The 576,716-nt window shown below is 38.7% G+C and overlaps 3 protein-coding genes and 1 non-coding gene across 5 annotated transcripts; 1 reads left to right on the plus strand and 3 right to left on the minus strand.

The window, feature by feature from the left end:
* Nucleotides 1–153,920: 153,920 nt before the first annotated feature.
* On the minus strand, nt 153,921–463,474 carry UTRN (utrophin). 2 transcript variants are annotated; one of them, XM_058021836.1, is made up of 75 exons: nt 463,381–463,474; nt 439,764–439,825; nt 424,556–424,648; nt 423,031–423,108; nt 421,214–421,306; nt 420,181–420,353; nt 416,725–416,840; nt 415,532–415,695; nt 414,722–414,925; nt 413,555–413,736; nt 412,701–412,851; nt 411,173–411,292; nt 410,375–410,476; nt 407,438–407,545; nt 406,674–406,853; nt 405,225–405,391; nt 402,818–402,941; nt 400,990–401,077; nt 398,944–399,179; nt 398,502–398,682; nt 395,731–395,876; nt 393,026–393,238; nt 388,477–388,590; nt 387,514–387,669; nt 386,466–386,636; nt 384,084–384,263; nt 382,360–382,494; nt 381,722–381,871; nt 380,160–380,321; nt 379,696–379,824; nt 379,096–379,269; nt 378,363–378,518; nt 376,812–376,982; nt 374,766–374,945; nt 373,044–373,172; nt 372,753–372,923; nt 372,071–372,220; nt 370,791–370,928; nt 369,825–369,977; nt 363,285–363,476; nt 361,306–361,478; nt 357,149–357,299; nt 355,665–355,840; nt 354,652–354,787; nt 353,490–353,639; nt 352,255–352,339; nt 350,499–350,704; nt 349,246–349,363; nt 345,877–346,082; nt 344,232–344,386; nt 338,709–338,898; nt 272,060–272,232; nt 266,546–266,702; nt 242,991–243,120; nt 232,200–232,468; nt 229,963–230,109; nt 228,514–228,592; nt 223,510–223,570; nt 213,239–213,300; nt 212,101–212,175; nt 206,001–206,202; nt 198,696–198,781; nt 192,392–192,549; nt 189,932–190,098; nt 187,420–187,531; nt 180,952–181,088; nt 179,294–179,332; nt 178,981–179,046; nt 175,529–175,594; nt 167,938–168,096; nt 167,315–167,558; nt 160,911–161,019; nt 159,381–159,467; nt 156,725–156,747; nt 153,921–156,063 (listed from the first exon to the last, which is right to left on the minus strand). In XM_058021836.1, exons 1-75 carry the CDS (start codon nt 463,472–463,474, stop codon nt 156,055–156,057), a joined length of 10,449 nt encoding a protein of 3,482 aa, XP_057877819.1. In that variant the 3' UTR covers nt 153,921–156,054. The 2 variants fall into 2 exon arrangements, with proteins under 2 accessions (XP_057877819.1, XP_057877820.1); XM_058021837.1 differs by lacking the exons at nt 338,709–338,898; nt 344,232–344,386; nt 345,877–346,082; ... (46 more) ...; nt 439,764–439,825; nt 463,381–463,474 and adding an exon at nt 334,203–334,812.
* Nucleotides 463,475–521,097: 57,623 nt separating this feature from the next.
* Nucleotides 521,098–521,180, minus strand: TRNAL-UAA (transfer RNA leucine (anticodon UAA)). The gene has a single exon. It is a non-coding gene; the product is annotated as a tRNA-Leu (tRNA).
* Nucleotides 521,181–527,052: 5,872 nt separating this feature from the next.
* Nucleotides 527,053–529,915, minus strand: STX11 (syntaxin 11). The gene is made up of 2 exons (XM_058021370.1): nt 529,776–529,915; nt 527,053–527,924 (listed from the first exon to the last, which is right to left on the minus strand). The coding sequence occupies exon 2, from the start codon at nt 527,917–527,919 to the stop codon at nt 527,053–527,055; it is 867 nt and encodes a 288-aa protein (XP_057877353.1). The 5' UTR covers nt 527,920–527,924; nt 529,776–529,915.
* Nucleotides 529,916–556,396: 26,481 nt separating this feature from the next.
* Nucleotides 556,397–556,921, plus strand: SF3B5 (splicing factor 3b subunit 5). Its single transcript, XM_058020686.1, has one exon. The coding sequence runs from the start codon at nt 556,506–556,508 to the stop codon at nt 556,764–556,766; it is 261 nt and encodes an 86-aa protein (XP_057876669.1). The 5' UTR covers nt 556,397–556,505; the 3' UTR covers nt 556,767–556,921.
* Nucleotides 556,922–576,716: the final 19,795 nt, after the last annotated feature.

A 576,716-nucleotide genomic window follows, 5' to 3' on the forward strand; every position in this document is an offset into this window, starting at 1 on the left:
CCAGCCCAGATTTGCCTCGTGTCGGGAGATCTCAGAAGTGCAAGCTGAAATATCAGGTCCATTGGAAGGAGTTTCTTTTAACAGAACTAGAGATGCTTTGAGGATACATTAATATAAGCTTTAAAAGAATCTCTTCCTCTCTCATGTTTGCTTTCACACATATTTAGATGTTTATACTAATTCTTCCATGGATCCCTGAGATCTTTCTTAATTTCTTAAGAGATTAAGATGAGTTTCAGTGTGTACCACCATTATAGCAAGTCAAACATTTTTCATTTCTGGAGCTTTCAGAAAACCCCTAACTTTTTATTTTTTATTTTCTTTTCTTGAATGCAATGATTTGTAGAAGCTTTTAAATGTTTTCTATCAACTCTTATGCAATCACTTTCATTTTTTCCTCTGTGGTTAGTGTTTCTCTCTAGTGTAGTTACTGCATTCAGTAACCCCTGCTGGGTTCCTCAATCCTCAAAATTGAGAACTGTCACTTCTCAGCACCTCTGATCGGCTACTCAGTAAGAGATTCTCTCCTTTTCAGGCTGAATGTAATCTTGTAAATCTTTTTTTATCAAGATTTAAAAATATGAGTGGCAAAAGAACACAAGCCAACCCTTCTCTCCTGAAACACAAAGTGCATGTATGTACATATTTCTAAACTTTTCTTCCTCTTAGAGAAATTCCGCCACATTTGTGGATTCCAGGTTCATCCACTCATCCCTGATAAACCCCAAAGTTCCATGCCAGCGTTCAGTGGCTCATTTATCTATGTAATATTCCTGGATGAGCTGTTTGTACAAGTCCTTGTAACAGGGACAGAGAAAGCACTTGGATTTCCAAGCCCTAGTTTTGGTTCTGTGAGATGGGATAGTGAGTGGTCAGGGTCTTGCTTGACTGATTTTCACAGTGTAATCTCAATAAGAGCTAATTGTAAAGATGCTTGTTCTACCTAGACAAAAAAGAGAACCCTTTATTTTTTGTCCTTTTCCTTATTCCTTTTTCCTTTTCCCTTTTCATTTCCATTCTATTTCTTTTTCTCTTTTTCTTTCAACTGCCATATTACACGACAATGTGCAGAGAGGGGACTTTCAGAAATTTAGTAATGATGTTTGCTCATTATCAGTTTCCGGGTTACATTGGGAAAATTTTGCCAGTCCATGAAAACATTCTTTTCACCCCAGAACCAAAGAATTTTTGCACTAATTGGTCAGCACAGATCAGCTCTGTCTGGACACTCAATTTTTTAGTAGACTAAGTATTTCAGTCACCTGATACAATGAACTCTGGCAGATAAGAAAGAGGATGAATTAATTCAATGGGAAAAAGTTTTATAAAGAAGGCCATAGCCATGTTAGAATTGTGGAAAAGAAAACAGAAAGAATGAATTTGAAAAAAAGTAGCACATTGGAAATGAAGCTTGCGAAAAAGAGAGAAAGAGAGAGAGAGAATTAATCTTTTTTAAAGTGTCCCTGTAGAACAAAATGGTACTTTCCTTGGGTTGATACTGCCTAATAATGTTTCACAGTGTACAGTGTGCCAGTTTTTCTGTGCTTCTTGTCCTTTGTCCCCACATATCCATGGTGATTTGAAGCTGGTAGAATTTAAACGAAAGTGCTTTATGTAATTAACTGATTTTCAGAAGCCTAAGTGTCTGTGCCAGAACAGTGAAAAAGAAATCAAATTAGTTCTTCATACAGCTTGGGAAAAAATGGAAAGCATCCAAAGAAAAATAACTGAGGCTGCATATGGGCTGATATTAAAGTTCAGGAAGTCCCTGAGCTGTTTGCCCATCTATCGATGAAAGCAGATCTTCCTCTAGTGGTCCACTTCAGATTTCAAACTGGAAATGTGCATGGAAAGAAGCCTACAGAGAACTAGAGAGAAGATACACATATATACAGGTATATATCCATGTATATATACACACACAATAATTTATTTATTTATTTATTTACTTATTTATTTACTATATATTGTGAATCCTTTATGTTTCCATGCTCTGTATAAGAATTATTACACAGATGATCCATAGCTATAATGTTAAAATAAGAAAGATGAGCTAAGTGTTCCATCTTTGATGTTTTGAGATGCAGCCATAGGACTCTCCTTCTCATCAGCGACGCAGCAAGAACAAAATGTTTGATTTCCAATCAGTCTTGGGGATTACATCCTTTTTCATAAATTAAAACACATAGGGACCCAAGTGTTTGGGTGGTAACTTCCAGATCCAGACAGCAGAGAGTCTGCCTTGCCTGTCTGGCATACTGCTCACAATAAAAGCTTCTGTGAGCTGTTTGTCAGAGACTGGAATTGCAGGGAATGCTTTCTGCAAACCTTTTAGAGGCTGAGCTTTCTCAAAGCAGCTGGGGAGGGCAACAAGCATAGATATTTAATGATGCCACAAGTTGCAGCTTCCAGTTCTGTACTTCCCAGTGTGCCTGTGAACTAATCCATGGGAATACAACAGATCCCAACTCTAACTTCCATCCAAAAATTGTAACCATTTACAGTTGTGTATTGCATTGGTTCCTGGTCTTTGTTTCCTCTCTGCTGAGGCACCTCTTTACAAAGTCAATAAAAAGTTGATATATTCAGTGGTGGTATGTTTAGGAGCCTTAGAGAGGATGGTGAAAATGCCATTCCCAGACCAATATAGGATTCTCTCCTCTGCATTTCAGACTGTAAGTTTATCCAATCCTGTCCCTCACATCTTCAAAGGAGCAGCTGCTGAGTCCAGCTAAGTCCACAGAGTATTGAGTCCTTACTCTCAGGATTCCAGCCAGACAGTAATTTTTGCACTCTATTATAAACCTCAATTCAGCCATGAAAAGATTTTGTGTCACATTAGAAAAGAGCAGGGCAGTTCAAGAATGAATTGACAACATTCTAGCTCATTTTAGTAGCAAGTAAATGTTTTAAGTGGAAATGCTCAAAGTGATTCTAAAAAATTGATGGCTCCACCTGCTGCAGAAAAGGCTTTCCTACCTATCACCAGTACCTGCCAGTCTGAGATACAAAGGTGAACTCGGGCCACTTTAGATTTTAATCTATTGCTACCTTAATAGGAGTTCATGAGGCAGCTTCTGACAAGTGACTGTCTCTGAATATGATTTTCTTTAATATAATTTCCCTTTGAAAAAATATTAACAGCTATTTCCTTGATGTAGGTTGCAACTTTAGGTCTGCTGGTTTGACAGATTTATAAATTTTACTTCCTTTACTTGTTTGCAAATCATGTGTTTTATCCTTTCTTCAGTCTGATTGTATCCAAGTATCTGCAACTTCTGCAGAAGCATTCACTGTTTAGAAGTTTCATAACTTTTCTTGCCTGCCCTGGTTTAATTTCACCTGGTTGCTGCTGTGTGGGTGTTTGAGATGTTAAGGGTACCATTTGCCACATGCTGAATACTTGCTTGTTGGGAATTTTGGGGTAAGTAATCAGAGATAAAGGAAGAATTGAAATGTAAATAAGAGAGAAATGAGTCAGGGAAGGACAAAGGAGATTTAAAGAAAAAACCAAAATAATTTATTTTTCTTCTGTGTACATGCATTTTGTAATAGATAAACAGCTGACATGGACAAGAAGCAAAAGGGCCCTTCTTGGGCTGGATGTTTGAGGGCAATGAGAAATACTGGTAAATGCTCTCTGAGGAGGCTGCTGCCAGAGCAATTTTGCTCAGCCAATGCCTCCCCAGGCACTGCTCTGTGCTGATGTGTGATGGTTTCTGACCTCAATGGGCCCAGGGAGCATTGTGACAGAACCCATATCTGCAGTCCGTGCCAGAGGTTTGCCTCGTGTTCCCAGCTTACCAGAGACCTTGGCAAAGGAAGATGCAGTCAGCATCTAGGCATTTGCTCTCTTAAAGAATCCTTCTCCAGATGATTTCTATGAATTTCTTAGATGAGGTTCTGTTTTTTGGTAAGGGACAATTAATGCATTTCTTTTCATATTGGATATATTTTCTGTCAATAGCTTATGTTTACTGCAAGCCAGGCACCAAGAAACATATCCTGCTGAGACTATCTGGCACAACTCTGAAGAGTACAGACATTTTCCATCCCTTTCAAACTATGAGAAATTTATAGCAACAGCTTCTTGGAGAGAACAGTGCAATTATCTAAAAGTATTTTGTTATCTACAATTTCCCCCAGCCAGCTGTGATATTTAAAAAACACTAGCCTCTTGCTGGGTTTCCCCTGCCTCTCCAGATCCTCTGCTCCATGTCCCCTGCCCAGCCCCTCCACCTCTCCAGCCTTCAGCAAAGACTTTGCAGTTAATTTGTGTCCTGAAAGCTGCAGCTGCAAACATCTTCTGAGCCTGACAGCAGATGAGTGCAGGAGCCAGAAGCAGATAAATCACACCTCCTGGATGCTAACTTTTCTTTGTGCTCTGAGTTAACTTCCTGCACAAGCATATGAAGGCAGAGGAATTGCCAGCTGTAAAGGACTGAAGTGGCTTTTGTCTTCAAAGCTTTACTGCTCCTTGTCATTAGTTATGTCAATTCAGAAGGAGAAAAAAAAGGAAACCTTTAGACTGATGAGAATACATTGACAGTCAAAACCTTTCCTGGAATATTAATAGAGGATTATATGAGATTCCTCTCCAAACAGCCAACAGATCCTGTTTTCCCTGCAATAAGCCAAAAGACATTCCATCCATAATGATCCAAAAATCCTTGTGATAAGATTTAAAATATTTAAGTATTTAAAATATGAAGTACTAAATAGAAAAAAATCAAACCTAATGTCAGCTTTCTTTGTAACAGATTTTGTTGATAGTTATTAAAATGAAAGTACAAGAAAGTGCTACACATCCCATACAAAGGCCCTTGGAGCAAGGAAGGCTTAAGAAAACAAAATCATTTTTGTCTTAGTGTTGTCAGATGCTCTCTGCAGAATCAGACTCTGCATAACCTTTCTTATGATTATTACAGGCATTTCATCACCTCCTTAAGTGCCCCCAATAAAGAAAGAAGCACAGTCTGCTCTGGATGGTCTTCATCCTGCAGGGACCGAGGGTTTGGAGGGGAGAGGAGTCCAAGCAAAGTCTCCGTGTAGACACAATGATTTATATGTTCAAGTCCAGTTTTCAAACTCTCTTTTTTTTTATTCTATTAATAATTTCTTTTAATGTGTGCATATTTAAGTGCAAGTTCTTTTTTGGGTGAGAGACCTTTCTTCTATCCTTGATGTAAAATTATGTAACTCTTCTGCAGACACCAGAACTGAATGGTTCCATGCTATAATAAAATCAGTTCACAAGCAAAGTCAGGATCAGAATAGATGTTAGAAATTTAGCCCAGAAAGTCTAAGAAGTCTCATGGTTTTGTCACAACACTATGATGGAAAATGGTAGCAGAAATGTTACTCATACTTTTTGTCTGACACTCTATGTGGTTTCCAAAAACCTCATTATGGAAATATGTATTCAACATCAAGACTTGTATGAAAAAAGAAAACCCATTAACACATTTTAATAATAAGCCATCAATAACAGTACTAAAGTTCTCAAGGAAAGGCACACTATAAAATGTTTTTTTTCTTTGTGCAAAAGGACTGAGCAGAGAATAATGTACTACTGAGCAGGAAATGGAATGATAAATGCCTGCAGAGTTGTTCTGTCACTTTATGCTGACTAACACTGATTGAAAGGTAGCTTCCAATGACAGCTGTAATATTTTAAACATAGGTAGTAGCTATGTGTATTGAGTACACAGGCTTACAAAGACACCTTCACTTTGAAATTGCCTAAAATCCTAAAAGCAATGAGAAATTTTTAAACTGAGCAGGTGTTTACTGCAAGAAAAGACAATCTGAAAAGAGATTAAATCCTCTCAGAAAAGTTATCTTAAGCGCAAGGTGTCGGCTCTGTGCAAAATCTTTCCCCTATGACAGAGAAAACATTGTCTTCTTCTTAGGAAGGAAACACTTTGCAGTCCAGGGCAGAAAAAAGTGAGAGCTGTGATGTGTAAAGCACTGAATCAAATAGACCTCTGATTGATGGTACTTAAGGCACATCCAAGTCTTTTATTTATCTCCCATGAAATGGAGACAACTGGGTGTGCTCTGGTGATTGAGAAGTGACATATATCACCCTAGAAAAATCCTATTTATTTTCTTTCCTGGAGGAATGGAAAAAGAGTAAAGCTGCATAGAGGCAGGGCTTTACAGGGATTTAGGGCTTTAAAATGAGGATGATTTTAATGAAAAAGCATTATGTCTGCACATTCATGTACTTTTTTTGCCAATATTTGCAATAGAACTCTTTATATGGCATAAGAATACTAATTTTCAATCATAATTCCTTAGACTGTGATATCTCTGTCATAGAAGTCTTCCTCAAACCATCATTTTTCTACTTTTTTTGCCAACAGCCCATCTCATTGGTGTGCTGTGTGTGGAAGGAGGCCATTGATAATGCACCTGAATATACAGAATTGCTGGAGAGGCTCACAATTCAATTCCCGATTGTATGTGCTGCTGCAAGTAAGGAAACATCTCATTGAAATATCTCCCATGTCTCCACGTCTCCAGCTTGAATGAGTATGGAAAGGCCTAACCCATCTAAGAGGGGATTAAAGAGTTACTGAGCATGATTGAACCCAGAGCAAGTGCTCGAACAACAAAGTGAGTTTGTATATTCCCACAACTTTCACTGACCCCAAGGGTGATGTGAAGTCTCACCCTGGCTGCCCTGTAGCAGAGGACACAATAAGGAACTCCTAGAGGCCATTTAAGTCTAGCTGGGCACTGTCTTCTTTTTATAAACAGCAATAAATCAGCAGTTATGCAACCAATGAATTCACACCATGAATCCACATTTACCAATTTGCATTAATGTTGGATAATGTCAGTGAGAAGTAGCACAGACGTTAGTTCACTTAAGGTTATGTATACCCTTGGGGCTACCCAATTTTATGTAGTTCTATTGGCCATGAGAAGGTCTCTGGGACTTCTTCTGAGAATAGTCCCAACCAATTCCATCCTATAAATCATTTTACATAAAACTCTGAGCTAGGCTTGACATTCTTGTTTACGTTCTACCAAATACAACAGAGGAGCTTAATGTATAATGAAGGAGTGTCTGAATCCTCCAGCTAGAGCTAGAAAATGACTTACTGAATCTTGCTTTCTCGCACATTTAGAATCTAGGAGTTTTTCACATGAGGAGAGGATAGTTTGTTCTAAAGTGGCTGCCATTTGAAAGTTATTTAAGATTAGGAATAATATAAGGTAATAAGTCCGGAAGAATTCCCTGCCGAAGATTTTGATTTATCTCATTCTCACTACTCACTTCCAGTTTATGTCATTTTTTCCTGATTCCAATTTTTCCCTGTCAGTACCCTATATCTCCAGACTTCTCTTGGCTACAGGAATGATATCCACAATGGGAATAAAAGTTGTTTAGCAGAATAAATGCTTCGCTGTGAGGGCTTGGACTAACATCCAGATAAAAGCTGTGGTAGATGTTCCTTGGTGTGATTTTTTTTTAACAGTTTGGCACAGATTGTTGCTTAGTTATCCAAATCCCAGTTTTCATCCTACCCTGCACCATTCCAAACTAGTGTTTCCTCAGAAAGTCTTACTGAGCAGTGCCTTCCAAACCTTTCTGACTGGGCTTTGCAATAATTGAAAAGCAGTGTACAGCTTAGCTGATAGCCAAAACTGCAGGTGATGCTTCCCAAGCCCTCATCCCTAATTTACAGAGAGAGGGATCTGGATTTACATAAGGACAGCTTTGCAACTTCACCTTTCCCTTTTCTAATTAACCCCTGCTTGCATTATACTTCACGTGGGGATTCATCACCTGCTTTATTGATAAATTTTGATAAGCTTCTTATGTTGATTAGAAACAAAAGATGATGGTAGTCTAGAGAATCTTTAATGTGGCAAAGTGTTTGCTCTGTGAATCTCTGCTTTGAAAGCCATGTAGGCAATAGTCAGGCTTAGCAAATGCAGAGGCTATAAAACCTTAATTGCTCCTTCCAACACCTTGAAAAACAAATTTTCTTACTATTGTGCTCTTTGCAACCAATTACATTCATGGTATAAGTGAAAAACATGCTTTAAAAGAGTATTTCTTTTTACTCATTTTCAGCTTCAGAATGATGCTTAGGTGCATTCCCAAAAAATAATCAGAATATACATTAAAGGAATTCTTCAAAGGATTTTTTGTCCGGCAACTGCTCAAAATAGGTCCAACTTCAATGTCAGAACAGGTAGCACAGAGATATTCCCAGCTGAAAATTGGAAAGAATAGAGATACCCAGATTCTCTGGGAAATCTGTTCTTGCATTGAACCACCCTCATGGTGAATTTTTCCTCATATGCAGCTGAAATTTCCTTGCAACTTGTGACTGTCACCTTTACTCTTCATTGTGTCCCTCTGTGAAGAGTCAACATTTTTTTCCCCCTCCTTTGAGAAGGGGAGAATAGCAATTAAAGCTCCCTCTTCTCTTTTTTGGAGTAAGCAAACCCCACTGTCCCAGTCTGTGATCCTGCATGTGCTCCAATCTCCACTCTCTCTTTGTGATCCTCACAGCATTTACCACAAGTGATACAGTAAATAATGCAAATCAAATTACTTTTGAATTCCAGCTGGAGTAAGATAAAGAAGTAATAGTTTTTTTGCAGGGTTTTAATGCAAGTTTGAATATAAAATAACACCGATAATGGAACTGGGCATGGAAACAAAACAAGGGAGCAGAGGTGTCACTGTCCCCCACCGGCTTTTAAGTCTTCATTCCCTGCACTATCCCTGAGAAGCCACAAACATAATATGGCACTGTAGGTCCATTGCAGATTGCATTTTGAATACCATAAACACAGCAGTTTAGGGAGTAAGTACAGCACTGGCTCCGGCTGATGCTCATAGGAGATATGGCATGACCCCAGTGGGATCCAGTCCTCAAAAAGCACCACCCAGCCTCACAGGAGACTGCAGGCTGGGATGCCCTAAAACCAATGGAAGTCACTTACTATACTTAGCAGAGCTGCACAAGTTGCTTGCAGTTTCCAGAAGTGGTGCCTTGTTTAAAACACCAGGCCTGATTCATCACTTTGTTATAGAGGTTTAATGGGGTGTGAATCACATTTGGCATTTTCCAAAAATTAGAAGGACTGGCAGAACTACTCTCAATTCATAAACTTAAATATATATGTTAGGATAAGATTTTACTTTTAAATTTAAGAAGATAATAACACTCAGCAATCATAATTAAGGGTATAATAGCAAAACAATAATTTTCTGGAAACATTGTAGATTGAGAAAAAGAAAACTTAGAAAACTTGTAATATTACTGATTTATATGTTCATCTTGAGATTCATATAGCCTGACACTTTTTGCCATTTTCAAGTATGAATGCAATAAAAAACATTATTTCAAGACATTAATTCCTGTAATATTTCATTTCTGGAGGGGTTTTTTACCTGACCTGTTGGTACAATGTTCAAAATCCCATATATCTTTTTTTTTTTCCCTAAATCCTGTTAATTTTCTTCTTCCTCATTTTCTTCATCCATTTTACCTTATCTAGCTTGCAAGTAGAAAGGGGAGAGAGGAGCAAGGAGAAAAACAGTACATCCACTTTAATTCTCTATTCAGGTATAAAAATATTCTGCAAACATTTTCAATTTTGTTATGGAACACATTTCAACCAGCTCTAGAAGTTTAGGTAAAAATTGCCTAAGGTAATTCTGTCACAAATAGAAGATATCCTCATCTTCCCTAGCTGTGATGTTTGGCAAATAAAAAGAAAAATTGTGGCAGATTAAAGTGACATGTACTTTCCCAATTCTTGCTTTCATTTATTAGCTGGAAGAGAACTGCTTGAGGTTTTTTTCCTTTTTCTTTTCTGATCTTTCTCACTTATTTAAAAGGAATAAAAAGAACTGGGCTGGAAACCCTCTCACAATCTCATAAAATGCCTCTGCATGATACTGCACATTTTCTTCTCCATTCTGTCAGTTGTTATAGTATATTTTATACAGGAAAGCCTTGGGAAATGTAAATCATGATTGCAGTATATGTCCTCTTGTTCTTGAAAGGCACTGTATTTAAGGAAGACTCATACCATGATTCCTGAGACCTATTTTTAATCCTGTCAATATCTCATTTTATGACCTTGGGCAAAACTTCCCTCTGCCCTTCAGGCTACTCATCTGTTATACAGGAACAGAAATCTGAGACACTTTTTAGGGCATTATGACGTTTAATCAATATCTGTAGATTCCTCAGGGATGCTCAAAGGAAATTTGTCATCAAAATGGACAGTTCACACCAGTGTACATATATCCTATCAACCAAAACCTTCTGGAACCTTCTTATCTTGAGGCAGGGAGTAGAGATCATAACCTATGTATCTGTTTAATTTACTCTCATCTTCCTGCTGCCAGCTGCATGCACAAGTAGTGAAAATCACTGCCCAATTTTTCCCATTTGTTTTTTTATAAGCAAATGCAAACAGTGAAGAGAGCATGGTTTGACAATGACCCTTGGGGCACTACTGGGCTGCCCACTTTTCCAAAACTGGGGTTTTCTGGTTGTTTGTGAGCTGCCATCAACCCAGTAGAGTGATCTGTCTTCTCTCTCACTGGCTTTATACAAGACAGCAGTATGAGGCAAAAGAAACTCCAAACTAGGATGCCCTTGCAGTGAGTGGGATCCCATTGTGAGTGCAAGGTAAAGGAGAGGTGAAGAAGCAGAATAAATTCATCCAACTGAAGGATATTTTATGCTGTGAGTGCACTATCAGCTATAATGAACCTGGGCCAGTGATGTGGCCAATGACAGGCACTTTTCAAGCTTTTTTAGGGTGACCATCTGATGGTACTACCGTGAAACATGCATTAAAAAATATTTAGTAATTGATAAACTTCATATGATGATACTGCTACTCAAAAAAAACGGCTTATTCAGGGTCACACACACAGTTGACACCTCTGTTTGTAGTTCTCTTTTTCTTGCAATCATGGGCATTAAATTTATCAATGCATTGGCACTGGGTCAGAGGAAAGCAGGTATTTGGATGGGAGATTGTTATATAACAGCTTAGCTTGAAGAGCATTTTCCAGAGTGAAATGCTCATAATTTACCCTAATTAACTGTGAAGTCAATGATTTTCTTGAATTTTTAACAGGTTTGCATCATGTGCAGAAGATAGGCATTTCATAGCTCAAGGCTTCCATAGGTTCCCCTGATTAAGTCAATGTAATAGAATAGCTTACTAAAACATGCCTTGAGATATATAGAATATGTATATATTGATCAACGGGTATTCATCTCCTGGCAGAAGTTTGTAGTTACATGATTAGATGCTATGCTAGGTGCCAAACATAGATACTTTTTTGTTGCAAATGCTCCAAGACAGACCCAGCTAAACTGAAAGTGCAAAACCCACAAATTATTGCCACCTACTCTTGTTTTCCTTCAGGAAACGTTACTGAAGTATGCTTTACAGCATGTCAACACTTGTTAAGAAAGGTGTCTGAGGGCTGGAATTCTTCCAATCCTGGTGAGTTTTCAGTCCTCTTTCCTGAAGTACCTGCCTGCAAACAGGAGTGTCACAGACAGGGATGACTGCTGGGCTTTCTGCAGGGGGATTGTGAAGATCATAACTGCTCTGTTGTACAGCCAGCTTCCTCTGAAATCTTTATTTTACATCTGCAGCCTGCAAAAACCTCTTCCAGTTATTCACATTGTCAGCCTCCATTCTCCTCCAGACTTAGAAGCTGCACTTATCCCTGTGTTAAAATTACATGATCATACAGGGTCGTGAATTGTTTTCTTTGGGATTAACACCCCAGTGCCAGTCCCCCAGGCTGTCAATCTCTTCCTGGGATTAATACTGTTCAACCTTCTTCAGCACTGATCAAGTGCACTTGCTCCTTCCTTTGCCTTGTTGCCACCTGTCCCTTCAGTTGTTGATAAGGTTAATTCAAGTTATATATCCAAGCCAGTCTACAGTGGGAAATTCTTCCTGGAAAAAGGAGCTGCAAGAGGTGCAAAATCTCCTGAAATACTGATATAGGCTACTCCTTAAAGGCAAAGACTGTCACTTAAATCAAACTAAGAAAGTTAATTAATAATGAAGCTCTAGTTTTGACAGCCAAGTTACAAACTGAGAAGACCTGATATGTGACAGCCTGATGTTTAATTTTCGTCTGCTTTTTAAAAACATAATGGAATATGTCAGATCTAAAGTATTTAATTGCAAAACTGTAAGTATTTATGCAATATAGTCCTATGCTGCTCCATCTCTTTCAGCCATCCCTCATTCAGGCTGAGATACAGGTCTAAACATGGATCTTTGTTCAAATAAATTTCATCAATTGAATAATGCACACAGTTGTTAACTGAATAGTGATTGCAGCTGCTAGTCATACACTACTTACTTCTTTCAGTAGCTCAGGTGATATTTAGTTGGGTTCATAATGCACTTCATGTAGGTGTTTTAATTATCTAACACTCCTGAAGTCAGGAAAATTCAAATGGGAAAGATTTTTAAGATGAAGAAATAAAGCAAAAACATATAAATAGAGGACCTAGGGTTTTATCTGGAGTAAACATCAATTGCTGTGCACAAAGTGTTTAATCTTAAAGATTACAAGTCAATTCAAGCTGTTACTTCATTTTTTCTCACAGCATAATAATTACTGCTCATTTCTTGAAGAGAACAATTCCTTTTGTTTCTGAGGATCACATTACAGAGACCTGTGTACTTCATATATTTCCTTCATCTCTGTGTCCTCTGCAGAAGCACAGTGAGTGGAAAAGGGGCAAGAAAATCAGAAAGAGGGAGTCTTCTGGCAGAGGGACAGAGCACGAAGAAAGGCAATGAATGGGGAAAGAGAAGAAAGAAGAGTAGATGAAAGCGGTGAATAGACTAAATAGCCAGACCTGTGGTACCTGGCAAGTTGCTAAGGAGAGGACAGTGTTGCCTTTTGTAAACAGGATCTTTGATGTGGGATTTGAAAAAGCTGGAGCTCCTGCCCCACTACATCTCCAAAGGATTGCTATTTTTCTCAACCTGTTATGGACTGCTGCCTGCAATGGCCAAGGACTTCATCTCACTGGACCCCACAGTCCAGTGGGGATGAAGACCCTCTGAAGACCCTCCCTCATCGTATCTTTTCCTGTCACCTGAAGCCTGTTCACATGATGTGCTGTCAATGCACTCCATAAAAACAGGAAGGGTCTTGGTGGCACTAGTGCCACAGAAGGAGATGGGTAGGGCAGTTCTGGAGATGATGGGGACATTTGATTCAGAATTGCTCTCCAGGCCTGAAACAAAACACCAAACTACATAATAACAACTGGATTCAGGTTTGCAGAAGGGTTTACTACAAGCAGTGGACCTTACTGAAGAGCAAGGAGCAGTGGAGTCACTCTGACTTCTAAATTGTACAGACCACGTTTGATTTTATATACATCCTGCTTTTTTCCCTTTTCTTACATATAGCATGACATTCTGATTAATGTAATGGAACTTAAAGGCCCTAGCTAACTACCAAAGCCCAATTCACTTATCTGAATCCTAACTAGTTCTTTGTATATTATGATGAAGAAGTTTCACATTTTGTATTTATAAAGCAAGTCAACAACTTTTTCTGCATTGTGTCTCATTTCCAGCTTTCCAATTTCATAAGCCTTTGTTTCTGTTTTATGAGACAGCTTTAATGGAGATTTCCAGAAGAACTTCTCTACATTGCTACTGATTTTGAACATTTCATCCAGTATGTTCCATAAGACAATAATGAAGAAAAGTCTGGAATGCTTAATATTTATAATGGATTTGCTATGAACTTAGTTCTCATTTGAATAAATGGATCATGCCATATTTTCATTGATCTTTTTAATGAAATAGCATTTAGGACATTTTTCTTAATACCTCCACAACCTGGAAATCTTTATTCTCCAAAAGTCTTTGCTTTCCTACAGAACCTTTATTGAAGCTGGATGACAAGTACAAGGTACAGCACTGAAGGTATAAATGACCCTTTGAAATTACTCACTTTGTTTTCAGTCTCATTTATTACTGAGCTGATCTTTGCTCTCCTAGCAAAGGAAGATAGAGTTCCTTAAATCATGCCTATTGCAGTAGTGGAGCTTTACAGTAAATGCTATTTGACTGCCAGAATTTTCTAGGTAACAGAGGACAGTGGCACAAATTCTATCTGCTCCACACCTCAACTTTTGCAGACAGGCTGACTTTAAAACTTTCTGACAGTCAAATGTTACATTATAAATTGTAATATGTGTGTGCATTTCTAAAGGGTGAGTGACTAGCCATGTACTTGAAATGATGAGGTTATGGTGTGGTTTCCCTTTTGAGGTATTAAGGCTTTTAAGGTTTATTTTTCTTACCATGTCAATGTCATTCAGAAATATCCATCTAACACAGTCACGGAAAAATTGCCCTCCTTCCTTTTTTTCTTTTGAGTTCAAAATAATCTGACCTTTTACTTCCTTAGGTCTCTAGAAAGATAGAGGAAGGACAGCATCCTACATATGAAATCAAAATGGGTAGGATACTATTTCTCATATAAGGTTTTAGTTCTGCTGGAATTTTGATTGTTTTTTGAGAGGTATTTGTAACCTTTACCCTTCTTGCCATTAGAATTCACCTAACCTTCTTGTCTATACATGCAGTGATGGACAAGGCTTTTAAATCAGATCAGTTCCCTATTAGCCCTGCAATCAGGGAGAGGCTGTCACAGCAGATGCAGCAGCTCACCACTGGGCTCAGGTCGCAGTCTGGAGAGCTGCCAGTGAATACCCATGTGCCTGACATGTGAATCAAATTACCCTCCTACAAGCGGTGTCCAGAGAAAGACTTATCTCATTAATTATACATGGAAATTGAGACCCAGCAACATCTGATGAGGTTCTGTATTTCAAGCCTTGGTTTTTTTGATGCTGTCAGCAGCAGATCAACAATCTAATTAAAATGGCCATCAAAGCAGATCTGAAATACATTAAATGGTTCCCATTAATGTCATATTTAATTTAGTGGTTCAGTGTTGAAGATGTTCATTACTGTCCTTTGCTTGATTTTGAACTTCTGAACAAGTTTTATAAATGATATTTACATCTCTAGAAACATAAACCCACTGTTTACATATCTGATACCTCTTCTGTCTTCACTCCCAGCTTTTTTGCATCTGGTTGCCAGCTACCTCTTGGTTATTTCTTCAGAAAACCCTGGGAAATAGAAAGTGTGGGGGAATTGCAACCAGGGGGAATGGCACCAGCTTTTTTGTGCTGTTTGTTCTCCCTGTCCTTCACAGCACGCTTTTTGTCTAATTGTACAACTGAGTTGAGTCTAGTGACAAGACCTGAGGGAATGGCCTGAAGTTGTGTCAGGGGAGGTTTAGCTTGGATATCAGGTAAAGGTTCTTCACCCAGAGGATGTTTGGGCACTGGAACAGGCTCCCCAGGGAAGTGGTCACAGCACCAAGCCTGTCAATGTTCAAGAAGCGTTTGGACAATTCTCTCAGGCACCTGGTGTGACTCCTGGGGATAGTGCTGTGCAGGGCTGGGGGTTGGACTCAATGATCCTTGAGGGGCCCTTCCAACTCAGCATGTTCAGTAATTCTGTGATTCATTGACACAATGGGATGCTCAGATGTTCCCATTGACCATCAGTGTTCTTTCTGACTGCTGTGCACCAGAACTCACTGGGTGCTGTGAGTAAGGAAGACTGAGTTGCAGTCTTTGGTAGAAATAGGCTGTTAGAGGTCAGATGAGATGTGAAGGTCTCAACATCAAGCTCTGCAGAATGACTTTGCTATTCTTTCTTGTAGGATAATCAGGAATGTAAAAGGCATCTGCCACTAACCTCCCCCATAAAAAGAAGGAAAAAAGGTATTCTGAGAGGGTGTGTTTACCTCTTTTTTTGTCTTTTACAGATGGTTGTGTTTTTATTTTTAAAGCAGATTTTTCTAATGGAATGGAGGATAAAGTAAACCTAGTTATGAAAAAAAGTTATCCAAACCACAATTGTGCAATCAGTGTATAAATGTTGTCTGTGTACACGTTGCCTTACTGTAAAATAGCATCTTCAAGGAACATGTGGAAACTTTACATTACTGATCTTAGTGTGACAAGAAGTCACAGTATTTTTTTGTCTAATAAAACTGTGACAGAGTTAGAGAAACACCTTTGCTAAATACTTTAAGACACTATGAAAACTTCAAATTCAGAAGAATGCAAATACTTGGCATCTTTGGTGATCCAGGAAAGATTTAAAATAGTGTAGGAGAATTGCAGCCAAGGAGAAATTTATTACTTTCCCAGAAATATTTTTTCATTGCCTGTGTAAATTAACTTTTTTTTTCCACATATTTAACTCTGGTCACCACCTAAAGAACAATACCAATTAGGAAAACACCAGAAATACTTAAATATTTTGGAGGCATTTCAATTTTGGAGAGAAGTAACAAAATCATTCCCTTATAGTGTCACAATAAGGGACTCTTACATAAGCAGACATCAAAAAGTCAGTTACCAGAAGGAGTTAAGACCAAATTTTTGAAGATTATAAACACCTTTTTACAGGAAGAGTGATTCAAACAGTGCCTGTCTGAAATAAATGAAATGAAATTCAGCAAGACTCAGATGAACGCTAGCATGTAATATCTTATAGTTTTAGGGTATTAGAATGTCAGGATCTGTTACTCTGGAAAAATCACCCAGAGAAAATCTCATCTCACTATCTAAAAGAAGATTGGGAAAAAATCATGACTTTTTAGAACTACATATATATCTCTGAAAGGCAGTAAGTCTTTAATTTTAAGCAAATCAAAGTTTTCTGCCATGAGTGGGATTATACGGCATTAGTAGTTTACTAAGACTGTCTACAAAGAGAAACAGACGTGCTAAATTAATTATTTCTCTGTAACATGCTAGCAGAGCAAGTGTCAGCCTTGTAGTCACTGTAGCCTGCCTTTGCAGAACATTGGCCTTAGATGAGAACAAGCCCTGGACATTTTGGCTGTACAAGTGATTAAGAAGGGAACGCTCCTGTAGGCTGTAATTCAGCCATCCATACCATAACATTGTTACAATGATACACTTTATACACATTTATACAATGATACACAATATTGCTACCTGATGCACTTTTGGAACAATGCCCAAGCACTTTTGGGGTTTTAGAGGGGGTTTCTGGGTTTTAGAGGCGGCAGAAACTATAGTTCCTGCCACCCTGAATTTTTCCATGTGAATGTGTCATTTCAGCTGAACCAGTGACGAGTATTTTGCTAGCAAAGCAAAAAAAAAATTTTTGCTTTCTGGTTGAATTGAATTGAATTAAATTTTTGGCAGCTCTCAGGAATTTCCTGTCAAAATTCTACAGTCAGTTAAAGGTGATTTTCTTCTTTTCTGATTTGAACCTCCTTCTGTGTACAGCACTTTAAAAAAATATTTTAATGCCAATCTGCCTTTCTCTCTGAACTCATTGATAAATCCTGAAGAACTGAGTTTTTTATTTGGAGTACAAAAAGTTTGCACAAGATTACCTGGAGAAATTATAATTTTAGGCTCCCTGCAAAGACATCCTTCTATTGCTGGTAACTGTGATATAGTAATACTGGAGAAATATTAATCATACAGACTTACTAGACTTCTAAAATATAATGTATTGGTCTCCAGTGGTTTAGCAGTAATATTGGTTTATTTACAGTTTGATAATCTTAATTGCATTAGGAAAAACACCCAAGTATTTTATCCTGTTTGCAATCACAAACAACTTTATCTCTTTGTACTTCAGAAACAGAAGCAAAATCTTTCCTCTGTGGTTTCTTTGCTTCCTGCTGTTTTTGAGTTTGCTATATTGTCAAACCTGTGAATTTTATGTCTATGTCAAAGACAGACATTGTGTAGAATTCTCTAAAACACACTTGATTTCAAGCAATAATGTGGCTTTATTATTTTTCTTTTTTTTCTTTGTTTTTTTTTTTTCCAAGTATTTTCCTAGTTTTTGGGGGTCGGAGGGGAGCAAAAATAAGTTCTGTGGCTCCAGAGAAAAGACTGAGCTCTGGTCATCTGGAGAGGAAAGAGTTGCCTCTAATGCTGCCCCACTTTAATAGATATGCCAGGGAAACCATGGGGTTTGGTTGTTTTATTCCTCAGGAAACATCATCTGAATTGGATGGCAAAGAAAACCAGGTTGGAATTAGAATTAAATTACACTTAGTGATTATGCTATTGCAAAAGCACTTCCAGCACATTTTGGGGTAAGTGTATTACTTCTGCCTTTCCTAGAGGCAGTGAGGATATAGAAATGCACTTAAGCAGTGATCAGCTCCTGTCCCCCAAGGCTTGTATTTCTCACTGCAGGTTGCAGGGAACCAGGATTTGTGAGTGCAATAAGATTCAAAAGTTCTGATGTTTTTTCTGTAGGTAACACAGGCACAAAATCAAGTTCCAATTTATCACTACCTACCAACATCCTATTTAGTGTCTCCCAGAATAAGATAGCTGCTCCACTAGGTGATTTATTCAATATAATTTTATTTTTAACAAAAGAGTCTTTGAATCAAGGGCTTACTGCATGGATAAATCTAACATCTCTCTGCCCTTTGAAGACTTTCTCAGACATATCTGGGTTAGTGAAGTTAATGTGTTAAAAATACAGCAAGGTTTGCTTTCAGAGACAGAAAACTACACACTGAATTTAAGTCTGCTGAAATGTGTCTAGGTGTACACTCAGGGGGAAAAAAGATTAAGTATTCCAAGTGTTATGCTTTTACAATACAACACAGAACTAAGTGTGAATAATCAGACTAAGTCAGAATATTCTGATGTGTGAACTGACAGAAACCAGGGTAATGTGACTCCCTCCACTGATGCTTACAAGAATTATCTTGCACTGCCTCTTACATTTTTTCTCAGAGGATTTCCAGATTCTTTATAGACACAGACAAATCAAGACTCGTAAGGGAACAGCTCTCTGTACTCCAAGCATGCATATAATCTAAATGTCTTTACATATGCTGTAACAAGTCTCACAGAAACAGGTCTCTGGCAAGAGCTCTGGTGGGCAGGAGCCCTGGCAGCCCACACAGGTGCCAGGGGATGCTGGGCTCCCGAGGGGGACAGCAAATGTGCATGTGACAGTGCATCCTCTGCTTCTGTACAGTGCAGAGTTTCATAAATCTTTAAATTTGGCTCTGTCAGCTTATATTTGCTTTCTGTGGTCAAATGCTTTTGAGGCAGGATCCAGGTAGCCTGATACTCAATTGATGCCATGCCTGGGTCTCTTGAATCTTTTCCATTCCAATAAAGAGGAAAAAGAATTTATTGCAGTCAACCTTGTTGAAGTGTCACTTGAAAAAAAAGAAAGCAACCATGCATTTAAACTGCAATCCTTTGTTAGACTCACATCTTTTATAGTCCTATGCAATTAACATCACATGGCTGAGTCAAGACTTTTACCACAGCACAATTCAATTACTTCAGCCAAGGCTGTGATGTAATTGAGCATTAAAGAATCACTAGCACCAGCATGATTTTAGAGCATTTCTTAGAATGACTGCATGGTATGAAACCTAATAATCCACTTTTAGACATAGCTTATTAATGGCACATGCATGGAAAACAGCTTTGGGAGACAGTTTTTCCCTATGAGCACAATTAGTTGAATAAAACATGTACAGATAATTCAACACTGTTGTCATGAACATGTAGTTGCAAAAGCTGAGTGTTCAAAAGTTTGCATACCACAAACATGTGATGAAAACCTCTGTGAGTGATGCTCACCAAAACTCCTGCTCTAAGTTTCCTCTGAGTTTCCTGCTCTATGACTGTGGATGTGTTTTCTTATTGATTGGAAAAAAATACAATTGATTGTCTCTCTGGAGAATCCTCCATGGGGTGCCTACAGCCCCCATAGGTGGGTGATAGTGCAGCTGCAGTAATGAAGGCAGCAAAAGATTTCCTCAGTTTGGAAAAAAGGAATAAAAATGTATTTTGCTTATTTAATCTTCTCAGTGCATCTTGAATATCCTGAGTCAGGTGTTTGAAGCTTTTATTGATTCTACAGCAGAAGTGAACTTTCCACACTGACATGGAGACAGCTGCAAGCAGGTGGGTGTTTTGCTGTTTTCATAATGCATAAAACGGTCTAGAGAGCTAGACACCTAGCTCAGCATTTCTGAAGGTTTCAGATGAGTGCAAAACTTACTGCTCAGCCTATTACTAAATCATGAAAATGTGCTTATTTTGCTTGTTCAGTAAGGAGTACTTTCACACAGATTTTTTTCCTTCTTGCTTATCCACAAAGCCAGGTAGCCATCTATCCATGTAGATGGGCAATGAAGACTTAAAGGATACAGCTCTGGTAGCATATTCAGAGAGCTAGGAAAACTATCCATATCTGTGAACATGGAGGCCTGCAAGTACATTGTAGAATCCATGCATAAAGAGCTCAAATTAGTGCCTTATGTCATCATAATACTCTGGTGAGTCACAAAACCTCTATCCTCTAGGACCTGATAATGGAAGAATCTTCATTTTGGTCCCTGGAAGAAGCTCAGCTTTGATCCTGAAGAGCTACAGCCTGGGTTCTGTGCATGTGGGTACTTACCCTTCAGTAACTCTTTGGCCTCCTGGCATTTTTTTCTGCTGTGTTAACCATAGCAGAGGATTCAGTGTGACAGAAACTGATTAAAATCAGCCTTTGTCATGTATGGTACCAAGATCCTACAGTCATCTGATGGTGAAAATTTTCCATCACATGTTTTGAGACCAACTTCCAAGAGGCTGAGAAATACATTCCCTTCATCAATCCCCTGAGTAACCACTACTGTCATCATTAAATTGTTAGAGGTGATATCTGGTGTCAGAGCAAATTTTGAGGTTTCTCCCACTCCAGAGTCTTGGTGTATAATATTAAATACACAGCCTGTACTTGTGGCTCAGAGAGTTTTCACCGCAAGAAAGGGTAGTGGAGTGATAAAATGGATGGCTGCATGAAAAAGACTCTCTGGCTCTTTTCAATTAAGGGACACAAAGAATGACTCTGCTCAATTTTCATGTACAGCATAATAAAGACAATTTATACTCAAGTGGAACAGAATTTGAAGAGTATTTAGTCTGAAAAAAAATAGATTTTGCTTTAAATATGTAGGATTTCAATAACAGGTATAATGCATTTATAAATGGTGGTGCTTTTGTAACTAGTGCTGCTGGAGCAGCTTTGTTGCAGCTGTATTCATGTGATTTCAGCATCTCATTCAGTCATGAATGGCAGAAAGAGGATCACACACTGAAAAATATCTTGGGCATCCATATAAATTTCTCTATTATTTTTTATGACCTTGGTATTGCAAATATCAGAATTTTTTTTCCTTTAGGGCACTTATGAAGGTCACTTTTTTGTATTAGCCTTTTCCTAAGTAACCTCAGGGTGTTTCATCTACATTTAAATCATTGGAGTTTTGAGTACAGGTTTTATTCTTTTTCCCTTTAAATTTGCTCAGCACAGAGCTCTCTGCTTCAGCCCTTCAGGACATCTCAAACTTCTTGGGTCAAGGAAGGATTTTGCTGAAACTGAGTTTTGGGCATTTGAGCATTTGGGCATTTCTGAGGTGCTCTGTGCTATTAGACCAAAAGATAAGTTAGCAGCCTCATCCTTGTTCTAAGGACATGCTTTCAACTGAACTACCCTAAGCTATCACATCTTCACACAACTTTTGCCATTATATTAAATTGATGGACTTTTCAGGAACTTTCCCTCAAGGTTCTTCCTTCAAAATATTTGATGCTTCCTATGACTCAGCTGAGATTTAAAGCAGCAGACCTAATTTCAGAAGCGAAGTTTCATAGTATAAAATTTCATGGAGCTGTGTGTCTTTCATTCAAGAGCTCTTACTCTTTTAGATTAGAGACAGAAATATTTGGAGCTGTTATGAATATTTAGAGCTATTTATGTTTTTCATAACAGTAATGCAAGTCTTGTTTTGTGCACACAGGAATGAAAGCAGGAGAAAAAAGGTGCACTTTCTAGACTAAGGAGATGGGCAGAAACTAGCAGACTTAACTGTTTTCTGCACTCCTGCCTATGCTGCCCTCTGGGAAAATACCCATGGAGTAATCTACCTCTAGAATCACCTGTAATTTTGTCTTGAATATTTTTATTTGTTACAGATGAGGAAAGAGTTAAGAAGTCTCTGGTAAGTTTAGGGACCAATGCTTGAGTTAACTCACTTGTCATCTTTAATTTAGTAGTCAGTCAAGATGCATAGGAAATCAAATAATGCAATAGTAAATAAATATTATTGGTGTTTTTGAGCTTTCTTTCCCATGTCAAAGGCTTTAACTAACCCAGCAACAAGTAAAGCTTTTTATGCTCTATTCTCTAAAGCATGAACCCTGACTCTTGCCCAGAATTTAAACTGCAGACACTCCATGTAAATGCATGAGATTAAGGGCTTGGCCTTAATCTTGCACCTATTTTCTTTCTGTCTTTTCAGAATGGACAGAATGGATAGTTGCTGTTTCCTGTTTTACAACCCCCAGACCTAACTGCATCCTTGGCACTAATGTTACTACTTTTTGTGTATCATTATCATCCTGCTATAAAACAGAATATAATGCCTAATCCCAATTGTTTTTTTCCTGATTTTTGGACCTTTTTGGGATTCTTGAATTTCTGAAATATAATCACAATCTTGAATTGCAATCTTGGGTAAAAATCTGCTAGAAGATTGCAATAACTAAGAATTCTTCTATTTATCTCTGGAAAATCTGAAGAATCTTATAGCATAATAGCCTTTTGTGTATTTAGATTTTTCCAATATTAACTATGTTCCCACCCATAATCCTTACCCTAGCCTTGCCAGAGGATCACTAATGCAAAATGCAAACACAGTAAGGGTCTTTATCAGAGTGAGCACTTCTCCTTACACTAATGCTGGGAACAACTCAATAAAATATGATGTTAGACTTTATATTTCATGACTGAAACCCACAAACCTAAACTTAGATATAGAAAATGCATCAGTTTTGGTATAAAATTGAACATAATGTTTCAAGCTACAGTTCTGATTTTAACCATCGACCCAAATCCTAAACCAAGAATTTACAGCAGACATTGGTTACTAATGACAAACACTGCTCCTGTCTAATGGAGAATCAAACAATGAGGGAAATCATGACCTAAAAGAGAATATAATTGAGTGTCCTGGATATGCACAAGCCTTCTTATAATCATCCGAGGTGTTATGGAATTCAGAAATAAACAAAAATTTGGATTTCCCAACCTTAATCCCAAAGTAATGCTAATGCAATCATACCCAAAGTAAGAAGTGTTTTTTTTTTTTTTTAATATATGTACATTAGACCTTACGAGCACCAGCCCCTTCTCCAATTTCCTTAGACCAGCTTCCTTTTTTCACTTTCTTTGGGTAGGGAAGGGGACAAATTCTGCCTCAAAGGATTCAGTAGCATCTAATTTTCTTTGACAAATGCTGTTGCATTGACTTTTTCATGTCAAAGATGTGCTGAACAGAAACTTCATTACTGCCTGACAGCAATGATTGTGTGTGTTATTCTGAGCAACGGGGATAAAAAGCATTTAAAATGAGAGAGAAATCAATAATTGCAAGGCTGAAGGTTGCCTCCCTATTTGGCAAGCCCTGACTCCATTAAATACCCCTTTTTAAACACCCATTTGTGGGTTGCAGTTTAAATTACTGTAACTTTCGCATTGTAAAGTCATATTCAACCATTGGTTGCTCCTTTTTTCCTTTCAATCAATAATTTAAAAGCACTTTGAAAACCTTAATTGAGTCTCAGGGTTAAGCAGTTGCGATAATGAATGTTGTCACTCATAAGAAAGAAACCTGTTATGCCATGAGATCCTATAGCTACCTCAGATTCTTGTCTCTTTCATTTATCTTTACTGCTTATCTATCTGTTTTTTGAGGTTTCAAGGGAAATGGTCACAGGAGAGAAAACTGATTATTTGAAAAATAGCCTTCTGATGGACCTGAAGGAAGTCTTTTAGAAAGAGTGAGATAATATTAAGCAGTTTATAGCATGCAGATAGGTTGTGCAAAGATTTTAAAGGAAGCTTCTTGCAAAAAACCTAGAAACATTCAGTGTTGCCAGGTCAGATTGACCTTCTCTCATTTTTTACATTTTTGTTATGAATATTCCTGCAAAAAACCCAAACAAAATCCAGGACTCCAATGCCACCTTTTGTTTTCACTGAAAATTAAAACTAAGCATACTTACAGAAGACCTGTGAAGCTAGAGAAACTTCCACGTTAGGCATCAGTAAAAACATAATGGCAAAACAATCTATAAACCGACATGAAATGTGTACAGGGTCTCTCAGGTTGCTTTCACCTCCGTGAAGTTATTACATGGACATCACACAGCAAGTTACTGGGAGAAAAAGAAATATTAATTGTATGTTCCCCAGCGAAAGGATAAATCCCAAGTATGGGTATAAATAATACAGAACATTAGTAGTATGTTGATATATCTTCTTTTATCTCCATAATCTACTATTGTTTTGACCATACATCTTTTTCTTAAAGAGATACTGATTAGTGCCATCCTAATTTCTCAAAGTTTTCACATGTTGGTGTGTTAGAAAATATTCTTATCTTCAGACTGAGAAAGAGTTGAAATAATGAGGTTTTTATTCATTTGATACAAGATTCCAGGTTTAGAAATGAACTTGAAGATTATGTGCTCTCAGCCATAGAAAGTAATTTGTCTTTTTGTGGAGCTCTATATGACAGAACTGTTTTTTTCAGTTTAGGCAGACATCGAGAAGTCTGATTTCAAATATATGATAGCATAAATCCAGGCTGTGGGAATATCATGCCGACCAGCTGACACTTCATCTACTCCATTTTTCAAAGCATTTTCCAAACCACTTGTAGGTTTTGGGTTTTGGCCACTATACCTCATGTCAGCTTCTAAACGAAGAGTTAGAAAGGTTGAGGTTGGAGGGGGCCTCTAGATATGCCTAATCCAATCTCCCCGTTCAAGCAGAGTCACTGAGGACAGGTTGCCCAATACCATGTCCAGTCAGGTTTTGAGTATCTCTACAGATACCAATACATATGAATGCCTAAAAACACTTTACCTATTGCACCTACTCCATGGAAGGTTACTCCAAGTATGGTGGCAACCATCACACTGGGTGTCTGGCTTGTGGGATGTGTGCATTATGGATCAGAGGAAATGCAAACACTGTCCCTTTCAAATAAAAGCCTCATATGGGACACTTTTCCCCTTATCCTCCTGCCTTCAAGCAGAAGTGTTTTTTCCTTCAGGGGTACTGCAGTTTCTATCAGAGTCAGGCAGGACTCCAGAAAGTTTCCCTATGTGGTGTCTGCTCTGAGTGTGGTTTGGTCCATGGGACACCTTCAAATCTGAGACTGCTCACTGCACTTCTAGCAGGAGGGGTGTCATGTGGGCCAGCACTGCACCAACCTTCCTTCCTTTTTCTACTCCTGAGAAGGGTTTTTGTCCCCCTCTGTTGAGGTTACTTCAAGCAGTCGCAAGGACCCATGACTGTCCTTTGAAGGTCTCCTCATCCTCCTGGTGCAGGCTGTGGGAAGGACAGAAGGGGGCCAGAGGTTTTGGAGGCAGTCTGAGCCCAGGCTGAATTCAGGCAGACTGTAAGATGAAATGCAGGTACCAGGGGTCCTGGCATGAAGGTTCAGCCTCCCCAGCAGAGCATTTTTGCAGCTCTTACCATCTGGACTTTCTTACACAGGCATTTTCATCTGCCACCTGCTTCATGCCCCAGTTTCTCTTCGGAGGTTGATCCCATCTGGTTTTAGCTCCTTTTTTCTGCACTGTAGAGCACCACAACTCTCTCCAGACACTGTGCACATTTCTACATAGACACCATCCATTCCCTTAGGAAGAGTAATGTTATTTACAGTTAAAATGTTTTCTAATTCATTGAATCACCAAGGAATAGCAAATGTGGAAAATAATGAGCATCATTACTCTCCCACTAAAACCACACCTCCCTTTACCAGCTCTCATTTACAGCCTTGGAAATATTAAAGTTTAAGTTGACCCTGCGGAGATAAGTGCATGGTAGTATTGTGGTTATGCAGATATGAGTGTTATGTTAATGGCCCAGCACAACAAAAAGCTGATTGACATTTTCATTGCTGTATTCATGGCTGTTTATTAACATGGAATGAGGCAGTCCAGGAGCAATGAACAACATCCTTTTCTCACAGCCACTCTTTCAGAGCACTCAGCCATCTGCTGGCTTGTCTACCTGCAATAATCACTCCTTCTACCTGCCAAATTTTGTGCTGCACCATGCATGACATTTCAAATTATTTGATGGACTAATTTGCATTTTTCAAATAGTTTCACATGCCAATTAATTTCAGTCTATGGTTTATCTGCCCTTTCACAAGCAGCATTACGGAAAGACACTGATAAGCACAAACTTTGCCTGTTCTGAGTACATCAGAAAGGGAGGCCGGGGCTGCTGGGGTAAGTTCCTGGGTAAGGGGGTTGGAGAGGCATGCATGAGGGGTGTCTGAACTAGACTGTGATAGTAGCAGGGTATTCAGGAGTGTTATGCTTTGTGTGCATGGCTGTCAGGCAGCAGGGCAGGAGAGGAGCATGCTGTAACTGTGATGTGCTCTTTTCTGTGGTGCTGGTGTGCATGGGAGAGATGAGGCAGCAGCCCAGGCTCTTCAGGCAGTGGAAACAAGGAGGTTTGCTTCCCCCCCAGCCAAGCCTTTGTCAAAGCCACCACTTTTGCCTGCCCACCTCTCAGCTGCTGCCCCAACTGTGTGCCTGAGTCCCATCAAAGGCAGCAAAGGGCAGATGGGGGACCAGCAGACGGGTGTCCAGATGTAGCAGCTTCTGTCAGGAGCTGAACAAAAAATAAAGGGCATAAAGCCTGAAGCATAACATTCCTGTCCCTAGACCTAACTTTAAATTAAACAAATAGTAAGTGAGAAAGGCAGAAAGACATCCCTCCCCCATTTTTCAATGTCATTTATATGATGGAACTGTAGATACTCAAATCTGTATGAACTGAACAGCTCTGAGGTATGCTGTTATGAAGATATGTCCTCCTTCATAAAGAGCACTTCCAAATGATGCAATTAAACCTTCTTATTATGAGTTTTCAACAGATTGAAATAGTAAATTGCACATCCAGGGGCAACCTCACCAGACAAAATTCTCCATCTTCAGACTCTATGGCAGCTCCAAAAGATTTCCTTTTCTCAGCAGCAGCCCTGACCAATACCTTGTCTTCCACAGCACAGACAGCACAGACAGCACAGACAACACAGCCTCCTCTGATGCTGTGGGACATGTAGCAGGCTGTAGGAAAAACTTCCCAATAATGTTACAAGGGATTTGCAATGGGAAACACAATAATTAATGCACAAAATACTGCATGTCTCCAGCATCTACAAAATCTTTGGGGAAGTTGTTGCTGTCTTTATTTTCAGTGATTATAAACCTGCTCTCTACAAAGCTAATTTTCCAGGTTACCTAAATGCCTTTTTTTATCCACTGTGTTAAAATGTCTGGCTAAAAATTAAGGACATATTCTCAAGGTTGGCAGATTCAAAGTATGACGTATTTTCCTTGTGGAATGCACTTCAAAGTCCTTGCACAAGCTATACTGATTGATTTTTATCAAGAACAATCAATTAGTTTTTTATTTCATCAGTCTATCTGAAAAAGAAGAAATGCTTGTTTGTGTGATGGAAAAGGAACTGTTTTATGAAAAAAATTTAGTTTATTAGTAGTTTTCCACATGTTCATTAGAGAAAAATGCCAGAAATACAAAACACCATAAAGTTTTGAGAAAGTATTGACCTTGTCCTCTTTCATTTTTCTTAGTTTTAAAAAAGAATTCAGCTGCACTTATTGACGTCTCTACACTGAGAGAAGTGGATATGTGAGGGTCCTTTGTTCACACTGGGGTTTTTTGTCAGATACCCTATGCAAATGGTTAGTGGTTCTGACCACTTGCACTATCTAACAACTTCCATACATCAGTAGAGTGCCTGGAATCTTGAGCAATCATATCTGTAGCAATTTATAGCAATCTCCCACAGTGAATTAAATCATGATAAAATTTTTATTAGCTTAATTTAGAGAAAAGCTGGAATCCCTCAATTTTTTTCCTTAAGGGGAAACATACATGGTACTGCAGGTTAGAAAAAGGATTTAAACATTATGTGTTGCGTTTTAGGATTTCAGGAGTGAGGAAAGGAGAAACCCAACTGTTCATAAATTGATCTGCTTCTATGAGACTAGTTTATCTCTCATAAAAATGTGAAGCCAAATGAGAAATCTCTTAAGGTATTGGATTAGGGCCAGTAGCCTCTAAGTAACATTTACAAGAAGCTGTCACCAAAATGTGACCTCTACCAATATCCTGAAGCCCCTTTAATTCATATGAAGTCCCAACAGCAATTGCAAAAATTAATGTTCATATAAAGTATACAAGGACTTGGAGTGATGCCCATGGTATTTTTCTGGATTTCACATTCTTCATGGTTTTTATGAGAGGAATGAAAGTCATGAGATTCAAACGTATGATACATATACTCATTTGGAATATGAATGATGTTTACAAAATGTTCTTCTTACTAACAGAATAAACAGCCCTATTTAATGCCAAAGTAAATCTAAATCACTCTAATGACCTTTCCTGAGCTGCAGGAACCTGGGTCTTCTCCATCCCATCAGATATTGTAACATTTTTCTGTAATTATGCATGAGGAATATGCAAATGCAACTACTGTATGAAAGAAAAGGGAATATATGCCAAAAAAAGCTATTGAAAACATTACTGCTTAATGCTACCAGAAAACTGTTAGGCTTTGGGGATAAGAGTAATAAATTGTGTTTGTTTCCTAGGCACTCACAGTGCCACACTGATGTAGTCACGGAGCCCTTTAAAATCTGTAATGTATTCATCCTTGCAACAATTCAGTGAGGAAAGAAAATCATCTTCCTAATTTCATACTGAATGGAAGTACAGAGAAACACCATTATTTACACAGAGTCATGTGAGAACACTGTGCCTCAAAAAGATTCAAAGAGCAGTCTGGTTGCTCTGCCATCTTCCTTCCCTTATCAAGAAAACCACATTTCTTTTTCCAGTCAGTGATAGATTAACAGAATGCAAGCACAGACAGCGAGCCTTACACAGAGAACATACCAATGAAACTGAGGGATTTAATTTTTTAGAAATTCTTCCCAAGGCTGCTTTGAGATTTTTGGGACCTTCTTCAATCTCTGGGATTGCCCACTAGCATTGCTAAAACCACTGTCCCTCTAGTGTTTTGCAAATTATATGATGAAGCTATCTGTACAACAGCAATCAGCCTCTCCTGTTAGGGACTCATATTTTCCCAAAGCCGCTGAAACTGTGGCAGGAGCAGAGAGGGTGCAAAGGAATGAGGCTCAAAGACAGAAACATGAATTTGGGTAGAAGGCTTGAAGACTGGAGTACTGGGCAAAACTGGGAACAAACAGACCAATTATAGGAGAGTTAAAAATCAGAATAGCTAGGGACACAGCAGCAGAAAAAATGAAGCAGCAGAGGAATGGTTCAGTGCAGAGGAAACCCTTGAGATAGCAAGACCCTTCTGCCAGGAACAGGGAAAGATCCCAAGGAAGTAGGAAAAAAAAACAGGCAAAAAATGGGCTAAATCCAGGCTATTAATGGACAGAAGAGCCCTCATTGAATATGAATGGAGAAAAGGAGTTTAGTATTGAAAACTTCTTTGATGGCAGGAGGTTGTTCAGATAAAGGAGCCTTCCAGAAGGCAGGAATGTCCTCTTGTCCTGTTGCTGATTGCCTGTGAGGAGACATTCACCCCCACCTGGCTACAGCCTCCTTTCAGGCAGTTGTAGAGAGTGATAAGGTTACCCCTGAGCCTCCTTTTTCCTCCAGGCTAAAGATGCCCAGTTCCCACAGCCATGCCTCACAAGACTTGTGCTCCAAGTATTCCCCAGTTCCATTGCCCTCTTCTGGACCTGCTCCAGCACCTCCATGTCCTTCTTGCAGTGCAGGGGCCCAGAACTGGACAGGACTCAAGGTGTGGCCTCACCAGTGCTGAGTACAGAGAGACAATCTCTTCCCTGGTCCTGTTGGCCACGTTATTCTTGATACAGGCCAGGATACCACAGGCCTTCTCTTCCCTGCTTTTAAGCAGTTCTCTTAATTTGCCATTCTTATTCCTCTTTTTTTTCTGTACTGTAAGATACCTTCACAATGTCTTGGAGACTTCTCAGCTTTCTTAAGCTCATCTTAAGCCACTGCACACATCATTTATTCTGCTCTTCTCATATAATTCAAGCTCTATATTAAAGACATCTGTAGAATACCTTTGTAGAATGGCAAATATCATTGGTACCTCTGTGTTTGCATTTATTTGCATTTAATATAGGAAGGATGGTAGAAGTAAAGTTAATCCTTAATATGTGTGTACCTATATCTTTTTTAATAACTTACCACAAGTGCAGCCCATCCTCCAGTACCTCTTCCCAATTTGCATGTGTTATGTTAGGTTTAATTTAAACCCAACAGAATCATCCTGCCAAGGTTTATATCCATACTTTGGAGACAGAAAACAATTTTTACTGGTTTTAAAGTATCGCACTTGTAGTCAGCCTCAGAGTTGTATGGACTTTTCAGATCTTCTGCCAATATTATTAATATATGTTCAACATGCACCTAATGGAACATTTTTAGTGCAACTGTCTCACCATAAGCAGCTGTGGGCATGGCACTGCACTTCTGGAAACTAGATATGTGTATTTTCTACCCTTGTTCATCACCATCCACACCAAGACTGTATCTCCCTTTTTTTTTTTTTTTCTTTTTTTTTTTTTTTTTTTTTGATGTCTTCTACAGTTTTTTCAGGAATATGACAGGAATTTTCATCCCTTTCCATGAAAAAAAAAAACAAACCCAGCCTGATGTATCTGTTTCCTAGAATTAGCTGTATACACAGTGCTGAACTTTATACTTAATTGATGCAAATAAGTGAATGTTGTAGCCTCATTTCTACAAAACTTTAGTTTCTTGAACAAAATAGTTGCAAACAAACAGATCTAACTAGAAACCTGGTATTTATAACCCTGTTTTCTTAACAGCACATGGGAATGTATCCACAAGAGCATGTGGATAGGGCCTGTGTGGGTGAGAAGTGAGATACTTATCAGGGAGATACCTGATATTTGAAGTTTTCCTTCTTCTTTTACTATGGGGCAAGAATAGAGAGATTAACTTTTTATATGACTATAGCTTTAAGGATAGTTTTTTTTTTAATATGGCTATAGCTAATATCTGAGGGTTAGGATTTTTATTCCTTGGTAGAACCCTACCTTCTCACCTTTCAATGAGGCAATAAATTGGTTTGAAGGAGGTTCTTACCTCAACAAGTTTCCCATTCTCTCTATCAACAGCAGCAAACCAGTGCCTGAGTGCACTGATCATCAGCAGTGATTGTGAAACAGCCCAGGAGCCTTTAGAAATACGGATCTAAGGAGCAAATTCCTCTGTTCTGTGCTTCCACTGCAGTTGGTGATTATTATAAAAAAAAGTTATTTGATCTTTGATTCCAACACAAGCTGTACCTAGGCATGAGGATTTTTGGAGAAATGCTGTTCTACTTCTTCGCCCTGCTGTTTCCTTATTGATTGAAGAATACCTTTTGAAAGCTATCACTTTCCCAATATATTGTGTCTTCAACAAACCCTATGCAATCATTTCAGAAGTTTAGTATTTTACCTAGTGAGTCCTGCCTACACTTTATCATGTGCAAATATTTAGAAACCTGATCACAGTCTTGGAGCATCTGGTAACCTCTGTCTCAGCCTCTTAAGTATATCCTTTTTCCCTGCCCTTTAGAACAAATGTGGAAACATAGAATTGAGCCATAAGCATAGGGAAATGGCCCCTAAGGTCATCGAGGCCAGCCACTAACTCAGCCCCACTATTTTTACCACTAAGCTATGTCCCCATGTGCCACATCTACATGCCTTTTGAACATTTCCTGGGTGATATACCCATCAACAAATACCAGGTTAAATAACCATACAATTTACATTTGATTTTTTCCCATAATCTTGCCATCTCCATGGAGCTAGTGGCAGCTGACAGCATGATTAGTAGGTATTGCACAGTTTTAATTAGCACCAAGTATATTTTAATAGATAAGTCAGAGGCAATCTGGAAATGTTTGTTGATAAAGATAATTGAGAATATAAATTCAAGCATGAATAGAGAGAACATGTGATTATCAGAAGTATGTTTCACGTACTCAGTTTTAAATTACTCCATGCACTCTTGTAAAACTAATCACAAACAAACATTGCCCAGACTGAAGCTGCTCAAATGATCTGTGACTCCAGAGTATTTACGATACAGCTCACCTTCTAGCTGAGGAAATGTCATTGAAAATAACAAGTGAAGCTGAAAGCTTAATAGTTTTGATATACTGGTAGTATTAATTTCCAGTGTTTTCCCACTATTGTCTTTTCAAGTGATGCAATCCCTCCTTCATCCTTTTTAGTCTTCCTGTGCATTTTCAGTTCTAGCAGGGAAGAGCAGTTATGACTCCTTGTTTTTCTGTGATGCTGGTTTTGGCTCACAGAGCTTGGCAGCATTTGCAGTGCACTGCTTCTGAGGGCACTGTTAGTCCTGAGAGTGTTATTTTGGTTGGGATGTGACAGGGCAGGATGCTGATTCCCTGCTCAGTCCTGAATTTCACAAAACACAGGATCCTTCTTCTGCAATCTTTCACATCTGCTATCTGCCAATAGACATCTCTAAATAGCCTCCTTCTGCAGGCAAGGACACCAGTAAGGTCCACTTCCAAGACTACTTTCAGATCAATGACTTACTGTCACAGACACAGATAGCATTCTTTTCACAAGTGCAGTAATTTTTTTACTGAGTGACTGGACAGAAGTGGCAAACAACAAATACGTTGCTAAGCCAGCCCTCAGCAAACCCTGAGCCAATTTGTTTGAAAAAGTGGAAGAAAATTGAGTCCTGACTAGAATTTCCCGCCAGTTTGAGCAAGGGGTTAAACTAAACAACAAAGTTATTTTCATTGCTACTTATTTTGTGTTCCTCTCTTTTGGCAGCTAGGTAACTTCAGTTCCCAAAGGCAATGTGTGCCCAGCAGCCTTACTTTCATTTGGCTGTACAACAATCTCTGGTCACCTCAGAGGCAGAATCATGTTTATACCAAAATAAGTAGTTAAGCCTTCTAATAAAGATTCTGGATTAGGTTTAGAGAGTTGGTATGTGTCACTTTTGGGGACTCTATCCAAACTTTTGATGGACTGATGCCTTAAGCAATTTATTCCCTTTTAGTTGTTTTACTCTTTTGAACCACACAATCTTTTCCAACACTGATTATCTCATACCATCTAATTTCAATACAATATAAAAAAGAAAATTGGGCAGATTTCCCCTCCCTGAATTAAAACAACTCACAAAACAAATCTAATTTTGGAACAATACATCAGTGGTTGCTACCAAGCTTAGAACACAAGAAATTATCTATATAAATTTTGTGACTTGCTAATTTTCCTCTAGTTTGCTTTTTGTTTATTTTAATTTATTCAGAATTGTTAAATGTCAGGTTGAAGAAACTAAATTCACATGGGTGCCAAAACAGAAGGGAAAAGTCTTATAGTCAGTTGTGGGTTTTGTCATTGTGTAATAAGTTGACTAATGGTCCCTTCAATAACACTATTTCCAGATGATCTTTCAGACCTGCTTCCATGTGTGGACTTTGGCTTGATGCTTCTCTTACTTACATGACTGCAAAGCAGCACAGATACCTGTAAAGTCAATGAAAATTTGAAAGTCTCAAAGTGAGAGTAAAAGTAAAATCATTCCCTTATTCTTAGCAGTGTATTTGTTTAAATACCCTGGAGAAAAGCCACGAGACATTTCACACTCTAACAAGCCTGTTATTAATACAGATCCTGAGGCTGTTGATACCTCAGTAAAGTATTTTCAGTTGTTTATAGCACCAACATAATTTCATTTGAGAAGAAAGAATGTTCTAGTCTCAGTAAATATATTGGTTTATTGTGATCTCTGTTTTCATATATTTATAGGAACTGCATAATGGAAAACCTTCCTAGAGGAAAAATAGAAAACTAAGAAATGAGCTTTTTAAAATCACCAATCAAAATGAAAAACAGCTTCAGTGAAGGAGGATGAGAGCAGGTATTTACTATATAACATTTTTGTCTGACTTATGAAGTGACATTGCAGATCTATAATATTTTTTCAATTTCTTTTCCAGTCAGAGCTCAAGTTTGCTGGGGACATAGATCTTCCTTTCCCTCTCATAAAACACAAAAGAGGGTGGACTTAAATTTCCATCTTTGTAATTTCAGCTGGACAGGAATTTTTTTCAGATCACTCAACTGGTGGGGGACCATTTTCAGCAGTTTAGCAGGCAGAATGCTGATGGGGTGGGGAGGATGGGCAAAAAGGCAGACTGTCCCAAAATGACCTTCCTCCTCATCTCTTTGTGGCACTGAGTGACAAAGGAGCTTGTGCTCTTGCCAGGGAGAAAGAGCAAGGGGACAAACCAAGTGTATGCCCTGAGCCAGAGAGGGGCAGCTGGCTGGAAGCCAGAGCAGAGGCAGCAGGGACACAAGCAGCATAAGGGATGCATTGGTACATAAATTAATGTATTTTAGTGAGGATTTAATTACCAGGGAGCTTTGCTCTGAAGAGAAGACTCAAAATGGACAGAAGGTCATTTTAACCAGTGAAATGGTTAAAAAATTAAGTGAAACTATTAATCAGAACTCCATTGACTTTTAATGGGAGCAGCTTCCTAGGAATTTTGAAAAATAGGGACATTTTGAAAAATGTTCACTTGGTGATCATTTGCATCTGACTTAAGTTTCACCCATAGATAAATAGCTACAGGGTTTCTTTCCTCTGTGGCTGATGCCAATAAAGATCAATAGAGATATCTGGAGATGTCAACTGAGGCATTTACACAGAAGCAATTGCAGGACCTTCCAGCACCTAAAGGGGAGTTATGAGAGGGTTGGAGAGGAACTTTTTACTATATCATGCAGTGACAGGACAAGGGGTAGTGGCTTCAAACTGAAAGAGAGTAGATTGGATATTAGGAAGAAATTAAATGATGTGATGGTGTTGTGTCAAAGGAACAGGTTGTCCAGAGAAGTTGGGGATGCCCAATCCATGGAATCATCCAAAGCCAACTGGATGGGTCTTTGAGCAACCTGGTCCAGTGGAAGGTGTCCCTGTCCATTGCAGGGGGGTGGAACTAGAAGATTTTAACCTAAACCATTGTATGATTCTGTAAATGCATAGTCAGTGCACCTGTTAAGAGTAAGGCAGTGGTGTGGCTCCCATTTTACCCCTTCCATCATTTTATGCTGCTGACTTTTAATATTTACTCTTTATTCATGTTTGCGGGATTTCTTTTGCATTCTTCAATGTGGGACTGCCATGCATGGTTAGGGCCTCATCCATGGTTTGCATGACACAGTTATGAGGGGGAGTCAGTAACCAGTTTGTCCTACATAACAACATGGCATTTTAAAGCCTTTCACATTTCCTAATATTGTAGTTATTCACAGGCCGGTTTCAGCAGGATCTTTGTTGAAATCCATTAAGTCAAACACGATTTAAATAACTTTCTTAGCTCTCTCCACGGTTTTGATTGCTTTTGTCACCATAATACTATTCAAAATGTGAGCAATAATGGAAAAAGCAAAATCCTGGAAAGAGAAGCTTAGTAGAAAGGGAAATTGAGGGTAAAGGGTACTGCCTAGATCAGTGATTCTACTTATTAGTAACCACAGGAAACCCAGAAAGTACAAATGTGGAATACATAACTAAGATGAAGCCTGCCATGAGAGCTGTCTCACTTCAGATCTGGCAGCTCTGTGTCCTGGTTCTGAGCCTACCATGTGACTAAATTCAGGGTATGGCAAATAAGATCCATATCTCTAAAAGAAGAAAGTAAGAGGCTGCATCACTGGATACAGAGATAATATTAGGTACAGATGTAAGATGCTTTGAGTCCACCAGAAGTTCTTCACAGAATTTTTTGTGTTCTTCTCCTTCTCTGTTGATGTAGGGCTGAAAACAATTCTCTCTGGACCATTTAATTCCCCTGTCAGGGTATGCTTGCAGGTCTGCTAATTCATAAACCAGTAAGTCTGATTTATGGTGCATGACTTGACCAGTGCAAGATGGAAGAATGAAGTTGAGAGGCTCTTTATATTATACTAGGATTAAAAATCTTACAGCAGAGTCAACACTGTTCCTCTGCAGTTTTTGTCCTCTCTTGCATTGTTAAGTTTAGCTGATGTTTAAACAGCACATAAAGTTGCCTGGAAAATGGATCAAAAGTAGAATACTCATAATATAATATTTAATTTCTTTTGCATAAGGTTCATGTAGAATTAACAACTATGACAAAATAACACAGCCTTTTGTTTTTTAGGTATAATGAGACTGCTCTTACTGCTGATATTTGGGTTAGTGAATATTGCATTGCTCGTACAATGAAAAAATCCCAGAAATTCTTAGTAAACAACCAGTCTGACACCCTGCTTTATACAGATCACAGAATTTAAAGCAAAAATTTCTGTCTCAAGCATCTAGTTTCTCACTGAGTTACAAGGCATTGTCTGGAAAAGATCTGCCTATTTTAGCCACCTTCTTCTAATGCCATACTAGAAAATGTCCAGTGCTCAAAAGTACTAAATAAATAATATTACTGAAGAACTTTTACTTCTTTTTTGAAAAGCTATGAATTTTAGAAGTCTGAGGTGGACTTAACTTCTGAATAAACTGCAGACAGCTGGCAGAACCAGAAAAACAACATTTCTAAGGTGAATTTGACACTAAATACTAATTTGCTCACTGTAGCTCCAACTGACTGTGGGAATATGGAAATTCTTTGCCTGGAGTGCAGAAACAGTGAGAACTAGTCTTGCTTGAGGTGCCTTGAAGGTCAATGAGACATGTACTAAAAATCATAATTGCTTCTGATAAAAAGAGAATTTTTAAATAGTAAAGTCTGGTGAATAATGGATTTTTGATGCAGAGGGGTGAGGAACCAGATTCACTTCAAGATTTGAGGTGGATCTGCTTGTATTTCAGTTATAAACCTACATGAAAATCCTTCTCAAGGATTTTGTAACAGCAAAGAAAACTTAAAATTTGACTACAATACCACTGATAAAAAAAATAATCTACTGCTATTACACTGAAGAAGATATAGGATTAAGCTGCAGGCAGTGGAAATCCAAATCACTCTTGGTTTCTAATGTACATCTGAGAAAGAATCTGCCCCTCTGCTGAAGCCAGGAGAAGTCTTAGTTAAATCCAACTGAAAAAATTGTAGAGTTTAATCCAAAAAGTGCACAGGAGTGTAAACACAGGAGTGTAAATAAAGCCGACCGGAGAAGTAAAATGCCATATGTGCCAAACTGAAGGGGGAATAATCGTAAAGCACTATGAGTAGAAGCATCATTAATAGTTCTGATGTTGAGGGAATGAAACAGAGAAGAGAGGTGATTAAAAGGATGCAGATTGATCATTCCTGAAAAGCTGACCAACAGCTTTTTTCTATCTAATGAACATTTCTTTCAGAGAGGATTTAACCATGAACTTCATTTAGCAATGAACTTATTTAGCAATGAATCTCATGGAGAGGCATCTTACTTCAGAAAACATCTCTTATCATATCACTTTCCAGTTTTGATGACTTTGATTTCTTCCAATGAATGAAAAAACTCAGGAGAACCTACAGTCCTATATCCAAGCTATAGCTGTGGGAAGCAGAAGAACTTGTTTTTCTTGTATCTTTCTCCTACTGGTATCACATATGACATTATTGACAGCCAAAGCCTACTTGACTATATTAAATGTCTTGGATTTATGTTTATTTCCAACTATCATAGAAAGGTAATGGTAAAAACTGTTCTTTATTGTTTCCAACCTAGTTCCAGCTGGACATGAAGATTCCTGTCATACCTTCAAGCTGTCCTTCCAGCTGATGAAACTGTTTTGCTTACCAGTAATAACATATGATGGACACAAACGAGTGCTACATTTGAGGTATCACCTCAAACCTTGCTTCAACTCATTCCTCCTTCCTATTCCTTTTTTTTCGCATTCTGAGCAGCAATCAAACAGAAAACCACATAAACTGAAATCCCAATTCCTTTCTAATAGTCTTATCCGTATGGAGAGCTGTTGGAGTCAGAGAGGGATATGAAGAAATGATCATTAATCAGAATAGAAAATTTCAGCGTTTTCCTTTGGCAGCACTCTAGGGATACACTCCAGGGCTTATTAGGAGTATGAAAAACAACTCCCAGTTTTATTTCCATTTTTCTAGAAATGAACTAGAAAAAATGTATAAGAATGTTGCTTTATTTTCTATGTGCTTCTCTTTTCTATGTCCATTTAATTCCTATTTTTTCCCCATGGCAGATGATCTTGAATCAAAGTACACCTCATCTGTTGCTCTTGAGGTTACTGCTTCATAGTTATTATATAAGCCTGATATAAACCAAGATGATTAAATTAATCTGGGGAGAAGAAAAAGTAGTAGGTTGTTTTAGAGAATATTTGAATATAATAAACAAATATTGTGGAAAAATTCTAAAGACTGAATTCCCAGAATGAAAAACTGGGATCCTATGTCACTTTATGGTTAAACAGATTCCAGATTATTTTTTGATAACTACTGTGTATTTTGTTCAGATATCACAGTTTAACAAAATTGAAAAACACAGCATTTTCATCTGGCACCAGATGTTCACTGCTTCTGAAAAATCTCATTTATTCTGCTTATGCAAAAGCCTGTCTCATAAAATATGTATGTCCTTTCAATGTTAACTTGATGTGTACAGTCTCCAATGAAGGCTTCAAATCAGTTCTGAGTGTTCCTGTGTGCTGGACAGGTTGCTTTCCCAGTAAGGATGGTCACCTGAGAAGGGAATAAGTGACTACAGGACTTTCACAGTGCAATACATCAATAAGCTGAACAGCAGGAGAAAATACAGCTAAGGCAAGTGCTTCAGCAGAAGGAACTCCAATTATACTCTCCCGAAGTGATTGTAGAGGTGACCCATACCATAACTTACAAATAAAATTCAGAGTTTACACAGAATAGCTACCCATTTAATAAAATAAAAGTCTCTCCATTGCTATCAAAAAAACCAAAGCTCTCTGGAGGAATATGACCCTTGGGGGGCAAGAGCTCTAGATACAGTAATGGAGCAATCCCTCATTACATCAGCTGAGGACTTGATTCCTGAGTTCTCATGGTGTTTTAGATATTGAGAATCACTTAATTCCATCGCAATGGCTCAGCCTTTCCTGTGGGCAGAATGTTACAGCTGAGATGCACAGCTGGCAGATCAACAAAAGGGAATTATGCCAGTCACGGCATTATATGCCAGTCATGTTGTTGTGGGTGACCAGTGTGCCCCAACAATTTCTTTTGCCAATTGCAGGGTTTTCCCTGACAACTGTGTCCTCACACACAAATAGTATCATAGCACATCACATATTTCTCAAGTGTGTGAACATGAGATTCCTCTGACCCTAGAAAACATTTCACAAATGTTGCCACATAGCCATAAACTATACTCTGGACTTGATCTGCTTGTAAGAGAAGAAGGATTTTTTTGTATCCAGAAGTTTATTAAAAGCACTTTGCTTCCTCTCTGGTAGGTCAAGCAGCCCTCTGACCCTCCCCTTTAGAGGGTGAAGCAGTGTTACCAACTCTCAAAGTCTTTCAACAATAGAGTTACTCTGTGTGTTATGTCGGTGGCAGGTGGAAGAGGAATTTTTCTTCTCAGGTAGCAATTTGCTTCTAATTATGAAACATCTTTTTGGATAATTTGATTTCTTTCAGTTTGTCTAGGTTTGAAAACCAATTTCCTTCAGATTTCCAGCACTTTTGTTACACAGGCAATAAATCATAAAAAGTGTTAATTTAATGGGACTTTGAAGTAAACAAATAATTACAAGGGTGACACATTCTGCAGAGATAGATAAATCCTAATACAAATTCTAACTCTGCATTCACACAAAGTCTGTCCCAAATTCTAAGGTGAATTTTCATTGTATGATTACCCATTTTTATAGAATCATAGAATGTGCTGAGCTGGAAAGGACCCATCAGTATCACTAAGTCCAATTCAGCATCCTTATGCAAAAGCCTGACCTTGCCTATAATTATACCAGTGAAATTTAACCCAAGATAAATTATTCAGTGTTCTGTGTTCTCCTAATATCCAACTGTTTCAAGGCTTGGAATTGCCCATCCCACTATTGACACAGTTGTTTTGCAGCTTTAGCAGCAGGCTGGTTTTAAACACCCTTTCCCTACCTGGAATTTATTCCATTTAAGCTCCTCCATTTCACACTCTCCAGCTCACCTTTCCTAAATGATACTGGATGCCATAACATCACCATAACAGTGATCCCAAAGGATTTAATCAGATTACAGAAAAGAAATATGAATTTGGGAACCACATCAAAAGGAGGACCAGTATGGAGGTATCAGCCAGCGCTGAGAAACAGGACCTGCTGAGTTGCTGGCCAGAGTTGGGCACATGTGAAAAGTTTTAAGGTGAGCTTAACTACAGCATCTGCCAGACATATATTCTGTTTTGTACAGCAAAAGAGATTAATTTTCTTGTTATCTATTCTCCTAATTATTCCAGTTAATTGAGCAAACCCCACACTTAAGGATCTCCTAGAGATTAATAAGAGTGTGCTCAGTGAAATACTAGCTCTGGCCTGGAGGTACCAAAGCTATATTACCATCAAGTTCCACCAGGGCTCATTATTTTCTTAACTGTCCAATTTATTCTGGGCACAGCACAACTCTGCTTTTACTCCTGCTTTTAGCTCCATGACTAACTTGGCTGTCTTTCAGCATTACTGGACAGCGGAGTGCAAACAGACCTTAAGCTCTTTCCTCAATTCTGCTGCCTTGTCAGTAAGATGTGTGAGCAGAGAAATCCACATTTTCCTGCCCTCAAAACTCCTCCTTCACTGCAGAAAAATGATTCTATGGGTTTCTCTTAATGTGTCTCCACCTTCTCCACTTCCCTTCATCTGCATTGTGCTCACTCTGTGTGCAGAGCAGACCATCACAGCTTGAGAAACCTCACAGATCATTCCTGGGCACAGAATAAGGAAGCCATAATGAGGCAGGATGGGATGAATGCAATAGGTGGAGATGCTTCAGGTGGACAGATAACAAAGAATTATTTAACTGCTCCAAATCATCTACATTTGTAGCCAATTTCTATGCACTGAACATACTGGGCCCGTTAGGAAACTGGTGTCATTAGACGAGAATTTAGCCTTTGTCAATACCCCTTCATTAAGGCAATGCATCACCTTTTGCCTTGAATACCTGTATTTTATATGAGTACCTTTCTTCACAGAATTCTGTTCTAATTCTTGCATGGTCAACCATGAAACAAGACTACTGCTGACAGACCTCAAATCTCCTTGGCACCTCATTCAGAACCCTTGGACACGGTTTTGTAATCAGCTGGGGTGGAAGCCAGCTCTAACTAAATAAAAGATTAGCTGTTGGCAATTGTCCCTCTAATTTGAAATCTCTTGCTAAATTTCAGTCAGTTGTGCTTTTGTTTTGCTGAGCCTTTCAGCCCTGTTGCTACAATTCTCAGATTATGAGGCAGAGAGAATTTCTTCTGATCTGTTGTGCAAAAGTTAATCTTGAAATTAAAAAAAAAGCAAACAAAAAAAGACAAAAATGGAGTTTTCTTTTTTTTTTTTTTTTTTCTGGAGCATGGAGAAAGCATCTCATAAATGTTTTAATTTATGTTTTCACAGCATAAAACACAGCAAATCTAGCAGTAGGAAATTTCTCCCCACACGGCTGCAGCAATGCAAGGCACCAGCTATGCAAACTCAAAGTCTCATTTAGATAATTGGCAAAAAAGAGTAGTTACAGAATCCCCAGCAAATACTTCTTCACTGAAAAGTCCAGAATAACCCAGTTTAAATTCCATATACTTTCTTTCAGAGGGCGTCATCTGAGCTGTTGGCCCCTCAGAGCTCTGTTCAGTTCAGAGGAAAAATGGAGGCAAATACACAAAATGCAGTAGCACTGCAGATGTCAGGGTGATGGCCACACAATCTCTAGCAATTGTTACCAGGGCTGAGCTCATCTTCAGTCAAATCACAATACCAGCCAGTGTGTGCATCTCTCAGTGTCCCTGCTACCCTGACTGCAGCTTAAATGCATGACCTTACACCACCCCTTCCACGAGCTAAGCAAACACTTTTCATCTGGCAGCAGCTCAATATAATGATGTCTGCAGGTCCTGTGACTGCAGAGGTAGCTTGCTGCACCCTCTCAGTCACTCCATGGTCACTTGTCTGTATCAAATGGCCTATCTGCACAGTAAATATTTTCTGGAGCAGTGGTTTCTCATTGACTTTCTGCATGAACACCTTTGTAAAGATTGTCTATATATTTGATCTTATTTAAAATTAAATCAGGTTACAGCAATATGGATTATATTGTATGAATTATACCAGATAAGCCTAATTTTTAAAAAGGTACTCCTAGCTTAAAAACATTGAAACATAGATTCAGAAACCATTCTTCTTAAAATTCTGCTCAGAAAATGACTGTCATCACTGGTTACCTTCCACTGCTCATCTGTAAAATAAAGGTACACATTACATTAGTGAGAAAGCTCATACTTTAAAAAATAGAAACTAATTTTTTTCATTAACATAAGTCATGCTAGTAAGAAAAACCTATTCTCCTTATGATAACCTTATTACAAGAACTTTCTATATCGAAAAAATTGAACAGAGAAATCACACCTTGTTTGCCAATAAGGCTCATACCATAATAAGGATTTTTCTTGGGAGTCTAGTTTGAAAATGAACAGCATGATGTTCCCATGGAACTTTTTTTGCAGAGGAAACATGAAGCTACTATGCCTCCCTCTTATCATCATATATAATGTATATATCAGTTTATGTCCTTCTTTTAAGTGACATGAGAGTTTTTCAAGTATAGTCAGCACAACAATGGGTACAGAGATGTTTATGCACACTCCTGCCTTGCAGCTGTGAATTACAGGTAAGTGCCTTTTGCTATGATGGACCATTTACAGCTGTTCCTTGTGGTATTAGTAGTTGAGGCCAGATTCCCTACAGAAACCATGATAAACAACAACAACAAGAAGTCTCAGTAGGACCATCAATGCAATATTTAGGTAAGAGGGAAACTTGACTGGTGCCATATCCTGGCATATTTTCCAATAGCAAATATTAGCCACAAGAAAATTATTTAATCAAACTGCTTCTGAAGATCAAAGGTTACTCAGACAAGGGAGGAGTAGAAAACACATGCAGAGACTCAGACTGTTCTTTCTTCATGCCATGCCTCATGATCTGTCCTATGCCCTCAGTGAATCCTTCTTTTCTGGGAGAGGTTTGTGAGTTGTAACAATAAAGTCCTTGGGACTTTGGCACTATAATTTGCTGCTTGACAGTCACAGGGTTATTATAAAATAAGCTTCTACAAGGTCTCTATGCCTCTACACAAGAGGCAGTGAAAGAAAGGGGAGAAGAAATTATGTATGAAACTTGGGAGAAAAAAATTATTTTTCTTTTAAATCATCAGTAAAATAGGTTTTGATGCTGCTCCAGCTAAAATCCGTGGGAGTTTTGTCACTAATATCAACAGGGGCAGAATCAAGCACAGTTTGTTATGGAGATTATTATGCAAAAACAAAAGATGTGAGCAGCAAAACAACTCTATAATCCCTTATGAAAAATCCTTTCCTGTCTCTTGAATGCATTGGCTGCTGTTGCCACTTTCCTGCATGAAAAAGAGAAGGGCTAAACATCAGAAAGATGATATTGTTTGTAATCTCTAAAGGATATCATCTGCTTTCAGTAAGACAGATTTGACTGCTCTCCTCAGTTGAGGAAGCTGGATGGTCCCAGAAAGGCTTTGCCTGCAATTACGCTCTCGGCTAAGACAAAGGTAAAACAGCTGAGTGCCAAGGCAGATAAACTGTTTCAAAGGGCTGGAGACAAGATCCTCAGGCTCTCACTCACATAGGCAAGTCTGGGGAAGGACTTTTTTCATGCTTAAAGTTGAAGGATTAGGCTGTAAAAGAATGAAACTAATCCCAGGGGTCAGCAATTGTTTCCCAGTGTTTTTAAGCTAATAATTAAAAAAAAAATTGAGTCCTACTCATTGAATAGCACAGCCAACTTCAAGTCAGTCAGAGTCAGGGGATGCTAGAACACTTATGATATTTATCCTTTACAGCAAGGGATTAATAACCTGGAAATAGAGGAGCTTTTATAAAACCATTAATGAAAACTGCCCTGTATTATTACACTCATGCTACAGGAAGGGAAAGGAAGGCACAGAGATATAAACAAGGTTTTCAACCTTAAGCAATAGGGGATTGACTCTGTTACAGTACCATGGATACCAGAGCATATCTCTGAACATCCAGTCAATCATGTATGAGCAAGAATTGGATGCAGCATACCCTGCTGCATACTTTTGACATATCCAGTGCTCTGGAAGAAAAATCCCAGAACTAGAGGAAACAAAAGTTGACAAAGTATTTCATTTCAGGAGGAAGGGAAGCTTGGGTTTGTGTATATGTGTACTTCCAAAGGAGTCATCATTATTGTTCAGATGAACATGTCATCTTCTTCCTCACAAAGAAAGCCATCAGAACCCTTGAGTTTGATGTGCACCCCTCAAAGTGAGGGTCTTGCACTGATGTCAGTGGAAAGGTTGCTCTGCAATGAGCACACAACACCAAAATAAAGGAAATCATTGTTCAGCTATGAGAGCAGATTTTTGCCATCAGTGTTTTAATCAAGTTACAAGTGAAGATATATATCTCATGGCTTTGGCTGTTTCCCAGGTCTGTGGCAGATGTTCTGTACAGATTTACAGGGCACTTTGTCATTGCTCTGTCCATTTCTCGCATTTTATATTTCTGTACATCATCTCGATTTCAGTACAACTTCTGCTGTCTGTATATGATGCTTCTTGCATTCTCAGAAAGAAAATAATAAACTTCAATTTCAAACCAAAAGACAGAGAACAAGCAGGAAGATAAATGCTTGCAAGGAAAATAGACCCAACTTTAAAGAGAAAGAAAGAATAATTATAAATGCTCATGTTTGGAAATCAGTAAAACATTCTCTACATTTCTCAATTTTATACAATAATGAAATAAATCTAAGATCAGAAAGCTCTGTAAAACATGTGAGAACAAGTACCTAATGTGGAGGAATCCTTGTTACCATTAGTCTTAAAATGGCTACTTTTCCACCATTTTGCAGAAACAGTACATTATTTTAAATTAGGTCTTTCTGACCTAATTAATGGACTTCTTTTTTTTTTTTTTTTTCCTTATCACAATGATTATACAGCCCTTTTGAGTTGTTTGTAAACCAAAGAAAAGTGTCTAAGTGTCAATTAAGTCCATTACTTTGTTTTCCAGGTTGAAAGTTGGCGTTTATTGTTCTTCCACCCTCAGGGCTTTCATCTCTAGGGTGTCCCAGTGCTCCACAGTTCCTCCATACTGGGAACAAACACTCCAAGTATTTTCAGTAATGCTACTAGTTATTAACAGTAGGCCACTGATGATGATGTTAATGATAATCAGTATTATTATTTCTACTCATTATTTTTAAAAACTGCAACCTGATATTCTTAGTCTTATTATCTCCACATATGAAAGAGCAGATACTGAATATTTAGAATGCTCCAGCTCACAAAAGTCCATAAAAAATTGAATGAGTCTAAGGCACAATGGTAATCTCTTTCTTGATTTCCACAGTGTTGACATCTTAAGAGTAATGCAAGTTCTGTGGTCAACTGAGATTTTAAAAGTTAACATACAAGTGCAGGCCAAGATTTCCAATGCTATACATTGTAAGTTTTTCTCACCACATTCACCTAGAGAAAAACACTTTTTTAAATTTTAAATTTCCAATTTTAATGTTATTTTATCAGTTAATTCCCTGAGTTTCTTCCATACCAGAAATTCATTATTTCTAGTATTTCCAAGATGGTAATTAGGAGTGAAGGCTAAGCCTTTCCTTTGGGTTTGAATTCAGCATAAATAAGAACATTTTCCTCCCAAAAAATGAAGAGAAAAAACAAGCAAACCCAGAGAAAAGCAAACAGCAGGATGACTCATCTTGCTGAGGATAAATGTTCTCCTGCTAGAAATACTGTGTGGGTGGATGTGATCTGCTGTAGTGGGTCTGTGGTGCATTGAATAAAAAACCAGTCAAACAAAAACTGCCCACTTTTGGCTCCTGATTCATAATGCTATAATAAAAGATACAGCAGTAGTCATGTAGCACAATGAAAGAAAACAAAGTCAAGACTATTGAAAATTTTGGAAAAAAATGGATTTATAAAGTGGCCCATGACTGGTGTTCTTCACAGAGCAGCAACCATAACTCTCCATGACCCCTCCTGAGGCCTGGCACTGACAATAACAGAGAATACAAGCTAGACAGGCACAAACTGTTCACAAAGAAACTTTTAGTTTAAGAGAAACTTTCAGTCTTAAGGAGAAAAATAGAAGACTGACAAGAAGATACAAAACATCAGTTAAACTGACCTTTAACTAATGTTGCTCTAAATGAGCTCTAAGTTATTACTCATTCAGCTTCTCTCAGATGTCAATATGTCAAGAAGACTTTCAAAATTTCTAAATTTCTAAAGCCATGTTTTGGGGATATGAGAGATTCTCTCCACTTCTGATTTTTCAAGGGAAGGAGTCTTGTGGAGAAGATAGAGAAAGAATCAGCTATATAAGTGTCCTGGTTCAGAGCAATTTTGGGAGAGAATTTCCGAAGGGGCTCTGGTAGGAAAGCCGATCAAATCAGCCCCTCCCCCCCAACTGGTCTGGGAGAAACTATCTCCTTGGAGAAAAGTGGAAAAAACCTGTTTATTAAACAATAAAACCCCTTGCCACTCCAAAAGAGATGACAAACTCAGAAAAGTCCCCTCCCTGGGTTGCAGCTCACCTCACTCAGTCTCTGACCAGTCCCTCCAGCGCTGGAAATGCCGCGGCCCAGGCCCGGCCTGGTGGGCCACAGGTGTGAGGTGCCGGTGCTCCCCTGGTGTTCAGTCCAGAGCAGGTTTGAACAGGTCCTAAGAAAAGGGAAAAAATCCAACAGTCCAGGGAACTTCTTTGCCTCAGCTAGCTAAAGCTAACTAAAAGCAAAGGAGAGCTCTGTCCTGCTGTCTGTCCATCCGCAGCCAACACAGTCCAGGAGCAGGAATGCGGAGGAGTGAGTGCAGTGTCTGAAAACAAACTGCTGCTTCTTCTCTCCCCCCTTCACTCTCTGGAACACTCTTAAAGTGCAAACTTATTATTCAGCATAAACAGAACAGATGACTGGGGATACAAGCATCATATAGCCAACCCAGGACAATAAGCAGCCGTGAAAACAAGGTGAAGAGTTGCTTAATGCTGGTCCAGTGCTTGAAGTGGAAATGGTAATCCAAACTTTTTCCCTTTCAGCTGTATTGTTTGCACTTCCTGTTACAAACTGCCAATCATGAATGAGTTGGGGTTTTATTATTCCATGGAAATAATGAACAGTGGAAGCATTCTCTATCTTAAAATAACTCTTTTTATCATTCAAGATCATCAGCTCCAATAAGAATCAAATAATCTGTCTGATTGTCAAATTCTGCCACCTTCCATGCTGCCTCTCTTTATCAGAAGCTTTTCTTACCCCATAAAAATCTCTTTAAATCTAGCAAGCAACTAATGTTAAATATTTTATGGGGTTTCCATAATAAAAAATATTCTTCATCTGCCTTAAAATTGTTTTTTAAGGGCTCATAATCAATCAGACTCAGGTAGCTGTGAGCTCAGAGACTGCCATCAATGGCAGAACACCTTATATATGTACTGGGTTTCATAATAGACCTCTAAATAAATTTAAAAATGCAGTAAGTTGTTTAAATATTCACACCTGTCCCCTACAAACAAGATTCAATATATTTAATTTGAAGGGATAGTGAAATTTATAAACTCCACCCCAACGTCAAGCAACAGGCCATTACCATGTCCTCCTAAAGTAACGTTTGCAGCTCCATGCTATGATTCTGCAAGATGTATTAGCCAGATGTAAGCTAATTATTGGCTTGGAGAAAATTTATAATGCGCTATAAAGCTTTGCATGAATTGTTGCTTGGAGAAGTGAAAAATGAAAGAAAAAAGAAAGAGATAGAATAAGCAAAATGTTCAGCCTTGGGCATTGAATTTACATTTATGAGATTCTCTACGATTTACTGCTCCAGCTTGTTTTCCTAGAAATGCCTTGGGTTTGTTTCAGATAAAACACACTATAATGCTTACAACATTAATTTGTTTAAGGTCCCCCTTGCTCTGTGAGTATTGAAGTACAAAAGTGAGTGCCCCACAGCAAAACTCAAGTCATAGAGGCTTAGATACATCCCAAGGCAGCTAGAAAACCCATATGTGTACAATCCCTTATCCATCCTCATTCATCAAAATCTGCCCTAAGTCCCCATCATAACCAGAACTGCCTGGTTTTCTCACAGTATCTGGATTTCTAGTCAGGCTTGCACAATGCCCTTGCAAGAAGGAGGAAGCTAGCCCTGGCACTTTCAGCCCTGGACACTCTGCTGCAGAGGCCACGTGGTTCCCTGGGTGGTGGCTCAGGGGCAGAAAGTTCTGGGTAACATTGATCATTTATTCCTGGTTTTTGGGCACCTCTGATGTCAGTAATTGGTGTTAATAAGACTGCTTATAAATCAGAAGTAAAGGTAATGAATCAGTAGCTGACTGAAACTGAGATCTCCTGCCTGCCAACACAACAGTCCTTCCCATCTTTCACCACTTCAGTATTCCCTGGCAATTAGGAGCTGCTGGTGAGTGTTGGCTCCTGTAGACCATATTAGTGTGATATGAGGGAATAATTCCACTATTCCTGCGCTATTATTCGCTTCAGAGGTCCTGTCGGCTTGGCTCAGTGCCCACTCATGACCCATAAGAGGCTGCAGTGAGGTGTATTTGGCCTTTTAAAGCAGAGAAGGTCAGAGTCCGGCTAGCTGAGGTTAAGGCCGACACCCAGCTCCATGGTCTGCCAGCACCCCTCGGCGTCGTAAGGCCTCGGGTTGTGCTGGCTGCGGACTGGATCGCTGCTAACGACGAGAATGAAGAAGCTGAACACTCACTGGGGGCTAAACAGATTAACTGGAAAGCCCACGATGTATCAGCGAATGACCCAGAACAACGGGTGCTTAGGGGTTATAAAGGGAAGGAGTGGGCCCGGGAGGGGTTTACAGAAGACCAATAGGGGGAGAAGAGGGGATGAGCTTAACACAAATGACATAGTGGAGAGCCCAATAGGTACCAGGTATGGGAGGGGCCCTGGGACCACAGCCAACCACAACCCCCAAAGCGGAGAAGCTTCTGGAATACTAGGTGGAGTGGGGGGGTGATTGACTTGGCCCAGAGAGGAGAAAAAGCATACATATAAGGGAAAAAGGGGAGGAGGAATTATATAACCTAAAAGATTGACAATATAACTGGCAGGGCTGTGGCGGGAAAACGGAGGAGGGCAGAACCATTTTACACAAAATGGGGGGGAGCAGATACATAAAATGGAGGAGGAATTAAATGAACTTAACGAACACACTACAACATCAGGCAGAAATTTTCAATGTAATTTCCTGTCATCCATATGCTCTCTCTTTAGAATGAGAAGAAATGGAACAGATTAAGCAGTGATACGTGTAGAAAAGATGAATAAATAAAATGAAAAAGGCATTGTCAGAAAAAGTTACATAGATGTTCTAAGTTGACAGGAAAGCACTGACTTAGAGAATTACTGCAAAGCATTCTATAAACAAATATCAAAGAAACAAGAATTGTTCACATTTTAATAATATTTTAAATTTTAAAGGCAGTGGAGATTTTTTTAAAGAGAGTAGAAACTCCAAATGGCAAATAGAAAAAAATTAATCAGCAAAGATAAGCAATAATTTCCATAACATTCCCATCAACTTCACTGAGTTACACTTTTGGTACAACTTGTTTTTGACCAGCTCTCATAAATATACATGAAAACTGGGTTTAGAACTTTAAAAAATATTTATATAAACAGGAAAAAAAAGTATTTTATTCAAGTGAATGGAGAGGGACAAGCTAGTTTTAGAAACCAGCACGTGAACACAGAGAAATGAAATGGGAAGCACTTTGAAAAAGGATGACAGAGATTATTAGAAGTTGGATAACTCTCTTCTGAGACAGCTATTTCAAAAAGACCTTAAAGTGACAAAGCATTACTGATATTCCCAAAAGATTTTTTCCTGTAAGTAGTACTTATAAACAGTGAACTGATGTTGCTAGAGTAAAATCATAAGGAGAACAATGTTGAAAGCGGTATCATGAGAACTAAATACGTAAATCCTGTTGTTTGCTTATAGGATTTGTGAACAGAAGTCCCCATACACTGCATTACAGATGGAGCTCTGAGAGGATTAAAACAGGCCAAATTTTTCTTTTTTCAAACCTTTTTATTTTTATTGCTTTTCTTCCTTGTCAGTATTCTGGAGGACACAATCTCCACAGCTAGAGGGAGCTGGATTGTAACAGGGTCCCTGTCAGCTGCAGTTTGTAGATTGCAGGAAATCAGAGAGTTTTTCTGGAGCTCTGTTGATTCAATAAAGAAAAACAGAAGGATCCATGGCTATCAATTACCAAGTTAAAAAGGATAATCTAAAACAAGGTGAAACCAGCACGAGAAAAGGAATTTATTTGGAACTCCACCTGAGTCCTTGGTGGAAAAAAGCTGTCCGCCCTCCTCTGGAGCACAGTGACAGAAGGAGGAAGGAAGGGATGTGAAAAGCGGTCCTTCCAACAAATGCCCCAGCACCAAGTGGGTGCAGATGGGTAGGGATGGCTTCAGCCACACCTGATTGCAAAAATATGCCTGTTCACAGCCTTGCAAAAAAATACAAACCACTGGGTAGTTATTTAGCAAGACTTCAGTGACCTATCTGGTTTTAAAGAAAATATAACACATCCATTATTAGGCCTGAGTGCTTACAACATTTGAAAAATGTTTTATAAATCAAGAGTTGGGGGAGAAGGTAGAATTGGCCCATCTGCCAAAGGCCAGTGCAAAGTCAACATACCATTTACTCTCTCAAAATGAGTTTAAGAGACCCCTACAGTTCCATGCTGGCCTTTCCCAAAAAGATGACCTCAAGAGCATTCAAATGGAAAATAATCACCTTAAAAATAAATACTCTGACAGAGGAAAAGGAGATGTTTCTTGATGGGGTGAAATATATAAAACTCCCAGCTCATATTACAGAAATAAATGTCTGCAGAGAGTTAGAAAGAGAGGCAGCATATTTTTGTGACACCACATCCAGGAAATTGAACCACATTAGCTTGAAAGAGGTGCTATATTCTAAGCAGAAAGAGCCCTGTATATTTTAAAATATAAGGCAATCTAAACATCATAAACTCCTTTGAAATGTAATTTAATATTTCTTCAGTAATTCCAGGGGAAATAAAAGATTTATTTTAAATTCCCTTTCTAGATACCATCTAGCTGTTTCCATGATAGTTACTTAAAGGGAAAGAGAAAGAAATAAGGCTGGAATGATTCTGAGCAGTTTTTATTCTTGAATGCAGCACAGCCTTTGGGCGATTTGCCCTTGCTCTTGTCCTCATGTATTTATTTCCATGAAGGAAAAACATCATTGCTCCATACCAGAAACATCTTTTGTCAATTTAGCATGTCTTAAAGGACTGTTTCACAAGGCATCAGGTTGACAAAGGATCCCACACAGCAGAAACCAATCAAGGCTACGAAATGCAGCAGAAGCAGATAAGTTGTTTTAATTGCATGGGGTTAAATGCTAATGCTCTATCTTCATTATTGTCTTTTCATGTATATATACATATATAAATATGTATACATATTTCAGGAAGCTTTTTATGTTAGACCCACGGCTTGAAAGGGGCGTTGAGTGTGTTTGGCAGATTCTTCATCTGCATAGTGTCATCTATTTAATTAGTCATATTTGAAGGATGATTTTTGGTTTTAGTCTGTTTTTATTGACTGTATTTTCAAATAATTATCATGGGCGCTTCTCTAAAGTTTTTATAGAAATATAGAAATGCATCAAGCATATAAATAATAGATCTTTCACTTGATTCCAAACAGTAACACATTACCCACCAGGGTCTTGTCTTTTTTAGAACTTATGAGAAAGCTGATAGGAAACTAACTTTCCAGAAAGCTATGAAAGTACAGATGCACAAGTGAGCAGCACTGTGATGTGGTTCTACACAAGGATGCACTTCTAGGCTCTGACACAGACTCACAACCCCTTGCTATGCCGTGGAGCCATCACAGCATTTAACTGCATAAAATAGCAGAAGAGGGAAAACAGTGAGAAAGAAACCAGAGTTTCAGAGCCAAGCTGTAGCTGCATTAATGTTTGCTAGCAATAGAAAATATGGAGAGCTGAAAACCTTTGAAGTAATTTCTAAATGGTGTCAAGACATTTAAAACTGGCCTGGAGACCTAATACTAGTCCAGTCAACAGCTTTCAAGATATCAAGATTCCACACTTACAAAATTATTGTGAACGAGTTACAAGAATAAACACTTGCAGGACAAAATTAAATATTTAAATTATATATGTAAGATGGCCTCCTTTTATCTCAAGTTTGCAACTTCTACATAGTTTAAATATTTGGGTGTCTGCATTCTCTTTTTTTCTCTATTATTTTGCTAGTAATACAAAAGAAAGGAAAATAAAAGATGAAGATAAACTCTAGAATGCATGATAAACATCATAATATTAATTCCAGTTTAGAAGCTACTGGTTTTGCTGTTATGAACAGCACTGACCTCGTACCTGACAAGACTATGCAGAGCCACAATACAAAAATTATTATAAAGCAGTCCATGAGCCTTGTTAAATATAATAGCTGAAACAAAATTGAAACCCACAAACATCTATTTGAAATTTATCCAAACATTTTTATCTTTGACATGATCACTGGCCATGTAATTAATAAAAGCTTTATTTTTTTATTTTGGATATTGCTTAGTGCCTTCCTGATCCGAAAAGCATAAGAACAGTCCTTTTCACACAATATTTTCACACATTATTTTTTTTCAGTCTGGCAGCGAATAGAAATCTGAAAGTGGAAAATGTAAAGAAGTCAGTATTATCTGTCTTCAAAATAAGTTGTATGTGCTCGTGTGATTCAAGCTATTTCCTGTGTTTCTATACCTGTTTGGCTTTCTACATCACTGTCTTGACATCTAGTGAGAAGAAACTCCTTTTTCAAATTTTATTTTGCACATTTACATTTGATTACAAATTTGTATCTGATATATATATACATATATATCTATCACTTAAAGCTATGGTGGCACAGCTTTAAGTACAGCTCTATATTCTACACATGCACAAGGAACCCAGGTCCATAGGTACACACAAAAGCTCTCTGCTTTTAGGCCACTCATAACTTTAAAAGAAAAGGAGTGGCAAATGCCAAGAAGTGTTTGCCATGGCTGGTTGACAACACCAGGGCCCAGCATTCCATGATTTGCTGCCAGTATCCTAGGGAGGCAAAGCTCCTCTTTCCACTCCCTGACTCAGCAAGTGCATATTACTTTCAGAAATAGGAGAGACAAGAGTCCGTAGGTCTGATGGAGCAAATATATAAATAGAAGAAAAGTCACCTTGAAAAAGTCAGTGGAAGAGCTCATGTTCTTACAGCAAAACAAGCTGCTGACAATTTGTTTTAAAATACATCATGCTTAAAGTATGGTCTTGTGGATAATGCTTCGCTACTTGAAATAAAAGTCAGTACAAGACAGTTTAAGGACAGCAGCCATTGTCAGCATGGGATGCAGGCAGTGTTACTGCACACAGAACTTAGAAGAAACAAGAGGCTTGTTTATGAGACCATTTTCTGAAAGACTTGCCATGGTGAACCATCACAGATGCAACTCCAGCTCTTGTGGCTAAACAGAAGTATCTCCCACTTGAAATTTTCAAAAACAGTGCAAAAGTGAAATGTGATTTGGAGTTCAAATATTCTTATAAAAGAAAAAATCCAGGCAGGAGGTCCACTCACAAAACAATCCTTATCTTTTGTGATGAGGGGAAGGGTTCAGCAGATGAGTCGAGGGGATACTCCCTTCCCTCAACAAACTGCCAAGCATAGGCAGCAGGTGATCCTCCATGACTTTTTATATCTACACTGTCAGAGAACCACTCCTGAAGTCACTCTTACAAAACATCCCCTTTGTAGTCTTTCTTTTCTCCACGGTGTTTAATCTGTTTACTTTGTCCCGAGCTGCAACATCATCTGCCATTACATTTGGGAAACTACTCCATGGTCTTATGGGTCTCATCTTCAGGCATCTACCCATTCGTACTATGGCAGTAGTGCAAACATTCAACAGTAAATTCCTATCAGATTTGAGATTAGGAAAGACAACAGCTTATGGTTCTATCCATTTAATAATAATAGTGTTTACCTCAATAATCCCCTCACACAGCAACAGAAGATGGAGCCCTCAGAGAAAGATTGTCTTCATTAAGCTCTCTGTAAATGTTCCAGCAATATACAAAATTACAGATACAGTCTTTCTATTTAATTTCACCTTGGAAAATAATTTAAGCATGCACAGATGCATTTACAGGTGGCTAAATATCCCTGGGCACAGGATGAGAATGTAGAATCTGAGCACACCTCAAAACCACCTGGATTTGAGCCACTCAGTGGTAGAGCTGCTTTATTGTGAAATGAAACCCTCACTCACACAGTGATGACTTCTTCCAGGTGCAGCATGTCTGAGCATGTCTCACACTTTTGCAGGTGACATTGCAGCCCAGCACCCTGTGCTCAAAATAGACAACCTGATGTACTGTGCCTGCTCCAGTTCATTCCTCTCTCACTTTGGGATTGAAGCCATTCCCGGGAGACAGATGATCTGTGAAGTCTAACACATTTGTAAAGTGTGGACTTCTCTCAGCAGAGCTTAGACTTGAATCATTAGATGCTATCAGCTGTCTTCTAGGGCTGCTCCTGCATTTCAACAAGCAGAGCTTCAGCTGCAACCCTGAAGGTGCATGAGGTAAAATCCTGAGGAAGGCCTCTTTCAAAAAAGGGTGAAGTTTGACCTTGATGATAACTCTCATCCAGCTGGAACATTATCAGGTTGCAGTTTGGATGGCACAGGACCACTCTCTTCACTCATATTTTGTTCTCACCCAGCTGACAGTGACACTAATTCCAAGAGAATTGTTGTAAGATGTAACTATTAATACACTGTATATTGAAATACTGTTTTGCATCCAAGAGCAGCTTTTGACTCTCTTTGACAGGCACGTCCTGGCATGTATTGCTATACTACAAGAGACACGGTCTGCAAATATTAATACATGCACATTTTCTAATCAATAAAAGCTAACACAAATTAAGCTAAATAAAAACACTGACTTCCCAGTGAGACAGAGAGGTCATTATTAATTAGGGTATGCAAATTAATATTAGCCCTAAATGATGCAGAAATTTGCCCTTTAATATTTGAATGAATTAAAAATTAATTATACAAATGTACTACATAAAATAAGGTCATTCTTTCCAAAGAAGAAAAGAGGAAAACTTTCCTGTTTAAAAAAATCATACAAACCATTTGTTGTATACAAGGTAACTACTTTGCTTTTATTTGTTGCAGAGACAAACTGAGAAGGTTTTCTTGCAGAAATATCAATTACCGTTTTATTTGGTGACATCTTATTTAGCAACACCTGGTATGCAGCATGCAGGAAGTAAGCATCTTATTTATAAAAAATCAGACTCCATGTCACAACACTGATGTAGGAGGTATACAAGGGATCATCATTTGACATGTAGCATCCCCCATCCTTCCATTTATAGGAGACCTGAGACTGGCAAAAGGCAAGAGAATCATTCAGGGTAAGAAGGGAGATAATGATAGAGGTGAAGTTTGGATTTAAGAGCTACTGTTTAGTAATCTATTCCTATTTTTTTTTTCCCACACAATAAATAATGTAAATAACTAAATTCTGAAATTACTTAATTACTTCTTTTTTCCTTTTTTTTTTTTTTAATGTGTACATATGTTAAATCCTTGAACACTAGAGATTTAAAGTCATGAAGAAAGTTTTTCTAAGAGACATTCTTGCCGAGAGAGGTAGAATTTTATTTAAAAGTTCCTTCCTCTAGGAGACACTCTTCAAATTCTTTTTATTAACTCAACATTTTTGTCCTTATATGAGTAAGTAATGTATTAAAATAAACTCTTTATCATCTCACAGTTCCTCATAGAGTTTCCTGCCTTTCCAGTTCAACATTTACAGATTTCTTAATTTGCATGAGAGTAGATATTACCAGTGGAATGGCCTGGAGAAAGAATTATGATGGAGAGGGCCTACTTGCCTACCTCCACACTTGCTAAAAATGTGGTCCTGACCTTGCTTCAAGGGCCAGTCTTAAATGTTAGAGACAGATTTGCTGAATTAATAGGATGCTTTGACTTTGTTAATAATCTTCCTTAGGTAGGCTCCCCTAAAGGACAAGTCACTTGCCCTAAATCATGGCCTGGACCATATGTGCAGGGACCTTCCACTGCATGTTTTTCTCAGAGTGAGCACTCTATGTGAAGATTATATATTCAACCAATAGTTAAAAATGGCAGATTTATTTTTGTACCCAAGCTAAGGGTGCCAATATCTAATTATGTCTGATTTTGATGGAGAGGTACTCGATAAAATGTATTAAGAGATAACTTCTGAGAATGCCAAGTGCAGAACTATTCAAAGCCTATGCTGATGTTGCAACACAGAATGATGTGATAGCAGAATGAGTCCAAGCCAAGTCTGTAGAGGGAGTACTGTGAGCAAACCACAGGAAACTGAAATCACACCATATTCATAGGATGTGCTAGCTGTTAAATAAAGGCATCATACCCAACAGCTCCCATCTGGACATCTGAATCCTAGGCATAAAAGGTTCAAATTGCACATATTCATCTAGAATTGTCATCGAGTTTGTCTTCAATAAAAATAACCAATAGTTTGAAATAAGAAGAGTTTAGTCTACAGGTGTCTTTAAGACTTCTTACGTTTGAAAAAATAGCTGTGTTCTTTTCTGTTTTCTCTACCAGTCAGTTTGCTTTTCTCTTTCCTACTTCTTCTAACTCATGCCTTTGGTTCACTTCCCTGAACATTTCCTTCATCAATGTTGCTCCTTCTTGTCTTCTTGCACTTAAAGGGATGAGGTTGTAGAGACTTTATTGGTTATCCCTTTCCCCACAGCATTCCCTTTGGGCTGCTTTTGTTTTTCTTCCTCCTCTGTAAATAGGGCAGAAACAAACTAGAAGTATTCCTAGTAGCCATGTGTGGGTTTCTAGATACTTCTTTGCATTCCAGAGCTAAGATGTAGCTGGAAGCACTAACTAAAGAGTCATCTGACCCTGTAGGCTATCAAAACCTTAGTCAATAAAATCTTAAAAACAAAAATAATGATGTGCCATGGATGTATGACAATAATTAAAAGCAGTATGAATAGGAAAAAATCACTGTTCCTTGCTTCTTCTGAATTCTATACCAGTGTGACTCTAATTGAGACAGTAAAAACTGTTCTGTCCCTAGGTATTCCTCTATCTCACAGCTAATTTAAGGAGCTGGGTGAATGTGGGTTCCAGCTCCTCTTCCTGGTTTAGTTGCCAATGCTTTTTGTTGCAGCTCGTTGACCTTCTTGCCTGGTGTGTTTAAACCCAGGCAAAGCAGAGATGCTTCATGCACAGGAAGGGGAAACCACAGAAAATCTGGAGCAGCCCAAGTGCTACTGTGTCCTGCATTCCCTGAGAAGGGGCAGCAGTGTTTATCAGCTGTAATGGCTCAGAATGTGGGGGAAATGGTCTCAGCCCCCAGAGCTGGGGTTCCTTTTGTCCAGGTGCTGGATCTCAGTCCCCTACAAACATCTCACAGAGCTGCTCTGGTGCAGTAATGGTTCTGTTATCTTCTGCACTTTTGTGCAGATCTAGTTTCTTTTAATGTCTTACAAATTAGTTAATTCAAATGCAATTGCCACATCTCTCCAGAGTATTGAATTATCCTAATAAGAAAATATTCTTGGTTTTATAGTGCTTTATTCAGGATATAAACTAGAAATTCAAATCTTCCTTCTGACTTGATTTATTTATCAGTGAGGTCATTTTAGTCATTGCAAATTTTATACTGTAAGCTATAATAATATTTTAACCTCTTTTAAAGCTTCCCAATGAACTAGAATTCGTCTGTAAGGACAAAACTACAAAAGGAAGTGCAGATTACAGAGGTGGCTTCTAGTAACCATAAAAAGTTTCAGGAATCAGTGTGAAATCAACTTCAGGGCTGTAAAAAAAGAAGTACTTTGATGCAAGAGCATATTGATTTCCCACAGTATTTAGTAATGTATATTGATATCAAATAATGAAATTCATGCTTGTAACAAGAGTCTACTTCCTAGATATATTCAGAAAGATGATTCTAAAGAGAGAAATAATGATAACTGAGTACTAAGGTGGAAAAATGTCATACTTCTATTTGATGTTTTTTAAAATTCCTTTAATGAATATTTTACTAATGTATTCAATTTGACAAAAAATTCAAAACTAATTATGGCGAAGATATCAGAATGTAAAAACAAAGAACAAACAAACTAATCCTATAGATATATTCAGGACTAAGCACCAAAATAATTTCATTAACTTCCAGTTCTATGATTCTGTTTCTCTTATGGGAGATGTTAAGATTCATTTTCAGCAGATCTTTCTGAGATAAATACCCAAGAACATGAATTGGTTACAAACCATAATCTGTTGCTCCTTACTGACTGAACAAACCCGTCTCCTTATGGTACAAAAACTTCTCCTTCTCCTTCCCCAACTTAGCAATTCTCATTTCAATCTCTGAGGTTTTTTTGTCTGAATAACATCAAACATCTCTAAATGCATATTTTGCCACAATACCTCCTGAGGTTACTTTTCTTTTCCAGGTCAAAGTAGTTCCTCATATTTTTATGACAAGAAATAAACCAAATGAAGTTTTAAAAGCTCTAAGGTCTGTAGAAAAAAAATGTGCAGGTCCTTAGGACAAGCTTCCCTGGAAATCTGAAATTTGTGAGAGCTGACTTGTGGCATGCACTAATAATATGTGTGGAGACTTTGGCACACAGGAACACATGGATTGGTCTGAGTGTCATGGAGCAAAAGATCACAAGGCCACTTTTGTCAGAGAAAGGTGCTGACAAGAAGGCTGTATTCATTAGTCCTTCCCAGAGGCTTTGTAAAACGTGTGATGTCTCCTTGCTGAGCTTCATTCATGTATAAAACTGAAATCCTATTTCCAAATCTCCGTGTGTGATGGCAGTCCTAGTTACTTCTGCTATATTTTTGCTCCCTATAAACAGAGGACTTTATGCATATCAGGTCAAAGTAGAACTTTAAATATTCATCTCTGATTATTTTGTTCATTTCTGACATTCCAGCTGGCTATAGAAAACCTCATTGGTAGAGGCAGAAGAAAACAGCAAACAAAGATATCTATAATATTTTCCTCTGAAAAATACAACCAACATTATATGTGGGAACAGTTATTTATGCTAGTCAAAAAGAGCAAAGGGACAATAGCCATTTTATCCTTGACTCTCACAGACACCCTAAATTCATTCACAAACAACACACACAAGATGAATGAGGCTCAGACATCAAAGCATGCAAATTAATGACAATTAATGCCCACATTATTTTCCAAATAGGTTGATAAACCTATCTGTCTGCCAGGCATAAGTACTGAAGTTTGCTTGCTGTATATATGCTGCCATTGGGAGCTTGGGCATACAGAATTTGAGAAATAGAGAAAATAAATCAAGAATTTATGACACAAACTCATAGTGCATACCCTACTGAAACACTACTGTTGCACTGTCACTGAAAGGCTGCTATTGCAGTTGATATTAAGCAGGATTCAGAATGTAAAGATATGAAATTCATCAATGCATGGCCATGAGAAACTACTGTAGAGTGAAGCCATTTGAATGCCTAGTAAGAAAAGAAGGTTGTAACAGTAAACACAATAAGACTTCTAATATTCTTTTCCATAAACTAACCTGCAGGCTTTTACCAGCAGTAATGACTTAGACATCCAGATAAGGTCTCAGATAGATAAGGTATCAAATCAGAGTGGGGTAACAAGGCACAGGCTGTTTTAAACCTTCCTCCTTCATTAACAGTGAAGGTATTCGCATTTTCATGCTGTGTACCACAACTTCTGTTGCCTGAAAAATAAACTGTGATTTCAATTTACAAAACAGTGACTTTAATTTACAAACTACCCTAATTTCACAGAGTTCTAGCTCTCCTTTGCTTATTATGTCTAAACCTTCAGCTGTACTAATCTATTTGGAAAAGCCTTGCAATAAAAAGTTTGCTCCACGACTTCCTTCATTGTACCCCTCAGGTACCACTTGACCAAAACCCAATTGGGAATGAGTGAAAAGAACAGGGGAAAGAAAATGACAGAAGACACTAATTGCTATATCAGTGCTAAGAAACATTAGCTCACTTGTATTCCCCACCCTCAACAGACAGTTTTGGAGACTGATAGCATAATTTTCCTAAAATAAGATGGAAGATATGGAAAATCAGCATTCTTTGAATCACAAAGGACACAACAGTATCCAGGATCTTGCCAGAAATTCTAATGCTGTGGTTTCACAAGAAAACTCTAAAGCTGCTCTGTAATGTGAGTCTAAGGAAACAAAAATATCTTCAATTATGGCTGAAACTGGGCTGTGACAGAAGTCATAGCGGTGACTACCAAGAAGTATTACAGGGAGGATGCTGCACTAATGGGTGCCCGCTGTCCACAAGCTCAAGGTGCAGAGTGGCATTTACCCACAGACAAGCTTACATGTAAAATGAGATCTGATTACTGTGTTTCTAAAGTCTGTCAGTTTGTCAGTATACTATAGGTGGGAAGTGTTTCACTCACTCCTTGTACAGGAGTGTTAGGAGTGTGCCAGACCTTGATTTGCAGGAATAATCCGAAGAATAAGTCAATACTGATATCACAGTTAGTCTTTGGCCTTGCACATGAAAAAGCCTCAACAGAAACAAATCCCAGAACAAAACAATGTGCTGATAGTTTTAAGGTGGGAGTGCCTAGGAATTATTATCCATTACCTGGAATTTCTTAGTTCTGCTTGTGGGCAGTCAATGTGTCAGAATAATCTCGATGAAGATGTTCTTGTATTCTCTTCACCTTACCTGTACACTTCATTGTTAGTCACACTTTCCTGTTCAGCCTTGCCATAAGCAGAAGGGAGTTTGTGTCTCTGTTTGAGCTTGTACCATCTCTAGCAGAGATATTGTATCAAACATCAGCTTTGGTTCACTGGCTGAATTTTTAGGAGGTAATTTCTTCTTCTCCTACAACTACAACTGCAGTTTCAGATTAGCCACAGCTCTAAACCTCCCCTCCAGTGAGTCTGGGAACAACCAGACAGGTCAGTTTGGAAAGAAACCCTAATCCATTCCTTGTTCAACAGGAAGGAAACCAAAGTCTGCATACCAAAGCTTTATTTCAGAAGACCAAACATCAGCAGTTTTACAGTGATCTTTAATTTCCCATTTGGTTCAAGGGAAAAAAAAATACTATCCAAAACAATTATTGCCCAGAACAAAGCTCTCAAAGGGCTTTCCATCTCTGAAACAGCCTTGCTAATGTTCCATTCTCAGTGGTCTGTCCTCCTTTTCTTTATGACTTTCCTGCACACTCATTTTCAATTAAATTAAACCTTCCTACTTATTTTTTTTTTTACTGTCATTTTGTATGAGAAATACCAGGATGAATTTTTTAAGAGACTCTGAAAGCCTTTCTCTTCATCTGAGTCACCATTCTTCATGGGGAACCCTGAGTGAATTCTCAGGAGCTGGCTGCAGGCATCCAGGCTCCCTCCCCTCCTTCCTGAGTTATAAACTGTATTAATCCAGCTTTGCAGTACTTGTGGTGCTGCTGGTTACAGGTATCTCAGGCCTTTCCCAGTCCTTTAATTCCATTTGCAGAAGACTGGCCTAGACCTTGCAGAGTACAGGAAAGTGTCAGGGAAATCTAACATATTTATAGCCAAGCTCCCATGTTGCTTATAGTGCCTCAGCAAATATTTCATTGTTTACTGCTTTAAGGCCCACTGGTACATTTAAAATGGGATCCCATGGGCAGCTGAAGCAATGAAGACTGATTTCCTACAGCTTCATCCCTTCCTTAAATTTGCTGGTACCCTCTAGCAGTGAAGGCACAATGGGATCCCACGGTCTGTATTTTTCTCTTGTTGCATGAAATTTGTAAAAAGGGGTTATTGTTAGACAGCTGCTGCACAAATTTGGGTACAACCAGCTAATGGATTTATAAGTTTGGTGGTAGAGGTTTGGTATATAGATGGATAGCATGATACAGATTTTATCTCCTTAGAACAGAGATTAAAACAGTTCTCTGGTACTTCAGATTTCCATCCTAGGGCAACCAAAGAGTAAAGAAGCTAAGCTGTAACCCAGTATGCCATTCAGTGCCAGAGATGGAATACGGTAAAAGAAGATATCCCAGGCTGAAAAAAAAATAAATAGACAAGACCAGGCCACACTTGCTAAGAGAATATGTCAATGTTTAACACTGAGGATGAATCATAAGTTGTAAACTGCTTACTGTCAACAGATGAAGCTGGGAAATTGGGTGCTCAGTGGAGCACAGCAGGACCTCTGTAATCAGAGTGCATAATCTAAAACACATCACTGCAAAGTGGGGAGGGGGAAGTGACTAACCCAAGGAGATGGACGTTGTTCATTTCAGCTGTCAGGATGAGTAAGTAAAGATAAAATAAGCTTTTAGATTCACAACAAGCTCTTTCAATTTCCTGACTAAAGGAAGCAGCATTTGTTACCTGGATCCTGCCTTTTCAGGGTCTTGCCTCACTTCCACTTGCATGAGCAGGCTAAAGAAGAATTTCAAAAGCTTCAGGCAATTTTGTATATCTTTTATAAGCATCGCCCATCAATATTTTTCAGAGAAAAGCTGAAGGGTCCTTACCTTGCTCCTTGATTAAACATTTACTGACTGCTAATTTGGTAATGCATAACTGCTATAAATGATTGCTTGCAATGCAGTGGAGCGATGGGTCTGAAATGTCTGCCTATTCCTGTAGCCTTCACATCCTGTATGCTCATACAGGATTATTAATCTTTGTCAGGAAGGTCAGGAAGCATCAAATAGTGATTAATGGTAAGTTGCAGGGGTTTCTGATAACTGAGCTCCAGGGATTGTGGTTGAAACCTGTTAGATGGCTATTAATACCTCCTTTGCCCTTCCTGAAATTCGCTGTGACTGCAGATGACTGTTGAAGAATTGCTGGCTTTTCATCTTGCAAGGACACTCACCACCCATCTCTCTCCTCAACAGGGTCAACATTTGTAGACCTTTTGTATTGCCAGTTAGGCACTAATGAGAGAGCATCAATGGATCAGGAACACCTGCATCCACATTTCTTTCCCTGTCCACAGTTCACCATGGTAGGCACTGCCCTCTGAAACAAGCTCACAAATAGCAGGCAGGAGCATGTAAAAAGTAAGATAAAACATTCTGTGTCAAAGGAGTACAAAAAGAACAAAGACTGTTACTTACTGAAATCTGGGCAGGAAGTTTTTCTGTGCTCAGATAATTTTAATCACATTGTTAGAGACTTCATCCAAGGCTGCCTACTTGGGGAAAAAAAAAAAAGCCAACAAAAACCATGCAAAAAATACCCCTAAAACCTCACCAAAAACCCCCTCTTTTAAACACTAAGCTTAGAGAATATGCATCCTGCTAAAATGTATAACACTATGTCAAAACAGAGTCAGGAAAAGTCTGGCAGGAAAACTTTCAGAACCCCAGTGTGGATGCTCATCTTGCTAGGATAGGAAGGAAACAAAGCCATGTTTTCTGTCTTTGGGAAATGTTCCCAGTGATTCTGAACCCTCGCTCTTTACACTAGAGCACTGACTCGCTGCTGCTTGCAAACCACGGGTAGAGTTTCAGGGTAGGAATGCATGGCAAGGTCAATTAATCTCTCTCTCCTCTCTGGTCAGAATGTCCATGCTAGGAGGAGAGAATTTGTTCCACACACCCAACACAGGTTGTGTTGGATGTGTGGAACAAATTCTCCAAAATACAGTCGGGGAGAGATAGTGGCTAGACATAAGGAGATACCTTGCATGGATATTTGAAGATGCTTCAGTGTCTAATCTGTCCATTATGGTGTAATTTAAGTATAGAAGTGCCTTAAAATTCTTTCACTGCTATGTCATTTTTCAGATACCTAAATATATTCTAAAATTTAGTTCTGACAGGCTACTTGAAGAAAAGACCTTTCAGCTATGTGTTTATATGATTGTTCCTCTAGTTAATTAGTCTCTATTCCCACAGTAAATTGAAATCATAAATTCGTAGTGCAAGAAAAAGTGTGCTTGCATAATCCATAATGGTATCCAATTTTGAAATAGGAAATGCAGAGAAGCAAGTGTATGGAAATCTAAATATTTGAAAATTGCTATTTTTTTTTAGGATGCCTCTTCCTGTGTCCTCTAAACTGTGTCATGAATGCTGTCCTGGAAAACCACTGTATCTTCACATAAATAGTTCTTACAGAAGGATGCTGTAAGCAGTATCAAATTAGCTGCCATAGAATTTGGCCACTTAATGCTTCTGCTGTCAATGTCACACCCCATGCTGAGTCACTGTGAAGTGATTGAGCTGATATAAGCAAATGCATTGACTAAGTCATTCATTTACATCTTGCTGCCACGAGTCTAAGAAACTGCTAAGTGTATTAAATAATCAATCCACTCAGCAGCTGATGATGCAGAAGTAGAAATGAAGTACTACTAGGTTTTTATTATTGCTGTCAGAGAGGCTCTTTGGATGCTCTGAATGTGTGCAAAAGGATAACAATTCAACAAATATAGCTCACATTTAGAAAAGTCTGAATGACTTTTGAAAGAAAAGACATAATAATACAAAGAAACTGGAGAGATAATAACATATGGTTGTTTGTTAGGGGATGCAGCGTTCTATGAGTCCACTGTACAGATTTGAAAGGTGTGGACTACAGTATGTGTCTGGCTATTTAATGCTTAATGCATTAATGATACAGAATTTTCTGTAGGTTACAAATTATTCACTGACAGGGATATATGGACAGCATCACTCTGTATTATTTTTTACAGTCATGTCATTATGCAATATACATAATTCTAAAATGTCAAAAAAAATCATTAGTTAGGGAGAAGGCTCACCAGAGAGCTGCTACAGGCCAGAGGAATCAAAAACATTTCATGCCCCATGGAGCTTTGTTATATGCATATTTCAATTCTGTGACTCTTGTAAACTTCACCAGAGGTAAGAACATTGAGATCATAAATGCTAGTTACAGCCACCATCATTTAACTTTTATGTTAGTTTTACTTGTCTGGTGTAGGGCTTAGGTCAATGTCACATCCAGAATTATTCTCTGTGTTAATTCTGAACTGGACCTTGTAAAAGCAAAGACAAAAATGTTTTGGGAATAACAATGCAACGTGTCTGATTTTTTGTCTACTCATATCCAGTGGACCAAATTGTGAAGATTCATTATTGTGCCTCTGGTCCACTTACACACAGACATATATAATAAAGAATATACACCCAGTCTCCTCTGAACTGTGGGCCTTATTATCACACACAGACATCAAAACTTGACTTTACAGAGGTCACAGCAAAACTCCCAATGATGAAAAAGGGCACAGGTTTCACTTCTAGAGCTTTACTCTGCTTTCTCCTCTTTCATGGTAAGAAGGAGTGTAATGAGAAGCCCACTCTGAAAAAGTTTTAAAGGTTGGGCTGATATTTTGCTTTGGAGTAGTATTTATGAACTGAACATTAACATAAACAGCCTGGTTAGAAGGAAAATTTATTGCTATACAGAGAGGTGATAAATAATACCAGAAAACAAAGCAAAAAAATTTCTCAAGTATTTAATATAATTGCTTTTATTTGTGAGAAAATGAGTCCATTCTCTTTAAAGTGTGTCATTTGGAAGTAGCAGCAACACTCCTGTTTCTAATGAAGTGTAGGCGGTGGAATAGAAACATCTGCAAAACAGCACTTCTACAGTAAATATAAAGGGATTGCCAAAGACATGAATATTTGATCCTATGATTTAAACAAGAGAAATATCAAAACACGAGTATTACTAAGACTTGCATAAAGGCTAAAAATAACTTGATACAGGAAATATAAAAACATCTAGTTCAGAAGGAATTGAAAAATAAATCATACCACTTTAGGAAGGCCTATAAAAAAGAGAAGCAAACAATTAGAAATGTAAGAGGACATAAAAGAAAGCAAATGAGGTAAAAACATAGCTCATAATTTTAAAAATAGAAGGAAATCAGAACAAATGATTAATCAAATTAAACTGAGTAGCAAACACCATAATAAAAGCATACCAAGAGAAGGAGAAGGACTGTTTAGGGCACTACAGCACGAACAGCTCAGCAGGGATGGTCTAGAGAGGTGGTCTTTACTGTAGCTATATTCCTGTACTAGATTTGTTTACAAAAATAGTTTCAGAAAATGCTTTCATAGAGGACAAGGAAAAAAATCATTCTTCACACAGTATTAGGTTCTCCTGCGTTTGGATGCTATATATTGATGAAAGACATACAAAACATGTATCAGTATTTGTTATTTTTCAAGACAGACAGCTACTACATGGGATTCCCACTGCCATAGGGTATTCCATGGCATTCATCCCAAAGGGTAGAATGACCTGGCCTCACAAATGTGGATGTTTAAAAAGCAGCGCATGTATTGCAAATGAGACAAGATAAAGGTCAACAGAGTAATTTCCTTAACAAAGTTACTTACTCTGGAAGAAAGTTCAAGATTTTTTTTCAGCATTGCACTAATCAAGGAGAATTAGAACTTTCATGAAATCTCCTTTTCCCCTTAGTTAAAAACACCAACGTAAATACAGCGAAATTTGTCCTATAAGAATTAAGATTTCCAAGCAACAACCATTCATCCCCATTACATTAAATCCCCAGCTGCCAGAAGGTGCTTTTTTGTACCATAGATAGCTCCCATTGCTCTCAAATTGCTTTACTGCACTGCTTTAGTCTGTTGGTTCACTACAGATTTAAAGGTAATGAGTCTGGCACTGTCCAAAGCACCTCGTGATACTTCCTCATACTCAGCTAAACACAATTAGGCTGGAGAAATCCAGTGCCATTGAGTTCTCATGGTGATTAGTGGCAGCCTGAAAGAGTCAAGAATGAAAAGAGAGCCTCAAAGGGGGTCTTTGCTAAGCCAAATAGGTGGTTGCAAAGAATTAGCTCCTTATTGCAAGTCAAAATTCAACCATACTAAAAGCCTGCTTAAAGCACAGTTGCTGAGAAAGCTTCCCACAAGAATGCCACAAAGAATTGACCAAAACTCACCTATCATAGGAAATAGATGATAAGGAATAGAGAAAGGGAGGAAAAACAGATGCTAAGGAGAACATAATAGATTGTGAATGCAAAGAAAAATTTTAGAATTATAGTTTAACATATAGTGACATATATGTGACTATATAAATAAACTATAAATAGTTTCTAAATGTAGTTTACCATATATTTAAAATTTAAGTTTGCTTGAGTTGGCTTTACTATTGCCAATGGTACTGCTGCTCTTCTATTGCCTGTTATTGCCTGGGACCCTGATTTGTTGCCTCTGTTGATTTTGGCTGTCGGTTCCCAGAGTTTGATTGATTATTGTGAGCAGTGAGAGAGTTCTCTGGTGAAAAACTGCCACATCCTAGAATTTATCAAAACAAATAATTGGTAGGAATGTGAATTTCCACTTTCTGTGTACAGTGTAGGAATCTAAAATGAATATGAAACCTAGCTTTATGGGCTGTTTCTTTAAACTGGGTCAAGGAAAGATTATGGTTACATCATTCAGTTTGCTGCACAGTTGAGCAGCTGAGGAACTTTCCCATTTATTTGATAATTTTATGGACTATGGAAATCTCAACATCAGGCCATGCTTACTGTCAGAGCCTCCAGGACTTCAGAATGGAGATTATACTGCACTGATGTCACTTGTGGGCTGAATATAAACACTATAAGTGTAGACATAAGGGGGATAGTTACATAAAATTAATAGCAAAAAAATGTCTTTGTACTCCCTGAAGCAAGCAACAAAAGTGTCTTTGTGTGTGCAGTTCTACACAGATTGCTGTTGCCAGCCAATTGGGCTATGACCTAGAACTTAACCAACTATAAAACCAAAAATAAACTACAAAGAGAGCAACTCTTCACACTGATGGTAAGTGCTCAGAGGCTAGATCATAAAAAGAATAAAGTTTTCAGTTTAACGTAATAGAATTATCTCACTATCTCATCATTTCTGATTTTGTTAATACAGACAAAATGAAGGACTGTAAAAAAAATCAATCTGCTTTTATCTAAAGCCTTTATACCACGAACAATCCAAGAACAGCAGGGTTTGTGAATTCTGGAGCAAGACTGATAAAGAAGATCTGTTTTAATGGTAAAATCACAGCTGCATTGCCTTCATGAGCACAGCAGGTTTACAAGGTGGATCTGAGTACATAGTTAGTTTTTATATGCCAGCGTGATAGAATATGAGAAGCTGTTGTAGGTCTGTCCTTTCCAATTACTGAGTTTATCTGCTTATGTTTGAGCTCAGACTTTTATTATAAGCACCATAAAAGGTGGGGCTCAGCCCCGGAAACTGCATAATTTCTCTGCTGTTACACCTGATGATCAAGTACTGCCTAGCACATTCCCTGCATTTATGTCAGCTTTTTCTTCATTTTGCTGCTAATCTCTAGTTGAGAGCTTACACAGCCCGGGAGCAGTGTCATACTGCTTGTCCTTTGAAACTCATCTTTTGTTGTTCCTTACAGCCGTGCAAATTGGATCTCACGGACCTGTTCAGAGCAAGATGATATTTAAAGCTCCTTTTCTGCACAAGAGATGACCCCACTGACAGCTAACTTCCAACAGAAGGTTCCTAATCCTGAATTGCTATCCCAGTGAGATATTAAAGGAAATATGGGGGCAATGGGTATCAGATGCGTAACATTCTGAGGAATGTTAAACCCCTAGTAGAGCAAGGTTAAATCCAGAAAAGCCACTTACAACTCTGTGTCTTGCAGACAGAGTTACTCTTTGGGGCTACCTGTGACTGCCTGCTCATAAATTTGGAAACCACAGCCAAGAGATGCTAAGCACTTCCCTTAATATTCACTCTCAGTGAGAGCTGGCATCAGGCTTTTCGGAGCCTATCCCTGGGTTGAAGTAAGAAGCCTTCCCTTTTTTTCTCCAACTCTACTGTGACTTGCACAACTACATAACAGTCCCAGGGATGCCCATCAAGCCCTGATTGCTCACCCCTAAAACCAACTCTGCAACCAGCCACTATTGCTTGTCTGGCTGTCTCTCTTAAGAACCTAGGGTAGAGAAAGGTGCTCTTGTTCATTGTGATAGAGCTTAAAGAAAAAAAATCCAACAGCTTTTGTATTACCAAAATGTTTTGCTCTTTGCAGAAAGCCCTGAGCAGCATACCAACAAAAGCATGACCTTCCTGCACAAATAATGACATATGGAAAGGCAGCCGTTCTGCAGGGCAGTGGGAACTGTAGGTTATGAGTGATGAAAATCTTCAAGGGCACTTTGCTTGAAATGGTGCTGTGTTTTCTCTGCCCTAGTGCAGACACACCACTTATCACTCTAATTGAATCAGTGACTTATTCTTATAGACAAACACACGCATTGGCATTCCTGGAAGGCTGTGGAAGATGCAGGGATAAAGACAAGTAGGTCCTCACTGTCTGGAGCACTATGTCAGTGTCATTTCATGTACGTGTGGTGCTAACACCCATGCTATGGTAGCACTCTGAGACAAAGTGACATTCTTATGTATCTAGATGTGTTACCTCCCACATGAAAGGACCTTTTTCTTCTTTATGGGACATAACTTCAGCATGTACAATAATGCTTTTCTCATTGGGCTCAGAGACCCATAGCAATTCCCAAAACCTGAACATCTGATCACCATTGTTCTGGTTTTCCTTTATAATTTTTATGGTTTTTACAGTTTTGTATAAATGGCCTGCATATCTCAATGTCTCAGTTCATTACAATGACCAAGGGACAATTCCCTTTTAGTTTAGGATACCTGAAACTCACCATGCAGAATGGCTCAAACTTCAGCAGGAAAAGAGCCTGGTGCCCACCCTCTGCCAGCACATCCAGCTAGGACAGCGCTTGGTCATTCAGCCCCTTCTGGGCTGAGAAAAACTTGACTCCTACTTCCCCCTCTAGAAGTATTAAGGTATTTTCAATGATGACTAGGCGCAGAACACCAGAATTCAATCTTCTTTTAGGTCCCTAAGTGCCAGGATGGGAAAAAGTTCAACCATACTTTCTCACTGGTAAGCAGCTCAGTTTGTCGCCAGCTGTGTCTCTGCCAAGAGGCACCCAGTGCTCTGCAGCTGCACACAACATTCCTGTGTGGAAAGCTGAGTGCCTGACCTGTCTGCTCAAGATCAGCACACAGGGACACATTGTTAGGTAGCGCAGCATTTTGTGTCAGTGCCTAAACAGGAGACTGGCCATAGCCACTCTGCTCTTCCCCGCTAAAATGATAATTTATTGGTAACTCAGTATCTCACTTGGACTATATGTATTTTGAAATACATATAGTCCTGAGTTTTGAAAATTTGAGGCCGACAGCACTCTGAATATTTAATGACTTAAATATGAGCTATGTATATAGAACACAGTGGTTTATTTCGGATCCTAATCAATCTGGTGTGGGGGCTTATTTTTTGTAGATGGCCTGCAGTCATCTAAAATCCATCCAGACATGCTGCTCAGTGAATTCTGTTGGTAGAATACTGGCAGCAAATGAAACTCCGAGACATGGGTGAGGCCAACTCATACTAAAAACGTGAGAAATATTAGAGGACTTTTACTCATCCATTTTTCACTGGGGATGTGAGTGTTTGGCACAAAATATTATAAAATATTATATTTGGCCCTGTGATTGATGCTCATATCTCTGCTACTGAAGTCCAAATTATGGAATTACTTTTGTCATCTTGGAGCACCCTCTGAAGATAACCTGAAATGGAAAAACTCAGGAACTAGCTCTTCTCCAGAAGCAAAACAACTATAAGTAGTTGTGCAGAAACAGACTCACTTTAATCCCAGAAATAAAAAAGGAACAGAGCTGCTAGGAGAAAAAGAGACATGTTGTGAAACAAATATTCTCCATGTCGTCTCTAGTCCAGCTGGGAGGAATTCCCGGTGCATTTTACCAACAGAATACTTATAGTGAAAATAAATAAAGCAATCTATGTATGTTTGAGATACAGATAAGATTAATTTTAAAAACCCAAGCAACAAATCACCAAACAACCCAATGCCCAGAAACTCATATCCCAATCCAATCAGTAAGAGTCAAAAAATCAGCTTCAGAAAATAACCCTTCTTGGATCATTGTGTGTGTGTGTGTGTGTGTGTGTGTACTTCTGGATCAGATGTTAGTAGCAAAGGAAAGCAGATTATTCAGGCTGAGAAAGAAAACTCTAATAAAAAACACAACCATCAGTTCTGTGCTACTTATGACATCTCTGGGGTTTGCTTGGTTTTTTAATTTTATTTTATATTATCTGGAAAAATATATTTAGAAAAAAAAACGTCAGTGAAAATCTGTTTAACTTCATAACCATAGATCATTTAGAGTTTTCTTTTTTTTTTTTTTTTACACAGAATAAAACCTGATGTGGAATGGAGGAGTGAAAGGATGTCTGTTTGTAAGAAAAATAAAGTAAATGAGTAAAATTACAAACAAGTGGAAAAAAAGATTTATTTCCACATGAATGAAAAGTCTCACTGGGCTAAGATGAAAAATATTCAATTTTAATTTATAAAAACTTCTCCATGCAAAGAATGATAAGTTGCAAGTGCTACTTCTTGTATAAGGCTTGGTGATTTTAAACCATTATTTTTTGGCAGTCACCCTAATCTGATTTTCCAATGCATTGTTTCCCTCTCAGCCCATTATCATTTATTACAGACACATATAAACCCAGCTATTTTTATAGCGGTGTTTTTATTAGTCCATTTCAATTATGTTGTTTGTTTTGCAGACTGTAATGACTTTAATCCTCATTTAAATACATAAAAATGCATTATCCAACAGCTAATTATTAGAATATGTGGGAAATTATGATTAATTACCCCCCATAAAAGCCATTTGTCTCATGTAGATATCTATTGTGTATCTACTAAGTATTTTAAAGATAGTGAAGAAAAAGCTTTATGAGAGAATAAGGATAATGCAAATGAGAATTCCTCATCATTGCAGCTTTGACACCATAATTAGTTCACTTTCCTCCCAAAAAGATGATGAGAGGGGCACGTGGGAAAAACATGTTATCTAAGTAACAATGACTAATAAAAAGGATAATGAAATAGTGACAGCTTTTTCTAATTCAGAGAGAAAAAAAGTCCTGCTGCTGCACTCCTAGCACCAGGACTCCAATATTTTTCACTTGCATGTAATCAGAATGTGACTAATGCAAAAAGAGTTTTCATTATAATTCTATAGCAAATTTTCATAAATTGCCACCAACTGCTTTCAGACTAGATTTGTACCACTATACCATAAAATTGCACTATAAAAAATTTCAGAACTATGTTTGAAATAATTAGATGTGGGGAAACTTGGAATTCTAACAGGAATATTTTCCTTTTCTTTCATCCCCAAAAGTCACATTTATTTTTCTAGCATCTAAAATACCACCAAAGAAATTAAAAGGAGATTGCCTTCACAGATTAGCAAAACCTTTTGTAAGTCAAACAAATATTTCAGTAGTAATTTCAGTGTGTTTTTATACCTGAAAACAAGGGAAGCCCTTAGGTTTGCCAATCCAGAATGAGGAAATGAAAAAGCTACACTTGTTCACCCAGAAGTAGTTAAACACTTAAAAAGCACACCAAGACACGTGTCAGAGCCTTGTTCCCAGACATTTTTCTGTTTCATTGTGAAAAAATATTTCTAATGAGCAACAAGCAAGGTATGGCAAAGCAGTCAAAACATTTGGAATGCAAACTCTTATAATTGTGTTTATAAGCTAACTGGCAAGAAAATATTCTGGGCTTAGCTCTGTGTATAAACCCTACTATTCCTGCTTGAAATTTGAAATTGCTAACAAATATTTACCCCTGTGAAAACCTGAATTATAACATCTTTCCACAGTGGGGAAATTCCAGCAAGCCCTTCTATGAAAAAATAGCATGCTTACTTGTATCAAAGCTTGTACCGTGGGGCCAACACATGTATCTCAGATTCACTCTAAATGCTTTTGTTTCTGTTGGATGTTATCACATCTGTGGGAAGTGATCTCCTCCTGAACCTAGAGACTGTAGGGAGAGAATGAAAATAGCATCTCTCTACACTATGCTGTTGCTCTTAAGTAAAGCCATGGATCACAGGTAAGATGCAGAGGGAATCTAAATCCTTCTACAGCAAAGCAAAAAAATATTTTAAGGCCTGAATTTTATCCTTTATTCCACCCCTCCCAAAATATACTTTTTCTGGGTAAATTTTCCTGGATCCTCTGTAGGTCTTGTCTGTCTAGACAGCCCAGATACTAACTAGCCACAAAAGGATCCTTTCTTCTCTACTCATCCCTGTGTATGTTCCTTTTTCACCCTCCTGGCCTCAGCTCTCTAGAAGGGCAAGAGGGGATGCTCCTGCCTCCACGGGCAGGTGCTTTCAGAAACTCCCTGTCAACTACAGCGGGACTGCTTTGCATTGAATTTGTTGTGTCCTTGGAGAGACACTTAAAATGAGATGGAAGATTCACCTGAAGACCTCCCAGGAGTTTCAAAATTGGTTTGGGGATACAGTCAACCACCCAAGTTTATAAAGCAGCTTGCTGATGGAGCAGGCTGAGTGCTTTGGAGGCATGGCTGCAGGGCTTTGAGTTATTTCTCATGCAATTACCTACTAAGCAGCTAGAATAAAAGAGTTTTTATTCAATTCTCTCCAACAAGACTGAAACATCCTTCATTTTCAGGTGAGTTGTGGCAAAGTTGCAAATATTTGAGTAACACATAATGAGTTTAAGAAGAAAATAATTATGGCAAATTAAGGACCAATATGAAAGACAAGGGAATTCTACTGCTTTACCTACCACATCATATTCTATTCTTCAGCAGATCATGAAGAGAAGTTTTATTTAAACTCATTTAGCTGTATGTCACACCTGCATCACTTATTCTTTGGGGTATATGTAATAGTCCTACAGTTATTTTTTTAATCTACAGTCAGACACTATGTAATTACATTACAGGGTTAAATGTGTCTGTCACTTAGAAGGTCAATAATTAACATTAACATTACTGTGGAAGAACACACCTGGAGACACAGAGAATGGAGCATCAAATTCATAGGCTTTAGGTTGTAATTTGCACATTTTTAACTATGTAAATCCACTAACAACACAAATCTTTGAAAGGGGGAAAGTTTTAAGATCACTATGATGATCTGCAAGCATTTAAGTGAACCCTAAACCAGAAGATTTTTAGGTACAGTTCATTTAGGACTCCCAATATTCTTAAAAATAGGTTGTACCTGCCAATGCACTGTCTAAGTTACCATTCTCAGTGCTATCTCAGAAATAGATGCCACAATTAGTCAGGTTGTAATCCTGACAAAAAAAAAGCTTCAGATCCCTGAAAAGCGTTGGCATTTTTCCTGCTGTTCTACGAGGGCATGGGTTTTTCATCAAAGACCACTGTAGACCTCTTACACTACCAATTCAAGCTCTATCACAGATTTTATAGAGCTAGCACTTCTGTGCAAAGAGGTGAATATTGCATTAAAGGTGTTTATGCACAGCCATTGTATGGTTGATTTTCTGGTCAGATTTAATTAACCTATGCTTGTCTCATCCACTTCTCAAAGAATGCAATCAATGCAAATGTCATTAGTGCTACTAGCACTAATATTCTTTCCAACTTAGAAATATAAATAATTATACAAATACACCTCTAAGTAAGCCCCTAAAGCCAAAATATTAATATTGTCCCCATAAGTCTTTGTCCACAGTACACTTATATCTGGAAATTTATCAGTACTACTACTGTTCACTCAGCTGTATCCCTGTCAAGTAAATAGTAGTAGTATGGAAAATTTTCTGGTCAGTTTTAAAAAATAATTTCAAATAAGTAATATTCAAAAGCAAGCTGAGAGCAAACTAGCACACACGGATTGAACATGCTGGAATGACTTGCATCCCTCCTCCCTTCCATCCCTCTGTGTCTACTCCCAGTTTCTATTCTTACAGCCAGGAGAGCTGTGTGGGACAGAAGGTGATTCTGGAATCATTACAGCATTTTTCTCAGTATTACCAAGCCCATCCAAGCCTCATCCAAAGGCATTTTCATATGTCAGGGTGCAGACAGCGTTGGTACAGAACCTGCATCTTGTATGGTGCAGCTTCCAGAAGGTCGGGTTGGACAGCTTGAAATTGTCACATTTTCAGATGTTCTTGTTTAATCCAGCTGTGTCCAGGAGATGACACCTGTGCTCATGCTAAATTTTAAAAAATGTTCAGTCCAGTAAATTAAGATATTCATGTAATGAACACTGAGAAGGGAGACAAGAATAAAGGAAGATCAACTGCTTCAAAGTCATCCTTGAGGCAGAGACATTAAAGAAAAAATATCAAGTATGCTTAACTTACCTGCTCAAGTGAGAGAGAGTCATGCACACTGTACTCTGATGAAAAAAAATCATGTCATGATTGCAGGTACCTGAAGTAAAGACACAAATTGTAGGAGGAATCTAAGGGTATCTAAGTATCTTAAATGTCATATAACTGCATGATTGAGTCAGGATATTGAATAAGTGATGATGATAATAATGATAAGTGCACAAACACACAAGAAGAAATCACAAGTGTATCCTGGGAGGAAGAAAGAGGCAGCAGTGCTCCACCTATGAAAAATTTCAATAATGCAAAAACAATTTGAGCTTTTCCCCAGCACATGCAAGGTTTACAGTGCAAACTTATTTGGTTATATACTGGAGGACTGGGGAAAAAAGTGTTATTTGTAAAAATTCCTTGGTTGGCCTAACAGGCTAGAATAACACCACAAAAAACAAACCAACCAACCACTTCACCCTCCCAGACCCCAAAGCAACAGCTGTGGGCACCAGACATGAAAATAACAAGAGATAAAAGCTAACAATAGATCAGCTACAAGTTCAGACTGCCTAGAATAGAACTCCCTGGCTCAGAGTGCTTCATGCCAGAGCTTCAGAGAGAGGAGAAAAGCCATTCTGCAGCACTCTGCAGAGCAAACCTCCACCACAGCAGTGAGATTTGGCTCTTTCATGGACAGACGAAGCCAAACTGTAAGCAAATAAGCCAGGCAATATTTCACACCCCTCGGGGGTCATAAACCCAAAATTAAGATATAAACACTGTCTGAAAAGGCTGGGATATAGAAGACAGATCTAGCAAAAGTGCGGGAGCTGAATGCAAAAGAGCAAGAAACAGAGCATAGAGAAACATGCAAAACAGTATGCTTTAGATTTCCACAGTATGCTTTAGACTTTCCACAGCTTCATTTCAAGTGGTATTTCTTTCTCCCTACCCTTCTTTCATCAGGTTGGAGGAGCAGAAGGCCATCAAAGGGACAGGATTTTCATTTCCACCCCACTGTCATAGAGTTCTGTTTCTTAGGAGACAAAAACAATCTCCATGAGGGATTTTCCCATGCATGAAATGGGTTTGAAAACCAATAGTATCACAAGAGTAGCTGTTTAGAAGACTCTGTCCCCCTGATGAGATCTTCCTATGTTATCACACTTTTATTTCTTTGCAGCCTCAAGTAGTAAAATATAGGAAATGACATGTATATATAATCCCTATATATTTTTCTAGTATTATTCATACTGTTCAAGGTACTCTTACTCACTCCACACATCTTGGCAAAATATGCTGGAATATACAAATAGTCATCTTTTACTGCTTGGTTATGACCATTAGCCAAATGCATTAGGCAGGCTACCTGAAGTAATTTTCTTTCACTGCTGCATTATTAAAAGCAAAGAGTGTTATATTGAGTGATAAAATTAGTTTAGGAGCATAACTTCACCCAGATAAGAATTTTGCAAAGCTCTAAAGAGCCTAGACTCCTATATTTTTAGTGATACATTTAATTTATCACTCTTCATGCTTCATGAACAACCAGTATTGCCTTCAGAGTCCTTCTGAGAAACAACATCCCATGAGCAGTAAAACAGTAAAATGCATTGCATCTCCCCCTGGGCTCTGGTTGGGAAGCAGATTGCTTGCATCAGAATTATTTCAGAGATATTATACTTTCCACTCATGTACATGCAACGTTATTCACATGAACTACCTGAAAACAACTTTTCTTTGGTGACATTTTTCTCTGGTATCATGGGCAGAAGAATATAAATTTATGCAGGAATAAAATGAATGCAGCTCATTTACATCATTAAATTGGGGTTGGTGGATTACATTTTGTTTTCACTTGAAAAAGTATTACTAGACATATTACAAATTTTCCACACACTAATGGTGATAATCTTCAAAAGGCTTTTATTTTTTTTAATCAAGAAATATTTCTAAAGGAAGCTATTGGCATTTACATTGACAAAGCAATGTTTAAATTATTAATAAGGCGATATTTTAAAGAAAATTTTAAGGATGTTTTTAATAAGGGAATTATAGTTTTAAAGAAGACTAATCTTAGTTCTTTGAAAACTATTTAGATGTTAATTCAAAATTCTGGTTTGTCTGTTTTGGGACAAGATTAACATATTTGAAGTGTCAATTTACAATACTTTAGGCACAAATCAAAATAAAATATTGTCATATTGTATTCAACTAAACCCAAATCTTCATCAGGTAATTGCTGTTAAAAAAGTTGAAAAAGTTAGACAATCCTTTCTAAAAAGAGAAAGGCAATGTTCAAGAAGTTATGCAGGAAAAGATGACTGCTGTTAATTCTCAGACAGAATTTTCAGACAGAAACCTGTTTTGACATGACATCTGGTGGAATAGTTTCTAATTAGAAGAAGTCCAAGTGAATGTCAGAGTCAACTAATTATTTCATCAGCCAATTAGGGGAACCAGTGATTTCACCAAGATTACAAAATCAATGAAGGGGGAGTGCAAACATTTTGATTTAAAGTGTTTCTAACATTAATTGAAGGGCACATTTGTCACTGGCTCCGTATTGTTAAGCAGCCCTTTGTGGTTCCCTTCTCTCTCTGTATCTGCAGAGTCCAGCCACAGTTGGGCTTCTCTGAATGAGCAGGCACCAGAGGCTCTCTGCTACTCACAGTCTTCCTGTCCTCCTTGGCATTAACTACATATGCTAAACCACAGGGTTTTTCTTGCCAGATGCTCACCTAGCAAAACAAAAGAGAAATAGAGTGATATTTTTTCTGAGCTGAAAATTGAGGGAAAGAAAAATTAACAAGACCACCTTTTGCCTTGAATGCCCACATCAGTGAGCACGCCAAGAAGAAGACCACACAGAAAGAAGTCAGAAGCCATATCTCATTTAGGACCAAGACTGCTGTTTTGCAGCACTGCTACAAGGCTCAATACAGCTTTATTTGCCCATGGTTAATTCTCTGTGCACAAGCAAATCCTCTGATGTGTTGAACTCTCAGTCCTCAGATACAAGTTCCCCATCTCCCTTCTCTATCATCTTCTGATTCCTTGAATACTAGCACTCCTTATTACAATAAATCAAGTTACTGAAGCAGGAACTCAGATGGCAACAACACACCTTCTATTAGCTTTAGAGTCCAGCAACTTAAAATGTGCATCCCAGATGTCCCAGACAAGCATCTCTCTAACCTCTCACTGCCCTTAGCCCCCCTGCTCCTGTGACAGCATGCAGTGACACAATTCCTGTGGGTTAGGTCAGTGCTATATATAGAGGCTTCACCAGCATGCCAAGACTTGAGCTTATGTCCAGGCTCCTCAGAGGTGGGTCCAGCCATCATGTGACCTTTTTCCCCAATGTTCCAATAGCAGCTCCCAGCTCCCAGCAGAATGTTCATAGCTACCCACAGCTGGGACATGTGCAGCAGGGCTGAGACACAACCAGCCCCTGTGTTCATCCATTTTGATACACTGGAATGGTCATGATCCCTTGGGAGTGTTAATGCCTGAAAATATAACAGCATGCTGTGAATGTCAAGCACATGTGCCACAAACTCCCTTATGCCAGTTCTGAGTCTTGTGACTCAAATCCGCTCACAATTCAGAAGAGCATGTAATATCATGACTTTTAAATTATGTAGATAGTCAGTTTAAAAAATGCCTGTAATTTCTTTTGAATAAGGCCAAAAGTTTGGGCACTTATCTAGGACTTTACCAAATTTCTCCAAGGGTAGGCATACCTTCTGCTTTGACTCATTTGACTTGTTAATTTCCAGGATTTTCCAGAGATTCATTTTCACTTACAATGTGAGCTTTATTCTCATCTAGTTTTGATATTATGAATTCAAAATAAACTCACAGAAGCAAAGTTTGAGTTAGAGACCTTAAAACAGAGAAATAGAAATTAAACTGGAAAAATAGATCACTAAAAAATAAAAAATACAGCTGTGAAATTCTATCATACATTGTCAGTTAAAAACAATTTTTATTTAAACTACTCCTATTTCCCATTAATAAAAGTGTTTTCTTTGTCAACAGCCTAGTATTGGGGATAGCATCCAGACAGAAAAAGCATTTCTTCCTGTTGGAAAAGCAAGTGCAGCCCTAGAGAGCATCACAAGCCTGCAACAGCTAGAGAGTGCATATGGATAAATGAGCTTTGCCACGTCATTGTGACAAACCTTAGTGGACACCTGCATTCACCACCCTTTCTGTGAGGATTTCAGAAGCCAGTGCAAAATCCAAGCTGTTATTGTGATGCTACAATTGGTACTGAATGGCACATGAGGGCCTGGTGGGATCCTCTGCACTACCCCAGGTCTGCTGTGCCATGCATGTAAAGTTTAGGTGATGTTGCCAGGCTAACATCATTAAGAGACCAGACAAAAAAAAAGAAAACCAAACCAAAACCAAAAAAAACCCACAAAAAGCAAACAAAACAAAACCAAAACCCAAACAAACAAAAAACCCACCACAAACAGACCAAAAAAAAAAAAACCAAAACCAAAAAACCCATCCATCTACTAGGAGCTGACTTGTGTACCTTTTGCATGTGCAAAGGATAAATGGACACCTGGAGCTGCTTCTCTCTTCACTGATGAGACCTCTTAAGTACACTATGACAGCTTGGACCTCTAAGTTACACTGAATTAGCATCCACATCATACACGTGGGTAAATATTCTAATTTCTGTTTACATGTTGACTCCACATGAATGAGTCTAAGCAAAAATCTTATTAACCTGAGTGATAAAAATGATAACGTTTTCAATGTGAAGAACAAATGTTTGTTGACAGAGGAGACGTTTTCTAATTTCACAAAATGTGTGTTCCCGTCTCCCTGTTGCAAAACTTCCTATCCACTCAAGAAAACAGAAGGATACCATGACAAGGAGCAAGACCTTCACCTTTGGCTTATGAACAAATGGCAAATGCAGACACAGACATTTTTCCAGATGGATGCCAGAGGTAGAATTTTACTGATGCATTCCTCATGACTGCCCCAACATTGACTGAAGGCTCAGAGAGCAGGCACTCATTTAAAGTACAGACGGACTTTTAAAGTGGATTCTAAACTCTGCCCTTTCAGAATCATTCAGTTTATTTTCTAAAATGTCTATAGAGCCCATGATAAGGGACTCAATTTAAACCTGGTGCCATTATTTTTTTGCTACTGCAGTACATATTAGAACCTCCATCATTGCCATTGGCAAGTTTTTATTGCTTTTTTTCTTATTAAAAAGAAGATAGAACTGTGAATGATTTTAAGCAAATCCTTTTTATTGGTAAGACTTCTTACATGTCAAATAATAAAATGCTTAGGTACCCCCTACTGAAGAGAGGAAAACTGTAACAAAGTTAATTTTATTGGCTCACACTTGGCTGCATCATCACATAGACTGGATTTCAATCTACGCCCGAGGGACCCCTGGGGGCTTCATGACCTTCTTTCACAAGAACCATATGGTTTCTGCACATCATTCCATAAATCTAATGGAAATATATTGACAGCTGTAAATTAAATCTCATTGCATTAGACAGTGTTGCAACAGCAGTAGTTTAAAGCCTCAAATGATTGTAATCAATGATCCTAACACTGAACACTGAGTACAACCCAGTTTGCTCGCTGTGGGGATCATTGCTGCACAAGTCACTTTGTATTTTTCCAACAAAACAATCAATATTGACACAGTTTAATGAAAATTAAGGGAGTGGATGCATCTGTCATTTGCCTCTTTTCCACGAATGAATGCCTTGTGATTCTGGGCTGGGCTGGTATGGTCTTCTGCCTAAGCTATAACACAATAAATTTTAAAATATGGTTGAATTCAAGGAAGAGCAGACCAGGTTAACACCAGAGTACTGAGCACTAATAAATAAAAATTGTAGTATACACAGAAAAGCCTTCACATCACTCTCCAGTATTTACCATCTTTTTAGGATTTTTACAGCTCTACTGGTACTTTTTTCATTTTGGTTTTGCTCAGGAAAAGCACAAAACAAATTTTAAATAAGAATTTGTTTTTTGCATCGATGCTCAACTCTCAGTAAAGTAAGAAAGTAAAACATTTAAATACTTTTGCGGCTCTGTATATAATTTTCAGTGTATTTTCATAGCTTGCCACTGTCTTATTTCACTGAGCTTAAGGCCAGAAAGGGTCTTATATCTAGTATTGCTTCTTATGGACCACTAAATTTCATCCATTTCTTCCTCCATTGAACCTGTCACTGTGTCTTTAAGTGTGTATTTTATGTATTTCAGAAAGGCAATTACTGTTGATTTTAAGACATAAAAGAGACCATCTAGCAGAGGGGTTTTTTTCTAATTCTTAAGCATCTTCACCATTAAGTTATGGTGAAGATGCTTAAGAATTTTCTCCTCCCTTAATTTCTGAACAGGAGCCAAGGAGCAGCTCTTAGCTATTCTGTTTCTTTATAGACACTAAAGAACCTTTTGATACTCAGTGTCCACTTAATCAAATTACTGTGGCTTTATTGATAAGCTAAGCAAATTCCCATGGTCCAGTCCTTTCTTTCTCCTGCCTTAGCCCTCCGCACACCCTCCCCAGGACTGCAAAGCCAGCACAGACAACCAGACCAACTCCTCTGGTCACCTTCTGTCCCTCAGCTGCTTTCTCTTTTCTGCCTGCATGGTATTGATGCATCTGAGTGGTGAATTAGTCTAAAATACCCTGGTCCAAAAGAAAGAAAAGAATAAAGGGAGGAAACAATGCAGATCTGGAAAGGGTAGTCTTGCCCTTTTCAGGCAGCACTCTGGTTTATGCCAGCTTCATGTGCTTGTGCAGTGGTGAGATAAAGCACTCTGTTCAGCTCATCAGTCTTTTTTTTTTTTTTCAAATTTCTCATCTCAGGTATTTCAAAATCACTCTTCAAGTACAGACTCAGGAGGTAAAGGTCACCTAAGAGTATCAATCCTGCTGATGGCACTTGCCAAAGCAAAACCACCTGCCAACTGGTATTCATTGTTCTCATATTCATTACTCTCCTCTTTTCATGGCCACAGTTCTCATTCACCTTTTCCACAGTACTGGACAAGGACTGAGGTGGAACAGCTTTCACATTATAATGTTTAAATAGTTTTCAAGGTTATTTGTCTTCCAAGATACAGTTCACTCCAGCAACAGCATCCTAAATTACTTAGAAAACATGAGCACATCTCCTATAAAGTGAAATGTATGTTCATAATTCTCATATAGCATGATTTCATATGTGTGTCCATGTATAAAGATTAGCCCGACTTTCACAGATGTTGTTTAATGCAATTGACAAAGGGAATAGTTTCTTGCCTGGATATATATTTTTTGAAATATTTCATCTTCCTTTTAATAATTTTCATATGCAGAAATGGAAAATTAAATGTTAGGAAAATTAAATGCTTAATGTTAGAAAGCTAGATTTCTTTTCTGGAGAAATCATTGCACAATATGTGAATTTGAAAAATATTTCTTTGCCCTCACATTTTATTCCTTCTCTCCTTTTTGAAAGCTATTTCTCATGCATTTGAATGATGAATTTTCCCTACTGCACATGGAAAGCAATCTGCAGGTAATATTTTCACATCAAATATCCTACCATCCTTGAAACTGTACATACTGCATTTTTAGAAATGCAAAGTACAACTTTTCTGGACAGACTAGGAAAGAAACTGCCAAGAAGTTTCATGCTTATGGACCAGCACAGCACCGCCACATCAGCCAGGGTGGAGGTAAGGGGCAGTGTCTCCTGCCTTTTCAGCTATATCAGGCATTCAAACACACTGATGAAGCAACCAAAATGACTGCTTTGTGCTCCACTCCCACAGAGAATGAAAGGAAACAAAAAGAGCAATGTCATTACATAAGAAATGACAACTGTTCCTCTTTTAATGAATCTTGACATACCATTAAATCAAGGTAATTATAGATCTCTAGAGTTTATAATTTGGCTTTTTAATGGGTTTGTGTTTCGTTTCTTCCCCACACTACCCTATAACAAGTGAAATTTCTTAATAATCTATCTTATTAATTATTATTCAGGTTTATAGGACTCCTAAGTAGACATCAGCTGATTCAAAGCTCTTCTGGTGGTCTTAATTGCTATACATGAAAGATTTTTAAAAAGCAAACTTTTGCCTAAAGGTTATGTAAGATAACCTAGTATGAGTCACTGAAAGTAGCATTTTTATGGGAGTTTGCAGTGATTTTGCTAGTCTTACAATAAAGCTCAGAGAGGCAATCAAGTGTTATGCATGATTTACATGAAAAGTTGATGTCTGTTGGTGCTACCTGAAACCATATTAAAAAAAAAAATAACACAAATGAACTCAGGATAGGAAAAGTTTCCTTAAAAGACCAAGGTTGTCTGAGCAAAAGGAAAATGCTGCTGTGAAGCTGGTAAGAACTGAACTGTTCCTCCTATTGCACCTTGCTCAGCTGTCCCCAGCAAGAGAATTGGCTTTTCTTGGAAGTGGCATCAGAACCATCTTACCATTCTGTCCAACTAAGGACACCCCTTTTGTACACAGGAGTAGAAACTGCTTCTTCTTGATAAGAAAAATCTTTCCCTCTTCAGGCTACAAGGAAATTTTATCAGTACGGGATTTAAGACAAAAAGCAGATGAAAAGCACTGGTACAACTATGTGAGGATTTCATACTGCTTCCTATTGAAGTAATAAAACAGGATTTGTAGAGAGAAAGTATCTTTTCTTTAGGCAAATTGAAAATAAGCAGGAAAAAAGACAGATAAGAATGAGACCTTTCTTATCTAAAGAGTTTATTAAACTCTAAAGAGTTTATTATCTAGTGCCTCTCTGCAAATTTGCCTTGTTTCTTTTTTTCCTCCAAAATCCTCCAACATCCCATCCACATGGAAGCAAATTCCACAGAGCCTCAAAATCAATGATGAAATCTTGAAGTGATACACTATAGTCTCTCATAGTAACTGCTGTCAACACCAAACTTTTTCAGGGATTAACAATTTGAGGCTCATTGGTTTCAGAATAGAGGGGTGGATGAATGTTCTGTTGTGGTAAAAAGACTTACCAAAGCTTTACCATATTCTGTAAACATAGTTTCACATTGCTCCTTCTCATATAATGACAGGAGAGAGAGAAAAAAGAAATCAGGTTCAGTTGTTTTCTTATGGATGATAGCGTTAATTTGAAATTAGGAAACAATTTTCATAAAAGACAGTTGTATACTAAATGGAGCAAATAATGACTAGCCCTAAGAGTGGAAATGTATCTATGCAGAGTAGGGCTTGCTGTTAACCACCAATACGTGAAAGCAAATTCCTGCAGTACTTTCAGTGTAGCCGTGCAGTTTCAAAACAATGTGCATAAAAAAAGATTACTTTTATATGAAGCAATCCTGCCGGTCTCCCAGACTGCAGATACACCAGTAATGTGCCTTGCCTCCGGGCATGCTCAGCAGTTTGCAGCCTGGGATAGAAGTTACCGCATTCTCACACAACTCTGCTCATTTGGGACATGAAGCAAGACATACAATTAACTTCCAGGAGAAGGATTTTCAACTGAAGATTAATTACTGGGAGTACTGCAGTCCACTCTTCTAATTGCAATTAGGCATTAGGAACGTTCTGAACATATAAGAATGTTAGACCAACAATGTCTTTTCAATGGAAGTTTTATACTTGAATGTCTTTGACTTGGATTAGCTGGATAATTCTGCAAAAATTTTACATATAATAGGTTTTATCCACATAATCCCAGCCTAGTGTGATATATACATGCATCTCAGGCTATAGGTTTCTTTTTAAGAAAATCATTGTATCAAAATACCCAATCAAATGTCATTTCAGCACCTCATGAATTATGCATTTCTCAGTTTCATAGGTAGATACACACAAAAATACTAGAATTAGGCCAGTCAAGGGAGGTGATTGTCCCACTCTATAGTAGGAGTCCTAGTAAAATATCTGTAATTGTATTCGAATATCAGTATGTAGGCCTTGCCCTGATAAGCCCCAGTTTTTTTTGACGGGCTGCAGCTGTGATGTCCTTAATTGGGCTGCAGTTGTGGCTAATGAGGATAACAGTGATAAAAGGGGGTGGATTTGGCCAGTAAGGGAGAGCCTGGAAGGAGCCTGTGCTGTGAAAAACTGCCCCCAAGAAATATCACCCAGAAGATATGGGACTCTAGAAATAGGATATCAACAACATGAATACAACACCACTCTGCTGTGCAATGCTGTGAGTTCCACAATGTAAGAAAGATATAAAGCCATTAGAGAGTGTCCAAAGGAGGTCAGTGAAAATCAGGAAGGGGTGGAGGTGACGCCACATGAGGAGCTGTTGAGGTTATTTGGTCTGTTCAGTCTGGAGGCGACTGAGGTGAGGCCTCATCAAAGTCTGCAACTTCCTTGTGAGGGGAGGAGCTGGGGCAGGTACAGATTTCTTCCCTTTGGTAACCAGTGACAGGACCTGAGGGAATGGCCTGAAGTTGTGTCAGGGAGGTTGGATATCAGGAAAAGATTCTTCCCCCAGAGGGTGCTTGGGCAGTGGAACAGGCTCCCCAGGTCACAGCACCAGCCCGACAGAGCTCAAGGAGAGTTTGGAAAATGCTCCCAGACATTGGGGCTACCCTGTGCAGGTCCAGGAGTTGGACTTCGATGATCCTGATGGATCTGAACCTTCTAGCTCAAAATATTCTGTAATTCTATGACTCTAAAGTGTTTTTGACACATCTCTCCTCATACAATTCTTTTTTTTTTTTCAAAGCCACCTTGAACTACTGGGAGATCAACAGCCCACCTGTAGAAAGAAGTTATGGTTGCATAGATGAAAATAAAATTGTGTCAATTAGAAAGCTCTGAAATGGAATATGAAAGTTATCAGTCATCTAAAATGTATCCAAAGTTTGTCAACTAGTCTGTAATTCTGTAATCACAATTTATAAGGTAAGAAAATAAACTTTGCATATTACAAAAGAGCGAAAGAGAATGAAAAGGTATTAACTGCAAAATAACAATGAATCAGCTGGAGGAAGTAATTATTCACCTTTCACAAAGATGACTTTACAGAGCTACTAGGTGTGTGGTACAAGTAAACACAGAATTGCTGAATTTTGTTTCAATGACTGCTTGTGCCCTCTGCTTTTGCTTTCTGCTGTTTTCAGTACAGGACGTCAAAATCCATGGGAGCTGTCCCATTAGCACAGCCTATACACTATGAAGCAACAGGAAGCAAACTATTGCCATAAAATCAAATAAGAATGGAAAGCAACAGCTAAAAGCCAGTGAAAAGGGAAGCTCTGTGGGACACTGTGTTGCACTGAACATTACAATACATACTCTGAAAGCATTGGACTTTTTCAGCAGCACTTGTGATACCAAGTGCTCTTTTCAGGTGAATTATTTTATATGATAAGAAATGCTCTAATAACTTGTGTGCTTAAACAAGGTTAGAAGCATGACCTGCTGTGTGCATAAACCTGGATAATGTCACTGACAGAGACAGATGTGGATAAAACTCTGCCAAAAGTCATCCTGAAGAAACTGGGACACGCAGGAAATTTTTGATAAGGAGAATTATTTCAGAGAAAAAGAATATATATGCTATAATGCAAACAACACATGAATTTCTATCCTCCCACAGACTTGGATAGGGTTAGTAACCTGTACCCAAGCATTTCATTCAGTTATTGGCATTACATGGTGCTAAGCTAATGCCAGGGGAGGGATGTTGTAACTGAAGAGTTTGAGTTTCTCAGTTACACAGGTAAAGCCCAAAATTCAGGGACTGAAATCAGAATTGAACTCCTCTGTCCCACACATATACACTACTGTAGTTCTAAGTACCAGTTCATGTATGACTTCCTTAACACTTTGTTCAGCAGTGTAACAATTCTGTATTTACTTGCTAACAACCTGTGATTTCAGAAGACTGTGCCTGCTGTTTTTCATGCTTGCAGTATTTCCATTGTTACTGTAATCATATACATGTTTTTAGTTGCTATCAAAACTTTTCCTACTGGAAATTATCTCTTCACTAAAGTATGTGCTCTATCCACTTGCCCTCCTTGCAAGTGCCAAATATACATAAATTGTTGGGCCAACATACATAAATTCAAATCTTAAAAAAAGAAAAACAAGGAGCTATCACAAAGAAGTTTTCCTAAAAGCCAGGGACAGAACCTGAAAGAAAGAAAAGTGCCACGCTTTTCTCTAGAACCTAACCTAGCACAGAGCAGCTTGAGTTTGTGCCTTGATAAAAACTTGCTGTACCCATTTCAGCTGCAGGCACTGCAGCCCACCCAGCAGAACTCCACAACTCCCTTTGGGCAGTAACATCCAGGCACATGGTCTTGGTACTAGGGTACAAAGGTTTGCAAATGGGAATGGATAAAAAGATGAATTCTAAGGCATTCAGCAGTAAACAGTGAATTGGTAGGTTAAGGAAGTGATGTAAATGGACTTTGGATGTAATTTTAGATTTTTATGCAGGATGAACCTAAAAGTGACACAGGTTTTTAAAAATTACAATTTCTTAAGTTGTTTTGAAAGTGGCCTTAATGGGGATTTCCCATGGTTACTTCTTCCCCTTCATGATACATTAAAAAAAAATCCTAGCCAAACACAAACAGACAAAAACTCAGTCAATCTGAAGACCAGTCATTTTCCAGAAAAATAAAAATCTTTCAGTATAAAGGAGCCCATTTGTAGACATTCCTTTCAACACCAGATCAGGCAGGGATCTGTCTGCAGATTGTGGAATACACATAAGGAAAAAGACATTCTGGAACATTCACAGTTTCACCAATGTTCTTCATTAGTAGATTTTTCCCCCCTCTTCATATCAATCAAAAGCAGACTGGGATGTTTGAAAGGCCTGTCAGGACTCATTTTGGCTAGAGGTGGGCTGGAGTTTCCCAAAATCTAAAGATTAAATATTGAAATAACATCCCAGCTGTCTTCAATCTTGCAGGATGTTGATACAGATAAACAGCGTGACAAAGTGAGAAATGAGGTCAAGGCAGACACAATTCCTGCCAGCAGGATTGCAGTCTGCCCTCAGTAGGATGCCTAAACAGAGGGAAGTTAGAAATAACATAATCAGTTGCTTATCAGACCTAGGAACCAGTGTAAATCTGATAGGACTACTGTCAGAATTCCTATGCTTGGGGAATTCAACAGCACTTTTGTCCCTATGAATGATTACTGTAAAAAATTATTCGAACAGCTCTTCACTCTCACTTGGCTTTGATGTGATAAACCACAGTCTGAATATGAGCAGGGATTAGATTTCAAATAAAACCAAAATGAAGACAAAAAGCTGACACATTGGGAAGAGGCAGTTTCCAATAACCAAGACCTGGGCAAAAGAGACACCCTTTGCTGCTGCTGCATTCCCTCAGCTCCCTGCAAACGCCTGACAAGAAACAAATAGACACCTCTGGGTGGCCTCACCAGAAAACACAGTGTGGAATCAATATATCATGAGTTAGACACAACTGCTAGAATGAGCAAGTTTCCTGACAAGATCCATTTCTTTTCAGCAGACCCTGGGTCCCTGAGGTAGCCAGGAGCTATGGGGAGGCTGTGGCAGTCATGCTAAACCACATTTCTTTTCCCCTGTTATAGCCTGATTCCCTGGCTTGCTGGAGCATGTCCCACTGAGGGGTAGGAGAAAAACTTGCAATTGGATTCTGTATTTGGCAGGTTGCCAAGGCACAGACCCATAGGGAACCTTGCTTTCTGAGAGATATTCAAATACTCTTGAATTTTCCTTTTTCTCCATGCCCTTATGGTATTTAAGAACATCAATGTTCTACAGGATTAGTACTGGTAATCTTACCTCAAGTTTTATCAGGTTTTTACAAGAGCTATTGGGATTTTAAAGGTGTAAATTTTTGTTCCAAAGGTAACTTAATCTTTGATGGTAAAAATAATTAACTATTTTTAATACCTATGGATAAATGGATAAATCCCATTTAGTCACAAGCAGACCTTTCTTTTTTTCTTTTTTCTTTTTTCTTTTTTCTTTTTTCTTTTTTCTTTTTTCTTTTTTCTTTTTTCTTTTTTTTCTTTTTTCTTTTTTCTTTTTTAATTTTCACAAGCATTTAAAGTGATATGTGATTAACCAGTGACCAAAGTTATAATATACCATGGACCCTCTGCAAATAAATAGAAATTCTTTGCCTTAAGTTCTAAAAATGTCTGGATTTTTATTTGAATCAGATTTCAAGGAGACAGATAGGGTCCAGTGGGACCTATAATTTGTCAAATATATGCAATAAATGCTGTCTCTTACAGAAATAGCCTTTTAACACAAAAAAATACATCACAGAAAAGCTCAGAGATGAAGTTTCCCAGCAAACGTCTTGGACCTTAGACCCTGATCTACAAAGGTACTGCTGCTGTGCACAAAAGCTAATGCCCAAGGGATGCCCCAGGAGTGGCCACTTCAGCAGGAGGATAAGAAAAGGCACTAGAGGAGGGCTGTGCCCTTTAGAGAAGCTCTGCCATCAGCATGGTGACGATGACGTGCCCGCAGTCTGATATGACTCCTCACACTCACACAGGGGTCAATGCCAGCAGAGAAGAGCACACTCAGCTTCTTTCTGCCAGCCCACCACTATGGTGGGTCACTCTGGAGCCTCTGACAAGAGTTGTTTGGTAGCTTGTTTGCAAAATGAAGGAAAACTTCTGCTCATTTGTTCATCTGCCTTGTCTGCTGTTTCTGAAGGCAACACCCCTGAGCAGTCTCCAGGTAACACACAGAGGAGATGGCTTGTTCTCTTTATTGTTCTTCCCCTTTTTTTCTGACCACTGTCATCTTGCTACATTATTTCTAGTTTCTAGGGTTTGAGTTCTTCCTCACTGCTCCATTTCTTACCTTTCCCCAAATAAACTGGGTTATATTTCATGCTCCCATTAAACCACTGGATATGCTTAGCATAGACATAGTCAGCCACAGACATAGCTGAATTTCTTCAAGGCAAGAAAGATTAATGCTAGCCTCAAGGACTTTGTATTTATAAGTGTAAACTTTAGTGAAAGCACTAATTCAAATAAGGCCTGATTATTTTATTTCCATGGTTTGGATAAATTTCTGATCTAAAGAAAAGACACCGAGGCACACACAGTATTCCTTTTTATCATCAACTATCATTGTGATCTAGCTCTTCTTTTTGGAGTTGGGTTTTTTTGGAGTTTTGGCCTTTTGTCTTTGCTTGCTTTTTTACAGTGAGAAATCATGCCCATCAATTCACTAGTGTAGTCAAGACTAAATGGCACTGGAGAGCAAAATCACTAGCTTTTGTTGACAGTCTATTTAAAAAAGAAACCTCCTGTCAGGTAAGCTATATTCACACAAGTGGGAGTGCTCCAGTTCTGTTGCTGCAATGTTGAGTACAACTATATTAACTATCCTGTATTTCCCTTGGTTGAATTATCTATAGGAATATTTACCACATTTCTCAGGCCCAGGAAGAGTTGGGATGCTGTGGACATTGTCATACCTCTTCTTTCTCTGGATTCACCACTTTAGATAGTAAATAAAAGGAACTGCAAGCGACAGGGATTGCTGTTGGGGACCATCAGACAAGCATAAAACATGAACTGAGGTTCAGTAAGTAGTAATGACATGAACAAAAAACCCAAAAAAACCCAAAAAAACAAAAAAACCCCCGAAAAACCACAATAACCCCCCCCCCCCATAAATGTTAGAAGAATATTCAGCTTGCAAAACCAGAAGGAGGAAGTTTAGGAGTTAAGCTAGGCTATGCAGGACTCTTCATCCCTTGTGCATTTGCACTCTGATGTAGCTTTAATTAAATTACCATATTTTATTGTTTCCTGTCTCATTCAATGAGCAAGGAGTTAGTCTGTACATATCATTGCTATTCATAGTATAGCCTCTGGACTTATTCTCCATACATCAGTTAAGTCTAGACTGACTAGAGAAATTATTAATTTCAGTATGGATGCCTTTTGCAGTTTAAACAGGCTGTTTAAAATGCATCACAATCACAGATAAATATTATGTTTGTGAGAGTAGGCATCATATCTATTCTACAGGTAGGTAAAGGAGCCATAAAGAAATTTACACTAATTCTATTTAATATTAATCCATTCAAATTATTCTATCTACTTGTATCAGAAAATTTATTTCTAATTCTACATAGCTTGCAAATTTTTTTTTTAAATTAAAAACCGCTTAGCAATGCATTTCTTGTACACATTTTTCCAGATTGAAAATTGTGAGAAAAAACCAGAACTGTTATCACATTGCATCATAGTGACACCTGTGTATGTCATCAGCAAGGTAGGACACATCAGATCTCCTTCACAGACCTGTGTCTCTGCACCTGGCAGAGTATCTGACACGAACAGCAAGTTATCTTTCTCTGCTTGGGCCAGCATCAGGGGAGACTGGCAAACCTTATCGTCAGGGCATTCCACATGGAACTGTCTGAAGTGCTTTCTAAATATGGATGAGTTTCTCTTGTGAAATTAGGCAGTGTGAGTCACCCCATTCCTTAGCCAAGTAACTGAAATGCAGAGACATGGATTTTAAACTCCCCAAATTATTGGAAGTGCCCTTTAAGTTTGCAAGCCCAGCCTTAATCCTCCAGAGCACTTAACTTTTTCTTTCTTTTTTTTTGTTTTTTCCATTCTTTCTTGGTATGAAATGTACTCACACTGAAGTCAGCTGTCAGCATGTTCACTTGATCTGCTCTCAGAAATGCCCCTTAGGGCACTTGAAAAACTGGGGGGTACCTCACCAGAAACCACTTATGCCATTGATGTCACACACAATGTCCATGGCCAAGGACATGAAAGAGACCAGTTCTGTGATGTGACATTTGGCATCTTTGGTCATGAAGCAGTATCTTATTTTCTACAAAGATATGCCTCTGTCATAGACATTTATTCCACCACTGACAATAGCAATCTCCCCTGGATGCTCTATGAATAATTTTAAATTTTTGGTATGGGTGCACTTCTGCCCTTCAGAGCATTAATTTCATTGGACACAAACTGGGGAAGGAGTGCCTCTGTATCAGCACCCACTGTCTACTTTGTACTGTGTCTTCCTTTGAAAAGATAAAAATGTGCCACAGCCAGAAATGTGCCACAGGATATTCCAGTCAGGTGCCCTGCCTGGACAAGAGGATCCCTCCCTCTCAGACCAGGCAGGGACAGCATTAGCCCTTTAGTTAGGAGGTTATGGAAGTTATGGAGGTAATGAGAAGCTACAGCCTCCAATCTCCTCACAAAGATTTTAGGGTACCTGATGTTAAGCCCCAGCAAGCTGCTGCATCTCATCCTTGTGAAACTAGAGCAGGGTTGCACAGAAGTGGCCAAGCCTGGGCCTACTGTGAAACAACAGTGCTGCTGGAAACAAGAGTAGAAACAGCTATGAAGAGGAGACTGTGTTGGCTCATTCCTAAAGAATTTCCTCCAACAGCCAGTGTAGATTGGGTGAAGCTCCTGAAACCTTTCAGAGGAAGAGAGGTAAATGGCACATTTGCATAGCATAGAGACACAATTTGATTCTTCAATACACTCATAGGGGGGTTATTATATATCTCTAGCATTACAGGAATTTTTATCTAATCATTTTAAACTTATTTCTTCATGTGGTTTCTGTCGCTGATTCTCACTTGGATATCATTAAATGGTGAAAGCTGACAGAAGTTGCTGTCACACATTAGCTGTCACACAGGGTCTCTAAAAGGGACCCCTTTGTAGCTTTGAAGATCATCAAAGAGGATGAATGCCATGAACATATAAGCATCATGTCACAACCTTCATGGCCAAGTCAGAGTCTTCTCAGGGATTTAATTCCAATAGGGCTGGTGAGAGCACTCTGGCTCCTGACATCTCCCAAAGGTCTCTCTGATGGCTTGTGACTTCTGTTCCCAGATATAGTCTCCTTGCTAGCAGGGATAAGCTGTCCTGAAGGTCAATATTTCTTCTTTCAGTCAACCCCCCACCCTGAATGTCAGCATTTAGTCTAGAGATATCTTCATATAGAAATATCTCCCATTTTGCTTTTGACAAAGGCTTGAGTTCATTACAGGATGAATTACCAGTTTGGTGTGAATATGATCTTTTACTTTGAAAACATACTAATATCTTTCCTATGACTTTCAAGTTCTGGCTTTGAAAGGATGCAAGATTGATCTTCACAATATTTTAAAAAGAACAGTGACAAAGAAAGGTTGAAAGTCCTCTTTGAGAATTAATTATATATTTTAAATAAATCATATTAGAGATGAAAGGCTTTCTTAATGCACATATTTGAGGTAAAATTCTCACTCCTTTTAAGCACCAATTGAGTAAAAGAATTTATTGGAAAATGGACAGAACAAAAGGAAAAGATAGAAAATTTAATATTAGTGATATTTTGAGATCTTTTAGGAAAAAATCATGTAAAATACTTAACAAAGTTACAGAGAAATACTATCTTTCCATATATAAGCTTGAATAATACAATAAAACAAAATAATTAATTGAAATAAGTTGATAAAAATGAAATTAATTATTCTAACTAGATTCTAATCTAATCACACCTTCTAATAATAAACTCATGAAAAAATGAGTCGACTCAGCCTAATCAGAGAAAGTAAATGCATACTCAACTTATTCCCTTGATCAGTCAACATTCATCATAGCTCTTTATGCTCATCTCTGCACTCAACAGCAGCAATAAAAAATAAGAAAAAAAACAGCAGCAAAAATAAGCACCCATCTCACCCAGAACTGTTTTTAATCGCCCAGTGCCTGAAGAAATTGGCTGAAGCACTACTAAAGGATTGCATTTTTATTTTTATTTTTATTTTTATTTTTATTTTTATTTTTATTTTTATTTTTATTTTTATTTTTATTTTTATTTTTATTTTTATTTTTATTTTTATTTGAAAAGAGACTGACAGGCTGATGTAGCCTCACACATTGATGGTTTGTCCTGGAATGTGATGGGTTATGTGCTGCAGAAGGTTAGACAGCCTGCATAAACAGGGAAGCACTGGAATATGAACAGCACTGAAAGTTTAACCTTACTGAATATTTGCTGTTTTGCTGTCTCAAGAGACCTGCCTGAATTACATCTGGACAGTTTAATCTTTTTACTTCTTTTTTCAGTTTCACAGAACCCTGGTTAGACCATATCCTTATGGTAACCATTTAGGGCATTTTTTATTTATTAGCAACAGAGTTGGGACCCTCTTTGCTACTATTTTGCCCAGTTACAGTTCTTCATCTGGGTTTTTATTGACTAAGACAGGACTTTCTGTATGTGTGAATACTGATTTGGGAACTCAGAAATTTTATCCCACTTACAAGCAAACGATATTCCCAAAAGTGCAACCTGACTGCGAAGTTTTCCATACCTTCAGAGAAAATATTTTTTTTGAAACTTTTATTTTCTTCACGTTTGTGCTTCTTGCAGGAAGACCTGCTGCTGTAGACCTTGGAGGCTCACTCAGCAGAGCAGACCTCGGGAAATCTGGCAGAGGTCTTCGGTTGTGTATCCACCAGAGTTTCTCAAAGCTAAGATGTTTACAAAACATTTCTGTTTCAACAGACTGTAGGATTTCCCTGTAGCTCTGGAAAGCTTCCAGCTTCCTTTGATATGGATTCCATTTTGCTGGATGGAAACCCTTGGCTTGAGCCCAAGAAGTTCATGCACTTACTAGTCTGAATTCAATTTAGACCTTTAAACTAAAAATATTTCTTTCTCAAGTTTTATCAGACTGGGCCCCTCATCCTGTTATAATATGAGGCAGTGGAATTGATCCTTGTCAATTTTACAAGTGCACAAAAATCTGGGGAATGATATGTGCAATCTACCTGGAAGCTTGTGTTACAATGATCAGGGTCATTTTCTTCTCTTCTCTCCCATTCCCAGCATCATTACCATTAGGACTTGGTTTTGGCTGAGAGGCAAAGGAGTCTTTTAGACCATTTTCTTCCTTTCCTCAGGCCTTCTATGATTTTTTCTGCAACACTCTCCCTTAGAAATAAAAAAAAGAATTTTTCCTTTTAATTAAAACGTACCGACAAAGGTTAGCTTCAGTTCTTGCCAGGCATCAGTCTGATGATTTGTACTGGCAATTTATCATCTGAGTCACTTGCCAGCAGGGACAAGAGTCCCTGAAACTAACCTCTCCACATCAGGCTGAATTTCATTACATTATTTTTCCAGTAAAGACTTGCTTCTTAAGAGGAGAAGAAAAGGTTATAAATAGGTTAGACACATCTCAAGCCCTTGGGGGTCATTGTCACAAACTTAGTTATTTCTTTAATCCTGCCTAGCAAATAGCATTTATCATTCTTCACATTCTGCATATTTTAACTGAGTACCTGACTTCAAAATTATTTAATCACATTTTATCACCATGAGCATTAATATCACTCCTAATTAACTACAAAATAACTGAAATATTCTCACTCTAAAACCTTGGGAAGTCTTAGTGAAAAATTTTCTTTAGCACACAATATTTCTAAATTTTCTAGGTCTGAAAAACTGGCCTAGAAGACTCAGATGAAAAGATTTTTTCATAATAATTTTATTCTTCCTTCTCAAACAGAAATAGCTACTTTCCTGATGCTCACTTGTTTGTGTCCTATGTCCTCAGCGGGTACAGAGAATTCTGCAGAAAGAAAATAACTAGAAAGGACAAAAAAATTGATACATTTTTCCAAATGTCTTAGAGCACTGGCTTGGTATTCAGTCAGACCAGGTGGATGACAATACAAGCACATTCTTGCTTGCAGAGGTAAGTAAACAAGAGGCAGCTCTCTCTTAATTTAGTAAGTTAGCTATTGAACAGAGGGGCCAAGATCTTCCACTCAGATGGAAATATCCCGGAGAACTGAAGCAGGGATATGGTACAGCTTTCTGCAGAGACAACATAAAATAGGCAACCTGCACTTGTGTTTTTGCTTTCTTATGTCATATCAGGGAAGTATCAACAAAATAGGAATGACAAAATATATGATCAAAAGCCTGGACTGCTGTCCTCTGTACAGGTCTAGCCTGCATCCTCAAAGCCTTCATTTACGGAGTGAGTTGTCTCCTCACTATTTTTCTCAAGAGGGATCGCTCATGTTTTTAAGGTGAGGTTACACTATTTCCTTGGAAAATGTAATCTGAAGTCACTTTTATGAAATAAAAGCTGCCATGAAGACTTACTGTTTCCTACAATTCTTCCCATTCAAAGGAAACCCCCCCCCCCCCAAAAATGTAAATTTTGAAACTAATGGAATTTTCATATTAGTCCTAACACAACTTAAAAACTCATATACAGCTGCTATCATGCACAGCATTATAATATTCTCAGAATTATCTGCAGAGAGTGAAATAGAAAATTACACACATTTTCACCTGTAAGCACTGTTGAAGATTAAATCCATTTAATTTCTTTATCATTAATTTCCTGTCGCTGTCGTGCACACAATTGCTCACAGCTGCTGAGGACCACAGCTCGATGCCAGCCGGGTCAGCTGGCCTGTGGCACATCCTCACGTCACACAGCCTCGGGTGTCTGCCATGCAGATACTGAAGTACCCGAGGCTCATGTTAAAATCACTTCTGTGATTTTTTTTATTCACTGATAAAAGAGTATTTTTATCACTTAAATCCTCTTTGGCTGTGTAAATCATATGTGCTAAATTCTTCAATTTCTTAAAGCAACTGTCCCATTTAAGACACTGTCTGTTTTGGTATGATAAGCTTTTAAATTTGTATAACTACTCGGTGATTAATTATTACTATAGAATTACGTAGTCTTTTATTGTGTTTGGTAAACATCAACAGCCTGATGTAAAATGGAACTGTAGCATTTGTGTGTTGCAACAGATAGCTCTGCAAAAAAGCAAATTTTTTTTCATATGCAACTGTGGGACACTGACATATGACCAGCAAGTGTCCCATTATGCTACTGTCATGCAGTATATTTTTTCTGCATGTCTAAAGCAATCTGGAAGTACATTTACTTAGCTCTAGGCTCTGACTGTCTCCTTCATCACAGAGAAGTTCATACTGCTGTTGGTCCCCTGCTCTTGGCAACATCACATTTTTGTACTGACATGATGTGAGAGATCAAACTTTTCCAAAACCTTCTTGCAGTGACACAGAGCTGAAGGTATCTGCAGGTAGTGTCCTGAAAAGAGCAGCTACAACAAAAATATCCACCATGGGAGCACTTAACTTCAGAAACTAGAGCTAGGTAAGGCTGAAAAAGCTGGTTAGAAGAACATTAAGAAGCAGTAATCAAATTGGAAAAATGCTCCCAGGACATTTAGTTTTATGTTGTCTTTCACAATATATATCTTACAACTATTAAAAAAGACCACAATGGAAAGCATGCCATTCCCCTGTTCTTCAACATCAGTATGTTTAAATAGAGGAATCAGTGAGACTTAGGAAAGAAAAAGTAGCATCTGTACAGGGAAAGCTGAAAGTAAGTTACATGTTCCACAGTTTGACTGATGGATATGTTTTGAATCTGGAAAAAGGAAAACAAAATGCAATTGCCAGTGGTCTACCAAAATGATGATGGGGTGATAGATGACCAGTTTTTAGAAAAAGTGAGGTAAATTGACAGCAATGGAGAGAGGGAAAATGGCTTGCAGCTGTGCTAACATCTGGGGTTTTTTTACCCAAAGTCTGAGGAAATGAAAATCTATGATTGCTAAACTAATTGCTGTGCATGGTGTATCATTTCAGTTAACCTCGGAGCTGAAAGGATGGAATGTGCCACATTTGACAATTTTTAAAGAGGGGGCTCAGAAGGAATCCACGAATTACAGACCAGTAAATTTGAGGATGCAGATGGGTGAAATGACAGCAGGCAAAGCTGAGAAGGGCAGCAGTGGACACAGGCACGCCCCCTGTAAAGAGGAAAGACTCTCATACAGTGAAGAGAGATGCCTGTCCATCTATGCCAGCTCTCTCTCTGTGCATGATTATGTTATTTTTTCATATCCCATTCTAGGTCTTAGTGTTGGTAAAATTCATCTGCTTCTGGTTCTCAATTGTAACTAATGTCATTCATATTTTGACAGTTTTGATGGGCTATTCATGTTTCCTCTATTCCCTCTAGGTGTAAATGACACAGATCCAATGATAAAATCATTTTCACTCCAAGAGGAAATAAATACATTCTCTTGCACCCAAGAGACCACAGCTGCATGTTTTTCATTCTAATAATTAAAAGATTTTCTATGTTCCTCAGCCAAGGAAAAAAACTATTCTTTCTGAGCTTAAAGTGCTCCAACTAGCTAATTTAAGAACATTTGTCTTCTACAGCATTTTCAGTTGCCCTCAGAGAGCAGCTGGAAAATAATAGTTTAAATACATTAGAGAGATGTAGTACTTAGGGGAATACAATCACACATTTTCTTTAGGCAGAAAAAAAAACCTGGAAGTAATTTTAAATTATTTTTTTAGTATGTATCAAATTCTTCTGAAAGTGAAATCCTGTCTTCAACTGAAAAAAAAAAAAAACCAAAAAAGAAATGTGAGAAGATTTTTTTTAATTTAAAATTTCAGATTACCAGTCTTCTGACAAAAGAATTTCACAGAAGGTTTCTTTTTTTCTAAAGAAAAGTGCTTTGTCTTGAAATTGTTGAGCATTTTAATTATGTTTGGAATTTTACTGTGTTTTTCTTCCATCTATTTAGTGAAAATATTAACATCTTCATAAATAAAATTTACATGGAGATTTTCTGAGTCACTTCCCACTTGTTTTTCACATCTATTATTACTGTCATCTCAACAGTAAAATAAAAATAAAAAGCTTATTTTTTATAATGCTTACGTAAGTATGTTTTGCACTGCTGGCACTTAATTCTTTATTCAGTTGATGAATAGTAGAAGAGTATTGCTATCTCTGTGAATGTTGAAATGAAAAGATTTTGAAAAGCCAAACAGGTGGTGAGATACTGTAACTTCTTCACTTCGAATTTGTCTAAATATCCCAAGACTTGTTTCATTCTCTGTACAATAAATTAGCATGATTTACTTATAACTTCAAGAAAACAGAATCTCACAACACAGCATTTCTATTCATAGTTTACAGGATGTATATACCAAAACTGCTAGAGACAGTGAAATCAATGTGGGAGAGGAATAGAATGAAAAAAAAATTAAAAAATATGTATATAATCTGCATGTATCCTACAGAACTCTTGCACTGCCAGTCTGAATTGTTTGGAATGGTAAGAGAGCTGCCTTTGTAATCCTATTCTGTGCCTTAGCCCTGTGCCTTAGCTTGGTGATCTTGGCCATTTGCATTGACACAAAAGTCTACTGTGAAGGAAAAAATGGGGACGCAGCTTCCCTGAGTTCATTTTTATTATGCTACAGATACTGAGGAGTGTCGCAGCCATCTTTTCATAAAAATCCTTTCTTTAGGATTTTCCCTTCTGGGAAGCTGAGGCCCCAGAAAAAGAATGTAAACAATAATTGTCTGCTGCTGTGGAATGCAAGAGGTGCACCTGTGATTGGTCTCCTGTGGATGTTTGGATTTACTGACCACTCACGGCAGAGCTGCTCTCACTCTCTGCTGAGAGACAGACCTTTGTTATTCATTCTTTTCTATTCTTAGCTTAGCTAGCCTTCTGAGAACTTTCCTTCTATTCTTTTTTGTATAGTTATAATGTAGTACATACACCATAAAATAATAAATCAAGCCTTCTGATCATGAGGTCAGCATTCTCGTCTCTCTTCACCTGAAAACCATTGTGACCACCGTCACAGAGGAGTTTCTCAGCCTAACTGAAGAAACAGTGCTTATATTCCAAAACGAGAGGAATTGCAGGTTCTTTGTTTTGAAAATATCTTCCAGTCTAGCGAAAGAAGGAAAGCTTACCACAAATTACTGCATGGAATTAAATTAATCTGCTAGAGAAGGAGAGAGCATTTAGCAACACCTTCTGAGGTTTGAGGAAATGACAAGCGGTATCATTTAGTATGAAGTTGTAGCAGCAGGAAAAATTATATAGAATCAGAAATGTACCAAATTAAGTACATCAAATTAAATGTGACCTCTCATCACACAATCAACTCAGATTTCCTAATTAATGATGAGAATATTGAAGAAGTCTTAGGGTGCAGTTAGAAAATGACATTTTATGCATCAGTAAATGCAATCCTTCTGCAAGGACAGGAACAAATCAGTTCTGTGTACCAGACCCCAGCCAGAGAGCACCTCTGCTCCTGAAACCATGATGAGGCCAAAGGGCTGCAACCATGCAGCTAAGAGAGAGCAGAATGGTTTTCAAGCACTGAAACACTGTGAGATAGTGGAAAAATTAATAATCATAATCATCATAAACTGAAAGAAAGATTGATCTGGCTTGCAAAGCATAAGCATGTATGGCAGTGTATGTACTTCACTGAAACCAAGTAGAGGCATCAAGGATAAAGTCCAGTGATTTGTCTCAATGGAAAAGATAAATGTTATATAAGCAACATAGACTGTAAAACTGAAGGAAGGATTGGCACATCTTTTGGAGACAAGCTAAATAGGCCTCTACTCAGGGGCTGAATGATCAATAAATGCCTTTCCTGTGTGATGTTACTTGCATCTTATTGAGCCTTCAAAAATTGTTTTTGCAAAATCTTTCTCAAAGACATCATGGGATGCAACCTCTTTTATAAGAAGAGTTTCTGTAAGGCAAATGCACCTGACAATACTTCCTATTAGTTCTCAAACAGCTTTCATTCTGAGTACTTCACCTATATATGAACACAGTGTGCTCATTTGTAAATGATGAAGGAAATTCTTGTTTCAGAATGTTTCCTACCAATCTTTCCTAGGTAAAAATGATCAGAGAGGTTTCAAATCAATTAAAAAGCAGCCTCAATGTATTCTGTTTTAAAATGTCCCCAGGGACCTTTTCAGTCACAGCTTTTAACACTAGTTGCCCTGCTCTGTCTGCTTCTCTCTAATTCTCTCTTTTTAATAAACATCTTCGTTATCAAAATTGGCTTAGCCTGAAAAAATGCAAGTTTTCCTTGGGGACCAAGGAGGATTTTTCTGGAGAGTATAAAGCACATTGCCTAAACTGTTTCAGAGCTACAGATCATTAAAAATAAATTACTCATTTTGAATATTTTAGAAGCCATTGCTATAATGATTAGAGGTAGCTATCTGGCTTGCTAGAACTTGGAAATCAGCACTAAAAAGGAGAACTAGAAATAACTGAAAGCAAATGAAGACTTGTTCATAGTTCATGAAGATTACTTGGACACACATAAGTTAACATGCCATTTGCATAACATGTTAGTAAGTATTTTGTATGGGGTATTTTTATTCATCTTTTCAGAGTTTTCCTTGGTTTGTTTTAACAGAAAAAAAAAAAAGGGAAAAAACCCCAGGATTTAATTTTTGGCATATTTGAGCAAAAATCTATTTTTCATGGTGAAGTCAATTAATGAGACAGAATGGGAGGAAAGCATTTTCACTTCAAAAGTGACCCTCCATCCCTGTTTCATGGCACTCAGGGTCATAACTAACTCGTGAAAATAACAGAAATATTCACACCAGTCATAAACCTTCCCTTGGTCATCTCCTGCCCGTGCCTGCCCACTTGGGTAAGTTCCCAAAAAGCTAATGGCATCTCTCTCCAAATTATTTTGGAGAAATGAATTGACTCAGTGCTCCTTGGGATAGTTTTAATGAGCGAGCATCACCTACTGGAAAGAATTTGAGAAACGCACAAAAAAAAGTCATCACTGCCTCCTTCATCTTTCTCTCAATCATGGAATGGGTGAGAGCATGTCAGGAGTCTGCAGAGGCGCTGGTCCTGCAGACATCTCAGCCTCCCACAGCCTGACCCTACAGCTGGGACTGGGCAGGCAGCTGGGGGAAACACACCTTGCCTGCCCATGTGTGTTGGAGCAGACACAAGAAGGAAAATGTTAGCTTGGCTCGCAACTGGACTCTTTTCCAAGGATGCAAGTCTTGTCAGAAAAATACAAAGAGAGGTAGAGAGACAAATAAGGGATCAAAATTCTTCCCTGCTTTCTTGCCTGCCCTTGGATGGAAATAAAATGCAAAAAGTCTACTTTGCTCCTTTGCACATTTGAAGATAATAACCAAGCTGCAAATAGTGAGCTGAACGGCAAAACTTCTGACCTTCTAGCCCTTTTTCCTACAATCTTACATAAGCTCACTGCCTTTGAACAGTTTGTGGTGAGAAGGCTCCAGCCTTGGGCCTTTTAAACACACTAATGATAGCATCCCGGAATGAAAATACTTATTTCCCAGTTCAACTGAACTTCAGGGGCTCTATTACTATTACTTTTCTTCAAAGAATACACTGGCAATGTATAAATCAGAATTTTGCTGACTACTTTTCTTGTGCAAACCTTCTTTCTCATTGAGAAAACAAACACAAAGGATAGATTTGAAGGCCATTTTCTAGGTTTTGAGGCACAAAGTGATGCTTTGACTCATGGTCTACGTAGAATTAAAAGTCACAGACTCTAAATCACAGCAGTGGTCCTCAGGAGAGCCATGTAAGCTTGTGCTCTGATATGAATGAAGAACCAGAGTTGCTTACTTCAGAAAATGTAGCCAGCTAGACTGATAGGACAAGTTTCCTCACTACCCATGGAAGGAAGGATCATTTTCTGGTAATTGTGGGATGTAAGACCCTCAAAAACCCCGGTTGACAGCTAGAAGACAGACACAGCTGCCCAGCTCTGCCTCATTCTCTCCCTACCTGCACTCATAACAAGACTTCAGATATTCAGCTTTGTGACACTACTGTTGAGCATCTCTATCATGGAAAAAAAAAGGCACTAATGCTCCCAGAGTTCTTATTAGCTCGGCTTTATCCATCAAAGGAACCCCTTTTAAGCTTATGCCAAATTTGCTGGTATAGCTTTTTTTTTTCTTTTCCTCTCCGCCCAATGCTCTCCTCCTCTTAGACTAAACAATGAGTGAGCAATATGAAAAAGGTGGCCCTAGCACACTTTGTTTCCAATATGATATTGTTTCCCTATGTGAGTTTTCTTTTTCTAAATTGGAAAGTTTGAAAATGCAAGAGACCGTCATCTGAATGTATGTTTTTTCCCACAAAATTTGAGTTTGATAAGCTTACTTGAGGTCAAAAGGGCAAAGGAGAAATTCAGGTGCAGTTGTATAATAGCTGCATGTAGAAACCCAAATATATAAATTGGGAAGTGCATAGTTGTGGAAAACGCAGTACAAAACCTGATAATGGGCAAAATATTTCTGCAAGTTTATGCCTTTCTAGCTGTAAGCATCCGTTTTACTTTATGGAAGAGAATCTTCAGTTTGCACTACAGCTCTAGTGATTAGTAGAAAATTGTTATTTCACATGCCACTTGTTATTAATGATTATAGTATTTGTTTAATGACTAGTCTATTTTTTCCCATGTTCCCATGACAGCAATTATCACATTGTTTTAGGTATTGTGATTAAGGATGGTAATTTTAAAGGGCGTCATTTACTACTGATTACTATATTGTGTCCCATGAATAGCTATACTTCATTATGATGTGCACTATTGTGGCAAAAAAGAAGAAAAGAGAGCCTTGCCTTAGTCTTGGTGAAGGGGAAGGAAATGAAATGTTAACATGAAAGAAAGCTTCTGTGTAAACACACAATTGCTTGCTTGGAATACAGCACTCTCAGATGGTCACTGTGTAGCAAAGATAAAGACAAACTGAGGAGAGTGTGGAATTATGTGTCTTCATAAAAATTTTCCTTTAATCCTTGAAAATTCTTCAAATCCTAACAGAATGCCAGTTGCTAAAGTCACCTGCCTACAGAAGTGACTAGGGTAATACACGTTTATTTAGATAAAGCAATACAGGCAATACTGCTTGATGACAGTGAACTGTTACAGCTTTGTGTGAGGCATCTGAGTTACTCTTATATGTGAAGTTTTTTCTATTTCCTATCATAAAGTATTTAACATCCTAGGCTAACAAGAACTACATTGCTTTATACCCTGTTATACTATATAGGCTATGTTACAGATGGCTACATTGTGTACTCCATTGTCCTAAAACATGAATTACAAAAGTTGAGAGGTTTCTGAAACAGCTGTTTCCCTCATACAACACAGTCTCCTTAGCAAAAAGATTTCTGCCAGTCATGAGTGCAGAATTTTTTGTCATTGTATTTACCCCAGCAGTGAATAAGAAAGAAGGAGCAAACTTGCAACCTTGTCACCTTTCTCTCTTCCAGCTGTATACTGGAACAGTAAAAAAAACCCTCAAAATATTATGGATATCCTACAGCCTTGGGGAACAGCATAGTGACCCTTTTTGTTCAAGTAGTGGAACAATCACAACAGTAATGACAAACTTCCTTTGTTATTATTACTGGAGCACTTTCTTTGTTGACAGACTGGAGCTGTCTGCCATAAAATTGTCACCTGATCTAGCAAGGCACCCATTATCTCAGGACATTTTGTACATATAACTTTCAGCAAATTGCTTCAGCACTGGAGCAAAATGAAAAAAATAACTTGGATCTTAGTGCTTTCCAAAAAAATTTCAAAATCATTCTTTTCACCAAGCCCAATCCTTCAAGCTGATGAGCTGTTGGCTAAAAATGTCTAAGATGAAAGACCAAATTACAGTGAAGATCACAGACTAAGTTGCTAGATCTTTTGGAACATTAAGAGGTAGGGAAGAAATACAATGAAGAGTAAAATAGGGCCAAAAATTTTATGTTTTGCTCTTCCTTTTTTAGACTCGTACAGCTCTTTGACATGCAGTTGTGTATGTGGCTGCCTGCTACCTCCACGTTATGAAATATTGTGTCTCCCCAAAAGGCCCTTCAGCAGGCAAAACTCCTAACTTCCATGTAGAGACAGCAAGAGGTCATGTCACTTGAGGGCCTTTGAAAATAAAACTACCACAAACATCTGACTTGCTCAGTATTAGAATTAAACAAACATCCTGTGGATGGGAACATAGGAACCACCTATTTTTTGCTATTTCAATTTCAAGACAGACATAAAATCAGATGGATTCCCATAATCACCAGAACATAAAATAACATCAGGGCAACCTGGCAATGAGAAGAGAATCAGACTTGCTCATTTCTTAAACATTTTCCCCTTCAAGTTTCCCACCATGCATTTCAGGCATTTATCACTGAAGAGAAATTACGGAGAAGGACAAAGTCTCAGAGAAGAAAGGCAGAAAAATATAAGAGATTAAGTAGCTTGAAAAGCATGGCTGAAGGAAAAGGGTGAATCATAAGCCCAAAATTCCATACTTGTTCTGTGAGGTACTGCCAAACACTTTGACATACAGGCAGCTACTACTGCCAAACTATTCCATAGAAATTCCTTTTCCTAATGCAATTGTGGGATGGGATATTTATCCACATCTCAATAAAGTCTGTAGAGTACAGTTATGGTGTGTATACAGGATATATATGGAGGTTATATTCTTGGTACTAGAACTTTCTAACAAGAGGTCTTGATCAGGGCAGCAATATAACTTTTAAAAGATGACCAAATTAGACAACTACTGCCAAGCTATGTGCTTTAGTTTAGGATTTTATTTGCTTGATATTTTTCATGGAAAACTGAGATTACTGAATCAGAGCTTTTGCACTTTTCTCTTCTTTTGCAGAAAAACATCTGGTTCCTAATGACTAAAGCTTAGCAAATGGAAATGGCTGGGCACATTAGATGGCAATTTTTCAAGAATAGGACACTAAAATTCATCTTCATGTTCAAGCTCCCCTTACAATTCATAGAGATGTAGGGCTTAGCTCAGATGCCTAAATGTGGACCTCTAGTACTCTTTGAGTTACATTGTGATATCCAAAACTCCAGAGTTGCACATATGAATAGAGTTAATGGAGTTTAGCAAGAAATTCATGTTTCTCTAAAGCTCAGAACTAAGACTGAGGCTAGCTGCTTGAACAAAGACACACAAAGTGCCATTTCAGAAGACCCAGGTCACCCCTCCCAGCCTTCATTAAGCTTTGCAGAGGGACTCTGGTCTTCCCTAGTTCATCCATCATATCTATGTGACTGTCTTGGAAACTCTAGGATGACTCAAAAAGTACACAGCACCTCTGTCAGGGCAACTATCTTGAGTGCAAGATCTCCATTGACTACAGCAGGAGCATAGATAAGTCCCTTGCATGTAGACCCCCAAATAATAGAGAATTTTTTTAGGCATCATAGTCACAAACAGATTCCCATCCTTTGAAGATGCAAGTGGAAAAATCCTTAACTCACATAAGTCCAAGGCTCCTCAAGCATAATGCTGGTGGTGTGGTCACACTTGTCCAAATTTGGTTTCCTCTTTTTCCTCTTGCCTTGTTATCTGGAACACAAAATAGTTGGTAAGCAGTGGTGGTGTTCTCAGCACTATTTTTCAGTTAAGCTCAAAAGTGGTTTTGGGCTTTTTTTGCTGACTTACCCAAACTGTATATATAAAGAAATAACAATATTATTCACCTGGTGTCTCTCTCTGTCTCAGCCTTTGCATGATTTCTGGAACAGCTTAACTGATGTATGTCTTGGGTTTTTTTGTTTTGTTTTTGGGGTGATTTTTTTGTTTTGTTTCGGCTTTTTTGTTGGTATTTTTGCTAATGAATAAAAAATTGTGAGAATCCTAGGGTTTACTCTTCTGCAGTAAGCAAATCTGTCCTTAGAAGACCTATCAGCATCCAGAAAACAGCCATTTGTGTCCAAGCAACAGCCTCAACCATTCTGCTCTTTTCCCTCTTCCTCCAAATGACTGGAAATGTTCAAACAATGACAAATAGGAAGCTTGTAAATCCCTGAAAAAGGTTGGCACTGGCGAGGATGAAGCTCACAGAGTGAAGGTCACAGAGCATATGAGACTAAAAGTACCTCAGGCAATAATTCTGGCTCCCACAGAGCTAACATCAACCATGGCATTAACGAGACAGCTGCAAAAAAATCTCTTATATCCAGCAACCAACGATAACACAAATACCTAAGGACAGGTGGTGAGAGCCTATTTTCTATGATGGCTGTTTGCAGAGGCTTCAGTACCCCACACACCCTTACCCAGTGCCTGTTCCTGCTGCTCTCTGCAGTGAAGATCTACCTGACCTGCAAGTTTCAGTAAGAGTTCATGTCTCTTACACTATTCAGATGAAATATCAAGGCTTCAAGTACATTACAGGGGTTTCCTTTGTGGATTTCTCACCCTTCCTGGCTATTTTTTTTTTCTTGAATAATAGGGAAACAAGATTTTAAAATGATTCTTTATCAATGACTCTTCTAATCTTACAGTCATCAAGCCCATCCATCTCAATCCAATTCAAATTTTAATTTAGGATGGTTTGGAACTGTTAAGCAGCTGCTCACTTTTATTTGATGCTGCACTAAACATTCCAGGAGCACACAGACTAGGGTTCAGCAGATGGAGCACTGTTAGGCACATGATGGTACAAGAGCATGTCTGGTACCTCAGATAATCACAGGATAGCCATGCTCTAAGCCAGTTGGTCAGCTGGCCTCCTACCCACTGCAGGAGAACACAACATTGCTAGCAAGTGTTCAGCTTCTTCCTACAAACCCTTTTTTCCCCTCTTCACCATTTGCATTCTCTGTATTTCTCCTGTTTCTCTCAGGATGAAATTACTTTCATGCCAGCTTCATTTCAAAAATCTTGAGTTCTGCTCCTTCCGTATCACATATTCAGGGAAAGGAAAAAATATCTAGTAGCAGAGTTATCATTTGGGCAAACTTCTTCTTGCACAAACTAAAAATGGGGAAGTAAAGTAGAGGGCTTAACTTTGGAAATCCATCAATGGAACTGAACCCATTAAGAAACAGGATTAGAATTAGCACAATTCATGCCATACATCTAAACATTTTTCTCTATTTCCATACATGAAGAGTGGCAAGTCCCAAGGAATTTAATGGTGTGTACTATAAATGGCTTCCATTAGTTATTTTTCCCTTCAGGTTGTGCTAAATGCCTTTACTAACAAAAGATTAGAGTTATAGCATTTTTTACAGTTCAGATAAGGGCTGTAGCTAATTAACAAGTTGTCTTAGTAATATTTTTCATTTGTTTGTTTATTTTATTTCTAGGTTTCAGTCAAATTATGGAAAAGAAAAAGCATCATATATAATGTTTGTAAAACTGTTAAAATAAACATTTGATGAATGACTTACCCATACTACCCAATGGATGCCTAGAAATAAAATCATGTGCAGAATGAAAAATGCTACATGAGCTATTTGCTAACTGAAAAAAAGGGAATTCTGCCAGCCCCAGATGTTAGAAGATAATAACATTTAATTTGGCATTGATGAGACATACTTCATTTAAAATACTCCTATTTATAGAAATGGGGTGACTTATCATAGAATCATAGAGTATCTATTTTCAAATACAGAGCACATGAATATTCTTGTCTCTATCACTGTGCTATTTTTTAGAATTCAAATAATTTGGTATAATCTGACCATCAAGACTATTCTTGCAATTCACCAGTGTGTCATTCTTCTTTATGGGCTTCTAAAAAAAATCAAATACTTGCAGGTACTTTTTCTCAGGAGAGATTTATTTTCTAATTTAAAAAATAAATCTCCCCAACATTACCTTCTCTGTCTTTCTGTAGCCACTACAAGACTTAAAAAAATTTGTTCATAAAGCCTAATATTTGACCAGAGGATAGCTTTTTCCCAACAAATTCCTTCCTTTCCTCAACAGCATAGTACTGTAAAGTCTTTGGTTTGATTACATAGATCCTCAAGCTGGTTTTCCATCATACAATGTATCCTAACCATTAGATAAGAATTGCACGAAAAAAAAAATCTTTCAAAAGAAATAGAAGCAAAGGAAAAGAAGAAGTTGTTTCTCAAAAAGTAATTTGTCAATTGATACAAGAAAGGAATCATAATATAAAAATGTTTGTAATAACCTGAAAACCTACTGCAAAATATCTGTCCTTTCTCCTCCAGAATATCCCAAGTAAAAGTAAATTATCATTTGGGCTAATGATGCCAAATCAACTTTGAATTCTGTACTTGCAGCAATGCTCTCCTGACATATAAAACAGATGAGGCTTGTAGGGAGAAGTGGGGGGAAGGATCTCTTATGGAAACTGAGAGAATAATTTGGGAAGTTGGACAAGGTTTTTATCACTCAGAAAGCACATGAAGAGGAAAGGAGATTTTACCTACCTTAACAGAGGCTGCCTTTGCCTTCTATAATGTGTCATTTTCCTGATATTCTCTTGGTGATTTTCCACTCAGCTTGAGCACTACAGACAATTAAATCCAGAAACTGTTAGACTTCAAAAAAAGTTTTTCAGATTCTTATTTTTTACTAGTTGGAGCTGGTTCAAGGAAGTACATCACTATAGCAGTATGAAAAAATTTCTGAGTTAATTAATGTACCTTTAATTAATACACAGGGACACAAAGGGAAAGAGGAAAGCTATAAATACTGAAATGTCACATCATGTTATCTTTAAGTGACTAAACAAGACGTGTGAAGGAATAAAGGTCTTTTTAAGTCATGTTACTGAGTTGTCTCCTGGGGTCTGTCACAAAAGGGCGCTGCTTACTTCAAGAAATCCTGTGGCTAAGAAATCAAACTGAATTCTGGATTCCAGCATACAGAAATATTTGTACCACAAGTAGATCAAAAAATGGGCAAAACCACCAACAGCAGAATAAATTAGAACAAACAACAAAAACTAGGTGGTAATTCACTTTACAATCACTTTCTCTCTAGCAGAGAACTGCTTCAGGAGTTACTTCCTGTATCAAATCATAAATCACTTTTGATTTATACTGCCTGCTCAGCCTTTTCAATTCCTGGCTTCTTTCCATTCTCTAAAGGATCCAGGAACATCCAAAGCTTTTCAGAAAATACCAAAGGCCATCCTATGTGCAGTTGTTGTAAGAGCAGTTTGATGAAATTTTCATATATGTTTAATATTTTTATATATCCCTCCCCCTTTTGTTAGCATTGTTGCAAGTACAGGAAATAAGGGATTGTGCACAATGTAGCTCTTTGTTTTGCTTTGCTTCGAATCATTTTTGACCCATCACCTGAAGAATTACGGCACCGTAATGTAACACGTCGCTGTCTAAGAAGATCTGGTTCAGTCACGCAGAAAACCCTCACCTCCACTGACTTGGCCTACTGGTGCATCACCAGTTAAACTTTTACTGCTTACAACCAGAATCACGAGGTCTCATAAGCAAAACACTGCCCTTGCATGAGGCTTATCCTTTAGCTTTATGCTTGATCCTGTAGTGTGAACAATCACCCAAGTCACAGCCCCACCTTGCACAACGCAGTCAAAATATGACACCCATTGTATTTTCCAGCCATCATTCCACTTACATTGGTCTGGAGGTATTGAATGAATTAAAAAAGACTTCAGCTTTATTAAGGGAAAATCTTAATAGTCACTTATTCACTTAATAGCTGAGATTATGCAATCAATGTCTTGAACCCATATAACTGTTTAAAATTTAGTAGGCAAGAGGTTTATCTAAAATTGGGAGTCAGATCCAATTTAAAAACAGCACAATACTTCTCTTTGAAACAGAAAACTCTTCAGCTTGAGCATTCAATGTAGCCTAGGAGATATCAAGGAATAATGAATTTTTACTTACATCCAATTTCCCTAAGAAGACACTAATAACACAAAGTCGGTAAAATCTCTACCCACAGAATTTTGGGAAGTTGCTTGCTGCTGTGCATAAGCAGTGTAAGAAGTGGCCCTCCTGAACTGGTAAATTTACAAGTGTGGATGTTTTTGCAAAAATGAAAGACAGTGGAGAATGAGAGCCTTGTAAATCTCCAAGGCCATGAGATACCACAGCTTCATAATTCTTGTTCTGATATGCAATTGTAACAAAGCAACTTTTCTCATCACATCTCAGCAAGCACAGAAAAAGGAATCTCCTCAGAAACTTTTCTTTCAGACTGTTCTTTCAGAAATATCTCTCAACTGGGGACATATTTCTTGAGTTTTTTCTTCATTAGGCAGCTCTTACCTGCATTTTCAGTTGGCATTTTCAGCTGACTGTGTAGAATGAATATATTACTTTTAAGAAAGATGTTTTCACCTTTATTTCATGAACAAATTATTCTCAATAAAATGTCTTTACAGTTTTGCCATTAGATTGTTCCATTCAGTTTCTGCAAGATCATTCAAGCTCCACGGCTTTAGTTTAAAAAGGCTGACATAAAAATGAATATCAAGATTTTTAAATAACTTTTCCATTAAGGACTCTAGATTTTCCTCTTTCCAAGAAATGACCTTAGCTGGGAAGCATCCCACTGCAGAAACTGCCCCGTCACATCTGGAGTAGGCAGCAACCACTCAAGAGTGATGCCTTACAAAAGTTCTTCATCTTAGGCAAAATCTAACCTACTGCTTCTCAAAGCACATGAAAGAAATCCAACAATGCAGGCTGGATTTTTGACCAGCTCTACTTGGGTATTCCTCTTCTTCCCACTAGGAAGCTTGAAAGCAGGGAGAAGAGCAAACACGAGGGATGGCCAAGGACTTCAGTCAATAGTAACAATGAAAGAGCATGAATCATGCCTGTTTAGCAGGTTCATATAAATTTTTTGCTGTTGGCTTGAAACTCTTCTCCATGAAATAATTTACTTATAAGGAAAAAAAGGGTGGAGAAATATAGTTGACTTATGAGGCATTAGTAAGAGTTCATTCGTAGGCAATGGGTGATGATGCTCAACAGTGCCATCCTAAAAATAAATCTATAGGGAAGTAGCCTTCATTCCAATTTGAAGACACATTTGTAAATAAATGTTAGTCTTTGAATTCCCTCAAATTCTTCTTAAGTAATTGAGTCTAGTGCCAGTTCCTATCTTTCCTTTCTAATGCCCACAGAAGTCAATAAAGTTCAGTTTAAAAGAATGTAGGATCTGAAGAAAGTTATAATTAGAAGATGTGTGAAGCAGCTTTAAAATGACCTTTCCATGTCAGGCACTACTAACAGAAACTGCTAGCAGTAATTGAAAGCAATGGTGAAGAATGTGCTGTAACTGGTGGACAGAGTCAGCTCCAGTTTTTCACTATCCCTTCTGCAGTCCCACCAGCAGATGCAGAGGCAGCTGTGTCCCTGAGGAAAGTGAAATTCACTGCATGGGCCATTCACTGCTGCCCCAATGGAGGATGTTGGAGCCAACCATAACATGAAGCAATCCCAGGGTGCCTCCAGCTGACCAAAGGTTGGATCAAGAATCTGGGAGCAAGAATACGACTTACAGCACTTTGTTCTTGGTTGCACTGCATGATGAGAAAATTTACCTCAGCTTCACTCATGGGTTTGGTGTTAACATAATCAGGTAATCAAAGTTCTATCAATTGAAAGGAGGAAATGACATTTACATTCAGGAACTCTGTTTTATCTACCTCTGCACACAAATAACTGCAAGCTAAAAATATGAGAAAAATACCAAAAGAAATATCATTTTTCAGCAAAAACATGTTCCTTATTGCTGAGTGACTGATTGATTTTTTTTTCCCCCGCAGCATAATACAATTATTGGAAATTACAAAGCAATAACAAAGACTCTCTCAGCATAAAATGGTTAGAGGATAAGAAATCAAAGTCAGGAAAAGAATAACTCCTTGAGGCATAGATCATCTGTTGTGTTGTAGAATGTTCTAACTACATTAACTTCATTGTAAACCTGAAACTTCTTATTGCAAATAAGGCCGGATGTGAGTTTCCCGGAACTTAGGTGAATTCAGAGCTTTGGCAAAGAAATTTAAAGAATAAAAAAGGATTTGAGAAGAGAGAAATTCCACAATTCTACTAAGAAATTATCTTCCAGTTTCTATTATCTATTTTCCATGGTCATTTTCCACAGTAGAGCACAAATGCTGTCGTGATAGGCAGCACCTGAATCCCTGGGCAGACATCCTTGGGTGGTTTCTGCTGTGATCCTCTCTTCTACCAAGCAGCTACTGTTTAATTCAGTACTGCCCTGCATTTCAATGGCCATTTATGTCTGCCTGGAAAGTACTGAAAAAACCATGAGGGAATGAATGCAGGATTATCATTTGGCAATGATTTGCCTACATTTGTGCCTAATGTAGCTCATGGAGGAGAGAGAAGAAAGGGACTGTGGCAGTGCTCTGTTAGTTTTTGGATGCTGCTACTGCTGCATCCCTGGACTTTACAGAAATGAAGATGACCATGCAAACCACATTGAACACTGAACATAAGTCAAGAACCATAAAATACAAGGAATTAAATTATCTGTTGGGAAATATTGAGATGTTAAATTAGTCAGACTGGAATACAGTTTCTGTGTTTGAAATACCTGTCTGTTGATGTTCAGACTTACTGCCTTTGGCAAGAGCACTAACAAAAAATACAAGTATACTTAGCTGCAAAATGAATGTTCCTGTAGGTTTGGGGTTTTGTTTTTATCCAGTAAACTGTTATATTTGCCTTCAGTCATTAACAATCCAGACATAACAAACTGCTGTTTGTAAAGTGCCTGAAAAAGCTCACCATTATCAGCATGCATGATATTAGCAATCCTTTTGATGCCATTTCTCATTTTGTCTTCAATTTTACTGAGTAAAAAAAGCCACATCAACAAGGCAGCCATGAAGAAGGAAGGGGTGAGGCAGTGAAAAAGCGAAGGAGCGAGTGAACAAAAAAAGGCAGATACTGGGGAAGTAGATCTCAGCTTTTTGAATTGCAACAGTTTATTTGCACTTGCTTTCACACACAGATGCAAAATTTATGTTGCAGAAGGAATGAGCAAAAACACCATAAAGCAAAGACAACATTGGATTGTAATCCATTAAAAAGTTGTTCTTGGCTGAGTTTCAAACAGACCTTTTGCAAAGATATTAAGCTTAGTAGCTCCTAAGAGCTTAAAAAAAATAAAAATCACCCTAATCAATGAGATGTTGTTCAGACATTTCAGCCAAAGCTGAAAAATTTAATTGCCTAAACTTCTTCACTTTAGGTAATCTCATAGAGCACTCAGCCATTCTTAATGTCATTTCTAAGCAAAAGTGTGATCAGTGCAGTATGCTTTGGGCACAGGTCTGTTTGCACACCTTGCCCATCACTCCCTGTGAAAAACACATGGGTGTCCCTTGCCCTCATGATGCCTTTTGTCCAGCGATTCTGCATGTCTCCAGCTTTAATTCGTTCTTCAGAACTTAGGACTTTGAATCACTAGAGTAATTCAAGGTATTGTCAAGGAGGTGTTTCAATCCATTGATAAAAAACAAGTGAGATAGCAGTTTCTAAGCTCTCACACTCCTGTGAGAGCTCTGCCTTCCTACTGGAGCCTGCTCTGGTTGGAGCTGCCAACCCTGCACTGCTGCAGATCAGAGGTGCACATTATCAGAGTATTTTACATTCAATACTTAATCTACTTAGCCTATACTTCTAACTCCCTCAATGCATCACACAAAGTCCTTCTGTGAGAATATTAGAAGCTTTCATTTCCACCAGCTCTTCTTTACTGATTCTTTGGGTTAAAGGCAACTAAAGAAACTAACAACAGACTCTGTACGAGAGTATACAAACTCACAGGCATTGCTTTAATTAAATAAAAGGCAGAATAGCAGCTTATCTTTTCTACACAACACAATCGGTGTTTTAACTGTGCAAGCAGGAGTTCGCATTAGCATATGCTCCAGTAAGTGGCTCTGTTATCAATTCAACTAAAACAATAGTAGCAGCCAAAGTTAACACAGGTTTTCACCTTTCAGTAATGTTTTCAATACCTCAGGATTTACTCTGGACAAGCTTATTCCCCAAGCAGTGGAGCATACTGTTCTTTTTATAAAATTTAGACCACATTCTGCAGTCATTTCAAAAGATAATTTTCATTTACTTCTCTTATGTTTTACAAATATATATCTGTAAATTGTATATTCCTAACAACTTATAGACCCTGACACTGCTCAGACCAGCCTGGTTTGTTTTGTAGACTGGACTGACAATTAGGAAGTTTTTGCAGGCTACACTGAGAATCTGGAAAATTATACAGAGGGTTTCAAAAAATGTAAATGCCAAAGCATGTTTCATGGCTATCCAGAAGGTTCTGCCAGTTGTGGTTGTGCATCATTAGTTTTGTATTGGATGTTCCTTTGATGCTGTTTTTCAGGCATACATATTCAAGGAGTTACATATCTGAAAGGCTCTGCTGGGCAAAATGTTTTCTCATAACCATTGATCCAAAACAGCCCCAGAGACAAACCTGTCTTTGCTCTCTTTTAGACTCCTGACCTGACTCCAGAAACACCCTCAAAGAGATTCACTCCTTACAAATCTGGATAAGATTGTCCAAATCTCCAGAAGAAACTGATTGTATAAGGGTTGAAACTAATGCTCTGTTAAGGGCTCAAGCCTTGAATAGAATCCTGAGTTGCTTTTCAGGATTTTAAGTAGCAATTTATCAGCACAAGTTTGCTTTAATCTTCTAATCATTCAATAAAGCATTTCCTGTCATTCCTATGTATCATTATTGGCTTTTGTTTCCTGACAGCTTATTTTTACAGCTTCCCTTCTCAGATTGTCTTCCAGGGAGAAGGAGAAGGTTCTAAACAAGCTCCTGGGATCTGCATTCATGGCACTGAAGCGACAGCAATATGTTCTCTGAAATTGATAGTTGCCAGTTGCAAGCCTCTCTCAAGCTCATCCTCTAACAGAAAAATGAAGTTATCAGAAAATATAATCTTTGAACTGATCAGTCATTGTGTTAAGATTTCTCTTTTATTGCACTCACAATGTTATCAGTTTTATTCAAAACAAACATTTACATGTATTCATGCACAGAAGTGAATGTGTTTCTGAAAGAAGTATAAAGGAGGCTGGAAGTTTTTGCACTTTCTTCTTTTTATACTTAACATAGGAGGGAATGTTTACCAAATAAATACTCTATAAATAATTCAAAATTAGAATTAGTGTCAAAAGATACAGAGTTGAATAACGCATAAAAAGGGGATTTATTTCCGGATTACTCTGACACTGACCCTCAGTGGAGTTGCTAAAAATTAGAATACTGCAATCTTTGGAAAAGTTGGAATAGGATAGTCTGTATTTTAACAGATTGTGTCTTTCTACTTGGTTAACCCAAATTAATCTGCCCTTCATTAGCAGATTCTAATTCAGCATAAATGCTTAATATGGGAAACCTAAAAAACTCTCACTTTTTCGGTTTTGGGTTTAGATCACATTTAGAAATACTTACGTGTAAGAGAACTGAGACATGATAAAGCTGAAAAGCAAACTGTATATGGGAGATGAGACACTGACTTCTCCCAAGACTCAACCCATTTGTTTGTAAAAGTGAAAGGGAGGATATGTTGCATTTTCCCATTTTGGAGATAGTATTTGTAGGTAATGACACTCCAGTGAGCTGAACCACAGAAAATGTAGATGCTAAGATGTTTGTAGCACACTACTGTGAGTGACATATGCAGAGGCAACCTTCATGCCCTACTCACCTTCCTTTTGATAGGATCAGGCCCCTCACTGCTCTCAAAACTCCTCTTTTTCACTGGAAAATAACTAGCAAAGTTGCAAAAGGAAGAAGAAAAAAATCTATAGACCTCTAAAATAGAACAGGCCAGGGAACCATCAGAGCCCCTCTGCTGGCTGTTTAATATTTCTCTCATAGAGGAGATAAGGTTTGGAGCTTATCAACCCAGGGATAACTTTAAAGACTTTCCCTTCTTTGATCTTAACAAGAACCCATTTATGCTTCTGTGCATCAGCAGTACATTTCCTGGAAGGTCCATAGCTACTGTCATTGGAGGAGTGACTGATGTTTAAAATCCAAAGTTCATCTTCATTGCTAAGTGTCACTGCAGCAAATACACTGAACTTATGGAAACACTGCTTGGATACATCAGTTGGTTGCTGGAGGTATGTTACAATACTGATTTGTAATTCAGAACAGAAATGTTTCCAGCACTGTGTGGTAACAACAGTGTCAGTAGACCTCAAAAAAGTAGGGAGTTTTTCTCATCAGCTGCACAAGTTTGAATCATTACCTTGTAGAGTAGGTCTGAAGTTTGAACTGAGAAGTTATCTCAAGATACACTGCAAAAGGTATGCTCAGCCACCAGCATGCTGGGGTTTTTTTAATCTATTTATCTTTATATGGCGTAAAACAATGAATAAAGTGAACATCCAAAGAATAGAAAGAGAAAAAGAAAAAAATACCAGGCAAAAAACCTGTAGTGGGCAGGAGGGGGGAGAAACCCCCAAAATAACCAAAATCAAACACATCCCAGATTTAGCAGCTTCTCAGAAGAATTTTTAAGGGAAATGGGTATGTGCCTGAGAAGGCGTAGAACTGTCCTCTCATAAATATATCTACAATGATGATCTCTTTTTCAGAGGAGCAAAAAGGAATTTTTGCAAAAAGCAACTGTGCCATGTAGGTTATCATGATTTCTTGACTTCAATGCAGTGATTTGCATCAGTGACAAATTGATTCCAGACAGGAGACATGCATGGTTATTGTGCCCTAAGGTTGTTACACGACTCAAGTTAATTATAAAAGAATTTGAGCTTAACTGATAGTAAAGCATTCCAAATGTCATGTGAAATACTCGTGGATAAATTTGTTCATCTGATAACTGGGTTCTACCAGCGTAACTAAGGGCAAATTCTCCAGCATTATCTCCAAAAGAGCACTACTTTTTACATCTGTGGGTCATCTTCTGCCAAAAAAAAATCAAGTACGAATATAAAAAGGATAAAAAATTGCTGCGAAGATTTTCTTTTTAGTTTCCTTCTTTGAATTAACTTAGAGCATTAATTATTGCTATTCATTTCTTCTTAAATAAGTATGTTACTTCTTGTTATAAGCTGACTATACTTGCTCAGTTTTGAACCTAATAAAAATAACATATAAATGAAACCTGCTCTAATCATGATCTACCAGATAGCTGACAGACATGAAATTAAGAGAGCAGGGCAATGATTTCACAGTTTCCAACAGATCCCACTACTGGTTAAGTATGTTGTGAACTTTAATGAGTATTGAATTTCTCCCGGTTTTCTAGAGTGCATTTTGCAATGTTGTCCTTTCACTGTGGAAGTTAAACTAAAAACCAAAAAGCCAAGGAGCTAGGAAACACTTCAAACTAGTTTAGCAAACCAAGTTTTGGAAATGTCTTGCACTGTTCCCTTGGCAATTATCCTTTCCAGATGAGCTAATACGTAACATGTCTTGGTCTGACATGTTTTTAGTTGATTTTTCATCAGAAGAGCTCTACTGAGAGAACTTATTCAATATTACTACAAGTGAGATAAGACTTAGTGGACCTTAGTCAACCACCAAGAGCAGCAAGATGTCTGCAATTGGATTGCAGCTAAATCGTTTTCATAATGGATTTTATTAATTGAATCATTTTCATGCCTAAGCAGGATTTAACTAGGGTCATATTATCATCCATTATTAACTAGGGTCAGCTATCATCCAATTTAGCAATCACCAACCAATTTTGAAGTGCAGTATTTCACAGAATCATACAATCATGGATTGGTTTGCGTTGGAAGGGATATTCCCATCTAGTTCCAACCCCTTGTGATGGGCAGGGACACCTTCCACTAACCAAGTTGTTCAAAGGCCCATGCAACCTGGGCTGGAACACACCTGGGGATGTGGCACCCATGAGTGCTCTGATCCAGAGCCTCACAATAAAGAATTTCTTCCTAATATCTAATCTAAACCAGCACTCTTTCTGTTTAAAGCCATTGCCCCTTTTCCTATCTCTGCATGCCTTTGTGTTTCCTGTATTTTAAGTAACAGACTTTAGATGAAAGAATTCAAAGCGACTTATTAATTTTGTTTGAATGACAAAGATAATCTCCCAGTCTCTTTTTTTCCACCCCAGACAAAGGTTATAGTTACAATATTTATATATATTGACATTGAGTACCTACCCATATATTTTGTGTTCTCTGGAAAGTAATCATTCATATAAAACTTTTATATATTTGCTCAGCATAAACAAAAATCTCCCACTGTAGCTGAGAGGTACATTTTCATTCTCAGCAGAAGTATCACAGACTTTACTAGCTTATACTGTGAGCACTAGACTCTCCAAAATCATGGGTCATTAGGTAATTTTTCTGTTGTTCTGTTGGTGGGATTGGTTGGAAGTCTTTGAAATATATTATGCTTTCTCTGGCAACTATTTATCTTTTCAGAGCTGCCAGACTCCAGCTTTCATCAGATAAACACATATCCCAAAATATTTCACAATTAAGGTAAATACATATCCCAAAATATTTTACAGTTAAGGTAGTTTCTTATTAATTTTTTTACCTGAAGATCTGGAAAAACAACTTATCAGACATTCTTTGACTTGTTTTTATTGTAGTATCACACAAAACAGCCTTTGTGTAGAAGGCAAAGCCATCCTAAAGGCGTCTGAGAATCTTCTGACATGGTCCAGCAGAGGAGTAATCAGAGGGCTGAAAGTGATTAAAGAGATAAGCCTAGGTAAAGAGAAAGAAAGGTTCTTGAGAGTCATTTTTGCTTGTCTGAAAGGGAAAAGACCTAACAAACACAAATTAGTGCTAAGTAACACAGTAGTAAGAAAACCTGGCCACACTGTGAGGAGTGCAATTAAATATCTGAGTATGCTCCAAGATTATACCTCGCCAATTATCATTCAAGCTGATAATACACAGAACTCCTGCTCACCAGAGGTCCCATTCACCTCAATATCTTATTTTCCTTATCTCTAGGCCAAGAAGGACAAAGATTTCCAAAAACATACATGCTAACAAGGTCACAGGACAATCAGTGACAAGGGGGATAATCATTAACTTGCAAAATTGGATTTGAAGAAGAAAGGAGCTGAAATTACTGTAGAAAGGCAAATCCTTCTGTATCACCTCTTCTGTTTCATTCATTGAAAACCAGAAATTAAGTTTTTCAATTTCTTTAGTACAATCAGATTTTAAAAATTCTTGCAGTAATCACCCAGGTTATGAGGACAAGACAATTCTGTACCTGTCTGAGAAAGTAAAAGATCAGAAAGCCTACAAGTAAACATTATCCTACAATGATTTGCTGCTTAACCTGGATATCCAGTAAAATAAACTAATTTAAAATTTGTGTATTTCATAATGCAAAAAGTCGGGAAAAATACTGCAGATAAAGTGAACAAAACAGATTGTTTAGTCCTTCATAATTCAGTATATTAATCTGACAAGAAAACATTCCTATTGCTTTAAGAACTAAGGCATATTTATTCTGAAGATGTATAAAGCATTTCCATAATGATTTTGTGTGTATGTATTTATATCCAACAGTACTTTTAAACTACTTGGGGTGTTTGAATAATTCTTAGAGGAAGAAAAAAAAGTCAAAAAAGAAAAGTCCTTGAGTTGAATGTAACCAGAAATACACAATAGTGGACCAGACTGTAGGTATAGAAACAAGTCGGGTCAAGAAGGGGTATTTAATGTAGATATCAGGAAAGAGGTCTCTGCTGCAAGCATATATTGAACTGTTTTTTTTTTAAAGGATGTCTTTCTGAAAGAAAAGACTTGATTGGGTGTTAGCCTTGTTAATGAGCATGTGGTTAGAAAGCCACACAGAAAACAAGCAAGAATCATTTGGCCCTTCCCACAGTCAGAAAGTAAGTTCAAGCAGAATGAGCAGTAACTGAAATGTGTTTTCCCCAATCACAGTAGCATAGAAAAAATATAGTTCTGACAGTTAAATAATTTGTGTTTTCAAATGCATTTCCTCTTGTTTGTTTGGAGGTGTGTACATGTGTAAAATACAAAAGCAGCTGCCAAGAGAATCATGCTATGACTTGTTCTGCTGAGCGGCAGAGCGATCCTAAGGTCAGCCACCAGGGTGAGCAGAGCTGAGCTTCTCATGGGTGGATTGGTAAGAAACCACTGTCAGTCTCACAGGTAAAACTGCCTTCTCAGTGACTTTAAGGAACAGCAATTCAATTGCCTGAGGACATTAGTATGGAGGACATAATAAATATGAAGTTGTAAGAACACTGGTTTCCTCCTTTAGCCTTAGAATTCAGGTTTAAGCCAGCTAAAGTCCAACTCCAAGTCCTACCCAAGGCTAAGATGAATGGCAAGTAAGTGCTAAGAACAAACCAGCATCGTGAGATGTTGATGCCTCAAGAGGTCTTTGCACAGTCATATTGACCACAGTGTCCAATACAAAAGACAACGCTCAATTTTTTGACAGCTTCAGATCCGGGTTATTAATAGTGAGACCCAACTGATAAGAAAATTCATAGGAAAGGTTAAAGACAAAGCTTAGGGGAAAGGAAGATTTCCATGAAAGGAGTAGCAGAACACTAACAATCACTCATGGATAAAACAGACAAAACTATATTCAACAGCCAAATGACCATAATCAAGTTCAAAATCAAAGATTCATCTGCATCTATTATTTAATATTTTCAAATGTGCAGTAGAGAAATCATATGATGCAGATGACAAAGATAAATGTTGATGACATGGCTATTTCATTTATTTTTTAGTACAGAGTCATGAAGAGTTTACTTCAGAGAAAAAGTTAGACAAGAAGAGTTTTTCCATTTCTAAGAATGGAAACACAAGCTGCTGTAATTTTAAATGCTGAGCTTGCTTAGAATTCTCTATGCCTCTCCAATTTCTAATATTAAATAAAATATTTATAATATTGAATAAAAATCTTCTGCCTTCTAAATCAATTGTTATAAGGCTTATTTTTCCATCACACACAAAAAATATAAATCATATAAATTTCCATTGAAAATTTTTATTAAGTCATTACAGATATAAAAAGATAATAACCCCAGTTCTATGGCCTTCTCATTCACAGATTTGTATTGTTCCCACAATTCTTACTGCATTAGGGAACAATATAAGATCTTTCCTGCAATTAAATTATCCAGTGGATAATTTAACATTCCTATATCTCAGCACATTTTCTTATTGGATACTTTTTCATTTATTAAATAAAATAACAACATTATAGTAGGAACTAATAGACTTATGACCCACAATTATATTAAATATTTGGCAGATATACTTTTTATAATTTTTTGCATATTTATATGTCTTATATTTAAAAAAAATGCTAAGGAATTTAGCTCATTTTTGGTAGGTATTCTGAAGACATTTTTTGAAGTAAAAAGATACATTGAATATTCATTTGGTAGTACACAGGCCTTTTAAAAATGTTATATTAAAATATTGACAAAGTTAGTAAAATATCTTAAAATAAATCTTTGTCTTACTTGGAATTTAACTTCCAGACAGGTCATCTTAATAGATCAAAAATATAAATTAATATTTATAATCACTTGCTTTGGCCTATAAAATTCATACAGCTTTGCAACACAAATCTTTCTGAAACAAAGAGGTTCAAATATGAAATTGTAGGTTTAAAAATGAAGTAATTATAATTAGTTTTAAACTCCTATCACCTAGATGTGCCTTTTTTCCTCAGAAATAAAGGAAGCTATGCTTCAGAAAGAGTTGCAAGAGAATGCCCTGTGCAAAAAGCTGTTGAGTTGGTAACACCCATGTTTCAACAACAGCGCCCTCTCCAACCTGCCAGGTAACCTGACACAGATTTTCAGAGCATTTATGAAACCTGATAAAGTAGGAAAAAGTATCAAAAAAGTCTCAAGAGGGTTTCATTTTCATGTTTTCCAGGACACTGTAATAAGGCCAGAGTATACTTTATATGCTGCATAAAGGAACTTCTACTGCATTGTTTTGTCTCTACAAGGTTTAGGGTTGATCTCCATGTTTAACGTTCTTCTCCCCTCTTTCCTCCATTAACACAGGAGAGTGAGTTTTCATTTACAAACAGAACTATTTTATAGAGAGACAGTCATACAATATTAGACTCTCATATCTCTAGCACTGATAACTATGGCAGATCCCAACATTTCTAGCACATAAATGTAAATACGGGAATGAACTTTGGAGTTATTAATAACAAATAAATCTCTGTGAAAGTTAGTGTTTGTTTCAAAGATTGGGAGTAATATCATAACTCAAAGGAAGCTGGCATCTCAACAAAACATAATCCAACACCTGAGCAATACATAATTCTGGAAAAAGAAGCATTTGACAATGTAATGAAATCAATACAACCAGAACAAACAAGGTTGTCCTCATAGCACTTCCATAGGGAAATAGGAGAAGTGTTGTAGAAACATTGGTTAAAAGTCTTTTAGGATTTCTTTCTTGGCTTTTGCAAATCTTAGATAATAGAGAAATTTCAAAAGCATCCTGAGCAGTAGGAGGTTCTTTATCCTTAGCCACAATTGTGACTTCTGCAGGCAATTTTAAGCTGGGCAATTTGAGAAATATATGAAAAATTACATAGAATGGAAAGGTCAAGAAATAATTTGCCACCCGGCAAAACACAAGAGTGAAGAGGAAAAGAGGTTGATCTAATTAACTAGATAAACCATTCAGGAGGGAACATCACAGACAAGCATCTCCTCTAAGTTTACACAACAACAGAAAAATAAGGTGAAGAAGAAGGAAGGAGAAGGAGCAGCAAATGGAAAATACATAATATATGCAAGAGATGAATCATTTGGGATTTCAAATACTGTTAGAGAGGCTTGATCCTGCATAGTACTGTGTGAGAGGGCATCAGGATGTATGACTTTAATTGTTTTTCCTGTTTTATTCCTATCCATGGATTGTGTCTGTTCTGCTTGTCAGGGTCCTGAGGATGCTGCCAGCCCCCACAGGTCTGGCCCAGCTTCCCTGGGGGCCCCACAAGCTCTGCCCCGTGCCCAGCAGGAAGGGGATGGTGGCCTGTGCTGGGGTCACCTCAGCTGGCCTGCCCTGCTCCAGCAGCTGGCCCTCGCCATGCCCGGGTACCTGCCTGCCCTCAGAGCTGGGCCTCAGACAGGGACACAAGTCAGGCCCAGTGCAGCCGAGCAGTGCTGCAGCCCAGCTCTGCTCCCATCAGCAGAGTTCCACCTTTGGGCGCCAAAGATCTAGGGTTTAATATTCCATATATACCCGAAAGAAGGTGATGTTCACAGAGCTGGGTGCACCATCCCTGCACCCCAAAACCAGCTGCCACTCCCACACTGCTTTTGGGAGCTCCTTATGAGTTCATGCAAGCAGGACACTTCAATTTTGTTACATATTTCTGTTGCAGACTAGTCATAGCTTTCCTAGAAAGGTAAAAACAAGTCTAGAGAAATAGAATATCACTGTCAACATATGCGCACTGGATCAAACATATGCAGGATCAGAAATGTGTCTCTGACTGAATGGCTTCCCACCCAGAGGGCTGCAAAGCATGCAATGTATCAATAAGTTTCCTGACACCTTAAAATTGAAACACCTAGACTTCCCTCCTAGTTTAATTTTTTCATTTTTTCTTTTTATTTCCTCAAGTTATGATATGATAATTAGGTTTTTTTGGCCTCAAAGCCCATGACTAATTCCTTTAATTTTAATGACGTTATTGGAGGTCTTCAATCATAGGGTTAAGCCTCTCCTCTAGCCCAAGGCGTCTCATAATTACCTTCACAGAATGGCAATCAGAACATTCATAAAACATCAAACATTCAAATGTTGCAGTATTGAAATGGTGCAGGACTCAAATCTCTACAAAAATATCTCAATACAATATATATTCCTAAGTGAGGTCTCTCCTGGGACCTACAAGCAAACACTGCACTCCCTGAGAATCAGCAAAACCCAGGGCAGCTCTGATCTGTCCCAGGATGTTAAAGAGATCATGTAATTCCATCACAGTTACAGGGAGGACTGTGCAAATGAAGGCTTTTCAAATGAATGTGATATTGAGGCCATTATGTTCTGACTATTAAGGCAATGTTGGAATTTCTTTAAAGCTGGCATATAAATGAAACAGGCACATTTTGCTGTGCTTTCATTAAACCAGAAAAAGCACAAGAGCAAAACCAAATAGTTTTTATGTTTCACTTTGGGATGCAGGACTCTCTTTAGAATATAGGATTTAGACCCCTAGAATCCCATCTTTTTTAAATTCTGAAGTCTATTGCTACTGAAAGATTTGTCAAAACAGATTTGGACAGAAGATTTTTTGCAACAAGAAACTGTGTCTTCCTGAAACTTACTTTATAAAAGATCCTGACTAGCTCTACACAACCTACCTATGCACAGAGCAGCAAATATGCCTAAAATATACAGTGAGGTCCTGCCCTTAGGTATGCAGGTATCTGTGGAAAAATGATAAAAAAACTCCATATCACTCAGGGGCAGCATGTTTTTGAAATTACATGTACAAGCTTTAGGATCAAGAGAAAAGCATCCTAGTCTCTCCTTACTCTTCTGGATGGTGATGAGACAATCACTTCCCACATTTAAAATAAGGACAATGATTGCACCTCTTTGCAAACAGCTGCAAGACCTATTACTACAACACACAACATTTGACATAGGTATTAAGTATTAATTAATATTTGACTTAAGTAAGAGCACTTTACTCCAGATACACCTCTCCAGAAACCGCAGTTCACACTGGGAATACTTAGACATTAAAAAATTGTCAGCACAGGTTGTGGGACAATGGGCAGCTCTGAAGACCTTAGGCCTCCCAGGGGTTTTATAAGAGACACAGAAGGAGGGGTCAGTTTGCTCTTACCTGACACTCAGAGTGAGGTGGAATTTGCAGCATCTTACACATAGACGTGGACTGCGTTTGTAGGTTACATTTTGCTGTGTCTGGTGGGCGGAACAGGGTTGGAGTCTCCCTTAATAAAATCTGTGACACTATCACTGTCAGAGATGACACAGACAGATCAGAAGGCTAATCCCCTTTATTAAGAAACTCATTCCTTTTTATGCTCTAGTTTGCTATAAGTGGACCTAATGAGTCCTTTAATGAAAACACCATCACCATTGGCTAATTAAGAAACCGCCCTTTGGTAAACTGTTTCCATAACACATCCCACATGTCCACAAACACCAGGTGCAGCCATTTAAGATAAGAAGTGGTTGTAATTCTTTTCTCTGAACTTCTCACAGCCTTTCCCAGAATGATGCCTGGGAAAGTGGTCTGTTCTCTCTGTGACCAGAGAGCTGCCACCACATCCCACCTCTTAAAGGTGATCAGCACAACATAGGGATAGGGTGAGTACAGCCAAGAAAACAGCACTGGGAGTCGGGATTGACTTGGAAGTTGCTGCTTCTGACATGGTTCCTGGAAGGCTGTTGTCATCTTATTGCAGGGGTTGCTACTGTTGTCTCCTTATCCTCTGCTGGGTGTCTGTGAGACAGCAGCCAGCTGGGGGAGAACGCCCTGATGGAGTGTCCAGCCCCTTGGCAGGGGAGAGCACATTACCTGGAGAAGGGCAGCTCTCTCCAGAGACTCCCAGCAAATGTAGCTGGGCTCCAGCTTGTGGCTGTGCAAAGACAGCTCTTGGCCACTGCTCCTCTGCAAAGCAGCTAGAAAAGGAACCATGGTCTCTGTAGGGCCCATAATTGTCCATTGCTGACAGTGCATTAAGGCAGACAGCTGTGTAGTGTTTTGGACTCTCTCTCTAAGTTTGGGTGCCATGTTCCCTAAGTACTTCAAGACTGCTTGCTGTAGTAGACAGCTTACAAGCTCTTGTTGCAGTCTACACGTCCTTTATTCCCTCTGTCTATACTGAGTTTAGCACAGGTACCTGTCTCAAGACATTTGCTAAAACTGGATTTCTGAGTCATGCCACATAGCTGCCCTTGTGTTGCTGATCCTTCTTGGACTTTGTTCAGATAAAACAGAGGGAAAACATGATGTTACAGTCCATGGAGAGGGCATTGGCCTCATCAGAGCCAGTAACTCTCTGTACACACATCTCATCTCTTACAACATCCTGCTGAAGACAGCACCAACCTAAGCCAAGCAGGACTCACTTTCTGAGGCAGAGTGACAGCTGGGACATTGTGTGGGACACAGGAGACCTACTTGGACACCTTTGAAGGATGGGGAAGATCAGGGCACTGTCAGACCTGGCAGAAGTTGAATCTATAATGTATTCATGTTCTGGACCCCGGCATGCCTTACATGCTGCTGCTCACTGAGATTTCTGTGATGAAGAAGCACCTCCTCATCACAAGGCTAGAACCCAGACATGGATCAGTGTGTCAGCAGCGCAGCATGGGATGATCCAACAAGCCCACCAGCACACAGCTGCTCAGCCATGGGGGTCTCTACCAGCACGAGGGCTGCTGTGAGAGGGGACAGCACCTACAGCTGCCTCTCTGGCAGAACCTGCAGAGAGGAGACTGTGCTGAGATTCCAATGGAAGGGAAGGGAAGGGAAGGGAAGGGAAGGGAAGGGAAGGGAAGGGAAGGGAAGGGAAGGGAAGGGAAGGGAAGGGAAGGGAAGGGAAGGGAAGGGAAGGGAAGGGAAGGGAAGGGAAGGGAAGGGAAGGGAAGGGAAGGGAAGGGAAGGGAAGGGAAGGGAAGGGAAGGGAAGGGAAGGGAAGGGAAGGGAAGGGAAGGGAAGGGAAGGGAAGGGAAGGGAAGGGAAGGGAAGGGAAGAGAAGAGAAGAGAAGAGAAGAGAAGAGAAGAGAAGAGAAGAGAAGAGAAGAGAAGAGAAGAGAAGAGAAGAGAAGAGAAGAGAAGAGAAGAGAAGAGAAGAGAAGAGAAGAGAAGAGAAGAGAAGAGAAGAGAAGAGAAGAGAAGAGGTCTTAGTGATCTTTGAAGCCTAATTTTGGAAAGATCTTCATGGCTTCTCTGAGCTCATCTCAACTATTAGGAAGCTTATTTCAAGAAAAGAGCCCTGGGGGCTGTAAAGCAGATGTTCACATATCGTGTTGTTTTTAAAAAATAAACTTTTGTCATTTAATGCCACTGATTGGATCAGATGGAGGATTTATTACCCCCACTTTGAATATAGTTCTAATGTCAAAGGACTCTTGGTTTCCATGAAAAACAGTCAGGTGGTAGACTGAGAATGAAGTGCTGGGAATTGGAGTAGAAAAAGAATATTTCAAATCATCCGGGTTTTCACAGATAAAGAAACCCCATTTATTGCAAAAGAATTCTTTCTAACAGTAGCAAAGGAATTTTCATTCATAAACAAGTTCACAGGATCACTCTTTCAACATCTGCATAGGTCAGTCTAGTGCTTGCTTTGAATTCCTTGGGGCAGTTTTAATTTTCAATGCAGAGAGTCATCACCACACCAGCCATGCAGTGGAGGACTGAATCCTGTATATTGAGCAGAATCAGCTAAACTGGAGGAGGAGTTTTTCCATTGATTTTTAGAATCTGAGGGTAAGCTGTGCAATGAAACGACTTTTACTTTATTTTTCTCTTGCAATGTGGCTGCTCCCTTGGCTTCAGTAATTAAATTGCTGGAGAAACTCTAATTGCAAATTTAAAATTAACTAGATGAAAATTGTGGCAGCATAAAAGTGAGTAGCTCATAATTTCAGTTATACCTGTTTGGTAATAAATATTAATGAGTTTTCAGCTTGGAAGAGACAAAAGCCTGTATAAATGTTTTTTTTTTCACTTACTAGGAAATGCTGGTTCTGCAGCACCACAGAGTTTTGTAAAACCAAAACAGCATGCAGATTCATGGCTTCTATGGTGGGAGAGTATTTTATATAGATTTTATTTTTTTTATGTGAGGATAGTTTCACATATTTAGGCACTAATTTTTTGAGAGAAAAAGCCTTAAACCATTCCTATTACAGACAATGGAAAGACCCCAATCTGGCTCCTGTAGACCCAGCAGAGTGCAAGCACTGGCAGAGCCCTGACCTTAAGGGAAATGGCAAAGTCTCACCTGATGAAATGAAGATCACTCCTGAGCCATCCAGGAATGCTTCTGTTGGAGGAGTGTTGGTTCACCAAGGCAACTGACTGTACACTCTCTCTTTTGACATTTAATATAATTTTTTTTTCCAGTTCCAATCCCAGGAAAGCCATTAAGAGGCAATTCCTGGGCACCATAAGAAATATAAATTGCTGGGTAACTTTATGTCCCTCACCATTAACAAGGCTCGCTGTGGTTTTGCATGAGCTGAGACGAATTGGAAAAACACCCTTAGAGGGAAGAAATCATGCCAGTGAAAACCATGTCCCAGTGGCACCAGGACTAGCTTGTGCAAGCTTTCCCACCTGTAGATTAAAGCAGGTAGTCTGTCCTCATTTCTTCTCTCCATTTGCTATTCTTATTTGTGAACAATGTGGCTTCTGGGCTCTGTGAAATACCAAAGTGAAATCAGGTTCATCTCAGTCAAAGTGACACAGGAATCTTGTCACACAAACAAACAACAGTAGCCTGGGGTATCACACATATTTGTCACCAAAAAAAAAAAAAAAAAAAAAAAAAAAAAAACCAAACAAAAAACCAAAACCCTGAAATGGAAAGCAGAATTAACTTTTTTTTTTTAATGAAGACTGTTGTTTCACCCATTCACCCACAAAAAAAATAGTACCCTGAAAATGCTAGCAATTGTTAACAAAATATTTTCCAATAATTTAGTATAAAAATTATGACTCTCATAATGCATGGAATTAATCATGCAGAAATTAAACATTTCTACTTTTTGATTCAAAATAGTTACAATATTTTTTTGAGATAATATCCCCAAAGCTTGTCCGTGATGATTTTTGCTTGGTAAAATTAGATGAACAGACTTATGATCAAAATTGCTTATGCATCTTTATTCAATTTGGATCTGGAATGCTACAGAAAAATAATCTTTTAACAATTTAGTTATTTTCTAAATGATGCCCTATAATACAGAATCATATAAAAATTTTCTATTTTAATAGTTCCACAAATTTCACTTAAGAATTGTTTTAGTAAGGAAATCCATTCTCATTTTATCTGAGTTGTTATAGGCAGAGATTTCTAAAGGTAAGTAGGTCATTTTGAATTAAGAGGGTCTCTGGGAACAGTTCATGTATCAGTAGGGCCCAGAAAGGAAGGTGGCATCACAGGTGTGCACTGCACCTCTTACTTGTGTTTGCAATCACACAAGCTGCCTTTCATCCCCCGTGTACCATTATGATGTTCCATTAAGGAACCTCTCTGCAACACAGCTGGGCAGAATCCTTACCGGGCCAAGGCTACTTGTGAGAAAGGTGCACACCTGTGTTTATGCATTGTACAATAAATAATGAGTTCAGTTTTCATGGAATCTTGCAGCTCAGTTATGGTGATCAGGCCCTCATGAACTGATAAGTATGCTCAACAGAGCTGCATGGTGACCTTTGTATAATAGCCAATAAAATGCAATCATACACTGCTTTTTACGTGTGGCTGGTGGAGTGTGACTAGCAGTGGCAATCCCTGAGGGGGTCACCATGCTTCTTCCCACTTCCCTGTTTTCCTCATCTCACTCCCACACTACCTACTGTTCTTATGGCAAGAACTTGCCATGCAGTCCTTTCAGACTCCTGAGGTTCTTCCTCTGTTTTTAAATTACTCTGAACGGCAGCTTCTCCCTCCCATCCCTATGGACTGGGCTGGCTACAGATGCCCTGCAGGCACTAAAGGGTATTTTGTTACCTGCAGCAGTAACAGCCAGGAGGCAGAGGACAGCAAGAAATCTCAGTGCTGACCTGCTGAAAACCTCAGCCAGAACATGTCCCTCACTGCACAGGTCAGGGTGGAGCAACAAGGGTGCTTGTCCTGCACGAGGGCATGAAACAATAAATGGCTATAAACAATAAATGGCTAGGAAACAATAAATAGCCAGGGACCACTGGAGGCAAAGTGAGCAGGGCTGCATGGAGGGGGCCAATTTACACCTTTCATTCAGTGTCTTTGTCATAGTTACTGAAACCTTTTCATTGTATTTTTCACTTATACACCAGCTTAAGGGATGCAGGTATAATTATCTGTGGGCAGTTTGACATGTGCCTTGACAGCTTACATAGGAACTCTGAAGGAAAAGGAAGAGAGAACAAATTTTTCTCATGGTTATTAACCACTGCACCCGTCTACTCTCTTACCTCATTTCTATGCCAGTTTTCTCCCTAAAGATACAATTAATTGATTCATCTCTAATAAATCCACAAGGTGACCTGTAGCCACAGGACAACTAATTTACCTGAGAATAAAGGCTATCTGAAAAATAAGGTTCCTTATCAGAAACTGGGGACGAGATGAAAACTGAAAAAGAAAAATTAACATACTTGGGGCAACAGGAGCTTACAGTTAAAGTTCTATGTGCTATAAATAGCCACTTGTTTGGAAAGTTTCTTTTAAATTTGACTAACAAAGCCCAACTGTGTTGAAAGTATGTTGACCTATTTGCTGCAGCTTTGGTTCACATAGTAAGTCCCATGATGAGTTTCAGTCTTCAGGCTAAGCACTTTCTCATTTATTGTCTCTTGTTCTACCACCTGGACTTCCACATTCACAAGTACGTGACATGCAAGTAATTAATGACAGTTTAAGTATTCAGAAGCCACTTGCTGCACCTACTATCCTGTACAAGGTCATAAAAAAATGTCTGAAAATAATTAATTGTGTATTTTGGTAGTAAAGAAAGTAAGAATTGCACTTTGGGATCCGAAGTCTCAGGTTTTTTATCCTGAGTTTTGAGCCTGGGAAGGTGTCTTCCTAGCAAATGGAAGCTGCAATACTCAATCTGAAGATTTAAGGGCTATATTGAAAAAAAAAAAATCTCACTATAGGTGGCATTATGGTTACAGACCTAACTGCAGTTGTTCTGTCACAAGGTCTGAGCTGCAAGCACTGCCATGGAAGACAGCACAGTAACTGCATGGAAAAAGGCTCCTCTCCCCTGCTACAGGGGAAAAGGAGCGCTATTTTAAAGGTAGCAAAATAACTTGTGAATGATTTTAAGGCAAGTAGAGCTCCAGTCTCCCAGGAAAACACCATGTGTTTTGTCAGTGACTTGCTGGAGCAGGCTGAACAACCAGGAGTCCAGCAGAGCAGAGGCTCAGTGTCCTGCATCCTGCACTATGAAGTGTCCTATATCTTGCACAAGGAATTGTCAGCTCTCACCAGGAGGGGTGCAGGGGGTGCTTTCAGGTGAGTGTCAGGATGGGCTTTATTCCTTCCTGCACTGCCTGGGGCCTTTACAAGTATCAGTCACTGAAGCTCCCATCTCACCTGCCTTTAGGGAGCCACCAGTCCTCCTTGCAGCCTGACATAGCTCAGTAGTATGACAAAAAGCATGAGGTGCTTGGCCACAAGCAAAGAGGGAATGTTGGCTTCTAGGGCGAAGGAGATCAGATCTCTGGTGCCAGGCTCACAGTGGTACTCATCCATGAGCCAGGCAGCCCAGCAAGGCTTCAGCCACGTGTGTCTCCACTACATCTGCTCTGCTGGGCTGCTTGGGCACCCATTATGCCCCCCACACCAGCTGCCATGTGCTCCTTCCCTGCACCCATGTACTCCTTCCCTGCATCCATGTGCTCCTTCCCTGCATCCATGTGCTCCTTCCCTGGATGCCATGTACTCCTTCCCTGCATCCATGTGCCCCTTCCCTGCACCCATGTACTCCTTCCCAGGATGCCTACCCATGTTCCCAGGAGCCAATCCACCCAGGACACATTCGTGAGTTCTGCTGCAAAACCCACACACTCCAAAGGCTGCTGTGGTGTGACACTCAGCACAGAAATGCCTAAATGGCTTTGAGCATCTGGCATTTAGGTGACAGTGCAAGTGAGAATGTGACTTAATTTGGAAGAAAAATCAGAGGGATCAAGTAGAAAATTATTGACGTACAAAGACTTATTACTGCTAGTGATGAAACATTCATGAAAAAAGACTTAAACATCAATGTGTCAAGCTTTTCTGCTAATCTAGGACACACCATTAGGATTTGCTGTAAACAGCTGTCAGCTTTTCCATCAACCATTTTCCTTTGCAATTATTGGTAGCACATCCATGATCAAATATTAACACCCCAGACACCAGGACAAAATTAAAGTTCAGTTATAACTGGGTAGGAATTTTCCTACAGTCTTCCAAAAAAGGAAACCAAGAGGCAATATGTGCCCAGAATCAACAGGGGGGCTCGTTAAAATAGTTGAGATTCCCTAAAACCCCATGTTAATGATTTCTTAATTAACAGTCAGCAGCTTCATATTGCTATCATATCACGCTCACCAGAGGCCCCATTAGAAAAAAGCAAAATCCAAAATTATTCAATATGTTGAGGAGTGAACTAGAAAAGACAGAAAGAGGAGTCTAAAAAAGTCTCCATCAGTCCTGCAGAAAAGCTTCCTTCAGCAAAGAAACAGGAGAAAAAAAAAAGCTTCTTCCTTCCATAACCTTTGGTGGCAAACATTGGTTTTGTCCAGGATAAATTAACAGTAAATCATTAGAGGTAATTTAGATCAACTGCTAACAGCATCAGTTCAAATGACTTTTTAAACTCACCTGAAATTTCTCCACTTGTACTCTGAATCTGAATTCCCCAGCATGTCTGCATGTTTAATTTGAAGTCAGGTATTATGCAGAATTTTTATGTCTGCACTTGGATATTTTGGCAGTTTTCTCAGTATGTGAGTCACTGTCTACTTGCTGCTTAATCTCCTCAGGGAAACAAAAGTCAGCTGGGAGATTGAGCAGCACTTTTGTTTTGGGATAATCCAATGAATTAACAGGACAGGGCCATCTCAGAGGGGCTGCCACTCAGTTTAACATTAGGAAGCACGACCTAACCCAATTCCATGTATTACAGCAGTTTCCATTTCAGGACCTCAGAAAACAGAGAATCTGCTGCTGTAGTTCATTTCAGTGATCAGTCACATCTGGTAAAAACAGCAGTGCATCCTAGGCTCAACACAGGCCACAGAGAGCCACTCCAAGAAACGTGTGTCACACTGTGCATCCTTTGTGATATCCATTTGTGAAAGCATTTTCATATGGTCCATTATTTTTACTACACTAAAAATAATGAAATCCTTAAAATTCCAAGAGTTATAGAACATTTTGAGAGAAAAATAAAACACTTGCTTAACAGATGGAATGGATAGAACAAACTGGATAGCTACAAAATAATTTAACTGCAAACTCTAAAACTATGGCAAGTGTTGCCAGTGTTTAGAAGGATCTTCAGAGTAAGGAAAGAAATGAAATCAGGTCTAGAGTTCGAGGGATTTTTAAGGCAGTGTGAAAATTTTGCACCAACTTTCTGGAACAAACAACTCTTTACTGAACATATTCTATACAACTCATAAGAGTATCAATAAAAGACTTTTTTGTAAGCCTAGCAATTAATGATGTGAACTGGATAAAATGCACTCCCAACTCCTTCATGTTAATAGTTGTGTGCTTGCAGTTATATATGGATATGAAAATTCAGGTCAATTTGAAAAACATCAAAATGAATCTCTGGTGAGACTTTGCATGTGGCAGAGTCACCAACAGTAGCCAGGTCAGCATGTGGTGATCCAAATCTTTGTTTTTTATATAATTACAGTAAATACAGCTATCAGCTGTTGTAATGTTACTGGATTCAGGAATACTTTTTTTATTGTACTTATTAAAGACCTGTTACACAAACAGAAAATCACACTTCACATAATAGAGAAAAAAACTTATTATTTTTTGATGGCTGTTAAGAGACAAAAAAATAATCCCTGAATTATATATATTGTTTATATATATATATACTTATAAAGTAGGCTTACAGGTGAACACTGTGGGGAATGAACTGCAGAAGAAAGTGTTTCAGAAGTTAAAGTTTATAAATTGAATTGGTGATCAGAATTAATTCATAAGTCAAGGAAAGAACTACAAGTAATTCTGACCAATTCAAAGCTGTAGCCTTCTGGAAATTCTCCAGTAACAGAGCAATGGGAGAAGATTCCTGCTTGAAAAGATCATGCAGTGACATGTGATTATGAATAATTCTCTGTAAATACTTGCACTGCCTCTTTAGATTAAAGCAAATTTAATTTCACCCCCCTCATCACAGTATCCTTGTTGTAAAAATTCAAAGACACTTGATTGCCTCAGACCTGCATTCCCACACGTTGTTCCTTCCCGTCATTGCTGTGGCTTGGGTCTCTTGTAGGGCTGCTCTGCATTATTAATGCCTGCGGTGTTCCAGCTGCCCTGTGTGCTGGCAGTGCACTGAGATGGGCGTGGGAAGAGCCTGGCTGTGCTGCCAAACAGGACTGGCAGAATGGAACGTTGCCCTGTCTCACTGGAGGCTGGCACTCCTCGCTGCTGGCATCAGAGATGGTTGTTTCTCTTGAAAGGCTGCCTGCATTAACACCCTGAGTACACACGAGGCACTTCCCTCCCCCCTTGCACCAAATGTGCCATTGGAAAGCAAAAGGATTTTACGACTTTATTTGGAAAATGTCCTAGAGTAGAAGTGCACTCTTTGCTCACAGACAAGTGCCTGTAAGTCACGGGGTACTGAGTGTACTGGACAAGTGCCCCTGCGTTTCTCAGCATCCTGGACATGCAAAAACTGAGGAGCAGCACTGGGGTTTTCTAAGCACACTCAGCAGCAGAACTGGCCCTGAAGGCCTCCTCCAGCGGCCTTTTTGATAGAGACCCAGAACTCCAACCCCCTCCTCTTTCCTTACACAAAGAGAGCTGGCTGACTAAGGAGCCACTTCTCTGCATGTTGCAATAAGCAGTTCCACACTGTGGTAATAAATTGTTGGGGTTGTTTTCCCCCTCTAGATTCCTCTAGTCGTATTTTTCACCTTCCATAACTGGCTTTCTGAAGTTGGGTAGGTGGATTACACCTTGAGACACAGGCATAAGCTGTGCAAGGCTGTCAAAGTCCTGTCAGAAGAAAACCAACAAGTGGGCAGGCCTTTGTTTATCCTTCTTTCAGAAGAAAAGAAAGGAAAGTAAAAGCGGGGTTTTGGTGTGAGGCTTCCAGCACCTTTTGCTAGTAAAAAAAAATAAATTATTAGCTAGTCTCTGGGAACACAATCCAATCTTAAGATTCCCTCTCCAGACTTTGATGGCTGTTTTGTTTGTAGTAAGCAAAGCCCAGCAGAGAACTGCTGCTGACACCAAGACATGCAGGGACACCTTTTGTGGTACTTTCACAGTCAAGCAGGTTTCAGACTAGCTATACAGGTGAGGTAGTTTTGACACACAGCTGTAACTTGATTTCAAGGAGCTAACTCGCTGCGCTGATGTTTAGTGTTTAATCACCACCCTCTGCTCAGTGCCGCTGCAAGAGCCAGAGCATCCAAACCTGCATCAATGACTGATCACCTCTGAGAAAGGAACCTCCCTCATTTACTCTCTGCCTGGGAAGAGGTACTACAGCTTAAATCTCACTGTTCCCTACATCCCATTTACAAAGGTGGGGGGGGGGGGGGATTTTCAACTAGGACTCGTTTTATTAAACTGGTGAAGCCAGGACAAGACTGAGTTTGGACATCTTCCACAGTGCCATGGCAGCAACCATGTTCCCATATGGAGCAGAAGCTGGGAGCTCTTTCCTGGACGCCTCTGGCAAATGTAATGTCAAGTAAACAGAAACCAAAAACAACTGTTAGAAGTTTCATAACCAATGTATCTACTGGCTGAAAGAAATCATACTGTGGCTGGAAGTGCAACTGCCTCTAAGTCACAGAAATATTCAGCAATGTAAGGTATTTTAATAAGAATTAATACAAAACTGCACCAGTCTATATGAATGTTAATGACAGAAGAAATTACAGGAGAATAAGAAAAATAAGTCAAGCTTCAAAATTCAGTAAACCTAGCATCTTTGCTCTAAATGTTCAATTCCCCTGATTTCATTGCCTTGCAACATTATCTCACTTACAGCTTGCAATAATTTGGCAATCAATTAAAATATGAAATGAAGCTATCATGGAAAATGTTTTGGAGTTGAACTGGGAGGCTAAAGCAATTCTAATTTGAGGAGATATTTTCTAAATACATACCAGTAATTGGAACAAAATTGCCTGAAATTAAGCTTATGTTGGATATTCTTCACAAATTTGACTTGCTTTAAGAACAATTACCTTTTTTTTTTTTTTTACTTTTAATGATACTTATACAACTCTTCTGTAGCTATCATTTCAGTCAAAATAATCTCTACATGAACATTGTTTAAAGAAGAAACATATTAACCTGTAAATCTAATTTGCAGTCTTTGCTTTAGGGAATCAGGAAGGTAGAGCCTTATCACATGCAAGTGGTAATTTGCATTAACCTTGTGGGTCATCAGACTCTAACACCTCAGTTCACCAGACATGCCAACAAGAGTGGCTTGAACAGCCTACCAATTTTTATAGCTCATGTTCTGTTAATTCACCTCCCTCCCTGTGGTTGTTGCCCTTACATTCAGCAGTGACTTCTGCAAATTTACTTAAATGAAGTAATTGACAATCAATACAACCTTCAGCTTTATCAGGTATTAAAGGTATTTTCGCACAACTCCTTCTGTATAGGCAGTGTCACTAGCTGGGCCAGCCAAAGAGTGACTTCATTTATTGTATACATTCTGTCCTTCCATCAGTAAGAAAATACATGGCAGAGGGAAGTGACTGACATGCACAGCAGCTCTATAACAATCCTGTCAGCATCAGCAGAGCTGTCACTGCAGATTTATAAGTATTGGTACAGTTTCACAGCACAGGGTTCCTAGGAAATGGCAAAATGATGTCCAAAGTAGAGATGAAAACTCTCAACTATCCAACCACATCGTCCTGAATCTAAAAACCAGGGGTAATGAGAGTCCTTGCTCTGTAGTTATTGCATACAAATAGTAGTTCCAAAAGTGCTTCCTGTGAGTTCTTTGAATGCAGAGGCAGTGAAGCCCTTATCCTGTTTACAAAAGATTATTGGCAGGGATCATCAGCATCTCAAGGGAGCAGAGTATGCGTAACCCATCTGCAGGGAGCCAAATGAACACAGTTTATCCAAAAAGGATATGGCTTAACTCTGATGCTCACTGAGCAAGCAGGACTCCTATCATAAGCACTGCCAATATTTACTAGTCCTATGACTTCTATTGCTAAGTGGAGCTAGCACTAACCAGACAGTGAAAGCAAGAACTTTTCTCCAGACTGTTTATTCACTTGTATCTGTGAAGATGATACATGTGTATGATGAAACCACATGAAAATCCTGGGACATCTAGCTAATGTTTAGACTTTACCAGGAAGTATCACATCTGGCTTCCTGGTGAAGGCACTGTGAACAGTACAACAGGAGCACCTGAGGACTCCAGGTGTTGTGCAGCTCTTGCTTTTCCTGGTACTTTAATTTGGCTTTGTAACATTTTCTGACACCTGCTACCTGGACAAAACTATGCTGAAGGGGGTGCATGAGATTTGCAGACTACAAAATAATTTTTAAAAATCACATGGGATTCTTGTCTGTACTTATAATGGTACAAAAACCTCTCTAAAAATAAAAATGCAATGCATTTTTTATTGAAACACAGATTTTTCAATACTGGCAGTGTGACTAATTGCCACTCTCTGGCAGTTCTGCACTGCTGAGACAAGGGAATACAAGAGGTGACTTCCTTCCCACTTTCCTCCCTGAGTTTGCAGAGAAGTAGTACATCTGTCTGTGCAGAGCAAGCACTGTGAAAGCAAGGAGCAGCAGTGCTGGGGTCACCTAATCAGAATGAGACTGGCAAGCTGCTCAGCTGAAGGCAGGCACTGCTGCCATGGGTAATACTGGCACTGCAGATCCGGCTGCAGCAGGTCTCTGTCTGAGATCCTCCCTTGCACAGCCCCTGCTGCACTTTGGCTGCTTGGGGTTTGACTCCTGAGATGTCAGCACCTGCCAGGCTAAGGTTTTGGAACCCTGGATCTCCACTTTCCACAGACCAACCCTGCTGTGCCCTGCTGGGTACGGGCCTGGGCACACAGACCCTGTGGCACGAGTGTCACCGCATGTCCCCAGAGCCGTGCTGAGTGCTGAGGCACCAAGCACTGCCTTGCTTTCAGCAAGGAAGAGTAAACTCCTTTCAAGCACACAGCTGTCTCCTTGCTGTCTGCTATTGTGTAGAGTACTGGTCCACATTCATCATCCAGGAATTTCTCATTCTAACCACAAAGCCTACATGTAATTTTTTTACCAACCTGATTGCAAAACGTGATATTTCTAGACTAGAGCATTTTAGGCATCAGCAGGCTCCCAGTTTTAGGCATCTAGGACAAAACACAGGTAAGAACGCATGGTTCATACACAATAAATAACCAAGAGAAGAAGGTAACCAATGTTGGCCAAATACAACCTGACAACTCAGCCATTCTTCCTCTGCTCTCTTTTAAGTAATCAAAAAATTTCTTCTGCGCACATTTCAGCACATATCTAATACAATATCTAGCATAATACCTATTATACCTATGTGAGAAATCCTTGAATAATGGGTTTTATAAATTAAGAGGCTGACCTAACCTTATCTGCATCTGTTCTGCAAGAGCATCTCATTAGTGCAGAATAATAATTCAGCCCTAAATTTTAAACTGGGGAGGTCTTCTAAGCTACAGAGAAAATAATTCACATAAAATGAGAAGTCTTTACTTATACAGTGGAGCATGCAATGATATTCCTTTCTAAACCCTATTGCTTTTGAAAAAAACACATGCAAAGTGCATTGGCATCCATGAATCCAGTAACAGCATGGAACAGCTGGTTAAAACTAGTAGGAGGATCTACTGCTCTGGAAAAGACTGAGTTTTTTTCCCAAGCTCTGGTACATACTTCCAGCTCTGGAGTGACCAGAATAGTGTGCTTCAAGTTCTCAGACAATGGGGTCTGCTGGGTCTCATCTGGTTCCTTGCATGTACTTCTGGCTCCTGGGCTCCTGCACAGCATGGAACAGACACAGCAAACAAACTCATCCCAGGGCTTCTGAAAATATTAAACCAGCACTTTATTCAGGCCTTAGAATAGCTCATCAGATCAGTCTTTCCCTGTTCAGAACATTTCTGTATCATTTCTGACACATCTGAGGCTTTGCTGGTCTCTACCCAAGGAGGAGCGAAGAAACACTAAAAAGCCCTTGGGATGTTTTACGTCCTCATGGATGTGAGAATATTATAATGCAAATATTTTTCTGCAATGTATGTCAGATGTAGTTTACCTGATGATAGGGGTGTCATGTTTTCTTGGAGCTTTTTTCAGATTAACTTTGTAATTTTTATTCATCTCTTCACCAATAGAAATTTACAATTTACATTTACGGACTTCAAGTGAAAAATGAAATGATATCTTTATGTAACACACGTGTCATTTGTACCTCCCAGCTAACAAGTTTTACTTGATTAGGCTATATTCAATGAATCTAGATCAGTGGAATTTAAATCAAAATTATAATCCATGAAGGTCTTTATCTTCAGTGCTGTCTTTTAAACTCATCCTCAGGAACATGTTTAAGCAACCCTCAGGAGAATAACAATCAAAGATAAAATAAAACATAACCAAATCCATCACCAAGCTTCTCAAAATTAGGGGTCAGCTTTGAGCAGCTGAAGCCGTGTTACAGTGGGCATTGCTGGTTGGGAGCCCTTGGCACACAGGAGACTGCAGGGCAAGCAGGGTGGGAAAATCATCTGACATTTGCTGAGAAAGGCAGAAGGTTTGCCGTCCCTGAGGTGTGCTCTAATAGGAGTTTTGAACAAAGATGTGCTTTCTCAGACATGAAAACTAGGATGTTTATACACCTCTCCTCTGCCTCAGTCACTGCAGGGATTCAGCTTTACTCTGCAGCTCAGCCAGCAGCTCTCCCTTCCCTCAGAAAACAACAAAGTTGTGCCAGGAGCACAACAGGTATCATGGTTTAGGAATTGTATTCTCCAATTCAGTACCCCCACTAGCCCCACTGCTTGTTGGAAGCATAAAAGGCCATGGGTTGAGCTAGGACAATGTTCTGGGAACACCAATGAGAAATGAACAATATTAATAAGAGAAGGAAGACCCTTCTCCCTGGATGCTACAGTGAGTCCCCTTCCCCCTGCCATAGCAATTGGTGAGATCATACAAAAAAATCTGGGTCCTGGCCACACCCCCACAGCCAGGTCCTCTCCTGGTTAAAAAAATGTAACCCTTTGTTACAAAAAACCAAATTGCTAGAGAGGAGCAAAGACAGGAGCAGTACTGCAAGCAGAGAAGAGCTGCTGAGGTTCAAAGAAGCCCTGGGTGAGGGCAGCTGAGCTGAGCCCAGCTGGGATGGCTCAGCTATTGCCCAGCTGTGCCTGCTGGAGCAGCAATTCGGCTTCACTTTTGCTCTTTCTTTGCTCTGGTTCCCACATGAGCATCCCCTCTGGGGGGTGGGGTTGATGATGGCTGTAAGATGGGTCTCTGCCCTACTGAGGGATGGGGAGGATGATGGCCATGGAGTCTGAAGGACTTTGGGGGAAAACAGAGGGAACAGCCCAGTCTGGAATGCCTCGGGAGGGATTACAAGAGGAGAGAGAGGTTGTGTCCCTGTGGCAGTGATTCTTCCCTTCACCTTAGACAGAAGGTAAGTACTGGCTGCTGCTATAGCCCTTATTTAAAACATTCAAGTTAAAGCTGAAAATAATCTTCTCAGGCTGCAGTAAATTTGTGTTGTCACTATGGCTGCTAGTACTTTGTAGTTTTAGATGCCAGCACTAATGATTTGCAAGCTTCAATAATGTACCAGAGGGCTCTGGTTTTGGTAGCTGCCTGATCTCTCACAGGATGAAGTTACAAAAGTAGATGATAAACTGTTGGGGGATCCAGAGATTTTCTGCTGCTGCAGGGCAAAAACTAATTCCTTTCAGGCTTTATTAGCAATAGAGATAGACTAAATAGGCTGTACTCAGATCAAATCATGTTAGATTTATAACTAGGAGTTGGGATTTGATAACAAATCAAGTGTTTTAGGAATATTGTATTTTTCTCAAAAACATCCAAGAGGACCCAAATCAAAAACCCTCTGGCTTGAAATAAAGAGGTGGTAAGAACTACTCTGAGTCTGATGCTCTTGAAACCAAAGCCACTCTGGGAGCACTCATAGCTGTGAACTTTTAATGGTGAAAGCCAAGAGACTGCCTCTAATTTACAGTACTGTAGCAATCAGGTCTGAACCCTCTTAAAACTCCCGTGGCAGTCAAAGAGCGCTGAGTTTTGGCTCCTTTCCATTGTGAATGTGGATATTTGCAGTGCAGGTGCTTCAGTGACAGCTCTCAGTTTGCACTAGAGAGGCTGGGGAGTAGCCTTTTCAGTGGACCCTTTGTGGTTTTGTTATCTTTATTTAAAAGAGCTGCAGCTCACAACTGGCAAATCTGGCAATGCCTGAGGCTTAACCTGATACTAATTTTCCCAATAGCACAGCAGGAGTGCAATTTAAAGAACCTTTTCTTACAGTTTTTTGCTGAGTGGTCTTCTGGGGTTTGGCTTGTTTTTACAACCAGGGAGAAGAGTAGGAGGAACTCAGAGGTTGCTTGTGACTTAAAATGGAATAATTTAATTTACAACACCTTTGGAAAGCAACAGCTCTGTGTGCATGGTGCTGTTATTTCCCCCTAGCCATTTCAATAGAATTCATTGTGAGCTGCATCTTGGTTGTAAGCTGGAGGCAGGGTGCTCAGACAGGGCCCAGCTGAGCCTTTGCGAAGGAAGATTTTCTGCTGAAGAGTTGTCTGATGCTGTGGGGCCCAGGTGAAAAGGAGACCCTCAAACTACTCAGTTTTGTCCAGCTGAGCTGGGCATTGCACAAGGCTGCTGATGTCCCCTGGCTTTGGTCTGGTACTGCCTTGAGACGCCTCCCTCCCTCCCTCCTAGGAAAGAGTGTCCCTATGGCAGGGATCTGGCTTCCTGGAAGAGGAGAAACTGCTTGACTGAACAGTAATCTTAGTTTCATTCTGCAGTAGCACAGTGTCCATCAATTTGATACTGAAACACAAAACTGGCAATGTAGAGGTTGGAGTAGGAATTGAGGCTTTTATTCATTATCTTGCTTATAGAGACTTTCTCAAAAACTGAAAGCATTTTAGCTTGGTTTTTTTGTTTGTTTGTTGTTGTGGTTTTTTGGGGTTTTTTTGTTTTTGTTTTGTTTTTTGTTTTGTTTTGGTTTTTTTTTTTTTTTTTTTTTTTTTGTACTGCCATCCCTCTTATGTATTCCTGAATCATTTCCAGAGGAGTAACTGGGTACAGGAGCTCTGGCTGCACTTGGAATGGCTGAGGGAGAAGTGGCTGGAAGAGTGTGCCTCACTGTCACTAGTGGTGAAATATGAGTATGTGACACAGTGAGCCACCAGCTGGGTGGCTGTGCAGTACAGAGGGAAAAATAAATCTGAATTAAGCTCTCCATGCCAAATACAAATGGCTATATGAAAATTATACCAGCAATTTTGTAACTTTGGCACTCTTGGATACTGCTTCCTTCCCAACATACACTGATGTCCAGTATCTGCTCTAGTGAAAAGGAAGGCAAAGACTTTCCATGAGTAAAGAGCAAGAAAGATAAGGGCTGAAAAGCTGTTGTTTCCTGCTCTATGAAGTCAGGAAGGTAAGGCGAAGGAGATTTATTAGAAAGTTGGTGCAGTAATTTAAATAGCTGGAGAAAGGACCGCCTGCCTCTTTCTAGAAGCGCTTCATTGGCCAATGTGATTTTTTTCATACTTCACTATTTTTTAACTGTGTACAAAGGCTTATTTGCAGCACAAAGCCTTCCAATAGTCTAACTAGAAAAGCTTTTAATCTTAAGACACTTACACAGACTCATGGAGTGGTTGAGGTTGGACTTCTGGAGGTCATCTTATCCAACACCCCATTCACACAAGCAGTGCCACCGAGAACTTGTGCAGCTTTTAATATCTCCAGGGATGGAGACATCACAACCTTTTTGGGCAGCCTCTGCCAGCACTTGGAGACTCTCATAATAAGGAGATTTTTCCTGATGTTCTGAGGGAATTGCCTGTGTTTGAGCTTGTGCCCATTGATCTTGGTGTTGCCACTGAGCATCAGTGAAAACAACCTGGCTCTGTGCTTTTGGACCCTCTCATCAGATATTTATATACATTGGTGCCCTTCTTCTCAAGGTTGAATAATTCCAGCCTCTCTCAGGGTTTCCTTGTAGGAGAGATGCTCCAGTCCTTTAATTGGTGCTTTAATCTTGGTGTTCCTTGGTAGTGCACAGTTAGAAAAGGCACCATGGATGGCAACATAAACATCCGAGTCAGTTTATGTGAGACACACGAGCTAGGGAACAGTTAACTTATAAAAGAGAGCTTTAAATCAATGCAGACAAGAAGAGATTGTTTAGTGGATAGTAGTAGACTCTTGACTGACGTGGCATTAATTTTTTTCTATGAATGTCTGAACTCTTCATACTTTGCATTTGATGAATTTTTGGTTTAGATTTTGTTTTTTGAACAAAGTGACTTTTCCCAGAAGTTGTTTCTGTTAGAAAAGAATGCCTGATGGTTGTTGATATTTAGAGTGATGACTGTTTTGTCATACAAATGTAATCTGTATTTATATATTTTAATGGCACAAGGGACCACATGAAAACGGGCTCTAGGAAAATAGCTAGTAGAAAATTTTGCTAAATTTAGCAAAGTCTTAAATCATTATCATACATTTCTTTAAGTTGCTTGGTTAAGCCCTTACCCAGTTGCTCTCTTTATAATTAAGTGCTTACCCTTGAAATAGTCTGTAAATGCTGTGACATAGATTGCTAACCCTGAACAGCAGGGTCCATTGTCATTGTGATAAGAATAAAAATCTCTCAGAAAGACAGAGGTCATAATTACTGTCAAACATCCTTCTGTAGTTGCAGCCTAAGAAAAAAAAAAAAAGTGGAAATATAAAGTTTCTGAGATTAATTCCTTAAGAAAATCTTTTAAGTGTCACCAACTTTGGAGAGAACACCAGGAGTATGAATGCACTACCAATGAGAGGGGGATCATTAACAGGTAGAAACACTCACAGAGCTTTTGCAAAAGATAGGGCAAGGTGTCTAAAAAGCTGAGGGCTAAAGCACTCCACAAGCATTCTTTAGATTTTTCTTGGTTCAACCTTTTTCTTTTCCTGACATGAACATGCCTATACTGTGATATGAATCTTAAATTCTGCCTTCTGGCAAAGGTAGAGTGTTTGAGAACTGCAGTTTTAGAGTCTGGGCCCTACATTGCTGATTATTTAATCTTGTAAGTATAGTTCTTTGTGTGAGCTTTTTGTATGTTTGGGGTTTTTTAAAAAATATTATTTCCATACAAAGGGTTTTAATTGAGAAATTCAATGCCTAAGAAATTAATTTCTCATTAGAAAGTGTCCTTATAGAAAACCTGCAGCCACAGATGGCAAGTTCTTAGTGCCTAAGCAGCCAGGACCCACAGCTAGACTGTAGGTCTGCTTTTAGAATCCTTGCAGAAAGAGCATCACTGAGAAGTCTGTATCTCTAATGTCATATCAGTGCCATTGAGTTACCTTAAATTCAACTTGATTTTGTTTTTTCTTGGAGATCCTAGTTTTTTTCTTGTCTGCTGACAACAAGGCAAATTTCTGGCCTGGAATGTATTTAACTACTCACTGGCAATCTAACTTCTTGAAATTTGGCTTTTGCTGACACCTTTGCAGATACATTCATGTTAAATCTGCTTAAGCCTCTTGCAAATGTCATAGGGAGACAGTGGGTTGGCAAATCTATTCCTTGGCTCTGTCTACAGGTATGTGCAGTATAATATAGTGCTGGTGAAATACCAGAGGGAAGGAGGAGAGGTCATTCCAAGGCACACACTTGGACTGGCGCAGAGTGAGTGTGCTCTGCCCTTTGTGCACTGCAGGAGAGATGAAGTGAAAAGAGCTGCCCATCTACTCCCAAAACATTTTTTGGGCTTCTTGGGAGAGAAGGATAGCAGTAAGAAAATGTCTAGAAAACTCATTATTTCAGTGCATATTGAAATGACTTGCTGTAATTCTAAAATGAGTAGTTTATCAGCTGTACTAACACGTTTATTCAATTTGCCTCCACCCTGCCAAATCAAGGTGTTTGGGGAACTGAAAGGGCAATTAATTCCATTATAGACCCTGTGCTTGTATGTATGGTTAGTGATAACACAGAAGTGTTTTTTACAAGTCCATGCTCATAGAGACATAAATACTGATTGCATTGACTTTTTTCTATTTGTATTGCAGTAACTCGGGGATAAATTTTTAATGCCGATTCAGTTCCTATATGGCACTCTAAATACTAAGCTGAAGGCTAAACATAAATGTTTGCAGTCTTCAATCAAGAAACCTCAGCGGTGATGTGGGAATAGGTAATTGGCCAAATTATTTACTGACTTTGATATGAACGCTTATTCGGTGCTTGCTTCCCTGGAGCTAAAGCAGGAGATAATAGCCCGGCCTTCAGTCTCTGCTCTTTCTCAAGCACTAAGATAAGAGCACATTTTTAAGGTGATTATTACTTAATTACCACCATTATGCTGCTAATACCCACCAGATAAACACAGCTTTCCTTTTGGAGTGCTGCTGAACCAGAATATTAAGTGGCCGCAGGTTGGGGATGGGGAGCCTTAACTGGGATATCCCCATTCTCGCCTTGCTGCTTGGTGGGGAAGACAAGGCCTTGGAGTGCCTGATGGGGTGGGAACCTTCAGGAGCCAGGAGCACCTCTCCTGAGAGGGGAAACTGCCCTGGATAGGGAGGGGTGGGCCCCAGGGAGATGCCAAGGCAGATGGTGTGGGAGCCAGCTGTGATTTCTTTTTCTTTGCATTTTATTTTTCATAAACGTTTATTAAATTTTCACTGGTATAATCCTGTCCTTTCATACACAGTTGCCTCCAGTGTGTGGATAAATAAAAGTATAACATACCATCTGTATGTATTCATATAACTGAAGTAATGCCCCGTTATCTATGACGTTGCTAATTGAGGCACTTCTCGTTGGAAGGGCAGTCCTTAGGACTGATTTTTTTACATCTGCTTCATTACAGTATTAATTCTAGGGGGATACAATATAAGAAAGTAAAGGTAGCATAGAAAGTAATTTTACCCCCTAAAGAGTTGCAGCTGGGTTAATTATTAAGGATTAGGAGCAGGCCCGATGTTAACAGGCCGCAGCTGTAGCCATTCAGCAGAGTGTTATGGAAGAGTGGATTGGTTGGCTGAGGGGAACTGGAGTCAGTGGCTGCTGTGAGGGCAAGGGAGGGTCAGTGCCTACAGGAGATGCCTACAAGAAACTTCCAGGAGGTACAAAACTCTAGTGATATGGAACCTTTGCAATGTAATGACAATAGAACCTTTGTAATGAAATGCCAACAACTAATATTTTTGATTTTTGCCTTGTCACTTCTGCCAGTCTGGGACAGAAAGTAGATGGGTGTGGAATATCTTGGTTTTAATCACATCTTGTAATTTAACTCTTTGCTAGGTACATTTTGTTTGAGAGGAACGTATTACCACTACTAGAAACTAGGAATAAAAAACCCTGATTTTCTTAATCATCTATTTATGTGAGCTATCCAAGCAAAAACAGATTAAGAAAGAATACTCTCATTAACTAAACTGCCATATTTTATTCAATCTCTGTGGAAACAGATGTACTATAAACTTCTCTTTTCTTTGCAACTGGGTAAAAAGCTAATAAATAAATGCAGAGACTGCAAACAAGGCTGACAGGCTTAAGGTTCTGTATGCACAATGATGTTTTTTTCAAAGATCCTTGAAAGGTGTGATGGATTTTTTTTTTTCTGGATTAGTTTATATTAACCTTAAAGAGCTGTAAAATCAGCAGTGTCAAGAAGAGGTGACATTTGAGGGTATTTATAATCAGCCTTTAAGAAGTGTAACTTGGTTGTGTGTAATGACATTGTCCCATTCATCAAGTTGTTATTTTAAGTCAAACTTTCCAAGAAGCTTTCAGTGGGAGCCTTGCTTTGGGCAGAGAAATGGAAAGTGTGCTGGTTTTGTCTACTCAGGAGTAATTTCTAAGGTACAGGAGATGTCCTAAGTAACAAAGTGTGCAGCAACATTGACAAGCTTATATAATTTGTAATTAAAACACTAGGTGTGGTTTGTTTTTTGGCTTTTTCATGCTCCAAGGTTGACTGTCTCTGGGCATGTGAAGGAAAGAAGTCAATCAAACCCACATATGAGTCAATGCCTGGGAAAACAAGGCATTCTTCCACAAGAAGAGCAGCTAAATGAAAGTGGCATGTTAGGAAATATTTATCTCCTAATCTCATTTTTCTAAATAGTGTTACAAGTGCTGTGATTTGCAGGAGAAGAGACCCAAACTGTCTGCAGTAACAAGAATGTGAATAGTTATCAGAAGCATTTGCCAAATGCTACCAAGCTCTGAGTTAAGTGGGTTAACCTGTAAGTCTGCAACCTCATCTATCACCTATTGCCTTTTCCATGGATGGTTGTGTTGTCCTAAGGCAGAATACTCTGGCAGCAAAGGGAGGGTGTCCTAACAAAACTAATCAAAGGGAGTGGCTATTCCCCTTTATTTGGGGACACTGGGGTGCTGGGTCCAGCTTTGGACACACAGTTCAGCCCCTTGCCATCAAATGCATAGCACAGTCTGCACTTTGAGAAATCAGATGAGTTTGAAAGTCAGAATAATCCTCTTCTGCTAAAGCTATCACTAATTTTCTTGTCACAGCAAGCAAGCAGACATTTTAGGGAGGAAGAAATTACTAGTCTAGGCAGCAGACTGACAAACACTGTGGTATCTCTTTGTTTGTGTATAAAGCCTGGCTTGTACTTCATAATAAACTCAACTGTTATTCTGGTAGTTTACTGTCATTTCACTGGTTTTACTTTTGAGCCTACAAGCATCATCTTTGCAGCAACTGGGATTTAGGGGATGAAATAACATTGTTATTCTGTTTCAGCCACTTGGGTTTTCTATTTGTTCACGTCTGTATTTTTATAGAAAATTGATAAGTGCTGTAATTATAGTCTGTTGAAAGCAAGTAGGTCAGAGCTACACTTTCCATTCCAGAGGGGCTGCTGGCACTGGAGAGACAGAATACAGCTGGATGTTTTCACTTGTGTGGGTATACTGCTGCCATTCATTAGACTTCTCACAACTGCTCACCAAAATACTTTCAGAGGTACTAAACAAAATCAACCAAAGCATCTGTGTTTAAAAGGTCCTCTACTCATGTATTCCAGTTCTCTGGCAAAAGATTTTTTTTGGGACATAATGCAAGAATTATGCTAACTGTTGAGGGAAAATTTCTTAGAGTGTACTGGTGACAATTTCTTCGTGTAAATGACTGAGAATCTGGTGAGAGGAGGGATCTTGCTGGATCTCCTATTCACACAGGAAGAATGGGTAAGGGATGTGAAGGTTAAGGGTTCCTCTATCTACAGGACCATGAGATGACAGTGCTCAGGATTCCAAAGGGATTAAGGCAATAAAGCAGGATTGCATCCTGGGCCTCAGGAGAGAAGGCTTCAGCCTGTTTGGGGACCAAGAAGAACACAGATATACTGCCCAGTTCTGCAGGGATAGGGTTAGGAAAGCCAAGGCCTGATAGGGGATACAAGAGGCATGAAGAATGACTTAGAGTACAGCAGCAGAAAACAGCAGGTTGGGGAAAACGTGAGCCCACTGGTGAAGAGGATCTGGTGACAAAGGGCACAGGAATGTCTGAGGTACTGAATCCCATTTTTATCTCAGTCTTTAGTAGTAAGCCTGGCCAGAAGTCTGGAGCAAGGGAGACGTCCTGCTAGGTGGAGAAGAATCAGGTTAGGGAACACTTAAGCAAACTGGATGCACTGAACAAACTGCCCATGGGATGTGTTGGGCCATACCCAGGAGTGCTGTGAGAAGTGGCAGATATCATTGCAAGACAGCTTTTAATTACCTTTGGAAGGTCATGGGAAACAGAGGAAGATCCTGAGGACTGGAAGAAGGTAAATGTCACTTCAAGAATGAGGATCTAGGCAACCCTTAACATTCTTTACTCCTGTTTGCATATAAATCAGTGATGTGGATTGTCAGTGGCAGTTACTATTGTATCTTCTGTCTGTTCTCTTACTTATTAATGTGTACAACTTCATTTGTGGGTTAGGTGAGTGATCTCTTCTGTCCTTATCTCAACTCATGTGCTTTTCTTATATTTTCTCTCCCATGTCCAGCTGAGGAAGGGAGCGATAGAGAGGCTTTGGTGGGCACCAGGTATCCAGTAAGGGTCAACCCACCTCAGTCAGAAAAACACTGAAAATGTCTGGTTATCTGGCTACATAAAGAAAGTGACTAACAAGAGCATGAATAGTTAATCTGTAAACAGAGATTCAGAGATGACATGAGAGAGGACAGATAGCAAAGCATAAATGCTCAGGTGATGTGTGAGGTTTTTTCATTTTCTTCTTCTCTCCAATATACTCAAGACCAGCACAGCTAGTAGTTCTGTGCAGCTCTCCTGGATTCTCACTTTTAATAAGCAGGTTTCAATTTAAATGATACCTTTGTGTTGTCTGCAGTGCTGAGAGGCTTGGGAAAATGAGCTGAGCCAGCCCACTCCTGGTGTCTGAGGTGTTTAGAAAAGCAGCTGATGAAAACACCACCTACCCCTTCTGAAGGTGGCTGCTCCACTCGCACACAGTTGCTCTTTCTTATGTAAAATTTAAAGTTGTAAGGACTGAAATTTTTGCTGGCACATCATGAAAGTGGCACTAAAGACAGATGATACATTCCCAAAGCTATGTGAACCAAGAATGATTTCACCTTTTCCAGCCTCAGGAACACTGTTTGAGGAACACAACAGCTGATGACTACTGAGAGCTTTTTTGCTTCTAAGGTACAAGAGATCTCTTCCTGCTCAAATATTCTCTTCCCCTCTAAAAGTTGTTTGGGTTTTTTTTGTAATACCCCACTGTTATTAATTTACACCTTGCCAGGATTTGTAAGGCTGATTTTACTGCTGTTGTTGTGGGAACAGAATTCTCAGCCATATGGCATGACATCTTCATTTCTGCATGACAGGAGACAGGATCCATTTTACAGTTTTGCAGTGGTGCAAAAAAAAACAAAAAAACAAAAAAACCTTCATCAAGGATTTTCTTACGGAAACTCCATATTAAAGTAGAGAACAAAAAATATATATCTAATGAACAATTTCTTTCCCAAGGGGTAATTTGTACTGGAAATGCTTAAAACACTATTCTGGTTCTCTGCATAAATCGAAAACTTGCCTATTACAATAATACATTTTTAATTTGGCTGAATTTAGGTTTGTTTGGCTTTTAAATTTTGTCATTTGGTGGGCTTTTTGGGGTTGTTTCTTGGTTGGTTGTGTTGTTGGTTTTTCTCCAACTGTAGAAATAACAGAAGAGAGGACAGAACCCCTGACCTAGGACAAGGAAGTGCCACAAATTGTCATGTGCATACTGATGGTCTGTGTCCAGTATTTCTGACCTAGCAGGGCTGGCATCTCATCAACTATCTTGGAACATGTGAAGAGCCCTTTCTCTTGGTCTAAAAAGAAATAATACCACCCATACTAAGATGATTGTTTCCCTGTGAAAGTTCCCCTGAAGATGAAGCCCCAATAGCAGAAGGATTTCTACCCTCTGATTCTAATTAGATGCATCAATCTTGAATCTTCTCTGAGAAAATGAACTGACATGTTAATAATACAGCTTAAGGGTGTTTTCTAATGAGAATTTAAACTGATATGCTATCATCCAATGCCATTCCTTCTGGGCTGTGCAGGATGGTGTCCCTCCTGATGTTTTGCATAGATGTGTATTTTAGACTCAGACATAATCCTTCTCATGAAAGGTATCGGGTTGGCTTTATTGGGCCTGACAAAACAGCAGCACAAGAGGCTGGTTAGTGCTTAAAGGTAAAGGCTGGGTGGAGAAGGGAGGGAGTGCTCGCCCTTGCATTGTGCATGGAAGGACCAGAGGTGGCCACAGTGTCCCCAGCACTCCTGAGAGCAGCCCTGTGGCCGGCGAGAAGTGGGTGCCAATCTGCTCCCCATGTCAAGGGCCAGGACCTTTGTGGCACAGCACTGAAGGATGACTTTTTAAGCTGAGTACCTTCCTTACAGATGGCAGCGTCACAGAACTCTGGTGCCTGCTGCCTTGGCAATCGAGGTACACAGGGTGCAACTTGTAGACAGGAGCACTTGCAGAAATTATTCCCTAAGTCAGCCCCTGATACTGAACCATACCTGTCTCTTCTGCTGCCTCCTACTCTACAAAAATATAACTAAAATGTTTTTGTTTTATTTTTAATGACAGGTTGTCTGGTTTGATACGTGCTTTAATCTAGAAGTCTCTTCATTTTAAGACACATTTACTGTTCTAAATACAGGACTTAATTTGACTTCATATATTATTTTTTCTGTAGTTAAAAATTCCTTGCTAACTGCTGAATCACTTAAATAATGGCATTTCCCTACAACTTACTTGTTAATCATCCTTTCACAAACTGAGGGAAAAGGTCATCACTTTGACACTTATGTTTGGCATTTGTTAGAGTTTAAAAATAAAACCCAAACAAAACCCAACAACTAAACATTAAAGCAGTGCCAACTGTTATGATAAGGAAACAAAGTTGTTAGGACTTTGCACATTTTTTCTCCTTTAAGTGTAGCAATTCTAACAGTCATTAAAATAACTTGCATTCAGGCAAATACCTGAAAGTCAGAAAGTATATTTTCTACTTTGTGCTGCAGCTACCTAATGCTGTATGTTGACGAAAGGCACCAAAAACCTGAAGACTAATTCACAGTTCTCCTATTTGACAGAGCTTCATGCATTATTGCTGTTCTGTAATACATATACAGAACATTTAAAATAAAAAAAGGCAGTCTGCTTCTCAGCTAACAGATTTACTACCTGTCATGAAACTGAGAAGGATTCTAGACTAAAATCATTCAAGATGGAAAACTAGAGAAAATGTGCAAGATTTATGAAGAAAAAAAATATTGCTTAATCTCATTTATATAAACTCAAACCACACAGAGACATAACTAGGACATTAAAATTGACTACCACAGCTTGCTCATGTAATCTTCAGAATGAAATTTTTAGCATTTAGCAATGAGATGTGCCATCCCTGAAGCCCAAAAATTTGGAAGAACCCCACACTTTTTCTCATGTTACTGCAATATATATTCCTTTTATTTATTATAGTTTCAGAGGAAGAATGTTACAATGTAATGTTTGAAGCAGCATTTACTTGGCAGCAGAGGACAAAGGATGCATACAAACACAGGCAGAAAAACAACTTTATACATAACCTCATATTCAGAACAAAAATAAAGTCCACCAAATTCACTACTGATTTCTTTTTATACTTATGTTGGGAGTATTTTAAAATATTCTTTACCTAGAGAATTATGTAGCTTGATAAAAGCCAAGTACTTTGCAGAGAACAGAATGTAAAGCTATTTCCAATACTACTTATGAAGATAGGTCTGAGGTAGAAAGGTGGTCATGGTTTTCCTCTTCTGTAAAATGTGGGGTTTTTCTTCTCAGAATAACTACATTACATTTTAATAGGAGCCAGCATCTTCTCTTCTCACCTCGATAGCTTTGCTCCACTTGCTCAAGACTAATACTTAGCATCTGAAAAGCTCTGTAGAAATGCCAAGTCTACATCACCTTTGAGAGGTAAGCACTACCATCCCCATTTTACAGATGGGAAAACAGAGGCAGAGTGGTTAAATAACTTGCCAAAGGGTTCAGAAAGAACTGGCACTGGTGCCAACAGCAGAAGGTGGTCAACACTGTGCCTGAATCACTCCTTGAGCAGCAGCAGTTCAGGAGTAAATACTGTGGGTGCAGGACAGTCTGGCTGGCAAAACTTCACAAAGCCACTAGAAGTTCCTGACCTGCGCTTTTAATGTCCCCTAGCATTTTTTTAGTAGCAGAAGAGAATTTTACACCTCTTTCAATACCATTTTAAGATAAGGGTTTTTTTCCTTCAGTAATAATTAAGAACAACACAGCTTTGTTTCTCTTGACTATACATGAAAGGTATTGCATGCAGTTTTACCAATTCAAGGTATGTCCTAGAATTAAAGCAAGTGTCCATGCAGCATTGTAAACTCTGTGAAGGCATTAAAATCTCTGATGATAATTTTTAAACTGGAGATCAGATGATCAGTAACATACTTTCCCACAATTATCCTTATCAAAAGTAATAAAATAAATAAATTATCTTAAAGATAAGGATGATCTGCAAGATTACAATGCCAAATGATAATATCTATGTGCACTGCAGTTCTGGAAAAAGTTCTGTTGCTAATAGTATTGGAAAGGGCTTTCTAATTGTCTCTTCACTTCCAAGAGGCAGACAAAAGAAAGGGATCTCACAGAAATGAGCTTCACTTCATAGACTGTAAATTCCAAAACTTGAAGCAAGTTTGGCCCAGCAGGGAACAGCAAAGCTTTGTCTCTGAACAAAGTTGGAAAGGATTACACTAACTTAGTTCTTACTAAAACCAACTTAAGCTATCATCTAAGTCCTCTTTTTAGCTATCTCCTGATTCAAAGTAAAGCAAAGCTTAAAAAAATAATCCTCCAAATGGAGTGTTGTCTGGAAATAACAAAAAGGAAGTTAAAAATACCACTTAGGTACATGAGGATGCTAATTATTTCTTGAAATGAGAGTTTACCTTGTTTTATTGAATTAAAATGTTGTATCTTGCGCCTAATGATAATTGTTGTTAACCAGTAACAATAACGCATGTTATGGGAACTTCATATGCAATGCTGAAAACGATGCAAGGATATTCTGAAATCTGTGTGGTCATATGGTTAGCATACAAATAATCAGTACAGGATATTACATGTGTGAGAATACAACTAAAGGTACTTTACAATGCAAAAGCAAAGAGCTGAAAGGAATGTATGAACATAACGTTTTGCTCCAAACTCCTTATGCAGTTCTCTTTACGATTATCAAAAAGAACGTATATAAAGCCCCTGCCCCTTTTCCCCTGGCTGTATATTTATACAAATCAGTGACAAATATTCCACTGCTCATTAATTTACAGTTGCATAGAAAGGGAAGAAGGAAAAAAAAAAGATACTATAAAAACAACATCCTTTTCTTTGGGTATTCAGTGTTGAACTGTTTCAAGTGGAACGCGCGGTGGGAGCGCACGGCGTGCCTGGGGTCCCGTGCAGGTTTGTGATGAGCGGAACGCGCGGCCGGCAGAGGCAGGACAGGGCTGTGCTGTGTGCCACAAGCACTGCTGACATCCCAAGGAACACCTCACATGGCCTGTTGGGATGAGAAACACCATCAGTACCAGGAGTCAGCACACACAGAAACTTCTACCTGCTCTGGGCTCAGTCAGCCCAGGACTGTGATGTCATCTTACAAAAGCCCCCTATGTTAAAAATTTACATGTATTGGCCCGAGATCAAGCAAATAACTGAGGCAAATACTTAAAAGAAATCTAAACTGACAATACTGCAGTGTTTAAAGTCCTTGTTGAAGTGGTTGCCTATTCAGTGCAGACAGTTTAATGCCTAAGGTGCTTTGTGGCTCCTGATCTTTGTGCACTGGTGCTCACAGCTCCTGAAAGTGGAGCTGTAGGCAGCAGCACATATGGACATCTTTGCAAGAACCAGCTTTGATATTGCAAGCTGCTGCTGGCTTTAAACCAATTGGCTCAAATAAATGCAAGCTGGTTCCATCTGGATAGCAACACAGACCTGCAGAGCCATAACACCTGTGGCAGTGCCTGACCTAGTAGAAATTTTCTATTGCCTCTGATATATTGGAATCTGGCCTTCCTGTTGTATCAGTCTAGCTCCCAAACAGACCTCTAGAGAAGAATGTCGACAAAACCCACCCCAGCCCCTTTGCTTTAATGGAACTTTTCACTTGCTCTACTTTGTTTCCAATGCCTATGCAATTGTGTAAATATGTCTCATACCTGTTGTCTGCCAGTGAAACTTGCTGCAAATAGAAAAAAAAAGGTTAGAAATTTACATGATTTTGCATTTTGACAGTTTAAAAACAAAGTTATCATCAGGAAAACACATACTACAGAAGAAAAAAAATACATATCTTTAAACATTTAACAAGAAATGTGTTGCAGCGGTTTAATTCTTCATAAACTTACTTTCAACAAATTCATAGCATTATAATGATATAGTTAAAACTAATTGCTTCATTTTCACCATCTGTAGCCATATCTAAACCCCTGAGTGATGTATTACAGTATCATCTGTTTAAAAGGCTCTGTTCTGGACATCACTTAAATGCACAGACAAGACTTCTGCACAGTGTTGTACACCTGCCTACTTCTGAGGACTAATGACATAAATAAGGAAGGAAAAAGTGGCATTATATCCATGATCAGTGGATCTGAAGGACAAAAAAAAACCACAAAAGAACAAAATCCACCATTGCAAGTATTGCTAGCCTTACTATAGGAATAATTGCTTCATAAAGGATATTTGAGATAAATAGGAAGATGGATTTCAAGATGAATTATAACCTGAAACCCAGAAAAACAAACAAGCAAGACTACTATCTCTGTTAAACAGTCAAAATGGGATAAAAATTATCTGCATAAGGCTCAGATGCTAGTAACTCCTTGATATGGCTGTGGCCATAGCAGAAGAGACAAGTAAAGATGAGGTTGTGAAGGAAGACTTTTACTTTCTGGTTTGGTTTTACTTTTTTTTAATAATTGGACATGAGATGTTGTACATGAAGGCTGTTTTGATAAAATTGAGCTTGGATATAATAAAGAGTCTAAGGACTTTCTTTATTCTTTAGGGTTTGGAATACTGTCTAGGTGATGCCTAGACAGTCTGTGGAATCTACATCATTTAAAGTCTTACAGAACAGATTTGACAATTGTCCAGCCAGGAAAACAGATCCCTCTCAAACGGCCACAGGAAAAGATGGTGGACTTGGACAGTCTGTCATGGTCTTCCTTAGCAAAACTCAGAGTCTAATGCACTTTGTTGGGAAGGCCAGACTAATAATCCTCATTCCAGCTTCTAAAACATTTAAGATATGAATTTGATAGTTAAAAAAATTTACTTCAAACTAAAGGATGTTATAGAATGACTGAATGAGAGCAAGCAAAAGTAGTACCTACTAATTGGGGCAAGGCGGTTTAAGCTGACAATGGGGAAAAAAATCACATGAAATTTGGAAATGTGCTTTCTTTTAATCTTAAATGCTCAGATAGACTTCACAATATGAAGGGGCTTGGTTTTCACTCGCAATATTCTCCTGTCTCATTCAAGGTGTTTGCTCATGGAATCAAAATTTTTTTCTGTTTTCCAGTCCTGGAGAACAGCCATCATTACCAAGCTTTTCCTAACACAATGCAATTTGCTTTAAGTTCATTTGGGCTAAATGACCATGTAGCTGTATAGTCACCCAGCACGACAGTAACTTTCAAAACCAAGAACTAATGCTTGAGTTGCATTTTATACCGATTATACTGATTTGTATACACACATCCTCGAGGTGTGCTGAGCAGCTCCGCTAGTTGTTGACCTAAAATGAGATGCTCCTTAGAATCAAAACCTTAATTTGCAGAACAAGGGGCTCTGACTTGTTGAACTCATCAAAAATGATAACTGAAACAAGACCTTTTTTGCTGGAACCTCATTTGCTTTTTCAAAACATGCAAGTTCCATCTTCTGTGATGCAGCAATGTGTGTTCAAGAGATAAAAGGGGTGTTTTAACAGGGTCCATAGAGTTTACGAAATAGCATAGAGTTGAGTCTTGGTGCTTCCAAAAGGACTGGGCATAAACAGCCACTCTCTGACTTCTGCCTTTTAAAACTGATCATTATTATTACATTTCATTTGAAGCTTCCAATAGTTTTGAAAATCTACCAAAGTTTTCACTACTGTTTCTCTAAGGCAAAAGAGCTGATATATACATGTCTTTCTCCATATATATGTATAAATGAATTTCACAAAACCCACCATAATACATGAGACAGATTCTCACTTTTTCAAGTGCAGTGACACAGTAAGGAGGATCAGGGGAAATGTATGTCAGCTGATAAAGGACATGCATAGGAACAAGCTGGTTTTCCTTTTGATCTCTCTTTAATAGACACTGAATAAAATATCAACTTCCAAAGCATTTAAGCAGGGAAAGGTGTTAAATGCCGCATTCACAGATTTCCTCTGGTCTATTTAATAACTAGCTCAGTAATTAGTCTAAGGACTGTTTTTTCAAGCTTTATTACAAAAACTGCATTCAGAAATTCTGAATCTGCATTCACTTAAGTTCTACAAAAGGTCTTCATCAGCAGCTAGTGAGATTCTTGATGTCTTTCCTCTTATTTGGGCACTGCTGAAAATTCCACATTGAGCTACAGGCTTTTCTTATAATGAATTGCTTCCACTTAAAACAAGAACATTTCTCTACCTTCAAAAGTAGTGTATATTGAGGAATTTTAAGGGACAGAAATATACAGTTTGCATATATCTACACAAGAAATCTCCTCAGAGATATTTATTCTCCTAGTCAATACCACAAGAATGATTTTTTTTTCAAAAGACCACCTCAAATTCAATATGATTCTCAAGACATATTTTGTTAAACTTACAGCAGCAAGCTGGAAATGTGTTGTTGATTTGCTCCATAACATCTGTTAGATCTGTGTTGGTATCATGAGGTGGAACTAACAAGTCATCTGCAGATACGACAACAAAAAAATCATTTTTGTAACAAGAGGAGAAAAAAAAAGGACAATGACATTCTAAAAGACATTCTTAGCCAACATTCCAGTTAATTACTCCTTTATATTTCACAGGAAAACACTACCTGAAACCTTTGTAATGTGCAGGAACTATCATTGATAATTGCCTGCCTTGGGAGAGGACATGAAAGTTACATTATTGATTTGCAGTCAAACTCATTTCTCTTTCATTAAAACTTAACCATTGCATCCAGGATTTAACTAGAAGTTGCCAGCAAGGACAGTATATAAACATCTACAGTTAAATAAAATTACAAGATGAGGTAATTAAACTCAGTAGGTACTCTATTAAAATTCGGTTCCAATTGCAGATGATTTGTCATGTAACTTTCAGAGTGAATACACCATTTTTTCTCTGAAAAAAATCCCAACATTTATCTTTTAGGTGGTCTTTAATCAATATGTACCAGCCATTTCAATAGTGCTAAAATCCCCCTTGCCATATCTTTGAAAAATGATGCTTAAAATTAGCCAAGAGAATGGTTAGGGAACATAACTGGCTGTGTTGTTGGCAGTTTCATTGGACAGCATCTTTCATACTGCGTGAAATCAGGCTCAAGTTCCATGTTTTTCCAGATAAAGTAAAAACATAGGTTAATGCTGAATGAAAAATGTTCAGTACACAAGAGAATATTTTTCCTGTTTTCTACAGAAATAAAATAATATTTAATCTATAACCCAAGGCTTTAAAACAGAAACAGGAAAAATTCGTACATAAGATAATTTGAGAGAAGTATTTTCTCTTTTCCCCTACTTTTGTCCATGCAATGGTCTGTAGTTATTTCTGCTAACTCATGGTGAAATTAGTGAGTTCTGATACTGGAGAATTTAAAATAATCTTCCAAGAGAGAAAGAAATCCCTTTATGTCCAGAGTCTGTACCCATAAATATTGAATTATTCATAAAGCTGTGAACCTTTTGGGAGTGGGAACATCAAAGTACCAGGATAAGCAGAGGTTACACAAGAATTTTTAAAGCAGGCAGCAAGTGTAGATTGTGTGATTTGGACATTTGGTCCTGTATCTGACAGATTACTTGGGTCCATGTGTGTACTGTAGCACAAACAGCTCTTGGCCACTTCAGTCTGGTCTCGTTCCCCTTTCAGTGAGGATGGATTTGCCCAGTAAATTCACTTGGTAAGAATAGCTGGAAACAAGGAGTTTATTGACAAAAGCCTGTAATTCAGAGTCTTGTGGATTCTTAGGATAGAGCAGCTCTCTTCACAAGTGTGAGGAAGCAACACCTCCAGCTGCACTGAGCAGCAGCATCGCAAAGATCCGCTCCTTTTGATTTACAAATCTGTCCAGAAGGTGCCAACAAACCCCTCCAGCAGTCACCTATGGCCTCATGAGCACGTTATCTGATGAGAACACTCACCTGTCTGATGGAACTGCGAGCTTGTGTCCTGCTCCAGCGGGAAGCTGAGGGCAGAGTGCTGGGGCGACGCGCAGGGGGAGGCGCCATTGACCCGGGAGTCTGACTCGGGCTACATTAAAGACAAGAAAACCAAAATTTAGGTTACTTGTATCCACATAATTTAATTGTAGGCTAGCATACAGCCATTTTTTTCCTTTCCTTTTTTGTGTGCTCTTTCTTGTTTGTTCTCCAAACTATTCAAAGTTGGCTTAAGTCTATACAACTGATGAGCGGTAAAAAAACCACCAAACCAAGAACTTGTTAAAAGAAAATCTAGACTCAAGAACAGCTGTTACAAGACTCCAGTTGATGGTCTTGATAAAAACAACGTTCTGTTGCATCACAAAAACACAAGGTAACATACAACACACACAGTATGCCAAGGTTCCCAGTCCAGCTCTGCAGAAAGACTATACCATGGGATCATTTAGGTTGTATTTATCTGCATGGGTATATATATACACACACAAACAGGACATTCAGCCATGGCCCCATGAAAAGCTTTACAAGGATGACTGAGCATACTTAAAAACAACTGTTCAATTATGAACAGATTTGTAGAACACCAGAATCAAATGAACACTCAAGACAGACTCAAAACAACTTCATTAAATCCAAAAAGTGGTAGCCAGCCATCATTCCTGCTGACGCTGCTTCTCAACCTTGTAGAAGACACCAAATTTGCAGGAATTTGTACTACACAAACTCCTGAAAACTATGAGAAGTAGCTTATATACTTTGAAAAGAAGCTTTTCTGGCCTCTTCAATTCACTTGAAGAATCACAGAAATCAATATTACATTTAGTTGTAACCATGTGTGTGAGATTACATTTAAATATACATATATGAACAGAAAATAAGAAAAGGCCATAGCAGCTCAGGAATATTGGAAGAGACCTTATTCAGGCATTTTCCCCTTCTTTTCTTTCCTTTCTTATTTTAAAAATTCCTTTTGAGGAGGAAACTGGTAATACAGTATTTGAACTCCAGAAGTGATTGTTCTGAAAAAAACATAAGTGAAATAATATTTACATCTGAAGTAGATTTAACTAAAATTGTTGCTGCTCTTATCTTTTTGATTGCAAATCATGAGATTACTTCTAAACAGCTTAAGAAGCAGGTTATTTAAGTACATCTGTCAAAAGCAGATACTGAAGTAATACAAAAGATCATTGCTTTTAAGATCTTTTTGAAACTGAGCAAGTACCTAGAGCAGCTATGAGACTTGATGCAGAGTTAGAATACAGAATGGCTGTTAATTTGTGCACAAGTTTGCTCCTTTGCACTTCACAGCCTTTACTGAAATACTCAATTTCTTGAGATAGCTTCAAACCAAACAAAAACAATCTTCAGTAAAACTCCTCTAAATTTTATCTCTTTCAGCATGACAATACTAAAGGCCAGCTTGGACTTAAAGAATAAATCAAGAAATTTTAGTCTGCATAGGAGACAAAGAAAAATTGAAATGTTTTCAAGCCAGAGAAGGATTTCACTGTCAAGACACTTCTGTGAACAGTGAATTACTATCAGGTACTCAAGTAATTTGCTGCTCAGTACCAGGCTTCAATCCAGCTAAAGAGTCTAAGTACAATGAGTGTGGTGATTTTAAATCAGAGAAGCGTAGGATTGCTTAACCCAGGCAATTCTGTATTGCCAGGAACCACTGTCTGAAATGTTAGAGCACATTCTCCACAGGTGAAGAGTCTCCTCCTACAGAACAACAGAACTAACTCCAGCAGCAGTCACTGCTTGCCCACCCCACAAAAAGGTGAACAGAGAGAATGTGAATCATCCAATGCAAACTTGCACCTGGAGTAAACCTCTGCCTCTGGCCCTGTTCAAGCAGCAACTATGAATAAATGGTGCACAGATGAATGAGGGTGAATGAGAAGATCTGTGCTGGACATACACAACTGCAGCACAGCAACACATAGGCTCAGTCAAGGAGAGTGAGGCACTGCAAAGACAACTGCTCATGTTGATAGACAGAAACTAAATGTCTACAAACTCAGGTGATGAGTTAGTCAAGGTACCACTTAGTAGTTCTATTGTAAGTGATAGAAGAGCACTGCAGAGCACCAGGACTGTCAGAGGATAATCTGAGAGAAAACAAAATATACTTGGAATACCTTACATTGATGTACCATATGTTGCTGTAGCAGTCAGAATGAAATATTGCAGCTGGATTTAAAAACAACTCAAAACCCACAACACCATCATCTTCTAATCAGATGGCAATGCCCGATTACTTAATTTTCATTTAAATATACTGATAAATCATACACTGCATAGTTCAAGTGACTGCAATAAAAAGAAAAGCCTAAACAAACAAAACTCTTCTTCCAAATTAAGGACAATATTGTTATGCAGTTGAAGAGTGGAGTTTGGAGCAGAAAGTGAAGGTTTGTCATGGTGGTACAATTGCCTTAATATAACAATCGGATATTGTTCCAGATACTGGAAAATATTAAATGCAAGCCAGTTGAGGATATGGCATGATTTAACAATTTTGTTGAAGAACATGAGAAAAATAACAGTAGAAAATCAAATCACATTGTATTTGAATCCATTTATGTAACACCTACAAAATATGAGCACTTCCATGCTAACCCACTTCAGGTATCATGAAGTTCATGTATTCTTATTCAAAACAACTCAGCAGACAGCCCATAAGCCAGAAACCAAAAGCAACTAGCTTTAGATGCTATTATACACCTGCTGCTTCTTCTTGAAAGAAATAAAAGCAGGGATACTGAGCATGCCTCTATGGGAGTGAGGGAGAGGTTTCCAACTCCAGTCTCAGGGAGTTTTCCAACTTCTTTCCAGGAAAAACCAAGCAAAGATATGAAGGGACAAATAAGTCCTTCTCCAGAAAATGATGAAGTCTTAGTTTTATTTATTTATTTATTTATTTGTATTACAGTAGTTTTTAAAGCATCTCAAAGAGATATTTATTTCAACCAGTTTTAATCTACAGTGCCTTATGCCTCCTGCATACACTATGCCTCCTGCTGGTGTCTTTCCCAAAGAAGAGCCTGAAGTGATCTGTGGTGTAACGGACAGCAAAGACATACCTGCTCTTTCCTTGACATATGCTGCTTTTGGTAAAAAACCAAACTAAACCTCAGTGTCCCCAGTCTGAATCACAAGACACGTCAAAAATGCCAATTTCACTACCACATTCATCACAGATATTTCTTCTTGCTCCAGAATTTTTCTCCCAGCTATAAAAGAAACAAACTCTCCTATGCTCTTCTGATAAAGCTCTTCCGATTTCAGCTGGAAAGAGAGTTGCAGCCCCTATTTACTCTCTGTCTGATCATACAGCTGTTGACAGATGATTTTAGCTCCCACTAACTTCAATATCTAATCCAATATGAAACTTCTATTCAGTAGCTCAGAGAAAACAGAGAAAAATCAAGCAGACTTTAAATGCCCTTCATAATAGGACTCACTTTGACTTTGCAAATGCAGCATCTATAAAGGCTGAAAAAAGAAAAATGAGAATGGATTCTTTGTGTTTTCTTTGTCTGATTAACATGTTGGTATCAAAGCTGTCACATGCCAGTTCTGTTTCACCTTCCTCTTTGGCACCCTAATCAATCAGGCAGACAAAAACGACAACATTCTGTGACAGTTACCAATCCTTTGGGCTTGCTAAAATAAAAATAGTATGGTAACCTCAGAATTGTGACCTGAAGTAGACAAATGTGCAGTGAGGATGCATGCATATTTCTGCTGAAGGTGCTCTCTAAAGAATGTCCTAGAATGCTCTCATCTAGATTAGGCAGCTACAACATGAAAGTTTCTAAATTTCATTAACTCTCTACTCCCATATCTGCGTATAGACAGACTCACTCCAATCTTTTGGAGAAAAAAACAAGTCCCAGTATTTTATACTTAGTGATATGAAACACCAGTCAGGAAAAGAGGAATGGGGAGAGTTGCTGTTGATAGAATAGACAAACAGACGGCATGAAATGTCAGCCATGGCAAAGATATTGCTGTAAGACAGTTGTGTCCTTTAATACTAGTAATTATATTGTTGTTATATATTTTGAGATTGAGACTTATGAGTATCTTTCTTGCAAATCATCCATCTCATTAATAAGAAAAGGTATTCCTTTCATCCCCTAAAAATAACTGGGACAGCCAGTAAAAGCAAAACAAAAAAAATAAATATAAATAGGCTTCCAGTAAAGTCCTTCCCCAAGCAGTGAACGAGATAAAGGCTGTCCTAAAAGGTAGTGGCCAAGCTGATAGACATGCTGAAGAGTGGTCTTTCTTTTTCAGAAAGGGGGCAGTAATAGAAATCAGTGTTGCTTCATAATTCTATCAATGTCAAAATAAATTTCAAAGAACATTACTAAAAATTTAAATTATTTATACTTTCTGAATCGCCATCAGGGGAGTAGCCTCAACATTCTGGAAATAGTTTGTGAAACATCTGGTAAATTAAGTAACGAAATATATAGAAAGGCACATTGAAAAGCCACAGACAGGTTATAAAAGAAATAATGCAGATCTTCTCATATACTTGACTCTGCATGAGCCACTTTATTAAATGACAGAGTAGAAACAAAGACCTTAGGAAATAATACTTGAAGCAATCAGAAGTATGGCATGACCCCCACAGAGACAGGACAAGGCGGACAGAAAGCACAAGAGCAACAGTTACAGTAAATGAGTTGTAAACACAGAAATACTGAATAACGTCACCTCTATTCTGCTTTACCCCATCTGACCCCAAAAGCTGCAGAATGCCTAGAAAATTCCAAAGGCAGAAATGATAAGAATTACTGTCCCTTCTTCCACCCATTTTATCACAACAAAAATGTATACCCTAAAGGTGTTACTGAGAATGGTGTAAAGACTCCAAAAAGATTACAAAATTGTGAGATCATCCTTAGCTACGTTAGGGGAAAAAAAAGGGGTTTAAGGGGTGAACAAGTTTCTGCTCTAAGCACTAAGCTGCAAGGGAACATGGGTTTGGCAGAACTTCTTTGTTTTATTCAGCCATGTTTCTTTGCAGATTTTAAACCCTTCTCTGAATGACCAAGTATTGGCCACATATCCCAAGATCATTACTTTATAAACTATTATTAACAATGCACCAGTTGCTATCTTCCCTATGAAATATTATAGCTACTCAAATACTGATTAAAATGCTAGAATAACAGCAGCAACAAAAAAATTTAGTCTGCTAGAGGGGTAGGGAAGTCACTGGAACAGATGCATCTAAATCCTATTGAGCCAAACCTGCCTAGAAAATTGACAAAGTCAGCCAGCAAAACAAACAGCAAATACCTTAATCCCTGTAATGAGAGTATGATCTACAGCAGGAACTTAGGCCATTTTAATACCTGGTTTATGTAGCCTGTTTCTTGGCTTAGTTAAATCCCCTACTACAACTGACTCATGGAAGGCAGGAAATACTTGCCTTACTGTACTCTGACCCAAACATAATGATTAATTAGAAGAAAACATTCATACAAATTTATCTTCATTACTCAAGCTTCCACACATGATGGTACAAACAACCATCTCTAACAACACCTATGTTGCTGCTCTTACTGTGGTATTATGGTATAAGTTGGTCCTGTTATTTCTACAAGCCAGGTGTGCACATGCTGGCTTCCAAAGCAATCAGTGTTCCTTCTGCCAACAAGGAAACCCTGTGATCTCCAGCTACCAGCACCTGCTAAAAGTCTCTTACCTTTTCACTTGCGTGAAGGATCACTTTACTGTAGCTTACTGGTCTAAATATGCCACTCAAGAGGAACTGGATTTTTAATGTAATTAATTGCTCCTTTGTATTTCAGACACATCTTTGGCCATCTGTCTCTGGCATGCTAAGAGAGATCTGAGTAACTAACTGCGATTAAACATAAACATATTATTTAAGGAAAGCGTCTGGTAAAACTTAAGTCAAACATGGAATGTGGCTGGCATCATTACTTGGAGTGGGGTCTATATTTTCTTCCCATGCTTTTTAGTTAATGAAAAGCTATTGCTCTTGTTTGTGTTATTCTCAGTGCTCCCTAAGTTCCCATGATCACTCCAGCACTCAGCCATTTTCTGCTCATTTTACATTAAGCATGTCAAAAACAAGAAATCAGCAAGAAAACAAGAATCAGCAATCAAAGATGACTGATTTGAAATTCTTAAATAAAACAAGCATCTTCTAGATCCATTTTTTAATAATACTCATAGTAGAGTGTAAGAAAAAGCATCTCATTAGAAATGATTGATTGCAACAGACCAAGAGTACATGGTGAAAATATCTGCAGTAAAATGTCAGTGCCTTTGCTCCACCAAGAAATCCCATTGTGCAGAAACCATATGGGGGCAAAGTGTACAAGTACCTGCTCGAGCAGCTGCCGTAGCCTGTGAAGCTGAGACTCCAATTGTTTATTGTGATCTTCCAATATTTGCATCCTTGCTTCCAGACGACCTTTATGCTGCCTCAGGAGTTTAGCTTCAGCAATGAGCTCAGCATCTTCAGAAGCATGTTGAGGTGACACAACAGAGTCAGGAGGTGACGCAAGAGGGTTTATTCCTCTCCGAAGATGCTGCTCCTTTAGTTGCTCATATTCTATCTGCAGACTCCTGGGATATTGAAAAGTGGAGGAGAATGATAACTTGATCAAGTAAATGAAAATAAAGGACTTCTTAGATCAAACAATGTTAGCATCTCCAACTAACAATGCAAATAGCTCAAACAAACACAATGTCTTGACTTGTGTTTTATGGGGGATTGAAAAAAAGGCAGTGAAGTAAAAGTGAAACTAATTTATTTCTTCACAGACACCTCCCTTTTCTAACAGAGCCAGCCTATGTGTGATATCTGCCTTGATTGTGGAGTGTTGTTTGGGGTTTTTTTGCTAAAATCATAACTTCTAGGTCTTTCTCATTTTCAACATAGTACGTGCATAGCTCAGACAACAACAAAATGACACTTCAGACACCAGTATGATGATTATGAGACCTTTGCTCTTCCTCAAGGTCGGCAATGATACGCTCCAACTCTCCCCGCTCTTCCTTCTCCACTGACTTGAGTATCTGAGCAGGACTCTGTGGCTGACTCACAGGTGACTCTCCTCCCAGCGTCTGACAATACTGCTGGATAAGGGCATGCTCATCCTCTCTGAAACAATAAAACAACACAGATAAAGACAGAGCAGTAAAACATTTATTATGTGAGCAAACATCTCTATCAAGCTGAGGGATTTTGTTTGTTTATGGAAAAAGACTAAGCGACAAGAAGAAATTAAGCCTGAAAAACATACTGAAAGGAAACCATAAAAACATACAATGCACAGGAAAAAAAAAGATTAATCTGTAGTAAAGGATCAGTTTAGTTTAATCTATGCATAAAGAATAAATGCTGCAAGTGGTTTGAAAAGAAAGAATGAAAACAAGAATCAGCAATCAAAGATGACTGATTTGAAATGCCTTAAATGAAACAAGCATCTTCTAACAATATGTGACATTTTTGAAATTTTTAGGAGATAATTTTGGTTTGCTCAATTTACCTGATAAGATTAGAGAACAAAAAGTCCCATTAAAATTAGAGAAAAAAGTTCCATTTTTATCCCCCCATTTTGATATACACATACAAGACCTTGAAATTCTGCATTGGTAGTAGATGTCCTTCGTAGAGATTCAGGGACAGAAATAAACTATAGCACTGTCCTCCTCCTGACTCACATGAAATTACCTTCTGGTAAGGAGATACAGAAGTCCTGACACTTTCATTTATGCTTTAATACCCAAGTGAATTTGGTTTTGTACAGATGTGCCTTACTTTCCAAGTTGCTAGCTTTTCTCCATAAATAAAGTCAGATGGATAGAAAGTGAAAGACACCACATCCTAAAACCAGTTTACTTGCTTGGTCCCTCAAGAAGGATGAATCAACAACAGAAAAACATATACTATTCATTTTTAAGAGAGAAGTTGCTGCAGCAGTAAAAATGATGAAAAAAACCCTCCTTGAATTATTTCCTTAAACTGACTACAAACCAGATACTGCACACATTATGATATCATGAAGTAGTGGCACAAACTTTACCTTAAAGATCTCCTACAGTTAAAGCATGGTCAGAGCAGAGTGGCACACACATGGGCAGTATATACACACGTATTCAGATATTATTTAGAAAAGAGACGTTTTCACATTAAAAATGTTTTATGTACTAACATTTTACCTCCTATTGTTGGAAACTAGCAGTTGCAAATTCTGCTATCCACTGGTTATGAAATGAAAAGCATCCTCAAAATCAGAATTCGCTATATGCAAAGATCTTCTTTTCCAAATAAAAGTGTAATGGAGATTTTCAGGAGGCTTTAAAAATTCCCTGACAGTCAATTTAACATCTTTCATCACAGAATTTCCAAATGTACTGTCTCATTTGAATGAATAGTAAAACCAGTTACTAAGAAAAGTATACCCTGGAAGAAACAGCAGTTATTTCTGTAGTGAGAAATAGTTTATAAATAAATGCATGTAAAAGTGAAAATCATTAGGTGTCTTATGGGACATGCATATGGATTAGGGGGTACATCAGAAATAAGTTCGAACTCTCAGGACAAAAGGAGAAAATGTTCATGACAGGAACAGATGAGAGTTGCATAAATACTGTTTGTGAAATGAAAAATCTTACTTTATCCTGTTAAAGTACCACTAGCTCAGTATATCAATACCAATTTAAAAGCATCATCAGTATTAGAAACAAGACAAAAAGGCCAAAGATTTAATAAATCCTGATTCTTGGTGTGTCTCTCTTGGAAAAGTACTTCTATCATTTAGCAAAATGATTGGGTTCTCTGTAGTATTGTCTGTACTGAGACAAAATTTGTGCTGAAGACTAATCTCATGGTAGAACAGCACCAAATTATTTCTTCCCAAGGATAACTACTCACTATCTACCCAAAGCTATCATGTGGCTTCTACTTCCCAACCCATCATGAAGACTTGAAAATTTAGACTTGTGCAAAGAAATGTACATCAAGTAACACTGCTGAAAAAAAAATCCGAACAAGAAAATATATAGCCTGTGGCAGTTCTGTCCACTGGATGAAAAACCTAATTATTGAGTTTTGCTCTTAAAAATGAGTAGAAAGTTTAAAGAAAATAATGTACATTCACTTATTTCTTAGCTGCCTTGGCTGTTGTCAGTACAGACATGACAACATGGATCTTCCCCGTAAATGAATAATTTTAATGAATTTTTTATTAAATACATATATATAGAGTTAAATGTAATTGGGGTTGCATGTACATTTAAGTCCTAAAAAAAATAGCGACATCCAAGAGTGCTAGCTGAAAAAGAAACAGAAACAAACAGATCAGTGTTCCTTTCCCTCCATTATCTACAAAACAAAATAAACAAATAAAAAGCCTTTAACTGCTTTATCTTCTTCACTACTTGAGTGATCTCAGGGAAATTTATAATCACTATTGTTTTTCATCAATACTTCAATGTCTACTCGAAATTAAAACAAAGGCTATTGCAGTTAATGGAGTTTGGATCAGGTCCCAATGTGATAATTAAAACCTCATTGTACTTCTATACCCTTTAGTCATCCTGACAAAAACACCCTACTCCTTTTAACAAATTTTTTGCCGAAGTGATGCAACCCCTCTGGGGGCTTCAAACAGCCCTGCAAAACGTGCAGAGTACCCTGGGACTGAAATGGCCACAGCAAGCCAAAAGTGACGGCAGCTCAATGTCGCCCCTTGGGCAAGCACAGAAACAGAGTTAAAGCAGGCAGGTGAGAGAACACAGCTTTATCAGCTGGGCTTCAAAACACTGCTTACATGTGAATTTCAGTGATGCTGTGTGACCACACATACAGCCTTCTTTTGTGCAAGGGTGTTGATGATGTCAGGAGATGTTTACTTGATCTAGTTTAGTCTGGTTATTTTCATTAGGCATCAAAAAGTTTCTGTCTATGCTTTGAAATGGTGAAATAGTTTATAAACAAAATTTAGGACACCTAAACAGAATCTTTTTAAAAATAAGGCTCCATGAAGCTGGATTTATTGTATTTACTCTAAGTTGTTAAACCTGAGAATCTGTCAAGATTTTGTATTAGGTGTAACCTCAGTTTTTAATGAAATGTATAAAGGCTTTTAAAACAGAATTTGCACAATGAGTTTACAATACAATAAATGCTTACATACTATATTGTGATCCAGTAGATGAGATCAACACAGCCAAATACAGCTAATTTTATATTTTGGTCTCAAAGTTATTCAGTCTAGAAAAAGCTTCATTTCCCTTCTCTCCCACTGGTTCAGAGCCTCAGAAAGCCTACTGGAGAGGCTGTGAATATTGATTGCTCCTTTTTTAGGCATCACACGTTGCAACTGACAGCATGCTTTCCTCACAGGCACTTGATAAAGGAAGGCTTCTGCAGCAAAACTGTATTTTCACCATGTTTTCTACCTTTGGTCTGTCTTGCAAAATTACTAGTTTGAAAAAGCACAGCCTTGAACCTGAACCAACAAACCTCATGACTTTAATTAGGATAGATTCATTAGTAGCACAGGAATCCCAGGACAGGGCTTCAAATGACCTGCAACATAAGGTCATTGTTCTATGCCAGGCAAATACTTTCATTTGGAGAATCTGGGACATGGTTCTGTTGAAGTGGTAGGAGATGGTGATCAGCAAGCAAAACAAAAGCATAATGTAAAATTTAATTGCTCATTTTTTCTGGTTGTTTTATTGAATACCCTGTGTGCTTTGAGGAACAGCTAGAAGTACACAAAGTCCTTTGACAGTAGAGGCTGCAGTTTCTATTCTGCATTTCACCATAGTAAAAAGCAGCAAACAAGACATCCCAGAAGATCAGACTTGAAAGAAGTACATCTCAGAGGAGAAGAACACCCCAACAAAGAAGCCCAGGGAAAACACCTTTGAAGGATCCTATTCTCTTTGTGGACATATATTTTCAAGATGTCTATTCCAAAACATGCATTGTGCATAGAGGAAGCAAGAGGCAAATAAAGCTGCATATAACCTCTCTTTTATTTGACTATGTTGTAGGAAGAAAATATAGATTTCTTGACCATCACTTTTCATCAGTGCAATATTTTATCTGATTTAGAAAACTGCTAAATTTGATTTAAGATAGGAAGATGTGGCTATTTGTGAACTTGCCTCACTGACAATTTTAACTTTTGCTGTAGCTCTCATACTAAGCACCATGTGTTCTAGTCCAAATAAAGTGTACATCGACCTACTGATGCTATGAGACATACTAGAATAAGGATACAAAAGGTACTCAAAAATACTTTATCTAATTTACTTGGTCTTCTCCTAATTTTACCATCTCATGAAATTAGTTTCTCCTTGTGACAAGATACCTTTTAACCCCTTACATCATGTCACAGTATTCAGTTATTATATACTGGGGCTCCAGTTTGACTTACACCACATTAAGTAGCAGTGCCAGGTGAAAGTATCAATGACCTTCACTTCTGAACCTGTTCCTACTTCTGAAACTGAGTGCAGGGTCCCCTAAAAAAATAAAATTTCAGATATGTTCCAACTCTGCCTTAAGACAAGTGTGAAATAGCATCAACAATGCTGTGGATGTGAAGATAACTGCTAGTAAAGGCACAAACCAGAAACAGCTACTAAGTCCGCATTTATTCTGAAAGTATTTATATTGTGTCCACTGCAATTCACTTCAGTATGGGCTGGTTAGGATAGTTCATACCTTACAGGAATAGGAGAGTTACACTCTTGTCCTATTTCTCTAACAATTTTTATTTTCATTCTAATACATTTTGATAATGATTTATCAAATTGTGAGGCATAGTTTTCTGTTAGGAACACTATTTATCATTCCTTATTGTAAAGACTTAATTTTCTCCTTATGCTCATCTTAATTTGTGGATAGATAAGTCTGCTTTAAAGATAGAGATGCTTTGGCATGAATTAAAGCCAAATAAAATTAATCACAACATTCTAGCCTAAACATTTAGAACTCTCTAATGTCAGGAGAAGATGAAATGAAGGGAAAACAATTCTGTTCATTGTATTTGTATCAGAAAATTCATGCATGAGAGCATTAGAATGCTTTTAAAGAAGCTGGACATACTACAGTAGAGACTGTGCCTTTTTTTTTTTTTGCTATCTACAACTATTTTTCTGATTAAGGAAAAAGCATTTTTTAATGGACTTCACATATCTCTTGAAAAGGGGAGTGTTGGAAAGGCTTAGTCAGAGAGATAAAAGTCACAATGACATTCAAGAAAACAGGTTAGTTAGAACCCAAGAATTATCTTTGATGAGTGCTTTCTTAATCAAATGGCATATTGCAAAATGTTCCTGAAAATAAACTCATTACATTTAACTAAGAGCAGAAGTTTTCTTATTCAAATGTAGATGACTTCTTACACATAATCTCTGAAGCATGAAGAATGTTAAAAGTATTGTGAACTTGATAAGACCAAAGAAGTAACTTTCAAAATCAAGTGCAACACTGCCTCTGTTCTATATTCACATTAAACTGAAGGACTCTTCAGGACCGATAAAAATAAGATCATGAAGCAGAAATCCAATTATGAGAAGCAAAGAATTTGATTTCTAAATCAGTAATTGTTTCCTGAATGTTTGAAATAATACTGTAAAAAAAAAAAAAAAAGCAGCTTGGTTGAGAGCTCTACATCTGAACTGAAAAAACACGTATTCACATTTTAAATTGCTCCTTTGAATTCTATCCATATAAGAACAGTTACACTATCCCCATTTCTATGTTAAGAGGCATTAAAAAATATAAGTTTAAACTATAATCCTAAACTCCCAATGTTTCAGCAATGTCTGATCCAAACTGGGATACAAACTTCATAGCTCTGTAGTTCCCTGGAAAAACCTCTCCATCAAGAAGGGCTGTCAAGCACTGGAACAGGTAGCCCAGGGCAGTGGTTTGAGTCACCATCACTGGAGGCATTTAAGGGAGGTAGATGTGGCACTTGGGAACATGCTTTAGTGGTGGACTTGGACAGTTGGATTAGTGGTCTTAAAGGTTTTTTCCAACCTAAATGATTCTATAAATATAGTTTAAACTTTAAACCACAGGTCTTCACAATTTTGAGTACTTCAGTACTTTATGAGAGCATGCATTGTAATCTGCAAGTAAAACAGAAGGTGCCACACATGGTTACTTTCTTGCCTATATTTTGTGTAACAGTCCCCTGACTGAGACCCAAATTCAGAGGTCCCTCTCACTTGTTGGTACACAAGCTTTCCATCTTGATTTTTTTCCTAAGGAAAAGGAATGCAGGGAAATTGCTTTAAAATCCACAGCTGATTTACCAGTAAAAATCAAGCACACATCCTGCTTTTCACCATTGGGATGGATGGTGGTTTTGTCTTTGTATATGAGTAGGCTCATTAATCTCAAAATACACAACTCAAGTGTATGAGCATTTAGCTGCCTTCAAGTTTGCAGCTTTCCTGCCAAATGACAGTATGTTTGCTCTTCTTTTTTTTTTGTGGAAGGGAAATTAAAAGGGAATATTTTGGCTGCATTTCTCTCACTGGTGAGTGTGCCAATGACAGAAACACATTAAAACAGTTTGCATGAAAAAGTTTTATTTGGTATGTAAATAGAGTTAATTAATCAGGAAAGAGGCAACATTTAAAAGGGGTCACATGTGCTTCTTTCAAGCAAAGTAAATTGTTAATAGTGTACTACCTACAGATAGAATAATTTCATTATTAAATTTTAAAACAGTAAATGAAAGTATTACTGAGACCTACAGTATTTTTAAACTAAAGCTGAACAAGAACAATTTCAGTTTTCCTCTTTAAAAAGGCTGATGGTATTTGTTAATAACTTAGAAGAGGCAGAGTCCTACAATGCTGATTTAATCAGCTGAACTGATGATAAAATGAGTTTAAAAATTTTGTTTCTACATTAAAAAAGAATTATTTAATCCATCAGCAATTCAAGGGGTTCTATGTTTTCCAAGCATAGAACCAATGCATTTTAATTGGTTTTTACAATAAAGATAACACATAATTAAAAAAAAAAGAGAAAATTGGTAAAATTAATGTAGGACTATCTTTATTACACAGGACAATTCCAGGTACAAACAGATGGATGAGCAGCCAGAAAACTGAAATATAAACAAGAACCAGCAACACTACTCTCGCTTAGAAGAATCTTCAAAGTAGAGATGATTTTTTATTTTAATAAGAAAGTTGTCTAGGGTCTAGCAAAAGCCTAGAAAAGGATTATTTTATTTTATACTATGATAAAAGCAGAAAAGGAATACAAAGTAGAAGGCACAGAGCTGTGGGCTTTTAGGAGTCACATGAAATATGCCCACTTTTGAAGAAGAATGGCTGACAAACACAGAGTTCCCACACACCATCAAGTGAACATCACCAATTTCTACAATTGGTGCTTGGAATAATTAAACTTATAGAGGCATCCTTGGGCTCATACATATTAGTTGCTCTCACTGGCACTGAATCCTGTATTAGAACTGCTGAAGATTTTAGCATGAACCTATAACCAAAGCTCCTGCAAGGCACAGTGCGTCTGAGGTACTTACACGCTTCCTGTGGTGGAGCTGCTGTCCATGAGGAAGGAGCCATTGGTCCTTTCCATCTGTGCGAGCCTGAAAGGGAAAGATCACGACTTTCAGACAACATCCTGCACAATTTTAACAGTGGCAGTGGGAAATCAATTCTACTTAGAAAAAGCTCAGATATGGCAATCTTTGTATACATGATTAGGAATAAACTCCCTAGATTTTGTGATGAAAACCTCTAATCCAGAGGACTTTTATGAGAAACTTGTGCTATCATTAATTAATTCTACTTGCCAAACAGCAACAAAAAAGTGTATTTTCTCCCTCTATCATAATTATCATTAGCATCACCACAACTCGCATGGCAAAATTAGTTAAAGAGATGTTTTCACAGATGGTTTTCTTTTTGAATTTTCTAAAGCTGGACTAACAAAAGAGGATGAATCCTTTTTAAATATAGAACATGCAACATCTGAAATTATACTCGGCAAATAATACCACACTGTGGACAGACAAGTCCTGTGAAACACCATAAAAAGCAGTATAATTGTAGGGAATCATTGCCTACACTTCCTCATTTTAGAAGCAATTAATCTAAAAAGACCAGATTATTAGACTGTATGTACAAGGTCACATAGTTCTTTAAAATCAAAGCAGAAACTTTCTATCTGTTCAGGTATCCAGGAAAGATGTACCTTATGTACACAAGAGATGTACATAAAAATTTAGGAACACTTAATGCTCTACACATATATTCAACTGTACCAAACAAGGCTATTTCCTTTACTATAAAGATATCTTAATTTCACCTATATTTTTGCAAGTGAATTGTGCATTACTATAGACATCTTCAAACTTCCTTTTGAAAGGAGTGTGCAAGGCTCTAAAGAACAGGGAACTCTGGTGACAACTTTTAGAATGGAGAAAATTTGCCCTTCTCTACATTTGTTACTATTCCTGAGGTCAAAGACGAGACATAAATGAAGGCACACACTGAATGTCAACTTGATTGTCTATTCCACCTTGGCTGGATTGGGACATTGTGCTCCCACATCTCCCCTGAAGGGAAGAGAATCTCTGAAGTGACTCAGGACAAATCAGATCATCTCTGCTCTAGGACATCTCAAACAAATCTAGTTCACAGTGGGCAAAATGCTTACAACTCACCTTTTAAAGCTGCTAAGCTCAGCATCTTTAAATCTTTTGATGAAACATAATTTTAGAAATTAATCTTCACAGTCCCTTTGTCACATAGGGAAGTAGTACAATCCCTATTACTTTCAAGAGAGAAGGGCCTGCCCTGGATCCCTTAGTGAGTAACAAATATTTCAACTCACAAATGCAGATTACAACGATATTGTCACATTTAGAATTCCCATCAGTAATGAGGATTTGCTTGGGATACTATATGGAACCAGCAGATGGCCCAAATGAGGGAGCACAGAGAGACAGGGTAGGGACCCTAGAGTAGCAAAAAGCCTTTAGGGTATGATAGAAACTGAAAACTGAGGAAGGAAATTGGAAGCAACTCAGAGATGACACAGTACAAGAACAGGGAGATGATACCTTGCTCCAGGCAGGGGATTTTGTGAACAGGAAAGTGGGAGTTGAATGTTCTCCAACCAGTGACAGTGAAGGCTTTAAGCCATAATATACTGTTTCTGCTGGGCACTGTCTTATTAGGGAAGCCCCGATAATATTTCTTTAAAGATGTTTAGCTCAAAAGACTAGGACAATAAAAAAGATTTACTATTTTATATGTAACATATACATAACAGATTCAACTAGAAAGGACACAATAAAAATTATATGAAAGACACAGAATTATATCTTCTTTTTCTAGATTTTATTACTAGAAGAAAAATAATCCTGAGTAGTTTTAGACAGATTCCCTATGAGGCAATTAGTAGTAAATTGTCCATTTTGCTAAGCAATGTTGGCACATAACAGGAGCAGATTTAGGTTTGTATCCTGAATGATAATTCAGAACTGCACAGTCCATCTTCAGCTAATCTCATCCTAAGCAGAACTGGTAAGAGGTGAGGGGGAGGAGAGGGAAAGCAGTTATTGCACCTAGTATCTCCACTGATCTTTATTGACAGTCCAGATTTTGAGCTTCATCTGGGCACAAAAAGCCTGAAAAGAGGACACAGGTAGACAGAAAATTCTTCCATCTCTCTAGAGAAATTTGTCTGGTTCAGGGGCTTTAATTGATTACAACATGGCCTAAGTTATAGATTCAAAGAAATGTTGGGTGATTCATATGAATGACATGTTTCAAATAACCGAAAGCTCTGTAATAACTTTGTATGTCATTGTGCTATACTACTAATGAAGCATGAAAATATTTGCTGTTGGGGGACAAAAAAAAAAAATAGGCTGACTGTGGGTAGCCCTTCAGCTTTGTTTCCTGCTCTATTTTCTCTTGCTGCATATTCTAGGCATTTTAAAAAAATTGGTCTGAAGAATTTTAAGTTGCCCATAAATTAGAATGCTATTAATTTAAATATGCACTCAGAATTTTTATTCAAAGAAATGAAAAAGTTAAAATTGCTTTTCAGTTGTGGAGATCAGATACAAGAACAAAACCACCCAAAGAAAAACCTAGTCAGTTCCCATGGTAGTTATCTTTGAGAGGGTGTCTCTGGTTAATATTTCACCATCATCATGCCCTTAACTCCAGATGAGAGGAAATGGCCTCAAGTAGTGCCAGGGGAGTAATAGGCTAGATATTACAAAAATTTTCTTCTGTGAAAAGCTGGTCTGGTATTGGAATAGGCTGTCCAAGGAAGAGATGGAACCACCTTCCCTGGAAGTGTTCAAAAGGCACATGGGAGAGGCACTTGGGGACATGGTTTAGTGGTGAACACAGTCATGCTGAGTTAATGGCTGGGCTTGATGATTTTAGAGGTCTGTTGCTGCCTTAAAATGATTATGTGATCACCTGCTCTGAATGTACAGAAGTGAGTTAACAAAACACACACATTGAGATGGACTTGGCATAACAGACATTTTATCATAGCAGGACTAGGGTGACCCCACAAAAGCCACAACATAAAACATCTGCAATTACAACCTATTCTGCTAAAAGCCAACAGTAATGCAGAGTGTCAGCCTATCAGAGAAGAAAACAAAACCCTGGCTCTAATATCCTCCTGGGAAAACCTATATATAGAACATGTTCTGTTTATTTCTTCTTATTTAAAAAATTAAGAAAGAAACCAATAATGACACATTTTAGAAATAACACAATTTTGCAGCAGCTTCCATTCTGTATGAGAGATGATAGATTTAGCACATTTATTTTACTTTTAATATGTTCATAATAAGAACCTAATGATTTAAGAAGTAAATCTTGTAAGCACAGAGAAAGATATCTTTAAAAAATAATACCTAACCAGTAGTGTGCATTAAAAACTGCAGGAATCAACCACAAAATGCAGCAGACTTGTGAGAAACCATGTCTCTCTTACCTAGTAGCATACTGTTCTATCCTGGAGTGTGTGTCATCATGAAACAGCTGTGGAGACTGGGAAGGACTAGTTTAAAAATAATAATAAAATAATTAGTGGTGTTTAAAGCAATTCATGATATAGACAACATTATTTTTAAATCAAATTAGACTGATGACAAATAAATACATGCACTATATTCCCAAGGGCTTTATTGCTTTGGGTCAGCTGTGCCCTACAGTCCCATTTAGGGACATCAGATTTGCTGCAACTGAGCTAAAAGAAATCAACTGGCAAATGAGGCTTTCCACATAAAGGGCTTCTGCATACTCACTCATATTGCTCTGGCCACATACTGATGAGAGTGATAGGACTGTAAGGAAGACACAAAAAAAAAAAAGAAAAAAGAGAGAGAGAAAGAATTAAACTGTGAAACAAAAACTTAAGTACTATTTAAGCAAGAGAAAGCTGGAGAAACACAGAATACTTCAAACAGCAACCCACCCTGAACAAGTAACAGTTGATGTAGAAAAGTGACAGCAACAAATGCTGCCACTTGTCATGGAGAGGCAGAAGACTGACCTACGTACTTAATTTTGTTACATAAAAATCAATTTAAAGAAAAATCCAAATCATGTTATTGATTGAACTGCAGTTCATAAACCATAATCAATTCATTTAAACTCTGCTCAAGTACTGGAACTTTCATTTCAAAGCAAACAATATAATGTATTAAAAAAAAGTGGGGTGCAAAACCCCACCAATAAACCTCCCCCATAAGTCACAGTTATCAATGCTTCTTTTCCTTAGGAATGAAAATAATGAGGTCAATACATATTGTATTACATTCTCACACTTGAATAACTATAAGAGTTTTTATTTTCTTTAATTTTTTTTTTTATTGGCAGGAATGTATTACTGAGTTTTGCCACCTGCAGGGCAGAGAACCAATACCAAGAGTTTTCTCAGCATGATGCTGACAATTTATCTGTGTATTTCCCACATGACTGGACCAACAGAATTTTATTCTGACCTGTGATTATAGTTTTATCATTTCAATTTCTGGCAGCATTGGCAAACTTCCACCACATTAAAGCAGCTTTGCTTTCCTGTGTTGGTGGTAGCTGAAGACTGCCTTGGTGGGTAACATTTGAATGTTCATTGCTTCCTTAGAAGCCAGGCTATCAATCAGACAATTTTCAGATTACTTCCTCCTGTCTCTTAAACTGCTAATGAGAAGGTTTTGTTTACTTATTGCAAATGAAAGGCACAGCCCTACAGTCATGAAAGCCCTCAGACTGTGGGCACTGGCACTGAGCTGCTGCGTGGACACAGAGTGTCTTTGCTGAAGCCTCGCATGGGCTGTTGCTATCTTGTGTTCAGACAGTGCAGCAGTGCCACAGACTCCAGGATGTGAGGGACAGTCAAGCCATGAAACTAATTCTAGAACCCTGTCAACACATCTTAATTTTTGCTCTTGTAAGAGTGTCTTTTGCTGACAACTGCCAACTGAGTAAATAAAGTGGAGCACTTCTGTCAGCGCCATAAATAATACCACGGAGACACTAAGAGTGCTCTCTCTGATTTGGCCACCACTATTTCTGAAGCCTGTAGGACCCTAATTAACTCAGAAATTTCTAATTCCAGGAATTTTGACATATTCAAATAAGCAGTGCAGTTCCAAAACCCAGTCTCCTCAAAAGTATTCTCTGTAAAACAGCTATTCAGCCCCTGCCAAAATTACCTGCTTTGTCCATTACCATGGACATGGTAATATCCATGGCTTTATAATACAATGCTGATAAAAATCTAAGCATAAAATATGTTACTTTAAAAATAATAGAGAAGATCTGCAAATAATGTGAAACAGCACAGAATAATATAGCACAAGGCTCTGAAATTGTTGTTGGCTATCTTTTGAGTTTCAGCTTTTTGGTTCTGATGGAACAGGCCAGTGACCCCAGGAGCCACGGCTCTATAAACCAAGCTTACGTCTCCAGGTTGTCACCCTCCAACACTGTTTGCACCGGTAAGTAGCCAAGCCGGGGATGCTTTGCAAAATACTTCTTGGACCGGAATTTATTCTTCAGCACCTTCGTGAAGTCCCGTACATCTTCTCCAGATGTTGTCTTTAAAAAAAAAAAAAAAAAAAAAAAATCAACATTGCTATATAGTGCTGATTTAATGTCAACATTATTGATTAATACTGCTGGTTCTGTCCTGAAAAAGATTACAAGGAAGAACTTTAAAACTTCAGTTATGTTAAAATTGCCTTTTTAGTGTCCTGAGATATGGTACAACAATAATGTTAAGGTACCAAAGATTCTCATCTACTGGAAAATAATAGCTAGGCTTCAAATTCCCAGCAATAAATGCATCTACCAATTACTTTATAAATTAGAAAAAAATTGACACAGGTTCAAGTCTTAAGCTAAACATTTATATGCAGTCTTAAAAAACACAAAAAATTAATTTTTGAGAAAAAAAATTTATAAGGGAAAAAGTCAATTGGTAGGATATAGCCCTTACTGCTTCCCATTCTAGAGCTGCAATGGAAAACTTTACCACAAGATGGGAATGGTATGTGCTAACCTATTTTCTGTTAGATTTTCATAAGCACTTTCTCCAGTAACCAAATCTCTTCCTATAGGATTCTGCCACTACCTGTAATATTCCAGAGTCAAAAAAGTTCACAGATGAAGCGGTGGCCAATATACAGGCACTGTTCAAAAACACAGGCAGACCTGATAAGAACAATTGGTGCCTGAAGTAACAAACTCAGACTGATTCAGTGATCTCCTTACTACCACAGAGTAAGATTAGGACATAAATTAGCCACAAGATTCTACAAGTCTAAATTTACAAGTTACAATGAACATTCCCATCCCTCCCAGCAGCTTTTTAACTGATGCAGCCTCTTCCAAAACTGGTAACTGCATAGCCCCTTTCATCTCTGCTCCCTCCCTGCCCACCACCCTATCCTGAGAACAAGATTAAAATTTATTCAAGTGCTTTTAAAAATCCCTTGAACTGGTGATAATCACAGTAATAATGGCAGCACTACTTTGGTAATACTATTCAACTAACTTCTGCTACAAAAGCAGAGACACATACAGGCAAAAAATACAAGCAAAAATGGCAAAAAAGAGATTTGCAGAAAGAAACAATAGTATACAGTCTGCCTTTAAAGTGTATGTGCTCAGACTGGGCTGAGTATTTCAACAGAACATCCCCTTCCAGCTGGTACTACTGAGAATTTTCTCTTGCAACTGCAGTAAAGAAAACACGGCCATTCACCTCCAGAATTACCTGAATTTTTGCAACAGCTTTTACAGACTTTCAGTCCAGACTCTGTAACAAACTACAAATTTAATTCCTGTACCCTCTGCTTTGGGAGAAGTCTGTTAGCATCAAAGGATGCCAAAGCTGATGGACAACCATGTGAAAAATAGACAGGAAGACTTCAGTTTTGTCATCTTTTTCCTGAAGTACTACCAAGTGGCCTAGAGGCAGGTCAGGCAAACTATTCTCTGCTGTCAAAGCCTAAAAATATTTCCGTATTCATCTATATATTTTAATGTGTGTACAATATACGCAGTTACAAACTCTGTAATGCATTTCAGATGAGCAATAAAAAGAGTAAAACAAACTAGTGTTGAGAGGAGCTTCTCATATGTGGCTTTAAAATGTAGACAACAGAGTAAATTTGTGACCAAGGGCTGTTTGAACCCCTGAATTTTAATAAAAAAGCGAATCCAGGGTGGGTTCACAAAATCATTCTCCAACCACTGCGCCATCCAAAGAAGGAACATGAGGCCATGCAAAGGGCTGCTCACTATCATGCAACAGCAACTCCAGCAGATGGAACTCTGCCCCAAGGCCAAGGAATGAAAATTTTAATACCCACACATTGTAGAAATAAATGTCTACTGAGCTGCCAAAATTTTTCCTCTGGTGTATTCTTTATTTGGTGTGACAACCTGATTCTCAGAAAGAGGACTTATATGACTGTATACTGACTGAGCATTGCAAATACTAACCAGTGAAATTTGAGCAGATTTGAAAGATTTATTTTAACTTACATATAATTAAGGTGCAATTCTGAAAAATGGCTTTTTTTTTTCCTTTTGGGATATAACCACAAAATACTATCCAATCCAAAATCATGCCAAGGGAGATGTACTATAACACTTTCCTTTAAAAAAAGAATAGCCAGGAATTGTTGTGTAGAATCTATCTTCTAAATTAAAACTAGCAGGTACCTTGTACACTTGCTTACATCATGACATCTTGGCTATTTCCACACAAATCAATAGTACAAATAGCACCATTGCTTCAGACCTACTTCAAAAGCAAAGAAAAAATACTTTCCTTCACTGAAAATTCATTCCAAAGACCATGCCTTCAAATGGAATTTAAAACCTCAGTTCTTAGAGCAAGACAAAGTTTAGGAAGAAATATTTTATATCCATGGCTGCCATACCAAACTAAAAAAACATTGTAACAATTGACAAACTGGTATGAGTGCTCTTCAAAACACCAGCCAGGCACAAACAGTTATCAGCAACAAACGAAGATACAATTATTTGTAATCAAATAAAAATTTAAGAAACCAGGAAAGCAGTGGAAAAAAAATGAGCATGGTGAAATACATTTTCTATACATATCTTAAAAACTCAGTTGGTGTCTGCTTTCAGTATATTGGAAATAGAACAAGTATTCATTGCTAAAAGAGTAATATCAAGATTGCAATAAACTAATTGTAGAGCTCTAAATTACATAACATATAATATAAAAATTGCAATAAATATGTGAAAATGAATAAATAATAAAGAATACCTATAATACATATATATTTAATTTTATTTATTTCTCAGTAATGTCTTTTTCAAATGGAAGCCCACATTCTTATTCCTTTCACTGCATTTAGCTATGTAAAAGGACCAGTCCACACCTAAGTCATCATTCTCCTAATTACATTTATTATAGCTAACACAAAACCAATTAACTGTTTTAATACACACAGAGAAACTGATTCCCAGAAGAGATGTGAACCTCCCTAAAGTATGCTGTCATTAAGCACAACCACATTAATATAACACAAGTGCCACTACTGAGAGGATTTCCAATTCAAAAAAATCTAAAAATAAACTCTGTGGGTAGTTATGTAGGACTACTCTCAAATTAGATGCCAGGAAAATCTAACAATATTTTTACACACCCGTATAAAATTTTACATTAAGAATCTTATCTCCCCATCTTTTCTGACAAAGATTATGTAAAGGTGAAAAATAAATGAGAATAATTTTGCATTTCTACTACCTAAGAGAGAATTATGTTTTCAGATGCTTCTCACACCTATCTCTAAATCCTGGATGAAAGAAGAGACATAACTGAAGTTACTAAAATGATTTTTTTTTCCCCCAGCATCAAGAAAACTAAATTGCAAGCTAGGACAAATGCAAAATGGCATTACAGATTAGAATGCAGTAACTACATATAACCATGAGGAGTAAATGGTCCTAATCTGAAATTATGAAGCAATTCTTACCTAAAGCAAATATCACAAAAGTCATTACAATGGAGAACATATTCCTTAACCCATCCTCCAAATTATTTTAAATTTGATAAGAACTTACTGTGCTTCTGAGAAATCCCTTTATACCCTACACTGAACCATTCACCTGAAGACAATTAAATGGTCTTCCATCCATCTGTGACTAAGCTCCAGTTCTAAATGTCAACTTAAGTAATGGAAGCAATTTTTTTTACCTATTTATTACTAGTATTCTTGATAAAAATGTATTAATATGCATTAGCAGTAAGAAAGTGAAGCTAGATTTTATTAATGTAGTTTGGTGAGTACATGCATTTGTACTCTGCTTTTCAACACTGGCAAAGAAAGCACCATTTTAACATCAACAGCCTTTGAATTTAGTTGAAAAGGCAGAGCAGATGCACCCTTCCTGTTCAAGCTATTGTACTGTAATATAATGGATTCTAAGGAACAATTCAGTGGACTTTGGTGCTTTTATTTTATTTCACAGACCCAGGTCCATGCTATTTTTCAAGCATTATTCCATTTAAACATATAAGCTATTTTACTAACTGCAAAAAATTTTGCAATTCTTGACTACTGTATTGCATTTAATGAGTTCAATATGTAGAGAGGTTTAGCAACAAATTAGTATTCCAACCACAGAGCATTATTACAAATAGCAAGAATAAATAATACAGGATTCTTTTAATGAAATCAATTATTTATTCCAGACCTAGACTGGATAAGGCTAGTTAAAATAATTTGCATATGGGTACTGATTATGGAAGTCTAACAGGCAACTAGGTCTGTTCATATAATGGGTCATTTCTTTTTACAGAAATGGAGGTAGCAGAGTACACTTAGATCAGGACCCAAATAAAACTCCAGCTCTCATATTCCACTTCCAAATTAACTGGGGTCGCTCTGGACCTCTAATTTTATGCATCACCTGAATTCTATGCCATTTCTTTTCTTCTGCTCTGCTTAAAACTTCCTCAAGTTCCTTCCTTTTCCCTTTTTTAGACTGGCCTGCCTTCCTTCACTCTGATCAAGAATGTCATTTTACTCCCCCTTATCCCATAAAGGAGTCACCTCATCCCTTCTATATTTCATGGAAAGAAGGTGCTTTTGCTTTACACTACCTTATTTTACACCTAATATTGCCTTAAAACCACTTTTTTTCTGCAGCAGTAACAGAAATTTTCATTATAATGTAAGCCATCCCTATTTCCAGGGACAGACAGGATTCCAGCCATTTCCAGAATATATTTTCAGTTTGTCAGCCTTCACTTGTAAATGAGATAGTTCACGGTTACACAATGTGAACTTGTTTAACAAGACCTGAAAATTCATCTTAGATATCAAATCTGCAACTTCAGACAAAACCTGGAATTCATGAGAAAGATACCATAATGTTCTAGGGAAAGTACAATATCTCACACCAGATGTAATCTGTATTTGACTAACTCAACAGGAAGGATATCTTATCCTGCAGACCAGCAGCATAATCTGTTTCAACACTCCTTACACCTCAATTTCTGAATTTCCTGCATATTATAGACAGTAAAAAAGAGTACTTCTGTTCCACTAAAGATGAGGTTTCTAACCAGAAAAAAAGTGAATTTTTAATGATATTTAATAATAGACCTCCAAATCCTGAGGTTAGAATAAGTCATGTAATAAAATATAATAAACATTAAAACTAGCTGAAAGAAAACCAACAAATCTACTTTAAAAATGTTCTTCAGAGTATTCCCTGACATGCAGATTTATCAATAAAATATTAACACTTGGTCATAGAATTAATGAAAATATATTAACATTACTAATTTTTATTTTCTGACCACAATGAAGTAAAACCACTACTTTGTAGAATTTGAATTCCATTACAGAAGACACGCCAGACAAAAAAAGAGAGGGAAAACACAGGTAAGTAAGTCCAACAACTACATCAAAAGAGACAAATAACTCAATGAATTTTTGCTACTAGAAGAACACACAGAATTTCATAACACTATTGAAAATTGCCATTCTTGAATCAGCTCTAGTTACTTTCTGGTCTGAATTTTTCTAAGCATGCAGACCTTTCACCACTGTTGTGTAGAGCACATACAAATTATCCTATTAATTTATTTCTAAGGTAAAATTCTTGACTGCAAATAGCTATCTGATAAAAAAAAGCATGAGTGGTATTTGTGTGTAGCAACCCAGCCACTCCTTCAGTAAAGAAAGACTCCTAGGAATGTCCTTAAAAAATTGTGTTTGAAACATCATTAGGAAAATAAAGGGTTATAAAATTAATTTTGTCAGGTACTGCTGGTAAACATCTCACACCATTTCTGGTTAGAAACTATTATTTCTGGGTTTTGGGTTTTTTTTCAGCTACACATCAACTTTGATATATCCCAGTAAACAGCAATTACACAACAGAATGAAACACAATCTATTTCTAGCCACATTTTCACAAAGCAAGGAAATGCTGGACCCGAAAACAAAGTCTCCTAAAAATATTAATGTGCATTACTAGAATATTAAATACTCTTTGCCATTAGTACAGCAATAATAAAGCAACTCCTTTTTTTCTGCCATGTTTTTACCCTTATCGTGCGTATATATATGCTAGTATACAAGAACAGCAGTTACATTTAATATTCAAGCTTTGTTTTACCAATCAGTAGTGAAGTTTAAGTTCTCTCAGAAGTGGTTACTGCTGCCCATTTTTACAGAATCCAAACATCCCTACATAAAATCACCGAAACCTGAAATGTTCCTGATACCTTCCAAAGAGAAAGGTAGGAAGACAAATTGTATTAAACACATGTAAAAGAAATCCTGGCTAGGTAACAAAGATTGTGGAAAAATATTTAGACCTCAAATCTGGTTTGTAATCCATTAGAAACACTGAGCAAACTGGTACTCACAGGTATGCAATACTCCACCATTGGATAATGCAATTTATGCCCCTTGGCTGTGCGGCCAGAAAAGAAGCAGCTCTGACAAACATCATAGTTGAAATGCTTTAAGCTCCGGTACCTGTGGGGACATTAAACAAAGTGATTAGAGGTTTACTTCTAATTAAGCCTCACAAAGCAAATTACTCTCTGAAATGGGTCACCTGCTTTTCAGCAGCAGCAACACAAGGACACAGTGAGTTTGTTGGGATTAGCTGAGAGAGAACTTTGGCGTGTGTGAGTGTGCACAGCCAGAACGTGGCACGGGCAGCGCTCATCACGGCTGCAGGCCAGGGACAGCAGTGCCACCACAGCAGCTGCAGGGGACAGAGCAAACCTGCAGCCCTCTTGGTCCACAGAACCTTCCTACACTACACACCTCACTGAGTATTTACAAGTTCCTGTCTCCATATCAATATAGAGAGCCATCTGAAATGCATTACAGAGTCTGTAACTGCATATATCAATCACCTGCTGCCCAAACAGCTTTGATGCAGAAAATCATACCGGCATCAGCTTCACTGATAGACTGGAAAGAATTTATAATTTTAAAGTTTTTACTGACTTTAAACTACATTGCTTTAGTTCTGCTTTTCCTCTATTTACTATTCATCTGTTATCTCAAAAAAAACTTCTATAAACCAGACTGGTTTATTTCAGTTTTTATACTCAATAGTTAAAGGTTGGTAAATAATTTTAGTGCTCAGAAACTCAACACACATTTCAGAAAATTAAATTCTCAGGAATTCATGAATTGTAAGAATAATTTAAAATTCAGTTAAAAATATACAATGATTTGTTTACTTTTAGTTGATTTTTAAGAGAGTGTATGTATAAATAGGCTAACAAACTTCTACAGTATCCCTCGTATTAAATGTAATCACCAGGAACATGATTTATTTATTTATTTAGACTAAATTAACAGTTCAATTCCAGATTGCACCCACTGTTTCTATGCTATGGTTGTTCTGACTGGATGAGGTTATATCATTTGTATGAAACTAAAATGAGCTAACTGAACCAAATTGAATAGCTACTGAATAGTTAAAGTTTAAATTAAATTGCTTCCTGAGAGCAGTTTTCAGTTCCCCACATTTTTCCCCTGTTGAGTTTTATGTTTTGTTTTGCAAGAGAATATGTGTCTATAAATGTAAAAGTTCACTTTAAAAGATGCTGATCCAACTTGTTTATAATCTTTTCTAAGAGCCAGTGCATTAAATGGCTACATTTACCTTCTGCTAAGATGCTAGATGCTTTTGTTGTTGCAGATCTCTAGCTTCATTGTAGAAATTATTTAGAATGACCCATTCTAAATGAGTCTTTGTCTTCCTTTCCATCTCTCTGCCCTCCTACACATAGTGCAACTTAGACAACTATAACACAGCTGTGCCAGAGCTTTGTCACCTTATGCTTCCTCAAACAATAACAAAGACTGGAACATTTAGAAAATGTCATCTCTTTTTAAGACTGGCAACAAAGTTTGATCAGATTATTACTTTTGCAAATAATCACATACCTATATTTATAATAAAAAAAAGAAAAAGAGGGTTGCTAGCTCAATCCCATTAGAGTGACTAAAGCCAGCATTCCTAAAACTAGGCAAGATGAATCTGACCTCAAGATTCATATTATTATCCTCTAAAAGGATGAACAAAAATTCCTCATCTGCCTAGATACCTAAAGAAAAATCTTAGAAGTGTTTACATGATTGATTGCTTTATATTTTTCCTAGATAATACATTAGACTCCATGACCACAGTAGAGGAAAAAGCCAGTTATGCTCACCTCTGGCCTCTAATGCAGATTTTGGAGATAAGGTTTGCATCACTTTATACACTGGAGCAATCAATTTACAAATGCATCTTAGTCATAGCATTACTTACTAAGGGTACCAACTACACCTTAGGAGAATAACGTGGAGAATATTCCCCATGTAACATTTTCTTTTAGAAATCACACCTTTCTTTGAAAAGAGAAAAGTTAGGTTATGTTCAGGGACATAGGGACTTTACAAGTCTCATCACAGCAACATATCAGTGTTTGTTTTAAGCAAGGAAAGATTGATGTTGAAGGCTGTTTTACACTGCCTGGCACAAGTGAGTTTCCCAAGCCTTATGCAGGAGAGCAGACAGACAGTCCATGTTTTTTCTTACTGATCACCTCCTTTTGATCTTGTGCTTACAGAACACATGGGGTGCATTTATACTTCATTTGCTGTCTCTTGAATCCACCAATCCAAAACCATCTGAGGACAGCCCATGTGCCTCTGTCAGGCACAGGACCACTGGGTGTCCAACAGTGGCACTGCATGAACCAGAACTGCACTGGCTCAGGCCACACTGTGGCCTCACCATGGGTGACAGATCCCATCTTAAAGAAGGAAAACAGTGGAAAAACAGACAGGAAAAAACTTCACTTGTTGGAAGGCTTGAAAATGTGGATATTTTCAGAGAAATATTGTACCCAACACCTTTCCTCTTACCTAAATCCAACAATTGGACACTCCTTACAGATGTTGCACTTGGCCTGATGTTTTGCTGTTTCTGCAGCTGCCACACGGTGCAGAACTGGTAACCACACCATTGACTGTGGTTCTAAGCGCATCCAATCTATGAACTGCTTTACAGTTATTTCTGGCTTATTATGGTTCTGTGGAGAGAAAAACCCACATCCAAATTAAAAAAGACAACAACAAAACAGCAGACTAGATTTTCTTTGGAAAAATCTATGGAAAAAAGACCCCAACAACCTGCATGAATTCTTTCCATGACAGTTTAATCCAAAACTATTTACAGGATACAAGAAATAACCTCAATGAAAATTAAAATAAAGAAAGTAAGTTAAGTCATTAAGACTTTAGAAGACCAAACAGCTGTGATAGAGTGGACAGATGGTAAGAAAGATGGAGGACATAGTACAGAAGTAACAGACTGTAAAGTAAAGCTTTCTTTCAACTGATTTGACTCGAAAAGCAAGTGAGCACACTCTGCAATTTAGACATATTGAAGACATGGTTCACTTCTGAGTTAAGATTGATGACAAAATACTAAAAGTCAGTAGTGTTTGCATGTGTGTACTGATTGCCCCAAGACTCACCAAATTTTATTGTGTTCTAAGCCCATGGTGTTCTTTCTAGTTAGCACATTAAATATAACATGCACACACAATAAACAAACAAACAGGCAAAGAACAAGAAAGGAATCTGCCATTTATAGCCAGTCACTGCAAGAATCTATTCGAGCTGATGTATTTACGTGATTGTTTTAAGAAACAAGCGAACACACTTCCACATTTTCTTTAAGAGGAGCCTAGCTACAAAGGTATTGTATTCATCAACTTTGTCAGCAATAACAAGAGAGCTCAATATTTCTGAGCTCAATAGAAGCAATAAAATAAAGCTTAAAATGAAAGCTATTCTTAAATGGTAACACATGATGGAAAGCTTCTTAACCTATTCATGGTCCAATTTCATTTTTGGCAACAGGAGGGAGAAGAATGGAAACAAAAGAGCGATTCTTCCTCACCAACAAAATCCTTGCTTTCACTGGGCTGAGATAACTGACATGCAGCTGCACATTTTCTCTATGCTGTCCTAACCAGGGACTAAACTTGAACTACTCCTGTGAGTTGAGGGATTGCAACCTCATTATCAGTATAATTGTAATAATACATTAAGTATTGAAACAGTATCTTGCTAGTACCCCCCACCCATAGCTGAATAACATGGGAGATGGGGTAGATATTTGAGGGACATAAAGGGTCCCTTTGTGCATGATAAATGAAAAATTTATTTCAATATGACTCAAACCACTCAAAGGCAGTGATAGATAATTCAAGCACCATCCCTTATTGTCTGAAGCAGCAATGTTAAGACATCAGGGGAAGCTTTACATGGTTAATTGGTGAAATCAACTTCTGTAAGTATCTATCAACTTATTCATGACCTGGACAAACACTCTTCCTATCCTAATCACCTGAATCCAGAAATGAATCTAATAGTTTCGGGAAAAGTCAGCACAATTGCATTTTTTAAAGAACTGGACAAAAATGTAGAAATCTCTATGAAAGAATAACAAAAGAAAATCCTCTGAAAGTTCACTAAAATCTTTAATGTTCAATTAATAAAATGAGAAATATCCAAGTCAGTAATTTTATATAAACTGTTGTGTATTTTTAATCCATATAAAATTTCTGACAATGCTCAAATCAGCTGCTTTCATAAAAATAATGCACTGAAGCACAATGGCTATCACTACCTAACATTTGGAGCCTTAGGCATCCTTGAAAAAGTCTGAGTTAGTTGTGGTCCATTACAACATTCTGTTTTTAATTCTCATCTTCTTTAAACAGACAGACACTCCTTGCAGCCTCATTAACCCCCTGCATGTAGCGTGGAGCTTCACAGCAGGCTGCAAGAGCTTTATTCCATGTTCTGCTTGCAATATAAAAAAGACTATGCTTGAAGTTTCATGCAACTGCAAGGCCTTTTGTCAGTAACATAATGCTAAATAATTTCCTCATGCACAAGGTCAAAAATTACTATCAACATCATTTTCTTGTTCTGTTGAGATCATGCCTTATTCCAGCTGGAAAAAGCATGTTGTTCTCACAGCATCGGGTTCCTTTGAACAATGCAAAGCAGGATAATTGGCCAGTACAAAATTTTTTAACAGCTTTTAGAGCCGCAAACACTGTCAAAATCATGAAGATTTATATATTCTTTTAGCTAAATAAAATCTGTTTGATCCTCTCCTAAACCATAAACCATCTTTCCCAGCTGCATTTTCACATGAATTTCCCATACTTAGTTGCAGGAGCATATTAATTTCTGTTCAAAACCCAGTGGATATTTTTATATTCCTTGCTTCTTTTTACATCAGCATGTATAAGTAAACAAAAGTTTGGTTTTATTTTGTTCTTCACATGAAGGTCTTTATCTTACCTGTTGGAAGCAGCTGCGCACACTGGGTTCAATGTTGCTGCCACCAAAGGCTGCCACTTCCCCAAGCTGTCGCGGGATCTGGATAGCATCGTGAAGCAGAAGGCCCAGCTGCCTCTGGTCACACATTTCTGTAGGGCCTGCCACCTCCTTGAAGAGGTCTGCAACATCAACAAGAGATACCATCTTGTTCCATTTCCATGTACACCTCCTTTTATTCAGTAATGCTGCAGCTCAAGCTTTTAATTTCCGTATTATTGTTGCGGTTACAAACAGCCACTGTCCCAGAACCTTCATCTAATCTTGATTCGTAACCATACAAAATGAGAAAAATAAGGTCAAAAAAATGAAGATATATGGCTTCTTATGGCACATAGTGGACAGGAAGGTGATTTGAGGAAGCACAGTTTCACCAGCAAAAATTCCTGCCTGAAATACGTAATGACCTTCCATGATAGAATGACTACATTATTGCACAGGGGCATGACTATAAATGTCACATCTCTGGACTTCTGTATGGCTTTTGACACAGTCCCCCACAACATCCTTTTCTCTAAATTCAAGGACTGTTAGAGCAGATCCAGAAAAAGGCTAAAAACTCATCATAGGAGAGATGTTCCATCACTCTGAAGAAAGATTGAGACAGTTGGGGTTGTTAAACCTGAAGACCCCAGGGAGACCTTATTGTGGCTTTTTGGTACTCAAAGGGGCCTTACAGGAAAGCTAGGAGCACAGCTTTTAGCAGGGCATGTTGTAATAGGACAAGTAGTAATGGTTTTAAAACTAAAAGAAGGTAGATTTAGACTAGTTATTAAGGATAATTTTTTTTTTTTTTTACAATGATGCTAGCAGAACACTAGAACAAGTTGCCCAGAGAGGTGGTAGATGTTCTATCCCTGGATTCAAAGCCAGACTGGACACGGCTCTGAGCAACCTGATCAAGCTGAAGATGACCCTGCTCATTGCAAGGCGGTTGTTCTAGATAACCTCTTAAAACCCCTTCCAAATCAAACTATTTTATGTTTCCATGAAGAATGAAATAATATTTCAGATATCCACTTCTTGTGCTACAAAAATATGTCATGCTTCAGTTGGTTAGGGACAGAAGCACAATCACTCTGAACTGAGACTAGAAGTTACCACAAGTCACATCTGGCCATGTGAAATAGCTTAAAGCAAGAACAGCAGCCAGAAAGACCTGAGATAAGCAATAATCACATTTTCTTCCTGGATAACCATGTTTGCTTCCATGTACTTTTCCTTCACTGACTCCATTTTCCTAAGGCAGGTGTCAAGCCCTGCAGTATAAATAGGTGAACCAGAATGACTGCAACAATGGAAAAAATTGATGCTGAAAGGGATCAAGAAAATTTTTCCAGATACAGGCACTGGGAAGGAACATAGTGCTTGTACCTAAACTCACAGTAAAACACTGAGTTAATAGGTCTGTCAGCAGTACAGTTATTATTTCTCATGTGCTTTCTAAGCACATTTCTTTGATTGGACAATTTTAATTGTTAAAATGCTCAGCTAAAAACATTAATGTTTCTGCCAACAATTTTGATTTATGAACTCTGTAGCTGTGTACATTAGCACTCAGTCAAGAGATTAATCTTTTCTGAAAACATCTTAAATGCTGACTTTATCTAATAAATATTTTTTCATTCTGTGATTTGAACAAATTACAGAAGTGGTGGAATCAAATTATTATATTCATTCCAGCTGGTTTTTACAATCCCCTTTTGCATTCAATGGCTGGCTTGGATTAAAGCCCCAAGTAATCTTAAAAGAAAAAGAATCCATCTATATAATGCCCTTCCTTTTTCATGTTTCCCATCAGAACAACTACCAATAAATTAGAAATAAATGACATTTGAAAATTCAGTCTGACTGCACTTCTGATCAAGAAAAAGACAACCTTTGTTCAGAAACACTCATGAGTAACTCTTATTACATGGTGTAAATTGTTTTGCCCTTCATTTGGAGCAACTGGCAAGCTTTGTCAGTGTGCTTCAGACAGCCCAGGGACAGTTTTTTTCTTCTCAAAGGAGGTGGAAGCAGAAGAAAGGACCTTCACAAAAAAAAAATAAAAATCCAAATGACTGAACTAATTTTTAGATTTTATTGTATTTTTCTCGCCCTTTCTTGCCTAGTCAAACACCAGCTATAGCATCTTGTTCACTCAGTGTTGAGAAAAAAACAACCAACACAGACAGAATTAGGGGATGGAATTAGTACTGTACAGCTGCAGGTTCCTCTTGGCAATCCCAGATCCTGGCTATCTTCAGGTGAAGATGGCAAAGCTTTTCAATTTCTAAGAGTCAGTTTAAAAAAATTGATAGTACATTAAAAAAAAGAAAAAATTGTTTTATTCTTTCTGTTTGCATCAGTCTGCAGTGGAAACAGGCCACTGAAGAAGAACAATTCATTAGCTGCTGGAGCTGGGAGGCAGTAATTTCCTAAGCCCTAAAACTTCACTTGACTGTGGAGCTGGTAAATAGAGGAAAACGATGCGACAGGAGAGGGAAAAGTGATTAGCTAGGAGGAAACCTGCAAATACCTTTGAAGAGCTCTAACTTCTCCAAATCATTTGTTTCTTAACACTGCCAGCTGCACCACAACCAAAGGCTGTCCAGGTGCAAGGAGTTCATGGATGGCACTCTCTTTTCCCAAACCCCTCAATGCCATCAATGTGGCACACAGGAGGAGAAGCTCCAAAACTGAAGGCATGGAAAGTGAGAATCCTCTTGTTATCTGACCTACTTACTCCAAATAACCCATGAGCCATTCCCTGGCAAAGGAGGCATGGCAAGAACATCTCTCAACTAGGAGATGGAGGAGAGCTTGCTTTAGCTCTGACAGGGAGCGCCCCGGCACCCAACTCCCCACCAGTGGAAGACTCCACACATCACACATCTTAAAAGCCACAACCTCTTTTTAATGAAATTTGTTAACATGTACATACACACTAAAGGAGTTTCAACGTAAAATACATTGATGTAAAGGTTAAACTGTATAAGGGATTCTACCAAAGTACAAGAAGAATGACTAAGGAAGCAGAGAAAAGATTATGCAGATCTGAGTTGTATGAAAAAAACATAAACCAGGAAAAGAGAAATCAGTTAAATAAATTTAGCCTCACACTAGTATTTTGAGGATTGCAACCAGTGGGACTCAGTAACTTAGCTGGACAACCTGAAAAAAAGTACTTAATGGTTGATAAAGAAGGGGATACTTGAAAATATTGAAAAGTTTATTGAATCAAAAGGATAATCAGATAGTAGAAAGATGTTCACAAGTCACATTTTATGTGGCCTTGTCACAAACAGAATGCACGTTCTAATTTCTTCTTTTTTTTAAGTTAGTTCCAAATTATTTGAAAATTTACAACATAAACATAACAGTAAAAAAACCCCATCACATTCCAAGGATGTTGTACATCACTTGAAAACTGAACTGCTTTGAAGATGGGATTTACTAAGTAGCCCTTCTTTTTCATCTCAAATCCTAAAGATTTTACACAATACCCAAAAGCTACACACTGTAAAAAACTCCATATGGGTTTTTTTTCTGTTTCTGCTGCCAGTTTGGGCTGTGGGTGTTAGAAACAAGTGTAAAGTACATACAAATGCCTTCTTCTGCAGCTCACAAGTGACACTCCTTGTCAGAAGAGAAAGCAGAGAATAGCATGGTTATGGCCAGACCAGGACATTAGCCTCAACAACAAAAAAGAAGCCTGAGACTCCTCACCCCAAAGCATAGATGTAAGCAGCCCACAACTACTGAATTACTTTTGCAGGTCCATTTCTATTCTCAGGACCACTCAGGCATGTGCTAGACGTTAACCATGTCTTAAATGTTTTCAAGAATAGGCATTCTTTAATTGAGGCTTCAGTGTTTCCTCTAAAGCAATTGAGGCCTTTAATTAAAGACCCATTCTCATGTCAACACAGAAGTCTAGAATCTTTAAAAAAAGCTTAATTAAATTTAAAAAAAAATCACAAAAATTTCTCTGTCAAAACATTTTTTAAAAATGTGTCAAGTGAAAACATCCTCCCTATACTGGAAATGAACATCCAGTCTCTAGGAAGGCGGAGCACTTGAGCAGCAAACATTCTGGTCAAGAGTTTTACAAAAGAATTAAGGGTTCAGCCAAAAGTTTTTAAAACAAGAAAACTTGCTTATTTTACCACCAACTACTCTAAGAAGAGTTTGCCTCTCCAAGGCTAGTGCATTTTTGGCACAGTCTGTGCTCTGCTGAGGGCTCTAACCACAACCATCTGATGGCTGTCACTCTCAGAGCAGCCTGTGATTGCCAACGCCTCAGAAACTCTTAGAACAGCCAAAAGGAGAAGCAAATGCCAGGGGTTGGTCTAAGAAAGGGAAAAATCAAAAGGCAGGTAATTAGCATTAAGCATCTATCTTTGGAGGTCCTGGTTTTTTTTCCAAGTGACTTTCTTGAAAACACTCAGGAATTCCATTACAATTTTTGCTTAAAGACTGAAAACTCAGTAGATGTGACAAAATTTCTCTCAACAATAGATGATTAGTAGGGTATGAATAAAATCAAGAGAACCAAAAGAGCTCATATCAAAGATGAGTCTGTGACAGCTCGTGCCAGAGGACCCCAAAACACTGACTTCAAAAGCCACTGCAAACCAAGAACAGTACCTGACACACTTCCTTTGTTAGCAAAATTTCTTTTGGATTGAAGGGCTCTTCTGTGACAATTTTAAGGTTCATAAGGACAACAGAGCTAACAAAGATATCAAAGCCTGGCACATTGATCAGAGCTGAAGTTACAACAAAAAGGATGCATTATCTAACTATTAATTCTGTACTTCAAAAATGCAAGCAACTACTTTAATTTCAGATATATTTCAGGTTGAAGTTACAATCACTAGGTACAAAAGTCTTCTGAAACTTATTTTTTAGGACTTCTCACAGCATCCTTCAGAGTAAAAGTCCATCTTGTTCATATAAATTATGTAAAATCTGTAGCCACCACCAGCTGCCATTTTAATTTTACTACTAAACACAAAGCAACAACATCAATATGAAGCTGACCAGGTAATTTCTTCATTCTGCTTCAGTGCCTGTATTTGGCAACTGTATAATAATGTATTACCAATAGCAATTTAATAGGAGTATTCTCAGGTTTTAGAGTTCCTTTAAAGCCATCTTTTCCTAGGGTTATCAGTTTATCACCCACAGCCTAACTCCTACACTTTATGAAAACTTTTTATTTCACACAGAACAACAGATTGCCTCCTGAACTGTCATCATGGAACAAAGGAATGTCCATCAAGCCCTTTTTTAGTTATGGAATACTTCACACACATGTCAAATGACAGAAGGAAACTAAACACCCCAAAGTCTCAGTATGTCATTCAGATGTCAAAATATGTCCCAATGCATAAAGCACCTCTACTTTTGTTCAATGTTAATAACTAAGTTTACAAGACTGCTTACAAATGCTCTTAAGGAAAGCAGAAATGTTTTTGCAGAGCTCCAAAGGTACATGGAGCAAATTCAGTCTCTATAATTTTTTTCATGCGTTTCCAAATTGAGTCAAGGAACTACTGTAAAGAACAGCAAATTTGAGATTATATGCATAATATATAAATGTCCATCATCTAGAATGCTGCAATATAGTGCTCCATCTTCTTTTCTGTATTTGTCAGGGCTTTTTTTTCCACGAAGTTACTAAATTCTCTTCTGGTCCTGCATTTTCTTTTTGTGAAATATTTTTATATTACTCGGTATTTCTCAAGCTTATGAGATTACTAAAATCAACGTATTTTAAACTTCAATTGCGAAATCCTGGCAGAAAGCACATACACTAGAAAACCATTTTTAGAGTTCAGATAGTCTTTCTTGTAGACCACTAAATACAATTGCAGGACTTTGATGTATTTCCTTGCTTTATCAGCCATATCAATCTGATGCAATCAGCACTAACTTGCTTTTTATCCCTAAACAAAACATATATACATACAAGAGATAAAAAAATCAAATATAATACTTCTCTATTTTCCACAAAGCTATATTCTCCTTTTCTTTTGGGGACTGCAGTACTGTGACTTCAGATGATTTAGAATGGACAGCAATACTTTCCAGCCAAGATATAAATCCTACTTTAGCCATTGTCACTGGTGATAATAGAAAGAATTCTCTTTTACTTACTCAAAAGAAAAGTGGCTTGCATTAAGCATGAGAAATGTTTTACTACAAATTTTGCTAGGGTTTTTGCCCTTGTACATGACTTAATTATATAGAGTATTTTGTAAAAGAAATTGTTCCTTACATCTGTACTTCTCTTCCAGAAGGCCCTTAGAAAGAGACATCAAGCCAATTTTCAGGGACTGCACTCGAATTTTTCCAGTTCGGCCACTGAAATTATAAAGACAAGACAATTTAGTACAGTTTCATTTTATTTCATTCCAACTCTAGTCTATTATATAATACAAAGACACGGGAGAGCTACATTTCAAATATACTTCAGATCTCAAAAAAACCATTAACACTAAAAATCACATTAAGAATTCTTCCCTCATAAAAGCTCAGCTTGCCTTCCAAGTGGTTTTATATGTCAAAACAGCCTGTTTTAATACAAAAGAACAGACATCTAGCTCTGCAAAGTTCTGAAAGTAATTTATTAATGTGATACACACAGAAAAAATACATGAGCACACAGCAGGAAGGCCTATTACTCAGTGTGAAACACAATGACTGTAAGATGAAACCAAGTTTTGACATCTTTGACATCACAGTAATTAAATATCTTTTTTTTTTTTTTTGGTGTATGTTTTAACATACACAATTTTGGGACATAAAGAGGCAATCACATGCACTAATTCAATGATTTGGAGCTGTCATTCTTTTTAAGCAATGTCACTTCAGGCTCATCTTGTCCAGCCTACAAAAAAGTATGTCCAAACCTAAAAAGCAACTTGAGAACAGAGAAGTAGATACCAAAGCAAATAATGTTAAGCCTGCAGGGCAAATGATGTTCAGAAAGATACTAAAACAACAAACCCAGCTTACAGGGAAAAGGACAATTTTGAAGTTCAGGAGATCAATGCAGAAACACATTCTTAAGAATTCTTTCTTTTTTCAAACATTAAAAACCATGCAATTTGTCTTTAAACGAGACGTGGCAAAAAAACCCCAAACAAATGTAGAATAATTAAACTCTATATTTTACACACATAAGGTTAGCTGGGTCTTTCACCAACAAGTAAGATAACACTAAATTAATTATCACCTCAAACCTTACTTTGGTCCTTTCTGCCACACAGAAGTTATATATACTTTAATTACTTTTGAAGTGATTACTACATATCTCTTTCTATCCTATCCATTCAGCATATGGTGTGCTGTCTGATTTACTCCACAAATGTTGTGCTGAATATAAAATTATTAATTTACTCCTGGGTTGTTGATAAATTAGCTAAGCAACTTAAAAATATTAATGCATTTTTCTTTACAAGATCATCTAATCTAGTAACACGAGACAGCAGTATCTTCATTCCATAAGACAGAACAGAGGTATACAGAAATTATTGCCAAATTAATCAAAAACATCTATTACTTTTACTGCCTATTTGGAAAATCGGGACCCAATTTTCCAGAATGCTATAAAAGTGCCACCTTTTTATATATTCAAGCTTAGCTTCAAATTACCTCTTTCAGTCACAGACACTACATCATTCTGGCATACCTTGCCATCTAAATGGCTCATTTTTACACCCTGATAAAGTTATTTCTCTATTCCTCCCTGTGTATGGCTGTTTGTGCTTTAAATTTATATTCATCAGAAAAAAAAAGTGAACATTCATTTGAGTTTGATTTAACTCGGTACTGACCACATCATTTGTTTGTTAAAGACAGAAAGTGAGACTTTGCAGCTAAAAGGTGAGGGCACAAAGGCTTTAAGCTTCTCCTGATTTCAGATTTCTGCAGGGTCTTTGAAATACTTCCTTCACACAAAAAGTATTTTCTCAAAAAATTACATAAATAATTACAAAGCCTGCAATATTACATTTTAGAAAGAGTAACAAATTCACCCCTACTCTCTTTCTTGGAAACAGATATAAAACTCTAATGTCATATATATAGTAAAAAAACCCAACACAACAAAGCCAAATGCCACACACACTCCCTCTGTCCCCCTAAACCCACAGACATTGTAGTACTGACATTTCCAACCCAATGGTTTAAGTTTTCCCATCTTAATGAGTCACAAAACCACTGAGATCAGGAGGGGCCTCCAGAGACCAATGCCCCTGCTCAGCCAGGTGGAGCAGGTTTCCCTGGAATCCCACTTCAATATCCTCAAGGATGGAGACTGAAGAGCTTCTCTGAGTAACCTGTGGCATTGTTCGATCACTCTTACATTGAAAACATCTTCTTTTCATATATTTAAGCAAAATTTCCTGTGTTCCAAGTTGTGCCTGCTGCCTCTTGTCCTGTCACTGCACACCACTGAGAAAAGCCTGGCTCCATCTTTTCTTCTGCTCCTATTGGGTATTTATGCACATTGATAAGATCCCCCTGAAACTTCTCTTCCCTCAGCCTCTGACACATCAGTTACTCCAAGTCCTTAATTGTCTTCACTGTACTTCACTGGACTCATGCCAATTTGTCCACTTATTTTTTTCCTGAGGGAGCCCAGAACTGGACCCAGGACTCCAGATGTGATTCACCAATGCTGAGCAGAAGTGCAGGACCACCATGCAAGATGCTTCTGAATGGCAGCATAACCATCTAATTGTCCTATATGTACAAAACCTAAGAATCAAGGCTTTATAGTGGGAAGATTCAAGAAACTTTTTAATTTCTGAATTCATAAAAATTTATGCCACATGTGTCATAAATGCCACAAACGTCAGCACACTATTCAGACTCATTATAGCAATACAAGCATGCTTGTCATTACAAAATCAATTGATAAGGCCACTTTGGGCAGCTCAGATATTTTTTTTTCTCTGATCCTGATGAAGGGGAGCCTGAATCTATTCCTTTCTCTAAATAACTTTCTAACACTGGGTTAGGATCCAAAACTTCTTGACAAGCAAACACAGTCTATACCATAGTCAAAACAGAGGGCTGTGAAACCTGTAAATTATAAATGTACTAACCAGGATATAATTAACACTAAATTGTTGAATATAAGTGTAAAAAGCTACTGTTTGCCAGCAGTGGTATGCAAATATTCTGCAGCATTGTGATGACACAAGCACAGTATATATAAGCATTTTATCTAAGCATGCAACTGCCAAAAGGACAACCAGTGATGGGCACAGCTGCATACAGGAGTTAGCCAGATTAGAAAAAGTTGTCAGAGAGGCAACACAATTAAATATAAGAGATTGCAATCAGGAATACACAATAAAGAATCTTCGAGAACAAAATTATAACATGAAGTCCAGAGAAACCTTATGTCCCTGAGGGAGGAGGGACAGTAGCATAAAACCATCAGGTGCTAGCAAGGAAAACTAGAGAATGAAGATGAGCCCAGAGCCATTCAGCCTTCTCTTGTAAAAGAGCTCTCAGGCCTAGACAACACTGGTCTTCAGATGGTGGAGACTAGTATGATTACAGCTGTTAAAGAGATGAGGGACCCTACTGAGGAGATGGTGTTTCATAGTGTGTAGGCATGTGGGTAGTCTGACTATCATCGTGGCATGCCAGCTAGGCCTAGGAAGTGCTGGGGGAACAAGGTTAGGTTTACGCCTACGAACATTACACCAAAGTGTGCTTTAGCTCCTGTTGAGTGGAAAGCATACCCAGTGAATAGAAGGAATCAGTGGGTAAAGCCTGCTAGGATTGCAAATACTGCTCCTAGTGACAGTACATAGTGGAAGTGGGCTACCACTAGGTGTTGTGTAGGGCAATGTCTAGTGAAGAGTTTGCTAGGACAATCCCTGTTAGTCCTCCGATGGTACATAGGAAGATGAATCCTAGGGCTCATAGTATTGGGGGGGTCTCATTTGATTGTGCCTCCATGGAGTGTGGCAACTCAGCTGAACACTTTGGCGCCGGTTGGAGTGGCAATGGCTGGCACTGCAGCTGAGGACTACCAGGGACTGCAGCTACCAGTTATCTGCATAGCCCAGCAACACGAGGCAGCCTGGTAGATCAGTGAAGGTCAGCGGAGACATCTCCCTTTGATCACCCACAGACAAGTCAGACAAAGGAGCTCATTTTCCTGCCTTACTGCGGGCCAGAACCTCCCCAGAGCATTCTTACTGCTATCACAGCCTGCTAAGCTGCTCCCACTGAGTGCTCTATTAATCCAAACAGCCATCATAAACACAGGGGATGCAAGTGGAGTGCATGCAGAAAACTTCCATCAGCTACTGTCAAAACCATACATAAGGGGAATACATGAAGTTAAGGCTGACTGAGCAGGTATCTCATTCCTCAGAAGTTCAGATTTGACTGAAATGGACATGCTGGTAAGGCCTGGGATATTAATTCAGGCTGGTCTTAGAATCTGCCAGGTGTATGAGTGCAACAAAAACAAAGTTGTGATTCTTCAGGGGAAGATTGTGCTGCAGAGAGTGAGCATGAAAGACAGCTTTGATCATATGGAAAATACCAGCACAGATACCACAGATACCCTTCTCAGACTAATGTACCAAAGAAATTCAATTTAAAAGAAGGCATTACCAAAAGTATCCTAGCATTAAAAAAAAACCTAAGAAAATTTAAAACTTGAAATACAGGAAGTCAGATAAAGATTGCAAAATATTTAAACAGTGCACATAAAAGCTTCTTTATGGGTAATTCTAATTGAAATGAGTCATGGCCCTGAATCAGTACATATAGAAGCAACTCATTTCAAGGGGTGTTAAGCTACTCCATTATTATTGAAAGCTATCAGTCTTTTTTCTATAAATGATGTTTGGAGATTTCAACAAATGTGACAGTATATAGTTGAAAAGAAAAACCACCAGCTATTGTTTTTGGATGCTTTAAACACAGGCCTAGCCAAAGTATTTTATAGATCAAAACTTCCTTCACAGTTCTCATTCTAAGTATCAAGATAGTTATCTCTAATTTCACAAAAAAAAAAAAAATCTTTGGACTAGCCAAAAAAAAGAACTCAAAGTTTGGAAAATGTTTATAAGGACAGATGTTGATGTCTGGAACAACCTTTGAGTCCTTGATGTAGTAAAAGTCACTGAGTAATTTTAGTGTTTCTCTCCTCTGCTCAGAATGAATCACTTCTAATGTGTCAGAAAAAACAGAACATAACAGACCTTTTCTAAAAATAAATAGGTTCTTTTTAAGGGCCAAAGACATCTGCAGGTTAAGTCTGGAGAACTATTCAGTTTGCCATTAATCTGTAAATCTGTAATTAAATCTCAGGTTAGCAGCATGAGACTAACAGATGCTTTTTGTTGGCAGTTTAACAACTTGACACATTTTATATGCATAACACCAATGCACTATATACAATGGAAATGCCAAGACACAAATTAGCTCTTTTGCAAAGGCCAGTTTAGAAAACAAAACCAAATATTCCAGCTTAGAATTGCTGCCTGGTCTTCTAGCTTTTCTTTTTCTTCCTAGAGTGAATTTGAAAGGGGAACACAGAAACACACTGTAAAATGTAATTTTCTCTCAGTAAACCTTCATCCTGGATTTTTCAAAGTTTAAATAAAGTCTCAATGGGCTTGAAGAACCATCTACATTAAATTTTCAACATAATAGTCAAGGGGAAATGGGAGAAACTGGAAACATTACTGAAAGAAAGATTTGCTGCTTACCAAGTGCATTTTAAATATGAACAGATTAAACAACTTGACTTCTACCTGAAGTTAAGATTCAAAGGTAAGCATCTAAAGAAAATGTAGATTTGTGTTCAGTCCAAAAGAAAACAAAACCCAGCCAGTAACTACAAAAAATTTTCTGACATCACTATGTCTATTATTCTAAATTGTCAATAACATTTCAGTCAAGCAACTCACTTGACCTACTGCTCTATTTGCAAGCAATCCATTTGTTTATTCACAATACAGAACTCTCCAAAATAAAAATAAATGCAGGAAGAAATCCCAGTCAATATTTGATGGACCCTCTAATTTTTCAGCAGTAATGGGGAGAAGTTCAACTAACAGAAATGTCAGAATATTTAATAGCAATGTTTGAATGTCGATAGCCAGCAGATAAATGGCAAATGGTTCTGTGTACTCTATTCCCTCCTTCCCTCTCCCCTAAAACCAAAATAAAGTAAAATATCCATGAAGTACAGGAGAACTGGTATGTAATCCTCTGAGGGGAAAAAAGCAAAAAGCTATGAACTGTTAGAATTTGGCACTGAGTGAACATATTGAAGATTATGTATACATCTACAAGTAAAAACTCCCATTTGCAAAGTCAGGTATAAGAATTTTTATCGCTATTCAAGAAATACTTTTGCTCTTTTCAGCTGCAAATGGGGAGAAAGACAGAAAGTTTTGTAACCACCCTCATGGAGCTTAGCAATTCTGATCTGTAATTTTGCTTATAGCTCTGAACTATTTTCAATCAGACACACTCAAGCAACCACAACCTGTACTACACTACTGAGTCTTTAGTCAGCTCCAAAAGAGTCCTGAAAGGCCTTTGCTGAAGCAATGTAAGGAGATACATTTTAGGGCATGGAGGAGCTGATGGAAACCAAGTCTTCCCCCAGTTTTTACTACACAAGGGAGATAAGGATAATGAATGCCACTAAGAAAAATAGGCAACAAACTCATGACTCAAAAGCACAACTAAATAAAAGTAGATTGCTTGCAAGTCATGCAGGCTGACATAGGGCAGGGCAGAGAGGACAGAGTTCAATTTCCAGCAGAGGAAAGAACTGACAAAGGGCTCAGAAAGAACTGGCCAAAACCACAAAAGGCTGCTGGAGTGGATGTTTTCATGGTTTTTGAGACTTTGTTCTCTCTCTGGAAACAGCAAATGTGTATTTTAATAAACCCACAAGTTCTTACTGTAAGCATCCCAAAATATTCTTTAGGCAAACTCAATGTCCTTGGGAAATACAGCCTGGCTGCCAGGACAAGGGCAGGAGGACCACGTAACACCAGCCCTCAGAACTGATCCATGGCAGGAACTGTACATGCTGGAATGGAGCCACAATTAGGACACTGCTGACCCTCCAGAATCAGAGAGGCTTTAGTGCTGAGATCACAACAACCTCCATTTGACAGAGCACTCAGGGCAGGGAGCTCAGCCAGGATTATGAGAGCAAGTAACTAAGTGTAAAATACATGCAAAAACTGTCCCCACCAATGGCAGAAATAGAATCTGGTCTGAACGGCCATCAATCTGGTAGACTTGGAATATTCACAGTAGGAACACAGCTAGCTCTCTACTCACATACATATTTTTTTTTAATCCTTTCAATGTTTCTTTGGTAGTAGTACAAAAGCAGTGTAATCTTAGTTCAGTGCTGAACAGGACGGCATAAGAAACACCTTACTGCGTGCAACTGTACTTTCATTATGGAGCCAAAAACATCAGAAGATAACTTTTTAATAAAGAAATTTTTAAGGCTTTATAATTGATCATTCCTGGGGGTACACACTGTGACAAAAAAAGCCATTTTTCTTACCTATCATACACGTTGAGTAGCCAGTTAAGACACATGTCTACACAGAGAGGAACATTCACCATATCTTTGTGTTTCTCTTCCAGTCCACTGTAGATGGTAGTGAGACAGCTGATCACATCTTGGACACCAATCAGTTGATCATTTTGACTTAACTTGTGCTGTTTGAAAACTTCACTTGTTGTGTTCAGGTCCAACAGGTCCACTAATAATAGATTAAAAAAATAATAGGATTAAAAAAAAAAAAGGAATGCGTGAATACACATTGACAATAATTGCTTATGTGCAAATTGTAGCAAACACTGCAAACAACTAGCCCAGTGGCTTTCATTTAGTAACTTTATAGTGACAAACCATTCTCTGTGACAAGTCAGCAGCATTTGGGCACTATTTGCTTTAAAAAAAACTAGACTACAAACATAATGGCACTGCACAACCCAGAACAACATTAAAATAGCTGCTAAAGTAGTCTGTGTGATTAGAGGATCCTAACTTTGGATGCACACACAGAGAATTCATGAGGCTTTATGGGATTCTTCATATTTATCATAAAGCAGAATCCTATAAAAAGACTATCCCTTTTGATCAAATGTAAAGCAAAGCAAATTTTTAAGCAAGAATTCTTTCTTAAAGCCCTGACTAACTGAATAGCAGTTGCTAAATTAGGGCTTAAAAGAAAGCAGGGAGATTATTTATTGTAATTTTCCAGAACACTAAATGCTATGCTTTCTTGAAAAATATTTTTATCTCCTTTATTACAGAATTCTTCCTATAAGCAGTTGGTGATGCAATGGATATTTTACAGGGGGAAAAGGGTTTTGTTCTCAAAACCATTTAAAAGTGATTGTGAAAATCTGAGGTTTGCATGGTGAAAAGAAAAGGCCATCAATGAGCTCTTCTACGTCCTTTTGCAAAAGAAAGTGGAAAAGATGAAACATAAATGGTATAATCCTCAGTGAATTTTTTTTTATGCAAGCAAGGACTTTAACTTAAAAATATAATTGCAATGTATTAGTATGCTTGCTACAATATACATAACATGCAGCTGGAGTATATTAAAAGCTCATACTGAGCTGTTTGTGAAGAGTCAGTAACACATTTGCATTATAAATGTCATCTCTCAAATGAAAAAAAATCCATTTGACAATCTCTGGCATGTTGTGAACTGCTCTTCACCAATCATCACAATGAATCATAGAATCAGAAAATTTTTTTTGTTGGAAGAGACCTTAAAGATTTTCTTTTCTCGTTCGAACCTAGAAACTTGCCATGGCAGGAACACCTCCCACTAGACCAGGTTGCTCAAAGCCCCATCCAGCCCGGCTTTGAACACTACCAGGGATGGAGCATCCACAACTTCTCTGGGCAACCTGTGCCAGTGTGCCACCATCCTCACAGTAAATAACTTCTTCCTAATACCTAATCTAAATGTCTCCTCCTCTACTTTAGAACTGTTTCTCCTTGTCCTATCACAATCTGTCCTTTTAAAAAAGTTACTCTCCCTATTTTTTTTAAGCCTCCCTTAGGTACTGAAAGGCTGCTCTAAGGTTTCCCTGGAGCCTTCTCTTCTCCAGGATGAACAACCTCAGCTCTCTGAGCCTTTCCTCATAGGAGAGATGCTCCATCCCCCAACCACCCTCATTGCTTGCCTCTTGACCTGCTCCAACAGGTCTACATCTTTCCTGTGCTGAGCACCCCAGATCTGGATGCATTAGCTTGTGAGGTGGGGTCTTACAAGAGCAGAGGGGAAGAATAACAGTGTTAAATAAGGAGCCCAGATTTGCATCCTGTGCAAATTGGATAATTCTATCTGGGCTGGAAAGCAAGTCCAACAGAAAAAGAAGCAAGAGCAAAAAAACATTAACCACTATAAGCAACTCTGTCAAGAACTCCGGGATTATCTACCAAAAGAAGGGTGCATTTCCAACCCCTTGTCCCCTATCTACCCTTCCTCACATCTTTGCAAAGTGAGAAACAGTACCTCACAACCCTTGCCTTTCCTCCCCTGCACTAAAATCAGTATATTCCATTCTCACCTCACAGCATCAGATTTGCAGGGGCTTACATTTGTTTGTTTTTAATTTTCTTTCTTGCTTGTTTAGGGATATTTTAAGCCCTTCTCTTGGGCTTGCAAACAAATGCCAGCCATGTATTTATCAAAGAGGCAGACTGGTAATTGCAGCAAAACACCTTGCCCCTAGTTTGACCTGAGGTAGCCAAAGTGTTTGGCAATGCACTCACTGCAGCATAATCTTCTACGGTAGTTATAAAGGATGTGATACACTGCAAAAGGCTCACAGGCATATCTAAAGCCAACATGAACCCAAAACCAGTTCACAGTGTAATCCTGACTACTCTTTGAGATGTGGAGGGAAGCCAAGTGAGGGTAACCTGCTGTCCCCATGACATACATGCTGAATTTAGGAGATGGCCACTTATCACACTTCCCCTTCACGACTTCAAAAACCCTAATGACAAAGAAAATCCTGTAAAAATTAATGCAATCAGTTTGCTGGTTTTGTTTTGGTATTAACTTTTATTTTATGTTTGAATTGAAGGGGTTTTTTGTTTGTTTGTCTGAGTTTTTTGTGTTTTCTGGTTATTTTGCAACCTGTTTCTCTAAGGTACTTAATGGCTGACTAAAAGCAGGTAATTCGCTGCATAAAACAGACTGACAGCACACAAACCTGCCCTTTTTAAAGCTTGTGAAAATTCAGAAAGCTTTGGAAGCCAAGAAGTTATAGCCTTTTTCTTAGGCTTAACATTAGCATCCTTGCACTGAAAAGAAGAAATTCAACAGACATTAAGCCTGCTAGCTTCACATCTTGATCTGCTGGCATTAAGATCTCTCACTCACATTTCTGCCTGAGCATTTCAGAAGGACCTGGGAGGGGTACTTCCAGTATTTTTGTATTAAAAACACAGCAAGTCTGATGCTATACAAGTGCAAATTAAGCTAAACTTACACTTTTGGATGGCACTATCCACGCAGAACAACCAGAGTAAATTACTTCTATTCCTGCTTACTTCAGCACTTACCTGGCTGAATAAAATTTGGGACAAGCAGTTACACTGTCATGCTATTTCTGGCAAGATGCCTACACAGATTTCAGTGCATTTCTGCAGTACCATTCTGCATCTGCTTGAACATGCTGAATGACCAATCCTGCTTTTAACCAACCCATGGACACAAGGCCCATTTTTTTCCCTTCTCTTTTTCCCAAAGAAAGAGAGAAATCATATCATTCAGCACGGTTAAACCAGGTGAGAGTGACTGACTCATGAGCAAGTAACTACACACAGCTGCTAATGGCAAATTTGAGGCTACTGTAACTCCATGGAAAATAGCAGGGCACTACTGCGGAGCTTTTTATTAAAAAGACCTTGCAAATGATAGCAGTTGCAGCAAAGAGACTGCACTCTTCCCTCAAAGAGCAATGTGCTCACAGCTCTCTTAGTCCCTGATGTCTAAATGTTCCATATTTCCCCTTGTGTGGTTGATAGTCCTATTAACATTCTTAAATTTTGAATCACCTACAGGAACTCAGCTACAGAATTCTGAATATACATGGTGATTTTGTTCCCTTTTTGCCTTTCAGTACTGTATTTCAGTATGTGGGGCATTATAATTTCTTGAAAATGAGCTAAAGAATGCTGCACAAGAATAAAATATCATCAGGACGTGGTGCTACACCGTTGTCCAATACATCTGCAACACACCATACTCACTCTGGCCCTATTCTTCTGCTACAGTGGGAAAGCACTCTCCCTACATCTGCCCCACATAACCTGAGCCAGAAAGACTAAGAATTTGTTATTTCAAACTTGCAGCCTTTCTTACATTCCTGCAAAATACATACACATGTATATGAAAAGGTACATCTCTGCAGGAATCTACCTGCCAAAAAACAAAACAAGAAGAAACCTGACACTAATTTCTATTTTAAAAGGAGAATGAGGAAAATGGGAGTAACCTCCCTAGAGCCGAGATTTTTTGACATTTACCAAGGAGAGATAGGGCATCAGCAAAGTTTTCTAAAGTTTTCTCAAATGAACATTCTAAAGTGCAATTGGTCCTGAATCTGCTTGTGAAGGACTTACACTGCAAAGTCAAAATCTATCAGGTGCAAGTGGAACTGTGCATCCAGCTCCAGCTGTGCTCTTGAGAGTTCCCACCAAAAACACCTTTGACATTATACACACACCATGCCTGTGACATCAATTTGTCACATTTTACAGTGATCTCCATTTTTGGTGATTTGTTTTGATGTTTCTTTGCCTTAGCACATAAGCTTTTCTGAAGCATTCTGCATCCAAACACTTTTAAAATACATCTGCAATTAATGTAATAGGAAATAGAGTGGAAGACTAAAGTGACTCAGACCCGAAAATGAATGGCAGTAGCACAGAAGATTACTCTTTCCCCACCTAAAAATAAAACCAATTATTTATTAAGTACACGTGTATAACAAAGATTTTTTTGGCTGTTGTCTCTTCCCACGAAGCACAGAGATGGAGTAAACAAACAACTTCACAGATAATAAGGCAGATTGGACCTGTAGAGATGAAAGTTTTACTCCTAGCTCTTTCAAAGTGGAGTATTGTCTCTACTTCTTATTATTTCCTTCTGTCCTCCCTTCCAACTCCCTCCCCTGAAATTGGAGACAAGAGGAAGGTACTTCTGAAATCTGTGAATGAGGAGAGCTACCAAGAGCAGAAAGTATGTCCCTCTTCAAAGTTTATTAGAAATAATGAAAGCGAAGCTTGATCTATACAGGTCACTAGAAAAGCTGTATGTCTGTCAGAGAGAGGCAACATGAAAAGCATCTGTCATATGCAGTCTGTTTTTTCCCACTCTTCCCTGAGGAGCAGCTCACACAAGGAGAATTTTACTCTGCTTTCTGATCTCTTGCTTTGCTTTTTCTTTTAGATACATGTTGATGAATACTTTATACCCTGCACACTGACAAGCAAAAAGCTCATAATGTTCTTTGGTCTTGCTGGGAGATGAAGCTGTAGTCCTTGGTGGGACCACATCTTATGAAGAACTGGTGATAGGTACTGATAAGAGCCTGTGCTGTGCACAGACACAGTCCAGCTTTCTGGAGTAGCTAGCTACCATCACAGCTACCACCACAGCTTCATTCAGTATGATGGATATCTGAAGGCCAGCTAAGATCAGACTGCTGTCTTCTAGATTGGAAAGAAAGGTAACCACGTGGAGGGTGGGAAGCGATCCCTCTTTGTGTAACTACTTTCCGGCTTGCACCCCCCTAGGAGGACTTTGCACTTCTTGTGTTCCTGCTCTGCCTGCAGCACTGTGCATCCTCCAGGGCTGAAAAGTCCTTCCATGCCAAGGACTCCTAATTTGTAAAGGGGAAATGTTGGTAGTATCACACATCTCTCTACTATCTGTTGCCAAGATGTTTCAAAAGGTGCAAAATCTGCAACCTTTATCACATTCACATACCACATCTTCTTCCAAAATTGTCTAGTTTCCTTTTGCTTTTTTCTACTTCACCTTGTTTTTTTTGGTTTTTTTTTTTCTATTAGGTGTTTGTTCTTATGTATTTAATTTTCTACAGTTTTTAAAATTCAGTTTGCTTTACACAGGACACTCAGCAAGAGCACAGATCCCCAGTGTGGTAATTTCTGTGTGACTTGGAGAAGTCTCAAGTCCAGAGGCCAGGACAAGATCTTCTGATCTATCACTTCTGAGGCTGCTAAACTTTGAGTGTACATGGTAATTATGCAACATGCTGCTGAATTAAATCATAGTTGTGATATAATAGGAAATGATTTTTAAATACTTAGCAATATAAATAAATTTATAAGTAAACAAATTTACCTGTAGAACAAAATTTGAGATGAAAGTGATGCTTAGTGAGTTTACCATTTCAACTTAGCTGCTGCACCTCTTTTTTTATTAATTTATTTTATTTATTTGCGATAATGACACCTACTGTTGGCAATTCTTGCCATTTTGTTGGTTGACACTGGGTCAAGGATAACTCTGGTCCATGCTTAATGATGTTAGACTGAAGCTGACTCTCCCTTCCCCAAGTACTGGAGAGAAACCATTTTCCCCCAAGGCCCCACTCACAGCACAGTGCTTTCTGCAGTCTGCGGATTTTGATGGCCGTGCGGTAGGCGGAGAAGCGCACATTGTTCAAATCAGCTGAAACAGCAGAACAGAAACGTGAGCGGCCCTAAAAGTACAGCCCATAGCTTTCCTTTACATATAAATATTCATATTTTGGAAGAAGTTTGATATCCCTCCTTTTCTCTGCAATGAATTAATAGGATATATCAGAACAAATTATAAAACCAGACAAGTTGGGACCTCAGTCCAATTCACCTTCAGGGAAAGCCTCCTGGCTCTGACAGTCCAGGACCTTAAAGAGAGTGGCCCTCCAGAAATGCCAACACTATCTTGGCACATGCAAAATAAATAAATAAATAAACAAACAAACAAATAAATACACATACATATATATACGTACATATATATACATACATATATATACAGGAGAGTTTCACATACATATTATGCACTGGTACATAGTTCCCAGAAAATTGCTCAAATACATCAGGTTTCTCAAATAATTTACAACTCCATCAGATAATATACAGGAAACAGAGGGCAGCAAATGTCAGTAACAGAAAAAATGGCTTAAGCTCTGATTTATATGCCATGACTTTGCAAAGTGTGCCTTAAAAGGGACAGTCTCATAGCTGTAAGCTCTGTTTTAGAAAGCAATTGGTACAGTAACATTTTTTCCCTCACTTAACAGTATTTTTTACCCTTCCTCTCCTTAGAATGGGAGATTTCACAGTAAATGTTGATGCTGTCAGGGCATGTTGAACTAGTTGTACTATAATACAGTTTAGCTTTTACTGAAAAGATAGCTGCTCTATTTTATTACCAAAATTTGTTCTTTGCAGACCAGAGCCCTGGTTTAAACATGCAGAGGGCCTGTATCATTGGACAATTCCTTGTGAAGTTAAAAGAAAAAAACCAAGGTACTGCATTAAAGCATACAGTCAGAGTACACGGTTCAGAATTAATATTGCCAAAATGCAATCAATGACCAAGGCAGTAGGTTTTGGGCAAAGTGTGCCTCACCACAAAGTGGGAAATGCTGTTATACTCAGGTCACAAGAACTCAAACATGGTCAGTATCCAAGTGCAGCTTTTATTTATGGAATAAAAATCACAATGTTTAAATGAATGCACTCACCTAAGGACTGGAAGAGATCAGTCATTTTAGGATGATCCCAACAAGTCGTCTGTGTCTCATGACTACAAAGGAACAAAGTAATTAAAGTTTCAGGAAACACACATATGCACTTACAAAGAATAAAATCTTAACGATATTCTGATTTTCGGCATTTAAGTGGCAAGAAATCCCTCAGCTCTAATTAAAATGCATGATCTGTACCACCCAGCTCCTTGATTTTATAACCACAAAGCTATTCAGCCAACAGCCCACCCATATTTAACAATATTTACTTTTGATTCTAACTGTGATGGTAAGAGCTGGACTCTGACCCTACAGCTAAGAGGTACACTAATAAGGTAAAAGTACAAAATTTCCTGTGCTGTAAAATTACAAATATAGTTGTAAAAACAATTTAGAAATAAAAATATTGAGAATTTATTTGAATCTTCATTGAATATCTGAGCATAGGTATCTGAACACAGACAATGATGTTAAACTTTACCAGTAACATTTATTTAACATGTAACATGATCATTTAAGTTGGAAAGGACCTTTAAGATCACGGAGTCCAATGGGAAACCTGATCACCATTCACACAATCAATAACTATCTTGATTTAAGGGAGATGCTCTACGCTGCTGTTCACAGAACAGAGATTCAATAGGCAGCATCCCTTAACCTACTGATTAGTGTTGCTGTTTCAATTTATCAGGGTTTCAAGTAGGCAGCCATATGGGCCAAAACAAGTATTATGTCAGGTCCACTGAAATCTCCAATTCCCTTCTACAAGCCACACTTTACTTGTATTTATCAATATTAACTGCTGGAATGATTGCACATTCTTGTCTCACAAAGTATTTACATTTGAACTAGATTTGCAAGGTAAGTAATCAGAGAAGTCATGTTAAAAAGATCATAGGATTCCCTTCAAAAATTAATGAAAACAAAATTATGCTATGCTAGCAAATTTAACAGTAATGCTCAGAGAACACTAAGTATTTCACCTTTGTTTCTATTTAAAAATTGTTAATACACCCTTTCTTTTTCCTGCACAGAGGGATACTTGGTTGTAAATTATGACTTTAAAAAGGCCACTTTGGTATTATACGTAGTGAATTGTATCATCGTTTGCTACATATAAATGGCTGTACCTCAGTGAATGCACAATAATTTATCATCAACATTTATTTTTTAATCAAGAAGCCAACCAAGAATGAACCCTTTCATGCTAGGTGGTACAAAAAAATTGTATAGGAAGTCCTTACTCCAAAGAACTGCACAGCCAGGACACATACCATAAGGGAAGGCAAGCTCCTAACAAAGTGCTGAGGACGCTTTTGTGTATGCATTAGCCTCAAACATACACCAGTGGAAAGTGCTTGAAATGGATCTCTGTACATGGGACATGATCCTCATTTTACAGTCCTTTCCAGCTTTGAGTCCAGTCTAGGTATTCAGAGACAGCTTCTCCCCATCAGGCTTCACACTCTGCCGTGGATCTCATTTGTCTATCTGGCACCATCTTAACTTGGGAGGGGTTTTTCATGAAAGTTCATAGGCAAAGTATGTATTTCCTATTAACACAATAAATAAAAATCTTCTTTTTCCTCTTCGTGATTACTCCCTAGTTACTGACTGAACATGACTACATTTAAAAAAGAGAGATTCAAACAATAATCAAGACTTCTTTCAGACCTTGACTCAAAAATACTGTAGCAAACTCCACTCAATTCAAAAGAAAATACTTAAATACATCTTTACATCTGAATACATCTTCCTGAATAGAAGCTTTCATTTTATTTCATGATATCTTTATCACATGAATTCCTATCATGTTTCAAATTTCCAATAAGGTGGTCAAGGCTCTGGTAATGCTAAACTCTAAAGCTAATGCATGCCAGTAAATCAGTGGGTTTGCACTTTTTAGAAAGACAGTTCTAAAACAATACCATGCTTATCTTTGTCCAGAAAAGTAATTTCAAAAACAAGTTGATTGACAATCCTTTTCCTGTAAAAGGTACACCAATAAAAACCAATCATGAAGTTAGCAACAAGAAATAATATATTTGGATTTTATGCTTTGCCATGGTAAAGGCTGGTGACTGTCCAGCATTCTCACCCTGGTGTCAAAAGACTACAGTATAGCAGAAAAAGAACATATACAGCTTCAGAAAATACCGAAGTAAACAGGAACAGGAAATACAATTTCATACTGCCCAACTTATTTAATAATCTCAAAACTACTCTGGAAGCTGCCAAATGTCTGCATTATCATGTTAACAGGATGCCATAAATATGTTGCCCATTTAGAATTGTTGACTAAATCCACTGCAACTGCCCATAGAAATGAATACAATATGTGATCAGTTCAATAAAGCTTGTTTTAAAGACTCAACTTTAACTCAAATTCCCTAAGAAGCCACTTCTAAAAGTCAAGCCCCAGAACAAAACAAAAAACTCCAAAACAACTGCTGATTTTACTGTCAACATTCTAAGTGAAAAGGATTTCTTAGGATCTTCTGAGAAAAATAAAGCCTTAACTAAAACAACTTCAATATTTTATGTTATAAGTAAAGGTAGGTGGCAGTACTGCGACAGAAGCTGTAAATACATGTATACTCAGAAATACATTTCCCTCTATTTTAAATGCTGAAATATCAATGCAAACACTGCATGTAAACTATATGCAATTTAGATGAGACAAATCCTGTTTACTGCCTTAGAAACTATGATGGCAAAACCAGCCATGATCATAGGGACTTTGCTGAATTGCAGCCATTATTTCCCAGTTCCCTGTTTTCTGGCATTAAACATATGGTTTCATGAACAAATATATTTCTGACTAGTGGGATGCTGTGAAAATACTCCTGAGAGCTGCAGCAGAAATGCAAAGTTTATTTAGCTAAGTCCAGAGACCTTTTCTCTTTTTCCTTTCTTTTTTTCTTTTTAAATTATTAAAAATATAGAAGAAAAAATACTTAAGTGCTTGGATAAATCCTTGCCTTTTTTTTTATTCTCCCTCTGGAAATATACTTCATTACGCATTTGCAATACTTAATTAGGATGTGGGTACAGTTAATTGCAATTTAGATCCTGGCTTGTAAGTAATTTATAAACCCATATGCAATGAATAAGAGCTGATTTTACAAATCAAACCTTATCCTTCAAATCAAGTTTCCAAGAATTAAGAGCAAACAACAGTTTCATTATTGAAATCCTATACTTTAAATACAGAGTTTCAGTACAGTTTTATCTGAAAGACTAAAATCACTTTAATAGTGAAAACATGCCATAAAAAATATGCTTTTTTTTTCTATTTTGTGTTTACTTAACATGAAGCGGAAAAATGAACGAGATATCAAAAACTTCTGTATCCTGCACTGTAATAGTGTTTCTCCATTTGATGCAGTAAATACCTGAAAAGCTAATTTTTTTCCTTACAGAAAAACACAGAACATGAAATTTATGCCTAATGAAATAATGACCATAAAATAGTTTTCTATTATATTTGCAAAAGAAATTCGTGCCAGACTGCATAAAGACCAATGGACTTTTAAAACTTATCACTCAGTTTCTTTCTGTGCCACACAGAATTTGTGAGAAAGGAAGCCAAGTGAACATCATCTGGTGCAACTGAAAAAAGGCAAGAGAGAATCCTTTCCAATTCCTTAAAGTCAGTACTACCTGACAGCTGCTAAGTGACTACAGAGGCTGACTGTGCCAGCCCAATCCCAAAACACCCAGCAGGAAACCTGTGGTAACAGCCGAGCAATTCTGTTCAAGGATCCCGCAGAGAAGAGCAATGGGCTCCAAGTGAATGAATCACCAGCTCAACAGTCTGTTCAGGTCAAGGGAGGCAGCAGCTTCACTGTCACAGGCACTGCTGCCACCATCACCAAATACATTCCATGGGTAGGTTTCTTTTAGGCACCAAAGCCAGACTTCTCTGGACAGAGCCATGGAAAAAAAAACATGATTGTAAATTTAACAAGAGGGATAAAAAACTCCTCTCACTGAACTTCCAAAAATATTCAAACCAAGCATTTAACCAAGAACAGAGAAACCTGCAGAGTCTTCTCTCTCTGTTACAACTACCATGGCACTTCTGTCCTGGGTCACAGTGATGACTGTGCAAGGAACACCTTCTCTTGTAAGCACCCTGCTAATGTCAAGAACTACTCATGGAGTGAGGTGATATTAACTTTGATTGAAGGTGATCAACAGTTAGGTCCATTATTCACCTCACTTCTAGATGGCACCAAAAAAAAAAGAATTTTTCAAGGTGTACAGGAGCCCAAGGTACAAGATTTCATTCTGTTCAGTGGGTGGCATAAGGAGGGAATTTGCCTGTTACAGAAGTGAGCTGCCCTACAGAGCTTAACACAGGGGGCACGAACATATTACATCTTTCCTCATGGTTTAGTCAGGGAAGAATTGGAAGCATTTCACTGACAAGAGATTTTTTTTTTGTTGCTCCTATCAAAAGTATGAGTTATTCAGAGCAAGAGTCTTCTAAATCTCTTCTTATGCAAACTTATGAACTCAATATGAGTCACACAGCAAAACATGCATCCATTAATATATTACCTGACAAACCAGTGTAACTTAAAAAGTATAAATGCATTTGTGTAAATTTCACTAACAAAAAAACATGATAACCATAAAATACTCCAAACTACAAACCACCCACATATTAATGAAGTGCTCTAAAGCTTACAAGACAAACATTTGCCCTTACAATTTATTTCTTATCCATTATGTTTGCTGGAAGCTTTCTAATTATAAGTGGAAAAGATAATCCATTTTAAACCACTTCCTGATTGTAAATAAAAAGCTGAGAAACAGTTACCATATCATTTAATTTATGCTCTAGAAAGAAAAGAACATTCCTATTGAAATGAATGGATTAAGTTCAACATCTCCAGGTGTTTCAAGATGCTCATGGAGTTGTGAAAAAAATTGTTCTTTTTGTACAAGAAAGAAAACTAGAAACAGGTTGTGGGTATTTTTTATCATTTCTTATCATAGACAAGGCCTCTGTTGATAATCACTGGCAAACACCACAAGAAACAGCACTCTGGCACGATGTTAAGTACCTTTCTGTTCCTGTAGTTATTTGCACAAAACATTACCCAAACTCAGGATCTTTACTGATCACTAATGAATCAACAGCACTCAGAACTCTGACTTTGCTGCCCCTGCCAAATTTCAAATGGCATAACTAACCCAATTTATGTCAAGGTGTTTTGGCTAGATACTGCATATTTTCATGTCTTTCTTCTTTTTTGAAAGCCCATTAGAAAATACTGTTTTGTGGTGAAAAGAGTAGGCATAATGCAACACAAGGGTATTGCACCTTAGAGGTTGGTAGAACCATTTATATGCAGATATTTTGAAATCACTCCAGAGAAATGTGCTACTGCATTTCTTTAATTGAAAATGAAGATGAGCACAGGAACTGGTAATTGAAGAAACTCTCAGACCTTCAAACTTGTATTACCTCTTTCTGTAAATTAGATTTTTTTTTTCCCTTCTAAGGGAAATACCTAATACTTATAAGAATGAGATTATGGATATAATTATAATAAAAAAAGAAATTTTTTTTCTCTGCTCCTTTACTTCTCCCCCTCTTCCTCATACAGGCATAAACCAAACATGAGCAAAGACTTTCTGAAGACTCTTAAAAAACGGAGAAGCAGAAAACATTTTACTCCTGTCCCCATAAAGCTGAACAAAATATAGGAGGTGATAAAATAGGATTTCTAAGACGCTGGTGATGCCAGCCACTTTGCAGGATTACAGAAACGGCAAGGCAACTATGGCGCTTGATATCCATCAATTTAATGGTTGCAACAAGAAATTGCTCTCCCTATGTAATGCCCTGCATGAGATTAAACTCACTGCAACCTCTTCTGTATTGCCCTTTTGTTTCTTCTGCACAGCACAAATATTTGATAATTTATGGCATTGAAAGGTACATGGCCAAAGAACACTTAAATTGTAGTTAAAAACAGTGAGAAATGCTAGGGTAATTATGCTTTCTGCATATTTATCATGTTTCCCCTCAGGGATGTTTAAGGATCATAGTGTTTAATTTATTATCCTACTTATTTTTAGAATATTTTTTATTGAAATGCTATGTAATATAGGCTTTTTTTTTTATTTACTGTTACAAAGGTCAAGGATGTCTTATTTGTATGATCCAAATACTTATAAATTAACAACAACAGAAATTTTTCCCTATTGAATCTCAAATCTTTACCAACTAACCTATGAAAAATGTATTCAATGGCAAGTTTGCCAAATCTTTTGCCCAAACCTCTCACTTTTATTACATAAAGTGCACTGGTAAAACTGTGCCTTCTGTGTTGCATTCCCTTCCATATGCTTATTAGTTCAATTGAAAAAGTATGAAAGACTATGCTTTTTTTGCAGCAGCAGCATCAAGATTTTACAGATTAAGGTTTTCATTGAATTTTACTGTGTCTACAGACTACAGAAATACAAAATATTCTCTAATTGGTATTAAGAAAAAAAATCAAATAGGAGGCAAAATGATTACATTAAAATCAGATCAACAGAAGCAGCAACATTTCACAAATCTGGCTTAGATAGTAAAACAATACAAGAGAAAAGTGACAGGGTAGATCATGTGTGTAAGTTCAGTTCAAATATCCACCATAGCCCAGGAAACACACACCTTGAAAAGCCTGGGCCAAATGAATTACAAATCCTCCTTCCAGCTAAGCAAAATAGTTGATTCTTTCCAAAACACCCCAAACTGCCTCTGTCTGAACTTACAGGGCAGAGGAGGTTGTACACTGTTTTTTTGACTGCTCCTATGACTCATTACCTGATTAAACACAACCCCTGAAAGGGCAGAAGTGCCAACCATTAACAAATGGGGTGGGGAGAAGAAACTAGACTCCAAAGTCACCACACCAAAGACCTTCCACTGAGCCACTTCTCTCTACCCACGTAAATGCAAGCTACCTCTGGTGTCAGGAACCAAACAAAGTGTTTCTTACCTGAAAATACAACATCTTGTATCATTTTGACACCCTCCTTACAGATTAATTGCTGCCTAAAGTACTTTCTCCTGCCTTCTCGGGCGCAGTTCTCTAATATTTTTAAACTACATCCTGTGTGCAATAAAACTGCAGACTGCAGTTGGTTCTTGTTTCTTCTTTTTCCCAAATACTCAACAAAGGTATAACTACATCATCATCTGCAGCTATGTGACTTTCTGAATATTTAGCATTTCTCATTCAAGGACACAGACAAAAAGCTATCAAAATGAAGTAGAGATATAAATTCATGGTTGTCTAAAAAAAGTGTTCGTATTCAGAATTTCAGTAACCCGATTTCAATTAACATTTATTTCCCTTTCAAAATTAATTTTTAAAACTTCTCATTTTTCAGCCACCAATCACTGGATCATACTTTTATTATCCTTGTTCTGCTATACCATAAAATGAACAACTGGCATCTTAAATCTTCCCTCTGAACATAGAATTCTTCTTGTAAATACAGTCAGCTGCTCTCAAATGATAAAGTTTTTGAGACTTATTGCAGCTGTTCCTTCTATTCATGCTGTGGTTTACATCAAAGGCAACTCATTGAAAGGTGTTAGTATAATTTAAAAAAAAAAAAGAAAATTAAATCAGTTTCTCCTTTTTTCCTAGCTTTTCTTTCTATATGAAAAAAATCATTAAATCTTATTGACTGTTCTCTTGAATTGTCTTACTCCATGTAATCATTCCAAACTAGTAAGTTTTTCATGTCAGTATTGTTTTTCTCTCTTCTTTAAACTGTGTCTGAAATTAAGCAACAGACAAAGATTTAAAAGGGTATTTAAACCCAAGAGTACTCTCCAGCCTCATCATAAGAAAACAAATGAAGTTCAGAATCAGTTGTTTTCTCCTTTATCTTCCCCAATTCTCTGATTTATCTAGATGCTGTTGAAAACAATGATGTTTAGATCAGTAAGAACTAAAAAATCTAGGAAACAGCCAAGGCAGTCTGCTTTCCAGGCTATGAAGCTAAAGAAACCCTCAAGGTTTTTTTTAAAAAGCAAATCCTACTAGTTACATGTACCAAGAATCCTTTTCAAGAATCAAGACATTGCTTTAGCAGCACATATGATGTCGAAAGTAGGGAAGGATTACTAGAAAAGTCTCATTTGAGATGCAATAGTAAATTCTGTTGACTCCATTAAAGCCATCCTGAAAATAAAACAGTGGTCTCTACCTCTATAAAGACCTCAACCCTCAAAGAACTTGCCCTACACTTCTGCATCCCTACCAAACTTCCTGTGAAAGACCATTAACAACAATTTCCAAGATGCTGGGTTTTGTTTCTGAGTCCCAGCTGGTTTCATTCTGCAATCAAGCTCTAGGGCCACCAGCTCACTACTATGGGAGCAAGGCCTGTGTTCCCAGGGAATACTTTGCCACCAACTGGTGTGCTTGAAGGATTGTACCTGGTGCACATATTGGAAAGGTTTTCTTCAGAACCAATAATGAAAAAAAAAAAAAAAGATTTCTCAAAAACTGAACTTTTGCTGAGGTAGGGTAAGAGAGAGCCTCAGAAACTCAGAAGAATGTATTAGGTAGGAATAAAAAAAGATATACATATGAAATATTCAAGTTTAGAATCTTTGCTTTGCTCAGCACAGATCAGAAGGTATATCTTAGTTTGTTCCATCTGTTTCCATCTCTGATCCCCAACTCTGAATGAACTGGTGAGCTCCACAGAACCCTCTGAGGCCAAATCATGCCCCAACTCCAGCTACTGACTCTGATAAGGTATAACAGGAACATAAATCTTTCAATGTCCATTAAGGACATACCCACAAGAAAAAACAAGAGGTTTAGGGTAGTTTTCCTCTTGCTTTCTGCAGTTTGCCACTTCAGCATTTTCCTTAAATTACTGCTGCAGGTGTGATCACTTTAGCAGCACTTCTGCCTGAGTCTGAGCAGAGAATGTGCCTCCACATCCAACTTCTGTCCTCTTCTTCCATTGGGAGGGAGCCAGGAACCTCTAGTGTGTCACAGTTTTTGCTGCCTCTTGCAAAATTCTGAGCAGAAGCACAAATGCTTTTATAGAGAATTCAAGGATGTTCATAGTAGGTTTTTGCTTTTTTTCTGGTTACTTACCCAGATCCTTTAAAGAAATTAATCTTCAGATGACAGTTTAAAAACAACTGTCACATCTCAAGAATGCTAACAGGTTTGATTGACAGATTTATTGCCACCTGCTTTTCAAAGCTCTCAAGTACTTGTAAATTGCTTGAGGCACAAAATGTGGCTCTCAGAGTTATGAGCAATATGCAATAGTAAAATATCCTCATGTTCTTTTAAAATGAACTGTCTTCAGGTCCATTTCACTGTCATCCTACAGACTTAGAAACCCTACTCTTTTCCCAAACCCTAACTGATAATATTTTAAAAACAGATTTCCTCCAGCCTAAAATGCACTACTCTGGGTCTCACTTATACACTGTACCTTCTTAAAATTTTATTTACCTTTCAAACAAAGACCTATCCTCCTCTCAAAGCTGCAATATTTGACCTTAAAAGTACAGGCAAACAAAATAAACACTGGTAGAGTAAAAAAATCAAAGTTAGGGATTGCTCTTTGTAGAGCACATTAAGATCTCCATGCCTCTCTATACTTAGGTATTCCTTATTATTTTCAAAATAAATATCTCAACCATTCCTCTTGGTAATTGAGGCATTTGTAAAATTTTTGTAAATATTTATATCTGAGTAAAATTTACCTTAATATCATTTACTATAAAAACAATCTAAAGAAGATGACAAAAGAACAGTCAAGGCATGACTATTTACAAAGCAATTTTGCACAAAATTAGGAATGGGCTCAATAGATATCAGTCACCACTGTCCTGCTCTAGGTTATGAACTTTGTGATTTTAAATACATTATTAATTCTGGTTTTTTCCCCCTCTACAGTTTATACTCTGAATGAGCCACACACACAAGAACAAGTCCAGTTTAAACACTGACAGTGTATTACACTGGAGTTGCCTCTGCTGTTTCTTATATGAGTCTCTTAATTAGGGTTTGCCAGTGACTTGTTTTTATGTATTTCTAAATTATGCAGCACACAAAGCAATAAACATTACTTTACAATATAGGCAGCATAACACTACATAGAGAAAATCTCAATAGCATTTCTAGCAACCAATTAATACCTATGTTTTTCTGCTAGGTTATGGTGATAGGACTCTGTTATACTTACGAAAAGTAGAATCAAGGCAAACTTACTTGATATAATAGGGCACTTTGTTATGTGAAACAGATCTCTGCCATGGAAACTGCACTGAGGCTGAGGAAATAAAGAAAAGGTTGTTATTAGAATGCACCTGTCATACTAAAAAAAATATAAATATCTTTTATTTATTTTACAAGTAATGAGGTTATAATAAATTAAATGGAAACAATTAATATTTCCCAGAATACTTTCAATAATTAGAAAAGCAGCAAAAGAAAATGATGGCAATCTATCATGATGATTACAGGCATCTATTTGATGCCATGCTGGAAATAAAACAAATGTGATGATTCTACTTCAAAGAAGGACTATAAATTCTGAGAAAGCAAATTACTCATTTAGGGAGACTGCAGACACTTGTTTTCCTACCTCTGTAGGATTATTATCAGTTTATACTTTTAAAATAAATAATTCCACTAGTATAAATGGTGTTCTGCAACAGAACATGAAAAAGAAATAGCAACCTTGTTTTTATTAGTTACAACTCCTAGTTCCCATTTGCAACTCAAATTAATATTGATTAACATTGTATGGCCAAAAAAACCCACAAAACTTGTTTTAGCACTCCTTGACAAAGAACTGCAATCTTTGTAGAATTTATGCAAATCAGGTATCAGCCACAATATCAGGAAGGTTTCTGCACACTGAGTTGAAAAAGGCATGAAGTCATATGTGACACTGCAACTCTGGTGACCTGAAGATCCCAAGAGATAAAAGGTAAAAAGTGTTCAGGCCAACAGGACTGTTGGTGCTCAACTTATAAATAGCTATTTACTGAATAGTCATAGGTACACTTTTCAGAAATTACCAGACTAGTGCCTGGGTAATTAGGGTTCCAGCATGAAAAAAGCTCCTTGCACAAGATTCCCTGTGGAAGCAGAGACTGAAAGAACAGGCAGGAACAAGCGGTGACCACAATGGCATGAATTTACACTGCACACACACGGCAGCCACAGAGCGCCTGCTCTCGGGTCCTGACAGCCCCAGCTTGGAGCTCGCGTAAAATGAGACACAGCTTTGATCCACACTGCCTCTCAAGTAATTAAACTCTCAATTAATGTAATTTTCTGCAAGCTTGGCCCACTTTAGGATTCATCCCCCTCTGGAAAAAAAAAAATCCACTTGAAAGTAACTCTCTCCTCTTCCCTAAAGATCCCTCTAAACTGCAGTGAATCCTTACAAGCTGTAAAAGTCCCACAGGCTGTTGCAGCTACACAGAGATAGGTCTTGCCCTGCTACCAGAGGGCTGGTGCCCAAGGGTTTCATGGCTGCCACCTCTTCCTAAACCACACAAAATACCATGGTTTGTAATTTAAGAAATATTCATGTACTGAAAGGCAGATTAACTGGGAATAATATATGGGAAATTACAGGACTAAAGTAAACCACTTTCTTCACTGGAAAAAACAAAAAAATCCATCTTTATTTGAAGAAGGTAACATTTGCAGTGAAGATGTAGGTAAATAAAAAACATAGTAGAGGGTAAATGCTCAAACAGATGTAGCTTGCTAAAAAAATAATCCTTGGGCCTTCATAAATCTGAGAAAAAAAAAGTAAAATCAACCTCATAGGTGAAAGTGGCCATCAGCTTTAAAGTTTCATTCTCTAGTGTTGCAATTCGGCACCTATGTTGGGGCTCCTGTTCTAGTACATTAATTATGTCAGCTAAGTAAGAATTTGCTTAACTACAATTTATTTGCTATGACAGATATAGATATTCTGCCCTGACATAAATACAAACTAAACAATGTAATCAATTAAATTACTAATTATTATGGAACAAGTCATATTCTATTTATCTGGGAATAAACTTTGTAAAACATTGCCAGCTCTCTGCTATAAGAAAGTCTGGAAAATGAGATTACTATTCTCTCTTAAAAATCACTGATGAAAACTGAGCATAGTAGTTCTCAACTTGGCATTCACTAGCAGGCCTGCAGATATTAGTAGGGCTGAGAGATGCTTTGAGCAGGCCACTGGAGACATAAGCTATTTGTTAGGGAACATGTGGAGCCAGTGCTCTGTGGATGTTCATGGATTTGTCTTAGAAAGCATACAAGAAACCTAACAGAGAGTAGTGGATCGTTAGCCTTGGAAAATAAAATAAAATTATTACAGAAAAATCAAGTTACTATTTCTAAAGGCAGGAGGCAGCAAAAAGCAGTCTTTTTGAAAGGAATAATGGATTATAAGGATTCTTCACCTTTATCTGTGTTAGAGATGTGTAAAATTTACTGATCAGTAACTAACTTGAAAAGTGCTTACCTTCCATCTCAAAAGCACTGAAAAACAAATCAACCAAATTCTGCCTCCCAATGATGGGAGGGGACAAATAGCTCAGCAAAAAGAGAGATTGTAGATTGCAGTGGCCTACTAATACAGCTTTACCTCAGACTCCTAACACAGAACATTTTATGAATGGCTAATCTACTGTTTGGTAGTCTTGAAAAAACACTTTGAAGCCCTTTCATAGAGATGGTCTGCATGAATCCATGCAATTGGTGTTCCAAGAAGTCAAACAGTAGTATCAAATGCTGCACCGGGTTGATTTAGTACAGAAACATTTCTAGTCACTGCAGAGATTAAATCACTGGACTAACAGGGCTGGAACCAAGGTGCTGGATAATCTCATCTAGGCTTCCTTTCCCATAGAAGGTTGGCCTACATGATCTTTTGAGGTCAGTCCCTTTGAAACAGGGCTACTCCATCATTCTAGGAACCTGATGAACAGGCAGAAATAGGTGGCTTGCTGGTAAAAATTCCTGGCTCAATGATAACTGGGATCTAGTCAGTTGAAAATGGTGTGATGGCAAGTTATGGTTCCTTCTTAGTATTTGGAGGAAGAGTAACAGGTAAGTGAGGTAAACTGAAAATAGTTGCTGTCAGATAAGCACAGATAAAAACCTGCCCTCTAATTCAGAAGTGCAACTTTGGAAATAAAGATTTGCAGAAGACATACATATATAAGCAATCTCAGACTTAGGAGTTTGAGATTGTTCTATTCAGACTACTACTCTGTTTGTTCCTCACAGCTAGAAGTCACTTATTGCTGCTAAAAAGGTTTGAAATTTTTGGTTTAGAATACACAGTCTTTCAACCTGTCAGGATAAAGCCTTCAACTTTCCAGATTTAAATTTTTTTTCTATTATTATTTTACTTCTGAATTTACTGTCCCTTACTCACATTTACCAAACACTATATAAAGTTGTAGATGTAAGTTCTTTAACTCTGTCTTACTAAATCTCTAGAAAATGTTTGGTTGTTGTTTTTTTTTGTGGTTGGTGGTTTTTTTAAGACGCATTATTTGTAGTTGGTGTGGGGAAAGAGGTTGTTTTTAACAAATGGTTTAAATGAATAACTACATATTATTTGTTTTTCCAAAACTGTGTTACTTAGCTGTAATTCTTTGTGGTATCTACCAACATGGAAACCATCCTGGAAACTTCCCCTTTTTTACTTTGGTATGTAACAACCTGAATGTCCCCTTAAGCCTGAAGAATATTCCCTGAACACAGCTGAGAAATGCTGATAAGGCACTGCATAGTCTCTGTGGACATAATTCTATGAATGTTTTAACCAGCAACAAAGCCAGTTCACCACTCAGACTTGTGAACAAGGTGTTTTATTGTGGCATGTTGTAAGCCAATTCAAGGAAAGGATCCAGGCCAAGACAAACAAAACCAGCAAACCTTTTCTGGCAAGTTTTACACATGGACTCTTCCATCGAGTCTCCCCCAACTAGAATAAGAGAGGATTCTGAGAAACAACCTCTACATTGCTTCCTAATCTGTTTTATTTACACAGACTAGCCTGACTAGTCTTACAAACAGTTCATCTGGCATTCTTCAGCAGTGCCAAAGGTAGCACTCAATCTGTAATCTTTTTAACAAGGTACTACGTAGATGTACTGATCAGGTTACAAGTTTGAGACTACAAGAGCTACAAAAACACTGTGGCAACAGTATGCAATATTTCTAATGGGGCCTTAAAAAAGAAATAAATCCTATACTATTAAAGTTGTTTGTTCTGTCAATTTTAAAAAAGGATTAAATGGCTCCAGGAGTTTCTGGTTTGCATAACAGCTGTAATATTTTATATACGGTCTGTTTGGTTTACTAAAAAACCAACTGTCAATTCAAAATAAGAACATGGTTGCAAAATAAGTCAAGAAAAAAAATCAAGATTTATTTAGTGATTTAAATTATATTAGCTATACAGTGACATACACTACTTCAAAATCTCTGGGAAATATCTGCTCATTTTTATGTTGACTTTCAACTCCTGCAATATTATCATATTTTTTTATAGAAGCTCTCAGTTAAAACTGGAGAGGTGATTGGGTTAAAATTCTGTCTCATTAGCTCTGATGATGGCAGGTAGGCTGGAATATCAGGAAACCAACATGGACCTCGATATCACAACCTATCTATGCATAACAATTATATCAACTCAGCTTTTGCCCTCTTAGTAGATGTGAGATTATAGGCTTACGCCTCTGAAGTGTTTATTAAAAAGATGCAAGGATAGGTCCTGAGGAAGGAATGCATGTTTGCTTTTCCCAGCCCTTTACTTGAAATTCCAGGAATGTATGACACAGAGCCTTTAAAGAAAAGGAAAAACACAGGGAGCTCTTCCTTTGTGCCATCCCAGCAAGTGTGGAAGCAAAAGAAAACAGAAGAAAGAGTTGGCGAAGGATGAAAAGATGTGGTCACAAATGCACAAAGATTCTGGAACAGCCACTGGTCAGACACTGCAGCAGAGAACAAAGAATAAAGCAATGAGGGCACACTCATCTCAGAAAGACAGAGTGGGAAGCACACTAGTCCAAATGTCAATGAAGTTATGAAGACGAAACACCCCTACAAAAACAAGGAGTTAGATAATATCGTGGAAGAGAAACCTCCTCAAGCCATAGGGAGTAAAGATGGAGTAAAGATCAGTCAGTGTTTGAGAAAGCCATCATATCTTACATGCATCTATTAATTCGAGGAACTTACTGGAAAGAAAATGCTGTGATGCAGGTCCAAAATCTCGGTGTGCCTCCTGTAACTGTTTAAGGCGATCCTCTACAGACACCTACACATAAACATATGCACTCAAAATCTACATTGCAACAAGAAGGTCATGATAAGAAAATCACCTGTTTACATTTCTTCTAGTGAAATCAATTGGTTTGTGTGTCACAGCAATTATTTGACATCCACCTATTTAAGGCAACATATTTTTCTTTCATCTGCTTAATGAGAATCATTTTTCCATCTTTCAGCATTCTGGTGTGAGAGCTGTAGATCAATAAGAACAGTAGTTTCATGGTGACTACAGCCAGCTGCTGAAATTTCTGACCTCCTCCCAACCCTTCTGTTGTCCAAATTCCCATAGTCAGCAGGTCACTTTGATTGCATTGATCTCATGCTGCCTTTCCAGCACAGAACCATTTTGGAAGACAGTGTTTCACCAGCTGACATGATGCCCCTCAGTCTAATTGAAAGTGCAGTAGCAGTACTTTGGTTGCTTGGTTAAATAAATTTGAGAGGACACACACAATATCCCCCCACCAAAAAAAACCAAAAAATAAAACACCCCAAAAGAGACAAAATAAGAACAGAAACACCACTACCAAATTATATTAGGAAAGGAAAGGTCTGATATGACACAATAGCAGCTTTGACTCTCAGGAGTGACTCATTCAAAACTACTGGCCAACAAACTGGTGCCCAGGTTTTGAAAATTCATTCCCACCACCCTCACTAGAGATGTGATAAGTATTTCCTACAAAAAAGAACACAAAAAAGGAGAAACCTCAAAAATTCATAAATGAACTTTAGCTGATGTAAGAAACTTCACTAAATCATTCACTGTGAAACTAAGGATGAGTTTCAGCTGTAATCAGGCACAGGGATTTACCTTTCTCAGACCATTTAAGCACAATAATCATAACTAAGCAATATGAATCTCTGAGCATATCCTCTTCTGCCTTTTATGCTAAATTGCTATAGCATTTATCTTGTTATAGCTCTACTAATACTTAAATCACTTTAAGTGAAATTTCCTACAGAAACTGAACATTCAAAGACACAATAAAACAGCTTTCACACAAGCTGGAAACACAACAGAAATTTTTACATTAGTTTTTGGTGACACGGATTTATGCAGTAAAATCTACTGCTACAAGACACAAAAAAAAACCACGCAGCAAGAGTTCCTACTATTTCCCAGAATTTAATGAAGTTTCCTGTTCAAATAAACTACTGGAATAGATTGAAAGGAAAAGCCTTTGGCCAAGCTACAGCAGGAAAGGCAGCTCCTTTTGTTGCACTGTACTAACAGAATAATACCTTAGTGACAGAAGTAATGAACAAATGGTAATAAGTGAATCTTTTAAGAAAATAGGGGAGAGTGAGAAACATCCCTCCCCACACACCTACTGTACATGATCAGAAGAATACCTGTAAAAGTTTCCACCGCATATTAAGATCATCCAGTTGACGAGACATCTTTAAAGATGGATAAAGGTCAAGTGGAGACAGCTGGCTGGACAAATCATTCACTGTTTTAACTTTTAAGTTGATAGGAGCAATTTCTTCTCTAAAAGCCTAGAAGGGTAAGAAACACTTATGTTCAGTTGACATCTGAGCAGCACAAAAGTGTAAACTCCATGAGGTTCTCACTCATGTGGCAGTTTATGTTAAACAACTGCACACAAGTCAATTCTCAGCAAAGAAATTTCACTCACTTCAATATTCTTGCTGTATCACTCATATCCACCTTTAAGGAAAAACAGTATGAAACGTACTGAAATGCCCACAAGTAAATTGCACCCCTAAAAGAATTTAATTTACTGGTTTTTTGTGGTGCTGTATGGCTTTAGAGCTTTTCTTTGCAAAAGGAAACACACAATGCTATATTAGGAGCTTTAGCAGCATAGAGCCTGCCAACTGTTCTTAAGACAAAACATTGCTCAGTAGTTATAGTTTTCAAGTATTAAGCAGCTGACAAAAATTCAATTTAAAAACTATTATTGAACTAGCAAAGCATGAAGGAATGTATCTTCTAAGGGAAAGGAGTACAATGTTTTACCTGATTAGAACCAGAGAGTAAAGCTATTACAATGACCAAAAAGAAGTAAAAGGTTTATTCAATCAAATCGAACTAAATACAGTATTAAGACAAAATTGATGCAAGTTTAGTTACAGTTTAAAAAATGCTTCAAATACCTTGCTTGCTGTGAGCAGTTAAATGTTCAATCCTGTAAACAGCTTGATTAAACATCATTAAACAAGCCCAAAACAACTGTAAAGGAAGTATTTTCTTTGGACAATTTAATTATTTATCTCTGTTCAATAATCACTCTCATTACTCCAAAGAACAGAAAGAACATACTTTTAAGAAAGAATCACTAGGTTTCTGGACAGCCAGTAGGCCCCTATTGCTTCAGCAAATGTTACAGTTTTTCCACAGCAATGAAAATCTGAAAGACTTTGCTTTCATCTACTTTACAGAAAAAGTCATTAAGATATGACAAATCACTTAGCATGAGAACAAGGAGCTATTTAGCATTAGCATCTTATTTCTTGCTTTAGCATCTACATTAAAATATAAGAAAAGAAGTAAGAGCTCCATTACTCTTTTCAAATCAACAGCAGTCTGGATATTAACTCACCTTTGACTGCCTTTGTTTAAAAGATTTCAGTTCCATTAACCTTGAAAGTAACAACATAATTTGGAGAATGAGGATGCTTACATTGCCATATGTGAAATAATGTAGCCCTGTGAATTCACAGACACTGTATACATAGAGAGAATATCTACAGAAACCCAGTTGCAGCCCATTTTATTCTTCTAATACCAGCATCCTATGCTGAAGACATGGATGGTCAGGTACACAACCCCAGGGTCTTCTAATGCTTTGCTATACTCATTCTTAAACTTAAAAACTGAAAATTTATGTTTGTGAAACAGAAGCTTAGCAGTAAATGCGGAATTTGCCTGAAACAGCAATCTTCTCTACCTACATGTGTATACCCACATGTTCTCCTGGAATCCATGATATTCACTGCACTGTACTGTTTCCAGTCAGCTTTTCTGAACAATGCTATCAGAAGATATTTCTTCTTGGGGAGCTTTGCATTACCAGGTCCCTACCCAAGCCATGAAGTTAGGCAGGGGATAACAAATAACCATCAAAAGCAGCCATGCCTTGGGATGCTGAGCCCTGCATGGAACCCAGGCAGCAAGAACTGGTTTGCCCATAACAACATTATAGGTATGTAGTATGTGTTCTTCAGTTTGAAATAATCCTGGTGAGAAGCCAGGCTAAAGTAAAAGCAAATGCAAATTTGCTCATACAAACAAAAATAGACAATAGTCATGTTTAGTTTGCGAAAGTCAAGGAACATAAATTTAAACTATTTATTTATTTCTGTATGATTAAGAAAGCTCTAAATGTTTTTCTAAAAAGAGAGTTACACTTGATGGCCAAACAGATCTGTGTATGTAATCCCAGCCAACACTGGGAATGTGGCCCAGCTCTGGACTTTATTTGAGACTTCAGATACCATCTTTAAAGACTTTATACTTACTGCACATGAGAATTTCAGCAAACAGTGTATAAATATCTAATATTACTAGAGGGACTAGAATGGAGAGATCTGACACACAAACAAACTAAATATTGCCCACTCACCATCGTTTTATCAATGTGATCTGGTAACGAATCTATGAGCAAGTCTCCTACAGGTTTCCAGCCATTCCTCACATTTTCAGCCTCCTTCAAATCAGCATCAAGGTCATCCATGGCACACTGAAGGTCTTTCAGTTTTTCTAATGCTTTGTCTACTTGCTTCTGCCAGATACTGGCACTGGCATTTAGGTTCTCCCATTTCTCTTTTAACTCCGATGACTGTTTGCGCATGGCTTTGGCAATCTTCAAGGCTTTCTCCTCAGGGGTCAATTCTGCAAAGGGGAATAAGAGTTATACTGTTAATTTCTTATTTTTGTCCAGTTAAACCGATAGTGCTCCTAAAACACACACTCAAGACAGTCAGTAAGTCCAGTGTCGACTGATAATTTATTTCAGCAGGTAAAAGGTAGAAGAAAGTCCACCTTGCTGTAACTGAAATAAACCTCAATCGCTCCTACTGACAATACAATTCTTGATCAGAAGACAGGAAAGAAACTATTCCTGACTTCCATATATTATGATACCCACAAAGTAAAAGCAGCTTACTGCTGATTTGTTACTTTTGGAGGGACAGGGAAAGGAAACAGAAGATAGTTCTTCCTTCCTGGGAACTTCATTAGGTAGTCTTTGCATCATTTCACGTAGAAAGAGCAAGGACACTGCTTTGCTCCTGGATCTCTTACCACCACCTTTCACTGTGGCACCAGGATGTCTCTTCATATTCAGCAGCAAAACCCAAGGTACACTAAGTACCGTGGGGGGCATGGTTCTGCAGCGCTACATCAGTTTTTCTGTGTAAACACTCAAATCCAAAAAGGCTGGTTTAAATAGTTTTTCCAAACCTACAAATATTCTATGAAGCTGTTGACTGAAAAAGAATCAAGCTTATGGTGTACTATTTCTCACAAATTTCAGGCTCCTAAAACACACACTCAAGACAGTCAGTAAGTCCAGTGTCGACTGATAATTTATTTCAGCAGGTAAAAGGTAGAAGAAAGTCCACCTTGCTGTAACTGAAATAAACCTCAATCGCTCCTACTGACAATACAATTCTTGATCAGAAGACAGGAAAGAAACTATTCCTGACTTCCATATATTATGATACCCACAAAGTAAAAGCAGCTTACTGCTGATTTGTTACTTTTGGAGGGACAGGGAAAGGAAACAGAAGATAGTTCTTCCTTCCTGGGAACTTCATTAGGTAGTCTTTGCATCATTTCACGTAGAAAGAGCAAGGACACTGCTTTGCTCCTGGATCTCTTACCACCACCTTTCACTGTGGCACCAGGATGTCTCTTCATATTCAGCAGCAAAACCCAAGGTACACTAAGTACCGTGGGGGGCATGGTTCTGCAGCGCTACATCAGTTTTTCTGTGTAAACACTCAAATCCAAAAAGGCTGGTTTAAATAGTTTTTCCAAACCTACAAATATTCTATGAAGCTGTTGACTGAAAAAGAATCAAGCTTATGGTGTACTATTTCTCACAAATTTCAGGCTTGTGTCTAGAACTCACAACCCAGAAACCCCGGAAAGCCTTCAGTTTGAGACTGAGCAAGACCCAGACAGCTTGAAAGCGAAAAAGAAAATCCTACAACAACCCTAGCAGGTCCTGCTGTCTGCTGCCTGGGGGTCCTTGCTGAAAAACACTCATGGGAAGCTTGCCGCATCAGGGAAGAGTTGCTTCAGCAACAACAAACAAACATGGCCAGTCTCAGAGGATTCCCCTTCTACATAAAAGCAAGCAGAGGAAACTATAATGCAAAAAGCTGAGAACAAAAGAAGTAGCAGAGACGTGACATGCACTGAAACTAAGCCAATTGGCCTTCTATTCAGTCCTATATAAAAGCTCTGGAAAAGGTTTATCACAGTACTCTTGTGATTAAAATTCAAGTGTTGCCTATGAATAAATTATACACAATCATGCAGAGATAAAAGTACCATTTCTGTCAGAAGTCAGATGAGACATACCATCTTTCATTTACTGATAGACTGTCCTTAAAATCATTATAACTGACTGAGTTTGGAGTTGCTACTGTGGTTGGAGGAAGGTGAGGGAGCAACAGACAGAAATTGTGTGGGAGGGATGTTTTTGCTTTACCAAGGTCAGATGAATGTCAAAGTAAATGCACAGTTATGGTAGCAAAAGTTACCCAACTGCGCCTCTTATATGCAGCTGTTGTCCCATAGCACCAATACAGAAAAGCATATTCTAAGTAATTAACACAAAATAAAACATTGAAATACACTCCAATTAGTTGCTGAGAAGTCTCTCTTTTCCAGATAAAAAAGTAACAGGGAGTTATTTGGATCACAACCAGAATTTCTGCCCACCAGTTCCACATATTTATTCTGTTTATTCTCTTAAAGTTTTTTTTTCAAATCTTGTTAGCCCATATAGGTATTGATATATGCTAGACTATGATGACTAGAAGAGTATTCTGGTCATCACTAGAAGAGATTCAAGACAACCCAGATGCCATTTGGGGGAAAAAATCCCACCAATGAAATGAAGAAAAATCAACCCACAATGCAACCACAATTTGTATTACAACTGTTGATACAGGGAGGAGAGAGTTGCCCAAAAGCACAGGGACCTTGCTGGGAAGTGGTTATGTAGGAGAAACAACAAACAAGGAATGGTAACCAGAGCACAGTGAAAGGCAAGAGTAATCAACAAGAGCCAACAGCACCAAGGGAAGGGAGACACATACCCAGCCTGTGGTTTATGGTGCATGTTTTGACCTCATAAGAGAGAGATGTTTGAAGAAAGAGTGCAGCTGAGTGTTACAATAGATATTTTGAACTTACCAAGTGTCTTAAGTTAATATTTCAGTGACTTGTTGGGTCTCGTAAGCTATTATATGAAAGCACTGCCTATGTGCACTCTGCCTGTAAAAGCAGAGATTGCACCCAGGCTTAGGGACACTGCAGTGGCAATAAGGGATTGCAGAGGAGAAACTTGGAATGAAATGACTGTGAAAAAATCCCACAATGCTTAACTAGATGCAAAGAGATATCAACTACATATGTAGCTCTGGGATACAGAGACATGGCAGTAACCTACAATTTGCAATACTGACACACCAGAACAAAGATGAAGACCAAAGCTGTGCTGTGATAAATTGCACCTTGTCTCTGAATTTACAGTATTTCACAGTAGAATAAACTGCATTATAGCACAACATAGTTTTGGAATGATCTTTACCCCAAGTTCTGCAAAGAAAATACTTCTTTATTTCTTTTGAAAAGAAATAAAGCTCATGCTCTAAGTAAAACCCATTTTAAGGAAAAGAAATTATTTTACACAGAAAAGAACAGCTACAAAATGCCTATGTAAAGACATCAAAGAAGTTGTTAGCATAAGTACTTTTGGAATAATTCATTTTGAGAATAATAATATTGATGAATGAATGGGAATTCACTACAGTCCAATGACAAAGGGACTGTGAACAATCTAGAAGTCAAACTGCACCTAAGGACCAGCATTTAATATCACAGGTTCTCTCCCAGGCTGAGGTTTCCTATCATACAGCTGTAGGTTGTGGGCAACCAAACCTCAGCAGTGAAAGCTGCAAGACTTATAAATGAGGATTAAGGGAACAGCCAGAGGTAGAACATCTTACATAAGGTAAGGCAATACTAAGCTTCATTGAGAGGGGAGAGAAAATTGCAGACCAATTGGATAAAGCCTCCTCTGTTGGTACCTTGAACATGTGAATACAGGGGACACTATACCCAGAAACTGGACTAAGGCAACGTTCCATGTGCGAAGCTGCAGTCTACCACTTTGATCCAACATCATGCAGTCACATCGTTCTTTACCTGTTGTCAGAGCCAAAGCCTACCAACACTGCATGAAAGAGTGAATGCTGCAAGACCCATGCAGGTCTAAGCTAGGTTAGTAGTCAGCTAAAAAGATCAGTCACTTGACCAGGAACACATGGAAAGCTTTATACTAAGAGCTGAAAATCTTGCAAAACTCTTTGGCTCTCCTTAAAGGCATAGACACAGGAAATCCAATGAGTGCTTCTTGCTCTAACAGAGGCAGTAAGAAGGAAAGTACCTGCAGCACCTGGGGATAGGTTCAGCGGTGGTTCTGTTGGTCCTCAGTTAACAAGTGGATTAGATAATCCTGAAAGTCTCTTCCAAGCTTGATGATTCCATGATTAGAAGCGGGGAACAATAGCTTGACTTTATTTGTCTGGCCAGCTAAAACAAGTCAGCTTTACTCACAAAAGAGCTAGTCCTTATTTGGGAATGGGAAAAGATTCCAGGATGATTGGGGTGATACAAGTATCTCATCAGAACTGAAACTCAAAACATGTTTGAAGACCATTTGTAAAATCAATGTTATAGTGCAAGGATATCTACTACATATTGTATTTGAAAAACATTAATTCATTGCAAGATTGCTTTATTTTACAAAAGCTTTGGAAGTGCTTGTAAACCTTGCACTAAAAAGACATTTACTAGAGAAATAGAGCAAAATACGTGCTTTTATGAGCTATAAACCATTCAGCATATATTCATTTAACAGAAATACATCTTGTATGACTTTGTTTTCCATCACAAAAGCCCAAGTTATTAATGAGCAACATATTACTTTCTTTTAAGCAGAGATCACATTCTTCAAGATACTGGTTGCACAGCATAAAATTGTAAATCTCAAAGAAAGTGTCTTAACAGTAAGATTTTTCTTCTATTAGTTTGGAATTCATTTAACTAGCCTGTCATTACACAAACCAGCAGACAGGATTCCTTTTTGCTGTGAAAAAATTTTACACAGTAAAATTTTCTCTTTTTTTCCTACTTAGTATAAAGTCTTCTCAGTCACCAGTTTAATCAGTGTCTTCCCACCCCCTTTTTTAATGGTACTTATTACATTATCCTCACTTCAGCAGCTGCTCAGAGAGTAAGAACAGCCTATATTCACTGGACCATCTATTTACAGGAGAGGATGAATATTAACTGATCTTGCAGTCAGGGAAAAGAACTCTTCTTCTGTAGTGAAAAAAATCTTGATTTTAATATACATTCTTTTGTCACAAACAAAGCGCTGAAAGCTCCAACAGCTTTTCTATTTCTCTATCACAGCCTGAAGGAAAACTTTCAGGCCCGAATTTTCAGCATGTAGGTTCCTTGCATGCTTACATATATGGATAATAGTAGTGAAGAAAATTATTCTTGCTTAAGAATTTATTTTAGACCTCAAACTATTTGGCTGTAGCAGTTTTCATTCTAATCAACCGATTAATCCTTATTACGTAGCCTTGAACTAGTGATCTCTTTCCATCTTGCTGAAATTACAGTAATTTCCTTTCACTTCTGCTAAATTCTTAACCAAAAATACTGGAACTGGAGATGATTTCATATTGCTTCCTTCTCACATGACATCAAACATTGTCTCTTCCTTGGTTCCATCAATCTTCACAGCAAAAACAATGTATGACATAGCACTGTGCTCATTATGAAAACTTTCAGAGCATTTGAATAGGCACAATGGCCCATGATCAAACTCCTAAACAGAAGACCCAAAAGCAGTGCTATCATTGCATCATGAAGTCTTTAGCAGTGCTGATGAAAAAGCATTGTCTGAGTTTCTTACAACCTTGACAGAAAACTTAGTCCTGATGTGATGGGAACAGGAAGTTTAAGAACAAGCAGTAGTTGGTTAAATGTTAAATGTAAACACATTTCCACCCAGAGAACAACCCATAATTCAGATAAAACTGGGACACAACAGAGCGTACAAGTCAGGAATGAATATGACTATGTTTATATTCCAAGGCCCTCATGAATAAAAAAATCCCAAACAATCAACCAATAATAAAATTAACCATTTTGAACTCCAGCCAGCCTGTTTCCATTAAAATCCTCTAAGTTTGCACTCCACACCACTCAGCAAGTGGAAACAATTTCCTTGAACTTTACTAATATGGCTCTGAGCAGACAACCATGTAGACCCTACAGGACAAATTTCAAAGCTTTACCAAAGCAGACTAGACTTGTAAGAAAAAGACTAAAGACTAAAAGCTAATTTTGAAAATGAGAGAGAGAATTATTCTGTGATTCTCTCATGGATAAATGCACATTTCTCTTATCATAGGAAGAAACTGTTAGAAGACAAGTGTGAATGAGCTCCAACTAAAACAAAAGCAGCAAAAAATAGTGTAATTAGTTTCTGGATATGATTCCACTGACTTCCAGTGGGCTACATCCTCTTCATTCTCCTAAGCACTTCTAATTCACAGTCAAGACTTCATACTCAGTCCAATTGAACAGCAGAGGGGAAAAAAAATCCCAGCAGTGTATAGCTACTAGTGTAGCTAGTATAGCTACTAGCTAGTGATAGCTAGAGAACAAACCCAAATTATTTGGAATAGAAATGCTGCCTGGTATATACCTGTTATATATTACAAAAGAAGAAATTTTTCTATCTGCCTATTTTCAGTGAGATCTTCCTTGCAAAAGGAAAAATTATGGCAGAGAAATTTACCTAAACGTGAGTGACGGTAAGCAAAACAGTTCAGCTTTTGTTTATGCCTGAAGCAGGTAAAGATATTGTCCCCCTACAAGTTATTTAAAGTATCTACATACAATCCACTGATGCTTATTAACATATTTCTTTTGTAACACAGATGTGATTTATGGGGCTTTCTATTCAATTAATGGGAGATAACAGATGGTAAATACTTATTTTTAAATGTTGTGTTTATCACAACAACCTTTGCTACCAAATAGCAGCTTTCAAAGTTAAGATTCTTATTGTCTTAAAAAATTAAGTTACTGAAGTAGTTGGACGACACTGCAGACTCCCGGAACCATTCACTATTACAATGACAATCAGTGTAGTGGCCTGTGATGATCTCCTAGGATGTTTCACTGCTTCAGTGGAAATGTAAGGACAGAATTTCAGCAAAGCTTTATCATCACTTCATAGAACTCTGGGGACATAAAATATGAAATCTGTTTTCCTTTGTCTTTCCAATGGCCTGTAACCTTACAGTACATGGAATTAAAAAGCCAGCTGTAACTATGCCATAGAGAAATATAATTAACTTTTTTAGATCAAAGTTTTCTCCTATACTATGGACAAGTGAAAAAAATGCTAAAAACATAAGCACTTTCAATTTCTTTAGCCTGTCCATCCATGAAATTCAGCAGCTAGCCTGCTGGCTTATTAATCAGCTCCATTCAGATGCTGAGGCAGCTCAAATACAGGAAGACTGTGAAGCTTGCTTTTTTGTGATGGGGCCTCTACAGAAACATGGCAAAACAAAAGCAGAAGAAAAGACATATGGGTGATGCAATTGACTAAGAAAGTAGTTTCCTGGAAGATAGAGAACTCTGACTGAATGTGCCAGTTACTCTCTGGTACAGTAGAAGGCCAGCACAAGAAGCATAAGGTGAAGATGGGGAAAGAAGAAACCAAGGCTTACTCATAACCTGAAACTACATTCTTGTCATATGTTTGAAATTAACAAGACCATTACAGGAAATAATGGGTGATCATAAGGCATGCTGTAAAAAATGTTCTCTTTGGATGGAACAATAAATGTGTGTGTGTATACATATATATGCACAAGTCCTTCAAAGAGGTCTCAGTCAGACAAGTTCAAAACTGATTCTGATCAGTTTTCTCCTAAATCTGTCTTATTCTTTGCCCTTGCAACAATGCCCTCCCTAGCATGAAAAGACCTGTGGTGAAAGAGAAAACTATCAAAAATACTGATTTTAAAAAATTAGATTCAGAGGTTGAAGAAAATAGAAAACAATGTCACAACTTTTATCATCTTCAGATTAGCTAATCATTCCCTCAAAACGACCCCTTCCCTCATACAAGGTAAGAAATAACCTCAAGAAACTGTGATTTCCAATTAATGTGAGTTTGAGTTAGTAAAATAATTTCGTTACTTCTATTATAGAACCAGCCAAAGTAATTTTCAAATCAAGACTGTGCAGTGTTGACTGTCAGTATTTTTAGAAAACAGACTGTCAGTTTAGAATCCATAACCACACTCCATGTTTATCAACATGAAGTGGACTTAATTGAAGCTAACAAGTTAACTTTAATCAACTACATAGAACACCAGTGACCAAGAGGCTGACAGAAAATTAAAAAAAAATAACATCTTAAAAGCAAACTAAAGCTCACATCCTTCACTGATAATGGTTAATCTGAAGAAAAATTGCATGCCTCTGGCTGTCTTCTAGTTCTGAGATTAAGTTTTCTGGAGACTCGTGGCATCAGTTGTCAGAAAAAATTTACTAGACTCACTCCTAGGTGAAAATTAACAGCTTATTACATATCTATGAGCTCAGACAGAATGATTTAAAGACAGCTTTTGGCCTGAAGGTCTATTAATCTACAGAAAGTGCAGGCCTGTTCTGCACAGGGTGCGAGTGCCCACTGCCGGCAGCGGGAGCTTCATTGGGGTCTCTGGGAGAAGAGGCTGGAGCTGCGCAGTGCCAGGGACAGCAGACCCTAGTCAACTCACCATGGGGCACACCTGAGGCCCTCAGCCACACTGGTGGCACCTCAGGGAAAGTGTATTTAAGAAAGAAAAAACACCAGAGAGGAGGAGGGAACCAACAGGAGAAACAGCAGAGGGAACACCAAAGTCAGAAAAGGAGGAGTGACCCCGTGGTAAGACAGATTTTCCCCACGGAGGAAAGGTGTGAGAGGGAAGAAGCAGGAGAAAGAAACTACTAGGCTAACCATGAAGTCACTGCCTTCCCACCCTCTCGTGCCACTTGTTGCCTTTCTGGGCGTGACTGGCATCACAAGGCAGGGTAGGGACAGGAATGAGGGAGTCAAGCTGAGTCTGTGAAAGGTGGGAAGAAAGCTGTGGTTTTAATGTTTGTGAGCCTTTTTCCCCACTACAAATCAACTTAGTATTTAATTATTTATTTTAAATGGCAATAAATAGTTTGTTTTCCCCAAGCTAAACCTATTTGGTCCACAGCAGTAGTTTGTACACGATCTGCATCTGTGACCCATCTGATCCTCATCCTGACTCATGAGCTTTTTCTCTCATGCTCTTCCCATCTCCTGCCTCCTTTCCACTGCAGTGGAAGACATAAGTAGATGAGTGGGAGTTTGGCTGATAGTCAAGACTAACCCATCACATGCTCAAAAAAGAAAGTCCATGGAAGTACTGAGTGTGAAGAAGAAAGAAGAAAAGAAGTTCAGTGCACATGCGTGAGGCTCCTCAGTCTGAACATATGACTGGTTGTTAAATACGATGGCTTGACCAGAGACATGCACACATCACCTGCAGACCATGGATGTCATTGCAACACAGTTTACCATGGTCATCAAATTCCCTGTTATACTGCTCTCACTGCCATTGGTATAACACAAAATAATAATAATTTTCATCATAAAAGACTGGATAGCAAGAATTTATGATGCATCTTATAATCTGAAGTTTGCATTTGCAGTTTGCATCCTGTCAATCAACACTGACTAGATCATTGATATCAAACCCACTTAGAAAATGACCATTTTACATTGGCAAGGTTTTATGTGCTAGCATCATTTGCACTGAGAGGTTCTATGATTTTGAGAAGAGAATCTGCAATTTCAAACTTCTGTATGAAAGAATGAACAGATATACAGAGAGCATCCTTACTTTTCAACTACAAGGTTGCTTGTGACTTAGACCAACTAAAACATTAGAGATGCCATAAAGCAAATCGGTTTGAGAGGAAAGAGAAACAGAATATCTTCAGGAGTCAGGAGCTCAAAACAGAAGTCAAGCAAGGGCACCAACAGCACTAATCAAGGAGATCAATGGTTCATTGGCTTTAATCACCAGCTATTCAAGACTTTGTGATAAAGTTGAACTAGGGAATATGAAAGCACGTAAAAATTTGTACAGAAATAACGCAAAGTATGGATGCAGGAGATTAGCTTTTTCCACTGAACAAACTGAAGAAGCTTGCAATGGAGATATATAAGATGATGTATGGAAATAAAAAACTAACTCCTGATAAAAGCAGATATACTGTAATTTTGTAAATTATACAGAACAGTAAATTGTTCACACCTTACAGCAACTGGCAGTTCTGCAAAAGCAGATTATTACCTTTCCTGAGAACAGCTCTTGTGTGACTAAAAGTAAGACTTCATAATGCTGCAGCTTATATCAGACATATAACTGTAGAAGTTACAGAGATAATTTCCTATTTTGTGGTTGTGGGGGAGTGGAGAAAACTTTTTGCAGGTGTCTGATATTTAGAGTAATATCTCAACAAATACTATGCAAAAACAGTTTCTAACATAGCTGTAGCTCCATTCCTTAGCAAGGATTTACCCAATATTCAAATCCTAAGGATTCTGTAAGGACTTTCTCCCTAAAGTGGATTTATTTTACTTCTAATGAGATACACCACTAAACATGCTTATTTCTATTTGTGGAGTAAAACTTTGCAATAGACATACGGATGTTTGAATGGGAATCCTTGAAGTACTATTCTGACTACATTTAAGGTGCATATGTTATTATGTTAAGAAAAAAGAACAGAACTATCATTAGTGTTTTGAACCAAAAATTGGACAAAGCCGAAGAGATGTTTCTACTTCTTCCATGAAAATGTTACAAATTTCCATTAAAATCTTACAAAGCAGAGAAGTAACCCTTGAGTCTAAAACAGAAATAAAAGCCATCCGGATGCCATTCAGAAGATTCTGAGGTCTTAGCAAGTAACTGGGATATAAAATATGTAGTAGAGACATGCAAGTCTTTTCTCTTTTTTTGACCCTCCCCAGCAGTGAGTATTTTCTGACCTGTTTTTGAATGCAAGCTCCTTCTTGGTTCCTCAGGCCCCTCAATGGGTTGGTCAGCAAGGAAAACTCGTGCCTGGTCCACAGCGTTGAGAACGGTTTGCTCTTTTTCCTTCAGTTCACGTCTCAGTGCCTTTTGGGAAGGGAAAGAAGAATTCACTTGTTACTTGACGTTGTGAACAATATCATTTTCTCTGTTTTCATCTCTCCACACCTGCCTAGTGAGTAATAGCCAACGTTAATCAGACTGCAAGATAAAAATGCAAATTTTACAAAATAGAAGGAGCAAGAAATTGAGGCTGGAAGGGTAATTTTTAGGAAGTTGACTTGAAGAAAGAAATACAAGAAAGGTGATGATGGTAAGTTTTAAAAAAGCCTAACAAACAAATTACTACATTAAAATTCCATTAGAAAGTAAATTTAATGGGTTTATTGCTTTCAACAGGATTGCTAAAATATAGTTGATTGCTACAACAGACTGTTTACTTTTTTGATAGCTGGAATAACAGCAAATTGCATCTACTAAGACTTCAGGAAATTATAAATGCTAAGGTTGCATTTATAATTGCAAAAATTAACATTCCTTAGAAAACGAAACAGCTTGTTACTGCCCACTATTTACTAATATTTTTAGAATTTAGAAAACATGTATCAAATTTTATTGTGTAACACATTCTGAAAAAGCAGTTTTTTAAACTAGTGAAAAAATATTTTGATCTTAATTACGCAAAAATCCTTTGAAACTTTTATACAGAAAGAAAAAAATCAATTTTTATGTAAGATTTTTTCATGGTGGTAGAAATAATTTCAGGATATTATGCTCTCCAGCACCTATGACGTTATTAAAGGTTTAAGTGTAACCAACCTTTAAAAAAATAAGAAGTTTGTAAGTAGTCAGCTGTTATGTTTCTTATGAAGCATTTTCATCCAGCATAAAGCATAAATCTGTCCCACCTAGAAGGAAACTACTTTTCTTGTTTTATTTGTATTATTTTCTGCACACACAAAGGAAGATACTTTAAACATTATTAAAATGCTGTTTATTTTTACAGTATATTTTTTAGTTCTTATTTAAAAGTCAAGGCTTATTTTGCTGCCACAATTAGCTTAGGCCCCATTCCAGATCAAAATGCAGTTAGCCAGGGCTGACAAAATTCTATAATAAAATGAGTCTTCTACCACAGAAAAGTTTGAAAAACAGATATCATAAAAGCATCACAAATGCTGTCTTATCTTTTCATTACTTAGTCTCTTGATGCCACAATCACGAAAAACACCCTCATCTCAACTTTAGCTTAGCAGGAGGCAAGATGTCACTTTTCCTCCCTCCTTCCCCACTTCATTCCTTTATCTTCCTCACCTTTCCAAATCCTTCCATTCTATTGCTTCAAATAAAATAAATAAATAAATAAATAACATGTAAATAAATACATAACCCCAAGAAAAACTAAGCATTGAAAGCACAGTAAGCTCGATTACATTTAGGAACCTGCATTATACTGTCCAGTAAGCATTAACTCTTGTATTTATACAAACACTCCTCAGAACAGTGTTCTCTGTATACTTCTGTACAGCAATAATATTCTTTGTAGGATTCAGTACATACTAGATGTAGTAAGTGATAAAAATTGCCATTTAAAGAACAAATCTTCTTTATTTAAAAAAAATAAATACAGAAATGGAAGTATTGTAAAATTAACATTCCTGAAGAATCTCTTCAGTTCTTCACAGTATGTATCAATATTTTAGTTTCACATAACACACACTAGAATAAGACACTTTGAATCATCCACAGGTTACAAATCATTAAGGCATTCTCTATGTAGGAATTTGTTTCAAGAAAGAAAGAAGGCAGTTTGTATGGTTAGAAAAAATTCCCCATTTAAAAAAGACTTTTGGTTAGTAGAAACTGTGTGGATGCATCAGTAAAATATAACACATTTTAATTTCAAAAACTTGGCGGAAACAGAGGGCTGATTACTACACTTCGAAGTAGGGAATATTTCTAGATTTACTTTTCTCCCCTCCATACTTCCAAAATATTTCCAAAGAACACAGGAAAAGGAAGGCTATGTCACATTTTGAGTATGCTAAGAAATTCCAGCAGTTAGAAACAATCTAGAGATGGATCTCTTTTACTCAGCCTCTCCTGTTTACCCTCACATAGTGCCTTTCATCAATTTCTCCTGACCCTCAATAAAACTTCAATCAAGTTTGACCTAAGAGACCTTGGATTTAATTCACCAATATCCCTGCCATTGAAGGAGTTCAAATTGAAGCTGACAACAAAAGATTTTAAGAGTTTGGCCCATACAGCTCATCAACTATAAGTCATTCATAGCAATCCTTATCAATATTTTTATAGAGAACTTTCTTAGCATAAAATAAACCATACACTGAAATACTACTAAAATTATTTAGCAGTAGAGTACCTTGAGCACAACACAGATTTCTTAGGTTTTTTTCTTAGGTTTTGTTTTTTTCTTGTACCACAGGTGCAAAAATAATGCACTCAGACTTGCATAAACTTTTCTTAGCAATACTCAATATATTTCTCTGTCTCTCTCTGCCAGTAAACAAGAAGAGCAATCAGACTACACAATGCAAGGATGACCAAGCATACCAATAATACTATCTCTTGTCCCAGCAAACCTCTCTGCAATAGAACAAAAAAAGAAACCCACTTATAAATCTGATCTTGAGCTGAAATTTCATCTGTTTGGAAAGACAAAATAAAGATTTCAATGGAAAAATCATATCTAGAGGAACACTACAGAGTAAAAATAAGTCATAAAAAGCCCAGCAAGGAACATAAAACCCACAATACTGAATTTGCTGATTTTACATGTTTTTCTATAATAATAAGTACAATCACATATTTTAGTGGTTTATTTAGCTTTTCAAGAGATGGCTACTCAGAATGGATGTGCCTCCTTCAGTAGTCAAGGATATTACTTCTTTCTCCTTTTGTCAAAAGAACTACAACAGCTAAAGCATTTGTAAGCCTTGAGTATAGCACGGGTTTTAGTAGAGGGTGAATTCTGCTCCTGTTGCTGACTATGCGTTTCAGGGAGAAAATTAGGAGAAAACTGATACTAGAGTTCTGATATAGATTCAGTAGATGAAGGTATAGAAAAAAAACCTTGAGAAGCATCTCAAAACTTGTCAGTGAAAATTGCCCACTAATAAGCTAAAAACATGGATGCAAGTATTTTTTGAGTCCCATTGAGCATGCAGATGTGAACACAAAATGAAAAAGTGAACACTGAGCACAGAGATAATGCCTTTATTTTGCCCCCACTATGCTTTTTTATGTTTACAAAAGCAAAATAATATTTTAAATTATACTGGTCATACAAAAAGGGGCTGTACACAACTTGGTCAGTAATTCACACCACAATATTTCATACAACAATTATAAATTGCAAAATTACTGTATACTTTGGGAAATGGTTTAAAATGAAAGCTTCACTTCCCTCAGTAATCTGACAGGTGACAGGCCACGAAATCCAATGTCTAAGGTTTATACAGTTCTGTTGCATTTGCTAATCCACTGTTACTTCCTACACAAACCAGGACATGCAAGAGTCCTGGAAAAACCAACACTAATTTTAGACATTCTTCATTCTTATAACAGAGAGGAAAAAATCCCTGAAAACCTAAAATCTGGTGTGCTGATGCAGTGTCAACACAAACTGTTTTCATAGCTGACCCTAAACAATACTAGCCAAAAATACCTTAAAAAAACCTGCTTTGAAAAAAGTCTTCCACGAGTAGATGAACATGTGTTGACAAAACTACACTCTTGAAATATCTTATGCAGCATTAAACAAAGCGATGACTACAATCAGCACTGCAGCATTCATTTTGTAGGTACGAGGTCTCTTAGCCCACTGCAGTGGAGTAACCCAGGACCCAACTAACAATCCTCCTCTCAGGAAAGAGAAGGGCTTCCATGATTTTCAACCATGAGCCAGGGATTTACTTTCCACGTTGATTTGTTCCTCTTTCAGTGACTGCAAAACATGTTACTCCCTTTATAACTCTGGAAATGCAGACAGATAGACCACTTCCTCTGTCACATCAAGAAAATCAAACCTATTTGCTCACTCTTCATTAAAGATACATCTGATTTCTAATACAAAACCCAACTCTTCTTGTAAGACAAGATTTCTAAAGAAAGTTGCCTAAACCAGGGCATTACAAAATTTCTGTTGGGAATGCTTTGCAGCTGGGTCTTTCCCTCTCTTGGAAAATTTAAAATCTATAAAACTTTTGCTATTGTGATTTTGACACTGTTTAGCGTATCCTGAAAGCACCTATTTCCTTCAGCTGCACCTTAAAATTGCTTTTGAGCATAGTAAGTGGACTTCCAAAATTACTCACTGCTAATTTGCAGTCTCTTTTTCTCTTTTGCATTGTACAGACTTGTACAGAATAATTCAAGGAGCAGATCTGCTTAATAGTTCCAACAGATGAAGGCAAAGCTAATTTCAAAGAAAACACATGGGATGTTTCTTAAAAACAGAACATATTTAAATCAGGTCTCATTATGCACTCTTTCAAGGAAGTAAAGATGCATGTTATTGTAACTCATATCAGTTCAGCACACTGTAGCCTTATGTGCCAATCAGCAGCTCCTGTAGCATTTAATTACTTATTCATCTTCATTCTGCACCCGGTGCTTGAAAACTCCTGTTACTTTTATACACTAAATTGAAATGGGAAAAAATAATCTGTGGGATTTAACAGGATGGGGAGAATAAGCAGGATGATTGAGCAAACTCAGAGCGAGATGAGGAATTGTTTATAAAGATCATACAGAGATAAAGGTTGTGACTGAGTCTCTGCCAGCTGTCTCCATCACTAAAGAATGAACTGGAAAGAAAATAAGCATAGCACGTTTAAAAGCTGTTCTTTCCTGTCAGATACTATTTAATGGAACATGTACACACAAAATTTCAAAAGTGTTTTGGTCTCTGTACACATCTCTCTGTAAAAGTCAATTTTATGTGTCTACCCCATCTGATAAGGAAAACAGTCAAATAAAGAGCAATATTTGAGACTGTGCAGCCCACCATGCATTTGCCTTTTACTACTTCATACAAAATCTATGTGGCAAGAGAAATAATGAAGGAAAAAAATGGTGCCTAATACACAACCATTAATACCTAGAGATACAAAGACACATGTAGCACATGAGACATTAAAGATCAGACAGTATCCTATATGTTCTGATAAATAAGTGACAGTGACCAACACCAGAATAGGGGAAGAAAAGGAAATATGAGAGTGGGGTGAAAAAAAGGGAAAAAAAAAAAGAGGAAGCTGTTTGCCTTCACAATAAATATATATTGACTATTTTAGATTTATTTTTTAATAGAGGAATGTAGATATCTCAAAAAGGACTGAAGAGAAGTGCCAAAGGCTGCATTTTTCTAAATTGTCTCTCAGTATACCATTTGCCACTTTCTCTCTCTTTTGCTGTAGTGTCAATAAAGAGTGTCAGCTACCAGGGTTCAATGTGAGTGTAGACCTGGAAGTCACATCAACAGCAAATTCCTCCTTTTTCCCTGCATGCACAAGGAAACAAAACTGACAGGAATTTAAAAGCACAGAAGTGGGCAAAAGAGAATTAGACTATGCATGCTGGTGATCTCTCACCAGAGGCAAATCAATGTTAGCTTACTTAAGACTTTCCCTTTGATTTATCAAAATAAATGCTTCAGGCCAGAAATATGGGTACTTTTTCACTGAGACTGTCTTGTCTCTTGATAATTTCCCTTCTCTCTCTGGAGAAGTGCATGTGATCATAACTACTCACTTAAAACACCACCTACCTCTGAATATGCACTAATAAACACCCATGACATAAAATAAGCATCTAAAACATCTCTCAAACAAAGTACCTTGCAATAGTGCAGCCAAAGAGACAGAGGAAAGAAAGTGTGCCGTGTCACTACTGCTCAGGCTCAGAGAGAAGAAACACAAAGCTGTTGCTGACATTGTAAAAACTGATAACCAGTAAACTGATAATCTCAAACTGCATCTGCACATTCCTGTGAGACACTTCAATACAAGGAAGGATAACTGACTTTCTTCTGAACTTGTTACAGTTCAAAACCAGTAAGGCTATTGCCTCCATTTTCATCCAACAGCATTTTAAAATCATGAAAAGATGTTTTGAAGCCTGTTTGGAAAAGCCACACTTAAAATAACTTCTTGAGGACTTTGAAAGGCCTCCTTTGTGCACTAGAAAAGAATCCAGTCCTACAGCACAAAGGCAGAAGTAAGCTTAATTGTCACACAGATTGCATCAAAAAAGACATTAAAAAGCTATTCTTAAATTAAAGAACAGAGAGCTACACTTTTTCTTAAAATTTATTTTTTTTTTCACAGTTTTCCAAGAAAGAACTTTTTTCTGAAGCAAGAACTGCAAGTCCTACATTCCCTAGAGATGCTACAGGATCTAAATCCAACTAGATAGGAAGACCCCTGCTTAATTGAGCAAAGGTTGCAAAATAGGAGGCATAATGATGTTCATTAATATGTCTTCCAGCACCAATAATCTTATGTAACTTGATTTCTTATTTCCTAGTCCACTGAAATGAGACTTTATTTGTGTTTCTAGGTCAATGATAACCAAGACTTGGTTTCCCAGAGAAGTTTGGAAGCTCAACAGAGCATAGTCTTCAGGGACTGGAAAACATGGAATGCCTAAAGACTTTTCTATTTTTCCTTATAATTTATTTATTTCTGTTGGGGGTGGGGTATAGTTTAAATATGATTAAGAACTACATTGCGAGAAAAAGCCCACACCATGCATCCTTGAGCAAATGCCAAAGACATTATCATCAAAAAGCTTTTTTAAAAATATATAATTTTTTCCTAACAAAAGTGAAAAGACAGGCTTCAGTGTGCTAATGTGAATTCTCTACTGAATCCACTACTGAAATCCCCAGAAATATAACTACTCTGCCAGTGGAACCCTTCTGTGATGGGTTTGCTGCTCAGTGCATATCCACTGAACTTGCTTTGTTGGCTCTTTTTCTCTTCTTCAATAAGCAATTTTTTATATTCAATCCTTGCTTTGTATTTCACTGTACCATGAATACTACAAAAGTATCATCTAAACAGCAGAACAAAATCTGATAGAATATGCCTATTTGGCTCATCCAGCAAGTTTCTAATATAAGTGAGCATATTTTGATTTAAATCCTTTGTAATATGACAGCTAAAAAAGGGTATGAGACTCATTAAATTTGATGGCTTGCATAAACTACACAAAAGCAGGCTTGGTTTACAATGCTATCCATAGTAAAAAATGTTTTTAATGAAGCTTTTAGAAAAAAATCTGTTTAACATATCTAATCAGAATTTAATACAAGAATCCATACAGATTGTACTCCAGAGACAGCAAAAATGCCTGAATCAGATTGGAGACTGAAAGAGGAAGAGAGAGTGAAGCTGTTGCAACTTTCTACTCTTCATGTGGTGGAGAAAAAGTATCTACTTTTACACAACAGCTGTCATCACCCTGCTAGCAGTGGAACTAATTTTCAAATAGCAAACTCCAGTAAAAACACATTCAGGTTTACATCAAAAGGGCTATAGTGTGCTTTTGATGAAGGAAAACTAATCCCACCGAACCCTTCTATGGAAGCATGACAGCTATCAGATGTCCACAACCTTGGAAGACCTGACCTCTTTTTATTCCCATATTTATTTATTTTATAGTAAACCAGTGGTGTCATCAGAGGCATTTTCATACATCTCTGATTGACCGAAGGCAGGAAGAGAACTAACCCTCTCTAGTTGCACCATTTTTCTTTTGCCTGTGTCCCCAGACTCTGCTCCTGTCAGAAACAGAACAACTACTTTTATGTAACTTAGGGACAATCCAGAACCTTTAATCTAAAGTATACAAGAACTGGTGTCCAGACAAGGGGGACTGACTGCAAAAAATCAGCAAAGATAAAATAATATTTTAAACTGTCTGCCAAAAAACCCTTGAAAAACCCCACAGGAAAAGATCACTGTACAATGCCAAGTAAAGCATTGCACTGAGTCTATTTCAAAGACATTTAAAAACATTATATCCTCTAAAAAGCAACGTTAAAGACAAGACAATATACCATCACAAAAAGGATCCATTTCAGATGAAACTGTTTTGTAAAGCTGTCTGCAGAACAGAAGTTACATTTCTTCCACACTCTTCAAAGTTTTACCTCCTTTGAAGAACCAAAGGAAATTTGTGTCCTCAGTGCTAACTCTAATTAGCTTCAAACTGTGTAACTGTGCACTGCACAGTGTATAACTGGGTAGCTTTGGATAACAGTTAATACTCAGTTGCATAAAACCCAACAAATGAGTTTGTGGTGGAAACACTGTCAGCATCAAACTCCCTCTTTCCTTTATGGGTTTCAACCGGTATAACTTCTGCTTTTTATGTCAGAAAATACTCACAGAAAAAGGGGGAGGGATAAAGAACACACACACAAAAAAAAGCATTCTTCTGTTTATGCATCCAAAACATGTACCGCCTCCAGCCTGACACAAGACACACAAAACATCTGCTGCACATTAAATGGTTTATTACTTAATTGAGCAAGACCTCTCAAATATCCTGTTAGCACTGCCTATTTTCCTGTACCCTTAGCAGTAAGCATCTATCTCTTCAACATAAGAGAGACACATTCCTCTTTCTTTGTTTGCTTTCTTGCAACAAACTGGCTTGGGTTTGCTCAGGCTGTGTGATTGCTGAGCACTGATGAAATACCATCAGTTTCTTGCTTCAAACTGAACTGATGCCACCATTAACAAGCTGGATGCTGCATTGTTGTTAAGAGTAGTTAAACTCAGGCCACCTTTTGCTTATTTTGTATTATTAAGATTCCTCTTCATTTCTTCAAAAAAACACCAATGGGACAAGTCAAATATGTTTGGCATTATAAGCTACCTCACAGTTAAATGGTGCCTACTGTATTAATGCAGAGGTCTTGAGAAAGACTTTTAGTAATTACAGTTCAAACTCAATGTACTTAAGAGAAACTTTGTGATATGCAGCACTATGAATATTCATTCAGTATATAAAGATAGGATGCACTTTGTGAGCAAGCCCACATCTCCTGAGAGGTTTCCTCTACATCAGTATCCCTGACAATGAATCATGATCACCAAGAAAAATATGTATTATACAGCATCACCTATAAATTATAAATAATCAGATCACTGCAAAAAGTCTCAAGGGAGCCTCTCTTGTATGAAAACTGTGTAAAGGGAAGAATATTTCCTTCAGGGAAGAGGAAGCACAGGCACCAGTGCCCAGCTGAATACTGAAGCAGAAAAAAATGCTAGGGGCCAGTTGCAATTTGAGGCTGATTCTTGTGTTCCTGTTCTGTATGCATGCATACAACATGGGAGAGGACTGCTACTGGGAATCCTTTCAGAAGCAGAAACCCTGTCAATGTTAATTACTCCTCTTTCTTAGAAACAGTCACTTTGGTTTCTCTTTGGAAGGAAATGGTCCAGACAGACACCGAATAATCACCAAACAGTCAAACTGTCTTCCTCACCACAGTCTACTTCAATCTCCCTCACAGCTTTTTGCTCTCAACTCCTCCACTATGGCTTCCCACTTTCAAAACTATCTAAAACGACAGCAACTTTGTAAAGCTGTTACCACACAGTTTGTCACTGTGACATGTCAGAATATGCTGGATCTCTGCTTTGGGTCACTTCTCCAAAATTTCCCGTCTCTGGATTGTGTGCTAATATATCCAACATCAGCTCAGTACAGAAAGATTACTGTAAACCATTACTGAAAAAAATAAGTAGTGTTTGAAAGAGGAAATACTCTACTTCAGACAATTTTCCAGGCATTTATGAGAGAGTCATGAGGAAGGAATACCCTAAGGGCAACATGACTTTCCCTTCTGCTTAAGTCACCTCTGTCAGCTCATTCTAGCTGCCATCAGAAATTAGAGGAACATGAAAACACAGAACCTGGCACCTATGCCATATTTGTAAGAGCCAATGGCATTTAAGAAAAAAAAAGGAAAGGCAAGCCAAGTATAATATTTTATATATTCCATGGCACAGCAGCAAGGCAGCAGCTATCACAACATAGCAATGTTGGGGTCGGATTTTGTTTTTTTGTGGGAGGGGTGAGTTTGTTTCAAGTAGCAGAGAATTTTCCCTCATCATGAGCCACACAGAACATAAATTAATAAATAAAAACATAAATAGATTTCTGCTGGGAGTTTAAGCTCCTTGTCAAACATGGGGGCACCCAAACTTGTCCCAACATGCCATAGTGTGTGTTGCTTTATTAGTTCTATTTATGCCTCTGCAAACTGAACTTGCCCAACACAACAGCCTTGATCAGTCTTTGCATAGATGATCCAACAACATCTCAAAAGCAACAGAAAATCCAGATGGACCTGAAAATTCAACTACTTGATAAGTAAAAAAACCAAAACAAAAGGCTGTTTTCAGACAATTTCACCAATAAGAAATTAGAATTAAAATACTGCTGTGCATTCACTGTATGTATATTACTACAAAACACTGAGCAAACACACTTTAAAATTGTCAGCATTTTCAAAAAATATTACAGGGTTGTGTCCTCCTCCTTTCCAACAGAATTTGCTATTTGATTTTAACATTATGCCTAGAGGTTTTACTCAGTAGAAAAAGATTGAAATTAAAATAATCCAGGCAAAGTTCTGCAAAATATCCATGGACAGTAAGGACAAAACTTTGCCTTATTTTTAGCCATGGTAAGTTCTTTTCATATCTGTTCACATAAACCATATTCCTTGATTAAAATTAATTCTATAAGAATGACTGTTAACCTGGAAAAAAAGAAAAAAGGCCTACTGAAACTTATTGCAAAAGTTGTCATAAGCCATTTTTTTTGGATGACTACAAAGCGGCATTCTGCTGATGTGAAAAAAGTCATTTAATATAACTGACAGTGATTAGGAGTCAATTAGAGAAAGATACCAGGACTTAAAAGAATACTTCTGTGAAGCAGGGCTATTTAAGTCAGCTCCACAAATACTTTCCAATATAGGGTGGACACATCAGAGAGATCAGAAGACAGACTTATTACTCATATTCTCTCACTTCATTTCCTTTCTCTGCTTTGTTTCTCCATATGACAAGCTTTTTTATTTGCAGCTCTCCAGGCAAAGAATTTTAATATTTTATATATAGTAGAACCAGCATGTATTAAACAGGATTTCTTTTTCTTTAGAGACAGAATTTGAAACCACAAACAATTTCTCATTAAATACAAAACAAAACAGCCATATAATCCAATTGTTATTTTTAGTCCTCAATACTTAGAAACAAGCTCTGTGCCATGGCAAAGTTACCTAGTAAAGATACGGAGAAAAGTAAAAGCAATAAGTAAAATGCTGAAGGTATAAACAATTACACAGAGAACACAGGGAATGTCTCAAAACCAAAAACTAGAATTGGTTTTAGTGAATGAATGCCAAAGAATACTTCAACACATCTGCAACAATTTCCCAGAAATTTAAATTCTCAATTTAAAGCCATTTAAATAAAGGTAATGCAAATGCAGCAAGATATCTATATACTGCTCTCTTTCCCCAGAAACCTCAGTGAAAAGAGTACACCATATAGATTTTTTAGAAAGTAAAGGAATCTCACTTATTTCTTGTATTTAGTTGATTTATATTGTATTAGCAATAGGGTGCATTAGCTTTAGTGCTTTTAACTCTGAAGTCATTGCTTTCTTAGAAATCTCTTCACATTTTTCTGCAAGTATAAACAAAATGCAGTAAGTATGCTTACTTGCAGTATGTTGAGATTTTTTAGGCCACACATATAATCGTGGTACCCAAGCTGTTTTTCCAGAACAGCATTAATAATGTGATTCACATCTGACCTGTGTCTGTTTAGTTTTCTCTCTAGCAATAAAAGTACCTTTGTTTTTACAACACCGATGGGATTTTGTTTGTTTGTTTCGTATACTGTGCTGTGCTTACCACTAGCCACTCCTTCACAGATCTAGCATTAAGATAATAACTTCTTCCTTCTCTTCTAGTGCTGCTGCACCAGCACCATGCAAAGCATAAGTAGGAAGACACAGTTGAAAAAAGGGCAGCCAAGCACCCATGCTCACTGGACTAAGAAACTTGTAGCAGCCAGAAATGTCAGAAGGCATTATGTGCATGATCATACAGAAGAATACAAGATCATCAGAAAATCATCTCAAATGAGGTTGACCTATTGAAAAGGAGTAATTTCAACCAAGCGTGGCTGCTTTGTAGCAGTCTGTGTTTCAGTCTAAGCCTGGGGAATTGTTTCAGTATCAAAGACTGAGGCTCCTGAAAGCCTCCCTGCCCAGGGATGTGAGGGGAGGCGCCGACCACAGCGCTGATGTCAGCATCAAGTACTGCGCAGTATCTCTCTGCAACAACACTTGAGATTGAAAAATCTCATGCACAGGATAAAATTAGCAGATACCACTGAAATTTACCTAAAAATCACACCCTCCCCCTCCCTTGCATTTATTTGATGATAAAAATATTTTCACAATTAGTCTTCCCTCTCCTTTCAGGGCATCAAAATGTTACATTGTCAGCATTTTGTTCTGTTGGAGGGTTTCTTCCCTGGTTTGAACCTTATCCCTTCAAAGTAGTGAATGCTTACACAAAATCCTAGCATCTCTCTTCTGAGGCACATCCATCACTCCAAAAGAAGATGGAACCAAAAAAGAGAAAGTGTACAAATAGCTGTTATTTTAAAAATAGAAAGAAACAAGAACGACTTCATATCAGATTGATTCCAAGGTAAATAAATACAGACTGTATAAAATCTAGAACAAGGTGAAAAGAAATTTTAAATGACATGCAGTAATATATAACAGAAAAATGATTTGTATTTGTTCCAGTAATTTCTTTAAAACTATCTCATTTACTATTCTCTCTTCTATTACTGCTAATATTAAATTCTTGCTGACCTGTTATACTGACTTAATGAAAAATATACTAATAAAAGTAATGATTGGATTCAATCATTCAAGCCTCTGTTGGTACTGAAAATTTTAATTTAGACCCAAGTAAATCACACAGTTATAAAATATGCATTTTTAATGACTGTTTATAAAATGATCAGCATAGCCCTTTCATTAATCACAATATTTTACTTTATATTTTAAAAATTGTTCAAGCTTGGAAGCTGCAAACCAGCTGTTTCAAGGGAGAGGAAGTCTGCAGGTTTTTTAAAGATCTATTCTGTTGCCAATATTAGGACTTTTAGACTAAAAATTCCTTAGTAACATAGACAGAACGCATAAAATTCAGTCTGACTTCAAACAAAAGGGAAAATAAATGTATCAGAACATTTTAATGATTAATGGCTTTGGTTTACTCTCTCAAGCTTCTAAATATTGCTTGCAAACACAATTGCTGACAACAATACTATGAAATATTGTATTAATATCATGACTGTGAAATATCATTGGCATATTGTGTTATACCATCAAACATTGGCATAGAGATTTTTTTTCTCTAGATTTACACATTCATTTAACAAGAAAGGTCTAAAAGATTAAAATCTTATCATAAAATACATGAATTACCATTAGCAGCAAGTATGAAGTTCTTTGAGAACATCTTTGAAATGTTTTCTCTCACTACAGGCTATGCCTGTTCATTTAAGGAACAGCCCCCAGTGGCCAGAAATTCAGAAGAACTATTCAGCTTCCCACACCTCCTCAAAATCTGTCCTGCAGAGAAACAGGATATAGGTGATGCCTTGTGAAGGCTGACCTGGAACAGAGGCTAAACTGAGTTAAAGGATAAAGTAGGTATTTATTAGAAGGCCTCAATGGATACACCTTGGGCAGTACAAGAGCTCAGCCAGTGCTACACCCAAGATGAACCCAAAATGGTCACAAAATGGATGACCGATCATGAGGGTTCTCACTTTTATAAGTTCTGGGCCATTAGCATATTGGAGTTAATTGTCCAGTTATAGCTTTAGCTGATGAAGTCCCATCCTTCTTGTTTTTCTCTCTTCAGTCCACATTGTTTATGCTCTTGGGCATGAAATTTGGATCAGTTATCCTTGGTCCCAGCTAGAGAAGAAATTGTCTAGCTACTCTGTGAAGAGAGCTTACCATCCCTTAATATGAAGCTCAGAACTACACACTAAAGCAGTACAGAATCTGAAAAATATAAAAGCTAAAACCTGAGGCATCACAGGAATAACCAACAGCAGCCACCTAACAGCACAGTCATGTATCAGTAATAGCATAGCATCTCAGACTACCAAAAACTAGAGTTAATGCTGATCTTCATTCACTGCAGAATCAGAAAAGGCTGTTCATGTCACAGAAGTTGCTGCATTTGTATTGTCTATTTAGCAGAGCAGGCTACCAAGTTTGACATCCAGTTAATATATAGTGCTTGAAACCACTTTAGGACACAGTAGCTTCACTACTAGCACTGACATAATGTTCCATTGTCATTAAGCAACAAGATAGAAAGGACCCTTGAGAAAACTTAGGTTTTGTACAGGATGCTTTTAAAGTGTCCTCACACATTATAGGGGAATAAATTACAAGATGACCAACTAAGCACGTAAAATAACTCATTAGTAGTAAAAGTGTGAGGACAACACACCATTCCTTCCAGAAAGAGGTGCCTAAAGAGCCACCCCAAAGCCAAGACATAAACCAAAAGGAATGCAACCCACACAATCAACAGCCACTTTGTCAAGAAAATATTTTCTATCTTAATTACACCATGCTTATAAAATTCTGTAATCTACTGACTAAAACAAAGTAATCCCAGTAACTCTAAGAAATGACTGCAGACACTGCAGACCTACCAGGCACAGCACTACATGGAGGAATTGTACCTTAATACTGAAGCTCAGGGTACCCCAAGTCTTCTGATGTGGAGAACTACTGACGATACTTTAAATGGCGTGAGGAAAGGAATCATGTTACCAGCCTCACAAGATGAGATTCCAAAAAGGCGCCATTCAGGTTCCAAATCTGATTAAAAGAAGAAACCTCCATCCTTCTCCCAAAACAACTAACTCTGGATGAGTCTGTAAGTAGTAAGGACCTCTAGCAGCTCAAGGTGTGGGAGTGGGAACTCTAGACCCAATATAACACCTTTCCGAAGCACAGCACTGAATTCACTTTGAAGGAAACACATGCTAGCAAAAACATAACCTCCAGCAGCTTCCCTAAAAAGAAAGATTCAAATCTTTAAGCATCATTTTCGGTTTAGCACTCTTTGGCATCCACGCTGAAAGACCAAAAATTCAGAGAAGAAAACAGCTTCTAGTAACACTCCTAGGTATTTCCTAGCCCCACAGACTAACCACCCTGGAGGAGAGAAATTCACTGAAACCCAGGTCAGAAGATACAGATGTGTGGTAACTTTCTAGGAACAACTATTAGCTATGGTTAAGAGTTCTTGGAAAGAAAACAAACCAGAACAAAATACCTCCTGTGACATTACCTTGCCTATTTAACCAATACCTACCCTTGCATTCTAAAAGTGCAACAAAACTGAAATGGGAAAACTAACAGAAAAGTGTAAGAAAAAGCAGAAGCCCATCCCCTCCCCTATTTTGAAACGTAGCTTCAGTCTCTAGAATCTGCATGAAAACAGGAGTGGGTGGCTGCCATGGAAACACAATTTTTCCAATTTATTGCTGATCTTCCTAGGGTGAATTACTGACAGTAATAACAAGGGATTGAGGATCCTTGAGTTCAGGAGTTAACTGGAATAAATATTCTTCTTCCCTAAAGAGCCTCCAGCAGCAAGAAGCAGGATCTAGATTAAGATGCCCTTAACAGAAAATAAAGTTTCTTCACCAGTCCCTGTCTACAAATGCAGTAAGTTTCAGGAGGATTTAAAAGTAGTAACTGCCTCTCTCTTACTGTATATTTAAGAAGTGCATCATAAACTAATGTATCTGTTCAGTTTCTCCAAAACAGTGATGCATAGGGGACACTGCCCTCGAAGAACACAAGAAGAAAGAAAATAAATCTCTCTAGTGCTTGCACAGATTTCACATGGAAAAGTGAAAGTTATATAAAAAGGTTCTTAAGATTTGCATTAATCTCTACAAGCTCCACTCCACTCCTTGAACAACAAGTGAACAGCCTTGGTAAATAGAGTTTCTTCTTAGTGGTCCAGTTTATCAAAACAGACCCCGGAGAAATCAAGGAAAGCTGAGCTGGTTTTATTGACTATACAGAAAGAACCTCAAATTGGTGTCAAAATGAGAAAGGTATGAGCAGGACAAACAGTTTTCATCTCTAATACAGGCTATGAAAGCATCTGAAAAAAATATGGCAGTGGACCCTGTATTATTGTGGCCCTCTAGCAGCACTCTCCAGTTGAAAAAACAGATTCGCTGTGACTGTGCCAGTGTTTTTTCCTGGCTCTCTGCCTTTGGAAAAACAGACCTCAGCAAAAAACAATATTTGCATTCAGAGAAATGTCCTGTCTCATTTCCTTATACCATCCCATCTCTGGGATCCAGTGAGGCAGCTCATCTGGTGACATATCATCCCTGGGTTTCAGGAGGCACCCAGCATTTTTAAATGCAATTGAAATACCAACTGATCTTAGGAAAAAACATACACAAATTTAAATCCATGAGCAGTTCTGAGCAGTTACAGCTTAGGAGAAAAGGTCTTTGGAGTTTCATTGCCAGGTCCCAGAAATAATTTGTTTAATATGCCACTTATCAAAAAACAGCCAACAAAATACTGAGCATCCTCAGAAATGACACAAAAATGCCACAGTTGTATTACAGTGTCAAATATTGCATTGGTGCAACTTCATCCTAAGTATCACATGCAATAGCAGTCACTTTAGCTCCTGAGGGATATAGCAGAGTCAGAAGAACACAGCAAGATGAACAACACATGTAGCTAAGAGAACAGAGTGCCTGTCTTATGGGTGGAGATTAACAATCAGTCACCAATGTGCCTGTGCTCCATCACCTTTCCTGGCTGTGCTCATGGCTCACCCCTGAAGGTCAGGCCACAGCCAGCCACAAGACACAGGAGAGAAACAGATGTCTGCTACATTCCAGTGCATCAAGATGTTACAAGATGTCATTAGTTGTCGATGGGCTACTCCTAACAGTGATGGAGCTAGAGTGGTCTTTTGTGAGGTGAAATAAAAAGATACCACAGGAACAGGCAGTCTTTTAAGGACAAAGAGAAAGGCTGATTGCTGTGTTGTTTCTGCAATGTAAGCCTAATTTATGACACAAGCATTCTCCTCCACAGCAATGTCAGAATGACCTCTTAGGTATTTGAGGATATCTACAAATCTTCCTTTATTCAGTGGTTTGAAAAAGACCCAGTGAGGTCCTAAAAATTTATGTGGGAGTCTTTGATTAAAACAAATGAGACAATGATTCCTCAGGAAAGAGCAGCACGAGCTATGTACATCAAAATGATATTATGAAAAAGGCAACACCACAGAAATGTTTCACTTATTGTACTGGAAAAGTGTCTATGAATTGTTTCTTTCCACAGTAAGATAACCTGCTTTACTCTGCATTAGTGACAGAATAATTTGTTCTTTTATTATCCAGGTTATTTATTATTTTAAGTACTGATCTGTTGCAACTTTCCTGACTTATCGCAAGACAACCACACTTCTGGGAACAAGATGAAATACAGCCAGGAGAAACTATTTTTTGTCAAAGTTAAAAATACACTGCACTGGCATCCTAATTTAACACTTTATTCTTTGTCCCATGCTTTTGTTTGTATATCTTTCTTCTGGAGAAAAAGCCCAGGAGAGCAGTGACACACACCTGAATCAGTCATGTAATGCACAAATCAGTTTAAAAAAATCCTTAGTGAGCAATGGATATAAGTCTGTCCACTTGAGAATCCTCATTTAACTTCAAACATTAATTACACTCTTCCTCTCCTGTAACAAAATATTCCCACCCACAATTTCCACTTTTTCATCCTAAACACACCACAAAGAAAAGTCTCAGTTAAAGATTAATGAGTTGTACTGTCCTTGTACTGTACATACTTTCAGTGTAGCACAATAGATTTTTTTCACCAATAGTCAACATTCAGGACTCTCAAATATGCAAAATTTCAAGAGTTCTTAAAAAACTCTTAAGTTTTTCAAGAGTTTACTTAAGGAGTTCTCATACCCCTCGGTAATGCTGATAGACTATTGGGAAGGCTATTCTTCTTCTTGCTAGAGCATGCAGTTTTTGAAAGCACATCCTGACTTTAAAGAGCTGCTTCAGAGCAGCGTGGTACATCTTGCTCAAGCTCCTGCTTCCATCACATCCTTCTCCATCACACCAAGTTGCAGCTCTTCCTCTAAGCAAGAGGCTGTATTGCTTTTCCACTTCCAACCATGGACCACATAATTCTCCTTTCATAGCTCACACTGTAGTCAAAATTAATGTTTTAGCAACCACACATTAACTGACCAACCAATTTAGCTGACCACCTCTAAGCAGCAGAGATTTTGTGTACTTTGTGTCTTATGTGATGAAATGAGTAACAATTAATAAAGCTTTTTCTATACTTAAGAGTATATTAAGAGTATAGCCTAAAGCAGCACCAATACTTTAATGCTTCTGTTTTCATTCTTAGATTTAGTAATTCCCAACATGGAAGCATATTTTAATACAGAAAATATACCAGAAAAACAAATCTAGAATAACTAAGTAGGAAGTAAATTAAGAAGAAGCCTGTTGCCCAAAGTCAGGGGCAAACTGAAAAAGCGAAGAAAAGCTCAAGGCTAGAAATAGATTTTTTCCTCACAGAGTTTTCCCACTCTGTTTAAGAGAATAACAGAATTACAGGCACCCTGAAGGGATAACAACACATAGAAAGTAGTTTCCAGTTGGCTATGCTAACACCTTTGATTAAGTGAAAACAGCTGAGTAAAACAAACTGAAATACTACAACTTTCATTATTTGATTACTTTAACAAAACAAGTCTGAAACATGAAATACAGAGACAGCAACCCAAAAAGTTTGAAGAGTATCTAAAATATTAATGACCTATCCATATATATAAAATTATCAATCAAACATTCACAGGTCCTTTGCCAATTCATTCTGAGCTCAAATGAAGCTAAGTGAAGCATCTCTTTGATCCAAGATGCATGCATTATTTAGCATTAGCTAGACATTTGTTCATTTATGCAGACACATGCCAACAGGATTTATGCAAGAGGGTACCCATTTCTGCTCAATTTGAAATGTCTTGGTTCTCTCTCTGGAATCTAAACCACACTGATTTATAGCTTTTAGGGACTCTTTGTATTTTAGCAAAAGTATACTTTCAAAAAGCTAGAGTCAGAAACTCTATCAGTAGAAAAATGAGATACATAAAGGTCCCAGTGCATCTCCAAAGAACAAGGTGTCAGTATCTGTGCTGCCTCCTCTTGTACACACACGTGACCCTAGGTACTTGCACAAGCAATTCCACTAATTTTTCATGGTAATGCTGCAGATTTTCTTTTCTGGCATACTATAATATGCAAGTAGGTGTGGATTTTTGAGGGATAGAGTCTGGAAAGAACAGGCTTGGGATGGTGATTCTGGTTTTTCAGTTTTGATGAGCTGGTGTGGGGTTTTGTTCTTGGTCTATGCAGCTGACCAAAATCTGCATCACACACATTAAAACCCTAAATACATATTTACATGGAAGACTGGTAAAGAACAGAATGAAAGGGAAACATGAACTGCTGCTAAGAACTAGCAACAGCGAGAAAATAAAATTTGGGGGGGAAAAAAAGGCAATAAACTCTGAAAGGGTAAGTGCCTTTGGTTTCTTTTCCCTATAAACCGTTCCCTGTGTCCCACACTTCTGGAGTGTGAATATAGACTCAGCTGTATGTACATTCCATATGAACAACTTTTCAGCTCAAGTACTTTTAAACTTCTCAGCATCCCAAATCTTCCAGTATTCTTAGGATTTCTTGTTCCACAACCCCTCTTCTAAAGACGAAGAATTTTTGCGAATAATCAAAATAGGAAATTCATGCACCATTGTTTAAATTTCCTTTTGCCCTGCCCCTGCAACACACAGAGCAACACTCAACACCCAGACTGGATGTGCTTATTGATAGACTCAGCATTTAGTATGTGATAAACTTCCAGCTGATGGAAGTTTGGCTGAACAACATACAAAAACAGTCAAAAAATTATAAATATTTGCCACATCCTGAAAGATTTCTGTTAAGCTGGGAAATATAGGCTAAATCTGTAGCCCTAATTCAACCTATTAACAGTATTCTATGCAATGTTTGCTTTTAAAACACAGGAGAATGAGAGATATCTAAAACAAAAACAAGTTTAAAAATCAAACAGCAAACCATTTCTTTCCTCCTGTCCAAACAGACCTCAGTAGCACCCAAACAATGTGAGCCAACCCAAACTGTCACATAATACTGTACTTATCTATCTAGCACTGCTGAAGCCAAGCACTGAGGGAGGGAGATACTAACAGAGGTCTATAGAATTAGTGCCATTAAGTAGAAGCAAAGAATTCATTCCCTGTACCTGAAGGGGAAAAAAGTAGGTTAATAAAAACAACAATTATTGAGTAACTAGAGGCAAAAAGTAATGCTAATACAACAGAACTCAGAAAAATAAAGCAAAGGAGATGGGACTATCATGAGGGCACATCTTACAGAGCTGAGCCACTATTTTACCACTTAGATTTTGAAGTGCCAGCAAGGACAAGATCAGGCAAGCAAGTTGAAAAACGGAGGAAATGGGTCACAGAGTAGTGGAGACAAAGTGAGGTATTGAACTGCTCAATTTGCATCAAGACAACTTCAAATCTACATTTAGGTATGAAACTAAAGGAAAGAGGAGAGCAGAGGCACACAAACAGACCTGGGAGAACCGTTTCAAGGTTAGCTGATGTGCTGCTGCAGAAACTCAACAACGGATCATAAAAAAACCCCTTTGATCAAAGGTAAATCTTAAAAATGAAATGTTCAGGAGGTTTAATGCTTGAAGAAGCATGGGCAAAGAAACATTTTAAAAAGTACCAGGACAGCTGGTGATGAGAAGTGGAATCAAGGGAGTATCCTTCAGAGCTAGGGAAATCAAATCATATCTCTGCAATATTCATCTGACACAGTTACACCTTAAACATAGAAAACTCCCAGCTTAACAGGAAATTCCAAATGAACACCTTAACAGCAAAGCAAATGACACCAGCCAGCAATACCCACACTACAAGGCACAGAGCAACTGACAACATGGAATTATAGGAAGTTTACAAAAAATCCACTGAAAGGGCAGTTTTGGCATAATCTTTTGAAAAGAAAAAATTATTACAGGAATAAAACTTGTGCTCCTCAGCCAAGTGTCCTCCTGGACACTTTATCCAGCATCCTAACTACATCAATCAATCAATCACTTAACTTTGCTGAGGAAGCAGAAGGACTTCTAGATACTTTGGGGTTTTATTTTGTCAGCTTTTGGTTGGGTTTTTTTTTCACCCCTTCATTTTTCACTTTCTTTCTGAAAAAAACCACAACTTTTCAACTTGATCAAGTTTATTATTAGTAAACTGCAGCTTCAGCAAGGAATGAACAGCTCCTGCTAAGAAACAGCAGTGAAGCATTGCCATGAGAATCAAACCAATAGACAGCTGTGGTTCAGCTCCCCTCCTCTGGCAGTAGCTAATAAGCAACACTTCAACAGAATGTGAAATGCTGTCTGCTAATAATTGGTATTTGGTATACACAGTATCATTACAAGATATATGGGAATTTCCTGATTCCCCAAACAAAATAACTGTTTGGAAATAGTCATCCAAACATCATCTAAGAAATACCTGCAAGTGTATACAGTGTTTTTGCTGGCATAGGTATATAAAAAATAAAGTGATACTCAGGATGGCTTTAACTTCATGCTGTTGCAGACCATTAATGCAGCTCATATTAAATACTTGACTCAGGCAACTATATCCAATACTCACTGTGACATTGCAAGAAAATTGCCTTTTTGAAAAATGAAAGAATAATCTCCAAAAGCTCCTGGATAAACTCACGAGAGTCTTAACCTTGACACCTAACAAAATATCAGTTACTCTTTAAGCATAAGGGCAAGGATTAAACAGCCCAGAGGTGCTCTCTCCTTCATACTGCTGCAGTTCACTAGTGGTCCAAATCAGCCATCCAGCACCATTACTACTAAACTTTTCCACTTCAGAATAAAGCCCCAGTTTTATAAATCAATTTGCGTTCTTCAGATGAGAGGCACATACTAGTACTATTTGCTACTATCGTGCACACACTGTTATCTACACAAGACACAAACAAGCCTTTAGAAAACAACCTGTAGAGGTCTACCACCTTCCACTGACCTCCTTCAAAATCATTTTGGCTCTGTTTCAGCCTTTTATTGCTCTTTGGCACATTTGATCATTATAAAAAGAATCACAGCAGATGCACCTACAAACAGAGCCTGATGCTTTAAGTGGATTAGGAAGAGATGAACTCTCAAGAAACAAAGTTCCTGAGTTTATGCTAATAAATTTACTTTAAAAGACTAAATTAAGAAGAAACATATGCAGATTTCCTTAAGCACTTCTATTTTGGAGTGAAGATGCAAAAGTGCTGCTCATACTGTACTTCCCCCCAGTATTCCAAGTATTTCTGTATTAGTAAGTTTTTCCAAACTTAAATTTTGCCCTCACCAAACACTGCAGCAGAAAAGACACCAGTGTAGCTGGCAGAGGGGAACATACTTATCATGCAATTAGCTATATAATGCTGCATTGTTCTCTTTCTCTCTTTACACTGTACAGAACAACAAATGAGATGGAACCAGCTTCACTCGATTGAATTTTTCCAATGGCAAAACCATCTTCACTTGATTACAGATCAGAGTTGGCAAGACAGACTCCACATGCTACATGAATGAAGAAATGCAGATGCAAGTGACTATTTTACTGTCGAGAACTATTGAGGAATTAATAGTCTGTCACATACAAACCAGAACAGGACAAGCAAAACCAGAAAACCATGCTATAGTTACAACAGCACAATACACAGAAAAAATTTTAGCTCTCTGAAATATTTTTGAGTCATCTTTGCAGTGTAAATGTGCATGGGTAGGGGGCTGCTACCACTGTTGAGTTTAATAACACATAGAAGGGCACCGTTCATAGTTTTACTGAATTTACATTCATCTTTGCTTTCATGACTCTTGGTCACTTCTTACTTTTGCATGCCTTCCTTAACTTTTAGAGTAAAATAACAGCTTCACCTATCAGAATTCCAAAAATATCAAGGAACAGTAAAGAAAAAGTGTTTAGACTGAACATATGCCTCAAAAATGGTTTAGATGAAATTTTATAGTGTATCTTAGTTGTGCCTTAATAGGCAAGGCGGTAAGCAAAATGGGTGGAGAGCTAGAACTTTTTTATAGAAATAAGTCACTAGGAAGCATTCATCATTTCTCCCATACAAAAATTGCCTCATTCCATAATTCACAGTAGCATATCCATAAAACTTAAGCAACTTACTTTGCAGTGGTCATACTGCTGCTGTAAGGTTGGAACATCCCCTCCAACAGGCATTTGTTTTTTCAGTTCTTCATCTTTTGCATTCAGCCATTTGATTAACTCTTCCAGGGATGTCAGTAATCTGTTCCATTTCTCTGCACTGGCCTCCAAGTGAGCCCTGTGATACAGCATAACAGCATCTTTAAAGCCCTGAATGGCAAAACCAGCTTGGGAAAACAAACAAAGTTACTCCATCACTAAGATGAGAATGTTTCAAGTGCTTAATTACAAAGCAACTTTGTGTTCAAAAAAAAACAACACCCTTATTTCAGAACACTTTGCACACCAAATCAAAATAAGCAAAGGAGAAACAGGGGAACACAGACAAATACGTCCCTGGTGCTGTAACTTATCAAAAACCTTGAACATTGCAAGTCTAAGCAACATAAAAAATTCCTGTGTTTTGTAGTGACTCCCCCACTGTTTTGCAACACGCACAAACATCATTTTGTGAGCTAAAGCACTGCAAACCTGAACTCTTTCACGCCAGGACCTTGCCTCTCCAGAAGCAAAATCCAGTGTGTTCTACCAGTAGTTATCAATAGCAAATTGCCTGTGCTGCTGAACATATCAGTCAGTGACACACGGTTGCTTAATAAATCATCTCTCATCGATGTTGAGTTGTTAGACTACTAATACAGTGAATCTTTTCCTCAGTTTTATTGACAAATAAATCCAACTCCACAATATCTTTTTCTTTAATAATAATTTTCAGAAATACCTTGAGATTCAGTGTCTTCTCCCTGCAGTGCCAAAAATATGCATAGAAATCTTCAAAAGGGACTGCCTACCCCTCTTTTACTGCAGTCATTCTTTGTTATGCTATCATTCAAGATCAGCATGTGTCTAATTTATATCAGCAAAAAAAAAAGTTTCTTTCTTCACACAGAGGGGGGAGTAGAGCTGAATGATTCTCAGTGTAGTCTGACACCAGTTCTGCAAGTTTCTCCCTGCTTCTGAATGATGAATGAAGTAAACTCTATTCCCTTTCCTATTTTGCACACTGTTGGCTATCTTTTTTTTTCTGATTCTCTGAGAATCACACCTAGAAACTTTCACCTAGCTTGTATTATCATTTCAAGTGACATTAGAGTGAATGTTTGGGGCTGATACAACAGCATTTGGATGTGCTGTGCTACAAGGTTAAATCCAGCACAAGCTTAAGGTTGGCCACACTGAGATCTCCCAGCAATACTAGGATAGATGAATCAAGGAAGAAGTCAAGTAAGAGTATATAAGGAGGGAAATACAAAGAAAAAAAATCCATATTTCTGAAAAGGATAAACCAAGTACCTTTAGGAAGAGGAACCTAATCTCTTCACTCCTGTAAAGGAAAGCAACTCCTGTGAAGGAAAGTAACTACTTGGGAAAAAATATGAAACTAAAGTAGTTGCTGGAAGTGACATTTTATTGCCTATAATTTTGTGTGTTATAGTTTCTATTGTCCCTTATTGGTCTCACTGATACCTTTATCTCAACACTGAATAGCAACAAGCTTCTAGGAGGTCAGGCCTAAATGCAGAGTCAGCATCCCACCATGCACTGAAGCACAAGCAAGTTGTGCTGGCCTTGGTGTGCAGGCCAGCAGCTTCTGAGCGGAATGTATTGTCTCCACTCTTCTGATATTTTTTCAGGTACTCAGAACTGGCCCTTCTTTCTTGAAATGAAAAGAGTTATACTTCTTACTTATCAGGCAGAGGAGACATATTGCCCTCTCATCTAAGCCAAGGCAGCCCACATTTGAACTTAGCAGTGTTGCTATTAGCTTCTGTTTGCTAAAAAAAAGTATATCTATATATTTGAGAATTTCCAGTAGCAACTACAATTAAAATGTTCAGATTTATAGCTTTCTGTACATTTGATAGAGAAATCTCTATTCATGATGACGTATTACTGTTTCTAGCATATATAAGCAGCTCTCACCCCTCAAAACTGGCACTCTCTGAGGCTTCAAGATTCTGCTCTAATTATTTAGTGGAATTCTTGTGTGCAAAATAAATTGGAGCTTTGTAAGGAGGGAAAAAACTCCTGTAACTAGATAAAGGACAATTTAAGGGTGATTCACCACTTTGTAACATACAATGCAATAATATTCATAGTAAAACAACTAATCTGATATAAATGGGAATGATATTGCATATATTACAGGATAAAACACATTGTAATTTACCACTAAGTACTTGTGTGCATGCCAAATTAATGTCAATACCAAAAATAACACTAGCAAGCACATGGTTTCAAAGTCCCGTGCAAGTTAATCCTGCAGAGGTAGAGCAGTAAGGGGTGGAGAGGAAATGGACTACACCAGCAGGGACTTAAAAATTTTTTACCAAGTACAAAGTAACTTAACCTCCCAAAGAAAGATATTAAAAAGGGAAAAAATAAACAGGGAAAAACTCATCACGTCAGCCTGGATTTTTCCAGAATACTATCCTTTTAATCTTATCAAAAGCAATACTGAAAGTGAAAGTAAGATGCAGCAGCTGAAAAGCAGACACAAGCATTCAATTCTCCTGGGGAACAAAGAAACACATTCAGTAAATCCCATTCAAAGCAAATGCTGCACAGGAGCAAGAGAATCAAGATATGCTTTAAAATGCAATTCAGTGTAAAGTTTTAGTATCATATTTATATTTGTCATACAGACATTATCAGAAAGAGAAGATAAACTATGCAGAAGTTCTGAAATGTTTCTTGGGCTTTACTGTTCTCTCTCTCAGGATTACTGGCCTTTGCTTTGGAGTTGGTACCTTACTGAAAAAGAACCTGCAAACAAAGCTTCAGGTGTTTGTGTTCATGTGACAAGTGAATTGGCAAACTCAGGGATTTACTAGGTCAAGTGATGGCTTAAGAATCTGCTTTGATCAAAATAGAGGTCAGTTATAGATGATTGTGTCTGGGCATGAGTTGGAGCACAAATATTCACCAGCAGCAACCACTGGGTATGCAAAAGCACTCCTAAGGGAATCCTGGATGAACCTGAAGAACACAGATGCTCCCATCCAACTGACCAGACTGAGAGGAACCCTTCCCTCCCCCTCCCGCCCATGCTGAATAAAATCATCCAGAAAACAGCAACTCTGACACAACTCCCCTTCTGTTGACCCTGAGAGGCTCTCTTCACAGCTGGAGACCTCCTCAGCTTTTGATTCTGCTATGGAGGTAGCACTTTTCCTGCTGAGTGACAAGGGAACACACGGAATAAAAAAGATTGGTGGGTGGTCTAAATATAGAGAAACAGAGAGAAACTCCTTTTCCATTTGTCCCATGCTTTTACCTCTACCCTCCCCCAAACACTAACATCCTCACCTCATGCTCTAGGAGAAATGAATCTCCCCTAAACAGTTGGCTTTAAAAAGCAGACCCTCACAAGCCTGCAGCTTTGTTTTCTTCCTGGGAATAAGATAAAGACAGAAAAAGAAAGAAGCTAAGTCTACAATTTCAAGGAGAGAGGTGCAGCATCACAGAAACTCCAAGTACAGGTTTAAGCAGCTTCTGTGGATTTAAAAATATGTCAGAAAAGCACGGCTTTTCCAGTTTGGAACTCCCTTTAGTTACAGCAGCAAAGAAGTAAACTCAGCACAGTGACTAGCAACACCGGCTCTAAGGACTGAAGTGATGAGAAAAACTCATGCAGTCTCTCTTCAGGAGAGCAGTATTTTCAGCAATTAAAAATCAGAATAATTGGAATGTATGCATACCTGAAAATATTCTAAAGAGCTTAGAGAAACTTTAATTTAGAAGCACTATGCCAAGCTAAAACCCTTTATGAAACAATCAGCTTTTTAATTCTTCAGTCCTAGCATCTAGAAGTTACATGTTGTTCTCACTAAGAGTCATCCATATAATTTTGCTTCCCAATTCATCCTTGTAAAAAGATACACCAAGAAAGCAAAAACTGAAGGCAAACAGACTTCTGTGCTTTGTTACTCCCCTACGAAGGCTTTCAGGACTCTTGCACAAGTTAGAAAAGTGAACTGCAATCAAAGAGCAGAGCAATTACATTAACTCAGAAATACTATGCTCTTTTCAGTAGTGACTGAGATTTGAAAGGATAATATCGTTTTCTTAGGTTTGCACCAGTATTCTCTGTCTTGCCCATCTTACACTTTGATCTCCAGTGACATGTGGCTCCGCAGCACAGCAGGTACCAGGAGAGCAACATTAATGCTGGCCAATGGATACACATGCCACAACTATGAAGAACAGAAAAGATGGGTCTGAATTCAGAAAATGTATTCCCAATTTCTGAGCACAATCAATCTTTCTGTACTACAGCCTTGGAACTCATAGCTGTACAGGATAAGTGGTTTGAAGGCCCTTTCTCATGGCCATCCATTTCTCCCAAATTATGACCAAGCCCAGGAATGGTCAAGCAACCCAATGGTTCTTGCTAGGACTCCACAATTTATAAGCTACTACTTTAAGAGCATGCTTTTGTCTTTCTCTTACACAAACTTGTGAATAGAGCTTTTAACATCTCAAGTCCAACAGCTCTTGCATTAAACTGTGCATGTGGTGGAGCCAGTCTCTGCAAGGCCCCACACCAAACTGCTTGGTTCTTTGGGTTCGAGTCCTCCAAGGGCTTTCAAGGAGCTGATTTAACAATTTCATTTAACTGCTCACCATCTGAAGGTTGGTGATGGGATAAAATTTACATGAAAAGTAAGTATGAAATATTCCCCCCTATTTCAGTCATTCAAACTCTTGTGCCTGAATTTCAAGGCTGGCTCATTTTCCTGGCCTTTGGAATATCCATATGAATGTTTAACATTGTTTTAAAGGAGCAGTTTTCTCAAACCAACAAGCAAGTTGTTGCAATTAAAAGCTCTAGAAATTATCCTCTGTGTAATTAATTTTCATGTAGAATTTAATTCAATAATGAACACGGCAGTATCTATTTCAAAAGTGGCATCACTGAGATTTAACTATTATCACTATTGAGCTTGGCACAGATAGGGTCAAAAAACTGTAAAATGCATTCCTTGATTAATATAAGTACTTTAAAAAATGTTTCAATTGAATAGCAGCAACTGAATTATTAATTTGAATTAATAATTTAAAACCAATTAAATGGATCAAGATACTTAAGATGCAAGTTTAGTAACTTAGTAATCTCAAAACAAAAATTTTGGAAAAACAAAACGATCAACAAACCTCTGATTTCTCCTCAAAGTCATGGCAGATTTGCAGAATTATTTCACTGACACTGCCATTGATTTGCAATAAGGAAAGACTCAACGAACTTTCTGGAAATTTTGGTACAAAGTCAGCAAGCTACAACTGTGAAGCTCTGAAGAGAAAACAAGTAGTTAAGCCTACCGGGTGAAAAAGTTCACCAAGTTTTAATATTTCCACTCAGGGATCCTTCACGAAAGAGAGTACATGGATCATTTCAATGCTGTGGTCATATTTGTCAACCTCTAAGAAGAAAGGACCTGTCCCCCACCACACCTTGATGTTTTCATTACTTACCTGATGTTAGCTGACTTTGCCTTCAGGTCGTTCCAGCGCTGGTTCATGTCATCAAGCCGGTGCTGGAGCAGAGCAGCTTCCTCAGAGTTCCCCAAGGCTTTCACCATTTTCTGTCTGTTTCCATCAATGCTTTTAAAGATGTCATTGTGGGCATCAATCTCAGCTTGGATGTCCTGAAATACCAGCAAGAAAAGTTCAAACATAGTTCTGTAAGTAGAGGAGGGGAGAGCTGACTCTCATGAGTGCTCCTAAACAGTAGGACAGAGCACGTATTCCAGCTTCCTTGGGTGTCTCTGATAAAAGATGCACAGGAGAAAACCTGCAGTCCTATTAACGTCACTACAAAAGGTCTAGCTTTCTTAAGTGTGATAAAAGGAGTCTGAAAGTCATCCAAGGCTGTGAAAAAGGAAGTAGATTTATAAACACCAAGTTCTGTGATGTTGTGTTTTGTAGCACTGAAGGTAACTAACTGTCTCCTGTTCACCCACGCATTTCACACAGTGTGGCATTTGCAAATGCACTAAAACTCATTTCCTCTCCAGAAATTACACTGATTCAGCCTTAGCTATGTCATCTCTTTCTTCTTTGAAACAAAACATTCCAGAAACTTTAAATAGTCTAGTGAAATGCAGCCTTTACCTAGTATTTTAGGTCACACAGCATTTAACTAAAATCTTAACTTTAAACTCTAAACTGCAGCTAAATGGTTACTGCAACCAAAAGTCCATTTTTACAATTAAACTACTTTGCATAATGGCCTGAATATATGGAGAGTTAGACATAAAATGGCAGGATATATTATAATCTGATTTTCATAGTAAATACTGAAAAGAAAAAGAAAAGCTTGTGATTTCCATTCTGTTGATTCATTTCTCCTCCCCTTAGAAATTAAACACATTTTATTCTCTCATCTACCATCTGCCTCAAGAAACACATTACAGATATTGTCTTCATCTAATTGAGCACAGTATTATTTTTAAAACACATAAAAAGAGCAAACAAAACTTCCTGCACCACTGCCAATGGTTTCTAGCATCCATACATCACATCTATGTATACTCCAATAAAGCAATGTAAATGTGTTGAAAGCCAGGAGGTGTACTGGCTGTCTCAATAGGATTAATCAACGAAGATTATGACAGGAACTTGATGCAGATGTAAATAAACTTCTTTTGCAAAGGAGGAAATCAAATATCTGAAATTCCTTAAAGGTTTTTATCCTACCAATCAACTCCTCAGTAATCACCATCTGTTCCCAGACGCAGAAAAGGAAGGGGCTTTTTTACCTCCCCATCCTAAAGATGTATTCCTGCTGGCACATATACAAATGGAAGTGGAAAAGTAGCCGTGAATTTGAGATAGAATGAAAGCTTTCTAGAGTTCGGAAAGAAAACAAAAAAGTCAGGATACAGGTGAAGGATAGGAGGGAGGAGAGATGGGGCAGTGGGAAAGGAGGTGAGAGAGAGAGGGAAGCACTGGTGAAGCTCTGTATGGCCATAAGAGCTACTGTGTGACTTTGGACAACCGCTTTTATTTGCACTAAGATTCCCTTCTTTAAAGCAGGTAAAAAAACACTTTTTCTGTCTTTGAAACAACCTCATAAAAATCACCATTCTAAACACAGAAACAAAAATGACGTTTAAAAGGAAAAAACAAAATGGAATTGTCTGATGATCAGCCAACCCAAATAAAATGGCAAAGTCACTAGCTGAATTAGGTGCTAATCTAAAAATATTTGCAGCTCCTGTCCTGACAACTCCAGCATGCATGCAGGTGCAGTGAAACCCAGCTCAATCCCACAGAGCAGCCACTGCACAGAATTACAATTCCAAGTGCAATGAATTTGTGCTACAAAAGCCAGATCATGCAAAACATTTCTCTTGGCCTCTTCAAAGTCACAAATGACAACTTAATCAAAAACAAACTGATCTCTAATCTTCCTTCTACAATCACAATATTAACTGTAAATCCATTCATTCTAGAACCTTCATAAAGCATTCTATGGTTTTACTTGAGACAACAATTCTGCATGCCTGCTCAAAAATGTTTCATTCACAATGGGTTTGATTCTTATATTTTCCAGTCATCAAGTTACATTGATTAAGGCACAATAAATCTGCCGTTCACATTCTTGAGTCCCATCTGTAATAACCATGTTGAGACAAATCAGCTCAAAGAATAAAGTTTCATAATTAACTTCTCTCTCATTTCTGCTTTCCATTTTCCAGGTGAAAAAAATCCAACTAACCACTGCCAGCTGATAGATAACCCAATGGGATTGATAAAGTTATTGAATGTGAGTTTGTCACAGCCCTCAAAGAAAAGATGGAGAGAAAATCAAATAACATACCCCACATCAGTGTGCACATGGAAGACGTACAGCAGGAAAGTGGGATGTGAAAAATTACTAACAGCAAGAAATGGGCACAATAAGTTAGTTTCCTCCAATAATGATATAAAACATCTGGATTTTTATTCAGGCACTGTTTTCTGGATGATGGGCTCCCACCTTATCCTAAGACTGCTGTAATTGCTAGCAATTGGCAATATGCTCCTTTATTCACAGTGTTATCCAAGTCTTTCAAGTCTTATTTGTAAATATGTGGTTGCCCTACCTTCAAATTTCTTTCTTCAAAGTGGAAAGGACTCTCATTCTGTAAAACCCCCCATTTATGTTCCTCCTAATCTATTATTTCTCTTTCTCCTGCCTTTTTCTTGGTCTTTGATTCTCCATCGTCCTCTACATGGCAAAAAATGGGATGGAAAAAGTTGAATATGCCTGCTTGGGTCCCAGTGAGGATTAACTCTTTCTAGCGTTAATCCACTTTCAATTCTGCAATATTTTAGAAGAAACTCTAAGTATTCCCTTATTATCACGTGGACGTTCCCATATTCAGAGTCACAGGGGCAATACACTAGGGAATGCAGGAGAAGAGGAAAAAATTCTGTTGCTTTTGCCACATAAAGAGGGAGATACAACTGTGGAACTCCATCACTGCTCTCAGCCCAGTGCTTAAGGGATATGGACCAGAGTGGTCTCCCAGTGCATGTGAAACAAATCAAAGGGCAGAGAAGAGAAAAACAAAACAAAAACACAATAGAAAAAACCTCCAAAATCCTAAAGAAATACACTATAAGCAGAAAATGTCTTCTTGCTTTATCAACTTTTTTTAAGGCACTACTATAAAGATGCCATATTTTGCTAATTTTGCAAATATTTATGTGCACTTGGCTGCTAAACTGAATTGATAATTTATTGTAGAGGTCAACATATTGTTCACATGCAAGTGCTTGCAGGATTAATGCCCTAAATTAAAAGAAAGCTTTTTGAGGAAAAAATAAACCTATGTATAAATCAAGGTGAAAGCTCCAAAGTTTGAAAGGTACAAAGGAGAAGAAATAACTAGCTTGGCATTTAGATCATACTTAACCCTAGCCAGACTATTAAAACATTGACACTTCCCTAAATTCCTTTTAAGTATTAAGATCAAACTGCTGCCTTTTCCGACTTTGATGTGGTGATTTCAAAATTTTATTTCCATTCTGAATCTTCTCTGCCTTCTTTGCTTCTCTCCCTCTTTACCTTTCTTCCTGCAGAATTCATTATATGTTTGGATTTGATTTTAAACCTTGTCTCCATAATAAAAACCTTCTTGCTTTAACTCCCACTGAATAAAATCTAAATGATCATGCAATGACAACTGAAGAGCATGTGTCTTTAAAGAATGTATAAATATGTGCCACTCAGTAAGGCTGCAGATGGAAGTACTGAAAAGGACCCAAAAACAAGTTGCTACCAGAACAGCCCAATGGCAGACTGGAGTGACACACCCAGCGTAAATGAAGTATATGAGAAAGATTGGAACAGAACCCAATTTAGGAACCCAACTCAATCAGCTGTTAAACATTTGTCTTTTCTTTCCCCCTTATAAATTGCAAAGATATGTTAAAAGCAGTTACAGCATTAGGCATAATTGTCCTTTGGAAACTATCAATACTTTAAAAAAGGCAAGAAAGCTCCAAGCCAAACCCAGACATGATGCATCTTTTTTCTAAATTATGAGTCCAGAGGGTCTCGAATTCACTCTGCAACGCTCTAAGCTATTAACAGATTCACTTCTACTCACATTTTTTTCAGGTTTTGTCTGTATTGACAATATACCAGTAAGGATGGTAAGTCAAAGTATTTCCCTTTTTACAGGGCTCAAATACTTTTGTAGAAGATAGAAACACAACTAATGAAGATAAAAAAGCAACTAATGGAAGAAAACTCTATGGCCAAATTAAAGTAGAAGAAACTATGCATTCTGAAACATACAAAGTGTTACTGTATTGATTTCTCACTATTAAAAATTCTGGGGTAATAATACAAGGATCTAAAACAGGGAAGTTATTTTATTTTGTAAGGGAAATATGTTCCCATAACATTAAAGATTCTTTTATCAAGACCCTAATCAAATTTTTCTTACATAAGGGCACAAAACTCAACTTAGTCTCTCCAGAAAAAAGTCAACAGCATTCTGTACCAAATCATAGCTTCACATAGGGTTTAAAGGCAGGACTCATCAATCTTCTACTACAAAGTTTTTGAATCCACTATATACAGTAAAATTCTGGATTACACTCCAATTATTTTTATGTTTATTAGGAAACAGAATTCCACTGTATTTTTGTAAACATCTGACCACATATCAGGAATGGCAAGTTATGCCATGCAAACGACAAATGGCTTGCAAGAAATGGACATACAGGTACAATGCCGATGCTGTGCAACAAGCCTGGCAGCATTTTGTTTTGGCACACAGAGTGCTACAACCTTTTAATCCCCAGATACAAGCCATCTCTTGTATGTGGCTTTTGAACCACACACTTATCTCAAAAGGAATTAGTGGGCTTGAAGTTGATTCTTCATAAATGAAAATCAGCTTGAAAAATTGTATTTTCCTTAGCAAAAGTTACTCCCAGGCTATTTTGCCAGAACAGTTTTGTACCTCCTGCACCCAATGCAGATGATGCCTGTGAGTGAAACAGGTGTACATAAAGTCTCATGAAAATGATTGTCCATTGCCTTCACTGACAGCACTCAAGTCAGCAAAGACATGGCTACAGAAATGCTGCACTTGCATCTTTCAAATGAATAAATGTGATGATGGCTCATCAAAGTACCTGCAGAAAAATCTTCAAGCTGGAATAGGTGGAAGAAAAATGTCAGTGCCAACCAAAGGACATAACTGCACGTCACAGACGTAACGCCACACCACAGCCACAACTTCGCTCTTTGAGGTCTCACTGCAGGTAGCAAAGGAATGGACCCTTTTTTGTTTTGTTTTGTTTTTTTTTTTTTTAATGGCACATTGTTTAGTTTATCTTGAACCAAGTACATTTTACCTGCTTCTGCCAACTGCCTCTGGCAAAACTGCTGTGGTAGATATTCCTTTTAGCCTCTGCTTTACTTGGAGCTTTTCACTTTCTGATGACTCTTAAGGAAGGGCAGGATAGAGGTGTATCAAAGTAGCCAGTGTGAAAGGGAAACTGGACTTCTATTGGTCTCAGCCTTAAAATGCTGGGAGTAGTTGGGAAAAAGGGATGCTCATGTAAAAAGAAGGCTATAAAAATCTCATCTCATCCAGGAAGTCTCTCCTCTGATGTCAGAGAACAGTCATGCCTTTAGAAAGGCTCATCCCATCTGCTCTTCCAGAGGCCTGCCTGCAGTGGCCTCTGAAAAGGTGTTAGTTTGCTGCTGTTAAGCAATCCATTTACAATGAACTGACATTCAGAAGTAGCTGTACACATTGAAAACTTTTAGGTGGAATTGCCATTATCTTAATTCCACCATTGCCAGAAGTGCATAAAGATGGACATCAAACCTCTCTCAAGTGTCATACACAGACCATACTGAATATCACTGCCGCCACTGCAATTTAAGTGTAAGATCAAAGCAATATGCTGTAGATATGACAAAAATGTATTTACCACTTAAACTCTCAGATATTTCATGAAGAAAAACCAGGAGCTTTTTGGGGGAAAACCCATTTTGGGATACTTTTCACTTCTAATTTTCAAAGGTTTTTATTACCAAGAGCCTTGTACCAACACATCAAGTTTCTAAAAATTTGATTTGACGCGCACTTAAGCCTCTTGGATAAGAGGTGACATATGGTGTAGTTAAAGATTCATTGTATCACAAGAATGATGATACACTTACAGGAAGGCTGAGAACACCACACTGCCTTCAACAACCTCTGTGGCTCCATTGCATGGCATAGACTCAACATCTGAGGGGCACCATAAATGTGTTAATACTAATTCCAGCAGTCACATATTTATGACTGAACAAAGCCAAAGCAGCCCAGCCTACTGCAGTGTAATGTGACTCTGTTTTTGCATAGGAAGGGAGTGCCGTGCAAGCTTCTGCAAATGCCATCTGGCTTCTGCATTACGACCACAGTAACAGCACTCATCATTCTCTCTGTAGAACATACATTAATGAATCCAGAGAGCTGAAAGTAGCTTACGAGCCAGGATTGCTGTCATGGCACTGTTTCTCCTGGCAACGAACACCTCAGGAAGGACAGGATGGGTGTGTGGGGAATCATAAGAGGGACAGATGAAGCAGGGGAGGAAGGGAGCTTGTTAAAAAAAAAAAAAAGGAAAAGAAAACTTGCTAAATAAGCACAGACTAAAAGTCTATGGTCAAAGTCTACCAAATAAAATGTTAACCTTCTCCAGCACCAAAGTAGCCTTTTATGTTGCATTACAAATTTCAGCACAGTAGACAACAAAACTTCACAGCAAGCTTCAAGCTAAAAAATACAGCAGTGCTGTGAGACCTCTAAGTTTTGGTGAGGATTGCTATGATCGATTTCTTTAAGATAAACACTGGAATATTCAAAGTCACAGGGGAGGGCTTGGAGTTTGCAAGTACCAGGGCTTGTATGATTCATAAAATATTAGAAACACTGGTTAAAAATTTATTTCTTAATGAAGTCATGAAGCATCTCAGGGTCTGGCACATGTCCTTATCTTTACAGGCTACCACAGCAGCAGCCACAAGAGAAGAGTGAAGGCCAGATGACAGACTGGGAGCAAGAGAGGAGCCAGTGACCCATACAGTGAAGAAGTCAGATCCCAAATCCTTTTACTGTTACTCTTAGCTACTTTTGAAAGAGTCATGCTGGTGGGATCCTATATAGTGACTGTCTCAAGCATACTTCTCCCTGATAAACATAACTGGTAACTACTGAGGAGAACACTGGTTTACACTTTAAAAGAAGAACATCCTGAAGTTTAAAAAAGCACAGAATCAGGCTTTGCAAACTGCTCTCCTACTGTGAGATCACATTTTTAAGGTGTTTTATTTTGATTCATAAATAAACTACATTGTATTTTGTTACATACTGTGGTCTTGCAGGATACAGGAAGTTCATATGGTGAAAAAAAAAGACAAAGCAAATCTTAACAGTGTTACAACATGCAAGTGAGGTTTCCCTAGAACTGCTGACAAACAGATGAAAACAATCTGTTCTTTAACATTCTCATGTCTCTTGCTCATCAGCACAATCACTTCAAAGCCAAACCCCCTGCCTCTAAGCATTACTGCTACCAAACAACCTGGAAAGAGAAAGAGTAACTAGTTGGAATAAAAGAAGTAAAGATGAAACAATGGGAAAGTTGCACATTCCTTGGAAATAATTCTACCTTTAAATGCCATCATGAGATCTTCTAATTCAACTAAAGTAACATTCAACTACATTAAACACCAAACTCCAGAGCACTTGCTTTATGCCAACAGTGGAACAAGGTCACAGGCAGCTATAATGTCCCCTTATACCCTTGACTTAGCAAAGCCCAAGCTGGTCTTCATGTCCTTTGGAACTTAAAATTAAATAACTAAGTCAATTAAAATGCCCACACTCAGAGGACATGCTCTAAAAGTAATCTTGTAGGACCTGAAATGAGGAAGATAAGCAACATTAGATTTCCATAAACAGAGTGCACATGAGGACATAAACAGCAACACAGAAAAGCTAAGTTAAACATCAACCTGCCTTTCTTATTTACTGTGTAATTTCCAAAGGCATACACAGCCTTTTCAAAGGCATGTGTGCAAGTGCCTATCATACCTTTTCAAATTTTGTCAGCAACTCACGTAAGTTGAAGTTCAGGCCAATCATCATCAAGCGACTCCTGAAGCCTACATTTTCCTGGTATGTCTGCCAAGCCAAATCTATAGCCTTCAAAAAGTTTCTCTCCTTTCCACTTAGACAGTCTCAAAATACTCTAGGCACTCCAGTGTGTGTCCCTCTCCTGGGCTGTGCTCCTCTGGGAACAATTCACACAGCGCCATCGTCACAGTCTCCGTGTCCCTGCTCCTTCCCATGGGCTGGACACCCAGGGGTGAGCTGCTGACAGTGGGTGCTGCTCCTTGCAGGGCTGACCTGACCTCATGGCACTGTGGGGATCTCCTTGGCTCCACACCTTACCAGGACTGCCTCCAGCTCTCCTCAGCAATGGCCTGCAGGAACCAAGTGCTTCTGGCAGGCCTCAAGCTCTTGGTCTCAGTGACCCTGAGTGAGAGAAGCTATAACCTGCTGGTGTACGACAGGTGGAGAGGAGGAACACATCCTTCCATGTTGCTCCATTCAAGGGAAAAAAAATCCCCAGAGAAATTTCTGTCTACAGAAAGCACCAAAAACCAGCTTCTCAGACAAGTTAAAATGGAATGAGACACGCTTCATCGCAGGGAACATGATGGTGTGACCAGGCAGGAGGCCATCTCTCTTCTGATTTCCTCAGAGCCAGCTCCATGGGCTGGTGCTACTATGGCAGTAATCAGGCACCTTCAGCCCTCTTCGCTTTGCCCAGGAGATGCTGCGCCACAGAAAAGCCAAGGCCCATTAGAAGTCGTCTAAAAAGTAACTTCCTTTGTGCAAGCAAAAAAAAAAGTCCAGCAAAGGATCCTGCTGCAACCTCCAAAGCTGGGGATCTCCTCCTTTGGTGCCGCCTACTCTGACAGCCGTGTGGTAATCTATCCCCGGCATTTGTTTATTATTGTAATCAGCATCCTCCCTTCCAGCAGCCCTGGTGCTGCTCCGAAGCCAAGCACACTCCCCCTTCCGGGAGGCCTCCTGCTGGAAAACCACCACCACCACCCCTGAGGCAGCAGAAACCCCAGACCAAAAGCCCTCACTTTTCCTTCCCGTGGAACAGAGAGGTGGCTGTTCAGTCACGGAGCAAGCTTTGGAGCTGTAAAAGCAACCAGCGCTGCACAAAGCCACCACGGGCTGGGGCTGCTCAGGAGGGCACGCTCAGCCAGCCAGATTGTTTTCCATATGAGCCTTTGCTCGCCCGCGGGAAACCTGACACCCCATGGGTGGCTGTGAGGAAATCAGTCCATTTCCAAGCATTCCCACTGGAAACCCGTGTGCATGTGAAGGCCTATTTAAGCTGCTATTAATGCCTTCCGCACAAACACACATTACTCAACCACCAAAACCAGATTGGGTAATAGCTGCCAGCAAGTCAGTAAATGTATAATTAAAACCAAACCAGCAACCCATCACTTGCAAAACCCGTTACAGCTAAGTCTCCTATGAAGACATTGGGTATCACATGTTGCTTTTACTTTTATTTTATTTCACCCAACCATCATATGAAGTACCAATGAATTCACCAGTAGAAAAATTGTCTCTAAAGTTATTCTGAGCTGGTGGATAATACTGGTATATCTGGTATGGGTCGAGATTTTAAAAATAACTCTGAAGGGGGGAAAAAAAGTATTGGCATTAGCAGGATTTTTACTTGATTTATTTGTACTTTGCCTCCTGTCTGTATCTTTTATGTGGGCATATTACACAAACTGCAGAAGTGCTTGCAAAATAAACTCAGGAAAGTTTTCCAAAGGTGACAGAACTAAACTAGCTTTATAGCCCATATAACAGATCAGCTTAAACAGTCAGAATTTATTTCACTGTTTCTGCAAGCAAAAAGCCTATTTATCATGTTCACATACTATTCACTTCCAAATTAACTACTTACAGAAAGAAAAATTACACATTAGAGTGAAAAAGTAAAACCATTATGCAAGAGATACAACTAGAATCACTATTTGAGAATTTCATTTCTTCTCCTCTAGACAAAGTTTGGATCTTATTTCCCTGCACACTAAGGCTTTCTGCTGCTCTTGGAGAAAAAAACCCTTGCAAACCAGAAACAAACAGACTTTAGATCCACCTCAGAGATGTTAGTGCATATAAATAAAGATGGGTCTCAGGCTGGATTATAATGAAGCTTCATAACTCCAGGACTGAATCCAAATACACAACATTAATTTTAGGTTTGGTATCAGGTTTCATACTTAGATAAGTTGTTTTCCAATTTTAATTTGTCATTTAAAAAATCATATATTCTAGATCTTTCAGCACTATTAGATGCAAATTAAATACCCTCTAAGGTGAATAGGTACCATTTTGCATAATTTCATAAAAGATCATCAAATATTTATGTATATACACGATGTTGGACCAAGGCTTCCAGCAAAGCAACTTTGAAAATTATACTGAATAATGACTTTTTCAGTTGCTTTCTCACATGAAAGCACACTGCAGTATTTGAGAAATTCTGAGTATGTAGAAGTCAAAGTAACTGAAATGAGCTCTACACTGACATGTATTTAATATAGCCTCTGCACAGCCAGCAGTTCTGTAGTTATACCAATGTTAGACCATAAGCTTCAAAAGCACAACATACATTTTAAGACAGCTTTACGTTACTTTTTGCTACTAAAGTTTAAATTTTCTTGATCAGCTTCATCATAATTTTCTTCAAAAACAGCTCTGCATACACTATTGGGAACAAAAATGCATTTGTATACTGGAAACTACAGTCGTTACACAGATTTGAACTCTAGAGGCCAAGGAAATTCACATTCTGAGAGTTTAAGCTCTCATGGAAGCACATTAGCTACAGCAGAAAACAAGCAAACTACAAATTGTAACCAAGCATCCTTTCAAAGCACTCTTATAGATATCAACAGCCACAACTGGGAATTTAAGACACTGGAAATAATCTACAGCTGCAGAAGATTAGGTGCAGTGAAGCTTTTTGTTTCTTTTGGTATTAAAGTAGTTTGGTGCATTTTCTCAAGTGTCTTAAATAAGAACATAAAACTGGATAAAAATAAAACAACCAGCAAACAGCCTTTTATAGCCATTGGTAATGCTACGAATGGCAGCCTGCAAAATGCAAGGGCCATTGAAAGAAAAGCACTTCTATCAATGGTAGGAAAAGGATGCTCAGCACAGCAGCCTGTGACACAACCACGATCATATCTGCTGGAAACTGGTTTTAGGTGTGGGTTCTGCAGTGCACACCCCACAAATCCAGGCTTAAGAGTGTCATCATTTATCAAGGCACAATGCAGAGATTATAAAACTAACAGCAGACTTTTGCATAAAAAACCTTATTACTGCAAAGAATAAACTAAAGCCCCCTACTTTTATGAAGGATAAATCCAGAAGCAACTGAATGCTAAAATACTGCAAATTAACCAGCAAAATCAATGAAATCAAAACTAGATAACAAGAAAAAAAATTACTCAATTTCTACTTGAAATAAAAATACCAGATCAACTTGGAGATGATCTTATACACACCTCTAAAGTTCAATATCAGAAAAGATAAAAGTCTCTTAGACTATACTGTGTGAAACAACATTAAATATGTATGCAATAAAGAATTTGCTTCACACTTGAGATGATGTGCAAAATACGCAAGAAAACTGTCATGCTAAACACAACTTGATTTTTGAAGGCAAACTAAAGAAAGGGGAAAGTTTTTTTCCTTTTCATAGAAGAAAAATGGAAAAATAAAGAGCAGTAAGAACCTTAAGTGTAAATAAATGAGGCTGTTTATACTAGGAGCATACAAGCATCTTATGTGACTCACAACAGCAAGTAATGACAACAGAAGGATAAGAAGAATAGTGTTGCCTAGTGTGACTCAGATGCAAAGGGCACAGAGGTCAATAGGTTGTTACAGAAAGTCAATGCATCCTGTTTTCACTCAAGGCATGCAGCTGCAGGCAGGAACACAAAAAATCCACCAGTTCAAAAGCACCTTGCTATATTCACCTGCCTTGAAAAATATCTGATGTCAATCTGATCAGACCAGGATGGGGAGATGCCCTCTCCCTTCCTACAGCAGGTCAGCATTTACAATGCAGAGTTAACACACTGCTCCAGCAAGGTCAGTTCTACACTGAGGCTTAGTATCAATTGAACCCAACAAAAAGGTTCAATTAAGCAGAGGCTCACTGATAACCTCTGTCAAAAATCAAATCACTCAAGCCAACACAATACCCCAAGCACTAGCAATTCATCAGGACAAATGGACAGATCAAATTCCTACAATAAAGGGCTACAAGAGGCAGGATAAGACAAAAGTAACACAAATATGATTGCCAGCATTGTTAGGTAGCTATTATAGGGGTGATTGCAAAGCACATCATGAATTACATGAAAGTTCCTAGAGCTTGGAGCAAGGCACTGCAACCATTGGATTTGTCTTTTTTTTCCTCTATAAATAAAGGTATTGGTTTGCCATCAAAGATATTTTTACAAGGGTCAACCAGTCACATTCAGTGATTTACCCTGTGCAGTATCTGCCACATTCAATGACACCTGCATTAGGTGAGCAGAGATAGATTGTGGCCTTCCTGAAACAAATGAGAAGACTTTAAATCTCAAAGATAAAATTTGGTAGAAATTCAGATACAGTCTCGATGACATACAGTGCTATACTGCTATGAAAGTTTTGTGGAGGACGGGGTGGTTTGGTGGTGGGCTTTTATGCTCTCTTAACTTGTTTGAACAATACATGGCTTTCAAGCTTTATGAAGCAACTATGATTTTACAACACTTTAGATTTAAATATAAACTGCTGTATACGCTCCTAGTATGCATGCTCCTCGTATAAACACCCTCATTTGAACCTCCCAGAAGAACCCTGTCCTAAAACCAGGATATTTCAAATATACTCAAAAAAAGAAGTATCTCATACTTGGAGTATACCAAAAAGAAATTAGATCTCAAAGGGAAGTATAGAGGAAAAGCATCATCATGACATCTATTTCATGCATAGAGCATTACAAACTTCATTGAATACGAGACCAAGATTTAAATTCAATTTATGGGATTGACCAGAAATGAAGATTTCAATGACACTAAATGACAGAATGAAGGAGGCAGCAGACAGTGCGGATGAAATCTGGCTTTTATGCCAAGCAGAAATTTCATCATTGGGCGTCACTTTCCAGTTATTACTAGTGACTAAATAAAATTTTCCTATTTATCAGCTGTCTATAAAGACTTTAGTAGGGAAGTCTCCTTCTAAAACTGTAAGTTGCCTTTCCTTGTTTCTTTTCTTCAGGTATAAGATACTGGTGCTTGCTTGCAATAATCACACTGGAAGTCAGAAGGCATCAGGGCACCTTGTGGTCTGTCTTAAATAGCCTTTTTAATGCTATTCCCTTTGCACAAAAATGAAATAAATACATTATCTCAGAGGTACTTATTCACACTTTTATTTAAAAGGGTAGAACTAAAAAGAGGGTGACTGCCTAGAGGTGATATAGCATGACAGACTGCCAAAGAAGTACATCCAAAAAAAGATCCTAAACCCTGCATTAACCCACACCCAAAGTAAATATCCAGTTTCTCAAGTTTTAGAAATGAGAATTCCTGTATTTTGGCCCAACCTAAAAAATGTTTGCCTTAAAAATTCTCTTGACTGCAATGAAAACAGTTTTATATCTTTCTGATAGCTCTGCACAATAAAAGCCTCATCAAATCCATGCATATTCTACATCTTTAAAAGAATTTTCTACAGGAAGGGCTTATTTATATACTTACTACTTAGTATAGGGTACCCATCTCTCAAGATACTAAAACTGATCAATGAAAAGATGATTAATTTAGTAGTTTTTAGACAAGTACTCAATCCAGGTAGTGGAAATATCACAAAAATGTGTTTTCATTTGAGCTTATAATAAATAATTGATAGAGCACCTTAAATTCTAGAGCACTTACTCAGTATCTGTGGATTAAAATCTCATTCAAATAACATTGAAGTTTTGCAGTTTCCTTTTACTTCACTTCTTAACAATAGCATTAGACTCAAGTGTCTAACATGGATTCAGAGTCATTTCAGTTATCCTGTGTAATTTATCATTTTGCCACGCTCCAAGGTTAAGCACCTTCTGACTCAGTCTTGCCCATATATTATGCCCTAACTTGTCTAATATTCTCAGTTAACTAAGTGGCATTATCTTGCAGAAGGAAAAATATTACCTGGATCTAGTTGATTTGGGGGCTTTATGGTCTTTTTGACAATCACTGGGAATGGGAATCTCCTTATCCAATTAAAACTCTATTCACAGAAATAAAAATATGCTTCGGCTGTAAGCTTTTCAATAATCAACTTTTCTGTATTTGAATATTAGCCAGGCATTTTAGGAGTTAAAAGTAATGTAATTGGTATGATTTCAAGGAACTTCTTGTCTACGAAGCATCCTTAAAACACTTACCAAGAAATGTGCCTCTAGATCAACTTTTACATTGCACAAAAGAAGAACAGTAAGAAAGTTAAAACTCTTGGGAGTTTAGCAAGTGGCCATCTACTAAGAGGTAGTCTTACTACAGTCAGACCACAGAAAGTCTATTTCCTAATCAAGCAAAAAATACCAAAGCATACCATTGCAATTTACCAAAAAGGTGAAGGTTTTGTTTGTTTTCAAAGTTCACTAAAAATGATCAATGACCCTGGGCTACAGGGACATTCCACTAACACTTACTTTAAATCTTTTCATGCTGCTAAAATTGCATCAAAGCAGCAACCACAATGCTTCACCACGAAACCGAGCTTTTGCTGTGAGTGGAGAAAGAAGAGTATCTGATGGGGGGCTTACTTAAAAGGCCTTACGACTGATACCACAGAACAACCTTGTCTTCATCTAAATTAATTTTCAAACCACAGAATTAAACCTTAAAAACTGGTTTTAAGATCAGAGTCTAAGTGTTGTAGTGCAGAAAGAGTATTCATTCTTCTCATTAACTGCACAATGATCCTCCAACTCTGCAGTTACATAAATTAAATTAATAAATTATATTCTGGTATCTCTACTGAACATATAAGAGAACAGAGTTTTTAATTACTTTTTTTTACTGAACAAGTCAGTATTTATTAAACCAGAAAGTGTCACAAGTAATATAAAAAGCACTAAAAGTCTAAGTTCCAATCAAAGTCAACAAATAATGCTGTTAAGAGATTAAATTATTCTATTTTGTAGCCAACACAAGTGGGAAGAATCATACTCACATTCATTGTCTAGAACTCAAGCACATGCAAGTACATATGAGAGATCTGCGTGCAGGAGAGCCAGTTCTGCTATTCATACATTTTTATATGCACGTGCAATCAGAAACTAATTAATATTACTTTAATCAGTGAGGTAATATCAAAAAACTGTAGTGCAACACTGCAGTAAAGAATAAAGTTAAAGTAGAAATTGCAGAGATTCTTTCAAAGCACCTTTGTTTCTGACCAAAAAAAAGTTTCCAAGGCAGTTAAAAAGCACCACAAAGAGGGGACAAGCCTCCTCTGAACATAGAGTTTAGAGTTTATTTACTGTTCTTAGAGTTTAAGAACATGGATAAATAAAAGATTGACTTATCAGAAGGCATCAAGGGAGCCAATCATTGTATGTTTTCTAGCCAAATTATATTAATTTAACTAACATTAAATTAATTAACATTAAAGCTTCCAACAACCATTATCTAAGGACTACCAAGGGAATACCATGTGCTCTTAAGTAATAGGATGGCTGAGAGCAATTTTTCTCGTAATGCTGCTGATCTTTCTGGCATCTCCCACAGCAAGAAGTGCTCTCCACTGCAGTGCCTGAATAATTGGCCTACAGTCTTTGTTTCGCACAGATTGTTTTGGTCTCTTACCTCCTTCATTTTTTTTATCCTAAATCCAGTCTGTGAAATTATTCCTAGCATTTACCAGAGTAAGAAATTAACATGAAGTCTCAGTAAGAAGTAAACACTTAGATGTACCTCCCAAAACCACACCATGCAGCTCCTATCTTGTTTCTTTTAAGGTAGTTATAAGTGATTGCTAGGAACAAATTCATGTTTTCTTAGTGAAGTGTCAAACTAGCAAAAAATAATAATAATAATAACAAAAAAAAAATCCTTTCTTGTGTGCTTATGTACTGTCACCCTTAGCATTAGGTAAGTTAAGCTCAAAAAACAGGGGGAACAGACACTGTGCAGACAGGAGGTTGTCCCCACACTCATGCAGAGAGACTCACAACTTGCTCCCTGTGGTACTGCTGTAAGCATGCTTTTCTTTCAAAATACCCCATCTGATTTGAGTTACTAAGCACTAAACTGAATTTACGCACAGATTTTTAATCTTTATGCATTCTGTGTCATTTTGCTAACAGAAAGCTCTCACAGAGATCTTATCACTGGCCTATTGACAAAAGTAAAGAGCATTTACAATTGAAATTATGATAATATAATATTTGTTCTTGAAATAAAATGTAAGCAGCATTATCCATAACTGCAGCTTTTGCTCTGGTTTGAACAAGAAGCTTATGTAAATACAACGTGCCTAAGGCTTCTCTAGCCTCACTTTATTACAGGCTACTATACAAGAAACAAATAGGTTTTCCAAATTTATTCAGACAGAACTTTCATTGTCTAATGTTAGTCAGGAGCTCCATTTCCATTGAATTACTGAATGCTTTTATTCTCATTTAACTCTCATTTAAAGTCAAGGACTCCATCTACTTTTGAGAAGCACCCAAGTTTGTGTTGGAGGAAGCAAGTCTAAGATCTGCACACAAAAGCCTAAAATGAAGGTTAGAGTCAGCTTCACAAGGACACAAGAGCACGGGAACACCTTACAGCATGTGCAACTCCACGATTCTTGGCTTTTCATTAGGTAGTGACTTCTTGAAAGGAGGCTTTGGGTTTTCTTGCTATTTTTGTGTCACAAAAAATGACTAGCACTGAAAAAGTCTGGTCAGCATAAAGGAAAGTTTGAGGAAATTAATTTTAAAATATTCACTGTTTTACCTTCATTCATACTGAGTTTTTAAAAAAAAATGTAACACTGGAAACTTAGAGAAAGAGTAGCAATTCCTGAGAATTCAGATAAAAACTGTTTAGCTCTAGGCATGAAAGACAAAAAGTACACCAGGCAGTCATACTGCTGAAGAAATAGAAGAGTTCATTATATGTGTACTAGCACTTCATCCATGTTGAGTCCATGTAGGATCAAACTCTGTTGGTGTTTGTGCACACCTAAAGTCCCAACAAGGGCAGAAGCAGGAGATGAAATGCACACAATAAAACATAAAAGAATTCCTAATAAGTTGTGAGGGTGGAAAAACCCAAGGCATACTCACGTCTGTGTTGAATACATAATCAATAAAATGGCCTTTCTACAAAGGAGCAGGAGAGAAGAGCAGGAGTAAGTGCCCTAGCAAGGCATGGCAGGTGAGCACACCCATTTCAAACACACTGATTCAAACAGCTATGAAGGGCAGAGGCACTGGCCCCTTGCATTTCCCCAGCTGTGCAACACAGCTGGATGAAGGCTAGGAAGTGACCAGCCCAGAGCAATATGTATTCCCAGAACCGGTCCCTTCTGCTGCTACATTTTCCATTCAAGAAGCTTGTGCCTATTCAGCCATTTAGTGATAATGTGAAAAAGGTTCAACATGGCAAAAGGTAAAATATGCTGTAAAATATGCAAAATTAAGAAACACAGAAAGAAAAATAAATATATATCTAAAAATAAGTAAAATAAAATAAAATTTTAAAGCACACCTGAAGCCTATTCAGCTAAAAAGTACCGTGTCTTTGGTATATTTAGTAAAATCAAACTACAAAAACTTCAGGGCAGAAGCACAAGCAAATGTGCAAGCTGCCTCTCTCTAAAACCCTTCTTCATCACGTGTTGCTTGTGTTGCAAAAACACTGTTAAATATGACTGGTTCAGCATATTGAGCTATATTACCATTCTAGAGCTACTTTAAGAACAGCAGCAAAAAATCCCCCAAACTGACTGCATACTACTGCAAGGTGAAACCTATGGCCCTTCACTCTTAGCTGTTGTTTTCTTGAAGAGCAAACAAGGGCTATCCTAAGATACCAGTCTGAAATGGGTTCTTCAGGTCACTGGCACGTCCCATTGTTGCCATCACCATAGACCAACTCTGAAACTACCCTGAGACTTATCAATAACTACGGAATAAAAAATATCCACATTTGTGCATACACAGCTTCCTCTTCCCTCTGTGCTTCTCACTCATACATTGTAGTAGGGCACGCAAGGAGTAAACAGATTTGTAAAAGAGCAGATTTTTTAAAAGACAACATTGGATCATGTGTCAATGATGCCAAGTACTTGCAGCAACCCTCGAGACTGTGGAACCTTAAAGGTAATATGCTTCTCAGCAAAGCCTAGTATTTATACAACTAAAGCTAAAGCAAACATGAGTGAAAGCTTGCCTGCAAGGAAATGAAGCCCATCAAAGAATAGTATTCTATAGCTCCAAAAAGTCACTGTAAATGACATATGCTTCTTTTTATTGTGTCAGACACTTCCAAAACCAAAGAATCCTCAACTGTTATTACTGCAACTTAATACCTGCTAAAGCAATCTCTCACCTGTAACAACCTTGTGCATTTTCCTCCAGCACTTGATAAAAGCCATTTTCTAAACTCACATCTCCCTTCAGAAGTAAGCCTTGTGGTGTCTTTGGCCACCCCACATTAGGGAACACATGAATTTGAAACTGAATGAAGTAGTTCTGAGCTCATATTGGGATTCTACTGAAATTACAACAACACGGGGTAGTTCAAACCCTGCTACATAGAAGAAGTAGTTAGCACTGTTGTCAGCTATTTTTAAATATAACTTGAAGTAGTACCTAGGCCACATTGTCAGACATGATCACAAATACTCTTTCATTCTATGCTACATTCTATGCTTTCATTCAGCTACATTATATGCTGACAGTTGGTGAACTGCAGTTTTCGTGTACATTAATAAAATTACATATACAACAGCTTCCTCAATAACACCAGATCACTTCTGCCTATAAACACAGTCCTTTAGCCTATAATGTTTAAAATGTACATCAGAGTTTAACAGAGTAGCAGAAAAGATCAGTGACAGAAATACAAAAAACAGGCATTTCTCAGAACAGGGACTCAAAAGGGACAACAAATTTAAAACTCTTAACACTTGTGCAGAGATGGAGCTATCCTACAGAGGACCTGGAAATAACAAAAGGCATTCCCAAGCAGTGAATTTTTAAAGTTAGTTTTCTCTCTATGACTGTTTACTGCCTGTCTAGAACAGCAGAGAGGAGAGCAGCATTAGCAATTTGGCCTAAGGTCTTCAGGGAAAGAGTCTCTGCCCTACTTTAACAATAGAAGTTGCTGAGGCAAATTAGGTCTCTGACAGGGATAAAATGAAGTTCCACTGTAAGCACAAAAGAGCTCCCATTGATTTTGGCCTTTTTCAGCTGATGTAAATAATCAAGTAACCATAAATTTGGCAAGGAATAACTGCTGCTTTGTCCATTACAGAGTGTACTCAAAAAGGCATTTAAAATCACCTTGAGCAGAGGGGAAAAGGAGAAAGGAAAGCTGAGCTTGGACAGTTCTTCTCCTTCATTAAGCTTTATTCTACAGTGTCACCTGCAACAACACAATCATCTTTCAGTGAAAGTGTAGAAAGTGGTCTAAACAGTAGGTTTGAAATTCCATGCTCTGACAGGGTCAATGGGCTCTTAATTCTGCCAAAAAAGGAATTTATGAAGTTTCATTTAACCTGCAGACTAACTCACTTGAAACAAAGGTGAACTGTGAGCAGTGGACCCAGTGATGCATGGCTCCCAATAAATTTTCCTCCAACTTCCACTTGGCTTCCCTTAGTCTTAATGGAATATCAGCTCATGTGCTTGCAGCCTCAACACAAGATTTCTTTCACTGATTTTCTTTCACCTCTTGACCAATATGCACAGGACTTTTTCCAGCAGTCATCCCCACTTCAGCCAGTACTCCAGTTACATTACAGTGTCCCAACAGGACTTTCCTTTATCGAGACACAGTAGTTACATGCTAAGGCAGCAACACCTTTCCCTAAGTGATATGCCACAGGCATCCCCAAAGATTAAAATGACTCACTAGTCAAATTGAGCTGACATCCATGTCTGGGTGGTACAGAAAGCAAATACATCTTCTCTGGACAGAGACTCTCACTACTATCACCACACAGAAATAATTTTGGCCTCAGAAGCTGCTATAAAATCCTTCCAGCTTCGGAAAAGTTGACAGAGCAGCCTTGCACAAAGGGTGGGTGTTACCTTTCTATTTCATGCAAACAAGAATCAGGAAGGCATACCCCAAATAAAGGGAGTATAATATTACCTTTGTTATTTCAGGCTCTTACAGTCTTGCAATCACCTTTTCAATAAAATCTGGTACCTCAAGTTTTTTTTACAATGATACACTAGTACTGAAATTTGCTTAAAACAGTTGCTGCAAAAAAAACCTGGAAATTGACAGTTGCATTTCCTATGAGTCTAAGCATGAGGACTATTGGTAAACCTGCATGGGTCATTGCATCATAAATGGGCTACATTTACTAAATAAAAATAATTTCCTCCCAACCACCTTATTTCTTTTTTGTAAGTAATGTTTTTGGTTACCTCAATGTAAATTTAAAGCATTTTCTTTCCTCTTTCGGTATATCATTTTGCTAGTGAAGAAAATGGCAAGACATGTATTCACACCTAAAATCAGTTTGGATTTATTTTTAATTACTATAACAGTATTAGTGAAACTTCTGAAGGGAAAGAAGGAGAACAAGAAAAAAAAAAAAAAAAGGACCATCATTATTTCACAAAGAACATTAAGCACATTTAGGAATGATAGGTGACTTCAGAGAATTCTATGTCCATTTTAGCTGTTGACTCAGTATCTCTCAAAAGAAAAAAAGTGGAGAAAAACTGCACTGATCTCAGAAGAGCTCAGGTAATAATAATAAAAAAAGCATTTTAAGTTGTCAGGAAAAGAAACACAGTGTTTATACCAGCCTTTATGTTAGAAAGCAATAATGCCTGAAAAACATGTACTATGGCATCTGTGGATAGAAGAATTACTATTAATTCCTACTTTCATTAAGTCAGGAGATTAGGGAATAAGATGCTCATGAAGACTCAGGTACCCAATTTAGGTTTATTAGCAATGTTTTCAGTATGTCTGAAGAGGCTGCTGTTATGGCAGAACATCTACTAAAGAAAGCAAAATTAGTCCAGAAGATTTTTGTAATATCAAGAACAAAGGAAGAGACCAGCAAAACCTAAGAAAATCCCAATGTAATTAAATTTTATATTTCAAAAATGACATTCTGAAATAAAAAAGAAACAAAAATTTATTGCCCTGACTCCTAGGAAACAGAATATTTAAAGAGTTTTTAGCTATTTCCTCTTGCATTTAATTTACATTGCAATACTTTAGCAAGTACTGCATGACAATTGCATTGTCTGTTAGTTTGTTAAAAGTCAATACCCACTGAAGGTGCACGACCCTTTTCACTGTTGCTGTCCTTTTTTTCCATGACAGAAATGATAGTTATGCTGATATGCAGCTGTTCTGGAACAATCAAAATAAAGCATCCAAACATCACACCCATGCTGCATAAACCTCAGTCAGTGTTCCTCACATTACCATCTGTTGATGTTCTGAATGCCTAGATAAGCACCTGGCCTTGTTTAAAACACCGCTAAGATTTTTTTTTCCAATTTTTATTTTAATGGTTCTCAAAATACCCACTTCCAAAACGCCCCATAGGAACACCAGCAACACCAAAAGAAAATTCTTCAAAAAAAGCACAAAATGTGTGCAAAATTGGTACTGCTTTCTAAATGAAAGCTCATGCAGACCAAGGTATGAACATGTTTGGAAACACCAAAAAATTACCCAGAAGCACCAAAAATTCAACAACACTATTCTTCATCTTTAACAGATTTACCTAAAATACAGCACGGCAGCTTTACCAGAAATGCTGTAGGAAAATGCTGCTAAAACAAATTAAAGAATAAAATTCTCATTTGCCACTGCATTGCAGGAGCTGAGATGCTGCAAATTAATGACGAGAAGAAATCTACACTGAACCCCCCAAAAATTCAGATTTGTGGTTTTAAGGTACCAAAGATGAGTTCAGAACACAAGGACTGGAAATACAGATCAGATCCACCATCAGAAAATAAAGCACCAAAACTCAGCTAGCAGACCTTCACAGCCTATAAACAAAATCAATGATAGCTTCTGTCTCCATAACAAGAGTGACCAAACCACCTCTGCTGGGCATGGTCTGCAGGCTAACTTGACTGACTTTCAGTATTTCAAGTTGAAAAGCTAATTCTTGTTGACAAGTATATCAATCTAGCAAATTTCTGCAGTGAATTGAAGGCAGAAACCAATGACAATATTATTTGACACATGATCAGCACAAGTTTTGAGGATTCATTTATATGCAATACACTTGAATAAGCAAATTATCAAGTAATTATTGCTATTTTGAAATAAGAAACACACTTTCAGTCTATTGTAACAACATAGAGATTCTGAAGAGGATTAAAGGGATAGCTCTTAAAAAGTCCTTTATATATTTCAAATGCGACATCTCAGAGGCTTATTTGAGGTTAAATTACCATCTTGTTTATGCAAAATCCTTTCACTCACCCCTGAGGCTTTCTCAGTACTGTTTTCATTATTCATCTCTGCTTAAAGTTATCTTAGTTTAGCTGAAGTTAATTCTGCTGATAATTAACAGCCTAACCAGATTAATCTTAGCTTAACTATTTTTAAAGTATTTTAAATTATTATACATTTTTCAATGATACTTACTTCAAAATTACAAGTGAAAACAGTGCAGTTTTCCAGACAGATAATGAAAAAAATATATAATATCAATTTGCTACAGGAGCTAAGAATTGAACTTTTAATTTTTAAAACTGCTGTGTCCCTAAGAAGTATTTATGCTCATTTGGAAAATTAAATAATCGAACACATGATGCAGAAACTGTGATCAGCTGCACCATAACTGTCTTCTACTATTCTAAAGAGAAATAGGATATCCTTTAAGGAACGCCAGCAACCAAAGAAAAGTGCCGTGTACTGATATGGAGCAGCATTAGTGGATGATACAAGTACTCACTGAAATGTACACTTGGCATTATAAGAATCTCTCTCTGAACATCTCCAGTTTATTTGCATCTAAAAATACAAATAATTATTACTACATCTGGGGACATTTTAGTATAGTCACAATAGATCTTTATTGGTCTCACTGAAATGCAATTACACTTGGAGGAAAGAAGAATTTTGTGTGCATTTTGTGCACACAATTCTTCATTGCTTAAGTTGCTTGATATTTTACGTCATAAATCTCAAATATAGAGGACACTCCTAATCTAAAAAGGTTACCCAATTGTGACATCGAAAACTTTAAAACTGTGTTGGAGTTAATCTTGTCAAACAGGTGTGGGGTTTTTTGTAACCTACATCATCTTGGTACCATTTTCATCATTTTGTACTTAGAATTTCTACTGACTTGAGTTATGGTCTTATACCAGTACAGCAGCAGGGACCTCCAGAACTGCTGTTGAACTCACACTTCAAATGAGTAAGGTTTGTTTTTTAATTTTTTTTTCATATATTTAAATTGGGAAAGGAGTCTTCTCTGCAGCCTCCTTTTTTAAACAACTGCTTTTCTATTCTTGGCAAATGTACCACTTCCATCTGGAAGTGCTAAGGTTTCATAATAAATGAAAAGAAGAAATGAAAGAATACAAATTGTGCCTTCCAAAGTACTTGCAGCAGGTTTCACAATGTTCTCTCTCCCCATAGCACCTGTTAATGAGAGTTTTTTCAGTAATTCACAGACTTAATAAATCACATAGGGGTACCTGCAGCTATAGGGTTCAAGCCAGTAACATGGTGAATACTAGAAGATCACAACTTTTTAATAGAAGCTCCCTATTTGATCTTATTGATAAAAAAAATCTAATTGAAAATCCATATAAAGTAAACATTATGGATGCTAAAACCAACCCAAATTAAAGTATATTATTTTTATTCATCTTCTTTTTCCTTCCAGTGTCACCACACTTGTCTCAGATATCCTTATCCATGCATTTGGATTAAATAAATCTGTTTTGGATCAAATTTTAACTACATCTTATAATACAGTTTAAATTTTCTCTTTCTGAGATATGCAAAAGTTTCCTTTTAATACTGTAATTCCCAAAACATACCCAATCCAATTCTGTTCACTTAATAGTATAGAAATGTCTGAGGAAGCCACTAATTCCCATCATTTCCAGCAGAGAAGGAAGGACAAAGACTGACTCATACTATCAGAAAGCACAAATGATGGGTGAATCCCAGGAGATGGAAAAAATGCTCTTTTTACAGTGATCACTTAGAGCAGCCTCCTGTAAACATTCCCCTCTGAGAAAACAGAAGCTGCCAGACACACTGGAAGAAGGAAGTTCTAACTGGAAATCTCTGTAGAAATTCTCTAGAGTGAAAAATTACTGGAATAGTATAAGAAACATTAAACCTAATTAAAAAAAGATTCTTTCAAATACAGTAAACACAATTATAATTAAGTAAATGTATCAGTTTATCAAAATTATTTGGAATAAATTTTTTTAAGCCATGCCAGATGTCGTATTTGACTTGCTTTTCAAATATTTATTTCCCAACTTGAAGCATTAACTGAACACGTGCATTCAAAGCTCTAAAACAACACAAAAATGTCTTTTAGGGAGAAGAAATTTATAGCTATTTTAAGGAAAAAGTTATATTTGAGATTCACTCCAGTATGCAAGCACCATTTTTATTGCAAATGTACTTACCAGAGATGGTTTCAATTTTATAGGAGTTTTTAAGATACTGTAGGATTTCCTGCAGTCTTGCATTTATTAGTCCTACTTTTTGGAAGTGAATATTGGAAAATACTCATCTCTAAAACATATTACAATTGAAAATATAAGAAAATATTATACAAACTGGAGGATGTTTTATAATCTCTCTGAGCAATGGGCAAATTTTCCCTCTTTTTAGCATAGTGAGGATACTGTAGGCCAAGCAGCACATCAAATCTGAGCTTAATTTGAGGATGAAGCAAGTGAGAGAAAGTTCAGGAAGTGCCTTTCTGACAAAAGAAAGGATATTGACAGAAGGACATAGAGATAACTGAATGGCATGTACAAATTAGCGCACTTAAGCTCTGATTTAGTGATGAAATGAGAAGCATCTGTCTCCTTTAGCAGCTACTGCTGAAGCTTTTTCAAAGTCTCAACAGCCCCACATAATTGTTATGTGCAATGTCCACTGGGCAGAGTTTTCTTGGCTGTCCTTTTCCTTGCTTAGCCACAGTGATGAATGACCCTGTGAGACAGACCCTGCAGAATTTGGGAAACTTTACAAACTCCAACTGGAATACAAATGCCTCTTTAAGAACTAATAATGTACAGCGTGATTGGACTGGAAGTGGGAAGAGTGCACTGAACACACCCACGGTGATCCCTTGCAATGCCATCTGGCAAGCACAGGCCAAGAGAACTGAAAAGCTTCAGCACTCAAGAGTTGATGGGAGCAAGACAATGGAGATGAAGTGAGATCAATTAATAAGAAGATGCAGCTGAGTTTATGCCAAGGGCCTGGGATCACTAAAAGAAAAACTATTTCTGGAGGATCTTGTTCCACTTATATTCAGAAAAAGCAGTGCAATCTGACATTTAAGGAGCAGCCACAATGGGAAAGGAAAATTACCAGATGGCAGGAGCCCAAGGCCTCAGCCAACAGCTCCTGTTGGAAATTAAGGAAAGAAATCCTGCAGTGCTGAAACAAGGAGAAGGAATTACTCATGCAACAAAGTAACCGATTTTTCAAAGGAGTTTAGAGAAGCAGGTTACTCCTCCAATCACAACATAACAAAGATATTTGGCTACTTTTTTGATTGCTGCAGATTGGAGATATGCAACAGCCTTAGACATAGGAATCATTCTCACTGCTACATGCAACAAGAAAAGTACTGGCATGAAAGCTGGGCTAGATGGGCACTGACATCTCAGGGACCTGTGTGTCACAGGTAGAGAGGAAACCATCCTTTTCACACATCAACAAGCTATTTCCTGAAGTACCAGTAGTGCACCCTAACAAGTAAATGACAAAGAAGCAAAACCAAAGTAACACGAAAGATGCAAAAAACTATGGAGCAGTAGCAACAGTTAGCATGCATCTTTATGGATTAAAGACAAATGGCAAAGAAGGAAAAAAAGAGAGAAAAAGCAAGAAGTGGTGGACAAAGTGTTTTTTTAAATTCTTTTCTGCTGGGTTAAAATTAAAAAAAAAATCAAGCCTTTACAAAATGTTGCACTGCAAAGCATTATAAACCAAATAATTCTGCTGCAGGAGGTTATAAAAATGAATTATAGAAATGATTGAAGACACAAAGAAAAAATATATTCCTGCTTCAGTATGGTTTTTTTTACTGCAATTATTGCTGAAAAATTTTGTTATATAGCCTGGCAAGAAGCAGTGGATTTACCTATGCCTACTGTCAAATCAAATGATCATGTATCAGCATTTTTAGGAAATGGATGAATTTACAATAAGATCTACAAAGGTGATTCACTGCAGCAAGACAAGCTCATGTATTAAGTAATTTCTATACTCTGCACACATTAGATGCATACTGGAATAAGCACTTTCAACAAAACTCAAAACAGCACACAGCACCATCAAAGAAACAGCTGTGGCTATTGTCTCAGGAGGAACAATATTAATTAGAGCAGCTTAAAAAAAATAGCCTCCCTCTTCATTTTGAACATCACTAAACATGCCCAGAGCTGAACTCTGTTTTAGCCACTTCCTTGCCACCAACACTTGGGTACTTCCAGACCAAGGGCACTGCCAGCCTGGGAACACAACTACCCACTGCAGACAACTTTTCCTTCCCTTCTCTTCCCTCAGTAAAGGATGGAAGATAGCAGAAAAGCTAATATTTGCAAGGAGTTGAACAACTCCATTGAGTGGTTTCCACTGTGAAAATGTTGCCAACAATCAAGGCATAAATGAACTGTTAGGAGTGAATATTTTGCACTCTTACAGATCACTGAGGAAATGCCATTTGGAGTTACAAGTAGTTTTTCAATCAAGAGAGAAAAACATTATTGCTAACGTGAGATGTAGAGGGGAGGAACGAGCATCTGCAAAGGCAGCCCAGACAGTCATACCAGGGACTGAGCAAAGTCAAGGGCCAGAGCAAATGACAACAGTTGCAAAACAAAGTTTACATTGCAGATGAGAAGGTAAAAAAAGTATTTTGAATGCTCCTAATGCATTTTAAATAAATCTGCAAGAAGTGAATAGAAACAATTGTTCCTTGTCACCGAGGAAATGCCATGCATGAGCTTATGAATAATATTAAAAAGAAAATACCTAGTTTAGAACATAAAAATACAGTCTTCACCACCAGTGATACATTAAAAAATTCTGTTTTAGAAGATTATTCCACTAAATAAGTATTGTTTGAAATGCAATCATAGCTTCTGAAGCTAATAAGCTATTTACAGTGTACCATCCCCAAAACTCACCTTACAGATGTGAGCATGTAGCTAAATCAACAGAATATTTAAACTGTTCATGTTTTTGTCCATTTATGTAATACACGCTCTATGTATTTAAAAATAAAGTTTCCTGTTTTTGCTGCTTCTCCTACAACTTACTTTTTATGAAAAAAAAATCTCTTATTTTAGATCATTACATATATACCAGTGAGGAGTTGACATTAGTGTATTATTACAACCACACATTTTGATTATAAAATCCTCTTAATCCATGGAATTCCCAAACTGCCAATAGGAGGCCTGCAAATTTGAAACACTGTCCTTTAGTGAACCTTGTATCTGATGCTTCCTCATCAGTGTGGTGCCACCAATGTCAGACAAGTGCTTCGTGCTGTTTTGAGTCTGTGGCATTTTGTATGCTTCAAACATTTTACTTTAACACACCCCCACAAGCAGGGCAGAGACTGAAAAATGCATTTATTACATCAGATGTGTCATAACCTCAAACAGAAACTAGTTTCAATAATTACAATATTTAAATCTTCTCTTTCCTTCTTAAAATTTAAAAAGAATTTATGTCTATCATGAGAAGGAAAGAATGCCTTACATGCATCTGAACAGATTAACACAATTTTTTTCTGAGCTATTAAAAACAACTGTCTAATAAGCACTGCCTGATTATTTTCTCCAGAAAAACAATTTCTCTATAGTGAATTATCAAAAAAGGAAGCTGCTGAAACTTCAGGATAGTTATATATTTGCTCTTATTTTTGTTCAAGTTTTCTCTGTGAGCAGGCAGTATCTTCTAATAGTTGGATGCCACATAAGGAAAAGGTTCTTTTCCCTCATGGGATGGTCCCAAATCTTATTCCATTACTATAGAGATTTGTTCCACTCTTCTGCAGTGAAATTTGCATCTGTATTATATATTACACAAAAGCAACAAGAAAAAAATCTATAGATCATACATTTTTTAAAGTGTGATGGGTTATTGGTTCACCCACAAGCAGCAGAGGTGTAAATTAGTGGTTTTGCTGCATATCTTTTGTCTCCTTCAGAAGGACCAAAAATTCACACTGCAGCGACTGCTGCCACTGCCTTGTGCAGCAGCACTGATGGTCCCACCAGACAATTACTGCTCAGCTGGACAGAAGAACTCTACAGTGGACACTGGACTTCAAAATAACTTTCTTTGACAGATCCAAGCATCAAGCAAGCCAGCCAGCTTTGCAATCTATAGCAGGGCTTTTGCTAATGGCAGCACTCCCAAGGGAGGAGGGCAAACTGCAGCTTTCAGAGCATTTCCTGGGCTCAGCTTTCCCTGTGCCACAAGCAACCACAGTGCTGTGACAGGAGGGGGACTGGGCCCAATAAACCAGCCCAGCCCTTTGAGAGACAAGATTCTCTCCTGTTGTACAAACAGATTCAGCCCTGACAAAATGTGGCCATTACATTAACATTTGAGTACTTCATATTGTTGTTTGATGCATTTCACATATTCTTACTGCAGGAGAAACCTCAGTTTTTCTAAGGTTAGTGCAACACAGTTTTGTGGTTTCATAATTGGTTTCACATCAGCACAGAACCTAGACTTAAAAAACATCTTATGACGTACTTCCACCTTAGAGGAGGTTGTCTAAAGTGACATTTCAATCATATTAAATCATTTCTTTAGTCTAAAAATACATTTTCTGAATATTTTCAAATTAATACAAATTTTATTGGTTTGCAATGTCTTTTATGTTTATAGTTCAACAATTTCACACTCTTTTTCAGAAGAACATTTCTTCCAACACTGCTCCTAAGAAACCTGGAAGCAACGAAAGGATGTGATTCTGCAATAAATAACTAAGTAAACATAAGAATGAGCCTAATGTGGAGTCCATGCTCACATTAAAAATCAGAATTTGATCTTCAACAGATGAAGTAAGAGCACACGTTCCACCTGAAACACCCATTAGAACTTCAACATCACATGCATTTCTTTGGTTAGAGTCTTGGATTACAACCTCTTGAGGCAGACTGATCACCTTTATTTATTAGATTCAATTTTTGTTTGGGTTTTTTGTTTGATAGCTTCAAGGACAAACAAAAAAACCCCAAGGCGCCACAACAGCTTGCCCTCACTAATATCCCTAATATTTTTATGTCAATTTGTTCCTGTTTACAACATTCCATACAAACAGGAGTTTTAAGGCCATTTGGCCTTTCATTCACTGAGTAACCCTTCTCTATATTATTACTAGTATGATTATTTTTCTTAAACACAGAACAGGAAAATTATCCATATAACAAAATCATACCAGTATTTTGATATTTTCACAGCTGTATTTAGGTCTATTGGGTGAAAAGCTACCACTACCATCTAAGAAAAAAAAATATTATCTGATGAAACCATGTTCTGTTTTCCATACTTTCACAGAATGGCTGTAAATTTGTTTGGGCTAGAACAAGAGGATTTGCACTAAAAACCTGAACCAGTCACCATTTATTTCATGAATGGAAACACAATCTTTTCAAAGGCAACTCAAAACAATTAAGTTCTCTTCCTAAAGACTGAATATGAATTATCCTCTCACGGAGCTTGTTCCTTTCCATTAACTGCATAGGAGAGACAAGGCATTCTATACATCAGAATGAGATTCTAGCACAATTTTCTGATGGGAGCGATAGGAACAAACAACCAAGAAAACTGTGAAAGAAAAGCGATACTATTTCACCAAGAACATATTTGATCAAGAACAAAGAAATTCTCTACTATACAGGATATGTCAGTATACTTATTTCCTTAGTAGCTCAAATGTCAACAAAATAGGAACAAAACTCAATAAAATAATACTTAGTTTCAGAGGTTTCAGCAAGTTTCAGAATTTGGCAAAGTTTTGTGATGCAGACTCTGACTTCAGTCTACAGTTGAGGAAACATTAAAACTGTTGCTGTGTTTCATCAGAAAGGCAAAACAAAACTGACTTTGTTTTCATTTACATGCAAACACTTGCCAGGGGAAAATTTCTGTTTAGATTATCTACTTAATTTGCATTATTCCTTTCCTAAGCTGTATCTTAGCCAAATACTAAACTGCTGTCATTTAGAAAAATGAGGAGTTTGAAAATCTACATTCTCCGTTCAGTGAATTGTAATGGGATGATTATCAGAAAAAAATTTGTTCATTAAAAGTGAGTCCTGGGTCTGAATCACAAAGAAAACAACAGCTACAAAATTCCCATGCAGGTAATCAATGCTTTGCCTTTATCAAAGAAGTCAGTAGATATCCTACTGAAAACATGGAAGATAGGGAATCCTTGTAAGGCTGAATCACGCATAAGAGAGCACTGGGTCTCAGACAGTTTCAGAACTGAGTCTTAAATACCCTTTCCACCAGCAACAATTTCAGTTTTGATTTCCAGGAATTTTGTGGAAGAGGTTATTCTATCAGGTTGCAAATGTCAAGTACTGCTAAAGACTCAAAACCCATGAGTCAAACATATAAGCCTAATAGTTGTCTGTTTCAAGGGCTTTTAGGATATACTTTGTTCCCTTCACAACTTTTTTAACACTTTCTAAATACAAAAAAGAAGAGAGATTACCACCTCTAATAACAAGCTCTCAGAGGAAAAGTAAAAATGTTTGGAAATTCGCAATGGTGCTGGCAGTACTGAGCTCAGCAGTAACCCAATTAGGAAGGGATTAACTGAAAATATCTGTACATGCATGCATCCACACTTCCTCCCTCCCTTCTGTGCTGAGTAGTCCTCTGAGATGTACAGACACCAGGCTGACTTCCACCTAGCAATTGAGGGCTTAAAAAATTCTTTGCTTTATATGGTGCAGAGGGGACAGAAAGAGATAGAAATAAAATTTAAGCTAAAGCAAACAACTGAGTGAGTTTTTGTTAGCTTTTCTGTTTAACTTTAGAGTATAAGTCAGCGTGTAAGGAACGAATGGAGCAGCTCTAGCAAGTGAACAATTCATTTATCCGTGGGAGCCTGTGCCAGCATTTTATACACCTAACCTGCAAATGCATGTCTAGATCCTTGCAAATCAGTTTTCTCCTCTTCTTGTCACAAACTGTTTCTCAGGGGTTGGCTCACTGATGTCAATCAAAATACCTTTTATCTGCAGAGGACAAAAATCACTCCCCAGCCTAAAGCACAGCAAAAAAAAAAAAAATCCCAAACATTAAAAGACTTCAACTTGACCAATTACTATTCCAAGACAGAATGTAGTTTTGAACCAAAACCACAGCCTGCATTTCAGAGGATCAAAACAGGATAACTGACAATAGTGCTATTCTATCAAATAAAAGTACTCAATACAAACAATGTGAAACCCAAAAAGGTCTTCAGCTTCTTTGCAAGGAAGGAATCTACATTTTCCTTCTGCTTCTAAAGGCAGAACAGGTGAATGGATTCCCTTCTGGTTTAGGACAAAGAACAGGATTCACAGTCATGAATGCAACCTGAAAGCAGCAAGAGGTCAGACTAAAGAGTACAACACTGTACAATAGCAGGAATCCCTCCTTTGATACACTCTCCTTGTCTTCAATTATCAGTAAGCCAGGGGACATAATGAATCAGACACAATCTAAACATCATGCTTAATACCCCTGATGAACTTCTCTTTTTTTGCCATGATTTTGTCCAAACACTCCAAGTTCATTTTTATATCTGGCCACTACACCATCTCTCAGAAGTCCTCCATTTTAATTATCTGTCATATGACAAGGTATTTCCTTTTATTTAATAACTTACTGCCTCATTAAATACCTCCTCATTCTCATGTTAGGAGACATAAGGAACAAATTAATCCCTCTTCATCTTCTCCCTGCTCTTCAAAGAGTTTATAGACTTCAATGAGATGAGTACGGGCCCATGGTTTTCCATACCAAGAATCATAATTTACTTACTTTCATCCCATTCTAAGCCTTCCAGGGCATCCATTTACTCTCCTTACTTTTCTCACTATCTTTTGTAGTTGAACCATACTACACTATACTGAATGCCTGAGGATAAGGCAAATCCAAAAATCATAGTATTCAGTAACACCATTTACCAAGGACATGCAGTAGTATAAATAATGCTTTCATTCTGTTCTCTCTTCTTTTATTAGAAACTATTAATTACTTTCAATTCCTGAAACTGCCTTTGCTTGTTTTTGTTTAGAATATTCTGTGTCTAAAACAACACTAAACTCAAACCCAGAATTACCCTGAAGATGCTTTTTTGAAGTGTAGCCAATTAAGAACCAATTACTGTTCATATGTAATTAGGGCTGTTTTTTCTGGCACAGTCTCTCATATGCCATTTTAATCACCTTAGAAAGCACTACCACTCTTCACAGTACATTTTAGTTTTGCTGTCTTTAATAAATATGTGCTGGCAGTACACTTCAGCAAACCATTATTCATCCTTTTCCCACAAATCATTCACTAATATATTGAACTGTAAAAGTTCATCAAGAAATCTAACCTAAAAGAAGACTCCTTCTTACACCATGACAGGACAAAGGGATTTGGTTTTTTAGCCACAAAAACATCAAGCACAGTAGCTTCCTCTCCCTTTAATATAGACATATAGGGATCCATCAATAGGTTTTGGTAATATAAATATACTAATATACTGTGCCGACTGACTGACTCTGTGATGGCCTTTTTACTCTAAATTTAAAGAATTCTGAAATATTTTTGTGGTGTAGCATTTTCTCAAAAGCTGGTAGCTGTTTCTCAATATGTAACAGTTATTTAATAGCTACCAATTCTATCATTTTTAGCTGTACTATTGGTACCAAATACAGATTTGCTGGTCTGTGATTTCCAGGACTGGAGCTTTTTTTTGTTCTTTGTTTGGATGGGTTTTTGTTGGTTTTTTTTGGTTTTTTTTTAAAGCAACCATAACATTTGCCACCTTTTCACAAATGTATATGCAGACCAGTGAAGGACAAATGTTGTGCACCAGAAACATCAGTTCAGCAATGCCCTACAAGGTTTGCATGAAAACACCTCAGTATAGTAGTTTGGTTATTACTCATTTTAATGCACAGCACCAACTTACTAGAACTGCTTCTACTGGAGAGCTGTTTGGGAGAGACCCTCAGGCTTGCTCAGAATGGAAGACATAACCCAATTACACACACCTCATTCTATACACATACAATTTACTTGCTTCAAAATAAAATTCAAATACTCAAATAGACTGGCTTTTTGGTTTTGTGGTTTTTTTAGTCAGAGGTCTAACTTATGGAATAATTATTTTTAAAATTATTTCCCAAATCCGTTATCAGAGTAAAAATGCACAAATCCATTTTCCTTCAAACTTCTTTACCCCAGGGTCTCAGTCTATACCTGGGTCTTGTACATACCCTGAGGACTTAATAACAACCTATATAGCAATAATAAAAATAAGTGCTGTACAATAAAAATTATTAGTGAGACACTATCTCTCCTTGAGACAGCATATTTTCATCTCATATAGATTTTGGAATAAAGCTCTCAGTTCTAGAAGCCTGACATAGAACAACTAATTCCAGATTTACATTCAGTTATGTTCTCTGAGGAGTTCTATAACAATATTTTAATGTAACAGAGGTGGCCATAAAGCCAGCACAGTCTTTCATGTTACCTGCATTAGCTATAAACTCTTTGTTTTTGCTTGTCATTTCAGCAAAATTTCAACATTCAAGCCAGAATTATACATTATTGTAGTCAGAGTTTTTGTTTTTCATTTTGTCCTAATAAAGAAACTAGAAAAAAAGCAATGCTTAAAATAACTATTGCAGGTTACTTCAGAAGCAGTATGCTTCTCTATCACATAATTAAAATATAAATGAACATGAAAATACATCAAAATTTGACTATTTCTCTGACGATTTAAATTAATAATAGATGTGCATATAAATTAATGACTAAGTAAAAGCCAGCATGTCCACAGACAGGAGAAAATAAAGCTTTAGGAGCCCAAATGCCCCAGATTTATGCCCAATCTGCACATGTTTCAAACCTGGTCACAGGCTTTCCATGTGGAGTTGAGAATGCCAAAACAAACGTAACTGGCAAAGAAGGGAACAACAAGAAGATAAACTGAACCACACTGTGGAAAAATCTCCAACAGAAAACCAGAAAGAGCAGGTGGGGAAAATGGAAACTGGATAAGGACCCTGGAGAGAACCTGGGACTTCATTCTAGTTAACCTTAACTGTTTACCAGAGGGTAAAGAGAAACAGAGAAAGGTATGACTGGCAGAAAAGCAGACTGAGTTAGGAAGGCACAGCAGTAACACCTGGACATGATGAGAAAGGTGACAGGATGGGAACAAGCCACCATGGAGAGAAGACAGGAGGAGCAGGAGAATAGTTCTGTGAGGGTACAGTTGGAAGGTTCAACATTTGCAGAAGCAACTGAACAAGAAACGCTGCACAAAGCCCGCAGCAAAAGACCAGCATGGGAACCTATCCTTCAGTCACCTTCCTGTCAGCAACAGAAAGGAAAGTTACTCTAAAACAACTGGACTAGATATTTAAAATAACAGGATTCCTTGTCTATACCTAGTTTCACCTCTGTCACAAAAATCCGGCAGGATGTTTGCCAAAATCACCTTGTACAAAGTCCCACAGTTGCCAAAAGAAGCAAAACCCCTTTCCTTGTGTTCAAAGGCTGGACTGCAGACCCCAAGCACCAGTCTGAAGGCTCTGCCAAGAGCCTGCTGTCTCAGATAAAGTCAGTGAAAGGTGTTCCATGAGCAACAAAAGGTTTAAAAAGTGCATTCATTACAACACAGATAAGCAAGAAAAAGCATCTTCAAGGATCCAGAAGCTGCTGTATGGCTTATCTACTTTGTTTCTAATTGCAAAACTGAGTAAAGGGTACACTGCTCAGCTTACCAGACAACTTCACTATATTTGAAACACCTGAGTACCACAAATAATGTTTTACAGCATTTCAAAAAATGTGTCTAACAAAAAATACTGCTCACAAAAGATTTCAAACAGCATGATCTAAAAAAGAATTGAGTCCCATATAAAACTACAAGGAAGAGGGGGAAAAAAAAAATCTGAGCAGGTATTTCATCAGTAAGTATTGGCTTTTGCCCACTAAACAAAGCAAGAGGAGAGTGGAAAGATAGCAAAAACATGTAATTAAGGACTGAATCATAATGCATATATACAAGGGTGGCAAATTAAAATTATATGGTATACCTTAACCAGCATGTCCTAACTTTATTATTTAACAAGACAGTATTAATAATGCTTTCCTAATATTTTGTGTTCACTAAAAATTCATGATCAGAAAGAAAAACATTGACTCAGTCTTCTGGCCTCTACAATCCTCCAGCTTACCTTTCAAATGCAAAGCCACAAGAAGTGAAGCCGATGCTCAGACTTTACCAACGAAGCTTATCGTGCTTCATTAACACAAACCTTGAACAAAGGGGCACACAACAGGGAGAGGTGGCAAGTCAGGGAGCACCAGTATTTCTACAGAGAATACACAGACATGCTCTCAGCTGAGTTCCCCCAAGTGATCAAGAAGCACACTTCATATTCAAATCTGAGGAACAGTGCTGTACCACTGTAGTACTAGAAAAGTGGCATCCTATTGTACGACAATGGCATCATTACATGGTGTTTATCATGTTCAGCTTCTTAGACAAGGAGGATGGTGACTCTGTCCCCTACCACTCTGATTACATACCTAGGTCTATCCACCCACCTCCTACTTTGCACTTTGGATTAATCAATGCATGGAAAATATTTTTAATCTCTTTGCACAGCACCTGCTTCAGTAAGACTGAAGGAGGATCCTGGAAAACTGTCCTGATTAAGAGCACTGTAATAGCAGTGCTTCTCCTATTCAACTATAATATTGCTCTTGCACATGAATGTAGCAGAGAGGCTGTGATACAGGCCACATCTCTATCAGGAAACACAGAAATGCAACAGGAACAGACCTGGGGTATGCATACACTTGCTATGTGTCCTCTGTCAGCGCTCAGGGCTTCAGGCTAATTCTTAAATGACCCTACAGACTGTATGCCTACCAGTGCCTTTGGATCATGCTTTGGTGTGCCTTGGGACTTATCTTCTAGTGCAGTTTTGTTGTCATCTTATTGCAAAAGCTCCATAATTTCTTGGTGATTTCTCATGGGCATCTCTTCACAGCACAACCAGCTAACCCACCCTTTTGTAGCACTCGTTTTCTAATTGGACACAGCTGTGGCCTGTTTCTAATCTTTGGTGATTAGTACAGCTGCAATTCCTCAGGTGTGAGACTACCTTCTGCACTATCCTTATTTTCTTACATTATATCCCTCCATACAGTTTCATCCATAACAATTTCTGTATTCTAAGTTCTGCACTTGATGATATAACCCAAATAGGAGGAACAAGCCTTTTACAAGAAATTTCCTTCAAGAAACCATTTCTGACTTGAATAGAGAGGCACATCACTGGCACTGAACAGCAGCTACCAGCTTCAGCATTGTCTTGCTCCAACCTCCTACAGTTTTCAAGATCATTCCTTTCTTTAGCAGAAGGATCATTCCCTTCCTTCTAAAGCTTCCCTTTAGAAACCTTTCAGATTCTGCTGCTCTGCTGATAAAGCAGGTAAAATGTGAAGTCCTTTGCACAGTATATGAAACTCATTAAACTTCTGTTGCCAAATTTAAATATTGAACAATCAGAAGAAAAAACCCCATATGCAGCTGAACACTCATTCTATGCATATGCAGCACTTGTATACAACTGATTCATTTCCATGTGGAATTTGCAGTACTTGTAAAATTAGCCATTTGAATGTCAGTCATTTTTGTATGGGGGAAAATGTGTTAATAATAAATAAAACTGCATAAATAATAGCTCTTGCTATCTTTATATCTACCTATATTCCAAATTTCTTCATGGATGTTAACTTGCAATCCTCTTTCTTTTTCTTTTTTTTTTCCCCAACTGAATAGATGGCACTTTGCTATCAAAAGGGGAAATAAAACCAGAGACAATGTTGAAAGAGTTCTGGGTTTACTTGTAGAAACTGACAGGAGCTAAAACAACAAAAAAACCTCACCCTATTTCAGTGGAAAAAAAATGGAGACATTAACTCTGTGGGTATATTTTAAAGGCAAAGATTTTACTTCTACAGCAATTATACCCTTCTAAATGTTAAGATGGTTACTCCCAGAGTGGATCTGAATTCAATATTTAGCTGACCAGGACTGCAAGTAATTACTTCTAGACACTTTGAGGGAGATAAATAAAATGCTTTCATTCATAGCACAGCACAGTTCCTTTGTACATGCGGGATTTGGAATTATTTGGGTAACAGATAATAGCCTATAATTTACTCTTCACATAAAATGAGTGAAAAATAGCTATAGCACATGAGGCTGCAAGATGTAGAATACTTGCAATAGGACGAAGAAAGCAGGGACCACTAACTTGAATTTCTTTTCTCAAGCACAAATGGCTTGAGAACTATATTCCATAACACACAGTATTTGCCAAGACTTGTGTTGTTACCCTCAATAAGTGCTATAGTTCAAGCAGTTACTACTTTTGAATTTCTGAGTTACAAGAGGTTGTGGCTAAAGGCTATTTCAGTAACACTGCACAGGCAAACTACCTTATTTCCATCCAGCAGCTCCATAAACAACAATCTCATTATCCTCTCAGTTATCTGTGACTAGACCATGAATTGTTTTAAATCAATATGGTTTCATGCCTCTAGGATATTTATGAAGTGAATATATTTCTCACGAGCTGCTAAGAAAAAATCCTACATTACCTTTCTTTCCTATCAGCTACAGAACCTCTTCCTTTCTGACCATCATATTTAAATTCAATCTACTCAATATATCTGGCACAAAACAGTTTCTTCCAGTGCTCCAAGTAGCATGACCACTGATTGTCTCAATTTTCTTTTCAAAGCACTTTCACATACTGTTTGGAGACTCCCTTCAATCCCCAGTTTATGCCTTACACCTGCTTCCTACATGGATACGTGGGAAGGATTCCCCTTCCAGCACTCTAAGCTCTCCTACTTACAACTGCTTGCTTCCTACTGCTAGCATCACCTATTTTGGTTCTCTTGCTAAGAGCATAATTAAAGAAGTCTGCCAACAAGTGTAGAAACAGACACTGCTTGTTTAGAACAGATTCTCTCTGGTCATGTTTCACAGCATTTATCACTTGCTTTGTTTAAGACCGCAAATTCTTCATGTTTTAATTTCTGTTTCTGTAAAATGTCATTCTTATAATGCACTATAAGTGCTAAATAATTATTAAACCCATTAATCTACTGCCAACAGAAAAATGCAGCTGGATTAAAGTTGATTAATTTGTTCTAAACCTCAGTCTGATTTGGTGGGAAATAATATCTAGGAATGCTGCTGTCTTTCTAGGTTGGTTTGTTTTGTTTTCTCCTTATCCCACAGACTAGCTCCCATAGTAGTACTTTGTTTTTTCAACAAAGAATCAACAAGAACTCAATTTTATGATAAATAAGCTTTTTCAGCAGATTAGGCATGATATCTTCAGCAATACTGATCTGTGTCGCTTTCTAAAGACATATGGTGTAATAAGCCAAAATACACAAGGATCTTTTGGTACAGCTGCCCAGCACTTACACATCCCCATGTGCATATTATTCACAAGTGTCTGCATCTAAAATGTCATTAACATTCTTGAGCAGAGATATATCTTTGCAAGTGCCTGTTTCAAAAGCATCATTACAATACTGATGAAATAACACAACACCAAGCTTCTAAGCTGAATTTAAATCAGGTCATGCTCAGGTTCAAAAAGCTGACAAAGTCTCAGCCAACACTGGTGTCAGCATGGAAGGCACCAAAGCACACTAAGTGCCTCTGCTGAATCTCAGGAAAAAGTAAATCAGCAGTTGAACCCACAAGGAGACATCGCTGCTGACAGCTTATTACACCTCTTACATCCAACTTCAAGGCAGTCTCCAGTCCTCTCCAGCTTTCCTTTAAACTCTTATCACTTTTTGTAAATAATTCTTCCAAGCTATTAAGTGACAAGCTATCAAAGACTAATTAAGCAGAGAAGGATTTTAATAATCAGCTGGACAGCTTGAGTACTAAATTTTGTAGTTCTCAAGTGTGCTTGAGACACCTTGATGCTGTTCATCTTTTTTCCAACACAAACGCTAGGTTGATAATCTTGTCTTACAGAGACATGCACAGAACTGCACATACAGATCTGTATTCAAATTTTGTATTTACTTGGACTCGTTACCAAGGTCTGAAAGAAGAGATTTGTCAGTAAAATAAGCTCATTGACTCTGCAAAAATATTTAACAGTGATAAAATAATTACACTGTTTATAGTCATTCAAGAGCTCACCATAATCAGATCTCCCAATCTCTTGAATCTCAGCACAGATGACCTCCTGACTAAGGTCATAGCACAGACTGGCTGGGGTGGCACAAAATGTGCCTCCCTCCACCCCAGGAACACCAAAATGTTGCAAGAATCCATAGCACACACTCACTGCCGGGCAGCACACTGCTCACTGGAGACTGCTTGAGCCCTCCTGCCTCCTGGGCAGCAGCACACATCAGGACACACATCTGCCTGAGGCTGTGGCACAGCAAAGTCTGGTGTTATATCAGTGAGAGAGATTGTATCAAAGCACTGGGCTAAAGCCAGTGAGAGTGGGTGCCTTGCATGCAAAGTCAATTTCTCCCACACTTAAGAAAAATATATGCTCACACACACATCTGCTCAAAAGCTGTTTTGCCTTTAGGTGAACATAGTAATTTAAAACAGCCATTTTATTTTTGTGAGCCAGTTCAAATGTTCTTGAAGTGTGTCATGATTTCTTTCATATATCTGCTGCCCAGAGAGATCAAGACTCTTTGGACAACAGCCTATGCATGTCTGTTGCACTTAAACTTACTGCAGAAACTCTAATATTGTGGTTTGTCAGTGACCTTTTTATCAGATGATCTGTAATGATACTGCAAGATACTCAGCCACCCTGTACTAAAAGAGAAAACTGCGAGAAAGAGGATGTCTGCAATCACTTCACAATCCAGATCACTGGGATGCTGTGAAAAACACACAGGATTCTTATGCCAGTCTCACCCTCCAAAGCAAGCTGAAGTAGCAGCACAGTAAGAATGAAGAAACACAATGGACAAAAGGACTCAGTAAATTGGGGTGCTAACACTAGGTAGGAAGAAGAACACTTAATTCAGGAGTAAGCTTTCTGAATGCAATAATAAAAAAGGTTTTAAAAAATGCCACCTAAATGCTAATAACTCTTTACTTCCAGCCACTCTTAGGAGTGGTAACTTCACAGTTAAAATAGTTGCGATCCAAATCCAGAATCTATGGTTGCAATTTAAATATTGGGCAGTAGGAAATAGGAAAAACAGATTTGGCAAGTCTTCCCTTTAAAAAATGTAATACCAACACATTGAAAGTGAATACCGTTTTGAAGACATCGCTGCTAGTGAAAATTTCTAGGAACAGGGAATAGACTAAAGCTTTATGGAGACTTTAAACAAAAACTCATTGGCTGAGAGGGCAACTTTTTTTTTTTTTTTTTCTTTTTAAAACACTGACATGTAATAGGCAAAGTATAAACTCAAAAAGATGACAAGTTATTCTTACTTCCTTGGAAGAGAACAGGATATGTGAACTGATGTTACCTGCCTGGCAACACTAAGATCTACTTTGCCTTGCAGATGGAAGCACTTAATCTAGGGCTGAACATTTTGGTCATCATAATAAGACATACTCTGTCATTTAGTTACAGCTCTTGCCTTTAATGACTCTCTTTATGCTCTCCTATCTTAGAACAGACAGCACTCAATTTTGCATGGTCTTTTCAACTTCCAACAACACTATGCAAAAAAGGGTCAAAGATCAAACTTGCTTAACTGACAGCAGGCTACAAACTTTCCACCCAAAGTGAGCACAAGCATCAAGACCTGACATTTCTGTCAGCTAAGACACAGTGATGACCTACAGTTTAACTTGGGTCACAGCCACAAAAATATTTCCTGAACAACAGCTCTGTGTTAAAAACACAAGTAACACTTATATGTTGCTGAACCTAAGAAATAGACAAAGAAATCAATTCTTACTATTTAGTTAGTGATTAAACTTATGATAAAACCAGGGAGCGATAAAGTTTCCTTTGGAAGGTGGCAGAATCTCACCAATCTTCATTAAACTATACGAGATGGAAGGCATTTCCTCTATTATCTTCCAAGAAATAAAATTGTGATTCAAATGATTATTGTACTTATTTATTAATTTTCAACAGGGGGCCAGGGAAGGAAAAAAATCTATTATTTTTATTTCAAAAGGTATAATTCACTTAATAAAAACTTCTAGGCAGAAACTGGCATCTTGCATTAAGCCGCCTGCACACTTTTTCTAAAGACAATGTATTTTCTAAGCAAATAAATATGTCAACTATAAAGTATGTTTTTAAAATCTTACATCTTCATTTATTTTAGAGAAGCCACTGATCACTGCTCAGAGACGGACTGGGCATTGGTCCACAACTGGTGAACAATTGTGCTGTGCATCACTTGAGCTTCATATTTACTTGTGGTCTTTTTTTACCATTACTAGTGTTTTTATAGTTAGTAATAATAGTAGCAGCATTGCCATCTTATTGCAAAAGCTCCCATACCTTCTTGATGATTTCTCATGGGCAGTTCCGCACTGACGCCTTCTTCACAGCACAGCCAACAAACCCCAACTCCCTCTTTGCCCAGCTAACCCACTCTTTTGTAGCACTCCTCTTCTTATTGGACACAGCTGTGGCCTGTTAAGGGCAGGCCTGTTCCTCATCTCTGGTGATTAGTACAGCTGCAACTCCTCAGGTGTGAGATACCTTCTGCACTATTCTTTATTTTCTTACATTCTATCCCTCCACATCGTAGTGGTATATTTTATTATCATTACCATTGTTACATTTTACTTTTTTTCAGTCATTAAAGTGTTCTTAACTCAAATGTTTGGGTTTTTTCCCTGATTGTCCTCCCCTTCCCACCAGAGTGGGAGCGAGCAAGTGGCAGCATGATGCTTAGTTGCCAGCTGAGATGTTAAACCACAACTGCAATCATGAAGTGGAATTAACACAACCTTGGGTCTACAGCAATACATTAAAAATTATTTGCTATTAGAATATAAAGAACAAGCAGAGAGAAGACTAAAAATTCCCTCATTTCAATGTATTACACAATCTGAGACAAAGTTAAACTATAGGATAAAATCATTGCACATTAATGCCCATGACAAGCAAGGGAATATTTGCTTCAGGGGCCCTTTCACTGTTCTGGTCCTCACATGATGTAAAAACATCCTGAATCAAGCTGACTTCCAGGCATTAAGGTGGTCACCATTTGTAAGTGTCAATCTCATTTTCTGCTTACTTGCTTCTACCCACATCCAGCCTTCCTGGGCAATACACTTTCACATCTGATCTTGCTCATTTCAATCTCCCACCCACAGATTTTCCTGCATTCAAAGGTCCTGAAGAATCAAGCAGACCATGAGATAAAAGGCAACATTAATCAAGATAAACTGGTATTTATATAATTTTTCTTTTGTCTTATTGTTTATTAAATATTGCAGAGACTGTTCCTCACAAACCTTCTAAATGTAGGAAAAAATGAGAGTACTTAAATACCAAAGCCAGAGTTCAGTGAGTCTCCAGAATTGTTTAATCATTGTGCAAAGTTATACCTTGAACAATACAGAATAGAGGGCCTGTAGGAAAGAGTCAGGCATTAGATCACCTTTCTTTGGTTCCTTACTGTTTTATCTAAACTAGGTTTTCTACATGCTGCATGCCTACACATTTATTTAAAAAAAAACATTAAATTGGGCTAAACTTTAATTATGGACATTCATGGAAAATTTAGGAAAAATAACATCTATCAAAAGTTCTTCACTTCAGCATCTCCTTTCACCCAAGATAAGCGTCACTATTACTATTTTATGACTGGGAATGAATTACCAGAAGATCCAGGACTTGAAGTGGCTGATCATCACCTCCATATGGGCTGGCAGGTTACCCACTATGGAATGACTGCAATCCAACTCCTGCTTTTTAGCAGATGACCTATCACACGTCAAACCATACAACAGACCAAGGATGAGCTTTAAAAAGGAGAAATATGCTTACATAAGCCAGGAATCATAAAAAAGTATGGAAAATTGAGAATCTGAAAGTGGATGTATCAGCAATTCATATCCTTTAACACCATATGTCAGTATTTTTGTCACACATTGACAGGAATTGCACAGCTATAGTTCTAAATGATAAAAAAGTATTTTTTTACTTAAAATGTGAGAAGTTTCCACTATTTACATATTATCAATACCTTTGGGAGTGGTTTTGCTTTTCAGATTTTTTTTTAGGATGAACAACTTAATCCACAGCAGTATCACAGCTCTATGAATTTAATCACCATCTTTCACAGCACAGTAGGGAGGAAAACCCTAACCTGCACAGCCATCAACAGCCATCACAGACATTTGGCAACCCACAGGCCATTCCATCTTCATAAAAAGCTTTTCTTTATTACGTTAAAAATTTACAGAAGTGGAAAAATGGAGACAAACAGTTTATATTAATGATGTTAAGTGACTTGCTTATTTTTTTGAAAAAGCTTTTCACTTAGAGATTACCTCCATCCTAAAATATGAAACACTTAAGTAATTTATTATTCTTTATTGAAGCTGCAAAAATATAAATCCCTATTCCCAAGCAAGTCAGAATGATTATAAAAAAGGTAAATTTCATTTACCTGATGCTAAAAAGTGACCTCCAGTGACACCTCACACAGAAGTAATCTACATATTTTTGGATGGCAAACACCCCATGCATTTATCATAGAGCTACTTTAAGATAGACACGTTTAAGCCTTGTTTTTATTATTTTTATTTTCAATAAATTTTGACATAATTACCAACTATAAATAGTGTTATTTGAAAACAGAAAAACAGTAATTAATAATTAATTCTTAGTACATAAACTGAGGAGCCTAAAGTGAGAGGAGAGCTAAATAGTTCTTTAGCTGTCCATAGTGGAATCTTACTGCTGCATGCAGAGCTTTTTAATTGTGCATTCACAGATCACAATTGTAAAACAATGTCAAGAGACACCAAAAATTCAGTAAGGCCAATTAATAAGATAGGCAGAAAATGATGACCATGCTAAGCTGGAGAAAGATGGCATTTGTTTCAAGTCTGCAAAATGTCATCTCCTGTTGAGAATACAGAAAACACAAATGAGCATTCTATAAATGGATACATGAACATGTGGGAGGAAAAGCACAGAAAAAAACCCACAACACCACTGCCTTAAACCTGCTCAGACACTAAGTATCCACACACATTAATCCACTTTCAGAATGAAAAATAAAAAAGAGACCACAGAGAGGCATGAGCCAGGAATTCCAACTGAAGGGCTCTGACAGTTTTCCTATTGGTACCACCTCATGGTTTAAGCCTAAGACTTTAGTGAAGCATGATCAACTTTCTCTGATTAATTACTTGTGTTATCCTGACAGCCAGGAGCTTGGAGCCAAGAATATCAACAAGCAGAGCACTGAGCAAGCACAGACTGTGCAGCGGTGGAAGGAGTGCAGAGGATGAAGGCAGTCTATAGCCCAAGCTCAAAGTGAAACACAGACAACTGGGAGGCTGAAGAGAGACCCTCAATACAAGTCAACATGAGAGGCAGCAGTAACAAGCAGCAAACTTCTTGTAGAGGAAAAGCTTTTCTGAGGCATTTTAATCCTTTATACAACAGATACATGTTGGAAAAAAAACCAAAGACTACCCTCCTCCGAGATGCACCAAAAATTATCTTCCAGCTTGTGAAGCAGGAAACGTATAACAACAGAAAACAACTAACAGGAAGGTATAAAAACAGCAAAGCATTTTCAAGTTAGCATGATCGGGTTAAAAGTACAGTCAGATTAATTACTTAAATCTTTTGTATCTTCTTGCTGTTCATTGTTTATAAATATATTATCCATTCCTTTACCCTTATTTTCACTGCTGGACCTCTAAACAAAGATTTCATACAATTAACAAGTTCCAAACCAAAGATACGTTGCCAATCCCAGAAGAAGCAAGTATTCTCTGTGCACATACAAGTATTCTTCTTATCAAAAAGCTCATTAAACTAGCCTTCATACTTCCTCATTATTATTCAGTTTCCTTATTGAAAGGTCATTTGCACCTTAGTTTTTCATATTATAATTTCTTAAATAGCTGTACATGTCTAATCTGTATTGTGTATTCCAGAAAAACACAGTTTGTGAGCCACCATGGAGCTTTTTGGAATTTCTCTATTCAGACCTAAAAGATGATACAGTGCCTTCGAACAGTCACCATCTGCTTAAAAAAATTGCTACTTACTACTAAGTCTTTCACAGTCTTTAAAGGTAAAAATGCACAATTTCATAATCCTTTTTAATTCCATCCACTTAAATTATCCATGCTTAAAGTGATCAGAAAAGAGATTTTGTTATGGTTTTAGTCTTCTTTATGCCTGTTTCCCACACACCATTCACTGTCAAAACATGTTCCACGATATACTCAGTTTCCAATTAGCAAAAAAAAGGTTCCAAAAATGCCATCTTTTCCATTGTGAATGTAACTGAGGCAAAATCCCTGCCTTCTTCTCAGTGCCAACTGGACATGTTATCATTTCAGCAAGATCTACACAGACACTCTTATGTAACCAACCCTCCTTGGCAGAGTGATAGGTAGGTGTCATTACTACTAGATATCATTCATTTCCACACTTGACTTCAAGTATGAAGATACTGACAAATCCTTGACCAAAGATATAGGTGGTGTTTGTCCAAAATAGGTCCCTGCTTCCTAGTATCATAAAATCAGTTATTTTTTAACTAGATATTCAGAAACTGGCAAAGGTATCTGATATACATACTAGTTCAAGCATTCATGTAATAACACACATCCTAAAGTTTAAGGTTGGGATCAGACTGCATAGTTATGCAGTTTGCATAGTTATTTTCAGACTCGCTTCTATACCGTCCTGCCAAAGTTTGCTTCACTGCCTGCAGACCCAACTTCTTAATACATAGACAAGCTGTTATTTTTATCAACAACAAAAACAAAATTACTGTATTATTTTAAAATTAAACATCCTACTCAGGAAATAGTTAATTTCCTTTATAGAGAGACAAATTCAATAAATGATACCTTAATTCCTGCATATATCTATGACGTTACTGTTTGAAAACAGCAGGTTTTTATTCAAGCCAGTAACAAGACCACAAAGGGAAGCCATTAAGTAATTATGCTGAGAAGGAAGGAATGTTCAATACTTTCCTCTGCTCCCAGTCTCACTAATGAGGAATACTGTGTTTCAGATAATTATTTAACCACCCAGATGAAGTAGCAAAAAGCTGAGCTTCAACAGGAGAAAAGGCCAAAAGTAGTAAGTGTGGCTTTCTCAAATTATGTATAATTTATTAAATCTGACAAATAATACTTAGATAATAGGCCATTAGTGTCCAAGAGCTATTAGCAGTTATCTCCAAGCACCAACAGAAGGTGGCAGAAAAATGCAGATGCAACTCTTCTCTTTAAATGAGGGATTAAAGAAGGAGCTAAGAATTTTCTGTCCATAAGCTTTACTTCAATTTCTGTGAAGAGAAAGTAGTATGCACTTCATATAGAAGATGAAAATTAGCACCAGTCAACATGATTTGTCAAAATGAATCATTTCAGGCTAACTTAATATCCTTAAGTGACAGGATAACAAACCTTGGGAATACAGGAATGGTAGTAAGTGTCATTCACCTTTACTTCACTAGTTCCCAGAAACAGTTAAATAAGCTGCAAATTAGCCAATGAGTAAATGAGAAAGGAGAAAGCACAATGGTCTTTCACTATATATTGAAATATGTGCAAACTACGGTGGGAATACATTCTTGAACTGTAAATTCAGATTTCTGGTGAGTTGAAGGACCTTATGCTTCTTTCAATTATAAGGAATAAAATTTAATTTGCACATCAGAATAAAATACTAAAAAAAAAAGCTTTAATATCTTGAAAAAGGTGACTTGATTTGTCGTAAAAGGAACTGTAAAAAACTTTTTTAAGCAGACCAGACAAATATTTTTAAGTAACACAGAAAGAGATGACCTCAACATTGAACTAAAACTAGGTGACAAGCACGCCTCTGTGCTTTTATCTGCACTGTTTCTCACCACTCAGATTATTTCTTTATGTACTAGAAACATGAACATAACGTCACCTCAAATGCCTACTAGATCCTTCTGTACTGAATTCATATGTACATCTCTGAATTCCCCAAATACAAGGCAAGTGTCTTCAAGTACAAGGGAAGCATCTTCCAGAATCATTCATTTATCTGAAACAAAGTTTGTCCACCTCCAATGCTATCTATAGTATCACACAACCCTTGGATACATAGCTCATCTTTCCACATGCAAGCCAAAAAATTTGGGGCTTCTACCTCAACAAAAAATATTTTTGACACATTAAAATGTCAAAAGGAAATGCTGGGGCAGAACCACAAGTACCCAACTTATACCTCTCTCTAAACTCCAGTAGCAAATTTGGCATCATCAGGATTTGCCTATCATCAGGAACATATGTTCTTAGGAAGGTTGCTTGCTAAATTCTATTTGCCATTTCAAAGGCCCTTTTGGGTGTAGTCATATCACGTACCTCCACAGCACTATTTTAAATCAAATCCATTTTATCACTCAGGCTGAATTACATAGCTCACCTCATTCACACATCTATGACAGCCAAGACTGAGTAAGGGAGCAGCTTTCCATGCACAGCTTCACTGTGATCACAGGCACGGTGCAATTTTATACTTTCTAGACAGTCTAACCCTTAAAGAACTTACAAAACAATGGTGCCACAGGAAAACCCTTTGCAGTATTCTCTTTGTCAAATCTCAAAGTTATTATTAGTGAAACCAGATGGCAGTAGCAAATATAACAAGTGGACAATATATAGAATAACACTACTTTGAAGCCATGGCCTTTCTTCATTAGAAAAATCAGAAATACGTTTCTCCAAAACTCACAGCAACAAAATGTTTAATTATACTTTGTTTACAATTACATCTCCACCTACGTTACATCAGCTGAGAAAGTGCTCATGGAGAAGAGGAAAGAGGGCTTCCTCCTCCTTCAAAAGGTAAACACCAAGTATTTGTGGTGCCTCCTGCAGAGGAATCAGTAGGTGGCCCTTCAATGCACTGAATTTTAAGTGACAGGTGACCACTTTGCAGAACTTCACAAAAAAGTTGGGAAGAGGAAGTAATCATTTTCCTCAGCAGCATGTATGAAAATTAATGCCAAATGATAATGCAAAGGAAGTTGCCAAAAGCAGCTACAGTAACAGGAGATATCAGCATGGTATCAGAATTCCCATGGCTGTGATCAAATTATAAAGAATAAAATCAGCCACAAGATATCAAAAGGAACAGCACCTTATTTACTTCCCTTTGTTCTTCCACTGAGAAAAATTAAAATGTACTCTCTTTTACTAAAAGAAAGCCACAGGCAGTGATAGCCTGTGTATCTGCATAGATTTACAGCACAAGAGCGAACAAAAAGAAGGTGTAGCTTCTTTTATCTCTTAGCACTTTGTGCAAACCTTGACAGTCCTGCTGCTTGAAGCAGTCAAATCACAGAAATAAAGCAAAGCCTTAGAAGGGGCTGTATCAGAGGCAAGGAGCATTCCTTTTCTGTTGGTGAAATCTTTAGGGGTCTGGGGAAGGGGGGAAAGGTTAAAAAAAAAACAACAGAAGTGTCAGCACTTGCCTAGGGATCATGGCTCATTTGCCTCCTGCACTGAGAGATTCTGCAGAGCTCTTATTTCATGTCACCCAGTCTCTCACTCTTCTGTAGCAACAGGAATCTATTCTACTTTCACCTTGGAGCATCTACTAAAATGTTGCATTAGAAGAACAAACCAGACAGTGCTGCAACAACTGGGGAGATGAGTGTTTTCCGTAGCTCAGTGCCTAGTTGTGCTATTTTATGTCTTTTTAACAGGTTCATTAATTCTGGCCACCCTGCCTGTACAAGTTTCAGGCTCCCTTACAAACTGAAGCCACAATACCACAAAGTGCAGCAATGACTGACTGCCAGCTCTCCCTTTCAGTGTGTTGACTCTGACTTCAAAAACCATCCCAGTAAATCACCATTAGGTGAAACAAGACCACGAAATTCATACCATCATTACAAACTGTAAGTCAGCTGTTTCTCTTCCTAAAGTGTCTTTAATCTCATTTTATTTTTCCCTAAGTCACTACACAAATGCCACTGCCAAAGACTTATCTCTTGAAAGATGCTGGGACAATACCAAAACAGTCATAAAATCTAAACATATTTTATAATCAAATTAAACAATGCTAAACAAGACAAATTATTATACTTAGCTTTATGCCCTGGGCTTTCTAAGATGATCTAAATCACAGCTCCCTTTCAACATGTCCTATGCAATTGGACTAAAGCCTAGAAAATATATAGTGTGGAGCTTTCCTACACCTTCTCATTTCTTTTCTAAAATTTATTGCATGCTGTTCTAGATCTGCTATTCAAAAAAGTATCGAAACAACTACCAGGTAAGTCCATTTCCCTTGATTTCGTACTAGAAAAAGATAGGTATATTCTATGTATATATGGTTTCTTTGTCCTTGATTCAAAAATGGTACAGGTTGTTTACACACAGATTAACATAACTTCTAGCAGCATTCACCTGGCACAAGAAACTTACAGTGGGCATGCGGACAGCCAAGTTAATATATGCAAAAGTAACACTATTAGATGGCTTAATTTCTTCTCCCTTACAGCTGTTAATTTTTTTGCTCAGCCTAAATGTCTCTTTTTTTCTAAAATCATGTTCATTACATTTCAACGCCACCAACATGATCCTCCAGGGAATATATATCCTCTCAATAATGTACTGGACCTCGGTAATATTAAAGCCTCTATTTTCTCACTAACAAAATCTTCATTATCTCCTCAAATTTTGAATTTGAACACTGAGTTTTAAATATTAGCATACTTTTAACCCAGTGAATCATACAGTCTTGGGCCAAAGCATACCCTTGGCTTATTCCTAAATTCAACATCCAGCAAGACCTGGACAAACTTGAGATGTGGGACCACAAGAACATTAAAAAGATAAAAGATTCCAAGTGCAAGGTGCTGCACCTGGGTCAGGGCAATCCCAGACATGACTACAGAGTGGGAGAAGAGCTGACTGACTTCAGCCCTGTGGAGCTTGGAGGACTCAGTGGATGAAAAGCTGGAGAGGACCTAGCAATGTGAGCTTGCAGGCCTGAAGGCCAATAACATCCTGGGCTGCATCAAAAGAAGTGTGGCCAGTGGGTCCAGGGAGGATTCTCCCTTTCTTCTCTGCTCTCATGAAACTCCACCTCGAGTTCCGAATCCAGATCTGGAGCCCTCAGCACACAAATCTGTTAGAGCAGGTCCAGAGGAAGAGGAACACAAAGGCAATCAGGGAGCTGGAACACTTCTCCTTTGAAGACAGACTAAGAAACTGAGGTTGTTCAGCCTGGAAAATACTCCAGAGACAGCTCATTGCAGCCTTCTGGAAATTAAAGGAGGATAACAAAAAAAGAGGGAAAGTGACATTTCACATGGCCAGATAGCGATAGAACACAGGGAATGGTTATAAAGTGAAAGAGAAGACAGTAAGCTTAGTTAAGAAAAAAATTTACATTATGAGGGTGGTGAGGCACTGGAACAGGCTGCCCAGAGAAGATGTAGATGCCCTATCCCTGAAAATAGTCAAAGCTGGATGGTGAGCAGCCTGGTCTAGTGGAAGAAGATGTCCCTGACCATGGCAAGAGGGGGTGGAACTAGATGATCTTTAAGGTCCTTCCAATCCAGGCCATTCTATGATTCCATGATGCCTACAACACATTGGCTATCTTTCCTTTGGTTTTCATATTTTGTCTGCCTTACTTGTTACTCCATACAACTGTTCTTTCATGTTTCTTCTTGTATGAAGATTATCTGTTAACCTAAAACCAATGGTTCATTATAAATGCATGGAAAAAATTGGTTGCTCTTCAGCCACACAGGATCATTGCAGTGAGACACCCTTCTGATCACTGCTACCATCAGCATGTGTACCAACAACTACTTGTGTTCCCAAATGCACATCACCTTCTACGCCACAGGAACAGGTGAGTAGCCTTAGACAACCTCAACTGGTTGTCATTTTACCCAAGCCCGTAAGAGAAGCTACTCTCCTCTTGCACTTACTAGCAATGTCAAAATTAAACCATGTTGCAAGTTCCAGCAATGCTATTCCCCTCTGACACTTTTCCTACCTTGAATTGACTTTAATCCATAGTGGGAAACTTATCTGGTACTGTCAGTCTGTGAGGCTGCTTTAGCCAACAAAAAGCACTCCTGAAGTGCAGAAAGCTAGGCTATACTTTGGACTTCTGTGGAGTGATAGCTTAAACAAGAGGTTTTCCCAATGGATAAACCTGCTTTAGTCCTTAGAACCCGTTCACAACTTCCAAAAATTTCACCACAATCACAAAATCCATGAGCTAGTTTGGGGTTGTTTTGCACTGTTTTCCAGTTAAAACAATAGTTGACATCATAATTAAAAGGCAACCCATACTTTCAGTGCTTTTTGAAAGAACATCCCTCTCCTCCATCCCCCATTTCAGTCGCAACCAAACACTTGCAAAATGTGTATTCAGGTTCTGCTGGCAGAGTGACAGTTTCTCCTTATGGAAGAGGTCATTACCATACTTCTGCCACTGAAAAAAAAGGAGAGGAAATACACTTGTTTTCAACTAAAACAAAACTGGTCTCCTCATCCTATGGAGTCTGAGAAGCAATGATAAATTTCAAGACTTCATGGAAAAGTAAGACAAACTCAGACATCCAGTAAAAAGGAAGTTTAGACAAAACTAGTATTAATCAAAATACTAGCCCAGTGCAAAAATTCTAGAATCCACTTGTTTTCTAAATATAAATAATTTAAATTAATCCTGTGTAAGTGCCTTATCACATCAGCTCTCTTAAGAGACAATGCTCATGGAAGGTCATGTCCAGACCCAAATTCTTTAACTGAACCTTCTTAATTATCTCTCTTATTTTCATTTTAAAGTACCCTTAATATAGAGGGAACAATGTTATAAGGGATGAAAGCCTCCCACATCTGGGCTAAATTATCTGCTTACAGATAAAAGCTGAATCATTTAAGACTGTTTTCTTCTTACTGAGAACTGTGGAAAGAAATTCAGAGTTAATTTATCATTACACTGCTGAGCTGTATGAAGTGAAAGATAATGGCCTAAAAATTGATATATAGCTATTTCACTGAAATAGCTGGGGGACTGCTTTTAACTCCTGATGCAAACACATAGGAAAGAAGTGAAACATCATTGGCAGGCTTCCCTCTTTTCTTTCTGAAAGTATTTCCCCCTCTCCCAAAAGAGAAAATTGCCCTGCTTACTAATAAAGAAAAAAGAGGGAAAGGAGATTTTTGTGTAATCTGTGACTTTTATTATGCTTCCATCCTTCTCAGAGGTGCCCAAGAATCCCAAATATTGAGTAACTTTCATTTAACCTCTGAAATTTAAAGTTTAATTTCAGTAACAAAGAGGAGAAAGACATTTGTTTCAAATTGCTTGCTGTCTTGGAACTTGCAGCATAAGAATACTCCTCTTTGTAGCAAAACATAAGAGAGAATAATAACCAAGAGACTTCCAATATTTGATATGGAACATCCAAAATTGAATGTGAAGGGTGAGTGATTATTTCAGGGCTAATAATGCATCCCTTCTTAAAAGAAAAAAAAATTAGGAAAGCAAAAAATCATAGTTCACGAACTGAGTCCAAAAACGGCAGGTGACAGAAAGGAGTGACCTCAGATGACTGTTCTAGGACCATATCCCAAAACCCAGCACAATTAGCACTAATTGATCAGCAGTCTCAGCAAAAATGCCAAGATTTGAGCAAGCACTGAAAACCAAGTCTCCACCTCTCCCTAGAAAGGATGCTTTCTTCAGGTCAGAAATCTGGAACAGCAAAACCAGCACTTGCACTATTAGCACAACACTGTACTCATAAATACAGGGCTCATCAGCAAATAAGGAGCATCTACAGATTCATAGAATCATTAAGGTTGGAAGAGACCTCTAAGATCTTCAATTCCAATCATTCACCCAGCACAGCCAAGTCCAGCACTAACCCATGTCCCTACACAACCCATCTACACATTTTTTTCAACACTTCCAGGAATTTTAATTCCACCACTTCTCTGGGCAGCTTATTCCAATGCCTGACCACCCCTTCATGAAGAACTTCTCCCCAATGTCCAATTTCAACCTCCCCTGGCACAACTTGAGTTGAGCAGCATTTCACTTGCAGCTTTCACTACCATATTTACCATGTACCATAAACCACAAGTAAATAGAATTACTCTGCGACTATGAAAAACTGCTCTCTTAGTGCAACACAGGATATCAATTATCAAAAACTCCACTGACAACTTCCACCCACATTCAATTACCCAACTATGCAGGGCTGAGCAAGTCACTTTTGCTTTGAAGTAAAATCCTTTGCACCAAAGTATATCAAAAGTGCCCAGCATGAAAACATCACAGAGCAGCCAGAATCCAATGCAGGTCTGCAAGCAGTGGATATGAAATAGAAAACTCTCAGGGCAACCTTGGAACATGATGTCTCTTACAGTTTGTCTTGATTAAAAACAGAGGGGAAGGCAAAAAGGAGGCCAGAACTCTTCCAGAGTCCCTGACGACTAACAGTGACAGGACATCTTCAAACAGCATTATTTTTCCAGCTACCTAGTGAGAGCAGCTTTTCTTAAAAATAAGCTCAAATGATCTGTCTGAAGAAGACAAGAAAAAACTGTCAGTTCTCTAGACACAAACTGGTGAAGCACTATGCTGTTCTAGGCAGCTACTGCTTTACAACTTCATGAATTTGGGATGTGTAATTAAGCCCTAAGGGAAAGAGGGGGGGAAAATTGCTTCCTGAAAAATAGCAGTAATCAAAAAGCACTGTGGCAAAATAATATGGCAAGAGGGTCTCATATCAAATATTGAACCAGCTCCTGTAAACATGTGAAGTTCATGGAAGTCAAGTTTCCCATTAATGCTACATTCATGCTTTAATAGAACTACCTTATATTTTAGATTTATATTTGCTGCAATAGCAAAATATTTTCAGGTTAAAAATCAGAGTTGCCTTTAAATAAATGTAAGAAGATTCTAGAAGGCTGTCCTGAAATACTTCTCTCATCTCCTCTCTCCTTTCCTCCCTTACACATTACTACAAAATGCTATTAAAAAAGGCACTATATCCTAGAGCCTATCTTAACTTTTGTTAAGCTGCATTTTGTTTCCAAATAGGAATGATGGGTGCAGCACTTAAGAACACTGAAATTCTGAAGCTTTATGTCCTCTCCCATTTTGTTCTTCCTTCTTATTTCACCTTAAAGAAACCATTCTATTTCTAGAGAAGCTCCCTGATACATAAAGGACTAGAGAGCACAAGGGTTTACAATAATGAACCCATTTATTATACAGTTTTATTTGGCACTGATCCTAATTAGACAAATGGCAAAACAAAGTGGTTTCATTTAGGTCAGCCCCGTCACTCAAGATGTGCAAAACCTTTCTGTCTTCTACTTTAGTTCTGAAAACATCATCTGAAAACATAGAAGCAGGGGGAAGGTTAGATGACAAAGTTTTATGCTATATTAAAATGCCTTCTAATCATAGGCACATAATTCAGATATGCACCAAGTGCCTGACTATACTGCATTACCACTATTGAGGTTAGACTACAGCAAAAGGATTTGCAAATGAGTACATGCTGTGGCTGTTCAGCAGACTCATAGCAGGCGCCAATTTAGATCAAAATTCAGCAGAGAAGTAAGAATTTTTTCACATGGAGTAAAATCATGAAGCTCCTTTTCATAGGAAGTGAGCAGCCCACAGCTGAAAACTGCTGCTCTATCGTTTTGACTATTTTAGTCTTCACTTATAAGCTAATAGGGCACTAGCACAGAGAACCACAGAAAATCACAAGTTGGAAGACCTCTGGAGGTCAAACCTCCTGCCAATTCCAAGAGCTAATTTCAAAGCTGGGTCTGCTGCTAAGGGCCTTATCCACTGCAAGTGTTAATACCACCAGAGATGGAAATATAACAGCCTGGTTTTTCGGGCAGCCCACTCCAGTGTGCAGTTACATCTCCTGGGCAGAATTGTTGTCCTTACACCCAAGTCCCTTGCTGCAGCATATTCCCACTGCCTCTTTTCCTTCCACAGGGCCCCTACAAGAAGAGCCTGGCTCCATCTTTTATAGTAACAACTCACCAGGTATGCAGTGACAGCAGCTGGAAATTCCTGGAGCCTTCTCTCTTCCAAATTAAATGAAGTCAGCTCCCCTGCTGCTCTACTCATGTCCTGTGCTCCAAGCAATGCATTCTTCCCCCCAGTCTCTCACTATCTGTCAAACCAGGGGCCTGAAACCAACTGTGGTATTCCAGACATGACCTCATGAGTGCTAAGTAGAAAAACATAAACACTTCTTCCTGTCTGGCTATAATCCTTCTCACACTTGTACCAATGCATTGAATCACTCCTTCTCAGGTGCAAAAACTGGCTTTGGGTTTTTTGGGAGCTTTTTAAAAAACTCATGGGGTTCCTGTCAGCCCATCCCTCCTTCTTGAGGCCCCAAGGAATGGGAACAGAACTGTTCCTCCACAGTCTAGTATCATTCACAAACCTGCTGAGTGTACTCTGTCCCACTCTGGATTACTAACAGTACCAGTCTGTTTCATAAACTGTAATTCATAAACTGTACCAGTCTCTGTTCCATCCCCTGGGGAACACAAATGCTCCAGACATTTTCTTCCCACCTTTTGGGTCATCTGTCTTGTCCATATCTCTGATTTGGCTGTGAAAGATTGCATTCAAAGTCTTTCTAAAAATCACAATCAGGGAACAGCACTGCTTTCCCTACATCCAAAGACACAGCGACAACTTTCTCACAGAAAGCAAACAGCTTGGGCACCCTTCTCAAAATTCAGGATGGCTCTTCACAGTCACCATCTTGTCTTTTGTGCTTGGAACTGCCTTACTGAAGTAAAGCACTGCAATGGGAAATATTTTCTTTAAGTACTGAGGACACAAGTCCTTGGGGAAAGACAATAAGCTCCTAAGTCTCACTATCAAAAGGTCTTCCCTGTAACTTTACCTACAAGTTTCCCTTTGAAATTCTGCTCATTCTTCTACACTCCAACTCCAATCACAACCAGAATCCACATCTTTCTTCATGAACCAACTTACACTATCCCAGAATGTCTATGGGAGTTCAAAAGATCTCATATCTCTCTGACCTATCAAAACATAAAAATATCCCTCCAATATCCCACTGTTTTGTTTTTTTTACCAGACCCCTCTGAAAGTCCAAAGGAAATCAATCAGTAAATAACATGCTAACAGTTAACAGCATCTTGCCTACACACCAAAGCCCCTAATAGTGCTTGTCCATCACTGACAGAGTATACACAAAGGTGCAATTTGATGCCAATGGAGAACTGAATTCCATTATATTTAATTTAATTTCTTGCCCATATTTCTTGTTTCACATCTTTTGACTCACTGGATAGTCATTTCCAACCTTCACTTACCTCATTTCTTAAAAGTTATTAAAAATTTTCTCCCTTCAGCCTTCCATTATTTCTCTAGCTGCTGTGATCATTCTATAATAAAGGCCAGAAGCAAACCAATTGTCACCTCCCAAGACTTCAAGATGCCTATCATTTCAAGTATTCTCCACCAGTTTTCAGCTTTACAACTTTTAATCCAAATCCACAAAGAAATTATGTCCATCTCATTCATTTTAAATGATCAGTGACTGACACTCATTCCTAGCCTATTCACATTCCTTGCAAATAAGGTTTATATTCTGTCTCTAAACACCATCAAGGTACCTTGTTGCCCTTGATTAGCTGTATGCCAGCCCTATTCTGCTTATCAAGAACCCACGTCATGTTTTGTCCCAGCCCTGTACACACTCTACAGGGCTGTAACCACTTCTACAATCACTCCCACTGCAAACAAGCTGTGGGTGTTCTGAGGTGGAGTGGTTTCCAGTTACACTGCTCAGTTGTTTTCTAAAATGGTAAATCCTAAACTCCTGAGAGGCTGATCATTAGATATTATTTAATACATTTCCTTTTTCAAAATAGCCATTTTGTTCTTATCAGTTCACTCCTAGCCTTATTGCATTAGGGTAGATAATAGTCATTATTATCCAAGGCTCCCTTTAATTCTCACCTCCTCCCTTCAAGAAGGCTTTTTTGTAGATCTAAATCTTATTAGAATGTCCTTTATACAACTAGAACCATATCAAGCAGCCTGGAGTTAACTTGCTCATCTAAAAAAAGAAACCGTCTGCATAATTTAGCAATGCTTTTGACGACACTGCTTCATTTTCCAATCAACAACCTGCTTAATACAGTAGCCTACTTCAGAACATGTTTCCAAAATTAACTTTAGGTCTCACTTCTGCTGTCCAATGAATGTACTACATTGCTGCTCCTCCTCACCCACATTTGGTTATCTGTATTTTATACCTGAATATGTCAAGTGTAAATGATTTATTTTCTAAATCAACTTGAAGTCATGTAAACATTTAAAACCTTACATCTTTGTTGACTTCATTGGAATCAGGATTAGCCTACACATTTCTCAACACAGCCTCCCGGGCTTTTTTTTTTTTTTGCCCTGCCTCCACGAACTTTTTTTTTTTTGAAAATTTCGTAGGAACAGAGGCTTTGCTGCTACTCTCAAAATTCAACATGATGTAAATGTATTTTGGAATGCATCACCAGTATCACAGCAAAAAAAAAGGTTTTGGCTGACCCCAGCATTCACTGTGCTTGTAACTTCCTGCAGTTTTACAAATTTAACACTGGCCATTAAAAAAAACAGCACAAAATGAGAGGACTGCACTTTAAGTTATGTATTCTTAAAAAAATTACCTCAGGAGACATGTTTCCGATACATTTCATAGCTGAGGAAGTCAGGAACTCACCTAAGTTGCCACATGGAGACTCATGTTGGATCAGGTTTGAGAATTGAGTATTTTACATGAAGACAGTTGAATATTTTTTTTTTAAGCAGGTGCTTCTAAAGAATTAATTAAAAATGAGAGGGAAAAAAAAGAGAAAAAACCCTCTCAGCAACTAGGTTTGTTCCTCAGCCTGTTTTCCAGGGGATGAATGCTCCAGTTCCTGAATGCTAGCAGTGTGTTTTAAAAATACACAGTCAAATTACACAAGCAGGATACATATTTCAAGGTAATCATTTAGCTGTCTGCCAGAGATGCACTATTCTTTACCTTTCATCAGGGAAATTAGAGAAAGTTTCACAATTCTCTACTTTTTTTTGTAAGTAATGTTGTAGCTCTGGTCTCTCACAAAAGATGTATCAATTTGTACCTCAAAATGGTTTTTTTTTCTGTTATTAATTCATTCTAGCCTGAGCTAGTTGGATATTACTTATAAAAGTCTTTCTTTAAGGAAAACAATCATATTAGCAAGAACATAGAGCAGACGACAGCTGTACAAGTTTTCTAATTGTTCATTATCAGCATCAAAGTCTTACACAAGAGTTTTGAAACAAAGCTGCTAGCAACAATAAAGCAAAACTTATTACATACTGACTACAAAATGGCAAGTGCAGACATTTTGCCCTCTTATGCCACTAATTTCAAGGTAAAAGAATCAAATAGCAACAAGTGAAAAGGTCTATCTGGAAAAATTCACCTTGGTAAGAAAAAATTTGTGAAAGAAAAAGCAGCAACAAAAGAAATATCCTAGACTTTGGAATGTGTGGTTTTCAGCCATGCTCTAGTATGTCAACAAAGTGTTTATTTTTGTTTTTGCTATAAAGAAATTTGAAAAATGTGGACTATGAATGCTGATTGCTACTATTATATGAGGCTGTTAAAAGGAACAATCATGACTTTTCCCAGTACAGTTAAATGATAAAGCCTTACTACTTCTTTAATAACCAGTGCAGTTAAAGAAAAAAACCTCTAAACTTCAAGAATTTGTCTTAAATACTTTATTGGCCCTCTGTTGTGATTCAGAGGACACTTCACATGAAACATTTAGATGTAGTTCATGAAGCACCTACCTATACAATGCAATAATTCACACACTACAGTAAATAGTTTATCTTCTGCAGATCTGAACTATACCAGTGTATCCAGAGAGTGCACAAGACACGTACAAACATCTGACATTCCAAAGACAGGAGTATACAGGGCACTACAAGAAATCCTTCCTGACTTGCTGTCATGGTTGCTCTTAGTAATTTCCATACATTTTCTCATCTAAGCATTAACATTTCCATCACCAGACTTCCATCTATCATTGCCTTACATTGACACCTGCTGGAAGTGACTGGGATCGTAAACCATTTCTTTTTTCTGCCTCAATTAGTGCCTGATTTAACTCTACAAGAAGACTAACAATTCTACCTCCAGTAAACTAAACACAGACGTCTGAAAAACTAAGCCACATGACTTTTTAAAAGCAAAAAAAAACATACACTGTGTAATTTTAAGCAATGTGTAATTCCCAAGGCTATTACTGAATGGGTTCTCAATCAGAAAATGTATTTTCATAACAGCCTTTTAGAAAATTTTTTCACTATCCCTTGGGTAGATTTAAACTCAACAAATTAAGTATACATCCATTAACTAGGCTCTCAGGATAATTAGCAAATAATTATAACTCCAGGAGTCACTAAATAGTGGCTTGAGAAACATTTTACAAACAAGTTTATACAAATAATGTAACTAAACAGGCAATTATAACCTATATCTTTACATTATTAAAAAAAATCTGCCTTATTCACAAAAGCAAACAGGCTGTTTATTGACAACTGACAGATAAGAACAACTGAGGAACATTTGTTAAAGCAGCTTGTATGTACACAAACTGTCTCTCATTCTTTATAATGAAGATGCATCTATTAGTACAGCTTGGTAAACTGAAGCATGCTGAAACAGCCATCTGAAGAAAATGTTCTGCCCCATATGCCAGAACTTCATCTACAAGCTTCACTGAACAACATTCTGCATGATACTTTTTCCTTACTTTTAAACCCTACTCTAAGGATGAGATCTCTCTCACTTGATGTCATTTTCAAATTCCTCACAACAGAAAGCACATCTCAGATTGAAGCAGGTAGGGTGAGTTAAGGTACCTTTGCTCTATCATCAGAACAAGACTTTGATTCTCGCACACCTTGTATGCAAAACACAGATGTATTTTCATCAAAAAACACAGACACTTTTAAAGTATCATAAGCAGCAAGAAGAGAAAAACAATTTCCAAGGCAGCCAAATAGAATTTATGTAATGTCAGTATCTTTATAGCTGAAGACCTATCAAATTTTATAATTTTGCAAAGTTTCAAGACAGAATCCTTATATTAGAAGTTCAATAATATTAGCACAGTATGACCACCTCAAACAGGCATCAACACTGCAGCACTATTAACTCACGGACTTTACAGATCAGTTAGAAGTTTATTAATTTTATTTACTTATTTTAATCTGGTGAGTGACCAAAACTACTTTTAAAAGTGAATTTTACTAAGTATCGTAGACCATCACCACGGTATTAAGATTCAGAACTACTGAGCCCATGAAAAAAAAAAAGTAAACACCATCTTTGGAAACAGAAATAATCAGCAACCAAAACAGGTACCATCAAAAGCAATAAGTGGTAGCCTATGTCAACATGCTTTTCCTCAAACTTTTCTTGATTTTCCTAACTGAAAGAGCTCAGTTGGTGAAGGCAGAAATAAATGGCTGAGTATTAAGTCTGCCAAACTCATTCCTAATTAAAAGCTTCATAAAGCTTAAAAGAAAAATAACACTGGGCATGGAAAAACACAGTTATTTTACATAATGGGTACACACGAGTTAAAGAATCACATATACCAAGAAGCAACTAACTCCCTAGGAAAAGAACTGTTTGTATTTTACAAAAAAAAAAAAAAATCTCAGTGAACATAACAGTTTTCCTCCCAGACACCTAAATGGTGGGCAGGAGAGCACTTTTCTAAAAAAATGTATCACTCTGACAAGCACAGGGTTGTTGTTTTGTTTTGGGTTGTTTTTTTTCTTATTGTATTTTTTAGCAAAACACACATGGAAAGCATTACATGCTTAAAAACACTAGATAGCCAAGATGATTTTGACGCTCATCCCATGCTCACTTTCTTTTCTTTTTATCTCAGAAAGACAGAGTTAGCAACACACACACTCGACATTTAGGGCTTACATTTCCTACCTTACAAAGCTTCTGGTAACGGGGAGAAGAAACTGCCATCCTCTGTAAACGATGCAACAACACCACAACTTTCTGAAGAGAGGTTCTCACCACAGCCATCATTTTAAGTTTGCCACACTTCTGAAGATACCTCAGAATTTGCATTATAAATGAAGAGCAACTATCATTTCCTCCCGGTCACTGGACAATGATTTGCCAGCTTTCTGAGCATGCTCTCTTCCAGGACTGCTTTTGCAAGCTACAGGCTTTATACGTTTCAAAGGCAAAGAAGATTGATACAGCATAAGTTTTTCTCCCAAAATAACCCCACAAAACAAATGCAGAAAGATAACAGCCTTCACAGATTCCTCTAATCGGTACTGCTCAGCTCTGCTTCTGCAGAGGGCAAATGAAGTTGAGCAGCCGATCGTATGCCTCTGTTCAGGAGTGCAATAAATAGCCAGAAAAAGGTTATTAATTTAAGCCTGAAAGCTGCAGGAACAAAAAAGGAATTCCTTCAGGAAGACGGCTCCAGTGTATCACAACAGTTGTTCCTCCCTAGTAGCTGCTTTCTATCAGCAGACAGAGTGTTTGCTTCCTCACTCTGGGAAAGGATGCTCTCGTTCTCAGACTGAACGCAGCTCTGGCAGAGCTGTAGAGTGAGTGAATAACAGATTGTGTTATAAATCTTGAGAGAGGAGCACAGGGATACCTGCCCTAATTATATCAGCCATACGTTAAAGGCTAATAAATCACACAGGCGTTTCTCAAAACTAGATTACCCAGCACAAAAGGGAAAATTGCAGGGGGTAAACCTCTTTCTATAAAAACTCTTTTAAAGCAAAATTAGTCAAAGGGATCTAAAGGATCCCACTTGCACCAGAAAGTAGCAATGTTTTTCACAAGTCATTTCCTATTAAATATTTTCCAGAATGACTTTAGACAAGAAAAAGATAGGGTTTTGACAGAGTAAAAGCATACAGTTGCATCATCAACCCCTTCTCTAAGTCATCCTTGAATCCAAAGAGCTAACACAATTTTGATGTATTTCCCATGACAAAGCAGAATTATTTAAGTCATCTAAGGATGATGATAAGATGTTCAAGAGCATGGAAGTGGTTTCCTACCAGTAAGGCACTCTCAGTGCAATAGAGCCAACATACCCCTAGGTGTGGCAAAACTGCAGCATAGCCAAAGCCAGCTACTCATTGCTTCCAAAGGTGTTTTGATGAATCTACTTAAACCTGTCTCAGAGGGACTGCTGCAGCAAAGGTTCAGGGAAGCCTGAACACAGTAGGTGAAGTACCAATCATATGATTTAAAGTGCATATTTCTACGTGAAAAGGTCCCTACACGTTTCAAGCACATGAATCAGCACAATATGCAGACAACAGCTATCCTAACAAGTTTGTATGATCCAAAATAATGCACAGCTTAGATGTCAGTGCATTATACACTGCTTTGCTTCTTCTAAGGCACTTTCCTAGGAAGGACATGAATGCAAGGTTCAGGTTCTTCATATAGGACATTTAAAAACTCTTCCCATCTAATTCTGTGTAAACCGTTTCGTCTTTACTTTTAGGACTAAATCAATGTTTCTACCACTCTTCCACATAAACCCCATTTCCCTGTACTCTGCTTTCTTGATGCGTCCGCAACAATAACAACATCAGTGTGAACAGATAAACAGATACACAGATTCCATGCTATATATAGAAATCTTGCCATCTGTATTCACCTTGCCAGACACACTGTATTTTCTCATCTTCATGACTTATTTGAACTGTCCCTCTGCATGCCACTGCTCCCGGCTTACATCCCTTCCACCAGAAGTCTGCTTCTTTAACTTTCCAGATTGAGCCTACCATGATTAGCTGACATGCTCTTACCAAATATCTTTTAAGGAAACCTGTGAAGCAGCAAAACTCTGAAATCATGGAAGCATTTAGAAATGACTGTGCAAAAGCTCACACCTCTTCTGTGCAAGAGAGACCCCACAGTCCACACCTTCTTTATTTCCTTCTACTCTTTATCTTCCCAGATCTTTCAATTTACGAGTTTGAATCAAGCAATGAGACAAAACAGCCAGCCACTACTTATGGTAACTTCTTTTAAAATACAACAAATTTTAATTATTTTGAACACCTTTACACGTATAGGCCCGGGATTTCATATACCTTGCATTACTTCTTACTATTTCCTAGCTTATTTTCTGCATCTTTTTTCAAATTAGTTTTTAATCTCTTCCAAGTCACTGCTAAATATTTTCCAAAACAGACTGTAGTGTTTTGGCACTAACCTGAATGGAAAAACTTCTAGAAGGTTTAGATACTGAGAGAATTAATTGAACTGACTGATGATATAATTTAGATGTCTCCTTTTTAAAAAGACATTGCAACCACACTCAAAGTCTTCATTATTTGCATAGCACTGTTGCTGGCTTCAGGTATCACAATGAAAGACCAAACAAGGCTTCAGGGCTCAGATCATTGATTCCACTGTAGAGTGACTTGAGCTGCAGCCAAATAAGTTAGGCCAAAAATGTAATGGAGGATTGTCCTCCCATGCAAGCACAGATGCCAGCTTAACAGATGATCCTATTTTGAAAATGCATGACATGTAACAGCAGCAACAACAACAAATTCATCACCTTTTGTATAGGTTCAGCTCATTTCACCTAGAATTTATCACACCTTGAACTCATAGTAAAGTTTTACTTAATACACAGGCCTTGGGAGCAGGGGCATCTTCATACAGAACAGAGAAGGTTATAATCCCTGCATTCTTCTTGAAACCATTTAACCACTAACCTTAAAACCAACACTTCTTTACATATTCAACAAGACACCAAGAGAACAACACTGTCATTTTACACCACATAACAGGGGAAGAAATGGAAATTATCTTTGTCTAATCAGATAATAAGCTTAAGAACTTGCAAGGGAGTGGGCTTGATCTTTTGAGGTACAGCAAGATGTTGGAACTACATTTTGTTTTCAGAAGTGCGACAAATACTTGAAAACATAAACAGTGATTTTGGAGTCATTATATGAATGTCTTCATTTACATTTAAAGACTGTAAGATGGTAGGGGATAAAGTTCATTCTGGAAGTCATTATGCTATGACAGTCTTTGACATGCTCCACTTCCTAGGGTAGCCAAAAAGGCTTACCATGTTATGTGAGGTCATGGGTGAGTTAAGTGATGATACTTCATGTGCACAGTCTCAAAGATATGGACAATATCAGGTACCAGATGCTGAACCAGGGGAGGTCACGATCCAGCACCTCCACCTGCCTTTTCAGCAGTGACAAGCCAGGACAGCGTGCAAAGTCAGGAGTTGGTCATAGACCTTCTTCTCTCACAGCAGTCTTGCACAACAGCTCTCCCCTCATGCAGCACAACTCAGGCAATTTTAATCAGATTGCAGCACAACAAAGAATGGCAAACAACCTTCTACACACAGTGCTTCACAGCCACACAGAGCCAACAAACAAACTGTGAAATAACAGCTGTATCTTGGTGTGATAGACTACACAGAATGCAAGGTAATGCAGAAATAAGTCTATTTACACATAGCACTGCCTTCTGTTGTTCACTGCCTGTGCCCTGTTTTAGCTCTTCCACCTCCACTACATTAGAGTAGTTGGAAGTGGCACCAATATAAAGCATAACATTAAGCTCTAGGTGTCACCACTACAGAGTAGGCTCAGCATTTCACAAAAAGCCACATCTCTACAGATGAGTTACCTGACTGACTAAAATAATTTGGTGAGTGACATGCCATCTTCAACAGATACAAGCTTCCACAAAACATTGTGCTCCTACTATGATTAGCAAGTATAACTTGCTATCAGATATTTTTAAGAGTCTTGTTTCATTTCAATTCAGCATAGGTATGTTCAGATTAAGAGCAATACTAAAAGCAACATCTTTTTTTCATTATAAGCTGCTCAAACCCACTTAGATCACAGGTGACATTAATCCAAACACAGAGTGCAGGATTTAATAAGTGGTGTCAGTTAAACTCCTCAGCCATTTCCAAGGTTTCCAGTCTGGGGCCTGAACATGAAATAAGGCCAGCTGGGGAGCTGGTGGGCAGGAGAGGGAGAAGAGGTAACCCAAGCACAACTTCTTGGATTGCTAAAAAAGCAGGAGGAAGGTGGCAGACAGAAATAGGAGAGAGTGCGGCCCAGAAGGGCTTTACTTGGAGGGAAGTAGATTAAATTGTTTGGTTGAACAATTACACAACATGACTTGGTTTAATGAAGCGTACACTTCCTGAATGCAGTCACCCTCCAAGGATATTTAAGAGCCCTCAGTGCCAAAGACATACAGAAAAATATGTGCTTCAAACCTTAAGAAGACACATCTGCTTCTTTCATACACCTGACTTCTAAAACACTGTGTCTTAGGAAACACCTTTCAATAGGCTGCAGCTTTCTCCAAGCAAGTAGACAGCTTTTCTTTATAACATTTGCCATTGAGACAAAACCTGAATAACAGCAATATTATTTAGTTCCTCACCTGCATTTGCTTTCTGAGTTCCCTTATGTAGACACTGTCCTGAGCAGTGTTCTCACGCTCGGATGCATCTGCCAGAACATTTACTGTTGTCTCTGCCTCTTGAATCCACTTGAGGAAGCTCTCCAGATCCTTGTGTGAGGCCTGTATTGTCTTCATCTCTGTCTCCAAGAAATTCTGCCTATCAACAGCTCTGAAAACAAGACAAGTGTCAGAATATTCCCCTATAAGATACAATGTTATATACATCATAATGAAACTACTAAAAGGAAATCTGAAATGCATCTCTAGTAAGAACAGAGATACAGCTTGTTTTATCATAATTTATATCACTGTTTTTAGTGTATCTATAGCTATCCACAGATGTCCTGAACTGGTTATACGTTTGACAGAATGTATTCTTTTTTTAAAGGCATGCAGTAAAAACTCAGTTATTAATTAAAAACCTAGGTTTTCCTTTTAGAGTGTTACCATCATCAACTTATGCTAGTCCAAAGGGTAGAAGTGTTATTGCCATGTGTGAAAAATGGGCTTTACCCCATCAACAAAAAACATATGGAGCAGAAACACTGAGTGCTTGGGGTATTTTCACAGTGAGCAGAAACACTGCCATAAATTCTTAAGAGTTAAAATGCTAAGGGATGAAAAGTCAGATACCTGGTTCTTTCTGCTAGAAGACACTTGACACAATCACTCAAACAAACAGAATAATACATTGCCATCAAAAATATATGCTCAACGAACTTAAAAAAAGACTGGCAGAATATGGTCCAAATAATTTTCAATCATCCAAAAGATTTCTAACTGATACAAACACTAAAGTTTGTATCTGTAAGAGGATTTTTTTTCATGTAATAACAATATAATCCTAACATTTTATCAGCAACTTCAAATAATTTCCTAGGAAAAAAAATCACCTTATAGTTCTGCATTACAGTGCTGTCTTCTAGTGATTGACATGAAACTCAGATGAGAAACTGTTATAGTCAGCAATTTTAAAAGCTCTGATTAGCAACATTATTAAATTTAGACAAACTAAATTTCACCCACTTGAGGCTGTTATTCTGCCGCATTCCTTCTCCCAAAATCAGGATAAAAGAAACAAGCTATCCCACACCAGAACACTGTAGAGAAACCTCTAACAGAGCTAACAGCTAGAATGCTTCTGCTGAGTAAGTAGTTAAATTTTATTTTCACATCAAGCACTAGCTGTATTGCAATATTTTAGAATTAAAGTGATACTTAATTTCAAGACAGACAAGGCCAAAACACTCAGTATTTGGTATTTCCATGTTTCTGCAGACAGGCCCAAACTTGTGTCTTCCGCATCCTCCCATCTACTTCAGCTTTCTTTCCTCCTTTTCATGCTGTGATGCTCAGCAGTATGAAGGAATAACTATGTTTGGAATTGTGAATTTCTAAACTAGTAAAAATATTCCTTTTAGAAAAGAAGCAGTGGGTGTTCAGTACCATTCAGGATGACATTTCAAAGCAAGTAGCCTGGTTTACTAGCACATCAGATGAGACAGCTACAAGTAAAAGCTGTCCTCTTTCAAGGACTGGGAGGAAATTTCATGCAACCCAAATTCTGCCAGGCTCACATTCCTAAGTTTTAGCATAACCAACTGAACTTTTTAGAAACAATTTGCACAAGGATAGTGTTGCAACCCCTATTTTAGAAGCTTTGGTCTTACACCACTTGCTAATTGCTTTAGCTAAAAATAAGACTCTAAGAATTGTTTCTGACTTTGTGCTTGCCCAAGTTTTAGTGAGTAGCAAATAACTAGGATATCAAGAAACTTTCATTCTTGCTTCCAACTTGCAGCTGGAATGCTTCACCCAGTCTAGAGAAAAAAAATGCAGCATGCTAGGGAAAACAAGTAGCTTGATAATAAGCACCAGCTAAAAAATTAGAGCACACCAAGGAACTGTGAGAAAAATGTAAAGTAAAAGCAGTTATGAGCTCTAACTTCAAAATCCTCTCCCTCTGCAGGGATTTTCTTTCCTAGCAGGGGGTTAAGGCCAAAGGTGGAAGAACAGGAGTGACAGCAGGAAGAACAGACTGGTAATAAAGGTGACCTTCAAAGGAAAAGAACGGCACCAAAGGATGAAACACCAAGTGACCCAGATCTCTAAGTCTAAGTACTGATGTATTAGATAGAAATTGAGACAACCTGAACTTTGAAGTTAACAACATTCATTGAAGAATATTGTCTTCATCCTAAAGTTTTAATTTCTCCAGCCTTCTGCTTGGTTGAGCTTTAAGGAAAGAATGAAATCCTATTACTGATCCACTGCTGCCATACTAAATTAAAGCTGAAAAACAATCCTGCCGCTATATACATACAAATTTACAACTAATTTCCTAAAATTACGTGGGTGTTCTTAAGAGGACATGTATAGCAAGCAGTAGCAAGCAACACTTTAAAAGAGCAGATGGAAATATTTTCCTCCCCTGCTAGTAAAGACCTCCAACATAAAATACAAAATAGAAAATTTTTTTACAGGAGAATTCTGTACTGCAGCTTAAAAACTACCCCATGCTATAAAAACATAACTCAGATTTTCAAATAATTCTGACACAATTAGAGCAGCCTCAAAAGACAGAGGATCTCTATATCTTCCAGGTTGCAAGAACTAAATGTGAGGAGAAGCTGGAGAATTATTTTCAAATGTAGCTAACCTATACAGTGATAGTGGAGAAAGTCTACACAGATTCTATTGGCAAACACACACCCAAGAAAAAATTGTTACTGTATTATTTAAGTTTTCATGGCTGTTTCAGGTTTCTGTCCCACCCAATTATTTTTCCAGATTTATACTAAAAATCTGCGATGCAGATACATGGGCGTGATCAAAAGAAATTCAGAAACCAACATCTGATACAGTACAGAAAGCAACTATAATCCATTACCAAGGCAGCACAATCACCTAGAATGACTATGGTTTCACCCTAAAGTATAAAAGTAGAACATAAATAGCCACTGGGCTAAGTATCCAATTTACACAATGTCAAGCTGAGGATCTTCAATCTCTTAATGCCATCAGTTTAAAATAAGCTTCTTCACTTTACATGCCATGGCTATAGTCTTCCTGGTAGCGTTCTTATGGTGACCAGAACCACAATCCTTCCAGGAGATGCTATGAAGGACCCTTTCCACAGGGGTCCTTCAAGTGTGAGTGGGGGGAACAAACTGGTATTTTAAAGCATTATGCTATAAATACAGATTTATTCTTATAGAAGCCATAGGGCTACATGTCCATTCTATGTATTAGCCCTAAATGTCCCAACATCTGTCACAAAAAGTAAGGCTCATCAGTCGTATTTCTATTTATTGCATTTAAAGTAAGTATAAAAACCTTCATCCTGTTGAAAAGGTGCTTTCACTGCACAGTCTCCCCTTTTAATTCTACTGTGCTGCTCAGATGGGGTTACACTGAGCAGCTCCACACTGGCTGCCCACTGGCTCTCAGAGTTGTCCTTTCCATTCTGCCACTAGTTAATAAACAAAGCAGATATTCACTTTCCTTAGGCTGCAGACTTCAAACAGTAGCCCCAGTGATAATTAAGGAGCTTCAGTTATACACAACAAAATGCAGTAGCTTATTATTTTAGACTTTAAGCAGATTCAAAACTAATTAGAGGCTTCCAGGCAGGAGCCCTTCTTTCTGGTCACCTTCTCTAAATAGTGGGCAGTTTTATGCCAGCTCTAGCCATAGCACTGCAAAGTCTGAATGTGAATGAGACTAATACAGAGTTTTAGTCTACTGTCAATGCTAATCCAACAAGGAGCTGTTTTCCCTCATCCTCTAATTAACCAGGAAACAAGCTGCCACATCCAAAGCACAAAATGACAGAAGAACAATTTTCCTTCAAGGAAGGATAGGATGACATTCTACTCTGCTTCCTTCATTACCTGCTCACTGAGAATGGTCCTGCTGAGGAGGACTTGGGGGTGCTGGTGGGTAGGAGGCTGGACATGATCCAGTAATGTGTGCTTGCAGCCCAGAAAGCCAATTGTGTTCTGGGCTGCATCCAGGGCAGTGTGGGCAGCAGGGCAAGGGAGGGGATTCTGCACCTCTACCACACTCTGGTGAGATCCCACCTGGAGTGCTGCATCCAGCTCTGGGACCCCAACATAAGAAGGATGTGGACATGTTGAAGCAGATCCAGAGGAAAAACTAAAACATTCTGAGGGCTGGAGCACCTCTCCTATGAGGAAAGGGTGAGAGAGTTGGAGCCTGGAGAAGCAAAGGTTCCCAGGGGACCTTACAGCAGCCTTGCAGAGCCTGAAGGGGGCCTACATGAAACATGGAGAGGGACTTTTTGCAAAGGTATATAAGGACAGGACAAGAATGGCTCTAAACTGAAAGAGGGCATATTTAGATTAGCTATTAGGAAAAAATTCTTCACTGTGAGGGTAGTGAAGCACTGGAACAGGAGAAGCTGTGAATGCCCCATCCCTGGCAGTGTCCAAGGTCAGACTAAATGGGGCTTTGAGCAATCTGATCTAGTGGATTGTGGTCTGCTCATGGCAGGGCAGTTGGAACTGGATGATCTTTAAGGCCCTTTCCAGTTCAAACCATTCTCTAATTTCACAAGTTCTATAATGCTATCCTCCTCTCACTCCTCAAGAGATAACATCTCCTTAAGCTTTACGAAGTAGGCTTTTCATTCCTTTAACTGATGTCCCATTCCAAAAGCAGCTGCTTCTTTCACATGCACATGCATACATACAGACTTCAGTTGTCATCTTCCCCACTCCCACATAAAGAGGATCAATTTTTCCTTCTCTCCATCTAACCACAATGCATATAGACTTTTAGATTTCAGAGTCAGACACTATTCTAAATCTTAATTGTCTATCAATACCAAATACTCGAAAGAATTTCTGCAGAAATTAGATTATCCTGCAGGAAAAAAAATTATGCATAGGAAAATATCACATTTTCATTGAGACATATCTGCAGATACATCTTAAATAGAGGATTAATAAAAAGAAGTTTCAATTAAGTCTCAATTCCTACAGCACAAGTATTTTCTAGATGGGAGTACTGGAAGGATTGCACTTGACAGCCCCATTCTGGGGAAGTTTCCATTAGATGAAAGGCCATAAGGAATTAATGCATGGGAAGATGAAGCTGAACACTTACAGCCTTACAAAAAGGAAGGACAATACCAAACTACAAATACATAAAACATACCAGTAATAAAGAATAAGAGAGGAACTTTGAAAGACACTTAGAGAATAATAGCCACAGGAAAACCTGAAACCAAACATGAGAAGTCCCTTCTTTTTCTGCTTAAAAATATACCACATAAATGGGAAGTCATACAGAAGCTTTCCATTGTGAACTGTGGGAATTTCAATCATCAAAAGAACTTGACTGCAATTGACTAATTATCCCCAGCAGCACTAAAAGCTGCACTTAAGCACACAGAGAAGAGACTACAATACACATGTATACAGAGAACGCAAGTTTAAGGCACAAGCTGCTACATATAAAGTGAAACCTTGTAGTTACCTTTGGTTGAGATTAACCCAGCAAGTGTTCATTTGGTCAGTGGTTTCCTTCACCTTCCTTGAGTCGTCATCACGATACTCTCGAAGTAGTTTATTAGAAAGATCATTGAATGCTGCTACTGTGATGTCACCTCTATGCAAATCCTGTACCAACAGCTAAAAAGCAGTGCCAAATGAGACAGATTAAAATGAGACTATTTCTCATATTATGTATTTTATCACACATTATAAACCTCTCATTTTTTCCTCTTTTCTAAAAAGCAAAATGTGCACATTTTTCATGTAGGGGTAAAACCTTACAGAGAAAATCTACAGATATTAAATGTCCTGATAATGAACTAATCAAAGCATAAATAGGTGAGAAAAAGCTGTATTTGCCAGAACTGCCAAAGGTTAGAGAAATCCTCTTTTATAGTCTACTGGCAACAGAAATAAAAATACTTCTGTATTTTGAGTAGCATGAATAAGTTTGAATTATTATAATAGCAATATAAGCAGCATTTAAAAGCATCACAAATGAAATGTACAATATGAGAATTTGATTTCATTCCTTGGGGTTTTTGGTTTTGGTTTTTTGTTTGTTTAAAAATAAGGAAATACATTAGAAAGGTTTCTTTATTGTGGCAAGATATTTACAACGTGCCTTGACTTTAGAGAATCTAAACTCATTATTTCAAAATGAAAAAGAGTATTTACATATATATATATATATATATATATATATATATCCAGTTGCACATTATGGCCTCTGTTTGGGCATGGACCTGCTTTCACTTAAGAAAACAAAGTAGACCTAATAGTCTATTTCTATTTCCCTGCTTATGCAGAGATAGACATAAGTCAGATAGTTGTGTGAAGCACACAACTTTACTGTCTACTTAAACAGCTATGGATTGGTAAGCAATTCTCACAATCACACTTCCTGTCTCTTCCATTACTCAGCTGCATCTCTACATTGCCCCTTCGTGAATATATATGTGCATATATATATGCACATGTTTTTTTAAACTCTAGTATATCCCTGTTCTAAATACTGCACTGGCAAGAGCCTCTCCTCACTGCTTTGTGTCTTTAGTTCTCATACTGTGCCACCTACAGCTCACCCTTTTTCTGACAGCCACCAGGACAAAGGACACTAGACTTACAGATTTATCACAGCATGCTTGATATGATATAAAAAGCATCAAAGATTGCATTAAATAAAAAAAAATAAAAATAAAAAAGCATAGGATATGCCTGGCACCCACCAGATGTGAAATTCAGGACAATTTTAAATACCTTAGTCCATTCCTTGACTTACTAAGCTGCTGTTAAATATTTCTATGAAGTCAATTTTGCAGCAGTATCATTAAATTTTAATTGGTCTGGGGTTCAAGCTTTTTGCATAATATCATTTCTTTGATGCTAAATTATACTAATTTCAACTAAGCTTTAAAAGGCACACATGCCACCTGTTTACTACCCAAAACGGGATTTTTGGGTAGTGTGATATATTGAAAAACATAGACAATTAAAATATCATGCCCAAAGAGAACCAGAAAATAGTACAACAACTAAATTGCGCATCCACTCATCAATTGAATGTAGTAGCATTACACAGACTCAGGAATCTGGTATGGCAAAAAAGAAAGCATAAGTGGTCTTACTTTGCTCTCTGCAACGTGTTTGGCCAGTGTCTCTTTTGGGGCCTGCAGGAGCCCTCGCAGGCGGATCTCGCACTGCTCCATGAGGTGCTCCATCTCCTGCCTCTGCTCGTGCCACTGCAGGCTGTCTGCCAGCATGTGCTTCAGCTGCTGCTGCCGCACCTCCACGCTGTGCTGGGTGCTGTCCCACTGGTTCTTCAGCTTCTCCACTGCAGAGGACAACACGGAACGTGAAAAATATGAGGCAAGTGAAAAAGTAGCCATAGCTACCTCCTAATCTTCAGGGCAAAAGGCAATAATAGAACAATAATTCTCAAATACAACAGTCTCAATATTCAGTATTTTAGTTCGCCGTCTAGTTGACATTCACAGAAGCAAATGAAAAATCAGGTGTTTGGCTTCCTCTTGTTTGAGTAAGACATCATACAAGTAACAACTATTTTTTCTGGTATATTTCAAAGTCATTATTCACTTTTAAAGTCCACACATATAGGAAACTTTACAGCAGAGATATGCCAGCAGCAGGGCTCCAAGGAGCACAATTTTAGGGTGATTTTAGGATAATAGAAGCAATAAGTCATCTTTTTGCATCTATAACTTAAACCGGTAGATAAATACTGTTTGGACAGTTTGTATAAAGCAAACTGAGCATTCCTGACCACTGTCTCATGGCACCTACACTGCAATTTTGGCCAATGTAGAAACATTCCACAAGGTAAACAAACTACTTTGGCAATTTAACTCCAGCACAGGTTTCTATAGAATTTAGTAGATAACCCAGGAGAAGAGAGAAGTTATTGGTTACACCCCACTCCCTTAAAGTGGAAGGAATTCCATTCCTCTCTCAATAAATAGTTTCATTAGATGATGGATAAACACACTTAACCTTTAATAAACAAGGAGTGAAAAACACAACATAAGAGCCTAGAACAAAAATAGTGCATCACAAAAAGCAGTGTATCTGTCTTTGGAGAGAAATGCATGGCATCATACATTTTCCTGGATACTTACAAGACCATTAAAGCAAGTCTATTACTTGAAAGTCTATAGAGCTGGAAACCCGTTTCTCTACTACCTGTTGTGACGGTTATGGGGAAAAAATTATATGACTAAAGAGTGTGATAAAAAAAGAATGTTGTAAGAAAGTTAATGGGAAAAAGTAAAACCAAAAAAGACTAAGCTGGATTTCCTGAGCATCTCACTACTCTCATGAGAAACAGGTACACAGTATGTAAGACTAAACAAATGTATTTATTTTAACAGTAAGTACACAGTTTTATTAAAAAATTAATCTTGATGCTCAAGTCACTTCAATTTTCCATGAAGCAAAATGCTAAAGGTTGCACTAAAATTGAAACCATTTAAGTGGTTTACATTTTTCTAACCTTTTGCAATTAAACAAAGCCATTGTGCTTCATCTGCTTGAAAAAATCTCTTAACTTTAATACATTCAACAATATTCTGTTTAGTTCCACAAAGCTCTCAAGGACTGGGGCAGCAAAGCCCACCTGTCAGAGTAAATATCACTACACCGAACTGGTAGAAAAACCTAATAATTTGTGCAATATAGATTCATCCATTTCAACCCAAAGGCAGCTTGTGGATTAATTTTCAAGCACAGATATTTGATGTTCACATAGTAGTATTGGTATTATAGAACAAATATTATTTATATACTTTTTCTTATTAATGGACAGATTAACCTTACTCTCTACACTGCTGACATATCTACCCTTTTCTCTACCTCCCGCAAACAGGACAGAAAAATAGTGACATTCCTGGTAGCCTCAGAACCTGGTGGGTTTAAGAGGTAAGTTCCTAGAAAAAGTTGTTCTGAAAAATATACTTGAAAAAGTATGGGCAGCAGCCTGATATCACAGACAGAAAAGCTAGAAGGAATTTCTGATGAGACTTTTTTCAATTCTAAGTGTCAATAAAGTTTCAATTCTAAGTGTCCCAAAAATTGGGAGCAAAGTTCCAGAGAAGGAAGCTTTGCTGTTTCTCTGCTCCTATCAATTTGAGTAATTATGCTTCATCTGATGACACACAACAGACTTCCAGAAGGTTGTAGGACATTGATACATTCTGATATATATTCAGTGTCTATACATACTCAGTGTTTAAACAAAGAGGTACATAAGCAGGCCAGAGCTTCACTTTTCTTCAAAGAGCCAGCTTTTCTTAACAAAAGTCAGTGGTAACAAAACCTTCAATTTTCATGTTTCATGATAGGCAGAAAATCTTCACACACATCCGAAATATCTACTGGAAGCTTAATCCATGGCACCACATACAACTTCTTTTTTCCCACTCTGGATGTGCATGACTATAGGGGAACTCAAACTTCAACACGCAGTCCTTTACTTCTTGTTCAGCTTTTCTGAAGAATCCTGAACATTTTGTGACTGACCCCATGTCCCCTTGTTGACTGACTTCCATGGTTATTATCCTAACTGCCCTGAGTTTCCACCTCACCCTGAGTTCTGAGTGACTGCAAAACTAAGTTGCTTCTTTGAATCTTACTGCCCCTACCAGTCTATAGTCTGTGAACCTCAGACAGCAGATGTCATCTCATCAGACCCCCAGAAAAACCACTCATCTTTGGGCTTCCCGTCTGACCACATCATCTCCATCAAGTCTTATGGACACCAAAGAAATTAATGCAGATGGAGTGAAGGAAAACTACATTACAGAGGAGAATATAAAAAAATATATCTTTCCATTTTTACTTCTAACTATGGTATTCCCCGCTGCATGAAATTTCTAATCTTAGCAATGAGCAAAGCCTAAGACTTAAAAAAACAGACTGTCCATAAGTTTCATATTATGACAACTGTACATTTCTTAGGTACAAGTAAAATAAATTTTCAGAGGGAGTGGAGACATTTAAATTGGAAATTAAATTTTCAAGTATGTGTCAGTTAATTAAAATCTCTACTCTCAGTGAACAATTTTTAAAGTACACACATAAAGTCATTGTCCTAAAGTCAATATATTCATGTTTTTAACTGTCCAGTGCCTCAGAGCTCAACAAAAAAAGAAACATGATTAGCTCCTTTCCTCAATAAATAAAATCCTCATCCCTGGGTCTGTGGCTGTGAAGAAACCCAAATTCTTCACAAAATATTTAAAAGTCCCAGCAAAACTATTGACCTTCATACTTGAAAAAACAGCCAGTCAAAAAACACGAGGCAATTCTTGTTCCAGGAATTTTCATTACACTGTTTAAGTGAAAGCCACTTAATTGCCAAGGTTTCTTTTTCAAGGAAGGCAACTTCAGCTATACCCAATCAATAATTTTGGAAAAAGACATGAAGATTTTTTACTGCCATGAAAACAATGTATTTGCAAACACAGGATGGATAAACTTACTTTTTTCTGTGATCTCTGTCCTAATGTCTGAACTGGAAGTTTTATTTTTCAAATTCTGAGCCAATGTAAAAACAGAATCGAGCTGAGGGTGGCGATGGTCCATATCTGCATTGGTTATCTGTTTTTAAGTTCAAAAAGTAGAAAATAGTTAAATTCATCTGTATTATTTAGGTAAAAAATACACACGTTTCCACAACTATATAGCTGGTCCCATCATTACTGTGACCCTTGAACTGTCACAGTATAATAGCACAGCACTAAAAGGCTAAAATATTGTAAATTGCAATAAAATTGCAATGAAAATCCAGAGGTGAAGGTTAACCTATCAAACCAAACTGTTACCACAGTTGTTGCACAATGTTTTCCAATATCTATTCTTCATAGACTTATTTTCATATAAGTTTCCATAACTTATTTTTCTCCTAACCAAGATTCATTTATATGTATCAGAAGCAGCAGTGGGTGCAGGGGAAAGTGAAGAACAAAAACTGGAAGGAATAATCAGACTATATATTGTTGCTCTATAAAACATTGTTCTCTACATATACCAGAATATTACAAGTTAAAAGCAAGTGTTTCAAAAGCTACATCATGTTATTCTTCCAAATTCCAGACTATGTATGAGATACTCACAGAAACAGTTTAGCACTTATTTAGCCTACAGCTTTAACTCTACACTTAGTTAATTGACATTAAGTCAAATAAAATGAACTTTAACAGCAGCATACATCTCACTTATACTGCCCTTAGTCATGGTTCAACATGGCATGAGCTATCAACAGAAATAAACATTTACATCATAAGCATTTATGTTACAACTTTTCATCCTCTTAGCATGTCTCTGGAAATCAGTTTAGTGTAACTACAGCAAACAAAACTCATTAGAAACCAGTAAAGAGTGAATCAAAGATCACCCACTAAGCAGACATGAAGCTGCTCTAAACTCTTCCATGTAAATCAACTATTACAAACCCCAAAAGATGTCAGGAGGTATTCTCCAATTTCTTCATTTTAAACAAAAAAATAACTGTGAGCCAAGCTCACATAGGGACACAAGAATAAACAGAAAACGGCTCTGAAGGAGAAAGGAGTATAATAAGAGCATTTAAAGTGTAACTTTCATGTTATGCATTTAGCTGCAGTCAGGGGTTTTTTCCCCTTAAAAACATGTTATCGCTTTTAGCTTCTTTAGTGAATGTAAGAACTATTAAAATGTGAAACAATTTTCTACTAGCCTTCACAAAAGCACATACTTTCATTCGTGTAATAGTCCGATTGATCTCTTCAGTATTTCCCACAGTGACTATGTTTGACTTGAGCATCTGGTCAATCAGCACCAACCAGTCAGCCAGCTCAGTTCTAGTTTTGTCCAGATCAGCAGGTGCAGAAAGTTCCAAAGCCTGCTGAGTCTGAACAGGAATTTCCAATGAAGAAGATGCTAGCACCACCTTTTGGATATCTGAAACAGAGTATGGGGGTTCTGTTAAAGCAAAAGTAGTCATGTCCACACGAGCAGTTCTCAGAATTACAAGGGGCTTTTTGTAATTCCTATAAATATGTAACAGCATCTACAGAGAAAGCACAGCAAAAATTGTATTTTAACAACCAGAAGCTAACTAATGAGACTTATGCACCTTTAAGGCAGCTATTTTCTTACTGCATGCCAAAAAGACTCACCCAAATGATTCCGCCTAAATTCAAAAAAAACAAGATGAAAACTTGCAAAGACAAAATTACATTAAACCTAATGGAAAGAAGCTAAACACTCATTGACATTTATTAAGCATAAAGCCCAATATTTTTGTTTAAGATAAACATCTAAAGCTGTCTTCCTCAGTTTTGTACTACTATGTAGCAAAAAGGTCTTCTCCACTCTTGGCTCAGAATTCACTTAAGCACAAGTGAAGCTTCTGGAACAGATGCTTCATGGACTTGGCATTACACAACTGTCTGAAGAAGGGACAGATGCCCACTAGTTCAGTCACATCTTCCTCTCTTTTTAACCTGACACAAGAAAGAAGTGAGAAACGAGCTGAATTAATAGTAAGATTCACTCCAGAAGTTGTGTTCTTGTTCCAAGAAACACTAAGCTACATCAAACTGCAGCATGAATATTTCACACTTCCCTCAAACAACGAAACACAGGAGTTTTAACAAACACATTGTATGAAAGGATAACAAGTTGAATTCAAGGTTTTAAAAGGATTAAACAGAAGTTGGGTTCCCTCAAATTTTGTTTACTGATTCTGAAATTTAAAAAAACAATTTTAGTTAATTTACTGAGGTTTGAGTTGCAAATTTTTTCAGGCAAGGGCTGTCGTCTTTGCCTAAATTTCCAAAAGGGAGACCTGGGCATTTTATTTACAATCTGTATTTGCTGAACTGCCTCCAACAACTTGAAAATATGACCAGTGTCAGCATCTGATAAAAGAACACATATTTTAGACAGCTTTCCCTAAAACATTCAGAAAGGTAAGTACCTAGCAGATAAGGTAGACCCATCTGGCCCTCTAACCAAGCCAAAAGAAGCAGAATGGTCTTTATTTAGAAGACAGCAAAAAATCCACATGCAAGAGTTACTTTACAAATAATTAGCTGTATGGAAAGCTTCTAGTGCATCTTAATTAATAAAAAGCATGAACACCAATCCACAGGAAACAAAACACAGAAAACACAGACACAGCTGTGTCACAAACACAGCTATTTTGTTTTTACTCTCTACCTAGTCCTGATGAGGAGGCCTAAGCTTTATAAAAATTTCTCAATTTCAAAACTCTTAGAGAAACTCCAAAAGACTCCCCCAGTCCTGAAGAGTAGAGCGACTTCTTCGCTACCCAAATATTCCCTCTCCTCCACGGCATTGAGAAGGCAGCCTCAAGTTCAACACAATGCTTCAACATTTCTTATTTGTTTAAGTTCTTAGAGTTTGTTTTCTTTTTTAATTACTTTTGACTGCAAACAGGATTACACTCAAGACAATTAAGCAGAACAGAAGGACCAGTCACTCACCAGGAGGCTTTGTCTTTGTAACAAAACGGGACTGCCCAACAAATGCCTCCAACTCTCTCACTTTGTCAGGCACTTCTCTGAACACCTACAGCCCAGCAGAGAGAAATAAAAACAGTAACACAACCTATATTAATGGCAATTATTGAAAGACAAAATACTCTACACCATGCCTCAGATATATTTTAATTAATTTCTGGAAGGTATTCTTTAAAAAACAATAAAAACTAAAGTGTTTTTTCCATACATCCTAGTGTAACACCTAAATATTGAAAAGAAAGAAATTGTTGTGGACAGGCTGTTTACATGGTTAAACCATGTTTACATGGTTTTTACATTCTAGGCACCATAACTATAACTCATTATTTGAAAATACTTTGAAGAAAAGATGATGCAAAGCATGATTTCTTGTCAGTCACACAAAGTAAAGAAACAGAGAACTTACAAAAGAAAAAGTGTTACAACTCCACTGTAATGAAAACAAATGTGCCTACATGCTTTCTAAGTTTTTTAAAGTCAGTGATGAAAACGTAGTGCTCAAAGCAGTGGGGGAGTCCCTATTTTCATGGCTGAGTTGGTAAAAACACATCTTTTTCTTTCCCTGAACTATCAAAAGCCCCTTTCTTCAATAAATTCTTACATATGTCACCCATAAAATAATTAAAATAATTTAATTTTTTCATTTGGATCTCCAGGCTTTGCTTGAAAAAAATCTTGCTTTACTCCAACCAGCCTTGCCAATGAGATTGAGCACATTAGTTTCTAATTTACAGTAATGTTTAAGAAGAATCACAGATTCACTTAGTAAGATTTTCTAAGCTCTACCACAGCTTTATTTCTTTTCCTCTTAACTGCTACAAGCATTCAACTTTCCTATATAGTAAAGATTTACTCTAACTCTGAATTTCAAGTTATAACTTACTGTTTGACTCAAATAAACAAAATATTTTTGATTCAGCTGATACTTGTGATCCATCTTTCAGAAAAAAAAAAAAAAAAAAAAAAAAAGGAAACAAAAAAACCTAAGCTAACCAAATTAACTCAATCTGACGGAAAAATGTCCATTGGTATTTTCATGTGTAAATGGTTTGGGGTTTATTTCCTGATCAAGCCTGTATGGTTCCCTAATCATTTTATGTACATGCCACATGTCACAGATACATGAGAAGGAAAACAATCATTCCAAGCACACCATTCTGTTTTCAACCTCAGGTACCCAATGCTAAATAAATGCATACCTTATTCCACCTCGCATTGAGGGACCGCAGGCAATCAGAAAGCTTGGTTTTTTCCTGAAGATCAATGTTTTTATCCAACAGTACTTCAGATTCAGTTCTGTTCAGCCATTCCAGTTTGTCACCCAGAACTTCCATCTCGTCACTTAAGACCTAAAATGGACAGAAGAGTTATAGACTGGAATAAAATGCATACATGCTTAATTAAAGGAGGAGGAAAGCTTTCTTTTAATTCCAATGTTAGACCTTTCCCTGAACATACACAGAGAAGCTCCAATTTTGGTTTCTGTGCTTGATCTAGAAATTACTGAAATATTTATTAACTTTCACTTCCAGCATTTATATTAAGGTAGATAACAGGAAAAATTACACTTTGATGACAAGCAGGAAATATTCAACTAACATGAGGGAATTTATTTAGGCAAACACAATTGCAACTACTTTACATAATTTATAAACACTTATTCAGGCCTTCCATCTTAGATTTGGTCTAAAAGAGGTTGGCTGGGGGTTCGTTGGGGTTTTTTGTTGCCTTTTTTTAAATTAATGATTTTTAAGAAACAAGCAAGCAGGTTAGTTGGACTGACTGCTCCTCTCATTCTTTTAGGATTTCAGAAACTTTTTCTTTCACACATTCTATAAACCAAAGATGTTTTGTTGTCAAAGAGACACAAAACAGGAAAAACACATACATATGCACACAACTTACTTAAAATGGCCAAAATCCTTACAGTTTAAAAAACAAATTAGATAAAATCTTACACACATAAGAGATTATTACAACTGCCCAGTAAATGGGACAATGTTGTTACTTACCCTTTAGGGTTATCAGCTTTTTTTCTATAGGTTTTAGCAATTTAAAAGTTGACAAATACACATCAACTCCAGTGAAATTCTACTCACTAAATTCTATCAGCAGTATATCTATTTCTCACTGTCTCTCACACAGACACCATCTTCTGGCTACATACCAGTTACCAACTCAACCCAACTTCATTTCAAGGTACATCTTGCCTATGTAAGAAATCTCACAAAATTGTCTCACACAACCATAATGTGTCTTTGGCTGTTCACAATATAAAAACTCCCCTCCTCAAAAGCCATGTCCCAGTGCTTTACACAAGACATACAGATGTATACTTATTTACACACTAATCAGTCTTGCCTGTAATTCTTGCAAGTTTTCTTCATGGTTGAATGTAAATCTTGTGTCCAGAGCATTTTCTACATTTTCCAACCAACAACGCAGCTCATCAAGCTTCTTCCTGTACTCTATCAGCTGCTGGTTCTCTCCTTTTAGCCTTAAAAAGCAAAACCAGAAGTCCAGCACATCAGTCCTAAATTACTTCTGATGTCATGGTCAACTTTTTTCAGTGCTTGAAGAATTTTAAAGAGTTCATTTTATCATTGAAAGACTCTACCACCCTTATTAAAATGCAAGATATTTACAAATAAATACTACTGCCTTAAAACCAGACAAATTTTAGTTCCAAAGTCATAAAACAGACTTTTAAAGACTACAGAAAACATTAAATGTAAGTGATAGTAATGACAACAACTTCAGGCCTAATCATTATAAGGTCACTGAATTTTTCCCCTGGAGGTTTTAGGGACATATATAATACTTCCACTAAATCACATAAAACTTTAAAGGAATTTCTCAAACTAAATAACTAAGCAAGATCCTATTTTATTCCTAAACATATCAGGAGCTGTTAAAAACATGCAATTACATTAAGTTCTTACTTTACAATATTGTGGAAATCTAAGAACTGTACAAATTGGTTCAATTAGCGTATCTCTGTCAGTAATAAAACAAAACTTAGTGTAAGGTACTTACAAGTTCAGCTTCAGTCAGAGAAAGTAGCTGAGAAATTATTCTTTAAAAAGTCTGGCTTCATAAGGATATTATTTTTAAAACAAAGGGAAACTGTAAAAAAAGTTTTGTGGTTGTCATTTTGTAAGTTATTCTAAACAAAGACTTACTAAGCAGTCAACTTCAGGTGGATTTATGAGAAATTTGTTCTAGACGACAGTTCAAAGCAGAGCTCCAAACATTAGGAAAATTCAGATTAATAACAGCATGCAATAGAATGTACTCTCTCTCCCAGCATCCGCTCAATGAAAGTCTCCTTATTGCATCTGTTCAGACATCCAAATTTTTGATTAACTTATTACCTTTGTTGTCTATCCATGACCTCTGTTGTGATTGCTTTCCAACGTCTATTCAATCCTGCCAGTTTCTCCTGTAGGAAGCTGCCGTCTGTAGCAGACAGCTTCTGTATGATCCCCTCCCCAGTTCTGTTCAATGCTGAAATACTGGTCTGATGGCTGGTGACTCCCTCTTCAAGTTCCTGTCAGAAACATAAAAGCCACACAGAATTTTATTACTGACCTGAAGTGACTTTGATCTGGCTCATGATATGCAGGATGAACCCTGGGTGCATATTATTTTACTAAAAGAGGCACTTAAAACCATCTTACTTCAAAATGGATGCTGTTGACAAAGTTATTAATGTTCTTTTATTGAATGTAATTCAATTTTCTAGGTGTCATAAGAAGACAGTGACACAAATTAGGCTATGAATATTACAAACAATCACAAGAATTCATTCAGGTCACCAGTTCTAAAATCAACACTCATCCTTTTCTCTTTATGAACAGTGCTTCCTAGTAGTTCTAACCGATGGTTTGACTTTTAATTAGGTCTTTTCATGATCTATATCCCAAATATTTCTTTACCTTCAGAGTATTTTAACTAAGATATTTATGGCAGTGCTGCCATGGTCCCAGACACCATGGAAAATCCATGAAGCTAAAGAAAGTCAGAAGATGTTGGGATTAAATCTTCAAATGTCCCTAATGACTACAAAAGTCCTACACTGTTAGCAAAAATTTATTTGCAACTAGATTAGGAATAAGATGATTCAAAAAAGAGAAGTAAAATGCATCAGAAGAAAACTTCAAGCAGCAACAAGGATAAAACAGAAGCTGTGTCTTAGACAGAACATAGTTTTCTTTCAGAACACACATTGACACTTAGATACCTAATACTCTCAAAAGAAAAATCTGATCCTTAAAGTTATGCTCTCTTCTCTTTATTTAAAAGGAAGTAAAATAAAAAAAATATCAGGGAACTAAATTCCAGAACCAAAATCTGAAAAAAAAATCACACCTAAGACCCCTGTAATTGGAATCTTCTTTTTCTAGATTGTTTACACACGGCAGTATCTCCAAAATACATTCATTTAAATAAATAATTTGCTAAGTTATAAATGACCTTTTTGGGGTCCATTTTTTTTTTAATATGAGTCAAAAGTAAGTGAAATATTATACTGGATCTTTTATCTGATTAAAATATTTTTGAAGCTTTAACAAAACTTATAAACTGAAAAATCATGCCAACATTTGAATTATCAAATTATCTCAAACCAATCCATACTAAGAGTGATCATATAACCCCATACTATAGGCAGGAGTTGAGTTCTTCCCCAAGAATAAATTTTAAACTGCAGCCAAAATAGAAATGTTAAGAGTTACTGCTTTTTGAAGTGTAATTGCACAACCTCTGCAAATCCATATGTCTATCTATAAAACTACAAATTTAGACTAAACTCTAGACTGTTTCCAGCTTGCTCATTTGCTGCTCCAGTCCCACGTACCTGCTGATGCAGCCCAGCTGCCTGCAGCTCCAGGCTGCCATCGGGCCCGCGCGCGTCGGCCAGTAACGCTTCAGCCTCCGCGATCCAGTGGGAGAGATCATTGAGATCGCAGTGGAACTGCCTCCACGCCTCAATCGCTCTGTCAAAGCAACTGTGGGAAAACACAGGAGTGAAAAATCACCCAAAATTTCAGCTAGAAGGCGAGGAATCCCACCCCAGTGAGCAGAAATTTGCCTTGCAGAACAGAAAGACTAACACACAGCCTGGCTAACCAAGTCCTAGTACTGAAGGCTTCCTGGCACAGTAGCAGCTGGAGAAAGCCAACAGCGCAGACTGTCATTAACTTCCAGCTGAAGGAAGAAAGGGCAGTCCTCAGCAAACTTGTTCTATCACTTAAAAAATAAAGATTGATTAGCTACATCAAATTGGTCTGCAGAACCCTTCCCTCCTTTATCGTGAAACAGTTCAGCTATCAGACAGTGTAAAATATGAAATATGATTAATTGCTCAGATTTTTTTTCTCCTTCATGAGGAGAAAATGGGGTGCTGGTGCCCAGGATTTATTAAGTGAAGGTGATTTTGATTATATATTTGATTATATAGTATTATCAGTGAGCACACATAAGTAGGTCTTATAGCATTTAATCACACAATAATTTAACAGATACTTCATTGTCATCATCTTTGCAGCCTCAAATTAATGTGTTGCCTAATTTGAAGGGCAACATGTTCTTGTATGGAACAGACAGAATAACCATAGTCAGAAATTTGTTTTTGATAAAATGAGAGTTCTGTTAACGAGCTACCAAAGTAAGAGCATGAGAAAAACATGTCAGAAAGGAATGGAGTGGCTTGTTTTCTATTTGTTGATTATTAACTATTCCCAACTAACAAAAATGGTCATCTTTAAAGACCTAAGAGGCCAAGACTACTGTTAATCAGAGGACCCTCTGTTTTGACTGAGGAACTATGTCATTTGTAGCCTATTACTGCAAACAATTGAAAATAATTGCAACCGTAAAGACTCCAGGGTTATTGCACATATACGGATACAATCTGAAATTAGCAGCATAATAAAGATCTCTAAAACCAAACTTTAAAGGGCTACCATTGCAACCTTTTTTTTTTAACTGAGATTAATTTCATCAAAATTAAATCTCATTTTACATAAGATCCGTATTTCTTGACATATACAGGGCTTATTTGTTGTTATTATTATTAGCCAATTAAAAAGTCTTGGAAGAAGTCTTAAAAATTTAAGATTTAAAGAAGTCTTAAAAATCTCCACTTTAATGTTTCTAACCTTATCTCCTAGTTCTACCATTTCAGTTTCAGCACATACCTTGATTTAACACCCTAGACCAACCTGTACACTGACCACAAATTTCAGTGTCCCTTTATTTCTCACATATGTTTCAGTCCAAGCATATTGTCTCATAACAGTACTCATCCCACATTTAATAAGATACATTCTAAGCACTTAAAATAGATTAAAATAAGGTTTTATAGGCTTCCTTAAAAACTACAGTTTTTCAGGGAGTTTTGGCCACATGACTTTCTCAGAATACAAAATTTAAAACTTCAGAGAACACTGAGGTACAAAGTTTTAACTTGCACCAGTTCTGTTGCGGGACTACAGCTCCATCAGTATTTTGAGCAATGAGCAAAGTTCCACTCCAGTTTTGAGTCACATGCATGTGCTGCTGTTCCCCTACAGACTGCCTCATCTGAAAGCTAAAAGTATCAAATTCCTGTGACTATTGCACCAAAACTTGGCCATCATTTGCCTCCTCTGCAGGAATCCACTGTTTCCAAGTCATCAACACTTAGCACTGGGAGAAAATCCACAGCAAAATGAGCAGACCTATCAAACCAGTGCAGTTACAAACATTAAGTCTATATATACATACAAAATCCACACTTTTTACTCTACACACATCCAAATGCAAATGCGGTCAGCTGGATTTAGTTGACTACTTAGAAGCTTTGATAAGTAAAGTTGAATTAAACTTGTGCTTGGCTTCATCAGAGCATTTACTAAAGGTTTAACTACTTAGCTGGCATTCAATCGCAAAATCTTTACTACCTCTGAAAACTAAATCAATCTTTTGCCGGAGGCTTCAGATGCTGCTTCTTCTAATTTTGTCAAAATTTCCACCCACTCCAGACATAGAAAAAAGCCAAAGATGATTAGGGAGATAGTTATCCAGCTTATACTTAGTGTAACACTGGGAAAAGCAAGCTTAAACTATGAATTCTTCTTTGTAACAGAAAGGGTTTAAAAATACTAATGCCATTTTAATATTGCAATTAATAACATCTTCAGTGATCAAAAAGCATGCTTCTATTAAAATTACAGCATTTTATATATTCAAGAAGCTACATATAATTTATCTAAATTAGTAGTCCAGTAGTCCCTTTTTGTATGAAAATGAAGCCCAATATTATTCTCATTAATATGAAGAGCTTTACAAACTTTATGATGGTCAAGCTTAATTTGTATCAGCAAAGTGACTGAAGAGGCAATCTGTTGCATTTTGCCACTTATTCATAAACACTGAACTTACTCTTTGATTCACTTACCTTTCTCAATAAGAAGACTAGGTTTCTGGTTAGCCCTGGCTACTTAATCAAAGTAAATTTGAGTAGCAAATTCAACTGTACTCACAAAACTTTAACATTAGTTAACTTACAAAATGTTAACATTAGTTAAAGCTTTCCAAGTAAACTTCAAGTGGAAAAAAAGACACAACTAAAGCTTAGTGCATACAGTATCTGAGGACAATACTATAGCTACAGGCATATAAATATGGACAGGCACCAAATTCAGGAGCAGTTGTTTCCAAATTCAGCAGGTGACCACAAGCACCCAGCAAGAGCACAAAGCTCTACATATCTGGCATCACTGCTTTCTGATTTAAGAACCCACAGTGAAACAACATTGCTTGCTGAGTTATCAGAAATCTTGATCCTTCACTCATCCAGGAGCCCAGAATTTCTGGAAGTCTCTATTTGGATGATACCACAAACTGATTTTTTATATCCCCACACAAACTGATTTTTATATCCTCTGAGAAAGAGTTGGAAACACCTGCTTATGTAATACACACTCTTCCTAAAAACACGTCTTAAAAATACACTACCAGATGTGTTTGATATCAGATTTCTGGTGCTACAAAGCAAGCAAACATAGTTCGGCATACCTTATGCCCTACAAAACTTCTGCATCATCCATTACCTTACATCATCATTAAAAAGGAAATACTGTAAAAGCAAAGGAATTTCAGTTTAAGCCTTTGCATTTAATTTTAAATGTTACTATATAATTTTCAGTCATTAAGGGTTTTTTTTGCATAGCAGCAATCTTGGTTTACACTGCTGCTTGCAGTGTGAGCACCTTCAGCTTAGTGGTAACTTCCCGAACATGTGCTTTGACACTTTTACAAATTCCAATTTAAAATATTCCTCTAATACACTTTCCCAAGAATTACTAAGTGGTATTGAGCTTGTTTTTAAAGATTTAAAACTGATTCAGATAATGTAAAAAGTTTATTGTCTCTTCTATAAGGGTTGTGGAGAAATCAAACTTTTTGCCCAAGTGAAATTACACCTATTTGTGGCAAGGAAATTAGAAATACATATTTCTTAAGCACTTATTTTAGTATTCTTTTGTTTTCCTAACAACAAAATTTTCTTATCAGGTCATCTCTCATCTTCAAATACTTACAACAAATATTATTGACAACTGTCATAGGTGCTGTATTTTAAAAACCCTATTCTTTCAAATTGCATCCTTCCTTCAAAAAACAAAAAAAAATCGGCCTTGAATTCTTTATAAAAAGATGTCCTACTCAACATTATTCTACTAGAACTTTGCTTTGTGATGCCTTTACAAAACCAAAATTTTACATTCCATAAACAAAACATTGTATCTCACAGACTAGAAACAATGAGCCTCATGAAAGCAGCCAAACTTCAATTTCCATGTTAACAGTTTCAACATTCAATAATTCTGGAAATTATTTTGTAATACCAACAAATAAAAGCTGACAACTCCCAAACTCATCTTCATCATTAAGGTACATTTGAAAAACACTTATATAAACACATACATAAAGTATTTACATGGCCACAGAGACCAATCATGCTTGACTTACCACTTACGATCATTGTACATTCTATTAATTCTGTCCCATTCTGCATTCAGCTGTGTTAGTGCATCTCCTATTTGTATTGCCTCAGGTCCAGATGCTTCCAATATAACATCAGGCTGCTTTTCATGTATTACTGCAATTTGATCCCCAAGTTTATCCAAAATATCTTTTATGTTCTGCAAGTACAGTAATGGCACAAGACATTGGTAAAGTTAACACCAGCAGGAAATAAAAGAAAAACACCAAAAGATAATATTTTCAAAATTCTTTCCCAAAAATCAGCATCTACAGTAAGACCATGACCACAGTAACATTTACAGTTTAAATCAGTTTTAGCAAATGAACTAAATAGCTCATCATACCATTTAAACGTGTATCCTTTTCAGGTATTTATGAAAAGGATGTAATAATTCATACATATCTAATTTGTTCCTAAGGTAAAGGGCACACCATACTTCTCAAAATTACACTAGCTTCACTATTAAACAAATATACCTATGTCACTATACATACTCTTTCCTCATGTAAAAAAATGGACCACAAAATGCAACTTCATCATGCTTCACGTAAACTCCCATATGCACAGAACTGCAAAAGCATAAGGCTGCACAAAGGTTTTACCTTTAAATGACAAAGTTAAAGTAATCAATTTCAAATACCACTGAACTATTATGTGAAAATTCCTTTAAACCAGATATTGTTGTAAGACTGCCTTGGTATTCAGAAGACAAACAGTCCATGCAGACAGTGGAATTTACTTATCTTTTTGAATTTAAAAGAGTAATGCTTCTAAAAATTTTATGCTCTGCTATTTGCTTTTTCTGAAAGCTATATCAAAACTTCAAAATCAGATGAGACACCTGCACCAAAAATACCAAAAGTATTTTCAACCCATCTTAACATAACGACTCCTAACTGCACTCAAGGCAGCACAGAAGCAGAGTAAGCAGGGTTAAGAGAATTTCATCAACAAAACAAAGGCTTCCCCCTTTGTCAAAGGCTGGCACCATTCCCATATTTGGTTTTATAAAAAATATAAAAAAAAACAAAACATGAAAAATGGAAGCATGTGCACAGCAGAAAGGAAAGCATGTCAGAAAAGTGGACTGGAATTCTGCAAAGCTTTTAAGGACCTACATAGCAGCTGCAGAAACAGCCAATCTAGCTCTTAGTGAGAGGCAGAGCCCAACTACACCTCAGATATGACACATGGACCCTGCTATGATTCCCAGTCCAGAGAGGTACACCTCCCCTGCACCATGCCATGTGTAATTACCAACTCCAATGGATGTTTTCTGAGGGACTCTATTTCACACTCTTTTGCATGGTAAGAATTAACCAGGGCTCATACTTCTCCACACTCAGCTCATATTTGACAGGAGGATTCAGTATTTTCAAGCATGATTTCTTCATCTCCTTTTGAAAAAGTTGAGGTCCTCAACTATTTCCTCACTATAAATCACACAGGCAAATCCACTGGCTGACAATAAGAAGGAGGAGCTTAAAACTGAAACAATATTGCTGTTTTGCTCATCACAACAGGTACCATCATCTTGTGGCCTCATACACAACTTCATAAAAAGAAAAAAATCACCCTTTCTCCTGTTCCTATTTGAGCAACTGCTTTCACATGACCTAAGAACAGCAGCTGTATTATGGCTATCAAGCAGGAATGCAAGGAGACTGGCTTCAGCATTTCTTTAAGTATTATGTAGACTATGATGGCAAACACAAGCATCTACAACAAATTAAACCTTGCTTCCTCAACCTCCCACCCAGTTTTCATGCTGCTACACTTTGTATCCAGATTATGCATAGAAAAAAATTAGCCAACAGAGCTATCATTTTTTAGTTTCCAGTGTATATTGATCTTGTATACACCAAGCAAAACCACAAATGTAGTAATGGAGTTGTTAGGGTGGTGGCCTTTCTTCTGCTGTTTCCCTTCTCCACTCTGAATATAATGCTTAGGCATGTAGTACCTTCAGTGCATCTTCCTGAGCTGAAAAATCTTCATAGATGCCAGTATTCAGCTCTGGTGCATTCAGCAGCAATTCAACATCAGCCATGGCCAGCAAAACTTTGTTGATTTCAACCAAGTACTCAGCTGAGAAAGGCAAGGTCCTAACTCCTGTAGCAAATTGGCCTTTTAACCTCTGCTGGACAGGGATTGCCTGAAAACATGAAAATTCATTTTATAATTCAAGCAACAATCAATTTTATTAAAAAATCCTAAATCAATAAACTATATTCAGAATACTTCCTTTTCTACATTAGAAAAGAAAACAAAGGCCTTTCTAGCAAGATTACATTCATTCAGAAAGCTGCAAGTCCTGCACAAGACAGTTTGTTTATTTTAAAAGTTAGGAAAAAGTTGATATCATGCTTCAAAATGACTATTATTCTTGATTAAAACTCCAAGCAATGGGAAGGGTACCACTGTTTCTCTTAACTTGATCCTTACAATTTCCAGAAATAACACTTCTTGATTGAGCCTCTATCTAGTGTTACAATCCACTCAGCTTCCTTCTTTGCCAAGATACCAATTTACTGAAACACTTATTTCCCATCCATATTCTTTTCAACAGGCATCCCCACCCACATTTTCTAACCATTTTTTAAAAAAAATTAGTGCTCCACCCGTAGTCCAATATTTTGCAGCAATAAAAGGCAGTAACTCCTCCAGAGCTTGCCAATTGTTTTCTGCTCTGGCCGCAAGACTAGGCTATCTAGCCAAGTACCATGTTAGCAGATAAGAGTAAGAACAGTAATTTAATGCAGCTTTTTCTTGGCTCACTAATAGAGGGCTGGATCTGAAACACTGGGAAGATTGCTACAGGAAACTATCCCTCTGCCATGCCTGGCAAAAATTAGCAGAGGCAGGTAAAGCACACTGAAAGAAAACATTTTTAGCAGAAAATGTTTCTTGTCAAACGGAATTCTGTTACCATCTCTGAAAATAGCCTAGTTCTTTCAAATTATCAAATAAAATAAAGCCCACTTCCAAATACTGAAGAACTCAAGCAACTTTAAATCACCATGTTGCACTTGGTGAGTGAATCAAGCAAGACAGAGGCACGGGACTGTGGGATTTACTAACAGCTAAGAACACTCTAAAGAGTGAAGAATAAATGTATGCTCATAGCAATTTCAGCCAGTGAATTTTACTTTGCAATTTGTCTGGGCTGGGTGCACACATGAAAATCTCTAGCAGAGCTGACAACCAATAAAATATTAAAACCAAATGGCTTGCAAACACCTGCCTATATCTTCCTCCTTCACATGCTTCTGACAATTTCAAATATGTCACTCAAATTAACAGGAACCTAACATAACCAGCATATGTAGTGCAAATGAAGCAAGGACTGCAGCAGAAAAGATGTGTTCACATATTCACAATTCAGGACTTTACATGCACTAAATGTTCCTAAGGATTTTCTTTGGTTTGTGTTGGTTTGGGGTTTTTTGGAGGTTTTTTGTTTGTTTTTGGTTTTTGTTCTGTTTTGTGTTAATTTGGATTTTTTTTTTTTTGTTTTATAAAATAGACAGTCATCCTGTTCTGAAACTGGGGACACAGCTTTGCTTCCACAATACCTTTACCACTAAATATGATTTGCTCTCAGTGATTCATTGCACACCAAAGAAACAGGATGCAAGGGCATAGTCTACTAAAGTCTACTAAAAACAAGAATTACAGAAAAGCATCACAAACTACTCAGTACTGCTTTTGATTCAGTACAGCAAGCAAGCATCTCAGTTAAAAACAAGGCTTACTCCATATGTTTTAGCTACAAAGCCAGCTTCTTGGTCCCTGATGCTCCCCAAATGCATTTTCTTGAGGCTCTGCATATATTTTATCAGTTTCCATCAATGAAATTCAGAGCAGAAGCCCAAGGCTTAGACAGAGGCATGATTTCCTGTGGAAGGAGAGGGCCCCAGTTCCTAAGAAATCAGACAGTCTGTGCAACTCAAAGTATGTTTTCCCTAGCAACATGAACTATGTCAAGGTAAGAAAAAATTCCAGGATGCCTTCTACAGCACAGCCATCTGCAACACCTTCACAAGGTGTTTTCTCTAGCTCCCAAATCATTCCAGAAGTCCCATCTCACACAGGCAGCAAGACTTCAGAATCAAGACTTCACCCACATGAATAGGTCACTGGGCTTTACTATGTTTCCACTCCCCACACACTGCTTCATCTCTCATTATCCACACCCCACACACTGCTGTGTCTCTCATTAGAAAAAACTTGCACAAGATTTAAAACAGCACATGTTGTCATGCAGCAAACTTGTTCTGTACTTGTGCATTGACACGTTCTGAAACTTTCTGCTTGCCCAGTAACACCATCCTGGGCCAGATTACTCTTCCTGGCTAAGCAGTGAATTCCTCCTGATGCTGCTCCCTCAGAGTACAGCTCCTTGCTTATCTCCTCCAGCTGCCTCCCATCACTGAGATGATGCCTCCTCTCACAACCCTCATTCTTAAAGGTGAACATAAGTGCTATAAACACATTAGTGCTTCAGTGCAGCGGAGTTTTTAATTGTTCAGCTGTTCTCTACCTTGCACTGCAGACAGGAAGCTTCTAAAATGCAGCATAATATGCTAAAAAATAGAAGTGGAGTTTTATGTAACTCTCTCACAGTTACCTGATAAGTACCTAAGTATCACAGAAGTTGTTTTTGTTTGCTTGGCTCTTTTTTTTTTTTTTTTTAATCAAGGGAAACAAACCCCTCATGTAAACAACCTTTTCACAGAATCAGAAGGGTTTCGTTTGGAAAGGGACCCTAAAGATCATCTCATTCCAACCCCCCTGCCTTGGGCAGGGACAACTTCCACTATATCAGGTTGCACAAAGCCTCATCAAACCCATACTAGAACACTTCCAGGGATACAGAATCCACTGCTTCCTGTGCCTCACCACTCTCACAATGAAGAATTCCTTCCTAATGTCCAATCTAAACTGACCCTCTTACAGATTAAATCCATTGCCTCTTCTTTTATTCCTCCACGCCTTTGTAAAAATCCCTTCCAGCTTTCCTGTAGGTACTGGGAGGCTGCTATAACAATCTCCACAGAGCTCTCTCTTCTCTGTGTTAAAAGACCTCTGTCGGTCTTAACAGGAGCAGTGCTTCAGTCCTCCCACAATTTTTCTTCAGCATACACAAATAAAAAGTAAATCTAAGATTATTTAAGATGAAATCTGACTGGATGACTTAATAGTCCTTTTCTACTCTAATTTCAGTGTTGATAGAGCATGCTTAATAAATTTGCTCACTCTTTAAATACTAGCAAAAACAAAGGATTAGAGGAATAAATAGAATACTTGGTTATTACTGAACATGCTATAAATAAGGCCAGTCAATAAGAATGGCTAAAAATGCTTTTTATTTGGAGTTCAAATAAAAAATGTTATTTCCTCCTGTACTCAGCATACAATTTAACCTGCAATTCAGAATTCAGTTTCAGATTTTTTTTTCCACCTTCTCTTTTACTCTAAATACATTTTGAAACAAAATCTACTAATTATTCTACTCAGTAAGATTTTTCTGACTTGCTTCCAAGTGGATTTTGGAAGCCCTAGACATTGACATAAAATTAAATCATGTACCTCCTTGGATGTTTAACTATATAAGCCAGTTTTTAAATCTCAAGATAGCTCAGAGCCAGTTTTCTAAAAAAAGGTTTCCCAAAACTCATGTCCATTTAATTAATGCATTCAGCAAACAATTGTTCATATTTTAGTAATCCAGAACCTTTCCTATAAAAAGCATACTAGAAAAACAAATACATTTTCTTTATTGCAGAAATACTTCAAGAGTCTTCAAGACAATGCTTCGGTTTATAGGAAAAAACGCACCGTGCCTTCAACTGCATATTCACTGCAGTTGCAAAATCACCAATATTCACCATCTGCAAAATTACCATTTTCACTTCAAAACAACTTCCTAAAATCTGGGAAAATCTCTCAGGAATTTAGGCAACGAATTACCTCTGCAATTTCAAGTTTAATTCTTTCCTTTCCCTCATTTTGAACAAAGGCAGAATAGTCCAATTTAAATAAATACTAAAACACTGTTAGAAAAGAAGGACCTCTAGGAGATGCAAACTGCCAGTGCATGCTTTTCTTGCTAATGGATCTGTGGCAAAACAAGGCTTACTCAAAAGTACCTACAATGCAGAAGGGTTACCAATATTTCAAAGATATTTTAACTCCATAATCCCTAGGAGCATAAATTATGAGGAATATTTATGATCCAGCTACTTCCAGCAAATCAATATATAGATATGACCTTCAAGCACCATAAATAAGTCCTCTCCTCCACACTTGCTTAGAAAAGCATAAATAATGTATTTCATAAAAGCCCAATTGAAGTCTACTCCCCAGCTCGGCAGCTGAAATCTTCCTTTCCCTCCCTGTTTTGCTCACATCAAACAGCAGTTTGTCCTTCTCTCACTACAGCTTCCTCACATCAAGGTGAGTGCTTAAGCCACCTGCACTCCAGCAGGTCAAGAATTCATTTAGTGCTTCTCAGTCCTAGGCTGAGATGAGCAACAAGCACTGCAATTTTCAAGTCTGGTGGCTCCAAGAAAATTCTGGAGCAAGACTGATTATCTAAAATGATGATATTTGGGAAGACTATTTCTCCTTTTAGCAAGGTTATGGTCTCACACCATTTTCAGTGTTCAAGATTGATTAGTAGAGCCAGTGAAAGAACAAGCCATAAAAGTAAAATAAGGCTACCTGAGACAAGCTGCCTTAGCACTCAAATATCAGAAATCCACAGGCACAGGCAGCAAAAGCAGCAGTTTGAATGTCCACGTTTCACATCAGTAATGAAAACTTCTGTGGTCCTTTTGTAACAGTCTAGCTGACCTGAGCAAGGATAATGTTTCTCCATCAACACTCTATTTTAATTGCTATGGTAATCCATATTGACACAACATTCTGCATTCAGCAACCAGATTGACTTATCCAGGAATGGATCTAGCAGTAGCAGGGATTAGCTGCAGTATACCCCTTTAAGAAAAGGGCTTTACAGGAATCAAAGTATCCTCCTTAGAGAAGATCAGTCAAGCTGCAGTGAGACCAACAGTGACAAGGAAGACCCATCTGAGGCATGACTGGACTGCCCCCATTAGCAAAGAGCCATGCAGGTGCACCATTTTTCCATTTCTGTCCAGTAATTGATTCATTCAATGCATCTGGATGGCCAAACAGAAAAACTGAATAATGTTACTTTACTTTAAATACACATGAATCACCCTTCCCTTAAAAAAAAATTCCAGGGCATCAGTCAGGTCCCCAGGCTTATGTCACCAGAAGAGACTGCTGAAGACCCAACAGAGCACTCAGATGTCAGACTGTTCCACAGATCCTGGGCCCTCTTTGCTGCCCACCTCTTCATGGCAGCCTTACAATGTGAAACAGTCCTTCTAAAAAGCATCAGATCTAAAAGTTGACACTGAATGGACTGTGTGATAGAGGACAGCAGACCATCTATAACCTGCAGCTGAAGCCACACAGCACTAGCTGTGAACAAAAAGCACCACATTATGATTTTGTGGTGCAAGTCTTACAGGGAGTCAGAACATGTTATCAAGTGGTTCTAGGTTAAAAAGTTACAAAGCAGTCAAAAAGATTTATAGATGTTAATTACAAACCCTTATATGCAGAAATTGAAAAGTCCTTGACAGTCAAGCTTGTTCAAGACATTACTTACTGCTTCACAAGGTTCTTCATTGTTATTGCCTAAAATATTAATGTAATTACCACAAAAACATGTGTTTTTAAGGATGGAGAGGAGAAATAAAAGAGATTTAAAAAACATCAACAAAAAATACCCACAAAGCCGCAACAAAAGCAATCAAAAACTATCTGTATCCTCAAAAATTAGGACATACTAATTCTGGGGAGTCAGTTTTATAAGACATCATATCAGCTGCAAAATTGTTTGTCAAGATACACACACATATTATCAGAAATACCTCAACCTTTGTCTGTTTTATTAATAATTCATTGTGTAGAGTAATATCCATTACATGAGGGCAGTTATCCCTCTCTAAGCGCTTCAGGCAGGAAAAGACAGCAGAGGTGTTACAATACCCTGACCACAGGATGCAGAGCCACTGGATTTAAGCCTCAAACAAGGCTTTTATCATACCTGCACCAAAGTAATATTAAATCTGGCTGTTTGAGTTAAGAGTTTTTAAAAAGGGTTAAGTGTAATCCTCATGGATCAAGACTGGCAAGACAAACTTTCCTGAATCAGGCCTACTGCCCAGATCACAGTCTAAGATTTAGGTCTGAAGGATGAGATCTTTTGGACCTATAATGACTATGTAGAAATCCCAAACTAGCATATGTTGATAATCTCCTAACAAAAAATGAATGCTGTCATTTTGAAACACTTCTTTCCACAGAGGTGTCCAAGGAAGATCACTAGATTAAACTCTAGTGTATGAATCTCCAAAGTTCATACACACCATTAACTGTTCTAAGAAACAGAAGCCTCATTTACCTGTAGTTTTTGTTCATCCTCCACACCTTGCAGCCCTGACAGACGGTCCTCAGCCTCATTCAGCCACTTCATTAGACTATCATGCTCCTTCTTATACTGGGAAAACACTGGAGAGAGCTCCACCGCCTGCCTCCTTTGAAATGACCTGCACTCCTACAATCCAGTGTATTGGAAAATATGGCGAAAAAAGAGGGAAGTAGTGAACAGAATAGGTCTTATTTATTTGAAAACAAAAATACTTGAGGGACTTATTTGAAGGAGCAAATTCCAAAATATGCAATACTACTAATTTATTTTTGTAATAGCTATATTCTCTTTATCTGCATAGACATGTAATCAAAGACTGCCTGATGGTCTTGCCCTGCACCTTTGAACTGCACCTCAGCTCCTCAACTCTAGCAGATTCAAACAGGTGAGCTAAAAGGAGCATCTTTGTTCTAGACAAAGCCATTTTTAACACAGCATGTATATGCAAGCACAACAACATGCTGCAGTCACTGCTAATACCCTCTTATAGGAAGGAAGAGGAATGTGGGAGCAAGGCTCAATCACACAAAGGGCTCATGCTGAGGGGTTGGTATGTTTGTGTACATGTGTATCCATAGTCACTCTTCACATCTAGTGCTGGGGATAAACCTCTGTTCAAGGGCCAGAAAAGACTGGTGAAGCAAATGCCCAACTTGATGCACCCACCTATTTGGGTCAATACATAGGGTGCCCCTCTGTGAAGCTGTGAAAGGGACTTTAAAAATCAAAACCATTCCCCCAAAACCTAGAAATGGGAAAATTCATATTTTGGAATTGCTAAGATTCAGAGAGTCAAATTGTGTGCATATACATTTAACTCTTCCCCAGAGAATCACATACACTGAAAAAGCCCTAAGTTATAAATATGGATTACAGGTTGCAAGTGGGATACTGAAGGGAAAATTGATAAATGAGCTGTAGTAGCTACCATAACTGTACCTGCAAACTGTTGTACTTTTTCTGCAGAAGCAACAACTGTAGGCGGATCTTCTCTCTCCTATGGTCCTCCATAGGCTGCTGGAGCAACTGCCCTCCTCTCTGTAAAACTTCTTCAATCTGAGCTCTTTCTTGATCCAGCTAAAATTACACAAATCTCTATTATCTACAGAAATTAATTTTAGAAACATTAGTTGCTCAGATAGTAACAGCAATTGTACCAAAATTTTGTCTTATAATCCAAATTGGAGCCAAACAAATTCAAGCAGATATTCTCCTCAACAACTACCAAATCATAAAATTCAACTTCCCATAAACTTTATACAGAGATGTACTGAAAGAAATTTAATGAGCCAGCAGTATGCATTCACATCAATCGGGTATTATGACTTTAGCACCATTTCTATTCTAGATATTCCTTGACAATAATAAGCAAGCTCAGAGCAGAACAGTACAAAATTAAAAATTCAATAAATACAAAAATTAAAAATTCAATAAATATAAAAACAGTATAAAAGAAAGGCTACATTCTATAACCATAGGCCCTTCTATAGAAATAGTTTAAAATTTGTCTTCTGTAATGTACATGGCATTTTCCACAGACTTATATCCAGCTTTTCAGCTCAGTTTATAGTATTGGAGCTGCTTAAAAGGAAGGCAGAGTGGACTGACAGGAATTTACCCGATTTTGCAGGCAACGAGGCCATAGTGGACAAGATGCTAACAAAACTATGGCAATTTTATATGGGTGAATAGCAGAGTCTAGATAACAATCTAAAAGATAAATTTTGTTCAAAGCTTTTTATTTGGACTTCCCAAGATAGAGCCACATTACAAGACTCTTAGTTGCACCTTACCTCAAGCATCCTCTGAGCTGGCCTATGCACTGTCATTCATTTTATCATACCAGTTTAAATTTGAACCTCATTCAAACATCATTCAAATGCAGGAGGGATTTCTCACAAAGAGCTACTTTGAGTAGGAAATAGAAGGTAGATAAACAAAAATCACAGTTCACTACTTGTATTCTATAAAATTGTGATGAAAATACCAACTCAAGTATGATTAGTTACACTCAGCCCAGCAGCCAAGATGCAATAGCTATGGGAAAAGTATTGGAAAATTGTGCAGGGTATCCAACAACCTAATAGTTCCCTTCCTTTTCTATCCTTAACTTAAAGACATTTCATCAGAATTCTCCCTCAAAGCCTGGAGCAATTCAACAGAGGGACAAAATAGAAAGTTATTTATTTAATTATTCATTTGTTTCATTGCTCACAAACCTTTTCATCTTCCCCACTCAACTCCAGATGCTTTTCCACAACTTTTAACATATTCTGTATGTCACTCTCAAATTTGTCCAGGTCTAGAAAAGCCACTCTAGCTTCACGGGGCTCTGACATGACAGGAAGTCGTTCTTGTCCAACAAGCATCTGCAAAGCAAAATAAAACCTTGGTCAAGCTGAACATTTAGTCTGAGCTGTCCCATACAATTCCCCATGAACACATATATCAGTCCGCAGGACCATTAGATATCAGTATAAATCAAAAATTTAGGAGTTATATGATCTGAGAGATAGCTTGAACACACTTGGTAGTTATCACCAAGTTTCTACATTGAAACTTCAATTTGAGTATTTTATTCTCAAAATAAATGAATCGTCTCCAGTCACATTAGCTTATGCTGTTGTTTTGTAGCTCACAAATATGTAGTGCAATATATAAAATTTTCTGAACAGTTATTCAGAAACTGTTGAAACACAAGTCATCACCAGCTACTCAGATTAAAAAAAAGTAGCTGGTCTAAAAAACAGTCTATTTTTCACATATAAATACCCACACTTACAAGAGAACTCAAAAGCAGGAGAGCGCTGCTCTAATAAACAATGACCTATCCACTGCAGCCAGTTGCCATCTTCTTGGCACAGATTCCCCAATCAAGTTCTGGGGCTCATTCATCCTCACCTTGGCACTTTTGATGTGCTGAGAGACCTTCTCAAAATTACGGTTGAGCTCTGCCAGTTTGGGCTCAACAAGTTCCCGGCAGGACACGCCCCGACCGTTCATTAAGATGACAGCCTGGTCACGGACGTTATCCACTCGGAGGCTGACGTCATCTAGTTCAGATGTCAAACGCTAGAAAGTGAAAGAAAAGGAAAATGGTCATTTCCTAGGCAAGGACAGAGACATCTGAAAAGAAACAAATCTGACATCATTCAGAATCCATGAGCTGACAGATGACACAACATTTCCTACCTTCACAGTTTCCTCCTTTTGGCTGGCTGACTTCTTCTCAATTTCATCCAGTAAGGCTTCAGCCTGATACAACCAAGTACTTATGTGGGCAACATTTTCGTCAAAAATTTCCAGCTGGCCCTGGTGATTCTGGAAAAAGATGAAAAAAATGTATGAATATGAGAAACTTCTAAAACTCCAACAAAAAAATCCGAACAACAACAAAAAAATGCAGAAACTCAAAAACCCATCAAATAAATCAACCCTGCCAAAATCTTATGAGTAGAAAGGAGATTGATAAAATAGTGTTTTGGACATATCTGGAATGAAACACTGAAAATTAAATCATACCTTTCATCTTCACTAGTATTTACAAAAATTCAATTTTCATTCTAGACCCTTTGATAATATAATTTCTAATTCACAGAAAGATAAATAGAAGTAGCTGAGGTAGTTTGTACAATTAAAGATAGACAATGTATAACAACAACCAAAAACTCCACAACTTTTTCTATCAGCGCTAGCAGGTGCAGCAGTATCCACTGTGTGTGGTTATTCAGGTTTTTTAATTGGAAGGGATTATGCCAAACTTACAAATTAATCAAGTGTTGATATTTCACTGATTGCATAAAAATATTCCTTCCTCTTAAGAAAAGTAACAAAATTGTAGACATGTTAATTAGGTTTGCTTTCACATGCAGTCAGAAATTGTCACATTAGGCGCCTCAGACAGATGTAACGTTATTTTATGTATCAGATTCAGAGAAGTAACAATCTGTTTAAGTCTTTCACCAAAACAAAAAGGTAGACAAGATTTGCTTTTTCAGAATAACAAAAAGGGAGGAGAGAAAAGAGAGAAGGCCTATGGTTGTGCTTTGTAAGGTTAAATTGTTCTTTTGCTACATGGAGCTATAAATTTCTTCATGTTGATATAGAGAGCACAGACAACACTTGTCACCAGATGTAAAAATAATCTAGAAGTATTTAGTTATGGATCATCCTTACAGCATTTACACATAAAGGTAAACTACCTGACTATTCCTAACATGGAATTGGATTACAAAATAAACACTATGACCTGCAACAGCAACTGGACAGCAGACACAGGGCTCACCATCCATTCATACACTAAAGTTTCCACAACTCCTGCCTTCTGAAGTCACTGATACAGGATGATTGGCATAACTAGCTAAACAACACCAAAATATCTTATTTATATAAAAGCATCAGTCTGATACTAGTTCAGTTGTAGACTGCTTCATGTCCATTTAGCTTAATTAGCAGCTTTAGGTGTATAATATGCTTGGCCTTTTATTTGATCAGTCAAATAGATGTTGTTGCCATACTTGAACACTTGCAGTTATTATGGTCTGTCCGAAAGAGCAATAGACTGACAGAGTCACAAGTGCTTTGCTGAACACCAAAGTTATCTATTGTCCATTAAATAGCCATCATTCAGGTCTCAAGGAAATTTATCAACACAAACCACTGTCCATGTTGGAGCTGGCACAGAGGCTTAATATTCAGGCTGAATAAAGAGCAGGACATGCAGCAGCTCAGTTTCCAACTTCCTCATGACTTACCTCTCCATCTACAGCATAAAGAGATATCCGTTCCACATTCTTTAAATGCATAAGGCATCATGGAAGTTTCACTTTACAGTAAAGTGAAACAATTGACAACTCCAACTGCAAAGAGGTGCAAAGAGAGCTACCCTAAATATTTTTCATGCATGCAACTTACCAACAAGGTGTCACACCAGTCCTCAGTCCACGTTCGAACTCTGCTCCAGCCAGCATTAAGGACACACAGCTTCTCCTCCAGGACAGCCTCACTCCCTTCCACCAGAGACTGGAGTGCAGTGCAACTTTCTGTGATGCTCTTCAGATCAGCCTTCCTCCTCTCTAGCTCTCTCAGCACATTCTGAAACAAGTTCATCCATTAAAACTGCACTGGTCCCAAACACAAAGGAGGCAGATTTTTACCTCCACAGGAAACAAATATATTGTAGGTGATCTTCACTTGTGGAAAGAATTACATCAACTGTAATTGTCTTCTGTTTTCTCTGTAGGTAGTGATCTCATTTTTTAAGAGAGAGTGAGAGCACAATGCATGTAAGTGTCCTGAACAACTTAGGGACTCTTTTGTCTGTTGTCTTAGATCATGTTCACTGTTTCTTTTCATTATGTAAGTAAAGCAAATGCATCACACTACATTGCAAGTCCATTTTTAAAAGGCTTTTTTCTGCATTGTAAAGAACAAAACACAAATTTCAAGAGACACTCTGGATCCTCTGTATCTTTTCCTATTAAAGTACTTTTACAGTTGGCAATAATGAGAAGCATGGTAGGCCAATGCTAAATATTTTTTTGGGAACCATCACAACTCATTACTGCAGATGTTCAATTCAGTGGCTACATTTTACAGAATCCCTATTGTTATATTATCTATATAGAGATATGTAAATATGTGTATTTTTAGTTCTACCCTTTTTCCCAAGTCATCTCTGCTTTTAAATATTTTTTTAATCTAAAAACCCCACCTTTTTTTGAAAGTATGCATACTGACATGCAAATTAAGCAATATGTCATCTCTTAAATATCAGGACACAGTTTCCATGTGGAAAACAGACCTTTTACCATATAAGATCACCAATTATTATTGATGGTATCTGCCTGCTTAGAAAGTTCTTTGATGCCAGTGTACAGTGTGGTGAAGAATGCACTTAATCACAGCTAGTGTCTGGAGCTCCTTGAACATACTATCTATGAAGTAACTTATTACTTTATCATAACTTATTATCTTAGAATCAAATACTCAAGTTACTACATTTTAAAATTGCCTCTAGAAAACTTGAAAACAGAAAGGACAACTTTGTATGCAACATATAGGACTTGTCCTCCTGCTGGTGCAGCATAAGAGTCTTTATTTGCATGGGTTACAAATCTATGGTACACTTCCAATAAGGATTCACAAGTTTGTTTGGAGAGAAATCTTGGGGATACTGCCACAGCAAAATCCTAGCACTAACAATTGCTAGTCCTGATTGAAATGACTGAGAACAGGTTACATTAGACAAGTTTGCAATTTGGTGAGTTTTCAAATTTTAAGACTGCAGATAGACCCACTCCAGAAGTAAAAGGTGACAGAAAACAAAAACTGGAAAGGTCAGTACTGCTGAATTGTATCAACTGACACTTGCTGCAAACTCCTAGTAATATCCAAATTTCTAAAGTGGGAGAAAATACAGTTACTCTGAAGAAAGTAACATATTTGCCTGTTTCAATTAAAAGCTAACTTGTAGGTGAAAGAAAATAAGGAATTACAGTGGTTTCTTATTTTGCAAAGTCACAATTTTGAAGACAAAGCTGTTTCAATGAAAAGTGACAAACTCAATTTTTCATTGAATGCACTTTTCATTCAATGCAATTTCAGTTTGTTCTACTAGTAAAATATTTGATCCAGTCCACAATTATATTTGCTGATAATTTTAAGAATATTATAATTTTGAAATGTGTAAGAGATACAGTAACTCCTAAATACCCATTAGTACCAAACACGTAGAAGTATCTTAAGTATTTCACTGGCATTTAAGGTTGATACAAAATGCCTGAGATGAAACAGATCAGACTAAGTAGGGTACTCTACATGAACTATTGATTCTACTAAAATTTCAGGATGTGGGAGATTTAAGAACAAGTTACAGGGATTTCAATTCACAGCCACTTCTACATAGTATTGCCATAATGTCAGAAATTTTTTCTACCAATATTTAGTAAGCATGCTTACTTTGGCCCAGGCAATTTCTGAATCTAGATCAGAAAGCAAGCTCTCTGAGGTGGACTTCTGCACGAGGTCAGCTTCAGTGGCAGCTAGCCACTCTGACAGAGAGGCAGACTCCTTCCTCATTTTGCGTGCCAGCTGAGTTGCTCTTTCCAGGTCTTGTTTTCCTTCTGTCACCTACAAAAAAAAAAAAAAAAAAAAAAAAAAAAAAAAAAAAAAAAAAAAAAAAAAAAAAAAAAGAGAGAAAAGAAAATTAGATTTTAAAAGATAGCAAAAACACAAAAGTGCTAGCCAGCTAAAATATCCACCTAAATATATAAAATCCTTGCATCTTAAAACTATCTTGCTTTAAGGAAGGACCCTGAAAGGAAAGATTATAAGCATCTGTATCTTACTATATGACAGAGAATATATAAAAATAATTTTAAATTGAGATACATCTAAAGGAGATAAAGAAACCTGCATACCAATTTATTTATAGCTAGCAATCACCAAACTGATGTTTATCACTTTATTTTGGTCCTTTAGCTGAAACTCAAAGGAATGTAGAGTCTAGTCACTCACATAGGTAAAATTCAATTCCTCCTAGTAATTTGTAAGGGCTGCTAGCAGAAAATTGTAAAGAAAAATTTCACTGAAAATCTAGTCTACCCTTAAAAACATATCAGTAACATAAATATGAAATTTGATGTTTGTCACAGTAAAATAATTTGTATTTCACACCAGTTACACAACTAGTCTGGTGAGATTTTAACACAGACTTGAGAAGAATTCCAAGCATCATAGTCAGAATCAATTGACATTTCACAGTATTGTGCTCTGTTCTCTGCTCAGAAATAAAAATCATAATATTATACTGCAAGTAACTCTGCCTTTCTACCTTTTCTTAATTTCTTATCTACATGCCTTCTAGAATCCACAGCTTCCTGGATATTCTCAAATTCACAAGTGCAAAATTTCCTAGAACCCATTCCGAGACATTACAAGACAGATCCTTTACCCCCAGCTTAATTCATGGAGCACTGAACAAACACAAATCCACTTGGGATTCCACCTTAATTTAGGTAGAGTCCTACCCGCCCAGTAAGGGTTTAACCATTTTTAAACACTTCTCTTAGATAAGTAAATATTCAACTAATAAGAAAATTATGCAATATTTAATGCAGTTCATGGGAAATACAGGTTTGCCTGCATTTTCTGTTTCACACTGAGAGCAACCATTTAGATGGACTACAATTCAAAGCCATCATGACACCCAAAAAACCTGAGGTTGACTTACATTTCTCACATGATAATCTGACCATAAATTATCTTAAAGGACTTTAATGAATGGTAGGTCAGATTTTCCAGGGCAAGCAAAACTCTGTGAACCTTTCTTTCTTCAAGGCTACCCCTCCTCCAGGGACGTATGTGCAATGTTTAATCTCTCAAATGATTGCTCCTGGATGCAGCAACTAACCTACATATTATCAGCTTTAGAATCAAACTTGAAAAACCATCTAACAGCAGAGAAATGACATGCAGACAAATATTCATACATTTATTTATTTTTCTTACCTGTGCCCCCAAGTCATTGTAAAGAAATTTCAGTGCTGTCAGTTGTTCATCCATCCCTTTAGGATTATCAGTCTGCTGCTTCTGTACAATTTGCCTTCCTGTCTTGATGACAGTTTCAACTTCCAATTTCACCTCACTGAGGGTCTTATAGAGTTTCTAAAAGCACAAATATGTATATTGGTGATCAATTTGTAGTGCAGGTTTTCTGACTCTGATTCCTTTGAGGACCTTAACTTCAAATCGCACTTAAATTCTGATTTCTGAATTAATAGCAATATCTGACAAGAAGATTCCAAACTCCTGATGATATTTTATTCTGATAAATATCCTGATAACATTATATTCTAGTTTTTATTTTCAAAAATTAATAAGATCAATAATTTAACAATGTTTACTCCAAGGCTAATATTGTGATCTGTATTTCATCTTAGCATTTTGTTTTGATCAAATACTACTGACTGTGATGCTTCTCCAGAACATAAGGATGAACCAGGGAAGGGAGTTCATAAAAACTCAGCTGTTCCACCATATCTATGATCAACAGCCCACTGCTTTTATGTCCTTCAAGAATATGAGGTTTCTAGTTATCAAGTGCTCTCTTAGCACTTTTCAATGAGCTGCAATAGTTCCATGATGACTTTAAGCAAAATTTCCTCAGAAGAGAGTTTAAGCAACAAGAACTAGAAGAAAAAGAAGCACCCCCTAGGATGAGTCATGAACACTGGATACGTACCATGCACTTCTCCAAGTGAGCTTGGATTACATCTGGGTCAGTATCCTTCACATCCAAGACATGAAGTTCTGCTTTTACACCATCCAACACCCGCTTGCAATCTAACATGCGCTGCTCAAAATTGGCTGGTTTCTGGAAAAGCTGATACTTTGTACATACCTCACGGAGCTTTCTCTGTTTTAATGAATATTACATTGAAAGATGGTTTTAAATTAGTACCTGCACTTCAAAAAGCAACCTTTAAAGCATCTCACACCACAGATTATAACCCATCATGTCACCACAAATCCATATATATGGAATTTTGGCTTGGCAAATAACGGTGCCATCACCTATTCCTATTCTCTACCTGAGGTGCAAGAGAGATCTCATTCTGTATCATACACTAAAAATATCCATTCTACTCATATACCGAGACTTGCTGACTTTCTGCACTTATCCCATGACACTTGTGAAATTTAGGCTGCCTTGTTCGATTCATCTAGGGCTGTTCGTATCCTTATGAAAGCACATACTATTTTCTTCTGAGGTTCATCTGACTGCACCAAACAATTTACAGGCTGACATGGCAGGGTGTAAGGGTGACTCTCACGTCTTTACCTGCAAAGCATCCAGCTGAGTTCCACCACGGGGAGACCTGCATTCAGGAGAAGCAGGAGGGAAAGAGCGAGCACTTTTCTTCAGCTCCTCTAAGGTGGATTCATGAGCTGCAATCTCAGCTTGAATTTTCTGCCATATCACAGAAGCAGGAAAGAAACACATTACAAAATTGCTTGCAGAGAGAGGAAGAGGAACTTTCTTACCACCCACCAGAAGTAAATCTACTCTGTAAAACTTAAACATCACCAGGTTTATTTTAAGTATTCTGCCTTTGGTGACAGATTGCTAGCAAAATTGAAAACTGCTGTTATTCAATACAACCTTAAAAAAAAAAAAACCTTCCAGATTACAGAAGATAACACCTAATGCATCAACACAGGACTGAAATTTATTACTAAGTCTAGACTGAGCACTATCATCAAATATTTCCAAAAGTTTTGTAGTGAAGGGCTATACAGAAATACCTGGGCCTCCTGGGGCACCTGAAAGGCATCTATCCTGTCAGTCAGGTAAGATGTCAGCTGTCTATCCAGATCTCCTAAACTTTCCTGCAAGACCTGCAGCATGTGGTCAGTTTCTCGCATGGTCTGAAGCTGCTGTTCCAGGGCAATCTGTCGGCTCACCGCCTGAGCAGGACAGAAAGATGAGACAAAATGCAGCAGTAATTCAACACAAATCACAGAAGACTTCCTCAAAACAAGGAGGAGAGACCAAAAAAGATCCTACACCTGGAGGACTGGCTAAAAAGCACCCTAGAAAGCAGCAATTTTTGAAGTTTGCTGTGGCTTCTGAACCAGCAACTGACAAGCAGTGGAACAGAAGGAGAGTTCTGCTGCTAGATACCTCTGAGAAGCAAAAGCACACCTCTCCTACTACCTCGGTAAGAAAGCATTCTGTTAAAACCACACCAGTTTCAAAAACTAGCTGTTCAATGGGAAACAGGAACTTTGCAATAGACCACAGATCACTGTTGTTTGATATTCACACTGTTAATATTCACATTTCCTTTCAAAACAATAAACTAATTTGGTTATACTGTCAAAACAGAAGTCCACATTTTTTCCCTTTATTGCTTCTTCCTTTAACAGCATCTGAAATGTCACTACCAGCACAGAAACACAAGTTCCCCACTACCAGCACGTGCATGCACAGACCCGTGCATGTGCACACACAGATGTGGAGAGCTGTCAAAAGCCCAGTGTGCCAGCGCTGCAGCTGCCAAAGCAAACAGGTTTTTATATGCCAAACCTGTTGTAACAGGAAAAACAGCAGTCAATGCTATCTTAAATGCCAGCACATAGCCCCCAGCTGAGGGCACTGCATTCATGTTGCTCATTGTAATGAGGATGAACTGAAATTCCCTCTATGATTACATTTTTTCATCAGTGACAGAAAACTTCCATCCTACAATTTGGCAGGGGCCTGTATTACCAGGATACAGAACACAAATTACAAACCTGTGCTACCTGAAATACAGCTAGTCTTCCTCTACTTATTAAATCTATAAAAGACTAGACTGAAGTAGGGAGAAGAGGAAGAGGACAACCTAATGGATGAGTAATGAAAAGAATGTTTTCCTCCTGTTCCTTGTTTCAGCATGACTTCTTCCTAGCTATTTCTAAGAGCGGAAATGTCACTTACACTCCTTTTTTACACTCCTTTTCACACTCTCTTTTACAGTTAGCGAGAAAATCACCGGTATTGATGGCAGTAGCAAGGCGATATTAAGTTGTTAATATTGACCTGTTCCTTGATTTTGGAATTGCCTTTTTGTCAAAATTATCTAAAAAACACTAGGGCATCCCTGCAGTGCAAGCTTGCAAAACAAACTTCACTCATGTAACAAAAAATAGAAAGGCATCTTGCTCTTTGGATATTTCTACAAATTAAAAGCAGCTGACACTAATGATGCTATTTATTCTTTTCCTGTATTGCAGTCTGGTATCTTTGAATTCAGCTAAAAAGAATCATTTCAGACTTGAGCTGAAAAATCCAGCCTACTTCAACCCTCACCCCAAGTTCTTACCAAGTGACTCAACTCCTCATAGCGGGCATTGAAAGCTTCCAGTTTTTCACTGATGATGTCATCAAGAATCCCTCCATCAATCAACGTCTGCCCAAGTTCCCGAATCTGGGTTCGGTTATCAGCTGGGTGACGCAGGACTGATTCCAGGGACTAATCAGAAAGAGTTTTAAAGGTCAAGACACTGAATATTACTGCATTTTCAGAGCTGGAAATCTGGTTGTATACACAAGTTTAACACTTCAACTGTCTTGAGAGTGCTCTATCAGCATAAATCAGTAATGCTTAATTCATAATGGCACAAAGGTGATTTTACTTTTGATTATCAAACTTCACAGCATTTTTTGCCCACTTTCATAATTTCAGACCACCAAAGCCCTGGAAGGAATTAACCAATTTACACAGGCCAGAAGAGAGGATACAATTTTATCACAGTACCAAGTATGGCACTACCACATACAGTAAAAGTCCACTTTTGGTGGAGAATCTTACAAATCTCCATTTTCAATTCAGATTAATATATTAATTTAATGTGAAGAAACAGAATATCTAGCACTTTTCAGTATGCTACTGAAGTGCAGAATTTTTTTTTAAACAGAGCTATCTGTAAAATTACTCATCTGATAGAATCATTCTAGTACCTCAAGAGCATCATTGACAGCATCCAATTTATCAGGCAGATTTCCTGTCATTTGCACTCTTTCTTCCAGATTGTTTAGCCAAGCTGTTTCTAAATCAAGATACTGGAGCAGCTCAATCCAACAGGACCACACTTCCTAGGAGCAACAGAAAATAAAAGAATTAGCCTAGAATTCCAGGCATACCTCATATACCCTATGAACAACTTAAAGACATGTGTCTGAGAAATCACCTAAAAGAGACAATTAGAAAACATTGAGAAACATGTCACAGTACAGTATGTTCTAGATAGAAAACACGCAGCTTTATCAGGAAGATACAGAGAAAGGAGTATAGCAGTCACTAACTAAACTTGTGTTAAAACTATCACTGACAAAGATTCATGTAACTATGCAAGAATGTAACAAAATGTATCCAATCCACTTTGAAAGACAGGACACACACACTCTACCCCAGACCATAATCTCTTGTCCTAATTATTACTGGATTTCAACCTTTAATTTTTGATAAATTCCTTTTTGCCTTTTTGGAAGACACGTGGATCAGTAACAGGATGGTGAGACAAGTTTACTTATTTGCAAAAGCACCAAATACAATTGTAAAAACAAATCTAGATGGTGTCCTCATGGATTCCAAATACATCATTTCAAAGGAAAGTAATCTTGGAAAGGAGTAAAATGCATTTATGCTGAAGCTACCATACTCAAACATTATCAATGTCCTTCTCCACTCCCTTCTTGTGTCACCTGCCTTCATTTTACAGAGTCACAGAATCACTTAAGTTGGAAAAGATCTGAGAGATCACCCAATTCCAATCTGTGACTAAACACCACCTTGTCAACAAGACCATGGCATTAAATGCCACATCCATTCTTCCCTAAACACCTTCAGGGACAGTGACTCCACCACCTCTCTGGGCAGCCCATTCCAATGTTTAATCATTCTTTCTGTGAAGAATGAATCTTCCCAATGCCCAACACAAACCTCATCGGGAACACCTTGAAGCCATTTCCTCTCATTCTGTCCCTGGCCTCAGAGAAGAGGCCAAACCTCTTCTTCTGGCTACACTCTCCTTTCAAGTAGTTGTAGAGAGCAAGAAGGTCACCCCTCCTTTTCTCCACACTTTTCTCCACACTAAACACCCCCAGCTCCCTCAGGAGCACCTCATAGCATTTGTGCTCCAAACCTTCTAACCTGCTTTGCCGCCCTTCTCAGCACCCCAATGCCCCCCTTTTAGCGAGAGGCCCAGAACTGGACAATGCACTCAAGGTGTGCCCCACCAGCACCAAGTACATACAGAGGGACAATCACTTCCCCAGTCCTGCTGGCCACACTACTTCTAACACAGGCCAAGATGCCATTCTGAGCCACCAGGGCACACTGCTGACTCACATTCCCTGGGTGTGTATCAGCATCCTTGGGCCCTTTTTTCATTGGACATCTTCCAGCCATTCTTTCCCCAGGCTGTAGCACTACATGGGGTTGTTGTGACCCAAGTGCAGCACCTGGCACTTGGTCTTGTTGAACCTCATACCTTTGGCTTCAGCCCACCAAATCAGCCTGTCCAGATTCCTCTGCAGAGCCTTCCCACCCTCCAGCAGATCAATACTCCCATCCAGCTTGGCGTCATCCACAAATTTACTAAGGGTAGGACTTGATAACCTCAACCAGAACATCAACAGAGGAATTGAACAGATATTTCTAAGCAGAGAGTTATCATTCTTGCCTCCAAAGTGTGGCATTTCCCCCGGATCCGATTGCACAGTAGCTGGTAGTTCTCCAGCACAACATTCAACTCAGTTGCCAGGTCCTGACCACTGGACGGCACTTTGGTGGCCAACATCTTGATGTTGTCCTTGAGAATCTTCACCCTCACCTCCTTCTGCAACACATCCTCCTTCGCTCTCTGTCAAAAAAACATGTTACACTATCAACCTTCAATTGCCTCACACTCAGCTACTCACCACTCAAATCACAGATAAGCAGTTTCACATTGGAGGTCTTGCTGCCAATGTACTTCTTGGGCCTGGACATAACAAAATACAGCACTTGCATGGAATGCAGGTCATGTTAGCAAGTGGTGAAAGATCCTGTTTCATTAAGTATAAAGATATATTTACCATTCATGGTTTGTTCATTAAAAAAACCCATTACCCAAGGCAAAAAAAAAAAAAAAAAATCAAGTTCATTGCTATTTCTATCATGCAAATACGAAAAACAAATTTACCAGAAAAATAAAATAGACGTTTGCTAAAAAACAAGTATATCAGGAAGAAAAAGGTAAGGTGAATTTACAGAAATTATGTGTCTCAGAGCTCAGTAACTTATCTCCCAAACTTATCCAGGAAAGATGATGTAATTACCCAGGACATGTGCAATTACAAAGCTGGGACCTCCCTCACAGCTGTTGGATAAGGAACACACAAAAAGGACAGCTAGAAAAATTCCTTCAATCTAACTACACTCAGAGGAGCCTGGCAACACATTTACAGGGTAAGTACAGTACAACTCCCAGCACACTGGTCAGGAGAAACTGCATTGTCACTTGTCAAATTTTGCCTTAGCCAGAACTGAGGAAGAAGGATAGCTGGAAGACAGATCAGGCAGACCAGTCTGAGTCTCTCCGCTGAGACAAATAAAAGGCTCCGGAAACTGAGACTGCTCCATATCCTTCTTTTCAGGTTTCAAGAACAATTTTATGAAATTGAAATACCTCTGATAAGTAAGACATTGCACTATATAGTAGAATTTAGCACAATTTTTGTATATATATTTCAAGATGTCATCTAGATGTAAGGCAATAAAAAAGTCAGTTAATAGAATGGCAAAGAATATAAAATTTTGAAAATATATTTTATGGCAGGATTTTCAAAAACCACACAGCCTTATCTTAAACTTATTCCTCCTTAAACCTATTCCACCTGTCAGCAGGAGTTCCACTCTCTGTTCAAATGAGAGCATATGCAAAAATGAGTCATATGCAGAGAGTGCTTTTCCCCACTCCTACAAGTAGTCCCAGGATAATATTGTTACTGCAAATGAAAGGGAATTTTAAGTGTTACAATAAGCTTACAGGCTCACTGACATAACTGGCATAATATACACAATATAATCTGGATTTGACAAAGGTAAATGTGCTAAAAGTCTCACAGATTTGCCAGTGAAAAGAAAGCCCTTTCTTTCTTTGGCTTGTGTTCAGCCAGCTGTCAGACTATGCGACCTCAAGTGGCTTCAAAGGGCATGAATATATTAAAACTCTTGTTAAGGACTGCTTCAAAACCCTTTCAAAAGGGACAATTCAAAACTTCAAATGGCTTCATTAAAGCACTTGTAAGGGATAATTATTTTTTTAATTGTCCATCAAGTAACAGTATAGTGGATACTCACAAAGTGTACACAAATAAAACCATTTATGAAGCTATGACTGAACTCTTAGATTAAAATGCCGAGAATTATTTACTCTGTACATGTATCCAAGAAAATTATCTGTTCAACTGACAATGTTATAATGAGACAAAAATATCTCCTTCCTCTCCATTTACTTGGTCACCAGACTCAAAAATAACGGAGGCAGGGACCAGTATCACTCACTGATCCTTATAAAAAAAAAAAAAAATCACTGTTTGCAACAGATGATGAACACATTACAACACACCTGTTTTAAAGTGATTTTCTAAATGTGGAGTTAGAATATTTAGGGGACAAGAAACTGAGAACCAAGTGATGGAAGCAGAAGAATGTTTTCACAACCACTAATTTAGTTAGAAATACAATATGACACTATACCTTTCTCAAGATTTGTCTCCTGCAAAGTTTTCCCATACTCCTAATGTTTAATATGCTATACATAAAAAAGCCTGACTCAACAGCTGAGCAAGCTGTTATTTATTATGAACTCCCTATCCCTCATGGCCAAAAAGAACATCTGCTTTTATAGTTTATGCTTTAAAAATCAAAAATTCCACACAGCCAAGATGAAAAATACTACTAATCTTGTCATGACCTGAGCTCCTTTCCACAAATATAATTCCATAAAAGGTCAACCCCCAAAGCTTTAAGGTTCTGTTTCTCTTTAATCAGGCCTCTACAATGAGCTGGCATTGCTGACCTTCATTTCCTCTACTGCATTCTCTAGCTCTTCAGGGGACTTGTATTCAAAATCTTTCTCCAAATATTCTTCTTCAGCTTGGGTCATCCATTCTTGCATCTCTGCCAAATCCTTCTTCAGATTTACAGCTTTTTCCTGACTTTCAGACAGGCGATTTTTCTGACTAATGATCTAGAATCCAAGGTAGAGAAAGAAATAGCAGTTTTGTTACTTAAATGTCCTTGTACATGTGAAAAAACACAAGTCTTTGTTAAAATATTTTAGTACCAAAACGCTTTCAGGCCTTTTTAATTAACAGAGCACTTTTACATGCACACACAAACTTACGAACCCTTTTTAGCAGATGAACAAAATCTAAAAGTGAGGGAAGGAGAAATATGACCTTTTTTTCCTCCTTCATTGAACATAAACTGGTAACAATCCCTGGAAAAAGTCAGACAGAATAAAATCCTCTCCTGATTACAAGTACAGTATAGTTAGATATACTGAGCAATAAAAAACTCTTCAGGGCTCACTTCTTTCCACAATCCAGATACTCTGGATTCTATATCAACAGCAAGGCTCTCTAACACAGATTTTCATCAGCAATTGCAACAAAATAAATGTTTCTACTGACAGCAGAAAGCTTCCACTCAAAAGAAACAACCAAATACACCAAATTTGAGTGGTAGTCTATTTATAGCTTTTTGTTTTTCAAAGCTGCTTGGAAACCAACAAAAATTATACAGGGACAGCATAATATTCCAGTCTTCAGAAACAAGAAAAAAAGGTCAGATCTTCCTCCCACACTCTCCAGAAAGAGCAGCATAAAACCAAGTGAACAAATTAATTTTTAATTACAAACAATTATAGAGTTTATTTTGCTCCTTCCAGTCAGGTACCAAGAAATGTGCGCATTCAAGTTGGGCTTCAGCCACTTTGACAGTGAAACAAGTAAAACATTCCCATCCCACTGTTTCATTGCTTCGCCTCCTCTCAATCCTCACAATGCCACACAACCTCGCAGCTGCAGCAACAAGCAAGCACCAGGAACACGTGGAGAACTCACCTGTTTGCTCAGCTTCTCCCACTGAGTCTGGCAGTCTACTAGCCTAGACTTTGTCCAAGCATTTATGCTCGCAATAGGCTGAGCTCTTAAAGCAGCCTCTACTTCTTTCATCTCTTTCAGTGATGGTTCGATTGTCTCCATTTCATTGATAAACATCTAAATACACATCAGAGAAAAGGGATGTTGTTCTTCAGCAAGATTTTACATTAATTTATAACCTTATTGATAATTTTGCAACTTTTAATTATTCCAGAGAAAGTTTTTGGAGCAGATCAATGCTGTGATCAGATCAATACCAGACTGCTTAAAATAATCCTTCAGTAATTCAAAATATCAGAACTATGCAACCAAAGAACAAAGTACAGCTTGCCATACACAGCGTAAACTTTTTCATATGCCAACCATCAACATCAAAACAACACAAGTTTGAAGATTACATGCACTAAATATTCTATTTCTGGTGTACCTCAATTTATATTCTTCTCCTGGAAAAAAGCATTTGAAGGTACACTGTAATTACTCACTACAAGACAAAATTCTACCTAAGCGTGACCATTATGTGACACTGACTAGCCAGGAATCTTCCTTACAAAATTATGAACTCTAGGACTTTGATCAGTTATTTGCTTCTTACTTTTAAGCTACACTTGGAAATTTAATGCAGAAGGCACTTTTCATCCACAGATTCAATTCCCTAATCACAAAAAATTGGGAAAAATATATAAGCCTTTTATAGAGGAAAAACTTGTAGATAGGTATTTATGACTACAGTGAAGACCTTAAAAAAACACAAAATATTATAGCTGCAAAAAAAGGAAACCAACTCAAACATGCCCTGAAGAAATATAAAACATTTTTTCTTGTGGGCTTAATGTGCTATGAACAGTACTTATTACAAGAAAAATAATAAAGAAGAGATGCTACTTGTTATTTCAAAAGACTCCTTGTAAGAGTGAAACTCACTGTGCACTGGTCAAGTTGCCTTTGAAGTCCTTCAGTATCCCCTTGAACAGCCTTTTCTGTCATCAAGAAGTCTTTCACTCCATCCATCCACTTCTGAACAACTTTAGAGTCAGTCTAAATCAAATATAGTAAAGAACATTGATTCATTGCTGTGATGAAGAATGTATGGCTGTTGCACTTCAACTTCTAGCAGCTTCCAAAGGGTGTTCTACAAGCTGCTGGCATAGTCTTAGTTTGGAATCAGACCAACTTTGGTTTAGTTTTTGGGTTTTATTGGGCTTTTTGGGGGGAAGAAGAGAATCCTAAATTTCTCTGTTCTCAAATTTATATGAATAGTAAATTCATAATAGTGATATTCTTCCACCCACCAGAGCATGGTTTAAGTGACACAAAACTGTTCCAGGCAATCCATCACACCAAAGCACGGGATCAGGTAAGGAGGAGAGCATGGTTTCAAGAATTATGTGGTTACTCTTCACATGAAGGACCTGTCTGAAGGCTGAAAATATGCCTAAAACTATGATAAAAAAATGCATGACTGTTTCCACACTTGTTTGAAAACTGCACTCCAAAGGAAAAGAGACAGCCCTATAAAAATTCATATGTGGAAAAGAGGAGTGGACAGTGCTAAACATACTTTTCAGGTAGAAACCATGCTGAGAAAGCCATTTGCATAAGCAAGACACATGTAAAAGGAAAAAAATACAGAGGAACAGACTAATCACTAAAATTAAAAAAAAAAGCCTAGCTGTTTGAGGCCAATAGTACAATACTGTACTCACTAGAGCAAGTCTTGAGGAAAAAAAATAAACACACCCAATTTCAGAATTACGTGATCTAACAATTGGCAGTTCCTTATACCCTGCAATGAGGTAGGAAGGGAGGAAGGGAAGAAAGGAGACAGAGGCATTGCCATCTCCTTCCCATGCAGTCATGGATGTTCCAAATCATCCTTACAAACAAAACCAATACAAAGAGGCCTCTTATTTCCCCTGGTTCAACCAACTTATGAGGCTGACATTTTTTATTAATATAGCTGGACTTTTACTCAATATTTTTGGACTATTTGGTTGGAATTTTTGATAGATATCATCTATCCTGACACAATCATCATCATAGAACAGCTCATCAGCTTCACCTTCTAACTCTGCATGTCACAGAGGAGGAAAGCATACACTTCATTTTCTTAAAAACCTTACACTAACTGTGTTTTCAAGATCAATATATTACACACTGTTTCTCAAAAAATATCTGCATTAATGAAAACTCATTAGACTAAGTCCATGTTTATTTTTAGATCACTGCTACCATTAGAGGTCAAAGTCATGGCATTTTCTTCATTCCTTCTCCATTTTGATGGAATTTCCTGCAGATGATTAGCCTGAAAATAATTTTCTAAAAAACAGGCCCTATGATGCTTAACAGTGAACCATAGCTTAATGTAAAAAAATATGTATTTATAAAGGCTGCCTTTTGACAAGGCACTATAGCACACAACTAATTTAGCATTTTTTACATATTTACATATTTATTTACATAAATAGCTGAAGACAATTAAGTGGGATTACTCAAACTTAGACACACATTTAAATAACTTGCTGAATCACAAACCAAGCCTACAAAGTTTAATTAAGTAAATGTTCCTACATTGCACAGGTAAATAATTATCAGTGGTCAGTCAAATAACCAGTGTAGGCTGTTGATGTACAAGAGTTCACAATTTTTAGACATGAACATCCTCGTCATAGAATGGTCTGGGTTGGAATAGACCTTAAAGATCCTTCAGCTCCAACCCACCAGCCATGGGTAGGGTCATCTTCCACTAGATGCCATCCAAATGGGCCTTGAACACTTCCATGAATGAAGCATCCATAGCTTCTCTGGACAACAAGTTCCAGTGTCTCACTGCCCTCACAATAAAGAATTTCTTCCTAAAATCTAATCTAAACCTACCCTCTTTCAGTTAAGAGCCCATTATCCCTTGTCCTGTCCCCACAAGCCCATGTAAAAAGTTCTCCTTCATCTCTCAAAGGTTCCCTTTAGGTACTGGAATGCTGCTATAAGGTCTTCCTTATAGATCTTCAGTTCTTCAGAATCAGTTTTTGACATTTATTCCAGGCAGGAACAAAGATCAAATGTGCTGAATCTTAACTTGTTCACTCCTAGAAAAACCACATGATGTACAGCCATGCAGCAGATTTAAAAGATCTGAGAGTGATATATAATCAAAGACACAGCAAGCCATATATTACTAGAGGTATGATAACAGAAGACAAGATAAAGAAAATTTCTTCCTGGAAAAACAAGATGCAAAACTGATAAAATGAGCCTTGTCTACTCCTCCCATTACATAAGTATTACAGTTTACTGGTAAATCATTACTCCTAGTTCATGTCACTAATGCATGCACTGTCAGCTTGGGGGAGCCTCTATCACAACGCAAATAACAGAAGAACCAGCTAAGCACAGGACTCACAGGCAGATCTGCCACTGACATGCTCATCAGGCTAACAAAGGTATCTTAGTCTGCTCACTGTTAAAATGAAAATATTTACTCTGTTTCTTTTCAAAAACCTGAATGTGAGGAGTGTTGTCTTGGGAAATGTCAGTTTTTAAAGGTGATTTAGGGGGAAAAAAAAGAAACATTAAAAATAAACTAATACTTGCATGTAGTTGAACATAAACCACATGTTGTCCAAGCACTGACATTTACTTTTTCTTTATCTCCCCATGTAAACTTTTTTCCCCTTTAATAGCCAGGGGCTTCAACTCCTTTTTAGCCAAGGAGATCCTGCCTAGCCATTCTCCAAACTAATCTTGTGTTTGGCATCTGCACCAGGACCATACACTAAGGCTGCCATACCAATCTTTCCTGCAGTACAAGTTATACCCTAGTGTGCCCAATTTTGTCCACAGCATTTTTATTCAACTTGTTCCAGACTATCATTTTTAATTTATACAGTATTAGACTACAAAAATCTCCATATAGATAAGTACCAAAGGAAAAAATCAGGGAATATGACACAACAGTCCATCCACTGACAGCTTTACAAAACATTTAGAAAACACAGAAATTGCATACTCAAAAATACAGTTCATAAGGCAACACAATGTAAACCCCATATTTCAACAAATAGCACCAGTAGGTATTTCTTTCATTTTCAGTTACTTCATAATTACAATAATGGTTTAATATTAATAAAGCAACCATATAATAATTGGCTCCATTGTTTCTTCTGCTAGAATTTCCTTTTTGGCCTCTGTACTTCCTTTTAAGGTAAAGTTTTCTAGCATCTTGCTCAGGACATAAGTCTGTTCTCAGAACAGTGGGATTTTCTGTCTTGCAAAATTTCATAGGTGTTGGAATCCATAAAGTTAGAGAGTTTTTAGGAAATGGTTAAAAAAAAGTATGTAGGCCTTAGACTAGAGCTCTGTTAGCATTGCAGAAACAGCAGAAAAGTTTCCCATGCAAGCAGAAATGTTTCCCAAGCAGTAGATGTGACAAATAACAATAGGCCTCAGTAGAATTAGCTTTAGGATGGCAACAAAGTTATTTAATATATATCTTTAGAAGGTTAGCATGAATAGAACTCTGTTCTTTGTCTTCTATGAACTAGTCTTTGTTTTAACTATAATTACGTGTGTTTTATAAGATTAGATAGAATGCCTGTCAATATGTAGTTTTCTGTGTATGATTAGCTGAAATCTAGACTGAGATGATTTTATGTCTTTCTGTATTATCCCACCCTCGGCAGACATTTTGTGTGGATCGGTGAGCTGTTAACATCATGTCTTGACTGTTTTGAGACTGATGTTCTGGAAATAAAAGCAAAAATCTCTTCACTGGTCTAGTTCCAATGTTGTCCATATCTGGACATTTTGCCGCAGCATAGTGAGTTCCTTTTTTAAGACGTGGGTTCCTGACACAATTAGACTTATATCTATCCTTCCCCCACAATAATAGGCATGTGTATATATTTATAAAATAGGTAGAAGGCTGAGTAACCTTAATTTTTTAACTGTCCTTCCTGTCACTTCAGAGGCCATGGTTGGAACTGGAAAAGTCACTATACCCAAGCATTTTCCTTATTCACTTTTCTAACTTCCTTGTACTAATTCTTCATGACTGTTCACCAAAACCTTACTTGAAGGAGCAAGTTTTCTGTAGCAGGCATGGAATTACACTTTAAGACTAGTGGGCATCTGACACCAATCACATTGAAGATCATCAGCCCCTACTGGGATTAACAGCACAGCTGGCATGCCCTTGACCTTAGCAAAACCTTTGCTTATAAGAAGAGAGGGACACTAATTTTAAGTGAAAAGTATTTCTGTTAGAAGACAATAATATCCTGGGCACATTAGAATTCCACTTCTATGCTGCTACAAATACAATATATATGCTTTCAGCCTCTGCCAGACTAGTGAATCATCAAAATTCCACTTCTCAATCAGTTTCATCTGGACTCCTGCAGAAACACAGAGAAAGAAAGGTCTATAAAGCAAGTGAGTTATTCAAGCCAAAAACAACAAAATCCTTTCATTTTACCTCAAACATTCTCAACTTGGGCATAATTTCCTCCAGTAGTTTAATTTCTTTGGAAATCTTGGCCTTTAACTTGTCCCAGCGTCCCTGCACATCCTTGAACTCTTTCACGTAGATGTTTTTTATATCCGAAGATGCATGCTTCTCCAAAGCCTTTGTTTCTTCAGCAAGTTTATCTACCCTGGGCTTCTGGGCTTCCAGTGTCTCACAAACTGTCTATAACAAAAGGAAAAAAAGCCTCCTTCCAGTATTTGCCATAAAACAGGTACACACTTACATATAAATCCAAGTACATTAAAAGTTTCATCGTGCAGATGGTCAAGAGTGATACTTGTGCAGACTCAGTGAAGAGTGATACTCCAGTTACAGCAGTTACTGCAGCAGAGATGTCCAAACAACAAAACCTTCAGCTGCTGTACTGGGGCAACAGCAGTGACTACAGAAGGGGTAGCAAAGCTTGGCCACAAAGCTCAACATGTGCAGGCATCTACGCCTTCTGTGTGCCATGCCATACTGGCACTTGAGTCAACAAGGCAATGGCTGTGCCACACTGCACTCTCAGAGCAAACTGCAATGCAGACAGACCAGGGCCTCAGTATGGTCATATCCCCACAAGTTTGCTTTTTAAAAGCACATGCAAACCGGCTGAGAGTGTTCTTCCAAGCTTTGTAAAGTGAAATATAATTTCTTAGTTGCAAATAAAAGCTCTGATACTCAAGTTTTGAAAACTACTTTCCCAGATGGAATACAGGGAAAGATACATTCTGAGTACATTCACTATGACATTGCTGATATAAAGAGTCACTTGATTTGAAAGGGCTAATTTACTAATATGAAAAATAACAGCTGAAGGTATAAGCCAAAACATAAAAAATGCTGCCAGTTCATTGAACTCATCACTTTGATTACTGTGCTTCAAATTTGCTTAAGAGAATTTCACAATGAACACATGAAATTATTATTACTTTAATGGATTTAATTTTCTAGTATATACATTTAATAGGTACAAGTAGGATGTGTGCATACATATTTTGCTGTATTTTTACTGAGGAAGACTTTTTAAAATGTTCACGTTCTCAAATCTACTTTACATTTATCGTGGTTTCTTTTCCTGGAAAATGTAGCAATTCCTCTAAGACAGGTAGAGAGGTAGCAATGAGACTGGGAAGAGGAATGTATGTTTCAGAAAACAAGAGCATTCTGTGCAGGAGACCACAGATGAAGCATCCATCAGTGCCTGCTACAGTGCAGAGAGAGCTGAACTAACCCCAGGTCCACAAGCAGCTCCTCATATACAGTTTGTTCTCCTCTCCTGTCACATGCTAATGTTAAAGCACCTACACTAGCATAGTATGTCCTTTCAGGGTAATTAGTCTCTGAAGAAAACTGGGCAGAGGCAGGAAAAGACAAGCTTCCAAAGGCTAAATGCCATTGCAATTCATCTAGCATATGGACCAGAAAATCTCCATCACGTTTAAACAATACAGAAGCAACACTAAAGAGAAAACCAAAGAATCAAAGCTTGTTTTAATCTCCTAGTTAAAAAAAAAATACAAAGCACTAACAATTCTGTTTACTGGACTTCCAAAAATCATCGCTCTGCTAAATAGAGCAGGATATAACAACCTCTCTGCACCCAGCAACCAGAGATCCAGAGCTCCTCCAGCTCCTGCAGCCTTATTAGGCCACCACACAGGGAAAAACACATGCTTCTGAATGTGGAAGGTGGTAGAGCAGGCAGGGAAGAATTTGATTTTTTTACAAACAAACAAACATAAGGGGGGAAAATACTGGAGATGCAGAATTCTCTCCCTGGAGAGAGGTATATCCCTGCCTCAGTATCTGGTATTTGCAAAGCTGCTGTCATCTATAAATTTTTGTCTACTTTATAAGCACAGCTTCCCTTTGATAGGCAGTCTGGAGGTCAGAGAAGTACAGTTATTCTCTCCAAACACCTGAGCAGGATGAGTTTGTTAACCAGCTGACCCTCAGACACTTTAAAGCCAGCAGACCCCTCACACCTGGGTGAATATATTTACCCAGTGCTTGGAGGGGAGCGTAGAAAGCCTGCAAACCACAGTCTGTTCAGAAGGGCAGAGGCAGGGTCAGAGGAGGTCACCCTGCCCCAGGACAGAATCAGTCCAGGCACAGGCATGACTGTGGTGTGGCTCAGGCAGGTGCAGCTCGCAGCTCCTTCTTTTCCTTAAAACTGCACTCAGCAACACAGGAGCAGACCTTGGATCAGAGGTCACCAACCTGATCCAACCCAGCCTCTAGAAGGGGGATGCTCTTGGAGCCCTAACAATTGTTTTACAACTCCTGAGCACAGGAGGTACATGCACGTTCTTTCCTTTCTGCCTATCATTTGTTCTGCAACTCCTGAGCACAGGAAGTACATGCACACCAGAGAGTGCCCTCTGAGGTCCTTTTCCCCTGGCTGAGTAGCCCCAGCTCTCACAGCCCCATGTCCCGTCACAGGCAGCACGAGAAGCTGTGAAGTCTTGCAGGCTCAGAGATACCCAGCCCTCGCCTGGACACGTCCCTCAGCAGCCCGGTAACTCAGCAAGCCACCTGCGAAAGTGGGCTCCATACCCACATCCCTGACACCCCTCTGAGCAGCGTTAGCTACCCCACTGAAAGCAAGGCAGGAGAAGAGAGGGTGACAGCAGTGTGGTAACCTCCTTCCTCAGTGCAAAGGGCGGAGTCACCTTGGCCTGCTGCAGGGCGCTCTCCACCTTGCTGGGCTCGCTGAGGCCGCTGGCAGTGCAGAGCTGCTCGCCCTCCAGCTCGCTCAGCGCGTCCCTCAGCTGCTGCAGGGACTCCACGTACTCCTGGCTCGGCTGCCTTTCTGTCTCTGGGACCACGCAAAAGAGAAAGGGAACAAAACACAAAGTAAGGAAATGCGCTTGAACCCAAATCATAGGAGATGTGAACAACTTTCCAAGAGCTAAAAAACTCTTCAACAGATAGCATTGTTTTTCCTCTAAAAATATTAAATATATAACATGCAAGTACATAGAATATAATAATAAGTATGCAATTACAACCTTCCAAAAATTTTACAAACTCAATCTCATTTTCATAAATTCTTTTTATACACTTAAGCACCTAAATTTGTTTGGGTGGGTGGGGTGGTAGAATCAGTAGTATTTAAATTATATGTTATCATACCAAGAATAACCCATAGTATTTAAAATATATAAACCACTCAAATTTAGTATTTTGCATTTTTAAGCTTTAGACATATCTACTATTTATCTACAAATACACACACACTGATATCTGCTATATATAGAAAACAGAGTATAGCAAATATAATAGCCATACATTACATATTAAATTAAAAATACACACTATGTATAGGAATTATATAAGACAATATATAGGAATTATATAAGCTAGAATTTACAAACGTGTGTGTGCGTATATATAAATAACATATTAGTGTGGGCTTGTGTTTTGCTTACATTTTTACGTTTGTCAAATATATTTACCCACACAAATATATAAAAATAGAAGCTTTCAGCCTGTTGCCAGAACAGGGACACCATCTAGGAAGCGTTAAAAGGGAATTAAAGTTTGGATGGAGTATCTGCTTGCCTTCTTCAACCATATCTCAAAATTTGTTCAATCCGGCCCCACGTGGAATCCCAGGCAGGAGGCAGCACCTCACTGGCATTTCAGAATGAAAACAGCCAATCGGAATAACTGCAGCAAACAGGATTTTGCCTATAAATCCTGTACTGTGTTATGCACATTCTCTGGCCCTGGATTCCTAAGCAATTTTGTTACTGCCCCACGTGAAAATTAATCTAAGCCTTGTTCTGACTCAGCAGGTAGCTTTTCAACAGCTTACTGTCAGAACTGTCCTACCTTTTATAAAATGAGTCAACATTTTTGAGAGAATCAGAGTTATCCAGCTCTCTTTTCTCAGAAGGCCAGCTCAATTTAAAGAGGGGAGGGGAAAAATTAATAAGAAGCATATAGGTGCACTGCCACTAAGTGACAGAAAATCCTGAAGGAGAAGAAAATAGTTAAAGTAGTTTCTCAGTGACAAAAATATTGAGTCAATTCCCATCTAAAAAATTCCCACAGAGTTGGGACTGAGTAGGTCTCCATGGGGGAATTTCCAGAGGCTCAAAGAAGAGCCATAAGAGGAGCTGGCCCTCTGTCAATCAAGGCCTGCCAAGTTCACAAATGCCTAAGTCACACCACCAGTCACATAGCTCCGGAAGTTTTTACCTTGCAGCAATTCAACTACGCTGTAAATAAACAGCTAAAACCCTGAACTGACATTTCCCTCTGTTCGTCAGCAACATACCTTCTCAGCAGGTTGTCCCATTCAAAAGACACACAAACACAAATTTAATGTGTTAGAATACATGCGGTGTTTCTACCAAGCAATAACTGGTTCAAGTAGATCAATAACACCTCAAGTGATGCGTGACACAAAAAAAAAGAATTTTCGTCACATGATATATAGTTACCAAAACACAAAATACCAATAAAATTACTCACCAGTACATGAAGTCAAAACAGCTATAAAAGAATGAAAGAATGAAAACATCCCCTTGTAATTTGAACATAGCTGACAGATACTTCATTCATACAGTTTTCTGCATGGATATAATTGAAGCATGCAGACCTGGTGCCAGACATTGTATAAATGTCCTAACAACTTAGTAATTGAGCCTATTTTTACTACATACAGAATAGAGTTTTAATGCTCTTCCATTTGGAGCTGTTAATAAAACACTTCCTCAAATTACTCTGAAACAAAAACTAAGGAAAAAAAATTCTTACAAGTCTGTGCTGTTGCTATTCAGATGTAAAGTATTACCAGAACTACATATTCCATGCACTACATTTAAAATTCTTTAAAAACCAGCATGACTGGTTTGAATGCTCATAATGAAATCTATAATGCAACAACAACCCAAGTAGAAACTGCCTGAAAAGCAAGCCAGATTCCAAATCACTTCAAAGATGAAATTTTAAAAAGGAATTATGTATGACTAATGGGCTCAAAGCTATGAAAAAGAATAAATTTCACATGCGCACTTCCATTTTACAAGGTTCTCCTAATAGTCTACTTTTCATTTCTAGAATTTCATTACAGAACATTTATTTCTGTAAGTGCCAGGGAGAGACAGATTTCTGAGCTATACTATCCACCTTAAATATGTCTTGCTAAGTAGTTAAATGAGGTTTCAGGAATGTTTCATCCTTGCATAATCGTTTTAAACACCATGGAATGATAGACTCTTGAATTATGCACAGAGGAGGCCACATCCTTCCAGGTGAATAAACTAATTTTGTCAGTTTGGCACAAAGCCTAGCATAAACACTAGAAAAACTCTACTAGAATTCAATGAGTTTTCAGTCAGCTCAAAAGAAACAAACAAACAAAAAAAAAAATCAAAACACAAGTAAGCAGGAGGCTTTATGCTAATATATGTATTTATGTTTATTTATTTACCTTTTTTCAGCTGTTGGTGACATTCCTCTAGTTTCTGACGAGTCAATTTGAAGTGATCAAGAAAACCATTCAAGTTCTCCTGAATAAAATTTGGAGGCATGGGCTGAGAGGTGAGTGTCTTGCAGGTGGCTTTCAGATGTTCCAGCTGTGGACTCAGGCTTACAAGATGACTTAACTCCTTCTGTAAAAGAAAAACCAAAACCAAAATTCACACTTACCCTGTAAACACAAAAATTTTAGTACACTAAGATTTTAGTACACTGCAGCACAGCTCATCCACATTACTAGGGTGACAACACTAAAGTACTTCTGTGACAGATTCCAAAATCTTCCAATCAAATCAGGTGCCCTGCCTAGCCTTAGAAACCAGGCCAAGCTCCACTGGGGCATCCTGTGCTTCTGACAGCTTCCATTCAAAATCAGCAAGTTTGGCCAAACTTACCTGACATAAGTCTTTCAGGACTGCTGAGGACTGGGATGCTGAAGAAGAAGCTTTTTTAAGCCAGTTATCCTTCTCAGTTAAAGTCTTCTCAAGCTCATTCATTTCCTTTAAATAAGCATTTATATCTTCTTGGTACTTTATCTTTCTAGCCACTTCTTCTAGATTTTGAACCACATCTTTCCACCCCGACAAAATTTTCTCCATAGCAGATTTTATATCCACTGTAGGAAGTCCTTCTACAAAGATTATACAAATTACTGTTATATTAACTGCAACACATTTTCATTAACAGGCATTTAACCTTTCCTTTCTTCAAATACAAGTGCACTTTCACTTTAATATACAAAACATTTTGATCCCAAGTTCAATATCTATAAATCTATACTTATTACTAGCACCATTTCAGCTTTATATTGCTAGTAAAATGTAGAGTGAAATACTCTAATTTTGAGGAAAGACACAGAGAGACCTTTTTTCGCTGAACCACTCTAGCACAAGTAGAGTCCAAAGCTCTGGTCAGGGCAGCCAGGCAGCTTTCACAAGAGCACTTGATAACCCTGCTCCACGGATGTCCCTGTGCTTGCACGTTGGCCACAGGCTTGGCACGCCAACAACACAGCAGCCACAGCCATAGGGGGGGAGTATGCACACAAAGAGCAGTCACTGCCCTTTGGGCACAGCCTGTACCTGCCCCAGGACAGAAATGGATGTTGGCACAAATGTGCCAAATGTGCCAGTGCTGTGCATTATTCCACACAGGTGCAGCTGGGCCTAGGTCTGGAAAAAGGCTGCGAGCCTGAGCTGGACAGAACATACTATCAGACCCTAACAAAACCAGGGGCTCTAGATTGGTTATTTTCTAGAGATCCCAACCTTTAAGATGACAATCAACTAGAAAGCAAATTGTTGACCTTACTCTTCACTGATACAAAGCACCTTTTCAACAATGCATTTCTTGTTATGGTTAACACATGCTGGTTTCATACCATGACCCATTATATCACAGCTAAATGGGTTTGCAGAAGAAAGAGTAAGGGAGGATTACATTCTGCTCAGGTTTGAAAACAAGCAACATCTAAAATTTTTTATAAACCAAACTCCAAGTCAAATCAGTGGCTTTCAGCCACCAACTTCAGGGCAATGGCACCCACTGTAAAAAGCTTCAGCTGCAGTAAGCAAGGAGGGAGGACTGGACATTCTTAGTAAATTGGGGCATACGAGCAAAGCATTGGACTGCAAAAAAATCTGATTGCTGAGAAATCCATTGGAATTCAGCATTTTCCAAAAGGGATGCTGGTGATTATGCAGGACAGTGACACCATCCTCTCTCCTGTCTGAATGCTACCAGTCATGACAACTTCACCAGATGTCAAGTGCACAGCATATCTAAAAGATTGCTTCTAGATGACATCAACATAGATGACATAAACATCTCATATAGAGATCTCATTCCACTGATGGAATTTTTTCAATATGAAACAAGATTTTCAACAAGGCTTAAAGATAAAAATTCCATGGATATCAATTATAAGATCCCATGGATAAGGGTTTTAATTAGCAATCAATCATTTTCCCAATCATATAGACTTCTCTCTTGCCTTTGAGCCATAGACTGTGACTGCATCATTAAAAACACAGACATTTTTTACAAAAACAGATAAAAATATGGAAAGAGATAGACACATACATATCAAGTTTAAATTTGGCTTCAAAATTTTCACTTCTCTATAGCAGTTGTTTTAAAACTTTTACTTAAAATCAAACCACTTCCTGGAAAGCATCTAACTAGCATTGTTACTGAAAGAGAAATAATTTCTTAAAATAAACCTTAAAAGACTGCAAATGAACAAATGCACATTAATGAATAATAATAATATTTTTCTAAAAGCTTTAATTAAAAAAAAAACACATAACTTACTAGTAACAGAACAATGACCATGAAGGAAAGAAAATGGAGGGAGAAGAAAAGAGATCGGTATTTCAGTATTATTTCCCAGCAACTCAACTGATTAAATCACAAAATAGAAAAAACTCCAAGTTGCTTACCCTTTTCCATTTGATCCAAAAGAATGTGTCCACTTCGTTTCAGTTCATCTAACATCTGGCTTTTTTCAGGTCTTTCCTTTTCAATCACCTTTAAAGTGAATCCCAAAAGAATGTAGTGGCGGCAAGGATTATTTTCCTTGACTTCCCACTTTCACCCAGTAATATCTATTTTCCCACTACTACCCAAAACACATCATTATCTTGGGTACATGATCTTCTGAGCTGCATGTTAGTTCTGCTTGTGCAGCAAACAAATGCAAAAGGAGTCACCTCTCACAAGTAGCAGGCATGTGAGAGATTAGTACTACAGCACCAGGAATAAAATATTGATTAATGGCTTGATGATCTCACAATACGAAATAAGATATTGGGACAACAGTTAAAACAAGACATTTGTGATCAAACATTCAGCTGTAATTCTCAACGTGAACCAGCGGAGAAATGACTTTCTTCTTACCAGCCCCTTCATTTCTACAGTTTCTACTGTGATTTCCAGTAGAAGGCACCAACAGACCTGTTCCCTAGAAGCCCAAACAGCAAGAACTATAGCACACCAGTAATCCACTTTCATAAGCTCTAGTACTTTACTCTCACAAAGATTTGGAGAGGGACATTCTCCATGACTACCAAGATTTTTAAAGGAAAAAGCTCCTCCCACAAGTTATACATATTGGTGATTATTCCTTTGTGAGTCAATCAGTAGAATACATCCACAGAGAAAAGATGAGCTCTTTGGCCACAAAACCACAGCTTCAATATCTTCTGTGATTACAACACAGTATCTCCAAAGCAAAATCTTTTTGAACCTCACGTCAAAGGTCATTACTCTGGTTTAGGCTTCCTACAGTATATTCAGAAGCACGCACTTATTTGCACAGCTGGGAAGAACAAACTCTGTCCTATCCACTTACAGTCCAGTCATTTAAAAACAGTGCTGTTCATGGGAACCTGGTGTTCATTTCAGGACCTCTTTTTTAAAGAGCTATAAACATTCTTAAAGATCTATAAATAAAATATTGTGATAGTTGTTTTGGTTTTTATTTCCAAGAGTACTCCCATTCCAAACATTCCTTCTGGCACCATTTTCCACAAGAAGACTATGGAGGAGCCTCTTTATAGAGATTAAGTATTGTTTTTGATTTCGAAAGCAGATTCAGGTCCTGTTAAAGCTCCAGTAAGTCTTCATTAACAAAGAATGCTCAAGAACCAGAAAAAGGCAAGAATAATTCCTGACAAGGAACAGAAAATGGTTATTTCACAGCTCCCAAAAGACACTATAAAATTATCTAGTCTGTCTTGCAGGTCAGCAATACTGTACACAAGCTGTAACAATCAGGTTTTCTCCAAAATTAATAGAGCAAACAACACGTCCAAACATTATAAAAACAAACCACTTTGGACCCTGGGTGGAACAGCGTTTGAGGAGTGTCACAGCATGATTCAAGGGGTCTCTGAGCCCCCCACGGGCCTATCTCTACCAAAATTATATAAGTGGCATCAGCCAAGGCCATTTCCAACTGTGAAACATTAAACCAAAATATGCTACTTAGTGTAAAAGATAATAATCCTGAAGACAGACATTTTTCAGACCTCCAAGGGAGACATCAGTAATTTATGTTTTTTAAATTTCCTGTGGATTATGCAACACCACAGGCAAAAAAATGTGTCCAGCTGGTCAGAGATTTCCATGTATGCTCAGTTCTGAACCTATTTAACTGAGGGACTTAATCCCCTCAAAGCATGCGGATCAGCTCACACCTCCAGCTGACAGCCAGCTTAGATACAGAGTAGAGTATTCACTGAAACATGCTCTATCTCCCCATTTTACCTTCAATTTTTCTTTCATGCTTGAAGTCTCTCTCATCTTCTTATATTCTTTGATGTCTGCGGCCTGAATGGCAGATTTTGATTTTGAAATCCAGTTCAAGAACTCAGTACTTTCAGCATCAAACCTAGTTTAAAAGGTCAGACAGTGGTTTGTTTTTTGGTTTCAGTCACTCTGTCTTAAAAATCAAAAGTCTTACAGTTCAGCACATTATTCAATCCCAAACCAGCAAGGCTTTACACAAAATTCATGCTCCTCATATTACTACTCACAGGAAGTAGAGACAGACTTTTAAAAGCCTACTATAATAAAAATTATACCCACAAAATCAGCTTTCAGGAACAAATTGAGAATCATGGTGCAATTTATTTTACACATAGCTTCACACAAGTTATAACCATATCTTTTAATATGCTACAAAACAGATCTCTCAATGGCAAGTATTTTGAAAGTAATAACTAGACCTCAGGAATAAAATAAATAAGAATTTCAGTTCTAAGTTTCAAAAGTCTGCAACACTATTTTGTCTGAAGGAAAAGCTAATAGGGGCAGTGACAGCTGACAAAGATTTTTACACACTTAGCAGACAAAAAATTAACTTATATCTCACTGGTTTTGTCTAGAGTGCACACATCTATACTAACAACTTTCTTACCCCTATGGCTTCTAAGCTACAACCTGACACCACCAAAAAAAAGACCAAATCAACTCTCCAATTAATCAGTACCGTCCAGAACTTGAGAGATGGACAGATACACTGTACAGACTACAAGTCAGGTTGAATTACAATTACATTACTTAACAAATCCTAACATGGAATAACAGCACCCCAACAAATGCAATTGTCGAAGTTTCCATGGGAAAACTGGTAAAATTCCACTAACTGGTTATTTGTTGGTTTCAAAAGAAGCAAATGGAAACACACAAAAACATCAAACTTTATGACCTATATTTACTACCCCTGGCTTTAATACAGTTTCAACTCTAGGAAAACAGACAGATAAATCATTTTTGCTTTCAAAACCTATAATAGATTCTACAACTCAGGAGACACAGAATGGCTGCTGACTACTGCCCTGGCACATCCAGATGCACACACCGCCCCTACCAGAGCTCAAAAGGTCTGATCAGAGTCTTCAAGAGGGTTTGGGCAGGTTCCTTACCCCTTCAAACCTCCATTCCTCCTCCAAAAAAAAATTAATTAAAGACTCTTCTTCATTGCGCAAACACACAGTTACTCCCTAGTCTTGATGCAGCCTCTACTGTATCTCTAAATGATCTGACAAAGATTTACACCAGTGATACTTCAAGGAAACACTCATTTCCTCAGCCAAGCACAAAAAGCAAAATTTTGAGCACATAGCATTTAATTTCCTAATTTATATTTAAACAATTCCTTTAGTTTTAGGTATGCTATTTAATAACAAGAATTCAACACAAGTTATGAAACAGTGTTTGGCTAAGAGGAGAGAAGGTTCCAGGAAAACTTGATAGCAGTCTTCCAGTACCTAAAGGGGAGGCTACAAGAAAAATGGAGAGGGACTCAATGGGAAGGGTATTGATAAGACAAGGAGTAACTTCTAAAGTGAAAGACAGTATATTTAGATCACATATCAGAAAAAAATTATTCAGTATGAGGGTGGTAGGATACTGGAACAGGCTGCCCAGAGAAGCTGTGGATGCTCCATCCCTGGAAGCCTACCAGACCAGACCAGATAAGGCTCCAAACAGCTTACATTAGTGGAAGGTGTCCCTGTCCTTTCAGGGAGGTTGGAATGACATGATCTTTGAGGCCCCTTCCAGCCCAAATGATTCCATGAGTCTATATATGCAAATGAGCACCAGCCACTCCAGAAATACTTGTCAAAGGAGATATCAGCATAATATTATTCTTATAACTAAATACAAGAGAGATGGAAAATGTCTCTGGGCATCTTTTTTTGTGCAGTTTCTCCCATTTTTCCCATATGTTTTAGGAAAATTAGAAATAAATAATAAATCAATCAAAATGCTTGACACTTTCACACCACCTCTTGAGCAAAGATGAGAAGGTGTTTTGCATAAAGTAAATATAAATCTGTCTTTTCAACAAAGGAGCTGAGGTACAAAGGGCTGAAGACCTGCTTTTATGAGAAACAAAACATCCCTGTTTCCTTTTGAAATTAATGGAAGCTACAGGTTTTCTGCTGCTCCAAAAACAAGGCTGTATATAACATTCCATTCCCATTCAAAGAATCACAGAATTGTGAGGGTTGGAAGGGATGACTGGAGATAATCTAGTCAAGCCCCCAAGCCCAACCTCACAACTGCAATTTAAGTATTGCTCACTTGCATAAAAGAAGGATCAAAAGTCAAGACAGTCTCTGTAGTATCCAATGAGCAAGGGAAAATTGCAGTGACATGTACTTACTTTTTCTTTGCTTCACTGTCCCCTGGAATTTGCCTTTTCTTTGGGAGTGGTGGTGGGGGCAATTCCTGTCTGGACTGTTTAACCACTGCCTGTTCCTTCAATGGTGTTTCTGCAGCAGTCTTCTGTGAAACCTGTGACATTCCTACGCTTCCTACAGCTTGAGTTACCTATACAAAATAATTTAGGGTAAGGATTATGTGTCATTTTACACAAGCTGAGTTGTTTTTTCTTATTTCCTTTTATTCAGTCACAAAAGCCTGTTCATTCACTCCCACAAATGACCACATTGAACTGTCATGATGCACTTTTATCATATTTACGCTCCAGAGAAAAAGATCATTATTCTCATTTTACAGATGGGAACCAAGCATCAAAATTCTCAGCTCAACTAGAATTGTGCCAGTCCAAGTGAACTAAAATTAACAAAAGGAGCACTATATGTATTTTCTTTCATCATTTCTTCACAGAAAGAACAAAGGTACTTGGAGTTTATTACTAGCATTTTGTACTCTTACTCTATAAAACAAAGCCGAGATCTCATGAAGAGCTGATACACAGTGAATTTGACCTAAAAGCTCACTCAAGTCAATAGAAACCCCCCATGCTCTTTATCAGGTTATAAGGTAAGTCCCTGGAGACTCAACCTGTAAGTTCCAGGTATGTGCTTGGTATTTAAGGAGAGTGAAAGGACAGAGACAGGAATTGACAGGAATTGGCATTCTCTAGTGCTTTGACTAAAACACAAGAACAAATTAAAGCCACATGGCTGCAATGAGCCCCTACCCAGACTGCACAACTCATTCACTATACATTAAATGGATCATGAATTGGTGCCATGGTTTTTACCATAACAACATATTACTATCACCAGAAAAAGCACATATGAGTTATAAAGCTGTCAAATAAAACCCTCACAGAATCCAGTAGGAGTTCTGTCTAAACAAAAACATTACCAAGCACTCAAAACACTAAAATAAACATTGAACAATCTAGCTTGGCTATCATCATTACATGTCAAACAAACAACTACTCTATTTTCAACAGATGAGAAATCATACTCACAGAGCATAAATACTTGTATGACTCCCATTTATTTTTCTATTCTGGGGTTTGGGTTTTGCCTTTGTTTTCTTTTAGTATCAGATTTAAATCCAGTCCCAGCACTCTTACAATGTTTAAAGGCATTTACATAGACTGATAATACATGGCAAGCCTGCTTTACTCATCAGAAAAATGAAGCTTAATCTGTGTGAGAAAGGAGTAATAGTACTGGTCAGTACTAGTATTGGGCTTTTGGAGACCAAAAATGCAGGCACCTTTGTCAGCCCCATGTGAAAAAGCATTCACCTACCTCTCTAGCCTGATGCCTGGACAATTTTGGTGACATAGTGAAGTTTGCATGCATGCAGTCATACAAAAAGCTAAAAAGTAATAAAGACTTGTAAATACCTGGTTAGAGTAATCCTCTAGCTTCTGAACCAAACTGTCCCACCTCTGAGTTAGCTCTTCTTGATCCTGATCAATTTTACTGGATGCTTTGCCATTCCCAAGGATTTGAGCCACATCCTGACCTAGTTCATTCAGCTGGTCTAGTGTTTGTCGTTTCATACCCAAGTCCTCTTTTAAAATCTGTAGTTAAAAGAAAATATTAAAATAGAACATCAAGTATTCTACTTCCCCTAAGCTTTAATTCCATGGCTAAAAGGCAAAGGGGTTTGAAAGGGTGGTGACAGGGTGAAAGATGTACTACCTGAGCCAGATGAACAGTTCTTTTGTGTAAAAAAGCACTAACAGACACTCTTTTTAAAGAGCACATCCTTGAAACATCTCCTAGAGGAGCCAGCAGTATCTCTTCAGTAACAGTTACAAATGATTCGTTCAGATACAAGCTGCTCCAATGAAATAAAGAAAAAACCACACCACAAACCAAGGCATAGACCTGGGAAAGCACAGCTGACTGGTGGCCTGCAATAACATCCAAACCCTCTCAAAAATCTGGGATAGCTGTTTCAGAGTTTGACACACCAACGAAGGACAGCCATGGAGTAAATAGTACATATGTTTTAAATTCAAGTGCAAGAATCTGGCAAGGAGAGAATGTTGGCCTGGCTTCTGTATCATGCATTCACAGCTCCTACTAGGGTCAAACTAGTAATTTGCCACTCATCTAGGTTATGAGATTTGTTGGGATAGAGCAAGATATCAATACTCACAGCTAGTTTTCGAACATTCACACTCAGGTCTGTTTGATCTTTAAAGTTGCTCGTCTGGACCTTACTCAAAGCCTCTTCTTTCTCTGTTAACCAAGCTTTCAATAAGCACTGCAGATCATAAGAAAAACAACAGAAGAAAATACCAAGATTGTCAAACAGCTATGGACAATTGCTTCTTCAAAATCTTTGCATTCAAAGTTCTGCAGTCTTTATACGCTGGAATGTCAATTAACTTTAACAAAAATAATATAGAAAAGAGTACAAAACTATCAGATTAGGGAAACAATACTTCCAGCAAAACAATTTCAACAAAACCATTTCTCAATATATCAGAGCCCATCTTCCTGCAAGTTATTTATATAGGAAACAGATATCCACCATAAAGCTAACATAGGATTTATAAATCATAATAGAATATATCAAAATGGCATGCATGTGCTCTTTTGTTTTCTACCCTTCTTCCTCTGTGACTCACATGCTGTTACAAGCATTCTCTCACAGAAGTGACACCACTGGTAATTCACATTTCTTTTAGTCCAGACAGTTGATCAAAGACTCAGATACCAATCAGTGACCTCCCTGTTTATGGTACCTACTTTCAATTGCAAAACAACTTCAGCAAATCCTATTTCATTGACTACTGGAAGCTAGAGTAGTCTGCTCTAAATAGTTCTAACTCAGGGACCTTTCATTTTTTCCTTTTTTTTCCTACAAGACTTGTCCTGGGTCTCACTTTTCTTCAGTCACACTGCACTCCTGTAGTAACACCAGCAATAACTGGCATCGAGTACCAGGAAGGATTTTATGTACTCTATATTATGTTCCTACATAATGCTGCTACTGGACAGCAATCTCCACGGAGTGGAACACCCATCTCTCTATAAACTTCAGCTGCCCAGGCATTGGTGCAATGCTGTTCCTCTCTGTTTCAAAATAAATCACAAAGCAAGACAGACCTTTTTGTTCTTTGAACAACATGTTTTACAATAGCCACCAGGTGCCCCATCCTAGCTATATATTTTTGGCATTGTCCCAGAACTTGCTATAGTAACTTTGGGCCACGGGGCTAAGGCAGTTTACATTTCCAACATAAACCAATATGCAAAATCTACAGACAGAAAATATGATGGTGGTTGAAATGCCATAAGGCTGTGAGAAAAAAAATTATAACATCACACACTCTCTGGAAAAATCATGCTGGCATCCCAGCCAACATATTTTATGCATAAGAGGAGCTCAAAAACACTTCATGCGTTCAGCTAATTTCTGCTAAATCAGCAGTCAAAGATAACTCTCCCTAGAAAACTGAAACATAATTACCACAGTGCTAAGAAGTCTCTGGCACTGATTGAGGAATTTGTTTCCTGAGTGGTAAGGATTGTGTTGACTTGAAAATGTGGTGTACAAGAGCTTTCTAGGCAGCCACAAAAAGGCTGATGCATCACTGTTGCTCATCTCTCTGTGTGGTTGGACAAAATAGAAAATGCTTGTAACAAAGCGTTTTAGTTACTTTTGTGTTATAAAAGTGTTTGTATTCAATTTTAAGTAGTTTCAGACTGTAATTTTTCTAAGTCACTTGATCATTATTGTGAGTTTGTAATTCAAACCCACTAGTAATAAATGAATTACTCAGGTAAATAATGAGTACAAAAAGGGCCATCTAAACCAGCTAAAACAAACTTCTATTTCTTCTTTATTTGTTATCTGACATTCTACACTAATTGCTTCACACAAATTGAAATAAGCGGAGCTCAAATGTTCAACTCCAACAGAACATGGCACTTCTAACAGTTTTGTAATAATCAAAGAGTGTTCCCCAAACAAATGTAAGGGTGGAAAAGGATGTTGACATGATGACAGAGTCATCAAAACTAAGAGCACTTGAAGTCCGTAACTCGAACATATACAGCAAGGATTTTGGGGGAATCCTTTCTCAATTCCGAGTTACCATGCCCAAGAGTTCCCAGAAAACATTAGCATACAATTTTCTGGATACATATACACAGATAACAAAGCATTCGTTTAAAGAAACATATATAAACAGATACTCAGCATGGGATAAACCAGAATCTTAAGCTTGGGTCCATATTAAAAACAAGGTCACACGAGCTACAAATTCAGTGCATCAATATACTAGAAACAGATATGGGAGAGGTAAGGGAGAAACATACAAGGAGCCCCAAAGAACGCAGACAAAACATCCTTGTCAAAGAAACCAGGCTGCAGCTGATACCAGTAGCTATACCAGCACTGCTCTACTTCTTTCAAATGTCTAAACAATCTGAGTACTGCCTTGTTTAAACAATAGCTTACAGTGATACATATCATGTTCAAGAAAAACACAATTTCAGTAAAACCTTCAAAGAAAAAACCAAAATATTTTCAGCTGAGAAATGAAACAAGCTCTAGTTCTAGACATACAAACAGCACATGTAGCTGTGTGACCATATTTTTTATACTATGAGTTACTTGTGTTTGAGCAGTATTTTTATTGTAAAATACATTATATCAAAGCAAGAAAACACTTTAGTATTGTGTATATGTGTTCATGCTGGAACTACATATACATTAATTAGGAGGATTTCTGTAATTACAAAACTACCCGATAGGAAAATGACTGTGAATTTTCTAAGTATCACTGATATTCACACTACATCACCATTTTACAAGGTATCTTGGAAATTACTTTATGAGAAGCTATAAACTTCTATTCTTAACCTATGGAAAAATACTTGTCTCGCACTTCAGAGCTACTCCTGTCCTCGAAGAACACAGGGAATCCAAACAATAACAAATTCTAGGCTTTCAAGGTTTATTTTCCATTAAAAAAAAAAAAAAAATCAATCCTTGTCAGAGCTTTGATTCTTTGGGCTTTTTCAGTTTTTTCCCTTCCACACAAATCAACCAGTCACTCTGAAAAGCTGAACAGCTACTCACCTGTTCTTCCAGCAGCTCCTGCCATAAAAGCTGAATTTCTTGCAGCTTGACCCGCCGATCCTCAGTCCAACGACAAACTGCTGTCCACCGCTCACCAAGCCTCTACAAAAGCACAAAACACTCAGAAATTACTAAAAACCTCACAAAGAAACTCCAAAAACAGATATTCAAAAGTGTGATTTCTGCTTCACAGTAACTTCTTTCTACATTATATCTACTTTCCTGTCCATTATTGATATTGCTGTATTGCACAGAGCTGGAGATTAACACTTTCAAAAACATTTACATATGGCCTAAACTCTGATTTTGCTCAAGTCTTCGAGCATAAAAAGGAATGAACCAAGTAGCACTAATTTTGTTTGGAAAAACTCTGTCTCACATACTCACACTTCATATTATACTCCCTAGATAAATTGTGTTCATGTCTTCCAAGTATTTCTGCTATGAGATTTTAACTTTCTTAGGAAAACAACTTACATGAAATAAGAGTTGTACTATGAATCTTCCCATTTAATGAAACTGCTGAAAGGATATACTACCAAATTACCCAAGTCATTGGGAAAGCAAACAGCTTGACTAATCAGTAATAGAGCTTGAAAGTCACCAATACGCTTTTGCAGGTTTTGGCTTGAGCTGATTTAATAATTCTTTAAGTTATTATTGTTCCTGAAGGAAATGTTATTTTAAATTACTTTTTATGAGAAATTGTCTTTAAACAAAAATGTTGATTAACAATTACATGCAAATTTTTCAAGTGCCTAATAATAGAGTTTTAAAAAGAGGGCTCTAAGATTTTACCTGCAATTGTTCCTCCAGAATAGCTGTTGCACTTTCCCCACTGCTTTCATCAACAATGACCACCATGTGTGTTAGGGAATTGACCTTCACCTGTTCTGCCTCTAGGTCACTCTGCAGGCTCTACAAGAACAAATCAGAGGTTACCAACTTTGAATGCATTTGCTCATCTGCTATTTTGGCCACAGTGATTATCACAGCTGCTGTGGCAAAAGAACTTTGGTATTTCAGATTCAACAGCCAAGCACAGATTTTACCACTGGCAATCACTGCGCAATCTAAAAACTGTAAGCAAAAGGCTGCTAGAAATGAACTCAAACCCATTCTGTTAAAATACTGTAAAAGATGGAGTGCTTTCAGTTGGATGCCCATACTTGACTAGGAGAATCACATGACAATTGCACTGACTTTCCATATGTTTGATGTTATACATAGCAGAGCTTACGTGTTTCTACACAGGGCTGCTATTGTTAATAAGGAAGCAACATAGGGCATGCCAAACAGAAATCAATAAAACCACTAATTTTTCAAGAGTTGACACTATAATTTCAAAAGTATCAACAGCGCAATAACTGACCATGATGCTCCTAATAGTTGAAAACTGCAGAAAACGGGCAGCTCAGATCAGTTTAAAGCAATCTGTAGATTTAAATATTCATACAACTTCTAAAAGAACAGATTCAATGGTTAAAGCCTACTACAAAATATCTCTGCAAGATCAACACACCTTTACAGTACTGTAAATGTCACTTATTATACCTAAGCTGCTCTATGAAATACATGCCTCAAACTCTCCAGACTTCGAAAACAAAGGACAGGAAACGACACAGACTAAAAATACTCCAGTGTTCTTGTTCTGTGAGGTATGTCCCATGCTGGGGAGAAGGTCAAACCTCAGCACTGAGCATGAAAACTAAAGCTGCCCACAACAAAGGTGGACATCAAAAGGACATCTCTCTCCTTCACAAAAACATTTGCAGGGTAGAAAGGCCAGATTTGCACTCAAAAACTCAATTGAGAGAAAAAACACTTCCAAAATACTGCACACATAAGAAATCAGTGTCTAAGCACTCCCTTAGGATGTGATCCCTGCAAAAGCAGGGACTGGAATTGGTGACTTGGAAGGCCCTGATGATTTTGACTCCCACATTATTTTAATGTGCAGACTCAAGCAGGCTTTAGTAATGCCTGCCAGTAATTAAAGGCAAGTCTGCCCACAGTACCTTTCGTACTGTTCCTCACATCAACAGTTTACCAGGAGAGGCCCTATTCTCTCCACAAAGCAAGGGTAACAATTTTGCCTAAAAAAATTCCTGCATGAAGCAAATATAATAGCTCCTACCAGACAGCAGTGTTCAGGTGTTAAGTTAAAGCTTCTAATTCCTTTCTACACCATCACCATCCTTTTCCAAGCACCAAATACAGCCATTTATGACTCTTGACAATCAAGTTTCTCAGTCAAGGAATCCACCAACGTACACATCTTCCAAATACTTCTCCTATACATATTACATAACAGCAAAAGGTTTACCTTATGTTCTTCCAGCTGTTTTTGAAGTGACTCCAAATCTTCCGCTAGGAGCTGAGATTCCATTTTCTGAATGCGCTCCTCGGTGACCGTCAGCCAGTCAGACAGCTGCTGCAGCTGCTGCTTCTGGAGCTCCATCAGCATGTCGTGCAGGCTGCAGGGGGAAGCAGAGTTACTTCAGACACAGCTTTCCCCAGGAAAGCAACTAAATTCTAGCTCATATAGGAAAGAAGCGAGGCCATACATAAAGCTGCTACCTATGACCAAATAAAATTTCCACCATTTAGCTAAGGAACACAGATAAGTATTCTTGTTTCTTAATAAAAAAAATGTTCATTAATTATGCAATTTATATCAGAGATTGTTTTGGCCAATGGGGGTTTTCTGCTAATTAAGCCACTGTTCAAAGTCACAACAAAAGACAGTTTCTCCATTGATGTGCAGCTCTTACCTTGATAACCCATACGTAGGGAAAAATTCTTCTAAAAGCTTTTTAATAATGTAAATACCCATAGATATCCACATCCACTATATGCTTTATTGACAAACTTAAACTTGTTTTTCATATTGTTTCAGTAGTTCATGCAACCACTGCATTTAAATACCATATATTTAGTCTGGCACATCTACATAACAATTCATGGAATACTTTACATAATGACCAAAGAAAAAACCCAGTCAGTTATACACATTTCTTTTGTTTCATCTTAAAGTATGAAGGAGGATTTTGTGCACAAACCGAAATGTTAATTCTAAAAAAAGACTTACAAAGGGATGCAAACCAAGTTCTCCAAAACACAGCAAGCACCAGAGGTCAGTCCTGGATCCCTAGAAGAAGTTGTGTGCCATGAACTCACCGCGACTGCCTGTCCATGCTCGCCACCCTGAGTTCCTCCCAGCGGGAGTTCAGCAGCAGCATTTGCTCCTGGATCTCAAACTCTTCTTCAGGTGATAGATTTCCCTGGGCCACCAGTTGGTTTCCAGCCTGCAGAACATTGCCCACACTGCTCTGGTGTGCAGTCAGTTCCATCATAAAACACTGGAAATGGTACAAGCAAACATCACTGTGAGGTCCTATAAGAGTTTATGACTTGGTAAATATCCTATAAAACTATAATGTTTGAATCAGTGCTCTAGAAGGAGCTGACACTATCAAATGCATGACCATGGCAGACCTGTTCCTTTCCTTGACACAAGATTTGCCATGCACTACAAAAATTCTGGATCCAGTAAAATAGAGAAAAAAAAAAAAAGTGACCACCTCTTGGGGAGAAGAGAGCCTTCAAGCAAAAACACCAAAAATATGAAACAGGAATTTACCTATGGCCAACAGAAGATAAAACAACATCTGAAAGGTATTGTAGGAAAGCAATTACAACCCTATGAGTTAGTGACATATATTTACTGTAAATCCAGAACACTTCTTCCTTTGCTTCATGACTTTAAAACTGTAGCACAAGGAAAAAAAATCCTCCTATTGATCAGCATTCAAACTCTATATTCAATTTTATACAGTAAGCTGGCATGGGAGAAAACTAAAATGTCTAACATGGCAATAACCTTCTAGCAACATCACGATGTTTTTTCAGATTTAGAACAAAGTCAAACCAAAATTTGTAAAAAAGAATAATTTGGAAGCATCAACACACATTTCTGAAACAAACTATCCTAACCATCACAGGAGGACCACTGAATAAATTGACATAATTGTCAATTTCAGCATTCCCCTTATTTAACAGCAAGTGGCATAAGGCTGACCAGGTTTTTTTTTTAATTGGCAGCAGGGAAGTACAACTCAGTCTGAGATCAGGCTGCCTTTTTATTATGCACACCTGTAAACCAGTCACCAAAGGCTGATTTTAAAAAAATACATTAAGGTTTCAAAGCATGCTTCGATCATGGTTCTTCTAAAAAGAAGAATTTCACCTTGAATAAAGGTTAGGAAATGGAAGCTCTGCAGCTTATTTACACACACAAAAAAAAGAAGCCAAACCACAACAGAAGAATTTGTAAGAGAAGCTTACTTCATGGGTGGAAAATTGTTCTTTGACTTCTTCAACATCACCAGATATTTCCTCCTGCTCCCGAAACACATCCTCAGCTGACAGCAACCATGTAAGAACTTCTTCCAGAGCCACTTGGTAGCTATCCAAGTCCATATCCACCTCTGTCACTGTGCTGGGAGTCTCTGCTCTAGAACTGTCCTGGTCTTCTTCAAGTGCCACAGTCTAGGCAGCCAAGAGGAAAGAGATGTCTTAGAAGTGCACAGAACATGCCCTCCCAAATGGTATTAAAAACAGAACTACTAAGATCTCTTCCAAGCTTTCATAAAATGTTAAAAAATTTTGGATAAATTTTAATGAGAACTGCCAAAGTATTAAAATGCAAGTTCATTAGTAAAGAACTTGAATAGAACATACAACTTTAATCTTGCTCTGTCAACAGTGAATCTCAAAACCAACCAAAACCTCATCACTACCACGAACTACCACAAGTTCCATGGAAAACTGAGTTAAAGACCGTGGACCACCCTCTTCAGCTGATCAAGACATGAAACAGAGAAGCAAAAAAAAAAAAAAAAAAACAAAAACAAAAGGTAGCACAACACAAATGGAACTTTATATCTCAATACACAAAATTTTGTACGTGTTTCAGAAAAGAAAAAGGAAAACAGAAAGACTGAAGTTAATGACAAACAAGCTGCTATGATTTTTTGTATTTTCCCAGTTGTGTTGCCCAGGAGAGAAGGCATAATCCAGAGAAACTGACAAACATGAAGATCAGCTAAAATTACAACTCCAAAAAAGAAAGGCTGGCTTTGACAACAAACACACCTGCTGCACACTGAATTCTCCATCCTCACACTCCTGCTTGTATCTCCTTGGAAGGGTTTCCACCTCCCGAATGTCTTCCATTGTAACTTGCTTAGGAAGGACCTCAAACAAAGAAGTTAAATACATAATAATGGACTTTTTGTCTGGAAGCTGTACAGCAACATCTGCATCAAAAAGATAAAACATAGGGAAAAATAAATGAGGACAATTTTTTAAATCATTACATAGAACACAGGTAACAATTCACATATTGTCCTGTCAAACAGCCTTTCATAAACTTTTAACTTAGAGACCAGTCTGGACACACATTGCAAGTACCGTGAAGAAGGAAAAAAAAAAAAAAAAGAAAAAAGAATTTTTCTACATTTGGAAGTGAATTCACATTAAAAGTCTTGATCTTTTTGAAGTAAGAACCTAGACATGAAGTTGCTAAGGAATAAAATCCATTTGGGGAAAATTGTTCTGAAGCAGCCCCCAGGCAGAAATGTATAAAGGACAGTATCCTACATAAACAAACATTTCCACTTAGGCTCTATCCCCCTTCCCATTGCCAGTCAGGTAATTTTCTCATTTTCCACACTGGAAAGAGTTTCTCTGAGCCAGGTTCACTTCTCTTGGGTTATGAACACTCAGTGTGTTATGAACCCAGTCAGTGAATTTTTTTGTTTTTCATAAGAAGGTGGTGCTCATCTCACAGAATGAACCTTTGGAGGCTCACTTCAAAGCAGAGCAACAGGTCAGTCTTTTTAACAGGAGCCATAAAGGTTACCTGGTAAGCACTCCCAGGCAGCTACTGCTACTCAGTGTGTGTGTTAAGAACAATAAATTCTGAGCTCTTAAACTGCCCCATTCTACAGAATGAACTACTGCACCTGAAAAGCACACACCCTTGCAGCACAGCCCCTTACCTAAAAGGAAACAAAGTCAGCATACCAACTTCACCTTCCTTACACAGTCCCTGGATGCAAAGTCAACCCAAACCTTAATATTCAAAATATCAAAGCCTACACATGTACATCTGTACCCTTACCCTAACAAATGGCATTTGCTTAAATCCAAATTTTAAAGTTTGAAATTAAATAGCACTGCACAAAGTTGATAGAATTGTTATTCATACTTAGTATCACTAGAAGAAATTTCTTTTAAGAGAGCTCAAAAAAAGTTTCTTGTCAAGTAAAATAACTGTATCCCACCTTCAGGATCCAACAGTTTCTCTATTCCTAAGTGGTTCTTGGCTATGTTGAAAGCATTTTCTAGTCTCTCAACCGGAGACATCTTTGTAACTTTATCCCAGCTGAACAGCTCAGGTCTAAAAGAGAAAGCAAAACAAGAATGAAAGCAAATAAGAAACTTCCATACCATGCACAATATCAAGATAGGCATATGATAGTAGCTACCCAAATAATATATTCATACATATATATACCAAATACCAACTTCAGTGCATATACACAAATGCAAAACAAAAAGCTCGATTCTCACTTATTAGTAACAATCTGGTGCTCACAAATTAATGGACTGCATGCTCACAGCAACATCCACCTACCATTCCATGTCCTAAACAAAGTCATGGACTGAAACGGGAGATAAAATACCACTAGCAAGAACACAAGCTTTGTTTAAAATTTATCCCAGAACAGTTTTCCTCAACTGTTTCTTTTACAGCATTACTATTACTACACATTTTCTGCATCAAGCACTGCTGGGTAATCAAGAGTCACTCTGTTCCTGGAAAACCTCATTCCAATCTTGTGATGAGGCTCAGTGACCACCCCAGGCCATCACAGCCAGAAACAGCAATCTCCACCCCACTTGCTCACTCTTCCCCACGGTCTTTTTCCCCCAATAACAAACAACAGCCTACAAGAAAACATCCCATCACAAGTGCTCATGAGGCCCAGTGCAAACCAGGCTAAGGACCTGGTCAATTTGCAGTGCCAGCAGCCTTCATCTAAGATCAGTGTTAGCCCAAGGGCATCTCCAGTCCAGCTGTGCACCCAAAACACTCTGGTGGGTCTCAAGGGGAAAGAGCAGAGCACACAAAAGGAAGCAGAGGGAGCAAACAGGGCCCATTCCTAGCAGTGCCTACACCTGTGGGGCATGACCAGCCAAGTGCTGGTCATGCACAGCTGCAGAGCCATTTAAACACCTTCCATTCTCCTGCAACAGTGGCTTCTCATCAAAACACTCCTATCGATTCTGTACTTTATAGAACTGGGAGAGGAAGAGATGGGCTTGCCTTTAATTCTTTTAATATTTGATTCAGTTGCAAATTGACTTAGAGTATGCTTTATCATCAGTAAAGTCATTACATTTGTGAAACAGGATGTCCCTAAGCCAACAGAGCCTAAAAAGCAAAAAGACAGAAGAAAGCAGGGTGAGCAGGAACAAAGATATGCATGGAAGCTCATGGAATACTATACATCCATGCAAAAGCAGCAAGGAGAACCACAGACTCATATAAATCTTTAGTAGATAGTGACTTTGAAAAACAAAATAATAGATCACAACTAGGTACTTACCTAAGAGTAAGAAAAGCAAACCAAAAAGCAGAATTCAATTCAAAGAGGAGCTAAGCTAATATTAGTAAATTAAAGAGAGCAGTACAGTAAAATGCTAATAAAATTATATGAGGTAATAGGTTACTTACATGCTGTAAGTGTTACAAAGTTATTAGATATTGTAGCCAAGAGGTAGTACAACTAACAATTGCTGATAGATATATAATGAGAAAAGGTATTAAATCTCCTAATGGAATCCAAGATTCTCCTCTTTCAAGTGTCATATTAAACTAAAATATAAAAGCAGTATTGAAAAATACCCCTTAGGTAGGGAAGCACTACTGTCTGGGTAAGTTAAATAGCTTTGTTGTCCTATCATTTCTGCAACCTGCCCCAATCTCCCTGTTCCTTGCAAGTGCTTTTAAATTCTCTCCTTCAAAGCTGAAAAGAGAACCCCAGCTAAAGATTTCTTTAAAGTATGGGGAAAATGGTGCTTCTCTGACTAAAGGACTTGTGCCCAGGGACAACAAAGCTGAATTCTGATATGCCAGCAGCTGTCAGGCTCCAAGGAATATGGAATAAAAGGCTCAGACCCAGATTTTAGGAAATCACAAGGAAGCACAGTTACTGAGTCAAAAGCTTTCAGCTGAGGCTTTTGCTGCTTAACAAGTGCTCTGAAAAGGGCAGAGACTTCAGATCCTACAAAGCCTAAGAACATAGTTAAGGCTTAAAACAAAAGGACAACAAACAGCCTAAAACTAATTTTTCTGCTTCTCTCAGGTCACCTAGGTTTCATCTGTGTCTAAAGCTGGCACACTCTCCATCACAAAGCTTCACACATTTAGCAGCAGAGCAAGGCCACTACAGGCAGTTGTGCTGATAGGAAAGCTTCACCACAACTGCTCACACAATCCAGGGGAAGGACTTTGCAATACTCGTGATAAATTCCAGTGAGAGGTTTGGCAGTATTGCTCTGTCCTTGCACAGCAGTCCTGCCAAACTTGCAGAAGCCCTCAGGATGGTGCTGGCCCTCCTTACACAGCCATGCAGGCTGAACACAAGCCAGCCCTGGTCCACAAGACACAGAGATGTGTCAGGGCAGACCTGTCCTGAAGCCAGCGAGCCTGTGACAGAGCCTGCTGCAGCTACCACAGGCCAAATGGGCACTTCAGAGCAGGCTCAAAGTGGGTGTATGCTCTGGAAACACTTGGCATCTGCTGAGTGTAAATCTGAGTGTTTGTAAAGCATTTGCTGTGTAAAATACCTGGTGACCAGGAGGTCTGGTTAAATTGCAGAAATTATTATACTATTTCCACATTAAAATGGTTATTTATGGGTAAGAACAGTCAGACCTTGCAAAGCAATGAGCTGACTTCATTTAAGAGACACAGGATTAGAATCAATTGCGCAGATGATCTCAAAGAGATTTTTAAAAAGGAAGTAAAAAAAAAGTATGCAACTTTAACAGAATGTGTAATGATGATTTATTTAACTTCTGAAGATTCTTGCAAAAATCAGAACAAACACAAAAGATCTGTGCAAAGAAACTTTATTCCTTATAAAGTATAATGAACAAACTAAATGATATTCTACAGATACCCAAAGAGTTTGATATTCTGCCCCACAGTTCTCCTGAAAGAACTGCATACATCATCTTTCAAGCACATTCTATTAAAAAACACGAGAAAAGCTACAGAGCCTCTCATTTCTTCCTTTTGAAGCTTCTGTATCTTCTTATTGAAATTATATGCCAATCTCCAAGGGAAGAAATATTTCTTTTCACAAAGGAGAGCAGGTAGGAGAGAAATTCAGGCAGAGAAGGTGGTCAACTCCTCCTTCCCCCACAGAGACCCTTTCAATATATTCACTGTAAAATGCACACCAAGGGGTATGTAAACCCAGTCCAATTAGCAAATGTTTGTGCATGTGCAGGAACTCAGTGTTACACTTCTGCCTTGGCTACAGCCTTTGCAATATGCTGGCAATGTCCCACCACTGCTATTGTTACCACAAAAAAAGACAAACAAACAAGAATCCTGGAAAATGAATCACTGAAATAGGCCAGAAGCTGTCAAATGTTCAAGCACAAAGACACAGAAAAAAAGCTGTTTACTTCACTAAGTCAAAGACAAGCTGTTTACCACTTACTTATGTCTGTGAATCACAGCATTAAAGGCAAGTCCATCAGCCCAGCTCGTGGTGAAGTTCAAAACATTGACCTGACTGTAAGGTCTGGTGGACTGGCGAACCCAGCTCAGCAGTATCTTCTCACTGTTGGTCTGCTGCAAATCTGACATGATGTTCTTCATTACATCCTTCACCTGCAAGACAGCAACAACTACACCTTACAGACATATGCCCCACTTTTTCTCCTTGCAAAACCAAACTACTGCACGAATTATTGAAGGGGCTTCCCCATGAAAAGCTATGAATCAAACTCCAATTCCTCACATGAAATTTGGGACTAGCAGTCTTCAGGCCATCTTTGCCCTCTACTGCTTACAAAAGCCAGTGATGCTTTGTGTAATAATGGCACATTACTCGTACATTATGATCCTCTCACTCTCCTTGGTGCTGTTCTAAGCACAGGGAATAACACTCCTCACTGCCTTGTGCTGTGGTTCCACCAGTAAACAAACTCCAAAAATACAGCTTGTATAGGTTTTCTGCAAGAAGAGGATATCTGCTCATCCTGCAAAAATAGTTTGTTGTTTGGGTGCTAGTTATACACATCTACCAAAGTCCCTACAAGTTAATTCAATGATCTTCCCAGATACTTAGATAAACCAGGAACAATTCAACCTATAAGACTAACAAACTTACAAAGCAGCTGTAAGATGCAAGACAAACACAGCTACCTAAGCAGTAAAATACTACCTGCCTCAAGCCCTTGAGGGAGGAATAGAAATACAATGCTTCAGCCCGAAAAGCCTCTCTGCAATTCACACCAGCAGGAACTAAACTGAGCAGCTGAGCACAACTGGGCACATACGAGAATACAGATCATGGGAGGCAGCCAATAGACTTCAGGCAGAAACCAAATACTGGCCTGCCTTTATTTACCAGCCCAAAATAGAAGCAGTATTTTCTGCCACCAAAAGCCTGGGAAGGTTTGAGAAACTCACAGCAGAACAATGTACATGATTCCTGGAAAGGAAGAGATCTCACAGTAGCCTCTCACCTGCCAGTGCAAGATAATGCTCCACAGCAGCCCCAGCGTCAGCTTGTGATTCCCATCAACGATGTCAGTTCCTCCAATATTCACCAACTCCACCTGGAGAGGTTGAATCAACTCTGTATTAAACACTTATCACAGCTCCAAGAAACAACCCCACCCCACATCCTTGGCTGTCCAGCCAAGTATTACCAAGTGCTCTGAAATAAAAAGTAGTTGAAGAGAAAAGCAGAGTTGACAGAAAATTGTTCATCTGTACTTGTCATGACAACTGCTTAAATAAACTTAACATTAACTGCTTAAACTGCATGACAAAAGATGGCACCAAAGATGATTTTCCACAGAAAGAGTTTTATTCTCTCCTCTAAACATACAGGTGCATACTAGCAGTCAAAACTGAAAAACAGAAATTCAAGCATAAAGAACCTGAAAGGAAAATAAAAGTTAAATAAATGTGGTCCTCAGTTATTTTTATATTTTAATTTGATTTACAAATCAAAAAAGTTGATTTCCCTTACTTGGAACCATTTTGCTTAAAGGACAAGGTTCACAGGATTACTTGATCACCTACACCCTAGGTTTGTCCAATCCTTGCAATATATATTTAAACACTTTTATAAATTATTTCACAAGTTATGAATATTGCATAGCCCACAAACTCTCAAACACCAGAATGCAACTGCTTCTCAGTGGATGCTTTTTCCCTCTATCGTAACACACAACACACTTTTTAATGAAGCAAAGCAGTAGGCATAAATTAACTACCTGACCCTAACAACCTTCAGCTAACTAAGACCATCTGTTTACTTCCAGAAACCCAGATGCTGTCAGCTTCAGGAAGAAATAATTAATTATTGCAACTCAGTATTGTTTCATTTATTGTCATAATAAAATAAATCAATTTCAAGCTGAAAAACTCATTATTTAGCCTTTCAAAAAGTTAATCAATATTTACAGTACCTCAAAGAACAAAAAGAACCCACTGCCAGCTTTGTCTGCTTCCAAGAAATATGACACTAGTCCACCAACACAGAGGGGAAACTGCAGTATAATACAGCATGCTGTATCACTCTTCAATAAGCAGTTTATATAAATATGCCCATGCTTTCTTGTATTTGATGTATTTTATTTCCACAATGATCTTATTACGTTATTTTAGTGACCTGACATTCACAAATAGAAATTCCAAGTACAGGCAGCATACTTACCAGGAATTGTTCGTCAAAAAAGGAAGAAAAACTAAAACCACTTTACTATAGTACTACTGTCTTCTAGGCATTAAAAACAAATATTAAGCTAAATAATTATTACTTTTATTTTTCTTAAAGTACGATTTGATTTTGTTTGCTCTTCTGACCAGTCCCCAAAGCTGCAAATTAGAAAGACTGTACGTTTGACACAGATGACAGAAATCAATGAAAAGACCCTCCTGGAAATGGAGAGCAGGATAGAGCCACAAAACCTGCCATCCCCTTACAGATTCCTGCACAAGTTATGCAGCACTATTTGAAATTATTTTTTTGTCCTGCTGTTTGCTTGAAGCAAAGTTTCAAGGCACATTTTTCTTAGGAGCTGCACACATCTCAACAAAGCACAGTTTTGTGATTAGTAGTTTAATAACATTATTAAGTTTGCATTTTAATATCTCACAAAATTGCTGCACAGTGAAATTCTGCATCGTAAAAGAAACTATGAACAGTTTACCCATCTCAATAAGGTCTCATTTTAGATACAAAAAAACTTTACTCTCTGCATTCTGAACTCATTTACATACAAAAATAAACTAAATAATCTCTCAAAAAGCTGTGGAAAAACATGCTCACATTGTTCTGATGCAAGACTTGCAGTACTCGGTTGACGTTATTTAAGGCATGTACTCGGGTGGAACCTCGTTCTTTAGGCTGAAAATAAAAAGTTACAATCTGTTCAACATCAGAATTAATGGACATATCAAACAAGATTAGAGAAAAATATCTCCAGATTTTCACTTCTTTCTTTTAGTAGTAGTAAGAAAACCCAAACAAGATCATCCACAACAATTTCAGAATGAAAACTGGTCAGAACAATATTCCTTAACCAAAGGCACAGGACAGGCCTTGGATTCAAAATGTGTTTCAGCTCATCTTCCTTAAGTCCAAAATTTTTATTCCCAGCATCCACAGAATTATAAACCAGCAATGCAAAGGCAAAGGAAGAGTTCCTGGGGAAAATCTGAGTCTTTTGAACATTTGCCAGAGTACTTGAAATTTTCTGGCTCCCAAGAGAGAACAAGCAGCAATTTGTTTTTCTGGCACCAAAAGCCTGCTAAATCTTTGCATACTGGGAAGAAGTTATGCTTCCTGACTTTCCCTTCCTTTTAATATCACGGGGAATAAAAAAAAAAAAGAAAAACAAAAAAACCTCCACAACCAAAAAAGAAATCCCACCAATAAAAACAAACCTTCAACTCGACAATTCCTGCCACTCCATTTTCTTTTAATCGCCATAATTTAATTCTTGTGGCAGAAAGTGATCATACTGCAAGAGCATGGAGCTGAACTTGGACCACAATAATCAACTTAGAAACAAAAAACTCATGTTGTTTTCATCATACTTCAAATCACACCACAAATATTAAAAGTAGTAGTAAAACACATATGCTTAAAAAATAAAGCTTGCAATGTGAAATTTTGTATGACTGAAGGTTCCTCACAAGGGCCATAAACAAATTTGAGACTTGGTATAGTGAAATCAAGAATTTAATCCCAAGTAATGGCACAGGTTTCACCACATTTTATGCATCTTTCTGAAGAGCCATTAATGTTAGCAGGGGAGAGTTTTCAGCCACATGCACTTTCCCATACACATTTTGAGCAGTTTTCAGTCTTTTCCTGTCTCTAGACAACACAATTTTTCAATGGAGATGCAGATTTTTACCTACTAGCGGTTGTCTTTTTACTTTCTTTTTGTTCTTTAAGGGATCTTTCACAGGCTTACTAGAAGCCCACAGGGACCCAGCTGAACACAAGTCAACCTAATCATCCAAAAACAGACCTTTAAAAGATCTCTCCTAAAAACATACACTATGTTCACTATGTGAACACCACCACTGATTTTACATGCTTTGCTAGACAGTATGTAAACCCTCAAGAGAGGGTCAGGGAGGTCAGCCTGACGCTGTATCTCATGAGTGGAGTTCATGGGAATTTCACTGGAACTGTAGAGAACAAGTACACATTACAAGCAAATTAAGGTTTTAAATAAATTAAAATTAAAAAAAAAAATAACATGCCTCAGTTTGTGTTGTGCTTATTCATTGGTCTGGGTTTTTTTTAATAAATGGATATATGACTCAAATGTTTCTCTTACCAGAGGTTTCCCCGTCAGACCCTCCAAAAGGTCCAAAAGCTTCCTTCCATCTTTGAGATCTGTGAACATGTCTTTCACTGGGGCCTTCCCACTCTGCAGAAGAAAAAAAAAGGAGTAATAAAAACAATGTTTAAGCAGAACGTCCCTAAAAAATATATGCTCTTTCCTTTGTATCTTTTTATCAATTCTTAATTGGCACTAAAAGTAGTGAATGAAAGCTAGGGGACTGCTACAATGATCAAGAAGGAATCCTTCTTCCCTTTTTAAGTGTTATTTTCTTTCCTCCCTATCACTGTGGTTCTGTGCATTAGCAGCGTTATAAGGAACCAAATCAGTGCATCCTGGCTTAGATTAGGGTGGATGCATGAACATGCAAAGATGGCAAAGAAAGAAAACTTGGCAAGTTTGAGGAATCATTTGAGAAGGAATGCTTGGTTTGGCTGCATCTAAAGGAAGAAGAAACAGGGGCATATCAGAAAGCTATTGGAACGATTTCTGTCAGATTTAAAATAAAGGACAAAAAATTACTTGGAATTGAGCCCTGTGTAAGGTATCACTGTTCTACAAAGACCAGTAGATTAAAAGGTATGATATTTATTGAAACAAATTAATCACTTTCTCTACCATGGAAAAGAATGATAATGTGAAACCCAGAGATATTCTAAATTATAAATTTCTAATTTTTACTTTCTTTGGGAGTGGAGGGACTCTGTACAAAAATCATGGCAGATGAGAGTAGAATCATGTTAACCTTTTCCATGCTTCCTTTTTATATTATCTCTTCTTAGACCATAAGAAATTTACTGTGGGACAGTTCTACAGGGCAGGGGGAGAAGATACAGCCAGCCAGCAACTAAGTGCATTTGCTTTGTAATATTCACCTGCTGGCTGCCAAGAAATCAATTAAACTACTGCTTTCAGTGTCCCTTCCAAGTGCCAATTTGAGGAGAAGAAAAATATTTTTTAAGTACCACAAAAAGCTCCAATATTGTTTTTTTCCTGTCACCTTGACTTTTTAACATTGCTCTTCAGAAAGAAGGCTGTCAAAGACCCACCTTACATGACATAAATTAGCTGGCATAGATCTCTCCTGTCTTCACTTCTCTCCTCCTGCCCTACAGCTGCTGGTAATTGACAAATACTGGCTAACAAATCAGAAAAAAAGAGAACTGAACAGCTCAATGAACCCTTTTGGTAAATGTCTGATTTTCCCCAAAATTCATATGGGTTTTTCAAGGTGCCCCATTTAGTTAGATTTGATACTACAAAAACTACCAACACAAAAAAAAAAGTCAAAGTTGAACAGCCACAAAGAAATACTTTAGTTTCCTGTACAAAAATATAACTGAATGTAACAATTTCAACCAGCTAAACAGTGGTAAGTACGATCTTTCTCTCAGAGCACATACTTTTCACAGATTATTCAGATGCTTCACAGCTGCATAGCAACTTAACTAAATTTTTAAAGCATGCTGGAGCCTACAACAGGACAACTGGCTGCTGAGACGAGGAGAGACCAGTGGCTGCTGTCTACCTAGACTTCAGCAAATCTTTTGACACTGTCTCTATTATATCCACATAGGCAAACTCAGGTGTGCCAACTGGACAGGTGAAAGGTGATTGAGAACTGGCTGAATAGCAAATCCCAGAGGGTCCCAATAATTGGCACAGGGTCTGTTTGGAGGCCTGTCACTTGTGATGTCCCCTAAGGTTCAATAGTGGACCCAGTATTGTTTAACTTCTCCATCAATGACTTGGATGAAGGCATAGATGCCTCCTTAGCATAGTTCATAGATGACACAAAGCTGCAGGAGTGGCCAATACCCCACAGGGCTGTGCAGTCATTCAGAGGGACCTCAACAGGTCAGAGAGATGGGTAGAGGGGAACTGTGTGGAATTCAACAAAGGCAAGTGCAGGGTCCTGAACCTAGGGAGGAATAATCTCATGCACTGGTACAGGCTTGGGCTGATCTGCTGGGAAGCAGCTCTGTGGAGAAGGACCTGGGAGTCCTGGTGGACAACAAGCTGTCCACAAGCCAGCAGTGTGCCCATGAAGCTAAGGAGGCCAATGGTATCCTGGGGACATTGGGAAGAACACTGGCAGGAGGTCAAGGGAGGTGTCTCTCTACTCATCCCTAGTGAGGCCACATCTCATTAGGTGTGTGTGAGACTCACGAGTGTTGTGTCCAGCTCTGGGCTCCTCAGTACCAGAGTGATGAGGAACTCCTGGAGTAGCTCCAGCAAAGGGCAACAAAGTGGATCAAGGGACTGGAACATCTCTTTATAGTATAGGTGGCCTTTGAGTCCTAGTAAAATACCGGTATTGTACATGAATATCTGTATATAGGCCTTGCCCCAGTAAGTCCCGGTTGTTCTTGAGGGGCTGCAGCTGCAAGGTCCTTCAGTGGGCTGCAGCTATGGCTAGTGAAGATAACTGGGATAAAAGGGGCTGGGTTGGCCAGTCAGGGAGATCCTTGAAGGAGTCCTGACTAAGAAAGAACAGCATGCAGAAGAAGGAGTCCGTGCTGTGAAGATCTGCAGCCGTAAGGAGGTATGGGACTTTAGAAATATGATAACAACAGTATAGGACTGTAGAAATATAATAACAACATCTCTTCACGTGGAAAGTCTCAGGGAGCTGGGCGTTCAGCCTCGAGAAGAGACAACTGAGACATGATTAGTGTCTGTAGGTACCTGAAGGGAATGTCCCAAGAAGATGGAGCCAAGTTCTTCCCAGTAGAGCAATAGGACAAGAGGTAACAGGCAGAAACTGACAGAAATTTCCCCTGAACATAAGATACCTTCCTTGTGCAGGTGATAGCAAACAGAACAGATTACCCAGACAGGTTGTGGAATTTCCCTCACTGGAGATGTTCAAAAAAACATCTGGATGCAATCCTGAGTAACACGCTCTAGGGCTCTCTGCTTGAGCATGGTGTAATACAGGAGGAGATCAGCCACAGAGCAATCAACCAGTAAAATTTAGTTTACATTTGGTGTGCATCACCACACTGAAGACAGTAAAAACAGGTTGCTAAGGGTACAAGGAAATTGTTCCTATGACCAGAAAAGCAAGCAGTAGGAGCTAACAGAGGTCTCTGGATGTAGTACTAATCAAAAACTCATTGTCAAGCAAAAAACTAAAAAAAAACCCAAACATCTTAGTCATTGAAGTGTGGGCCTCTCCAGAGCAGGGTAGAGGGGAATAATCACTTCCACTGACCTGCCAGGCACACTTCTTTTTATGAAGCCCAGGGTATGGTTGGATTTCTGAGCTGAAGAACACCATTGCTGCCTCATGTTTAGTTTTTCATCCACCAGTTCCCCCAAGTCCTTCTCCACAGGGCTGCTACTAATCTATTAATCTCCCAGTCTGTACAGATACTGGGAAGGCCAGGATGCAGGTGCAGGCCAGGACCACATACTTGGACTCACCATACTTCACAAGATTCATATGGGCCCCACTTCTCTAGGCTGAAGTCTTTCTGGGTCACCTCCATTTCCACTTGCACATCAACTGCACTTGCTGAGGGTGGTGTCATCTGCAAACTTCCTGAGGGCATACTCAAACCCATTGCATGTCATTGGTGATATTGAACCCTTCAGATTGCATTATGGACACCTGAGGGACAGCACTTATTTCTGATCTCCATTTGGACATTGAGCAATTGACTGCAAATCTTTGGATGCAGCTGTCTAGGCAATTCCTCATTTATTTAACAGTCCATTCATCAAACCCCTATCTCTCCAATTTAGTGACAAATGACATTGTGGGAGACACTATCAAAGGCCCTACAGAAGGAAAGCCTTTATAATTATACAATTCATTATAATTATATATCATTAGAACAGCACACACATATATAACACCAAAACTGAGAATGCTATAGCCATATATCCTCAATCAATTTGTTGCTTTAGGTCCTGAAGTTTAAAAGGATTTGGAACTACTGGAAAAGCAGAACGACACCTCATCTAATACAGTGCAACAAGAGTATTGAGAGGACACAGCCTTCCTTCTTTGCTTCCATGCTCTCACTTCACATGCATGAAAATAAGCTGAATGACTTCCTGCTTTCAGTCCTTCATTTCAACAGGTCATGGTATGTTCCAGCCCTACGCAATGCTGCCTGCTGTGATGGTGGAAATAATTTAATCTGCTTTCTCAGGAGAATGACTTTTTCATTTTGATGACTATCAGAGCACCATGTTTTGCTGTCAGTTCAAAGAGTCAACAGAAGAGTATTAAATTATTTCTGCATACTAAGCTACTCATTCCTGGTTTGTTCAAGTACCCACTATCCTCAAAAGAGACAATGCAATACACAAAGCCTCTGTATTTAGTGAAGTCTAGTAAATGCTCTCCGAGGGAAAGATGTTAGCTCACTGCATGTATTCTCCCACATGCAAGTTGACTCAAGTTTGCTAAGAAAGGGTTGCAACACCCACCCCACCAAGCCTATCACCACCTCCACTGAAGCATACCCACCAGGAAAGCTGGAACCCTGTTTCTTCAGCTTCCCACACCCACCTGAATCCCATGCACACACCGGGTGGCAGCTGCCACCCAGGCAGCCTCAGCTGTCCCATCAGGGCACAAAGCCAGCCCTAACAGTCAGCTGATGTCCCAATGGAGCAGAGACTGCACAGGCACTGCATCCTGTTCTGCTCACACTGCCTCCTCCCAGTCATGCATTTTTCTCATACCTGAATGCACATATCCATGCAGGATCTGCTATGTGAGTCATATAGTCTGCAGTCAGAAACATCACTGCTCTGTTCTCCAGTGCAGCTGGAAACTGGACTGCTTTCTTGGGATGCAGTTTGAGAGCAACCCACTGTGCTTCAGGAAGTCTTCTATTTTCTTTATGCAAACAGAACAGCTACAGATCCCAGCTTCTGATGGCCACGACTCAAAGTTTATTAAGCATAGAAGGGTGCAGGAAAATAATTTCTTTAAATAGCAGCCCTAAGTGATAGTCCCATACCTTTATTTCTCAAGAGATGACAAGGAAAAATTCTGGGGCAAAGCTGACCAAGCAGCCATGCATGCCCTCTTGTGCCAGGTACGAGCCAGCCCTGAGCCAGGCCAGGCTACTGCCATCACACTCTTTGTGATAAAACCCACACAGAGCCCCATCACCTCACAAGCAATGCCCACCACCGAGCCTACTGGGGCAGGCTGCTGTGGCAGTGCAAGGGCAGTCAGGGAGCTGCACTACACGGCCCCTAAGGCTGGAACTGTACTTCTACTCCAGGGGCCATCACTGGAACCCTGGCTCTGACCCAGCAGTCTGACTACCATCAGGGCACCCGCTCCATGCAGACTGCACTGGGGTGAAGCAGGCAGCCCTGAGACCAGCTAGGGCAGGCTGGTGTGCTGCTGCAAAGAGCCTGGGCTCTGGGGGAGGACAGAAGGTAAGCCACAGGGCTCTGCAGCTTGCTTCCTTAACCATACCTACCCACATCCATACTGCTCACTCCTAACACCCAGAAAATAATCCGGCCTTCTGAAAAATGAAGTCTGTAGCTACAGATACACACATAAATAAATACACAATTTGCAGCATGCAAAAAGCACATGCATTTCTGTCTCTGAAGATTCTTGTCTGGCATACAGTACACTAAGGCAATCTAAATTTCTCTTTTTCAGAACTAACATTTTACTCACTTTCTAAATACTTAAAGACTACACAAGTACAAAGTAGTTCAGCCCTTGCCAGCATCCTGTAAGGAGAAGCAGTCCATCACTGAGCATAATGGATGGAGAAATTTAAGTATTTGTCTTTTAAGAAAGAGTGACAGTGACAAACCATACCGAGCCCTTCACAAGGGCAAATGGCTAGTCAAGGTCGTGTTGGTAAGTACTTAAAGAGCAGCTTACATTGTGCTAAGCACTGTACAAATACCAGGCAGCTAATGGGTCCTTTCTCAAAGACAAAATAGAGTCCAGTTTACACTACAAAGACAGCATAAAGGACAGGCAGGGACACACTTCGTACCAGACGATCTGTGCCGGTTCGGGGTGTAAAGCATTCACATCCCACTCACTGAACACTTTTATCAGTTAACAGAAGGTAGTTTTTCTCAGCTTTGCTTATGTTTGCCACAAGAGCAGAAAAAACAAACCAAAAAAATCTTGGCAGAAATCTCTTTCCCTCAGCCTGTTCAGGAAGGCTTTGCCAGCAGCGCTGTACACACAGTTACTGTAACAGACTCAAGGACTTGATAAAACAGACAAAAGAACATAATTAACAGACTCAGAAAGAGGCAGTGTTGGTTTACCAGCGCTTTAAATTAGCACTGATAGCAGGAAAGGAGTTGATTCACCAACAGGCTGGTGTAAGGGAAAGAGGAAGAAGAAAAAAGAAAAGGGAAAGGGAGGCAGAGCAAGAGAAAGGAAAGTAAAAAAAAAAAAAAAAAAAGCTAGAGACTGTACATAAGCTGAGGGCTAGGCTTGCTTGTGTTCTCATGAACTTTGCATGGTGACATTTGTTATGCACCAGTAGGCACATACACAAGGATCAGAACCAGATCCAATCCATCACATTACATTTATTCCAACAAACATTTTCATGCCAGCCTTTGTGTGAACACAAGTAAGGGAGACAAGACAAAGAACTTTTGCTAGTTATCCACAGCAGAAACAACTTTTTCTGTTGATTTACCTCATGAGGAAGCAGCAGTTTATTAATGATCTCTGAGCTGGAGAACAGATGCTACCATATGTACACAAGACCAGGCATCTCAGAAATCAGTTTTACACTTTCCAGCAAGACACTGGCACTATTTGGGAAGGAGATACCACACCGTGTTCTCCTCACACCAGCTGCCCTCATATGCCCCTCTGGCCATCTTTCAAGTCCCTCTACCTGGATCAGGTTTAAGAGGGTGACTCACACTTCCTTGTGTGCGTCTAGAATTACTCACAACGAAGGGTTACCGAGGCCAGCCAACATGACTGTGCAGAAATCATTCCTCCTCTTTGCCAGAAAGCATTCCCAGGAAGTGGAAGAAGGTATAAACAAAATCCAGATCAGATGTTTTGAAGTCATCCAATGCTGCTGAGAGTCGAAAGCCCAGCCATCAACACTTACAGTTTGTTCTACTAAAGCCACCACAGCTACAAGGCAGTGATCATTGTTGAGTATGTTCTATAGTAGAACATTATTAATTTCCCCTTTATTACCAATGAGGAACTGTATCAAACTGAGCCTAGTTAGAGAAAAAAACTGGAGTTGCAAATTCTTAGTAGGACAAAACCTCCTTTTTTCAAACACCAGCTATTTATCATTTTATGATGACTACTTAAGTTCTTTATTCTTCAACATGAAATTATATGGAAAGTCAATCATTAAAGAAGGTTAAATGTTTACCTAGTTGTTTAACTAGAAACATGAAATTCTCATTTCAATTATCTGTAGCAGACAATTTACCTGTGCTTTAAATCAATAATTATTGAAGCTACATTATTAAACCTAACTTTTTCAATTAATGAATGCCAAAGACATTGGAGAATAAGAGATAAGCCGCCTCTATTTCACATCCTCCTCAGTGATACTGATTCAGACCTTGTAGCCACAACATTAAAACCAGGATGAAAGGTCCTCTCAGTTTCACAGTTAATGCACACTGGCTGTCACCAGGAAAGTAACACATTTCATAAAATCATACAAATGACCTTCATCACTAAGGGAATGCAGCAGACAAGTTCCAGCTGCTCAGAGCAGGGCTGGGAAAAGCCCTGGTAGCCATTTACATTATCTGCCACTTCAGGAACACAAGAAAGCAGTACACTGATTTTCCATCAGATTCTTTTATCTTCAAATGTCACTTTTATGAAGTTAAGAGTTGTTTTAATTAATTCTTTTTAATCAGTATATGACAATTTTTAACATCTCATATGCTCAATACATAGACCAAAGCAGTAGTAGAACTATAAAGACCCATTCCTTTGAGAAGGGGCAAGTATTGGAGAGGTTGGGCTCTTAAATGATAGCATGAACCATTCATAATGTTCAAGTACATTCCCAGGGAACTGATGGTAACCAGTTTAAACTCAGGAGCAAGAACTACACTTTATCATGACCCAGACCAAGAAAGAAGCATGTCAAGTGCTGCTACATTATAAGGCCAGCACATGGGAACTCAATGTGGGAAACAAATCAGAAAGCAAAAAGGTCATTGCATAAAGTAAACAACTATGTCAACAAATAATCTCACCAGTTTCTAATTTAAGACCATAGACAATGTTTACAGAAGTATTTTTATGAAAATGTGGTACTTTTTTCCATTCTCCTTCCACTAACATGCAGGAGTTACAGCACATCATACACAAATATTAGCTGCACTGTGACAGATATATTTTCACTGGGTATACTCTACTCCATGCTGAATATTGCCAAGGAGTTGTGGCATCTCAACACAACACTAGTACCAAAACTATGATTTCAAATACCAAGTAAAGCAAATAAATAAAAAGTTATAATCATAAGAAGACACCTTATAGAGCAAATTATTTTTAACTACTGGTGCTCAAAAATAAAATAGTTCCAAGCAACTAAACAGCTATTTAAAGCCCCAGACTAACAGGGGCTGGTGGGCGAAACTAATACTCATCACTGAGATATGCTGGAAATTTTGATTCTACTAGATGACAGACATGAGTTTAAGAAGCAGCAAAGCTGAACAGCTAAAGATAGTTCAATTCACCTAACACCTAAAATACTCGACTGACAACATGACCAAAGGAGGGAAGATCTATCAGTGCAAATAGCACAGCAAGGCATCAGTAAATCTGTAGGTCTTTCTCTCTCCAGTGTATTTATTAATGCATTTACATAAGCCTATGTTACAATAACATGTTTAATGTAACAGTACTAACCTCAGCTTGCAATTAAGCCTCATTGCACAACAGTACCAGCAGGGGCAGCTGGGACCCTGCTTACCACTGTCAGTTATTTCTCTTGTAAGACTAAAAGGTTATCCTTTTATAGTTTTTCAAGCAACATAACTTCAACTGGACCCTTTAAAAAATTTTAAAAATCCTGCTAACCAGGTTGACTAGTCTCATTAGCAGCTAACAGGTAAAGATCTGCTTTGGTGCCTCGACCAGGTTCAGCTCTAGTGCTTCAGAAGGTCCCACAAACCCTTCAACAACTGGGATGAAAACCAAGCCTAAGAATCAGACCCAAACCCAGAGCATTAACCAAGTCACCAATACTTACAGCCCATATTACTATACCAAGTTTTCAAGTCCAGCAAGGGAGACACTGCTCACCCCTTGTTCTTAGAGCAAAAAGCAGCAGAAATTGAAAGGAAGGCAGAAAACTGACAATTTTTTTGCTGTGACTATATCTGGGAGATATCAACTGCTACATATTATTGCTTTTATGCTAGAAAGCAGTCATCCTTACCATAACTCACAACCTACTATAGAAGAAAAATTTACTTTTGTGCTTCTTGGCTAAAAGATATGCTAGGCCTAGAAAGGTTTGTTTTGTCTTCCCATAAAAAGAGACTAAAATAGACCTTTTTAAGGCCAGCTCGTGCAAATTCCTTTCCATCCAGATTACTCTTCTTTTCTAACAAGGCTATTGCTTTTTAAGCTTTGGCTGGTTTTGAGTGAAGTTACATTTTACAGTTTAATTCAGCATAGAAAAATATCAGAAGCAATTAGACTGTAGAATATTTCACCAGTCATCAAGTATCTCCTTGCTTGCACAACAAAAACTGCACTGCAAAAAGGACTAGACACCATGTTAGGTGATGTCACCTTGGACAGACAAAACTGTCTAATCAATCTTTTTGATCTCTTTTCTTGCATGACTAATAACACTGAACTCCGTAATTCTCCTTCCTCCCCCAAAAAAAAACCAACTTCTGAAATGTCTTTGACCTCAGGTATCTTGGGTCATGTGAAATTAATTATCATGAATAGGTATAATTTTGCCTTTAAAAAGATTTATCAGAGTTGCTAAGGGTCAGCAATGGAGCTGCAAAATATCTTCACAAGTGTAGGGCCTGACATTTACTATTATGACAAAACAGAGGAAAGAAAATTAAGAAGCAGAAATGGAGGAAAACATCTATTCAGCACACCACACAAAAAGCTAAAAGAAGACTTTGCAGTTACCATATGAATTAATGCCTGGTATAATGAGGAATTAACTGTTTCAATTTTAAGATGCGTATAAAGCCACAACATCCCAAAGCACTCCAAGAACAACTCATCAGTTCTCCTACTGGCCTGCCTACTCTCATTCTCCCTTGGTGTGCTTCCAGGGGAGGGGACACATCAGAGCCCAGGAGAGGAAATGCACAGGAGCCCCACACGGAGCACCTGCCTTCTCAAAGGCTAACTTGGAGCTCAGCCCTGAAGGATGCACTCTGATCGCAAGCCGCACCTCCTCTTCTTTACTCTAACCCTAAAGTCAAATGTATTTTTGGAAGACCACAGAGTAGGCAAAAGAGCTTAAGATGCTGTAGAAGTGTGGGATGTCTGGCTTTATTCACATTGCCAGATCCTGGCCTGGCTCCAAGCCCTGTCAATGCTGGCCAATGCAGATGTCAAGGCACTAGCACAGGACCTGGAGGAGCAGAATCACAAATACATGCAGCAAGAACACTGCAAACGCACAAGACATAAAAAAAAGAAGTTGAGCTTGTATTGGAAAGCGATGGGAACACATGATGGAAAGGAAAGGGAGGCCCAGCCCTCAGGCATGCAAGGGCTTTGAATGCGGTTCCTGCCACCTTGGAACAATGCCCCACCTGACTCCATTCAACAGCCTGCCATATCCAAGACTTATAACTGAGGGGCAGGGAAATCTAGTGTCATTTTCACTGAATACCACAAATCTCTGGGCTTTTACGCTCCTTTTGCAGAGCACAACCGTCCTACCAATAAAGCTTTTTTTTCCCATCCCTGTGGGAAAATTTCCCAAACACAGTGAAGAAGCAAGGTTTTGGTAAAAAGACACTGCTTCAGTTTGCCAATGCTGGATCTGTAAGCTTCCTCTAGTGAGTGAGTGACAGCACTGAGTTCCGACAGGCTGCGACAGACATGGGTCTAAATTAAGTTAGGGAATCATGTTTCTTGTGCTGACTCTGTGTTCCACCTGCCAAGCTCAGGAAGAGCAGAGGAGGAGAGGAACCAATCTGAAAGCAAACTTGGAAAAGTACCACCTTGGAAAATGAGCAAACTAAAGCCAACAAAGACAGAATCCTGCAAGAAGGTGAAGGGAGGGCAAGGTTAGTGCCCCTGAGACAAAGGGAAATGCAAAAATAGGACTGACCACACAAGCATCAAATCCTGTAAAGGCAGGAGAGGGGAAATGAAGGGCAGATAGAGCAGATATGGAACTTTAAAAAGAAAAACTGGGTCTTGATGGGAAAAAAAGTATAGTGACAAAGGCAAAAGTGGATATGAAATAGGCAGGGCAGCCAAACTCCAGATTTGCAAGGATTTGCCAGGCAGGCAAGGCTTCTGACATGAGAGGGTGTAATAATAAGTGAGGGGGGAAAAAACAAATATACCAACCAAAAACAGGGTCAGAGACTAGGAGTAAAGGAAGAAAATAGGGCAGAAAGAACTGTACTTGCAGGGTTCTAAAGTGGAACACAAGACTCCTGAATTTCTTAACATGCCTATCAAGTTTCTAGAAACCTTCTGGAGTTGCAAGTGTGAGTATCCAACTACTTTGCTCTGTAATTATAAGCTGAAGCACAAGATATCTGCAAGATGCAGTTAAAAATCCCAGGCCTGCTGATAAAACATCTAAGTAGATAAAGACTGAAGCTATTCAGATATTTGGACAAACTAGAGTTGATTACAAAATCTTTGTTAATTTCTCTTTAACTGTGAAACAAGTAACAGAGGGATCCTGGAGTACTACATTATCCTGCAGACTTGAACTCAAGCTCCACTGTTAGCCAGAAGTTCCCCTATAACTCATCAGAATCATTTAAAACACAATTTTACATGCAATTACTAACTGTGTGCCAGATTAAGAGACTTCCTTAGATCACTAAAGCCAGTCCTTGCTGACACAGGCATAATCATCTTCAAGTCCCTTTTCTATGCTGATCGAGCTCCATCTGGAAACCAACTAAATATTTTGGATGGTCTGATTGAGTTTGCAGAAGATATGAACCCTCCAAATTTTGTTATAAGGATTAAGAGTTCTGTTTTATATCAAGAAACATCAAAGAAATGTTAAATCCTCTGTGACAATTTAGCTAAAGTCTCAGATCAGGCACTCAAAGTTGGTAGCCATTTCTGATGTTTACCTTTATTTGCAGTGGCTAAAAACCACTATGACAAGATAGCACTTCTGCATTGTATGCAGAAAATAGAGGTTCTGAAAATAACCTACTGGAAAGTTTTAATGAAGATTAATATAGAAAGGGATAAAAGGATAGAAAACAATCCTATATTGTATAAAGAACATATATCAGCTATCCATACAACTAGATGCTTTAATTGGTAAGGCTACACTCAGGAAAACAGCTAAATCAGACTCTTGAAATTAGACTGGACAGAACAATAGAAAAAATACAGTAAGTAAAAACATCACATGGCTTTATAACCACATGCTGAAATGCTCTGCCTCAGTATTTATTTAAACATAAACTTCCCCATTGGTTAAAGCTTGGTATCAGACTATTTCTCTAACAATTTTTATTCCCTCTAATCTTAACAAAATATCCTTACTACACAGCCATCATAGGCTTGTGAGCTGTAGTGTGTACATCTCTCCTAAGGTATGTCTAAGAGAGCAGTGAGTCTTGGCTGAGTACATTTATTGACCTTAAAACAATCCACTTTAAATGTTTGTGCCTTGATTTTCAAACAACATACACAAATAAAAGGCACTGTTCTAGCGCAGTTTAAACCAAGAGCACAAAACCAGGTTACTGTACTGGAACTACACCAAGAACTCTTATCTCACCCATCAGGGTACTGAAGCAAGCACCTCACAGCACACTTGAGATACTTGAAGTGTTTTACTCACCTACCTGTTCTCTGATGAGAAGGGAAAGACACTGCTCTCTCTCTAGATCCTTTGTAAAACCTTATTGAATTGACTTAAATCAAGCTCAGCATTATGCAATTTCACAATTTTTGTATGCTAAGCTACAAAAGCTCAACCGATTACTTTTTATTTGCTTAAATGAAGGGCAAGTACAATGTAATTAACGTGGATGGACAAGTAAAATTTTTGGAATGAAATTTGCAATTCCATACAAAATACCTAAGTTACCATTTTGTTTTCTGCAATATAAGTCAGATTACATTTAACTAACCTCTAAAATCCCTCTAACCTACTAAGCAGCTAAATCAATCTAGTTGACAGAAAAGGAATTTTAAAACAATCCAAATGACTTGGTACATAAAAAAACTTTGACACAACAGGACTGAAATCAGTCTCTATTTTTAAGGTACAGTTGAAAGTAGACTTCCTTACATGAAGTGATTTCTACTTAACACCATCATTTTCCTTGCAATTTGAACATGCCAGTCTTAATAAATCTGTGTCTTGTCATGCCAAAACAGCCATGCTTAAGTTTGAATTGGACATGCAGCAGTTGGGAGTATGTCCACTTATAGGAGTCTCTTTAATCATTAGCAAGGCTTTCATAGCTTCAGGTGTTTAATGGGCCATGAAGTTACAGAGTCACAAAGCTACAGTTACTTCAAACCATGTGAGTATCTGACCATACCCTGCACCTGGGAAATCCAGGAGCTCAGCAAGATCTGTCTGGTTACACAGCATAGAAGGAAAGATGCTGTACAAGATACATCCATGTGACTAGAAGCAGAATGACTGAAAATAATTCTACCTTCTTCAATACAATGCCTGCAGCACTCACAGATGAGTCACCTGGCACAGTCTCAGTATGACTGTCATTCATTCTCAGTATCACTGTCATTTCCATGTCCATGCCATCTCTATGCCAGCTACGTGACTACAGGCAGTCCTTTCTTTCTCACCACATTTTCCTTCCTTACATGATCCTGCTCTGCCTACTGCTCTTCAGAACCACCACTCCTCTGAGCAGCAGTCCAAAGCTGAGCTTAGAGCAACCAGTTACCCACACACATTCCTCTTCTAAAGAGCAAAGTAGCCAAGAATGCATTGGATAAAGAGTGCAGGATATCAGCTTTCAACCAAAACAAACCCAAGCCAAAATGATTCAACCAAGGCCACAAGCCTTGCATTGCTCAGTGTCCTGTTGCACAGGAAGGAAAGGAAGGTAAAAATTCCTTACATTACTGATCAAGAACTTCAGAAGGGCAGCACTCCAGAAGCAGTCACTCATTACTAAAGCACTGTTGCAGATTTAAAAAAAAAACACCAAAACACACACCCCCTTCCGTAATATTTATATCTGCTTTCAGGATTTCACACACATGCCACTTTTCAATAAGAGCCTGCAAAAGAGTAGTTGCCCCATTTGCAGCACCACGCTAGGCAGAAAAAAACATGAGTTTTCCCTGATAATATTCCAGGTTCTTTCACACATTCAAACTATGAAGCAGGAAAACTTTCCACAGACACTTATATTCCTGGGCAAAGTGTCATTTTTCCCTATCAGCAGAACAGTGTAAAAAGCAGGCTTTAAATAGCATTCCAAAGCAAACGTCACTTCCTTTATCATCCCAAACCATGAAAAATCCTCAATAAGTTTCCAGTCAGTAAAGAGAATTAAAATGAGAACTGTACAGCATGATAGCTGAGGAAAATTCAAAATGAGCAAGTAATTATATAAAATTTCAGTCAAGGCTCAAGTAGCAACACCAGGTGGCTTCAACTAGAGGTTTGCAGAGTGAGTAACGCTGACTCAGCAACAGAGTCAACACAGTGATGAAGGTTCCAAAAATCTGCTGCAATGCACTCTGAAAACTGCACATAAACTAAACCAAAACTAAACAAAACCAAACAGACATGCTCATGCAAATATCTATTTGATATATTAATAGAATCTTCCATTTTTTCTTAAAATATAGTATCCAATAAACATTTGATACTGATGTGCAGGAGGAAATGGAGAGAACCAACACTACACTGTTTCATCTGCTTCCATTACACACTGACATTTTACTAGGAGTATTCAACAAGAGTAAAAGCAATGTACATTTAACCAAAATTATTCTAAACAGTGAACCAAACAAAATTAAGTAGTACATCCAAACCAACATTACCTTGGAAAAGCGAGCATTTATCCATTTTGTAAAGGTTTTTTTCTGTACATCATTGTGTTCATCTGGAGAAAGAGAATAAGAAAACAATGAGTGAAGTTGCATTCTTCTTAATCCTAGATTGTTCAATACAGGTCACATTAAACACTGTCCTGAGACGTGGGAGAACTTTTTGCCTTATCTGTCAATAAAGGTGAACAACATCCACAACACTTGAGTACTTGCAGAGCACACAAATGCTTTGCCTTTGCTAGTAACCACAGCAGCTCCTTTGCATTAGAATCAGCCTCACAGCACCTCCCAAGCGGGTTCCTGATGCATAAAATTCACAAGCCTCCCATCTGGTGAAAAACAACCTACGAAACCGTGGGCTTTTAATTAACAGACTTTGCCAACACCTTTTTGCCTGAATGCATTACTCCAAAAGGTGCTGAGGGCCTTACTCAAGCTTCTGATGCAGATAATAGCCTCTGTGGTAGCAAAGCTGCTGGGACAACCCTTGAAGCACTGGCAGCCTTACCCACCCTCAGCCTACTTTTGCACCTGGGTTCAGAAGTGTGTTAGTGATCAGTCACAGACAAGTTCAGCTAAGCTGTGGGAAGGGCTCAGCAGCCCTTCCCTTCAAATGCCCTGCTGGTGTGACACCAAAGTACCACCACCCAGGGGTCTGAGAGACAGCCATAAGGAGCCAGCAGGAAAAGGAAGAAGGGCAGGCAAGTGCCTGTAGGTCAGAGCAGAGGGAGGAGCAGTGGCCTCCAGCTGGGCAGAGAGAAGGCAGATTCCCAGGATGCCTAAGGAAGCCATTTAGGAGTCACCTGCAATTTTACAGAGCCCATCCCACTAAACCAGGGTGAGTCACTTACAGCACAGGACAGACACTCCTGCCTGTATCACAGGACACATCTTGGGTAAATTGCACTGAGCACTGCTAAAGGTGAGCCTGAGCTTCATCACCTGTACTTAAATGACAGTGAAATAACTGCTGACAACCAGACTAGGCAAGGGAGGTTCACCCAGTATGGATTTACAGGTCTGCTTGCCACAGACAAGAAAACACATACATGCAGCTTGTCAAAGGCTTCAACCTCCAAAGCCCTGCACAAACCACAGCCAGGGCAGTCAGTGCCTTACACCAGGAAAACTGTTGGACAGCTGCAGCCTGGATCAGGAGTCTCCAAGAGCCTTTCAAGACTCCACCAGCTTCTTGGCAGACCAACCTTGAGATACCCTTCAGGCAACCACAACACACTGCTGTCTGGAACGTTCTCTTGCAGAACCTCTTGGTGGCAGCTGGCATCAATTTTTCCAGAATCCATTCCACAAAGCAGCAAACCATGATGGTTTTCAGACTAACTGTCCCTGCACTTGGAATGAAGCCATAGAAAAAGCCTGATTGCAACTCAAATTTTCTGCTTCACGTAATCATGAAAATTTATGCAGTCTGAAGCAATATTAGATTATGATTAAAAAGCACCACTTACAAGATCATATACTCGCAGCAGCAATTGAGACTGTTGTACAATTTCATCTATAAAATCCAGATATTAAAAAAATAAATTTAAAAACGACAGAATACAACCAGAAGATTTATATAGATAACCTCAACATTTCTAATTTCTGGCCTAACACAGAAACTGACACTATCCATGTATTCACATCTAAGATATCTAGCCAAAAAGCTGTTACACACAGAAAGAAACCAAAAACCAGGTGTATTTTACCTAACAGTAAAGAATAGTGGCTACAGCTCAGTCCAAATACAAGAAGTCACATCAATAAGAAATGAAGTGTCATGACAGTTGAAAAACTTAAACTGTATGAAACTGTTCATATCCATCTAAATTAAAACCTTAGTTCTGGGCTTCTTTTAGGCTACAGCTGAAAAACCTGCTTAGGACACAAAGGTGCATATCAGCCAGCAGCCACTGTTTCACCCTTCCATGCCTCTCCTCTTTGGCAGCTAAAGCTGACCCAACAGACCCTACTCTTGATTCACACCTCCAGCTCAACCAAACATCAAAGACAGCACAATAACTGAAAAGATTTTTCCGAGCAAGCTTCAAGATAGCTATAGCACACCATGCTCAGAATGTTGAAACTCAAGGTGTTGTTTCAGGGGAGTATAATTACCTAAGACACTTTGTTAACCCTGTCTTTTCCCCTAAGTGGCATCCAGCTCCTTACCAAAGACAGAACCAAGTAACTTCCTGCTAGATCCTAAGTATCCATCTCACAGGAGCCTGGCAGACAAGATGAAACTCAAAAAAAATTTTAAAAATAATATATTTAATCCTTTTTTCCCCTACAAGTCTGTTTTCTTTTTTTCCTTTTAAGACACAGGAATGGACTAGATTGGTCCAACTGCCATTGTTGGAGCAATGTTTTCCATTAGCTTTAACTGCAAATACTGTTTGTATTGAACATAGTGAGATTTAAACATATTTTCTTTGTAAATATCATTCATTAACCAGTCTGCCCCTTTTGTGCCAACAGCCCCAATTACACCCCTATGTACCATGATGGTTTCCCAAGGCTCCATCTGCCTTTTTCCTTCCTTAAGCATCTGTGAGAATGAAGAGTAAACACCACAAGTTCAAGGTATCACATTGTTTTAACAGTATTGCCCCTTAGCGTGATAAAGACAAAGAACAGAGAGGCCAAAAACAGTTGTATGACTGTGTTAAAGGAGAGCAACAGTTTTGAAAAGGGTCTTGCATTTATAAATCCTGTGCAGTAGGAGCTCTACAAACCCCACTCTGAGAGGGTTCAGCCCCTTCCCAAGCACACACATGGCAGGAGGTGACAGCTCTGCTCAGCATTCCCTAGCTCCAGCCTGCCAGGACTACCTCAGCAGCCTTGCTCCTACAGCTGCTCCCCACCACCACAGTCCAGGCTGCGGCAGTGCTCCTGCTAGGCATGCTGTAGCAGCACACATGGCACTTACTAAAAATCCAGCCCCTTTTCCCCCTTTTCAAAAAAGAGGGTTTTCTAGGAAGGGGAAGGAAAAACATCCACACAAACTTGTGGGAGGACAGAATGTAAGAAAATAAAGATAGTGCAGAAGGGAGTCTCACCCCTGAGGAGCTGCAGCTGTACTAATCACCAGAGATTAGGAACAGGCCTGCCCTTAACAGGCCACAGCTGTGTCCAATAAGGAGATGTGTGCTACAAAAAAGTGGGTTAGCTGGGTGAGGAGAGAGTTGGAGTTTGTTGGCTGTACTGTGAAAAAGGAGTCATCAGTGCTGTGAGGAGCTGTCCAAGAGAAATCACCAAGAAGGTATGGGAGCTTTGCAATAAGATGACAACAAAAACCCACATCTTTGATAATTATGAACTATTTAGTCTTGATAAAAGATTTGGTGAATGAAAGAATATGAATGCATGTACCCCTAGTATCACCTAAGGAGCAGTGCATCCTTATTCCTTTCTATTTCTTAAGCAAGGAATAAGAACCCCCACAAATCCCATCTTCCTAAAACATCCTGGTCAGTTATAAAATCCACAGACAACCTTTGCCAGTCAGACTCTACGCTTATGCTTGCTTTATAAAAGCCTCTGTAACTAGGATCTTTGGAAGTGGCTGTTACAGCTACAGTTTTGTCAAGCTTTCGCCTATAAACTCCTGAAAAAAAAAAAAAAAAAGAGAAAGAAATTGAAATGCTGGTGCTTGGATAGCAACATTGACAAGTTATTTTATCCTTCAAAGTAATTTTCTATAGATTCCTACAAATTTGTAAGGCTAACCCCAGGAGGCTGACATTATGATCTGGATAACAAATTAGCCACATTCAGTAAAAAAACAATATCACCATTCAGCAAAGCACACAGTAATCCAGCCAGTCAACTTCTCACACAAGACATTAAAAATGTCAGCAAGTTACAGCCCAGCAAGAAACAAATTCACCAAGTTGCTAAAACATTTGTTTCCTTTCACACTGCTGCAGCCTGACAATATAAGCCAAGGACTGACTCAGGGCCAAATTCTGCTTCATTACCTACTGACTGTTTCCTCTCTCTGCCTGCCCTCCAGCCACTTAATGGACTAGTAATGGACAATGTCAGAACAGTTTGTTCCTTTAAGAGGAAATAAAAACAAACCTAAACACACACACACACAAAATTAAACTCTTGTGATGACAAAAGAGAGAAAAGCTTCCTATCCCAGATGCCTGCTCCTGTTACACAGGATGATGTATGTCCACCCAACTGGAGCACACTCAGATCAGATGCCCAGGCTGTGTCCTGGCACTCAGTCGCCCCCAGCAGCCTCACACGCCTCCTCCACCCACAACACTGTGCTTTCACTTTGTTTGGGGCACCTTGAAAACACAGCTCAACTCCAATCTATTACCCTGTGAATATCATGTTGGAGAGCAGAAAGGAAAGCAAAAATTATCTAAAAATAGAGGTAAAAAAAAGCATCACTGGATTGTGGTTTGTCCTCTACTCAACCTCTGTTTCATGCTGAAAGAGCTTTCTTATTTCCCCAAAACACATTACATGCTTGCATGACAGAACTGCATTATTTAGCTTTTCAAAGACAGAAGTTATCACACCCAAAACAGCTGGCAGAACAGCACTAAAATGAAAATGCCCCAGAGAAGCATAGACTTGATTAGCAAATAAAGTACAGAAATTGCCCAACCACTCCGCACACATTACTAAGGGTCATCTCACATTTGAAGACTTAAATTTGCCTTCACCACCTCATTATTTAGGTTTCCAGCAAAGAAATTTAGAAATAAAAGAAGGAATTAGCCTGTGGGTTTCAACTAAGACACTTGGAATGTAAGGAAGTTAGAAATATCCCTTTGCCTAAGCCTTTAGGCAATCGGGAGTATCTATCATAGATACCGCCACTCCCAAGACTTGCACACCTATGAAACCCTGACAACAGTAACAAAAAGAGGGATAAGGTTTGTATTCCTGGACAGAAAAAGCCTTTTGAAAACAACTATCTTTTTGTCAAGTTCAGACTAATTAATATAGCAAAAGACACAGAATAAGCATGTAAAATTTAAGCACAGAAACCAGCACAGTTTTTATCCCTGTTAGCAAGAAGCAAAAAGCCAGGAAGCACCAGTTTGTGACCACCAAGCTCAGAGATAAACCCCTGAGCTCATTGTGAGTACTGGCTCCTGACTTTATCAACACAGAATAATCATTATCAGCAGGTTTTGGGTTGGGCCTTTTTTAAGGATTGGGGGGAAAGGAGGAAGGTAAAATGTTTCATTTTTTTAAAGGAAAGAAAAGCAAAAGTTGAGATTGTACTGCACATTCTCTCTTCTCTTGCAACACCAGGGTAGAAAAAAATAGCTCCAGCAACACATAATTTGCTTGTAAACTTTCACCTTTGCGCTGCAATTTTAATTTCTGCAATCAGTGGTATGCACAAAGCTTTCCTTCGTTCCTTTTCCTTCTCTCTCCAAACTTCAGCAGCTGGGCAAAACTAGAGTAATATTAATAGTGTATCTAACATTAAAAAAAAAGAAAGTAACAACTATAGAATATAAGCATTAGCCTAAAAAAAAATTATGCAAAAAGAAGTGTCACGTACCTCTCACTACCTGCTGTTTCCCAACAGCAGACACCACTAAAAACAAGACACCATAGACAAGTAATGAGGACCACCCTCTGGTCCTCATCAAAGTGTACTGTAATTGTAAGCTAAATTGTGTTTACTTCACAACAAAAAATCCCCCAGCAACTGATAACCTAGAGAAAGGCATCCTCACAGCTGAAGGAACATTAAAATAGCTGTCTCCATACCTCCCAACAAAAGCAACCTAACACGCCACGCTGTGGTCTCAGCACATTGGAATGATGATTAAAAGGGAGGTATAGATAACCAAGCTCTCAGGAGACAGAAATAATGCTCAGCACGGAGCCTGACAGCCCACGCTGCTCAGCCAGTGACCCTGCTGCTTTCATGGGATGACAGTGCAAACCCAAGGGCTGTGAGCAGTGTCCAGAGGCTGCTCCAGAACTGCAGGCAGCACACAAGGCTGCTCCAGAGGGTCACCAGAGCCAGAAACCCCACATGTCACTCCAACAGCTTGCAATGGGTCCCCAACAGCAGGTCAAACCAAGCAGCTTCAGCTCCCACTGCAAGACAGCCCTGTGAAGCTTTCACATATAATACAAATACATTTGAGCACATATTTCACAAACTGCCCAGCACATGGAAAGAAAAAAGAAAGGCAGGTAATTCCTGCCAAAGAAGACGTTTCTAAGCAACAAACAGGAAAGCACTTAAAGAAAAAAGGACAAGGTAAATTTATGAATACAAATAAAATCACAAGCTAGATTTACTACAGCTGGTTTTGTTTTGAGCACAGATTAGGTCTTTAAATTTCTAAGTGGTTATAAAGAAAATGGAATCCACAAGTTGGTGTTAGCCATCTGCTCCTTTTTCTCTGCCCAAATTAGAACTGTTATTAGGCTCACTTGCACTTGTGGAGGTGATTCACAGGATATAAGGTCAGAGGGATCGCTGTGCTCAACCAGCTTAATCTTCTGCATAACAGAAGAGCCATCCCCACAAAAAAGCCCCTCTGCATACCAGAAAGGAAGCAGAGACAACAGATGTCAGAGACCCTGCACAGGCACAAGTAAACAAGATTGCTCAGACAGAGAAGGAAGCCAAGCCATAAACTGTATATATGCAAGTAGCTCTCTTCTAGTTATGGCAGAGTTTCAAATCAGGCAGACATCACAAACAACCTTGTTTGAACATCTTCAGGAAACAATGCTCATAGTACAAAAGAAAATGCTATTTTGTTCTCTGTCACAGGCAGGTAAAGACAGTAGCCTGAAAAGTTATTCACAACACTAAATTTTTCTGCCCACTCGTATTCCAGTGTCTCTTCTATCCCAACTCTTTCAGTCAGAAGTTTTCCTATTTTTCTTTTCCAACAACCCAAAGGCTGCAATCCTAAACTTTCCTCACTCCAAGTCTTTTTGCTCCAAAGAGTAAAGCCCTTCCTGATCCACCCCTCCAAGTTGCCTCCCTTTTACCCAAGTTCCTAGATTCTATCATCATTTCTCTCTAAAACTCTCTAGGCCAACAGCTAATCACAAACAGAAGCCAGTTCCTGAGATTTAAATAGTAATACCTGGCTCCCACATATAACTACATGCTCCAATTTCCTAAACTGAAGACTAAGAATGCTTGGCCTCTCACATATCAGTAGATGCCCCATTAGTGCCAGCTGCTGCCCACATCTTCTCTGGCCTCTCACTGCATCTTCCACCCCATCCCAGCACACAGGCACAGGCTACAGGTAGCTGGGTATGCCCCAGGTTGTCCTTCACATGCACATGCTGACTAGCATATTTGACTGGTATGTCCACACAACCTCTAGCTGGATTAAACTGGATTAAACTTCCACTAGTTACAACAAGTTGAACTAGTTGCGCAGGGAAAAAAAAAAGACAGGAAGACAAGTCTAATAAGAGTATCCCACTTTCCTTGTGAAAATCAATTTAACCAACAGATTTTAAAAAAATTGTATCCTGTTAACATTTTCAAACTTACACAAGGGCTATTCAGATGTTTCTGAAAGGAAATTATTCAAGCATCTCTGGATACCAACCATGTAGGACCCATTTCAGTGACAGCAGTGTGCAGACTACAGCTATTTAAAAATCAATGGAATTTATAACCCCACGGAGTTTAGATCATTCAGTCCAGTGTAGAAGACAATCATAACAACACCTTGAGCAGTTGAGTTATGCAAAGGCAAGGTGTTAACTTTCTCAGTTTGACTGCTTCAAACCTCTGACAGTATTTAGAAATCCAGCCTTAAGACAAAGAAATAGCATATGTGTCCTGAGGAAAAAAAATAACACTTGTTTTCGCAGTTGTATTTCATCTATGGAAGGCAATAAAAAAATAAACTTTCCAATTATAATTAACTCAGAAATTAAGAAAAAAGGTACAGAAGCATCCTTACAAAGCCCTAACACACTATCACTTGGAACAAGATTTCTACACCAAAAACAATGAGCATGTATAGTTTACACACCCAGGGCAATTTTCTTATAATCACTGTAATATCAATGTCAGTTTTCTGGCAATTTCATGTGGATGTCTCATGGATTAAGCAAGCTTTCACCTCTATGAATCCCACTGCTTTTTGCATTGTTCCTGGAAAGCTTAGTAAAATTTTGAGTGAAGTGTTTTTGTAGGAAGTACAGTATGGTAGAGGCCAGGAGGCATCTTTGGAGATCATTTGTCTAATCCAATTCCCCAGTGAAAGCAGGTTGCCCCAGGCCATGTCCAGTCACATTTTTAACATCTGCAGTGACAGAGACTTTGCAACCTCTCTGAAATCCCAAGACAGGGTTTCAACAAAAATGGAGTTTCCTGGGTTTCAGTTTGCACCCCTTCCCTCTTTGTCCTTTCAACGGAGTCAGAGGAGCGTAACAACCTTCTTTGCACAATCCTTTCAGATATTTATAAATTTCAGTAGCATCCCTTGCATTCTGATCCTTTTCTTCTGGCTGAATAGAAACCTTCTCTCTGTCTTTCCCCACGGGAGAAATGCTCTAGTCCCTTCATCATCATCATCATTGTGGCCCTCACTCCAGTATATTCTCATGTCTCCTGTCCTGGGGAGCCCAGAACTGGACCAAGTACTCCAGGTGTGGGATCAGCAGCACTGGGTCAATGAGAGCACATCCAAGTACATGCAGCAGGTTCATGTCTAAAGGAATTACAGAGAAAGGAAGCAAGTTCCTTTTTCACAAACTTGCCAGCAGCATGCCCAGGTAGCCAAGAAGGTAATGGCACCCTGGCCTGTCAGAAAGTGTGGCCAGCACATCCAGGGCAGTGATCATCTCCCAGTACTGGCACTGATGACACCACACCTCAAATCCTGTACCCAATTTTTGGCCCAACACTACCAGAAGAACATTGAGATGCAGGACTGAGTCCAGAGAACGGCAACAGTGAAGTGTTTAGAGCTCAAGTCTTATTAAGGAGCAGCTGAGGGAGCTGGAGGTGTTTAGCCTGGAGAAAAGGAGGGTCAGGGGAGATTTATCACTCTATTACTGCCTGAAAGAAGGGTGTAGGCAGGTAGGGTTCAGTCTCTTCTCCCAGGTAACAAGTGACAGGGCAAGAGGCAATGGCCTCCAGTTGCACCAGGGGAGGTTTAGGTTAGACATTAGGAAAAACTTCTTCACTGGAAGGGTGGTCAAGCATTAGAACATGCTGTCCAGGGAGGTGCTGGAATCACCATCCCTAGAAGCATACAAAGGGCATGTGAGCATAGCACTTAGCAATATGGTTTAGTAAAAAGCTAAATAATTTAAACTACATAACAAAGCTTCTACACACTTCTGTCCAGCTTATAACAATTGACTAGCACATTTCAATTCTTCACAACTAAGATTAATACCAAGTGATGCTACCCTTACAAATTCCTGGGCAGGCAACAGTTGGAAGATAGAACTGGGGGAAACTGCTGAACACCAATCTTGACAACCAAGTTAAGCTCAGTCTTCACAGAAATCAAATAGACAAAGGAAGTTTAAAAAAACAGAAATTGTTTATTTTGTTTCTAGACAGGCCAAGCTTCTTTGGCTATTCCATTATTTTGTCAAGGATCATTCACTGATGCCTATAAATTATTTTCCTTAGCCTATTAACCTTTGTTATTACTAAGATGAAACCTGAAACAGAAGATTTAAAGGAAGCCCCTAAAAGTCACAGTTTTTTAGTCACAGTAGTAGTGCTCTAAAGATGAAGGAGAAGCAAGCAAAAAGAATAAACGGGATAACTACAGAATTTAAATCCAAAAAATTTGTTAGTGCAAGCTACACCATTTCTATCCCTAAAATAATCCAGAAAGTTCACTACAGAAATGGCAACCGTGAGTTCACCTGCTTTTAGCTTCACATGACCAACACAAAGAATGCTAAATGCCTAATAGTGCCATCCAGCCCTAGTGAGGAAGATTAGGTGAAGGGCAAGTCCAGTTCTTGAGATAATTTATTTCCTTTCCCAGTTACATTTCTTTGCTGGCCAAGGAATATTGCACCACTAGGGAAGGTTTTACACCTTTGTGCAGAACCAAAATGCTAAGCAAACCTTTGAGAATTTTGCTCATGACAAAATTACAGTTCTTCCTCTAGAGGTAAGAAGAAAGAGTCATAAAGGTGTCTTAGCCACTTGGTGTTTTTAGTGAGACATCTTAATGGAGAAAAAATAAAAGAGAAATTGGAGTAAAGTAATATAAATGGTCCCTTCTTATGGCTTCTGGCAAACATAAGATTTTCTTTTGTCATTTGATCAGAACAGCAGTAAGTTGAGGCACAGCTAATCCTATATCCTAATTAAACTCTCATTTCCTTCCCTGGCTTAGTCATTAATTAGTCCCCAAAGCTAACCCCCTCCTGATTAAGTGCTCTGAAAGTACATAAATTCTGCTTGGCAATTGCAGGACAAATATCTGGAACACATTAAACCAGGTATTTATGCAATCCAGCAAGCACTGACGACCAGTGTGAGCCAACAGAGTATTTCCAACTGCAATATAGAAAGACCCTTAAGGATATACCACTCTCAATAGTGTGAGAAAAATTGGAGAAGATAGTCTGCTCTCATAAGACTCCACCTGGAGTACTGCTTCCAGCTCTGGGGCGCCCAGCACAGGGAGGACAAGGACCTGCTGGAGCAGATCCAGAGGAGGCCTCAAAGATGATCTGAGGGCTGGAACATCTCTCCCATTAAGCCAGGCTGAGACTGCCAGAGCTGTTCAGTGGGAGAAGAGCAGCCTTCCAGTACTTAAAGGGGAGCTACAAGAAAAATGGGGAGGGAGACTATCAGGAAGTACATTGATAGGGCAAGGAGTAAGTGTTTGAAAGGGAAAGAATATATGTAGATTGCATATAAGGAAGCAATTCTTTGCTGCAAGGGTGGTGAGGCACTGGAACATGTTGCCCAGAGCAGCTGTGGATATCCCATCCCTGAAAATGCTCCAAGCCACATTAGATGGGGCTTTGAACAACCTCATCTAGTGGAAGATGTCCCTGCCCATGACAGGGAGTTTGGAACTAGAAGGTCTTTAAGACGCCTTCCAACCCAAACTGTTGGACAATTCAATAAAAATACAGCAAAAGCAGTCAAAAGGAGACCAAGCAAAGCTCAAATCCTACCAAGCCTTTGGTAGAACCTGAGCCATAGGCTTTCAGCTGCCCCTTGTTTAGGCAGAGGATTAGATGTGCACATCCCATTCCCCATGCTTTTATTATTTAATGACAAGCTTTGAAGAGAACTGTGGTAGAGCCTGTGCAAATGCAGAGTTCGATTTCTGTCACTCTAACATCTCAAGTGGTTTTGTGTACAGTTTGTAATTGACACATCACCTTTACCTTTGTAGAAACTGGCTAAACAACAAAAAAAATCACCTAATGAAACCAGATAATTACATGTCATATTAGTACTGCTGCCTCTGGCAACTATTCCAGTAGATCAGCCACACTCACAGGTATAATCCTGTCCTGGGTGCTTTTTCAGAGAGGGTTCTTTTGCATGCCTTCCCAGTGCTAAAGTCAGGCAAAAAGCAGGCTCAGGATTCATTTATTTTTGCCCTCTGCCAAAGGTCAATGTCCCTGAAGCAGACAGGTGGTGTCTATGCGTCAGCAAGGACAGAGCTTGCAGCCTCAATGTTGCTAGCCTGAGGACCAAAATGATGATAACCACCAGTGAAACAAGAAAAATGAGGGCACTAGTATAAACTGGCTAAAAAAGGCAAGACAAGTTTATGGAATTAAGAGTCCACAAAAAGATGGACATAATTTATGGCTGAAGAGATCCCTGAACTGCAAACCAGAATGTGAAAACAAGGTATTTTAGAGGACTCACCATTAAAGATGTGCTTATGGAAGAAGTATTAGCTCACGGTATCTACCTGTGGACACCCTTACATACAATGATGAGGAAATGATGACAACTGCATGGGAGATCAACTCTTTGCCAGCAAGAAAGGTAAGCTATAAAGCAAACCAAAATACCAAGTACAGCCTCTGCAGCAGACAAAAGCATTTGATGCAATGCAAAATAATCTTTTCCTCAGTTCAGTGGTTTATCTTGAAACAATTCAGGACACTTTTAATCAATAAAAATACTTATAACTTTCCAGTGTCATAGTAGATTAAGATCAGTCCTTAACCCACATCCTAGAAAAAGCCAGGATAAGATCACCATTGCTGGGTCACATAAGGCAAGGAGGAAATTCTTCTAAGGCTTTGACACCCTCACCACATCCCAGAAGAAAAGCTGTTTTCAAGTAGTGTCAAATAATTTTTCTAGCTACAAAGACTTTTACTGAACAAGTAATCTCCCAAAATGCATGCTATAATCATAGCTAGAACAAGAGCTGTGCTTAAAACTGGGGTTCAGTACAACATCCCAGTCTGAAGTTAGCCCTCAGCACCTTCTCTGCACATGCCCAGCTCTCCAAAGAGCCAGGCACACATTAGCTCTGTCAGACCTACCCATGCAAACACTCCCAAGTACCAGACAGCTCTGGTGAAGCAAAGCCCAACTGCTCCAACACATTTGAGCAACTTGTGAAGGGTCTATATTGATTTGCTATTGCTCATAGTAAAGGGTCAAATGAAGGAAAGAAAAGAGATGGGGTAAGGAACAGATGTATTCCTCGAAGTATACAACGAGACTAGCTCTCGATGAAAGAAAAGAAAAACTCATGTGGTTCCCCAAAGGGATTCAGAGAAGCCAGTTTTCTACTTTTTGCACTTCTGAGTGAGAAAGCTACTACAACAAATTGGCTCCATGCACATTTACAAGAATTTCAAAGTCTCAATAAAATGATGCATTTAATTTACCACAAACTGTAAAGCTCAGTGTCAAAAAAAAACTCAGCAACACACTCCACACTCTTCAAGTTATGCAGATAAATGTAACACCTCAATGAAGGTAATAAAAGACAGATTCTTATTTCTGAAACCAAAACACAACCTTTCACAGAAAGAACAGGTGGTATGGACAGGGTCAAATAAACAGAACAAAATCACAAGGTCATCTCCTAAAGATGCTGCTGTTGTCATATGACTTGCCTTTGAATCTTCAGCTTTGTGTACTATAAACAATATGGGGAAAAAGTGGGGAACACATCTAGAGAGTATTTTTAACTCAATTTTTAAAATTCATTTCTACAAATTAAAAAGCAAAAAAGTTTACCTTCAACACTCTGCATTACTAACTATTGCAAATAACTTCAGTATTTCTCACAGTTTCACCTGCATCACACAAGGTAAAACCAAAAGTAATGTGATTGATGAAATTTGCTACAACTTTTAAGTTGCCCCACTTTAACATACCATCTTAAACCACTGTAATATAAATACAGTTGAAAACCTTTAATAGCTTTAATACTAAAGTTATTACAAGATTTTTTAATAACTTTAATACTAAAGTTATTACAAGATTTTTCTACAGTTGTTTGTTCCTTTGGACAAGAGTCCTAAAAACTAAATCACAAAACCACGTATTATTTTTAAGAAACACCCCAAACACCATTTTCATCCCTGACACAATGACATAAGAAGCTTAATTCGCTTAATACAGATTAGACCTTCATACCTGAAGATCTCTAATTTCACTGTGTCAACTACCACTTCCAATTTTCCACAGGACTGCTACACTAAAGCAACTCTTAAATTTACATTATTTTCTTGTCTAGAACAATAGCAAAGCAGCAGCACAAAAAAAGAAATAAAATTTTTTAAGCTGCAAAGAAGCCAGGAAGTGGGAAACAGTAGTAGGGATGTACAGAAGGGCGCATGAACTCATGCACACTGCTGCCTGAAATCAATACAGATTTCATATTTCAGGCTGTCCACCACTGACACACAAGCAGAAGAATGATCCCTCACAAAAGCCAAGTGCTCATGAAGCCTACCACGAAAGGAGAAAGGAAAGAATTCCTGCAGCTGTACAGACCAAATGCATGCTAAATGTCAATCCCCTACCTACCTGCTACTTGCCCAAACAGCACAAGAGACATCATCACTGTCCAACAGGCTTAGAAATGAAAATTCACACTGATGAGTAACTCAAGTGGCCAGAAAATGCTGTCTTCTTTTTTCCACAGAATGATTCCACTAAATACTGCCTGTGATCCCCCTCAAAGTTACAAAGTCCAGCTAAGAGCTCTGGGAGTGCTTAAAAGGCAATACAGACATGTTTTGTCCTGCAGCATCTTTTCAGTCCAACCATGAACTGGCATGACTGGCTTCACAAAATACCATTTACAGACTTCAGTTTATTCAGAAACAGAAGGCTCAAATTTTGTAAATGACAAGTGAAAACTGAGTGAAAGGGGAAAAGTGCAAAGGAAGAGTCAGAGTGGACTTCTAAAGAGGCTAGGGAAAAAGAAGATTTTTGCTCTCAAAAGAATTAGCATAATTAAGAGATGACTTAGCAACCTTTCATGCATATTTCAATTTTGGTGCATTTAATTATAACCTTCTACATGAGGGAGAAACTTGTCTGCAGCCCTGCAGAGATAAGTATATATTATTAACAACAACTTGCTAAAAACTGAGCAAATAAAAGCTCAGAAACTTTAGTCTTGTCACATTGTTCCACTCTTTCTATTCATGTGACAACACTTCACTGTTACTCCTCAAGTCTTTACATGGGTGCAAAAAAGAAAAGCAATTAATACTGACTACCAACCTTCTAATCCCTCAAAAGCAGAATGAAATTTGGGCTCAGTAAGCGAGCATTAGAAGATGACACACAACTCCAGCTGCTCAGTTGTAATACTGCACCTCTTAGACATGAACATTATAGGAAAAAACCCATAGAAATAATCAAGAAAAACTTGAATTTCTACCTTTTGTTCTCTAATTTTAGCATATTAGAAGAGGCCATGCAAGAAAACAGTATATGAGGATACTCATTCTTGGGAGAAAAGGAAGAATTAGAAAAGCCTAATAGCGCCCAAGGATGAAACATGCATGTTTGTATTTATTTTATCGACTATGACACAAGTTCTTAATCTGGATCATGTCAGTCTCCAAACCACAGGACAGCAGAAAACAATTTGAGGAGGAGGAAGATGTAGACAGAAAGCAGGTATCAGTTAAGACAAAACCTGAAGAGTTAGGACACAAATGCAGAAGTGTTATAATATAAGAAAATCGATAAAAATAAAACAAGCCTGAGAAATGGAAGATATCAAATAACTTCAAAGAGGTATTTAAGCATAACAAAAGGAGAAGAGCTGAAGGTTACACAAGAAACCACCACAGCAGCACCAAAATCACAGCTGTGCAAAGTTAAAAAACACACACCATGTCACTTACCTATATCAGGGAGATTTCCCCAAAAAATCAGTTTCTTTGACAACATAAGACACTGGTTTGGAACTTTAACTTTCTTAACTACACTCTTGGTTTGTTTCTTTCAAAGGTGCAGTAATTCACTTATACTGGCACAAGAACACAACAGGAGAAAGAATATGCAAAGACAGAAACAAGAAAAAAGCTTATTTGATTTATCAGACATGAGAAAGCACTCTTCCACTGCAAAGCAGTCAACAATAAAACAAGAGAATCAGAGTTTATCTATTTGTCTCAAAAGTCTTCAAGAGCTAGTGCTAAGCCAGTAGAGCATTTCCCCAAGACCTGTTACTGTTTGAACCATTTTACAGGAACTTCTACCAACTCTAGCATCAATTTTGCTCTGCTCCCCCAGATTACATTATGAAAAATAACATGGCTAGAGATTTATTTATAGTGTCACATCCAATTTTGAATTGAACAAGGAGCAGTGGCCCTGGCAGGACTGCATGCTAAAATACAGAACTCATGAAGAACATTTATTTTTCCTTATTCCTTCAGCCACTGATAATTTGTATACCTAGATCTGTTTGGATTTGTTAGGGCTGTTTTTTGTGGGGTGTTACATTTAATGGCTAGAGTAAATTCTTTTGGCTAGTCTCCCATCTTACAGAAAAGAGCACATTCACACTGTCAAAACAGTAGCTAATTATTTACCTGATATTACTCTGCTGTGTATAATGTTCAAGGATATTGAGCAGGACAAGGCTGACAGAATATACATGTTGTCACTGAGTTCTGACTCACCCTCTATCCCTCTGGAGGGTGACAGCTACCAAGCATGCAGAGGGGACTGGAGACAGGGCAGATGCAGGAATGAGGAACACCATGCCAGGACTTCAGCAAAAGTGGCTAGCAAACATGGCCTGCTCCTGCTGACGCTGGCTGTGAGCCAGCCTCACTGCTCCTGCAGGCTCCTTCAGCTGATGCCATCACAAGCAGCAGAACACTGCACGTGCTTAGCAGCTGGCCAGGACCATTTCAAAATGCTGCAAGCGCTCAAGGCAGGTCTGTATGCCTCAAACATGGGCTTCATTTGTCTACGTTTGAGAGTCACACACAATAAAGAAAGGCACAAGGACACACTGTCATCCAAACCCTGCTCCCAACAAGCATTAATATACTTGCTAAACCAAACTTAGAATTATTTTCAGATATATTTAAGTTTGTTTCAAACCAAGAGTCCATTTCTACCATTTGTAAATTTTTGGACCATAGGGTTTTTAAGCTCGAACTCTTGCTGAGAGTTGACTGCATGTGTCTAAGAAATTCCATCTTTTCTCTCAAAAAACATTGCAGTTGAATATGTAATTTAAATAAGCCAGCTTTTTCATTCCCTTTGGGGGAGGGTGGCAAGGATTTGGGAATTAAAGAGTGAAATTGAGTCTGAGAAAAATGGAGACAGGGAGGTAGAAAGTGTTTTCATTTTTCCTTCTTGTTTCACCCTATCCTCTACTAATTGTCAGTAAGATAAAAAAAAATCCCCTTAATCAAGTCTATTTTGTCCACAATTCAAGCTGGCAAGTGATATCCCTACCCCCACTTCAACCCATGAGCCTTCAATGTTATTTTTCTCCCTCGGTCCAATTGAGAGGAGAGCGAGGGCGTAGTTGGGTGGGCATTTGGCAGCTACCAAAGTCAACCCACCACAGGGGCTGAACAGTAAACTTGTTATGCAGAGAAAGACAATATTAACTGCAAGAAGGCACAACTAGAGCAATTTACACAGAAAAATCTTTCCCCTTAGCTCAGAGGAGAATATCTAATAGGATAGCAAGCTAGTTTACCTGGCCATAAAGTAATTCCAGCTCAACTCCTGAGGACAAACTCTTAAGAGTTATTTTTATTACTTTAACAAAAACAATAGAAGACACACAAAAACCCCAAACAAGCCACCAAATACATTGAAAAAAAAAAAAAAAAAAAGAAGCAAGGTGAATGCTCTATAAAGTCTTTTATAGTATTGCTCACTATAAAGCAAATCATTGGATTCTAATGATGAGTTAAATAGCACTGTTTTCTGATATTAATCCATTGTAAAACAAAGTATCTTGGAAAGTTAACATCTTGCATTATCAGCAATACCTTGGTTTCTCTTTCAGATGCAAACCTAAAAAAACATTTAGTTAAAATAAGCTTCCCCCCCCCTTAGTGACAGGCCGATAAATTACTTAAACCAAAAAGCACTACCAACAGAAGGCTGGCACTGTATCAGTGGGAATAACTGACAGTTTGATTATTTTCAAGAATATACCACAACTATATTAGAGACAGGAATGAAACTGCATCAAAATAAACTAAAAACACAAGAAGCATACTGTGATTGGTTTAATTCTGTCTAGGTATTAGGACCTGCAAGTCTTTCTGCTAACAATTTTTTTATAATCAGTTCTGTTCATAGATCAAAATCTGAAAGGATAAAATACTTGCTTCCATTTAACTGTATAGAACATTTACTGCTTGCTTAATACAGCAAAGTACACCATCATTTGATAATCAAGTTCACCAACTACCTTTTCTCTCACTTTTATTAATGAGAAATGAGCTTGAGCATTGTGGGAGACTCTACCTGCATTCAAGACTACTAAGCAAAAGGTTGAGGCATGTTCCCACAGGAAAGTTATCTCTGTAACCCACACTTGGAACTTTTTTTCAAGCTACTGCAGTTACTGCTTGCAGATAAGATAAGGAACGCTTGCATGAGATTTTATGGCAACAGATATGGAAATGATGGTAAGACATCAGGTGACAGAGTTTTATGGCTTTCTTGTACACAAGGCTAAGAATCCCAGCATATTATCCTTCAATCTCAACTTGTCATCAGTAAGCTAAAGCCTACAACTTATTCACTGAAAGGAAAACCACAACAAGAATTAGTAGCAAATTGTTTGGTAAAAAAAATACAATGCAAAATCTACATTATAGAAAATCAGAAAAACAAACTGGATGCTATTTAGTAATACAGATTAGCTTTCAAATATTCAATTCCAAGTTCACAATTATTTACAGCAACTAAACAGATTGTATTAATTTGCTTTATTCATTAGAAGTGAAGAAATGGCAACTAACCTTTTAGAAAGGGGTGTGCCTGAAAAATTTGGCAAAAGACTCTGCATAAGGACTTTAGGAGGAAAAAAAGTAGCTTTAGAGGGGATCTATTATGCTGCTTTCAGAACATAACAGCTTTACTATCTCTTTGCTACCTTAAAAGCAGCAGTGGAAATGTTTTCCTTGTATATAAGGCAACTCTGGTCACACAAGGCAAGTAAATATTGATTTTACTATAGCTGAGCTGGGAGCAGAAGTTAATTTCAACAGTCTGCACAGAATGTTTTACGAATTGCTTTAAAAATATTTTGCATTACAAGGTATTAAACCAGCTAAGAACCTTTTAAAATAATCTGAAGCTTAAAATGATTGAGCTGTACAATTTTATCAGGGTAGAAAGTACAGCTGAGAGAAAGAGAAACAGTATTAAAGGCTGCACATCAGCAGCTCATAAAGCCAAGCAGGATGCTTTCTCTCAATCCAGGCCAGGCAGCCCTGAAGCCGTGATGTTGAGGAACAGCTCGGGGCAACCTCACAAAAGCACTGGGCCAGAACCAGTCACCAGCACCAGAGGGAATGGGCAGGGATAGGACCTATGCACTCCAAGTTGGCATATCATATCATATCATATCACAGGCCTTAATTTGGAGTTAATCAGACCCAGGACAGTTAACCCTGAGCAACACTATCTCAATAAAGAGGAGCTGTGCCATAACTACAGTACAAAATCCACAGTGCAGCGAAATTCAGCAAGACAGATACAAGCACTCTGCTTCCATCTGCACAAAGGATCCGGAATGCTATGTTGACTGTCAATTATTAGCGAGGGCTGCCAGTGCACACTTGTGTGACAGCTTTGACTCGGGCAGACACAAGGGCAAAGCTGCTGACTGCCACCCTGCCCCGCACGGAACAGCACATTGCCCGATTTCTGCAGAGAACCCTCGAACCGTTTGCTGCTTTTCTGAACGCTTCGACAGAAATCCATCTCCGCACGTAACAAGTGTCAGAGTGAAGGCATCTCCTTGGCCTGCAGCAAAAGCCCAGGTTTCACCCGCTGGAAGGCTGAGCCAGGGAATTACCGCAATTCGCTCTCTCAGCTGCTCGCCCAGCGAAGATCAGGGCGCTCCACCCAGACGCCACACAAATGAGGTCACATAGCTGACTACACTGCTGCCAATTCCTGCCCTATTCATCGGGGACGAGGGCAGGAAGCAGATGGAGCCTTCAAGTTAAGGGTCGCAACATTTCGGTGTGAACATTAAAGCCAGCCAGCGGCAGACAATTCACGGCCCGGGGAGCGCGGCCTGCCCGCCCGGCAGAGCTGAGTCACGGGCACCGCTCTGTCCCACACCGAGCACACGGACCGGGGCTGCGGTCCCCAGAGAAACACTCCCCCCCTACAGCTTAAAAGGGGACTCCACGACAGGACAACAGAAAATATTTCCCACTTTTTCAGTACCTATGTGCATTTAAGAGTTTAATATACATGAGAAGAATTTTTTAAAGTCTTTCAGATCTTGAAAATAAGTTCACTTGAAGACCCAAAAGGCAACGTGATGTAATTACTATGTAAACCTGCTTCTATTTACAACCATGCTGTATTTCAGAACACCTACTTCACCTGCTGCCAAAAAGGAAATATACCATTTTCAAGTGTTTAAAAGCTAGAGTTGTTTGAAATCAAACAGATTTGAGGACCAACACAGCTGTACTAAACAACTAACAAGATCAGAGCCTACAGTAATATGAACAACACCATAAATATTAGTTTGACTGTAGTAACAGCTTGTGTGTGGTCTCAATTTCAAGCTGCTATCAGTGCATATGTCTTGAGGGAACACAGACAAATACCTTCCTACCAGAAAGAAAGCTTATTGTTTATAGGCTAGTGCTTCTGAGATTTCCAGAGCCACAAATGGACAGAAGCTAAATGCAGAGTTTCAGAAGATATGCTCTCAAACTATCTATTTGCTTTCAATATACCTCAGTCATGTCACTGCCATGGCCTTTTACAGCTATTGAAAAGTAACACTCATTTCAGTCACTGGGATGGTGGCTGCACAATTAATTCACAAAACAAAGTGCAAATTGATCTCGCTTCTGTTTATAACTGTATGAATATAATGACAAAACAATATCTAGTCACATAATGCTAAGATGCTAACACAGATTATTCAATTACTGCAGAATGCTTTACTCCACGAGTTGACATCTTACAGAAAAAGTTCCACAAGGCAAATCCTTTTGGAGAGTGTCATAGAACCAGCATCTTTTTGTGCCTCTGTAACACAGTTTAAGTAGCCTCCCCTCCAATAACAGCGTGAATTCCATCTGGAGGGAATTGAGGTGAAAAAAATATTTTATTAAATAATCACATCAAATAGTGCCACAACAGTAGAATAGGTATATGTAAACACAAAATAGCCCAATCATTTTCCTGCAATAGTCTCAGAAATTTTACTAGATCAACAAATTATCTCCCATGGCATGGAACAGCAATGAAGAAAGCCCTTTTGTTTGAACAGACACAAAAAGTACAAGATCCCTTCTTTTTTCTCCACTTAGATAAACAGTAAGCTTTGGTTCCATTTAGGCACCAGTAGCCTACCAGCACCACTGCACTCCCAGTGTCTGTCACCAACTTGAGAGTTTAAGAGGTTGTTAAGAGATTAGACTGTTATAAAGAAGGTCACCCCACCAGATGAGCTAAATTATTTAGAATTTGGTTTTAGATCATAAATCAATCTCTGACAAAACTTAGTTGTGCTGTTTAGGCTTCAGAGAACAGAAGTTAGTCTTATCCACTTTGGTTTCACCCAAACTGATTCATTTACAATTAGTTACTTTATCAGGTGTGAGCTTCAACCTCCCTTCCTCCAGTCCCTGCCAACTCTCACAGCAAGCACACAACCAAAAAAGCCAAAGCCACACCTCTGATGACTGAAAAGCGCCCCTGTTATTCATATTCTTGATTTCTGTGAAAAGCAAAGGACATGAAGAAACAATTACATACACACCCCTTCCAGCTTCTCCACACATTTTTCCCTGAGTATTTCCAGTACTGCATCATTAAAAATCCTGTCCTCTCAGAGAATAGCCTCTCCACTATAGTGCACATACACACCCCCAATTTACCTTCAGGTTTTTTTCCTCATTTTCTCTTCCATGCCTCTTACCTTCTAGCTTTTTTTCAGATTTTTCCCCTCCTACGTGCATTTCCAACACACAAAGAAGTGTGCAAAGCCACAATTCTCTCACAGTCTCCAAATACAGAGTTTTAAAAAGTGAGATGACAATGAATGTGAGACTATGACTCTCTTAAAAATCAAATGTACACTGCTACACTTTATGAACAAGATTATAATTAAACAAATTTCCTGAAAAAATCCTGTTCCTTGATTAAGAAAAATTACAACTGCAATTTATCCATCATGATCTATGTTCTTTTAAAAATTGAGGGTTCAACTCAGATTTAAACAGGCTTTAAGAAACAATCAGTAAACATGGTGCTCAATCATATAAAGCACCTGAGCAGCATGTAGCTGCTACTCACCTAGGAAGTTTATACCTTAGCCTAGACACCTGGAGTCAGATAAATTATCTGTAGACATACATACATCACCAAATATTAAGTGTGTGCACTTACATGTTAAAAAGACCTGAAGGATTGAGATACAAAACCTCAGAGAGACTGACCCTCCTATTATCCCACAGATGAACATTTCAGAGGTTTCACAACTGAAGTGTTCATCAGTTAACTACATGGCTGGTTATAACTCCTGTCCCAAGTTTATGCTCCTCTAAAAATATGACAAAAAAAGAAGAAAGGAAAAAAACCCCAAGAAATATTCCAAAAAACCCTACAGCAATACATGCAGAGCCTGAACAAACAACTTCCATGAACAGCAGCCGAGGTTAAAACCAAGCAGATTGATTTTCTCCTACTGCTAACCTTCCAAGAATGATCAACTGCAGATGTCTCACATTTGAGGGCTGAATACGTGCAGATTTTGAAGAACACTAGATTTCTCCAACCTATAATTTACTGAGCTCTCCAGAGTCAGTCAAAAGCAACTCTGCTCACATTACTGAGTTTTCTTAACATTTTTGTCAGTTTCTTAAGGAAGCTTGGACTGAGCCACAAAGGAAAAGTTTCTGCTCTCAGCTAAACTGGCATATATCCAAATCCAAGTCATTGTTCTAGAAGCAAACATACATGAAATCAGAGTCCCAGCCCATCATTTTATTCTAAATTTAGCCATTACATTGATAGATCTTCAGAGGATTTTAGTTTTCCTTTCTAAAAACCCATCTTCAGCCTCCAACTTTGTAACAAAAAACCCGCATCAAAAGTCAAGTGGATCAAATTCTTTATTGATCACCACATTCTGCTTTCTCAAAGCTCGGACACCAATTCACAAAAATAAACTGTTTCCATCTGTCAATTACTGTATCTACATAGCATATTCACGGGTAACAGGAATAATCAAATTGTCTTTTTCTTGTCAATCTGTGTTATTTGGCCCCAGTCAAAAAACAGATGCGGCAACCCATGAAACTTCAGTCAGAGTAGGTATGAAAGATGGCAAAAGGAAGAGAAAACCATAATATCCCAAATTTCTTCTTTTCCAAAGCATCCCTCCACAAAACATTCTTTCCAAATTACAGGAAATACAGCTCTCTTGAGATACCACCAAAATGAGGAGAAAAAGTTGTGGGGTGTCAAGGAGAAGCTGTAAGTTTATACATTCAAAAGTACCAAAAGGCACACTAGGCAGAACTGTAAAGAATCAAAATAAGTAAATGCTGAAATCACCAAAATGTAATGCATAGTTTAAGAAAATTAGGGACATGAAGACTTTCAATCAGACAGAACACTAAAATTTCTGCCATGAACAAGTTACTGTTCTAGGTGAAAGGGAAGCCCACGACACAAGCATTACCAAGAGGATCTTATGTCAGCAGGTGTGACACAGCCAGAGCTCACTAAACACTTCAACGGAGCAGCGCCACAGAAAACAGCCTTTCCCCACTCTGTTTCCTGCCATGCCTTCCACGGCCTGCTCTGTTAGTGCAAATGAACTTTTGCAAAGTAAAGAAAAGCAGCCCTCATCAGGTGTAGAAGATAAAAACAGACCCACATGCCAGGATCCTTTAATCTACCACAGCCCTCAGAGCACAGGGAAGCACTCACCCAGCGGAGTGTAACAGGTCTGCCGGTCAGTATCCCGAGGAGCAGCAACCTTGTACTTTTTCCACACAACTTTTTTGGCTGTTTGAATGCTCATGATCAAGCTCAGTTTTTGAATAACAGGAAAGTGAAGATGGAGAGGAAGTACACGCTAGTACCCACACAAGAACTGCATGCTGGGACTCAAGGGGGAGGGAAGCGCTGGTTTTCCTCTGAGGGTTTGACACATTCAGCCACACAGGGACTGACAGGAACCAGTCAGGAAACCAACCTTTAAAAAGGCTGCACGTTAGCAAGTAACAGACTTCAAGCTAATTGAGATTTCTTTTCTCTATAAAATCAGAGAAATATGCTGTTTTGCTACTCCTTATGACAACAGGAGGACAGTCCAGCTTTCAGAGAACTGGCAAGCTAAATTCTACAAACTGAAAATAGGAAAGCTGATGGCAATTTTCCTTTTTTGTTCAAATCAAAACTTCTGGTCAAACATCATACTAATTTTAAAAATCCCAAGTATTTTTAGTATTCATTCGGTAAAAAGTTTGCACTATCACTATAACACTTTTTCACACATTCAACAGAAGATAAAACCAGAACAACTCTTCAAAGTACGCATCCACATCTTTTAATGGCCTTTCAAAAAAGCACGAGAAATTTTAAACATAAGATTATAGCACATCAAGGAAGTTGTACAAATAGACCTCCAAGTCAAAAATTACAAACTCTGATTAGTCATGCCCTTACCACTGTGCAGTAATTCCAAACAAGACAGAGCAAGGAACAGTAAAGCAGAAAATTGGTAATGGAGGGCTATGATAAGATCAGAGTTATTTTCAAGTGGGCTTTTAAACTGTGCTAACCACCAGTACAAAAAGCAAATCAAATCCCTCTGTCTTCAAAAGCGTCACCAGATTTATAACCAAATGAAGAGGACTCCAAATACTGTAGTTATGAAAGACGTTCCATAAGCCATACTTTTGGATACTGAACTGTACAGAATTCCAATAGTCACAACAAAGTAATGCAAGAGGAGATTAGCTAGAGCACCTAAGTACAAGCACTATGACCACAGAGAAGAGCATTCTAAACCACAAAATTGGTTTCAAAAGCAGAAAGACAGAGGCTGTTTGATTTGTCTGCCTGTCTCACTGTATCATGCTATAAGACAAATGTTCTGGATACAGCTCTCCTCTCCTCATTAATATCCAGTCACGACAGTTTACTGTATCACACCCCAGACACTATTCAGAGAAGGGAAGGAGAGAGAAATCAAGATCAGATTTTTCTTTAAGTTTTTGTGGGTCAGAAGTTGGTCTTATTTAAATTTGTGGGTTGGATGGTTTTTTCCCCAAATTCAAGAATTCCTCAAAGTTGAAGGCTGAAAGGCTTCACATAAAAGGAGTTTTGTTTCCATTAATAAAGACAACCATACATTCAGGGGGCTAAATCAGACATTTGTATCCAAACCTATTTGTGAACCATGCCAACAGGACCAAAGTGGAAAGGTAATAAAAGTTTTAAAGCTAGGATTTCTATTTTAGAAACAAACAAGGATGTATTTTGTAATACATATAAATACAAACCTTACTGTGCCAAGCACAAAACAAAAAGACACTGCCAACTCCACCAAACAAATGATGAGAATTAGCAGACAGACCTGCACATATGCCAGAAGCACCACATGTTCCTTTTTTCAAGTTTTCATGAGACTGGTCTGAATACCCTAAGAATGTTCTCCTTGTGTACTCCTTGTCCAGTACCTCACCTCAGTCCCTGCCGCTCCAAGGCTCACCCACACTCAGCAAGACTGAGGAATAAGCACAAGTTTCACAAGTCAACTAGTTTGTGACAACAGTTCTGGGTTCACCACTTCTCAAATGAGGAAGTGATTGCAGTCAGTGAGAGCAATTACAGAAACACCACTCTGACTCCATCAGTCCCCTGAACTTCATTCAATGTGAAGGTTTTAGCAAAGCTGAGTAAATCATTCATGCACCAGAGCTTCCAGAGAAGCTCAGCCCTCAAGCTCTGCCTGACATCAGCAGCTGCCCCATGAACATCAGAGAAACCACTTATCTAACATCAGGTTTTACCTCAAAAATCCAACATTTCAACAAGAATATACACTGAGAATATGTATTAACTTAAGGGGGGGAGGGGGGAGGTTGTTACACTATGTCTAACTTAAAAAAACCAAAAATTTCTTGCCTAAATGGAAATAGAATTACTAGCATGAAATAGTTTCATATCTGAACCCATCTGCAAAGAAGTTAGCTTTAGGATGGCAGGAATATTTTTAAGCTAAATTTTAAAAGTGAAACCATGGCCTCTTAGAATATCTGAAGTATTGGGTGTGAAATCCATACATTACTGCAAGAGCAGATAAACAGAAGAGAAATGGAAATTTCTGGTCAAAGTAATCTTTGAAGGTGGCAAAGGAAGACTTTTTTAAAAAGTTTTTAACCTAACTCCAGATCTCAATGTACTAGCATACTCTCTACCCACTCACTTCATTCATTAGGAGCAAGATGGTCTTATTTCTACTACTACTGAATTCAACAGGCCATTTATTTAGTAGCTCTCTGACTGGAGTACGTGATCTCTTCTATTCTCTCTGGTGTTGACAGCAGTAATCAAATTTTGTACATGCCACTGGCCCTATTATAGTTCCACAGCAGCTGGCTGGCTGCCTAGGCTTCTTATCATGTACGATAAAAAAGACCAGCCAAACAGACCAGCTGAAACTACTGTGGGAAGACACAAGTAGAGGGAAGCCTAACTAGAAGCCTAGTAAGTAGAAATCGTGGCTTTTTATGCTTGCCCATGTATTACAAAGCATGAAGAACAAGGCTACACTCAATACATGACAAGCTTGCTCTAACAGTTTTCAGAAGGACTGGAGGTTGGATGACAATTCAGCCCTTGTTGAAGAGTAGGTCTGAATGCCACACTTCATCTGTGAAACATTACTCATCTAGAGCTTAGTCCAGACAGCAGGGAATGGGAAAGCAAAAAAGCACCTAGAGGTGGGGGAAGGAAAAGAAGAGGGGAAAAAACTCTGATAACTCTACCCATTCATTTGAAGGTGAGCTCATAAATACTTAATTTCACTTTTCTATCACAGCCCCAGCATATACACTGTCAGCACAGTGTTCAGAGTGAAATTAAAGTTCAGAGAGGCAAACAAAATGGGAGCAGAGGGCAACATCCTTTCATTATAAAACTCCCCTGTATGCAAGGCAATCTATAATGAGATTGGTTTCCATTTCTTCTTTGCCTTCTGGGAGCCATCCAGAAGCTTTGAATGCCTTGACTCTGAGAAGAGGAAACTGGCTTCTTTTTCATAATCTGCCTCCTTCCAGATGTATTCCAAGTAGGCCTTGGGTAGTCCTGCTCTGAACTTCCACTCTTCCATTCAAGTCCATAAAGAAAGGCTTGGGTTTATAGCTGAGGGAAAAAACAAATCTAAGGGACTTCTTATGGGAGCAGAACAAGGAGGTACAAAGTTCCTCCTTCACCCTTTTTCTCCAAGGTGAGAGCCAAGCAAGCCAAGAGTTTTCCTAGAGGGGAAGCTCAGCCTTCCTCAAGGTTCCTGTGTTACCTGTCTAGTCCTACCCTTTATAATATGCTATAATAAGCATTTAGTTAAGAGCTTCTCATGCTGTGGGATTAACACCCCCTATTTTGTTCAGGATGTTTTATTTCACAACAACAACCTGACAACTTTTTTTGCTGACCTGCCACACATGATCTGAATTAGCAAGCCACACAATACTTGTTCCAGCAAGCAAACAAGAGCTTCTAAGGAGATGCTAAGAAGGATGGTAGAGGGGCAAGAGTAACTTGAACAGAAAGTAATGTTGCAAATGCCTGTTTCATTTTGATGCAAACTAGTTATTAGAAACCCACAACACCAGCAAATTCACATGGAGAACACTGGGTTTTTAGAATTTCTATTGAAATCTTGTTTCACAAAGCCAGGTTCATGTAAGCATAAAGCTTTCTACTGAAAAGAACATTATCAATACAGTAAATGCCCTCACTACTGTTGAAGAGGAACAGAGTGTGTGGCAGCTAGTGGAGCACTGCAGCACAGATAACACAGAGATATCATATCCTCTTGGTGCTCTCATAGGGAGCTCCAACACAAACCTTTCCAGCACACAGTGCTTCAGGCACTTGACACATGGGTCTCGTAAAACTGCATGTTTGTGGCTGCCACAAATAACAGACTCATCCTGCAAAAGAAATAATAGTAGCAACTGTACATAAATTGTAATGCCTTTCAAGAATCACCATAATTTTAGTCCTTTTTGATGTTCCTCTTACAGCTTCCCTTTTCCTTTTGTAAAAGGGAATATTTTGAATGTAAATACCGAGAAAATTTGTGGAGCACATTAATCTTTGGAAAGTGTTATTTACATTATGATCACACCTGTAAAACCCAGCCACATCCAAAAAGCACCTGCTTTTTACAAAATATCCTGGGCTACCTGTTTACAGTAACCCACAGGGGTGACAGGAGGTCCACAGGAAAAGAGTAGGAGCCTTCTGCATTTTGCTTCTCATTTAAAATGCTCATCACACCTTCCAAAACAAGGCTCCTGCCCATTCACAGGCACCTGTATAAAACAAATCCCAAAGAATCCATGACAGATGCACTGCTCAACACTTGTGTGCTCATATGCTGGGGTGTAATGTGTATTTCAGCTGAAGCCCAGGCACTGAGCCCTGAGTGACAGCATGCAAGCCCAAGCACAGGAGAGGAGCCATCACTTGATCTGCCCAGCTCCTCCAACAAGCAATCCTGGTGGTTCAGTGTTTCCAAAACCACTTGCCCTGCTGCACTGGGACAGACTGTGTCCAAGTTAGCAGCCAAGCAGATGTAAGAGCTGCTGGTAAGCAACTCCACCCAGGACAGGCAACTGCCCTCAGCATACCCCACAGCAGTAGGACTGCTGCAGAAAAAGGAATGGCTTCCAAAAAACATGTCATTCCTTTCTCCTTCATATGCCAGGACACAATCCAAAGCTTTGGAAGCAATGGTTTAGGCAAGCGTACGAATAATTTACTTATACTTTCCTCTCACTCATTTTGTAAACATCTGTTTGTACCTCCAAGAAAATAAACATCTCAAAGCTTCCTTGTAAATCCCACAGTGTTTTTTCCTCAAAGTATCTTCTGATAGATTCTTTTCAAACTCTTCCAGCTTTCCCCATTTAGACTCCACAGGGCTGTGCATTGATGTCTGCCTCGAGCTGGGTAGAGGGGAAGCAAAACATACCATGAAGTCTGGAGAGGAGCTGTGGATCAAGCAAATCTCTCCAACTGCCCAAATCTTCAGGCCTTCACTCCACCCAGCTACAACCACAACCTTCATCCTAAAAGCTAAAATTCTTATCTCCTACCATGGTGGGGAGAAGGAGGGGACATAACACAGTTAAATATAATCACAGGCCCGTTTCAAGAGTGGCACACCCTGGCCAATGACCGCATTCACAGTCAGCAGGGTTGCACCAACACCGCAACTCCAAAGATCTGAAAGTTCGATTTTCCATTTTTTAATGCCCGGTCACAATGCATGGGTGATCAGACAGCACCCTCTAAGACATTAATTCTTTAGCTGTACCATTTATAACAAGCTATGTATTTCCAAACTGACACAGAGTGTCACAAGCATACACATAACCAGTCTTGTTAAAATTAGTGATCAATTTCTTCCACCCAGACAGTCTACTTCCCTTCCTGCTTGCAACAACGTATTCTATTCATGCTTTCCCACAACAAAAAAACACAGAGGACAAAGAGGGACAGCATTGTGCAGAGCTGCCCTGCTTTCTGCAGGAACCATTAACAAAATTCTTTGGACTTCCCAGTCTTTATGCTGGGGATGGAAAGTTTTGCTCACCTTGAAAAGAGGGATCTGCACAAAGTCTGCATTAGGAGCCCCAAGTTTCCCTATTCCTTCCTTGAACAAGAATACTCAAGAGAGCTCCCTAAGTTAAACAGGCTGTCTCTTCCTAGTTCAGAGAGCTAAAACTCAGTAAGTAACTATTAGAGGCATGCTAAAACTAAGTCTGTTCCCTATGGACCTTGGTCAGGTCCAACACAAACATGTGCAGTTAAACTCCCTGCTCCTCAGAGGACAAATCTGTCTCCTGCCAAGGACCCAAGGCAAACATCCTTTCTGAAATAGCATTGCTGTTATCAGAGTCAAAAAGGGAAAGGAAAAAAACCCCGAAAAATCAACCCAAAACACATCTACTCAGCTCAGTGCAGGAAGGCTGCACTGGGTGTTCAGGACTTAGCACAGTGACACAGGACCCAGCTTGGGTGCAGGCACCCAGCCCAGTCCTAGAGCAGCCAGCTTGATGAGGGCAGACATCACACCATTCCTTCTGCATGATGCCACAGCAACAATGCAAAATTTTCTAAACTACAGAAAACCATCTTAGAATTACCTACACTGCTGCCACTGTATAAGCCTTTACTTTCATGAAAGCCTCCTTTACCAAAAGGAGGGAAAAACCCAAATAAAACATACTCCTGTCCAATCCTCTTTAAACCCTTCGGTTAATTTAATACAGATTTAATGTAGCTCTTCTTAATTTGTCCCAATAGTTAAATTTACACTCACTGCTAAAAGCTTACACAGCATTGACAACCTTTTGCCACTTATCTCTTTTTAACAGCTATAAATTGCAAATCATTGTGTGATTAAGGTTATCAAGACCTGAACAAGGTCAGAGAGTATATTTCAACAGATAATCCAACATTCAGACATTTTGCTAGGTATAACATTCTACAAAGACTGTATTAAAAAAAAAAATCATTGCATGAACTGTCAGGTACTAGAAGTGCATCATTAAAACTATTGTTAAAATTAATGGCCTTCTTTCTCTCCTCCCTCCCCACTTAGCACAAAAGAAAAAGAACGAGATAAAACCATGTGTTTTGTTAAATATTGAACCTACTGGAACCTGCAAAATAGCAGATTAATAAACTGCTCTGAGGCTGAGGTCAGTTTACAGAGGAACCATCACACAGCAGCTATGGCAACACAGAACCACCACACTGCACTGCCAACTAGCAAAGAGAAACATAAGAACAAAGAGCAAAGCAACAAACAGCATCAGCCTGCTTCCTTAGGGCCACAGAAGTGAGAATTAAGGCTCTCAGAGGGAGTCAAGCAGTTTAGCACAGCACTTCTGTGTATCGGGGGACTTGGGAAGGAGCATGGAAAAGAGACAAAGCATATGGCACAACTGAACTGCTACCTAAAGAAATAACAGACCCACACAACTAAACACCAAAAAGCCTCAAGTCTCTCTGACAGTAATGCTAACGCACACATTCAAAAACAGAGATCCAACAGCAGTGAAAATGATAGTGCATGTTATTTGGAACAGAATGTGCACCTATCTATCTCAAACCACCTGCCCAGGTTCCCAAGCAGAGACTGGGAAGCAGCCCAGTCTGAAAAGGCTAAGCAATAGCTGGGTTAGAACTCAACTCCACACTAGCTAAGGAAAACTCACACAAGCCACAATCAGCAGAGATGTGGTGAAAAGAGGACTAGGCAGTGGTGAGCAGCTGAGGGGCAGCAACTGATTCAATTTTGCAAGCCAGCAAAAGTTTGCATGTTTACACCCTTGCTTGTTTTCAAGAAACTTTGAGCAAGCTTTCTGTGTGGATACTTTGCAGGCTTCTGCTAGGTCAAATGGAAAACACTGGGCTCAGTTATTTGAGCTCAAGTGTGCGGAGGAGTAATTACCAAAGCTCCACTGGACAGAAGGATTGCATTCTTTTATTCTTCAAATGCCACCACCCACTAAGATAGGATAATAAAACTCTCAGAAACCTTGTAAGCAAATCCAGCAAACACTGTGCAGAAGTTAGCCTGCAATCAAATGGTACCCATCTCAAAAATTCCATCTGTGCCTCTCAAAGTACTGTGGCACAATGACCAACTCTGCTACTTGCTGCCACCACCACCATGGCATGATGCCACCATCACCATATTGGCATCACCATAACCAAGTGTTAGCTGGATTTAAAGCCTAAACCATGTGAAGGTTGAGATAAGGCCACATGTACAGTATATTCTAAAAAGTCTTTCTGTGCAATATTGACTGGCAAATCATACTCATTCCTAAGCCAGCCAAATGAAGCCCCAAAACACAACTGCTCTTTCACAATTACTGTGATGTAATAGATGCAACACAGCATTCCCACATAAATATTTAATGTCAACAATAACACATGTTCACTAGCTGATTTTAAAACTATTTCAAATTTTAAAAGGGTTAACACCAGATGCACACACTATGGTAATGATATTATCGGTCACCTTACTGAAGCATCACACCTTGAACTTAATGTGTGAGCAGACACAGTCTCATCCATGGTTTGAACTGCAGCTTTTCAGCCAGCCATTTCACACCCCCATTTTGTACTACTGCTTATGAAGCCCTCTGACATTGCCAGCAACAACTTGACAATCAGCTCAACAAAATTTCACATTACTTTAACAAAAACATTTTAAGGCTGAAGCCTTTAATAATTACCTTTATTTCCTACTGAATTTAAGTGTTTAAATAAACAGTGTTTCCATGTATTTCAAAAATATGTACATCATGGCTATACTCACAATGAGAATGTGAGTATGCAATATTAGCACCTTTGAAGAGACATTTTTACACCAAAGTGGACAGATTGAGATTCTGAGACACCATGCACCATCCTGCATGTTTAAGACCCTTACTTCATTTAGCAGATGAGCTTTTATAACCCCCCAGTCTCCACAGCAGAGGAAAACAAGTGCTCCAAATAGCACACATTTACCAGTTTGTTCCTTATGTTGTCTTGTCTTTCCTACTACCTATTTGCTTTTGTTGCTGCGACCAAAAACAGAACATGTTTATTTATTTTTTTTTATTACTTAGGTTTATTTATTTATTATAGGGTTATTTTCTTACTAGTTTAACTTCTCCTGCATGAGCAGCAACAAGTTGCTACTGAAAAGCAAGCCATGTTTCTCTCTGCAGGCCTGCAAACACATCCAGGCAATAACCACTTCAACTTCACAAAGTTATCATTGAAACAAGTTGCATTAAACTTGTTCACAGGTCTCCTTAAAAAAAATCATTATAGGTTGGTAAAACTCCAATATAAATAAAGGAGATGGACAACAAAACACAAACAAGTTGTAATTCACTCAAATATGAGTGTGCAAGTGTCTGTGACTCTGCCTTCAACTTGCCCTGGATTTGAGCACTTCTGTATAATATCTATATTCAATCAAACATTATAATACCTTCATTACTAATCATTTAATATTTAACTGTAGTATTCTCACAATTAACACTGTCACAAACTTTTCTAGTTATGTGCAGTTCCATCCCTTTAACTGGACTGGTTTAAGACAGCTGCATGAACAAAGCATTGTAAAACTTCACTGCTGCCTGATTTTGGTTTTTTGTTTTACTTTGTAGCATAACCACAGCATTGATATTGTTTGTTTTCTTGTTAGGTGACTGTTTGTTTAATTTTAAATCACAGCATTCTGACACATTCTCCTCCATATAACAAAGTTCACCACAAGTATTTCAGGTCAGCCACAGAAAAAAGATAAACCCCTATTATACATCTTCATAAATACCATTTGAAAGAGGGGATTCACTGAATAAAGATCTTTACAGCTTACACTGTGAGATAAGCAAGGCAGTTCAGGATATGAGTGGCAAGGTTCAGAAACAGAACTTCATAGAGGTGCAATTAAAATGTTTGCGAAGCTAATTAAAAACAACCTGCTACAACCTACTTTCTGGGAACTTTGCTACTAAATGCTTGTGAGACTCTGGGTCACTGAAAAGTAGCTCTAGTGTAAATGGAGCTATACGACCCCAAATAGTCAATAAGCTGCTTTATCCAGGGGTTTTCAGAAATTTACCTTTACACTCAAGTAATTTCCCCAGGCCTGCAGTTTTCCATCACCTATCTTTCTCCTTATGTGCCTCCAAATACTCCTTTACTCTTCTTGTAAATGATCACAACCTCGCTACTGTTCAGAAGAAAAGATGATCAGCCCTCAAAGTAAATCACAGGACAGTTCATTCAGTCTTCTTACTCCCATGTGACCATCAGGTACTGTTATATGAACAATTTTGTACCTACCATTCCATCATAATTATTTTTATCTTCCTTCCCTTGTTCTACCCCGATCTACACAGATGATCATCAGTCTTATTACTCTCTGTCAGGAGAGTCAAAATCAATGAGGCAGGCCAATTCATTGCATTCCATCCAGTACAATCCCAGTGAAGTCCATATAAATCCCTACCAATACTGCATAGAAAACATGCATGTCTCCTGTTTTGTCTCTTGCACCCAAGATCAGGCAGCTGGGATGAAGGAGCAGCAAAGAACAGGGACATCTTCCTGGTCAGGATCAGATGTGACCACTGAAATTCTCCCACCAGCACACAAAAGCAAGAACAAGTAGACACAGGGAGAGAGGGAAGAAATATTTCCACGAGAAATCTAACTTGCATCAGATGTATGGTCTGATGGCATTTAGGCCCAGCTCAGCCAGGGAGCTTTGCTTCCTCCATCTGACAAACATGAGTGGAGAAGCTCCCAGGTCCTACCCCTTGTTGCCTTGTCCAGGAATTAGGAGGAATTGCTCCAACACATTTCAACCTCTGTATTTCAGTAACTGGCAAAGAAATAGGACAGTACAAGGATACACATCCAATTGCAGTCAGGAAGAACTTTGTAACTACCATGGGAAGAGATGGAGCTCCTCCCAGTTCCTACCATAACCATTCATTCAACTCCCCACACACTGTACAGCCCATTCTGGCCAAGACCACCAACAGGACTCTTATGACTTAGCTGGTTTGCCATTTATTTCACTGCTTCCGAAAACCAGTTTCACCATCAACCTATTTCCCAGCTAAAACCAGGAAGTCTGCTGGGAAGCCATGCCAGGGCAGCAGTGATGACAGGAGGGAATTCCTCATGCTTCATTTCTTAGCCATGGCACCTGGCCACAACCAATTCTACAGCCCACCTGTCCCTCAAAACCCACAGATGGATTACAAATACAGTGAGCAGATCAAAGTCTTCTTTTGACAGGTTCTCCCTTCCCCTAAACCCCACCTCCTACAACAAAACAGAAGAGCCATGAGATTTGTTATGATTTGAAAGCATGCTATTTGTTATGATACAAAGCATGTTCAGGTTCTGTGGCTGCTGGGGAGCAAGAAGGTTCAAACAGCAGCAGCAATCCCAAAACAGTGCAGAGCCTGGGAAGCAGAAATAGAGATGGTGAGCAATTCCAACCCAGCCCACTGGTAGCAGAAATTATACAGGGCTCCAGAAGACATCAAAAATTTCACAGCTTTAGCCAGGCTTTTCTCTGAAGATAAAATGGTCAAATTTTATAATTAAGTTTTATAGCTAACACCACTATGAAATGCAAATTTCCTTCATTATCTGTAAAAAAATGTAACGTATATTACATTCCACTCTAAAGACTGCAGTATAAGCATAGGAAAAGAAGAAAAAGCCACCACAAATCAGGATAATGTTAGAAAGGCTTTGTAAACATTGCAAGTATAAAACAGCACTCTCATCTACCAGAACTTCACAGAAATGTAGCAGAAGTGTTTCAGCACTATCAACCTGAATGTAAGTTCCCAAAATTATTTTGGAATAAGGAATAAGCCACATGCCTTTTAACATAACCCAGGTTCAAAGATAGGCATTGCCAAGATCCACTTACTCAATCTTTTAGAGGCATCACTGTAGCCCCCCCAAGTACCTTCCAATTAAGCACTGCAGAGAGTTTAGCCCTCTATAATCAGTCCCTTCTCCTTTTCTGGCACAGTAACTGTGCAAAAATTAGTAAATGACACCTGCTGTGGCAAGGACAGATCACTACACATATAGAATCTGCTAAATTGGAAGGGACATATCAGGATCACTGAGTTCAACTCCTGGCCCTCCCCAGCACACCCCAAGAACCACACCATATGACATATGCCCCTTGTGTCTGCATACAAAATTCAATATGAAAGTGGAAGCTAGGCAGAGTAGGACCATGTGTCTTGTGTTTGCATTAACAAGGTATTGCCAGACCTTTGACTGTGACTTATGAACAATTCATGCAGGAAATACAACAAAAAAAAAATCAAACAATTATGTCTAAAAAGCTAATAAGTCTAAAAAAGCTGGGCACACGGTGGTCAAATCCCAACACAGTATAAAACCATAAGGAAACTTTGTAACTATTTACATGACACTTAAAGGCTGAGTTAAGTTTTCACTTCCACAAGGCCAAGGTCACAGGAACAAGCCCAGTGCAGTCACCAGCACAGAACCACAGGAGCCTCCCCAGCTGGGTGGGGACCTCTTGCTGAGAGTGAAACTAAAATTTTCCAGCAAGTTCACAAAACCACCACTATCCTTCTTCATTCAGTGGAGCTACTCAAGCGCCACTTTCACAGTCACATACACAAGTAAGTACACAGACAAGGAAGGAGCCAAGCACACAGAAAGACAGGAAAATATAGCTCCAAGCTTCTAAATTCAGGCACTGACCAGCAGGAGAGCCTTAGTGTATCTTGGACCTAGTGGAAAAAAAAAAAAACAACTACCAGCTTTTCTCCAGCAGAGTCATAAGGAAGCAGTGAGTCCACATTCATTTTCAGAGCCCAAATGCCAATATCCAGACACTACATATATAAGAGAAGTTGATGGATGTCAGAAAATGAAGACAGCTATGAGAAACCCTGGGAGTCAACTTTACCAAATATGCAGAGCAGCTGAGCTCAACATTCATAAACAGTCGTGAGAAGTGTTTGAGATTTCTTCTCATTTGAGATATCAGAGCTGATCAGGAAAGGGAGTGGGCTGGGGATGGAGGGGAAACAAAAAAGAAATAGCAATTAATTTTATCACACATAGGCTGGATTCCCTCAGTTGTTTGCCTGAGATGCACTTTTTCTGTATCCACTACATGATATGATGAAGTCTTGGATCTCATGAAGCAGCAAGCATGTCCCTGTGTCTGTCACTTCTGTTTTGATGTCTCTTAAAAACTTTTTGTCAGTTGAGTCAAAAGATTTATCTTTATCTCAGTTATGGCATTTAAAAAAAAATGAATATGCAAGAATACATATTGTCCACATGGCATTCGCTCATCCTGGAGAAAACATTCCAGTCACAACCTAGAGAACTACCATTCAAAAAAATCCAAAGACTTTGGGACAACATACATCAATTCTTATAACAAATTCAGATAGTTTTAAAAAAATTACAAATCATCATGTTTCTAAGAACTGTTATCAGTCAAGGTTTTCAAGAATTATCTTCTATATCCCCAATGCCCAAGAGCTCCCCACACAGTCTGGATGTGACAAGGAAACAAACCCAGCCCTTAAGAGTGGCCCAGTCATGTCAGTGATGCACTCCCACATGTGCACACACACACACTTGTTGCTAACTGGCTCCAAGACACCCTCGTTGGCTGGGGAAAGCTCAGGGGTGTTCATCATGGGTTGCAAGAATTCCCACCCCTGCATGTGATGGAAGAAATACAGATACATGCTTTAATATGAACTAAGGAATTGCCATACTCCAAGCAACTAACTGGAAACACCTCATTAAAGACAGGCTTTTAACAATCTTGGATGCACATATTGCTGTATAATTATTCTCAACTTGAAAGGACTGCATAATTTCCCAGGAATATCACAATCTCTAAATGCAAGTTCTAGAAGGGAAAAGTAGATGGAAGTCTATGCATACCTCGGTGTGCACAGGCACATACAGCTACATAGTCCTCCTGTCTTATCTAAGAGTACACACAACAAAGATGACAAAAAGCCACCCCCATCTCTTCCATCACTTAAAAACCACTGTCTCACCTTGTGGCTGTGCTTTTGTATATCAGGAGGAAACAGGCAAGCCAGTAAGTGCATAATTGCATTTCTATTTTCTTTACCATTCACTTTATGAGGAGGAGGGGGAGGAACAGGAGGAGCTGAAAATATGTCCTTCCCTGAGGGCTGAAACTCATGAAACGTGTTTTTTTTCAAGGTAGAGTGGGGTTTTTTTCCCTTGGAACTCTATCATTTCCATTCCCTAACCCTTACAATAAGCTCAGTGGCTACATCTAATCACCTTGCTAATCCCCAGATAAAGTATTTAGTATTCAGTCTTTTATTTGAGCCATTACTGCCACTCAGGAGAAATCTTGTTGCCTTTCTCTCAACATCAGTCACAAGTGACACTTACCTAACTAGTTATAACAAAAAAGCAAGGTATAGGAACATACTAATCTTTGAAAGCTCTACCTTCTTTCAACTTTGAAGGCATTACTCCACATCTGCAGTGAGAAAACAGAAAGGAAAAGGAAGTCAGGGTAAGCTTTTTTGTTTGTTTTCTTTTACAATTTGTTTGTCTTCTTAAAGAAGAATAGGCTATAGTGCTAAAGATCAAGGCTGACCTTCCTGGATGTTTTTGATATTTCCCCTAAAAAAAGCACAGATCTGAATCACGGATACCCCAAATGTTACGTTCATCTGACAAGTCCAAGATCTGTGACAATCAATAGTGCTGAAGCGTGACAAAGATGAGTCTCATTTTACAGTTTTTCCTTCTGATTAAGAAGGAAAAACTGTAAAATTAATGGGAAAAAAAAATCCCACTGTTCTGCAGTATAAACAGGTCTCATCCACAGATAACTTAATAATTGATAGCTACTATTATAACATGGTGACCCAAAACTGTAGTATTAAGAGGTCTTTACCACTTGAAATTTCATATCCATCCTTAGGAACACCCTGCCCTAAGAGGAGAAAAGATCTCTTTGATAAGGTGGCTCTGATGTTAGCTGAATACAAGTTGAAAAACAAGAAAAATGTTAAGCCTTTGAAATTCACAGCCATTCACTGAACCAACCTAAGACCCAGCACTCAACCTGGTAACAGCAGAGATGAACTATTACAGGCAGTTGCCACTACAGACAAATTGCACCCAAGTGAAACAAAGATTTCTAAAGGGTTCCACTGGTCCAAGAAACACCACCAAGACACCAGTACTGGGAACCAAGTTCAGGAAAACTAAACACCTGGGAAGTTTTAGCTGTTTCTTTACTCTTGCCATCTCTCAACAGAAATAGCAAGAAGAAATTACTAGGGGAAATGAAGGACAAAGTAGCAGAGGGACAGATGAACACCACACCTAAGCGTAAAAAAAAACCAAAACCACACAAAACCTAGCCATGCTGAAATACAGTACTTAGATTAGATTTAGCTACAAGAGAAATCAAGGGTAATCTTAAATAGTAGAGGGCATCTAAATTCATTAGCAAGAATTTAAAAACACACTACAAGGACAGTGTGTATCAGACAGTTCCATCAACCAATATCTACTAGACATAACTGCTACCTAAATACTGTGTGTATTATGTGCAGAAACTGCCTTTTTCTCAGCCACTGTGCTTTTATACTAAGCTGAAAGAGGTGTCTATAGTATTTCAGCATTTCCACCTACTCCCCACTTCTATGCATCAATACTGATTCTGTTGCTAGAAGTCATCTCTTGGGGTTAAATTTTAACAGACCATGTTATATTTGCATAAGTCTAGTTAATGAAGAAGTGACTGGCAGAGAGTACAATATCCTGACCTTCTGTCATGAATTTTAATTGCCTGCAGATGGTTAAGTTTAGCCTTCTCTTCCCACATGATCACATCCCCATGAACACTTTCTCCCTCACCTTATGTAGTGCACTGACACCTCACAGAGCCCACTGCTGTGCCCATGAGCTACCTGCAACACATCCTGTGGTGGGTGGAGCAGTGGGTCAGGTGTGACCCCTGCATGGAGGAGCTGAGGTGAATGCTAAACTGAAATTACTCTGCCCAAACCCAGTTGAAGAATTCTCCCTGGTAATGCCACAGCTGCTATAAATAGAGCAATTTCTAAACCAGCCTGGTTATTCTGATGTTTAAGGTCTCCACCGCTCTTCTAAATTTATCAAATTCCTACAAATTCCTCATCCCCCACACAGGGTCGCCTTCCTTGTTCTTCAGGTTGCAACCAAAGAACAAGGCCATTTTAAAAGAAAAAACAGCTTGGAAAAATGGAGGAAAGGAAGCAAGCACTCTTCCATCTCTCCATGAAATTAAGAATTTCCCTTCAACTGAACAATGAGAACATTTCCTTCTACAGCACATCAATGCTAATAACAACTGAGAATGACCAGCAGATTTATCAAACCCGAGGTCAACTTGCAATTTATGAAAAATCTTTAATAAGTTGTCCATAATTCAATTACACAAATTTCAGTAAAATTTAGATACCCATTAGAGGAGGTACAAAGCTTTTCCCTTGTATAAGCAATTTTTAAAATAAAGGTTCCATTGAATAAATGACAATCCAAAACAAGATGCCTTTGCAAAAATTACATATTGCCAGATACAACTCTTGGCACCCTTACTCAGCACATTTTAGAAGTGCCATTTGGGGTTTTTTTCAATATGTGCTTTTGCAAAGAAACCACTAACTTTGCATGCAGCAACTTGCAAGATCCTCCAAGAATTTCTGCCAAACTTCTTCTACACTACAGTGTTAATTCACCATATAAATATTCAAAGATGTTCTTGAATACCTGCCAGAAGGGAACACACTCCTCCGTAGCTACACAGCCACTTCCATGCTTACTTAGCTCACTACAGTAAGGCCCTGGGGTGGAAATGAAAGGCCAGGCAACAAAGTTCTACAAAGACAGGTTAAAAAAAATCCCAAGAAAAAAACAAGCCATCTTGGTCACTCCAGGACACTTTCATCCTTTGATATTTAGCTGCCTAGAGCAAAGCAGGAACCCCAAAAGTTTATTTGTACATAATGCATAAAGTTTCCTTTGCCTACTGCTTCCACATTTTTCACCCCAACAGTCCAAGACAGGCCTGAAAAATTCATGGCAGGATGAGTTTCTATATCAATAGTTGCAAGGGGACAGAGAGAAAGCTGACCACACTTTACTTCATGTATTCCTCAAATACTGGCAAAACCACTGAAAAAATTATCATGCCACATCTCAGCTAAGAAGGGAAGCTAAACCTAAGGATATCCAACCCCATCCTCCACAGCTGATGACCAAATGCAAAGGTAAAATGAGTTTGGGAATGAACAGGCTTGTTTTACACTAAATAGAAACAGCCTGTGAGGCAGAAGTAGACATGAAGGGGAAAAAGCAAGGAAGATTAGATTCTATTTTGGTCACATTTTCCATCCATTTCAAGATGCTAGTTTTGTCATTTAAGAGATGCAAGAACTCAAGGCTGAGGTGACATTTTGGACCCTTATCTAACGTAGTTTTACATTAAATAAATATTTTTTCCTTAAGGAGGGAATTTCAAAAGTAGTCTCTTTTGCACATATATTTTTACTTGAACAGGAATTTAAAACAATCTTCAAAATTAAATATGTGGTTATTCATATTTAATTTAGTTTTTTATTCTACAAAAGGAAACTTGAAATAGAACTTTACAAATCATTTAGAGCTGAGAGAACATATTTAACTAGTTCTATTTATTATAAAAAGAAACTACAATTACTGAATCAGCTCTTGGTAAGGTTCTAGCAAAGAATTCCTCTCACCAAAGAAATACACTGCCCTTCATTACTGAGATATAGTTAGACCAGTTTGCAAAAAGTGTAGGGCACTATATTTGCACTTGACTGTTAGAGCAACAGGTTACCTATTCACACTACAGAGATTTAAATAAACAACAGGTTATTATTTATAACAAGCTGGATGATTCTGGAAGACATGATCTAACTGACTCACCCACTCCTCAGCTGTACTCTCACCATTCCAAGCCCTGCAGGACTGGAGGAGGGTGGGGGAAATGTGTAAAGACTGTTAAGGAAGGAATTCTTTATGTAGTAAAACTTTTATGTGGTCCCCCTTGATTAAGATACTTCAAGGATGCCTTAGTTAAAAAAATAGTAATTTAACCAGAAATTCTCTTTTTTTCCTGTTTTTTTTTTTGCATTACTTCAATACTTAGGTCTAAAAGTAATTGTCTGCAAAAGAGGATTTATAACCCTTTTAACTATACACACCGTACACAGAAGGTGCAAGCTCTATATCACACACCAATTTTCACTGCAATTAGATTTTACAATTTGTCAGTCTTTCCAAAAAGGCTTTTGTGACACCTTGCAGATTCCAAACTGTAGCTGAGTTCAATTTATTCATCCAAAAAGGAGAGGGATAAAAAAAAAAGGAAAAAACACAGCCTCTATTAAGTATAGCACAATACAGATACAAAGCAGTTTAAAATAAACTCTCACACAACTGACACACATTACTTTTCCCCTACTTACACCACACTGCATCCCAGACAACAGATCCAGATCAAAATCCGACTCACAGCCACAGATTCTCACCAAGATCAAACATAATTAATTTAATTGCTTTTTAAAGACTTCCAGTAACACCAGTTATCTTAATTACCATTCATCTACTCTGTCAGATGATAACCTTTTGGCTCTGCTAAATTTGGGAGTGCCAAGAACATAGCATTTCCTTTTTTCTAGTGTATTGTAGATGAGAGTTGAGTGTCCAACTTTTACATTTTTACATTTTTTTTGGCAGCACAAGAGGTTTTTAATAGGATAGCAAGTTAAGGTCCTTTCTGAGTGCTGGAAGAATATGAAAGGAACCTTACTACCAATGAGAATACCAGGCACACATAATATCTTAGGAGGAACAAAACCCCTTTTTCTACTTTCTGCCCTCCATACTAGGACAAAAACAATTGAGTGCGTTTCAGTACGAGGGGAAAAAAATTGTCAGATTAGAGAGCATAAGGACCCAAATCCATAAGAAAACAGTTTTCCAACTGAAGGAAACAAGTTTAAATTCATTTCACAATTTCTCTTCTCCTTACCATACCCACACAAATTATGCAGAATACTTTCATAATCAGGTTGCACTTCTCTAGGCAACATAAAATTTGGTTTCAGATGATCACTATAGTACATTACCATCTTTCAGCATTGCAGTGTATCCCAGTTACTCATATTCTTTAACCCCTTCCTTCTTTTCCTAGGCAGCAAAATGGAGTTCAACTGAACATTATACTTTCAATAGTTCTTAGTACATGGGAACAAATTTAAGTTAAAGCCAGAAAATGCATGGCCAAAATAAGAAGCTACAAAAAAAGGAGGTGAGAACTAACGTGGAATATAAATAAATCAGCAAAACATTTATAAGCAGTCTTCATATTTCTTAGCACTTTATTTGAACATTATATAGACACAGTCCATTTTTACCACCTGACTAGTGGTTTCTGCTCCATCCCAGCTTCCTCTGCCCAACAGTAGCATGGAAGCACTGTGAAAGAAAGGATACATCAGGACTTCCAGGGCAACAACCAGCAGCAAATTTAGAGATTTCATTTTCTTTCTGCCCAAATCACACTAGAACCAAACTCTCCACTGAATACATTACACAACATGAACTAATTTTTCCTAGCCAGCTCCAAAGATTTCCATTTCCTCTAAAGGCCATTCAACAGATCTGGGCAACTTCAGAGAGGACTCTACTGTCAATCACAGAATTAAACCTAAAACTAAACTGAATCAACTACACTAAGGACACTGAATCCTTTAAGGATGAAGACCAGCTCAAGACCTTTTCAACACTGCATTGCAAAGAGACAGAGTAAAATCAAATTTGACATGCCTACAACAGGTCGGGGCTTTCAGGACCCCTCACTGCTTTCACACTAGTTTTCTCCCTTCTGAAGGCACCTTTCCCTTTTAGTAAGCAAAGAAACCTCTACATCACATGTGATATTTTGCTGAAAACACAGAAAATAAATTACCATTTAATTGTGTTCTTATACATAAAACCACAAGCGATGGGACCCACCAGGTACTATACAAAAATGTATCTGGCTCAGAAGGGGGCATTACATGCTAGAGTGATCCCTGACCTAACCCAGTAACCTCTATTTCAGGTGCAGCATCAAGTGAAGCAGTAAGAGCATTAAAGTAAAATTCAAGAGCTCCTGCAATGTGAAAGTGCCCTGGAGCAGAAGTGCTACACTCAAATTCCTCTTCAGGGCAGAGCTGCACTTACTGACACAATGCACATAGCATGAGATTCCTGTGGGAATTTGGGAACACCAAGGATAGCAGCCTCACCCAGGAAGTAATCAGGAGCCAGACCTCAAAGGGGCCAACCACAGCACGCCGCATTGTTCTCTTCAGGATATGACTGAACACAACACAGAGATCATAAAGCCAGAAGACATTTAACCATTTAACCTACATAATTCCCCTCTAAGCACACTTGTTACCTCAATGCCAGAGCACCACCATCCCTGAGCTAGCTCACTCTGCACTGTGCATACCCAGCATCACAGCACAGCACCCACTCTTGCACCAGGCAAATCAAGGGAATTGCTCCCCAGACATATCCCCCACATTTCCTCCAGGCAAACATGGACTCTGTCTCCTGCCAAAGGGTCCATCAACATCTATGTAGTGACATATTTCCCTTCTATATACAGCCCTAAGCTGTCCTCCTTTTTAAGCATCTCATCTATTTGGACTCTGACACAAACATAAGTATCATGATTATTATCTCATTTCAGGTAAACAACTACAGCAATGACATTGCTCTTTCTCCTGCAGTGGGTTTTTGTAAAAAAGGAATGTATCAGAACTGTCCCTGTGTGCTGGCCAGCCCCCCTTGCAACACAATGGCTGTTTATCACGATAACACTACATCCTTGCAACCATCACCAGGGCTGGATGGTGGTCAGTACAGGCAATGGAGGCATTTGTTGTGGCTGCCTTAGTCTGGAGAAGAAAAAGGAGAGCAACTCTCCTTTTCTCCAGCACTCAATGTCCTTACAATGTCTTTCTCCTGGAAGAGGGGTGAGAATCAAGACTCTACTGCAAGCTTGCTCTTCCACTTAGACCAGCATCTTTTAGCAGCGTATTTTCCAGAATTATCAGATCATTTATGTTGGAAGAGAACTCTAAGGTCATCCAACCATTAAACTAGCACTGCCAAGTCCACCACTAAATTCCTCTTTTTGGACTACATCTTTGGACATGATCATTGAGCAGCACCTATCCAGGGCAGAAACACGTGCAAACACAAACACCCTGGCCCAGAAAGTTTTGGGACTTCCCTAATTTATTACAAAATGCCCTCAATGCTCTCTGGCCCCTCACTCACTTCGTGGTACACCTTCTCTCTGTGCAATACATCAGGAATAGGGCCCATCTCATCCTACACTGCAGTCAGGTGCTCAGTGGAAAGGTCAGTAGTTTGAACCCTTCAAAAATTTGAACAGTGACAGAAACTTGTCAACAGTGACAAGCTGGCACGAGGGCTCTAATTATGAGGCAGTGGCAGGAAACAGGTACAATTCCAAATATGCCCCCAGCCAGTTTTTGGAAAAGGTGACCCATTTTGATGTGCATTTTTCACATGCCTCAGTGGCCAGGGACCAGGCCAGGAAGCAGGTGCTTGCACAGCAGGCAGATGCTGACAGACTTGCAGTCTGTCTGTGCCAGCACCCCAGCACACAGCTCCACCACAGACAGACCTCTGCAAACAATTCTGACTTCACTGGAGTTATCTTCTGTGAAGATGATCTAAAACAGCAGCTAAATCCTTGAGGATTCCTTTTTTCCCTGCAAATACCTGCCAAGACAGGAAGGTGAAGCCAAGGAGGCAACAGAGTCCAGCAACAAAAAAAAAGAGTATGACATTTTCCACCTGTTTCACTAGATTTTCAGACTGTCTCTAATTGCCTTCTGTTCACAGCACAGAGGAGATGCTGCCTGAAAAACAGAAGCACAAGGGCCTCAGGTGTCAGCCCACAGCCCCGCCACACATCAGGACATGTCCCAGGGCAGTGGGAACCAGCACTGCCACATTCATCCCTTTACCCTTCCCTCATACCAAGATGACAGCAAGGGGTGGGGGAGGTGTATGGTATCTCCAGCTCTTTTGCTCTTTCCCCATACACTCTGCAACACGTCCAATCAATCACTGCAGTCTTCCTTCTTTCAACTGGGAGAAAAACCATGAAGTTGAACAAGGTAAAGGGAGTAACAAAATATGCACACACACAAAAAAAAGCAACTTCTGGAAAGAACACAAATATGTTTTTCAGAAAGAAAGGCTTAGGACCTTTTAGTTTATTTTGGATAATTATTTTTAATTGCAAAACATGTTCAAAAAGTATTAGCCTTATACTTGGAATTGAACAGGACATCTATTTTTAAATATTATTCATTCAACCACAAATCATCCCCAGAGACAAGACAAATAATAATAAATCAATGTCTCCAGCAAGCACAGAGTCACCCTGGCAGTAAACCAGCCCAGCTGACCATTCTATGTTGCATTTTATGTGCATATTTTACATGCACCCCTGGATTGTATGTGCCACAAAACCCTTCTAATACAGTCATCTCTTCAGACTCAAGATCCCATATTTTAAATCCAGTTAAATGCTCCAAAGCATCTTCTTCCAACCCCAGATTCTGCCAGCCAAACCAGCAATATACATTGAGGCAAGTTTATACGCTCAGACTGACAGCAGGCTAATATATTTTATCTTTATAAAATAAAGTCTCAATTTGAGAAGTAAAATATCCCAGTCTCACAGGTGATAGTAGACCACCACTAGGGCTAACAGGAGACAGATAAGCACAGAGTTTGCTTCAGTTTAGTACACACTTTTCCAGTTTGTTCCATCTATTTTCAGCACCGTAATTTATACAGTGTGACAAATGAAAAAGGCATGTTACCATCCATACACCGTCCCATTTGATGCCTCAGACATGCATGACCATGGGATTCCACCTTTACCACTGCACTCCTAGCATTAATTTCAATGTTTGTCCAAGAGGGAGAAACAAGCAAGGGTTAATCATCCTCCAAAACCAACCCATTTTGCAAGGCCAGGTATTGTTCTTTCATCCTATTGCACACACCCTTACCTAAGGGAAGGAAAAATGCTTGAGTGAACACACTTCCTTTTCTTTAGGTAAGGTACCCTACAACACACAAAGAGCTGTCACACCACAACCCTGTTGAGCACCTTGCTCAAAAATAATTGATCTCATAAACCAGAGAGTTTAGGAGTTTTTGATCAGACTTAGTCTGTTTGTTTTTCTAAGTCAGAAAAGGTTCAGCCTGTTTTCTTCAACAAGATGAACACACCCAATACTGTTAGTCACTATGTAAGCAAAGTAACTACTATCTTTTACCAATGATGAAATATTTAACACTGTCTGCTGAGAAGGGGAAGTTACCATGTAGTGACAGAAAACCCACTCCAGCCGATTACAGGTAGAGAAGGTCTCAGTCAGGAAATTCTTAGCTTAAAGATTTGGAAGACAACCTTAACATTCGAGTATAGAAATTATTTCTACTCGTAAAATAAATATGAACAACAAAATACAGTTTACATGGAATCCATCAACTTCAAGTCTTCCAAGTTTTAGCAACCACTTCCTTCATTATACCCTAAAGGAAAGCCTTTCTAAACAGCTACTTTTGATTAAAAAAAAAAATCTAAAATTTGGTTTCTCAGGTCCATGCCTCACTTCTCTCCAGAGAAGGATCTAAAACCGACCCCAAGAATTCAGTCCTGAGTCTTCATGCAGGTTCTCATGCTCCCTCCCACTATGATGTGTAAGAAAGTTGAAAACAGTGTGTTAATCCTTCAGGCATAAAAGGGCCTTTGTTAAACTCTGCAGAGGTGTCATTCAAGGAGAGGCTCTGCAGGAGGACTGAAGTAACAGACACCACTGTGGCTGATGCAGCAGTCACTCTATCCCTGCATCTCAACAGCTCTCTAAGCCTTGACTGATCTAGGCTGGAGTGTTTTGGATAAGAAAGTACAAGAAAAGCATATACATGGAAACAAGTTTTCCAAGTAGTGGTATGATGTACCTGGGCATTGGAAGCCTCTTGCAAGCACTGGACTATACTTGCAAAAACTTGACCTCCATATTTAACATGCTGCTCTTCACCAGGGAGGGGAAAGAAGAGAGCAGCAGGGATCTGGAGCAGCCAGCAGTGAAGAACATCAGGGTAGGAGCCTGACATCTATGGACACTGTAAAACACTTCACTAAAATTATGAATAGCAGAGTTCTTTCAATCTCCTTTCTTTCAGTACTGATTCCCCTGTAACCAAGGAACTTCCAGTTAACACTCAGAGGGCAAATAATGAACTTGAACTGGGTTTCAATAGCCTTGAAAATAAAAATAATTCCAACACAGAATAGTATGATTTCTGACAATGGACAAAACTCCATTTGAACTCTTCCCTTCCCGTTCTCCTTTTCCATTTTGAACATAGTGATTGTGCACTTAAGTATAAAACTACTTCCACATTAATACAATCATCAACATTTAACTTGCCCTGTCAAGATAACAATGTAATCTTCCAAAAGTATGTTTCATAATTTTAATAAATCTTCAAATGTCTGGTGAAACCAGAATGGTGGTTGGCAGGGGTGGGTGTTTCTTTAAAAATGTCCTTTTGTCCTGAATTAGCTCAATGCTCCCAATCTCAGTGTGCCAGTGAAACACAGCATCCTCACCAGCAAGTGCCTGGGCACTGTGCAAGTGACACTGTCCGAGCACTCCTCTGCACAGATTACAAAGTGTGTAAATGTAGTTTTTGAGTACAAAGACCAGAGTAAATACTTTATTAACTCTCTGATTAAACTTAATAACCTCTAGTCTAAATGGGAAGTGTGTTAACTAAGGTAAGAAAATTATTTTTCTTAAAGCTCAATAAATCAAACCAAGTTCTAAATTGGGCACAACAGACAGGTCCAAGAGAAAAATTCCCAAGCATAGAGGAAAAGCACTCAGAGCAAAGCAATTACACATCACTGTTCCAGAGAGAACAAAACCATATTCAGAAGGACACCACTAGACTTTCTTGACAAAAGACTGTGGAAGCTGAAAGATACATGGTGTTAACACAATATGTTCCTGTGAATTTCCACAAGAAGTCTCATCCAAGAACAAGATGTACATGTAGAAACTAGGAAAATAAGGGTGATGAACTCTCTCTGGAAACAATTTATGCTGACCATAGCTGTTGTTCATTATAAAGCTGTAACAGAAGTAAAAGCCTGGAAAGAAGCAATAGAAAGGCTTTGGTCTGCTGGCATTTAACTACTACTTTATTTATTCTCTTCGGTTAATACAATCATATTTTATAAAATAACTATTAAAACAACACAGAAACCAAAAGGCTTTGCTCTATTCCCAGTGTCCTCCCATAAAATGCTCAAATTCCCATTGTTATTCATACACAGACTGCTGCTCTTTGCTCATCCAGGATAATGTGGTAAATTAAGAATAAAAATAGCTGGCAAAACATTTCAGAATTTACCCATCATACCACTTTTCTCTCATCAATAATTTGTAACATAACATTTTAGCAGCATATTCTATCTTTGGTCCTCTGCCATGATGTAAACTGGGGGGTTGTAGGAGGCAAAAAACCACACTTCAATGCTAGGAAATAAAAGCAGAGTACATCGGAACTAGCTGAAGTTATTTGTGGAATGAATTACATAGACCCATCAAAGCATGTTCTTTCATGGCTTAATTGCATGTTTCTCCACAACTAAATGCATAAGCTGTTGACTGTCCTCATGTGTTTATCTAATTCCACTACAAAATCTTTACATTTTTGGACGCTAGGTCCTCTTCGTTTATAACAAGGTGATGTTGAAGTCCAGAAAAGAACTTCATGATCAATTTATGGCTGAAAAGTACTGCTGTACATTCCCTATACTGGTCATCAAAATAACCTTAAGAAGACATATCTAATCTCTGTCACATAGCCAGATCCTGTCCTCCCACCATGCATCCTGTGCTTTTGAGACAGAAGTTGGTCTTGTACTGAAACACACAATCACCATATCCCACCAGACAGAGATTCAACAGCTCTTCACCCCTTCTTCCATATCCAGCAGAAGATCTGCTCACCTGAAAAGATGCTAGGCTGCTAGAGAATGCTTCCCCAGCACAGGAGGAACTACAATTAAGCTACTCTCAGTTAACAACTCTCAGTACTCTCAGTGTACTGTACTGAAGCAATTATTCCTCTCTGGCATCTCGACATGGTTGATGGTGCATCTGTCCCATGCACTCAACAAATGAATGAATACCTAAAAATGCATTTTATTAAAGAGTGAACATATTTCTAAAAGAAACCTTCACCAAGTCACTGCCACAGCTGTAGATGTACCCACTGATAACCAGCCTCCTCTGCATGGCTGCAGCTCTCACCCAGAGCTGGTCAGGCCACCAGAGGGAAGATGCAGCCCAAACCACACCCAAACTCAACCCTGCCCTTGGCTGAAGGACCTGGAACTGCCCACACCCTCTGTTAGAGCTGACCATCTTCCAGCAGCCTCCCCACTGACAACCAGCTCCCAGCCCTGGCCCAGCCTTGCAAGCTCCAGTGCCAATGTCAGTGTCCCTCAGCTGCTAGGATATGCACCTGGAGTCAGGGGCACTGACCCTGTACCAGCCCCTACCTGCTGGTCCCATAGATCAGTGACAACAAAACATAGCTCTAAGTGCTTGAATTTCAGTGAATTTCTCTTTTTGGCTTCACTCAGGGCTGAGCCCAACTGAGGGCCAATAATCAATCTTCCTCCTTTTATTCTGTCCAAGGCAGTATCAGGTGGATATCTTTTCAAAGAAAAGGCTCAGAGACCTCATATCCTAATAAATAAATAAATGGCAGTTTGAGTCCTCCTTCTCAATGACCCACATTTCACTCACTTTGCAGCTGGGTACATTTACAAATCAGTAGTTCCTTGCCTCATTCTCAAAACTAAAGCTTGCAACAGAGCCCTGCCATTGCTTCTGTCACACCCACATGCTCCAATGGACTGTTCTATTTCCTTAGGCTGTCCTTTCTGTTGCTACCTTTAAAACTCCCAGCTTTCTTCTGAGAATATACTGTCACTTTCTGAAATTACAGCTCAGCTGCATCCCCAGAACACACTGGGGGTGGGGAGAAAGACATAAAACAGGGCACTATAACTTATTCTATCATCAACACAATAAGGAGTCAGACATTGAAACTCCTCCCTCCCATCTCATAATGTTTAAACCCTGTTATTCATTCTTCAGACTGTTAGTAAGGCATCCAAATAAATGCAGTTCTCCACAACTTCGTACTAGGAGTGCCTCCGTTTGCAAGATAAGTGGAATCAGCTGTGTTTTTCTAATTGTGCATTTTCCTTTGAAGGAGGGATACCATGCAACACTTGAAAAGCAGATCATGCAGGCTCTGAGCACACCAATCCACACTGCTGCCTGGCAGCAGAGCAGATACACTGTCCTAAAACAACATCAGCTCAGCTCAAGCCTTCCCTGCCTACATTGATGTACCTATTCCCTATTTGTATTCAAACGATTGTAATAACAGCACTTCCCTACTCTAACCTGCTCACAAGAATCAACCCCAACACACACCATGGACAAGTGATTCTGCTAGGAGAAACAGTCCAGGGGAAAATCAAAATTAGGAGCAGTTATTCAGAGGTGTTAACATAGCCCAGCGAATTCTCTGCTAAGCTGCCCAATGCTGTGAGCACACGATAAATATTTTCATGCTCCTGTATGAGAATCTTCCTTCTTTCCCCAGACCTGAGGGGAGAAGGGGGGGACCATCCTCCAAAGGGCACTGGGGAAGGTGTGGAAAGGAACCCCACATTGCCCCTAGTTTGCCTCTCACCTAGGCACCCCTCCTCCACGGGATCCTCATCAGTGAGGGGTTCCCACAGCAGCAGCCCCTCCCCACACCAGCTTTTAGACCTCTTTAGAAACACTTAACACACTACACACAGTGCCTCACACAGCAGCTCTTGCTCAGGGGTTGCATCCTCCTTTCCTGGCAGAGCACATGCAAATCAATGGGCTGCTTTTATGGTTTGGGTTTTGGGTTGGGTTTTTTCCCCTCCCTGAGGAGCCTCAATTTCTATTCCAAGGCAGAGTCGTGCTTCAAACACACGGAGCAGCATATGTTATTTCTTCACCTACCAATCAAGATGCTAGAAGAAACCAGCCTGGTACTTCTATATCTGTCATTTCATAAATGCTAGGCAATACCCCAGAACTGTCTTCATTGCAGCATCCGATCTGTCCCCACCAGACAGCCCAAGAAAAGGAAGCTGCACAGTTGACAGAAAGAAGCCAGGCCACAGCAACCCAAAGGCTTAAGTCATTTCAGTGGCTAGAAACAAGGAGAGCAAGTTTGTCACTCGTCTTTAACACCCTATCTGCACAAATGTCCCTGAAGAGTTCACACAGTGCAAATCTGGCTACACCAACTCTGCATCCACTTGGCAGAATCCTAAGAATCCACATGCAACTGTGACAACTCCTGACAGTTTCACACCAAAATGGAAGAGCCAGATATAGAGCCAAAATGGAAAAGGAGAAGCAGCACATTTGGCCCGTGGTTATCTGGCAGTGAGAGACACAACTAAAGGAACTGGTTCCAAGGGCAGCCTGTGGCATCACGGGGCAGCGAGACCCCAGGAGCTCCCCAGGAGCAAAGGGTCTGCCAGCCAAATAAACGTTGCTTCAGAGGGCAAGAGGACAGACAGACAACAGCAGCAGTTCTCAGAATAAGCCTTGCCCCAAAAGTCCAAAACTAAGTTACAATTTCTCAAAGCAGTCTTTCAGTCAAATATATTTGAGGAGAATTAAGTTCCCTTCAATTTAGAGAGAGCTCATATCTTAAAATGCACCAGAGGCACAATCTTCTAAAAATGTTTTTCCTGCTATGTCTTACTGTTTAATTATATATTACCATTCCAAGCTCCCATGACAGATTTTAAGTGAGTTTGTCTTTTTTCCATAATTAATCATAGCAAAGACTCATCTGTTTTTCAAGCCCGTGATGACAGCACTGTTTTCACCACTGTAAGGCAATCATCCCACAGCATTCCTTCCCAAAAGCAATGAGGAAAGCTCACCTATCTGCACAAGAGGCCTTTCAAAGATATAAATCAGCTCCACATACATTACTTCATACTACAGGTAAGTTAATACAAAGCAAAACTGCTTTTCCATAGCAAGCCATTATACAGACACACGGCATAGTACAGGGTAATAATGCTAAATAATACAAATTATAAATATATAAACCTAGCATAACCATCCAGGAACAAGCATCCTACCCACTGAACACCACTCAGCCATCAGCATCCACCACTGGTACAGAAAGAAGGGAGGCAAACAGATCACTGATCTTTCTAAGAAAAAAAGCACCTTCCTTTACAAACTCAATAACCACAAGTTATTTTTGAGGCAGCTTTGGTCACCATCAAATACTATTCTAAGTGCAGAAGAGGTCTCTTCAAAGATAACCTGTAGTTACATGTAGATCAGTACTAACAGACTTAGAGAACAGCCATATCCAAAGCAGAAAACAAATACTAATTGGACAACAGGGAAAAGTCTCTTTTCTTTCATCCCAAGTCACAGAAGTGACATTAAGGGCATAGAAAATCTCTGCTCTGGAAAAAAATCAGTACTTATCACTTGTAACAGATTATAGCACATTCATATAAAGCTTCTTTGCTGACCACTGAAGGAAAAAGTGTTTCCAATATGATCAATAAGATACAGAGATGCCCATTTAAAGTGTTTTATCCTTCATCCTCTTAGTTTGAGAGCAAAGAACAAATGAGATACTTGCAAAATTACTTTTTCCCATCTGTGAAATCCTATGGCAACCCCCCCCTTTTTTTTCTTTTTTTTTGTAAAAGTGACAAATGGAAATCCTGTTAATTTATTTTGACTGGTCTATAGAGAAATCATGATTTTCTGCAGTTCTCCTAAATCCTTCATGTGGCACACTGGCAGCTTCCCAATTACAAGTCTAAGAAAAAATTACATAGCTTGTTCTAATAAAAACAAGCATAGATGGGCCCCACACAGCCCTGAGCAGGTGTAAAACTTTATGTGTCTTAATACAGTCTCATAAGAGTGATTTTAGATCAAAGCTCAATAACCAACACACTGCCTGCACTGACAGTGCCACCTTTAAGGCTTTCTAGCTGCTTCACAGGTTTAGAAAGCAAGATAACTGAAGCAGCAATGACTAAAAAAAAGACAATACATTCAGTTGACAGGCTGCTAAAGACTAAAGTTTACATTTGTATCAAAATATTTAGAAACATTTTTACTAGTACCACTCTTTGTTAAGGTCTGACCCAGAAAGATTCTGGCATTTCAAATTATAATTTCCTTCCAAGTTGTTACAAGACAAACAACAAAAAAGACTCAGCCATAGATCTTAAACATCACTTCTAGAACGTGAATGGTTTTAAATAACCACAATATCCTGACAGCTTGGTGATCTGTTCAGAAGAGATGAAGACAAACATTGAAATAGACAAACAGAATTGCCCAGGAGAACACAGAGAAAGTGATCTTTACACAGGACGTTATACATCTATCTTCTTTTATTTACAAGAATAGAATAAACTGTTTTCAGTGTGCTTATTTAAAAATGCATAGGAAGAATACACACTCAAAAATATTATGACATATTTAATAACTTGATCACATATTAAATCACATAGAGAGTTTTTCACCCACTGGGGTTTTTGTATTTTATTTATTCAGTGAAAATATTCAGTGCACATTTGCTCCCTAACCAACGTGTTAAGAGACTTCCCACATCACTGGTGCTATGAACTTACAGAGCAACAAGAAACAGAGCAGCCTATTTTCTGTGACAGCAAATTATTGCCTTTTTCTGATCTCTTGAGTCTCAAAAGCCTTGCAGAGGCCTTAGCTACCCCAAATATTAGTAAGTTATAACACTTCTACTGTATTTCAAGTCATTTAGACTGAACAGCATTTCATGCTGGAGAAATCTTCCCAGAAAAAAACCCCTCAGCTTTCCTTTCTAAGCATCGAAATTAGCATTCTCTTTCCATAATATCTAGGAAAATTCTTCTCCTGACAATTTGCTGTCACCTGGGCTTCAGGAAACTTCAGTCCTTTCATTAGGAAAACCCTCATGCAATTTACTTGTAATCAATGGTTCAGATCTGAACTACAGTAGTACAGTAATTTATTTGAAGAAATCACACATCCAGATTCTAACCAGCATAGTATTTAGAAAATAATTATTTAATATCAGTCATCACTCACTGTTTTTAAATTAATGCACAAGTCTTTTAGTCCTGTATTCAAATTAACAGCACTTTCTCATTCCACTGAAGAAATTCAACATGGTTGTAACAGGAAATTTACAATCAGCTGCCCCAACAAAAACAACAGAACTTACTGTACAATTTGTTCATTCATGAAAAACCTCCAATACATCCATGTTTCCTCACACACCTTATAAAACTGTAGTACTTACATACATGCAGTCTGCAAGCTATCCCCACACTCAAAGCCCACAAAGATACTGACTATATGCTTACAATCAAATGAAGTTATGTCCAGAGTAACCGCAGAAAACAAAAAACTCTACAGAATTCAAAATTCAAAACCCACAAGCATCTGCTTCATAAACTGCTCTTCCAGAAGAGAAAGACTCAGAAAGTGAAGGTCTAAGAAACAAACAATTCAAACACCAATGGGATCCAGATCAAACCCACATCCTATGTAATCTGACATATCAAATCACAACCAACCAAAGACCTAAAGTTTTTAACATGTGGAAAACTAAAAAAAAAAAAAAAAATGAAACCACTGCTAGGTTTGCTAGATATCACAGGAAAACCTTTGATAACAGGAGCATTTTGCATGTACGAAATGCACAGCCTCAGACTGTGAGGCTGAGGAGTCCAGCATCCAGTCTCTGAATGGAGGACAAATTTCTACCAAGGTTTTAACAACTCTCAGCTGTCCCTCCAACACCTCTGTTCTCCCCCTGCTAAAGTGACAGTACTTCACTGCTCATCCCAACATCCATCAGAGCCTCAGGAGACCCCAACACACTACAACCAAACAAAATCCACATTTTCCTAACGACCTTCAGATCTGTTACACGAATGTTTTGCTGGAGGAAATGCCTGAGTGAGTAGCCTTAGACAACTGTTTTACATTAAGGAGGAAGCACATTAATTTACTGCATGAGTACTACCGCGATGCACTTCCAGGAGGTACAATGTTGCAGCCACAGTTGCCATTTTCAGTGCCTGAGAATAAACATGAAAGCCACCAACACTAGGTTGCATAAGAGCACTTTAAGCACGTGGCTATTTACAAAAGTAGAGGTAATTATGATGCCAGAGGTGTATCCCAAACAAACAGACTTGACTAATACTGGCAAAAAACCCAAAACAAAACAAACCCTGAGTTCTACAATTACTATTACTCAGGAACAGTAGGTGAGCTGCATGAACAGCCTCAGTCACTAGCTGTACTACCAACACATGCCCCATAAAACCGCTGGACAAAGGTGCTGTTTTAAAATGTCAGCTTATATCAGAAGCTATGGGTAGAGGAGAAAAGAGGAAAACACCGTTCCCCTCGACAGTTTACCTGATCTGGACTTGATGATGTCGCTGAACTCGCTGTGTCCCCCGCCAGGTCCTTCCTCCTGCTCGGAGACACGGGCCATGCTCGTGGGCTGCGGTGTGCCACGGGCGGCGCCTAAATCCGCTGGGAAAAGGCTCCCATGGAGGGCCACGGCTCAGCACCTACAGCACAGGAGCAGAAGGACAGGATGACTCCAGGGGCTATGCCAGGTGTGACTCCCGTGCGATGGGAGGGATCGAGGCTTGCTGGCCATGCCCACGCGAGTCGCGGGGCAGCGCCCTGCCCCTCGCTGTGCCCCTGCAGCGGGACACCTTACGGTGGCATTGAGAAAGTGGGATGCCCCTGGAGGTGCAGCAGCACAGCTGAATCCTCAGCCGCGAAAGCCAGGCTTCACTCACCCTTGGGCTACAGGGCGTCCCGTCCCCAGAGGGGCAGGACACGGCCCTCGCCGCCACACCACCGCCACCACGGGTCACCCGGCTGGCACGGAGGGGACAGCCCCGCTCCAGGGGTGGCACAGCGAGGGAGCTCCGCTCCCGAGTGCCAGCGGCACAGGGCACGGGCAGGCGCGCTGCCCCGGCCGGCCCAGGGCGCGACAGCCACGTGTGGGAGAAGCCACGCAGCCCCTCTCCCGGGTGGGGGAAGCGGAGCTCCGCGGGGCAGGCCCTGGGCACGGCCGCCCCCGCCCGGCCGCCCCGGCAGAGCGGCCGCCGCCCCCGCTCCCCCGGCGGGGATTTTGACCCGGCAGCCGGCCGGGCGTGCCGGCACCTCCTCCCCGCGGGATGTGCGGCCGCAGCAGCGGCGCCGCCGCCCTCGGGCACCCCTACGGAGGAGCCGCTCCTCGCCCCGGCTCCCCGCGGCCGCTCCGTCCCGCCCGCAGGTGCGCCCGCCGCGGGCGCTGCCCCCCGCCCCGCGGCGTTACCGGAGCTGGGGAACAAACTTTCCCCGCCGAGCCGCTCCCGGTGCCGCCGCCTGCCCGCAGAGCTGCCCCGCTCCCAGAGCTGCCGGGGCAGCCGCCGACAGCAACTCTCCTGGGCCGCCACTCACCCTCGGGCGCGGCGGCGGGAGGGCCCGCGCTGCCCCGCGGCGCAGCCCGGCTCCTCCTCGCACTCCGTCCCCCGGCAGCGACTCGCGCGGCGCTGCGCTGGCGGACCCACAACTTTCTGCGCGAGGAGCCGCCGCCGCCGCCCGCCCTTCCCCTTCTCCTCCCCCTTGTTCCCCGCCCCTCGCGGCCCGGCCCTGCGGCGGCCCCTCCCTCGGCCCCGGCGCCCCCTTTGTTGGCCGGGCCAGCGCCGCGGGTGCGGGAGGGCCGCCCCGGCCGCGGCCCCTTCGCTGAGCGAGGGGCGGGGAGGGGCCGGGCCGGAGCCGAGGGGAGGGGAGGGGTAGAGGGGCGGAGCGGGCCCCGGCTGCGCCCCCGCTCCTCCCAGGACCCCGCCCGAGGTGGCGGTGGAGAGTTGTCCCGCTCCCCTCCGCCCTGGGGCCTTGCCGTCCGCACCTGTGCGCGCCCGCCGCTCCTCCTGCTCCTTGCCGTGCCCAGATAAGCGCAGTCGCGCAGCACTTGCGGGGTGAAGCGCCCCGCGGCGTCCCGTGAACACCGAAGTCAGGAAGTGTGGCAAAATTTGAGAAGCACTGAGGAAATTTACAAACAGCCGGAAACAACTAGCCCGCGATCCGCCTGCTTTGGCCAGGTGTCTGTGCCTCCTCTTGCGGGGTCACTTGGCTGTTGTCACTTGGCAGTGACAACTCCCGGGTGGTTTTCGGCTGGGCAAGAAAGGAACAGTTATGGATCAATAAAAATGTGCTGATGCTGGGTGTCTGCAATCATTTTTGATGTATGAACGGACATAAATGCTAGTAACATATTTAGCTGACACTAATTAATTTATTGCCACATTTGCAATCTGGGAATGAACTTACTCCTGTTTGCACAGGCAAGTAATCCGTGCTCACCTGTACTGTGAGGCTGTGGAACACGTGGCTGTATTTATCTCGATAAGCATTAGTCTGAAGTTTCAGCAGTATCAGAGAGAAACTGTAGCTGAGTAATTCCCCGGTGTTACCTACCAGGCCTCAGGCCATGCAGCCCAAAATGTTTTCTAGGTTAGATGCATTCCCAACACCGAGTACTTCACCACCTAAATAAAAAAGGCCAGCCATCTGCAGGAAAGGAGGTGCAGAATTTATGAGCCAGCAGAAAGGAGGAAGCACAGGCTTGGCAACATACTTATTCTGTATCTCCAGGTGAACAGAAATTGTTAGCAATGTGAAACAAGGAAGATTTGTCTTCACAAGTCTTTCTTCTTACCAGTACACAGCTCATGGGTTTACTAGGCACTACAGATAACAAGAGTAAACAATGACTATGTGCATGTTAGCCTAACCTAACTTTGATATTTACCCTTACTTTACTCTTTTCCCCCCAAGGAAAAAAGAGATACCTCAAAGAAACAAAACCTGGTACCTGTAAATTATTATTATTATCATAATTCTAACTGCATGTGACTTTTTTTTTCCTCAGCCTGTGATTGGTGCAGTACATGTGGAATAGGGACTGAGTCTTTTGCTTCTGTATTGCAGGATGGAAGGCCTTGCAGATAGTGTGCTATATTTCTGCATTTCAAAGAAGCCTAAAAACAAAGATGCCTGGTTTGGATCATTCCCTAGCTTCCCTTGGTGATTCAGTGCAAATTAGTTAATTTATCTTTGATCTGCTTAATCCAAACCACTGCATGAAGTCATTAATGGTTCTTACTTATAAAAGGATAATAATAATGTGTCGAAAAATTTGGATAACTGGAATTGTGAATCCATTGAGAATTGCAGCTCATGGATGTCAAACACTGTAAAAACATGGACATCAATACCTATCAGTGTCTAACTGTAAGGCAGCAGTATGCTGGATTAATTGGAAAGGTATGGTTTGTGTTTATGCCTATTTATTTACATTACACTGAAAAAACAGCACTGCAAACATAATGTGTGTGGTTAGAGGAGCATCACTTGTTCCTTGCTGCTCTTGACTGGCTTCTCTGCCCCATTCCATGCATTCCCTCTGCCTGCTGGATTTTCAATGCCCGGTAACAAAAAACCACCCAAACACTGGAAACCCCCAATCCAGACCCAGCTGCTTTTCAAACACTTCAAGAAACATTAAAAAAAACCCTGTGTAACCCAGTGCCCACTCAAGAGTCAGCACAGATGGAGATTGTCACTTCCCACTGCTGGGAATCTAGCAGCAGTGCCGGGATAGGGATCCCAAAGCACTGCACTGCCTTGCCTAATGCAGGGAAATGCTAAGGGGAAAAAAAAACCTTTCTTTTGTTTGTGGGATGCACTGAAGGCATTACTCCTTTCACAGAGGCTACCCAAGACCGCTATCAGGTAGCAGAAACTTTGATTGCTAAAAGCTGCAGTCAAACTGATAAGCAGGAGGGCAGAGCTGGTATATCCCATTTCAAATCCCTGTATCTAAGTCCAAGGTCCCAATTTTTACAATCTTGCTCTGAAAGCACCTACAAATTACTTCTCAAAAAGAGACACATTTCAGTTTAACCAGAAGCATCATCATTATGTTCATTTCAACTGCAAAGTGCAAACAGAAGGGTAATGGAATAATGGGACTGCACACTACCTCAAGGAAGCAGGTTAATTTCTTCCTGGTGTGTTTCAAACATGCCTCTCTCCAGAGCCATCCTCCACCTACTGTTGATCAAAGCCTGGGTTTTCTGAGCTAGTGGTTCAGACTATAGGCTTCTCATGGAATGGCTATAATTTATATATATACAATTATTTATACATAATATATAATTTTTATAGGGTCTTTAGGCTCATCTCCATCAGGGGAAAAAATTAAAATACCTTAACATTCTATACATGTATATGCTTTAGGTCTCTCTAATTTTTTATTCCAGTGATTGGCAGAATTAGAAATTGGTGACTGGCCCAATTTTAAAGTCAAACAGCAAAGTCTCCACACAGTTGTGTATCTAAAACCTTCATTCACCTACAAATACCTACTGACAAATAATATCATGTGGATTGTGTGGCACAGCATACTTTTCTGAATATGCAGAATAAAATAGGAAAATAAAGAACTCCATTAACCCCTTTAAAAAGATGAAGGGAATACAGAAAAGAAAGGGGGCTAATAAAATGTAAGGCCCCTGAACTTTGACCAAAATAAATAAATACTTTATTCCTTGGTGCATGAAGACAATGCTGTTGTGAGGCTCTGAACTCATCTTACCTTGTCTCCTTCTCCTTTCTTTGTTCTTAATATTTATGTTTTTAGAATACACTCATAATTGAGGATTACAATATAACTAGGAATTTTGTGTATCTCACTACCTTGAGATTGACTCTGTAATAATGCATGTGCCCATTCATCAATGTTTTGTCATGATTTCAGAAAACCATTCCACATTCAGCAAGACAGGAGATAGCAAATGGATTGCTTTGTAAGTCGAGGATCTTTATTTCCCCTTTCTGCATGGCACATCATGTTGTCAGTCTCAGTTATCAGATCAGGCAAGCTGTTACTCAGCAGACTTTTTTTCCCTGCAGAGCTTGCATCAGAATTCAAGTTAACAGCTTCTTGGTGCCTTGGTGCTGACTTTGGTGCACTAACCAGTTAGTACAAGTACCTTAATATTAGAGATAATTTTCATTATCTCTAATCCAAGGAGAAAAATATATAAAAAACCCATTAAATAAACATTCTCTCTCTGTTTGTTCCTCTAGTGAGAAAAATGACCAAGTTTTTCTAAAAGCTTTGGTCAGGTTTATCTTCAACTCTTTTGGCAGCATCTTTGAAAAACTTCAGAACATCAGGATAACATAGTTAGCTGATTTCTCATCCTTTCTTTTTCTGTAATTCTTTTTCTACTAATTCTGTATTTTTTCCGTAATTCTGTAAAATTTAAAATCTTTAGAGTTATCTTTGTTTCAAGCACCTCACACTAAAATATCCAAAGTCCACACAATTTTTAAAGGTGGGCCATCATTTTCTACCTCTGACTTTTTAGGATGGGATCTGATTTTAATGTTAAATTGTTTATTTTTATTCCAAAGTCAGCTGCCTTTGTGTGCAAGCTCCTTGTGAGCTCTTCCAAGAATATAAACATGACTTAATAAATTCAGCACTGTTTTGCTACACCGAGTTAACCATGCATCAGGAGCTACAGGTGCAGAGAAGGGCAGCAGGTGCAGCTACTAGGACTGAGGCAGAGGGCAGCAGGAATCCCGATAAAGACACCAGCCCAGGGTGCAAGATGACCTTTGAGCAAAATGCCTGTCACATGTGCCACCACAGGTCCACCTTGCTTTAACCTAAAGAGAAGGCAGTGTATTCCCCCTGCATACTTCCATTCCTACAAGTTGGAATCTGTATCTTCAGTAGATTCTTTCCACTCTATTTATATCTTATTAGATTTGATATGCCTATGAATTAGATCAGATTCAAGGGAATATTGTGTGCAAAAAACATACTAGAAACTTGTACCTTAAGTTTCAGCAATTTTTTATAGCTTCATTACAAAACCCCAGAAAACGGCTCCATATTAATAGAAATGCTTACATCCCTTTAGCTGCAGTGATGTTGAGTTACCACAATTTATCATCATTCTGAAGAATATAACCTCTCAAAGTATATTAAGTAAGAGCGCATTAATGAACAATTATAATAATCAATTTATCCTCCCAGCATAAGTCTCTTAGCTGCAGCAGAGCATTGAAAAAAGGAAACCATCAACAACAGAGATGCCTGTAGAAGACAGGAACGTTTGACCAACACCGTGAGGCAATCCTCTGCAAGGGCAGGTGTGAGTTCTTGGTCAAAGTCATTCCTAACACAAATGGATGTCTGTTTGTTTATTTCCTTTTTCTGTTTATTTCTCTCACTCATGGCTATTTTCAGTGCTGTTCCATTCCCATTTGAATAGCCTGTGCAATATATTGGCATAGGTTTGTGCAGTGGCTAGACACATAAATACTTAATGCTTATACAATTAGAGAATATGTACACTTTTCCATCAAGTTTATCTAATTTTAGGGATTAGGCAAAGAAACAGAATTCTTGTGTTAACACAACATAGAAACTTGGGTAACTTGCTTCACTTCAGTAACACGTTTTACTCTTTGTAGTAGGGAAAAAAATAGCATCTTCCATCACGAGCACATTATCTATTGAGTGAAGTAACATGATAATTGGACAAACACAACTTGGAAACACTTTAAAAATTAAAGATCTCACCAGTCTGCAAAAATAATCAGTGGAAAGGATGTTTCTTTGTAAGTATTTTTATTTTATGGGTAGGCAGTGGGAGAAGACACAGTTTATTCTTACTAAAATAGTAGCTCCTTAGTACCCCATGAGTGCTCCCCACATGGAATGACTACACACCAAATCTGGGGAAATGAAACAAAACAAGTTTTCACAAATTATCATTATTTTTTACATTTATTACCCTCACTTTAGATCAATTAGGCATGTCACCTTTTCTTTGTCGTTTCCTGTTAAATTATCCATGTGGATGTTTTGTACTTGACCCCTTAAGATGTTCCCTAATTAGGTTTTACATTGAAAATTGCCTAAGTGCTAATAACATATCTCTCTGCTGGAAAACACAACTCATTGAGGTCTTTAGTGAGATAAAGGCACCCCCTGGGACACCAAAGGCACCAGCAGAAACCTGTGCTGGGGATGTCCCATTTCCCCACCCACTAAACACTTTCCATTCAAGTAATCTCCCTCTTACCTTAGACTTAACATTCTGTGGCTTTTGCCTCCCTGAATCTCATAAGGACACAGATGGTTACTGGGACTGAGACAGATGCCAGGCTTGAAATGCTTCAGCATGGATCCCTCCAGCTGCAAGACCAGAAGATGTGCAGCACTGCTCCCACTGCTCTGAGCAAATTCACGCACATTTGGCTTTCTGACCACAGATGATGTGGCCAGAAGGCTTGGCTACATTTTGCCATTTCTGCCACTTTGAGCATACCCTGAGAGCCTCTAGAAAGCCTCTCTTAACTAACTCTATATGAGCTTGCGAGACTACCACCATCCTCCAATTTCCATAACATGCAGGTGCTAATGTGCTGAAAGATTAAACGATTTTTAATTACTACCACTAAGTGGCTTTTTCCTTCCCTGAAATGACAAGGATTTTGGCTTTTATCTAAGATAAATAAAGTCACTGTGATAACACTAGATCTGAGCAGGCCAGATTTAGAGGTGTGTATAGAAATTAATTTAATTCTGAGCAAATGAATAGCCTTTTTAGTCAACAAGATAAATTATGCAAATTAAGTTTTATACCCACCAAAGACTTAAGTTACAAGTTTGTTTTTTGGCACCTGGTGTTCTGTGGCTATGTCTGTAAAACAGGAGCTGCTCTGCAAGCTGTGGCATCTGACAAAGCCCACTTGTAGATCTCCACACTGCCTAGGTAAACCCTCTTTGGTAACCTTGCATTTTCATATTCACTTTACAAGTCAGCCTGAATGAAGTCGCTTAGCCCATGATTCAGTCAAAGCTATTTCAGCTAATGGTTTAAATCACCCTGATGAAGTTTCCCAAGTCCCTCTTTGTCTGGACTGCAGTGGAACTGTCCCCAGTGAGGCACAGGACAGCGATCAGCTGCTTCACCGCCCTCCCTTCTCCACATACCACCATCTGGCTGGCCATGTGCTGGAATGTCTATTGTGAAATTTCCCCTACATGAGCAGGAAATCTGGGCTGCTCCATTAGGGCAGCCCTCTCTCTGCTTTGCACAGCCAGGACCGGGGTTCCTGTCTGAACTTAGTGCTGTGGGCTTCCCAGAGGGAAGAGTACTCCAATTTTTAATATATTTTTTATTCAGTGGGGGGTTTGAAATGATAAGATCCCCAGGAGTGATGGGGAGCCACAACACCCAGCCCACAGGGCAGTGTTGATGGGGGTGAGCTTTGCACCTCAGACAGGCAGGAATGCCAGTGGTGCCCTTGCTGGTACTGCTGGCACACTGGGGCTGTGCCTGCTGCCACAGGAACCATGTGCCTAGTTCAAGGAAAAATCTTTGGCTCAAGGCACACAGTTCTTCAGGGAACAAGAAATTTGCCTGTACCTTAAATTATTTTTGCAGCTACTTAAATAACTGCTGTGCTAGAAGCTCTGCAGGCAGTAATTATTCTTCCATTTTCTTTTATTAGGCAGCCCTGAACTGAGCCATGAAAATTGCTTTGAAATCACAGCAGACAAAGAGGAAACTTTTGGACGTAATTTATTTTGGGATGTCTCAAACCCAAGCTATCGTCCAAACCAAAAAAGAAGTCCAGCCCTGCCAAGTCCTTAATCATTGAAATGAAGAGACCACAAAACTGAATGAAAAGAGGATTGAAACAATTTTCCTACTCTGAAAAAGCCCCTTTTTTGGAGTTACTGTCAGAAGAAAATAAGGGAGCAACAAAACCTCTTAATACATCACTGATGTATCTAACTGGAGGTTACTTGCAGAGGCCAAACCTTTGAAATGGGAGCAATGCTGCAGTTTGTCCTTGCTGGGAGAGAACTAGTATGTGGACTTTGCATTTCAGAAAATAAAGCCTTACTAGCACTTCAAGGGAAATTTCCAACCATGTGAGAGCAAGAGTCTTCTGAAGAGCATCCACCATACTCGGCCATCTGAACATAATTGTAACATAATATCCAAACTCTTACACTTCCAGCACTAATGGACTCCTCTTAAAAACATTTAGCAGGTACAGGATGACCTGTACCAGGTACAGGTATTATTTCTAGCACAGAAGTAACAAAGAGCTCACTCTGTCAGGATCAGGTGCCATTGAGCTTGACAGAATATAAACACAGAGTAACAAAGTCTCTCAACCATACAGCTTATATCTGGAACCAGGAACAAAGGTGTACTTCAAAGCTCTGTGAATATGATCTGACAAATGGTGTGACTTCTGTTAAAAGGACCAATGTATATTTAAAATACAAATGTATCTACGTTCTGGCAAATTCAGAGTTTAAAGCTAGTCTGAAATTTGATGCCACAAACATGAAAAAAAAAAGACAACAGCAAACAAAATTGTATGATGGGAAAGCTAGCTGGGAATGACACTTCATTTTAGCAAATCCTGTGATACATTTGTTATGAAATACAAAATCATCTGTACTATCCCTCAAGTGGCAATCACCATCTAGCAATATTGTGTCAGCATCAAGCTGCAAAAAGTCCTGATGGGGATGCAAAGAAGCAGAGTGCAGTACATGCAGTACAAAACTGGTTTTAACAAGTTTATTTCATCTTGGGATGCAAATGTTCAGAGCACAGTTTTGCTCAAGTTACTAAATACAAGAGCACAGTTCCTGGCAAAAAACCCTGCAGGCTCACTCCTCATCCCCTCCCTTCACTGCTGTTTGCTTAAAGCGTTTGTGTGTAGTTAACTCCCCAAGACATGTTCCTTAGTGTCTCAGGGTGGGATTCAATGAGCACACAGACATCCCTTTTGAGCCTGGCACCCTGCAGTCCCAGGCACCCCTGTGTCCTGCACCTCAGAGCATTTCTGCCCTCTCTATGCATCCAGTCCAACCTCCCAACCTGCCCTCAGCCAGGGGAGTGCGTGGTAGAGGCCGGGAGAAACACTTTTACTCCTATTTCATCTGTTACATTTACTAACTTATTCTTAAACAATCTTTGAAGCCTTTTTTTGTTTTGTTTTTTTTAAGTGTATGCTCCCTGTCATGTGCATGGCACTAAAGCCCACTTAGCACTATTCAGTAGCATTTATTTCCTCAGGAACCATAAAAGTTTACTTTTCCACAGAAAGAGCTTTGCTATTCTGAGCATGGAACGATGGAACGAGGTGCAGGACTGCTCCTGAAGGTCCCACTCCCACAAGAAGAGTAAAGCAAAACCCTGGATGCTTCCCAGTGTAGTGCTGAGCCCAAAGAGCTCAGGGAAGAGCCAAAAAAGGATCTTTTCCAAGAAGGATCAGCAAAGCCTCAATTAGATGTTCTTAATACAACACAATGTACTCTTAAAATATTGTAAGAGTATTACAGCAGGCTCTGAGAGGGATGTACAAGATGCCTGCAGCCCACCACGCTGACCAATGTGGAGCTGGATGTGCTGCAAGTGAGACTGCCTGGCCTCCAGGAGTGTTTTTGTGGCAAGACCTGCAGGGAGCAGGAACAGCTTTGAGATGTCCAGCTGGTACAGCAGAAAACCAGGTGAGTTCTTAGCACGCAAACACCTCTCCACATCCTGGCATATTGCTGTTTCCCTGTGCTCTGCTACATAGCTCCATTTGTTATTTCTCACCAGGAAAAAGCTTTGGGCCATTTCAGTCCTATGTTTCAGCAATGCCCAGACCTGAGCTGCCAAGGAATGTGACTCCTCCATCCTACAGTTACACCACAAGTCATAAATAATAATAACACCCAGGACATGGGTCTCTGTTACAGCTGCAGCTCAGGGAGCCTTTTTGTCCTCTTTTTTCTTTATACCTCCTTGGACATGAATCCTAACTACAGCAGGTCAAAAATACAAACCAAACATTTAAAAATCACAATTGTTAACTTAGATGCCATTAAAATATACTGCCCACCTCAAACAATGGGTGATTCATTTGTGAAAGCTGATGATTTATTTATAAAGATGCAAAGTGCAAAGCTGCACCAAGATCTCAGGGCAAGAGAGTGAACTAAGCAGTGTGTTATGAAGCCTTTCCCTGACACCTGCAGAAGCTAAAGCATTCAGGAGAGGGAGAAACACAACAGGGAGAACATCCTGAGCCTTAGAACAAAAGCAGGTAAGGGTTTCCTTGGAATCCTCCACTTCCATTTTTTCATTGGAAAAAATTCCATTTTTTCCTTGGAATCCTCCAGAAATAAATACTTGAATAGCAATTTTTAAAATGGTGACTGGCCTCACTTACATTATTATCAAATTCCACACATCTTCCAAAGGGCTTTCCTCTGTTTCACTGCTCCACATCCTTTCTCCTCAAAATTCAAAGCCTAGATTTTTTCAGAATAGTAACCAATAAACAAAGGAACACTAACAACAGGAAAGAAATGTTACCAAATTTAAATATGAAAATGAAGAAAAACGAAACCTTTTCAACAATGCCTAAGGAAGTCTACAAGTCCTAGGACTGCTCAGAAATTCTGTTAATCCAAGGATTGATTTTCAACTTTAGGATACACTTTCAAATTCGGCCAAATCTGTAATGAAGCATTAATGTAATATTAATTTCTGGTTGTTGTCCCCTGTACACATTCAGATTAACAATTCCAGCGTGAAATTTACAACTAAACAATACAGCTTTATTTGTCGAGTATTTCCAAGGGTCGTGAAGTAATTCAGATGCATACGCATTCTCCTCACAGGGCACCCTATCCAAACAGGAAGCATGGCCAGTTTGGTTGCTGAGCTATGACATTTTCGTGAGCTTCACCTGCTGCAAAGAGAAAGGAACAAGCAGAGAAAGCAGTGCAGATCCCTGACTCACCATCCCCCATCGTGACAGCAGCAGAAGCACCCCAGCATCCCTCACAGACAACAGGCACAGGGGGATGGCACCAGCCCATGTCTTGATCTTCCTAGGTTTGGCCCCAGCCCATCACTACAGTCTTTACCAGAGTTAAGCCTCTACTTTTCTTCCTTAGCAGGAATTTTCCATCAATGGTTTCAGCTGGAAACTATCCACCTTCCTGCACCAGGAGAGGCAGAAAGGGAGAGCAAGCCCCAAACACTACAGAAGGTTTTACATTTGCCAGGTGCCCCAGTAAGTTTGCCAGTGTCCCCTGGCTGCAGGGATGGGGTCTCAGATGCACCAGCAGAGCCAGCCACTCCCATCAGAGAGCCAAACCAGCAGGAGGAGTTGTTCCTGTCAGCATCCATAGCTCTGCTGCCCAAGAATTTTCCAGCCCTCGCAGACTGGAACAAAGAGGCTTTTGACAGAGATCCAGATTGCCTCCAGAGCCTGTCCCTTCTTTATTTACAGGAAGGCTCTTAGGTTTAGTCTGGGAAGGTCTGCAGATTTCCAGGGGCCTCTAGGGGAAGAATTCTGTCAAAGAATGTATCTTGCATTGCATGCTCAAAAGGGTCTGCTTTCTGATTCATTTAATCTTCCCTGGAAATTAACTTCACAGCCCCAGCTCCATTGACTGTGCAGGATTTATCTTCAGATTATATTTCCCTTTCACACCTTTATGACTTACTTTTTTGCTAAACAGCTCAATTACTTTGGATTTGTAGAGCAGACAGGACAGCTTGCAGGGCCAAGTGGGTACCTAACTAGGAAGTTCTGTGATAAGGCTGGGCCAGAGGGCAGACTTCCCCTTCTGACTTCCATGTTTTTACCAGGTCTGCATCTCCAGCACTGCTGTTCAGCTGACACCAAAACAGAGGCTGCTTCAGCACCGAGGGGAGCAGTAGGAGAGTGATGCCAAGGCAGAGAAAGTAAACACACATTGTCCCTTCTGGCCACCACTATTCATATCTACTTCAGCACAAACTGCACCACAGAAGTGTGATGAGAATGAGGGCCCAAAGCAGATGCGTATGTGGATCCAGGTAACACTGGTGGTGACCTCAAACTGCTCATCTGAGCATACTGTTTTCAGACACAGGAAAAGGCTTTAGTAACATACACATTGGTATTTAAACCTATTTAGCCACCCAAGAAGGTATTACATATAGGACTGATGAGATACATGTTAAGTTCCTGAGGCAGCAAAATTCCACCCGAAGCTTCAGATATCAACTCAGATCTGTCAAACTCCCAGATGGCCCAGGACTAGGCAAAGTTGCCTTGCAAACAGGGGGAAAGGCCATTGCCTCCATCCATCTGGTTGCTGCTGTGTATCAAGGGAGAGAAAAAGCAATATTATCAGCTGATAACAAGCTCATATTTATCTTAGCTATCATGTACTGGTTTCCCTCAAATTACACAGAGAAGGCAGATATCTATTATTCCTGTCATCTGGCACAGGCCTTCTGCTTATGTACATGTAGGCAATGGGCCCAGCCACTAAAGGTAGTATTATCAGACCCTACTTTCATAGATTTTCTGTAGAAAAATACCTGCAGTCAGACTCCCCAAGAGGTGGAGATATGAAATAAGTAAGATAGCACTGAATTCATGTCACCCATCTTCACCAACAACATCAGGCACATATGTAAGGACAGGACTGTATTCAAGCTAAAACAATAATAGAGTATTGGAGGCATGGAGCATAGCAAGGTATTTTTAATTGGGATGGTCTCATGATAGAAAAGGAGCAAGATTTGAAATAGATTTTGTCAGGTCACCTGATACACATAGTAGACAAGTTTTCAGGCACAAAATAATCAGGAAGCAGTTACTTTAACGACAGAAGAGCATCTGGCACAAAATGCTAGCAGCAGCAGTATGGAAATGAGGTAAAAAAGCATCATGGAAGAAGATTCTCATCAAATAAAAAAATCCTGCATTAGCAGGATGGGATAATTTGGGATACTTTGGAATTTTATGATCCATGCACATGCGTGATGAAACTGATACTTTTTTAAAACAGTCCTGCTATCATGCTAGGATGAATTCCTGGGATGGTTTCTTGCAAAAAAAAAAAAAAAAAATACAGTGCAGCCAGAAAGAACTGCAGCACTAAGATTCCATTTTAGCGAAATTGCCATTAACGTTTTTCACCTCATGTCAGCCAATGTTTTCCTCCACTTAGAAAAAGGTAGCCTTTCATACCCTGTATTTAATTCAATTTCACCAACAGAATTCTATACCAGCTGCTCAGAGCCAATCAGTGATGCCCTTTCTTTTGTACAACAGACTGAAACACCTGTCTCTTTTATAATTACATGATTTTATTTTTGTTAGCAGTAAAATAAAGACAGTTAAATACTAACTTGGTTAAAAGAAATATCTTCACATATGAGGGACAGTAATAAATAGTTCCATTGCTTATCTCATTCGTGGATTAAAAGTCACCCTGATGCTGAGGTTAGTTTGGGTGGGACAGCATTACAAGTGTTTGAGCCATAGGAACAGCATTCTTCATACAATCACTGTGTTTTAGCTAACACAGTGGTTGGCCTCCCAGAGGAGTCTATCAAGTAGCATCACTGTATGTTAAAGTAACTTCAGCTTTAAAGCCCCCAAAGCTATAATCATTGATGGGACTACCTGAAGAAATGAAGTGCTCAGGAAACAGTTGTTCCAATGATAACATCTTCACAGCAGCAGTCATCAAATGTTCATATGAGTACTAAAAATAAGTGCACAAGGTTTTACAACAAGTAGAAAACAAAACCAAAGGTATGTTGATGAATGCAAACTACCACCATGCAAGGTTAAGTTACATTCTGACTATCGTTTCCATTGAGATACCTGGGTTTTCCAGTATTCCTCCCTACTTATCTTTAGAGACTGAGCATGCATGGAATGCAAGATGTTTTTATCTAGAAGCACCAAATCCCTTAAAATACCAGACCTTTGTCCTCTCTGACCTGAAACACCAGTACGAGAGCTTAAGAACAGCTAAACTAGCAGTCACTAGCCATGGCACACGTGCATTAAGCAAAGTAGAAATGTACTGCATTTCTGAACAACTCAAAAAATAAAGCAAGGGTCAGACTTGGTTTGAGACCAGAATCATACAGAATCAACTTTTTCCACAAAAGATGGCAAAATAAATTCCTATTTTAAAAAATGCTAGAAAGATGTGTTTATAGAACCTTTATCAGTTAGCAACCATGAGGTTAAACACAGTGCTGTCTCTATTTAAAATGTCACTTATGGATATTATTTAGTCTAACCCTTTAGATTTTTTTTTTTTTGAGAAAATTTCTCAGCAATACAGTATTTAGCTAAGTTGTATAAGCAAAAAACCACGTGACCTTGGCAGTTTTATCACATACGCATAGGTATTGCCCGTGACTATTAGCCACATGAGGACTGGATACATGGAAGAGTCACATGCCACACCACCACCCCTCCTGCAAGCACTTCTTCTGTGATTCCCAGTGCCACCTGACTCAGATTGCAAGGAAGGTAAACCTCCTCCATCGCTCTCTCCTTGGCAAGGCATTTCAGGATCATGGCCAGGGCTGTGCTGAAGAAACTGAAGGCATGGGGCATCATTTGGGCAGGACCAAGTGAACCACTCTGTCTCCATCTGAGGGCAGAGAGGAGGGGTCTGGTAGCTGGCAATATTTAGGCTGCTGGTCATCTACCAGAAGCTACCAACACTCAGTGAGTGAGGTAATATTCAGTATGATAAAAGGAAGGCTACATGCCAGGAACAGACATTCCTCTGGGAAAACAGCAGATTTGAAAATGTGGGAAAGTCATATTTAAGTGCAAACTGATAGGGTTCTGAGTCTGGGTGAACAAGAAAACAACATCCTCAAGTCACAAGAGAAAACAGAAAACCTCCCATAAATAGTTCCACTTTTAGGGCTGCTCTCTGGCTCTGTGTAAGGCGGGACATGCCTGAAGCTCTGCATGATTCCCAGACTTTGTGTCATCAGTTTTCATATACAGGCAGCCTTCAAACCCCCTGACACCCTAAATCACAGGTGATTACCATCTCACACTCTGCTCCTTCCTCTCATGAAGTAACTAAGAAACAAACAGCTCAGTGAGGCTGGAAGCTAGACACTGCTTTCGGCTCATGACCAGACTCCTCTCTGGTTTTGCCTGTCCATTCCCTCCAACCCTGTTTTTGGGACTGTCCAAATTGACCATGAAACTGCTGGACTCTCAGAAGCTCCTTTAAATTCCTGTCTATTTGCTTCCTACACCTGAGGGCTTCCACCAGCCAGGGCAAAAAAAAAAAAAAAAAAGAGAGCATCAACATGACAAAAATGAAGTAAGCCATGCCATGAAAACAGTATTTAAATGGGTGAATTGTCCCACCAGCCTTGGTGAGCACAGGATCATACAAAGAAATGAAGAACAAATACAAAGCTTGCTAGGGTTTTAATTGTAACTCTCCCACCATCCTGCCTCAAAGATTCTTCCTTGACATGGTAGCTAAACCATGACATTTATCTCCTGATGCAAATCCCTGACAGAATTACACTTCTGCAACCTAACAGATCAAGGGGAAAATTCAGTAATTGAATCATAGAGATCTACCTCCTAAAGCACTCAGTCACATCACCCAGAGGTCCAGACCTGTCCCCCCATGCTCAGTTCTGCTCTCTCCTTAGCGCTGCCCTGCTCCTTATATAGCAATTGGCTGCACCTGTGAAGAAAATAGGTGTGGTGGCTTCCATGCTGTCCAAATGTCCATGTGCCCTCTGGAATAATTTACTCCTTTCCTGCTGTGAGATAGGATTAGGAGGAAGGCAAAGCAGGCTCAAAACTTTAAAAGCATGTAAAGAAACGTTTATTAACAGTAACTAAAATAAAGAATAACAGAATCAGAATAAAACCTTTAGAACACTTCTCTTCCCCCTACAAATTGCTGACCACTTGATTCTTTCCTAAAGCTGTCTCTGTACCTATAGACTAAAATGGGTGTTTACTACAAGTTATGCACAAGCCTTTGAAACTAAAAATAAACGAAAGGGAAGAGAAGGATTCCCTCTCAGAAGTGGTGAACCAAGATTCATTTTCCCACTCAGAGCCTGACTTTCCCCACCCTTAAACAGCCTGCACCAATGCCCACTTAGCCCTGGGAGGGCATTGCCCCCACACTGTACCCACAGAATTAAACTCCCTGCTGCAGTTCGTAGGTGTACACAGCAGGGTACAAGAACAAGTGGAAAGTGCTGTGATGTCACTTAGACAGACCCAGTCCAAGAAGAAATCATCCAGTTCAACCTTGTTAATGCAAACTGTGCCTTTATTTTCCAAACAGCCATGAGTTAATCAATCACTTACATAAAGTTATGACACCAGGCTAGTTTTTGCAGCTCTAATATTCCCCAAAGAATAGTTTGTGGTTTAAATTACTTGATGGTTTAAATTACTTGATGGCATGGGAGAAGGGCTTTTCAAAGAATTTACAACCTACATCTCTTCTTCTGCTAATTGCTCATGCATAAATTCATTTTATCCATATAGATTTATGTCCTTTTCCATCACGTAATATTAGGATGGCTCTTACAACTTTCCTGTAAGATAGGAAAAATGTTGTAGTCCTGCCCTTACACTAGAAGCCTCACCATACCCCATACTCCTTACTACCCTTAATGGAATTTTTGCCTGAATGGCTTGTATTTTCAATTTCATTTTGTGCTGGTTTAAAGATCAATAGAGAAACATGATGCCAAGGCACAGTAATTTAAAGAATATAACTATTGTGCAGATGCTACAACTTTAATTATACAAGCAGGCTTCCCTGCCTGTCCAAACAAAAAGTGATAAACAATCTGCTTACACAGTGGCAGCAACAGGATCAAGATCCATGAATTTATGTCCATAAACATTGGCTGCAGCAGCAGAACTAATTGGGTATATCCTCAGAAGTGCATCCCATATAGCTACCTTGCTGAGAGAAAGCTACCTTGTTAAGAATTAACTAAGTTATACTGTCTTAGATGGATTTTTACATGGATAAAACCCAAGTCTTCAAGTAGTTTTCTCTGTCTCCTTTTTTCTTTTTCTGGCTGAACATACCTAATGCCCTAAAAATAAGATTTTAAAAAATGGCATTTTTTATAGATCAGTTTTTACAATTGCCCAAGTAATGAGCTGTGGATCAGAGGGGGTCACTGTAAATACAGATGTGGTCTGGGATGATGATTCAAAAAGACAGCAGCTCAGGTACTAGTTAACAGATAAACAGCAGTTGGCAGCTTCTGGGGCAGTTCCAACATCTCCCTCCAGAGATACCATCTCTGAGGTTTAGCCTGCAAAGGATGTGGAAGTGCTTTAATTATGCCAGAATGTATTTACTGCCTGGGAAGCAGTCATGCCAAGTCTGTTAAAGACAAACAGTACATAAAAGGAAACAAAGTACAATGCAAATAACACATCCCATTTGGACAGTTAAGACTACCTTGGTATAATATTTTTTGTTAAAAATATAAAACACTCTGAGATGGTTAACATTGCAGTCCAGGCCCATTCCTGGCTATGGAGGAAAGTTTGCTGGGAACTTCCAGATGAAGAAGAGGCATGACCTTTAAAGCACTGGCTATAAAGGACCCCCAGGGGCTCCATTTGGGGGCTGTGGGTACCACCATGCTCTTGGAGATCTCCTGACAAATTCTCTGCAGAGCTCAGTCTAAAACAGGAGCACTCAAACTCTACCTAAACACCTCTTGGAGACAACTTGACAAGGAAAGCAACAGAAATAGGCATAGAAAAAGAATCTGTAACCACAACTTCTGGTTTTACAGCATTTTAATGACAGTTCCCAATCCCACCCCATTCTTATCTCATATACTCATGTACTTCATAACATGCTCAAGTTTGTCAATATTTCAGCTGGACACAGTCAAGCTACCTCCTTTGTCATACAGGTCCTCTTTCTTGTGTTGATGGCTGACCTCCCTCCCTGACAACAACTTCATACAGAGCAGAAACCTTATCTCATCCATGATGTCTCTCTGTAGTGCCCATTGGAAGGGATTAACTACTTCCTTCTCTTAAATCTAATTACGCATTCATACCATACAATTGTTGTTCTACTTGGTAATTCTTTTTTGAAATATATTTTGTTCAGAGACATTGAGCATGCAGAGATATCACAAACACAGGATCCAGTTGCTTTCAGTATTCCTTCTTTACTGATGTGTCAAATAGCTGCTGGGGCAGGTCACCCAAATGAATGCAGCCCAACAGGTTGGGCATGTCTCAGTCTGTTTTCAGTCACAGAACACTATAGGCCTTGTTAAGTGGCACAGATACAGCCTGCACTATCATAATGCCATCAAAATAGGGACTGGGGAAACAATGGCTATAAAGCTTGCTACATAAACATTAAACCTACATATAGCCAAAAAAAAGTTATTCTCACAGCAAAGACTACTACAAACAAATAAAAAAATCCAACACATTATGATAAAAGATTGAAATCACAATAACTAAATACATAAATTATTTCTATTCTGGATCTAGCAACTAAAGGATTTGGCAAGCCTTACTTAAACTGGATTTCTAAATTATATTGATGCTTCCTAGTCCTTATTCAGAGACAGCCTCTGGATCTAGGACGAGGAGTCATTAGCCACAGTACTGGGTGAAGGTGAGTGCTATCACTTGCATTACCTCCCCTCAATAGATGGATGTCCTTGGTTTGCACTACAGCTACCAGAACATTCTGAAGGAAAATTCAGATTAATTTACAGTAGTCTAACCTGCAGAGAACTCTTGTTTTTAAGATACTAAGGAAAAACATTTTTTATTACTGTGAGGGTGTTCAAACACTGGCATGGGTAGTTCAGAGAGGCTGTGATGTCTTTATCCTCAAAGATATGCAAAACCTGCCTCAAGCTGACCTTCCTCTGAGCTAGGAGGTGGACTAGATAACCCTCAGAGGGGCCTTCTGGCCTTTGCCATTCTGTGATGAATAAAAAGAGTGGATCTATATTGCCTATGTCAGGGAGATCAAAACATGTAAAAAATTGTCTCCAATTCCTCATTTCTTCACAGAGAATTTCTTATGAGATAATATCAGAGATTAATTTTAGATCCAAGTACCATGAAATTAATTGGGCTTTTTGTTACATATTACTTGGCAATCAAAGACGTTGGGACACAAGAGGGAAGCAGTAGGAATGTGCAGTACAGCCAGGGCAGAGGAAAGGCAGGATCTATGCTTCTTTTAGCAGCAGCTAACTGCTAGACCAGCTGGATCTGTTCCTTGGTATGCACACAAAAAGCAAAAGGTGGGAGTGTGACAGAAAATAATTACAGATATGTAAAGACAAGTGAAACTAAAATACATATGCTCATCAATCATCAAACTTGGATTAGTTGCAAAACAGTGCTCATTAATGCAGTCCATACTTCCCAAAAGGGATTCCACTCTCACATGAAAAAAGTTTGCAACACATGATGAAATAGCAAGAGACGGGTGTCACAAATCCGTCAAGTCACATGGTCAGTGAGTGATCTCTTGCCAAGAATTGCATGAACCACTTCAGCAAGCAGCTAGAAAAGAGGCAGATGAGGTCTGAAGGAAAGATCTTGCAGCACTTCCAAACCAGAAAGAAGGTCACAGTTGAGCAGATGGTGAAAGAGGAGCAATCCAGGAAAATTGAGGAATCTGGAAAGTGCATTCTTCTCTCAAAATATTTAAGGGAAGGAAGGCATTTTTTAATTGCATATTTAAGAGGACCATCTTCGGAAGAGTGTGCACATTTGCTATGGTCTTCAGACAAAAGCTCTTCCCTGGCAGCAAGAAAGAATCTATTCATTTAGGTAAGTTTAACACAGCCAAAAATATACCAGACAATGAATGCTAGCATGCTTTCAGCCCAGTGCTCTAAGATCCCAGAAATCCTAGCTTCAATATTCTGCATTACGCTGCCTTCATTTTGGGACACTCAGGGCCCCTCATTAAGTAGGTGCTCTGCCAAACCTTGCTGCTGTAGTGCAAATCATGATTTGTGTGCTCTGTCTTCCTTAAAGAGGCTGCTGCCACCACAGCAAAGCCAGCACAGGGAAAATGTTCCCAGACTGGAGGTGTTCTAGTGCAGAGGCCAGTCTTTTGACACTTCCAGCAACATACTTGGTAAATAATGCTGTGCTGGTGTAAAGTGTTACCATGTGGATGTATTCCTCCTGATGAGAGAATCTGGCAAACAGGAATGCATGCCCACACCTCTTTACCCCAGGGCAAAGCTATTGCCCTTCGCTCTGCCAGTGTGGTGGCTTTGAGCTGAAATGCCAGACAACCTGAGCAGCTGAGTGGGTTCCTGGTCACTTTTCATCATCACCCTCATGCTGGGGGTGAAGATGCTCTAAGTGACCATGGCAAGACTTGCAGGGCTCATCTGTCAGTCTTAAGAGTGAACCTACCTCCACCTGCACTGTAAATAAATTGAAGGGCTTTGCACACCAGTTAGTGAGATGTAGACCCTCGTTCCCTTCCATCAATGTTCTACCACAGCACAATTCCCCAGAGCTTGCTGCTTGGACTGAACTAACCAAGCAGAAAATCTCTTCATTTTCCTTATCGAAAGACAGAAAAATAATTAAGCAATAAAATGTTGCAAGGATCTGTTTGGGAGCGTGTGTTGTAATGCCCTGGAGAAGGAGGCAGGATTAGCTAACATTGCTAATGACACTTAGTGGCTGTGGCTATCAAGTCCAACAGAAATTATTCTAAGAACCTACAGGTAAGATCCGAGGCAGTCTACAGATGAAGAGCCCAGCGGCTATTGAAAATGAACCTGTATAAACACATGTATAAACAGAGACACAACTGTCTGCATTGAATAGTGGTAAATTTGAACAAGTGCCCTAAGAATGACAGGAATCCAGAAAAGAGTCGACCCCTCTTATTTATCACAAAGGTCACAAAATCAGAACAGTTCAAAAATTAACAAGTACTTTACATGCAGTTACTCCTGCTAATGTAAGAGACTAGTCCTACTTTACAGACTTTAAATGAATTCTGCAACATGAGTAAGAGGGTTTATTGATCATCCTACATACAAGATCGTGCAATAGATCAAGAACACCTCTTTTTACGCCTTTTATTTCAACATGATATTGTGGTCATTGAGAGAAGAATGTTTTAACTAAAGTAAAAAATTACATGCTTCCATCACATCCTAAAATGCAAAAACAAAAAAGTAAGTTGCTGAAAGATTTTTAAAAAGATTAAACTATTTTGAAATACCACCTAATTATGTCACCAATAGGTTGCCTTCTTATTGAATTTGAGCCCCTTTTGTTTTGAAGTGAGACAGAAATTTGGGTTATGCTATTTTCCTGTAAGACTCCCACCTTGTTCAGCACACATGAAGTGCTTGCTGGCTAAGGAATTGTTCAATGCTTTGTAAAGTCTTCACAGCTCCAACTACCTCTGTAGCTTGTTTCTTTCATGTTATTTTTTGAATTCACTGATAGTCCACTCATGGGCTTGTCTAACATGACCAGATTACATAAGTGTCCATCTGAATTCTTTGCAAACAAGAATAAATTTACTTCACAGCAGCCCATTTGGCAAACAGTGTATTTTTATTACTTCCACTTTATACCAGGGGAAATTGAGGTATGGAAAGATTCATATCAAGTATCTCAAATAAGTTTGACTACTCAGAGTCATATAATTTTCTCTTTTCTCAGAGACTGCTTAAAATATAGGTGCTACATTGATTTTACCTGGTTTTGCAAAAGCTCTGCATTCCTGCAAATCAGATTGAGGTTCTCAAGACAGAGACCTCAAAATAGGAAACATGAAAATGCATGATTTCTTTTGAAAAATCTATTTTAAATGACTGGCTTCTCATCAGACAGGAAATATGCAGAGGCATGAAAAACACCCCTGGTTCATCAGGGTGGCATTCAACTGTCTGCATATGAATCTCCTTTTTTATTCCAGTTTCTAGCATTAGTCATTATGATTTTTCCACTTTCTTCAATAAACAAGGCAAGGTTCCTTCAGATAATGACACCTTTAGAAAAACAACTCATCCACAGAAAGGAGTCCAATGGAAAGCAATATAGTTTAAACTAAAGGCCAGAATATAAAAAGTGAATGTAAGAATGTCAAATTGCAAGGGCAACCACCAGAAATTCATGAGGGTTTAACAAGGAAGCAAAGAAAGGAATCTGCTCAATAAAATAAAAATCTTAAAATAATGCTCAGCTCCAGGGCTGAAATACAATACCCTGTCACTTCACCTGAAATAGAAACCAATAAACCCAGCCCAGAAGCTTATACTTTCCTTTATGGAGAAGTGTGGGAAGGGATTAGGATGTACTAGTTGCAAGTAGATTCTGTGGGTATTTCTTGAGACCCAGAACAGTTGAAAAAAAAAAAAATCTTCTGTTCCATTCCAGATCAGCACAAGCTCTAACAAGCTGTTTCAAGAAGCAGGGAACACAGGCTCACCAGAGGACTAAGGGAAGTTCTCTGCAAAACAAGTCTTTTCAGGAAAGAGAAAGGCTGCACCTGAAACAAGAACATTTCTAACCAAGAAGTTCAGTTTTCTCTATTGCTTTATTATTAAAACTTTTTTTTTTTTTTCTGTTAAGCAATTACTCTTCTTGGAAAAAATGTGATTATTTTTACTTTCTTCTTTCTCAGTGCAGAATAGCCACTACTAATTCATCCTTGGCTGGAGCCAGGTTTTCATCAAAATCATCCTTGGCTGGAGCAAAGTTTTCATCAAAATCATCACTGCATCCACAAAATCTACACGAGCACTTATTATATGTTCAAAAGTACTTGTAAATAAGCACATAAGCAGGATTACAAAATTTGTATGCAAAGATGTGGGTTTTCAAGGGCAGCATTTTACCATGACAACATTACAGGTCAAATGTGCCTTCAAACATGCACACATTTTCACTAATTTGTACCTTAATGAAGAATAGAAATGAGTGTTTACTTCAGAAAACATCTGAACCTGGCAGTACCACTTCTTAATGAACAGCTCTAGAAACTGTGGTATGTTTTGCATTTACAATTTTATTGTGGTAACACTCAAAAAAACAACATATGTACTTGCCCTTCCTAGAAATTCCCCACACACCAGGCTTCCCTCTGTAACTGCTGAACTGTCATATTTCTGTGTTTTCACCATGCTCACGTGTGATGCCAGATCATCTAATGTGAGCATTGAATAAAATATCCTGCCATATTTCACCTTCTATTTCATATTACATTGAAGGCCCACCATAAGTCATTATCCATTTCTTGAGTGTTTATCCTTCAATCAGTCTGTATCATGACATGATATATCTGGACTGAAAGTTTAGAATAATTTTTCAGATCAAATTATTTGGAACCAGGTGGCTGGGAACAACCACATTTACCTGAGCAAGAATTTGACCAACATGCTCTGACAAACACTACTATTTAAAAATGTGTTGGACTTATACTTCCCATACCTTCAAACATATTAAACATAATGATACTACTCTGTCAAAAAACCCACAAAACCCAAATAACAGAACCATGTCCCAGCAGATTAAACACCTCAACACGAACAGCAACTGCTCTATGTGTCCTGCCAAATGAAACAAAAGCATGAGGTCAGTTTGAAAGTCCTGCATGCTCCTTCTGCTCAACTCCTGCTTTAAGCCCTGGCACAGTTTAGGGTACAGCCAGAACGAGGGACCATTCTCCCAGAAGTTGTGATCACCTTCCCACCACCCTCTAGGGCTGGCCAGGGCCACCTCAGCAGGATATTCCATACCCCAGCGCATGTGGAGCTACACTGACTTTCACACTGTAACAAGCACTCTGGCAGGCTGACGTGCAGCCTCTGAAGGTTTTGGAACTGGGAAAAAAGGAAAACAAACCCACACAAAAAATAACTTAAACAACAAACAACAAAGTCGTGATCTGGGGGTGACAACACTGGAGGCGCCTGTTGCCCCTGCCCAAGGCTCCAGCACCACACCAAGGCTGTGGCTGAGTGTGTGTATATGTGTGTATATGTATATGTATATGTATATGTATATGTATATGTATATGTATATGTATATGTATATGTATATGTATATGTATATGTATATATGTATGTATATACAGATGTGTATGTATACATGTATTTATATGTATATAGACAGACACAAATATACACATTTATATATGTATAAATGTGTGCATGATTTTATGCGCTTATGTATGCGTGTATCCATATATATATATATATATACAGAGAAACTCTTTTTTAAAAACTACATTTAATTTCACAATTTAATTTCAGACTCCGAAGCTGAAGTAACGGGGGCTGCCGGAGCCTCCCTCGGGCCCGCAGCGCTTCCCCCGGCTCGCAGTGCCCCCGCCGGCCGCCCAGCGCCGGGACACCCGCGCGGGCCGCCGTGCGCCGGGAGCCGCCATCCGCCCGCCGCGGCGCCGCTCCCCGCCCCTCGGCCGCGTCCCGGCGGTCACGGCTCGCTGCGGCCGCGCCTCTCCCGGAGCACCGAGCCCTGCCCCGCGTCGGGACGGCGCTCCCGATAAAAAAACGTCAATTACCAGGAGTGGGGTTCGAACCCACGCGGACATGCGTCCATTGGATCTTAAGTCCAACGCCTTAACCACTCGGCCATCCTGGTGCAGATACCGGGACGGCTCGCAGCCGCTCCTACATTCATGGCCGCACTGCCAACCGCCCCCCGGGCCGCCCGCGACCCTCGGGGGTGCCCCCTCACACCCCCCGCCGCCGCCGCTCCCTCCCGCCCGCCTGTATTCCCAGCGCGGCGGGCGCCGAGCGCACGGGGCGAGGCGCGCGGGCGGCCTCTCCCGGCGGCGGGAGGCGGCGGGCAAGGCCCGGCGGCGGGAGCGCTGCCACGGACCGGGACCAAGACCGAGCCGGGCCGAGCCGGACCGAGCCGGGCCGAGCCGGGCCCGTTGCCGCCTCCTTGCCGCCGCCCGGCGCCGGGCCCTAGCGGAAGGGGGAGGCGGGGGAGGTGCGCGGCGCTGGCACGGGCCCGCCCCTGGGGCAGAGCAGGGCGGGCGGCGCTGGGCCGGGGCCGGCGGGCAGCGGCGGGGCTGCGGGCACTGCGGGTCTGGGCACTGCGGGTCTGGGCAGGGCGGGCTCAGCCCCCTCACAGCGGGCTCATCCCCCTCAGAGCGGGCAGGGCCGCGGTGCCGGCGGGCTCGTCGGGCATGAGAGGCAGTGGAGAGGTTGTGCCGATAAGGCACCGACACTTTATTATTTCCGTCCAAGTGTTTCCTGGAATGTATCTTCTCTCGCTCGTAGAAGGAGAACCAAAACCAACGAAGCTCAAAGCTATCAATTATGCTTAATTAGGAGGAACATTATCGCAGGGGAAAGATTTTTTTGCTGGTCGTCACTACATGCCGTGTCTACGGAAGCACCTATCGCAATAATCGCGGTTACTGCCGGCGCTGGGACCTCCCCCTCCTTCCCTGCAGCAGAGGGAAATGGGAAAGTGTCGCTTCGCTGACTTTACCCCTGGCACTGGCTCCTACTCTCGCTGCTGTTTTCCAGCGGAGGTTACGGACATCCTGCATGGCACCAAACTTTGGCACCTTTGAGGTGTGTGGGACATATTCCACACAGCCCAGGCTGAGGACACGGGCCTGTGCCAGGAGGCAGGCGGAGGCCGGCTGCTTCCCCGCAAGGAGAACAGGAGCGCACCTCCTGCTCGGGTGTTGGACACCCTGGATGTCCCTGACCCCTGCAAGGGCTCTGGGGCCCGAGTTTGCAGGTGCAGGTGGTGCCTGAGCTCCTCAGCTCTTAGTGCTCAGAGACCCTCGGGACAGTAGGCGTGCTTGTGAGGGAAAATACTTCCCACGTACCATACGTGTTATTCACACCCGAGAGCTCATGAATAAAAGAACAGCTCTTCCAATGGAACTTGCCATGCCGTATCATTGCCTTGAAATGAGTGGCATGCCGTAGTTCTCTGTTCAGTAGGGTTGTGCCTTTCAGCAAAATACTGAGTAGAGAAACACTGTCAGGTTTTTTACTTTTCTGTTCAGATCTAACACCATTTCTAAGAAACACAGTAAAATGTTGGTTTTTCTTGTGCAGACTTGGTGCCCTGACAATGTGTGCACAGTAGGGCACGGTGACGCTGTCTTCTGCTGGCTCTTCCTTGCTTTGGCTCAACCATAATGAAGACACTACATAATATGCTAAAAACGTGGAAGAAGACGGATCTGCTGTTGCCTTCTTACATATTAGAGAAACAAACAGCATGGCTCCCTGTGAAAATCCCATTGCATTGGAAATTTATTAACCAGAATTGCCACATACAGCATCTATTAAATTACACTGTTTCCTGCCTTCATTATATCTGTGATACCTTCCTAGAGATAGAACCACAACCCCAAGTAGCTCTTTCCTTTTTCAAATCAATTTAAATAGCTACCATAGTTCAAAAATCTAGACAACCATGTTTTGTTTGCAAGAAATTATAAAAATTGGGTTGTGCATTCAAAACATCTTTAATGAAGGTTAGATTAAAAAAGCAGCAGTTTAGCATAGCTATTCAGTTCAGCTTCCAGAAAAAAAAAATCTGGATCTTAAGCACTATCTCTTTAGTTCAAGAAGTTTCTCCCAAGACATGTGGCAGAGATATCTGCTCATGTGTGTGTCCACAGTCTGGTCCTTCATTTTGAGGAAGCAATTTTCCCTCTGCCATTTCTGTAAAAGTAAACCCATGATTAAAAAAAAAAAAAGTCACTCAAGATGAAATGGAAACCCATATGCATATCCATTACATATTAAAATTATATTTTGTAATAGGGGAATTTTTTTGTCTCTTTTATATGTATGCTGTGCTGTCTTACATATTTTAGATGTAGCAAAGTGTCCCTGGTTGCCAGTTCCTCTTTGTCCTCCTCAGAAAGGACTGGTTGGTTGTCGCCATGATATTTTCTGAAAAATCCCTTTGCCAGGATTTTTCTCCTGAGAAGCTGAGAAGCCTCAGAGGAAAAGAAAAACAATAATTATTTGCTGCTGTAGAATGCAACAGGTGCGTCTTTGATTGGTCTCATGTCCTTGTTTCTAATTAATGGCCAATCACAGCCCAGCTGTCTCAGACTCTCTGGTCAGTCACAAGATTTTATTATAATTCCATTCCTTCTCTATTCCTTGCTAGTCTTCTGATTAAATCCTTTCTTCTGTTCTTTATTAAGTCTTAATATATCATTTTCTTATAATATATATCATAAAATAAAAAATCAGTCTTCTGAAACATGGAGTCAAGATTCCTGTCTCTTCCCTTGTCGTGGGACCCCTGCAAACACCACCACAGTGGCTGGTTGGTTGTATGGGTTGTGAAGCTTCAGCTTCAGTAGGAAACAAAACCAAAGTAACAGCAATCCTAAAAGCTAAAACATCCCCTGCCAGATTTTAACTTCCTCACCCCTCAAACCCAGTTTAAGTGTTTACCATATGAGGGAAGAGGGGAAAAAAACCCTACCAACCTATAGAATGTGCTACACACATCTACATGGGAGTTGTGCTGACTTTCAGAAGGAGGAGGCAGCTTTCCCCAGATGTCCATTCTGCAGCTTCTGTTATTAGTATGCTAACATATTATCAAGCAACTTTTATCATCTTCTTCCACTCATCCTGTGTGGCATGCATCCTTGCAGCTATAGAGTGACCAGTTTTTTTCAAAAGTCTGTTCAACTGTGATTAGGCAAGTTCATGGGCTGGCTAAATTTGAGTTCTTACATAAATGAAGGGTAGAAAAAACCCCAAAGTATTAAGCAATGGACATGTTTGCAAGGAAGAGAATGACAGAATGATTGCTTCTGTTACTGAAAGTAATTTTTAAGTGTCTCTCAACTCACAGTGCATCTTAAAAATAGTTTAAGTTTTAAAAGGTATCAGGTTGGTTTTTGACTAATTCTCATTTTTTTCCCTACAGCAACGGCCTAAGTCAGGAGAGAAGGTCTACCATTACCTTTTCTTTCTGCTCTCTTTCCTTGTGCCTCAAATCAAACTAAAGATTTGAATACTAGTTTTGCATATCTACTAGTGAAGTCATTGAGGTCTCTCAAAACTGCCAGAATAAATTTGATTTTTTTAAACTAGAGAATCATCTTAGAATGCATGAAACTCATTTTTCTTAGGATTTTTAGGGAAAAAACAATAGTCTGTCAATTTGCAACACATTTCATTTACTAATGCAACAAATATTGGGACTCCTTTTTTTTCTAGGCCTTGTTTAATCTCCTTTTACTGACTCATAATTTAGCAACTTTTAAACTGAACTTTGACAATGCAAAACATTATTGCAGATTCAATGCGCAACACTCTGCACTTTCAATTTTTCTTATTAAATCTTTTATTCCAATTGTAGATGCAAAAAAGGAACCAGCACAAAAAAAAAAAAGTACATAATTTTTATTAAAAACATTGGCAAGTGCTAGGAATGTGCATGTGAAAGGAAATACAGTATTTAATTCTTCATTGATTTATCCCCACATGCTGACTCTTGGAGGAATGCACGGTTCCACTGACTTAATGGCAGAACCTACAGAGTAAACAACTTTGTCTTCTTGAGTGGCACCAAAGCCCCTGGCTGTGGTCCCAGCTTATCACCCTCCTTTCTCCCACTTCAAGTTTGAACACCTCACTGGAGACGTCCTCAGACAAGCATAACACTGATATATCACCAGTACACCACTGAATATAAAAATATCTTATGGTTAGGAGATCTGTGTTCCTCACTCTTCCATGTTATTAGAGACAGGTGCTACAGCAAAAGGGACAATCACATTCTGAGAAAAGTTATCCCTTTAGTTTCTATTTGTGTGCAAAAGTGTGTCTGGCTGAAATTGTTTCCCAGTCAGACACAAAAGCTTGGAAGCTGGATTTATTTTGCTGTTTTGTTATATTAATACAAATAGTAATAAATGTTTGGGGGTTTTTTTCACACATAAAATCAGGGTGCAAAAGGTAAGAAGGGAGACGTTTCACTGCAACTGGTGCAGGAAGGTGTACATGTATGCACATCTGAGGAATACTCCCAAATACAAAATATTTGAAATGTTTAAATATATTTATTAAAATTGGTACAAATAGGACCATTAGTTAAAAAAAAAAATCTGAAAAAATGTCCTGCATTATTTCAAAGGATAGCAATAGATCACAGTGTATCAGGAAGTCACCTAGAAATATATTTGGAAAATCTACAAAAGCAGGAGCTGTGATCAATCACCACACTCTATGAATATGTTCCACTGACAATGCTCAGTGCTTACCAGGACTGCACATTTTTTATTTCCTTGCAATACTCCAAACCTACTGGTTTGCCCTTGTGTAAGGGCAGACTCTCACAAAAGGAGAGTTTCCTTTGAAGCTTAAAAAGAGCACTGAAATGGCATGAAACTGTTTTCTTTTTTCTTCAAGTGTACTGAAGAAATACTTCTGTTTGCTTTCCCTGGTGGAGATTTCCCAACAATTGGGGAAAAGTCAAAATTTCTTGTACATAAGTAAAAATGCATATTAAAAAAATTTAATCCTTCATCTTATTTAAAATAGATATAGAAAAAAATCCATATTTGGTCAATGCTTATAAAAAATAAAAGTGTACTGACAGGCCAGTCATTCCACTAAAATGGCTTCTATGTACGTGCCTGTACAGGAGACACTAAAATGTTTCCTCAACCCCACAGCTGTTGTCGTCTTATACAGGTTTCTGCAGAAGGCCACCTCATGTTTCTCCCCTGGATGAAGTGTTAATTGGCAGAAAAATCCCAATTAGAAAAATGCCAATGTCATCAGAACATGAAAGCGTGGCAGGTTTGAAACTGAGAGGTGAGAGCAGTTCAAGTTAAAAGTGAGATACCTGTGTTGCAGTGCTTTTAGCTGCCTTGAGATAGCTGGATACTCAATGGAAAAAAACAGTCACTTGCACACAAATAGAGCAAAATGTGCATATTAACATTAAAGGTGCAGCCACTTCTGTTAAGATTCCAGACAGCTGAAAATCAAGTTGAAAGAGAAACTAGTTCTGTGTCCTGCTCCAGGCTCAGTATTTTGTCAAATTTGTATCAAGCAGGCTCCAAACTAGTTAAAACTGAAACCTTCTGATTCTGTGGTGTACTGTGCTGCCCCAGGCAATAAGGTTTCACTGCCTGCAGCCTCACTTCAACAAATAAGAATAAAGTTACTTCTTAAAAGTATTCATCTTCCCTGGGACAAGTTATTAATTCTTCTTTCTTGCCTATATGAAACGAGTATCACTGTAGAGATATTGCATCTCTAGATACAGTAACAGGACCTTTCAATAAAAATTACATTAAAAATAGTTTTATCAACATTTCTAAGAGTTCATAAATACAAACAGCCTTCAGCACATTTAGTAAACAGGCAATGAATAAAACAAACTGCAAAATCTCCCCCCTATTTCTAGGGCTTGTCATTACAGAAAAGTCTCTGGAAAGAACACCTAATTTTGAAGACATTCAAGTCAGTCTGTGATAGCTCCAGTGGGACCATCACCTTCTGCAACATGATATGCAACAGCAGAGGAGTGTTCTGAGGGGATGTTTTCTCCTGTATTCCAAAGCTCTTTTCACTTGGTCTTTAGCATCTCCTACATAGTCCTCAACATTTTGCATATTAATCTCAATAACATCAAAGGTGTCTGCCTGTTCCTCCACCAGCAGGGCCACCTGCAGAAAGAGCTCGTGAACTTCCTTAATGCGACCTTCCAGCTTCACCAGCTCCTTGTGCCGCGTCTCTATCTCATTCAAGGCTGCGCGAGCTCCCTTGACATCCGACAAGAGATTCTCGGAGAAGACATCCCATTTGCCTTGCTCAATCATCTCCTCAATCTGGTGCCCAGAAACATCCTTGCCCATGATCTCCAGCTGCCGCTGAATTCGGATCTTGCAGTTCTCCCGCTGGTTCATCTCCGCTGCATTGTAATCAAACATAGCGTCCTGAAATGTGTGCATGAGGTCAACGTAGTGGTTCTTCGCCACCCTGGCAATGACAGACATAGCTCCGTATTTGGTTATTGCATCTTCACAGAAATCTCTCATTACCTGCAGTTTCCTGTGGATGCTCTCTCCACGGCTCTTAATGTCTCTGGCAATACAATTAGTGTCTCGTTTGATGCTGCTAAGGCGGCGCATGGAGGTGAGGAAGCGGGTGTTTTGCTTTCTGAGGCGGCTGACATCCGCTTTTAGGTGGTCGTTTTCTGCCCGGATGCTCTGTATGTCCTTATGAAGGATTTCCAAGGCATAATCCGTCTCATAAAGGAGAATATCCTGGGGTGAATTCTCATCATCATCACTATCAGAAAATTGCTGGTTGTGTAACCTGGCAAATTCACGCAGCTCACTTAAACGGTCTTTCATCCTGCCTGTGAAACAGGAACAGGAGGAATGAGTTTGAAGTAACTAAAACATTGGTTAAAAGAGTTGAAAATTTGTAACTAATAGCTACATCATGGTGATAACTAAATCATAGATAACAAACGTAACTCATCAAAGATAACCCAAAATACTAGATTTTAAATTTGTTCACAGTATTTTATACAGTGATGGATATCACATCCAAAACTCTGCTAGAGCACTGTTCTAGAAGGTACAAGTTTAGAAACAATACTGCAGGAAAGAAGACAATAAATCCTTAAGACAAATCAAAAAGAATAGTAGGACAGTCCCAAACTCCCCACAAAATGCCAGTCTTTTACTTGGAGAGGAAAACCAGACTCCTGATAGTAAGCCTTCAGCTATCAGCATCTGTAGACATGTTAATAACTGAACACCTTCCACTACTGCTCACTAGAGAAATCTCCTCTAGCTCCTGATCCCTCATTACAGCAACTGCCCAAAATGTCACAGGGCTTCCCCCATTCTAAGTTTGCTTTTCCTGGGAGAATACTAAGAAGCATCTCAGGAAGAGAAATGACATTTACTGATACAGTTGGGAAAGAAAAGTTTCCAAAAATGGTGTAGAAAGTATCAAGACGATAGGGGGGGAAGAAGAGCTAAAAAAAAGAAAAAGAAAAAAAGGCAATTTTAGTGTCTCCAGATGCTATCATTGACCATAGAGTATTAGACATCAACAATTAGGGGTGTGGAGCATCTCTCTTATGAGGAGAGACTGCAGGAGCTGGGCCTATTTAGTCTAGAAAGGAGAAGACCGAGAGTAGATCTGATCAACACATAAATATGTCAAAGGCAGGTGCCAAGGGGATGGTGCCAGACTCTTTTCAGTGGTACCCAGCAACACAACAAAGAAAAATGTCGATAAACCGAAACACAAGAAGTTTCATCTCAACATGAGGAAGAACTTCTCTACATGGAGGGTGGCAGAGGCTGCCCAGAGAGGTCATGGACTCTCCCTCTCTGGAGGCATTCAAAATCCACTGGACACATTTCTGTGTCACTCGATTTACATGAGCCTGTCTTGGCAGGGATTTGGACTAAATGATCTCCAAAGTCCCTTCCAACCCTAACAATTTTGCAATTCTGTGAACTTTGTGCTTACCGTTCCTTAAACTTAATAAAAATTAAATATCATCAGCCTTCTAGAGAGAGCATAGTAACAACTGTCTCGACAATTACTTCACTTTGTGTTTTCTTTGTCAAGCAAACACTGAGTAAAGCTCCTGTGTAATAAATTCATAATTTTGTAAGAGAAGGTCTACTCTTCCTTCCCCAGGAAGAAATGGAGAAGCAAATACATAGTAATTCAAAACATGAAAATGCTGTAGTAAATTCATGTGTACACTAATTCTGCGGCATCTCTAAAAATATTGCTTTTTTCTTTAATACAACAGTAAAGGTTAAAAAGTCAAACATTTTAAGAAGAGTAAGGACCTGTCAAGTGCTGCCTTGGATTGCACCACAGTGCTGCCTGGATACAAGAAGATCATGCAATTAAACACTGCCCTGCGCACTATCACTTCCACCAAGGCTTTGCCTAGAGCCTGCATGCGCTCAATAAAAGTTGTACAACATAAAATTTAATATTCATCATTCGGTTCACACTATCTCATAGACTATGTAATTACTGTTCATTTCCTCGGGGATTTCCCCTGCAAAATCTGTGGAAAGTTCCATAAACTCCTACCAGTTGTTTGGGGAAAGGCAGATCTAACAGCCCCACAGTCAGGTTTCAGCCCAGAGTCATTAAGGGCAATAGTGATATCCTCTTGATAATTTACAATGACCACTTGAGACACTTCAAGCACAATTCTTTGTACCTGGAATCTTCAAAAGTCAGCCCCTTCTGACTTCAGTCACTGCTGCAAGCCTCGAGCACTTTGCTGAGTCAGATCGCGAAGGAACAAGCTGGACATCAGTGAACGAGCACATGGATCAAGGCCACTTGTGCAGAGCTCCTCTCCAGTGACATGGACAGCACACACACAATCTCTGTGATCCAGCAGATGCAGTAGAGTCTAGTTGTAAGCAGAACAGAGGGACCAAGTTGCAGTTGCACTTGCAATCTTCACCCTGGGTTTTCCCAGCTCCCCAGTACTTGGTTCTAAAAGCCTACATTATTTGTGTCTACATACCGAAACTTATGTTTAAGGTGGTCAACATTAGCATCTTTTAGCTCTGCATTGAGGACCTGTATCTGTCTGGGATATGTCTCCACAGCCAAAGTGTTCACACTTTTGTCCTAACAAATGGATGCCATCTATTTAAGTGTTGCCATCACTTAACTGCGTAATGCAAGGCATTTTCCCTTCATGGAAATGTACAGCAATAGCACAAGATGCAACAGACCTACGTGGAAACAAGAGAAGAGCCAGCCAGATATGAGATACGGGGGAAGGAAAAAAAATAAGAAAACCCCAAACATTTAGAAGCCATGGAAAAGGTGCCCAGAAAAGTTTTGGAATCAGCATCCTTGAAGATATTTAAAACTCTACTTGACATGGCCCTCAGCAACCTAAAATGCCTGTGTGTGTTTTGAGCAGGCCTGGATCAGACAATGTTCAAAGGTCCTGTCTAAATTTTTCTGGTAATCAGCCTCAGATAAAAAGTTTGCTAAGCTGACCATTGAACATTAAATATATTCAACGACTTGCACAAGTCTATATAAGAGACATCTAACACATTAGAATATCACATTAGAATATCAAGACAGCAACTACTCTGGAGTAAGAACTGCAAGTGCAAGTGCAACTGCCTTAATTCTAAGACTGTGAAGCTTAATAGATGAGCTGTCAGTTTTATTTTATTTTAAAATGCAACATATATTCAAATTGGAACATGTACTTCCATTTATATTTTTGAGCTAGATAAATCTGTCCTTGTAAATATGAGGTTCCTTCTTCAAGTCCATCATGATGTGTACCCCCAAACACACCCACAGGAAATACAGGCCAGGTGATGACTGCAGAGGTTACAACTTTGAAGGCAAATACCCAGCAAGTACAGTCAGCTGAGGGCATGTTCAGTGTTCATGTTACTGTGCTACTTACTGGTATTAATCACCACTGTGACAAGCTTTCCCATGATGCATGAGAAACATACAAATTGTCCTGTTGCAATAAGACTGCAGCCCCAGACAACTGTGTATGACATGGGATTTCAGACAAAAAGAAAATCCTCTCTAAAAATCAAAAACTATGCATGTGTATACACCCCCTTTCTGTTAGCCCCATACACATACAAAAGGGAGCCCTACAAACATTGCCTAACATTGCCATGCAAATGTTCTGAAGGCTGTTAACTATGCAGAAATAATCTAAGGATAAAAAGTTATTTCTATAGAAACAAATGAATTACACACTTAGGTTTATCTTAGCTTTAACATTTGTATATCCACACTTTATCCCCATATGGGCTGTTCACACAGGACTTGGGCTCAATGATCCTTGTGTGTTTCTTCCAGCTCAGATATTCTATGGTTCTGTGATCAGAGCCTGGGGAGAAATGGTGAAATGATGAAGCAGTTTCGGCACTGCATCCATATTTCATGGCCAGCTGCTGGGAAGGAAGGCAGTGTACTTTTTTTTCTTCTTGCAGCATTTATAAATGGCAGCTGCTACTTAATACCATCTTGTGGCTTACCAAAAGTCTAGTCAGTAATCTTTTCAGCCTTGACTAGGGCCTTACAAGATTAAGCTTTTCCTTCAGTTGTTTGAGGAACAACAGATATTTCAAAACAAGTCAGTTAAAAATAATTTCTGTCAGTAGTTCTTCTCGCCCTTGGAAGGTAAAAGGAACCCACGTGGCTCATCCTGGCTCTGAATGACATGTGATTTTATTGCATGACACACAATAGACGTGACCCAAAAAATAAGTGGTGAGCAATTAGGAAATACCTGCTCTTAGGCAAAATTACTTCATAGCTAAGTATGTGTCAGCACATTTCAGTGACTTCCCATACGGCTTGTAGAGCATGTAGTATTGATGGAAATCTACTCAGATGGACTTGCTGAATTGAACTCACTGCATTCCAAGGCAAATGGAGTGCTGCTGTTGCACTACAATACAAGTCATGCATAGGTTAAAATAGTGTTAAATTTAGCTGAAGCCTTTTGTTGAAGAGTTGGAATCTCGGATTTAAGAATTTTCTAGTAGCTATCTGTTTTGTAAACAATTGTCTTAGACCAGAACTACTATTTTTGCTTGGTATCTGTTGCCCAATTTGACAATATTAATTAACTTGGGAAAAAGACTTTTTTTTTTTAACAGTAGGTTAAAACAGTAGGTTACTCATCTTTCCAGAAGAGTAACTGGCTTATAGCAGAGTACTAGTCATCTTTTCAGTCCAAATTCCCTGTCTTCCCAACCATGCCCATCACAGGTGGCACAGCAGGCTTGAATTTTTCAAATTATTCATCTTTTTTTCTCTCTTCTCCTTTGTAAGAGCCTGAAACAAAAAAGTTATAATCTAATGATTAGGACAGTTTGCCTTCTGAAGCTGTTCTAAGATCACATATGTGTACTAACCCTAAGATTAACAACTATGACAGAGATCAGCAGTGCAAAATCTTTTTGTGGCCTCACTGAAAGGAAGTTATCCTCTCTGGAATTTTTTGCATTTCACAATGTTTAAAAATAGACAAAATGTATTCAGGAATTAAAATCCATCAGTTAACACTGAATGCCAGTTATAAAACTACAGAAATCCATCAAGAAGTTGCAAGTGTATCTGAAGACTACACTACCCAGCTCATAGGCTCATCAAAGCCTGCGTACAGCAGAAAACCGCCCTTAAACTTTCCATCACCCTAGAGAAAAATATCTGCAGTTACAAATGTCTCAGGATATTATTTTTTCCCAAAAAATCCCTGCCCTGTGCCAGGACAAGTTATTTATTACAAGCTGATATATTCAGAGAAGTAGGGATGACTCCATTCTTTGCAGGCTACTTCTGCATCTGGCAGAAACTCCAAGTCTCCACTAGTTCCTTTCCTACCATAAAGTCTAGGAAAAACCTAGGGGGGAAACTGATTCTGATTGTTGCCTCTGAAAGAAATTAGGCAATAATTTCTAGAATACTGATAGCTTTGGAGGTTCTTCTTTTACTATCTCAGTTTCTTTACCAGTATTCAATCTCTTCAACAGAAAAGAACTCTCAGTTTTTGTATGACAGCATATTATAAATGGAAGGATCTAGGGTGCACCTCGTACTTCACAGATGTATTGAATAGAGTAACCATCCTGGTGTTTTCTGTGGACTGGTTATCAGCTTTTCCAGACATTAGTATCAAAACTAGGAGACACTGCTGGTGTGCATTAAATGCACTATAATATGCCATTTTTCATATATTTATGATAAGACTGAGAAAAAAATCTGATGCTTTAACTTGTTATTACTCAGTAGCCATGAAAGTAAACATTCTTGCATTGAAAAAGTCAGCTTGTTTTACATGGGTTGACTGCTAGGTTGTCTGAATTTCCACTGGAGAGCTATGGATCACCACTGACAAACTTTCAATACTGGATAGATAAAATGGATTCTTGGTATCTCCTCTTGACATTTTCCTCACAAGTCACATAAATGAGCAATTTTAACTAGATTTGGTGTTGTTTGGGTGAGGTGGGGAGCAGAGGTAAGAGGATTATGGACTAAAAAAGTTGCTCCATCTTCACTGGTTTTCAGTACCAAGGTCTTCAGGTAAAACTGGCCTAGAGACAAGGTGACTGTGAACTGTACCTCCAAGGGCTTGGCAAATGGTTAAGACAGATCCATAGCACTTAATACAAGCAGTGAGACAGCCATCTGTGCATTTCTTGGCAATTACTACAGCTCGGCATCATTACAGGTCACGGTGCAGGGCAATCAGCCAGCACAGTCACAGGCAGTGCTGGCACCACAGCACCATGAGAATATACATTAGCTAATTAATCACCTTGGCTTCCCTGGAACACATTGGCTCAGCGAAATAGCTGTGCACATGCCACATGTATATAACTACTATTGCTACCACACTGTGGTATTTACAAGTGATTAAGACATTATGTTGGCATGCAAATAGAAATATGAGGTTGCATGTGATCATCAGTCAGAAGAAACAAGTTTTACTGACGTTTTAAAATTAGCACGACTGCATTATTATTTGAAAAACACATACATTTAAGACTTGTGATAAAGTGTTATAATCTGAGACCAAGTACTCTTGACTTTAAAAAAATTCCTTTAAGGTTAAATACAGGGTGTTTCCTTGGTATTTGGCCATGTGGGCCGGTACACATGAGGCTCAGTTTGGGATTCTATTGCAAAATCTACACAACTGTATCTGCATCAAACTAGTTCCAGCCAGGAAATAACCCTTATAGCCAGCCACACATTCGTACCCACAGCCCCAAGCCATGTCAGGCTTTATGGTAGTTACACTACTTAGCAGCTCGTGGGTGTTTACAGGCCCATTCAAAGCACCAGTGAAGTTGAGACAAGATATGGATGTAATTAGGAACACACCTGATTGTGCATATCAAAAGCTCAAACAAGCTTAATTCTTGCTTTCAAAATAAGTGAGTTGTCAATACCACAAAAACAGCACAGGGAAAAGGCATAGCAGGAAAAGCTGGACTATGAAGTAATTCCTTCACTTCTGTGAATAAGAGTTTGTTGAGAATAATCCGGGCAATTAAGGGGTTAATTGCCATAACAGATTAGGCAAAAGCTGCACACATGATAAGCCTTTGAAAGTCAAGATATGTGACATTCTCTCTCTGATAAAACTACTTGTAGTTTTATCTAGATATGTGTCAAGCACTGTGTGAGAGCTCTTGCTGATAGTGTAGAGTGTCTTGATAGCTCATCTAGCCTATCAAAGCAGAGATAAAAACCAAATTGTTCTGCTCCCCTCATGTAGAGCACCCCCACTACCCAACAGGGGGTTCCCCAGGAGCCAGCCCTAGGCCAAACCCTGGGAATGGTGTTCCTCACCAGAGCTGGTTCATGGCCACATCTTGGGGAATAACCCAAAATGCAAGCATAACCAAAAATGGCTTCACTGCAAAAAGTGGTAACCCCGGATTTGGCATTAAGAGGGGTTTACTGGATCAAGCTAACATTGCCTCAGTAATTTCTGCACCATGCTTTGTCATCCTTGAACTACAGGAATGACCAGAGTCGAAGAAAATGGATGGGCCAGATAAAAGATAATGGAAAGTGTATCTGGTCCAGCATATTTGACACAGCAGTTGCCTTCTCACCATCACAACTGGTTTTGAACATATCAGCATTAGGATGGGTATCTGTCACACTCAGAGATTATCCATATTTTCCATTAGTGACTTGGAGAGTGAAACCAAACACGAGCTTGTACAGTCTCCAGGTGACACTGAAGTGGAAGGGAGTAGAAGCAAGCATTTGGTGAGGGCAGGGAAGGAGAATTTATGAGAATTTAAGGTGATCTTGACAGTAAGAGAAGAATTAACAAAAAGAAAACAAAATTCAATATAGTCAAGCCTAGCACATTTAGATAAAATTATTCACATAAATATAAAGTAGGAAACACCTAGTTTGGCAGTAGGAAGGCATTGGTGAGGTTATAGCTGATTGCAAGCCACAAAACAAGCTCACAATATAGGGTCATTGTAAAAAACCCAAAACCTAATGTCTTAAATGAGAGATGGCTTGGGAAGGACTGGTTTTACTCTGCTTGGCATAGATAAGGCCTCAGTTGGAAAAGTGCATCCTGAAACAGTTATCACATTAGGAAAGTCAAAGGAAGCATATTTGGTATATAATTGTCTCCAAACATTTTAGAAAATTCACTCCTGGAGAAAGAAGAGCAGAAGGAATTACCTTCATTTAATTCAGAAGACCAAGGAGGGAGAGACAGTACTCCAAGACATAAAAGGAGTTTTCTGTGGAAAGGGAGATGGTCAGTTTGATCCCTGTGTTGACACTGGAAACACACAAAGTAATCAATTTCTTTCACAAGGCCTACTTTGAACTGGCTGTGCCTTACTGAAAATTAGACCACTTCTCTGTGGAAGCACTGTGGGACCTTCTTCCTTGACAGAAAGAGAGAAGACACAGAAAGCCCTCTCAGGCCTGATTGAGGCGCACAGCTCCAGTGCACCAAATGGATTAAGAAATGTCTTACAGTCCCACAGTGGCCCTGCATTCCCAGGATTTGTTCCATGCCCTCATCCCCAGTGTCACTGTGGGTCCAGCACAAAGTGTTTGTCCACAGAGAGCTGCCCATGCTGGGGAGAAATTTAGGTGACTCTTTTCATGCAGCAGATTATCTTCTTTCTTGATTATTTATGCACCAGTGGCAACTACAATTTCTCCTTCTGAAGCAGGTCTTGGTTACTGTTAGTGTTAGTATACTGTTAGTATAGTGAAAGATGTCACACATGGAGCCTAATCCCACAGCACCCCAATTCTCCAGCACTGACAGAGCATGCAGCTGCATTCCACAGCATCATATTTATCTACCAGTGCCCAGAAGGTGCTACATTTTACTCATTTTAATGTCTCAAGAGATCTTCTGTACCATGCTTACTTTCGTCATGGAGATGTCTTTCAACAACAGAGTGTATCTTGCAGTTTTAGCCTCAGCCAAACCACCAGATATCATATGACTGAACACGCAATTTCAGTTTCAGAGCAGTGGGCATACAAGGCAGTCAGAGAAAAAAGGTCATCAGAGGAGTTGGACACCCAAACCATCCTTTCCTAATGATGACATTTATCCTGTTCATCTGCTAGACCTCTGGTCTATTTTGAATTAAAAAAAATATTATGGTCATCTTGTAGTCTCATCACTATTTAAATAGCGTGTATCAGCAATGATAAGAAAGCATCATCATTCAAATTGTATTCTTATCCTAGAAAGTCATAGTTTGCCATTTTGATACCTGACAGCTTAAAAGACATTTGTTAAAATACCCTCTAAGGAACAGGAACAAGAAGTGCAAGCGTCCGTTTTTGGCCAGTGCTGTTATTCTAGTCATTTCCTTTCTCAGTATCAGAGTGACATGTAGTTATCTCAGACATTCACAAGGGCCAGTTCTTCTTGGTAGGAAGGAAATGAGTATCAATTTAATCAGAAGCAATCAAAGAACGCTAACTTTTGCACCCACTTCTAGATCTGCCATGATGACACTCAAGAACAAAGGAAAAGCTATCATATTTTGCATTTAAACCAATTTCTGTAAAATCGGTTGTGGAGCTATTCATAACCATGTATGAGCACTATGAATAAAATGTTAATACTCGTTAAGCCAGACAAACAAGGCAGTGGGAATGCAGATATCTATTTGAAAGTGCCTCTGTTTTTCTCTCATTCTGTGAAAACCCAGCCATCCCTTCTGTATTCCATGAGTACCAGGGCTAGGCATCTTCGGACCCAAAAGCCCAGTTCGCATATCCCAATATCTCTCCTGCCTCCGGGTTTCACACTTTGTCACTCGACTCAAAAGGGGCAGTTTCCTCTGCTCGTAGGTAAAACCGAGGTGCCGAGCGCCCCGCATGCCCCGACAGCCCGAGAAGGGGCGGCTAATCCGGGCTCCCAGCACTGCCCTCGGCGTCCGGGAACTCCAGCGGATGCTCAGGGCAGCTCGGGAATACGGCTATGCCCCCGTCCCGGGAGCCAGCACCGGCTGTGCCCGGGGTGAAGAAACCTAACCGTGCCTGGCCCCGAGGAAAGCGCTGTCTCGTCCTCCCCCGTCCCGGCAGGCACTCACCCTGGGGACGGGCAGTCCGGCCGCTCCTGTGCCGCTCCGCCCGCGCCGCTCCCCGAGGTGCCGCTGCCGCTCCCGGAGGTGCCGGTTCCGAAAGTGCCGGTATCGGAGGTGTCGGTATCGGAGGTGCCGGTATCGGAGGTGCCGGTGTCGGAGGTGCCGGTGTCGGAGGTGCCGGTATCGGAGGTGTCGGTATCGGAGGTGTCGGTGTCGGAGGTGCCGGTATCGGAGGTGCCGGTGTCGGAGGTGCCGGTGCCGCCGCAGAGCCCGCACCGTCGAGGCGAGCGCTCATCCCCGCGGAGCGGAGCGCCCCGCCCCTCCGGCCGGCTCGCCCGCCGATTGGCTGCGAGGGCCTGATTTGCATGGCGGCGCCCCGCCCCTCCCGTGCCCGTGGGAAGACGCGCGGTTCGCGTCGGTGCCCGGCGCGGGGAAAGTCCGTCCGTGGGTGCCGGGAAACGGGGGCGCGGTGAGCTGGCCCGTCGCTTCGCCATCGTCCCCGCGGACCTGCCCTGACCTTTCTCGTCCTCGCCTCCCCGCCGGCAAGCGGGGGCTTTCCGACTCTGTGATTCTGTAATTCAAATTGCCGCTGCTTAGTGTGAGGGAGATGCGCTCTTCACGTCATGCTTCAGAGTTTGGGTCAAATTAAGTCCTTTTTTGCGTTGTGACTTCCTGAGGGAAAAAACCCAACAGCTTCCCCTTCATTCTAACTGAATAAACCCTAACAAAACTCTGGTGTCACAATGTTTGGTACATGGTAATTATACACATTAACTAGCCACACAAGTAGTTATAGAGATTGTTCAACTCTTTCTGAGATGGGAAGTTTTTGTTTTTCTTGAAAATCTTGGACATATACTTTTTTCTCCTTTTCATCATAAAGCTCGAATGTAATTTGAATCTGAAAATTTTAAAATATAGAAGTTATTTTTTTTTGTTGGTGCTGAGAAGTAGCTAAAAGAGCAACTGTGGTTTCCTGAGCAGTCATCAGTCATAAGGCTCCAAAATTTCTTACACTACACCAATCCCACCCTGCGTGACCGAGAACAAATTCTGTCATGATGGAGACAATTGCAGAGATGTAGGAAGCTTCCTCCCTCTTTATTTTCTCTGCTGTCTTTGTGTCAGGAAAAAAATATAAGTAAAAGGAAAATATTTGAGGTTTTATGGTTAAAGGTTAGTTAAAAATATACCTGACAGAAAGGCTCTTTTACCTTGAAAAATCCAGCACTACCCTGGGCACTTTGCTGGGACTTTTTTCTTAGACCTTGATGCTGGAGACAAATTTAGGTGCATGGGTCTCACCAGTTCCCTAAAACTACCTGAAGGCACTGAATTGTGAGTAGGTTTTCTCTTCCAGGCTGCTGCTTTGTGAGACCAGCTGCAGCATCCTCACATGTGGGCAGGGAGTCTTCTCCTTGCCACTGCACCACAGAGAGCAAATGGGCCTTCAGTGTTGTTTGGTGTTGTTAATGCAAGCAGAGCTGGAAACAGAGCTGGGTGCTAATGTAATGTCATGGGTAATCAAAGGTACAGGCGGCTTTGTGTGGTGTGGAGCAACAATTACAAACTAACCCGCTGCTGTTGCAGCACAGGCAAAGCTATGGACGCATTGATTGATGTGTCTGATGATCCTGTCAAGAGCAAAATGCTTATCTAGGAACATCTGGTATCTTCCCTGTAATTCAGGATATGGAGGATATGGAAAAACAAAGAGATGACTGTCAGGCCTCCCCTGCTTTGGGAGAGACTTCAGTAAAAATGTCAGTAGCTGAGTAGCAGGCAAGGAAGCAATATTGTTAAAATATTAGTCTTCTTAGAAACTAATGGAGAGTGAGAGAAATTTATTATTTCTACAGATTTTACCACTAGATGAGATGAGGTAAAAAAAGGTGCAAAACTCTAATAGAAATTTTGCTAATTAAGCTACACAAATAGGTAGCTAAAAAAAATCACCATTGCCAAACAAGTGTCCTGAAGTTCTTGAGTGTATTATGTTGCTAGATCTTACAAAAAGTGTCCATTTGCATGGTGTTATAAGAAACAAAACCACATGAGTCACATGAAAAGATTGTTCCATCATCATATGTACCAAAGACACTTGTTTTGGGTATTATGCTCACTTCAATCTCTTCCGAAATAACATGAACAGTGTAGATTGATAATGGAAATGATTAGACAGAGGAAAATGATTTTTCAAAATAAGAGATAAAGAATTTTCAGTGTTGTAATCTTATTCTCCTATGAGTCCTGAGCAGCATTACATACCAAGCTACAAAAGTGACATCATAATTCTTTTTCACTTTCTGCTATCTCTTATTGTAAGATAAACACTTTGTAGTTTACCAGTGAAAGTAAATACTCAATTTACATAGATAAAGGCAGAACTCATTAGTATTGGGATCACAGATGCCAGTAAGTTTCTAAAGGAGTTTGGGCAATATAAATGTACCCTACATCTGCAGACAGCAAGCCTCTCTTTCAGTTCTTTTTTCTTTTTCCTGAAGAGCTGTTGCATTTTTTTTTCCTTAAAGATTTCTAATCCTGACCTAGTTCTTGAGTGATTGCTTTGAAAGAGCCAGGTTTTGCTTCCAATTCTCTCATCTCTAGAAAGAGGACAGGCATAATTACTTTCAGTTCTCATAAATGTGGAGTGAAAAGTAATATATAAATGAATTGGACTCTCATGTATGTAAAATACCATGAGGATGTGTCTGATTTCAGTCTGATTTCACTGCATGAAAGAGACCCATCATCTTTCTGCTGTGTGTGATGCTTCTAAAGATATTTCCAGCCAGGAAATTGAGTTTCTTCCAAAGCCCAAGAAATTAGAAATTAGAAATTATGTGGACATGTAGATTTGTCTTTGCTACCGTTGACCAACATCTCAGGGCATCTGGGAACTCTGGATAATGCCAATTTTTTCACCAGGCAACTTACATATAGGTGACATACAGAGCCGTGTTTTCCTGGAGCTTATCCATCTCCAGAAAAGCAGTTTGTGCCCATAACATCTGTACTAGCTTCAGTATGAAGTTGTAGTAGTGCCAACACTTGTGAAACGTTTAGCTAAAACCAGAGCAAATTGCTACCAGTTCAGTTGTGTATCCTGGAGCCAATTCTCAGACACATAAAATTCACATACACTTTACTGGATGTGCAGTACACATGAGCCTCTTCTAAGGTAAAATCAGATCTGATGTAAGCTAGCTCACATTGATTCAATCAAAGTAATGATTCATGGTCCTGGACAATTCACTTTTTTCTTTTTAACCTCATGGATCAGTAGAGTCATTCTGACATACATGATTTATCAATTGCCAAGATGAGTTGAAGGGAGACACCAAAAGATTGATGCTAGAAATTTCTTTAACTATATTCATTTACCAGAGAAACTGAGTCTTCAGCTGTGATACTTCCAGCTTGAGAAATGTCCAACATTCCTCCTCCGTCTTTTCACATTTCATTGTAACCTCTCACAAAAGCTACTAACGTTATGGAACAACTTCATCAATAAATCTTGCTGATGTAGAGAGATTTTTCTTTGCTACATGAGGAGTAGAGTGCTGAGAAGAATTCAGAAGCCAAGTATCTCCACAGGTAGCTAAATCCACCTTAATTCTTTGTTGAAACCCATGGAGATACTTGGATTTACATAGGGATAACACAGTGCTCTAGGTACTGAGCCCTGCAGATGTTTTTCTTTTTGCTTTTCTTTTCTCTCCTTCATTAGGAAGGAAGAGGAGTGCTACAAAGGATAAAGTGCTGAAAGCTGTGCAGATGTAATTGCTGTGGAGTCAGAGGATGCCCTGTGCCAGGGCCTTCTCTCTTGCTTATTTAGGAAAGGATTTAATATTCTTCTCCAATTATGCCCCAAAGGCATGTGCAGCCAGCCCTGGGTGTTTTGCCCCTGAATTCCTTGTGAACCTCAACTTGGCACTCATGTATGGCTCTGAAAGTTCATTACCCAAACACAAGTTCTTAATCTAGTTAGGGCTGTATCAAATGCCAGATTGGATGCATGGGAAATAGCCCTGGGACTTCTGTTGACTTCAGAGATGATGGCAGGTGCCAGCATGTTTTATTAAGCTAGTAACAAATAAATGAACAAATTCAAAATGCTTTCACAGACGGATGTAAACACGCATGGTTAACTGGAGCCAATGGAACAGTACTGATTTCTGGGAACTGAAGGTTTGGTTGATTATCAGGTAAGCCACTGGATTTCTCTGCTGCTGTCACAGCTTTTGAATGCAAGAGCATAGCCCATAGGTCACATCAGTTGGCCTAATAAGAAGTTTTACCTAACCCTGTTCCTGTACTTCAGTAAAGGTGTGTATTCTAACTCCTGTTATCAGACAGGGGTGAGGTATTTTTTTTCTCCTGCAAATTTGCATGCCCAAAAACTGAGATGAGTTAACTTCTGCAGTACAGGGAGCACTTTGCAACCTGTCAGAGCAGAGACAGGGACATCTTTATGTGATTCAAGAGGGATACAAGGGGAGGAAGGTACATAGCAGGCACTTAGATTTGGGTATAGTCCCACTAACAGCAGATTCTCGGGCAAGTTCATATTGACAAAAAATACATGCTCTATTTTTACCTCATCACTACTCTCTGAGGAGAAAATGGCCAGGTTGTATATTAGATATGAAGGCAGAAGTACCTGGGCAGTAATAAAAAGGGTTGGGCTTTTTTCCCCCCGAGGTTAGAAGCCTGAGATGGCTTAGAAGGGTGAAGCAAACAGTAAATAGACCTTCACAAAGAGAGCTATTGCAAAATGAGGACATTTCTATAACTTTTTTAGACCATCCTTTTCATATTAGTCATTCATTGAAAAGGTGTTGCTTTCTAAAACTCACCAAGTTTTGATGAAATAAAACAATTCTATCCTAGAATTGTGTGAACATAAATTTTATACAGCCATGTAGATGGATCACGTTATTCGTGCTGCCAGTGCTTTTCAATAACAAACAATATAACAGCCAGAAAGTGGTGGGGAGCCTGCCCAAAGTGCACAGGGAGTTCCTGTCCCTTGCAGACTGGCTTCTTCTGAAGGCATGCTGCACATGTGGAAACCTTTCAGGTGGCTTTGTGGCTAGATCTAAATGTCTTGTGGTAGACCTTCCCAAGGGTAGCATGGCAGTGACATGCTACAGATCTGAGAAGAAAAAGAAAAGCTTTTTGTTTATTTGAAGGTGAGGGAAGAATTATTTGGGATAATTTAAGAATACACAGCCAGGGAGCAATTCATTTCACAGCCCAGTAATGACCAATTGCTACCTGGAATGCTCTGTGAATGGCAAGGCACATGGTATCTAAGCAAATTGTACGTGACACAGTAACAGCATGACAGATTTCCTTGGAATGAAACAAGTCACTGCTGATGTTTGCATGATTTGGCCTAAAAAAAAAAAAAAAGCCCTAAGAATTAATGGCACTTGTCAAAGTAGAAGGGTATTTGTCAAACACCTTGCAAAACTTATCTAAGAAAAGTGAAGGCTTATATTTTATCTTTGAAACCTGTCTGGTGGCTGTGGCAAGTATCCCAGGATTCTGAGAGGCAGCTGCTCCCGGCCCCACTTCAAACCCCTTGAAGTGCAGCTGCTCTCCGCCACACTTCTTAACTTGCAGTTAAGAAATGCAATGACAGGAAGCTTTGGGGGCACTGAGAGCTGCACAGCAATGCCGTGAGAGCCCACGGGTGCTTCCATTCACCCCAGCCAGGGAGAATCTTGGTATATGAGGAGGGAGTAAGGCAGAGGGGCAGCTGAGTGCCTGCACTGCTTTTATACAGCTGCCAGCATTTGATGGATGCAGCTGCCTTGGTGGTTACTCACAGAAAGATCAAACCTGCCCAAACCTTCTGGGCACCTGGGTGAGTCCCGGGTACTTCCAGCTCTCCTCAACTGACCCCATGCTCAGAGGCAGCAACAGATGAGAGAGAGACTCTGTGGCAGCCAAGGGGTACAGTCATCTTTCCATGAGCAGCAGCTATTACCTTCCAATCAATTTAATGTGCATCCATTAGGATGGAGCTGGGGCCCTGTCAAACATATCCTTTAACTTCTGGATCTCTGAAAACATGAGATGCTGACAATTGTAACAATTGTCAAATTCATAACTGAGTAAGCAAAGTGATGTGGAAGTCCCTCCCAACAGATGAACCAACATCAGAGCACACAAGTTTCCACACGCTCACTACCTGAAGATGACAGGAGATAGGCACATCAATTTATGACAAAAAATTTTTCTATTTTGTGACATGGCAAGAAAATTTTCCTAGTGATGCTTGAAATCTTGCCATATTTGCAAGTTTAGTGACAGTTAAATTAATTTCATTTAAGATAATCCCTCTTTAGGAACTTTTTCTCTCCCTTGATTCCTCAACGGGGTCAGGTCACCCATTCAATTGATGCCATGCAGTCCTTTTAACCCTGTAGGGAACATGGAGGAGGAGTGGGCACAAGACACACTAGGATAGCAGATTCCCTATATTTCCATCTTTACCCATCCTGAAATACACAGTTTTCTTAAGATTATTCTGTTACCCACATGGCACCATTCCTCTGTCTCCCTCTGACTGGGTTCTCCACATAGGATTTAGCCCCTTATGGTTCACAGATAAGAACTTAACTACTTTTGCAATTCAAAATCACAGCCAATCTGTGGGGCTACTCTGGTCAGTCAGAGTGTATGGATGTGAGCTTTGGAAACCTGAGTAATGTTCTCTCTGATGCCTTATGCTTTCCTTGCTCTTGGGAAAGAGCAAGCAGATAATGACCCTCCCTACTGCTGTAGAATTGCATGGCCTGAAAATACATTTAGGAAAAGTTCTGGCTCCCTTTCCTTGATTTTTGTAAGAAAGTTAGCAGATCTGGATTCCCAGTATAAGGAGGATGTATATGAACTTGAGTGAGTCCAGCAAAGAGTCACCAAAATGATCATAGGTTTGGAGTCTGTGACCTGAAGGGAGAGGCTGAAGGAACTGTGTTTGTTTAGCCCAGAAAAGAAGAGATTTAGTGGATCTAACAGCAGCCTTAATGTACTGAAGAGATTACTGATACAACCCAGGTGTATGGCAGGAGAATGAGAAACAATGCTCATAAATTGGGATGAAGTTCCAATAGGAAGTAAAGGAAAAATCCACATTATGAGGCCAGTGAAGCACTGGAACAGAATATTGCCTGAAGAAGTTGGAGAATCTCTATTCTTGGAGATTTTTAAGATCCATCTAGCCAAAGCACAGAGATCAATGTTGACTCTGAGAGATTGGAGCAGGATTTTAGACAAAATTACTGCCTGATGTCTCTCCTAACCTGTGATTCCAATGTGGTCCAAAATCCACAGCTGCAGAGGTCAGATCTTGGTGCTGAGAGATCCCTCTAAATAGGAAGCCCTAAAACCCCACATCCTACACACCTCAGTGCAGGAACAGCCAGGCTGCCTGTGCAGTGCCTGTTAGTGCATGAACAGTGTCTCAGGCTCTTTAGCTCCTCCAGCAAAGACAGCTCTTCACAGGCAATGTTCTCACAGCAACACACCTACATTTCTTGGCTACTGATCCACTTATTTTCCCAAGATTTGTTATTTCCAATGATATGTATCTGCAGTCACAGCATTTGCAGCTTGCTTTGAAAACAACTCAGTCTTTGTTCAGGTGTCTGGGCAGAGCAATCTCCCCACGCTGTCTGTCAGTGCAAGACATAAAACACACTCTCCTGGCCCCAGCTGGTGGCCTGACAGGGAGCACTGCAGAATTTTTATGGGATTAGTAGGTGCTGAGGTGTATCCAGGCTCTCTGAGACTTGGGCAAAGAACTGTAGCAGGCAGCGTCACAGTGTAACATGTGTTTGCACTATATTGCAAGTGATAAGAGGGATTGATTAGACACTGAAAAGCACACTCCAAATTCTCTTACACACACAGTAATATGCCCATCAGTCTTCAAACCTGTACTACATAGAAATTTTCAGAATCTTATTCCGGGAAGATGAAAGGAGATAGGTGTGCCAGTTGTTGAAGGACAACATCAGACTTGAAAGATGATTTTCCAAGAAACGTTAGAAACCCTGCCATCCGCGTGGCTTTGGTGACAATTAAATTGATGGACTAAGCTAGGATTTTATGTGACAACAATAATAATATTGCATTACATTTAGAAAGTATGCTCTACTTGAGGCTCTCTAAACCAATTTGCAAGCAATTACTTTAAAATACTGCTATGTGTATTGCTCCCCATGTATTATAGATGGGAAAGAAATCACAGAAAGTGTCAAAATGCCTAGAGGTGTACAGCAAGTCTTGATCTAACTAGAAGTTGCATCCAAATCCCCTGAGTGCTAGTTCTCTCTTTTCATGAAAAGATTACATGTCTTTTCATGTCTCTGCTTTTTTCTTACAGATATTTTGTTTCTCTAAAGGCTTGTCTCTGTACAGCCATCTTTCTACTTAAATAATTCTCTCCCTTCAATAATTCTTTATGTGTGAATGTTATTCAGATAATGTGGAAAAAAATGTGGGATATTTAATGAGTCTATACCAGTTAAAATTAATTGCCAAATTCTGCTTTCAGTGAAGTCAGTGGAAATTTGAACATAGCATCAAATGAGACAGGCCCAGTATTATAAACTACAGGAAGCGTAACATGGAGGATATGTTGTTTTGTTTCTGGTATAGAGGAGAATCAAACATTTCATGAGGATATGTAGTGATAGGAAAAGAGGAAATGGCTTTAATCTGAAAGAGCATAGGTTTAGATTAGATATTAAGAATAAATCCTTTGCTGTGAGGATGGTGGGGCACTGGAAAAGGTTGCCCAGAGAAGTTGTAGAGTTCCCATCCCTGGAACTGTTGGATGGGTTGGACCCAGTTGGATGGGGCTTTGAGCAGCCTGGTGTAGTGAAAGCTGTCCTGCCCATGGCTGGTGGGTTAGAACTGAATGATCTTTAAGGTCCCTTCCAACCCAAACCATTCTATGAATCCATGGTAGGGATTACGTATTCAGGTGAGTGAATAGACCAAATGTGTCCTCTAGCCAGTGCCCTGAAGACAAGTACCAGAAAGCAAAATGAAATGCATTATATAAATGTTCTGGCAGCTGCCTTTGGCAGTTAAAACTTTTTTTTTTTTTTAATAAAATGCTTCCCAGATCCTAGAGACAAGCACGAACAAGCCCCCAGAACTCAGATATTTACACAATTGCAAATCACAACCAGACTTGTTAGTGTCTCATCTTCCTAATGAGCTGATCCAAGAATCCCAACTCTGATGCCCCATACCTTGGGGAAGTAGGGATTCACACCCAGATACAGGCAGAGTAATTCAAACCCAATAGTAACACACATCTGTAAGAAATGTTTTGTGCTAGTGTACCTTTATAAGAGTACTTTTCTTAGAAAAAAACCTACCTACTACCAAAGGTCTGTCTAAACCCAAAGGCTATTTCTTTTACAAGCCATTAATACTGTTCAGGAGAAAACTAAAAAGAGGTTGAAGGTGACCTGTGTCTTCAGACAGCTCCCTCATAACCAACAGCTGCAGGATTTCTGAGGTGAAGGTTGCATTCAAGCATTCAAACAGCTGAAAAGCTATCATCAGGGTCAATGCACAAGTTGTTTGTATGGAACATATTGGTCAAAGCAATTTAAAAGTGTATTCAGATTCATCCCCACCTCCCTCCAGCTCATCCTAGGCAAACAGAATTTCACTTTTATTTGGTAAAAAAGTGGAAATTTCCAGATTTGCTACAAAAATGTTAGAGCTTGTTGTATTTAATAATATGACTGTGTCTGCATGCAAATCAAAATGCAGCTTTCAGAGGAGCTCCTTGGCACAGTGTGAGAAGGGTGAGAAATGTGTCAGCGTGAGTGTGGGCTCAGTTCAGACTCTACTTGGGTTCGTAGGAGGAAACAGAAACCTAACTGACAATAAAATTTTCCAAAGGGCTCATTTACCTAAATCAAACCAATACAGTCATAAACAAGTCTCACCTAGAGGTGATGTGCTGTGCTCTGCTGAGCTGAGCTGAGTCAGTGAAAAACCTTCATGGAGAGCTGGAGCAGAGCTGGGTGATGGGCACAGTGCAGTCCCACCAAGGAGCTGCCCTGACACCAGGTCAGCGTGGGGCGCCTGGCCCAGGATTTCATTGCCTGTCTCAACTATTCCTCATCTATTTGATTAGAACAGTATTTCCTTTTCTTAGTATGGTCATCAAGAGCTAGTGCTTGTAGGGTACTATACAGTTCTCAGAAGAAAGGCTACTGCACTTTCTAATATGTTTTATAAAGGAAACAATGACATCCATAAAGCAGATGACTGCCCTGAATGTTTTGTTTTCTTTTCCCTCTAGATTTAAGGCTAGCTTTTTCTTAAATCAGGCAAACAAATCTCAATGCAAAGGTTTTTTCTAATTCCTCCTGAGCATAAAATATTCTTAGCTAAACCACCATTTTCTTCTTCCATAAACAGCAAGTCAAAATAAGGTACCTACACATAGAGGAAGATTTTGGCTTATGATTTCTTAGCCAACATTTTGGAATTCTATACATACATAAAAGATCGACCTTATTTCCTAAACCTAACTTACTATTGAAAATAGTCTTTCAAATAGAGTAATAATAGTCCCCTAAAAAGGTGAAAGTACAGGTGCTGTTTTTTTGATTTAAGCTCCACTGGAAGATCTGTTAGGATCATAATGATGATAGGTTTTAGTAGTGAAGGAAAATACAAATATTTTTTTTCCCCCTGTGTGAAGGGAGAAGCATTTGGCCACATCCCACAGGTTATGGGAGAAGAATTGAACAGCAGAGTGTATTGGAAGGAAACATTCCATGGGTACCACTGAAATGATTCAAACTGTAATTAACGATCCCAGCAGTTTCAAAATACAGGTGCATGTGCCTTTGGGAATGAGAGGAGGATCAAATTACAAACTGAGTCACTTGACAAGCTTGTTTTACCCTTCCAGTTATACAAGCCAGTTTATGACTCAGCAGCTATACAAGTCTGGTCTCCAATGACAAGACAAATCTGTTCTGCAGCTGAGTCACTCAGAGCAGCTCTTTTCACACTGATAAATTCAGCAGTCAGACACGGTATGGAAAAGATTGTGGAGCCTTTTTTACCTGTATGAGATAGAAAAAACATATTTTATCGGAGAATAATTTGCAGCTCATCTTCACACAAGGAACTTATTGAATGGGGGAGAGAAAAGCTGTCATGGGATTACACTGACCAATGTTCATGGCCCTTTAACTAAAAGAGATTAGATTTTTTTTCCTGATAGTGTTTTCTGTTGTGTATTCATCCCTTACTAATAAAAATCACCTGACAACTTGCCATACTTGCAAATGTAGTTGATAATTAATCTTTAATCGTCTTTGACATTTTTTCAAGGTTTGCAAATAATTTCCTACATGTTTGAGTGTGACAAGGTGTTATGATAGCTACAAGCAGTCACAGATTCATGCACACATTGGTATGGGAATCTCTGCCCCAACCTGTTCCCTAAATGATGACTTTTTGCTGGCACCAACAATAAGATTTCCTCACCCTTCAGGCTTGATGATTTTGAGGTGCCAAGTATGAACAACTGCTGCCAATGGTTTTAGCACTTGAAACACCTAACATAAGTCTAAGTCCTTAAATCTACTGGCAGAAGACTGTATTTGGAGCTTAAAGTGAAGAATCCACTGGATAGACTGCTCTTCTCTTTCTCTGCCTGTTAAAAATGTATCCCATTAATCCTGTTCAAAACCAGGTGTCTTTATTCACCAGAGGTGAATATCACAAACAGCCACGAGCGTTGATGTAACAATAGCACCATGAGGCTGTGAACAAGGCCCCATTGGGTGAGTACAAACACTCCAGGAGAATGCCTTAGCCAAGAGGAGCTTGTTGTTAAGTTACAAAAGGCTGAAAAAGATAGAGAAAAGGGAACAGACAGCTATGGTTTTCAAAAGCTTGTATTTCATACTGAAGGCTTTTCCACAAATAGGCTGCAGTACACAGCTGTACGTGGATACCAGGTCATCTGTGCTTCACAGCAGCTATTCTGAGAGACGTGAGCTATTCGTCATTGACACGATCTACACACATCCTGTTGGGGCTCTAGATTACAACCCCAGTACCAGCAGTTTGCACAGTGCTTTTCTTAAAGCTTCTTTCACTGCAATCAAGTATGTGAACATTTCAGCTCTAATCTTCTAAAATTAGGTACCTTCAAACATAAAAATAAAGGCTTTCAAACATTTATGGAAAAGAGCAAATACAAAGTGAAATACAGAAGCTCAAAATGCAAAAAGGAAAAACAAAAGAGAGCAAACAATACATGCTACTTAAAAACAACAGCAAAAGAAATCACTTCTTTGAAAGCTTATTTAAAAATGACCAGGTTCACATGACTTTTAGTCAAGTTGGTTTCAAGGTTTCTTAATCTGCATGGTTCTGAGGAGGTGGGAAGAAATATTACAGTCTAAAGCGATAACATCTTTTTGCTGTACTCCTTAAATGTTTGCTTTCCAAAATCAGCAACTCTCTTTCAAGCTCTCAAATCACATTCCAAAATGTATAAATGGGATGGTTATCATCACACATTACTTACATTGCCCAGTCCTGACTATAAATACCTTGCTTCCAGAGGCTTATTCCTTGCCAAGTCTCTACACTCTGAGTTTATTTTTTATTTTGAGGATCTAGTAATTTAAGCAATTTTCAGCTTGAGATGAATAAGACGTTCCCAACAATGAAACCAGCAATCAAAAAGATATTTATTATGAGTTACTAAGAGTTGTGATTTGAACATATTAATTTGTCTACAGTGCTTGGTGTTATGAAAAATTATGTTCTATTTGCCTTGAAAGTAATAAACAGCAATACTTAGATAAAGCTGAAGGTGAGATATGTTGCACCATTTTATTAGTGAGAGCTTTACTTTCACAGTAAATGCAAGAGGCTTATGTAATTTTTTTATTTCAAATGAGGAAGTTCCCAACCCAGGTTGAGAAACAACTGGTTTATATAACAGCCTTCCAGTATCTAAAGGGGACTTACAAGAAGGCTGGAGAGGGACTTTTTAGCAGGGTATGTGGTGACAGGACAAAGGGAAAAGGCCTTTAACTGAAGAAGGCTGGGCTTAAACTTGATTCTATAATACTGTGGTGAACTGGTGGTGACTGGTGTCCTATTTCCTAGAGGTGCATGGAAGGGAGGTTATTTTCTTCCCCCTGCAGTGATTCTAATATCCTAAATATTCATTGCTGCCCCTTCTCTCCTTTGCTGTTTGTCCCACAAGCAATCCACTGTCTGAAATCTCACAACATGAATTAGTACAACACACACCAAATAGGTAGGCTGGTGACTCACTAATATCAACATCTCCAGGCTTCTCCTGATCTTATTTTTTACTTTTATGAATTGACTTGCTGTGCAGTAACAGATGAGCTGCCCTTGTGCACAAAACAGATGATGGATTTTTTGTCTAGATAAGGGTGATGACACCAATGTCCTCTGTGCTTACTGCAGAGATGGAGGTGAAATGATGAATACTTGTGCACTATGGAGAGAGAAAAGACTGGCTACAGATGGGCTTCTCTGTACAGAACACTTTTAAGCACTGTTCTGAAGAAATTAGTATTTTTAAAACATGAGAATTACGTGGCAGATAAAAAAAGAAACAGCTGCATTAAGCATCTTCAAGTCAGACTTAAAAAAAAGGAAAGTCACTTCCTCTGTCCTTACTCTTTCTTGCACACAGAAAACATACAGTGATATGATACACAGAGCTACTCAATGTCCAAATCAATTTCTTCTAATTTAAATTTGTGTACATTTCTAATATTCAAAATGTTGGCCTATTTAAACATGTGCCTTTCATCACTGCTACTTTTGTATACCTTATTGAACACAATTAATAGCTGTATTAGCTGTGGCAGTTTATCTGGAGTGAATGAAGAAAAGACATGCAAAGAAAATGGGCAGAATACAGCTGCTTCTTGGAGAGTGCTGTAGTCTTCCCCAGTTTTGATGTGTTTACTCTTATTACTTCATTTGGTTTCCAAATGCATGCCAAGAACAAACCTTTCCCATTACAAAAACGTATATGGACACAAGTAGTTTCAACTCACCTGGCAGACTATTACTGGCTCTATTTTTAGCCTGAAGAGGTAACTAATCACATTACTGGACAGGCTTTTATTTTTAAAGTGATGGCTTTGGAATAGAGAACTTCCCTCTAAACAGCAAGTGAGAGCTGCCTCTGCCAGGCTTCCACTGTGCTCCATCTCCCTCCACACCACATTCCTCAGATCACCACATTATTTCAGTGTCTCATCTGTAATCACTGTGCTACTGACCCCTACTGCCTCTCTGCTTTTAGGGTGCTCCTGCACCTTGCTAGAAGTGCTCAGTGGCACCTAAACTAAGCTGTTCAATTGTGCTGTGCCCCTGAGGCACACAGCTGTTTTTCAGGCCCATACAGAATGTCTAGAGCATCACAGTGATGTTCACAAGCAGCTGATGGAGTGTGAAGCTCCAAGGCCCATTCTCTGTGATCCCTAAGCTGCTCCTAGGCAAGACACTGTTAGTGCAGGTCACAGGTCTCAGTTTGGCAGTTCTTCAGGAGTGAATTTCTCCAGCTGCAGTCTGATTCAACATAATATGACTGATTACATTGATACAGAGCAGCATAAAGTGTGTGGCTTCAATTGTGGGATACTCAGTATTGCTTTCCTGATTTTTTACTCCACATTCTTCCAATCTATAGTTTTGGCAGAGAATCAGCCATGCAACCCTAAAGGAGCATTCAGATTTTGGAGTATTTGCACACTATAAAATCAAATCAATAACAAAACATAGTGTCTAATAGTAGAAGAAAGTTTGAAACTTAACCATGCTTGCAAGCACTGGGTTTCCTCTGTCCCAGAAGCAGCCCAAAGGCTGTGGGTGGCTGCAGTGTGATGGCAAATTCTTACCCTGCAGCAAAATCATGATTCTGACTACAAGGCAAAGAAAGAAATCAGAGGAGTTTATATAAAACAAGGTGGATGAAGAGGCTTGTGTGTGAAAAACATTTTTTAAAGGACTTATGAGAAAAGCAACAAAATTGTCTTCCACCTCTTACATCTTACAGGGCCAAAATAAGGGCTTTCTTAGGGTGATAATATTCATAGATATAACAACATTTGAGAAACTGCATTGCAGTTCACATGATAGCATGGGAAAACTGAGGAAAAAACCCCCAAATAGGCAATTAGAAAAATGTAACTTTTCCAGTATTAAATTGCTAAGTGGCAATGTGACCTCTGCAAATAATGATCTAAAAACCCTGTTTTATCAGAAGCAACATATTTTTAATGAAACAGATGCTTCAAAAAAATCACATGCCACATAGACAATGGGTTTTTATGATTATTTAAATTCCAGCACATTCTTGCCAGGCTAATGCAATCTCAGGGTTTTTTTGTCACTGTATTTGTAGGACAAATCAACATAATGAAGAACAGAGGGATTTCTGGGGGAAAAAAAAGGCATTCCTCCCCATTTTATCATCTTTCTGGGTGTGTGTTGGTTTTATCTATTTTGATTGTCACATCATCTTGTTTGCAGGGTATTTATGTCTTCACACTTCCAACCAGAAAATCAGTAGGGAATTCAAAAATTTGTTTGTATCTTGCACTGGGCAGCCACTGACACTGTCTTTCTTGGTCCAGCAGCCCCTCTACCCTTTTTCCTCTACGTTTTGGAGGTGCATCCAACCATTCTGTTTTTAATGGTAGAAGAATTTTTGCAGGTCCAACCCTGACACCCAGTGGCCTCTGCAGTTCCAGCTCTTACAGCCTCCCAGCGTCTCCACCTTTTGAAACCTGGCTTGAAGAGATACAGTGTTACTCTGCAATTGGATAATTTCAGCACTAAAATCAACATGTTTCTGTGATTTCCATAAGTAAGCATCCATTATTGTAAATTCTGATAATGATATTTAGTGGTATTCAGTACAAAAACCTGGACATATCTGAAAATGTGACTTTTCAGGAATCCTAGTCATACAAGCATATTATCACTGAGCAATAATTCTCTCTATATATATCTGTATCTCCTTTCTCCCACTCATTTAGTATTCCTCTAAACTTGTAATTAAAGTGCCCTAATGCAGGCATTCATTTTGTAAAAAATAGACCTAACAAGAAAAAGAAGATTTTATTTTTGTATAGAACAAGAAATGAAGAGAAAGTGAATATAATTGAATATAATTCTTGAAAGTTAGCAGATAAAACTTTTTCTTTTTAGAGTGAAATTGAAGTTAAGTAATAACTTGCAAATAATTCTCACTTGCTTGTCAGCTGGAAATTTTACTACCTATTTTTTCTTCCTTGAATTGGTAAGCTTGTCTGGCAGTCTCAGAGGTTTTTGACCAAAGCCAATAAGTTTTGGTGTGTTTTTCCAGAGCTCTGGATGCCTGAATGCAGCATTTTAATCTGGCCCAGTAACAAACTTGCTGAAAATTTCACACTTCCCAGTGAGGTTTGGGGTTTTTTGGTTGGTTGGTTGGTTGGTTTTGGCTAGTTGGGTTTTTATTGTTGTTTCATTGTTTTGTTTGGCTGGGGGTTTGTTGTGGTTTGTTTTGGTTTTGTTGCTGTTTTTAGTTTTGTTTGTTGCTGTTACTTTGTTGTTGTTATTGCTGTTGTTTTTGTTTTAAAATGAGAACTATTACACCTGTTTGATTTAATGCAGTTTTTACTCCTAGAAACTGCAACATCTGCAAGAGATGGATAAACTTCTGGGAATCTTTTCTGCTCCAAAGACTATTTTAATCAATTCATCTCCTGGTTTAGAGTTTCCAAGAGGATAACTAACTTCAAAACAGCTGTGAGGGCAGCCCTGTGTGTCACTGTGTTGGCGTGGAACATCTATTAAAAGCTAGCATTCTTCTTGCTATCCCACTCTTTAGAAAGATGACATTTAAAAAAGAAATGAAAGCTCTCTCTGATTGAGAATATGTCTTTTTTTGCTCTTTCTGTATGCCAGCATACATAGAAACTCCTAAAGTATCATGTTTGTTTATTTTTCCTCTCCTGGTCTCTCTGAAAGCAACCACAGAATGCAGCTGCTGTATCCAGCTCTGTAATCTGCTTCCAGCTAAGTAAGCCTTGGTAGGAATGACTCAACAGACCCTCATAAAAATAACAAAAATAAAAAATTATAGTCCTCATTTAGCTCTTTGCACTGAAGGGTAAGGAGCACTTCAGAACATAACATTGTTTTTACATTGCTTTATATGGCCTTGGTTTTATAAGATGCTCACTTTTAAACAAGGGGCATAGGATCAGCTGGGTTTTCACACATTTTTGTGGATTTCTTTTTGACTACAGGGCATTTACAAGGACAGGAAGAAATAGCTCAGTGTCCTATTGACAAATTTCTGGCAATGTGTCTTTCCTATTTTAAAACAAATAATTAAAAACACTACTAGCATATGAAAACATGAATCATTTCATGCATTTTAAACTTAACATTATGTAAGCTCTTGAACAGAGCTGGAAAAAACTATTTTGGTGGATGATAAAATTTATTTCAAGCTTGACTTTGACCAAAAGAAGATAGGCAACACAAGTTATATTTTCTGCGGGTTTTATAGCTGCTTGTGAGTTTAATATTCACATAAAATACTAGCTGCACTGTAAAAAATATTTTTCAACATTAGTATTTAATTTTGACTTAAATCCTCTGACCCTGCTCAGCCCATTTGGAGAAGATAAACTCAGAGCTCTTCAACTTACAAAGGAACAGGAATGGGACATACAGGACTTTCCTCAGCTGTATGTAGCAGAAGTAACCTCACCAAACTTCTTATTTGGGAGGACCTGCAAATGCTGTGCCCTCTTCAGCCCTTCTCTACATGGACTTGTGCGAGAGTGACCGCAGAAAGTGGTGCATTGCCCTCTCACCGAGCAAAGGGCTAATGAAAGGGGTGTGCTGTGCTGTTCTTGGCACCTCCTGGCTGGTTTTGTGGGTTTTTTGTGTTTTTTTTTCCGGAGCCAGGCTTCCCATGCCGCTTATTTGGGAAGCAGCAGCGAGTTGCGGTTTATACAGGGCCAGTGTCAGGAGCTGGGATAAACTGTGCCCCGAAGCCTGAGCCCGGGGCTTTGCCTTCCTGTTTTCTGACACGCCCTGGCAGGAGAGACTTTTTGATGTTGTTCCCCACGACCCACCTACGTGGGCATTTCTTAGCCAGATTTGACAGTGCAGTCCCTTGGATTCCAGGGGGATTGATAACTATCAAAGCCGTATCTTTGCTTTACAAATCGACGGGAGGCTCGAGGCTTTACACCGAGGCTCAGCTGAGCATCTGCCTCAGCCTGAGGCGCAGCCCCGCGCCCGTGCTCCGAGTACGAAACCGGAGCTGGAGCCGCTCCTCAGCCCTCACGTACGGGCTTTAAAATAACCCTGGGTTACTCATGCCGGCCCGGCCTTGTAACTACCACCTGCCTTACTATGTGCTAGCCGACTGACGTGATCGGACCTAAAGTAAACTATTTTATTACGGTATCAATATTTACTTATGCCAGGGCTTGCCCAGCTTGGGCGGGGCGGAGAGAAGACTACAACTCCCGGCAGGCCCTTCCCGGCGCGCTCCCGTCGGGCGCCGCGGCAGGAAAAGCGGCGGGAAGCGCCGCTGCGCCCGCCGGAAAAGCTCCCGGCGCCGAGAGCCGAACCCTCCGCCCAGGCCATCCCCGCCGCCCAGGCCATCCCCGCCGCCCAGGCCCGTCCCCGCCGCCCAGGCCGGTCTCTGCCGCCCGCCCTCCCGCGCTCCGCCCGCCCGCCTCGCCATGACGGACCGCTACACCATCCACAGCCAGCTAGAGCACCTGCAGTCCAAGTACATCGGCACGGGGCACGCCGACACCACCAAGTGGGAGTGGCTGGTGAACCAGCACCGCGACTCGTACTGCTCCTACATGGGCCACTTCGACCTGCTCAACTACTTCGCCATCGCCGAGAACGAGAGCAAGGCGCGCGTCCGCTTCAACCTGATGGAGAAGATGCTGCAGCCCTGCGGGCCGCCCGCAGACAAGCCCGACGAGTCCTGAGCTCCGTCCTGCTGTGCCGGCCCTCTCTCCCGTGTGGTTCCCGCCAAGGACTGGCCGGGAGAAGCCTCGCAAAATGCCTGCTTCCGGACTTTGACTGTGCAGTCGTTCTCCTTTTTTTCACGTGGAATCTAATAAAGCTTCCTGGGCATTCCTAATGTTTGGTTTGGTAGTTTCCTAGTGAGAGCTTTTTGTTCCCAGAGTGCTGGCACTCGGTGTTGAGGGTTTCAGTGCAACCTTCCGAGGTGAAAGTCTCGGATGCTCCTAGGCAGCATTGTCCCGACCGGACGGATTGATGCTTCCTTACAAAACTCAGTTTTGCTGGGGGGGGAGAGGGGAACTTTGTTGGTACTCAAAGGGTTTGATTTCTTGGTAGCAATAGTATGTGGGGTGGTTTGTGGTGTAGCATAAGTCAGTTCCTCTAGTACTTAAAAATTCCAAAATGGCTTTTCTCTAAACACTGTTTTCTTGCCTCGTATTCGTCTTTCCTATACTTTTGAGTTTTTCAAACATCGATTCTTTCTGATACAAATTGGCTACTTTTTTTCCCCCCTTATGCTTACTACTAACGTAGCATTCAAGGTTTTTCTACCTTACATCAAACAAAGATACTAATATTGGGTTAGGCTTTTTTAATATGGAATAAGAATATAAGGGTTATTCACTACTACTTAGAAGTAAAATGCTTCGGGGTGACACAGATCAGATTGCATACTGAACAGTTGTTGATTCTGAATTATCACTTAAAATAGGCTTTCTATTCACTTACAGTAAAAATAAATTTTGAGTTTTGGGAAAGACCTCAGCACAAAACTGTGAGATATTTTTCTTGAAGAAATAAAATGTTCTTATTTCTGTCATGTTTGTTTGTATTACAATTGGAGGGGAAAGTCCAGTATTTTGTGGTCCTATTAAAACACTCTCCAAGCTTATCAGTTATTTTGTGAAATTGGCAATCTCACAAAGTCAGTACATCCATCTTCTGGAGAATTCAGAGATGGCATTTTTCAAACTTTGTTGCGCATAGTAAATGAGGGCATGGGTGAAGTGGTCAGAAAGACATCTTACCTGCAAGTTTTGTGGGGAACTACTTCAGTTTACAGTAAATAAGGGGAATATTTAGAAAACTGGTTCCTAATTTGCCTGCAAGCTGGTGCAGGTAGTTTGAAGAGCATCTGTTCCTCACGTAGTGGCTGAAAGTTTTCTGTAAGTTGAGTTCAAGCACTTAGGCATAGGTGTGCAAGGCAGTCTTGCAATGATTGGGCAAAATTTGCAGCTAAATAAAGCAAGTTTCCCGTTCAGTTTGACAGCTCCTGTTAAAAGTCTGCTCTCTTACCAAATCTTAGAACCTTGCCTTCCATAAAGCATCTCCTCAGCTGGCAGCCAGCAGGGAGTTGGTGTGTGCAACAGGGGGTGACAAAGGACCTTGAGCCTTAGTGCTGGGCCTTGGCAGCTGGAAAAGGGGGCTGAGGATTACAGGTGCTTTTGTAATGGTTTGCAAGCTGAACATGCATTGTTTTGTGAAGTCTTGAATCTCCTACAATGAGGATGAACAGAATCCATGCAGTTTAATCACTCCTGCATAAATTACGACTAGAAGCTATTTCACAGGAGATTTCCCTTATGATAAACTAACAATTAGCTCTACCTGTGGATATTCTCAGTACATTTTAAAATGCAACAAATATGTGACACATAAGTAAAGATTAATGCTCTTCCAGGCCAAGTCTTCAGTGTAAGGGCCAAACAGCCCTCAGGGACAAGTCAAGATTTATGTGGTGAACGAACTTGCTGGTTCTTCTCGTTATACTTGCTTGGATCCCAGTTAGGCACATGCCTCTGTTTTAGCATGCTTGAAAGATGTTTTTAGAGTGTCTGTGCTAAGTAATGATTGTGAAACATTATAAACACTTCCTTAAGAAATTGAGAAAATGAAAGGAAAGCTATAATCCCTAAGAATTTTAGATTTACTTGAAGTGAATTAGGAGACACTGAAGAGTTTGTTTCTGGACTATGGTATTTTTCCTAAATCCCAGAGCGTTTTAAAAACCAACAAAGGCAGTGATCTTTTAAATTTTATTACTGAAAAGGGTAAAACCTACAAAGAGCAGAGTTAATTACCTGCCCTATTGGGATACATCTAATTTTTATCCTGATTGAAAGATGACAGATACTGTTTATAAATTGGCTTGATATTTACATTATGTTCTTTTTACATCCAAGCAATATGGCTTTTAATGAAAAAAAACAGGTGGATACTTTAAAAAGCTGATAAAGCTTTCCAATAGAAAAAAGTCATTAGCTTTTTTCAGTGAGGTAATTCTAAGGTTCCAAGTGTGTGTTACACCTTTTTTCACAATGGGTGAATAGAACAGCATGGGAATCCTAGCACAATCCCATCACTATTGCTCAGAATACCTTGATCTTTTTGTTTATTTTATGATTTATCAGAATGGTAGCAGTACTGTAGTTAACATTGGCACAGAGCAGCAATTGCAGTAGTGAGCTGCTTTCTGCAAACTGTAAAACGTGGGCCAGTTTTTTCATTTTAGTAATGTTCAGCATAAAACTCAGTTGCTTTTTTAAGATCATTTGTATATATATTAAACTTTCATAGGTGATAACATTTGTAGTCTGTTTTAGCATCAGGATTTTACTTCAGGACATGGGATAATTCCTTTTAAAAGATGAGCTATTTTGAGCAACACTGACTTTTTCCCTCTTCACCACAAATCAATTCATGCAAAACCAACACAACCAGTTTCTAAATCCTCATTGGAGCTCCATTGGTTCTGTAATGTACCACTAACTCCATAGATTTTTTTGTAATAAAATGAAAAAAAAAGAACACAAACATCATCCTTCCCCTCCCCTCACAAGACCTATTTGGTTTCATGGCACAAAAAGAGGTTTTTTGGTTGTTAAAATTTAATCATGCAGTATTTAATTTTAGTACTATTGTTATAGTACATCCACAAATGCATGCTCTGTGCACTTTCTACTGCCCTGGTGTTAGCTTAATTGCCCCAAAGAACTTAGTTACTTTTAAAATGGATTAAACTGTGGCACGTTGCTGCAAGTTAGACAATCTTGTTTGAAAATACTATTAATGTTCCTTTATTCCTTGTCTGTTTGCCATTTTTCTTCTATATTCACCTCTCTATTGATTTCAATTATATATGATTTGGGAAAAAAAAACTGGGAATGTAATACAGTTCAGTGTATTCTTTGTTGCCTTTTGAAACTGAGCCATCATTCTATGCTATCATGAAGAAATGTGTAAGGATGCTGACATACCTGAATGCTTCTGACTGCTCTAAATATAGAACTAGAATAACATTTTTTCCTGGGTTCAGAATTTCACCATTTTTCATTCTCATTTTCATACCAACTTGGTAATCACTTTTATTGGAAAAATTACAAAATATGTTGGACTTCCCCTTGTAAAATGTACCAGAATAGTCCCTGACACACATAGTTCACAAGTAGAATTTAGTTTGAAATTCCCATCAAATGGCTGGAATAATTCACCTCAGATACATCTACTTAGACTAAGTGATTTTGGTGAAAAAGACTAAATAATTGGTACTCTGATCATGGATGAATGAGTTCAAACTTCTTGTAAGTTGCAAAAAAATATCCATTTTGAGATAATACATGTGAAATTTGAATTCTAAAGCATGTAAATTACAACAGCATTTACTCAGATTCTCAAGAGAGGCATGGTTGTCCAATGGTTGTTTTTTGCTGCACAGCTGGCTTAGAAGCTCTCAGAGTCTGATGCCTCACAGGCAATGCTGATATTGGTGTTTGTGGGGCTGCAGTGTAAATGTCATTGCTGAAATAGATTTAAGATTAAACTTGCAAAGTTAAGGTTTGTAAACATCCTACTAAGTCCCATGGTTGCATTTAATGTTTCTCTTCTCCCATCAGGTTTATAGCTTGACCACATGTGGCACTGGCATAATTGAGTAGTGAGCTGCTGTGAACATGGGGAATAAACAACTGGATGTGAAAATGTCTTAAGTTGCCTTTGCCCAGAAACCTGTATTGAGCCAGAAGTCATGACAATCTGTGCAGAAACTGTGGGCTAATAAGCTGCAGGCTGCTGCATGATTTGCTGCATGCACAGCTGAGCACACATGTAAAGCCCGGAGAATCAGAATTAAACATGATCACAGTGCACAACTGAGCAGACATCAGCTGGCATAAACAAACAAGTTTTGTGTTTCCTCATGCTTGAGTAGCATGTAAGCAATGTTCTTTTCATACAGCACTAAAAGAAATTGAATCTGCTTTCTAGGTTTTTTAAAAGGGAAATCCTAATAGTTACTAGCCTGGCAATTTCCCCATCATGTATCATCAACTACACTCAATCCTCCAATTTTTAGTATGCATCATAGACTGAAATATTATTTTTATTAGTCTGAGCTATAGAATTAATGGAGAAGTCAGGGATATTTAGAGGAGGTTGAATGGTTTTTTTAAAATATAGTTTTCTAGAAACAAGCAGTGAGCTTCTAATGTCATGTTCAGGACAAAGATAAAATTAGTTAAATTTGAGGCATATTTCTTCACATACTACCTTTTCCAGTGATAGCATGGCCCCAGTGTTTAGGTATTCATCTTAACCTTACTGTTCTGATAAGATTTCCTAGAGGAACAAGAAACATTAGGAAACTGGTGACTTGAACAGTTATTGTCCTAATAACATTGGAATGAAAAGTCAAGGAAGAAAATAAAGCAGCGTCTTTCATCCTGTGCCAGTCCATCTTTGTGGGAGAAGAGAAGTTAAAGAGGGCTTATAGGAAAGATAGGGATGGACTAAAATCAGGGTCTGTTGTGATAGAGCAATGGTTTAAAACTGAAAGAAGGTAGATTCAGACCAGGTTTAAGGAAGAATTTTTTTTCTATGAGAATGGCAAAACATTGGAACAGGTTTCTCAGAGAGGTTGTAGATGCTCCGTCCCTGGAAGGGTTCAAGGGCAGGGTGGATGGGGCTCTGAGCAGCCTGGTGTGACTGAAGATGTCCCTGCTCATTGCAGGAGGGTTTGACTAGATGACCTTTAAAGGTCACTTCTAACCCAAACCACTTTCTGACTCTATGATTCTAATGTGAGTGGGAAGAATCTCATCTATCAAAGTGTCCTAGTTGGTACCTTTCAAGCTGAGTGAAATAAAGAGTACTCTGTTTGGCTCTGGAAAGGATCAAAGCTGTTGCTAAGGTTGTGGAAGTGCTCTCAGTATCTCTCATGCCTTTCCAGTGCAGGGCATGTGACAATGTTACTTTTCAACTGCAAAACACACAGGCTTTCATGTCATTGTGCTGAAGGATACAGCTTTTTTTCAAATGTCCTTATGCTAGATCGCTGTCAAGGCAACATTGCATCTAAAACATTGAGGCCTTTAGCTGTTACTACTCTGATTTCCATTTCATAGAACAACCATAGCGTCAAACTAATACAACTAGTTAAAAAATACTGAGGATGAAAGAATATGTGGTACCTGCCCCTCCTTACCTCTTTTGTGGAAATGGTCTTCGCATTATAAGACTCAGAAATGCAGACTCACATCCAGTGCTTCATATTTTAAAAGCCAAGAGTGCCTTTGGCATTATCAGCCCACTTTTTGTGATGGTTTAAGAGATGGCAATAACTGGGACAGCTGACATCACTGCTTCACCTGCAACTGCTCCACAGTGCCTTTTTGGGGCAACTTTCTACTCATGGGACTGATATCACTGTGCAAGATATCACTGGGACAGACTGCTCATCACTGCTCATCAAACAAGTCACAGGAAGCAAATAGTTCTGTAGGATCTCAGCAGCAGGATAAAGGATGACTGTCAGGGTAGAAGTGCAGGCCCACAGGCTGGCCCTATGAGGCATTGCTCCCCTGCAGGCTGGGATTTACCGACCTGCTGAGCAGGGCACTTGAACGTTCCGTCTGTCAGCCTGGCCTGGATCATATCCAGCTTTCACCATCTCATCTGCAGATTCTCATTGAATCACAGTGTTGAACCACTCAGGCCTATGGGTGACTTCTCTTCTCTGCTGATGAGGGTTGCTACCCTACCAGGTGCTTTGCAAACAAGGGAGGAGCCCCAACAGGGCCTCCAATCCAGTCAGAAGAAATGTGTATGTGAAGCCCAGTGGAAAAGAGGGTCCCCAGGAAAGCTGATGGAATGACGTCCAGGGACATCTCTTCCTAGCTGCATGAACTTCATACCAAAGTTTTGTGGCTGTGAGCTGCAGAACATGGGCCTCATCCTTCCAGGAGTATCACTCTGAGCTGCTGCTTGGCTCTCAGAATATGAAGCATGGTGCAGATGAGACAGTGAAAAGCCAAGCTTAAAACACTGAAAATGAATTGAAGCAACATTCCTAACACATGCATTGGTGAGACTGCCAGCACCAGCAGAAAGGTGGGCTGAAGTCAGCAATGTACAAGAAGTGTATTATCTGTTGGACATGATGTATGTTGTCTAGGAAATGAGGCAGCAGCACCGAAGGATCACAGTGCTTTATAATTCTTAGAGGAAGAGATTTTATCCTTCATGCTCCCCTTATAGCAGTTAGCTGTAAGCCTTTTTCTGAAAGCTTATCTACCTCCCCACACTTCTCCAAGGATGTTACCAGAAAAACTAATGCCATGAACCAGGAACAAAGCATTTTTCTTGGCAAAGCTGAGCAGGGAGCTTCAGGCATTGTCTACAGAAAGAAAATAAAGAAAGATGTGAATGCAAAGTAAAATGCCTGTTCCTGGCTATCGCTCTGTGGGGATGGTTTTTTCCTGCAATAAAGATAACTTAAACTGAAGATAAGGGCTCAAGAACAAGTTACTTGTGGTAAACTAACAATGAGGACATACCTGCTGCGCTGTAGCTAGTGGCCATTGCGCATCCTTTCTTTAGGGTCAAGTATGGGATCTTCTTCCTCTTTCATGGAGGAACTTTCCTTCCATCACTGAGGCACTATAAGGAAAAAACAAGGCGGAAAAAACTCCCTGAGACAGTTTCCCCAAAGCAGGTAAATAGCATGCTGAAAGTTCAAACCCTGAGTTCCCTGGCTGTAAATTCCATGCCTTTGGCACGAGCCATTAAGGGAATCAGTTGCAGTAACTCAGGATAAGTCTCTCCTGTGGAAGGGTAGAAGTGCCTTGACAGACTGGAGAGCAAAGGGCTGCACAGAATTTACCAGAGCTCTGTGACTCTGTCCCAAAACACAGGGGATGGCAGCCAAGAGAGCAGGGTGTATTCCAGTAGCACCGTGACCATCTGTGGGTCTTCCCCATCTGTGGGAACAGAAGCACTGTATAAAATCAAAAAGGTTAAATGAAAAGATCTTCTGCCAAGGGAAACCTCTTCAATCTTGTGAACAGCTTTCTTCTTTCTAATGTGTTAACTCCAACTCAAAATTGCATAATGATAAGAGATGGTTTTTGCCCCTTAGCTGAAATGCATATGTTCCAGATAGAAGAGCTGTTTCAGATGCTTGAGGAGGATGAAATATGAGTCTGCTCAGTCAGCTGGAGAGAATTTACTCTGAAGTTTGAAAATGGCACAATCTGAAGCTTAGTTTTGGAAATACTCTAACACTTAGGTATTTTCAAAGCAGGACTAAACATATACATGAAAGAAAAGCATTCAGGGTTTCTGGGCTTGCCTCTTAGGATAGCAAAGATGACATCCAACTTTTACTTCAGCTGTCAAGATGGCTTTGCAGCCCAACATAGCTCAGCAGTGAGTAAACTCTAGGCTGGTTGTTGTATATATAAATCATCTCAGGGGATTTCTGGAACTGATCCTCATTAATTGTTTGTTTTTCTTGTATCTTTAAAATGTAGGAATTTTATTCCTATATTTTAAAGGTACAAGCTCCCATCCTGGACATCTCCTCCTTTGCCTCAGAAAAAGATTTTGTTCCTAGTTTGGCCAGAAAATTTGTGCATTTAATTTCCATCCTCTCCTTCAGAATAAAGGCATGGCAAAGCCCTGGGACTGAAGACATTATTAATTTATGTCATACTTGCATTAAGACAGTCCTCAGTCATGTTGGGGTTTGTTAGAGTTGTGTTATTTCACTACAGTGAAGCAGCTAAGCTTTCTTTCAATTCTGAGGGACAGGAGGGCAGTGGGTTTGTTCTTGCCTTTAGTCTTGAGCACTGCCTGGCAATGGAAAGGAAGCAGCACCAGGGAAAGGCCAGGAGGGAGGCTCGGGCTGCTCATGCCTTCCCTGCTCAGGTCAGTAGCAAGGCCTCAGGGCCTCCATCCTGGGCACACCTGTCCTGTCCCCACCCATCCCATTCCAAAATCCCCTGGGCCTGGACTGGGCTAGGCCAAGCCCACAGAAGCTTGGGCTGGGACAGGGAATTTGCTTTGCATTTCATTGCATTCACATGTAGATATCTTTTACATCTGGTTGAGCCTGAGGCAAAGTTTGGCAAGGGGGAGTCCACTTTGAAGCTGTGACTCAACAGGAGGCTCTCCCTTATTCCCTTTAACCCTTACCCTGTCTTATCCTTACCCTTGCTCCTGTCTCTGCATAGATAAATTTTGGGTTGAGATCACTTTTGTGGTGATTTATTTCAGATTTCAGATTTCAGATTTCAGTTTGCTTTTTCTCTGTGTGCTTTTACCATCTAGTAATCTATAGAGCAAGCCTTGCCAATGAACTCTATCATGCTTTCTGTTTTACCTGCTTTTACTGATGAGAACTTTTGGGGATTTTAATGTGATGCATCTGCCACCTTCTTAGTAACAGCCATACCTGATAGCTGTTACTAAGAGATAGTTTATAGAAAATGCCAACCTTTGATTGTGTGATACTTTAGGAGTGATATGGAAATTGCTCAGATAAAGGGACAGTTAAATATCACAATTCTGGAGTTAAGAATGTTCCATATAGAAAGCTACTGTAAGTCAAGGTCTGATATGCTGATCTGAAGAAGACTTTTTTTGCCCCATGTTACTTCTTATGAGGGCCTATGTCTTACAGTTCTTCTGATGTACTTCCTGTAGTGCATAATATGATCTGGTGATTAAGCTGTTCCTGAGCTTGATAATCACACTTCCATTACAGCTAAAGATGTGGCAATATGTATTCCAGTCCCAGTGTCACAAATCTTTTTTCTCTTTCCTGGTAGTAAAGTTTTTTTTACAATATTTGGACTTTACTCATCATTGCAAAGGCAATGGAAGTCAGGAGCAGCTAAGGAATCCAGCCTGGGAACCTGTACAGATACAAAATAATAGGATGAGTTTTGTCTATATTTTGATGGCTGTGAAACAGACCAAAGAAAAGAAAGCATACTCCAAACACAACACATCCTGTCCAAAAGCAGAGACAAGTTTGCAGTTCCTAGTCTGCTAGAAGAAGATAAGCAAGATTTTTGAAAAATAAAGAACAGTAACTATGGATGCAGGGAATATTTCAATGGATTCAAAAGCTCATGCTCACTGTGTTCACCTCATTTTTCAGTTGCAGGGGCTTCCCTTTATCTTGCATTTGGCATGTATGGGAAGTAGAAAGGGACATGAACAAAGATGGCATATTGTAGTGTACATGTAGAAGTGTCAGATGTATTCTGAAAATCTTGCAGGAATTCTAGAATGATGAACAATAGATCAACGTTTTTGTCATAGCCTAACTTTCAACAAAAAGTAAAATCTGTCACATGCAGGGACAGCCTCTAGGTGTCGCTTGAGTATGCAAAGTAGGAACAAAGTTTGGGATGGGATAACCTAAGAGCTTTCAAGACACAGTGCTGTTTTGGTGGAAGTTAATTGTTTAACTGATTAGTGAGTTATTTTCTCATGATAGCAAAATATAACCAAGTTTCTGCTATTTGGTATTCTGACCAAACAATCTGGTTGTTTCACATGAGTTGAAGTTTGAGTAATTTATGGGGGTACAGAAAGAAGAATTTTAAATATATGATAATGATAAGAAAAAGAAGTGTCAAAAAGTTAAAGTCAATCATCAATTACTTTAATAATTAGACAGCAGTTGTGCAAGATGTTTTGCATCCTGAGATTATTGCATTATTTTTAGTGCTTTGAAAACAAGTTATAAGGGCTAACTATGCCAGAAAGCTGGTGTGCCCCAAAAATGTCATTGAACTGAGAAGATTTCTGTGTTAGTTCAATCCTTGACTTGTTTCCTGCTTCTTAAGTGAGTGTCCTCATTTCAGGGGGGCATGTAAGCAGTCCTTCCTCAGAAAAGAGTTTGCATGCATTTAAGAATGTCCTTTATCCTCATTGACTTTGTTCAGCCATGTCACCGTCTCAAAGTGTTTCCTGGAGTAGGTCCAAGGCCAATTATGACCATGGGTCTTCTTTTTCTTGTGTTTTATCACCTCCGTATGAGTATTGTTCTCACAAAACAAATTCTGTAATGCAGAAAACTTATTTCACAGTGTAATACAGTTTTTACTTATAGGCCAAATACTTATAGGCAAAAATTTCTTACATTAAAATTCAGCAAAACATTTAAAGAAACCTACTATTTCCCCCCCTCCCCGCTATTTGAACATATGTCCAGTTTAGGGTTTTAAAATGTTTTAAGGAAATCAAGCCTTAGCCATCTTATTTATGCAGATACTTGAAGCAAGGCTGGAACTGTGAAGTGGCAGAGTCCTAGGATCTGATATAAACAGGAAATATAAGACTCTTTTCATTTTAAATGAAGTTATTAGGAGAGTCACATGAACACTCCCTTGTATCTCAGATTGTATACCAGTATTTTCAACATACTAGAATATTTGTTTGTTTTGCAACATGAGGAAAAGAAGGTAAACTCATTTTATTTCACTGCCAGAAAACTAGGTTTCAGAAGCCATAAGTTCAAATTTTCTCTCCAGACAATGACATCATGAACTCTCTGAAGAAAAATTTTATTGTGTTTTCATTTAAGTTAGTGCTTCTTGAGCAGCCTTTCCTGAAGTATAGCTAAATCTCCACTGATGTTTCCCTGTCTTCAGGAGTAGAATGTTAAGCCATTTTGAAAGGAGGTTATAATTTAGAAAACTCTTATGTTCACAGAAACCTTTGGGTACTTTGCCACAGGATGGCAGTGTAACAGCACATGATGTTAAGTCTAATTTTTCTGAGGAGTTCTCAAAACATTGGCGATAGAATTTGTCTGTAACTAAGTGCAGCAGCGTTGCTTTTAAACTTTTCAAAATACCATTGTTCCCCTTGTATGGATAATGCATCTTTGCATATATTTTAATTAAATTGTTTTCCTTTTGTGCTGTTTATTAGCTATACAATAAGCTTTAATAAAGGGTAATGAATCTCCTGAATATTCCTATTGTATCCTATGGTTAATAGTATTTTGTTTGTAGACTACTTCCCACCATATTTTTTTTCAGAAAAGTAATTTATTCTTTAAAATGTACTTGTTTTGTTTCAGAATGTAGTTGTTGATGTGATTCATCTGGTATCTTTTTTTTTAGAGGATTGGGGTTTTTTATGAAATCAGTTTGGAGACTTTAGTTTGTAGTCCTTTGGTAGGTTCTCACAACTCTTCTTTTTCAGTCTTCAAGCCTATCTTTTTAAACATTATTGTTTAGCTCTCTGCAATATTTTATTGTTCAGTATTTTATTAATATTCAGTTCTTTCCATGCTTTCACTGCTTTGGATTCTTACTCTTACTTGAGTAAGAATCACTATTGTTAGTAAAAGAGTGGCCATTTTTAAACTTGGGGAATACTTTAATAGTTCTATTGCAAATATGATGTTGTGAATTCTTGCTGTTACCTGTTTCTAATCAATTTGTTATGGAGTCTTGCTAGATCTTTACTGAAGATATCTGAGAGGTAAATGAACCAATGTAAATTTATTTGCCTTCACAACAAATTTTCAAGCCATATTTATAGAAAACATTATTGTTTTGTGCAATTTATTTTTTTATATCAAAACCATTAAATTTTTTCATCCTTTCTGTGATTATCCAAGGGGTAACACAATCTTGAACTTGTACTGAAATCAAAGTCCTTTCTAGATGGACTCTGGTGATCCACTTTAATGTGTTGCACTTGGCCAATGCATAAGATGGAGCTGGTGTTTGTAGGGAGCACTTTGTGCTTGAGCATGTCTAAATAGCAGTCAAAGGAAAGATGGCTTGCAGTAACTTTTAAATTTTATTCAGTCTCCAAGAAAGATGGAATAAGTTTTGACCAGGACCAAATAACCTGAAAAATCTAATCCTAGTTTTGTACTTAAATTTTGCATTCAACCTAACATGCAGTTTATTTCTGCAGTGATGGGTACTGAGTTATGTGTTAATTCTGCCTCTGCTAGGGTGATGTGCTGGTACTGTGCTATAGTCAGTTTTAGTGTCTGCCAAGCAAAAATAAAAACTTCAGCTTTAATTTATCTTAAATGTACTGCTCTGTCAAAGTTACATATGAGTTTTATCAAGATGCTTTAGAAGTCAGTGTAAGTTGACATTTAGAGTAATTTCTGAGTAAGATGAACTCAAAATGAAAGTTAGTGAATTACTAATTAAACATGTAAATAGTTTGATGATTGAAAGCAAAAGGAACAGAACACTGTTTTTCATAAAATGTTTCTCTTTAACTACTGTGCACAGCAAGAACACAAATTACTTCTAAAGATGCTTGTAATTTTAAAAAATCCTGCAATTCAGATACTCAACATAGAAGCATCTGAAATTCTGCTTTACTTGTTCTGTTAAGCAAGAGATGAGGAATTGACTGAAGATACTTTTCTACTATTCAGTTTTCAGTGTTAACTAACCTTCCAACCTTCTACTGCCATCCCTAGAGATCTTTAAGAATCCCATCTTGTCAGGGAGTTCTAATATATCTTTACCCTGTCACGGTTCATAATGAGTATCTGTTTTAGCTATTGTTTCTATGTACATTTTATCAATTGTACATTTACTAACTCCTACTTACATGCTTGTCTTGATTCTTTTACCTTCTGAGTGCAGGCAAGACTTCATTTATAAAAAACATTATTGACAAAAAGTTTTTCTTTTCTCTGTGCCTCATTTCATTGTGCATTTATTAATTCAGGTATTTTGTTTCTGAAAGTAGAAATCTAGTAATTGTCCTTGATTCTTCTTCTTTTCCTTCTGTGTGATGCTTTTCTGTCAGGGTTCTCTGTCTACTGTCTGAACACAGACAGAATTTGTACTTAACACACTATTGCCTCATTTTTTCTGTGTTTGTAACATTTTTTCTATCCTGATACAACTTCTTATAGCCTTTCTAGATCTTCTTGCTATTTAGTCAGGTAAGCTAAAGTCAGCTACTCCTTCTTGTTGCTTAAGTTTTTCATTTTGCATTCATTTCAGAATTTAATACCCACATGTTTTGCTGCTGGCTTCTTGTCACTGCAAAAAGGCTTTTTAAAGTGAGGGCATAGCAACCTGACCACATCAGGGACAAAGATCTCAGATGCTGGTACATAAAGTGCTCAAATGAAAAACCTATTACATAATACCAATGTATTGGAAAATAGCAGGGTCAAGGTTATATGATTTACTCCTGAAATACTTACTAGATACTTTCACTTATCTCTTTGGTATTTTGATGAGCAAGGTTTCTTCCTAGGTGTTTTTATGATTTTGCAAACTGTTTCATAGCTAAGGTCATATTACTAGCAGTCTTTTCCTAAGATCATAGGTAGTCTGGTTCTACCTATAAAATACAGTAATTTTCTATCATTCTCCCTTTCAGCTCTTGATTCAATTATTCTACTTTTACATGGTCAGTCTCTGATCTCTTGATAATTTCTCTTACCTGGGCCTGCAGATCCTCAAAGAACTAAAGATTATTTTTGTATTACCCCAAGTCTCTCAGGCTTTCATATACAGCTTATTGAATCACCTTCTGTAAATGGTTTTGGTTTTCTGTTTCCCCACTGCAGCTCACTTCTCTGCATTATTAGATAAAGCTGGAGTACATTTAAATCTTCATTCTTATATACACGTATAAGTCCAGTTACTAGTGAATGGTTATGAAATTGCTTGTAGTTCTCACTATGCTTTTTACTGTACTTGAAATTATTATGTAATTTTGATGTTTCATTGCTTTCATCTTTTGTTTGCACTACCCAAACATTTATTTTTAAATAAGCTGGTAGAGCCTGCCTCATTGTATTAATTCTACTTACCACTTTTAGTAGTTGCAGCAATTAGTACTAATCAAATGAGCTGTGGAGAGAAAAGTCTATTTGATATGCTTGCCCCAGAATCATAGAACACAGGACTCTAAAGTGGTCTGCAGTCTCTTTGGCCTCTCTAAGGCAAGGCAAATCATGTGCATATCATCACAGACTGTTTTTAAAAATCTTCCAGAGTTGGAGTTTACACATCCTCTTCCTCCACTGTGTGCTGCTGCATTTTTACTTGTGGTCTGAAAAAGTTTGTAGAACAGCATGTGTTGGAAAAGACCTCAAAAGATAATCTGGTGCAACTTTTCATGTGAAAGGAAGCTTGCCTAGATGGGCTTATTTAGCACCCTGTCCAGTCACATCTTGAAAAACTCCAGTAGTGGGCCCTCTACCATGTCCCTGAGGAGGCTGTTCCAGTGATTGACTGCTTTCACAAATTCTGTTTTATGCAGAGATGAAACCTCTCCCAGTCCAACCTGTATTGGTTGCCCTTTGTCTTTTCCAAGTGGCTCCTTGTGAAGAGAGATCCTCTGGTCTCCTTGTAGACACCCTTTAAGTACTGTAATACTGTGATGAGGTCTCTCTGAGCCCTATTTTCTTCAGGGAGAAAAGACCTACCTCCTTCAATCTTTGATCATCTTTGTGTCCCTTCTTTGGACCCTCCCTAGGCTGTCTGCATCTTTCTTTTTTGGGATCAGAACTGTCCTGCAGGTGTGGCTCCTGCCAAGTGCTGAGTAGAGTGGGACAATTGCATCAGCTAACAATGCCTATTTTGCTGCCATGCATATACATATTACTCCTATTACCTGTAAATAGAGAAGATTATTGCCTTCATCTATGCATTAGTCAGGAGGAGTGTTCTTCAGAATTTGAACAGTAAAACGATTTTTCCCCTTGGTCTCTTCTTCAGCCTGAAGAATCTCAGTGCTTTTGGTCTGTCCTCAGAGATGATGTGTTAGAGATTTCAGCCGTACCTGTTGCTTTTTGTTAGACTCTGGAATTTGTCCAAATCTCTCCTAAAATGTGCCTGAATTAAACACAGTACTGCAGGTAAGCCCTTAGAGTTGAAAAAGGTAGAATAACTTTATCAATATCCTCCATGATTGTCCTGTGTGCTTTTTACCAATGGCATTGATACTGTTGACCAAGCTTGGAGTTTCAGATCCTTTTCAGCACAGCTGCCAGCTAAACATTCCCCAGCTTGTATGTATGTTTGTTGATCTGCATCTACATCTTGCACATATCCTTACTGAATTGCACTCTCCTTTTTCAGATTTATTTCCTGTTTGTCAAGATCACTTTGAATTATAGCCCTCCTGCCCCAAGTGCTTGCAGTTCCTCACAGGCTGGTGTAACTGCCAGTTTAAAAAGCTTCCTCTTTACTTCACAACCCACTTCAAGAACTAATGCATCAAACAGTATCAGCCCCAGGGCAGACTGCTGCAGATGTCATATTGGTAGTGAAATAATGATACTTCTAAAGCTGCTTCTACATAGGTTTTCTACCAGTTTTGTACCTTCAATGTGCATATTTGCTTCAGAGTACGTAACATCTGCATGAGCAAACTGTGTGAAAAAGTGTCAAAAACTCTATAAAAATGGATATATGGCATCAGCTGCCTCTTCCTTATGCACAAAGTGTTACTCTCTCAAAGCATGTTACTCATTTCACAGAAAGAAAGTATGATCTGATCCAATTTATTTTCAACACAACTGTGATGAGTGCTACTTCAGTCATGCAGTGGTTTGATTATTCATTCCATGATTTGTTTTTCTTTTTAATAGGAGTTGCCGCTAAACTGATGGTTAGGTAATTTCCAAACAACACTTTAATCTTTCCCCTATGCTTCTATATTTGTCCTTGCTCAGCCCTGAAGTTCCTTGAGATGGTTCAAAGGAGGATCACAAAAGCAGAACAGCAGAAGAGTTACAAGGTAGGACTAAATCTCTTTTTTTAGAAGGAAAGTTGTGCTGAGGTACTTGTGCCGAGATGGTTACTAGGCTCATACTAATACTTGCAGAACTGGGAAGGAGTTTTGTCTCTAGGCAGACAAGAACTTTTGCTTCCTTCAGCAGTTACTCGTATGGTTGCTGCTGATATCATCCATCTTGGCTTTGCTAGCAGCTGTCACTACTGAGAGCCAAACCCTGGTCTATGCTTGGGATACACAGCTTGGTTATCTGAGAATGGAAACATGTTTATGAACAGGTTTATATACAGGTACCTGGGTAAAATCTAATGTAGGATCAAATTAGATTATTAAATGCTACTTCAATAGCTTCCAGATATTAAATATGATGAAGTTTAAGAGTAATATATCTAAGAAAATTTATTCAGATTTTGTTTTTTAATTTCCTGGCATTACGAAGTATGCCCCTTTTGATTATTTACTCCAAGTTTATATTAATACACAGTTCTGAGTTTTGTGGGAGACATCCATATTTCACAGAATAAAAACAAACATTTCTTTGCAACCCCTGATATGAAGCCACACACTGGCAAATTATAGTTGTGGGTTGCTGATTTGGAAATTCTTTTCATGCACTTCAGCAACACAAGATCCATGTTAGAGGCAAATAATAATTTGGGTCAAATTCTGCTGCTTCAAGTAAATGAATAGACTTTCTTGCTTGCTTTACAGAATTAGTCTTTTACATGTTAGCTTCTTAAAAAGCATGAATTTTTACATAAAGCTGAATCACAGAGTCTAAAGTTAATTGTAATATTAAATGCTAATATTTCTTTTATGCAAAAAAAAAGTCTGAATGCTGAGATATTTTCAAGGTGGCTGAATAGTATTCCAATTTTTACTAATTCGTAGACAGTCTAAAAATGCTGGGAAAGAACTCCAAAGGCATACTTTGCCTTCTTGTAACCACTGCACTGGAGTTCTACAAAGCCCTTTTTGTGGAGTAAGTGAATTGGCCTCATCTTTTAGAGATACCTTGAAAAGGAAAATTTTCAAGATTGGGTGCATAAAAATGGAAAAGTATATTGAATTTTGTATGTTTTAATGAATTAATGGCTGACTCAGAATGGCTAATGATTAGACACTCCAATTTCACCATCATCTTTGCTCTTAAAAAAGGTCAAAAAAACTAAACTCAAAATATAACCATGTTTCTTAGACAGAGGAGTACTAAATTGTCCCCTAGTATGCACTATTGTTCCTGTGAACCACACATGCTTCTGGAACTTCATAGTCTTTTAAGGAGTTTGCAGCTGATAGGATTTGCTTGCTTCAGTCTTAAGTTTCTCTCTGCTGATAACTGATAAAAATAGTATTTTCAGATAAAAACAGACTTTTCAATAAATGCACGGTTTATATTCTTTTTAGTAACTCAGAGATATAAAATTATATTAGAAATAAGGGGGGAAGATTGTTCACTGGAAAAATCTTGCTCTTTTAAGCTTTGCTTTAGTTGTATCTTTACATATGTATCTCTTTTCAGTTAAAAGACTTTAAAGAATTTCTGGTTTCTTATGTTTTTCTGCCCTGTTTTACTCAGCTTTGATATAGGGCAACTTGAATGACAGAAGCATGGATGTCTTGAGCCCTTGTGTCAGATTGGTTTTATTAGTAATACATTTAGTCAGATATTTCATCGGCTTTGTGCTCAATCATACAAACCTTGTGCTGGTCCAAGACCAGAGAGGGATAAGAGTTTAACCTGCTGTTATCTGCGCTGCTGGCTATCACAATGATTTAATGAATTGCTGTGTTTCAGCTGCAACTGTGGTGCCTGTTCCAGTGTCTTCCCAAGCTGCTTGGAAGAGCATCCTTAGCCCCAGGCCAGGCTTTTCCTGGTCATCTCTGTGGTGTTTACAGTGTCTTGGGACACAGGCCATGCTTGCTCCTTTGAGACCTGGATCGGTCTCAAAGCTGGAAAGGGATAAGTGAAAGAGTCCATCTGCCTAACGAGCTGGGTTTTTTTCTTAACCTGTGACTGATAGAATGATTTTTCTTCATCTTTCTTTTTCATATAGAAGATGAAAGCTTCTACATGATAGCTTAGAGAAAGTAGAGGTGACACAGAGAAGAGTAGAATGAACTTGGGGGCAAGTTTGGTTTGGGTCCATATACTTGACAAGTACAGAATTACAAACTCTTGTTACAAAACCTAAAATTCTGTTTCTTGCTGAGGTCATATTTGGAATAAGACTAGCTGTGATTAAGATGTTGCTGATAAAAGTGTGCCTTACCTCCATCATTTTCTCATTCAAGATCATATGTACTTGTTAGAGCCAATAGAAATATTATGCAATTATACAACAGCTCAAGTAGCTTAAATAGCTCAAGTGTGTATGGCTTAGAAAAAATTATGTAGTGAAATGAGCTTGTGTGTGCAAATTCTAAAAAATTACCTGTCATGCTCAATTTACATAGAAAAGCCAGTATAACCATGTGTTTATTGGTTGATAACAGAAATATTAAACCTCTCTAGAACAATCCAGCAATAGGCTGCTCTTTAGGGAACAAACTACTTCATTTACAGAGAAGTTGAAATTTCTCTCTATTAAAATAACTACCAAGATTAAAGATTACAGGAAAGATACAAGGGTGTATTTACACTCAGGTGGGTTTTCCTACTATTTCTTCCCTTTAGTAGCTCTTACTCAAGAAAGCTGTGCCTGGGAGTGCAGCTCTTTCAAGAACTTGGTCACAATTTCTATCATAGCAAAAATATTCCACTAGTTTCAGGTCTTGGTTCTGACAACTAAGCAGAGAAGAGGCAGTCTAAACAGAGCATCCAAAGAGCACTGTGTGTATTTTTGTCATTTTTCTTTATGTTTTTCTCCAAATGTAGTAATGTATTCATCATAATATAATCTTTGTAATGTATTGAAATAAATTTATTCTTAATTTTCTCTTGCATATTTTCTGGTCCCTGGTTTGATTGCATGGTGAGAAACAGTAGATTTCCCAAGGGTCAAGTCCATCAGCAAGTCCTGACTCCTCTTAGAGCATAATGCCATTATAGAGGTTGAGAAATCATAAAGAATCTGGTGGAAACATCTCAAGTGAACTAAAATGCCTTTGTTACTAATGGCAACTTGGATGCCAGATTTGGAGAAAGAAGCTTCTTAATGAGTATGGGTAAATGTCTGTCTTTAGGGAGAGAAGGTTTTTTATTCTGGGATTGTCTTAGATTGCCCTGTTCATGATCTGCATAAGACTTACAAGTAAATGAGCAGACATACATCTTCCAGAGAAAAGAAGCTGAGGAAAAGTAGATTTTTTAAAAAAAAATAAAATTCTCTTGTATTGTTGGATCACTTCTACTGTCCATAAATACTCAAAATACTCAGACATGTTCTCTCACTTTTCCTTATAAAGGATGATATTGTGGAGACTGTAAAATATAAGCTTTCTTCAGGAAACAGAAAAGGAGTGATTTTTTTTTTTTCTGAAAAGAAAAATCAGAGTATTCATGTAGGTGTCTCTGAGGCTAGGAAAGGTGTAGAAGTGAGCCACATGGGTTGTTTTTTTTAACGATGTGAAAATTGTTTATGAGAACCTCAGGACCTCCCTAAGGAGTGAAAAGATCCAAGAATGGACTAACTGGAGGAAGAGTTATTTGCAGTTGATCCTGGTTTTGTTGTTCACATGGCACTGGGGAGGTGAAGGGAGGTCTAACCTGAACCCTTATAACATCTCCTTATTAAAAATATCCTTCAGAGCAGTGAGAGGCCATTTTGGTGGTTGTAGTTCACTCTTTTCACACGAGGATCACACAAAGGCTTTTAATTCTGTTCCTTTGGCTTTTAATTCTGTTCCTTTCAGCAGTTTTGCTGTAGCCTTGT

This window comes from Melospiza georgiana, chromosome 3, assembly GCF_028018845.1.
Source record: "Melospiza georgiana isolate bMelGeo1 chromosome 3, bMelGeo1.pri, whole genome shotgun sequence".
In the NCBI taxonomy this organism is placed as follows: Eukaryota; Metazoa; Chordata; class Aves; order Passeriformes; family Passerellidae; genus Melospiza; species Melospiza georgiana.

Bases quoted from the DNA above. Each gene is read 5' to 3' on its own strand.
- UTRN (XM_058021836.1), bottom strand. From the start codon at position 463,474: ATGAGCATTCAAACAGCCAAAAAAGTTGTGTGGAAAAAGTACAAGGTT. The intron at 352,340-353,489 runs GTATGCATTTAT...GCTGGGCTGTAG, and splicing joins TCAATGCGAGGTGGAATAAG to GTGTTCAGAGAAGTGCCTGA. The intron at 272,233-338,708 runs GTGAGGAACTAA...CTGGTATTTCAG, and splicing joins AACTCAGAAAGCAAATGCAG to GACATCCAAGCTGAGATTGA.
- SF3B5 (XM_058020686.1), top strand. From the start codon at position 556,506: ATGACGGACCGCTACACCATCCACAGCCAGCTAGAGCACCTGCAGTCC.
- STX11 (XM_058021370.1), bottom strand. From the start codon at position 527,919: ATGAAAGACCGTTTAAGTGAGCTGCGTGAATTTGCCAGGTTACACAAC.